General features: G+C 35.7%; 77 protein-coding genes, 2 long non-coding RNA genes and 2 pseudogenes across 94 annotated transcripts; 21 read left to right on the forward strand and 60 right to left on the reverse strand.

The window, feature by feature from the left end:
• The first annotated feature begins 575 nt into the window (after nt 1-575).
• Nucleotides 576-26119, forward strand: LOC110375258 (very long chain fatty acid elongase AAEL008004). 4 transcript variants are annotated; one of them, XM_064034159.1, is made up of 10 exons: nt 576-941; nt 17786-17836; nt 19795-19863; nt 20550-20632; nt 20712-20819; nt 21612-21692; nt 23148-23204; nt 23678-23920; nt 24250-24402; nt 24678-26119. In XM_064034159.1, exons 3-10 carry the CDS (start codon nt 19806-19808, stop codon nt 24819-24821), a joined length of 927 nt encoding a protein of 308 aa, XP_063890229.1. In that variant the 5' UTR covers nt 576-941; nt 17786-17836; nt 19795-19805; the 3' UTR covers nt 24822-26119. The 4 variants fall into 4 exon arrangements, with proteins under 4 accessions (XP_063890229.1, XP_063890230.1, XP_063890227.1 ...); XM_064034157.1 differs by lacking the exon at nt 21612-21692 and adding an exon at nt 22093-22176 and having other exon boundaries at nt 580-941; XM_064034160.1 differs by lacking the exon at nt 21612-21692 and having other exon boundaries at nt 577-941.
• A 143-nt stretch (nt 26120-26262) lies between these two features.
• LOC135116712 (formylglycine-generating enzyme-like) lies at nt 26263-28658 on the reverse strand. Its single transcript, XM_064034156.1, has 4 exons — nt 27854-28658; nt 27592-27763; nt 27348-27507; nt 26263-27030 (listed from the first exon to the last, which is right to left on the reverse strand). The coding sequence occupies exons 1-4, from the start codon at nt 28395-28397 to the stop codon at nt 26887-26889; spliced, it is 1020 nt and encodes a 339-aa protein (XP_063890226.1). The 5' UTR covers nt 28398-28658; the 3' UTR covers nt 26263-26886.
• A 662-nt stretch (nt 28659-29320) lies between these two features.
• Nucleotides 29321-32171, reverse strand: LOC110375230 (traB domain-containing protein). Of its 7 annotated transcripts, none has more exons than XR_010276423.1 (10): nt 31945-32168; nt 31665-31813; nt 31348-31472; nt 31062-31188; nt 30810-30952; nt 30568-30725; nt 30328-30430; nt 30114-30248; nt 29694-29763; nt 29321-29496 (listed from the first exon to the last, which is right to left on the reverse strand). XR_010276423.1 is itself a non-coding variant. In XM_049847346.2 (9 exons), exons 1-8 carry the CDS (start codon nt 32030-32032, stop codon nt 29866-29868), a joined length of 903 nt encoding a protein of 300 aa, XP_049703303.1. In that variant the 5' UTR covers nt 32033-32168; the 3' UTR covers nt 29321-29496; nt 29820-29865. The 7 variants fall into 7 exon arrangements, 3 of the variants coding, with proteins under 3 accessions (XP_049703303.1, XP_049703299.1, XP_021188953.1); XR_010276425.1 differs by lacking the exon at nt 29694-29763 and adding an exon at nt 29820-29875; XR_010276426.1 differs by lacking the exon at nt 30114-30248.
• Nucleotides 32172-33986: 1815 nt separating this feature from the next.
• On the reverse strand, nt 33987-39616 carry LOC135116742 (traB domain-containing protein-like). Of its 2 annotated transcripts, none has more exons than XM_064034218.1 (11): nt 39451-39616; nt 38982-39210; nt 38578-38676; nt 38074-38204; nt 37662-37786; nt 37288-37414; nt 36928-37067; nt 36518-36669; nt 36085-36190; nt 35326-35469; nt 33987-34984 (listed from the first exon to the last, which is right to left on the reverse strand). In XM_064034218.1, the coding sequence occupies exons 2-10, from the start codon at nt 39193-39195 to the stop codon at nt 35355-35357; spliced, it is 1209 nt and encodes a 402-aa protein (XP_063890288.1). In that variant the 5' UTR covers nt 39196-39210; nt 39451-39616; the 3' UTR covers nt 33987-34984; nt 35326-35354. The 2 variants fall into 2 exon arrangements, with proteins under 2 accessions (XP_063890288.1, XP_063890289.1); XM_064034219.1 differs by having other exon boundaries at nt 39479-39613.
• A 212-nt stretch (nt 39617-39828) lies between these two features.
• Nucleotides 39829-40930, forward strand: LOC110375288 (protein stunted). Of its 2 annotated transcripts, XM_021333346.3 has the most exons (4): nt 39829-39988; nt 40072-40202; nt 40490-40520; nt 40829-40930. In XM_021333346.3, the coding sequence occupies exons 1-3, from the start codon at nt 39960-39962 to the stop codon at nt 40501-40503; spliced, it is 174 nt and encodes a 57-aa protein (XP_021189021.1). In that variant the 5' UTR covers nt 39829-39959; the 3' UTR covers nt 40504-40520; nt 40829-40930. The 2 variants fall into 2 exon arrangements, with proteins under 2 accessions (XP_021189021.1, XP_021189020.1); XM_021333345.3 differs by lacking the exon at nt 40490-40520.
• A 290-nt stretch (nt 40931-41220) lies between these two features.
• LOC110375287 (tRNA N6-adenosine threonylcarbamoyltransferase, mitochondrial) lies at nt 41221-42793 on the reverse strand. The gene has a single exon (XM_021333344.3). It carries the CDS (start codon nt 42459-42461, stop codon nt 41223-41225), a length of 1239 nt encoding a protein of 412 aa, XP_021189019.3. The 5' UTR covers nt 42462-42793; the 3' UTR covers nt 41221-41222.
• A 328-nt stretch (nt 42794-43121) lies between these two features.
• LOC135116715 (1-acyl-sn-glycerol-3-phosphate acyltransferase gamma-like) lies at nt 43122-55465 on the forward strand. Of its 2 annotated transcripts, none has more exons than XM_064034164.1 (8): nt 43122-43293; nt 43979-44195; nt 44432-44604; nt 47276-47437; nt 48427-48627; nt 49843-49980; nt 51742-51961; nt 52522-55465. In XM_064034164.1, exons 2-8 carry the CDS (start codon nt 44015-44017, stop codon nt 52596-52598), a joined length of 1152 nt encoding a protein of 383 aa, XP_063890234.1. In that variant the 5' UTR covers nt 43122-43293; nt 43979-44014; the 3' UTR covers nt 52599-55465. The 2 variants fall into 2 exon arrangements, with proteins under 2 accessions (XP_063890234.1, XP_063890235.1); XM_064034165.1 differs by lacking the exon at nt 43122-43293 and adding an exon at nt 43372-43533.
• Nucleotides 55466-55803: 338 nt separating this feature from the next.
• LOC135116723 (gonadal protein gdl-like) lies at nt 55804-57240 on the reverse strand. Its single transcript, XM_064034175.1, has 4 exons — nt 56962-57240; nt 56626-56786; nt 56355-56488; nt 55804-55957 (listed from the first exon to the last, which is right to left on the reverse strand). Exons 1-4 carry the CDS (start codon nt 57042-57044, stop codon nt 55826-55828), a joined length of 510 nt encoding a protein of 169 aa, XP_063890245.1. The 5' UTR covers nt 57045-57240; the 3' UTR covers nt 55804-55825.
• Nucleotides 57241-57623: 383 nt separating this feature from the next.
• Nucleotides 57624-59303, forward strand: LOC110375224 (osteopetrosis-associated transmembrane protein 1). The gene is made up of 5 exons (XM_021333272.3): nt 57624-57840; nt 57916-58217; nt 58513-58748; nt 58901-59072; nt 59161-59303. Exons 1-5 carry the CDS (start codon nt 57731-57733, stop codon nt 59208-59210), a joined length of 870 nt encoding a protein of 289 aa, XP_021188947.3. The 5' UTR covers nt 57624-57730; the 3' UTR covers nt 59211-59303.
• Nucleotides 58566-60631, reverse strand: LOC135116713 (chromatin modification-related protein MEAF6-like). The gene is made up of 4 exons (XM_064034162.1): nt 60302-60631; nt 60023-60226; nt 59908-59944; nt 58566-59819 (listed from the first exon to the last, which is right to left on the reverse strand). Exons 1-4 carry the CDS (start codon nt 60440-60442, stop codon nt 59374-59376), a joined length of 828 nt encoding a protein of 275 aa, XP_063890232.1. The 5' UTR covers nt 60443-60631; the 3' UTR covers nt 58566-59373.
• Nucleotides 60632-60930: 299 nt separating this feature from the next.
• LOC110375225 (peroxisome biogenesis factor 2) lies at nt 60931-64032 on the forward strand. Its single transcript, XM_064034161.1, has 5 exons — nt 60931-61190; nt 61320-61397; nt 61484-61909; nt 62048-62269; nt 62763-64032. Exons 1-5 carry the CDS (start codon nt 61158-61160, stop codon nt 62853-62855), a joined length of 852 nt encoding a protein of 283 aa, XP_063890231.1. The 5' UTR covers nt 60931-61157; the 3' UTR covers nt 62856-64032.
• An 836-nt stretch (nt 64033-64868) lies between these two features.
• Nucleotides 64869-70121, reverse strand: LOC135116714 (uncharacterized). Its single transcript, XM_064034163.1, has 4 exons — nt 69971-70121; nt 68620-69876; nt 66214-66313; nt 64869-65899 (listed from the first exon to the last, which is right to left on the reverse strand). Exons 1-4 carry the CDS (start codon nt 69977-69979, stop codon nt 65787-65789), a joined length of 1479 nt encoding a protein of 492 aa, XP_063890233.1. The 5' UTR covers nt 69980-70121; the 3' UTR covers nt 64869-65786.
• Nucleotides 70122-86035: 15914 nt separating this feature from the next.
• On the forward strand, nt 86036-87244 carry LOC110375240 (cuticle protein 7). The gene is made up of 4 exons (XM_064034193.1): nt 86036-86199; nt 86271-86308; nt 86396-86556; nt 86721-87244. The coding sequence occupies exons 1-4, from the start codon at nt 86079-86081 to the stop codon at nt 86965-86967; spliced, it is 567 nt and encodes a 188-aa protein (XP_063890263.1). The 5' UTR covers nt 86036-86078; the 3' UTR covers nt 86968-87244.
• On the reverse strand, nt 87169-90377 carry LOC110375246 (histidine-rich glycoprotein). Its single transcript, XM_021333296.3, has 4 exons — nt 90366-90377; nt 89846-90079; nt 89436-89608; nt 87169-87262 (listed from the first exon to the last, which is right to left on the reverse strand). The coding sequence occupies exons 1-4, from the start codon at nt 90375-90377 to the stop codon at nt 87169-87171; spliced, it is 513 nt and encodes a 170-aa protein (XP_021188971.1).
• A 7536-nt stretch (nt 90378-97913) lies between these two features.
• LOC135116678 (sarcoplasmic reticulum histidine-rich calcium-binding protein-like) lies at nt 97914-99802 on the reverse strand. Its single transcript, XM_064034323.1, has 4 exons — nt 99791-99802; nt 99298-99453; nt 98875-99047; nt 97914-98605 (listed from the first exon to the last, which is right to left on the reverse strand). Exons 1-4 carry the CDS (start codon nt 99800-99802, stop codon nt 97990-97992), a joined length of 957 nt encoding a protein of 318 aa, XP_063890393.1. The 3' UTR covers nt 97914-97989.
• A 1918-nt stretch (nt 99803-101720) lies between these two features.
• On the reverse strand, nt 101721-105125 carry LOC135116766 (cuticle protein 8-like). The gene is made up of 4 exons (XM_064034324.1): nt 105114-105125; nt 103639-103881; nt 102077-102243; nt 101721-101787 (listed from the first exon to the last, which is right to left on the reverse strand). Exons 1-4 carry the CDS (start codon nt 105123-105125, stop codon nt 101721-101723), a joined length of 489 nt encoding a protein of 162 aa, XP_063890394.1.
• A 6662-nt stretch (nt 105126-111787) lies between these two features.
• On the forward strand, nt 111788-112453 carry LOC135116767 (uncharacterized). Its single transcript, XM_064034325.1, has one exon. It carries the CDS (start codon nt 111788-111790, stop codon nt 112451-112453), a length of 666 nt encoding a protein of 221 aa, XP_063890395.1.
• Nucleotides 112454-114815: 2362 nt separating this feature from the next.
• LOC135116733 (cuticle protein 21-like) lies at nt 114816-116020 on the reverse strand. Its single transcript, XM_064034194.1, has 4 exons — nt 115870-116020; nt 115544-115786; nt 115180-115346; nt 114816-115075 (listed from the first exon to the last, which is right to left on the reverse strand). The coding sequence occupies exons 1-4, from the start codon at nt 115879-115881 to the stop codon at nt 114937-114939; spliced, it is 561 nt and encodes a 186-aa protein (XP_063890264.1). The 5' UTR covers nt 115882-116020; the 3' UTR covers nt 114816-114936.
• Nucleotides 116021-119807: 3787 nt separating this feature from the next.
• Nucleotides 119808-121346, reverse strand: LOC110375282 (cuticle protein 19). Its single transcript, XM_021333336.3, has 4 exons — nt 121302-121346; nt 120953-121219; nt 120672-120838; nt 119808-120002 (listed from the first exon to the last, which is right to left on the reverse strand). Exons 1-4 carry the CDS (start codon nt 121344-121346, stop codon nt 119933-119935), a joined length of 549 nt encoding a protein of 182 aa, XP_021189011.3. The 3' UTR covers nt 119808-119932.
• Nucleotides 121347-123703: 2357 nt separating this feature from the next.
• LOC135116734 (cuticle protein 7-like) lies at nt 123704-125015 on the reverse strand. The gene is made up of 4 exons (XM_064034195.1): nt 124984-125015; nt 124497-124775; nt 124112-124278; nt 123704-123826 (listed from the first exon to the last, which is right to left on the reverse strand). Exons 1-4 carry the CDS (start codon nt 124993-124995, stop codon nt 123757-123759), a joined length of 528 nt encoding a protein of 175 aa, XP_063890265.1. The 5' UTR covers nt 124996-125015; the 3' UTR covers nt 123704-123756.
• Nucleotides 125016-127318: 2303 nt separating this feature from the next.
• Nucleotides 127319-128198, reverse strand: LOC135116738 (cuticle protein 7-like). Its single transcript, XM_064034199.1, has 4 exons — nt 128150-128198; nt 127810-128010; nt 127564-127730; nt 127319-127481 (listed from the first exon to the last, which is right to left on the reverse strand). Exons 1-4 carry the CDS (start codon nt 128159-128161, stop codon nt 127403-127405), a joined length of 459 nt encoding a protein of 152 aa, XP_063890269.1. The 5' UTR covers nt 128162-128198; the 3' UTR covers nt 127319-127402.
• Nucleotides 128199-132257: 4059 nt separating this feature from the next.
• On the reverse strand, nt 132258-133176 carry LOC135116735 (cuticle protein 7-like). The gene is made up of 4 exons (XM_064034196.1): nt 133127-133176; nt 132760-133008; nt 132517-132683; nt 132258-132407 (listed from the first exon to the last, which is right to left on the reverse strand). The coding sequence occupies exons 1-4, from the start codon at nt 133136-133138 to the stop codon at nt 132329-132331; spliced, it is 507 nt and encodes a 168-aa protein (XP_063890266.1). The 5' UTR covers nt 133139-133176; the 3' UTR covers nt 132258-132328.
• Nucleotides 133177-135031: 1855 nt separating this feature from the next.
• LOC135116736 (cuticle protein 7-like) lies at nt 135032-135955 on the reverse strand. The gene is made up of 4 exons (XM_064034197.1): nt 135908-135955; nt 135528-135761; nt 135280-135446; nt 135032-135196 (listed from the first exon to the last, which is right to left on the reverse strand). The coding sequence occupies exons 1-4, from the start codon at nt 135917-135919 to the stop codon at nt 135118-135120; spliced, it is 492 nt and encodes a 163-aa protein (XP_063890267.1). The 5' UTR covers nt 135920-135955; the 3' UTR covers nt 135032-135117.
• Nucleotides 135956-138931: 2976 nt separating this feature from the next.
• LOC110375247 (cuticle protein 7) lies at nt 138932-139884 on the reverse strand. The gene is made up of 4 exons (XM_021333297.3): nt 139783-139884; nt 139444-139689; nt 139192-139358; nt 138932-139101 (listed from the first exon to the last, which is right to left on the reverse strand). The coding sequence occupies exons 1-4, from the start codon at nt 139792-139794 to the stop codon at nt 139023-139025; spliced, it is 504 nt and encodes a 167-aa protein (XP_021188972.3). The 5' UTR covers nt 139795-139884; the 3' UTR covers nt 138932-139022.
• Nucleotides 139885-141730: 1846 nt separating this feature from the next.
• On the reverse strand, nt 141731-142816 carry LOC135116737 (cuticle protein 8-like). The gene is made up of 4 exons (XM_064034198.1): nt 142688-142816; nt 142371-142598; nt 142121-142287; nt 141731-141890 (listed from the first exon to the last, which is right to left on the reverse strand). Exons 1-4 carry the CDS (start codon nt 142697-142699, stop codon nt 141812-141814), a joined length of 486 nt encoding a protein of 161 aa, XP_063890268.1. The 5' UTR covers nt 142700-142816; the 3' UTR covers nt 141731-141811.
• A 2175-nt stretch (nt 142817-144991) lies between these two features.
• Nucleotides 144992-145972, reverse strand: LOC110375279 (cuticle protein 7). The gene is made up of 4 exons (XM_049847370.2): nt 145929-145972; nt 145504-145755; nt 145258-145424; nt 144992-145171 (listed from the first exon to the last, which is right to left on the reverse strand). The coding sequence occupies exons 1-4, from the start codon at nt 145938-145940 to the stop codon at nt 145093-145095; spliced, it is 510 nt and encodes a 169-aa protein (XP_049703327.1). The 5' UTR covers nt 145941-145972; the 3' UTR covers nt 144992-145092.
• A 5413-nt stretch (nt 145973-151385) lies between these two features.
• On the reverse strand, nt 151386-153334 carry LOC135116732 (uncharacterized). The gene is made up of 4 exons (XM_064034192.1): nt 153282-153334; nt 152882-153208; nt 152442-152608; nt 151386-152357 (listed from the first exon to the last, which is right to left on the reverse strand). Exons 1-4 carry the CDS (start codon nt 153291-153293, stop codon nt 151505-151507), a joined length of 1359 nt encoding a protein of 452 aa, XP_063890262.1. The 5' UTR covers nt 153294-153334; the 3' UTR covers nt 151386-151504.
• A 3100-nt stretch (nt 153335-156434) lies between these two features.
• On the reverse strand, nt 156435-168148 carry LOC110375278 (cuticle protein). The gene is made up of 7 exons (XM_064034326.1): nt 168093-168148; nt 167682-168017; nt 166171-166337; nt 165005-165236; nt 159415-159567; nt 156916-157082; nt 156435-156614 (listed from the first exon to the last, which is right to left on the reverse strand). The coding sequence occupies exons 1-7, from the start codon at nt 168102-168104 to the stop codon at nt 156563-156565; spliced, it is 1119 nt and encodes a 372-aa protein (XP_063890396.1). The 5' UTR covers nt 168105-168148; the 3' UTR covers nt 156435-156562.
• Nucleotides 168149-176936: 8788 nt separating this feature from the next.
• On the reverse strand, nt 176937-178124 carry LOC135116768 (uncharacterized; annotated as a pseudogene).
• Nucleotides 178125-181581: 3457 nt separating this feature from the next.
• LOC135116769 (uncharacterized) lies at nt 181582-182970 on the reverse strand. Its single transcript, XM_064034327.1, has 3 exons — nt 182827-182970; nt 182417-182583; nt 181582-182134 (listed from the first exon to the last, which is right to left on the reverse strand). The coding sequence occupies exons 1-3, from the start codon at nt 182968-182970 to the stop codon at nt 181582-181584; spliced, it is 864 nt and encodes a 287-aa protein (XP_063890397.1).
• Nucleotides 182971-185032: 2062 nt separating this feature from the next.
• On the reverse strand, nt 185033-185934 carry LOC135116718 (cuticle protein 8-like; annotated as a pseudogene).
• A 656-nt stretch (nt 185935-186590) lies between these two features.
• On the forward strand, nt 186591-187504 carry LOC135116720 (cuticle protein 8-like). Its single transcript, XM_064034171.1, has 3 exons — nt 186591-186620; nt 186709-187104; nt 187183-187504. The coding sequence occupies exons 1-3, from the start codon at nt 186609-186611 to the stop codon at nt 187426-187428; spliced, it is 654 nt and encodes a 217-aa protein (XP_063890241.1). The 5' UTR covers nt 186591-186608; the 3' UTR covers nt 187429-187504.
• A 1693-nt stretch (nt 187505-189197) lies between these two features.
• Nucleotides 189198-190190, reverse strand: LOC135116770 (larval cuticle protein A2B-like). Its single transcript, XM_064034328.1, has 3 exons — nt 190132-190190; nt 189763-189987; nt 189198-189449 (listed from the first exon to the last, which is right to left on the reverse strand). The coding sequence occupies exons 1-3, from the start codon at nt 190141-190143 to the stop codon at nt 189198-189200; spliced, it is 489 nt and encodes a 162-aa protein (XP_063890398.1). The 5' UTR covers nt 190144-190190.
• A 9096-nt stretch (nt 190191-199286) lies between these two features.
• LOC135116771 (uncharacterized) lies at nt 199287-204728 on the reverse strand. The gene is given in 9 exon segments (XM_064034329.1): nt 199287-199544; nt 199621-199682; nt 199998-200318; nt 201020-201284; nt 201371-201550; nt 203807-204070; nt 204157-204340; nt 204342-204520; nt 204683-204728. Coding segments are annotated over 9 exon segments (1725 nt in total). The 5' UTR covers nt 204695-204728.
• Nucleotides 204729-206673: 1945 nt separating this feature from the next.
• Nucleotides 206674-215678, reverse strand: LOC110375257 (uncharacterized). Its single transcript, XM_064034330.1, is given in 7 exon segments — nt 206674-206974; nt 207061-207354; nt 211747-211983; nt 212072-212338; nt 214826-215108; nt 215110-215462; nt 215556-215678. Coding segments are annotated over 7 exon segments (1698 nt in total). The 5' UTR covers nt 215568-215678; the 3' UTR covers nt 206674-206722.
• A 1656-nt stretch (nt 215679-217334) lies between these two features.
• On the reverse strand, nt 217335-218280 carry LOC110375245 (cuticle protein 8). Its single transcript, XM_064034331.1, has 3 exons — nt 218025-218280; nt 217719-217945; nt 217335-217626 (listed from the first exon to the last, which is right to left on the reverse strand). The coding sequence occupies exons 1-3, from the start codon at nt 218034-218036 to the stop codon at nt 217335-217337; spliced, it is 531 nt and encodes a 176-aa protein (XP_063890401.1). The 5' UTR covers nt 218037-218280.
• A 396-nt stretch (nt 218281-218676) lies between these two features.
• LOC135116716 (uncharacterized) lies at nt 218677-222195 on the reverse strand. The gene is made up of 4 exons (XM_064034167.1): nt 221716-222195; nt 221137-221640; nt 220840-220979; nt 218677-220743 (listed from the first exon to the last, which is right to left on the reverse strand). Exons 1-4 carry the CDS (start codon nt 221731-221733, stop codon nt 220455-220457), a joined length of 951 nt encoding a protein of 316 aa, XP_063890237.1. The 5' UTR covers nt 221734-222195; the 3' UTR covers nt 218677-220454.
• Nucleotides 222196-226267: 4072 nt separating this feature from the next.
• Nucleotides 226268-230140, forward strand: LOC110375241 (cuticle protein 8). Of its 3 annotated transcripts, none has more exons than XM_021333291.3 (3): nt 226268-226300; nt 226386-226679; nt 226757-227099. In XM_021333291.3, the coding sequence occupies exons 1-3, from the start codon at nt 226289-226291 to the stop codon at nt 227021-227023; spliced, it is 573 nt and encodes a 190-aa protein (XP_021188966.1). In that variant the 5' UTR covers nt 226268-226288; the 3' UTR covers nt 227024-227099. The 3 variants fall into 3 exon arrangements, with proteins under 3 accessions (XP_021188966.1, XP_063890242.1, XP_049703318.2); XM_064034172.1 differs by lacking the exons at nt 226386-226679; nt 226757-227099 and adding exons at nt 229410-229703; nt 229781-230140 and having other exon boundaries at nt 226279-226300; XM_049847361.2 differs by lacking the exons at nt 226268-226300; nt 226386-226679; nt 226757-227099 and adding exons at nt 229217-229324; nt 229410-229703; nt 229781-230140.
• A 3616-nt stretch (nt 230141-233756) lies between these two features.
• LOC135116721 (cuticle protein 8-like) lies at nt 233757-234651 on the reverse strand. The gene is made up of 3 exons (XM_064034173.1): nt 234613-234651; nt 234208-234501; nt 233757-234130 (listed from the first exon to the last, which is right to left on the reverse strand). Exons 1-3 carry the CDS (start codon nt 234622-234624, stop codon nt 233864-233866), a joined length of 573 nt encoding a protein of 190 aa, XP_063890243.1. The 5' UTR covers nt 234625-234651; the 3' UTR covers nt 233757-233863.
• A 517-nt stretch (nt 234652-235168) lies between these two features.
• LOC110375275 (histidine-rich glycoprotein) lies at nt 235169-237112 on the reverse strand. The gene is made up of 4 exons (XM_064034166.1): nt 237059-237112; nt 236197-236916; nt 235753-235919; nt 235169-235343 (listed from the first exon to the last, which is right to left on the reverse strand). The coding sequence occupies exons 1-4, from the start codon at nt 237068-237070 to the stop codon at nt 235283-235285; spliced, it is 960 nt and encodes a 319-aa protein (XP_063890236.1). The 5' UTR covers nt 237071-237112; the 3' UTR covers nt 235169-235282.
• A 1171-nt stretch (nt 237113-238283) lies between these two features.
• On the forward strand, nt 238284-245461 carry LOC126055936 (cuticle protein 7-like). Its single transcript, XM_064034181.1, has 4 exons — nt 238284-238295; nt 244936-245061; nt 245130-245290; nt 245398-245461. Exons 1-4 carry the CDS (start codon nt 238284-238286, stop codon nt 245459-245461), a joined length of 363 nt encoding a protein of 120 aa, XP_063890251.1.
• LOC126056017 (histidine-rich glycoprotein-like) lies at nt 238397-239281 on the forward strand (the record flags this gene model as incomplete). The annotated part of the gene is made up of 3 exons (XM_049847373.2): nt 238397-238678; nt 238759-238925; nt 239155-239281. Coding segments are annotated over 3 exons (519 nt in total), but the record flags the coding sequence as incomplete, so codon positions are not given.
• Nucleotides 240010-244386, reverse strand: LOC135116754 (pupal cuticle protein Edg-84A-like; the record flags this gene model as incomplete). Its single annotated transcript, XM_064034291.1, has 6 exons — nt 240010-240165; nt 240250-240416; nt 240485-240610; nt 243872-243908; nt 244014-244180; nt 244249-244386. Coding segments are annotated over 6 exons (693 nt in total), but the record flags the coding sequence as incomplete, so codon positions are not given.
• Nucleotides 242449-242927, reverse strand: LOC135116727 (zinc transporter zipt-7.2-like). The gene is made up of 2 exons (XM_064034180.1): nt 242873-242927; nt 242449-242760 (listed from the first exon to the last, which is right to left on the reverse strand). The coding sequence occupies exons 1-2, from the start codon at nt 242882-242884 to the stop codon at nt 242464-242466; spliced, it is 309 nt and encodes a 102-aa protein (XP_063890250.1). The 5' UTR covers nt 242885-242927; the 3' UTR covers nt 242449-242463.
• An 853-nt stretch (nt 245462-246314) lies between the features above and the next one.
• Nucleotides 246315-247185, forward strand: LOC135116722 (histidine-rich glycoprotein-like). Its single transcript, XM_064034174.1, has 4 exons — nt 246315-246355; nt 246473-246763; nt 246839-247005; nt 247095-247185. The coding sequence occupies exons 1-4, from the start codon at nt 246344-246346 to the stop codon at nt 247162-247164; spliced, it is 540 nt and encodes a 179-aa protein (XP_063890244.1). The 5' UTR covers nt 246315-246343; the 3' UTR covers nt 247165-247185.
• A 540-nt stretch (nt 247186-247725) lies between these two features.
• LOC110375273 (histidine-rich glycoprotein) lies at nt 247726-253870 on the reverse strand. Its single transcript, XM_064034332.1, has 10 exons — nt 253811-253870; nt 253409-253534; nt 253174-253340; nt 252938-253000; nt 252017-252132; nt 251687-251796; nt 248470-248487; nt 248254-248379; nt 248019-248185; nt 247726-247856 (listed from the first exon to the last, which is right to left on the reverse strand). Exons 1-10 carry the CDS (start codon nt 253820-253822, stop codon nt 247796-247798), a joined length of 966 nt encoding a protein of 321 aa, XP_063890402.1. The 5' UTR covers nt 253823-253870; the 3' UTR covers nt 247726-247795.
• Nucleotides 249298-250560, forward strand: LOC135116725 (cuticle protein 7-like). Its single transcript, XM_064034178.1, has 4 exons — nt 249298-249355; nt 249552-249677; nt 249746-249912; nt 250444-250560. Exons 1-4 carry the CDS (start codon nt 249344-249346, stop codon nt 250499-250501), a joined length of 363 nt encoding a protein of 120 aa, XP_063890248.1. The 5' UTR covers nt 249298-249343; the 3' UTR covers nt 250502-250560.
• A 600-nt stretch (nt 253871-254470) lies between the features above and the next one.
• On the reverse strand, nt 254471-259837 carry LOC110375269 (histidine-rich glycoprotein). Its single transcript, XM_064034333.1, has 7 exons — nt 259826-259837; nt 259408-259698; nt 259164-259330; nt 258825-258894; nt 254941-255078; nt 254699-254865; nt 254471-254607 (listed from the first exon to the last, which is right to left on the reverse strand). The coding sequence occupies exons 1-7, from the start codon at nt 259835-259837 to the stop codon at nt 254538-254540; spliced, it is 915 nt and encodes a 304-aa protein (XP_063890403.1). The 3' UTR covers nt 254471-254537.
• A 4849-nt stretch (nt 259838-264686) lies between these two features.
• LOC110375268 (cuticle protein 19) lies at nt 264687-266078 on the reverse strand. Its single transcript, XM_021333322.3, has 4 exons — nt 265994-266078; nt 265655-265798; nt 265064-265230; nt 264687-264807 (listed from the first exon to the last, which is right to left on the reverse strand). Exons 1-4 carry the CDS (start codon nt 266003-266005, stop codon nt 264747-264749), a joined length of 384 nt encoding a protein of 127 aa, XP_021188997.3. The 5' UTR covers nt 266006-266078; the 3' UTR covers nt 264687-264746.
• A 2564-nt stretch (nt 266079-268642) lies between these two features.
• On the reverse strand, nt 268643-269594 carry LOC135116772 (histidine-rich glycoprotein-like). Its single transcript, XM_064034334.1, has 3 exons — nt 269514-269594; nt 269175-269318; nt 268643-268792 (listed from the first exon to the last, which is right to left on the reverse strand). The coding sequence occupies exons 1-3, from the start codon at nt 269592-269594 to the stop codon at nt 268643-268645; spliced, it is 375 nt and encodes a 124-aa protein (XP_063890404.1).
• Nucleotides 269595-271895: 2301 nt separating this feature from the next.
• LOC135116773 (cuticle protein 7-like) lies at nt 271896-273189 on the reverse strand. The gene is made up of 4 exons (XM_064034335.1): nt 273178-273189; nt 272831-272971; nt 272368-272534; nt 271896-272054 (listed from the first exon to the last, which is right to left on the reverse strand). Exons 1-4 carry the CDS (start codon nt 273187-273189, stop codon nt 271985-271987), a joined length of 390 nt encoding a protein of 129 aa, XP_063890405.1. The 3' UTR covers nt 271896-271984.
• A 2223-nt stretch (nt 273190-275412) lies between these two features.
• On the reverse strand, nt 275413-277096 carry LOC135116774 (cuticle protein 19-like). Its single transcript, XM_064034336.1, has 4 exons — nt 277085-277096; nt 276687-276830; nt 276202-276368; nt 275413-275476 (listed from the first exon to the last, which is right to left on the reverse strand). Exons 1-4 carry the CDS (start codon nt 277094-277096, stop codon nt 275413-275415), a joined length of 387 nt encoding a protein of 128 aa, XP_063890406.1.
• A 2409-nt stretch (nt 277097-279505) lies between these two features.
• LOC135116775 (cuticle protein 7-like) lies at nt 279506-281168 on the reverse strand. Its single transcript, XM_064034337.1, has 4 exons — nt 281157-281168; nt 280680-280850; nt 280105-280271; nt 279506-279647 (listed from the first exon to the last, which is right to left on the reverse strand). Exons 1-4 carry the CDS (start codon nt 281166-281168, stop codon nt 279605-279607), a joined length of 393 nt encoding a protein of 130 aa, XP_063890407.1. The 3' UTR covers nt 279506-279604.
• Nucleotides 281169-281784: 616 nt separating this feature from the next.
• On the reverse strand, nt 281785-282343 carry LOC135116724 (cuticle protein 19-like). The gene is made up of 3 exons (XM_064034177.1): nt 282206-282343; nt 281952-282118; nt 281785-281868 (listed from the first exon to the last, which is right to left on the reverse strand). Exons 1-3 carry the CDS (start codon nt 282341-282343, stop codon nt 281799-281801), a joined length of 375 nt encoding a protein of 124 aa, XP_063890247.1. The 3' UTR covers nt 281785-281798.
• A 1007-nt stretch (nt 282344-283350) lies between these two features.
• Nucleotides 283351-284066, forward strand: LOC110375263 (cuticle protein 18.6-like). Its single transcript, XM_049847376.2, has 4 exons — nt 283351-283362; nt 283515-283652; nt 283745-283911; nt 283997-284066. The coding sequence occupies exons 1-4, from the start codon at nt 283351-283353 to the stop codon at nt 284064-284066; spliced, it is 387 nt and encodes a 128-aa protein (XP_049703333.2).
• A 292-nt stretch (nt 284067-284358) lies between these two features.
• LOC110375252 (histidine-rich glycoprotein) lies at nt 284359-288160 on the reverse strand. Its single transcript, XM_064034338.1, has 7 exons — nt 288109-288160; nt 287874-288020; nt 287617-287783; nt 287220-287286; nt 285475-285771; nt 284889-285055; nt 284359-284538 (listed from the first exon to the last, which is right to left on the reverse strand). The coding sequence occupies exons 1-7, from the start codon at nt 288115-288117 to the stop codon at nt 284481-284483; spliced, it is 912 nt and encodes a 303-aa protein (XP_063890408.1). The 5' UTR covers nt 288118-288160; the 3' UTR covers nt 284359-284480.
• A 4354-nt stretch (nt 288161-292514) lies between these two features.
• Nucleotides 292515-293080, reverse strand: LOC135116726 (cuticle protein 18.6-like). The gene is made up of 3 exons (XM_064034179.1): nt 292916-293080; nt 292657-292823; nt 292515-292584 (listed from the first exon to the last, which is right to left on the reverse strand). Exons 1-3 carry the CDS (start codon nt 293033-293035, stop codon nt 292515-292517), a joined length of 357 nt encoding a protein of 118 aa, XP_063890249.1. The 5' UTR covers nt 293036-293080.
• Nucleotides 293081-293535: 455 nt separating this feature from the next.
• LOC135116728 (cuticle protein 18.6-like) lies at nt 293536-293963 on the reverse strand. Its single transcript, XM_064034182.1, has 2 exons — nt 293799-293963; nt 293536-293706 (listed from the first exon to the last, which is right to left on the reverse strand). The coding sequence occupies exons 1-2, from the start codon at nt 293916-293918 to the stop codon at nt 293536-293538; spliced, it is 291 nt and encodes a 96-aa protein (XP_063890252.1). The 5' UTR covers nt 293919-293963.
• A 5875-nt stretch (nt 293964-299838) lies between these two features.
• On the reverse strand, nt 299839-300817 carry LOC110375309 (histidine-rich glycoprotein). Its single transcript, XM_021333378.3, has 4 exons — nt 300768-300817; nt 300361-300651; nt 300102-300268; nt 299839-300014 (listed from the first exon to the last, which is right to left on the reverse strand). Exons 1-4 carry the CDS (start codon nt 300774-300776, stop codon nt 299945-299947), a joined length of 537 nt encoding a protein of 178 aa, XP_021189053.3. The 5' UTR covers nt 300777-300817; the 3' UTR covers nt 299839-299944.
• Nucleotides 300818-301754: 937 nt separating this feature from the next.
• LOC135116776 (histidine-rich glycoprotein-like) lies at nt 301755-304275 on the forward strand. The gene is made up of 5 exons (XM_064034339.1): nt 301755-301768; nt 303343-303487; nt 303550-303840; nt 303917-304083; nt 304169-304275. Exons 1-5 carry the CDS (start codon nt 301755-301757, stop codon nt 304236-304238), a joined length of 687 nt encoding a protein of 228 aa, XP_063890409.1. The 3' UTR covers nt 304239-304275.
• Nucleotides 304276-309093: 4818 nt separating this feature from the next.
• Nucleotides 309094-309872, forward strand: LOC135116729 (histidine-rich glycoprotein-like; the record flags this gene model as incomplete). The annotated part of the gene is made up of 3 exons (XM_064034183.1): nt 309094-309408; nt 309485-309651; nt 309737-309872. Coding segments are annotated over 3 exons (552 nt in total), but the record flags the coding sequence as incomplete, so codon positions are not given.
• A 316-nt stretch (nt 309873-310188) lies between these two features.
• LOC135116717 (histidine-rich glycoprotein-like) lies at nt 310189-312201 on the forward strand. Of its 2 annotated transcripts, none has more exons than XM_064034168.1 (4): nt 310189-310238; nt 310652-310844; nt 310923-311815; nt 311895-312201. In XM_064034168.1, the coding sequence occupies exons 2-4, from the start codon at nt 310836-310838 to the stop codon at nt 311923-311925; spliced, it is 933 nt and encodes a 310-aa protein (XP_063890238.1). In that variant the 5' UTR covers nt 310189-310238; nt 310652-310835; the 3' UTR covers nt 311926-312201. The 2 variants fall into 2 exon arrangements, with proteins under 2 accessions (XP_063890238.1, XP_063890239.1); XM_064034169.1 differs by having other exon boundaries at nt 310926-311815.
• Nucleotides 312202-315127: 2926 nt separating this feature from the next.
• Nucleotides 315128-315829, reverse strand: LOC110374830 (histidine-rich glycoprotein). The gene is made up of 3 exons (XM_049847372.2): nt 315543-315829; nt 315301-315467; nt 315128-315221 (listed from the first exon to the last, which is right to left on the reverse strand). The coding sequence occupies exons 1-3, from the start codon at nt 315804-315806 to the stop codon at nt 315152-315154; spliced, it is 501 nt and encodes a 166-aa protein (XP_049703329.2). The 5' UTR covers nt 315807-315829; the 3' UTR covers nt 315128-315151.
• Nucleotides 315830-317179: 1350 nt separating this feature from the next.
• LOC110374845 (cuticle protein 19) lies at nt 317180-318932 on the reverse strand. Its single transcript, XM_064034176.1, has 4 exons — nt 318872-318932; nt 318264-318446; nt 317848-318014; nt 317180-317386 (listed from the first exon to the last, which is right to left on the reverse strand). The coding sequence occupies exons 1-4, from the start codon at nt 318881-318883 to the stop codon at nt 317323-317325; spliced, it is 426 nt and encodes a 141-aa protein (XP_063890246.1). The 5' UTR covers nt 318884-318932; the 3' UTR covers nt 317180-317322.
• Nucleotides 318933-319984: 1052 nt separating this feature from the next.
• On the forward strand, nt 319985-321819 carry LOC110374829 (histidine-rich glycoprotein). The gene is made up of 4 exons (XM_049846878.2): nt 319985-319996; nt 320396-320806; nt 321421-321587; nt 321724-321819. Exons 1-4 carry the CDS (start codon nt 319985-319987, stop codon nt 321782-321784), a joined length of 651 nt encoding a protein of 216 aa, XP_049702835.2. The 3' UTR covers nt 321785-321819.
• A 2790-nt stretch (nt 321820-324609) lies between these two features.
• On the forward strand, nt 324610-326355 carry LOC110374838 (small histidine-alanine-rich protein). Its single transcript, XM_021332732.3, has 4 exons — nt 324610-324689; nt 324771-325499; nt 325662-325828; nt 326178-326355. Exons 1-4 carry the CDS (start codon nt 324624-324626, stop codon nt 326245-326247), a joined length of 1032 nt encoding a protein of 343 aa, XP_021188407.3. The 5' UTR covers nt 324610-324623; the 3' UTR covers nt 326248-326355.
• Nucleotides 326356-327594: 1239 nt separating this feature from the next.
• LOC135116719 (histidine-rich glycoprotein-like) lies at nt 327595-329263 on the reverse strand. The gene is made up of 4 exons (XM_064034170.1): nt 329199-329263; nt 328635-329075; nt 328259-328425; nt 327595-327751 (listed from the first exon to the last, which is right to left on the reverse strand). Exons 1-4 carry the CDS (start codon nt 329208-329210, stop codon nt 327679-327681), a joined length of 693 nt encoding a protein of 230 aa, XP_063890240.1. The 5' UTR covers nt 329211-329263; the 3' UTR covers nt 327595-327678.
• A 365-nt stretch (nt 329264-329628) lies between these two features.
• LOC135116864 (cuticle protein 19-like) lies at nt 329629-332747 on the reverse strand. Its single transcript, XM_064034471.1, has 5 exons — nt 332624-332747; nt 331904-332087; nt 331091-331167; nt 330557-330723; nt 329629-330117 (listed from the first exon to the last, which is right to left on the reverse strand). The coding sequence occupies exons 1-5, from the start codon at nt 332633-332635 to the stop codon at nt 330015-330017; spliced, it is 543 nt and encodes a 180-aa protein (XP_063890541.1). The 5' UTR covers nt 332636-332747; the 3' UTR covers nt 329629-330014.
• A 13526-nt stretch (nt 332748-346273) lies between these two features.
• On the reverse strand, nt 346274-351395 carry LOC110374841 (uncharacterized). The gene is made up of 4 exons (XM_064034470.1): nt 351108-351395; nt 350704-350784; nt 347737-347833; nt 346274-347598 (listed from the first exon to the last, which is right to left on the reverse strand). The coding sequence occupies exons 1-4, from the start codon at nt 351129-351131 to the stop codon at nt 346574-346576; spliced, it is 1227 nt and encodes a 408-aa protein (XP_063890540.1). The 5' UTR covers nt 351132-351395; the 3' UTR covers nt 346274-346573.
• A 2091-nt stretch (nt 351396-353486) lies between these two features.
• Nucleotides 353487-358939, reverse strand: LOC135116865 (cuticle protein 19-like). The gene is made up of 4 exons (XM_064034472.1): nt 358868-358939; nt 355109-355255; nt 354000-354096; nt 353487-353920 (listed from the first exon to the last, which is right to left on the reverse strand). Exons 1-4 carry the CDS (start codon nt 358880-358882, stop codon nt 353757-353759), a joined length of 423 nt encoding a protein of 140 aa, XP_063890542.1. The 5' UTR covers nt 358883-358939; the 3' UTR covers nt 353487-353756.
• A 26148-nt stretch (nt 358940-385087) lies between these two features.
• LOC110374837 (uncharacterized) lies at nt 385088-425215 on the reverse strand. The gene is made up of 5 exons (XM_021332731.3): nt 425021-425215; nt 392121-392190; nt 388966-389147; nt 387166-387550; nt 385088-386767 (listed from the first exon to the last, which is right to left on the reverse strand). The coding sequence occupies exons 2-5, from the start codon at nt 392142-392144 to the stop codon at nt 386708-386710; spliced, it is 651 nt and encodes a 216-aa protein (XP_021188406.2). The 5' UTR covers nt 392145-392190; nt 425021-425215; the 3' UTR covers nt 385088-386707.
• Nucleotides 425216-426590: 1375 nt separating this feature from the next.
• LOC135116690 (uncharacterized) lies at nt 426591-427165 on the reverse strand. The gene is made up of 2 exons (XR_010276372.1): nt 426901-427165; nt 426591-426817 (listed from the first exon to the last, which is right to left on the reverse strand). It is a non-coding gene; the product is annotated as an uncharacterized LOC135116690 (long non-coding RNA).
• A 2197-nt stretch (nt 427166-429362) lies between these two features.
• On the reverse strand, nt 429363-431851 carry LOC135116777 (uncharacterized). The gene is made up of 2 exons (XM_064034340.1): nt 430612-431851; nt 429363-430438 (listed from the first exon to the last, which is right to left on the reverse strand). The coding sequence occupies exons 1-2, from the start codon at nt 431849-431851 to the stop codon at nt 429363-429365; spliced, it is 2316 nt and encodes a 771-aa protein (XP_063890410.1).
• A 575-nt stretch (nt 431852-432426) lies between these two features.
• Nucleotides 432427-433001, reverse strand: LOC135116689 (uncharacterized). The gene is made up of 2 exons (XR_010276371.1): nt 432737-433001; nt 432427-432653 (listed from the first exon to the last, which is right to left on the reverse strand). It is a non-coding gene; the product is annotated as an uncharacterized LOC135116689 (long non-coding RNA).
• Nucleotides 433002-471447: 38446 nt separating this feature from the next.
• Nucleotides 471448-475632, reverse strand: LOC135116851 (cuticle protein 7-like). Its single transcript, XM_064034447.1, has 4 exons — nt 475434-475632; nt 474353-474449; nt 472852-473094; nt 471448-471683 (listed from the first exon to the last, which is right to left on the reverse strand). Exons 1-4 carry the CDS (start codon nt 475542-475544, stop codon nt 471595-471597), a joined length of 540 nt encoding a protein of 179 aa, XP_063890517.1. The 5' UTR covers nt 475545-475632; the 3' UTR covers nt 471448-471594.
• Nucleotides 475633-483255: 7623 nt separating this feature from the next.
• LOC110374849 (cuticle protein 19) lies at nt 483256-490473 on the reverse strand. The gene is made up of 4 exons (XM_064034451.1): nt 490348-490473; nt 488502-488678; nt 484522-484618; nt 483256-484138 (listed from the first exon to the last, which is right to left on the reverse strand). Exons 1-4 carry the CDS (start codon nt 490357-490359, stop codon nt 484002-484004), a joined length of 423 nt encoding a protein of 140 aa, XP_063890521.1. The 5' UTR covers nt 490360-490473; the 3' UTR covers nt 483256-484001.
• A 2565-nt stretch (nt 490474-493038) lies between these two features.
• On the forward strand, nt 493039-497531 carry LOC110374828 (uncharacterized). Its single transcript, XM_064034449.1, has 9 exons — nt 493039-493126; nt 495090-495231; nt 495380-495526; nt 495610-495659; nt 496252-496403; nt 496468-496662; nt 496749-496950; nt 497059-497187; nt 497319-497531. Exons 1-9 carry the CDS (start codon nt 493115-493117, stop codon nt 497505-497507), a joined length of 1218 nt encoding a protein of 405 aa, XP_063890519.1. The 5' UTR covers nt 493039-493114; the 3' UTR covers nt 497508-497531.
• LOC110374847 (uncharacterized) lies at nt 497528-498832 on the reverse strand. Its single transcript, XM_021332740.3, has 3 exons — nt 498697-498832; nt 498287-498440; nt 497528-498032 (listed from the first exon to the last, which is right to left on the reverse strand). The coding sequence occupies exons 1-3, from the start codon at nt 498773-498775 to the stop codon at nt 497573-497575; spliced, it is 693 nt and encodes a 230-aa protein (XP_021188415.3). The 5' UTR covers nt 498776-498832; the 3' UTR covers nt 497528-497572.
• Nucleotides 498833-499139: 307 nt separating this feature from the next.
• Nucleotides 499140-505454, reverse strand: LOC110374827 (larval cuticle protein 16/17). Its single transcript, XM_049846931.2, has 4 exons — nt 505275-505454; nt 503962-504070; nt 499967-500141; nt 499140-499396 (listed from the first exon to the last, which is right to left on the reverse strand). Exons 1-4 carry the CDS (start codon nt 505290-505292, stop codon nt 499228-499230), a joined length of 471 nt encoding a protein of 156 aa, XP_049702888.2. The 5' UTR covers nt 505293-505454; the 3' UTR covers nt 499140-499227.
• On the forward strand, nt 500671-503463 carry LOC126055960 (KRAB-A domain-containing protein 2-like). Its single transcript, XM_049846921.2, has 2 exons — nt 500671-500910; nt 501276-503463. The coding sequence occupies exon 2, from the start codon at nt 501377-501379 to the stop codon at nt 503054-503056; it is 1680 nt and encodes a 559-aa protein (XP_049702878.2). The 5' UTR covers nt 500671-500910; nt 501276-501376; the 3' UTR covers nt 503057-503463.
• A 5253-nt stretch (nt 505455-510707) lies between the features above and the next one.
• LOC135116854 (cuticle protein 8-like) lies at nt 510708-516813 on the reverse strand. The gene is made up of 5 exons (XM_064034450.1): nt 516773-516813; nt 515753-515941; nt 513633-513729; nt 512928-513040; nt 510708-511452 (listed from the first exon to the last, which is right to left on the reverse strand). The coding sequence occupies exons 1-5, from the start codon at nt 516776-516778 to the stop codon at nt 511363-511365; spliced, it is 495 nt and encodes a 164-aa protein (XP_063890520.1). The 5' UTR covers nt 516779-516813; the 3' UTR covers nt 510708-511362.
• Nucleotides 516814-524549: the final 7736 nt, after the last annotated feature.

Genomic DNA, 524549 nt, shown 5'->3' on the forward strand with positions numbered 1-524549 from the left:
TCACAAGTCTATTAAGGTTGTGGGCATGCCCATCGTGCCCACAACGGTGGATCCGCGCTTGGTCATCAGCATTAAAAAGTCGTCATTTATAACAGTTAATGGTCAATAAGACGAGGATGGAAAATAAAATGTAGAAAGTGCATAGGTATTTGTCGAATCCCTGATTATTTAAATGTTGTGTGTAGTTGTTGACAAAGACTAAAAATTAATGGGAAATGGAGTAAAGGCTGTTTTTTGTAAGATTAATTTCTTAGAATTATTGTAAAATCTAAAGGTTTGCACCTTTTATTTGCTTTGCATAGAATATTTATGTTCCTAACAAAAATCTTTTAGCAAAATGTAGCCATTTAATGAAACGTATGTTAAGTACGTACATAACATACCTACATACATATTTATAAAATCAATTATACCTACAGATTAGAAGGTAGACCGAGGAGCTGCAAGTTTCTGTATTTAGTTCTATCAACGCTTCCATGAAGATTAGCTAAGCACTCATTTTGAAGTGGTAAGCCAAAGAGATAGTACCTACCTAATATCAGTTCAGTTGCTGCAGTAACAACTTATATAGGGGTTCAATAAGAATCCATTATCAGAGCAAAATATTGGTGCGATATTAGTAAATGAGCTAAACGATGATATGAGAAGTCAAGTTGAAGGCGTGTGAATAGCGATGTGATAAAAGCGCGCGGGGATAGCGCGCGCCGCCAGTACCGAGCTCACCTGTACGCCGTGCGCAGGCGCTGTTTCGCGCCGCGATCCGAACGCCATACTTTGGCACGCACACACGCAACCTCGCGCCCCCACCCATACACACGTTAATCTGGACAGGACATCAGCTGTCCGCTACTGACATATTGTGAATGTGCACTTGGACAGCCCGCCCTGGAGAACTTACTTCCGAAATAGGAGCTCGCCGGTCTGGCAGATCGATCACTCAGGTGAGCCTAAACATATTATCTAAACGAGTTGCGTCGCCAGCTGAATCATGTGATGAACTCACTGGAGGTGGATCACAAGCTGACAATACGATAGACTTCTTAAACTGTACTATTTGTCTGTGAATTATTCTAAAGAATTTGTGGCCGTTACAACGTGTGTTTGACTTGCCGAAATACATGATTTGAATATCACAGTATATTTACATAAATATGTTACTTAAAATTTAAAACGTCTCCTCTTATAAAAATTCACTTTGAATGATTCATACTAATTAAAAGTACTTGTTTATCAATATAACATGAATCGATTGCATTGGAAAATTCTAACTTAACAATAACAGGAATTGTCCTTGTTCAACTTTTACACTCTCAATTCCTTGACAAAATTAACTAAAATGTGTCAAGTTCATAATAATTCCCGCGTTTTCGTACCTATGCTCACCCATAGACGCTTCTCAGAGGCGCTAATTGGGCTGAGCTGAGAGAGACTGGTGTTCCCAATCAGGGGTCAAATCGTAAAGATCAAATGAAGTCAATTTTAATGAACATTAGTTTAAAGGTAACAGCAATAATGTTCGTTTACCTCAAGTTTGATTTGAGTACGTGTCGATAACAGGAAAGATAACTATAGGAAGAAAGTTTATCAACAGTGGATAACATCCGCTTCTCCGGTGCGCGTTTGTCAACAAGATATGGTATGCCAATTGTATGGACAGTAGCGCAAACATTAACTGAACTGTGAACTGAATCGTAGAAAACATGCACAACAGGCGCAACAGAGTGCTCAGAAAGGAGCTCGGTTTTGAAGCCAAGGATCCACCAAGGCGTTCTGGTGGCGTTAGTATTCCCAACGCGTGTGGCGGCGCAAAGCGGTAGGCGCGTGACGTAAGGTCACAGCGCCTGGCCACTGACATGACACGAGATTAACATGCCTCCCTAGCGGGCTCGCTGCCTACCACGTAACGTAACCGCGGTCACATCGAGGGGCACCATCAACACCATCCACTGACGTCCTGCACTAATGCCGACTCCGACACGTTATCGATAAATAGTGCACGCTTATCGCTATCGACATCTACAAATCTTGATAACGAACTAACGCATTAATCACGTAGTTTACATTTTTAATGATAAAATTACTATAAAACACGACTTTGTAATGATATTAAATCTGGTTATCGTTTGATTAGAAATTATACTACCATACTACGTGCTGAAATGTGCATTTAAATAATCTTGATCTAATAAGAATATAATTCAAAGAATGATCATTGAATATGATGTTTTTGATAAACAACGATTTTATTACATATCTTAGACGGATTTTACATATCAAGTCATCTTAGAACACAATGCTAACCCAAAAACGAAGGTATTCAACGAAGATAAACGATGGTCTTTAATTTCGGCAAAGGTAAAATTGGAAATAAAACATGGCAATAAAGAAACATAATAAAATCATTTTATCTGAACATTCAATTACGAAGGCTGACATGAACAAGGAAAGCTAACATCGGAAATCATTGAAGGTGAACAAACCAGCCGAGCACAAATAAAAAACCGCGAATAAAACTTGTTGAAAGAAATAATTTCACTGACGTCAGCCGCCTTAACACATACCCCGAATTGTGTACTTATTTACTTTACTTTTCAATTTACTACATGTCTCACGAATATCATTAAACTCTATTGACCTCCGAAAAAAGTTAGCCGTTATTTCTGACTACTTTTACTACACCCATCTATCAATCTAGAACTAGAAACGAAAATAAATTATGTTGGTTCAGTAAATAGACCCCTTACAACTTATTTAAACAGTTTAATTTTGTCTTCACAAATTAATTTTCATTTAATGATTCATCGAGTCAATGTTAATCTCTCATTAAACTGAATTTAATACTATTGGGTTGCTTATCTTGCTCTATCCGCGTTACTTAATTCTGAGAATACGTCAATATGCCTTATTATTGAGAACAGAACCGATATCAAGGTCCTATCGGATACATATGTAAAAGCCTTAAGCTACCTAAATAAGGCTCATTGTAGTGACTTCGTATTTAAAATATTATTTGCTACATATATATTTTACTGTATGTGTCCAGAGTTGCTCTCCTTGCGCAAATGAATTCTTGTTTCCATTTTCCGAAAGGAAATCATTTCTTACATTCAAGTAGCCAAATGCGTGAAGGAAGTGTCAATAATAAATGGCTTGAACCATTCCATTGCAATCGATAATTATCTCTTTCAGTTGATTTATCCTGGTCATTCAATAGCTTCTTCGGTTCAAAATGACCAACAGACAAATTAAATTACCCTCCAACAAATGTTAGAAAGTAGTTAATTTGTTGGAAAGCTAATTTTTCAATAGGGTATGTTAATACTATTGATAAAGTAATTTTCCAACAAATTAAATTACTTTTTCAATGGTATGTTGATACTCTTCTTTCTAAATACTTCTATTTCTTCCATTATAAGTTAAACGATCTTTGTCATCAAAACTTCAAAGTCGAACACTTTATTTTCTTAATTGAATTATGTATCTGCTAATTACCAGAACCACCTACTAATAAGATTTTCTAAACTGTGCCTTTGTCTTTAAACCCGACAATGACTGTAATATCTAGACTAGTTCTCCTAAGGACTTTATTTTTTCCCACTTATTAAGAAAAACAATAATGCCAATATAACAAAGGAAACTGCAAGTTGGTACTTCGAAGCATGCAACATGCCGTAGCCCCGCATCTACTTTTAATTGCATGACGCGCGCATCGTTGCGTTTTTCTCGTCTTACTTCACTTTCATCATTTTATCACTGTCAGTATCTATTCCCAAATAATCAGAACAAAATTATATTGTTATTCACAAAGTTTCAAAACATGATTGAATTGCCAGTCATTGTTCATGCAATCTCTAAATTATTTCTTAATAATATGCTTACAAACACGGCTTGCATTTTATACTTTTTGTTGTTAGGAAAATGAATAAACAGCAAAATTACTTGAGGCGAAGAGTCGAAGACTAAAAGCAGTTTTTATTGCATTCGGTAACAATCATGTATGCCGTATAATCAGTAAAGAGGTTGGTTGATTGTTTGAGAGAATAAAACGACCATGCCACACTTTACAAGCATAGCTTGTGTTCGTACTGTGTTCCTGCTAATACGTAGAACCGGTAATGTGAAAATAACCTGGTAATCTGCACCATAATGAGACAAATCCTGTTTGATTTGTTTGATCCTGCAATAGTTGATTCTTCATCTTATCCAACACTTTGAACTGAGAAATATGTCGATTTGCATCTATGAATAATCCAGTGCAACTAACATTTATTGGCTTGTCCATGATTTATAGATTTCATGAGAATTTTTATTACGTTTATAAAATATGACTTGTAATTGGTATCCATTAAGTGCTTTAGGGTTGGATTTTTATTGTAGCATAAAACATCATTATTAAGTTCTCAATTAAAATGGCAAATATGGTACAAAAGGATGCCGAACATGGCACATTTTTAGCAAATGATTTGAGAATTTCTTACGTAGTTTGGTTAACCTTCAGTTGAACTCCGGCACACACCTAATTAACGCAACTATTTAGAGAGGAGATGCGTGACCGAAATTCTTAATTGAATTACTCTTTCATCACAATACGTATCGGATGTGCCGAAAATATGCGTGGTTATCAACACGACCGGTTTAACATAATTTTAAACCAACTGATAATTACATAGCACTGATAAAAACGACTGCGAATTAGAGTCAATTTAGCAACGTCCAATGTCCATCTCATTTTTATTCATTATCATAATTAAATAAATCATTACTGGAACTATAATGTTCAGATTAAAATTTGAATATGCGTAGTGTAATCTGCGATTTATTTAAGGATTGGCCAATAATTTCCAAACCATACTCAGTTAAATCAATCGTCGAAGTCGCATAACTCAGATTAATATTTTCAATGTCGCTGTCGTTCTTTATTAATTCACTGAAGATAAGTACGTACTTTCCTGTAAGGTCAGATATGTTTTTCGACCAGATACAGAGGTTGTTGGCATTGACATTCAAAATCTTTTATACCTACAAGCGTTACGTCAACTGTGCTTATGTCGCAATTTATTATATCTTTTCTTAGATACTTATAATTAGATAGGTTATAAATAACAAACGCAGACACATTTTTATAAATCAGATTGTTTAGTGACAAAATAAGTGATTAATTATGCACTTATAAAATTAATGCAAAACTATGCTGCAATGAATATTGATGAAAATTCTTATATATCTACTTTAATTTTAAATATGACGTCGGTATCGCTTAAAACAAAGTAAACAAAATGTTTTGACTCGAAGTTTATCGACTAGTTAAGCTCAATAATAATGTAGATTGTAGACACCTGCCTAATTAACTACATACACTGTCAAAAGCGCCAAAAAATCGACCGTATTTGCCAAAATGTAGATACTACAAAATAGTATTGAACAGCTAATCTATTAAGCCAATAGAGTTTTTAACCTTTAAAAATTGGAAATCCCAATACCTTCAATGGCGATCGATACACAATTTCCTTGTCTCATCCTAATGATCATCGCCGTGATGGAGCTAGGAAGTTGCGTTAGCAAAGTCACGCGAAATCTCAGACACATGTAACGTCACACATTTTATATTTGCCATACTAGTATCCACTTACTAAAGTGATAATTGAAAATTCATACTATTGTAGGTAATGGATAATGTTCGCGCATGACAAATGGCAAATTCCCATGCGTTAATTGAGTAAGCAAACTCAAAAATTTACAAAATCTCTTCGATATGCTTATTACGTACAATCTTACAGACGTTTAGTAATACATTAATCAAATTATGTATTTAGTGGCTAAATATCGCGAAAAGGTTTTTTGAAGAAAGTCACGCATTGTTTTTGGTCTGCTTAAGGTTTTAAGCTGTTGAATTTGAATACGGTGACGAGCGTTACGTTTAGCAAGGATAGTCATTTAATGGTGGACGAAGTGTTAGAGCACGTTCACATCGGCCTCGCATGTTCGGCTCACGCCTGCAAATGTTTACATTTGCGCCGACGACGTCCATCGCGGCGCACCGACCAACGATTAGTTGCAAAATGATCGCGGCCGAATTGAGTTCAGGGTCGGCAGTGTTGCCTCCGGGTGTTGCGCAAACGCATCGCGCACCGCAGCCATTTCACCAACAAAGAGAACATTATCTTTTTTCTTTTGGATTAAGTACACCCTATATGAAAATTTTAATTAGTTTTCTTTTGCGCAACTGATTAATTATGAAAATTAATTCAATTACATCAAACAAAATATTTCTCCAGCAGCTTGTATGATGTGTAGCCTAATCATCCAAGTTATGTTTCAGACAGAGTAAAGTAAGATGTAATGGAATGCTTCAATGACTATTCTGTCTAGCAATAATGTGGTATTTGTTGTGCACGTCGCATCTGAACGATAATCATTGCACATTCGCTTCCATTACGTGACTATTAATTTGTTCTCCCTTTATGATCTCAGCGGCTTCTTAGATTCTGTTTTACTTCAGCCTTTTTCTTGTTCGTATATTACGGAACCGATAAACAAAAGACTTAGTAGCTACTTGAGTAGATAATTGTGCATAACATACCTACTAACATTTACGTGTGTCTGTATTTGCCTCTTCAACATAAAATTGATTACCCACTTAATAACCCGAGCAAAAATATTTGCCAAAACTTTCCATACACTCAGTGGCGTGTAGTATTTGAATTTCGCAATCTAATAATGATTATAATGTGCGTATATACGTATAAGTATAATATGCGCGATCCCTTCTAATTTCGTCAATGACGGTTTATATCGCGTGGAGTGTTTTGTCACTTTTGTTGAAATAAGTTATCGCAATTGTATAACGAGTACCGAACCTGCGTGGTGTGCAGTGTCGGTGCGCGGGTTCGCAGCTCGCAGCCCGACACCCGCGCCCGCGCACTCGGCCTCGGTGCAGCACTACGCATTCTGCAGCGAGCGAGTTATCTCACTCAACGCTCCACTTGTACGCGCCGATAACGCAGCGCCACTTTCCACCACCTCTCCAATATTTGAGATTAACACCAAACATGGAACGTTTCGCTCGCCTTGATAACTTTACCCAAAATACCTTGACTTAACATCATTCATGCTGTTAGCAAACCTCTACGTTTATGAACTATCGAATCCGTTGAATTACGGAATCGTACACCGTCTCTATTCGTATGAGTAGTGGGACTTAATGCTGTATGTAAGAGGTACAAGGCCTCATCATCGATTAAGCCAGAAAACCATACATACCATTGCTTATAAATATAATTTATTTTCTAATGCATACTTATATTATTTGATCTCATATATTCAAGTGAGCTTTACTTATCACTCATGTCATGAAATAACTAATGTAAAGCAAATGTTTGTTCTTGGTAACGAATGAAGTTTTTTCTTAAAATGTACACAAGTTTCTTTAGTTTGCGGTTCGTGATTTTCCGTAACCCACTGTTCAAGTAGGTACCTACATTTTTTATGTCCAAAGTACAAAAACACATAATGTATTGATTGAATGCTATAATCTTTACCCGTATCTTGATCGTTGAAGCACCCTGATGTTAAAGTGTTGTTTAGAAGATAAAGACAAATAATGATAGGTACATAGAGCTATTTTTACTCAAATAAAACATTTTACAACAAAGGTAGCTGAATTAAACCTTTATCTTTCTTTAATCTACATAACATAACATGATTATAAAGAAACCTAATACCTAGGTAGGTACGTTAAAAACTGGCAAAAATCCTGTGTTCTCAGAAATACTTTGTACCTACAAGACGAGAAAATTTTAATTACAACTGAAGTAACAAATAGGTATGTCTAGACAAAAATAAACTTCCAGTATAACCAGTCCTAATCATTAAAAAAAACTGAATTTGCATCTCTAATGATGACAGAAACACGAATTGCAGTACCGTCTGAAACAACAAACAGTGTCACCTTAAAACCACAAAGTTAACAAAAAACCTTTTAGTGGACATTCGAAAAAACAATTAGTGGGCGATGTAGAAGGTGTACGAGTTTCATGCTATCAAAAGCCACGTTAACATAATCCATCTTAGTATGTACTTCAAACAACAAAATCCGCCTTTGCAGTCAACGTTTTCCGCATCACCATAAGCGTTTAAATGCACTGCTACTTGTCTATTGCATCTTACAAATTACAGTCAAGTGTTGTCTGTGATGATTTGCCATCAGCGAGCAATCTTCAAGTGTCATCTGACCACCTTCAGACTGAAAAACAATGTTAAAACTCCGGCAAAAACATTAATATCGGAATTCGTACAACTTAAAAAGGAATCCGCCTTTATTCCGGCCGAAAATGAAGATTAAAAATTAAAACAATTTTCGAAGACAAATGGTCATTATCGCGTCGTCCATATATGTCTGTAGTGGAACTCATGATTCAGGGTTATCAACGTTACGACCTTGCGTTTGGTACTGTTTACGTAGTACGCTACCGCGGAACATCGCTGCCGACACCTATATTTGGCAACTGCAAGTGATGTCGCGGACATTACAAAAGATTGATAACCCTATGCAGTATGTAGTACCCTATGTATAAACAGGTGCACATAATAGTAAATGGAACATGGAGAGGGCACTTGTTTCGTCATTATTGTTGGATTGTATGAAGTCATCTCTTTATTGCGCAGACGTGTTGGTCTAGATTGAGTGTAGTGCTATCATTTTACAATAGATAATGGTGATATTTAGAAAATTATGTCCTGTTCTTCTTTTACTCAGTAACTATCTTTGGATTTATGAATAGATAACCAAGCTGCTAAATATGCTTCTATTTGTAATATATTGCCACACTACGCAAGAAATGAATACCTTAATTTCATTGAACTGTTCTTCCGAACCTTGAACGAACTTATATTTAGTAACACCCAAAATAATTATGCTTAATAACCGTAAATCATATCATCCGTCTAGGCCTTTTTCCAATTACGTTGGGGTCGACAGGTCGCCTACCAGTCAAACCGGATGCGAACACATACCAGTATTTCACACAAAACGACTGTCACCTGACCTCTATACAAATTACTTGGTAATACTGATTGTCCCAAAGATGGACTCGATGACAACAAGTTTCACCTCGACTACACATTTCTAGGTGAAGTTTTGAACAAATCACAGCGAAAGATTACTATCACAGCCCCAGATAAACCTCGCGAATTAGATTTCCACGAGCTATATTTTTTAAATTATTACGTTATTATTACGTTGTTAAATTATTTATTTAACGTTAATGCAATGTAACCGACAACAATGAATAGGCTTAATAACTAATAAATAAGTAGTAACAACGTATAATAATATGTAAAGTCGGCGGCGGGCAAAGAAAATTACGATTTTCGATAGTTGACCAAACATATTTGACACTTTTTTACCATAAGTCATGCTTACTTACGAATAGTCATTGAAAAACAATTACTTCATTATTCAGATACAACTCTTTTGACTCTTTGAATAATGCATGAAATTAATAAATCTTTTACTTTGCTTTAACAATTCATTAAGAGAGTGATTATGCTTCATTCAATTGACACGTGAATTTCAATGATTTCTTAACTAAGCTACCATTTTGTTTTGTTATTAGTAGTAGTAGCTTATTTGGGATTTGGTTCGTACATTAACGAAAATGGCCACTGTTACTTTGCCAAAATATAATGTGTTATTGCACGTAGGTACAACCGGGGCCAACTTCAACAGCCTTCACGGCGTGCGTGGTCTAGTGGTAACACTGGTAACCCGCTAGTGTCGACACGTGCTTTCCAGTGCCCACGGCCTCGCGCCCTTTGGGGCCCCGCGCTCTTGCTACAATTCACTAGCGTAGCATTCGTAGCACCCTATCTGTAACCGGACCGTGAAATTAATGACCTATAGAAATTGTACCAAAATTGAATAGAATTTCCACTTTATACATGCTGAAATATATGTCAAAAAAGATGGCTTAATGTTCAATACAGAGTACTTAAAAATTAATTAAGTTTACAATTTAATTAGGTAAAGATACCTAGAATTTAAACACGTGTCTTTCATTTACAACATAAATGGTTTAACGGGATGGTCCATCGACGAATATTTTATATTACCTATAATTATTGCGTAACCTGATTCTGGCTCTCGTAGCTCGTAGCAGGCCTACGTGCCTACGAATTTTTAAAAACGTAGTTCATAAATAGTGGAAATAGTGTTCCAATATACCCTTGTAGATAATAATATGATGCGTACATACGCGATGTGTTTATATGAATGTAATTATTAATGATATATAGCTTCATACGGAAGTATCTTTTCCTTGGGGAATAATAAGATCTCTGTACGAATGGCATTGAGTTAAAGCGCGGGGCCAATATTGAGTCGTAAGATTGAATTAACAGAATCAATGTGGAAAATTGAATTCTTATGAGGTGTAATATAATTTACGTGGATACTGGGATCTCTTTTGACTACTCGAAAAATGGTCGCTACATCGTGAGATTTCGTCCCGCCTTGGATTTTCATTAAGATTCCAAAACATCAACTGCTGATACAAATGATCGAAAAAAATGTGGTAGGTAGCAATGTTTTTCCAATGACAAACAATAAACCACAATGTGGCCGCTTTATGTTAAACTTTTATAAGAACAATCAACTATCACGATGTATTGTAAGTGCAGATTTATTTACGACCTATGAATATTTTTAGTTTTATGAATTAAAATACAAGTTGCATGTAACTTAAAAATCCGCAAAACAGTACCCAAATTAAGTAATGACTAATCCAACTGCTAATTAAAACCCTACACAATATAAAGAACCCTCTTAGAAAAACAATCGCGAACGGACCGCATGCGCAGCACCGATTGCAAGAGTATTGCTCTCGTGTACATGTCTACAGATCACCAGTTTATTTAGACCCGCGACTGTTCTCGGTACTAAATACAAACCTTCAGCAAGTGACAAATTGTCGGTCTTTATCTTCACGATCAGCGCCATCTAGATAGACCAAGCTAAACTAGACAGTCTGAAATGCTTTCACGCGCCTCGTGGAGTGCTGCATCGATACATTTCAATGAAAGTTATTTTCAATTACAAAGAGGTATTTTCGACGGCTGCTAGCGTGCAGACGCGTTGGCAATGTCAATGTCGACCGATCGCATCGGCTACAGCAACCACTAACGTAACCATTTGAATACAATTGCTGCAGATTAAAACTTTACACATTACTTATTCTGTCAGCGTTATAACATATTATGGGTATTGTAACTAATAGCTGGGTTTTATTGCTTTGCTACTTATTTTATCGTGGATTGAAACAATTTTCCTGTAGGCTTTAGACTTTAGACACATTAAACTTTGTTAGCTTGTAATTCATTAAGCGCCGTGTAAATATTTTATAAGTATTTCTCAAACAGAATGAAAAATGTCTCTACTATTTTCCTCATTAAAATTGTTCATAAAACTGAAAATCAACCAAAATTATTTGAAAACATTCATTTATTAATTCTTTTTTTAACAGGAAGCTTGTTGTATTTTTAATAATTCGATAATATTTAAGTTATAAAAATAGTAAGTATATAAACCTACCGTGTTGACCATGAAACGGTCACAAAGTTATTATCTCATTTATTATAATGTGTTTGATTTTATTTGACAAATAATAAATGCAGCCGCCGAAAATAGTCTAACAATTACATAGGAAAATAAAAATTCCATTCCAACAAACGTAATCTTGGTGGTTATTATGTATCAAATTACACTTAATAATCCTGAATAATTGACATCCATAACATTGATTACAGCGTATGCAGTACACAAACAGTTTATTACTAGACTATATTTCTCAGTATTAATAACCAATAACTAATTTACACTGGCAAATGTAACGTCAATAGAGCAATAATTGTCATAATTCCTGTAGTTTTAATGATCGCCTTCAGAGGTAAAGTTCAGTGGAATAACCTCTACAGTAGCTGGTATATAGGTAATCAATTCATTTACCTACGTGTATCAGCCCAACAATGATTAACGATAGCATAAAACAGAGAGAATTAAAAATAAGAAAAAATCTTGCGTTTATTGAGATTACAATTGATGACTGAGTACCTGTGTATATTTCTATTCATATAATGATCTTATAAACATTGCTGGCTGTCGATCGTACGCACGGGACATCACTAGAATGTCAATATTGCGGTATTCCCCAACCGTCTACGCACAATTTGTTTCCCCCGCTTTGTGAGTAATTGTAAAGCACGCTAACTTAATAGGCTATTGTAACCAAAATTATCTGAATTCTCTTGCTCATTCTGTCACCTAATTAATATGGGAACCATAAGCCAAAAGCGCATGACTCATTGTTCTTGAAATTCGCTGGCAAAGTTAAACCCCACCAAAATTTCAATTGGCCAATTTACAACAAACATTATTTTAGGATAAATATGAAATAAGGCAAATATATGGAATATACGTATTTACGCAAATATTACGTAGGTATTTCTATGTAGAACCGTCTATTGGAGTTAGTTACAAATAGTGCAGTCATTAGTTTCAACACTGGCACTTAACTACGTTGCCAGTCTTGTAATCTTAACGTAAGTGAGCGTCAATCCGTTTTCCTTGTGAATACAATCGACCGGTAACGTCTTTGTATTGATGTCATCTTCGCTTCTTTCACAGAATTACTTACTACTGTGTTATCGCTTCTTTGTTGTTCGAAGGCACTTTGCACCACAATAACTACATTACCCGCTGAACACAGTAAGAATGTAAATATAATTATAATTCCAAATACGTGTATTCCCACGCGGCTGACGCGACGACCATGACGGCAACGGCCTGCAAGGTACACACGGGCCTCTTCAAGTCAATACTGCAAACTAGCCATGCACTGGCTATGCGTTTAGGTAATGTGCAAAACATTGCAGAGCCGGTTATTATACAAATCACCTCAGCTTAAACGTTAGGGGAATAAGTACTCGGGAACCGCCTCATTGGAAAGATGAGAAACCAGTTCGATATAAATATATCAAATAGTAGAATGTGTTCATGATAAGGAGAGGTTGATCGCGCGGTGCACTTGCGAGCACCTCGTCGAGCCACTCTGCTCAGCATTACATAACTCGACGTGCAGTCAATGACCCACTTAGGCACGAGGCGATTGCTCCGTCTAATGACAACTACAAATTATATTACTTCTATTCTAAAATTCCTACAGTATACCACATACGGCGACGACTCTATAATTTCAATTCATATTTCATGTGTTAAGTCCAACTAAGTAGAGGATACATAGAAGCAACATAAATATCCATTCACTGTTAAATGTTACAATTATTATTCATTCATAGGCACAGCCTTGAATTTGGATGCGCGGCCTTCACCGACAAAGTGTTGAGTACCATTCGTATATTATACTGATCTTACACCACTTGATAAAAGGGGATATTGCACACTAACAATACGACTATAAAATTAAGTTACTATTTGAAACACGTTTACGTTATATCCCGAATAAAAACAAATGAATTGGTGAACACAACAAATGAATTGGTGAACACAACGAATGAAGTGGTGAACAAAACAAATGAATCGATGAACACAAAACAAATGAATCGGTGGTTTTGGTAGATAAACAAACATGATCGGCCGTCAGCGGCGATCGGCTGCAACTTGCTCTGTTGGAGTTGTGGAGCGTCGCATGTGTTGCAACGAACGCATTCTTCTTACAACACACCGCCTACTTACACAATACTTATAATATCAGCGATTACACATAATAACCTTATCAAAATATCATACTTATTGCCAATAAACTGTGATAATCCAATGAGTTAGTGGTCATTTGCAATTAATGTGGATAATCTTTGATAAAACAATCCATCAAAATTAATGTGTTTATCATTATATTTATTTAATTAAATACATCTATCATAATAAATCTGAAAACACATAATTATTAGGCTTGCAATTGCTTGTAATACCTCAGATAAAAGATATCCCACACTGATAGAGGCTTTTGTTGTATGATAAGATTTGTTTAAACTAATGGCCAAATCCTTTCTTAATTCTTTCCATGATTAATATGCGTAATTGACCGAATGGGGCAATTTTTGACCTATTTTCACAATCACCTAAAAAAAACACGGCTGTTTTACTGAGTACAATAGTGAATTAATGTGGATTCACATAGCGTATAATAAGCTCTTGAATGACTTATACCATCAGGTTCAAAGTTCATAAGAATTTGATACCGTGACTTATGCAACTTCACCTGATGCGTACTCATGAGGTTATTCAATTACGATAAGAAACAGCTTTCTTTCAAATAGAACCGAGGAACACACTGCTTATAAAATTACTAGAACCCGGTAACGTATACCACAGTTAGTTACGTCACTTGGTCACAAATACATAACATATTATAAAATCGGCAAGCTAATGTACGGTAACTATAAATAAGTGGCGTAAGTAAGGTCCAGTACCTAAATAAACAAAAAATGTCACTAGAGTTCAAAGTCGTGATTGACCATCGTCATTTTGAATAACAAGGAAGCATAGCTAATTTGTTTCCTTAAGTATGTACTATCTCCAAATAACAGCACATTATAATAAACAAACGTACTGAAAAATAAATAAAGGAAAAATCCGTTTAAAAAAATAGGTACATGAAATAAGTTCCAATAAAAAATAAAAAAATACTGCAGGCGTCTAGAAAAAAAACACACTGAAGAACTATAAAACTATTACCATAGATACAAAACTGACACGTTATGAAATAGGTTAAGTTAAAAAATTGACATTCTTATTGATTGGTGAAAATTCAACACGGCAAAAATTTTCTATTCAGCAATGTTTTGTGCGATCAATGTCACTCGCACCTCTTGCACATATTGTTTCGACACGCGGCAATGTTTTTTTTTATTCCTATTATAATATTTACTTACCGTAGATAATTATCTTGGTACGTGTCTGACATTCACTTGCAGAAGGTGTCAACGTTTGGCAAAGTTACCTAAGTAAGAAAAGTCAAAGTTAGAAAATGCCAATTTAAGAAATTCAGGCCGTTCTTATTTACATAGGTACCACGCGCTTTATGCCTATTTAAATTGCCTATAAATGTGAAATTCCTACCACTATATTGACAGATTGAGATATTGACTGGATACATTTTGCCTAATAGCCATCGTAATAGATAATCTACCTAAAACCATAGAGTGTCAATCACTTTTTCTCGTAACGTAGTCAAGCATAGTAAAACGTCATTTCTTCCTCAAATTCAAATCCTCGTGTAAGTAGGTACCTAATAGCAATTACATGGGTTGTTAGGTATAACCAACAGAAATCGAATTGACATTTATTTACAATTTGTCACGATAGTTTTATTGCGTACCGCGTCGTTTACTGCAATATTCTGACATTTTTAAGAAATAAAAAATCGGTAAAAAAACTTTTAAGTTAAACGGTTTTATCTTACGTGCACTGAAAACTAGAAAATAAAAAAAAACTGTTACTTACCTATAAACCTACATAGGTGGTCCCGGTCATATTAGACTAAAATAAAAACGTGGGGCCCATTACCTAACTATTGCTGTAATACTTTCTTCTAGAGGTTCTACTTACTATATTTCTACTTACTATAATCGTAACTGGAGATTTTGACAATCAATAATCAGCCGTAGCGGCTTCACCAGCGAACGCCGAGCTCACGATCTACCAAAGTATAAAGATATGCTTTGCCATAGGTAGGATTTCAGAGGGCCCCACGTTTTATTTTAGTCTAATATGACCGGGACCACCTATGTAGGTTTATAGGTAAGTAACAGTTTTTTTTTATTTTCTAGTTTTCAGTGCACGTAAGATAAAACCGTTTAACTTAAAAGTTTTTTTACCGATTTTTTATTTTCTAGTTTTTAGTATTTAATGAAAATGCCTACCGAATATTCCTCATTCTATATATATGGGTCAGCAGCAGTGAGGGAGTGCCAGACTCTTACTGACTAAAAACCGTTGTGTTTCGTCGTAGGCCTTTTATGTACTAGGACAATCCCGTAGCCCAGGCAGGCCTTGGCCCTGTTGGGCCCCGCTGGGGTTGCTGACAGTATTCTACTTGAGTAGCCCTTTCATTTGATACCCATATTGAGGGGGTTGTGGAAAAAATATGTAATCCGCCATTTTGTACCGGCGGCCATCTTGGATTTATAATGTTATTGATATTAGTATATTGTATTGTCATCGGAATTAAAGGTGTGTACCAAATTTCAGATCAATCTGACAACAGCAAGGTACTTAAATTTGAATTACTAAATTTGACCCAAGAATAAATAATAAAACAAACAGGGTAAGCTAAATAAAACCGTTTAATAAAATACTATTAAAAGTAAGTTTTATAACCACAAACAAACTTCGAACTTATTTGTAAGTTTTTTCAGTCAATTTTATACCTAATCTACTTCAGTATTTTAGTTTGGGTTAATAAGTATTTTTTATCACGACATGATGTACCAACAAGCGAAATAATTTGTAACTTACCTACGCTCTTTATTATAAAAATCTGTTTAAAACTTAATAGACAGCTGAATTTTAAAAAATCAGTCAATTTTTTTTTTAATGGAACAGGTTACCTAGTTCAAAGCTAATTTAGATTCAATTTAGTTCTTCGGTCAGATAATTAGTTTACATTAGAGATTTCATTATTAAATAACTTACGGTAACTAAACATAGGCCTACCTGATATAGGCCTAACTAGTATTTAGAAATATTTTTATAATTTAAATATTATACTGTACTCGTACGAAGTTACAAAGACCACCGAAATAAATACGTAGGTACGCTACAAGAGCCACTAAAAAAATATTTAATCAAAACTAGTTCTGTTAACACTCCAACTTTTTAATGATATCTTACATTTATTGTGAAATGAACACGTATTCATTTACAGATAACTCTGTTATCGCAATGAAATGACTTCGCATGACGCCTATCTCACGATTCCACGACACAGCTCGGCTACACCTCCCATCCAGTATCGTTTTTAAACTCAACATTATCTTATCACTAACAATCACGTAGACAGCCTAACTAGGTCAGGAAAAATACCACCTAAATATGCGACTACGTAATGTGCAACAAAATCTCTAGTAGAACGAAACGACTACCACATGACTATCACAATATGAAGGTCGCAACACAACGTGATTTGGAACATAAGCATGTTTCCGCACCACACTGAACACCGCATAGAAACTGTAACTGCTAACAACATGTAACCGTTAATTACACGATATTGACCATCGAGATTCCTTGAAACAATGGATAACGTCATCCATCGACATTGCTGTGTTCCAACGTAGCCATGCAAATGCAAAGATGAATATTACTTTCATAAGTTTGAAACGTTTTCTTTGAATCACTGGTGAGTCTGGCAGAATTTGTCCATGTGCTTTATTATTTTAATTCGATCGATGCCCACCTGTTTACTAACTGGTTTTGCCATCTTGTACCGTTTAGATGATCGACTGCCTATTTTAAAATATATATTGCGTAACTCGAGGACGAGAGACATCTGCTAAATATATAGTTTTATCAGGGCCTTTACTGTCATAGTGGTTTATCAAGCAAAACTGGTTAATGAAGTCGCTTCTATGATGTGTACGGGCTCTCGACATGGCAACTGCCGCTATCTGTTGATTTTATTTCCTAAATTAAATATTGTATATTAGTTTTAATTACTCAGCTATTGGAAATAGATTATTCATACTAAAAATGTTTTTTTCTTCTTTTCAGATAAGCTAAGCGAAGAAAAAATAAAGTTGCCTCGAAGCATTCTAGTTTAAGGTGAGTCATTTTACTATTGCGGACTATCTGTAGAGAAAAGCGTTGATTCACAGATTCGTTATAATTGCTTATTACGCAAAAAGTATAATGATTATTTTCCTGCAAAACTGTAGCCTGTGGAATACGAGGCCAATGAGCAACTCAGTACGATTACGAAGCCTGCAAGAGCTACTTGTTGCTGACCTCGTGTAATATGCATTTGGATGACAGTTCAATGATAAGACAGTGATAAGCCTGGAAAATATAGGCTCATGTTTATTTAAGTGCATGTACTTAATAAACGGCCGGTCCACCCTTCCGTTATTGGAAGGCTCTTCCGATAGAGCATAGAGCTCTTCAGAGAGCTATGTCGAGTCCATTTTCTCCGAAACTTATCTAGGCAATAATTAAACTATTAATAAAGATCAAAACAACAATCCCTTGATATCCTTTTCAAAAGACATGTTTACCTTTCTTTCTATGTCCTTCTTTATTTTGAAATATGTAGCAAATACGAAGTTTTCAATGTGCCTTAAACCTACCTACTTAAATTTCATTCACAGTACTTCATTACGTAAGATATTTAACGGTCTATTGTACTGTTTCACGTCACGTAGGTAGGTAACCTTACCAAGTTGTAAGTACCGACCTATCTAAGTAGAATTCGACTCGCAGAATGGAGACTAGGAGAAATTGAATTCGCTGAAACTGACCGCAGCGTACACATGGGCATGGGCATTAACACCACATGAATCATTTTAAAATCTTGACCTTGACCTTGACCTTGACCCCGCAAATGTAGGACTCTGCATAATAGACCTATTAACCTAAAGAATACAGATTGGTCAATACTAACATAGGTATGTCACCTATGCAATACCTACTCAGGTACCTACCTGCTGCAGCAAATTGGTATCTATTTTCACGTGCTTAAATATGCATTCAGTTGTATAATGTATGCATTTAAATGCACATGAATTTATCGAACAAAAGACTCTCTTTAAATTACTTAATTAGTTTTACTTTAGTTTGTACAAACAATGTCAATTAAAGTAAAATAAACGTGGACTTAACATAATAGGGGTCACACTCAAATATCTTTGTACAAAGTTGCGTTTATTTTAATTTCCTGAAGAAAATACGAAAATAAAAATAAAAATCCACAAACTTAAATGTAGTATGGGGAAAAAGGCTATTTATTTGTGCTGAGATAAAAGAATAAAGCATCTTTTTCTGTATTGAAAAAAATTCGTTTCGAAAAACTTCTGAAGTAGGTATCAACTCTTGTACAGAATTTTCATCCAATTTTCCGAAGTCCGACAGTCACGAAAATGTCACATGAAGTGTCATTCCCACACGAAGCGAATCATTCAGAGTTCGTCAAACGCGACAATAATCTAAGTGTCGCGTTCAAATCTTGACAAGAATGTTCAGATGTTTTCATTTTTCAAATTGCATAGTTAATTCAATAAAATTAATAATTATAGTTTAACGTCTAATTAACTTAATATTCATTTTGTTTGGAAAATAATTCTTCTTATTTTATCTCATCTTCACGCAAAACATTGTATAATATCTTAATTTAAAAAGAGTTAAAATAAATCTAAAAATAAATAAAAAAATCATTCATCATTCAAATGATTTTATCATCTTGATCGGCAGAGACGGCGCCATCTGTCGTGTTTATTTTAATCAGTTTGGCAGGTTCCCTGTTCCTGTTACGCTGCTGTCAGTGCGCCAAAGCCTGCTTAACCTATTTTCGATTCTGTGAATCAAAAAAATATTTATTGTGTTTAATTGGCTAAATAATATTTATACACTTTTTTAACAATGTTCTAAGCAGCTGGTGGTGAATAAAATAACTCGGTCAGTGCAAATGTATTAGAAAATACTCGAAATAATTGCGGAACTCTATCTTTGCCGTGACATCCAGTGGGTTATTTCAATTGTTTTAATTATATTCGAATTTTTATTTTCAGAAATCGACACAATGGCGCTAATACTACAGTATATTAGCGATATGCAATATTATATGGACAAATTTGGTGGTAAGTCTTATAATGATCATCTTGACACCTTGTTATAAAATATAATTTATATATTCATGTACTCAAACAAGCCAAGCAACATTCCTAGAATGTGAGGAGTTCACTAGCGATTGTTAAGTAGTTAACGTAAATTCAAAGAATTTATTTATTTTTCTCTGAATAAATATTCTACATAGGTCACATAACTTAATAAATTACTTAAATATCTTTATTTCCAAAACAAACATTTAAAACTATTAAATTAGCTGCTGTTCAAAATTTCAAATACAGAGTATTCCTTTGATGTAAACTGTTACATAAAGTGGATAGATAAACAAAATATATCTGGCCGCTTATAAGATGCTCTTAATATGTAAGGATGACTAGCATGACAAATTTATCTCATGATACTGATCATATCTCAGACACTGCCAACACACTTCCAGTTATAACAGACAAGTATTTTTAGATGACCCACTAAACAGCTGGGCTTTTACTCTATGCACCTCATTTAGCCCAATCACAGCAATTATATTCAACTCTATAGATTACAAGCTACCTCAAATATTGATTCTAATTTTTTTTTCTATGCAGTCACAGAGTATTAAATGTTTTTGATAATCGCCAAGGAGTTTTATATTAAACACTTTTAAGACACTGTTTTGTTTCATAATTGTGATTTTAAGTTGTTTTTTCTTCATTTTCAGATCCTAGGACAAATCCATGGTTCCTGATGAGTTCACCGTTTCCTACATTATTAATATGTCTAAGCTACGTCTATCTAGTCAAGGTATATAATTTGTTTTCTATCATCTGTGTATGGTTCATTCTTAGGTCCCTTAAACTTATGATTATGTTTTTATTTTCAGGTCCTAGGACCACGATTTATGGAGAATAGAAAACCATATGAACTTAAAAATGTTCTAATACTATATAACTTTTTACAAGTAATATTCAGTGCGTGGCTATTTTATGAGGTAATATTTTTTTTATTTATAAAATGTTTTTAAACTTCAAAGTTTTACATCAAATTGTTACGATAAATCGGTAAACATATTTTTTTTTTAAATTGGTTGAAAACTTCAAACAATTTCCGGAATTGATATACCTACTTTTATAGTAGGAAAAAACTGATATTAAAATAAGGAAATCTTAACATATATATTTTTTTCCTCAGGGCATTTAAAATATTTTAGTAAATTCCAATGTGTTACTCATGTTTCTCTTTCAGCCTGTTATTTGGTAAATACATCAACACTGTGTTTATTCTATTAGGGCTTTAATTGAGGCTATCTACATCAGGTTGTATAATATTGAATTCCAAAATAACCTATACTTCAGTATTCAGAAATTAAGTGCCAGCTTATCAGCGAGCCCAAGATAAAATATTCCCTGCATTACTACTTCTGATGAGAGAGCATAAATAAAAGGTTTAATATTATCATCAATGATAATAATTAGATAAATAACCTTATGGAGTAAAATATGATAACAGTATTTAAATAATTAACACTAGTGTATTATAAGGATCATTTCCAGACTAGTTTAAGTCAAATTGCTATATTGTTTGAGTTGTGATTGCTTACTGATATAGAAGTTACTTTTAACACTTGAAACTAACTTTGCAATGTACATATTCTCCAAAATAGAATATTGCCTTAACACTGTTAAGGGGTAGTTTAATATTCTATGCTAGTCAAGATTAATGCAGATGTATTTTTTAACATGATGTCCATACCAATATTTTGTTTTTGCCATGCCATGCTCAGAGTATGATGGGGGGCTGGCTGAATCATTACAGCTTTAGATGCCAACCTGTGGACTACACAGACAATCCCGTAGCTATTAGAGTAAGTGACGTATAGGCGTCGACACCGACGCCACGGGCAGTGGATACGGAGCAAAAAACTAACCCATGCTCACTGTATATAGAAATCATCATTATAAATTATTTTTAGGAATGCCGTACGCAGATTTGCGGTATGTTAATATAAATGGTGCAGATGGTATCAAGTAGTTTTAAGTTAGCTGTATTATGCATACATACAGTTGAGTATCCAAACGAATACGTGTTTGGATTGTACTGCTACTAACATGTTTATATAAGTAACAATGTTAATGACCAACATGCGCCAACATATTACGCTAAACTTGAATGCATTAACAGTTGAAGCTGCGTATAGAACCGCGCGGCATTCGGTGATGTGCGAATATTGTATATAAGGGCCTGGTGTCGGCATATTGTTTCAGATCGGAGCCGCAGGCTGGTTCACAGGCAGGTATAACTTTCAATGTCAGCCGGTCGACCACTCCAAACATCCACAAACAATGAGGGTGAATTATCACTTCCATTTATTACATTAGTCCCAACATCCCAAAGCTACACTATACCGTTAATTGATTACACCACTACATAGATATCTGTGTGAGCTGTCCTTGAGCTGCTACCATTATACCATGATGTTTTTACATTGAGTTCTTTTGTGGTGTCTTTATTCTTGAAAACCTTTTCTCTATTCACTTTGAATCATTTTCCTAGAACCATACATTTGCACTCAAACAAATTAAATAATCAATTACACAACCATTACCACAATGCATAATCTACATACCTACTATAAATAGACTCTACTTAATGAATAGTGTAAATCAAATTGATCAGAATACTACTCATATTATTTACAAACCATAAATCTAAAAAAAAATATATTTAAAAATCAAAGCTAAGAAAAAAAAAATTCAACATCAGTAAAATCAAAACACAAAATCAAGAACGAAGCTAGTTTCATACATCAACAGTGAAATTGTAGTTGCCTGTAACTTATAAGCAAAAGCACACTTGTATTTGAATATAGAATTTGTATTTGGGATAACATTCTGACATTCTACAACTTCGAAATTTTAAATCGACCGCGTCCTCCGCGTCCGCGACCCTCGTTGTGGTAGGCATTTTGCTTCACCTAGTATATTGGCTGTTAGATATAAGTGAGCATTATCATCACATCACTTCACCACATCCATCATATTAACATAATCAGTAACTTTCAGAACTGATCATTATCTATCATGATTCATGATGCATGTCATTAGTATTGATAACACTTACCTAACATACGACTATAGAATGTAGAACATTAGATTGCTTGCTTACCAATTCTTATTGAAATTCCTTTTTTTTTATTGTTTTATAATTTTTGTGTCATGTCTAAAAATTTTGAAATTGACTTACAGTTTTACCTAATGAATTTAATAAAATACAGTTTAATATAATTTTCGAAAAATCATTGTTTCTGTTCAATTTTCAGATGGTTCACGCATGTTGGTGGTACTATTTCTCAAAGTTCACAGAATTCTTTGATACGGTAAGTTTAATTTTGAATAATACCGAATATACGCCAATTTGCATCGCATTGTTCTTATCCTAACTCAAGCGCCAATCGTTTTGTGGTGTTGTATTGTGATAAGGTTTACATGAGTTAATCCTTATCAACACTTCCTCTAACGAATTCCTCTATTAATATTTTTTATGTAACAATAAGATCGAGCACGAATTCCCGCCAAACAGCATTTTTACTGGGACTCGTACTATCGAATTTTCTTATTTCTTACAAAACTGAGCAGCTTTGATAAAACCTCCTTAAAACTACGGGAGGTCAAAGTATTTTTTTTATTATTCAAATAGGCCTATGAAAGCTCTTTTGAATCGTCAAGCTAGTTTCACGGTTCCAAAGAGTTGGTTGCAAAGAGAAGAACTAAGGGCAAGAAGCAAACACTCCATGGATACTCATTTGAAAAGAAAATAGGAAAATAAATTATCAAAACTATTTTTTCGCAGATCTTCTTCGTGCTGAGAAAGAAGTTTGATCATGTATCAACGCTACACGTAATCCACCATGGCGTGATGCCGATGTCCGTATGGTTCGGCGTGAAGTTCACGCCCGGCGGTCACTCCACGTTCTTCGGCTTGCTCAACACCTTCGTACATATTATTATGTACTCGTACTATATGCTCGCGGCTATGGGCCCACACATGAGGAAGTACTTGTGGTGGAAGAAGTACCTCACTACCTTACAAATGGTAAGAGAATAGGGTATTTGAAGTGTCATAATTAGATTAAATTAAAATCAGAAAAATACTGTAAATAAGTTCGCCATTGTAGCCTTAATAGGACATGGTGGTTGACTTTTAAATGGCATTCTGAAACAAATTGAAAACTATTAACTTGAATGTGAAATATTTATATTTTTTTAATTAAAACTCACATTTTTTCGTAGTATATGAGAAATTTACTAGTGGAGTTTCATAAAAATGCCCGATTAATTTACTATACAGGCTAAGCCAAAACAAGTCTGTAGCCCAGTCTAAAATCTTAAAGAATCTGTCATAACCAATATTGTATATTCCAGGTCCAGTTCGTGGGTATCATGGTACACGCTTTCCAACTACTGTTTATCGACTGCGACTACCCGCGAGCGTTCGTCTGGTGGATCGGCATGCACGCCGTCATGTTCTTCTTCCTCTTCAAAGACTTCTACAACCAGTCCTACTCTAAGCCTAAGGTATACCAACATCATTTATATAAAGTTAATTGCCATAGTATTCGTTCGATTTGTAGATGGATCCGTGAGTTCGACTGGTCTGTTTTTACCCGTATTATGAAAAGAACATTAAAATGGACATCCTCATTCAAATGTCAACCGTCTCGAATTTGATGACCCCATCCGAAATCGTCTTCCGTTCGAAGCGATTAAGACTTTAGATCTAAAGGCTAACCCAACTGAGTTGGTAAAAGGGTAGGCAGATGATACTAATGAATACGTTTTATTTTCAACAGGTTCGCGCCAGGTCTCCCCAACCAGAGACGACAGAAATAAAAGACATCACGTACAAAAACGGTTCGTTGAAGAACGGCTTCAGCAACGGGCACACGAACGGCACGTTCGCACGGGCCCGTACCGTGCTGCCGGCCGGCAACTGACGGCGGACCAGGAGACCTCCTTAGCATTCCGTAGTACTGTGATTATAGCCTGGAATTATCACGGGACGTTAATACTTCTTATTTAATGCGTGGACCTTCGGGGTAACGGTGTCGGATCATGTGCCGCATGCAGCCTCGTCAATAATAACCCTAGGAGTAGTGGTACATGTGATTTGTCTAGTGTACATACAGTTAGGCGGTATCAATGGTGTAAATTTTATTTTATTGATGTAAATGTATAGCTAGATTTGTGATCACATAGCGTTTTATACTTTTATTATTAGAATTAGATAATATGTTGCTTTTAGAGTTTAGAAAACCTCTAAAAGAATACAGTCATAATACCTACTTACAGAAACATGTATGTTATACATGGTGCTTATTTAATTATATATATTAATTACGATGATGAGCTTGTAAACGATAAAATAATCTTTTCACTATATTGTTTGAACACATCACATTTGAATGTTGAGAACTTGAGAATCAGCCATCAGATTAGCTATGTTTTATTATGGCATGACAGCAGAATCATTATTCATTACTTACTCATAAATTACTTTATTTGTCCATGTGTGTATGTCACTCGCAAAACAATGCAATAAATAGCAACAAGGTAGCTCAGGTTGTAGTGCTATTAAAATATTGTTGAATCACTGTTTAGTTTTAAGTATTGATCAGTATTTTTACAAGCTCATGATTATTATCAAGACCATTGTTCACTATGTTAGATCAAAAATAGGTTTTATACAGTTGGTTGGGCAAATGCCACAATAATTATTCTGATGATTAAATCAATTTCAATTCAAAAGCTGTTTGCCTTTTTATATATTTATCAAACATTTAAAGGTATTCATTATTTCAATGACAACTTTTATTGTTGTAAATTGACCTGATTATGTTTCTATGTTAAGTACAACAACTGTATTTTAATTTCAACCGAATGTTCAATTTAGGTTTAGAATACTTGACACTAAAGTGGTTGTGTTGGTTATTTATTTTGTTTAATTTATCTTTTATTTATAACAAAATTATGTATATAAGATCAAATCGATAACGGGTTTAATAGCAGTAGCTTTCAAACTTCCTTTTTAGTCTTCCGTTTTGTTTTGTACTTACCAAAATTAAAGGTGCTTTTTGTACTCCGAATATTCTGCTTATGTTAGCAGCCAAGCAGCTAAAGCTCACCATTTTGTAAATATAAATTTTGTTGTTTCATTAATCATATAGAAATCAATTTATGTACCTATTGTAATTTTTATACAAAATTATGCAATTAAAATATAAGTGTAATATTACTGATATTTTTTATTTAACCTTGTTTTTTGTTATTCATAACAGCTACCACACACGTTCATACACATCCCAAAGGTCTCTCATCTCTAACTGGGGAAAGATTTCTTATAATATTAGCATAGCATATTATTTAAACTTTTTTGAGTTCACATACTACAAAAAGTTTTTATTAAAATTTCAATTAAATAGGTATGTTAATAAATATAAAACACATTTAATATTAGATCTTAGTGTACAGTTTCTTTATACAATTGAAAGTTTTAATAGAGAATACAACACAGATATTTGGCCAAAAAATAAAACAAAATAAAAGATAACAAATTGTAATGACTACACACCGCTTTTGCTATAGAACCTTTAGATAAGGGTTTTAGAGGACCTTCATGAATTGCTTAATTCATTTCTTATATGTAGTAAGACGGGTCAATAAAAATGTATAAAAGATAATAAGTGTATAAAAATATAAAATGCCTTAAAAAACCTTAACACAAATCAAAATGATAATGTTTTACTTTATAATTCAATAAAAAAGTTTCAAAAACTAACAATTTAATTTTAATAGATTCTGCAAATATCATAAAATAAAAAATTGTGATATCATTTATGCCTATAACTAATTGAATCAGGTAAATCGTACAAACCTCAGAGTTACGTATACTTAATAATGTCTAAACTATAGTTGATTTGATCGAAAGACTAGTTTGGCTGTGCGAGGTTCAGTAATCTTTCCAGCTTATTTTAAGTACATTACATACATACAAAAACACATTTATTTGGCAGACTTTGCACAGCGGAATCCCAAGTTTCCTGCAGAACTGTCTTCTGTGTTATGAGACCTTGAAGAGCATCTATAGCGGTAACAGTAGGATAGGTGGCATAAGTAAGAACCACCCTTCTTCACCTTTTCTTTAGGCTGAAAAAAGGAGTTTTTGTTACTTATTTCATTTTATAAAATTATAATATAAAATTGAAACTAAAACAGAGGGTAAATAAGGAAGTTTTTTACACACAATACAAGGTAAATAATCACAATTATATAAATTCTTATTTTTCTCAAAGTTGTTTGTTTGGTATCACAACGTGCTTCTCATTTCAGTTATCAGTGGCGGAATCGTCCACATCAGCAATTTGCCATAAAGAAAAAAAAGAATAGAATAGAATCTCATTCTGACATGCAGCTTATGTAAGCATAAACAATAAAGGGTACAGCAACTTGATTAAAAACATTACATTTTTGCCAGCCCAGGAATCTTCAGTCCATTCCCACACATTGCCGGCCATGTTGTACAGCCCAAAATCATTTGGAGGAAACATGTTTACAGGGCAAGTACCTTCATAACCATCTTTGGCTGAATTGTGTGTAGGAAAGGTGCCCTGCCATATATTAGCCCTGAGGAACAAAAAAAAAAGATATTTTTATTGCAGGAGTTAAAATATAGTGTGGTCTCATAAACATTTTAAAGAAAGAGTTTACATATGTTTTCGATCAGGGAAAAGTTTGTCTCCCCATGGGTACTTTGTATCTCTATGGCCACCTCGGCAAGCTGCTTCCCATTCTGCTTCCGTAGGCAATCTGCCCCTTTTCCATTTGCAGTATGCTTTTGCATCATTCCATGACACATGAGTGACTGGGTGATCCATTATTTCTGAAAGATAGAAATCAATAATGAACATCATACAAAATAAATAAAAAATAAGTTTATTACTTTAAACAAAACCATCAGTTACTTATATACCTTTTATATCTGAATCTGGTCCAAATGGATGTCTCCAGTCAGCACCCTGCACTTTATACCACCAGACTGCTTGTACAGCACGATAATCTTTCAACTGTTCTTTAAAAGTACTATTAAGAAATGCTGCGAACACAAAACTATCTCCAAACTGTTCAGCTTCAGTCTTATAATTAGTCTTATCTACAAAATGAGCAAAAGCCTCATTTGAGACTTCATATTTATCTAAATAAAAACCGTCAAGTTTAACCAATCTTTTAGGACCTTCTTGGTCACTTTCTATTGCTATATCATCTGTACCAACTTGATATTCGTCAGCTGGCACAAATATCATTGATTCTGATGTAGTTTTTTTCTCCTCTATTGTGCTACATTCATCGCCACCATCCTGGCGTCTAGAACACTGATCTGCATCGCTGTCCAGATGGTTAAAAATACTTTCTGAAGCGATCTGCGCATCCTCGGCTCGATTAAGGTTACAACCACAGCCTGATTCTTTAAATGTTATTACAGGTTGTAGAACACAGATTAATATAATAAATATCATTGTTAACACATTGAGTTATTTATTTCTAGTTTATTTTCACTTTATTTCAGATATTGTTCAGGTGGCTTGCTATAGTTTTCTTTATAAATTCGAGCAATATTTATGTTGACATGATCTATTTTAACTCTGTATAATTGTAGAGCGATACTTCTGGCTAGTCCATAGAAAGTAATTTGGAATAATATCAAATATTCAACACTATATAAAATAAACTGTCCTCTGTTTTCTTTCAAAACTATACTGTTATCAGTTTTCGGAACTGTCTTTCATTCACTGACAGTGACACTTGCTTGCACCAATACCACAGATTTGCACAGACCACAGGACACCTATTCATAAAAATGTACTCTGTGCAGTACACTGCTGAGAACGTGATTGACACTAGAGACTTCCGGCTGACAGATACGGAACTCAATACGGACCAACTATTTAATAAAAGATTAATATGTCTTAGCTGAAAGAGCGTTGCGTTGCAGAACGGTTCTCCGTTCTGCTTACTCAATAACATTTACCTTGAGCACAAGACGTGAAATGTGCTTCAGCACTGTGAGAAACCAGTGCGTTAAAAACACACAGCTTACAATTTATATTTCTAACTAGCTTCCGCTTCCGCCGGCGGTTTCAAGACGTCCCGAGGGATCTACTCCCTGCAAATGGATAAATGGTGCCTAACCTATATGTTATTCTAGCTGTATTATTTCCAAGTTTCATCAAAATCTATTCAGTAGTTTCTTGCGTGAAAAAGACATACAAACTTTTTGTTTAGTAATTAATTAGTTGTCGATATCTTCGTATTTCGGAATCAATACGGTGGGTGGTTGTGACATAATAATACCTATTATCACGTTATCCTTTAAATAAACGATGGTTTCACTTCGCACCCTTTGAATAGAAAGGTATCTTAGTAAAGAAAAACAAATTAATATGCGGACTTAAACAAATTTATTAGTTACAATTTATACAGTGGTTAATTTGTTGGTGTAAATAAAGTTATGGTCATCCAAATAATAGTCTATAGAAAAAGGAAAAGAGTAAAAAAAAAAAAGTTAACTTCAATCCTTTACTCAGCAGAACCATGTAATAGGGTCGGGCTGGAATGCTGCAAAAAAAAACTTTTTACTACATCTGAATGTAGTTACAGATTTTTTCTTTTAGAACAAAATTACAATTCTAACAAAGTACATTAAGGCAAGGCATGCCAAATGCCTGGATCTTGACCAAGACTATAAAAACATCAAAATTGAATAAATTACAACTAAACTGTATAAGTAACATTTTATTAGTTGAGCTCCTCACCTTGATGAACTTTCAAATTATTATTCATATTAATTACTGATTAATTGTTGATCATACAAAAACCTAGTCACTGAAAATAAACAGAAATAAAATAAGTGACATCGTTCCCACTAATTTAATACTCACTTTAGTAGTAGGGGGCAACGATGCTAAATCGGTAGATTCTCGAGCGTCATGGGGGCCTATTGGGTACATTTTGTGGATTAGTTAAAAAATAAAAAATAAGAATAAAATGAGAGTATTAAATTACTGGGAAATATAGGCACAATTTACGCAGGCAATATTAGAAAGGAGAATGGGCGGTTTCGTATCATGGGTGTTTTCCGTCTAGATATATATATCTACTTTCCCAAAAAAGAGGAGCTTCTCAATTCGGATGCTTGTACGTTTTAAATGGGTATAGGGTTAATAGGTACCTACCTATTCTTACAAGCTCAAGACCTGTTGATAACTTAGTGATCAGCTTCCACCAAGATAAATGTCACAAATCGCCAATTCTCCCTTAAAGTTATGTTGCTACCCTGATTTCAAAGGGTATGTTCTTGTTAAGGCCCGCTGAAATCAGGGAAAGCATAGGTACATCCTTAAGTTGCAATAAAACAAATACTAGATCAATTACTCGAGGTCTACTTACAATAGAAGTGGTACAATGTCCTCTTGTCTCATCTTACCATAGTATTTAACGATACCATCAACATGCCCCATACCAACGACTGCCAGTACTCGAGGCTTTTCAACTGTTAAAATATAAAATAGTTACGATATTTAATTAGCACAAGCGTATTTTTCGCTACACGCACAATGAACCAAAGAGGCCTCATTAGTTTGTATGTATCTACTTATCATACAAATTATAAATTTAATAGATACTTGCCCGAACGAACACACTCCTGTAGCGAGTAAGCGAGACATTTGTCACGTTCGTCGACAAATACGTGAAATATTTTCTTAAAGGCTGGAACATCTTTAGTTATTTCTTCAAATTGTGCTTGAACAAAGTCTCTGTCTTTGTATCTTTCTAATTGTTCTTTGCTAAATCAGAAAATTAATCATAAATTGTATCAGTAAACATTTTGACGCACTCCCTAACGTGACGTAGTCTACAGGGATACTCACTCCAAGGGCTTAGGATTTGTTGTAGTGAGGTGGTATAGGACTTGTCCCAATTCATACACACTCAAGGACTGGAAAGCTCGCGCTATTGTTATTTGTATGGGCCGATCACCGAGAAATAATTTGCATCCAGGTATCTTTTTCATCTGAAAATGGAAAGTGATTAAAATAGAAAGCTTGCTTTTCTAAAAAAAATAAAAAAAATATAGAAACAACGCATCAACAAATTTTTATGTCCTTATGATTCAAACCCACCTCATGATAAGCTCGCCGGAATTCCCCACCAGGCGCGACTCCCAATTCTTTGGCAATGTCAGCATAAGTTTTCAACAGCATTGCATGCAACATACCAGATACAAAGTTCTGCCCTTTTACCGCTTCTCTGAAAAAAATGGTGTTATGACGAAAGGGGAATCAAATATGGGGACTTTCGATTTCTTTAGAATTCTCCACCTACTCCCTGTTATTCATCCCACTCCGTTTTGGGTTGGTTGGACTATTTAAGAAGATAACTAGAAGATAAATAAAAGCATTAACTTACTTTAACTTCTGCGCATCAAAGTTCTTTGCGTCTTCCAAAAATTTCTTGTCGTCCAGTTCAAGGAGGGAAACCCGTTGGCGGCATAATTCAATGAGAATTGCGTTTGGGTTCAGAACTTTAACTATCTGATGACAACGATTATTTAGAAGCATTATTTAGTTAGCAGCAAGTAGGTTTAAAGATAGGAATAATAAAACTAAAAAAAAATAAGGTAGCAAAGCTAAGAATCGGCGTATCTTTGATTTAACACTGCTTGTTAGGATATCTATAAACCTATGGGCACTATAGTTACATATTGGTAAGCAAGTCCAGTGTACCTCGGAAACATCTTCCACAGACTGTTTGCTAAAATGTACGGTTCCCAAGAGCACCACCGTAGAATCTCCGTCATGTTGTATAAGAGTTGCAGATTTTGGCAACGGAATTGGTGAGCTGGAGAAGTGCCTTGGAAATATTGAGCACACTGCTAAATATGTAAAAGGAAGGTAATATTAGAGACGTTATTATGTTTGACAAATATACTAAATAACTACGTTCGTAGAATAATACCAGATTTTCAAGTAGGTAGGTATGACGTGTAGGTACTTAGTTACTTACGTGGTTTAATAGGATTACATTTTTTTACTGGAACATCAAAGGTTTTGCTCAAAAGTCGTCTAACCAGGATGCATGTTTGGTATTTCATATTTATCTTAGACTTTTTAACAAACAATTTTGTTGCATTATTAACAAATTACTTGGAATTTCTTGTGGAAGCATTATTTTACTGCAAAATGTCCATTTTGGTATTTTTATGACAGTCCAAACAAAAAAACTTGTTATGAACTGGCGTATTTTTTTTTCATCCAGCCAGTAGCGGGATTAAAAAGGTAATAAGGAAAAAGGTTTCGGTAAAGGCCCCTTTCACTATAGGGTACTCTTGGACAGAAAGGCGAAAGGCTTCCCCCATGCTGTTGGAATTTGTCAGCGCGGGGCAATTTTGGGTTCAATGGGGCATGCGATCGGCCTCACTATGGCGGAAAAGTTAAACTGCGTGAACTACATAAACTCGCCGCGGCTTGTGGCCGTAGTTCAATTTTTTTTACCGTTTAGTGCCAAACATGTAATAGTCTAGGCTTTCTTCAAAATCTGTATTTATCACATTCTATCAGATATTTATTTTTAATTATTGATACTTCACTATTCCGTTGTACTAACTTTATCTACATCTACCGCCATCTATTGTCGAGTAGCGAAACTTTAATTTAAAAATTTTAATAGATCACACACTTCGCTTAAAAAGTATTAGTTACAAGATTTTCTGCCGGGTTGGGCCAAATTGGTAAAGCCAAATAACAGGGCACCAGTACCACCTAGGTGAAAAATTCTTATGGTAGGTAGTAGTTAATGATATCGGCATGCTTTTTATAAGTCCTCCAACAATCTCTCTCAGCTCTTTTTATATTTGTTTAGCTGTTATGTGAGATGAAGCGGGAGAAAATGACTGCTTCTATTATACTAAGACAGGTACTGCTGTAACACCTACGAACTGACCCGCCGTGTTTTCATACAAAAGTGCTCTGCGCGGTGTCACGCGAAAAGCACCTTTTTTTTTTCAAAAATCTTCAAATGACCCCACTGTGAGTTAGCAGCGTTGAGGGAGTGTCAGACTTTTCTGACTGACTAAAAATCCATCGTAGGCCTTTTATGTACCCGGGCAGCAATAACTCTTTCGAACAATCCCGCAGCCCCACGCGATAAGCACCTTCGGAATCGTATCAATATCGTGGGTTATGTTCAATTTATCATATTAGACACATAACTACTAACATAGCTACTTTAGTTAGGCAAATAAAACGCATGATTATGATGCTTAGATAAAGTTATTTATTAATTTTATTACTTGTGAACATGTCTGCATTACGTATTACATATTATGAGTCTGATTCACTCCGTGACTGAATTTTTATTAGAGGAACTCGGAACACCCCCGGTGCCCAATGGGTCTACGAATAATATACCAGACTATAATAACATAATATTTAAAACTGTGGGTGTATAATTAATAACTTGACCTTGTCTTTGAGACGGATGGAAACTTATTATTTTCTATCACAGTCCTTTCAATGCTATTTTTATCAATCAAACCAATAAAATATTTAAAAATTGGTCAATCACTCATTGAACACTTTGTATTATTTAGAAGTTTCTAGCCGTCTTATGGCAGTTATTGAAATGCGACTACATATTTCGTAGGTGCATTTGACAATGGCTTAAATATAATCTTTATCAATTTGAATGCGTAGGTATAGAAGTGGCTAGTTGGTTGCTATGTGCAAAGTTGAAAAGACAAACCTAATAAGATGCTACCTGCGTACTTACATATTATGAAACATTGAAGTGATCAATTGGCTGGTTATACATAATATTCATGTTTACTACAGTCCCGTCCAGATTCATCTCCCTTTCTTACAAACTCACACGCACAAGACACAGACAAACACACTGGAATTAAGATCACTTGAAGGTCTCATGCTAAGCCCCGGAGAGATCACGTCTCATGTATTTTCGCCAAGATTTATCAGCTGTAAATAACAAGTAATCGGACGGTGTGCAATTCAAGCATTATATTAACAACTATATGAAAGAAAACAAGGAAAACCAATAAGAAAATGAACCAATTTAATTACATATCTGTATAATGATTAAATAACCTAGCATTTATTTTAAAACTGATAACAATAACTGAAAAACTCAAAAATGCATAGAGTGTAAACCCAGTCGGTTTGCCGTGGTTTATAATCTAATAACAATAATAACCTAACCAAATTTTACAAATCAGTTTTAGCTACAGGTTTTTGACGTCCATATTGTGAAACTTCAAAAACAACGAGCCCTTTTTATTTTAATTGTCAATTAACATAAGAGCTTTCCAAAAGTTGCTTTAATTCAAGACTAGGGTACTGAAGTTAAAACCTTAACTAAAAAACTTCTTACAGAAAAGTAACGAATATCAACGAAGTGCAAACATATTGATAAGCTCAAATAAGGACTTGTTTACCCTATCAGTAATTGCGAATTTATTAAAAAAGCTACTCTATTCTAAATCATTTTACAGAAAGGCAAAACATTTGAATGTAAAATGGAACTTTGTTGCTTTTCCGACAACTATATTCGTAAAACAATGTCAACTTTTTAAATAACTTTCAAATCCAACTGTAAACCCCATCAAACTTCAACATATTTGATTGAAAAATAACAAAGTCCCATTCCATTCTGTGTATATCTATGAGCTAGTTTCTATTTTCATATTCCTAGTGCAAAGGCAAACACGCAATCCCAGGTATTGTTATCACTATAAGGCTACATCTAGCAATGAACTTGTCTTACGATAATATTATTTTTATCAATAGGTTTTTCAATCCTACATTTAATAATATAATAACATCTTTCTATTTTTTAAAGATCATAATGAACTATCTTTTTTTATAATCTATGGCCAATTTCTTTTAACGAGTAACCTAAATGCTAACTCTCTTACGACAAATTGCATTTTAGGTAATAGTTTCATTGCAAGGTATTATTTTAAAACATTCACAGAATCAAACGACATAAATCAGCTTCTTGTTATTTAGTCTTCAAAGATGAATCGACCACCCTGAAACAAAATATGCAATTAATTATTTGTATTAGTATTGTATTCTAAATAACATGCAAATCACATATTAATTGTTAGGTACGTGTATATGTATTATTACGTTATATATGTGAAAAATGTTGCATCTACACTAAAATTATAAAGAGGAAATATTTGATTGTTTGTTTGACATGAATAGGCTCTGACACTATTTCATCGATTTAATAAATTCTTTCACTGTTGGGAAGCTACATTATCCTCGATGAACATAGGCTACATTTTATCCAACTAGGGGCAGTACTTATTACGGGACGAGGGTGAAACCGCGGGAAAATGGCTAGTAATAAATAAAATATGCTTACCACAATCGTAAAAGGCAAGTATTTAGTCATCAAGGAAACCAGCGCCGCGGCCTGAGCTTGTAGCCGGCGTAGATCAGTGCACCAACGCAGGCCACGCGGATCGTCACTCGGATCACACGAGTCGACAGCGACGGCGGCGGAACTCTGTTAGAGAGAACAAATTACATGTTAATCTTTAGTATAACTTGAAAAATGCGGCGACATAGTAAAAAAAACTACAACATAATGGAGGTTTAAAATAAAAAAAATAACAATTACAAGATCAACAACTAAAGCAAGTATGAAAACTTACAGCTTACTTAGCAGATTCACTGTTATATACGAACAACTAAAATGAATATTTTGAATGAAAAGGATAATAGGGTAGTGTCCAGGGTCGAAATAATGAAATAATATTTAGTCCGCTTTTTAGATAATCAAAAAATATTGGATACGTATTTTTTTTACTTAAACATAAAATGACAAAGATAATACACTTCAAAAATTAGGAGTGGGGGCCTTTTACGTCACAGTGTCCTGAAAATTGTAGCAACTTGTGACGTCACACTCAACTTTAACATGCTATATCTTAACAAGTTCTGATCCAATTTAAAAAAGAAAAAATACGTATCGCTTAATTTTGGACAATCTACAAGACGGACTAATTATTATTTTTTAGGAAACTAGCCTATTACTGGGAGTGTGATAACTGAAGAAAAGGATGGCTGAATTTTTTATGATATATTATTGATAGAGAAATGAATTACAATCAATACTTACTGAAGTAGTGGTGGAATGTCTTGGGGTTTGATTTTGCCCCAGTGCTCCACAATACCCGCCACGTGCCCAATGCCAACTACGCCTACAATGCGGCACGGCTCCCGCCCTGAATAAATCCAAATATACTCTCGATTAAACAATAATGTATAAAATAGCAACTTATCGGACGACATTGACAGGTTCGAGAAGTAAGAAAAAAACTGTCCATTCACATTCCAAGTTTCAAGTTTCAGGAAAACAGAAACAATGGCTTTTGTATGAAAGAGTTACAACATTCTTGACTTATTACATTCCATAATTTACATAGCGGTGGAAATATAAAATGTCGACACAATTATGGACCATGATGGGCACAGGGAGAGATATAGAAGAGAGAAATTATTTTCAAAAGAGTAAATAACATCTTATTTTATATGTATATCGTCATACTCACGTGGAATCAAAGCTGCGACTTGTAGAGAATGGCAGAGATACATGTCTCGTTCGACAACGAACACGCGCTTTAAAGCCGGGAACTCTTCAGCCATCTCCTCCAACATATCTTCCAGCATTTTCTTTTGTTTACATTTTTCTACTTCTTCCAGGCTGAAAGTATAAAATAGTCATAATTTTACAATAACGTCATATTTTGGCAGCTATCTGAGGGCACGGCAGTGCCCCAGCCATATAATTTTCACTAAACTTTACGACGGCTCGCAACTAACTTCCGGGCATAGCTGTCATTTTATAAGCAAAAACACCGTTGTTTGTACTGACTGAAAGCAACTATTAATTGCTCCAAAAATTGACAGATTGACTACAAACAGTAGCATAAGATATGCATAACAATATTTGGGAACTAACCTTATGGTCTGGTTAGATGTGAGCAAATGCCAAATGAACCTTATGGTCTGTCCCCAAGATAGGGACGCAATAGCCCTGTGAAGAGTAATGTCTATTGCTCTGTCACCCAAATGTACAATGCAGCTGGGGATTTTCTTAGCCTGAAAAAGCCAAAATTATTATTATTATAACAAGCATCATCATCTGGCCAGCTTTTTCCCAACTATGTTGTAGTGAGCTTCCAGTCCAACTAGATGTAGCCGACTTGACCTCCTCAACCGTGTTCCTTACGTAATATTGTATAGAGGAACTAAATTGTTTGGTTTACAATAAAAAATATTTCTTTCTTCTAAATTAATTGGGCTATTATTTTAAATTCACCTCGGCCATTGCACGTCGAAATTCGCCACCAGGCGCCATCCCCAATTCTCTTGTGATATGCGCCGACATGTTCAATAACAGTATATACATCAATCCATTAAAAACTCCGTTCTGAGCCATTGTTGCTCTGGAAACAATAAATAAACAAACATACAACCAGTTAATAGTATGATGCAAAGTATGACAGAATCGCATTGTTATTTTAACACAATGACTACTACCTGACCAATATAGTGAACATATTTATTAAAACATTGGTTTATAATGTATATATTAGAATCAGTAAAAATACTTTTTGCATATCTGCTGCTTATTTACCCAGGTTAGATTAAAAAACTTTCTAGTGTAAGTAGTAAATGTATTAAAAGAATTACCTGATCTTTTTAATATTAATGTTCTTAGCTTCTCTAAGTATGACTTCTTCATCTAATAACAGAATATTAGTTCTCTGCTCACATAATTCCACCATCACAATATGAGGATGCACTTCTTGTATCACCTGAAAAAACAGTAATTACAAAAAGGTTCAAAATCCTGGGAGTTATGCAGTATATATAGTAGGGGTATGATTGAAATGCCACCATAAAAGCTTAATTTAATGTTCTAGCTATTTTCCCGCTGTTTCAACTATACCAGGATTTAAAATATAGCCTAGGTTACTAGCGAATAGTGTAGCATTTTAATAGTGAAAGAATTTTTCAATTTGGTTCTGTAGTTTTGGAGCCTTTACAGACAAACAAAAATTTTTGAGATATGAATAGATTAGTACTGTTTGAATGCACATACCCTGGACACATCTTCTTGAGACTGTATGCTGAAGTGGGCAGTGCCCACTAGATACACTTTGCCACCATCAGGAGCATCAAGCACTGTCACCGTGCTTGGAAGTCCATCATCCATGGGCAGTTCAGAAACACCTGTAAATTACAACTCATTTTATTTAAAAAAATATACCTACAGAAAGAAATGATGGATGAATGTTGAGAAAAGTTGACATGACTAGAAAGTATGTTTCTCATGAGATGATGGCAGACAGACAAGTATGGAAGACACTGTGCAAACCCCAAATAAAATTGGGAGCAGATGATGATGATACTACCAATAGTAAAAGGCTGTTCAACAACAATTCATACTTGATAATTTATCCCATTAATCTAAAGTTCAAAGTTCACAAAAATTTTTTCATTCAATATTTTAGTATTTTGTGAAAAAAAAGTGCAACTCGATCTTGGTTGATCTTGATTAGATAAATGTTGATGATAAATGTTTTAATTATATTAAATTATTTACCATCCTCCATGTCACATTCTGGATTTGAGTCTACAATTTGGTTTTCCGATGGCGTCTCCTTCTTCTGATCGGGTGTAGAAGTGACAAAACTTGGTTTATCTGAAATTAGTTAGGTAGATCATATACCTATAAATATGCACACTTTTGATACTTGTAAAGATCTCAGCGCCACTAAAGATAAAAAATAAAAGTAAATATTACTCTAAAGCTTTCTCAGCCACATGTAAGCAAATAATATATCATTAACTAGCTGACCCCGCGAACTTCGTATCGTTTAAACCTTCCCTGGACCTCTACAAACATTTTAAAACCAAAAAAGCCAAATCAGTCCAACCATTATCGAGTTTTAGTGAGACTAACGAACAGCAATTCATTTTTATATATAAGAAGATGTAGCTAATCACCTTGAGCAATAGCTGAGGGGCCAGGCAACATCGCCGCAGTTGTGCTCACTTGCGCATCGCCACTTCCATCTTCAGCCTTAATAAAAACTTTACACTCATTGACTAAATCAACATTCACCCCCGAAGACTGGGGCTTCACAAACAACTGATCTTCTTCTAAATCACTTCGAGTCACCAGCCTTTCATTATTTAGGAGACGATCAGCAGCATCCATTGTATTATTGAATTACTGCAACAAAAGTGCCACATCAAGATAATATGGTGCAACCAACAGCTGTTATTAACAATTCAATTTGTTATTTATAAATAGAAATAATGCTAGATATTATGAAAACATGTCCAAAACCGCGAAAACGACAGTAAATCTAACCATTAAATAAGTAAAGCGGCTATCAAATTGCCAACTCAATTTTTTTAGTGAAAGTACTATTTTGCTGCAGTTTACTTATTCAATTAAAATAAAACATACCTTTAAGAAAAAGTTCAAAATGTGCTACCTGCAATGAATAATGAATTCTTAAGGTTTCAAAATCTATTCAAGTTTTTTTTATTTTGATTTCTTGCACATTTTTTTAGTTTTCTTTTCCATGCAAAAATCAAAATGCAAATCGCAAGTGACAGATACCAACTGCAAAAAATAAGTTGTCGTGTTGTGTCGCGATTCAGTGTTCCCATTCTTAAAAAAAATATAATCGCCTAAAAACATGAAGACGCTGCACTTACACAATGGTACTGGTTACTGTACATAAAAGACTTTTATCCCATTACCCTACATTGACGATAGATTATTACAATGTAGCAATAAATGACATAATCTTTTTGTAAATATTAACTTCTCGACAAAAGCCGCAATGCTAAATAAATGGATAGGGGACAGCACTAGCACTGTTACGTCACTTCAATCCGACATTCGAAATTCGATTTTTCTTCGGATTTGCAATAAAACTACTTTGCAGAAGTCCGAAATAAAAACACAAAATGAGTGCCTGGAGACAAGCTGGTCTTAAGTAAGTTCTAAATTCACAAAGATAATGCACGACAATTGTTTATTTTATGTGTATCAGATTTACTAAAGGTTATGTTATTTTAGTTACATAAACTACTCCAACATCGCCGCTAAGATGCTGAGGCGATCCCTAAAACCAGAATTACGCGCTGAAGCATTAAAACGTGACGATTCCAATGTCCGTATTACCCCATGGGCTAACGGCAGGCCAGCCCGTAAGTATTGAAGTCAATTAAGCCTAAAGTAAAAACTTAATTATTTTTTATTAGGTACCTACAGGCCTTGAATCCACTGGGTCTATGAATGAATTTAAATACAATGTTAAAATGTATTTATCAGGAGAAGGTGCATAGCAAAGATATCATGGAGTTTAGTAAACATCTACCTTTTAATATTCAAGTATATTGGGTTAACTCAATTGCTTCTCTGCTAGTAGCAATAAAAAAATCTGGAGCATTCCTCTTCTTAAAATGTGTGTTACATCAAAATATTGATTTTTCAGATGAAAAGGACTAAAGAGGATGATTGATTAGGTTTGTCATAAAATCAAAAAGGTTTACACATGCTTATCAATTCCATTTTTGAACAAAAATGGTTTGATGAAATACTAATCTTTAGAATTTAGTGATGATAATCATTAGTTTAGAACTTGATCTTTGTTACTGTGTTTTTTTGAGACTAACAAGCGAGCTGAAAATATGTTTTAGAGTTTGAATAACACCTGCATTTGTTTTGTCTACTGCATAGTGAAACTGAAAAAGAAGTTTTGTTTTGTTTTTGCAAGTGTATGAACACCTAAAGTACTCAAGCCTTATATTAATATAACACTTGTAATTTTCAGATCTGCAAACTGCCGCTAAGTAGGAGAAACGGGATAAATCAAGGCATGCATGTTAATCAGCAAACTAGTTTTATGTAAATGTCAATAAATTATTGTTAATTATTTTCTTTGTTTTAATAACATTGAATTGTCAGTAAATTCACGATTATAAGTTCCCTATATACTCAGAAAAGCCTTCAAAGCCAGAACAGGCCCATGAAAGTGCATATTTACCTCAAATAAAACACTTACAATTTTAATATAAAATATGTTTAGTTGTGCACCTATATTGCATTCATTAGACAGTATATTAATATATGAATGAAATTAAATAAGAAAGGTCAAAGTTGAGTAGGCACCTACTCAAACTTAATTTGTGGATCTACATTTTGGGTCAAAGATATAAAAAAACGTTTCATTTGTACAAAGTTTTTAATCTTGTTACTTTGGTTTGTATATAGGCAGCCTTTACATTTTCTATTAAGTTTTTGCCAAGTGGTGCTTCTGGTTCCACTTCTTTGAAGCTGAAGTCAGTTCTTACATCACACTGGATCCTTAGTTTCTCTAAGCCATTCCAAGCTATCATAACACCATTATCTGTGCATACAGCTGGAGGTGGCCGGTAGGCAGTGTAACCCATTTTATTCCCAATATATTCTATGGATTTAAATATAAAATTATTACAAGCAACACCTCCAGACACAACTATCACCCTGTTGTCTGGTTTTATCAAATTGTTTTTTTCACAATACATCATGGCTCTCTCTGTTCTATGGGCTATATGCTCTGCAACAGCAAGTTGGAATGCAGCACATAAGTCATTTACTTCTGGTATTAATTCATCACCAATTGCATTATGTTCTTCCTCCTTTTTCAATAGTTTGCGCTCCAAGGAGTCTTTGAGCCCACTAAAACTGAAGTTGCAATCTCTATATCTAGCTAAAGGCAAAGGAAATTCAAATAAGTCTTGATTCGTGGATTTCTTTGCTGCCAACTCTACTGCTCGTCCTCCTGATATCTTTGAGTATTCAGGAATGTTTCTCAGTTTCATCCTTCTAGCCACTTTGTCAAAAACCTCACCAGGAGCATTATCCAGACCTTCGCCTAGTAATTCAAAATCATTGACATCTTTTACAAGTGATAGTAAGCAATGCCCACCTGATATGAGCAGTACTAAGAAAGGAAACTGGATATCATGGTACATTCTTGCTACTAGTGCATGGGCTTCCATATGATGAATAGGTATTAAAGGTTTTGAATGTATTCTTGAAAGGTACCTAGCATACTTTGCTCCTATTTGAAGGCTAAGAAGTAAACCGGGCCTAGTTGTTACAGCGATTGCATCTATGTCTTCAATGGTTATACTGGCTCTACGTAGGCTGTCTGTTACTGCTTTATCAATATTCATTCGGTGTAACTCATGAGCAACAAGCGGGTTCACCCCGCCGTATCTAGTATGAACAGCAGTTTGTGAGTATAAACTGTCACCCAACAGTTGGCCTGAACCGTCAATGATGGCACAGCCGGTATCATCACATGATGTTTCGATTCCCAGTATCACAGATTTTTTTGTAAAAGTTATTGTTCTACAGCTGATTGCTTTTGCAACATAAGCTTTAATGGTATTTATAATACGTTTTTGGAGAACTAACATTGTTCTTTTTAACTTAATATATATATAATATATAATACTGGGACAACTTAATTTATTGATCAACCTTAATCTTCGAATTTATACTACTTTTAGATGAATGGATACTACTTAATTATGTAATAAATATGTAACCTTGAAACTGAGTCCCCTTATTATGATTTCCATGTTACAAACATGATAGATTCTGTAGCATGGCAAAACTTAGGGGTCAAAGTAAATTGAAAGACTAAATTCGAAACGCTTTCAATAAAAAAAGGCGGAATGATGAAATACAATATTTTTCGTCGTCGATAAAGAAATATTAAAATTGCGGCATTTCTTTAGTTCAGCGATTTCCATATGATTGTCATTTGTCAAATGTCAATGTCATTTATGTCATTGTCATATATTGTCACCTGTGTCAGTTTTTTTTTAATATTTTATAATTGCGCAGAGGCAGACCCCCTTACTGCATATTTATTTATCCGTATTAGTATATCGAGGGCCAAGTTGTAGAACTTGCCAACAAAATGAAAACTTATAAAAACTGATGCAGAAACTAAAGGACGAAACCACCTCCGCTCGAAAATTCTTATGCAGAAACCTAACCCACCTAACTGGTGTTTTGGATTTTTTGAGACAAGGCACCTCACTAATTTCGTTAAGTTACGTTTTTTGTAATCTGTGCTTTCTCTCTTTACGAACGAACGAGTTCGCTGTTCACATAGCAACCTTCAATATTTTTATTAAAATTAGCGGTGTTCGGGTAGGAATCGCACGGATTTGTTGTAATTTGTTTACCGAACTGTGTGGTGTCTACCTCTGATATTTTTGTAAAAAAATTATTGACATGGTAAATATTTTTTTCTTGTGCTGATAGAATAAACAAAATTCTACTTTCCAAATTGCAATCTGAATCTGCCTTTTCTGTCAATACGATTTTCTAAATTTTATTGCGAATATCATAAATTTATTTGTTTATGTGAACTATAAGTTAATTCCTTGGAATTACCATTTCTACGTGACTAAAAATCTTTTGTGCTTGTGAACCATGTGCTGATTGAAATACAATCACGTTATATTTATGTATGAAGTGAGTAGTTATTTCAAGGACTTGACTTCATTTATTCACATAAAAGTGCGTGCTAACTCATTTTATTTAAACTATTATGAGCTTACCTGTTACACAATGTAACTGTATTTATTGCAAATTGTATTCATAGCAAACTGACAATTATTACATTATGTAACTGTAAAAAGGAAATCTAAAGGGTTTAGGTAGATTGGGAATTATTTTCTCGATTATTTTATTATTCTCTGTTCATCAAATGACAAAACTTATTTCTGTAACAATTGAATCAATGGAAATAACCCTAATGATTTTATAAGAATTTTCCAATTCAAAATTTGAACTATTATTTCATATTCCTGAAATGTAAATAAATATAACTGTGTACATTATTGTCTATAATTTCTCAATGATTATGTACTATTAATTATGTGTAATTTTAATGATTTTAACTTATTTTTTGTTTTAGATTTCATGACTACAAGAATAAGGTGACACATTCAAAATGATAAACCTAAATATATTAAAGCAATCTACGATTGTTCATCTATGTTTTGCAATATCTTACTTCACGTCGGGCTTGATTCTGACCTTTATACAAGGTGTTTTATACTTTGGACTCAGGCCGTTCAATAAAACTTTGTATAGAAAGATAAACTATTATCTGTCATATTCATTTTATAGTCGTAAGTATTGGTGTATGTTTTCTTTATTTAGATAGGAACAATTAACCATTATTCTCATGGAAGAGCCATAGTCGATGTAGTAGATCCACTTGCTATTTCATGTTTGATCCTCATTACAAAAAAAAAATAACCCACCCAAAACATACATTAAAAAAATGCCAAGTCTTTCATGCAAAAAGAATGGGTTCTGTTCGATGAAGTAGACACACTTTATCATATTCCTTTTTTTTTTTCAGAATTAGTGTTTATGACAGAATGGTGGTCAAAAACAAAATTATCTATCTACATTAAGAAAGATGAATACGATAAATATTATGGTAAAGAACATGGGTACCTTATAATGAACCACAGTTATGAAATAGACTGGCTCATGGGATGGCATTTCTGCAACACCATAGGAGTTTTGGGTGTAAGTATAGTTTTGATTTTAAGTATTTACACAGAACTGCTCACATATTTGATATTCTGCAGGATTTATCTAAGCCATTATAAAGTGCAGAACTGCTTATGATAATTGAAACTATAAAGCATTTATAAGAAATCAAAAAAAAAAAACGTTGGAATCATTCATTTTATAATCCTTTTATACCTCATATAAAAGAATTATAAATTGAATTTTGTGTTGAATTGAATTGATTAATGTAATGTGAACCTTTATGTGAATAGATAAGTACTGGCTAGTATAACTTAATTGTTTTAAACCTTTATGCGAGATGGCAAGAATAACTTTATAATCTAGCTATGTACCACATATCTCCCTACTAATACTCGAGACACTCGGTACCAACATTCTTTAATATAGTAGCCTAGCCTTGACCCTAACATAAAAAGATAGGGTCAGTGACCTAAAGTGTCAGAGACTCAATGATAGTAAGAGTTCTTTCAATGCTGGATAATTAGAACGAAAATAATTTAACATACAGCAAGAATTAAATAATTTTATTGAAAACTGTTTATTTTATATTATTTATACATAAAACATACAAGTTTCAATGTTTCATGTACAAACTCGGAAGCATAATTCGTATGTTATTGAGCGTGCAATGTACCAATCGTCGGACTTGAGTCCATCCTATTAGAACAGGCCTTCTTTCCGTTGTTAGTAGAAAATTAATTAGGTCACGCGCTTAGTTTCGCTGTTTCGAAATGTGTATAATAAATCACATAAAGTACTTTGCACTATGCAATCACAATGATAACAGTAATTTTAACTCAATTTAGGTACCAGAGTGGTTCAGGCTTGTGATAGTAAATCAAGATAGGTACCTAATGTGTTCATTTAAAAAAAGATAAACATCACAGCTGGCACGCTGAATCATTTGACTCTAGCGAAAATGCTCGAAAATAATCTACTTAAAATCAAATACGCAAAAATTACCTTTGTAGAATCTCATAAAATTCAGTACCTATGTACAGTATTTTTTGCAGCATATTCCTAAATAACTTAAGTTAATTATTCCTTTTGTTCTGCGTAATGGTTTCATTTCGACCTCACCACACTTCAGCACGTGATTTATGGTCGCTTGAAGCTCCCTAATAGCTTCTCAATGTGGGTCGCGATATGATGAGAGATTTCTGACTATCAATCGCCAGATTGGGCTTAGTTAGGTATCATATCAGAAAATTACCGTCCATTGCTGACCAATGAAATGAAATGACCCAACGAACGTCAGCCATATCTACTTAAGATTATAGTCGTTTAATCCATCTAATTATGGCTAAAGGCTGTACTTGGGTACGTGTGTACGACGTAGGTACTAATACTACACAATCGCACCTGTCCGTGGAATCATACTTTAGGAACAATATGGGTAATCCTCTTCCATAAAACAAGTGATAATTAATAATCCAAACGTACAATCGCTTTACAAATCCATATCCTGGTTGGTAATATTTTCTCGAAACTACGTTCGATCGATGGTCACGGCCAACGAGGTCTAAACAAAGATACCTACGTTCAGTTTTACAGAGAATGAAATCTAACAAATTACACATTATCAATGATATCTATGTCGTGTGTATGATAAAAATGTCTGACATAATTAGACATTACAATCAGTAGTTAATAGGTACTTGTACACTTTATTTATAGCTGTGCATATTGTTGCTGAAGAATAATGGGCTGATGGCATGCTTCAATAAAAAAAATTAAAGAAAAACCAGTATCTACCTACATAATATTTAATGTGTAACTTTTTACTTTAGAAGATATAAATGACGGTATGGAACCGAGCCCGACTCGCACTCAGCTGGGATTTTTGTTGATTTAAGAAAAACAACAATATGGTTCCAAAAATACCTACCTTTGCCTCTGCCAATCTAGGTTCAAAGTCCGTTTCAAACATATTGGAGCAGGTCAAGGCAACAGGACAAAGACCGCAGATAACGACAATATTATTTTCAGAAAAGGGTTTAATTAAGTTGGATTTATTCAAACACGAATTATAATAATAATTAATGTTTAGATAATATATTTTGCTTTATATTGCTTTCCTTAATAGCACTCGTACATGTCCCGTTTATTAATCGCAAATTTAAATTCATATTATTGCAGTCATGAGTCACCATTTAGAAGGATTTAGAAACTGCAAGGCAATTTCAACCAGTGTACATTTTCAGCAGGCATATTAATATCAACAGTCAATGACAATAAGTTACTTATAATTATTGTTTGGGTGTCATCTGTATTCTTATCATGCATGATCCACTTGGTGAATATCCAAATCTCGACGTGCTAGAGCAACTTTATGTTCTGGAATTCTCAGAATCATATACCTACACAAGAAATTATGTATTTCACCTTGGGGACGAAAATACTAAAATCATGTTTTATTAAAATGTTCCAATGTTTCTGAAAATTTCTTTAGATAGACCCAGCTATCACTGATGATGTTCTAGCTGATTGTCAACAAAGGCAGCTGTATGGCACCCAGCTGAGCAGGACGTATTACTTATAGTGCACAAGCATTTGCTCAGACACAGATGCACTGCCTCTTCCTTCACTCTCATAGCCCAAAGCGACAGCAATCCGGCACTACTATGTATATTATTATGTATTTAATATCTTATCTTTGTTACAGAATTGCAAAGCTTATGCAAAAAAATCCATCCAATACTTACCTCCAATCGGTTGGATGTGGAAATTTTCCGAGTTTGTATTTCTAGAAAGATCCTATGAAAAAGATAAGGAAACTATTAAACATCAGATATCAGAATTGTGTGACTATCCGGATCCTGTATGGGTGAGTTATCTTCAAAATTGTGTGTCTAAAGGGTACATGCATACTTATAATCCTGATAAAATAAATATAATCAGAAATTAATCATTGTCAACTTTGTACCTATAATTGAGGTGATCTGTACATTATTTATTTGTTTCATCGATTTTCCATATATTTGTACGTATTTATAATTCAGAATCCTATTTTCATATTATTATCACTATGTTTACAATAATATTATGACATGGCTACCAGCTTTTCGTGACCTTTTCGACCAAAGTTATCAGAAATAGGCGGCTATTGTATCCGGTTAATTGTTGACAGTAAAACAAAATAAACTATTTTGGTCATGAACTTTGTATTTACTGATGAAAGTAAAAATAATAATACTTTTTACTGATAAGTAATACATTTAATGTAAATTAGGTAAAACATGTTTGTTGGTTTATACATAGGTATAGTTGGTTTATGTACGCATAAGTAATTCGATTACCACAGTATCGTAGCAAATAAGTGCAGGGATACTTTTATCCAATCCAGTTAACGATTTACCAACTCGAGTATCGTAATTTCCCTGTATCTATAGTCCTCTGAAAACTAAAAAATAAATGAAATGTACTGCAATTTTCCAATGAAAAGACTTCGATATCTATTTATAATTCTTGTAAATAAAAATAGCTTCATTTTAGTTGTTTTATTCGTCAGCTACGTTGATTTGCCGCGCACGATAAGCAATGGAATTTTCCCTAAGCGTGGCATTGACTTAATTTCGACAATATCATATTTATTTCTGACTGTTAGTGGTTTCACCCGCTTCCTGTGGGAACAACTTCATGCACCGTATTATGCACTGATGTATTATAACTTATATTTATAACACTATATATCTATATAATTTATAAGCTACTTTCTGCCAAATGTCATTAGAATCCCTCCACACACACAAACTTTGGCCTTTATAATTTTAGTGTGATGTACCGAATATAACATTTGTGTTCCTCCTTTTCTAGCTACTAATGACCCCTGAAGGAACTCGGTACACAAAGAAGAAGCACGAAGCCTCGTTAAGTTTCGCCAAGGAGAAGAATTTACCTCTTCTGAAACATCACTTAACGCCACGTACCAGAGGTTTTACAACAAGCCTACAGTTCTTTAGAGGAAAAATACCTGTTATTTACAACATACAGTTGGCCTTCGAGAAGGATAGTAAGGTAAGACGTTTGAATAATAGTAAACGGTAATGATTATTTCGACTAATTGTTAAAAAACTATTTATTTTAAATCACTTTAAATTAAGGCCTTTGAGACTTGGATAGCTCTTAATTATTTTAAGCGCTGTTTTGTTGTTTTGGTATATCTGCAGAGGTAAACCTATAATGAGTCGCTATTACCAAATTAACAATCGTCATCGTTGCATTGCCAAATATAATCAAATCGGTAATCCTTGATTCATACTATATACTAAATGTACTACTGTAACTATGTAGATACTGAAACAGACCAAAAAATCGTTTTGATTATAAAACAATTGATAATCCACCCACGTTATGTAATTATTTCGGATAAAAAATATGCATCAGTCAATTAATCGTAACATGGTTTTCGTCTGATCGACATGATAAACCTTTGCCTTTTCTAACCCTTCTAAACTTCAGCCTAATAAACAACGCAGTTCATATCTACTAATATTAATTAACAGTTGCATAACCTGATTGGGACTGGTCAATGTTTAAATAATGTTTTGTCTACTGCGCGACTCATTAAGAACGTCTCAATGTAGACCGCAGATAATAAGTACTATTATAGTATTATCATATACTATTGCAGTATTATTGTTTAATTATGATACTGTCAATTATGAGATAATTATGACATTAAAATTATAAATTTGTGGATTTTCTTGTCGAGATACTCGTAAAGTGCTTACCTAGATTATGATAGTAGTAGTGTACTAATATTGATTAGGGCCCTACTGTGGTTCTAATCAGGTCGAATACTATTCAACTCTTAAAAAACTATATTGGAAACATTGATGGTCACATGTTTATAGTTTGACATCGAACTTCTGCTTCCTAGCGTAAAGAATGCTACTTATTCCGCGTTGATTGTGGCCAAATAAAAAACTTTGATGGTTCAACGTCAATGCCCAAACATTCACGTTCAGCCATGATAATGACGCAGTACCACTTTTTGTAGTTGTCAATTACGGGCCAATGACCAATCGTAAACCTTGCGACCACTGAAAAACTTAAAACGCATTTTTCATATGGTGTTCGATGCATATAAGCTGAAATTATATTGTTAAAAAAATTGGGTGCTTTAACACTTCATATTTACAACTGCATAATAAACCTCTTCTCTGTGGTATTAGAACTCTTTGGAAACATGAAATATAAACTTTTTTAAATGATAAAGTGCTTTTGCAGACTCCGCCTACATTAACAAGTCTCCTGTATGGCAAGCCGGTGCACGCCCATTTGTACATCGAACGGATACCGGTGGAAAATATCCCAGTAGACGAAGCAGAAGCAGCCAAGTGGTTGCACGACCTCTTCGTTGTAAAGGTACGTACTTTTGTATAGAATGGACACTTGAAATGGGAAATCAGACTTTATGCACCCTGGTAACTCTTTGGAAGAATCCGCAGCTCGCCAAATGCTATGCCACAGGTGTTAAGCTCCCACATGAACAACTTCTATGGAGAAACTATGGATGAATGGAGTTTCTTGCCCGTTCTTCTCCATAGGAAGCTACTTTTGGAATGGGCAACTAGAATCAAACTTAGTTATAATTTTGACGTTCATAAGTGCATGTAAAGGCCTAAATGAAATAAATGATTTGACTTTGACTAAAATTTTTCAGCAATTTAAAGAATTCGTTTTAGAAATACCCTCATAGGGATAAACTACAAAACAGTAATTTTAGGAATCATCATTGTCCTAAACGTCCCTGCAATTTATGTTTTTTTAATCCAACTATGTGAAATTCTGAATCCGTCCGAGAATGCGGTTGAAACTGCAGGATACAGTTAGTATTAGTACTGTATGTGTCGCCAACGATCTAGACCACACATAACACAAGTCAGTGGCCGGCCTTAACTACCGCAATAACACATTTCCGAAACGAGTTCCCGACTGCCTACCTATGTTGATGAATGCACGCGAGCTTCGCACCTACACATCTAAAAATATATATTTGTTTTGTACACATGTTATGCAAAGTTTTGTAATTAAACCTTGAATTTGGTGAGGTGCGAGTTAGTTATTACGACATTATTTATTAGACACTTATAATAATATATGCGTGAATACAAAAATCTAGAACACGCAAAATTGTAGTAATCCTTTTTATTGAGAAATTGTGAAATATTGTAAAGGATAACGCAATGGACGTTGTTTATTACATTTAACTTTAAACTAGCGTTTCGGTAATTTCCAGTATAAATATGATATCATTGCGACAGAAATGGTATTTCCACCATAGTATGCCATTCTTACCATCGTAAACGATTATGATCGTTTCAAATGTGCGATTCAAAATAAATGTTATGCTGATATCCAGTTTCATTAGTATTCAATGCAACTTAGTATGCCATTGCGTCTCTATTATAGCCTAGGACCACGTGCCAAATATGCACTCAAACATTTTATGTACCAGTAGATGCTAGCTTAGGCGCGTATGTTGTATGCGTCAATATGAGGATCGGGCAGTATGTCACACGTTAGCGTATGCTTGCTACCCTAAAGGCTCCGAAACTACTGAACCAAAATTCTTTCACTATGAGGCTAGACTATCCCCTAGAAACATGCTATATTTTGTCCCGGTACGAGAAAAGTTCTGTTTTTGAAGCAGCGGGGGAACAGCTAACGTAGGTAACATAAAACCGATCTGATGTATCCTATGATCATTAAATGAATAGGTACTCTTATTTCGCGCGGTGTCACCAGTCAGTCACGGTCACCAGTTTCGCAGGATCTTATTTCATTAATAAATGCAAGCAGCCAATGACCTCCAGTCTTCCTCTACCTGCCTGCCTTTTTTTGGTACTTAATCTAAATCGGTTCATTGGTTGCAGTCTTGCCTTTAGCACCAATTTTAGTGATTCATTTTCATTTCAAGAGGAAACATTTTGTTGTTTTAGTCAAGGTTTCAAAACTACTGAACGGATTTGAAAAATTCTTGCACTGTTAGGAAGCTAGACTATTCTCGAGTAACATGGGTCATGTTTTGTTCGGGTACGTGTGAAGGAGATCCCGGGGACGTGCTCGGGTGAAAAGCCAGTCTTTTCTCACTCAGATAAATAATAATGCCTACTTTGTTTCCAGGACAAAATGCAAGATTCGTTCTTCAATACCGGTGACTTTTTCACGGAATCTGGAGTTGAACGAACGGAGCCGTTCACCGTCCCTCCGCCCATCTGGTCTCTGGTGAATGCGCTCGGCTGGGCAGTCGTCACCCTCACTCCGATGCTCTATTACTTGCTCGGCCTTTTGTTCAGCGGAAAACTCCTTTATTTCTCCATTGCCTGCGCTATATTTGGAGCATGTAAGTATATCATTAGATATATAAAAAAAAAAAAAATTTCTTCTTGAGAAGAAATACCGAAACTAAATCAGTCTTCAAAGGGTCTAGATATAACTACAATGCAATGTTTATATCATGACAGAAATGCCTCTTCACGAAAGGTCCATTGATGTCATTCGACCTGTTTCACCTCATATTTCATTCAATTTTGACCTTTGAACAAATTGTATGTAAGATGTGAAATAAATGACATATTTGCAAACAATTGAGGGGTGGATTGAAAGTCAATAATAAATTAAACAAGCAATGACGTTGTTTACTCAACTTTACAAATAGCAGCAGTTTACAAGTATGGCTTAGTGGCTTGTTCCATGAATATATTATTGTAATGCCTTGACTGCAGGCACCAAATATTACTTATAGAGATGATGTATCATAAAATGTACCTATAAGTAGGTTGTAGGTTGCATATTTATTTTGTGGTTAAGACAAATATGACAATATTTTGCCTCAGCATTAAAGTCGATAAGTAATGTGCCTATGTACTGTGCATGAAATTAAAATATAAATGTTTGTTTCAGTTTTCATCCTCCTTCAAAAATCTATCGGAATGTCTAAAATCAGTCAAGGATCTTCCTACGGAACAGAAAAGAAGTAACGTACCTGTTGCAGTATTCATTCTTTTACATTGTATTCTACATCTAATACCTGTACTGTATACTATATTTTATATTAAAAGAATACAAACTAGATCATGTAGTTACATACATTGTATGTACCATCCTGTTCTGTTTATAAATAAACATAGCAAATACTTGGCTGAAAATACTATAAATAAATGATGGAATGAGCAGAGGGTGTATTGTGTGTATTGAAATGTTGAAGTTGTACTTTAGTGTATGATTTATTGTTTAAATATGTAAAAATCATCATAAAAGAAGCTGCTAATTTTTGATACAAAAATATTGAAGACTACTGCATTGTTTAATTTGTTACGAAGTATTACTGTGACTGTTCAGTTTATTTATTGTTATTTTGTTACATGAATATTCTTTTGACATGTGTAGATACGATAAGCGTATGTCTCGATATGTTGTATTTTCTGCGCAATGCTCTTTTATCTGTTATTATGTAAAGTTTAAATTATATACCTAATAATATATTAATTTATAACAACGATACCGCTAATCTGAAGAAGTTAAATAATCGATAAATGTAAAGTCTTAGATTACTCATTGCATTATTATCTTGTTTCTACCGTTACTATCGGAATTGAACCGATTAAATTATTACTATGGATAAATTTAGGACTGAACTAAGCGAAAATTATAGTAGTGATTTACAAATAGACCAAGATGAAATTATTACAAACTAAAATGCGTTCCGTATTTTCTATTTTTATAAAAAAAATCATTTGGATATCGTTAAATTTCTATTTCTCTTTAATAAAATCATGTAAGTATATTATATATTATCCTTAAAATCCGTGGTGAAGGTACCAATTTGATTTCTAGAGTAGTGAACATCTAAGAGGTGCATTGGTCTTATTAGATATAGTTTGAGTAAAATTATGTACCTAACTATTGGATTGACAATGTTAAAATTACATTATTTTGTAGGAACTGTCGTGTAGGTACACAAGATAAACTGTTAAAAACTACAAAATTATAGTTTTGACAGCATGAACGCCACAAATGAACTCAATTTTTTTTGTGGTTCTAAAAGGGCTAACAAAATTTTGCAAAGACTTATATATAAATTTGTTTTCAAAATTAAATAAAAATCCAAAATTGAATATTCTTCAGTAGATAGTCAAGGATAATTAAATATTTATGCACAAAATATACATTCAACAAAGCACAAAATGTTGTAAACTTTAGATTGTACGTGCAATTTTGTTTTTTTTTTTCTCTAAGTGTGAAAGTGTTTTAAGGTTTATGTTTTTTTTACTACGATATTGTGTAATGCCTTGAAATTTTTGAAATGTAATTATAAATAGAACGAGAGTGGGGGTAACAGATATAACGCTGAAGTTGTTTTGAATAACAGCAAATTATAACTTTTTATGAGTACATAAACTAATATTGTATTGAAACTAAAAATAGTAATTATAGTCACGAAATTGCTCCATGCTGAAATGTTACCTTCTTATTTATTTTAATTGGATATGTAACGCGTGATTAAAAGTAATAACTCATAACTTATGTCGCTATAGTATTCGATTCCCCCCAAATACTTGAAGCCACATTCTCGTTAACTAGCTCCACTAGTTTGTATTCAACGAATTTTCTAACAATTGAATATATTTTGATTTGGCTTGTGTTACATTGAAAATAAACTATGGAATATTTGTTTCATAGTTTCTCATTAGGGTATCGAACTACAAAGGTTAAAACGAACCCTTATGTCTTTTAGAAGTATTTATAATTTAACTCTAAATCCTACAGGTAATACCGATATTTTTGATATGTCTGATGTACTTTTGATTTGTAAACTTATTACAAGATACCTTGTCCTACATTGGCACCTTGTAAAAACTGTCGTTATCATGAGTGTTATCTGAGATGAAAATCAGGTATTATTTTCTAGTAATAACCAGAACAAGATAAGCAAGCCTACTCTACTTTTATATACCAACGTTTTTTCAGTATAATTGCATTTATTAGATATAGTGTAAGTATTATGGTCTCGATATTGCTATTTTTCAGAGGATATAATGCACAAAGATGTTAAAATATTGCATTGTTACAAATATATAGTAGAAGTAGATGTAGGTGGCTCCCAGGAATGCGCTGTTGACAATGATGTGATAGAGACAGTTATTGTTACATTTACAAGATGCTTCTGTTGTCAAACCATCCTACTCAATAGGCGTATTAAAATTAGTGATTCTGATTAATTCAGTCTATTCGATTGGCAATAAATATTGGACGCCATGTTTGGTCACCGGAAGACGCTGGATGCAGGTCGCCTCTAACAGATATCTCTGGAGATCTAAGGGGGAGGCCTATGTTCAGCAGTGGACGTCCTATGGCTGAGATGATGATGAAAAATATAAAAGATAGAGCGTGGGGGTTTGTGACGTCACGGCTCTGTGTCCAATATTTTTTGGTCGTAAAATGATGAGTAAATACGTCTTTGTTAACAGGCCTATTGATCAGGTACATACTAGACGAAGAGGCTGCTTTGCTTCTATAGTTTAACATAGGTATCTTATAGTTTGGATTAGAAATCGATTTAAAGTCGTATGTGATTAAAAATACTGCTGTCGCTAGCGTTTATGATGAATGGGCAATGTTACAACAAAAAATGGTTGGTCAGAAATATACTGATCTACACATAAGCGACTTTACATACTTGTGATATGCCAAATTGACACGATTCATAGTTCTACGAACATAGCACAATACTGTGTAAATTATTATAGACTTGTATCTATGGTTGATTAATTTCATTTCAATAGATAACATAGATGTTGTAACTTTGTACGTATGTTTATTATTATTATTAAACTTGTACTACTTATCTCACTGTTTTATTTTTATCCATACTTAATATTATAATGAGGAAAACTTTGTTTGTTTGGTTGTATTGGATAAACTCAAAAACTACGGGACCGATTTTAAATATTCTTTCACCATTAGAAAGATATATTATCTGTGAGTAACATAGACTATATTTTATCCCGGTGCGGGCAGTAGCTCCCACGGGACGCGGGTGAAACCGCGGGAAAACGGCAAGTCGTAGATATTAAAAACTGTTTGACTATATAAATGAGAAATTTTCTAAAGGAGATTTGATCAATCTCCTTTAGAAAATTTAGATCACACAATGATAAGTGATTTTGAAATAAAAGATTTAAATAAATAACATTTTCTTTATTTCCTATATTTCCATATTACTTAGTCTGAGTATAAAATCAAGGAGATACATTTGTACCTTAACTTCTATGGGCTTATTGGTTACAAAAAAGCCTGGGACACCAGCCTTTTCTAATGTTACTTGCTGGTCACTAACCTGTAACAAAACAGTTATAAAAAATATATTAAAAAGGTTTTCCTCTTTGTTATTTACTTGTGTGAAGTGGATAGTTATAATGATCAAGTTAACTGTTACCAACTTTAGACTGAAAAATGAGTTTATTATTGACTAGTTGCTTTCTGAAGGGTTCAGTACAGGAACTTCTTAAGTTTCCAGACGAAACAGTACAGGATAACAGTATTTCCCCACTATTTAATGTATGTTATTATACATATAAACCTTCCTCTTTAATCACTCTATCTATTAAAATAAACCGTATGTAAATCGGTTGTGTATTTTTGAAGATTTAAGCGTACAAAGGGACATAAGGACAGAAAAAGCTACTTTGTTTTATACTATGTAGTGATATTAATATAGAAAGATTCTAACTTACTTTTTGGTCTAATTGGAGAACTAATTTCATATCAGTTTGTCTCAGCTCTTCCCTATGTCTTGATAATAATATTGCTTTCTGAAGACTTTGCTGATCTGCTGCAGGAGTATTATTCATCATAGTTTGAATTTCCACTGGAATATTACAATTCAGTCAGTTAACATTGTATCTTGCAAGAATGTTGATTTACTTTTTTATTTGTCACAATGTGTTTTATGTCCTCTAATATTACTACTAAATAATTAACAGTATTTAATAAAATATTCCTTACTATTGTGTTTGTTGATAATTTGTTGCCGTTGTTGGAATAAATGTTTCTCTGTTACATGCTGGATTTCCATAAGACCTTTCACTATTTCAAAAACTGTTTCATTAAGGAGGCAGTTTGCTAATCCAGAAAGTAATTCAATTGGTACTCTCATTTGGTATTTGCTGGAATGAAAATATTGTATCCTTATTATACGATTACGAAAGTAGTTCTGCATACCTTACGAGCGTTTATGCCAAAGCTAGCATAGCGATTTATAAGACTTTTGGTACAGTCTAGAGACAAAGGTGGTCAAATCATATGCGTACTAGAAGTAGGTAGTTCAACTATTGTACTTACGGAGGTAATTCACGTGCCATATCTTGCAGCTGTTCCAGTAAAAAATACAGCTTTCTTTGTAAAGCTTCAGGAGTGGGATCCATGATGGAGGAATCACTGTTTGATACCTTCCAAATTAATGTTTATTTACATAATACTAAGATGTGTTATCTGTCAGCTGCAAAATTATAGAGGTTACTGTACGCTTACAAATATTTACTAATTACATACAGTACAATAATAAAATTGATGAATAATTGCTTAATATTGAAAACAAAATAAAATATTATGACCTTGACCTATTGTCAAAACACTGCTGACAGTGGCATTGACATTGACAATCAATGTGAGACGTCATAGTGCTTTTTGCCCATAGGGCAGGCTAAAGTCTTTCGACCATACTGCCTAGTCTCGTCATAGTGCATTAAAAAACCGTAAAAATTGTAATCCGACCGTAAAAACTAAGAAATGTAATAACCAGGCAGTTAGACTATGAAACTTATGATTTTTAATATATGACTTTTTACATTTCAATGTGATAAACGATGTGTCACATTATCAGACAATGATAATATGAAGAATATTGTGTAAAACGGCTAATCTGTGCTGCCACTAATAGTTAAAATGATGAAAATAGAATTCTCTATTTGACACTGACAAGTGACTGACGCATTCATTGTTGATTTTGTGCTTGACATTTTGGAACGTAATGTAAAAATTGAGCAATTATTGTATCCAAGAAAATAAAAATAAAGTCTGTGATTTTTTAAAGATTAAGCGTTTTGTGGACATGTTAGCTAATATGAATTATTATTGGGCATTCCTATTGGTGTTCTTAAACTTAAACGTTTTAAAAGCAGATATGTCTAACAAAGAGTCAGAACATATTGACCTATTGCTGTAAGTTAATTTATATCTTATACTCTATTTGAGTGTGTAATTTTAATTTAATAACAAATATCTTGATATTTACAGAACTAGAACTGGAGCTGGCTATTTGTCACCATTCCCTGATAATTGCTCTTTAATATTGAATGATTTTGCTGATTATGCTGCAAACTTTACAAAGTGTTCCATACTAAATGCTAGACCTATAAGGATATGTGAAAAGTGTATAGAGCCGTATATGAACTTCCACAACAAGTATCAAGAGTTAATGACCGTAGTTGTGAATGGAACCTCTTGCAAGTCCGTTTTCATATCCCATGATAGACTGGATGCAATATTAGAATATCATGACAATATTCTAAGCATTTGGAACAAAGCTCATTGCTCTGGTATGTCTTATCATTCTGATGCATCATTTATATTTGCTACTTAGTTAATGTAATGGTAAATGAGAATGTAAACATGAAATTAAAATTAACAATGTTATTGAGACAGTGACACATTGAGTGACTGCATTTTGCTTTAAAGTGAATTAATTATGGAGAATTTTGTTGAAAATAAATAATTCAAGACCCTTTTATATTACATAAATTATATATTTGAACCCTTTTGAGTACCTATTTCAATTATTTTCAATATAAAATCTGCACCTAAGATGCCCCACTAACCACATTTTTTTTTCAGATTGTTACAATTGGACCACTCCAGTGCCAGTTTTATCAAATGAAACAATACACTTCAATCAGTTGTTTAATGAAACCATAAACTGTATAGTAAAGTACATAAATCCTTCTTCAAATGACACTCAGATTGTCTGTGATAACTGCATGCAGTCCTACCTTAAGTTGGACAGTTTTTATAAAACACTCAGTGCAGATTCAATTGGAACAGACAGCATTTGTATGGATATAGTTGACTCAGTAAGTTATAAAATCAAAAACATGAAATTCTATTTATATTTTCCCTTAAAAAGAAGATAGAGGAAAAAAATAATTTTAGGTACCAACAAATCATAACTCTCGAGTATGGTTTTAATTTCTTCGATCTCAATGATTCGCAATTTCATTTTCAGATGAATGCTACCCGGTCTGTGTGGAGTAAAAGTTTGAATTGTTGTAAAATAAGAAGAACTCCTGAAGTCATATTTTTGGTTTGCACTGGCATTATTTCAGTGCTACCAATATTTTATTATTTAGTTCTTAGATTCTGCAGTCCAATGAGAGACTTGCCAAATGTGTTGAAGCGTAAGTATTTAAGCAGATCCTATTCTACTTAAAACCTATTTATTGATGTTAAAAAGGCAGTGTAGTAATATTTATTCCATCATTTCAGAATCAAGATTCAAGCAGACCATACTACGATCATTAGGACGAACAAATTGAAGGCTGTTAAATAAAATAAAAGTCTCATTGTAACAAGTAACACATTATGTATTTACAAATTGACCAAAGAAATAAAAACTATTTTTGATAAAATTGGGTCTAACTGATAAGTACGGGCATTGTAGGCACATAAAAACAGGCTTAAGTCGCTAATGTGTATTTATTACCGATGTCTTGCTTTCTTATTGTTATTTTTCTTCATACTATTACTATTACTTGTACTACTGGTAGACATTTTGTGTTTTAGAGAGTTTGGTGTCATATCTCCTTTGTTCATCAAACTCATACTTGAGTCCTTGTCCTTGGGAGTGCTAGGTCTGCTGTCTAGGCCTACAACTGACAACATTTTGCTGTCACTGCCAAAAGCTTTTTGAAGCATACCTGAAGAGGTAGCTATCTTTTGAGTCAAACTTTGTTTTGTTTGGGAATGGTTTATAACTTTTTCAATACCACCATTTGTATGCTGTTTTCCAGAAGGCTTGGATGCTATACTCTCAGTAGAACCATGTATGGTGGTATGGTTCAGACTGCTCACATTGAGTCCAGAGCTGATTTGTGTATCTGATGAGTCTTCATTTGTTTGAGATTCAGTCTCACTGTTTCTTTCATCTAGAAAGTAAACATAATTTTAAGTCAGTATTATAATAATTTGCATCTTTACACAAACTAATGTAAACACGGTGTATGCAACACTTACTTTTAGCTTCAGCAGGATCCACAAGACCACTAACAGCCTAGAACACAAAAAGATATTGTAAATAAGAGTTTAAATTGCAATATTATATAAGTTATAGTTTTTGTTTACAACTTACAGCCATTGATGTAATACTGGATTTGGAAAATAAACGCTCAGCCTCTTTGAACTTTCTGTTACGTTTATCTGCCTTGGAATTTGTGCTTTTGTTAGTGGTCAGGTATCTGTCCCACCCTCTTATAATATTTCCATAAAGCTGAGTATCTTCTAAATATGAGCCTTCAAAGGCATATATTTGGCGTTCCAAGTTAGCCAGAGTCTCCTGGAACATATAAATAATTAGTTTAGCCATGTTCACTGACATAAATTACACAGTTTGTACGTTTTATTTACTTACAGCCACTTCGGCCTTTCTTTTGACTAATTCCGCCAATTCCGCTCTTGTGTCAGCCACTGACGACTGTTTAGACGCCATGTTGTTTCTTTTTGCTTGTACGGTTTGGGTTTCGTTGTCGGGGGTTTGTGGTGAAACAACCATGTCGTTAGTTGAATTTGTCTTACTTTAAATATCCATTATTTAACAACTATATACGAGGTAGTACGTTTGTAATATAAAAATAACACTAATCGAGAGATAAATGCTGAAAATGTTTCAATCAATACGCACGATGACGCGCTCGCTTTGTTTCAAGGAATGACACTGACAGCTTGTTTTGTTTGATGTTTGTCACATTTTGAAGTCTTGTCTATGACATCAGAGTTGTTCCTCTTCACTATCCCAATCTATAATTTTGGGCGTTTGCAAGTTGCGTGTGTATACTTTTAATGAATTAAGTAAAAAAAGTACCGTACTGTTTTAAAATAATCTTTAGGCTATATCAAAAATTATAGTAATTATTTTATTCCGATACGGGAAGAAGTTCTTTGGGACGCAGGTAAAACAACTACTTAAAATAGGCTGCGGCTGATGATGTTAATAGATCGTCTAGTAAGCGCCTAAGAATTTACAATTTACAGTTACATTCTGTCTGGCTGACTGACATCAGTAAAAGTGTCAAATTCAGAATTTCAGATGTTGACGAAGCGAAGTTGTTTATAAAATAAATTCATATCTTGTTAAGAATACTTTAATTCCGCCAATTTCAGCTGATAAGTACTATCTCACAGTTCGATAACTCGTCCTAATGGTTGGACTGTATGAATCAAAAGCTGGAAGTTATTTAACAACTGTTATTTTCTATCATAGCTAAATAATGTCTGTGAATTATATTCCTAGAGTAACACAGGTGAGCCCATAGATATAAACTTTATTTATGTGTAAATGAACTAATTAATACTGGATATAAATTAACATCTTTGCTCAGCTAGGGGCTGGTTAGAGGAGAATTTCATCAGCGACTTGCTTTATTTGCCAGTTAGATGCTGTGCAGTTGGACAATCAACTTGAAGAACTTTTCAAACAGTTGGTTTTTCAAGCAACTCAATTCATAGAGGTTGGTAAATGTTATTAGTTTTTATTATTTCTTTAAAATTAATTATATGCTTTTTCAGACTGATTAAAATATACTTTATTTTCCAGCCCCAGTATGTTCAACCTATTCTGCCTGAGTTGGAACTTTTGATAAGAACATGGATTTTTAAATATTCCGTGTATGACCAAAAGAGTACCTTTGGGCAACAGATGCTCTCATTGAATTATAAATCAGACAACTTTGCTAGAAGTAAACTGTTCTGGTATTATGGTTACAATGTCGGGCTGAAGTATCTTAGAGAAAGAGCAATCTACAGTTTTACATCCAACACAAAAGTTCAGAATTTTATTAATAAATTGGAAACTTTTCAATTGATTGGTGATATATTGAACTTCTGTAGATTCATACAGACTGGCAAATATCCACTGCTCATAGATTTTATATTGGGCATTGAGTTGTCTGCTGAGAAGTTGACTAGAGAAGACCTAACTGATTTCTCTTGGACTAGAGAACTTTTGTGGCATAATTTTATTGTAAGTATTGAACATCAGTACATAAAAAATTATTATTTAGATATTTATGTGTAGTATTACAAAAATCCTCACATAAAAATATTCACTTAGTCTTGGGTTAATGCACCAAAAGTAAAATTATTAACATTCTGTTTGCAGGAATTAATAGGCACATCAATAGCATTGATCAACATCTTTGGAGTAAGAAGTAAACTATCAAACTTACTGAAGTATGTGTGGTGGCGACAACATGTCCGATCAACAGCCAGTACCATGGAGGCTGTGATGACATTACAGACTGTCTGTGCTTGCTGTAACAATAAGCCAGTGCTCCCTCACACTTTGGGCTGCAGCCACATATTTTGTTACTATTGTATAATGGTAAGTTTGAGTTGCTCGGGTAACTGGGTTGAGGAGGTCAGATAGGCAGTTGCTTCTTGTAAAGCACTGGTACTCAGCTGAATCCGGTTAGACTGGAAGCTGACCCCAACATAGTTGGGAAAAGGCTCGGAGGCTATGGCTAAAGTTAGGGGGGGTAACCTATTCTTCGTTGGTTAAATGATTATGTGAAATTTTCATACTCCTATGTACTTTGTTATGTACTCTACTCCCTTATGTATACTCCTTTATATTTCTCGATCCTACTAACTACTATGTTATATTTTATTGTTATATACTTCCCTATGTATTTCCTTTGTGTCAAAGAGTAATAATTATAAAGCTTCCCTCTGAAATATCTGATTGGATTTAGTATAATACTAGGATAATATATTTATTATAACAGATATCAGATCAATATTATCAAAATACATACTTTTTATCACCTGTTTTGATATTGGATGTTTTATGGATAATTATATTGTTTATTTTTCAGGCCAACAAAACTGCAGATCAAGACTATTCTTGCCCAAAATGCTATTTTAATGGAAGAGAAATCAACAAACTTATAATGCCTGGCCATCAATAAATGCGTACTAAGTAAATATTAATGGGAAACGGGGTACTGTGAACTGTGGCTGTGTACTTTTAAAAGTTTCATTGAGTGTCGTAAAAGCGTCTATGGTTTAAAAAAGGTTGCGTTTGTCATTGAGTATTTGTTTTGTATATTGATTTGAATTACGAATCCAAAATTCTATTTAATAAAATCTAATTGATCAGGATATATTTGATTGGTTCGTAGTTCGAATCATTTTTTTTTTCAAAAGTGTTAAAGTTCGTAATGAATTTGTCTGAAACAAGACTTGGCACACGCTTCGAATTTATTCGAGACTTTCCTAATATCTTACGTAGTTCTTAATTCTTTTGTATAGAACATAACATTTTGTCCCTTACTATGCCAACCAAAAAAAAATCCAACCTTTCGCGAATTAGCCGAGATGCGAAAAGGATGAGACTTAATAGGTCTCAGGAATCAGAAGAAGATCGTGAAGTGCGGTTATCTATCAGCCGAGAGAACATTGCTCTGTCACGTGCATCTGAAACTATTACTGAGAGGTGCAAACGCTTAAGTTTGCTAAGAATTCGAGCCGCGACTTTGCGCTCTCGGGAGAGCACTGAGCAACGCGAGCGACGGCTTGCAGCTGATCGAGATAGACACACCCTCTCGCGCTATTCAGAGACTTTTATCGAAAGGGAGTTACGTTTAAGTTCGCAAAGAACTCGAGCCGCGGCTCGACGCTCGCAAGAGAGTTTCGAAGAACGTGAAGCACGTTTAGCCTCCGACCGACAGCGTCGTGCCCTCTCGCGCCAATCCGAATCTCTTTCACAAAGAGGACAACGATTATCAATAGCTAGAAATAACTGTGTGGAGGCCCGATTAAGCTATGAAAGTTATCTAGCATCTGAAAGAGAAAGAATAGTTGAGCTAAGACGAACAGAAACAGAGGATCAGTCTAGCCTATTCATTGAACGAACCCGATACCATATTGACAGAGACCCGATTGGCCTCATAGACACGAATAGCAGTGCAGATGAGTCTGTGGAATATGGCGAAACAATTAAATAAGAAATAACAGTTAAGGGGTGTTGTTAATTTTTTAGGTGTAATGGCACTTTTTAGAATTAAGCAAAATATTGTAAAATTATGTACAAAGTAATAAACGGTGGATTGATTGATTGAATAAATATTTTTTATTTCATCTATACTAATATTATAATAAAGAGGAAAACTTTGTTTGTTTGTTTGTAATGGATAAACTCAAAAACTACTGGACCGATTTTAAATATTCTTTCACCATTAGAAAGCTATATTATCTGCGAGTAACATAGGCTATATTTAATCCTGGTGCGGGCAGTAGCTCCCACGGGACGCGGGTGAAACCGCGGGAAAACGGCAAGTGTTTAATAAATTGTTTAATTGGACCAAAATAATGTAGGTAAAAGACATTTTTTACACAATATATTATACAAAGCCTTTTGTGGTAACAAATCTCAATTTACAAAATTATAAGGAAACTTACCTAGGTAGTTTATAGACTAATTTTATACATAGGTAGTTCAATAATCGTGGGAAAAATAAAAGTGGTCAAAATATGTAGCATAATTTAAAAAACAACTGACATTCGCTGGACTCGAACCTATAACATTGCTGAAATGAAATGCGTTCATATGAACCGTATGATGAATCAATTCATCGTCTAGTTATAGTTATCGGCACGAATCTTGAGCTCTGACCTACATCTGCGCAGAAGTAATTTATTAGCAAAGAACCAATCCCGAGTGACGGCTATGACGCGATACGCTGCGGGCCAATCACCGCTTTAGCCCCCGCGCCTCACTTCTTACCACAAAAAGGACCCAATAAATTACTTCTGCGCAGGTGAAGGTCAGAGCTCAAGATTCGAGCCGATAACTATATGTTAGGGTACCTACCTAACGCGAAGTTCGTTTATTGTTGAGAATAGGAATATCAGTCGTTTTTCGATACTCTTTTGCGTAAAAATAAAAAAATAAGATTACCTACCTACTGAATATCGGAAATCATAAAGTAAAATCAATAATTTATGAATTTATTCTCTACCGGTATTTAGAGATGGTTGCATTGCTTTTGGAAAGGATCGAATGCGGAAACAAAGTGAATGGTGGTTTGCGTAGCGTGGCGGTTATATCCAGTTTTGGTCAACTGCCCGTGTTACAAGCTAAGTTGTCCTGGCGAATTTAGTTTATGGCTTCACTGGGTAACACGGTCCAGTGATGTGGAAATAAGGAGGAAAAGGTGAAAGGATTTAAATAATGCTGTATGTAAAAAAAATAGTGCTTTATACATCTTTAGGAATATAATTATACAATTAGGACTATGAATTAGGACCGCAAATAAATAAAATGATGAAAAGGGATAGTAAGTAAAAGGTTTAAAATCAAGATAGCACCAGTTTAAAGAAAAGTGCGATATGTATTATCTTAAAACTACTGAATGGATTTTGATGGCACTATAAGTTAATGTCTTCAACCTTCGGATCAAATTTAAGTAAATACATAGCTCATGCCGAAAATTGTGGTAGACGAAGGTGGGTGGGCCTACCTACTAAAAGCCCATAACATGATTTCACATTTGTGTATGTCTTACGTATATTTGGATACATAATTAAACGAGTATGAGTGATACCTAATAATTAAACATTTATGATAATATTTTACTTACAAATGTAAAAATCTAGCAAATATCAGCTGAATGTGCTTCGACTGACATAAATCACATTTTTTGCACACATGCCTGACCTAACAAGGCTATCGACTTCCGTCCTTATCCAATTCGATTCGTTTCACTAATTTATTTACAATCATAAGCTAAGACCGTTTAGATCAGGACCTAATTTAGGCTTTAACAGGTGGTCAGACCAAATAAGGCAAGCATTCGAACCAGCCGTGGTGCCTTTCCGAATTTTGTTCGTAGATACTTCTAATGTTGATTGTCTTTGCTGTTGCGTACGTCGGCATGGAAGCCAGTCTCCCAGTCGGCGACGTAGTTCACCGTCCGCACGGACCCGTCCGGCTCCACCAGAGAATACTGACCTGCATAAATCAAAATATTTATAGGTAACACGGCTACGAGTTTCCGTCGTCCTTCACCGAACATAAATGAGAATTTATGAATAAGTGCTGTGCCATGTATTTAGGTCTCTCTATCTATGGTGAGCGTTCATTCGATTTTCGCCTTGAAATAAACGTGATTGCAGTTGTTATTAATATTCTGCTGAGAATAACAATCATAACAAAAGGCGGATTATTGTATGATACAATACAACCCACACTCTAGAGTGCAGTTAACCACCCATAAGATGGGTGTCATAAGATGGTTACCTTTACTTTTTAAAAACAGTGCATACCTTTAACGACTTCGCCGTCTCTTTCTTCTTTCTGTTGCTTTATGTCACCGGTGTGAGGGTCATTGACACTGTATTCGAAAGCATACCGCGGGTGGGCGTCCTGCAAAAGGGTTATCACAATTTAGATGGTGCCGTGAGAAATGTCAGACGCAACAAAGGTTGCAAACTTGCAACAAGTATTGAATGAACTTTAGTGCCCATTTACTGGGTTAGTTAGGTACCTAAAGCACACCTACGAGTGCAACGAAATTGCCTTTATTGGTGCTGTAAAAGGTTTGCGAGACCTTACAAGTTCGTTACGCGTCAATTAGTTAGTATTTTATTGGTAGTTCGATTTTAGTGATTTTTGGAATCGCCTAGTGAGATCTAGGTACTGTATTAAAATATTACAAGAAGGATCATTTAAAATATATTGACTGACATTTAAATGAACACGTGCTGCGTTCAAGCTGCGGCAAAGTGAATAGCTTTAACAAGCACTTACACAGCAGGACTCCTTATCTCCTCGATAATCCGAGGGTAGTAAGACGACAAAACGGTGAAAGTAGTCTAGATTGAATCGGACAAGTTCGCACTAATTGTTACGTAAGTGAATGTTGCTGATTTAACTCGTCTGACGCACCACACACCTTCGGTTTGACAATAAAAAGTTTGGTAATGCGAGTTAACTGCCCAAAATTCACTGAAGAGATAAAAATTTCGAAAAAATGCAGTTCACACGTGCTTAAGACACACATGATAGCCATAAGTTTACAAAATAAAGAAAACGATATCCTTACTAATAATAAAAATGTGAAAGTATTTCTGCTTGTCTTTCGCGCTGAAAACTATTGAACGGATTTTATTAAAATAAATGCGTGTCTACTTGTTTAGATAATTAATAAACTGCTGAAGTGATTCTGTAACAGAACTAAGTATGTAAACTATAAAAAGTAGTAGAAAGAAAAAATATGTCAAAAAATTCAGGCTAGCTTTTTAAGCTGAACAAAAGTACCTACAGCCTCTACTTTTGTGGCTTTTCCAAATTAAAACAACACCCGAGATTCACCGCTTCATGATAGCTTTTTCATATAACTTTTTTATAGAATTAATAGGGTTATTAAGCCAAACCATAAATGTGCGTTGCGGTTTACTAATTCATTGGAATTGCATAAAAATATGGAGGTGAGGTATATTACTTCAGCTTTTTGTGACTTGAAGTCGTCGAAACCTGCACGTAAATGTGAGATTTAAAAAGGTTGTGTTGTGGATTCTGCGCAGATAGTTGAGTGATAATATAAGGTGTTGCCTTTAGTTAAATTTACCAATACCACAAATAGAAAGCTTTTAAGTATCACTACCTGCTTTTGTTTATAATCTAGATTGTTGCAGTAGCACTAGTGCCTAAAGGATTGTTTGCAATTTAGAATGGTCAGTCAGTTTACGTAATTGTTAGTATCTTAAATCAGTTCGCTCTAGTCTTCGTGGAGACAAATATTTACTAAGTAACTGAGGTACATAGCCACAATGCGGACTCTATAAATTATGCTACCTTCACCTATTTCAAGTCAGCTGAGCTTAAGACCGATATTATAATGAATTCAGTGTTTTAACTTGTTGGTAAAGTCTCAACAGTTGGTTCAATTTGTTGTTATTATTGTCAGATATCTTCTAAACTAGGGTATTCACAATTAAGTCGAATAGTTGTAGCTAACCTTGACCACTACTCACTGAATCATTAAGTTCATTAGGACACCTATTATATTTGTTATAAGAAAAATATTTACAACATAAATGGACAATTTAATGATATAAGAGGTATAATGATCGTACGAATTCCATTCTACAAATTAATAACATGTCTACAATCTATTAATGCGGTTCTGCTAATTCAATTTAAACGTTTAGATGTAAACCCACACCTAATCAATCAAATGACAGTGCAATGGGGTTTGTAGACCATTGCACAACATGTAGGTAAACATGAACCACTTCACGCTTGACAATTTCTTACATTTGAGCACAGTGAGACGGTAATCGGTCAAGATTTCGACGTGGTGGAACCAGTCCTGGATCTAACTCGACAGCCAATCAAATTGATTACGTCACTGTATTAGTTGTAGGGATATGAAGTAACTATTCTATGGTATGCCGCAATGTCCTGAGGCACATACGTTACACATGAGTTTGAGGCAATTCTCAATTCATTGGATTCACAGAAATTAAAATAAGCCGCACATTTATAAAAGTGTAAAATATTATTTCTTAATCAAAACTAATTTGGTCGATAGAAGAAAGATTAGGAAGTGTTACAAAATGAGAAATATTAATTTTAAATCAACAACAAAATTGTGATTACGTTCTCAAAGCGCATGTCAACAAATGAAATGATTGACGATCATTTAATTATAGTGCGTTAGTACTTACATAATTTTCCAAGAATTCTGTGTGAACATTCTTGCCGAGGGGTGCTGCCGCGACCTTCGCAACAGCGGGCGCGGCCACCGCGGCGTAGGCCGGCGAGGACACATGCGCCACACCCACGGGAGCACTCGCGTACTGACTCACTGACGCCACGGCCGGCGCGGAGTACTGAGCAACCACAGGCGCTGAATGCTGCACCACAGCAGGAGCAGACTGTTGAACTGAATATTGCGCAGGAGCTGAATACTGCGCCACTACCGGAGCCGCGTACTGCGCAGAATGTTGCGTCACTACCGGTGCAGAGTACTGCTGACTGATTGATGCACCAGAATGTTGGGATACGGCTGGTGTGAAGTAGTTCGAAGATGGCGCAGACACGTGGGACACAGAAGATGTGGAGTACTGTGACACTGCTGGAACGAAGTGAGCACCCGGTGCCGCTACCGGAACTTGACTGTATTGAGCGTACTGAGCAACAGACGGTGCTGCGACGGCCGAGTACTGTGTCTGTCCGAAGGTTTGTGGTTGCTGCACTCTCAAAGCGGGCGATGTTGCGTATCCTGCAGATGGAGCGGCATACACTTGTGACACGACCGGTCCTCCAGTTTGGATGCTGCTGTAGGAGTTGAGGGATGCCTTTGCTGCTGATCCAGTTGAATAAGCTTGTTGAGCTATCAAGTTTTGTGTCACATAAGAAGTCTTAGCAGGAGCTATCGAAAACTTGGCGATAAGTGGAGCCGCGGTCACTTTGGCGAGGATCGGTGCTTGGGCGTATGTGGCGAGTGGTCGCACAGTTTTGCCACTTGAAGCAGCTGATGACAGACCGGCAGACGTCGTGTAACCGTGAAATTCTTTAGTGGTGTATCCTTGTGAAGCGTAGTTGTTGTAGTTGGATGATGAAGATTGATACGAGGCAGATGGTTGTGCTGCGTATGTGATTTGAGGAGCTGCAGACTGGTATGTTATGCCAGTTGAATATGCTGCACTGCCTCCAGCCGAGTAGCCTGAGCTTCCACTTGACGAGTAGCCTGAGGCGCCAGAGTACTGGTACGCGGGTGCGGCGACGATCGGTTGTGAAATTAAGTTGGCAGCAGGTGCTGAGATCGTTTTGATGCCGGTTGTGGTGAGCTGCACCGACGGCGCAGCGTATGAGTAACCATTATCGCAATTAGATACTTTCTGTACCTGACTCAAGTGATAGTTCAGATCAGGGTCGTGATACGCAAGCACATGTTGAAGTGCCAACACAATGAAGATTACCTGAAACAAAGAATGGAGAACCGTATGTTAAGTTAGTTTACATAAGGATATCGTAAGATTTAAAAAAAAAAGAAATTTAATTTAATTTACTTACCGTCTTCATTCTTATTTAATTTTTTTGCACTCTATAAACAATATCGCATAAATTATTATTTTCGTAATATTCGCATTAAAATCGAAAGCTCAAAGTGTATTTGCCAAACTTAAGCGTAAATCGAAATGAGAGCAAAGTTGGTCCGCAAAGTCTTATATAGCGATCTCATATGTGTAAGAGCGGGTCACACTTTTTCACGTTCGCCGTCAGAGTACGTCGGTGGGCGCGGCGCGGGCGCTGCTGGATAATCTACGGCCATATACTAATGTACGACTGCCACACGTTAGAAACACCATTATGTTAACTTAGTGTGTAGCTACCTCTATAAATATCGCTTAATTAGGTCCAGGAATACGTGAGATACATTCAGATTGAATTGATTGATTGTCTCTTTTGCTAACATTTCAGCGGGCTAGTTTTTATGACAAAATGTTAACTTGGAAATAGGGTATTATTATTTGTTCAATAGCAAAATAAACCTATTTCGTAGCTGTGATCAAGGCTTTTAATTTTACATTAACTCTAAAGTAGGAGAAAAATCTCTACTAGGAATATAAAGTGAAAATTATCTATCCTAAGCAACAACTCGTTTGCATTCAGTCTGCAGACAAAATTAAGTAGATCAAAGAGTTAATATTTAAATCTTTATTTCATCTTACATTAACATGAAAACTACAGTAGAATTCATATATAACGACTTCGCTTATAACAACTAATCGGTTTCAGCGACGACAATCTTTACTCAAGTTAGGTTTCGTATATAGGTACTAAGACAATATAACCGTTTAGTGCGACTCCGGTTTAAGCGACCAACTGCTTATAGCGACCAATATTTATTATAATACGTCCGGTTAAAACGACACATGCGCAATGTTTTGTTTACCTACGCACTCGCACCTCCGCCCCGCGTTCGTATCGTTTAAACCTTCCCTGGACCTCTACAAACATTCTAAAACCAAAATAAGCCAAATCGGTCCAGCCATTCCGGAGTTTTAGTCAGACTAACGAACAGCAATTCATTTTTATATATAAGAAGACTGGCTGACCCAACAAACTTCGTATCGTTTAAACCTTCCCTGGACCTCTACGAACATTTTAAAACTAAAATAAGCCAAATCGGTCCAGCCATTCTCGAGTTTTAGTGAGACTAACGAACATCATTTTAATATTATAAGAAGATATATATTCGTAAGTTATGTATGTACAAGTTAAGTTATGTACTTAAGAAATAATCCGTCCGTTTTGTGCGTCGTCCGGTTAGTACGACATAGTATCGTCGGTCCCTTGAAGGTCGTTATATCCGGATTCTACTGTATTTCCATTTGAAATCATTAGTGCACCTGTTACATTTGCAATTAAAAAAGCCGGCACAAAGTTACGATTCAATTATTAACGTCGGTCATGGTTGCCTTCGGCATTAATCCTAAGCTGAATAATAAGTTGCTTCATGACTTGACATTCAAAGTATATAAGTACCACATGATACTTAAGCACATAATTCATACGTCACTTGCGAAATTAATCCCGCTATTAGACTAATACGACGGATTTGTTTATTCGAGTCATTGATATCTTTTGAGCGAATTAGAAGTAGGTATGCTATAAGGATCCGTAAATTATAGATAATCGGCTCGATTCGAAGAATTTTCAATAATTCGATATTGTTATTAAAAATAATAGCTTTAAATATTTAGTAATTTAAAGCTATTTTCTATTTGTTTTTGAGGCAACAACATATTTAGAAGTGTGAGTTATTTGAATGGTTGAAGTAAGTACTAAGTAGTTGCCTAGGAATTGGTACGATATGGTAATGAATAAATCGGTAGTTTAAATTCGATACTAATCCCCAATTAAGCAACTAGTAGTATGGGGATTGAGTTCACCCGATATTTTACTGTGATGTTTATTAAATGAGTTCTTGGTCTAGACAGCAGATTGAAGAGATAACATTAATTATTATCCAATATTATGTTAATAAATACTCTATGATTCAGAATGCAAGCAGTTTAATATTAATTTCTGTATTTATTGTAACGGATATTAGAAGAGGCATAGATAGATAACGCATCATTTGTATATGTAGCCGGGTCGGTGACATAACTAATTAGCAATTTCGTTAAATATTAAGTGAATTATTATTGTTTGAAATTATATAAAAATAAATAAAAGAATAGTCTAGCTAGAGTCTAGAGTATAATTTACAAGATAAGCAAAATTATACCAAGTATTCAGACAAAGCTTGAAATATAAGAGCATCTGAAAGAGTGACTATTTATAGTTCAGAAGAGCTTTAAGACTTCCTATGTCCTTTTTCAGGCTTATTATATACGCACCTACTGATTACCTTCGCAGTTTTAATATTGAATATACCGTAATACATTTACAGATTTAATACTGTTATTCAGAATAAGCTAAGGAACCCAGCTACACAAATACGGTGCGACCACTTTTTCTCAGTCGGTGCAATCAGTGATCGATGTTTTTAGCGCCTGAGTGTGTATTTGTTAGATAGATCGTAGGCACTCGATTTTGCATTTGAACTAATTGCGTGTCTGACTTCAACATTTCTTCACACATGTACAGGTTAGTAATTTACGTCATTTAAAACGTTGATACGGGTTGTGGCTTGCATAAGCGAACTAGCCCCTAAGCTCTTAACTTTAGCTTACATGCAAATGACGAAACTCACATGCCTAGTGGTAGGATTTGAAATAAAACCGTAATATATGGGCTGTATATCTGCACTGTCCAGTGAGGTTAACAAATATTCGTTATTGCACTTACTCTAGATAGATAGTATGGTATCAAACTGTTTTTGAGAATCAATGGAGGCGGGCTATGGTCAGCAGTAGACGTACTTTTTTCTGAGGTTGTAAATCTTCAGATGGTCTCTCCCACTGCCGCCACAGAAGCTGTTATTTTGTTTAAAATTGGTTATGAAACTTTATACCGATAAATAATTTTTCTTTAAGTACATTTGTATAAATGCCCATTATGGAAGTAGTGTAAGGTTTGTTATTGAAAACAGGTAAAACGGATATTGCCAAATGAAACGGATAGACCGAGAATTTGGTAATAGGGCGGACTTAGGGCAAGCATTCGTAAAATGTGATTAATAGGTGAATTATTCAAATTAAGGTTGTAAACATGTCTATTAAAAATAATTACAACTGTGTAGTACATGGGAAATTCACGCTTAGTAACAAAACCTTTGGGGTATTATCATTTTGTTGAAAAGTTCGTAATATTGTGGGTGCGCCCTTTACCACTTACACAAGTGCCATTGTTTTGAAAATGAGTAAAGACGAATTAACAAATTAATCTCTCCAAGTTTGGACGCAATCATAACTAGGCCAAGTATAAATTATTACTTGCACAATTGTTGATATTGACAAATATAAATAAATATTTTCGATTTCGATAGTGTCAATAGTTTCATAGAAAACGACAGCTGCTTTACAATTTTGATAGATAATGATTTTATTCTAAAAAACAGTTTCAGATAATCTATACTTCTGAACTAATATAATAGAGAGGATTTTTTTTTTGTAAAGGCTCCGAAACTACTAAACGGTTTTGAAAAATTCTTTCACTGTTAGAAAGCTACACTCCTCCCGGCATTCCCACGGGACGGGTGTGAAACCGCGGGAAATGGGCTAGAAGCTATTGATATAAAATTGACATAATTTCGCTACAGCTTGGAAACCCTATGCAGAAACTGGAGTCAGCGCGATTATCCAGATTATTACCGTATTATGTAAGGCAGTCCTCATGAAACTGTGGTACCAAGCGGCAGTAATGCAAATGTGCTACAAATCGCAGTGAGCTCAGCAACCGATGTGGACCTCGATAATGTCCAGGCGTAGCCACCACCGATTTATATCTTGTCACCAAATAACTGCTAGCTTCGGTTACATGGAGTATGTAGTAAATGGAGACAGATAAAGTTTATTATTTATTATATAGGTATATTTCCTTTCTTCTTTCTTTCCAGGTATGCGTGGCGTTTCATGAAAGTCAAACATTTGAGTTTTATTTTAGCGTACTTTTAGTATTTGACAGCTTAGACATTAAAGCTCAAAATATTTTACAACTTTTGTAGTAATAAATACATAATTAGGAAATCAAATTATGAATCACAATTCTAAATAACTATCTTAATACATTACATAAGTTAATACTAAAAGTACAAGTCAAAACTGGTGTACGAATCATTAATATTACATTATGAGCACTCCATCTGTTAACTACTCCGTGACCAACTCGTGCGCAGACCCATGCCCAGTAGCGCTCCCAAACCTGATTGTTAATCAACAAGTGCTCGGCCAGTATTTGTTTTATTGACTAGTTTTTATAAAGTAGGTACCTACTAGGGCATGCAATTTCGGTAAATCAAAAATTACCGGTAAAAATTCGGTAATAAAAATATTTTTACCGGTAAACCGGTAAAACGGTAATTTTTGTAATTTTTTTAAAATGTGCTATTATAACAATAAGATTGGGTAGTCTTAAAGCAAAAACTAAATAAATATGCAAAGTATAAGGTGGTAAACGTTTTTTGTGACGTGGGCCGTAACAAAAAACATGTCAGTACCATCCGTACGCGATGTCGCCGACAAAATGCAAGAGAAACGGCTGCGATGGTACGGACATGTAAAAAGGAGTGACACCTGAGGACATCGGCAGTGTGAATGTGATACTCAATCTCAATATACCCGGTTAAAGGCGTAAAGGCAGGCCGAAACCGTGGTGGTTGAGTGTGATGAATAACATGAAAATCTGCGAACTTGAAGAGGAAGATGTCTATTCAGGAGGATAGAGCGAAGTGGAAGAAGGAAGATACGGAAAGCCGACCCCGTCACAAGACGGGATAAACGCTAAGAATTACCGTAAAAAATATTTTTTTCATTGAAGTGAAAGCCCTTTTTTATGGTAAATCATCAAATGACAGACTGTTTCTGTCTAAAACCCAAGTTTTTTAGTAGGCATTTTATGGACCAGGGTCGCGGTAACTCTTTCGAACAATCCCGGGGCCCCGGCAGGCGTTGGCCCTGCTGGGCCCCACTGGGTTTGCTGACATCTCCCTGAGGAGCCCGTGGAACAACGCGCGCCGCTGACACGGGTCTGTTGTCTATGCAGACGGTGGAACGATGAGCCACCCGAACTCACCGTCCACAGACCGACGCCTACGATGGCCAGGAGTCGTCTCTCGACCCTTGGCACCCATGGTGTCTTCCTGGTCCACTACAGCGGCTGGGATGAGAGGTCCTACTCGCAGTCGCTCCGCCGTCTCCTTCTCGAGCATGACTGCTTCGCAGAAGGAGGCGACGGCTTCCCATTCCCTCTAACTCCGGACCATGGCTTGAACCAGGGAAGGACGCGAAAGGTCGCCGCTGCCTTGCTGATTGCCTCGACGACAACACGGCGGTATCCTTCCCAGGCAGTGCACACCTGGACTGTGTGCTCCACCGTGTTCTCAGAGCTGTCCGCATGTTGGTGAAGTAAAAGCCCTTGCTCAGTAAGGTCATAGAGTAGGTAAAATAAGCATTAGCTACATTTGTACCTAGTATGAGCTGACAGCTATGAAGAAAAACAGAATGACCGAATGAATACAATTTTTTTAGATTTTATAAATTAAGATGAGAAAGAAGATTTGTATCTAACCTAGAGATAGTTAAGGACACACAAGTTTACTTTCCCAAAAAACAGCAACATTAACACTCTTATAATACGTAATGTATGTGTTATGGACCAAGTGATAAATTGGGCAGTATACATAATGCCCGGTCATTATGAATAATGCCCAATATGAGAGTGCAATTTGATAATAATTATTCAAACAATCAAATTGACCGGGCACTTTACATATTGCCCGTGACCTTTTGGGCAAAGTAATACAAACATATTTAATTTCATTTTTTTTATTGTTATTTAACTTAAAATAAACTAAATATAATAACACATCCCATATCAATTGACAGGGCATAGAAGTAAGCATGCAACATGCTGCAAGCATGGCTTCTGTCATGACTCCGGCGCTGCGGGGCTCCGGCGGTCCCATGCGAGCTTATCGTCGCAGATGATTTTCACGCTCACCACCGCAGCTTCGGCTTGCTGGCCGGCTCGGCCGGCCAGCCTCAGCCGCGGCGGCGAGCGTTAAAACTACCTGCGCCTCAGCTCGCAGGCCGCCTCGCCCCTCCGCGCCTACGCGGTTTTGAATTGCACTCTAGGGGTAGGGCAGACAAGACTACGTGGAGTCGGTTTTGCAGCGATTCGTTTTCGTCACTAAGTTCAGTTTTTAATACAAGGTTTTGAATCCAAATTAAATTCTACCATAAAAAAAACGAGTCCGATTAATAATTTTGTGGCTAGACTTATAATTTCCCATTAAAATAGAACATATAATTTAAAACAATAATCATAAAATATGTAGCAAGTAACAGGATTTATTTATTAGAACAACTGCCACCCTCGCACCGCATAAAATATAGCTTTATTATCAAATTGCCCAACTATCATGTAGCAATATAATAATGCCCGTGCAATGTGATAAATAATGAAGTTAAGATAGTTATTAATCACTTGGCCCGATAAAGCTAGACATTATTCATAATGCTCGGGCATTATAAATAATGCCCGAATTAATCACATGGTCCATAACATATGCAACATTACATTATATTCAGGCTACATGACAAAGATTTGACGTTAAATGAACAATTGCTATATTTTATCAGAAAAACGTAAAAACCGGTAAATTACCGGTTTCATATTATTTTTACCGGTAATTTAAAACTCGCAAAAATGGGCGATTTACCGGTAAAAACGAAACCGGTTAACCGGTATTGCATGCCCTAGTACCTACACACATGGTACAAAATGTAATACATTTTTACGTAACCGTCTAACAACTGGCGCGAGGTTCCCAAAGTAATGGTCGCCTTTATTATCTGTGCAAGGTCGATTTAGTTATTATAAAAATAAATAAAACATCGAAAAATGCTCTTTATTTAATGAGATTCTTAGTGATCGTTTGGCATTGACTTGGGTTTACTTTTTAGTTTAATGTTTCAGTCTAAGTACATATTTTACTTACGTTAATGGCTAAGGCGTAGTTGTTTGTATTTAATTATAACTTTAATGTCTTAATCGTTGTGAATGTTATGTTTACAGCGTATTAACAAAGATCTTTTGTACATAAAGAAATAAAGCTTTTACACTTTACTATTTAATGAGCTAATGGAGCCTCTTAGCGATAAATTGGTGCCCAAGACACATGAAGGCTCGTTTGTGAAACCTCTTTTACATAATATTTTTGGATATAAGTAAGTACGTAATATTTTTGATTTAATTTTTAAAGAAAATGATGCCATTGACAACGATTAAAAAGATATTTTCTTTGGCACCTACTTTTTTATGTATCGGTCTTTAAACTTTTCTATATGCCTTAGAACATTTCACCTTAATAGATGCATATCATCACCAGGTGGTCACTATTTTAGCGAATACTAATTGTATTAATTAATTGCCTCTTACGATTGCCGCACGAGCGGAAGCGGTTGCGGAATGAGCGAAGCGATGTTATTCGAGCAATGTCAGTATCTTACTTAATCTTTATTTATGTTAATTACAATTATCGGAAGAAATATCTGGTGTATTAGCTTAATTTGTCATTACTATATAAATGTTTGCAGATTGATAGATTGATACATTGCCTTGTTAGAATGGTACCTAGTAGTTAGTTCTAATCGTGATTGCTGAGATGAGGTTCTAGATTTTCATTGTAAGTCGGAAAAGTGCTGATGAAGTCGGGGTTTAGAGATTGGTCTCATAAGTCTAGACCATTGACTGAACTACATTTTAGACTTTTAGGCATTATGAATGTTATATTTTTGTTAAATAAAGAAGTGATTAACAAGTCCTAGATTCTAGATTCCCTGAAAAGGTAATCTAATGCTATTTATGTACAAAAGACCAGCTAAATTTCAATTAGAGTCGTGGGTTATTAAGCCTTTTGTTCACAGTCTAGGTAATTCTATTGGCATGCTAATGTGTCCTAGTTCCCGAACGACCAGTGGACAGGGAGAGACATGTCGTGATTTCAGGCAGTTAATTAAACAGAACTGACATTTATCATAACGATGCTAAGGAATTGTGATCGAAATATGACTCATGCTTTTATTATAAAGCGGTCCAGCCTTTGCTTGTATGAAATGCCCTTTTAAACATATCGTAATCAGCAATAGTTTTGCAAAATAAACAGTTCTGACGTTGTATTTATGAGATTACATACGCCTTGGGCGTATCTTAGAGCCATTTTGTAAGATGTTATTAAGGTATGTTAAGGAGCGGTGTGTAACTGTATCAAAGTAAAATTATCTTGATGAAAGTGATGTGAATGAAGTGATTTTTCTGCAAGATTAAATATGTTTTATATGATTAAATATGTATGCGACGGGTTTGTTATAAAGTGCTTTATATTGATATGATTCGTTAATTACATCACAAGTTGAACTCGTGGGTGTTTTGTGTATTAATATACACTTCACTAAATTGCTTAATTTTACCTGTTGTAATGTGCCGATACAGATTAAATACCAATAAATCTGCCTGGATGTATTCATAGCCGAGAACATAAATTATGCTATTATTGTTATGCCGTGTTGAATAATTTAATTAAATGAATCAGCCCATTTAGGTCGAATTCCAATATCCTATCGACTGCGAATCAATGACAATTACTGGGCAGAGATTTAGTCTCCATATAGCCATGTACTCATTATACCTCATACTAGCTTCCGCCCGCGACTTCGCCCGCGTAGAGTTCGGTTATATCGCGTTTCCAAGAGAATTCTTCAAAAGTCCGGGATAAAAACTCTCCTATGTTCTTTCTCAAAGTCAACTCTATCACTGCACCAAATTTTATTAAAAACAGTTAAGTGGTTTAGACGTGAAAACGTATCAGACAGACAGACAGACAGGCAGAGTTACTTTCGCATTTATAATATGAGTAGGGATTATGAGCCTAATCTTTAAGTTCATTACACGTTACTCGGCTTTTGTAACACCGTAATTTGTACGACTTTATTCAAATGTCAGACTACCAGACGTTATAATGGGCTGGTACCGACGTTTCTACGTACGATATGCTTCAGTTTTAGCTTAGTCAGTAATTTATTAGTGGATATTGATGACTAGATCTGATTTTAAGATAATGTAGATACCTAAGCTTTTAGTTTGTGGTCACTGGTTCACAAAGGTCCTGTCTGAAATATTGTGGAATTTTGTTACAAAACCTTTTAACCCTTCTACCGATAGTACCTACCTATATCTTATTCATTATTTTGCGTATATATTTTATAATTATTTATGCATATGGTTATGCTATTTGCCAACCATTTACTATGATCTAATATTAGTAAAATGATCGAGTGTGTGCACGCATGAAGAAAGCTTGCGCAAGTTTCGCTAACCATTCGGTAATGTTATCGTTATGGTATTGGTACCCGAACTTGTTTGTTATTGTCAAATTATTACGTACCTGTCGACATGCTCCCTATAAGTATTTTAGATATCGAGTAAGTTTATTATACGATCGATTATAATAGTTAATACATAACTAAAGCTTTTAGAGTAATTAATTAGTTCACTACTAACCTACCCACACTTTTTTCTTGACCTGAATTTACTTTTCATTTCATTTGACCCAGACCTGATTACAATTTTATCGTGAACTTAAAACAGTACATTAAAAAGCTATAATCGATAAGCTCAAACCAATTAAAGAGCACTATTTACATCCTGTTTTAATAAAAATACCTACATTTTAATAAATATTTAAACATAAGGCATTTTAATTTATTGTTCCGCAATAAAACTGCAGATACATATACCTACAAGCGCCTACTTATTAACTTTTGCTTTTCATATCCTGCCAGTGTCATGCCAACTGTCGAGCGATTGTTAATCGATGATCAATTATATCGATTACCGATTGCTTGTTGATGTGTTTAATTCGTTTGGAAATAAATCGTATAAGGTATTATGTAAGGAGAGCTGATCGCCGATAACACAAGGATCTCTGTAATCTGGCGCCGGATCGCTCGTGCTTCAATTTTACGGTTGAGTAACTGTATAGTGTATATCTAAAAGATCTGATCATGACCTATATGACTGTTTGATCTACATCAGGAGGTATTGTGTGACATGACGAATGGGGGTAAACCATTCACCTGTGTTTGAATTTGGTGAAATTAAGACATTATGTTTTGAGCCTATAAAATAAAGATTTTAAATTATACCGGGATAAAATATAGCATATATCACTCAGGACGTGTTGCTATCCAACAGTAAAAGAAATTCAAATCGGTTTAGTAGTTTAGGATACAAACCAACACCAAAAATTTCCTCTTTACCATATTATGTGCCTATGTGCAGCATAGACGTATATAGATAAAAATACCTGTCTAGTTAGATTTCGTGTTCAGTGTCTAGGTGTTACTTTGTACCTGATACTGAGCTGTACAAATAGATGTTTAGTAATCACTATATTGAATACTTATTGTGATCGTAAAATGTAAAATAGAATATGTAGTTATTTGTAAGCTCAAGCTGCAGCCGCGATCTTTATCTCAGTCGGCAGTTCCGTTCACTTAGTTGTCACCGTGATTCAATGAAACTTGCATTTGCAACCTACTTCATGCCTTAGTAATAGAAGTAAAAAGCTAGAATTATAACTATGAAGGCATGTGAGATAATAAACGTAACGTATGTAGTTAATCGCGCCTTCAATTCAATGGACAACACTAGGTTTTGCTCTTTTACAATGCAAAGTAAGCACGCGACCAATGCAGCTGTGTCATGAAAAAGTTTCATAAAATTAGTGTCAAGACACGCTGTCCAACAAATTGGTTTAGAGGAAAAATATATTGGGTACACTGGAAAAAAAATAATTTGAAAACCAAGTCTACGCACACTAGTTGATCATTTCATTGTAGGAATTATTATTGATAAGATAATAGCGTAATAGGTAAGTATAAAAGGCGCACCAAAGTCAAAATTGCACTGTCCGTCTCGTTCATAAATTTTACCGCGAAACACCGCTATTTTCGGATTCAAAAAAATCCGATACAGATCCGAAAGCCTGTTTAAATAATTCATGAGGTAAATAATACATTATTCATTAATTACCTAATTATAAAATGCAGCGAACAAAATTGAGCATGCAATGACATACAAAATATAATATTCAAAATATTAATGTAACCAACTTTTTTATGCTCTGCAAAAAAATATTACTCTCGTTCGGTAGTCGACTAAAACATTGAAAAGTAAACGACATGTGAACGTTACAAAGCATCGGATTATGATCGATTATATCTCGTTCACGACTCGAACTACTTTAAAACAGTAGTTAATGTGCATGTGTCGACAATAGGTTATTGAGATACCGTGCAAGCTAAACACGTGTTGTGTGGACACTTGCACAATGTAAAACAGGTACGAATATATAAGTCAAGCCTTAGAAAATAATGTGGCTGCTAGGTAAAATACTTATCGTGGGAATAGGTGTACAGTGCTGCACCTATCTTTGTATATCTTGTGTAATTAAATACACTAAAATGTCAACCTTTAAATATTAATAAGAAAATCGGGAAAACCACCCAACCGCATCGAGCAAGGGTTGTGATTAACGTTCAATCCTTCTCTGTGACAGGAGGCATATGGGACGATACAAAAAGGATGACGATGATGATAAAGAAAATAGGGCTTACAACGGTCTTTTTTTTCGATTTTTTCAGCAAGGTTAACCACCTATTTTCTGTTGTCTAGATTTGAAAAGTTACTATATTTGGTAGGTAAGTATAGTTTACAGGTCTTGAAGAAAAGACAGCTGACAACAGACCCGAGTAACCTGAATATCGATTAAATCTAAACCTATTGTTATCTCCGTTTAGTTGCGTTGCAGGGGTTAGATTACAGTCGCTCCGATAACCTGCGATTGTCATTTGTTTAGTCCTGATATTCAGCAACGATACCTGTACTTAAGTATACTTATTTACTTTGTATTACTTAGACAAAAATGAAATGTGAAAATTGTTTTTCTTTTCAATTATTTTATAAAAACTTTTTTTCCAGTTTCGAGCATCACATTATAGTTTGAAAAAAGTTCTGTTTAGCTGAAAGTTTAAATTGTTGAGAAGATGCGAAGCTACGCAGGGATGAACTGGAACAGAAATTGCAAAAGCTGAGGCCGAAATTCGAAAGCTGTCCTGTAATGAGCATGAGGAAAGACGTAAGTTCTACATAGACTAGTTTTATACGGGATGTTGAAAATGATATAGAATTTAGATCAAACCCATTAATCCATTTCTGAAGTATCATTGTAAGCTTATATTTCACGTGGGTGTACAAAGATAGTTAATTAGCTGTCAGTCTTCTGAATAGTGACCGAATAGCAAATATTTTGATGACTCACAGCGGCAGGTAATCATGGCCAATGAGTAAGGTAGTAAGGCCTAACGTTGCAATAGTAGTATGACGTTAATGTAGCGTGACGAATTTTTTTATATTACAATCTTTTATTTACCCTTTTGTATGGTCATGAATGAAGGCTGTCAATTAGGCCTGTTAATTTTCACCAGCTTTTTTGGCAATAGATGCTCAGCATGTGTGTCGCTGTTGACAAAAAGCTAAATCACTTTCATCTGTGACTAAGTTTATACAGGCGTATACTGAAACATATATTTACATAATCCACTTAAACAGGATCTAGGTATGTAAATGTTAAAGTAGATTAATTTTAATATATTTTTTCTGTATCAATTTAGTTATCACTTCTTATATCGCAGGGAGATGTAATTTCTTTATGAATATGTAAGCTTTTTGATGAATAAACAAAAAACAAAATTAACACCTGTATTATTTATGTAAGTCTGCATTTATCGTAGAATATTAGACTAACAATTTGCTGCAAGTCTTTAGAGTTTGTATACTTTTATTTAATGTATTCTCTCATAATGGTAATCTACACATTATGAAATATCTGTAATACAGCACCTCTAGCTTCTGTACAGTTGACATAATCCTAATGTTATAGTCACATGTTACGCCACCGTATTAAGTTAAGACAGTATTATGTTAGACGGCGACCGGACACTAAGCAATAAAATACTCAGAGCACAATGCATAGGTGAAAGTGATTTAAGTCAATCAAAGACCCCGCGCAAGTTTATTACTTAATTTACTAACCTGCAAAGAATGTTCTATGATAGATTAAGGTTACGTTACGCTTAACCCCGTCAATAGATGGAATATCTATACTCGTTTCGCCTTAAGATTAATACAACTGATAATAAACATTATCCATTGTGCACGAAGCTATGGGTTGGCGCGACAATGAGATACAGGATTAAAGAAATCATTACCATTGTGTAATGGTTTATCCGGTTAGAGGAGACAAGGTCTGGCATATCTGTTGCATTTCATTTTCTGTGGCCGTTAGTTTGTCTTTGTTACATGACCACATGGATTTATTGTGACGTTGAATATATATGGGGTGGTTTAGATATTCAGTTTGGTAAGTAACAGTGGTGAAAGTTTAGCAATCGATGCATTGCGTACTGGTCCTACGTTACAGGTGGCCTGTCTCATATGAAACATGTAGGACATTTCTACATACGACTACAAATATAGGGTCCGTGCTCTAATGGAATATTCAAATTGATGTCTATTTTCCTCGATAGTTTACAAGATGTTAAACGCAGTTCAGTAGGTAAGTATTTAATATATACTACATATATTGCGAAAGACAGTTTTATGACTGATCTTAAAAACATTTTTTTTGTCACATAAGATCATATTTACAATATTATGTATAGATTTGCAAATCTAAAAGTAAAGCTCCGATAAGATACTCTTCCTCATAACTTCCACCACAGTTATTCGTTTTTTAAATAGCTGATAAACTAAGCTGGATATTTAAAGGTAGCGTAAAAAGGCCTTTACATAATATCGGTGTCAAAGAAATTAATGACCTGACGGAAAGGACCAACGTTTATGAGCTCCGTAGATTGCCTGATCTAGATTTAATTGACCGAGTCTATTGGTTGCGTCATGCCGACAAAGTATTACTATGTAGGTATGCAATTATTGGACAATAATCAATTTTAACATATTACTCCTAAGGATAGTAAAACAGGTTTGCGAGGTATTAAGTTGCTTCACTTTATCACTATTTTAATTGATGTCAATGTTTCTTTTTATTTATGTTTCGGGGCACATTAACTTGAGATAATTAACTCATTTTATTTGCAGTCATAATTAAAGGATAGGCAACACTTAAGTCTTACGAAAGACGCATATTTTATGTTTCGTCAGCGTACATTTTTAAAGAAGTTAATGGATTTTTATAGCAGCGTATTACGATTCTTTGGAAAGGTTTTTATTGCTTCGTTGTATAAGGGAAGTGCCTAACAATGAGCTTCAGTGAGGCAAACTCACAGTTTGCAACGATATGGAAATTCTGAAACGAGTTTCATTCTCATGACTCAAGGGTCTAATAACAATAATTGGAAGTCTGGTTATCTGAATGGGTACAAAATGAGGTGTTACAAACTTACTGGTTATAATCCAAATAGTAATCCCACGTATTCGGCGATTTGTAATTTTATCTACCTTCTTTTCTCAGTGTGTGTCGCAAGTAGTGATTGTACAAGATACATACAATTCAATTTGGAGAATTTAGACCGATCCGGCTGGCGGTAATGAACGGTCCAATTAACACCCACAATGACACCTCCGAGACTTTCTTAATTGGTCGCGTGTCTACTTTGATTTATTGGCATTAGGAACTTGATTTATACTTTTAACTTTATACACTTAATTACTTTATTAATGTAATGCAATCTAGGTACGATATGGTTACTTGACTCGTTATATTTCGTATGCGAATTGTAATCAACATTCATGAAGACGAAGGAATGTATCTAAATAAAACAAATAATTATAATAAACACTATTCATAATTATTTTTGATATTACACCTAATGACTACTTATTAAAAATAATATTCAATTGTTACAATTAAGAAACGTTAGTCCATATTATAATACCTATCACCTTAGAGTAGGTATGTATGTATGGATATAGTGCCCTCTAGCGAGAATATCACGAGCAACATGATACAGTTGAGTAGTCAAGTACAAACGTTTACTGTTGAAGAGAATGTATCACGTTATATAAAGCAAACATATTAATTTCGCGAACTTACGCCAGATGTAGCAGCTCCCATTTAATAACTAGACAACCAAAATCAAAAACATTTTAAACCCTCATATCTAGCTACACTCGGTCGTTTCTTCCTGGATAGGTTTCTGAGAAAAGAAGTTAGGGACTATTGGGGTTATTACCACTATTATTTGTAAATTGTTAGTTTTACAAAGTGGAAAACTATTACCTTTTTCAGTAGTTGGGCTAATTACCTATTTTATCAGAAATCAACTATTTCTGAGACAAAAATGTTAGATGATCCTCACTAAAGGAACACTGCCTTGGTAGGTTGGACAAGAAAAGTTAACTTAAATATTATTTGAAAGGATCTCTTGGCAGACGTTGGTAAGTACTCTCAGCCAAACCAAAACAAAACATCCAGCAAGAATATCAAATTACAATCAAACACAAATAGTAATGTTTTACTACATATCTCATTTACGTTTGCATACAGTGCTATCAAGTATTTTAATTGACAAGGACCTTTGTCGATGCATACATCCGCCGACAAGCACATTGTTTCACTTATCAGATGAGATGATCCTATAAAATGCAGTTCGACGAGACGAGACCCTTCAATCCACTGGCTTACTTTATTTACGTCTTGATAGCTGCTCTGCGTTATGGATTTGATTTATTTTAAGGCAAGTTCTTTTAGTAAAGTAGCACTCCAATTTATACTGCGCCTTGTGAAAGCATATAGCATTTTGCACTACGTATCCTGCGCGTTTCTAATTTGTCACAAACGTGTCAATGTTTAAATGTGTTATGAGAATATTTACCACTGAAGTTATATTGTAGTATTAAAGTATGTGATTTTATCTGATTTTAGTTGGTGATGCTGGTGAACGGTTGGGTAATTGCGAGTGGTTCGCCTGTCGCGATGTTGCAGCACGCCACCTCCTCGCAAAGCATTGTGTTTCACCCGCTGCAGGCGGCACCAATCGCACCGATCACAAGTAAAGCCCCATTTTGTTTTCCATATACCTGTATTTTTAGTTCTATTGTTATTGACCATCTTTTATTACAGCCCCAGCACCAGTGGTTCCAAGCAGCAGTGCCAGTCATGTAAGTTTTGAACGCCTGTCATTTGTTTCATCAAAACTTAAACAAACATAGATAGGTTTATTGTTTTATTTATGTCTACCGTTACAGGCAAAGTACGAATACAAGTACGAGGTATCGGACCACCAGACTGGTGACAGGAAGAGTCATTGGGAAAGCCGTGACGGGGACAAAGTACGGGGTGTTTATACTCTGTATGAACCGGACGGCGCTCTCCGGACTGTGGAGTACACTGCCGACGCTTTGCATGGGTCAGTGGGTATTTTAGGAGTTCATTGTCTAACAAATACATATGTATTTATTAGCACCGGTCTTTAATAAGAAGCTTGTCATATGTCTATGTTGGTTGATGTGCGCGTAGAAGAACATGATTGAATGAATGATTTTTTCTTCCTTTACGTTAACCTTTTTACAGGTTCAATGCAGTGGTGAAAAGGAGTGAACCGAATCAGCACTCTCATCTAGGTGCTGGGTACAAACACGACTCTCCCGCCACTAGTAGCTACACCTCTTATGCTGATCCCAGTCCAGGGTACACCTCAGAAAGAGGTGTATTTCCAGGACAAGGCAGTTCTGCCAGACGTCCAGGAAAAGCTAGCGGCCACAACCCTGGAGTTGACTTTAGCGTAGTACACGGACATAACCCTGATAAATCTTATTGATTGTATGAAAACCAACCATAATATAATGAAAATAAAGTCTTGTTTTGAGTAATGGTTTAGAAATAAGGTTGACAAATTAAAGATGATATTTTTGTTGTATTGGTTTTATTCGTCAGCGCTGGCGTACTTTGCGAGAAAGTTAATGATAAATGGGTATATTTAGTCGAGATCGAAGAGTTCGGAGGGATGATACAGTCCAGTTTAATGGTGGTGACCATGATCATGATGATGGTCATGATGGTGATGGGGGATGATGTGGTGGTGAGCCGTCTTGTGGTGAACATCAGCTCTGAAACTGCAACAAAAGAAAGACGTTTATTAATTGTGGATACGTAGAAGGGATTAACCAAATAAGTTGTCGTTCTGTTTGTATTAGGGCTTTAATTTTGTTTGGGATTATCTTAGTTAAGGCATATAATATTGTGTTCACTTATGTTTAAGTTTATACAAATATCGTTTTGGCATTTTATGTGAAAGCGGCATTAAAAGATTGCTGAAAGAAGAAACGTTGGTTTCAATGTTGCTTTTATTTGACTATTGCTTTTATTGACCGACAGGGTCGGCCTTGAAATAAGAGGAGACCCATTTGCAGGTCCTCATTCATTATCCTATGTATTAGGGTAAAGGCGGGATAGATGCCGCAGTGGGATAGGTGCCCCATTTTTAAAAAACCTAACTTCCCATGCTCGCGATTAAGAAACAACCGTTTAATTAGAAGCCACAAGCACCCCGCACCTAAGTTAGCCACGCGCCGTCGAGGGATGAGGTCGCGTTTCGCTCGTGTGTGAATTCATCTCCGCGGCGAATTTACAGCGAGCGTAAAATTTTTAAAGGTGAGTATTTGCTGTTGTATAACTTTATAAGTAGATATTAATTCCATCAATTTTTTTTATTGCGTATGTATATTGTTTCATGAAATACATTTTGATGTAAATAGTTGCTCTATTGTATTTATTTATTTTAAAAAATACTAGGGCATCTAACCCTGTCAAAAAGGATAGTTGCCCTGATTTTTTACGGTATAGGTGCCCCTACCTCCATACACCACGTGTGCCCTGAATGTATTATAAGTGCTTTGAATATATAATTATTATAATTTTTAATATATTTTTGTGTTTTTTTTTAAATATTTTTCATGTGTTTATGTTTAGGTATTTACACTTTTTATTGATTACGAATGATTTGCAGTTCAAACAGTGAAGATGAAGACAATTCACCTAAGAACATAGTTAAGGGAAAGAAAACTAAAGGTTTGCCGGTGAAAAAGACTAAAAGAGATGGACAGGATGAGCCTTAAGATACAAACAAAAATAACTGCATAGAATGCTTTGAAAACTGTGAACAAACAAAGCCTAAATCCGACTGGATTCAATGTGTAATGTGTCAGTGCTAGTTACATGAAACCTGTACACATTTCACAATTTCGGTTAAACATTATGATGCTAAGTATATTGTGTTATTTTAGTTTTTAAGAAAGAATGATTTTTATGATTTTGCATGTTGAAACTAAATAATTAATATTTTGTAATAAGGGTTTAAAATATAAAATACATTATTTTTGTTGAACAAATACTTTTAGAATTTTATTGTGTTAATTTTAATTGATCTGATAATGAATATAAAAAGATTAAAAAAACTGCAAAATACTTTTCATCCTAACTAATATTATAAATGTGAAAGTAACTCTGTCTGTCTGTCTTTCTGTCTGTCTGTCTGTCTGTCTATCTGTCTGTCTGTCTGTCTTTTCTTCACGCCTAAACTACTGAACCGATTTGTGTGAAATTTGGTACAGACATAGTTTGGAACTTGAGAAAGGACATAGGATAGTTTTTATTACAAAGAAATATAAAAATAAAATTTAGTCCGGACATATAGCGCCATCTATTAGTCAAACCAAAAATCTTCCGGAAGTCACCATTCCACGCGAACGAAGTCGCGGGCAAAAGCTAGTTTCAAATAAATTAAAGTAAAAAAATATATAAATATTATTAATATAATATACTTATACGGTATGAAGGGCATCTATCCCGCACCGTAGGCATCTATCCTCGCTAGTATTTTCAAGGTGGGGCAACTATCCATAGGGGTAGGCATCTATCCCCAAAAATTGAGGTCTACAAAAAGCTAAAATCTGCAAAACGTGTAGTATATAGGTCCTAAAAGACAAATCACAAATAAACATAAAGGATTAAACTAGTTATATTCATAGGTGTTATTAATGTAGAACCAATATTTATTCAATTATAAGCATATTTAAAAAGTGGGGCATCTATCCCGCCTTTACCCTACTACATTGCAATTCCTTGGCTTTATTTATGAACTTTCTACATCGTATCCATATCTAACATAGATACGTTAAGGTACTTTTTGCGTACGGTCAATGTTGTCATGTACGAGTGACTGTCCTGATAATAGTATGGATATTATAACCTTGATACTATGGAGAAGGGAAAGTAGAATGTTCTTACCCGTGATGGTCGTCAGCGGTGTAATGAACAGAGCGCACGTTGCCATCAGGCTCCACCAGGGAGTAGGAGCCGCTCACGTGGTCACCGTCGCGGTGCTCGTGCTGCGACTTGTGGTCGCCCGTGTGGTGGTCCTTCACCGAGTACTCAAACTTGTAAGAGGGGTGGTGACGTTCCTGGAACAGTATGTAGTTGTAGAAGTAGAGATGAGGATACATGTCCTTATGCTAGTATGTTCAATAGAGATAGAAAGTTGGCAGTTCATACTTGCATAGGTACAATATTAAGTTATGACAGTCCTTCGAATACGGAAGAATTGCGAATGAACGATTCGATCAACTACAACAATTCAGTAAAATCTTGAGCACAGCTATTAGTATTACACGATATACATAAATAGAAAGTCCACTTACATGATCCCAGTGGTGGTGTTCGTCGTGTCCGTGGTGTCCATCATGGTGACCGTGGTGTCCATCATCGTGGTGTCCGTGGTGACCATGGTCATGGTGGTCGTGGTGGTGCACGGGGTGGTGGATCTTCACGTCATGGTGGTCGTGACCATGCTTGTGGTGGTCCACTCGCGACACATGCGACACCGCCGCAGAGTGTGCATGAGCGCTCACCGCCAACAGACACAACGCGGCCACCTGACAGAACGAACGTTTAGCACCTTGTAGCGAATATTCATTTATGTTAATGCAACTGGTCAAGTATGTAAACCCATCCTTCCGTGAATGTTACTTCTGAATGATGTATTCCGATATAGGAACATAATTATTATCATTTCAACACCAGTTTTGTTAACACGATGTGATTTGTTAAAGGAAAATTAAGAAATTAATTGCTTATGTTATTTTACTGAATGAAGACATTATTTTGTAATTTGATTAATTAAATTGGTTTTGAATATTAAATAAACAGAACAATACTCACTTGTAAAAACATTTTGATAGATTAGATATTTGTTTGTTAGCTGGACTTCAACTATGAATAATTCGCGGATAGTTCACCTTATATTCCAATTCGTGTGTCGAGTTGGGGGTGCAATTCAATTATAACGACATTAGGATGGATCCTCACCAATTAGTCGAAAAATAATAGAGTTAATACGTGAAACCTAAGTTTCTTTTGCGATATCAAGGGCGTCACGACCCATTACACAGATTAATAGTGAATCCGTCAATACCGCTGAAGCTTGTAATTATCCAATAAGTACAGTTAATTATCACGCGATCGATATGCAACTTGTTTCGAAGGAAGGGCAACACATACGTATACTAATTAATGAGACGGTTTTTCTATTCGGTGCTTATAAAACAGCTTACTATACTTGTCTACTTAATTTGATATCTTAACTGCTCCTAACTAGACGTACCTATTGCTTTTGCAAATTAAAATTGCTAAACTGCACAATATTTTGGAAATTAATGACAGTGTCTTAGAGAAAAGTTGTTTAATTGTAATACCGGGTCATACAGAGTACAGTTTTCACGAGGTTTTCGTGTTGTTATGTATTTACAATCTTCAACTTATTAAGTTATCTGACCATCTATTTATTTCGAAGCATGAGTGAATCCAGTAGAAAAACAGCAACATTTTGTGTAATCCCTGAAATTTTCAGTTTGGCTTAAACATACGACTACGTGCGTTCTAATGCCGTCATAATTGATTTTGGGAGGGTGGTTTTTATCAAAGGAGAGATGCTAACTAGTGCAGGAAATATATTTTAGGTAGTAGTGCACTTTTCTATCACCGAAAGAGTCAAATGGAATATCCGTTATGCCAAGCATTTCAAAAAGAAGTCGTTAAAACAGGAAGCATTTCAAAAAATTTCCGCTCTTTAACATATTTACGAAAAGAACATTTAAAATTCCATTTCACGCATTTTACCAACTGAAAATTGAAAATGGCTGTATTTGTTTACGAAATTTAGGAATGGGCTACTAGTATGATGGCTGGCTTCCAGGTACTAATTATGGTACAATCTCTTAATTACCAGTAATACTGATCGATCTAAAAAAATTCAAGGTTTTGATTTGCCTATTAGGAAATGCTGAGTCACAAACTGTCATGTAAATGCTAAAGTTAGGTATATTGTATTATGTCGTAGATTACAGAGAATTCACATCATAAAACATATAATAATATGATATATACAATTTTAAATTACCAGCAAATAAATTAAGATCTCCAAAGACATATTATAATTTTCATTAAAATTGTTGTGTAAAAAGTTTATAAAAAACAATTAGGTAAAACTCCATGTTGTAAGAAAATTATGGAATCGTTTTTTAAACCTTTTTTGAGTTATATGAACCATTTCCTATGTACAGTTGAAGGACCAGCAGTGTGATTCTATAAGCTTCACTCTAAACTTCGCATCTGAATCCGCCGTGAGTTACTACACTAGCGCTACTCTTTCGAGCGTGTTTGCGAGTTGAACTAAATTAAACTCGAGATTTTGACAGGTAAAGTATGAGATACCATTTAGAACGTTTTGAACCGAATGTGACGTGAGAGTGAATAGCGAAGTGAAATGTGAAGTGAAATGCGAGTTATTGTTCGAATTTTATAGAATCGACGTACAGCACATTGCAGACTTTTTAGTCGGCCAACAGTTTTATCGGGCGCTTGATAAGTACGGAGATGTATTGGAGACGTAGATACATACCAACGGTATTTAAGCGGTATCAAATCGACTAAAAAAATATACTTTTTTTCAACCTTCCGGGCCAACCGTCTACTGAATTTATCACAACAAACAAGTTCAGTTCCAGTGATAAAAGATTTATAATATGTAATGAAATAACTCGATGCTGCAGTCAGTAGTATCTTCTCACGACAGTTGAGTACCTATAAATACGAAACTTTGCACAGCTACCTATTCAGTTCACTTCTGGTGATAAAAGGTTTCTTAAATACATACGTTATTATTTATGTTAAGAACACAATTAGTAGGCTTCATTATTATGCAAAGATTTTCTCATTCAACAATTTCGCCAGCAATGTCTGAGTGTTAAACAATTGAAGGAGAACGAGTATGAGTCCTAGTCACCATGGTAAGAGAGTCCAATAATATGGTGACCAAATTGGGAACTGAACCCAGGACCTCATGTTCTCGAGTAATCCATCTATGAAGTAGGTTCATGATAAGTATCACATCTGATTAGTTGATTCTGTTGATCGTGTAATGATTTAATGAAGCGTTAATTATCCATTATTATTTCAAATAGAGTAGAACATCAGATAGTAGCTGAAGTTGGCTAATAAATAAGTTCAGTAATAAAACATCCGCTGAAACGTGTTATTAGCATTATTATTTTTATAATTGCGGTAATAATCAAATAAACATAGACGAGTAAGAAGAACCAAAAATTGATTTATTATTTTATTCACATAATGTGTTATGCGTTACTGAATGATTTATTGGAAGGATGTTAGAAGTAAATTATATGAAGGTACATATTTGTAATGGTCTAGTGATGACGAGCCGCTTTCCACGGGTTGTGCTGCTGTTGATGTGGGCGGAAATATTCTTCGTGCTCATAGTTGTGGTGAGCGCGTCTAGCATCGTGATCATCTCCGTAACGCCCTCTGTTCTTTGAATGTTCAGCCAAGCGACTCAGACGGAGGTGTTCGAGCAACATGTCGAAGTTATCGAACTCCTTGTGTTCATTTGACTTGACACCCTTAGGTAGAATGAGGATTTGACCGCCAGGGCCGCGGGTGTAGTCCCGACCACCCGTCTTCAGGTATCTATAGTCAAGAATCCAAGTAGGCTGGTACCAGTCTGGGCTGTATACGTCAGCAATTATTCTGAAACAAACAGGTTATTCGTATTAGATTCCCTAATATTCGTTTAAAATAAATAATAGCTGTGCACTGTGTAACAATGCTTACCTATTTTGGCGTTCGATATCCGGATGTCCCTAGAAAACAAAACAGATTGCTTATTACAAATTATCTTCTACTGCACAATCAAATATATTTGTTCTAAGCATGTCTTACTTACATGGCTATGAAGCGGGTCAGGTGATCGCAATATCTGAGGCCCAGAGTGGTCATCGTCCTTGAAATTGACTCTGATGGGTCCTTGACGGTCATCATTGCGGGGGCTGTTGCGTAACTCTTCGACACGTAAGCGCGTGCGTTCGTCGCGGCTCCGCATCAGTTCCAAGCCATCTTGGTAGTGGCGAAGTCGGTCATCGTCATGTACCCGTATTGGAAGTGCAGATTCATCGGCCTTTAGCTCCGAATGAGCCTCTTTATTGGCATCAGCCGCAATAGCCACTGAGGCAGTCGCTAGGAGAAGTAGCTGGAAAGAAAAAATCTTGTTTATATAAGCGTAGTCTACAGACCTCATACTTTGCTCTATCGCCACTCTTTGACTTCGACGCGTCCCTGTATTTGTTTTTAATTAAGATCTATATAATTTTTTGGCCATTGCCCTTTCTAGTTATTTAAAAAGAGAATGAAAACTCACATAATGCATGTTGTACAGCGATCCACAAACGAGACGTTCATAAAACAGACCCCACACCTAAATACTAACACATAATCGATATAATTGATACTTATGTAAGCGTTTAGTGTGCCGGATTCGGAGCCAATTGTTCTGTATCCTTTACATAAACATAGTTTAAATGATTCTTAGGGTTAAGTAAGACAGTCTCAAAGGATGGTATATCTATGTTAAAGTTATCATTGTGACAGAATGTAGTTTAGTACGAAAACCTACGGGTAGCCCATTATTAAGGTTTTTAGTAATTTTATTTACTGTTAATAAACACTTCAGCGATACTTTCAAGATTATGTTTATCGAATGGAAAGTGCATAGGCAAGACATAATACATATTATTATTCTGGTGTGCATCTACAAAGAATGAATGAACCCAAGAATCAATAGGTAAGGCTTCATTACAGGACCACATTATATGCTCACGACTTACGCTTGACGAGTTCTTTATTTGAATGTGTTTGTAAAGTACAGTCATTAAGTCCGTGGCTCCATCTTATTGGCCGAAGATGATCTTTGACTTTGACCAAAGCATATTTTACTCAGTAATGTAATTGTGACTACCTAGAAACTTCTGAACATCGCGTATCGAGAGTGGAAAAAGTCTCTTCATGAATTTCCAAATTCTTTAAAAAAAGAAACCGAGGGCCAAAAAATCTCGAAAAATTTAGGCTGGAGAGCAGTGAGGTTCATACGATCTCTAATAGAAATCACGTTACAATCGTCCAAATAAAAGCCTGCAGTGCATACTAAATCTTACAATAGCTAGATCAGAATAAAAAGATCAACGTTGATTGTTGAAAAAGTGTCGAGTTTAACTAATTGTTAGCCATAATTGGACAACGTGCTTAAAATAAAACATAAACATAATATCCTACTAATATCCTACTTCCTACTAATATTATAAATGGGAAAGTTTGTGAGAATGTATGGATGTATGTTTGTTATTCGTTCACGCAAAAACGGCTGAACCGATTTGGTTGAAATTTGGTATGTAGATAGGAGATACCCTGGATTAAAACATAGGCTACGTTTTGCCAACACACCATGCGGGCGAAGCCGAAGGCGGAAGCTAGTAAACACATAATTCTGTATTATTATTTGTAAGTGTTAAATGCTGATACATGTTCATATGGAAGAAATTACAAATAATACCTTATAGACCTAATTAATCGATTAGGTAGGAGGACAACTAACTAACAACCGCACAGATCGGTCGACCAGGTATAAGGTTCAGCAACGCTTGGTGCGGTCAATCTGTGAATAACTGACTTGATATTCCTGTCATGAAGATATTCTTATAGCAATATTAGGACACAGGAAACTAAAAAACCTAACCTATTTAATTTTTGAAAATTGAATATAGTGGTATATTCAATTTTCAAAAATTAAATTCTTTAATAAGCGTTTTGATTAAGTCTCGCTTCATTATTCTCTTAATTAATTCTCTCCTATGTAGGTAAATGAAGGAAAGAAAAATGGTTTACTCGCATCCATAGGAAGCTTTTGTACCTAGAAGTGCGATAGTATATAGGTAAGTTATTATAATAAATAAATGATATTTTTGATATATTAAAAAGTATATCAAAGACTTCGTGGATTAATTAGTACACCTACCAGCTGGATTAGCATGAGCTTTTGGCACTGCCGTGAATGGATGACCATATAAACATGACGATTTTAAAGGTAGGCACTTCAAAGAAGTGGGTCCCGGCTTTTAATGAATAAGGAACTAAAACGAACTAAATTTATCTATATTTATATAATATACATATGTATATCTTCGAATGGTACAAAGGTATTTAGTCAAAGTAAATTAAAAATCTGAAAACGGCCAAGTGTGAATCACTTTCGAAAATAACGAATGTGTAACTTTGATCCACGAACATAATATATGATAACATGTCATGTCAGTCAGTTGGTAAATCTAGTCCATTTAGTTAATCTAGTTAATTTCTTTGTAAGAAACATAGTGCATATTAAAAAATCTAAAAAATAGTATAAATGAGACATTTCTTTAACTAACTTCATCATAAGAAAAAAATAAAATAAACAACCTTACAAAAATAAATGAAATCCCACCCAAAACAAAAATGTGAAAGACTGCCAAGTTCGATAATATGGGAATGCTTCGCCTATAAAGAAGTGAGATCTGAATAAGTACCAAGTTCCATACACATACCTCAGTTAAAATAGTTACTTTTAATGATGATTACTTGGCAAGTTTTAATAGAAAATTAAATACTTGATTCATTGCGTTTAGTAGGTTTATAACAAGGTGTATGAAAACTTGCCAAGTAACATCATTAAAAGTAACTATTTTTAACTGAGGTATGTATGAACTTGGTACTTATTCAGATCTCACTTTTAGGCGAAGCATTCCCATATTATCGAACTTGGCAGTCTTTCACATTTTGTTTTGGGTGGGATTTCATTTATTTTGTAAGGTTGTTTATTTTATTTTTCTTATGATGAAGTTAGTTAAAGAAATGTCTCATTTATACTATTTTTAGATTTTTAATATGCACTATGTTTCTTACAACTAGATTAACTAAATGGACTAGATTTACCAACTGACTGACATGACATGTTATCATATATTATGTTCGTGGATCAAAGTTACATTCGTTATTTTCGAAAGTGATTCACACTTGGCCGTTTTCAGACTTTGACTAAATATACCATTCGAAGATATATGTATATTATATAAATATAGATAAATTTAGTTCGTTTTAGTTCCTTAGGGTATAAATTTACACCGGATATAAAACACCTTCATTATTTTGAAACCGACTCACACTTGGCCATTTTCAGATTTTTCCCTTTACCTTGACATAAAGACCTACCTCCATGCCAAATTTCAAGTCAATACGACCGTTGGAAGTGGTCTAGGTTTTTGATGAGTGAGTCAGTGAATAAGTGAATAAGTGAATCAGTGTATAGTAAAAATAGCGATTTTCTGACGTCAATATCTCAAGACCTACAATAGGTATATTAATGAAATTTTGTATTTTAGATAAGTGAGGGGGTCTCAACAGATACTAGAAATTTGATATGCGTAAATAAAATAGATTTTGAGTTACAGGGGGGTCGAATTTGGCCCGAAATGGTTCGTGTAATATAACCCACGGCCGGTGTGTCGCTTTTTTGCTCGAACTTGGCGGACACACTGCCGTGTGTCTAGATTTCTTAGGTAGTCGTTACGGGTGAAAAGTCAGAGTCTGAGAACCAGTCTTAATTAGGGGCATCGTGTTGAGTAAGTCAAATAGGCAGTCGCTCGTTGTAAAACATTGGTACTTAGCCGCATTCAGTTATACTAAAAACCGACCCTTAACATATTTAGTTTACCTAATAATATCATCCTTTTACTATATATGAAAGCTTATTCGTCTTCTTTAACTTTTAACAGTCATGCTTCTGGAATGTCTAAAAGCCAACATCGTGGCTAGGTAGAAAAATTTGGTAGACTATTCAAGCTCGTAGGAGGGGTGGTGCTAAATCGGTTGGAATTCGAAAGTCATCGATTACTACAAAATTAGAATAAAATGTTAAAAGTGAAGAAAACATTCTACAAAGTCAGCGGCAAGGAAGGCTTTCAAAGACTTTCAACAAGATTCGTTAAAAATATTAGATTTAGCGCCTTCTGTTGATGATCCACAAGCACTTTTCTGTTGCTAAGTATCTGTTAAATCGATGTGTTATTTAGTTGGTTGAATATCCTCTAGATGCATTGCGTGCCAGTGCAAGGTAACGGCGCAGTACACGATTATATTATAGTTTTTTCAGGGATTTTATTTCACGTACTTCAGAGTGATTGATTCTATAATGATTCGCAGTAATCGCGAATACAAACGCAATATAGCAATGAAATAAAACAATAATAAGCGCTCGATACCTTTATATCAGGTCAGCATTTGCATGAATACAATTTTTATCATTAAAATTATTAACATGTTTATCACAAATTACAAAATACCATTTTCACATGCAGTCTTTGTCTTAAACGTTTAACAGGGAATACATTTAAGAGTATATCTTATCTTAAGTACGTCTAGAAATGTTACGGTCTCTTTGGTTATGCCTGTAAAAGCGAGGGTTCATACGGGAGGGGTGGCCGAAGTAAGGCGTTTTTATCGATGGGTAACCGCGTCGCTCGTCGAACTTGCGGCGTTCTTCCCAAAGCAGACTTTCCTCCTCCTTTTTGTCATGATCGCGTTTCTCGTCCCGTTTCTTGTCGTCACGGCGACTGCCGTAACTGCCCAGACGACCGTAAATAGTCATTTTACCGATATCGTATTTATCGTCATCATCGTCTCTGTCGTCATCGTGGCCGCGTTTATGGTCATCGTGGCCGCGTCTGTGGTCATCTTTGTCATGGTCCCATTTAGGGCCGTAACCCCATCTGATTACGCCACCTTCGCGGCCGCGGGTTTCTTCAGCACCACGATGTTCCTCGCTTTCATCTTCATGACTGTCCTTGTGGTCGTCATGGTCCTTGTGTTCTTCCTTGCTATGATCGTCATGTTTGTGTTCTTCTTCCTTGTGGTCTTTGTGGTCATCATCTTTGTGGTCATCGTCTTTGTGATCATCTTTGACATGACCGTGGTGTTCGACTATGTGATGGTGATGATCCGAGTAATGGACGATAGCGTGGAAACTGGACAAAAAATATGTGTATCATTAAGTTGCAAACCTTCATTTGGAGAAACAGAAAATTAACCTTATAAATAAATATATACCTTGTTTGTTTGCTTGAACTCGCTAATCTCAGGGACTACTGATCCGATTTGAAAAATTCTTTCAGATAGGCCATTTATCGAAGAAGGTTATAGGTTATTTTTTATCGGGGTTCATGCAGAGGTTCTCACGGGATGCGGGTGAAACCGCTGGCAGAAGCTAGTAGGCATATAACAATTAAAAACATACCCGCTATGTTTGTCCGCGTGATACGTAACGGTGCGCTTGCGACCGTCGGGTTCTATCAGCCAGTACTCGCCCTTCACTTCATCTCCGTCGCGCGACTCATGTTGTCCCTTCTTGTCATGGGTATGGGGATCGTGGACACTGTATGAGAACTCGTATGATGGATACGACCACGCCTAAAACATGAGATATTATGAAACTTTCAAGCATACCATATATTTCAAAAAAAAAATTCTGTTGAAAGATAGGATAGTTTTGAAGATAGAAATATCTTGATCCTCTGGTTTTTGGAAACACTGAGATTCGATCAAATATTCATATGACATTCAAATGTTTTATTAGTTCGCTTATGTAAGTAAAAAATAATTACTAAAATATTTAATCACTGTTGCCCTGACAATATAAGGGTCGAAGAAATGGACTTACGTATTCCTCATGATGCTCGGGCTTCTTGGAACCGATGTGAGTCAGTTCGCCATGATGCCCATGATGTTCCTTATGGTTTATTTTGATGTGTTGCTCAGAAACCGCGTGATGTCCATCTCCAAGCACACACAGTGCTAAGCTTAGGAGGATTATTGTCTGAAATTAAATTGAATTATTTAATAAACACTAATCAAACTAAATCATTATAAATAACTGAAATTAATCACGCAAAATATCTAATGAATATAATTACTTGATAAAACATTACTGAAATAAGACAATCTGATGGATATGGATTAGTATTCGACCTTTACGAAGTTTCTAAAATCAAACGATATCTACAAAAACAACATGGAAATCCAAACAATTAACTGTAAACCGCACAGCAATTTTCTTAATTATTGTTATTGATTCAAAAGTATTTACGGACAGAAAATTAAGAACTTTTTTATTAGATCCTTTATCTATCAACGAATTAAAATAATGAACGTACCTTCCGAATCATCGTGAACCTTCAGTGAATCTCTAAACTGTATTGATATCTATCGTGATCTCATCTAGTATTTATACACATATCGTTTTGGTTTTAAACATCTGCATCCTGTAATACAATACACTTAACTACAATTATATGTGATTTTTTGCAGATTTTCTCGACTTATAGATGGGTGTGCCTATCAATGCTACAAAGAGGAAATAGGATTTTCCAAAGACTTTATTATAACGCAGCGTTCCTTTGTTATATTTTGATTGTGCCTGGTTAGTTCGAAACACGAATCCTTAGTCTGATTGATCATAATTATTTGTACTTAATAATACAGTAATGAGTTCGTGGCCAAAGCCGGGTCAGTCCATAAAAGTTATAAGCTGCGTGCCACAGCGAGACTCTCTCGTCCTTCTGAAAGTACTATTTTGTAGACGGAAAGAAGTGAGAGTTACTTATGAGTACTTATTGGAGTTGTATCTTTGCAAAAGAAGTGGAAGATGATGTTCCCGTAACCTCCGTTACTAGGTAAGTTCTGACCTAAAAAGTTCAAGAAACGTTTTTATTTGTTAAATGTGGTGACGCTCTGATATAGATTCATTTTTGTTCTTTGCCTTTTTTCTGTTCGTTTAAATATTTAAGTGCAAAGACAAACTCAGTATTTCCCATTTCACTGATAATGTAAGCTATCTGATATCTATGATTAGTGGGAAACACACCTAGTTATTACCTTATTTTTATTTTTATTTGTAAAAATATAAACAAAAAAACATCTAAACGAAGGTTACTTTTTGCGCCTGATTAGAAAATTACAGCAAATTGTCTGGTTTGTGTGTCTAAGAGCCAAAAGTTGCCAGTAGTTGAGTAAATGTTTTCAAAACAGCTCTGTTTAGTTACTCGTATTCCAATAATTTTATAGAGACAATGCTATAGGGGTGAGGAATTCGTGGCTAGGTAACAGTCCCACAGGTCAATCGACCATACGGTTGAGCACTTGCCGTGGCCGCCGCCGGTCCGAGGACTGGTGACCACTGGTTGTTAATATTTGTCCTGTATACAGGTAACTAGGTAGAGAAGACCAGATAGGCGCTTCATGTGAAACATTGCTACTAAACTGCATTCGGATAGACTGGAAGCCGATTCCAACTTATTTTGTAAACGGCTAGGTAAAATAACACATAAGTACCTATTTGAAATGTTTTTAATGAATACGTACCCAAATACCCAAGGTTATGATTTTTTTCATTTTTAAACCTTATAATTGAATGTCGCTCTCGCATATGTGTAGGACTTGATCAAGGCGTAACTTAGAACCCAAATTTTTAAAATCTGCTGTAACGTAAGTCAGAATGCTGGGTGTTGCTATTGGTTTCCAATTAGGGTCGAAGTGTACCTTATGGATTCTTACGGCATAATATATTAACGCCTCTGCTATATCCTCTTAATTTACGTATTTATTGTAGATATACCTAAACTAATAAAATTATTTATTTGTAGTTTAGAATCCTTTTAGACTTCATCATGATTTTTAAGTTGTTATTACAATACGCCTAAATTTAAAATCTGGCTCATAAACCTATTTCCTATTTGTTTTGTTTCTCTAAACTTTTCTTAAGGATCTTTTCTGAAGTCGATATTTCCAAGACCCCTATCTATACTTCAGTAAATAGGTAATGAACATTGGGTAGCAGCTCGAGATATACCAAGGAACTTTAATTGAAATGTCTCAGATTTTTTAAGCTCAGTTACGGAACCATCAAAACCAAAGAAAAAAACATTACCCTCCTTCTTTGGCAGTCGGGTAAAAAAAACTCCACAAATAAAATTAGCGCTAATTTTATTTTGCGTACAAAAGCATTCTACATGTATCAATACGGCAAGCATACAGTCAGTCTTGTTTGAGCAGCAGTCAGTTCTTATCGCAGTGACGTCATCACACTCAGATGTGGTGATGAGAATGATGAACATGATGGTGAGGCGACGAGTGGTGGACGATGGCGTTGAAACTGGAACAATTAGATGAGAATATAGGTAAAGGCTTATTAACAAATACTTATTGATTATGAATAATGAATATTTTTCTAACACATTTCTTCAATCACTTTATATAGGTATATTTCCTCAGCAATAGCTGGGGATGCTGAAGATTCTATCGTGAAGTATTTTCAGTCGAGCACAGGAACCACATAAAATACTCTCTTGCATAATGTATGTTTTCGTTTTTTACTTAAATCCCTAGCTCCTCTAGCTCCTCTTTAGCTCCTTGCCACTTTCAATTGTTATTATAATACTCACCCGGTGTGGTCATCAGCCTTGTACTCCACCTTCCTGTATCTGCCGTCAGGCTCGACGAGCTCGTACCCTCCCTTCACGATGTCTCCATGACGCAGCTCGTGCTGTGACTTCACGTCACCAGTGTGGTGGTCGTGGACGGAGTACGCGAATTTGTACTCGGGGAATGCCTGTAGATGAAAGAATGGTTTAGAGATTAGATATGGTATTCTGTTCATTAGAACATATTTTTTTGTTTCAATGCGTTCTAGTTTTTTGATAGGTACTAAGTATGTTTTGTTTTGTACAGGTCAAATCATTTTGCGTCGTCATGGTTGTCAACACAGCATAAACTTTGCGCAGTGCCTTTCTTTTACGTTAGGATGTTCAATAATCTTGGTTTCATTGCTTGTGCTACAAATTGTTCTAGGTTTTCTATCATAGGTATAGATTATAATTAAATCTGTATCTAATGGCACGATTGTAAATGTATGTATGGTCCGCATAATTTCAGCACCACAAAGCTACTCTGTCCGTGAGAATACAACCACTGTCCTTGTTTTGTTTAAATGTCAGCAGCTATTGTGTTGACCACTTTATAAGATTTGATTAAAATTCAAGTACCTAATAGATACAGGACCGCCCTATTTATGTTCTATCATAGGGCGAAGGTCTCAGCTTTGAGCACTACGTTTAGACAGTTTTTTTAATACTTTTTTCAATTTCTATTTGTTCCCATAGTTAATTAGCATAGAAATCATAAAACATAATTGGTACTACTTGGATGATTTAGAAGCATTTAAAAATTGAGAAGCAGAATCCGGCTACCACAAAATTCCTGATTATATGACTCAATAAATCTAACATCGAACTGCCGTCTAATAAATGGTATCACGTCATGGTCGATTAGATACTATCATGGGTACGACTTAACAACAAATTATATGAACAATAAAATCGATTTATGTTTTACCAACAGTTATTTACCTTAAGATACTGGGGTAAGAACATAAAAACTGGACTGTATACAGGAAGTGGACGGTGTAATGTAACCACAGACCTTTCGCTTGCTTCACAGAATATTTTACCGTGCAATTACTCCTCGGGGAATTCGTTGAATAATTCATGTTTGACTAATATCTTTAAGAAATGGCTGTTTATTTTCACGCCACTTATAAATTGTCTTTTAGTATGAAAAACTCTTTTGTTTGACTGTTTCACAACTGCTTTTGAGGCTGTTGCAGATCCTTAAAAGTGCCCCAATGCAAGTGCTATGATTGCGGCAAATTTTGTGTTGAGGATGCTACCATGCACAATTTTGTGAGCTGATAGCATTAAAAGTATTATTGGCTGTAAGTGGTTGCTTCTGTTCTGTATAGTTGGTATCCCGATAAAGGATTTGAGCAATAAGATTGATGATGAATCCAGACTTAGAAATTTTTTGGTATCAATCTTTATAGCATAGGTTACGATCCTTTATCAGTAGCAAGCCGTATAAGAATGCCTACTTTAACTAGGATTTCTCGATGCCTATCCTATGACTCAACATACCCCTAAAATAAGTTCAAAAACAAATTTCCACTTACATAATGATCATGGTGCGGTATATGGTGAATAATAGGCTCAGGTACGTGGTGATGAAGAATCGGCACGTGGTGGTGAATCGGGATCGGAACTATCGGTTCGTGGTGATGATGGATAGGTATCGGGTGGTGCGGCCCGTCGTGCTTCTGCAACTCCTGGTGGGAGATCGCCGGGTGGTGGTGATGGTGGTGGTGGAACGGGAAGATAGCCTGGCAGGCTGACACCACCGCGAAAAGTGTTAGCACCTGGAAAAGAAGTAGATGAATAGTAATCTTAAATCTTACGAAAGCGGGTGTTTAGTATATTTTAGTATGGCTCAATCGCTTTCGTGAGATACTATAAAACTGTATCAAATACAAAAGCTTACATAACTCTATCCCCCTTTTAAGCCTAACTAAATGGATGACCCTATTTCCAGTTTTCAGACGAAGGATAGTTTTATTTTGCGTGCGCGTGAGCTTTAATGGTTATAACTTGAAGATTAAAAATTAATGGTAATACTAAGTTACATTTTGTTATTTTATAATGTGATTTTATATATGCACTGTAATAATGTGTTAAATTGTTTACAACTATAATAATTCCGTGTACGTCTAGTTTTATTACTTTAGCGGAATTTAGTTCAGTGGTACAAGTAAAACCATAAATGATCCATGTTGTCTTACCTAAATCAAGAACTTTAAAAATATGAAGAGATTTTTGATTATATAAATATAAGTTTGTATTAATTAGCATTGCTGACATTATTTCACGAATTATGTTCTTGAATATTTCTTTTATCGTCATGAAATAAAAGTAAAAATCCCCGTTATAGATAAAATAGGAAATTATTTTCCAAATATTGACCAAATTTTTATATTTATTATTTACATTTTGTACATTTTGTATCATAATATTATTTAACATGAAGTAATTATTTAACTTTATTCATTTCCCTGTAACACTTTTACCTATTTACTTGTCAGTGGTTATTGAGAGTACTGTGTTAATAGAACTATTATTGAGATAAAGTTATTCGCATAATAAACATTTTTATGATAATTTTACGGCGGCGCTTGGTAAAGCTATCATGTTATATAAATAAGGGTTTTCATAACTATTATTATATGAATGTAACGGTGAGATAATATATGAAAATATTGCAATAGTAATTCGCTGTTATTTATATAAAAAATAATACAACAAACCGGAAAATTAAACCTATTATAGAGTGAACGATACGGGAAATATGAATGTTTTTACTGAATTTAAGGATGCTGTTATAAAGTATAATTAAAAGATTTGTAATTCAAATGGCAAACCATTAGTAGAGTATTAACACCACTGCTTATAAAGGTACGCTGTACTGGAATTTCGGGGTGTTTACGTTTACGAACAAACATTTCACACGCACAAGCTCAACGTCCTAAAGCCCATCTTATGAGTAAGAACCAAAGACAATCACGCTTTTAGTAAATAAATATGAGCAAAAACTTACTTTAGCAAACATTTTTAAAGACACAAATTAGCACCAAATATGTTCTCGATATGAATACTAAAAGACAATACTGCCGCCAACTTTGCTTCATTAGTTTATATAGAGGTTTTAATTGTGGGAATTATTAGAGCAAAAATCCATTGATCAATTTCTCAGGGTTTGCTAACCGCCCCTGCTATCGTAATTGTGGAAGTATGCGTGTAAGTACATACATCGAAGCCGTATATAACGGATGTGAAGTTTAAACGAGCGCCAACTAGGTGAAAACCACCAAAATTATTGCAGGAAAATATGTTTTTTATGAATTATTGTTTCAGAAATGCCTGTCCATCATAGCACTTATATTTTGTAGTCTGCTTACACTTGGCGATTCTTTACTCACAATTCGTACGCAATGCTAGCTTGCTAATTGATTATACGAATTTAATGTGATTTTCCAACAGCAGGAAAAACAAAGGAAGTGCAACGAGAAAAGTGGCAATTTCTACGAAAAATCCCTTATACCAGGTATTATATTATTTGGTTGTCTTAAGTGCATGTGACCGAACAAGCGTGTATTTTTTGCTCCACCTTTTCAATTTCGTTCAAACATTCGTGGTATTGAACAGCAAAAGAATTTGAGTTGCATGGTATCTGTTGGTACTGTAATTACCGCATTTTTAAACCATTTGTTTCGATATAAATAGTGCGTTATTATATGTTCGGTTAGGTAAGGTATTTAATCGCATTCAATAAAATCAATGACCGCATAGCATGTTTCCTGTTCAGAAGGACACACGTGAACTAGGTTGAATTTTAGATTTAAGGATGTATGGGGTATGGGTCTTTGCGCTGAGCGCTATGAGTACATTTAAAAGTGCGGCGGCGGCGAGCGCGGGCCGTGCGGCCGGCGCTGCGGGGGCGGCGCGGGCCCATCTCGCGCCGCTGAGCCGCGCCGACGTGCGGGCAGCGCTCGCGCGCTTGCCGGCTAAGCGATCCGCTGGACCAGATGGTATTCCGGCCTTTATTTTTAAAGACTGCAGTGCAATATTGATAGGTCCGTTATTACATTTATACAATGTTTTTATTCGATCTGCAACGTTCCCCGATCGTTGGAAACTCACTCGGGTAGTGCCGGTGCCGAAGGGCAGTGGTGGGCCTGAACCCTGTGACTATAGGCCTGTGGCAGTGTTGTGCACTCCAGCTAAGGTGTTCGAGTCAGCGATTCACAGCAGCCTGTACCCACAGGTAAGTGCATTGCTATCGGACGCGCAGCACGGCTTTCGTCCTGGGAGGGGAACGACGGGGAACTTGTTAGATCTTATGACACACGTTGTGCCAGCGGTGGATGCTGGACTACAGGTGGACGTGGCCTACTTTGATTTTCGGAAAGCTTTCGACACTGTAGATAATGATATCCTGCTTTCGAAGTTGGCCGCCATAGGCTGCACTACGCACACTCTGACATTCTTTGCAAGTTACTTGAGAGACCGCTGTCAGTACGTTGATTGCAATGGAAGCCTTTCCGAGCCCTACTTTACGAGGTCAGGAGTAAGTCAGGGCAGCAATCTAGGACCCTACTATTCATATTAACCGTCAATGACTTGCCGAATGTGGTTTATAACTCCACACCATTATTGTTTGCTGATGACCTAAAATTAATTTTAAAAATAGAGCAGAAAGAGGATCATCACATATTACAGCAAGATATAACCAAAATTGAAAAATGGAGTTTAGAAAATAGATTATATTTCAATGTGGCCAAATGCTCCGTATTATCATTTAGCCGAGCACGAAACCCGAGTCATCACCAATATTGCATGGACGGAAGGCCGCTGCAGCGGGTCTCTGATGTCAAGGATTTAGGTGTGCGCTTCACTGCTGATGTGAATTTCAGGACTCATATCAAAAGTGTCTGTAAAAAAGCTTACCGAAATTTAGGGATGATATTACGGTTAGGTAACCAATTTAATAACATAAACGCCCTTAAAGCTCTGTATGAAGCCATTGTAAAGAGCCATCTAGAGTGTAATGCCGTCGTTTGGTCACCACATGAACTCAAATATAAACTGATGCTCGAGCGCATACAGAACAAATTTATCAGATTTCTGTATTCAAAAATGTATGGTGTTTATCCAGGTTATCCACTGTTGTACCCGACTCTTTTTGTATTAGGAATGGTGGGTATTATAAAATTGAGGTGAGGAGGGATGTAGCTGTCACCACTTATTTATTTAAAGTACTTCGTGGCAAAATACATAATCCGAGGATTTTAGAAATTATTCAGTTATGTGTCCCGGACGCATACACAGCGCGGCGGCGGCGGCCGGCGCTGCTGGCGGTGCCGCGCGCGCGCACCAACCTCCTACAGCGCGCGCCCCTGACGCGTGCACTGCGCACGCTCAATGCGATGTCGGAATCGGGACAAATTGATATATTTAATTGTACTCTGAATGAATTCACAAGAGTAGTGTACTGTACCTGCTCTAATATAATTAATGTTTAATTTTTAAGTGTGTAGAGTAGTTTAGATTAAGTATCTGTAAAATTGTCAATACACTATTGCATTAGGTTCTCCTGTAATGATAGTTGTATTTTGTGATAAATAAATAAATAAAAAAAAATCGACTAGGTAGATACTCTCCCTTAATAGTTACCACTGTTGGGTACTTACTTTACGATTTGATCCCAATGGACTTCCCACTTAGGTAGGTATGAGATAATCTTTCGGACTTCTTTGGCATCTTTTGATTTAAGGCTTCCAAAAATGTACACGTTTTCAAATACAAAACATTAAATACGAATACACCTGTTATCAAATTACATATAATCTGCTCTTGTATAATAACAAATATTCATTATTACATTAGATTTAAACTCAGAAACCACATAAACTGTGGCTATTTCCCAATATGGCGGTAACATAAACATGTAGTAAGTAGGTACGAATATGTCTCATTGTCGCGTTTCTTTCTTGTGATACTCGCACATTCTCACGTGAATGCTATGTGCGACAAATCGTCTTGAGTAACACTTTACACTGGCCTTATGTTAACACTGTTTTTATACTTAAATAATGTTTATAATGGCTTAGAAAACTCTGTTTACATAGGTACTAATTTTAAGGTAAAACTAAAAAAAATATTAATAATATGTGCAATCAACGTCATTTGGTGCAGAAACCGTCCTCGATCTTTCAGGAAAAGCCACCCCTTCATCTGCTGAGCCCTTTCCCAACTATGCATATTGGTTTTGGCATACCTACATTATTTTACGCAGACATATCATAATCTGACATCCTCTACCTAGTTACCTTGGGGGTACCCGTTGGTAATTCAAATAGCTGTTGAGCTGTAAGACACCATTATTTCAGATTTTTGCGTTCTATGTTAAGGCTGTGGTATCGAAATTAAATACCAGCAAACATCATTAGTGATCTAGTTTATTTTTCCTTCTTGGTCTATAAAACTAATAGGTAAGCAATGCGACATTTTATAATTTTATTGATGCAATTATGGTAAAGCGCGGGCAGTTTTATGTTCGACAATGATTGGGTCCACGGTGGTCGGGACATTAACCTTTTTCCTGAGGCAAACGTTCTTATTGATTTTAGTCAATTGAAGAATAATGACATATTTGATAATGCGTAGGTATTGAATTAAATAGTCTATTACGACGTAGCAGCCCTAAAAGAGGTAATAATACAGTTGCTCTGAGTAGGGCTTGCACGATCATTATTTTGGCAATAAAACCTTTTTTAATAGAAACTAGACTTTGTTGCAATAGTTATAATAACAGAAGACTATACAGTATAGACATTATTATACAAAGATGATTAAAATGTAATTAGATTTGGACCACATGAGCTGAACAACCTATTTTTCGCAACTAACATCACACGACACAAGTCCACCTTGTACTTAATATATTTGTTCTTTTTCTTACTGTGATAGCGTATTAAATTACTGTATAATGTTGATAATAATTACTTAGCGTAGCCATTTAAGTGAAATGAGTGTTCATGTTTAGTGGTTTTTGTTTTGTACTGTTATTACTCAGCGCAAACGAGGCATGTTGCACAATAAGAACAAAGCACACTAGTAGGTACCTACTTATAACAGTGTTACACTTAAATTGTTTTCAGGTCAATGTCTAACCAAGGAGGTAGTGGACGCTTCGCAGCCTGTTTACGACACATGAACTAGTGAAACATTATCGCTATCTTTAATAAAATCTATTTTGTTTGTGGCCAGTATTGCACGTGGTCGTGGCCTAACTTTCCCCGATTCTAATCCACTTACAATTGTTTATGTCAGCAGTTTCTGTGTCAAATGGTACTTCAGAATTTGGACAGTCATTGCATGTCTTCTGAGATGTTTGCGGTTTGTTGGTTAATGTGACATCTGGTAGTGCAATGAAAAAATAAGTCTGGAATAGTGATGCACTTTTATATAGGGTATGTTCTTTTATAGATATCCTCCGTGATTTCCATTTCATAGTTTTCACTATTTACCTTTCTATCTTTATTACTATCTTACTTTCGTAATTACATTTCTATGCCTTTGTTATCCAAAACCTTGTGGAGTACGTGATACGTATCATAAACAGTTCTATGCATTTACACGACATTAATTTACGAGTTTAATTACTGACATTATTTACAAGGCTGTAAATTCAATTAACAAGTCAATTTGTTGCGGTTTATGTATTTTGGGTTTGTAACGCCTGCGTTCAGAGCATCAATTACAAGGTACTGTACCTACTGTTAAAACTTAGTAAGTAAGTTAAGATCAATTGACTACCAAACATGGTCTAGTTTATGGTCTGGTTAAAGAGGAAAACTTTGTTTGTTTGTTTGGTTGTAATGGAAAAACTCAAAAACGACTGGACCGATTTTAAATATTCTTTCACCATTAGAAAGCTATATTTTCCGCGAGTAACATATACATATTTTATCTCGGTGCGGGCAGTAGCTCCCACGGGACGCGGGTGAAACCGCGGGAAAACGGCTAGTTTTCATATAAACTCCCTAGTGTAATTTTGTTGGAATGCTATATTATAAGGTTCTGTGCAATAATAAGTAACCAAAAAAATTCAAGACTATTTGTAAAGACGCGACGTTGAAATACGTATGCACAAAGATTTTGAAGAGTTTTCATATAACACATGGGCATGTGTTACCCAGCGATGAGGAAACAAAGCAATTAAATCAACTCTATCTTTATGCATGGCGCGTAAAATCATAATTGTTGGTAATTTCTTAGTACTAGCGCAAGTACAAGCGCGTGGGAATATTTGTATAGGTGGTAAATGTAGTACATACATACTCGGAGTTATTGCTGAATGTGAAGAATTGGGGCCAATATTTGTTGCAAATATTCGACTTGATATGATAAATTTCAAGTTCAACTTTAGCACTGCGCAAAAGTTTTATTAGAACAAAGAGCCTCAGATATTTTACCAAGAAGCTGTAGTTTTAAGCATTTGAAAATGTCTTGTATCTTACATAATTTTTATCAGTATATTATCAGTCCCATGGTCATTTGTTGCTATTGCTAGCGTAGACTTCGTAAATAGTCTTCTCGGGCGTTGCCGCGACGAATCGCGACCGCAACGCTGAACGAGTTCAAACCATGAAGATTTAACACCATACTTTATGAAAAGAATCCATAAACATATTTGTTCCCAATTTAGCATTATAGTAAAGACCTCGACTGATCGCTTATAAGCAATGTTTAATTACCATCGTAATACAGAAGTCGTACTCAATATATAACTGTGGGCGTTTTGTCGTAAAATATGTGTGTTAAAGTCGACATTTATAGGCCCTAAATATTTAGTGGGTTAATGGGTCAGGAAATATGATAGCAGGTTTAAATATAAATTAATTAAAAACGAAACTAACAGGATGAAATTGGTGGCATAAGTTCGGATTTTGGTTATGAATACTTACGTCCTGATCTTGGTGGCTACTGGTTCAAATTAAAAAGTATTTTTAGTATTAGATAGCCCATTTATCAAGAAAAGCCTGTGACTCGTGTGAAACCGCAGTTAAATGGCTAGGAGTAGATTATTACCACATGTATTTATTATTTAAATATAGCATAGAAGAATGTATGGCATTGTTCTTACTGTTAGCACCTAGAAATACTAAAGATCTATTAACAATAGGTGTTAAGAGCTATTTAACAGAAATAACATTGTGAGAGAAGCACGAGCCATTAGCAATAAAGACGGACAATCCTTTTGTAATGTATTCTGTGTTCAAAAATTGCTGAAATAATTTTTGTTCCACATTGCTATGTTTTGTTTGAACTGTAACTAATTTGAAGACAATAACAACCAATATTTCTTATCTTACAACTTACAACATATTGATAACGAAAAACTTGCATGAGAGCTGTGCCTAAGAATCTGTTTCTGTGAAATATCTATGGCAAATATTTTCACGCCAATTAGTCCTCACAGGTTTGTATATCTAATTATTTAATTTCCAATAATTCAAGTGCCCACGCAGTGCTGAAAGTACACGAACCAGCATTCCGTCGATCGGACTGTGTATTGTCATGAATGAACAGAAATTGAAACCAATCCCGCGACACGAAACAATGCAACGCAAACTGTAGCTCACGATTGTAAGTCTCGTTCACACTGTTATTATAGGATAACGATATATATATAAATATGCGGACGACATGGTGCTGCTGAGTGCATCAATCTGTGGACTGAGAAAGTTAATACAGACTTGTGAGGAATATGCCTGTGGTCATGGTTTAATGTACAATGTTAAAAAAAGTCAGTATATGATCTTTGAGACAGCGGGTGCGAGATGCCCAGTAAACATACCTCCTGTGAAACTTAGCGGTGTTGCTCTGGAACGAGTTAAACAGTTTAAATACCTTGGGCATATCGTAACTGTTAGTCTTGGAGATCATGCTGACATGGAAAGGGAGCGGAGGGCATTGTCTGTTAAAGCGAATATGGTCGCTCGCAGATTTGCGAGGTGCTCACGCGAGGTCAAAGTGACACTCTTCAGAGCGTACTGTACTTCGCTGTACACGTGCAGTCTGTGGGCGCACTATACTAGCAGAGACTACAGTGCCATCCGCGTCCAATACAATAATGCATTCAGGGCAGTTGTGGGATTGCCCCGATACTGTAGCGCCTCGGGTATGTTCACAGAATCGCGCACCGATGGCTTTCAAGCTACTATGCGCAAACGCGCGGCATCCCTAGTGCGCAGAGTGCGGGCCAGTGCCAACACTATTTTGGCGATGATCGGGGATAGGCTAGACTGCCCTTTCATAAAACACTGTTCTGACAGGCATGTAACTGTGCGAATGCCAAACAGAAAATTTTAATTTTATTTCATTTTATTTTATTGTATTTTATTTCATTTTATTTTATTTTATTTCATTTTATTTTAATTTTGTAATTGTGATGTATAATTGATTTATTAATATTGTTTGATTGTATGTATAAGTTAATTATTAATATTGTTTGTGTGAATTTCTGATATGGGTGAATTTGCCTGAAATAAATGACATTTTATTTTATTTTTTATTTTTTTTATAGTATTAAATAAGTTACTGGAAGAGAATTAGAAAAAGTAGCAAGTTTGTAATACTATGGAACTTCTATGTCATAATCTATGGTGTACAACTTTCATACTTTATCCACCATTGCTGGTCACAGTACATAGAACATCCCTTTTTTTCGGTAAGCCTAAGGTTATTTATCAATCTCATTTATGAAAGGATGGACATTATAATAATAAAAATTCTAAGAACAGGAGGGAGCTACATACTATTAATTTACATCTTTCTACGAAAATTTTACCATGTAAACAAAACACACATAAAATGATATAAAATGACACGTAACAAATGACCTTGGCTAATTATATTGTGGTGTAGATTTCATCTTGCAGTTATTTCGCCATCTCGCCCCAGAATGGACGCGGCCTATGTCACGCGTGGCGTCGCCGCCTCGGATCATTATCTCGTGGGCCCAAGGTCGCAGCCACTAGAAAGGTTCAACCAACCCAAGATATGATTCACCCTATCCCCTTTGCTTCAAGGAAAAATATTTCAGGAACATCGACCAAAAGAGAAGGAAATACTTAACATTTTTCCAAGAAACTCAAATATTTTTTGTTTCTACTTTTTGTTTCCATTTATTGCTTTGCGAATTTTAAATGGTTTGACAACTGGAAAGTAGATAAGAATTAAAACAATGCTCATGGATATTAACACCTTATTTTGTCACAACAGGCACTTTTGTAATTTTGAATTTTGCAGATTTTAGTTTCATTGTTTTATTCAACTCGAGTCTAACACTCATGAAAGTTACAAAATTATTTAAGAGAAAAGAGACCCTCTTGCTTATTATTTAGTATCTTGTTTTAAGCACGAGCCATAAGTTAACTATAATTCTTCGCTTAGCGACTTTTGCGTTTGAAATCATTGAACGCACGGAAATATCTCCATATCTCTGAAAAGCCTCTATAGTCATTTGGGCACTTCATATTTCTTCCGAACAGATTTATTCCTAAATTAAAAGAATTATACATTGTATAACTCTGGGAGTGCATTTTAATTGTAACTTACAATTATCTACCTAAGTCTTTAATTTCTATTTTCACCATTTGGCGACATCAACAATCATTTTCTAAAATGGAATCATTCTATCTCAGTCTCGAAAACAAAAGAACATGGTGGTAACATACTCAGACATGTTCACTTACTATTGTTTACACAAGTAATGATAGGCATGAAGTCAGCCTAGACATCTTAACTTTACCTATGCAGGTGATTGATCACCAGGAGTCCGGTGTCGAAACGTACCTAACCTTTATCGAACTTATATGTGCACATTTTCGTAGACAATTGTGGCAATTTATATCATTACGATTTACACATAATGGGATTTTGTTTGTAGGCACACAAATTGGTAGTCGTTATAGTGATTGCATTTAAATTGATGTCATTTATTGCAGAAATTACCCTTATGAAGGGATGTGTGAACCTAAGTAAATAAAAACGTTACCATACAAATATCTGTGTGAAATTGCGTAAAGAGTAAATTAGCGTACGCGGTAACAATGGATCAGTTATTTGAGCAAATTACATGCATTATAAAGACAGATGCAATAACTAAAAAGGTGCGTTTTTCTAGGCCGTCGCGCAGTGGCTGGGGCGGTTAAGCATTTTGCGCAACTCTCCATACAATGTTCTGTAATTATCGCACCAAATCACCAGCGAGGAATGCGCGAGTGCCTTCGTCAGTCAGCACGCAACGCAACTGCGCGTGTCCACATAAATAACAACAGTAATTATTTCCAGCCAATGTCTTACTATTCAAGGGCATAATCGAAATTAATTGTTCTCAATGCATTTATTTGTTACCTAAGGGCAGTTAACGCGTAATCTCTAGTAGGAACTAAACTTGTGTACGTTTTTGTTTTGTTGTTATTGCCTTCAAACGTTCAATGAAATGTTGTTATTGAGATGCTGAATATTTGTAAACTGTTATGCTAATGCTCTTAGTTTAAATAAGACGTTTTAGTAAATCTCGAGGACTTTTGAACTGTAGTTTGTTTACCTACGATAAAGGGTTGGCGTTTAGTGTAGTGTTGTTACACATTGCAGTTGTTTTAACTGTTACTGAATTTAAACGTTTGGAGACCAGTAAGGTAAAGTTAAGCAAAGTAAAACAAAGAAGTAAAATTCAGCAGTTGAGTATTTTATTTACATTCGAGTATAAATTCATATCATCATATTTACACATAAATATCACATTCAGTCATCCGTCATCATATCACACGAGTATGCTAGAGTAGTGTTCAGTAATGGAGGCCATGATGTCCGTGCGCCAGGGGGGCGACGGCGTAGTGCGCGATGGGGGCGGCGTGGACCACGGGGGCAGCGTGGACGACGGGGGCGGGGTGGTGGCCGGGGGTCTTGTGGACTACAGCGTTGAAACTGGAATAAAGGAACATACATTACTATGTGAAAATCAAAAGTTCTATGAATATTTAATGTTGCCTTATAGCTTGAAGATTATGGTTCACAGAATGTTGCCTTACCCGTGGTGGTCGTCAGCGGTGTACTCTACTTTGCGCACGGAACCGTCAGGCTCAACCAGGGAGTAGCTGCCGTGCACGGCACCACCGTCGCGGCTCTCGTGCTGGGACTTGTGGTCACCGGTGTGAGGGTCAGCCACGGAGTAAGCGTAGTCGTATTTGGGGTGAGACTGGAAAATAATAGTTCATAAAATTACTTATCATTGTTTTGGCCTCAATCTTTTTGTTGTAATGGATCAAAGGAAATTAGCTAGTAAATGATTTCAGGATATCCGTTTGGAGGTAATAACCACCTAATTTGTGGCTAAGACCTTGTGCAATAGCTGGTATCCAAGCTTATGATCTTATTGTTGTTTGTTATACTTACGTATTCGGCGTGGACGGCGATGGGGGCGGCGTGGACTACGGGGGCGGCGTGGACGATGGGGGCGGCGTGGACTACGGGAGCAGCATGGACGATGGGGGCGGCGTAGTGCGCAGGGGCATAGTGAGCCGGCGCATAGTGCGCGGGCGCATCGTGGCGGACGATGCTCTGGGAGGACACCGCGCTGTGGTGCACGGGCAGGAGGCCGGCGCTGGCGGCGGCCAGCACAGCGCTGAGGGCGAACACCTGGACACACACAAAATACATTTATAATTCACGTTTTTTATTTATTTCTCAAAATATGTTTTGAAGTATGACTGTGTTCTTACTTTGGTGAACATTTTGCACTAGTTAATCAGAGCAGGTGACTGATACCATTATCGGGCCGGAGTGTGACTTTTATATGAAAAGCAAAACGGAGCCGCAGTCCTGTTGGTGGTGGGGAGTGCGGTCACTTCAGTTCCGTAACTTTGACACCGCGAGGTCGTTGGTTACTCGCACACATAGGCCCGATTATAATTCACAGACAATCGCCTTCCCGCGCGGCCTGTGGGTGCCCTGCACCGCCATACCCGACATTATCTCCGATATCGACGTTGCGTGAGTGATTGCGATAATCAATCTAGTTTTTTATTGTGATTTGGACTAAAGTATCAAGGGCAACATTTGAGTGATTTGAAGACATTAGTTTGCATATAACGTATGAAGGTTCTTGTTAATAAATTATTACCAATTTTGAAACTGTATTATTATCCGAAAACGTTTTAGGTGTGTTGATGTTTTTAAACGGCCTCTGATAAATTATGTTGACTGCTTAGTAGTTAAATTCAATGTTTTGCGATGTGAATGCACGCACTCTGATAGTTTAGGTATATGCCTGGTGTATTATGAGGTTTTTATAAAAAAGCTTAATTCGAGCTTATAAGCATGTTCCATTAAATCAATTCACGCGAAGATAACGAACCTATCTTGTATACATTGTAGGTAAAGTTCAAACAAAAATTGCCACATGTCACACAAATTTTAATTATGAACGACAATTGAAATTCGATTGCCTCAAATTATCAGCTTGGTGTTATAATTACAGCCAGTATGTGATTGCGACAAAGCTATCAAATGCACCGGGTTCGACCACACGGCGGTCAAATACTCAGCACGTAGAACGTTGCCAGTGTTCAGTTTCCTAACCGATGCTCGTAACGCGATCACAGACACTTGATATCATAAATTAAACGTTGTTGTAACTAATAGACCCATATTGGTTCACAAAAAGAATTTTGATAATAGCCTGCCTTTACAAAACAGTTTGCGAGTTAGGCAAAGCAATTAACAGCGGTTTCAGCACTTAATTTAGTATTAAATGAATCACCTTTGATAATGGTCGGATTAAATCTAAGCTTATCTAGAACAGCCTGTCGATATGATGAAGAGTCTAACATTAATTTTCTGCTGCATTTAGTTGGAGTGCATTAAGTACAGGTACTTTAATTATCTACGACGTCTATAGGAGATTTTGAATATTAAAGTATTGCTTCAGCTAATTTTATTGGAATAGGAGGGATATAGTACTTAAGATGCATTCCTAATACAAAATTATATTTAACTTATATTGATTCTGTTCATTGGACAATAAGAGTATACTTTTTCCACCATGATCTAAACCTTCATGGGGTCACGTATACTTACGCACATACATACATATTTGGCAAAAAGACAATTACAACATTTTTAACAGCTACAAACTACAATGTATTTTCATCACGTCTAACTTGACATCATATTTTTAGGCGAGCACATACAACAATGTGCAAGTATGCGTGCAATAGTTCAGGTGTCGAACGAATCACTCGAAAACTATGTACGAACCGTGTTTCAACACTTTCAGTGTGGAAAATGACTTAATTACAATTAAATATTCAAAATATTTGAAAGGTGCTCACGATTATTGGTCGTAACTGATTTAATTGTTACGAATATATTCTGTAAAAGGTGGTCGTTATCGTGGCCTAAAGGTCCGGCCATATCTTGGCGTCGTGATCCGATACCGCCTTCGTCACGGAAGCCGAATACCTATAATTCGACTAACATACATTTTATTGTTCGGAAGGTCACACTTAATAATAGTTTTGATTGAAAGGTAATAAGAAACGATAGTTCAGAGGTCACTCACCCGATAATTGTCTGGCCGTGACTCGGAACTGACTATTTGTATTAATCAGAGCTTATTGTTGACAGCAGTTTTTCTTTGTGTGCTGTTAACAAAGACGTATGATAGTTCTTAGAATAATGAACGACTTTTTTTGTCCAATAAATCAAATATCTTAAGGCATATATCGCATCAAGATAATTTGGTTCATATGTACATTTAAATTATGTTAATAATCATGTCAACATATGAATTTGAGATACAGCGTGACTGGTTTCAATCAGCCGATCGCTTAAGGAATTCCGGGCCGTAAATCTTGATACGGTTTTCGGAAGTTTTTATACGAGTTCAATTTATTCCGGTTCAGTCGGTGCTTAAATTCATTTACATACGTTAGTAATGCATCCGTTAGATTGTTCCGGATAGTTTGCGTAAAATTAAAGATACAATGTCAAGTTTTCCATTGTTATTATTATCCATTTTCAGTACTAGATTTTGCTCGATGTCGCAGCATATGATACGTATTACTACTGATACTTTGTTGAGCCTAATTTTGCAAAATATAATGTTAAAAACTACTTAATTACAACAATTTTTCATCTAAATGGCTACATTATAATGATATATTCGCAAACGAGCTACATAATATATGCCAACGAATTTCTTCATCAAAGAAAAGTCTAGAAGTAAATTACCTTTAGCCTTTGGAAGAATAATGATTCGGAAGAGCCTAATTATATGGCAGCCACTATAATTTAACCAGGTGTTAATCTAACTTTAATTTGCTCGTAACTTTGACGAAACCGTTTGAATTAAATTATAAAATTAAGTAGTATGTGTAAAGTTAACTAAGCTTGTTGCGTTAAATGATGGTATTGCAAAACGAGACTTCAAACGTTGGAGTGAAATGAGTGCAATATCAACGGATATAGGAGTGAATGTTTTAGGAGCAATGTGCCGAACAGTGCGCGATAAAACTGTAAATCCAGGCAGTTATCTCGCTGACAGGGGCGTTAGCAACATTGCTTGGGCCGAGAAATTATATGTGCTATTTGTCGGCGCTCTAGCATTATGTATTGACAAACTGTTTACTGTGTAGGCCTAGACTTCCAACGAGCTTTCGAATGTAAACCAATTGACACATAGTAGCATTCTCAATCATTGATCTATTCCTACTGTTACGTGGTTATTTTCCAAGTAAAGCCATTGTTAATTCCTTGCTTTTTGAAAAAGCAAGGAATTAAGGTAACGGTTCACACAATTGGTCGGAATCGCCTTGAGATCAGTCTCAAGGTACTGCAGTCACGACACGTAATAAACCGTAGGGCCTAATGATATGAATAGTGTATGAGAGTGACAATTTGCAATGTTATGCCTTATGAAAATTGTTCATAGCTTATCCTTGAAAGGTAATCGTATTTGTATTTCTTAATAATGTATCAGTACCTATAGTAAGGAAAAGGAACGCATTGAATAAAAACAATAATAATATGGCAAATCTTGTTTTTTGCTATTTATAAGAATTTCTCACGGTAAGTCTCTGTTTGGTTCAGTGGACACTGAATTAAGGTTAAGTACATAAGCAAGTACAGTACTTGTAGTAATATCTACATATATTCATACAAAGAGCAAAGTCGCAATTGGTTTTTAGAAGGTAAATATCATTTGTTCATAGCAAGTTCAAGAATTTGCGACCTGTAAATGTCAACCCTTAGCATCGATAGATCTAGATTAGTGTTCTAGTCTACATAATTCTGTGTTGACCCCACTTGGTAATGGCAAGTTCTTGTGAACTATTTTGTCCGTGTTAATATTTGTTGTACCGAACAAACAGGTGTTCGTTTCTAAACAAATATAGCTTAAATCCCTGATTGGCATAATCTCTTCTATCGTTCAGTTAACACGTGGGTGCAAATTAATTACAATCGAGTTCCTGATAGGTATTCGACAGCAAGACTAACTTTCGACAGACCAGAGAATTTGAGTCCAGAGTCAAGTCCTACGAAAGCCTATTTCTTAATATCAGGTTACAATTCTTCATACTTTGTTGCCTAGGCGTAGGTAACTTTAAATTAGTATTATAAAGTTCTGGTAAGCTGAGCAAGTATCAATTTAAGTTATAATTGAAAATGTCATGGTTTCGTTTGTTATTTTTAATGACTAATTATAAACATAAGAACATACACGAAGATCACAGCGGGTATAAATAAGGTACATTGTGGCTCTTAAAGCTTATTATTGGAGATCTAGTAATGGTGGTACTGGGATGAGTAGATGTGATGACTGGGGCCGGAGTTGTGCACGACCGCGTTGAAACTGCAACCAAAACAAAACAATCCGATAAATATTATGACAAGATAATAGTCGGAACAGGTTCCAATACCAGTTTGTTATCACGACACCTGTTCGCTGATACCTGTTGTCAGTCAGTAGCACGTGGGTCACACGAGTTCATTACTCATACGTTACTAGTCCGGCCGTTTACCGGTTTGACTAGCATGTGACTTAATACGACGTAATTTTACGACTCTCATGTGTGTGAACTAACAAAGCTTCGTAAATGAGCAAATATGGCAGGTCAGTAGTTTGCGCAATTTGGGGAAAGTTGCATTCTCATCAATGGTACGTCATTACGTATGCAGTTTGTGTTTAGATTCTATTTTACATAATTTTCGAAATAATGTTCTCGCTAACTAACTTTGAGCTATTCTAGCCAAGAATTGTTTAAATTTTAGTAGTCAAATATTAGAACAATATTGATGAGAAGACTACTTACTTATGTTCATTTTAGTAAAATAGAGGTGAAATTATTATTTATTTATTTGGACTAGTGACACAGTATTTGTTTCGTAAATACGCAATGTATTGCGTAGATGATGAGAGATTCGCTGTAGTAAAACTTTCAACAGCCTTTACAAACACATGCATATTTTATACTTCTTGACGGTATCCCTAGATGCTTTTAAGCAGAACAAGATGACTTACCCATTGTGGTCGTCGGCGGTGTAGGAGACCTTGCGGAAAGAGCCATCAGGCTGCAGCAGAGAGTATTCTCCCTTCACGACATCACCGTCGCGGACCTCGTGCTGGGACTTGTGGTCGCCAGTGTGGGGGTCTTCCACGGAGTACGAGTACTTGTATTTGGGGTGGGACTGTAAAAGCAAGACAGGACGTTAAAGGGAAACTTACACCCATGACTTATTCTCTAAATGACTATGTTCATAACTTTTTATAGATTAAGTTTATAAAGCTCTCGTAGTACGTACATAGTAGTCCTCGTGTCCATGGCTGTAGTGACCACCATGTACTTCAACGGGGGCAGCGATGGCGTGAACAACGGGGGCGGCGTGGACGACGGGAGCTGCGTGAACGACGGGCGCTGCGTGGACAATGGGGGCGTGAGCATAGGCAATGGGAGCCGCGGCATAGTGCGTGTCGTGATGCACCAAATTGTGCTGGGACGACACCGTGTAACCACCGTGCCCTAGGTGACCAGCACGGGCCACGGCAACCAAGGCGCTGACTGCTAAAATCTGCACAGAAAAAAATAAAAAAATCTCTTCTCCGGAAAATTTTGGTACACTTCACTTCACTTTTGAACACGGGAAGACTTACTTTAGCGAACATTTTTGTGTGGGATTGTGCGTGCGTGACTGACATACATATGATAAGCAGCAGTGGGTTTTATAAGAATTGGCTCGGGTAGTCCGGTGGGGCGCCGAAAGCACCAAGCGGCGCGTCCCCGCGGCCGCAAGGTCACCGCGCTTTGTCTTCGACATTCTCGCGGCAAATTATCAAAATGATTGTTACTTAATGAAAATACTCTGTGAACTGTGATACTACACTTTGTTATACTAGGTCAATGCGTACAATGATACGTTATTGTCGCTTGTGCGTAATGTTTTGAAAGTCAATGTTATTGTTTCCAAAAATAGAACTTCTTAATTAAAAGCAGACTTGTCTAATCAGTTAAAAGGAATTAAAAACTTGTTAGTGTCTTACGAGCTTTGTTATTTTAGTCATAAGTCTTGTGTAAGCTTAGCTAAGGAAAACCTCAAAGTTCTTTGTTTTTCACTGTGGTTTATGCTGAGCTCAGAACAGAGTTTAGATAATGCTGACTCTCTGATAAGTCCAAACCACAAACGACCAACAGTTGTACCACAAGCGATCAAAGCGGAGCTTTATTGTGTTTTCTGAAAATATGTGAAGATAAATAAAAGGTAAACTAAAAAAAAAACCAAAGGTAGACTGGGAGAAAACGCCTAAGGCGTTAAGTCCGCCATTGTACTATTTGTGCAAAAAGTATTATAAATAAATAAATAAATAAATTATACCATAGTTATTGCATTAATTGTAACTGGGCCACACGCATAACATTATTGAAGATTATGTAGCACCGTTAGTTTCTCCACAAATAACGTAAAATATTGTTTACGTTTGCCACAAATGCGTGAAAAGGCAAACGACGTTTGTCTACGACAACTCTCTTATCATCTTACTACGGATTCATTAACCGATCCATCTACTGTTTTGAGATTGGGGATTGAATTTTGACATAAGCTTTAAATAAATCATGTAGGTATTTAGCCGACTTCAAAGTGTCGAAGTTATTTGATGAGGATTTTAGAAATAATTTTACTTCGGAAAAACAAAGGCAATTGTACCGTATTGATTATTTCTAGACGTTTAACAATCATTTTTGAAGGAAGCAATAAATATAAAGTGAAACATAATCAGCTGACATAGTTTGGCGATGTATACAATGTATGTAGTAGGTATACGATGTCCGACATATTGAACGATCCTGGGAAGGAAATTGTTGTAACCATTTATATTTTGCTAAACGTATAAATAGTGAAAACTGTAAAATGCTATATAAGATAATTAATTTTCAATAATAATTTTCAACTCTATTAGACGAATATTTTTTTTAAGCAGTCCTGTAAAAAATATTGTTAGTTTATTTATATGCTAAAAGTTCATTGACACCTTACTTATATTGAAAAACTCATGCAAAGGGTAAGGAATATTTGTTTACAATACACAAAACACAGTTCGGTACTGACGAACGTATCAGCATACATTGTTTACATCTAGATTATGAGATTTTGATGGCTATTGTCCGACACACACGTATTCCCATCCCTTGAAACGTTATTAGAATGTTTGTATCAAAACACTATACAAGTGTTGATATGAACATACGATCAAAATACGTTAGTTTATTATAAAGGAAAAATAAAATAATAATGAGAAATGATTTTTTAACTACGGAAGGTAAAAAATGACTGTTTGACAGTATTGCTCAATATAGAGGATGTACTAAGGTGTTTACTCGAATATCGTAAACAGTAGGTACCTGACTGTGTTTTATTTACACCTTGTTTAAATTTTCCATTGACGTCCTTCACTTCATAATTAATTTAGTACAGTAAGTAATAACTAGCTATAAGAAGTTTGACAACGTACAATGTCTTATTGCTGGCGCCAAGTATTTAGTATCGCCGAAAACGACTACATATCCATAACATCAATAACATCGGTAACATCAGTAAGTTTTTGTGGTACCTTGATTTTTGTAAGATAAGTTTTTGAAGGGCAAGAAGCGAATAGTGTCTTACCCAAGATTTACCGGAGTGGGTAAATAACAGTTATGTTTTTATAGCCGGAATCACGCAAGCGCAACAGCCTTGCTATAAAATTATCTGATAAGTCTCGACCTAGCGCCAAATAATTTTCTTTATAACGTGTGCTTTATAATGTGTGAACTTGTCATGTTCGTAATGTCGGTTACATACTCGTTTACAAGCTTTACAGTAATTTGATTAATTGCCTTGATAAAAGTTGCGGTTTTCAGTAGCATTTTAGCATGAATCACATTGTATTTTATTTACTTGCATTATTTAGCTTTTATGCTAATTTTAAGTGTCGTATCTTTATTAGTCTATTTATGCAAGGTGTATTAGACGAGAGTAATAAATAAGTGCAAAGATATTGTGTAATAAATAATTTATTATTATAATTTATAGTCGTATTTGGTTTCAGCAGGTCGTCAATATATATCCACTCATTAATAGTGTTGGTGGTACTCAGGAGCCGGGTGGAGATTGGGGGCCGAAGTGTGTACTACGGCATTGAATCTGAAGCAAAATGAGAAACAATAAGTACAATACTATAACTTTAGCGCTCCCGCACTTTATAGACTCTAGAGTCTAGACTACACAGTCAGCCGATTGGTAGTTGATTTTTTTTAAAGTGTGTATCCAACTAAGGTTTTTAGTCTGTCTAAAATCAGTAGGCATCGACTTTAGTTATAAAGGAAAGTTTAAGATAAGGTTTTATAGTGAGAAATTTTTCGTGACCATAAAAACTCTTCTAAAGAACGTGGACGTGGTATTTGACCTAATTACCAATTCTCAACTTACCCATTGTGGTCATCGGCGGTGTACTCGACATCACGCACGGAGCCATCAGGCTGCACCAGTGAGTAATGGCCACGCACGACATCTCCGTCGCGGACCTCGTGCTGGGACTTGTGGTCACCGGTGTGAGGGTCAGATACTGAGTACTCGAAGGCGTATTTGGGATGAGCCTGGAATTTGTTAAATCATAAAAATTAAAACTTTTGCTCCCTTTTACTAATAAAATGTCTAATATACCTAGTTATAACATCTGCATTTAAACAAAGGTAAAGAGTTGATAAATATTGGCAGGTGCTAGAATTAACTGATGACTTCCAATTACATTACTTTACTCGCTAATCAGTTGGTACGCATCAGTCCTCAGTACATATATTTAGACTATACTTACGTCATGTTCTTCGTGATGGTCGTCATCGTCATAGTGTCCATCATAAGCTCTTTCGTGAGCAGCATAAGGGAGAGGCGCGGCGTAACCACCTTCGTACGGCACGGCGTACGCCGCTTCATACGGCGCAGCGTACCCCGCGGCGTACGGGATGGCGTATGGCGCGGCGTACGGAGCGGCGTATGGCGCGGCGTAGTGTCCACCGTGGTGGACGATGCTTTGGGAAGATACGGCATGACCGTGCCCATTGGCTGCGGCCAGCATCGCACCGAAAGCTACCAGCTGAAGACACAAAGAACACATTTTATTAATTGAGCACTTGTATAGATTCACGGTGGACTTCAAAGAAGATGGCGTGTCATCCTATATTCAACAGTATTGATGTATGAAAATGATTATGTTACACTGCACTTTCTTTTGTTATTCACTAGTTATATTTCTCGGGAATTTATAAATTTGACACACATAAAAGTAAATGTTCAAAACTCACTTTGCTGAACATTTTGTTGTTGTTTAGATCAAAGTCAATCAATGATTGATGACAAATTCCGCTGACCGTGGTTTTTATATTAGTTAAAACTGTAACAAGTGGGGTTGACCATACCGCATGCGGACCTCGCGACAATGACAATACCTAAGGTCATCTTAAAAAAAAAAACGATTATCGAATCGCAATATATGTCATGGTATCGATAACCGCCGTGGCCATGTCATGCTGTTTAAATGTGCATGTTTTGTTCGGCTACACAAAAAATGTTGTACGCATGAACGAAATTTTCAAACGCATAGGTTGATGGATGAAGCTGTGACAGTTGGTACAAAAGCTTCGCATCCATTTGAAGTACGTAAAAGCTTTTGTAACACGAATAAGTTGACAATTTGACGCCACAGATTGGTAGTGACAGGACCAGTAGTGCATTATGTGCAACTCACATTGCTTGTAATTTTAAAACTCATCAGATAATTCAACTATTGGTTGAGATCTTTATGATAAGAAGAACTGATTATGACGTCCTTAAATTATTATAATATTTGTATATCCAGAAATGTATAAATATGAAAAAAAAAATACCTTTAGAGCTGAAGAAGAATCATTCGTTATCACGTCTTTCCATATTAACAAGGCCGTAACAACCGCGAAGTCCTACGTGATGCTAGACTGAATGAAAGAAAAAGGCCACAGAGATCATTACTGTTCAGTGTAACTTTAACAAAAAACTGCAGATATTTTGTCGTTCAATACAATTATTCTTATTATAGTATTTTTTGTAGCAGTTCTGGGTTGACTTAAGGCTACGTTTTTTTGCATAATAGATTTGAACAATGTTATATAGCATTGCTAATCGTGTTGTGTAATAAGTTTTACAACTTCATTGATAAGATGTGGTCGCTTATTAAATAAATGTTTCTTTGTCCTCTTAGAAAGAGTGCTAGCTTTCTTAAATTTTATTGAGCTTTCCGGCGGTTAATAATTTCACAATTAATGCAATTACCTACTGAAATATTCTTATACAAGAAGTGTTCTACGACCCGAATGTTGACTAAAGATGATCACTTTTGCCTATTATTCATAAAATAATTTGACTGAGATGCATATCATACAGCCTAACAATAGAGCTGAAATCTAAAAATAAAATACATTCACAGGCTGTTATTTATGGCATATTGTTTTAATTCATAATTCACAATGCAATCCACAATTCTAGCTGAATAATTCTGTTATGTTCACACAAGGAAATAAAGGCTGGCAAGTCTAAAATGCTTGTAGTGTACGAAATTCTTACATAATTTACTGCTTAGCCGTTCTATTGTAGTATTAAAGCGGGTACTTTGACATACGAGCTTAGCATTGAGCTATTGAGATTTATTTATGACAGTTATTGCAATTATTTAGTGGCTTTTAAGTTTCTGTATTAAGTCTGATTTAAGTTATTGTTGTGCGATATCTATACTATAATATTATAAAGAGGAAAACTTTGTTTGTTTGGTTGTAATGGATAAACTCAAAAACTACTAGACCGATTTTAAATATTCTTTCACCATTAGAAAGCTATATTATCTGCGAGTAACACAGGCTATATTTTATCCCGGTGCGGGCAGTAGCTCCCACGGGACGCGGGTGAAACCGCGGGAAAACGGCTAGTTGGATATGTTTTAACTTATACAACTTCTTTGTAATGTGGACCTTAACATCAAAGTACTTCTAACGCGCGCTTGGAAGCTTACTACGCGGACATAAATGGAGAGGACCATATTACTCTAGTCTAGTTTATTCAATAGGTGTAAGGGTAAGAGGAAGCAGAATAAACCTTAAATAATTTGTCCTAAAATTGATATAACAGAAAACATTTTAAAAAGGTTTCTTCAATAGTTTCAAAAATTACACAGAGCTACTTAATTCCAATAAACATTATCATGAGCCATTGATTTGAATTGATTGAGACAAACTAATAAAATAAGATCATTAAACACCAATTGGGTTTTGTTCCCCTAGCACTTTACTGATATTTTATGTGGTCTGTTTTACTGTAGTTTAGGCCACTTAATAATATAGAATTTTAGCTTTGATTTATGCTGTGATTGTAATATTTATCGCCTTAATAAAATTATACCACTTTATCGAAAGTCTCCCACGGAGTAATTTGTCAAAGCAATATTTGTAAAACGTATTTTCCATTGCGATGTTTATAAGCCGTTAGTAAATCATATAAAGTATATAATATATGTAACACATAGAAAATAAGTAGATTAAGGATACCAGAGATGGTTAGGCCTCATCGTTGTAGGCCATCGTTCAGCAGAAAAATATAATATTTTTAGTTTTCATTGATTTATTTACATTGAACACAATATATAACAATATACACACATACTCATAAATATTTACGGATGTTCAATTTCATGATTTTTCAGTAAGCGTAGTAGGCGTGACCGTAGACGGGAGCTGGGTGAACCGAGGGGGCAGAGTTGTGCACCACAGCGTTGAAACTGAAAAGTAAGAAAAATTTATGTAATACCAGTGCTTATATATTTTGTTTCATAAAACCTAGTTTAGGTGATTAGTACATACCCATGGTGGTCGTCAGCGGTGTACTCGACCTTGCGCACGGAGCCATCAGGCTGCACCAGAGAGTAGTATCCGTGCACGGCGTCTCCGTCGCGGCTCTCGTGCTGGGACTTGTGGTCACCGGTGTGAGGGTCAGCCACGGAGTACGCAAAGTCATATTTGGGATGAGCCTGTTATATAAAAATACAACGTTGATTGTAGAAGATAAGTATATGTAATACAAAGATAAATATGTGTGATAAGACTTACGTAAGTATCGTGGCCGTCGTAGTCCGCTACGGGAGCGGCGTAGTGTGCTACGGGAGCGGAGTAGTACGCTGCAGGAGCGGCGTAGTAGAGGGGCACCGCATGGGCTTCATCGTGACGCACGATACTCTGGGAAGACACGGCGTGACCGTGACCATAGAGACCAGCGTTGGCAGCAGCCAATAGAGCGCCGAAAGCTACAATCTGAAAGTTAAGATGAAATTATTGACTGATTTATTTTAGGATTAGGATTATAAAGAATTGGAAAGTAGGATTTGACAAGTGACTATTAAAATTTCAATTTTTCAAACAAATATAAGAAAGATTTTTTTTAAAAACTTACTTTGCTGAACATTTTGTTGTATTGTGTTTATTACAATCAAGTATTGATTGATGTCAATGCACCCGTGATTTGGTTTTATAGTTTACGACAGTATAAATTTAGCGCAGTGGGGTAGACATGCGTGTGCGCACTTGATCTAAAACATTGACATTTATCAAGGACTCAGTTTCGTGACCAAAAATGCGATTAATTTTAATAACCAAATAAAATTAAACGATCGCGTGAAAAGACGATCACGTGATTTAGAATTGTTCTTTATTTATACATTTATTTCAAAATCAGGTTTTCTAGGGTTGAGTAGGTTAGATAGACTAGACAGTCGCTTCATGTAAAACACTGGTAATCATGCATCATTTCGATAGTATTTAATATAAAAATTCTGTGTACTTCATGTCGAGTTTGTACATACACTTTTCTAGGTAGTTAAAAATATTTTTTGCAACAAGAAAACGACTTTCAAAAACATTAGAATCTGATAACGGTTCTATTTATTGCATTTTAATATCTTAGCCTAAAACAAGCATGTTTTTCGTATATCGTCATAGCACTTCAGATAAAGAGGTAAAGACTAGTTTCCTTAAGGTGAGTATAGACTACAACATTTTGTGGAGCATTTCTATGTAATGTAACATTCTAGCAAATGGTACAATACAGGCAAAAGCTCAGTCTCCAAAGCATTTCCATGTAATGCTCGGCGTTATGTTACGGGTAAATGCTCGTAGCACAGGACCGCGTGCGTCTTTCGTCCCTCTCCTTCCGCGTCACCCCGCAACCGCGCATCGCCTGCACTTGGCTCGACGAAATGTTACACCAATATGCTCGTTGGTTTGTAACAAACAGGCGAGCGTGCTCGACGTTTTGTTCATAAAAGGATGTTACACTAGACCATCTCATAGAGCGGCTCGTTGTTCTGTTACAAGTTAATATTGTAGTCTATACTCACCTTCGATTTCAATCAAAAAACTTCTAGCCAGATCTCGACTAAATGTGATTCCGTCCATGCGACACTTTATAAAAATATCATCTCAATCGGGCCAATCATCTTCAAGTAAAGTTGGAAGAAGCCACATCCGATATGAGAGATGTAGGTACTCCGCTTTTAGAAATCGGTAAATAAAATCAAGTACTTATTCTAGTGGATCAAAGTTTATCCTCTAAGCAAATCATGAACCTCTTTAAAGGTTCAATTTCATCGTATGTTCAGTTGAAGTATTTCTCATTAAGGAAAAAAATCTCAGAAAGTCGTATTCAAGTGCCTATTCCCTTTTTCAAACGTCGAGGAATTTGGACGTTTTAGTTAACAGAGTTACAACCAAACCTTCAGATTCTTGTTGCACAAATTAGTCAAAATGTTGTTTTCCCCGAGTGTTATGTTTTAGAATTTCAGACTTGATGAATTATTTCATGTCCTTTAAAAAATATATACAAAAAATAAGTTCCAAGTTTTATAATTCAGCAATATACTGAAGTTGTATTTTATTCTGAAAATACGAGTACATTCAAAGTCAAAGTCAAAGTCAAAGTCAAAAACGTTTATTGAAAATAGGCTAGTTTCTAGCACTTTTTCACGTCAAGTAATACATAAGGACAGCACCCCCAAAACGCCCCCCTTTCACCACTTCCTAGTGTTATGGCTGGGAAGAAGAAGTGGTGAAGAACAAACTTCCCAGCAACACAGCTGTCTATTACAATTAAATATAATTAAATTACAATTATATAATTCAATATCTTTTCAAATTATAGTCACAAAAATATATATAAAAAACACTTGTTGTCCACTTCAGAGCTGCCATCTGCGTGTATCTGTGAAATAATCATTAATGTTATAATAAGCCTTTTTAATCAGAATATCCTTAATTTTGATTTTAAAAGAACTGTCCGTTAGCTCTAGCAAATGAACTGGGATTCTATTATAAATGCGTATACAAAGGCCCACAAACGAACCATTATCATCTGTCTACCAGTTCAGTTGAATTCCCGAATGTTACGTGAAGTAACTATACCCTAAAATCTACGTCACACCTTTTATAGCGTCATACGATCTATTTGTAGGTTGATGTCATGTTTTCTACTTATTTCTCCCAAGAATGACTATTATAAGTCTATAAGTTAAGTAATAGCTGAGAAATCTCGGTATGAAACTTCTGGTCACAGGTACATTTCATAGGTCAGAGGCAAGCTAAAATAATTTATTTACTTTTCTTCGCAACAGTTTCTTTTCAGCAAGCAATTCATCAATTTTTGTTCGTGACGCTAATATTAAATTCAAGTATGATATTGTAATGAGTAGGTGTCAAACGTGTTTCAGCATAAAATACATCAGTCAATGTGATTAATGAAATGGTTACACAAAGACATGTTTATTTCATTGTCAGGAGAATAATGCACTTTATAGTGAAGTTAACAGGATTTAGTTGTATTGTTGGCATTATTAACTATTTTGATAACAGACTGTCTTTGGAGAATCCGTACTTGTATGGCTGTTGCGGGATAACAGTTGCAGCAAGTTTAGTAGATGGGTTGCAAAAACTCTCTACGTTGAATGCGTAACAGTAAGCCAGATTATGTTGATCAGAATATTGCTTGGTGGGTGAATTTCAACAGGTCCAATAAAATCTTCATTTCCGTGGATTTTTTATACTTCAACTTTAGAACAAGAAAAAATAGTGTTTACTAAAGTTTTTGATAAGATATGTATTCTTACTTAATATCTAGTAGATAGCTTAAAAAACTAACGAGATATACAAGACTAAAATTTTCATGCCACGGCGGTGAAACTTGCATGCATGGCAATGAAACATGCGTCCATGGCAATGAAAACTATTCCTGCAGCCATCGTTTTGACATATCTTTCTCTTTCTTTTCTTAAATACTCCTCTAGTAAAACAACCTATGTGAACCTGACCCTGAAGTGGTGTGTGTGTAAGTTTATCATTATGTGAGGTGAACGTGGAAATATCCTTTTGTAGTTGACTATATAGTACAAATTGTTTTTTTTCTTAATCATGCCGTGGCGATGAAAACATAAGTCACGGTAATGAAACATGCGGCCACGGCAATGAAACGAAATTGTTTTACAAGGCATGGCAATGAAAATTTTTTCATTGCTGTGTATTTTTTTTCATTTCCATAGCAAATTTTGACCACGGAAACCACGGCAATGAGAGCACGGCAATGAATATCAAGGCAAAAACATCAAAAAACTAAAAATCTGTTAATAATTCACAGTAATTAACACGTCACAAATAAACATAAGATAGATGGCATTGTACCGAATGATCAATAAAGAGGACAAACTTATTCAAACAGAAGTAAGAGCTATCCACGGCGATGAAAGAAAAAATGTCCAGTGATAAAAAAATTGCATACTTGCATTTATGGCGCGAAATCGCAGGCACGTGCACACGTCATTCCACGTCGAACACTTGACGTCCACTAATATGCAACATTTAGCGCACAGCGGGAGGGACGCAAACCGTTAGAAAAAGCAATATTCTCAAATATGTTTAGGACATGGCGATGAATGGTAGTTCTGGGACAAACTATTTTTCATTTACCATTTGTTGTATTGTTTAAATATTTGAACAAATGTAGTCCGTAACAATACTTTAACTATTCACGAATCAAATAAAAGTAGGTTTTAATATAAATAACTAATACATTTTTATCAATAAGGTCTAGTACACATCAAGGTGACGTGTGGACAAACACGGCAATGAAAGATTTTGAGGTTTAATTATTTTTTTTGGAGAACCAATTAATCCTATTAACAAAATATTTAGTGCTACACATAGATTACTATTTCACCTACTTAGAAAAAAATATTAGAATATTATATATAACAATGATTTTTAGTACCGATTTCATCGATGCCATGCAATTTTTGGTCCCGGGCAATTCACCCTGGTGTCTGCCACGCGGCTTAAGTTGCGAACAGACAGTTTAATTGGAGTAGAAAATTTGTGGGGCGTTAATTCCGAACTGAAGTCTTTATTAATGTTGGTAATATTTTCAATTCCCTTTTAGTTATCAGTAAGATTGAGGATAATGATAATCATTGAACATTTAATAATAAAATGTAAATAAATTTATCATTTTTTATTTGGTGATATCATTCATTCTTTTGGTATGTATAAAACAATAAATAGGCACACACAACAATTATTCAGAGATATACGCTCAGTAATGATGGTAAGCGTGTCCGTGGACTGGGGCGGGGTGGACCGAGTGGGCGGAGTTGTGCACCACAGCGTTGAAACTGAAAAGAAAATACAATGTTATATTTGATGAAGTAAAAAGTCTCTTAGTAAAAAGATCTTGTAGTTATAAGATTTGATAACAGGAAAGAAGTAAGAGGGAAAACATACCCGTTGTGAGCATCAGCGGTGTATTCAACCTTGCGGATGGAACCGTCAGGTTGGGCCAGAGAGTAGTATCCGTGCACGGAGTCACCGTCGCGGCTCTCGTGCTGGGACTTGTGGTCACCGGTGTGAGGGTCAGCCACGGAGTACGCGAAGTCGTATTTGGGGTGAGCCTGGAGTGTTTCACATAAATTAGAATTGAATAGCACAGAAATAACGTTTCATTATATGATTGTAGTAGTAACTTACGTATGTGTCGTGTCCGTCGTAGTGGGCTACGGGAGCGGCGTAGTGAGCTACGGGAGCGGCGTAGTGCTCAGCAGGGGCAGCGTAGTGCGCTACGGGAGCGTAGTGGGCAACAGGCGCGGCGTAGTGCGCTACGGGGGCAGCGTAGTGCAGAGGCTCATCGTGACGGATGATGCTCTGGGAGGACACAGCGTGGCCATGTCCCAAGTAACCAGCATTGGCAGCGGCCAACAGCGCGCTCAGAGCTACGATCTGGAAGTAACACTTTTTACTTAGTCACTTATCTTGAAGGTATTTTTACGTTCACTGGTAATTCACGACATATTTTACTCATTCACTTATAAAATTTATTTAAAAATTGTAATCTTACTTTGCTGAACATTTTTGTTGTTTGATTTGCAATGGTCAAAATATATTTGATAACGTTACGAATTGTTGTATGATTTTATATATGAAACACAAAGACGTAAGTTCTGTCACAGTTCTGTAGAGGTGGGGCGGAGAAATGTATGCACTTGACTCTGAATAAATTGTCAGGTCTCAAGGTCACAGATACTATAGCTTACGTTACACTATTCGTATTCATAAATGTTGGTAGTTACTTTTAACAATAGAACACGAATCTAATAAAATGAATTCGATTTTGTTTAGTTCATGATATTATTTCATCAAGAGATATAAAAACCTCTGTTAGGTTAAATCCGGAAATGCTTATACTGCTTTTGCTTTTCCATATTTTAAGTCATATGCAATTAGAATAGTTATTCAAAGTCCAGGGTATTCAAATTTTCTCCGTCTTGAAAATGTGATGATATTTTCTTTTATAAACTGAGTGTTTTCTCTATGAGCTTTTGAATTTTTCATCCGTATAGGTGCTATTATAATGAAATCAAATTGCGTGGGACTGTCATTTGTACTTATTAGGCAGTCGTTACGAATATTCAGAAGCCAATCCTTATTACACTAGACTAAATTCAGTCGTCTAAATGATGCAGTTACTAAATTCAGTCAATTGAAATCGCAATTAGAAAGGTACGAACCCACCAAATCATTTAGAAACCTAATTAGGCTACTAAATTTAGTAAAGTGTTATAAGTCCTTTACACAGAGTGAGGAGATAGATAATCGCTCCATATAAAACACTGTCCTTAGTTGTATCTGATTAAGCCAAAAGTCAATCCTAACATATTTCTCTTTACACGATATGTAAAACTGATATTTGTTTCAAAGTCTTTCGTTATATAATCAAAGACGGCGATGCTTATATGAAATCAGTGTCGGGAACAACATGCCCCCGATAACATATAAAAACCGTAATGAAGACCTTCTCTTAGTAGTTTTGGATCTAAAGAGATTGGTCTAGTCTTACCGTGCAAAGCATTATTTTCCTATCTATTTTATTTATTGTTAAGACGTACAGCATTTCTTCGTAATTTAGTTTGTTCATTTATAGTGTGTGACTTAGTTTGTTCATTTATATGTAGTTCCCTATTCATCTCAGCCGTAACATTGACTACGGAGGGATATTGGACAATTTTCAGCGTCAGGTTCAGATATCACTCGCCGCACGATCGCTCTAATCATTTTTCTCTGTTCAATGACGTTCTTGTTATTTTTCGAGTACTACTAGCTAGACAGACTCAATAAAGTTATTAAGAACATTTTGTTTTGTATTTAAATATTAATTGATGCTACACTCAATTAAGGGTTTACCCTTAATTATACAAAAATATCTTAATATTGTAATATGCTGTATATTTTAAAATATATTGATTGTCTTAATTATGCAGTTAACACGTAACAAGTATGATGGTCGCTTGTTTGATAGTATTTTTTTAAATTTCCAGTTAAAATAGCTATTAGCGATAACAAATGTATGCATATGGGTTATGATTGCTTGAAATAAATGTTATTATCTGTAATTAATGCATGAATCGGAAAAATAACTCCGATTAATCATAAAGCTCTTGTTCTCATCAAAATTAGGTAGGTATACAGTTTTGATAAGCAAATCATAACCGTATCTTACTAATCTAATTTGAAAATTTGTTTTGATTATGTTGGGGTCGGTTTCCAGTCTAACCTGATGCAGGTGAGTAGGAGTGCTTTTCAAAGAGCGACTGCCCTTGTCTTGTTATTGTATACCAACCGATAAAAAATTGGCACCAATATTTTATGAATTGTAGTTAAACAGTTCGATGATATTTTCATGTAGGTACATATATGGTACCATTTATAGGGTGTAAAATAAAATTTCAACTACTATTATGTAAGATTCATACTGTATTTAAGAATCGCATATCACAGTCATTACGTACAAAATAATAAATAGGCACAATACAATCAGTCAATATTGATTATTCAGTAATGATGGTAGTCGTGTCCGTGGACGGGAGCGGGGTGGACTGAGGGGGCGGAGTTGTGCACCACAGCGTTGAAACTGAAAATAAGAAGGAGGTATTTTAGACTCAAGTATTTTAAAGAAAGCCGTACGAAGTTTGTTCTAATATTAGGGAGACATACCCATGGTGGTCGTCAGCGGTGTACTCGACCTTGCGCACGGAGCCATCAGGCTGCACCAGAGAGTAGTATCCGTGCACGGCGTCTCCGTCGCGGCTCTCGTGCTGGGACTTGTGGTCACCGGTGTGAGGGTCAGCCACGGAGTAAGAGTAGTCGTATTTGGGGTGAGCCTGTAATAAATTAAACCAAGAGTAAAAATGTTATATTTCCTAGTAGACCAAAAGATGGTAATCATTTTTAGGTACACTTACGTATGTGTCGTGTCCGTCGTAGTGTTCTACGGGAGCGGCGTAGTGAGCTACGGGGGCAGCGTAGTGTGCTACGGGAGCGGCAGCGTAGTGGGCAACAGGTGCGGCGTAGTGCGCTACGGGGGCAGCGTAGTGTGCGGGCTCATCGTGACGGATGATGCTCTGGGACGACACAGCGTGGCCATGTCCCAAGTAACCAGCATTGGCAGCAGCCAACAGGGCGCTCAGAGCTACGATCTAAAAGTAAAAATGTGTTATTACAAAACTTTCTAAATATGTAAATACAGAAAGATTTTTTTTTATATTCTAATTAAACAAGGTGATGATTAATTTTGTGAGTACTTAGGTATTCTAATTTACGAATAAAAAAAAAATATAATTACTTTGCTGAACATTTTGCTTGTTTAATTTTCAACGGTCAAGTGTTGATTGATGTCAATGGACTTGCTGAATGGTTTTATATACTAAAAGCATAGCCGCGTGCGTCGTCATGGTGGGGCAGAGAAATGCGAGCGCGCACTTGACTTTGAATACTTTAATGTGTCTCAAGGCCGCAGTTACAATAAAGATAGAATTGATTGTTATTACGTCAAAACAGACATGCAAACTTGACTCGAGATAATCTTACTTTATTGTTCGGTATTTTCATGAACCAGAAAATATGTGAATGTAATGATCCAATTACTTAATAAATTATTTTTTAAAGATATTTAATGCAATGGGTATTTTCTGGAGTAAAATGGTACATACGTATTACATGAACTTTCTCCAGGCTTTCAGATTATAGTTCAAATACATATATTAAAATGGTATAGAGTATAGTTAAAGGACAATGGGCACTTTGTATGGGATTTGGTACCCGCTCCAACAGTAACGTATGATATATCATTAGAAAGGTATTTACGTGAAGAATAATACAAACTATGGGGCTTGCCTCAATTAGCTGTCCGATCCAAGTAGCGATAAAAATTGAATCGACATAGAAACAAGTATGTCATCCATATATGCAAATTCTTAAAGAGGCATATGTCGTCAGTGTAATAATTTTAAACTCAGTTAATAGACATCTTACATTGTTTGAGATACACTCTATTATAATCTAAAGGTTGTAATAGTCCATGGAGTCATACTACGGAAACACAATCGTCATCTGATTTGACTAAAGTTCAAAACATATCTATTCATCTTTTTTAAAGAAGAAATTCATCATTATCTCAGCACCTCTTGAGGAGTAAGATTGAGTCGTAATATGTACCTACTATGTTAACATCCTCTCCTGACTTCAACCTTGATTGATTGTAACTGAGAGACTTTCATCAAATAGGTACATAAGCTAGTTCTGCGTGAACTGCAAAGGTTTGCACAGTCTTTTTTTAAAGCAGTCGGCAGGCAAACGTTCTAAGAAGGCCAAATTCCTGTTTTTTGTTGTTACCAGTTTTTATTCAATACAGTTTACAGATTTAAGAACTACAGCTACGTTGACGACTTATGAACATTACGCATTCTATTAGTCGATATCACGCGAAATGGACAAGGATTTGGGACTAGTCGTCATAGTAAACATTTTTCGCCTTGCCAAGACCTACGCAATGGTACTAGAATCAACACTGTTGGACAGGGTACCAAAACGCCCATCGTCCTTTAATAAGAAGATAGTAGTAATGACGACCTCGATGGCGCAATGGTCACCATGCCGGACTGCCGGACCTGAGGTCCCGGGTTCGATTCCCGGTTCGGTCGACATTTGTGTGATGAGCATGCTTGTTGGCCGTGGTCTGGGTGGAACAATATGTATTTATAAATATGTATATATGTAGCTATATGTAGTTTATCAGTTGTGTTAGCACCCATAACACAAGTTAAGTAATAACTTACCATGGGGCTAACCGACCGTGTGTGAAAAGGTGTCCCGACATTAAGACAGTACGCAAAAAATTTTATAATTTAAGCTCTCTGTTAAGTACTTATTACTTTTATTAAGCACTATTTTTAACACGCTTATATTAGCTTCATGTGTAACTATCTATGCAAGAAAATCTTGGAATCTTAATTTGACCGACTTCCTAGTCTCTGATTAGGGTGATATTTTGCACGCGCTCAGAGTTCTGATGACAACACATGACTAGCTAAAAAACATCATTAAAAATCCAATATGTATTTGCAATCCACCCCCATGATATGGGCATCAAATGAAAGGGTTTGCTGTCAGGAATACGACAAAAAGTATTAAATAAAAATAATAGTTAAAAAAACTAAAAAAAAAAAGAAAGCGTGGAGCATTTTGTCCAAAAAGAGTAAAGATTAGACACATAAACGCTCCACACTTTCTTTCATCAAACAAGATGTCCGATTTATTGTGTAATTTTTAAAAAGCGTTTTTTTTAGTTTTATTTTTCAAGTTAATGGTAACACAACATGGTAATAGATCTTTCCAGCTGCCACATATAAATCGTATAGAACATAATAAGACATATACTCTATTTGAGTACTCATTAAGCTGGTTATTTGTTGGATATGTGGGTACTACTAACAGAACAAAGGACTGCCTAAAGCTTGACGGATTTGCCCCTCCTTACTGCGCTGGTTATGTGTGTTTTTGCTTGTGCGTGTATTTGTGTGTTTTACTTTTCTTTAAGTTCCGTCAATTTGGTCGCATTCGTAGGAAAACGGAGGAACGTTAGAGTGTTAATTATTAAAACCAAGTTTATCTAAGTATTCAAGTTTTGGAGACACTTATTGTAAAAGAGATGGGCTAATAGTTCTTGTCCCACTGTCTGTAATAATTTCATATTATTTTACCTATTGTGCATCTATCTGTAGGATAAAACTAGTCAAAATATTTATTCAATCAAACGACTTGTTGATTGCAATGTGCTTAGTTACAAATGTTAAACTCATGGGCATATCTGTATTTTTACTTAACTTAAATATAAATAGCCATTATTTCCTTCTCCTTTATGCATTTCGAAGTGTCATAGGTACTAGTACATACAATGGATGTAATGAAGTGATGCAGCTTTGTGTCATACATAATTTGTACATAGGTTTATGTCTGGTTATAAGAGGGATGTATCTAAAATTATTATAGTCGGCTGTTTTGGTATTAATCGAATGCTATGTTTTCTGTATTTCTTTATCGCCAATTCGGAGTTTGGATAAACCTGGTCACATGAATGGTTGTCATATATCTCATGTTTGTATTGGTAGCTTTGCCAGTTATTATTTATAGTCATTAGTATAACATGAATACTTCTCCCATTGCAATTAAATATTTCATGAGCCTATAAAATACGTGCTTTCTTCCATTTGCCGCTCATTAAATTATTGAATTGCCGTAAATAAATGTAACACGTTTTGTTTTGTTTCATTTCTAGTCCCAATGATTTTATTAGGTACAAATAATTAAGGCTGTGGTGTTGTCAAATCATTTATATTTCACATCTCATCTCATATCACATTTTCATACCAATAAATTAATAGTTTTCTATAGCTAATTGCTCAGTAGTGGTGGTAGTCGTGACCATGGACGGGGGCGGGGTGGACTGAGGGGGCGGAGTTGTGCACCACAGCGTTGAAACTGAAAATAACAAGAACATAATATATTTAGATACAAGTCTTACAAAGAAAGCATCCATATATAAATCGTTTTTGTTGTAAGTGTACGTACCCATGGTGGTCGTCAGCGGTGTACTCGACCTTGCGCACGGAGCCATCAGGCTGCACCAGAGAGTAGTATCCGTGCACGGCGTCTCCGTCGCGGCTCTCGTGCTGGGACTTGTGGTCACCGGTGTGAGGGTCAGCCACGGAGTAAGAGTAGTCGTATTTGGGGTGAGCCTGTAGTAAATTAAATCATGAGTAAAAATTTTACATCTTCTCATAAATCAACGGATGGTACTTAATCAATTTTAGGTGCACTTACGTATGTGTCGTGTCCGTCGTAGTGTTCCACGGGAGCGGCGTAGTGCGCTACGGGGGCAGCGTAGTGCGCTACGGGAGCGGCGGCGTAGTGGGCAACAGGTGCGGCGTAGTGCGCTACGGGAGCTGCATAGTGCAAAGGAGCGATATGGGCTTCATCGTGACGAACAATGCTTTGGGATGAGACGGCGTGGCCATGGCCGTAAAGGCTGGCGCTGGCTACGGCCAAGAGGGTGCCGAAAGTTACAATCTGAAAAGGAAAAATCACTTGTCATTTAGACCACTGTAAATCACAAAATCTTAAATGCTTGACACAGGTAATTATATTATTTTTATCACTAACTTTGCGGAACATTTTGGTGTATTGTATGTTAGAATCAAGAGTAGATTGATGTCAATGGAACTGTTGAATGGTTTTATAGATCGCGGTCAAAAAGTGTTATCGCGGTGGGGCACACAAATGCTCGCACGCACCTTGACTATGTATGTAACTATGACAACGTGTTTCAGACCTTGTAAGTTACAGTTCCGACTGTAATGCGTGCTGAGGCTGTTGTGTATGAAGTGATTGAAACAGTTTTTTTTTGGGTTAAGTGTGCATGTTACCAAAAAACCAACAGGGTTGTTTTATCATGAGGGATGTGGTATCTTCCTGTATCAAATTTAGTAACATTGTTTGTTAGTTAATAACAAAAAAATCGGTACCTAAGTATAGAAAGTGGTACGTTTGTAACATTTAGCGGTATGTTTTTAAATTATATCCGTTGTGTGTATATTGTGAGTCATAAGATGAGCGGTACATAATGCAGTATGTGCGGAAAAAATAAGTGCAATTCTATTTAAAATTCTACTATTGAATAAATAGTTTATTTTTACCACGCTTATTTTAATTCTTGTCTTCCTCCTGACCTAAGGTGTGACCTAAGGTAAGAAAGACTGAGACCCAAATAAAAATAATAATATGGTTAAAAATACTTCAATACAGTACATCTATAAAAATGCATTGTTTGTGTGACATATGTAGATTAGTAACTATTTGTGTTGGGTACTTCGTTCTTTTCCTGTATTGTGACTGTTTTAATGACATAACAACCTCATGAAAATCTCAACGTGGAAGAATATAATAAATATCAGCGTGACTGATGCAGTACACAAATTATTGGTACTTAGTTGATTTTTTTTAGAGATTTTCATAAAGCTGTATCTCCGACGAAAATGATTGTATAGGTACCATGGAGAACAAAATGAGTAGCAGAGATGTTATAACGCAAAATATCCTAAACACTCCGAAAAAAGTAGCGCAAGAAAACGCGGGTGTTCGGGGAATGAGAAACATTACGAGCTCCACCCTCATACGCCTTCTTTGGAACCTCCACTTTTATTTTAATAGAAAATCACCAATTAATCAAAACCAATCCAATTGACAAGGAACCCGAACGTCAAATTATCTGCTTTTCAGACCTGTACATGCGGTCCTGTAGCAACTCAAAACAAACTAGAAGAAAATATAACGTCTTGTACATCTAGGTACGATAGGTTCGTTATTTTTTTTAGAATATCCTACAATATATTATGTATTTAATCTATAACCCCTATGAAGATTTATCTTGGAATTATCGCTAAAATAGTAAATATCCTTTGTGGGATCCTTTTGGCCTTGCATTGAGTTATGATCAACACCGCAATAATAAATATTGATTAGATAGAAATAAGCCAAAGGATTTTGAAATCTACCCCATTTTTTATAAAGGTTATTGTATAAATTATTTTTTATGAAGCTCGTTGAACGTCATCATCATCACAGGGTTTGAGGCACAGGCTGCCTTTCACAGAGAGAGAATTAAGTGTTAACCTCTAAATGGAATCACACACGGAACAAAGAAAAATATCCCTTTTGTATATTAATATTATCAGGTCGCTTCCAACAGGTATCTGTGGAGGTCTAAGGGGCGTCCTATGGCTGAGCTGATGATGATGATATATTATCAGTTTTGGTATAAACTAAAAGACTTATTTAGGCAAACTTATTGGAGTTTCCTACTAGTTTTATTTCTCGTAGTCTTAGTCTTAGTAAAAGGCATTATAAATCATAACAAAAACTTCGAACAACCTGGATAAAAAGACGTCTTGCTATATACACAGAGTTCATGAAAATTATTACAGCTTTTGTAGTGTGTTTTTGTTATCAATTATTTTCTTAAAAAGTTAATTTATTGTAGCTAAAATACTTTAAAATAAATATACAGTTAGGTTATAGGTAATTTATAATCAAATTAACAAACCAAAATTATTATAGTATGATTTATTTACAGGATAAGTACATTATTTACAGAAATAAATATGAGGGAATATCACAGTCAGTTATTGATTGCTCAGTAATGATGGTAAGCGTGTCCGTGGACGGGGGCGGGGTGGACCGAGGGGGCGGAGTTGTGCACCACAGCGTTGAAACTGAAAGAATTATTATAATATTAAACCTTTGGGGCCTTACTACAAAAACTTTAAACCCTGTTTTACACTTGTCTAATAAAATTTTGGCTGCAAAATGAACCATATGTCAACGTCATAATTTGACATTTTTTTAGACAAGGCATAAACTGACGTTTAAAAGTTTTTGTGGTAAGACGGTTGATGTCTTAAATATATCATTCAACTTGACCTAAAAAGAATCGGACTCTTACCCGTTGTGGGCATCAGCAGTGTATTCAACCTTGCGGATGGAACCGTCAGGTTGGGCCAGAGAGTAGTATCCGTGCACGGAGTCACCGTCGCGGCTCTCGTGCTGGGACTTGTGGTCACCGGTGTGAGGGTCAGCCACGGAGTACGCGAAGTCGTATTTGGGGTGAGCCTACACAGTTTTTTTGAGCGTTAAGATTACGCGGTTTGATGTATAGTTGAATGACATCTTGCCAACCAAAATAATGTGCATACGTATGTGTCGTGTCCGTCGTAGTGGGCCACGGGAGCGGCGTAGTGAGCTACGGGAGCAGCGTAGTGCGCTACCGGAGCGTAGTGAGCAACAGGTGCGGCGTAGTGTGCTACGGGGGCAGCGTAGTGTGCTGGCTCGTCGTGGCGGATGATGCTCTGGGAGGACACAGCGTGGCCATGGCCCAAGAGACCAGCGTTGGCCGCGGCCAACAGGGCGCTCAAAGCTACGATCTGAAAATATACGTAAGTTAGTAAAAACTCCTTCCAAGTTTTGCAAAGTGCTCCAAACGAATTATTTATTTTTTTATTGCTAAACTCACTTTGCTGAACATTTTTGTTGTATTGTTTGCAACGATCAAATGCTGATTGATGTCAATGGACTTGCTGAATGGTTTTATATATAAAACGCAAAGTACGTGGGCGGTGGGGTTAAGAATGCGCGCACTTGCTTTGACTGGCAGGTATCGTATGTCCACAAGGTTGTTTTAAATATTAATTGATAGCTATTAAATTCTTTCATAGTTATAACGTTACAAACGAAAGTTTATTTTATCGCAGCTGTTTGTGAAGCACAAAGCCTTACGGGCATGATCTACAACCGCTTTGTTTTTTAAGGAACCAATATGCGGTACAACAGAGGAACAGCGGTATAAGCCAAAGATTTGTTGAAAAGATTATTAATCATTCATATTTATTTACAAACAATAAATAACATTGATATCATCAATGACACCTATGTTGTGTATGATATGATTATTGGTATATTTCAGCACCTTACTATGCTACAACCTAACCTAACATAAATTTTGAAATAGTGTTACGATTGAATCAGTAAGATTTAAATTTATCAAAATTATTTTGTTTCACGTTTAACGACTTATAATAACTCGTTGTTACTAATTGTGGTAATTAATCATCTTTCATAATATTTTCGTACCTGAAAAATGTTAATTAATAATAATTCATTTCAGCGCTTCGTTGCAATATTGAGTTAAACAAGTCCATTGTTATCTTTATTTATTTTTTGTATCAGACTTAGGTATTTTTAAAGTTTCTTGCAACGGCTTAAAGACGTTATACTTTACGTTTGAACTTTTGATACAATGGTAAAATTCAGCTGAGCTGCATTGTTTTTGTAAATAAAAATAAAACAAAGAAGGGATTGGCGGGAGTGATACGTTTGCCCCAGCATTTTACAAAGGTTGGCCATATGTTAAGTGCGCAAGTTTGCCTAAAAATGGTTTCCTCCATACTCCAGGATTCCGTCATCAGATCCCGACTTGAGCCATATGTCGAACTCGCAAGTCGCAATCATCAATATTCTAAAATGACTCTGTCGAATTAATAACCCTTTCCTTTTTTAGGGTTGCGACCATCAGTCACCAGGCTGTATCTCGTGAACCGTGATAGTTAGAGAGTTGAAATTTTACAGATGATGTACCAAATACTGAAAACTAAAATAAAATTTTGGGGCATACAACAAACGTGTTTTTTTGCTTATTTTAAACAATGGTACGGAACCCTTCGTGCGCGAGTCCGGCTCGCATTTGGCCGGTTTTTTTTATCAGTTTTGAAAAGGCACTTATGTATAATAGCTGCTGGCTTTCTTATGGAGCACCACAGTTTAGTGGAAGCTTGTAAGGCATGATTCAAGCTTACTCAATGCTCTCCTAGAACCAGTAATAGGGCTGTTTGGACGAATAAAACCTGATAAACCAGAATAGAAAGCTTTTGCTTTGATAACAGTAATGTGTCAGCTATTATGTCACGTGAAATTATTCCAAAGCCTTATTTATTGTTCCTTATAAGACCCATTCAATATAAACCAGTTATTATTCCGAAATATTGAAATGCCTGGTTACAGGCGTCATGAGATATTATCCTGAAACTGGAAATGCGAATGTGCATTATAGTTTATTGTAATGCTTCGACAAAAACTGGACTGCCCTGATTTAGATGAAGTTAGAGTAGTAGGATGGTATCAAATATGGAAGAAGTTATAGGATATTTACTTTTTGGAACAATCTTCTCTTCTTAATATCTCTAATTAATTTGTATGATATATAGTGAATACTTAAAATGAAACACTGACATTATTATTGACATGGCGATTTCGAACATATTGGAATTGTCCCACAATTTTAAAAGTATGAAACCAGTGAAATTACCAGCCCACTGTTCCTGTTGTTGTGAATGGAATTTACGTAGGATAACAGCATTAACGTAACTGTACGTAGGTTGATAACAGTCAGTTAAAGATTGGGATATTTAGATTATGTCATAATTATGTAGGAATTCTACTTTGTACCTACACAGCTACGTAATAGCGTCCTAGAGAGCAGTGGGTTTGTTATGCTAACTTATTTTCTTCATGAGGTAATATACCTAAATGCGATAATTTAGTATTTCAAGTTTGAAATGGACATAAAGGAAGTTATAAGTATTTGTAAATTGTGCCTACATATTTTATTTTTTATTGTTACATGCATTTTTTGTTTCCTCAAAAAATCTTGAATGCTACATTTGTAGCATTCAAGATTTTTTGCTACATTTGTAGCATTCAAGATTTTATATTAGGTTATTTTCTAGTAGGTTATTTAGTAATTGAAAGAAAGAAATAATTTTTTCAGTTATATTTTATAGTCATCATTTCACATTCATACAAAAATATAAATAGGTAGGTTGCAGGTCAAACATTCATTAACAATCACTCAATTAGGAACGTTCAGTAATGATGGTAGCCGTGGGCGGGAGCGGGGGCGGGGTGGACGGCGGGGGCGGAGTTGTGCACCACAGCGTTGAAACTAGAAAGAAAAAAAATCGTTAGCTCTAAAATAACTTTAGGTGAAAGAAAATCATTTTTTTATCAAAGGCTTTTTTCCTAACTCACCCATGGTGGTCGTCAGCGGTGTACTCGACCTTGCGCACGGAGCCATCAGGCTGCACCAGAGAGTAGTATCCGTGCACGGCGTCTCCGTCGCGGCTCTCGTGCTGGGACTTGTGGTCACCGGTGTGAGGGTCAGCCACGGAGTAAGAGTAGTCGTATTTGGGGTGAGCCTGCAATTTAAAGAAACGTTTAAGAATTCGAAATTTCTCAATGACATACCATTTTAACTTGTGCTATAGGTAAGCTTACGTAGGTGTCGTGTCCGTCGTAGTGGGCTACGGGGGCGGCGTAGTGCGCTACGGGAGCGGCGGCGTAGTGAGCGACGGGAGCAGCGGCAATGTGAGCGATGGGAGCGGCGTAGTGAGCTACGGGAGCAGCCGCGTAGTGAAGGGGAGCAGCATGGCTCTCGTCATGACGGATGATGCTCTGAGAAGACACAGCGTGGCCATGTCCCAAGAGACCAGCGTTGGCAGCAGCCAAGAGGGCGCCGAAGGCTACGATCTGGAAAAGTGAAGTTGGAATATTTTTAAATGTGATTTTATAAAGAAAATATTTTTTTAACTTTTATTTTATTTTTAGTCCTTTAATTTTACTAAAAAAATGGAGTACTATATATATATTTTATTTCTATTCATTTTCTAATGAATATTATTTGAATAATTGTAGCAACTCACTTTGCTGAACATTTTTGGTGTGTTTAGATTGTAAGAATCAAAAGTTGATTAATGTCAATGGTCCTGCTGTATGGTTTTATAGAACGCGGGCGGCGCGTGCGCCGGCGCGGTGGGGAGGAGAAATGCGCGCGCACCTTGACTCTATAACTTTGACATGTATCAAGGTCGCAGTTCCTACAATACGAGACTAATACGTACGCATTGATTTGTGTCCGGATCTACATTAATTAATACGTAGGCGTCTATTGTTAATTATTCCGATAATGTACCAGTGGCTCTATGAACTATTTATAATATCAAAATCGTGAATTATCAATCATTGTGATGTGATTTACTGATTCGCTTTACGGATTGGCAAATCTTGTGAGCTGAATACTTAAGATGCTTTTTGGTTTATACTCTTTAACTAATTGTCATTAAAATAATACAAAGAGGAAGAAAAAAAAACGTTTGTTTTTATATCCAATTTAAAAATTGCTTATATTGATTTAATTATTCCATTAACCAAAATATTTATATGCATATTATAAGTTTTAGCTACATAAAATGTTTTTTATAAATAAAATTTCTCAACACATTTTATTTTATGTGAATATGTATATTAACTTATTACTCGATCTAATAAGTTATTTAAAATTTTGAACTCATACCATGCTATCAGTTTATTTCTACAATTTCCTACATTTTTGTTATTATCCATTTGAATTCTTGATTGTTTTTTGTTTCAGTCACATACGTGGGTTATTTCATGTTTTGATCAAATCATTATAATGTGGTATGTCTGTCGACAATAGTTAGTAATCTATTTGTTATATCTAATACATAAATTATAATAAACTGCGTAACTAGATCGGTTTTTGCAATTCTAGTTTGGCATGTAGTCATGTTTCAAGATTTTGAAAGCGGTTTGTTCGAATGCTGTAGGAATGTATGTATATAGGTTATGTAAAATGTCTCTTACTTAATGTTGATAAAACACTGTTTAAAATAATTAATCAATTATCATTCTATTGATGTTTTGAAACTGTCTTTTCAGGGTCATGTTGTTTTCACATCGATATATTTACTGCACTACACTATTACTTACTATTAATAAATTGTGAACATGATTGTCTCTAGAAGACGCTTTATTATCTCATTGTTTTTATTTCTAACACAAAAGATGGCTTGTTATAAGTTTGACGTGTCTGCCTGTTTGGGTTAGCATGCGTCTTTCAGTAGCAGCGTAGCTCTCAATATATCAAACAATTTTAACTTTGTTTTTTCTTCAGTTACTTAAACTTGCTATATCAACATTTTTGTTGACTCCAATCTCTAGTGCTATTTGAGGGTATATTACCCAAACAATGCTTCGTATAATTTGAAGATAAATTGGGAAAATATAAATCATGCATAATTTCAATAATGAATACCATTATTCAGGCTCTCTCAGGAGGTATTTCCCAGCACGTGGTTCTAGTCAAACAAGCTTGTATTTGACGTCAACGGTTTACTAACGAACGTATGTGAATATGTGACGAGTTATGCGTCACGCATGTTATCTATAGCACTTGGGGCGGTTGAAAAACAAAGGTCATTTCCAGAAATAAAATATGAATTTCAATGATAAAGTATTTCCTTGATGCTTATTTACGATTAAAGAAAAAAGCTAAGTAGAAGAATGTAAAAAGGGACCTTTATGTCCGGGGTAAAAGATGGGGGTTATACACTTACCCAATAAGGTACAATCTTTTATTTAAGCCATTAGAAAAAATATCACAGTCTTCTTTCTTCTTCTTGGCGAGTCAATGGCAATAAGACTTATATTTTTGAGAAGTAGTCCCAGTCAAAAAATTCAGGTGCCATATCGTACTATAGTCTCCTGGTGACCTAGATCTAATTACCAAACCGGAGTCTCGCAGCCTTCAGACCAGGAAATTCCGGGTATAGCCCAGCGAATAAACTGCTCTATCTGCAATAAATCTCAATGAGATTACGTGCGTAAGTTGTATTAGTTACTTCAGAACCCACTGGTATTGTATCGGTTTTGTAGGCGGAAGGTCCGCCTTGTGACTCGAAAGCTCGATTTCGAAATATTTAATTCAACACTTGAATAGGCAGCTTTCTTCGTATTTTCATAGTAGGTATTTATTTAACTGTAATTTGTAGATTGTACCAACTCCAAATAAATTGGGAATAGGGTAGGAATATGATAGGGTAAGAACACTAAATAGAAAGCATTCTATTTTTCCGGAGTACGGAACGCAATTATCTCGGAAAGCGAATAACATCGTGAGAAATAACTAAGCTGTAATATATTGTTGAGAACCTTAACATAATAAGATGGCGTAAAATTCAATTGAACACACATGCTTACCAGCCATAACATAACATCTCATTCCGTCTCGTAACACATTAAGCTTCCGCAAACAGATCGTTATCGCGATCGGAACGCGAGTCCGGTTGAACATCAAGACAATGAGATTAGTCTTGTTATACATACCTACATGAATATCAGAAAAGTCAAGCCTTCATCGAGCGGAAACTAGGTATTTTTTCGTCGCTATCTCTGCATCTTACTTAAGGCATATTCTGGCATATATTTTTCTATTTGTATGTCATGGCTTGCGCAGAGATGTAAGCTGTTTCTGCTGAATTTGAGCTGAAATCAACGTATACCTTCAAGTAGAATAAGTTGCTAAGAATACTCCGTACAAAAAACAGAACAGAAAGAAGAAAGAACAGAACTCTTGCTGAGAACCTTACCAACGATCAACCGACCGGATGAAAAGGGCAGAATGTATAAAATTGTAACACAAGGGAAATTGTGAAAAAGTCTAGCCTATCTTAATAGTTTGGTTCCTGAACTTAAGTCTTTCATTACATGGATCAAGCACTTATCTTTCTGTTCCGCTTCAATTACTTTTTAATTAAGGATATCGGTCCTTAGGGCATTCAAGGACATTTAAAAGTCGGTAAAAGTTTATACACGTTGCTAGTAACAAAATAAAAGAGCGTCTAAAAATACTCGACATATTTACTCTTGATTTGTGCAAACGTTTAATTTATGCGCATTTAAAATTCATAGTAGCAATATACATAAATAAAATGTGTTACTTAAACAATAGAATTCTTTATACAAGAGGTTTCATAATGTTTCATTGACCAAGCTATTTTGAGTTCGTGTCATTTGTTATTTGATAGATTGGTCATTCGATCGCGGCCTACACTCTCCATTAATACACGAGACTTTTATGTGGGTCAGGTTTGATAGAAAGACCTTACGTTGTTTACATCAATATTAAGATTAAGATCACTTTTATTTGTATGACTTTGCTTTTGTCTAAAGATTTGGTATCAATGTAAATGCAGCTCGCTCAGGGGCAGGCATTCGAACGTAGCCGTAATAATAACGATTACATTATTAACTTCAAGTAAATGTTTCTGTTTATAGCCTGTAATTTTCAATGATTCTGTGGTTCCGTATTGTGCATAATAATCATGGTTGTGTTTGTTTTGCTTAGTGAATTTAGCAATGAGTTCTTGATTTCAATCAAAGCCTGTCATTGCTAATTAGCCGGTGGACTGTTTAATATGAATGATTCAATTAATAGAAAGCTGAGGTGGCTGCTGTCATATAGCGCTAGACGCTTGCGATATGCGAGTTTTAAATGTATGTTTAATACTATTTTAAAGTTGGTTAAGGAAGAACAGGATCACGAATAAAATAACATAGTTGGAAATAAAGGATCGCGTTACTCGTTCTATGTCTGTCTGGTCTGTCGGATGAATAAGGTAAATAATTTATCGTTCTACATAAAAAGTAAAATTGACGATCGAGATACGAATTTAAATTCTTTCATCGTTATAAAATTTAACTATCGCGAATTCGATCGCGATATCGGTAGGTATGCTACAATTTGTCTATTTAAAATTAACGACTACGTAAATTGGCTAATAAAAGTACTAGATTTATAAAGAACATGACACACACTAATCGGTGTTAAAAGTTCTGCGCCTTAGAACTTTACAACCATTTGTGAAATAAATACATTCAAGTTGCAAGAGTTGGTCACTATATTACTTACTAACAAGTTTCTGCTAGAATATTTCAGCCTATTACACCCTCATTATAATTAATATTGCAAACATTTATAATACAAATTCAAATATGTAATTAGACCATGAACATTTCTAATTTGCGTTGTTCATATTAGCTGTCATTACTAAATATTTTCAAGGTCATTGGACATATTTAATAACAAGTATTTGCTAACAAAAGCAATTGGGCGATTATTATCGATCTAAATTAAAAGCGGACTTAAAAGGTTCGACAAGATATGTATCTATTGGCTAATAGCCAAATTATCTTGTGTTTAGTTAGGTACCCTGTGATTAAATATGGCTTGTTGCGTATATTTTCCTAATGTATCTATTATGTAGTTGAACATATTTGGACCTGTGCTATAATAAGTTCCAAAAAAATTACAATAGTTCGTGACAAAATTCTGCTAAGCCGTATGATGTGATAAAACCACATAAGTTCAAACAGGTTTTCCCTGACGTATTACATAATTATGACGACACTACCTTTTGGTTGATACATCCATTCTACGTGTAATACTGCCGTACTGCCGCAGATTGTAACCGATACAACGTTTGCAAAGCTTAATTCAAACTGAATCAGAAGCTTGTTGCTTCTCTTATTAAGTTTTTCGGTGTGAATTTTGAAAGGATATCAGTATAATATCGATAGCGAGGTTAAACCATTACTTGAAACAAAATAGAGATACCAATAAATGAGATAATAATGTGATATGAATGTCAGACACCGTGACCAATGTTTGGTACTCAAAGTATTCACGACGGACCACTAATTCAACAGTGAGTGACCGTTTCTAGCACATTAGGGACACACGATTTATACTTTATTATATTAATACTTGACGTTAAGTAATTTCGTACCTATTAAGACACCACTTAATCATCAATCTCTGCCCTGTCATGAAATAAGTAATTAAATAGACACTAACTGTCTTGTACCATTTCTAGGCTGAGGAAATAATGGCATTGAATCTAAATTACTGTGTCAGCTTTTCCCTTTATGGAATATGGAGATAAAGTTCGAGATAAGCAGTGAAACCCATAGAGATAAGACTATTACTCTTATGCAACGGTAGTTGCTTTGGAATGCGTGTCATAATTTGAGTTTAATGCACTCTACATACTTTTTATACGTCATTTGTTTTTTGCTTGTTTTTTAGTTAATCTATTTAAGTTTATGTTGTACGTAATAATACAAGTGTGACATTTGTACTGTTATATGTTTGTTTAAATATACTTTTACTGTTTTGGTTCATTTTTTAGGTATCATTGGATATTATTACTGGTACTTTTTATAGGCGCTGTTTTAGTTACAGCATGGACCGTATATAATTCCCCGTGAAGCGATATAAACAAAAACACAGGGCATGTTGTTTGCTGGATTTGTTTATTTATGCTTTTGAATAAATAAAGTTGAGCCTTAAGTTTATTGAGATTATAACAAAAAACAAGAACATCGTTATCGACTAGACATTTAACATTAAATCGCTGTGTTAGCATGGTTTGTTTAAGACTATATATGTTAAGGGTGAGTGGTCCTCGTTAATGGCGGATGGTACTCCATAAGACCTCCTCATAGCTGCTTGAATACACCTGATAATGTCATGATACGGCACGACTCCTTCTTGTGGGGGCTTGAGTAATTCAAAAGTTTCCTTATTCTTACCATTTTCACTGGATTTTTCTTCGGTAGCTTTTTTCTTAGGTTTTTCTTTCAGTTCTTCTTTCGATTCTTTAGATACAGACTCCTCTGTAGATTCATTGGAGGCAGGTTTTGAAGCGCTGTCGTCTTTTTCATCAGATTTTGGTGCAGACTCCTTGGAAGGTGAATTTTCTTCTTTAGAATTCTCACCAGATTCTTCTTTGGAATGTTCCGGTTCTGACTGTAGTTTTTCTTTTGATTTTTCTCCGGATACATCGGTAGATTGTTCTTCGGTAGATTCGGGTTTTGTTTCGGGCACTTCCTTTGACTTGTTTTCAGTTTTTTCCCCAGAATCTTCTTTGGAATGTATTTGTTCTTTTGAATTAACTTCCGCACTTTTTTCATTAGAGTTGGCTTTTGATTCTACCTCTGACACGGCTTGGATGTCATGTTCATTAGTTGTCTCTTTACTATTTTCAGCGGATACCTCTTTAGATATTTCTTTATGCAAGTTTTCATGAATTTTCAATAACTGTTCAGTAATTGCTTCCGAGTTTTTATTTGAACCTTGCTTAATGGACTCGCTTTTGATTTCATGACAGTCAAAATTCAATGGCGGAGATGATTCGATTTTCACAACTGGTTCAATTTTCTTTTTGACTTCCACGGTGGCAGGCAAGAAATTCTTAACTACCGCATTGAACCTGTTTAAAATAAATTACTCTTAATATCTCATGCATATGTATGCTAGTTAGTAAATACAAAGCTTAGAAAAAACATATACCTACCCAGAAATATCGTCAGCTACATACTGCACTTCTCTAACGTAACCGTCGGGCTGAATAAAAGAGTATTCTCCTCTTACAACTGAGCCATCGCTAAGTTCACGTTGCGCCTTGTGATCGCCTGTGTTCTCATCATATACAGCGTAAGAATATTCATACCCGTTGGCAGCCTGATGAAGAAATACACGAGTATGTATATTTGTATCAAAAAGTATAATATGGTACACTTAGAGCGCACACTACAAACTTTTAGTTGGCTGACTGTCGGTCCGTAGGAAAAAATCGTTAATTCAATCAAAGTTTTTAGTCGGTCTGATACCGAACAAATACCTGATCATTGTTACGTGTGTACATCCATTCATCTTCATACTGATTCATGAGTCCAAATAAACTATCGGCCGACTAAAAGTTCGAAGTACGCGCGCTCACGCTTACTATCTTACCTCTTTAGGTGGAGTTACTAAAACGGGTACACTTGGTACCGGAGCACTGTAAGCTATTACATTTGGACTAGGGTTCACGGGAGCCACCACAGGTGAAACAGCTTGGGCAGGAAATACACAAGGTGACCCACAAGGAGCACCATATTCTGTTATGGCAGGTAGTGAAGTGATTTGAGATATTCTCGGATCTGCTAATGATGTGTAGGGAGCACCATATCGATAATATCCCCTAGGGGCTATGTCACGCTCTACATAGACATTGGAATACGAAGCACCATTAACTGCGCTCAATATACCGATGCTAAATATTATTGTCACCACGACCGCCTGAAACACAAACTTATATTTTATTGATCGATATTAAGAGACACAATAGAAGGCAGTATAAATATGTACTTACTTTAACAATCATCTTTCCTGGTGATCGATGGAAGACTACTGATATTTTTGAGAATGAAGCTGCGCTTATAAGAGCTTCATTGTTTGTCTAAAAATATTCTGTTCGGTAATACCGAAACAAACCATCAATGTCGTAGACTGGATGAATAGGAGCAAACAATTAATATGTTAATGAAGATTTTACGCAGACTCTGTAATTTTTGAACTGTATTCCGCACACGTGGGTGGACAAAACATTGCTAATTTATCGTGACCGTAGTTTTTGTTTCAACTGGTCCAGGCAAAGCGTAAGTTATGAAATAGCACGGGGAACTGCTTGCTATTTCTTTATTCCAAGAACTGTTAGTTGCATCCAGCTGGGCGATTATTCATGATGGGAAATGTTTCATTTATTCAAATTTGTCTGCATGGTCGTTAGTTCTTATTCTTGAGCCTACTAATGTGAACACTATATTTGGGATTTGCGTAAACATATTGTTAATTGTTTTCTACGGCACAATTTCTCCCATTGTTTGTATTGTTTGTCTATGTGCTTAGATAGTACATAGGTACTGTAACGATTAATACAATTTATCATCAAATTTCATACATAAACATGTTTAATTGGCTTATGAGCTGTCTTAGATACATACGATTGTACTACTTAGGTACACCATAATTATTTACTAAATATACATGAATATTGAATACGTTCCTAAGATTAGGTAATGCTTAATTATTTTTGAAGGTGACAAACTGTTCCTGAAATCACTATATTACTTACTAACAATTAACGGTACGTAATTATGAAAACGCCTACAGTGAATTAGGTAGCAATTGTTCAACACTGTATCGTTGCTTTATTTATCTGTCAGGCGTCTGTGATTCATGATTTCATAGGTCGTTATTAAACTGATCTGAATTAATTAATTAATTTGATACGTAAGGAATCCCGACGTACTAGTGCAATTTATGTACTGGACTTCGATTACGTATCAAATATTATACAAGAATTTTTATTTATTTCACCTTTGTTGGGTCATGAATGCTGTAGACCAGTGTTATTTGAATTGTTATAAAATTAATTTAATGGATCGATATTCATTGAGTCCCATTTTAGTTTTAGATTGAGTTACATTTCCAGATGACTGCGTGTACGATGCTGTTATCTTATTGTTGCAAGTACAAAATATTTTAAAATAAAAATAGTTACGTTGTTATTTAACCCCTTGCATGCCGGTGCGTACATATACGCTATTGTTCTCTAATTAGCGGCATCATCATGAGGTTAATTTATGTTTCAGATAGTCTAAAAGTGTGATGTAGAGGTAGATAAAATTATTTAATTAAATAATATTGTCAGACATGAGTCTTGAACGAAACTTGCTAACCATCAAGTTTTGCGACTGTTAGTAATCCAAATGCTCCTCAGTTGCTTGCATATTTATTATTATGTGTTTGCACTGTTCCATATCGCTAACGGAGTCGATTGCAGCCAATCCAATTAACGACGATGTTGTTGTGGGATAGCACTCCTTCAACCAAAATCATGATCATAACATTGAATGAAGTCAAAAATCTTCGGAAACAAGTTTATCTTACATATTAAAAATATGCTAAAACTTCTGGTGTCTAAGTAACAGCCACTTCTGTTAATGAATAAGGCCAAGCTTCGTTAGTAATGACTGCTTTAGATATATGAGTCCTGACGAAAGTCCTCTGCGTTTTTTGTTCTCCTTTGCAAATCGTAGTTCTCAGACGATCGATATGAATAGCCGGAAGTCAGAACAGTTGTTCCTAACTAATATAAAAAATGTGAAAGTAACTCTGTCTGTCCGTCTGTCTGTCTTTTCTTCACGCCTAAACTGAACCGATTTGTGAGAAATTTGTCACAGACATAGTTTGGAACATGAGAAAGGACTTAGGACAGTTTTTGTTAAAAAAAATAAAAATATTACGGACACATAGCACCATCCATTGGCCAAAAAAAAAATTACCACTATTCCACGAGAACGAAGTCGTGGGCAAACTGCCATACATGAAGCTGGGTTGTAGACGTGAGATCACACCCTGGTTTGAAGTCACTAAGTCATCAAGGCATGTATCCTGTTAAGCGGAATTCAGTTTGGAAGAAGTTTAGATTCAGTACGATAGGATATAAAGTCTTTTAGAAATTCATAGTAATTATGTAGGTAGACATTCTAGTAAGATTTTCTCGAATAATTATTGTGTATTGTTCTATTCAGAATCACTTGGTTATTCTCTTTATTCTAGTTAAGGGCGATAAAGAATAGAGCGACATACAATAGCCATATTTTTGACATATAATTATAGTATGTACCTATATTCCTATCTCTTAGTTAAATCTTTACACGTGTACCTTCATTTTACAAGGGTAAGTACCAGACTGTAAGTACAGAGGTTAACAAGTTAATTAAAATTAACAGATAATTTGTAAGTGATCTGCTGTTATAATTATGTTTGTATTACCTGTACATACTGGGTTGATGAGGTCAGATAGGCAGTCGCTTCGCGAATATATCGCGAATTAATGTTTTTATAATAAGCATTTCTATATTTTGAATTCAAAATGTTTAGGATTTCTCTTCCTAATTATACATATAATAAAATGATAGGAAAGTAAAAACTGTACATTGAATATTTTTTTTAAAGAATACTTGGGGGGTGATCCATAATCGATTCTGAACCCAAATATGTAGTTTTTAGAATTTTTGTCTGTATGTCTGTTTATCTGTTTGTCTGTATGTTTGTCCCGGATAAACTCAAAAAGTACTGCATGGATTTAATTCAAATTTTGCATGACTATTACCTGGGGGCCAGTTCAACATATAGGCTATATATTATCACGCTATCACCTACGGGGGTTGAGCAATGAATGATTAAATAAACGAAATTGGAAATTCTATATTGCTCACGCAGACGAAGTTGCGGGCAACAGCTAGTTACTCATAAATATGCATGCTGCCTACGTGTTATCGGAATCAAATAAGTGGGCACTGATTTAAGACAGGATTTCACTACAAGACTTGTTGTGTTTTTGCCTATTATGTCATTTTAATTAACATATTTGAACCATGATGAGTATGAGTTCTGAAATATTAAGGGAAGTAGGGATAACGGTTGATTTACAGGGTAAAAATAAAATCGAAACGAAAAAGTTTTCTTAAAGTTTATTTTCGCCGCAGTCTTACAAAATAAAGAGTCGTTGTCGACTAAAGACTATCTACATTAAGTATTAAGTGTATAATATCACATGAGAAACAGTGGCAGTGCGAGCCGGCGCTAGTGGTACTCGTGGTGCGCGGGCGCCGTGTTGTGCACGACCGCGTTGAAACTGCAACACAACATAACATTGTAGCGACGTAACTCGAGGAAATGCTAAACGCATTCTTATGTCCAGATGTAAGCTGTTATGAACTGTTTTCATTGAATACATTTACATTTTAGTAGCTACAGCGTAATTGGAATTAGGGTTTCTTTATTCAACCGTAATCTTTTTGTTTGTTAAATTGTTTTGCAAATCAGAAAAAAAAGCTTGCGCTAAATCCAAGTTTGCAACATTTTGCATGGCTAATCAAATTCTAGCCAGTAATTTATAGACAATCAAAAAGATTTCAAAGGTACGTTATCCTTACCCGTTGTGGTCGTCAGCGGTGTAAGTGACCTTCCTGAAGGAGCCATCAGGCTGCAGCAGAGAGTACTCTCCCTTCACGACATCACCATCACGGACCTCGTGCTGGGTCTTGTGGTCACCAGTGTGGGGGTCGGACACGGAGTACGAGTAGTCGTATTTGGGGTGGGCCTGGGAACAAAATGCTTTGATATATTACCTGGTTCCTACCATAAACTTCATTGAGACACCCATGAATTGAGCGCCTGAGACATGAGCTCAGCTGGTTCTGGAGTCGTTCTTAATTTCAATTGTTGTTTATATTGTGTACCCGATAGCTTGTTACAGTTTTCTATTACACGTTCAGATCAAGTATTTAAAGGTACCGAGCTCATTAGCAATTTCAAAAGTTCTGTTTTGCTACTTGGTGTCGTATCATTCGATCTTTTAAAGGAAATGGGCCTACGTAACAAGCAAACAAACGCTGATTTAAAATTACAATTGCTTTATTTCTTTTGAGTACATGCAACAGATATGTATGTAATGTAACGTTTTCATTTTGGCAAGTACCTATTTAGGCTGTTGAAGATCGTTATCTACTATCATGCTCCGTTGCCCAGTGGAAATTGATTTTTAATGTTCAAGCAGTTGTGTAAACTCTTTGATCTACGTTAGTTGCCCCTTAGCGGTGTAGGAGATCGAGCTTGATCCCATTATTGTTGCATACACTACAATGGCTTGTACTGTCAAACGCTTTACGCAACTCTGCATTTGGGTCGACATCGGTCGGCAACGATTCCACATCTACCATTAAACGAGCGTGAGAGCACGAGCCACCAAGTTTATGCAAACAACAGTCCAATGGCCTGGATATCTTGGCAGTCATTACGTCCCGGGCCTTAAGCGCGAATGTTGCAACCTCCCTGGGAACAGCCACGTTATCGCTCCTTCAGTCACGACCGGGATATACTTGGCTATGCGAACCGTTATGTAATTCTAAGCGGATTACTTCAAATCACTGCCCGCGGCGGCGATTTATGACAGCTTATACTATCGACAACAGATTAAACAGAACTTTATGCTTGAGAGTTACGATCTTTAATTTGATTCGATGAATACTAATATTATACAATCTTTGTAGTTACAATTTATAGTTTTCCAATTTGTAAAGAAAGAAAAGATTACTACGTCACGAATGTTTTCTTCTTAAGTAATAAATAGTATTTATCTAACAGCAATTTTATTGCAAGATAAGCAATGAATTAAATGCCAATATGTGTCATCACTTTTTAAAAACCTACAGGAAGCTAATAAACTTTTAATTGCTCTTAGATAAATGTAAGATAAAGCAGTTTATTGGGATGACCCAGTAGATTCTCGTCACATATTTATTTGTTGCATTTTAGTTGGCATAGCACCTGCAGATTTGCATGATTACTGCAACACGGGAGGAAACGAAATAATTATTTAATATTCATTTACTTGCTCCCATTTTGTAAGAAAATGATCGTGATGTAATATCCAAGTCCTGGTCACTGTGGGACTGTGTCGTTGATAGGCATCGGAGCCCGGAAACAGCTTCGATTGTGTTGGATCGTTCAACACGCGCGGTTTATGCAAGCTATCTATTAGCTTGTTACTATTGTATTACGAAACCAAATAGGTAACACAGGCCTAGGGAAACAAAACCAGCTTTTGCTGCTCCACTTACAGACGAGATATTAGCAACAGTTTGTTTGCTACCAACGTAACTGTTATAATTAATAGAAATTAGCAAGATCATGAATATAATTCACTTGTCGTGACGTTGCTTCGTGCTGATTACGAAAACGATAACTTTATGTGTCAAGTTTTTGTGCAGTTGCTAGCATGACTGTGTACCTTATATGGATAACTTGTGTCTTCGTAATAGACTCGTTAATAACATGCGTGAAGTCATTGCTGGTGTCAAAATAAGATGCGTTTTTCTTGATTTGTGTATCCTTGACCAATATTTTTTATTTGATGTGTGAGAACGTTCCAGTTGGTGCGACAGTGAGTGCAATGTTGTAATGATCGCGACTATTACAGTGCGCACATGCTCTTAATACGAGTAACGGGGAACAATGCTCATTAGCTGAAGGTTACTTTTTACGTTTTTGTTGTTTTCTTGTGCCAATTTTGATCGCGTTTAATTTGTTTCTGGGTCATTAATATTAGTGTGAAACTTTGTTTTCCTGTGTGATAAAATATTTTAAAAGTTTGGGGTTACCTATTTTTAATTTTTGCGGAGACTTCCCCACATAGAAAGGTTTGCAAACTAGTTGAAATGTACCCCCTTTACTGAAAATCAAGATTGGGATATCGTCTTTTTGATTTTTACGGATACCTCCCCACATGGAAAGGACGTCAAAGTAACTGAAATTTTATACAATTATTTACCCAAAATCGCCATATTTTAGTTAAATATTACTCAAAATTCATTATTTTACTTAAATGGAAAACCTTATCTTCCAATGTCTAACGTTTCTCTTTTAACACTTACATGATAGTCAACATGCGTGTCTTCATGTCCTCCGTAGTGAGCGACCGGTGCGTACGCCACGGCTTCGTGTCCGTACGACTCGCCAGCATACCCGTGTCCTAGCTGCACCACGCCGGCGGAGGCCAGAGCCAACGCGCACAGGATTACTGTTACCTGAGGAAGACAAGAGGTTATTAGAATGTTCTAGAATCTGTTCAAATGCAATGGATTTTTATAAAGAAGTTGAATGCCGCAGATTTTTTGCTATAAGTTGGGATTCTACGTTGTTTTTAAGAAAAGGCCGCGAAAGCTTTCTGGAGTTGCCGATGCTTTATACAAATGAGTTTAGACCTTAAAAGAAACGAAGAGGTTCGTATGCATTTCAGGTTGAGCATAAATCTGCACAATCTAGTCTTGAATTTAGAAGCTGTAATAGACAATAGAACAGAACTATAATACTATAGGTATAGTCTAAAGTAAAGGTAATATCTATTTATAGACTGTTACGTGTCTGCGTTTATTTGTAGCTACAGTAAATTAGGGTAGTGTATCAAGAACTGTCTGTTTAGATTATAGTCTAGAGATAGCCTTTCACTCGATAGGGAATTTCAAAATATAGTTTTATTACATAGTTAATATTCCGCTAGATCGTATTAGATATAAGTTCGCCCGATAAAATTGTTCTAGATTTTAATCTGTATGAGGCAGTTAATATAAAAGATTTATTGGATGAAATGATCTCACGTTTAGTTCGTAATGTAAGTCTCCTAATATCGATCCCAATTAAAGTTCAATATCGAAACTTTTGCAATAACCGAACATTGATTGATTTGATGTTAAATGAAATAAAAGTATTTCGAAACTTAGGATGCAAGTTGCGATTCTATTGCAAAATACGAATACACTGCATCAAATAATGCTACAGAATGTTCTAGAACATGACGAATAATATGCATATATTGAGACATGTATTTAAAACACGAGCGCGATGTAATTGAGACGGAAACTTCAGATAGCGCGGGATCAACGAGAGCTTGCGACAGCTTTGTACATGCAAATGACTTGCGTGGAAACGCGTGTTTTGTCTCTACTGATTTAATCCTGCAAGGATAAGAAATTGATTACTTTGACATAGTACACAATTTGCAATCCACATTTAATGGCTTTTTGAATTAATTGGGAGAAAGCCTCAATGGGAAGTTCATCCTTAGGAAGGATGACAAAATTTTGAAAATTTCTGGACCAATCCCTGGAATATTTTGATGAATATTTTAGCACTTCTAATATAAATTGGTGACAAAAAAGGACACTACGGGAAGAAATCTCGATCTGCTCCAATTCACTAGTAGCTTCGAATCCTTTCACAAAACAGGAGTAAACCACAGGATGCACTTACTCTAGCGATCATTTTCCGTTTGGATTAGGTTTGGTCCGACTGCACGATCACACACAACTGATGCCGAGGAGCGAAGGCTTCCACTTTTATATTAGTATACCGGCGAGATGCGACGCAGCAAGCCGCCTAGTTCTACGCAAGAATACGGTAGTTTGATAATGATACAGCAATTACGTAAAATTACGTACCAATCTACGGTTCAAGGTGATAAATATATTTTTTGACAATTGGTCTGGATAAATTAAAAATCATTTTTGGCTATAGATCTAAGCACTAGCCCCCTCTCTCACCTACCTTCGTTCGTTTGTTCTATCAAGTTCATACGAACATTCGTTAGGCCTATGTTGGAATTCCATTTAGACGCTCAGTTTTGCTTTCTCGTCCGGGGTACGGGAGATAAAGACGTGACCGCAAATGTTATTAAGATGAGTATAGTTTAAAATTCTTGAGCCTACTTGCTTATCACATGAGGTAATTCGATCATTGATTTATAGACAAAACTACTAGACTTCTTAGTAATTCAAATTCCTTTTATGCAAAATCAAAAGAGAAAGATTATTTTGAAAATCATTTGATTGTTTTTATTGCAGACACTAAACGTGTTCGGAGAAAGATGTTAGAAAGTAAACATGGATATAAATTATTAAACAGATTTGGAGCAAATGCTCCTTATTTTTATTTAAATGCTTTAAATACATAAACAGCCAAACTTAAAAGAATACATAAAATCCTCTGCATTCTAAGGCTAAATAAAATAAATGAAAATCGGAACTAGCGGATGAAGATGTAACCAATTTATTAATTTATGAATTTGAAGGCTGATATTTTGCAACGATATGCTTATTTTGATCTTTAGCGTATTTTAATATGTATTAAGTTGGAAAGGCCACAACATATATACCTACTTTCGACGTGAGTGATGGATTTGTATCAAGCATTTAATCGGAGCATCAAGTTGCATATTTATCAACGCTCTGCAGTCGTGCATAGACCGCTTCCTGGGAATTTCAATGCGATGAGTCATTCAAGTGTTGAGAAAACCTTTCCAGTCTACGTATTTTTATATACATACGTGCATACATACATTTGACGAGTTATCGATTTATTAACCAAGTTACGCCGAAAGAATGTTGGTGATTTAACACCCGAAACGCCACTTTTTGCTCAAAAATAATTAGCACTAGAATTTTACGAGCAATTAAGTTTTTGAAAACTCACTTAAAGTTTCGTGACGAGCCTACTGTTACCTAATCGGTTGAATAAAATATTAACACTCATCGCATTCTTACTCTCATCAAGGTACCTCGGTACCTCGTTAACCTGTAATTGCTAAGAATAAGTAGAGCGTTGCCACGCGCGAGAGCAACCAAAAACACATAATGGCCGCAACTCGACCTTGCTAGGGATTATAAAACAATGTATTATGGTTTTCGACACTATACATTAAGTAATTAAGCTGTTTCTCAGTATAACGTGAGGTTTATGCGCATTTTTGTGCGTAATTTCAAGTTCAGTTTATTTGTAGTCTTTATTTTAAAATACGCTGAACTTAGTTGTGATAATTTGACCTTATTTCAACTTTGAATCCTTGTATGAAAAATCCTTAAATGCGAATGTTACTCTGTCTGTCTGTAGCTGTTTCACGCCAAAACTAATGAACCTAAGTAATTTCCTCGGGACGCGGGTGTCATCTCGGGGAAAACCTAGTAGAAAATATTTATCATAGATTTCTCATTATTGTTTCGTTCAGAGCATAACTAAAAGTGCAAACCTTAGGTTATGTTTTATTTATTAGACATTAAACCTGGTCAGTTTGAAATGAATAATTTATGTTTTAGAAAGAAGATGAGTCATTCTGGTATGGATTGAATGACTGGTTCTTCCGTTTGTAAATTTGTGATATTTTATAGCTAAACTTGATGTATGAATTTAGAGTATTCTATGTCACTAATTGCTGAAAGTAAAGTTATGGGATATTTTTAACATAGAACACACCAACAACAGTAGTTTTTTTTATGAATATGCAAGTGAAATAGCGTACTAGCACTTAAATATTTAAGAACAACCAGGAAGTACCCCTATTTTTCTTAAAATAAACTTAAATAAAACTTAAAATAAACGCAGGAAATACAATATGCAAGTCTAAATTGATATCAAAAGGTCATCATTATAATTCCGAATATATAAAAAACTAGATTCCCAGATGTTCTTCTTAATCTTAATTTTTTGATATATTGTTCCCTCTTTTTATAATAATAGCGCTACGAGTGGCCATTTTTCTTAGGAATGAATTCAAATAAAAACTCTTTTGTAGTAGTTCAATTTTATATTTTAGCAGAATGATTTAGACGACTTTTGCAACTACTCCATTGCAGCTCATAGTGCAAGATATACTTAAGTATAAGGAATGTTTTTGTAACGTTTCGTGGTCTCAAAATTTATATCAAATATGTGTTTTATAATTTCGTGACTTTGCTACACATTCGTGAACTACATTTTCCATGAGTTGGTCGTAACATCAAGATTTCTCAAAAAGAGTAAGTTACGTATTTTGATCCACTTCCGTCATCTGATAAAATGTGATGTAATGTAATAATTTAATGCTAAACATATTTTTAATATATTATAAACATTTTCATTAGATTCTGCAGAACAAATTACGTTGGAATCAGTCTCAACTTCGATATACCTTTGCTTTGCCTTATCGCAAATTGCTTTGCCTTTAAACATAAGTACGATTTATAGCGATACTTATTGTTTTTAAATTTAACCTTTAGCAGTATTACAAATATATCACTATGATATACCTAACTCTAATAAACACAATTCAGGCCTGTATGTTTTTTTAAAATAAAATTCTAAGTTGCATTTTCTGGGTTGTCTATTTTGCTTATTTCTTTAAAATTTGCAAAATTAATAATTTCAACAGAATTGTAAATACAACTTTCTCAATATGTGCATTGCGATAACATCTAATCAATAAGAAATAGGCAGATTGAGATCAAAATATTTTAACATTTCATATACGTAATTGAATACATTGAACTAAAATTAAATATTTTAGAAGTTAGAAAATCTAATATGGAAACTAAGATTATAGTTTCATCGACCATCTGCTTGTCATAATGTAGATATATGATCAAGGTAATTAATCACGCACAGTTGTATTTTTATATATTTTTAAACCTATTGCTTGGACCGTGTTGAGCTATTGTACAGATCAATGTGTATGTAGAATTGTATCTAAAGCTATGGCTGAAAAATAAATTCAGCAGTATTTCTTTAACTGAAGTTTCAGATAGGTATATATTATGCGTATCACTTATGGTGGGGTATCTATAAGCTTGAATAGTGCGACTAATAAGCGAGTTACTTAACATCACACATCGGATGCGTACGAATTGTTTAAAGCGGTACCGACCGGCGTCGACGCAACGCTAATCTAACCATACCTGTTCACTTTCTGCCAACTTAATATTCGCATCGTTTCCTCGATCCACGTGATGCGTGAAATAGATTTTTTTCTTGTTATAAACTTCTTAATTGGATTACTTTAGGTAAGTGTTAGTTTTACAGATATGTGGATACATATCTGTTGCTTATGAAGTATTGTTAACTGCACGTTTGTAGCGATAAATTACGATGATTGATTGGTAGTTATTGAGTAGATAAGTAATGGATTAGGAAGAAAAAAGTACCTACTCATAGGAGCATGAAAGGTTCTTTAGTTCATTCAATGTGAAAAAGATATCCTGAAACGAAAATCTGGGTCGTTAGCCAATTTAATTCGTGTTCTATGTAAATCACGCGTGTGCCAACTCATCATCATCATCCTCCGAGCCTTTTCCCAATCATGTTGGGGTCGGCTTTCCAGTCTAACCGGATTCAGCTGAGTACCAGTGCTTTACGTGTGCCAACTGAAACTAGTAATTCACTTATGCTGGCAAATTAATAGATTTCAGCACATTGTACTCATACATTAGTTGAGTAATCACTTTATCAATCATTAATACACATTAGATTGATTTGGTGGATTGCTGATCCACTTATAGTGACTCAATAAGTAAAATGCATTTGTATTGAATTGGGTAAAAATGAAAGGTGGCCAAATACGAAAAAAACGTCAAATTTATTCTTAGTATAAATAATAACAGTGTATTCATAGTAACTTAGATTAGGTTAATACATTTTCAGTGTAATTCTACTTAAGGTTTAGTGGTGGGCAGTAATGTAGTGTGCTGGAGCGGCGTGGACGAGCGGCCCAGCGTGGACAAGGGGTGCCGCGTGGACTACTGGCGCTGCGTGAACTACTGGCGTGGCGTGAACTACGGGAGCGGCGTGAACAACTGGAGCAGCGTGAACAACAGGGGCGGCGTGAACAACAGGGGCGGGGCTCGGCGGGGCCGCGTGCGCAGACGGCTCGGAGTTGTGCACGACCGCGTTGAAACTGCAGTTTATAAAGTTATTATCATCCACACATAAACACATTTAAACTCCACGTAACAAAATTACCTATTTACAGTATTCAATACATTTCACTCAAAGTGCTAAACTGATTTTACGAGTAAATTGCTCCCTATTAAGTTAATAGCGATGGTATATTGTTATGCAGTCTGGCTGCAATTTATTCACGCGTTATACAACAAACATAACGAGCTGAGGATAGACAGGTGTTCTTCACAATTGCAGCACTTGCAGAATTCTTTGTAACGATGTTATCTGCGTTATCGACCGAAACAACACTCGATTTAGATCAAAACTCTAATAGATTGCATTACTAAATACTATTAGTCTCGCCAGCTCGGAATCGTTAGTAATGTATCTGGTGGATTGGCCTTAACATAGTCGATGTATTACGAAATAAGACAGATGATCAACAAGATCATATGAATGAAATCGAAGCGTGTTACAATTTTATCATGTGAGTATTTCCGTATAGGCTGCGGTTGTTACCAGGTTATTTATTTAAGTCAATGTTATTAATGAAACGGAGTCAAAGTTACGTGTTATTGTACAATGACACGATATGTGTGACATAATTAATGCACCTTGAATATATATCTTTCGTCAAGATATTTGTCGAAAGGAAGTTTTTGGGAAAAGTTTTACAAAAGTCATATGATTTTCAAGTCAGTCAGCAAAGACCTATCTAAGATATGAAGACTGACAGACTGACATTTATCATGCTTGATAATAACGTCTACTAGGGGCTTTGAATTTTCGAAATACATAATCACAAATCATGAAATGACTTATCAACTGCTTTGCCTCAAAGTGGCTTTGAACTTTATCAACTGGTCAAACTTATTAGTCCAACAACCAAATACTACCTAGAGAGACAGTGATAACAAATTATAAGAAGGTTTTAAGAGAAAACTTACCCATTGTGGTCATCGGCGGTATATTCAACCTTGCGGATGGAACCATCAGGCTGCAGCAGAGAGTATTCTCCCTTCACGACATCACCGTCGCGAGTCTCGTGCTGAGACTTGTGGTCACCAGTGTGAGGGTCCTCCACGGAGTACGAGAACTCGTACTTAGCAGGAGCCTTCAACAAAAACATTTTACAATCTTAAAAACACGTTGAATTAAGTTAACATTAAAATTTTAATTAATTCGTGTGTCGTAAATAACATTACGTGTTGCAACTTTTCATTACATACATCTACAATAAATTCACAACGCAATAACTGTCTTAATTTTGAAGAAAACAGTGATACTTAAACTAATGACTAACAGTGCTAATTTAGACATTTAATATATCATGTAGATGAAACAATTAGTCTTTTTTCACGAAACTTATTTAATTGTTACTCAAAGTCAATTTGGCAGATGCAGGGCAATTGCTGCGTAAATGTTGATCAATTTTAATCTAATGATGTTTTTGATAAATAGACGTTAATACCAATCACAGCTTGATAGATTGCTGTGCACATGTTACAAAACTCCTTAGTCTTGTAATAACTAGGGGCTTACACAATAAATATTTAATTGGGTTGTATCAATTGATCACAGAATTTTAATTGTAATTGTAATGTGGGTACCTTTCACTTGCTTTGTGTATGGATTGGCTACGCGCTACGCTTGTTCGAGATATTTCCTTGACTTTGACCCAGTGGAAACATTTAAATAGGTAGGTACTAGGCTTCCGTAGACTCGAGTTTATAACCTCATTAATTAATTACAAAATCATGATTAACTCGTTAGATGAGGTCGTGGTCGCGTAGCAGATAAAGGTATATTCAATATAATATCGTTGAACATATAAAGATAAGTTACTCAAAAGTGAACATTATAGCATTAAATTAACTGACTGTACAAACAAAAAAATAAAACTTTCAACACTTAAACAAAATTAATAACGTAATTTAATCACCATTGAAATACAATATGCCGCTGAAAAACGATGTGCGTTAATGTTAAACTTTTGAATTAAAATATCTTTTTATGGGAAAATGCAATAAAGTACCTCGTTAACACATTCTCGCGAAACCGTTTAAGGAAACGGAATCGAATTATATGTATGGCTGATTTTAAAATAAGAACAGCTAATAAAATCGTGCGCATCTGTACGTAAGTATATGATTAAAATAAAACGAGTGCAATTGTTTAGTTGCTAGACGGAACTGACGTAACAAGATATCTAAAATGAACTAGATGCTTATTTGATGAAATCTAATTAAATGCATAAATATAACTAGATATGGTAAAGATCGTGAAATTGAACGTATGATGTATGAATATAGAAAAGCTAATAAGAGTTACATACCTGACCAAAATATACCTCTTTCAAGGAAATGAAAAATTAGTCAGCAGTTTTACTTGCATAGAGACCTATTTAATAAAGTAACGTTTGACAATAGAGTAAAATCAAAGTAAAGTAGGTACTTACATGCTGCTCAACTTGTTCACTATGTCCAATGGCCACAGGTTGGAGATGCTGCACAACAGGCGCATGATGGATAGCTGCAGGAGCCACATGCTGAACCAAGGGAGCCGCATGAACAATAGGGCCACTATGCTGCAAGTACGAAGCCTGCTCAATCAACGGCGCGTGGTGCAAGATCGGTCCGCCATGTTCTAAAACAGGAGTGAAGTGCTGTTGTTGTCCTAATTGGTGAGAAGGCTCATCATGACGAACTATGCTTTGCGATGACACGGCCTGTCCATGTCCTTCGTCGATTAAACCCGCTTGGCACAAAGCTAGCACGGCACTGACAATTGCGACCTGGAAATTAAAACCCATTGTTAAGACTTGAAGAAATTTCTTTTTAATTTTTATAAATAAGAGATGTATCCTCACTTTGAAGTACATGTTGATGTTGTACTGAAGCTTGGTACTCGATTGATAAGGATGCTGGCAGGGTTGAAGTTTTTATACGTGAGGAAGCAGCCGCGCGGGCCCTTGTCACCCGATACAGAGAAACCGGCCGACCCGACACATGACACCGCCACACACGATCACCTTTACACCTTGGTTACGTCATCGAATTTTTCATTTTCGTTCAAGGTTAGGTTAAAGCTGTTTTCATAAGCTCGTTTTGCTGAAGATTCATTTCTTCTATCTTGCTTTGTAGAAAACTTCATAGGTATGCATATTCTTTATTTGCATCCCACGATTTCGAACAGATGTTAAATAAAACCGGCCAAGTGCGAGTCGGACTCGCGCACCGAGGGTTCCGTACAAATCCTGTATATAAAAAGTGAGTCTCGCGCCAACCGTTCAGTTTAGAACAATCATAGTTATGGTAATTTCGTGAGAGTCAAAATAGTTAATATTTTTTTATTTTATAATATAACTAAAATAGTAGGCCAGTACCTTGTAAAAGTTATTTCATTAAAGTTATTTATATACAACATTTTATAGTCATCATTCAGAAACCTGATTGAAAATAACTAATTATGTCTTAAAGGTCATTGGATATCTGACCCGTCGAGGGAACTCCTGGACGGTATGTTGCAAGTGCTGCAACTACCACGTGTTTGGGCTTATTTTATTTGTATTGGCGAAGACTTTCCACATAGATAGGTTTGACTGCCATTGTGGGATCGATAACAAAGATCAGATATAGTTATGGGAACTCCTTTACAATTTATAACGTAACTTGTGTTGGAGCTTATTTTATTTTAGTTGATGAGAATTCACTACTAATGGGATCTTTTATTTTTGAGGGATCAATCACCTAACGAGCCCCAGTTTCAGGTTTTTTTCAAAATGCCTGAAGACTTGTAACTGTCGAATTGTAACAACGACTGCTAGAGAGTAGGATTCGGGGCTGCTGGCTTTACTTTTCTAGAGCCGTAATTCTGTCCCTTTCTTTGTTTTATAAAGTCAGCTTTATTTTATTTTGTAGCATTTTACAAACAAATCCAACTTCAAACATATAAAAAAGCAACAACAAAACAAAAGCAAGAAAGAAATTAAAAAGATGTTAGGTGCATCGGTCTAGAAGTCGGTGTCTAGAGGATGCATCTATATTTATTTAACCACCGAGATTTAGACCGATGCATATATACAGTTTTCTTGTTGTTTTTAGAAGTTGTTTTTTGTTTTTGTAAAAAGTTTTTATTTTTAACTTTTGTGAGAAGTTCTCGTCAATTCGAATAATATAAGCCCAAACACGACGTAACTAAAACATACCGTTGAGGAGTTCTCTCGACTTTCTCACGTCTTCATCATCAGGTAAGCTCTAAACCTTCACTGTTTGATAGTATCACCAGACATACGTCTGAGAATCAAGTTTTAATCCTATGCATGCCTACAATTTCTGATAGTTGCCCTCGATTTCTCAGGATTTCCATCATCAGATCCTCATCTGATGACAATGGAAATAAACGGTGAGTATACTCTTTCACTACAAAGAAATGATTTCTCAAATCCGTCAAACTTGGTCGTTTAAATTCCCCATTGATATGAGGAAAATATTTGATGTTTACACCTGATTTTCTCTAGATTCCCATGGTTCACATTGATGCGACTAATGCCACAGTAAATCAGAGCCTTTATCATTATACTGTGCTATATTTCGTTCGTATCCGCCGCGGGTATGGTTTCCATACTAAGGTGCCCAAAGGGTGCCCAATGACCTTTGAATGATTTAAAATTTTTCACAGTTTAGAGGCAATTATATTTAAGAAGTGTTTGATATGAATTTCAACTTTAATATCTCTACGCGTTCATGTGAAAAAGGGTAGGTAGTAAGTTTATAATTATTAAAAAAATATTTTATGTCAAGTAAGCAAAAATAATATTTTAATATTTTATGTAACTTCAAATTTATCATTTTCGCAATTTTTCCTTTATCTGTACTATATAACGTTGCTTCTTGCCGAATTTCAAGATTCTGAGTTCACAGGAAGTACCTTGTAGGTTTTGATTCCCTAGCGTGTGACGGAAATTCGTCTAAAGTGTCGGTATAACTGCTGTATCTTTTGATCGCGTTAACTTAGAAGTTTGATTTTTTCACTACCTAAAGGGACAATAGACCTAAGTATTTGGTATAAATTTCAATTTGATACCATTATTCGTTCGTGAGAAATAAGGTAGTAAGTTTCATTTTATTAAAAAAAAAATTTTTATGTTATATAACTAAAAAAATGAGATTTTCGGAATTTTTCCTATATTTGCATTATATGACAATGCTTCATGCCCAATTTCAAGACTCTGAGTTTACGGGAAGTATCCTGTAGGTTTTGATTCCTTTGCGAGTGTCGAAAATTTGTTGAAAATATCGACATAATCGGCTGTATGTTTTGATTGGTTTGGCTTAGAAGTTTGATATTTTCACAGCTTAAAGAGGCAATAGACCTGAGTATTTCATGTGAATTTCAGCTTGATACGTCCACGCGTTCTTGAGATAAAGGGTCTTGACAGACAGACAGACAGACAGACAGACAGACAGACAGACAGACAGACAGACGGACAACAAAGTGATCCTATAAGGGCTCCGTTTTTCCTTTTGAGGTACGGAACCCTAAAAATTGATTCAACTTAATTAGATTCACGAAATTGATGAGTTTCTGGCCGCAATGTTTATATTTGCGTTAATTTGTGTAGTAATTAGATATTTGACACTTTATAAAATGGAATGCAATATCTGAAAATGTTTATGTTCTTGACAGCTTCGAGAACATTTTTCGCAGACACTCGTCTATTTTTGCATATACAGAGAAGTTTCAAGTATCAGAAGATATATTTAAAAGCCTTCACCTCTAGAAGTTTATCTGTAAACACAGTAACCTTTCAATACATTTCACGCACATGAGAGCTGCGTGTCTAATCCGGTTAGTGTAACGTATTTTTATCAATGTTACAACAAATATATAATGTGCATGACTTGCATATATTTTTACGAATTCCACTCTTAATATCGGCCTATTGCGTTTGAATGAAAGTTGTTTCTTAGTAAGTAAAAATTGTAACAAAAGGTAAGTCTAATATAAAACTTTCTTATCATTAAACTCAACTGAAAACTTTGTCCATTATTTGCAAAATATATGATTTCAGACCACATGTTGATAAACTTTTTTTTTGTAAAATGAGGTTACCAAGCACAATTTAGAAACGCTCTTCAGGCACTAACGAGCATTAATCAGGCTGTCTATTAGCCGTAAACAAAAGGCTAATAAAGATAATCGCCACATAAATAATTCAACAGCTAGCAGTGTAAACAAGTCCGTAGTATCGGCCGGTAAGAAAGTAGCGCTCTGGGTTGCACCGACTGATCCAGTAAACTCTTACGCAACGTTAGGCCAAAGGCACACCAAGCTTTATAATGACGCTTTCGATTTCTGTTGGGCTACAATCATGCATGGCACTACGTTTTTTCAAAGTTGAAGATTGAAAATGACGGAAGAAGAAATTGTTGATAGTTTTTGCTGTGTAGTGTTTGTTTAATTTTTCAATACCTGTATCGAATTGTAAAAAAAAAAAAACAAATCTATTTAGTGGTTTAACCACAGGAGTCATTTTCGTTTTTATAATTAACAACATCATGTGTAAACCAGAGATACCGTTAGGAGTGTCGAATGTTTTGATCGGTTGACAGCTGTCAGTTTTCAAGGGAGAATTTCAGTTGTTTGTAATGACTGACTTTTATATGGTGTTCTAATTTTCGCACATTTTTTTCTATTTAATTTGTTTTTTTTTTACGTATTTCTCTTTTTTCTTTGTGCTAATCGACATATATTGACCAGTATATTAACGCATTTCATTTAATGTGATTGTGAACGACACAGCCGATATGTAAAAAAATTGAGACACAGAAGCTTCACACGCTCTCAGTGTGCTCCCCGCACTAGGACCGGTGTAGCGAGTCGTCGCAAGCGCACCGCATATTTCCCCGATTGGCTCGCATCACGATCGTGACTCCGCGCGATGCTCGCAGCTTTCTGTGAAGGTCACTCACATCATCTCTCATACGCGAAACCTTTTCATATCGCCACCATATTTTACATAAAGTCACATTTTCGAGTGTAAATTTAAAAACTTGTCAGTAAAAGAAGATGGCGAAGCTTATTAATGATGTGACTGTTGTGCAATAGGATTTAATATTTAACAGTTACGCATCACTAAATCATTATCGTTTATGTTATTCTGTTATGCAAATAAGGGAAATTATTTTGTGTTGGAGTAATTTCTCGATTTATTGTTGGTCATAAAGTCGTGTTTATGAAGATTCATTTTGTGAGCAATATGACTAGTTCTCGAAATTGGATGTTACGGTAGTTTTGTCATATTAGCTTCAGTTTGTGACTTTGCAGTTATAAGTATTATAATGTCATTTATGTATTAGGTATAATATCATTATTGTTAAGTGTATAGCAATCTGATTCCCACGATACTGATACTAACATGCATAAATTCGTCCTACATCGTGATTGATGTCTTAGACTACCTAGGCTAGAATCTCTAATGCAAATCTGAAATCTTGGAGCAATCTATGTAATTTACGCGAACATAATAGAGATTTATCAAACATGATGAGTGTAATGACCTTGCAGTAAGAACCATGACGGATCATATCAATACTATTAAAACTTGGAATGTAGGTACTTAAAGTATATAAATATCACGCAACTACATATACAAGCATGCGTTGAAAATAACTCCAATGTCATTGTTACCTTAATTCGCCAATTAACAGTACTTGATCAAGGCAAAAACAAGGTAATTTGGTTCAGATTTTTGTTTTCCTGTACACAAAAACTGTTTTAGTAAAAATGCTTGACGATTTCACCGAACTTCCATTATCTGTAGGAGCTTCGGTCATGCGTGCCATAAGGTTACCATATAAGCGTATAATGTCAGCAAATGTTCGATAATTACAATATAAGTTGGTGTATTGTGATGAGCAACTCAAAGGGTGGATGTTTCGAAACCCGCATCAATCAAGATGTTAAAACATATGACACTCGATAATCCTCTACAATTACTTTATAAAGATTTGCATATCGTTATAAAGATTTTGTAAGATCGTATTAAACTCATCCTAATTAATTAAATTAATAAATTTATTGACATTTAGAAATTTTGATGAGGTTATAAATTAGAAGAGGTGTTCTTCATGTCAAAAGTTTCGTATACTTTGAACTATAATAAAATCAATATTTGCCTATCGGGTATCTATCATAAAACGAGCGCTAAGAGCCAGTATTAATTCTGTGCGACAGGACGGAACTCTAAAGATAATATATTCAATTATTCACAATGAATAATTTTGGTTCATGAACATCACTGATGATATTTTGGGTTCCACTTTCTTGAGTTTCACCTTATTCGTAAGAACATAAATCTGACGTCGATTTTAAGCTTTAAATCGCGATTGCCACATCAAATAATTTGCCGCGATTTCTGATCAATGATTTAAGGTAAAGAGTTTACCCGCTGTTAAAAATGTACCTTAATAAGCCACAACACCTATACTTCCTCGCATTTCTGTCACATCGCAGTACGCAATAAACGTACTTATATTCAATTCTAAGTCGTTATGTAGTCAGTCGATATCTGTGTGATCTCAATTGCTAAATGTTTGAATATTAAATAGGTAATATAGGGTTTACCGCGGACTACCTGCGTTGTGTTGCGCGGTACGCGGGTCCTTACTTTAGTTCCGCCAGTACATTTGCTTTCACTCCATATTTTGGTTCGGACATTGTATGGTAATGCTGTGATATGCAATTTGGATGAGATCTCATATCTTCTCACGCTCCACTGGACTTGTTCTGCAATTAACACTTTCAGCCCAATGCATGCACTATCGCAATGTGTTGTTTCGTCTATCACCGTTTACGGCTAAGCTAATTGTTATTTCAGATTGCGTTCGAATTGAGCAACTGAAGAACGAACGTTGTACATCAAAATATTTTTGTGTTTTTATGATCTACTTATTCATTATACGTTATTTATTTTTCAATTATTTTCACTTACGCAAATGTGTTGTGAAAGTCTATGAATTACTTATTTTGCGATGTAAAATTGACTAAGATTTTTATTATTTTTATTTACATTTGCAATATTATTCAGAGAGCTATCTAGATGTTTTAGAGTGGTAGTACATATTTATTATACGGCTACGCTGCTTTGATTCAGTTGCATATTATATGCGCAGTCAAGACGGACCGCTAATGTAGGTATTAGTAATATGCTGTTGGTTTTAAGTTATTAATATCTGTAATAGCTTTCGTATCACACTACATCATTAAATTGTAAATGAAATCGAGTTTGACAACTACGTGATTAATTAGAAAGGATCAATATTTCATGCATATATCCTACGATATTAATAAGCTATCAAAAATTGTCGAAGTTAGTATCTCGTAATGTCAACTTCCTGCGAATAATATAATTTTCGACATCGTCATCCGATGTGGCTAAAAAGGTGACTTGATAAACCAGTTCGTCTATTTATGAATCTTCATTCATATCAAATCATATTTGTAGACTGATCAAATAAGTACCCGTTAAAACTAACTCATTAATATGCATAGGTCAGTACCAAAATAGGAACTCAATGAACTGCTTTCGTGTTCTCGTAAACGACATTAATTTCTCAGGTGGCGGATCAGAGGTCGGATATCTACTCACAATGTCAATATTGTTTTGCTAGTAGTTATGATAGACTGAATATTGTAACACACGAATGTTTTACAGTTTTCTCGAACCATCTAGAACTTCTGATCTGTCAGACTGTTTTCGGTGCATGTCCTACAAAAATGTTATTACAGATCGCATAGAAAGTACTTTAAGCTAGTAAGCGTTCAGTGTTTTGTACAAAATAGGAGAAACATAGTTTGATTCCTGACAATATCATATCTTATACAAACACCTGGTGGGAGGAGACTTGATTTCTATTTTTTAAAGGTTATCTAATCCTTATCAAAAAGCATAAATCAAAAATCCAAATTCCGGGTCATATTAGTTGACATTTCCGATGTCATTTGTCATCACACATTATAAATCGAGTCCCTTCGCGCCTTCATGAGTGTGTTAAGCAATCAGTCTCGGTCGTCAGACGATGGATGACAGTCGTTACAGGCAATCAGAAGCTTGAAGATTTAGCATTTTGTGACTTTGCAGTACTTGAGCAGTAGGTATTGCACGTACCTACTACTATCTGTATCTATCTAAGTGCAGATAGTAGGAGGAGGGACAAAAGTTAAAAATAACATCAATAGAGAATGTCATGATAAGGGTGCTTTTGTATTTTCTGGGGTCAATTAGGTAATCCTAGAAATATACAGTCTGTTATAAAACTTTTATCTCATGAAAGCTGAAAGCCATACGTATGTACATGCATTTTTTCATTGTATGCGAAAGCTTAGGAGCGCTCAGTACTTTGCTCGTTTGGTCTGCTTATGAGGCTGAAATTTCCACAGTCATGAGCTGTGTATCTAGTGGTATCTTCCAAAGAAACATGAGCATGCTAACGTGTATTTACAAACACTAGGCTCAATAAGTAATTTAACTTTATGAAGATAAACTGTGAACTTTCTGTGGTAATCGGCCGATCACATTAGCGATTACAATAGTGCACAAAAACTGACACATCGGTCGTTACCATCGGTAATGAAGCAACAAGTTTTCTTCTGAAGATGTCTCTTGCAATGCACCCGGTGAAGATTGATTGATACATTCAATCACACGATTGATATTGCTTATAGGTAGTTTTCATGACAGTATTTACCAAGAAATAGATGGTGAACGGGACTGAGGTCCTAAAGAAAACTGGGAGTTCGTCAATGCTGCATTAATTGTGAGTAATTGTGATACATTTACAAGTTGGTGGAAAATATTCCGAGATGTTTTGCATTTACACATATTTCGTATCAACTCACTTATGAATCTGTATACCTACCGACCTACCTATAAGTAAACGTTATCATGGCGAGGTTCAGACTTCTAGTAGGTTGGTACTAAGGAAATACTTAAGTTTACAGCATCTTTGACTGTGTTTTGTGATCTAATTGTATTAATTGATCCTAGTTATATGGACAGTCACTCACGGAACCGATTCTTGTAATTGTAACATTATACTTACTGCTAATTGAACCGACAATTGAGACACATGAAAGCTTCAGTAATTTATGATGTTTGACAAACCGTTAATAAGTCATATGTGACGTTTGTTATAGAACTATTGTAATTAATAGTACGTGTCATAATAATTTATTTACTGTTACGTATTGAATTTCATTATAGTATTTAGATTTATTAAAACAAATATACTTATGATAGAAAGGATCAATCAGTAATGAAGCCTTTTTGAAGGATTATACTTTTTCTTGTAATAAAAGTTGAAGTAGGTACTGTTAAAGGTAAAATAACCAACACTTCGTTAACGCTGCAAAATAATTGGAAAACTGTTTACATTATCATCATATATTTATTGGTCAAAGCTAAGCTATTTACAACGTTGCCCACACCGGTCAGAAAAACTACATAGTTACTTGCAGATTACATACAACTATGACATGCCATTCATGAGATAGATTTAGCTCTACGTACGCTTAATATTATTTACACAAGATATTACACTCTTATAGAGTCTTGACCTATCTACTTGATCGAAGTATTTTAATTAATAAATTCAATTAAGGAGATAGATTTTTGACCAAGTTCCAGCAGTCCTATCGTCTTTGAGACTACAAAACACAATGTTTCTCCATACATTCACATAGAAGTCGTTGTCATAGATAATGTTCTATTGCATATTACTAAATATCATTAATGAGAACAGATGGAAGGCTACACAATCGACTACAAGAACACATTAACACTAATATCACAGATTGGGTAAATATTGTTCTAATGGTGGTGGATCACGGGCGGTGAGTTGTGCACGACCGCGTTGAAACTGTAAAACAAACATTACGTTTATGATAATGGCGTGTATAGAGATGTTAGGTGTTAAGCGTAGGATATCGTATTTACATGGTCTATAAAATGTGAAGACATGTTTCTGGTGTAAACAATAGGAAAGGGTTCAAGTTTTTATTGTCCTCGTCTGCAGAGCAGGTACTGTCATGAAACATACAGCTACAAAATTATATTATTTTCTTACCCATTGTGGTGGTCAGCGGTGTATGTGACCTTGCGGAAAGAGCCATCAGGCTGCAGCAGTATTCTCTTCACGACGTCTCCGTCGCGAGTCTCGTGCTGGACTTGTGGTCACCAGTGGGGTCCTCCACGGAGTACGAGTAAATCGTATTTAGGGATGAGCCTGCAGTATATGAGACTTACGTATTCATCGACGTAGTGGTCTTCGTGGGCAGGGGCGGCATGTACTGCGTGGATGGCAGGGGCAGCGTGCACGGCATGGATGGCAGGAGCCGCGTGCACGATCGGGGCAGCGTGCACGATGGGCGCAGCATGCACGAGCGATGGGCGCAGCGTGGAATGCAACGGAGCGGGTAGTGGATGGGAGTCTCATGGTGCACGGTCTGGTCGTGACGAGTGATGCTCTGGGATGACACAGCCGGAGCGTGGTGCACGTAACCAGCCTGGCACACCGCCACCAGGGCGCACGCGAGCACGATCTGATAGGGAACAATCGTTTTAATCAGTATTTTTCTATAAACTTTTTTGATACTTGTTTGTTGGTTAGGCTTCGCGAAAGTTCGTTAACTTCTATTATTGCTTTTGTTTATAAATCAAAACCCTTATTCGGAGCAGTGTAATCATTGTAAGATTACAGAATTTTCAAAGTGCTGCTAAGCTCGAAACTGGCAAATGGACAATGTAATCATAAATTGCGTCGAGCGCAATTGTCCTAAATATTATATAAGTAGTCCCCACTTAGCCTTTGAATGAAATAAAGCTTACTTTGGAGAACATTTTGCTTTAGACACAAATGCCTTGACTGGTATCGGTATGATAGTGCACTCTTTTTATATAACAAACAAAACATAAGCGGTAGCATGGAGGGGGTCTATTCCCGACGATATTCGATCGGATCACAGTAATTGCCGCATTGCCAATCTGCTCGCTTTATCGAGTGTCGCAACGTTCGATATCGCTACAATATGTAGAGAAAATGGACGATAAGTGAGAGGCTCATTGTTATCATTTTTTGCGATTGTTTTAACTAATGGGACTAGGCTACACGATCAAATTTGTTTCAGATAATTACATGGCAAATGTAGAGCATGTGTTTAGATGATCCAAAATAAATTAAGTGGCTCTAATCGAAGTTGTATAACATCGCATCTACTGTTTCAACTTCATATAGCTTTATACAATATTATATATTCAATATTATTTGACTTTATGTTCTAAGTTTGAGTCACATAACTTATCCTAGAAAAAAGGTTAAATCGGAAGTTACGGGCGATGATGAAACTCGTACTTCTAATTTTGTTCATGATTGCTTCCATCCCATTGTTTTCAAGGTATTACGTTCTAACGTCTCTCACTCTCAGTAATTTATAGCAAAAAGTCTCATTTTGATCATCGGATGTTCGGTTAAGTTGACGTAATTATCGATTGTTAGAAATACATTGTTTGCATAAAGTCTCAAGACTTATGATGTAAAGTACTGGGAATATATAGTTATTAGCTATAGAAAAACACGATTTGAATAGGATAGGAAGCTTCCGCAGGTCTCGTTGTAGGTACGCCGCGTATGGTAAAGAAACTTTTATCGATTTGTCTGAAAATTGTTTTCTCTAACGTTCATTGAGGGATTGTTGGATCACTAAACTTGTCATGGCATAAATTTAATATAGGTCGATGTTCAGGTTAAAAATATCTGGATATTTTTTGAATGTAGCAGCTTCGTCTGCTGCGGTCGGCGTTTGTATTTGTTAGGCTAGATTAGCTTTCCTGTGTTTGGGTTTATGTGATCAAGTATAGGATGGTCATGACAACGGGAATAATAGTTTATTGTTCGTTTAGGTTTTCGAAAGTTTATTTTCAAATCAAATAATTGAAGAAACCTTTATAAACGGGCCTATTAACATTTCCTACATCATACATTCATGCCCGTTCATTTCTAGATCAAAGAGACTGTTAATAAGGAAGTAGCGATTCTATTAAGGGTTCAGTGAGCACCAATAGCGTTGCTTTGTAAATAACTGCCAACATTTATCAGCGAAGGCTTCAACAGCGAAAGTGCGGTTCCTTCGCTTGTTCTACTTTATACTAATTATTCCGAGATAAAGCTTGTTATACAAATATTTTACGAGGTTTGAGTTATAAGGCTGTTACATAAAGACTGAGGGCGTTTGAAAATTGGGAATAATTCTATCCAATCCAGTTGGTATCACTTCCTGACGTGGAAACTAGGGCTTCGATCGGTGACTATGAATAATGTGTAGGTACTCGGTTTTGTCAGCGGCTAACTGGTTCGACGCTGCAATTTACAGGCTGCACTTAAGAATTTCCTTAATAGACTATCAGTATTTAAAGTTGGAGAGTGTAAAGGAATGTACGTGTTCGTAACCGTAATTAGAAGTTGGCTGCTAATCCAGTTCTGCTAGGTATGCATTAAGATTTACATTGATACTATTTACAAGTGTTTGAAGTATCCTGTTTTAGTAAAATATGACGGATTGTAGATTACCGTTCTGGTTTCTTTATAGAAATTATCGCAAGCAGTACAATTTAAGAGAATGTTTCATTATGTACCAAATATACCATTTTAATATAATTAGAGTAATAATACCACTGCCATTAAAGTAACATTATTATGAATTTAAGTCTTTTATCTTAGTACAATTAACGAAAACGGTGTTACGAAAATCCCCAATAGAGTCCAAAAAAGAACGAACCACAATAAAAGCCAAGCAGAGAGATACAGTATCTCATAAATGTGAAGGGCAGAACCGATGACGATCTCGATCGATAGTAATTAAAGTATCGAATTTAAGAAATAATCGATCCGTTTTAGATAACAAGGGTAGATGACCGAATAAAATCGAATATTAACTGATTAACGAAACATCACATTTTTTGTTTTTTAATTGAAGTAGGAACTGATCCTATGAAACTACGTATTCATCGTAGAACAGCCAGTTTGAATCCCGCCTACTTAAGCAACTATATACTAAAGTCTAACTAAATCTTCAAGGATAAGGTATTATCTTTTGATGTTCCATTAGATCTAACTACAACGTCGAATTCACTACCTAGGTATACTAAAGATGTCATAAAAATTGCTGTGTGAATAAAAAAATACTATTGTCTTAATTAAAAAGAGCAAATAAAATGCTAATACTCTTTGCGAGTGCCTCAAATATTTACAAATAATTACTTTTGTGAAACAGTCATTATAACATGCAAAGCATTGTCAGCCTCATGCGTAAGTAGTCTGTGCAACGTCTTGCATAAACTCAAATCTGGGACTCCAAATTAAAAGAGAATTCATTTTAAGGTCTTATAAAGTAGGCAGAATCACATTCATACTGTGAGATAAATGATGCATCTCTTCATTCCTTGCGAGGCTCGTTTTTTTAAGATTCAATGGCTGTCCGAAAGATTTCGATGTCGCAATTTTAATTTATAGCTTCACTTCGACGGGTTTTTGTCAGAGTCAATGTGGTGGGAATTAAGTGTTTGGTTTTTTGAGTTCTGCATAATATCTGCAATGTACAACTGTACATATGTATAAGAATGTACATAGGTGTATGAGGGATATCTTACATTCTAGTTAAGTAACAACTGCTATAACAGGGCTACTTTATTTTTGAAGCATTAGATTGTTCATTCGTCTCAGAGTAAATTGGACTATATTTGTCACACCAGTACAGTTTCTTTCTTTTCATATAGAAAAAGATACAAAAGACACATGTATTTATAAATTATAACAAACAACATATTTTCCCCGGAGTTTGAATCAGGGTAAAAGTAGCGCAGTCCAATTAACCTTTGGGTCACCGTAGGTCTTTTGTAAATTTATTATGACTAAAATTAACATTAATATGAAACTATGCATTCATAAAATGTTCTTTAATATTCATACAACAAAATTGATTAAATATTGATTTCCTTGATAAAACGTAGAGCCATCTGTGAGAGGTGTTAAACAACCAATGCTACGTAGTCAGTGCTGCCATCTTATAGTGTATCCAAGAAACTTTACGTATACCTCTTAGATAGAAAGTTCTTCGAAGGAAAAGGTGGTGTTGGTGTCGCGAAAATAAGACATACATTTACATTAATAACATTTTATTAAAGTTTACTTCATGGGCTCAAACAGGTTAATAACATTAAATCAACAGTCTGTTACTTAAGTATGACTTATAAGCTTACTAAACTAATTAACAAGAAGAGTTACAATATAGGAGTGCATTAATTAGTAACTTACATAATATATTTTGGAATGGTAATAAGAGGATGCTACTTCAGAATCTAAGTGTTGGTCGTCTTTCTCCGCAGTTTGATCGTCAAGCTTCGAAGGCAAATCTTTTGAAGGATTAATGTCTTTATTTTCAACAACTTCTGGTAATGTGACCTCATTATTCATTTGGTCAGTGACCGATTTTTCGGGAACTACTGAAACTATGGCTGGAACTACTTGAACTGTTTCGACTGCTTCAGGTTTCTGTGATGGAACTACTTCTGTTTTTTGTTCTGGTTCAACTAATACAACTTTATCTCCTGAATCAATTACAAGCATTTTCGGTTCTTCATTTGTTTTACCAGCTTTAGTGTCTTTCTCTTCATTAACCAATTTGCTCTCTTCACTTTCATTTTGTTCGTTTTTTTGATAATGATAGTTATTGCCGGGGAAGTAGTGATTGATTTTAATCCCGTGTCCAATAGGGTAGAAGAACCTGGTGTGATCAGTTATTGAAACGGCATGATCACCATGCTTGTTGACAGTTTTGCTCACTACAGCGTTGAATCTGAAAAATGAAAACAAATATTATGTAAGTGTTACGCATTTTCAGGATTTAGATATCGTGTGCTTGATAAGTGACAAATGGATTGCGAGATAATCTTTAGTTAAAATTCCTCATCGAATTTGTTTAGTCGAACATAATTTAATTATGTGAAACGACATTAAATATTCATATTTTTAGCAAAATCATTGCAAAAATTTCATAAATGAGATAAAAAACGTGTTGAACAATTTAAGCTCACGGTCGACACCAGGGTCATGGTAAGCAGGTAGATTGTTTAATTACCCGTTGTGATCATCGGCCTGGTACTGCACCTTCCGCAGCGAGCCGTCTGACTCCACAAGGCTGTACTCGCCACGAACTCGGTCCCCATCACGTGTCTCATGATGATGCTTGTGATCACCAGTCTTCTTATCCGACACGGAATATTCGAACTCATATTTAGGGTACGTCTGCAAATTAACATAATAGTCAACAGTCACAATTTCATTAATTAATCAAGTGTTAATAATATTGCTAAGCACCGTGCTGTCAATATGACATTCCGTTAAGTAACTCGAGATCGATATTGGTTTTGTAATTACAAATTCTAATGAGTACAAGTACATGCTTGAGCAGAAATATGAAACCGTATCAATGTCCCTTTCTCTGCATATTTCAAGTAATTTGGTCCTTGAGAAGGAAGTTTTACTTACGTAAGGCTCGTATTTGTATCCGAATGCCTGGGAGTTAGGCGGGTAATACACTTTTACTGTTTGCCATCCATGAGGAGTTTGTAAATTGTAGTCTTTCTTGTGGCCATCAGAATCGTGAATTAACACTGCTTGGCTGAATCCCATGAAGCAAATCGATAATAAAACCTGAAAGTTTTATATTAAACGTTATGAAGGCATTAAAATAATCGGTTTTAAACTTATTTATGATTCATTAATCGTAGTTTTACAATTAATGGATTTTTAATTTAATTTTTATTTGAAAATTTCGGAGCACACTGTTATGTCGGGCGGTTTTGTTCCTAATACATGTTATATTTTTAGGATCACGCATTAACACTCGCGTTAATTAGAAATTTGACGAAAAACGCACAATTTAAAGTTATAGAAAATTTTAGATCTTTTAATTTTACCTTCCCAAACATATTGTGGCACTTAATTGGAACTGCCGCTAACAAAATGTAATAGACGACTGTTGATTAGAAAGAGAAATATAAACCATTTTATACTATTCCAATACTTATTACATAAATTCGGTAAAATTGTATTATTGACATACTATTGTTTAGGTACCTTTACGTTAGAATAAAGAGGAACTGTCCCTTGCCAAACAAAGTTGATCATTTTCTCCAAGCTCGGAAAATTACATTCGATTTTTAAACGGAATTATTGCCAGCCAACTATAATTCACATCTGAATACTGGTTAAAAGTAACATGAAGATCACATGATTGTCTTTTGATATGTTTTGCACAGTACATTTTCTCGGCGTATCCATATTAGTCTAGCCCGGAACTTTGCAGCTGTTATCGTATCATCACAATCTGTGAGATCAATGGAGGCATTGAGTACATATTTCTCGGTATATTTTAGTAGAGGAGAATCGGATCATTTGATATGAATGTTACGAGTTAATTTTATTCCTATCTTTGGTTATTATTCCATTTATTTTATCTTACTGTCACATCGTCACAACTTTGCAATATTTTTAATGTTATGTCGTACTACTTAGAGTTTATCTAACTTTCCATGCTAAATATGGCTACGGTATGTAACAACTTTTACAACCATTCCATTCTCAATACGATAATAATTCCATTCATAATAGGTAATTGTCTGATTTAAAGTCATTAATTATAATACGCTAAAGCGCGTTACAGATACTGGCATAGTTGGGAGAATCAGTATATAAGTCATTTTGTTAATCTACAGTGACTAAGGTTAAGGTCTAGAATAACATGTTAGGTTAAGGTCACCGGCAGCATGCGCCTTAGTTTACTTAAATCAAGTGTTTACTATGCAGTTTTGCGTTCAACTTTCAAATTAAGCAGTAGTTTTAAGAAACACGCACGTTTATGTTGTCAGTGAAAATTAGGCTTATTAATTTAATATTTAACCATTCTCAATGACTTAAGTACCTACTTATTAGTGTCTCTACCATAAATTATATGCTTATTGACTGTAAGTTAGTTTTTTTTTAATTTTTACTCAGGAGGACCTATAACATTTCAGTGTTAGGTACAATTATCAATTATGTATCTAAAAACTTCGTGTTAAAAGTCAGCCTGTTACCTGTGCGCTAGCCTAAAATTAGCTCGAACATATTGCGTAGTTGACTGGCCACATTAAGATACAAAAGAGCCGGGGGGCAAATTCTTGGCTCTCTGCAATGACATGGCCTTAATATTTTCTCCTTGCACTTAAAGTTAATCCATGACCCATACGGTTGCTGCAAGCTGTGGCCTCTTTGAGGAGACAGTTTAAAGGCTAGCTGTTTGGTTATAATTAAGTCTATCCTTTATACTTAGTTAAGATACATACAGGGATTTTTATTTATTGAGCATTTGTTACAGTCATAAAGGTATTCCAAAAAGCCTACGTTGACTCTAAAACATATAAAATTTCACAAAAGAGAGAGGATTTCTACGCTAGTGCTATCTCACGACATCTATAAAATTCAATAGACGCGAGGAATCTTTTGTTCAGATGAATGTAGCGACATATTATATTTGCCAGCTGATTATTAAAAAAAGTAAAATGAAATTTAATGAAGATTGTGTGATAAGAATCAGTTAAAATGAGTCTTGCGAGTTTTTTTTATGCGTGAAGCATTTGTATTACTATAGTTTGTAATACTCTAGGTCACACCAACATTACCTATAGTTGATTCATGAAAATAACGAAACCAGTTATCAACGAACTTATTCGTATATTCTTTAAATAAATAATTCAACATTCATTTTGGTCAACATTGCTTAGTTGGTAAGTAATTACATCTTAGTGGTGGTAGTAGTGGGCGGGAGCAGCCTTGACTACGACGGGGGCGGCAGTGGGGGCGGTGTTGTGCACCACAGCGTTGAATCCATTGTGGTCATCAGCGGAGTACTCCACGGTCCTGATGGAACCGTCAGCTTCGTGGAAGGAGTAAGAGCCCTTCACAACATCTCCGTCGCGGGACTCCTGCTGGGACTTGTTGTCACCGTGAGCGCAGTGGCCGCAGACCATGTGTACTCATACTTGGGGTAGGCGATCTCTTCCTGGTGAGCGGCGACAACCTTGGCAACAGGGGCTGCGTGGTAGGCTACGGCGGGACGGCATGGTAGGCGATGGGGCAGAGAGCGTGGTAGGCAACGTGGGCGGGGCGGCGTGGTAGGCTACGGGGGCAGCGTGTACGGCGGGCTGGTCGTGACGCACGATGTTCTGGGAGGACACAGCGGCGGCAGAGGAGTAATGGGCAGGGGCGGCGTGGTAGGCGACGGCAGGGGCGGCGTGGTAGGCGACGGGAGCGGCAACGGCAAGTTTAGCCACGGGAGCGGCAATGGCTAGTTTAGCCACAGGAGCCGACTCATCGTGACGCACGATGCTCTGGGAGGACACCGCCGCGGCGGAGGAGTAGTGGGCGGGAGCCGCGAGGAGACCAGCCTGGGCCGCAGCCACGAAGGCGCACAGAGCTACGATCTGAAAAGTAATAAAATAAATTAGCAAAATGTTTTTTTTTATCGTTTCCTTTTCGAGTATGTCAAGTCAGTGCTAAACTTACTTTGGAGAACATTTTGGTTTATTCACTGATGTGATCAGGTTGAATGATGCCTGTAGTGACACTGGTCTACTTTTTATACTGATAAATGCTAGTATGATCAGCTGATTGTAGTAAGTAGTGGAAGTTGTCAGTCGAGTTCACGGCGACCTTGCCTTGTATGACATACATAGTTTGGCGAATCAGTCCATTCACTAAAACGTCGCGTCGCAAAGTTTAATGCTCCATAGTAGTATGCAAATAGTATAATTAATGGGACCATTATTTAATGTAATTGCATACTCCAAGTATGTATTGAGCGATTAATATCGTTTTTCATAATTATATTTCAAAATGACGAATCGACGGAATAATAAAAATAAAATTACGTAGCGAAACAAAATTCGATAAACATAACTTGCTCTCTTATCTGTACGTAAATATATAGTTTTTGTGCACATCAATTTTTTTCTGAATATAGACTGAAAAGCTTTAAAACAATATGTCTAGTTTATTGTTAAAGTTGATTGTTGTTAATTTCTCTTAGCCAGTTCTGAAATGGATCAGTGAACGTTGTACGTCGTGTAACTCTTTGACCTGACATAAGGTCGCCTGTAAGACTGCTTTGCAACAAATATGTGTATGTGTGTACGGGTACAAGCTGGTGACTAGTATATAATCTAGACCTATCACATGAAATCTATCATTCATTCTAAGATCTCATTCGTGAAACAACCAATCTTATCAAAATGTTCGCAAAAGTAAGGACATCAGAATTTATTGTAATTAAATAAAATTCCCATGTCTCAAATATTGCAACAGATATTAATGGAGAAATATGATTTACAGGTTTTAGCTCTCTGTGGTTTGGTGGCGGTGTGCCAGGCAGGTCTGCTGCCCGCCCCCGTGCACTACTCCTCCGCCGCCGCTGTGTCCTCGCAGAACATCGTGCGTCACGACCAGCCTGCCCAGCACGTGGCCGTCGCCGCCCCCGTCGCCTACCAAGCTGCTCCCGCCGTCGCCTACCAAGCTGCCCCTGCCGTAGCCTACAATGCTGCTCCCGCTCGTTACTCTTCAGCTGCTGCTGTTTCATCTCAAAACATCGTGCGTCACGACCAGCCTGCTCAACAAGTAGCCGTCGCTGCCCCCGTCGCGTACCAGGCTGCTCCTGCTGTAGCTTACCATGCTGCCCCAGCCCAAGTTGCCTACCACGCCGCTCCTGTCGCCCGTGTCGAAGAGTTCAACGTAAGATAATTGGATTTTAAGTATTTTTATCTAAGTTCTAACGTAAAAACAAACTAAATATTTGATTGTTGACTCCAGGCTCACCCTCAGTATGAGTACAACTACTCCGTGGCTGACGGGCACACCGGCGACAACAAGTCCCAGCAGGAGTCCCGCGACGGCGACGTCGTGCGCGGCTCGTACTCCTTCCACGAGGCCGACGGCTCCGTCAGGACCGTGCAGTACTCCGCGGACGACCACAGCGGCTTCAACGCGGTGGTGCACAACTCGGCGCCCACAGCCGCGCCTGCGCACTCCGCGCCTGCGCACTACTACCACCACTGAAGCATCTCACTAGTCATGTATCGCGCTCACCAAAACCATGTTCATTAACTATTATTTATTGCAATATACGAATAAGTTCGAAATACAATATTGGTGATCTTATTTTTTGAGACAAATATTCTGGTAAAGACAATACTTGATTAAGTAAAATTCTTGTCTGCGTCAGGATCCCTGTCACAACTCTCCGATCCTCTCGAAATACATATACTTAGAGAGTTGCTACCTACCTAATTGCTACCAGCTACCATTAGTTGCTACCAATTGCTACCCTCGTGGTTTTGAAGACTTGCAAGCTCAAGGGTCATCTTGAGAAAAAAAAAACTATTTGATCTCATCCCATCAAAAACATAATATTACGATGAACTTACAGCCAAGTTAAAAAATAGATTCAAATCTACATAGATGTCAGGTTCCGTGTAAAAAAGAAATGTGTGTCAATATTTGTACCAAACGAAATAGATCTCAAATAATGGTTGTCTAGTCTAGGATTGTAGGATTGTTGTTGTGTTTATAGCTACAATTTATTTTGCCCATAAAAATAATTATGAGATGCATAAGTTGGTATCTACTTTGCATTTATTTGCACATGGCCAAGATAAAAAGACCTACTTTTTTGCCCTTTTTTATTGATTATTTATTTATTTTATTTCGGAAAACAAACAGTAGTACATTAAGGGTAAACTAGTGTTGTCTTAACATTAAACTTAACAAATATACTACCTACCCACAACATTTTCTTTTGGCATATTCAGCGTTGTTTAACATTGTAGATTAGATTCATTTTCCAAGTGCACAAAGTACTTTCCTCGGGGCTTTCTCTGTTCGAATCTTTAGTAAGAGTCTGACATTATGTTAATAATCAGGTCTACAACTTTCAAAAGCTGTCCCCAATTTTTCAGGGTTTCCATCAGATCTGACGATCATGACCTGATGACTATGGGACCACCATAGAAGTATATTTTAGCAAATAAAATAGAATATTGCAAATCGGTCCAGGTGCCTTTTAGTAATCTGTGAACATATATAAAAAAAGATTCGAACAAATTGAAAACCGAAGAGAAGGGAAGTCGGTTAACTATACGGTTTGAATATCAAGATATAAAAAACAAGATATCGGTGTCGTTATTTTTCCTTTGAACTTTACCTGCTCAGCATTCTACACTTTTAGTGTGTCATCATTGTTCTTAGCATGGTTCGAATTTTGTTCTCCGTGTTTCGAATAATTAACTCAAGGCCAGTGCTAAGTGTCTTGGTGGTGTACTTACTTAGATATCTAAGAAAATATGCTTTTGATTGTTTTTTCTTTTTCATAAGTCTAGAAATAATACAGGAGTATTATTTTTTATTACTTGAAATATTAATTAAGCACTTTTTTATCACACTCATAATCTTTACATTTAATTTCTTATCATATAAATATTTACTGAAGAATTTATTTAAAAAAAGATAATGTTATTAATTTCTTAGTAATTTATTTTTAAGAACTCTAAAGAACGTTTCCGGATATCGCGTGTCAATCCCTCCTGATACGTGATAGCCTTCACCATCTCAAAGTTGACTAATACACTCGTAGCTATAGGTACCTCTAATGGGCCCTTTCCTTTTTACAGTCTACCTACCTCCCTTCCATGGAGGTGGTTACGTATCTTCAAATTATTCGAATTGTAAGGGAGAAAAAAATAAAATCTGAAATATTTATCGAACTTATTCGTATATTGCATTAATAAATAATAGTTAATGAACATGGTTTTGGTGAGCGCGATACATGACTAGTGAGATGCTTCAGTGGTAGTGAGTGGCGCGGAGTGCGCAGGCGCGGCTGTGGGCGCCGAGTTGTGCACCACCGCGTTGAAGCCGCTGTGGTCGTCCGCGGAGTACTGCACGGTCCTGACGGAGCCGTCGGCCTCGTGGAAGGAGTACGAGCCGCGCACGACGTCGCCGTCGCGGGACTCCTGCTGGGACTTGTTGTCACCGGTGTGCCCGTCAGCTACTGAGTAGTTGTACTCGTACTGAGGGTGAGCCTGCAGTCAACAATCAAAAAGTTAGTTTGTTTTATAAGTAAGAAATTAGATAAACATTACTGAAAGCCCAACATAAAGTAAATAACCACTAGAGAGCGCACTCGCCAATTTCTTCTAAGAACACGACTCACCGCTGCGGGCGGGGGGACGCGGCATAATCCGCGGCTACTATTGGTCAGTTCACGGTCGCTACTAAAGGATCGTACTGATCGTAGCCTTATAGTACGCGCAAAATCACTAACTTTTGGCGAGCGTCGGGGCACTGTATGCGCAGTCAAGTGGTTTTATAGTCTTTGAAGCCCAATTATCTTACGTTGAACTCTTCAACACGGGCGACGGGAGCGGCGTGGTAGGCAATAGGAGCAGGGGCAGCATGGTAAGCGACCGCGGCGGGGGCAGCGTGGTATGCCACGTGTTGGGCAGGCTGGTCGTGACGCACGATGTTCTGCGAGGAGACAGCGGCGGCGGAGGAGTAGTGCACTGGGGCGGGCAGCAGACCTGCCTGGCACACCGCCACCAAACCACAGAGAGCCAATACCTGCGAAACAACATTATTTAATTTGTGTTGCCTTCTTTTAATGATATAACATCACTTTAAAATATATGTTAATTAACTTCACCAAAGATAGCTTGGTCTTATTAACAAAATAACTTTACTTGAATTAATTAATTATTTTTATACCTTAGCGAACATTTTGTATAATTGGTTGTTTCACTACTGTGATCAAACAATGAATGATAGAATTTATGTATTCGATTTTGATTTTATACTATTCGCCAATTCGCATATGCATTACTCGTAGAACAGGCTTACCCGCCGGCGACCTTACGTGATAACATACATATAGCTAAGTAAAGTTAAACATTCACCAAATATTTCATAACGTATCTTAGGTAAAGCCTAACACTGATCAAGTTACATATGACCTATGTGACAATTTGTATTAGTACCTGAGTGTCTGCGATCCCCGGTGTAGTCAATTTTTCATAATTAACTTAATTAAAAATCTAAATATCTGTAATTTCCGTCAATAGCTGATGTGTGCATTTAATTAAATCTAGACACACGGCAGTGTGTCCGCCAAGTTCGAGCAAAAAAAGCGACACACCGGCCGTGGGTTATATTACACGAACCATTTCGGGCCAAATTCGACCCCCCTGTAACTCAAAATCTATTTTATTTACGCATATCAAATTTCTAGTATCTGTTGAGACCCCCTCACTTATCTAAAATACAAAATTTCATTAATATACCTATTGTAGATCTTGAGATATTGACGTCAGAAAATCGCTATTTTTACTATACACTCACTGACTGACTGATTCACTGACTCACTCATCAAAAACCTAGACCACTTCCAATGGTCGTATTGACTTGAAATTTGGCATGGAGGTAGGTCTTTATGTCAAGGTAAAGGGAAAAATCTGAAAATGGCCAAGTGTGAGTCGGTTTCAAAATAATGAAGGTGTTTTATACCCGGTGTAAATTTATACCCCTAAGAAACTAAAACGAACTAAAATCTATATTTATATAATATATCTTCGAATGGTCGTACCGATCTGAAATTCGTGACAAAGGTTTGTATTTAGTCAAAGTAAAGTAAAAATCTGAAAACGGCCAAGTGTGAATCACTTTCAAAAATAACGAATATGTAACTTTGATCCACGAACATATACGATAACATGTCATGTCAGTCAGTTGGTAAATCTAATCCATTTAGTTAATCTAGTTCATTTCTTTGTAAGAAACATAGTGCATATTAAAAAATCTAAAAGATAGTATAAATGAGACATTTCTTTAACTAACTTCATCATAAGAAAAAAATAAAATAAACAACCTTACAAAAATAAATGAAATCCCACCCAAAACAAAAATGTGAAAGACTGCCAAGTTCGATAATATGGGAATGCTTCGCCTATAAAAGAAGTGAGATCTGAATAAGTACCAAGTTCCATACACATACCTCAGTTAAAAATAGCAGCGTTTTACCTGAAATAAAACGCATATTAAATACTTACCTTATTTGAAGCTTACTAGTTTGAGATAGGCACCTACGTGTTTTCCGCTTTTATCTCCGTCCTTTTCTACCCCATATCTTGCATCTCTCTCGCACATCGACCAGTTTCACTCCCCACCAGGCAGGAGGCGACGAGTGTTCTCGGCGGCCACAGTTCGTCATTGAGTCGAAAACACCAGGCAGAAATTTAAATGTAAGCTTCAAATAAGGTAAGTATTTAATATGCGTTTTATTTCAGGTAAAACGCTGCTATTAAATTCTTGACCGTTATTTGAAGCTTACTAGTTTGAGACGTGTTTGTTATCGCCTGGTGGAAGTGGACGCCAAAAGAGCACAATGAAATTGTGTATGTAAATAGGTACTTAGGTACACGAGTAATCACATGTAAGTATGTATTGCGTCCTGGAATACTAATGTAATAAAAGTTAACTGGTACTGGTACTCAGCTACATCCTGTTAGACTGGAAGCCGACCCCAACATAGTTGGGAAAGGGCTCGGAGGATGAGTAATAAAAATTAAAAGAGAGATGCAAGAACAAAAGCAAAATTGATTTCATTTTCTAAAAGTAATTAACAAAAATATTGCGATACTTCTTAATAACAATAGTAACAAAATATAGACATTAATCAGCTGGATTAATTAAATAATCGAGATAACTTGCTACTTCTATTTAGTGGGTATCTTTCTCTTCTGTAAAATGGGCAAATGTATTGCCTGATCGCCAATTACCCTTGGCTAATATATCGTCCAAAGGTATATTGTCAACACAGATTTTGACGCTACCGCCGAGTGGAAGCTTCCTGTAGTTATTCCTGCCTCTTTTAACAATGTCTTAATCCACCCGCAATCATCGTTCGGGTGCCTGCCTTTGGTTGGCCTCTAACGGATATAAATAAATTTAAGGAATTAGCCGATGTCAGTCTATCTCCTAACAAGGCTTTAGTCTTTCTGACCCAATACACTGGACTTAGATTTATATTTTCCTGATTATCCATCAAACAACAACCCGACTGCCTATGACTAGAACTGTCGGTCTTAGAGCCAAAGACTGGCCATAAGATTAAATTATCTTTGTTGTTTTGAAATGTTCTGGGTCTGTGCAAGGAAAGATCATGGACTCGCCTTTCCGAAACAAGCTAGCAAAAGAAAGAGCAGCAGTGTGCCTGGAAGTTGCAAAAGGATTATTCTTGTCTACGTTTACTGCACTTAAGTAGGTTACCAATTGGTCAATATTCCAGATGGACGGCTTCCCGGGGAACAGGTATGCTCAGCGCTATTGGTTTTAAAATGTGTCCGACTAGAACGTGTGAACCTAGCTCTCCAGTGGTTTCTGCATTGCATAGTGTAGCTATAACTGACTTGTTTAATAAATAGTATTGTATGCTAGTTTATTTACTATGTGTAAGTCCGCAAAAAAAAAAATTGGGTAAGTATAGGTCCAAATAGGGATTCAAGGATTCATAGGATCCAATTTCATACTTTTCGCCCCAATTTAACCATCGACTCCAAGCTGATTGATAAGTCTTGCGTGTGGATTGAAGAAGACTTCAGTCGGAGAGACTCCTTGTCCCTCCCCCCCTCCCCATTTCCTTGACCTTGGCAGGGGGTATCCCCGTTGCTGTGTCTATCGGTTTCTGCTCGAGGTTCACCAGTGTGTAGGGTACTGCTAATGATCGGGACTTCAAATCTGCTCGCCAAAATACCTGGTGCCACCGAAGGAACTACTATGAGATTAACTCCCGTTCCTGAATTGAGATGACTGAGGACCTACGGTATAAGGTAAGGTGGCGGTAATACCCATGCTAGCGGGTAAGTCCAAACTTGAGAAAAGGGCATCGTGGAACCCCGCTTTCCTCCAGATCTAGGGGCACGTAGTACACAACTATGTATCCCTGGGCTCGCTTCGAGGCAAATAGGTCCACTGCTGATACAAGATGCCCTCCGGTGGAGGTTTGTGTCGAGATGGTCTGCATGACTGTTGAATAGGGCTGGTATGATTCACGACGTGATAGATTTGATACAGCTCGAGATAACTGAATACTTTGTACGTCAAGTTCGGTAGGCTCCTTGATCGGGTGCCACCTTGATTTCTTAGATATGACACTACAGTCCCATTTTTGCATTGAAAAATGGCTGTTGATCTCCTTAGCAACTCGCCGTGATTATCCAGTTAATACTGCAAGCATCTTTTCAGATCGCAGTGAAAGCCTTTTCTCTCTTGTTCCATGAACCCATTACGGGCGTTCCGTTCAGTTGTGCCCCATCCTACATCGGAGGCGTCCGTGGTTATAAGGTGACAGGGAAGTGGCGTATGAATATCCAAGGTTTGGTGGCAGCTGACCAGCCACCACTTTAGATCTGCTAAGGCATCTGCTGGTAGGTTCAACATTGCTATACTCCATTCACCGAGCCGTGAGCCCACAATGTAACCAAAGAATGACACTTTTCAAAATGGTGGGTATAACCCGACCGATGACAAAAACGTCACATTTTTATGTAAAATGTTCTTAGTATCTGTGGTCTTCAATTAAGTAGGGTTCTATGTATGACAGTCAAGACTTCTAGGTTCTTTTACATGTAAACGATTTACTACATATTTAATTAAAATTAAGAAAACAATTTACGGCATTTATTATATTTGATTTCAAATAAGTTTGAAAAGATTGCATAAGTTCCACAGACATCGTTCTAAAATATAATTTCTAATGTTGTCAGTATATTACTTTCGTAGTTATTTTATAAAATATGATCATTACTCCAATCGTGACTTATAAGAACCCTTTTTATGGTTTGTTCACCGTTTGGCTCACGGTTCCATGAATAGGGTAGGTATAGATTGCTGTTCAACACTGCATTGAGGAAAATGAGGAGAGCCCGGTAATGCAGTCTGCCGTATGGGACAACAAAACTTGCGAAAGTCCTATCAAGCTATGCAGGTCTTCTAAGTTTGTCGTGCTGTTTGTCACGCGTTTTGTCATTATCTTGTTGATAATGCTTGCGATTTATTCACTTGCCATCCAAAACGTGGTGCAAATGATCCCAAAGTAGGCGAATATATCTTGGTGAGCCACCAGAAAATCGAGATACACAATTATAAGTAACCCTTGAGTTTTCAAAGTTTGAGCCACCCAATTGGTCACTGTGGCGAACGTCTTGGGTGCCGTGCTTAAGCCAAATGGTAGGCACGTAATCTGAAGCAGTCTTCTTCTGTATACTAGTCGAAGAACATGTCTGTGACCTTCGGCTAACGGAAGGTAGAAGTAAGCCTGGGCGAGATCCACTTGCACAGCCATTCGTCTTTCTGAAGAAACTCTAGCACCCGAAAACATTTATTAAACTGAAGGGTTCCGTAATTAGGAACTTGTTGAGAACCTTGAGATTGAGTATTGGACGGTTCTTTCCGTCGCCTTTCGCACAAGAAACATATTGGAAAGAAAGCTGGCAGAATTTGCAGCTATCAATAGAACTTTTTGTTTTATCATTTGGGATATGACGACATCCATCTCTTTGGACTCTCTGGTCAAATCTGGCATTATCTATCAAAGGTGGCTTTTGGCCAATGGTATCCGATACCCAGTTATTATTTTTGACAAGAAAGGCGGAGCTCCCATTTCTTTCCATTGGTCTTGATATAATGTTAGGCAACCCGCCTCGAAAGTCATAACTTACGTGCCTTGTTGGACGCATCAAAGTCCGCCTGCGGTCCTGGACGCTTTCTTTCGTCTGTTGGACATGGTTCCTATTGTAATTTACTCGTGATGTCCCAAGGGAGCCTTTAGAGTTTTGCGTCACACGCCATTCAGCGTGAGTGTGATTACCATTTCCCTTCGAGGGAAGGTTATAATGGCGACTCTTCAAAAGTCGATCCAAATAGCCACCCTGCGAGTTTAGATTGCAATGATGGTACGACCCGCAACATGCATGATTGGTACCCTGCGAGGGTCCGTGATAATGAGCCGACCCCTGCGGGGGGTGGCTAGTATACTTACTGGTCCCTGCTTTGTAATGATGCTGCGACTCGCAAAATGCAAGATTGGTACCCTGCGCGGGTCCGTGATAATGAAACGACCCCTGTGGGGGTGGCTAGTATACTTACTGGTCCCCACTTTGTAATGATGCTGCGTCTCGCAACATGCAAGATTGGTACCCTGCGCGGGTCCGTGAAAATGAGCCAACCCCCGGGGGTGGCTAACATACCTACTGGCAGTCCTAGGCGGAGCGTACCAAGTCTTTCAAGGCCGAAAAGCATCACACGCCGAGAAAATGAGCCGACCCCTACGGGGGGTGGCTAACAGACTTACTGGCAGTCCGAGGGGAGCGCACCAAGTCTTTCAAGGCCGAAAAGCATCACACGCCGAGATAGTGAGCCGACCACTACGGGAGGTGGCTAACAGACTTACTGGCAGTCCGAGGAGCGTACCAAGTCTTTCAAGGCCGAAAACCATCACACGCCGTGATAATGAGCCGACCCCATGGGGTGGCTAACAGACTTACTGGTAGTCCGAGGGGAGCGTACCAAGTCTTTCAAGGCCGAAAAGCTTTCTTGACACCATCAGCCCCTCTTCAAGTGCGGTAGTGATCAGTCCGAACTAAGGAGATGCTGTTGGACCGCACCTCACACCATTCTTTTTGTCAAACCGTTGAACGCCTTGCAGGATTGAACTAGGGCCACAGGTGCCTTAGGAACTTCGGGCTTGCTTTCTTTTCCATAGTCACGTGCACGGGCTGTGGTAGCTTTATTTACCGCATCTGTATTTGCTTTATAAGTCACTCATTCTGAAAACAAATTACTGAAAAAGTACACGGAAGAAACTCGTGACAAAAAGGGTAGATGTACAAAATATTAACACTTGATTTCGCAAAATCGAATATCGAACGGTAAAACCGTTAACAAATTGTATAAAAAATATTATAAACTCACCTGTGTTCTGCGAGAGCACTGAGTTTATTTTTCAACGAATACTACAGCGGTTGGTTAGACCAACCTTCGGCGGAAAACAAGACGCCAATGACGAACTGTGGCCGCCGAGCACTCGTCGCCTCCTGCCTGGTGGGAGTGAAACTGGTCGATGTGCGAGAGATGCAAGATATGGGGTAGAAAAGGACGGAGATAAAAGCGGAAAACACGTAGGTGCCTATCTCAAACTAGTAAGCTTCAAATAACGGTCAAGAATTTAATAGTTACTTTTTAATGATGTTACTTGGCAAGTTATAATAGAAAATTAAATACTTGATTCATTGCGTTTAGTAGGTTTATAACAAGGTGTATGAAAACTTGCCAAGTAGCATCATTAAAAAGTAACTATTTTTAACTGAGGTATGTGTATGGAACTTGGTACTTATTCAGATCTCACTTCTTTTATAGGCGAAGCATTCCCATATTATCGAACTTGGCAGTCTTTCACATTTTTGTTTTGGGTGTAATAATCTTCTTAATAATAGTATGGTAGAACTTAATATTATAAATGTGAAAGTATAACACTAATCGGATATTCCCTAATTTTGGACTATGAACAAAGGATGATGAGCCTTGAGTAAAGGATCCCACAAAGTTCGTCGGACAATATCGACCCTCAACGAGCAATTCAAATAGTTAGAAGCAGTTTCCACATATTTATTTTCGGAGACGTTTTATACAGATATCTCGAAATATAGGTAATTATTTGAGAGTGATATGCACTTCACTTTATTAAGGGCTACAGTACAAACATTTATATGGAAAAATGCTCATCAAACACAATTACCACCCATGGATTATTGTTCATTTGGTTACGAAAAGCTCAACGGTGACGACAAATGACGAAGCCGTCTTTACCCGATTCATTAATTTTAAAATTTGGCGGCGTGCAAATTTAAAATGTGTCAGGACTGTTGTAAAATATTATTACCAGCTATTTTGTATACCTATTTTCGGAAAATAAATAGTTCTTATTCTTAATTCCAACATCTAAATGTACTGCAAATCGTCACACAATGTCTTGTAATTGCGAAAAATCTGATTTGTTTTGTTTTCATTATGTAAATGCATCAATAACAAATGTCAAGATAAAAATGTGTAATTGTTTACCTTAAACAAGTACATTTATGCTTTAATTAGCTGGTTTTCAAGTACTTCCAACTTCCATTTTTTTTTCATAAAAAAATATACTGTTTTTTTTATTATTATTATTTAAGAATTAAATTCCTACTGTTACCATTACAAAAGACTATCAAGTTATTACGAAAATAATCATTAAAGTGATTTTTTATCATGTACTAAATACATTCCCGCTACGATTATAAGAAGCGGGGTAAAAAAAATGGACCAAAAAATTGACCGGCAAGATCCACATTATTATTCATTGACCTTTTCATCATTTAAATCCGTTGGCGAAATTCAATGCTCACATTTTGCATTCTCAACTACCTCTAGCGCCTGGAAAATATTTGGCAAACAATTGAATAAAAGAATACCTATTTGAATCGAAACAAAACACACGTCAATGACGTCATGCACGAAATGAAAGAGATAGATGATACGTAAGAAAGAGTAAACAAATGTTTAATGAAACAAAAGACACGTCAGTGACGTCATGCACGAAATGAAAGAGATAGATGATACGTAAGAAAGAGTAAACAAATCAAATGTTCAATAAAACAAAAGACACGTCAGTGACGTCACGCACGAAATGAAAGGGATAGATATGTAAATAAGACAGAGATAAATAGATATTCTAAAGCAATTTTCAGGAATGACATAAGTACGTCCAATTTCTTTTTCTACGAAACTGATTCTAATTTTGAAGACCATAAGTTTGATATTTTCTAGAAAGGCTCTTAAAGGCAGCAGTAGTTTGGATAGTCAAAGCTGCATACGTGTGTGAAGAGAGCTTTTCAATTTATTATTCTGCATTTTTTTAATGAATAAAATTGACATAATTAAAAAAAAAACATATACCGTAAAATATGCATACAATAATGTTCACAAAAATAATTACATTGATTGCATTGATTGATTGGTGGGGATCGAACTCACAACCTCTCGATTGCCAAACCTTATCTAGAGAAGGCTCGAGGTATCAATAATGTTGCCGCGCGTAGCAGATTAGAATTGCCAACGACGCGCGCGTGTAACGCCGCGCTGCGGCCTGTCTGCTGCTACTCCATGGCCATTACAACTCATGGTTACGTTAAACTACGCGCGTGACTACGCGCGTGGTTACGCATACGCATCCGGTCTGCTCGAGCCTTTATCATCCACAGCCTTTTCACTGTCCCACGTAAGCGCTGCGGCCTCTTCTCATACACAGAAGGAATAAGCTTTAATCACCGGGTTCTATGTGGATTTCAGAGTTTAAAGTCCAGGTTTCTTCAAGATGTTTTCCTGTACCTTTACTTAGTCAAAAGTGTATATACAAGAAGAAAAATTTCATCGGTATTTATCTGACTAAGAATTGAACGCACACCCGTAGGTATTTTAGAGGCTAGCGAATTTCATTAATTCATACATTCTTCAAGAGGACAGTAATCCGAAGTAATTTTGTAAAGGGATGAATAAATGTCAATAATTTTCAGGAGCAAAAAATTAAATTGTTATCATCTCTATCAATTAGGTAAGCCTGATACGACTATTCAACACTAGGTATGTGTGTGAAGTTAATCAAAATTGCGGAGGCTTTTACTAGCGTATTCCAAGTAGCTATCTACCTAATACTAGTAGTGTCGGAATACCTAATAGGGCGGAAAAAATGAAAATCTAAAATATTTATCGAACTTATTCGTATATTGCATTAATAAATAATATTTCATGAACATGGTTTTGGTGAGCGCGATACATGACTAGTGAGATGCTTCAGTGGTGGTAGTAGTGAGCGGGCGCGGAGTGGCAGGCGCGGCTGTGGGCGCCGAGTTGTGCACCACCGCGTTGAAGCCGCTGTGGTCGTCCGCGGAGTACTGCACGGTCCTGACGGAGCCGTCGGCCTCGTGGGAGGAGTACGAGCCGCGCACGACGTCGCCGTCGCGGGACTCCTGCTGGGACTTGTTGTCACCGGTGTGCCCGTCAGCTACTGAGTAGTTGTACTCGTACTGAGGGTGAGCCTGGAGGCAACAATCAAAAAGTTAGTTGATTAACCAGTAATTAACCAAACATTTTCTTAAAGCGAATTTCACTCACATTGACTTCTTCAGTCCGAACGATTACAGGGGCTGCATGGTATGCGACGGGAGCAGCGACGTTTATTTGTTGGGCAGGCAGACGGACGACATTTTGTGTTGACACAGTAGGGGCAGAAGAGTAACTAGGGGAGCAGCATTGTAGGTCACAGCGGTGGGAGCTGCTTGGTAGGCTACGGGGGCAGCAACGGCTATTTGCTGAGAAGGTCGTTCATGACGGACGATGCTTTGAGATGAAATAGCAGCAGAAGCAGAAGAGTAACGGGCAGGAGCAGCGTTGTAGGTAGTACTGGTGGGGTAGGCAAAGGGCTGCAATTGTAATTTGTTGGGCAGGCTGGTCTTGACGCACGATATTTTGGGAGGACACAGCAGCAGATGAGTAACCGACAGGAGCAGCGTTATAGGTGGCAGAGGTAGGAATCGCGGCGTAGGCGATGGGAGTAGCAACAGTTATTTGTTGAATAGGCTGATCTTGACGCACAATATTCTGAGAGGAGACAGCTGCTGCAGAAGAATAACGAGTAGGAGCAGCTTGGAAGGTAATGGGAGCGGACTGGTAGGCCAAGGGAGCGGCGACGGCTACGTGTTGCGTAGACTGGTCCTGTCGTACGATGTTCTGTGAGGAAACCGCGGCACTCGAAGCGTAGTGCAGAGGAACGCTGCCTGGCTTGGCTGCTACAATCCCGCAAAGGCAAAAATCTGCAAAAATAAATTTTCGGTTGTAATATTCACCACTATTCCTATTGATTTACAAAATATCTAAAAATACAAGTATTTTTACTTTTGTGAACATGTTGATTAGATAGTTCTAGTAATGTTGCTAAGAACTGAATGATGCATGTGTCGTCTAGAAATTGGTTTATATACTTATTTGTTGACTGTAAAGTGATATCTAGGAATGTGTAAGAACTTGCAGAACGACCTCTCCGTAACATTATACTCTGTGACTTAGTTTTACACATAACACCATTCACTCTGGATTTGTTGATATCCCATCAAATGCCTATAATATGCGTTGAATAAACGACCGGCACTTTTTTAAATAGATTCATTTTTGTGAGCTTCACTTTTCATGTGAAACTTCGGTTCTTGTTTCTATTACTTTACAAAACACCACCGTTCGCCTTCATAATTTTGAACGTTCCTGTAGGTAACTGTTTATGGTATCGATAAACCGAAAACTTATCTTCATCACTTCAGCAACTCATCATTCTTGGAAAGGGCTTTCCCACCCATGAATATTGGTATGAGAAAAGTTGTGCATTGTTTAAATTAGCATAATGTAGTTATGGGGTACGCAAAATGACAAAACTTTTGATTGGAATTCGTGTATTGCTATTACATAATAAGTTATTATCACAGTTCGTAATGACTGTCATAGATGACTAGTGAGATTTTTTAATGGTGGTAGTAGTGGGCGGGCGCGACGTAGGCGGGAGCGGCCTTCACGAGCACAGGGGCGGCGGTAGGGGCGGTGTTGTGTACCACAGCGTTGAAACCGTGGTGGTCGTCAGCGGAGTACTCCACGGTCCTGATGGAGCCGTCAGCTTCGTGGAAGGAGTAAGAGCCCTTCACAACATCTCCGTCGCGGACCTCCTGCTGGGACTTGTTGTCACCGGTGTGACCGTCAGCAACAGAGTAGTTGTACTCGTATTTGGGGTGAGCCTGTGATGAAAAGAAAATAGTGAAAAATCAAGAATAATTTTTAAGTGCAGATCAGTCATTCAAAATGTATAGGTGTTATGACTTACGTCAAACTCTTCATGGGCAACGACGGGAGCGGCGTGGTAGGAGACGGTAGGGGCGGCGTGGTAAGCGACAGCGGGGGCGGCGTGGTAGGCGACGTGGGCGGGGGCGGCGTGGTAGGCGACGGGCGGCACGGCTGAAGGACAGCGGCGAGGAGAGGGGACAGGGGCAGCAGCCACCGACCACTGAGAAACAAAAAAATAAAAGCTTAATAACACTGAACTTTAAAAAGTCATATTATTTTCATTTTTATTCCCGCGAAATATATTTTGATTTTTAGAACTTACTTTGGAGAACATATTGTTTTTCTTGTACGATCAAACAATGAGTGATAGATTTCGACTAAATTATTAGGCTTATATACTAGTCAACAGTTGATCAAGTTCATGTAATACTAGTTGTTGAGCGAGTTTACGGTGACCTTACTCTGGGTCACATAGTAACCATTCACTAAATTGGCGAAAGATTTTGATTGGTAAAAGTTTTTTTCTATAGGTATAGGCTCAGTCACTCAGAAGGTAAGGAATGTGTAAGTTACGTTGTATTTGGAACTTAAAATGTGGATTAAACTGTAAGTCAATATAATTTTGTCTTTAATGATAGGAATATTTAGAATATTATGATAGGATTTTTTTGTTAAATACTTCTACCGTATGTACATGGACTTATTCAAAATAAATTCAGCATAATTAGGTTTTATGCTACTTATATTATAAATGCGAAAGTTAGTGAGAATGTATATAGTTTGTAGGTGTGTAAATATATCTTTATAATGTGTAAATATATATATTGCACAGATAAACTATAAGATGGATTTTGATGAAGCTTGGCAGTTGTGTAGCTATTATCACATCAAAAAAATATATGTAGCTTGGTTCCCTCAGAAATTGGAAAAAACCAGACATGGAACCTAGTATAACATACAACGAATTACTAACTTTTAGATTTGATTGAAGTTCTAATCCGGGTAAATAGGAAAATTCATTATCACTTGCAGTGGACGGTAGATTTCTTTTTAAATATGATAATTTTTCTTAAAGAGTTTATATTATTTTCTGCTTTGGAAAACCTTTGTCACTATCTCAATAGACTTTTCGGGTAAAAAAGCTTCAAAGTCTATCGAATAAGATATGGTAAAACATTAAGTTATTTATCTACATTCCATTAGATTGTAAACATGAGCAGAAATTAAGAAGCTACCATCACACATTTCTTTATCCCATGATATGTAGTCAGTACGACTATAGATTTTGGTCCAAAAACGGTTTCACAATCTCGTTTTTCCTTAATACTGAAGAGTCCAAATAGTGTTATTTGTAAACCTGAGCCGAAAAAAGTGAAACTGGTGTAATATCTTAAGATAAGATTTTGGATTGTACATTAAATACTTTTTTTCTGTGAGACCTCACGATGAGTTTTGCGGTCTAGCGCGGCGCCCGCTGCGTTATCCTACATGCAATTTTAATCTTATGCTGCTCAAAGCATTGGGTTCGTAATGCCGTCCTGAGGCGTGGAATGGGCGTGGAGCAGCGTCAAGCGTTTTTCACAGCACTTGTGCCTAGCGGTTCGAGGTGACAAGAGATTTGACTGGTGCAGTTGCTACAAAAATGTACGTACAGCCATTTACTGTTACTAACTTGATAAAGAGAATGGTGAAATGAAAATCAACGAAACTGCATTCAGCTTAAAATGTATTTAGCGTCATGTTTTGGTATGGTAATGCAAGCAACCCTGTTCAATAAATTGAAATTACATGAGAAACTTTACATTAATTTCGGAATTATAAAGTTGATAGTTGGGTCCATGTTTTGGGTTCTGGCGAGGGTGGATCCAACCCTTTATGATGGTTGTGGAAACATCCTTCCAATACGGTCGAAAAACACATTAAATTCACATTCCATTAAATTCATGTATTTGAGGGAGTATAAAGTGCCGGAGGCTGTTTATGAGTTTTATAAGTGGGTAACATAAGGGAGTAGATATACCTATAGGGAAAGTACCTAAAGAAGTACATAGAGGTATTATAAAAAAAAAAATAATGTGGTTGTTACAGTATAGTGGGACGTCACAACAAATTGGATTGTGAGGTTGCCTACAATGTCTATACGGTAGATCAGTCACTGGGTTCTGGATGCACATGCATAGTTTGTCTTCCATGATAATGTCCGAGATTATATAAAATGTATTTCATGTCCATGATCTTCCAAGCGTCGTAAGATTAATTTATCAGCCTACAGCCATGGTCTTAATTTGAATTTGTTTGAATCTATGTAGAAATAACTTAATATTGATTTTTACTATGTTTTGTATTACCGTCATACATACTTAGATACAAGTGTGTGACAAACGCAATAGTTATTTGTTAGAGGAGAGCTAAGTAAAAGGCAAACATTTTGAGGAATTTTATATTTTTTAAATAAATAAATATTTATTTAGTTCTAGTGGTGGTAGTAGTGGGCGGGTGCGACGTAGGCGGGAGCGGCCTTCACGAGCACAGGGGCGGCGGTAGGGGCGGTGTTGTGCACCACAGCGTTGAAACCGTGGTGGTCGTCAGCGGAGTACTCCACGGTCCTGATGGAGCCGTCAGCTTCGTGGAAGGAGTAAGAGCCCTTCACAACATCTCCGTCGCGGACCTCCTGCTGGGACTTGTTGTCACCGGTGTGACCGTCAGCAACAGAGTAGTTGTACTCGTATTTGGGGTGAGCCTGTGATGAAAAGAAAGTAGTAGAGAATAAAGAATAATTTTTAAGTTCAGATCAGTAATTCAACATTTATAGATGTATCAACTTACGTCAAACTCTTCATGGGCAACGACGGGAGTGGCGTGGTAGGAGACGGTAGGGGCGGCGTGGTAAGCGACAGCGGGGGCTGCGTGGTAGGCGACGTGGGCGGGGGCGGCGTGGTAGGCTACGGGGGCGGCGTGTACGGCGGGCTGGTCGTGACGCACGATGTTCTGGGAGGACACAGCGGCGGCAGGCGTGGTAGGCGACGGCGGGAGCAGCATGGTAGGCGACGGCGGCGACGGCCACGTGCTGGGCAGGCTGGTCGTGACGCACGATGTTCTGCGAGGAGACAGCGGCGGCGGAGGAGTAGTGCACGGGGGCGGGCAGCAGACCTGCCTGGCACACCGCCACCAAACCACAGAGAGCTACGATCTGAAACAAAAATAAAAGCTTAAAACACTGAAGGTCTTGGACAATAAATTATCATATTTAATGTCATGTCTTTTTAAATTGATAATGTTTATTATTCATGATAATGTTTTTATTATATAAAAGAATATAATATATGACGAATATACCTCTATATAAACTTACTTTGGAGAACATATTGTTTTTCTTGTACGATCAAACAATGAGTGATAGATTTCGACTAAATTATTAGGCTTATATACTAGTCAACAGTTGATCAAGTTCATGTAATACTAGTTGTAGAGCGAGTTTACGGTGACCTTACTCTGGGTCACATAGTTTGGCGAGTTAAAACCATTCACTAAATTGGCGAAAGATTTTAATTAGTAAAAGTTTTTTATAGGCTCAGCCAGCCGGAAGCTAAATGTACAAGTTATGCGGTGTTTAAAGTGTATACCAAAAATAATTTTCTTCTTAAAATTACGATAGGAATTTTGGATTGATTTCATCGGAAGTGTATAATATAAAATAGTTATACATAGGTACATAAAGTCATCCAAATTTAAAATTAGTAAATTTATATACTACCTATTTAACGCTCAATTTTTCTCCGTGTGAGAGGAGGCCTGTGCCCAGCAGTGGGACGACAAAAAGGCTGTAACTAACATTTACTATCCTACAATTTATTATAAATGCGAAAATGTGTGTTGGCTATTATGGCACACAAAACCTACTGGACGGATTTTGTACCCGCAGCGTTATCCTACATGCAATTTTTTATCACATGCTTCACAAAGCGTTGGGCCTCTGAGGCCGTCAAAAGGCGACAAGCAGCGTGGTGCACTAAACTAATAAAGAATATACAGTCATTAACTAAAGCACACCTTTGACTAGCGAGAGACAGCATTATTTAGATGTTGTTTTGGAGATAAAAATCAAGAAATTCTTAAAACAATGATGGTGTTTCGGTGAGGCCACACGATGCATTTTGCAGTACAGAGGACCGCGGCAGTGTAATTGTATGTAGTATTATTATAGCACTGATGTACCCAGCACTTGTGAATAGCGAGGCTGGGCCAGTGCAGTTGCTACAGAAATGTACCTACATACTACCTTATATTGTTGCGAATTTGATAAAGAAGAATTATGAAATGAAAATTAATGAAGCTGAATACGGATTAATGTTGTGGAGGTTATGGGCACATCCATACGTTAAAGTCGAAAATTCCCATAAATTCACATTCATTAAATTCAGGTTCTGAGGGAATACGTAATCAAGTAGGGTAAGAATGTTTGTAAGTTTAGTATATGTATAGGGAGTACATAGATGTAGTACATAAGACGAAGAAATAAGTGTATCGTCACTATAAATTGGAGTATGCCCACAGTATCCACTACTGTTCTAGATTTGCCTTCCACGGCAATGTCGAGATTATATACCTTATATCCGTGATCTCTTGTTCGTGGTTAGGTTTCTTTTTCAGCCTAAAAGTACTCGCGCACTGCTACCTTTTAGTTGGAAGATGAATCCGTAGTACGAACATAACAACGATTAGGTATTTGGCCGTATCAGACCGACTATTTTGATTTAGGGGTCCCACAAAAAACTGCGAACTCGCATCGCATCGTAAATATCTGCTAACTCTCACGAATGTATCTCAAGAACGTCCGATCTATTTCGTATTGCAAATTCCTGCGATATTACGTCATACTTGGTGACGCCCCTCTTAAAAGACATTTAGTGATAATAAACTCGAAAGCTTTTCAAATGAAGACATTCTCATTGTAAAATAATCAAAAAGTTATCTTTTTTAGTTGTTGACCGGTTGAGAACTTGTACTTTCGAGTAAAATAGTTACCATCAGAATTCACAGTCGTTATAAATGAATGAGCCCAGAATTTTTTTTTTCTTTTATATCTATTTAGTCATCTCTGTCTCATCTGTTGCATCGCATCGCCATTTTGCATGGGGGCCCTAAATTCATGATTTTCTTAAATAATATTATATTTTTTCCAACCATCGCCATCGGGTCAACTGTAGGTTGACTGTTTAGACTTCAGTGTGGGATTCCAATTTAATATAAGTACCTATATTTGTTTGTTATCATCATGAACGAAATACAAGTGTGTTACAAACACAATAATATTTTTTACGTTGAAAGCTTAGTAAAAGGCAAACATTTTGAGGAATTTTATAATTTTAAATAAATATTTATTTATTTAGTTCTAGTGGTGGTAGTAGTGGGCGGGAGCGGCCTTCACGAGCACAGGGGCGGCGGTAGGGGCGGTGTTGTGCACCACAGCGTTGAAACCGTGGTGGTCGTCAGCGGAGTACTCCACGGTCCTGATGGAGCCGTCAGCTTCGTGGAAGGAGTAAGAGCCCTTCACAACATCTCCGTCGCGGACCTCCTGCTGGGACTTGTTGTCACCGGTGTGACCGTCAGCAACAGAGTAGTTGTACTCGTATTTGGGGTGAGCCTGTGATGAAAAGAAAGTAGTGTAAAATAAAGAATAATTTTTAAGTTCAGATCAGTAATTCAAAATTTATAGATGTATCAACTTACGTCGAACTCTTCATGAGCAACGACGGGAGCGGCGTGGTAGGAGACGGTAGGGGCGGCGTGGTAAGCGACAGCGGGGGCTGCGTGGTAGGCGACGTGGGCGGGGGCGGCGTGGTAGGCTACGGGGGCAGCGTGTAAGGCGGGCTGGTCGTGACGCACGATGTTCTGGGAGGACACAGCGGCGGCAGAGGAGTAATGGGCAGGGGCGGCGTGGTAGGCGACGGCGGGAGCAGCGTGGTAGGCGACGGGAGCGGCGACGGCCACGTGCTGGGCAGGCTGGTCGTGACGCACGATGTTCTGCGAGGAGACAGCGGCGGCGGAGGAGTAGTGCACGGGGGCGGGCAGCAGACCTGCCTGGCACACCGCCACCAAACCACAGAGAGCTACGATCTGGAAAAACAAAATAATACTATTTGTAGTAATGCCAATTTAAGATTAATTGCAACTAAAATATTAATAATAAATAATATATTTAATTTTGAATGAAGTTAATATCAACTTACTTTAGAGAACATATTGTTTCACTTGTGTGATCAGACAATGAGTGATAAATTTGAACTAATAGATTTAGTTTATATACTAGTCGACAGTTGATCAAGTTCATGTAATACAAGTCGTAGAACGAGCTTTACGCTGACCTTACTCTGGGTCAAAAATTTCTCGGACTATAGACTCGGACCATTCACTAATTGGCAAACTATTCTTGTTAGAAGTAAAAGCTATTCTCATAAGTAAAATATTAACAATTGTTTATGACCCAAAGGCGAACATTGTGGAGGTTTCTATCTAGGAAATCATATTTTAAGGTAGATATCACAATTATTATGACGTTTAGGTAGTTATGGCTGGATTACAGTGCATATTACATTTGAGTTTATGTCTTTGGAGTTTGGACTAATCAGAGCAGGCTTTTTAATTTACTGATTCTAATTTACACATTAAATAAATAGGAACTTTGTGCTGTATAGGATAGAATGGTGTGACTAGTTATTTTGGTTCTCCGTCGAATCTCAAAGACGAGTTCTTGAGAAAGAAATGCTACTCATAAATATATGTAGTTTAAATAGAAAATAACACCTTTATAATAGATTGGATTTTGTATTTTTTTTCTTATTATCAATGTATATTATACAACATTTTTGTAAGATTATTCTTACCTACAGACAGACATGTGTTGCTGGGGAGTTAGTTACAAAAATACATAGGAAGTGGTGAAGAGTGGCGTTTTGGGGACTGAATTTTTTTTACGTTCATAATGTGCTGTTCTGCACCTAAGTTTCAATAAATGATTTTAAGTGGATTTTAAGTAGAGTTGAGTTCTATTTTGCCATCGACCGACCTAAAGGAATAAACTCAAGTTTAAAGTCTATAAAGTGTTTCATTTTTGAGAAGACATACTTAGTATCCCAACATGATTATTATTTATTTTTTGCAAAAATGTATAGTGTTACAGATATGCATCCTTATCCCATGTAGGTATATGTTACGGGTAAAGCTAGAAGTTGGAGTAAACCTAGGTTTACGCGGGTTGACTTAGTATTACCCAGGCTTCTTGGGTAAAGTCCGAATAATAAGTAAAATAAATTTTACATTCGGGGTTTACACATGCTCACCTAGGTCTACCCAAGTCTGACTGGGTAATGTTAGGTGTTGCGTAATTTTCGAGCCCGTGGCGTTACTCTAAAAAGGTTTAATTGCAAAACAGAATGTGCCACAAAGAAGTGTTCATGCAAAGCTGCAGGAAAATTGAGCAATTTTAAATGTCACAGCAGTTTATGTTGCTCAAATAAATAATTTCAATTTGAACAACACCGACCGTTATTAGTTTTTTTTCTATTAAAGCTATTAAGTTTATGCTCTTCAAGCGATTACGATAGCCTGTATATGTTTTTTTAAATTATAAATGTTTAAAATGATCTTGGATTTTCATTTCACTAATTAATTATACAAATTTTTAACATTACCCAGTCAGAGTTGGGTAGACTTAGGTAAGCATGGGTAAACCCCGAATTAAAATGTATTTTACTTATTATTCGGACTTTACCCAAGAAGCTTGGGTAATACTAAGTCAACCCGGGTAAACCTAGGTTTACTCCACCTTCTAGCATTACCCGTAACATATATATTAACCTGTTAGGTCGCAGCAAATCAACTTAAAACTAGATAATTCACTATTTAATATGCTTAACAAGACTAACATCTAAAATTACAAATTGCAATATAGTTATTTATTTAGATATATTGCAATTATGACTTAGTAATTGCATAGTTTATAAGTTTACTAGCTTTTGGCCGCAACTTCGTTCGCGTGGAATAGTGACTACCAGCAGATTTTTGATTTGACCAATAGATGGCGCTATATGTCCGGAATATTTTTTTTTTTGTAATAAAACTATCCTATGTCCTTTCTCAAGTTTCAAACTATGTCTGTACCAAATTTCACACAAATCGGTTCAGTAGTTTAGGCGTGAAGAAAAGACAGTCAGACAGACAGACAGAGTTACTTTCGCGTTTATAATATTAGTTTGGATGCCCTTTCTCAAGTTTCAAACTATGTCTGTACCAAATTTCACACAAATCGGTTCAGTAGTTTAGGCGTGAAGAAAAGACAGACAGACAGTTACTTTCGCATTTATAATATTAGTTTGGATAAGAATTTAATAATCTTCAGATTATTAGGATATTATTATCCATTTATTTATTTTTGAACATATAAATTACATTTTTAAATATAAAAATAAAAACATTTAAAAATATAAAAAATAGGTTGCCACCGATATCGGGCACGGTTAGGATCCCAGAGACAGAAACAGTGTGTCTTTCTCAAATCTCATCTTAGCAGCTGCTGAATGCTTGACTATTGTATCAACTTATCATTCCTTATTCGGATAATTATTATTTAGTTTCTTCTATAGTAAGAAAGTTTGTGACTTGACAAATAAGTTGATTTAAAACATTTTGCATTTTCATGATTTCGAGGATACTATACTTCACTTGAGTGCCCACTTATCTTTAGGTGTACAATAATGATAAAACTGTTTATACACATACAAGCCGTTTTCCCGCGGTTTCACCCGCGTCCAGTGGTAACTGCCGCCCGTACCGGGATAAAATATAGCCTATGTTACTCGTGGATAATGTAGCTTTCGAATGGTGAAAGAATTTAAAAAAACGGTCCAGTACTTTTTGAGCGTATTCATTACAAACAAACAAACAAATTAAAAAAACAAAATACCCGACTGCACACTAAAAAAAGAGTAAAACAAGCCCCACAATAATATTGATCAATACAACTTTACTGAATATAATTTATAAATATTGATGGAAAGCATCGCAGGCGGGGACCAACAGAGGCTCATTTATAGTCATTTGGGTTGTGCACCATTTAGCAGAATTTTCGTTGGTGGCGGTCAAGGTGGTCCCCGCCTGCGATGATGCTTTCATCTTATAAATTATATTCAGTAAAGTTGTATTGATCAATATTATTGTGGGGCTTGTTTTACTCTTTTAGTGTGCAGTCGGGTTTGTTTTTTAATAATAATTCTTTTATTTATAACTTTTTAGTTTTTTATTTAACGAAAATGTTGTAGATGTAGAAGACTATGTATATGTAAGTACCATTTTAAATTATTTCGACGACATTTGGCTTTAGATTACGAGTGATGTTACTCCGCAACATAAATTTACCGCCAATGCGACGTTCAAGACGATCAAGACGACGTTCATGCATTTGATCAAGACGACGTGATTGTATCGCCAAAGAATCGCTTTTGCTTGCTAACGCATGAGTTGCTTTGCGTTGACGCAGAATTAACATGTTCCGTGTGGAATTTTGAGAAAAACGTATCCTATATTAATTACTCCCGTGATTGAAATGAATCTAATGATACCGCATACATATTTTTTAAAGGAAATTTAGAAAAATATCCCGTGGGACTTTAGGATAAAATGCTATGACACTCCCGTAATCAAGACAAATCTAACGATACCTCATACTTCAAAATCCATCAAGCCGTTTAGGCTACAGGAGGTCACAAAGGAACAGACATACATACATACTTACATACTTACATACACTCGAAAAACATTACCCTCCTTCTTTGGCAGTCGGGTAACAAACAAAGTTTTCCTCTTTATAATATTAGTATAGAAGTACCTAGATATAAACCAAAATTTGTCATCAATCATTAATTTATTAATGAATTATTAAAAGTAAGAATTCATTCATTGATTAAGATGAATAATTTATATAGTTGTTGTTATAACTGTATTTACATTAACTTTTATTTGAGGGGAAAAGTTTTACCTTCCAACTCAACTGTAGTCTTTGATATCGAAATCTTTGAGAAAAATAAAAATTTAGGAGATTCTCTTGGCAATTTCACTTATTTAGAGAACTGCAACTGGATTTCATAACACCAGTCTTATCAAATCTCATCTTAGCAGCTGCTGAATGCTTGACTACTGTATCAACTTGTCATTCATTCTTCTTAGGGTCATCATATTTGTTAAAACTAATTCTAAACGTTCAGAAACATTAATTAGGGTTATAATTTTAACGGTGTCCTATTTTATTCGCCGTATGTGTACCAGATTTGTAAAAAAAAGATCCAAATAAGAACTATAGTTTAATTTGCTAAGGAAAATTTTTGGTCTCGTTTAGTGGTGGTAGTAGTTTGCAGGTGCGACGTAAGCGGGCACAGCCTTCACGAGCACAGGGGCGGCGGTAGGCGCGGTGTTGTGCACCACAGCGTTGAAACCGTGGTGGTCGTCAGCGGAGTACTCCACGGTCCTGATGGAGCCGTCAGCTTCGTGGAAGGAGTAAGAGCCCTTCACAACATCTCCGTCGCGGACCTCCTGCTGGGACTTGTTGTCACCGGTGTGACCGTCAGCAACAGAGTAGTTGTACTCGTATTTGGGGTGAGCCTGTGATTTAAAAAAAATGAGATATAACTTCATGACAAAACTGTGGAGGATAAAATTGTGTTATGTTCCTTGAGTACTTTTAACTTACGTCAAACTCCTCAGCATGGGCTACGACGGGTGCAGCATGGTAGGCAACTGGGGCAGGAGCGGCATGGTAGGCAACGGCAGGGGCGGCGTGGTAGGCGACGGCGGGAGCAGCATGGTAGGCGACGGGGGCGGCGACGGCCACGTGCTGCGCGGGCTGGTCGTGACGCACGATGTTCTGCGAGGAGACAGCGGCGGCGGAGGAGTAGTGCACGGGGGCGGGCAGCAGACCTGCCTGGCACACCGCCACCAAACCACAGAGAGCTACGATCTGGAAAAATACTCATGTTATGATAATTCCTGTCTTTAATCCTTACACCATTCGTGTTTGCTAGGTGTAGTAGGTACTTACTTTGGAGAACATTTTGAGATATCTACTTGAGTGATCAAATGCTTAATGATAGATTTCGATTTGTGCATTTGGTTTTTATACCAGTTGACAGTTGATTGAGTGTAGGCCGTAGAGGTCGTCAAACTAGATTTCTTGCAACCTTACGCAGCGTCGGTTTTGCGAGTCACCCTTTCACTTCAAGGTTCCAAAACAATAGGGCGAATTAATACAGTGCTTTCTTCCTTTTTCATAAATTTGTCCGAAAATTGTATTTGTAAATGAAAAGTAAATGTTTACTTTCGTGAATACGAATTGAATATTAAGGCATTTCATTCGTATTAACTTGACACGGATGCAGCTTAAATCATCTTTTATACATAGATGTAAAAGGCCAATGATGACAGTTCTGATGTTAGTTATCTATATTAGTCAATATTATAAGTGTATTTCGTTAAAACGTAAGTAATTATACTTTAAATAGGTATATATCTATAGTTTTTTTAAATCAGTCTGATTGGTTCTCTTGTTATATAAAAATTTAAAAAAGTGAGAGCAAGCCAGCCCAGGACGCAATAATTTAAAACACAACTTTATAGTGCGTTTAAAGCTGATATCACGCGCTATATTTTCACCTTTAATTTGACACCTTTTGCTTAAAATGAATTTCATGTTTCTATCTAAACATACAATAAAACACCAATGCGGAATTAATTCATCAGTGAATAGATCCAACGATGTTGGATAGTTTGCATCCTAAGTATATTTAAAAAAAAAATTAACGGTCTGAATACAAATAGACTGTTACACACACATTTAGCCATTAAACAAGTCTATTTTTGAGACATTACACATTAAAAGCCGGTTAAGCAGTTACCAACCTCCTTGGTTCTTTTGTACACGATTTTTAAATCTATGAATTTTACTGTTAATAGGTGATGGGAAGATTAACGGAGGTGCCATAAATAAGTAGGTCAGGCGCCTTCATGTTAGCTAAATAACGTATGATAGGTGAGTACCCAAAACGATCAGTTACTTCTAGACTAGCAATTGCTTTTGAAAAAAATATCTTAATTTTGCAGAAAGACCAAGAACGAAAAGTCCATATAAATACATTATTATAAAATTCTATTAATGGGAAGGAAATTGAGAAGTAATCAGTCGGAATAATCGTAAAGGTTTAAAAATATGCATAACTGAAAGTCAGTTATGCATATTTTAAAAATATGCATAACTGACTTTGTTTATACTTACTTTATCTTGATATAATTATAAGTAATTGTATGAGTTGATGATATATTAGGGTTAGATCAGAGCATCCAGATAGTGGTCAATACGGACAAATTTGACCCTGGGATACAGCAGTCAAGATAATCGAATTTTAAGATCTTTTCTTTACAAGTCGTCTAGGTACACGTATACATTTTTATTAATAGTTAAATAAAAGTCTCGTTTTTGCGGATTTTTGTGTGTTTTGTGGCTTTTTGGATAGCTAGATAAATGTAGATGTTTTTTAAGTATTCTGCACAAAAAAATGAAGAGTAATATTTTTGAGAAAATATCTACTAAAAAAGTAATTGCTGTTCGCTATAATTTCCTCTGTGATTTGTACAGTTTTATAGTTTGTTATTATGAAATGATTCATCTTCTATCCAAAAACACACAAAAATCCACAAAAACGAGACTTTTGACTAATAATGAAAATTTATACGTGTACCTAGACGACTGATCTTGAAATTCGATTATCTTGAAACGGGTTAACTTTTGCCCAGTGTATGCCATGGTCAAATTTGTCCGTATTGACCAGTACTATCACCTCCTGAAAGGATGCGGTCTACTTACCAGTAACCCTGTATATACAAATAAAAAATATTCTATTCTATTCTATTCTACTCTATAAAAGGTGTGTGTCATAGTTCAATCAAAGTTCAAATATCACGCAAATAGTCTAAGATCTAATGGGAAACGACCTTGGCCCACATGTTTATTGGATGAAAAGTGTTATATGTCTGTAATATATCAAATAAATAATATATGCGCTGGTAGGTTGGCTAAAAATAGCTGGCCAAACTATTTTAGTAAAAAAATATATAATGTACTCATAAGGTCCATTTCTAATCATATCGACTACTAATTTATGCAATTTCTAAACTAATCTAGGAAAGATTAGAGATTTGTATATCACCTTGAGTGGAATGCCTAAACATTCAACGGAATATTAATAAGGCAGTTAATTAAGACATTGAAATAATATTATAAATTAATTCTGATATCACATCTGTTTCGTCAACCATTACAATAGCTCAAATATAAATATCGGATCGGATTCTCAAAGGGTAAATTAAATGCTGTAAGTATCGAATTTCTTCTGTATTTAGCACATAGTTAACAACAATATTATACACCTAGAACAACTTTGGCTTTTTAATGATGGTAGTACTGGAGGGCGGGAGCAGCCTTCAGGAGAAGGGGGGCAGCTTTGACATGTACGGGGGCGGCAGTGGGAGCGCTGTTGTGTACCACCGCGTTGAAGCCGTTGTGGTCATCAGCAGTGTACTCGACAGTCCTGACGGAGCCGTCAGCTTCGAGGAAGGAGTAAGAGCCCTTCACAACATCTCCATCGCGGGACTCCTGCTGGGACTTGTTGTCGCCGGTGTGGCTGTCAGCAACCGAGTATGTGTACTCATACTTGGGGTGAGCGATTTCCTCGGCGAGGACCCGCGACGGGGGCTGCGTGGTAGGCGATGTGGGCTGGGGCGGCTTGGTAGGCAACGGGGGCCGGGGCGGCGTGGTAGGCGATGGAGGCAGGAGCGGCGTGGTAGGCGACGGGGGCAGGGGCGGCGTGGTAGGCGACGGGGGCAGGGGCAGCGTGGTAGGCGACGGGAGCAGCCAGGATCTTAGCCACGGGAGCAGCTACGGCGATCTTAGCCAGGGGAGCGGCCTGGGCATGAGACTCATCGTGACGCACGATGCTCTGGGAGGACACCGCGGCGGCGGAGGAGTAGTGGGCGGGAGCCGCCAGGAGACCAGCCTGGGCCACGGCCACGAAGGCGCACAGAGCTACGATCTGAAAATTAATAAAAACACCGATTATAAAATATCACTTTAACAATTTTTATATGCGTCAAATATATTTTCAATAATACAATTTTCAACTTACTTTGGAGAACATGTTGATACTTTTGTGATCAAAAGGTGAAGTGATAATCTATATTTTGGAGCTTATCTATTTATAACGGCATGTTGCGTATTAACTAATTCTAGTATAAGTAGTGGAAGTTGTCAAACAAGCTTTAGGCGACCTTGCTTCAGGTTATATGGTCACACTATCAATACGTTCACTGAAGGTACATCGTTGATTGCAAGAAGTTTCATAAGTGGAATGTCATTTAACTATAACATAGAATTAATATTAGACAGATATCGATAAATATGACGGATAAGAAGTCCAGGTTCGTTGATTTGAAACCAGAATAAGACCTGCATTTTTATACTTTACGATTTATTTAAAACTAGTCCTGATGGGAACAACACGGAGGCTACAATTATTTATTTGTTTTTTCTGAGGGATTAACTCCGCTTTGCTTCGTCTGCACACTCACCTATCCGAATCGTAATGCTCTCAATAGGGGTGTTTTCTTAATGTTTTTTTACATAATTTTTTCCGTTGAAGTCTTCATTGGATTAAGGATCTTATTTCACCATCTTATTTATATTTTTTTCCAAGTAAAATGGTATATTTTTTGTGAGCTATTTATTTCACACATATCTCAGCCATTTTAGGCACTGCATACCTACTTAGGATTAATAGACATAGACGAATTTCATAGATTGCCGTTACTCTGCAGATAACTATACTGATGTTACCAAGATGAAATATTTTTTATTCGTCTGTACAATAAAGGTTATTTTTTACACTGTTAGAAATGTACACTATCCCCGAATAACATAATACTTCAGGGCCGGGACGAAATTGACACGGGAAGTTAATGAACTACGGGAAAACCAGGTGCTGCTAAATATACAAATAATATTGGCTGGGATCGGCTGCATGGGTATTTAAAAATTAGCGAAGCCTCTTTCACTGGCCGGGTAAAATATTGGACGTGATGAAATCTTCTCCAAAAATGAATATCTAGGACTAAACATACATAAATGTGAACAGTTTCTGTAGCCAACAAACATTTTACAAATCAAACGACTAATCCATATTTGCAGAGTATATTAAATTCATAAAGTGGTTGAGAACATTTCAATAATTTTCTATTGTAAGTATAAGATTTTTCTATTTGGTGCAGTATTTAGGAACATTACTTAATACAAGTTTCTTTGCGAAAAATGGCTTTATCTTTTGATGATAGCTGATATTGAATTGATAATAATACCTGTAGTCGAATTCAATCAATCGATAAACAGACCAAAGAATATACAGCAAAATAGTACGTTTTAAGCTTAACGATATTATACTAATATTTGACGAGTCTTTTCTAACTTCTGAGGCATATTATAATAACAGATTATTAATTATGTTGTAGATAGAACTATATATGAACGTAAGAATCCGCATCATGCGATCGTGAAGTATCTTTATCCTTAAAATGTCGGTATGCAATTAAGTCCGCTGGTTCAACTATATTTTTCTAGTTTTGTTCTGTTTCAACTATGAATTGCGGCAACAAACTGACCGATTTCTCTTCTAAGATTATTCAAAGACTATATTACTTTCGTTAATTCGTCGTGCCTTAGTTCAAATTTCTTTAGAAGCAGGTATCTGTTTGCAATAACAGCCAAGAAGGCTCTTGCCCTACCTTCTTTATGACATCTTCGCACATTTTTCTTCCTCCATGAAAGTTACCAATTTGGGATATTAGGTTTCGATGAATTGATATACAACATGTTTATCGAACTTATTCGTATATTGCAATAAATAGTAACTTATTTACACTATCAACATAGTTTTGTAGAAAACAATATTCATGCGTTTTTCAGTCAGGTATCTTAATGGTGGGCGGGCGCGACGGCGCGGAGCGGCCTTCACGAGCACAGGGGCGGCGGTAGGGCGGTGTTGTGCACCACAGCGGAAACCGTGGTGGTCGTCAGCGGAGTACTCCACGGTCCTGATGGAGCCGTCAGCTTCGTGGAAGTAAGAGTCCTTCACAACATCGTCGCGAACTGCGGACTTGTTGTCACCGGTGTGATCAGCACAGAGTAGTTGTAATTTTGGGGTGAGCCTGTAATAAAAAATTGTATTTTTTTTTTAATATATTTTTAAATAAAAAAAAGGCCTAATATAAATAAGTGGCAATGCACACTTACATTGAACTCTTCAGCGCGGGCGACGACGGGGGCAGCATGGTAGGCTACAGCAGGAGCAGCATGGTAAGCGACCGCGGCGGGGGCAGCGTGGTAGGCTACGGGGGCAGCGTGTACGGCGGGCTGGTCGTGACGCACGATGTTCTGCGAGGAGACAGCGGCGGCGGAGGAGTAGTGAACGGGGGCGGGCAGCAGACCTGCCTGGCACACCGCCACCAAACCACAGAGAGCTACGATCTGAAAAAATAATCATGTTATTATTATTCCTGTTTTTATCTCAACTATACCATGCACCGCTACCAGATGTAGTACTTACTTTAGAGAACATTTTGTTGATTTGTCTTCTGTGTACAATCAGTGACTGATACTCAGGACATACTGTGCAATATTTTTATATCAGTTTGCCGTCCAACTAGAGCAACTAAACGACCTTGTCCAGGTCATAATATTTAGATAGGTTTGACATAACAGACATTCGCTATTACTTTCACTAGATAATAAGTATGAATATATGTAAATATCATACACAAGTAGAAATGGATATCGTGATGATAATAAATAAATAAATACGTAAAAATCGAAAATACAGCCGCCATGACTAGTAACTAAACTGACTAAGGAGAACAGAAAAGACAGAAACCTATTGAGCAATCGCGGTATGAGGACCTCCTACATAGGTAAACTAACGAGACATAGAATAGTCCGCAGCCGGCTTTTGTATAAAAAGTATGTTTTATCTATTAAATATAGACTTAAATATAGACTAAAGAGGCATTTTTAACTTGATTACCTATTCCTAAAAAACATTATAATATCTTCTAAATAAAAACACGCTCAGCAAATATTTCTGGCTGTCATTTTTCGCGTGGATTAACGATTGGTCTTGATGAATAACATCGGTGTGAAGTCGGTCTCAATACATATTTTTGTTCATGTTGTTTATTATGATTTCTATTGTCTCACGGAAGGGCATTGTAATTTTATCTGTGCAGCTATTGTTCTTACTCTTGTTTAGATATTTTTGTTTTGATACTCAATTGTTTAGCAGCAACAAGCGCTGTGTCTCAGTGAAACAGCCTCATCGTACTTCATGACTTTTGAGGAATATTTAAGAAGAGCGAAACGTACCTTTAAAGAAATTTAATTATACCGATTACAATGTAAAACAACATGTATTCTTTTTGGTTGGTTATTATTTTGGTACTCGTAAAACATAACAAAACTTTAACCCAATCTTTAAAAAGCAACAACGCAATTCAATTATTAAAGCATGAATCAGAAAACACAGTAACTTAGTACGTGTGTTTTGAGTCAATGTGCATAAAAAATATATTTGGAAATTTCTTAAAAAAACTATTTAAGGTGACTTATTTACAAACCCATAAATTATTATCTTAAAATATCTGATTCCTTACATACTAAAAGTAATTAAGTACACTATTATTGTCTAGCCAAGTTCATAAAATATTTACTAGATAACTCCACTGCTTAACAGAAAATATTAAACTGACATCAGAATACTGTTCTGTATAATATTTTCATATTTCAATTATAAACTATACACCCTCCCAATCCACTTTAATTATTTACATACCCATTTCTGTGCAGAAAAGAAATATTATTACCCTATTTACAAACAAGGAGTAATGGCGAACGCACATCTATCGCAGCGGAACGCGCCTTAGAAATGGTTTTACATGTATTTCAACATAATAATGGCGTCCACGGTCGATTTCGACCACGGCGGCTGTTCTCATATAAGGAGATCAGCCAGCTGCGCAGGACAAATGATAGTGCACGAGCATTTGCGCAGACACAAGTGCACTCACTATTCCTTTGGTCCATGGGACCGGAGAGAGATCAGGCACAGGACCGACATTAACGTGCTTTCCGATGCACGGGTGAATCAATCACCAACTTCCAACTAAGGGATGCTTTGTGAAAGTTTTAGAAAACCCACAAAGCGATTTCGGCCCGACCCGGGATTTCAACATACATCTAAATACATAAATCGGCAACCGTAAGCCAACGTTGAATCTGACATCATTCGAATTAAGAGTGTACCCAATATTCTATCTGTTGATTTGATGTCTGAGATTGAGATTTGGCATTAAGTTATTTCAAATTTCAATCTCCAATCGCAATAGGTTGATGTGAGGTTGTGAGTTTCTACCAGTTAGCGAGGTTTCCCAAGATTTCACTGTTCATTTGGCGCGCACGATTCCAATAGATGTTTGTTCATCACAAGTATCAACATCAATCACATTAGTTGACAATAATCAAACTCCAGCCAACAATACAGGTTTGCATCATCAAATGACGTCGGTCATCAGTCGATGATAGAAACCGAATCTAAAGCCGAATCTAAACTCATATAATTAGTCATCACAAAAAATATGTAAAATGAAATACAAAAGGTCCTTTAAATAAAAAGTAATATTAAAAAAATATCTACTTATTAAACTTTGTACAAACGATGTATAAAAATATTAAATCACAACTTTGTTGTAGTGTCTGTCGTTTTAATGCAAATAAATAAATCGTACGATATACTAAACTATTTTTTTAGGCTGGAAATGTGGCCTGGCAGGCTAAATTAAAATATCGATTCGGCAATTCTAATGATCACCAAACATATCTCAGCTTTCATCAGCAATGATGATCGATATAATTATATAAATAAATAACAGTAACTTATAATATATAAGTAACAGATACTCGTATTATACATAATTTAAAATCTTATCTATGGAATGTTTTCTGCCATTCGGACATGAAAGATTTTTTGGTTGTTCTTGATTGGGAATAGCAAAGTTTTTTGAACTGGTAAAGCTTGAAAAACTGGTGGGATGTATGCTTGTGAATGGACCGGTAGTCTGCCAAAGTTAAGTGAGTAAGTGTCGGCAAACGCTGGAGACTTGGGAGGCGTTTGTCCAGGACTGTACACTCTGGCAATGTTAAGGTGTAATCTGTGGAGCTTTGCGAACGGTGAATATTGACGCTTTATTTTTTCTACTTCTGACCCTGTATCCAATCTGTAATAATAAAAAAAAAACATGTTCAAGCTTTTCGGAGTTATGGAAAAATTAAAAATAAAACATTGGTGATAAAAATAAGTACGAATAACTTACATATTTGGATTTAGAACGTAATGCTGGCTGGGTATACTGAAGGGCTTGGCCACAGTCTCAGGAAGATCAAAAGGCATCATTGTCGTAGTCAAAGGATAAGCATTTGGGTATCCGAAAGGTTTGGGTATCAGATAGTCCTCCTGAAATAATTCATAGTTCTGTAAGTATTTCTTATCGCTGTATTTACTGAAAGTGCATACGCATTTATCTGCATATAGCAAGATGAACCACGTTATTTGATTCAACTGATATTAAAATAGTTATAATTATTATATCCACTCAAATTATATTGCTTACCTTGAATTTGTCGCTTGGAATTATTCCTGTCAAGTCTCTATATACAGCATTGTGGCCTGGACTTCGGCTGACAGAAGAAAATATATCCATATTATATCCTGGATTGTAGCATTTCATTGTATCCGAAAGTTGACCTGATACAATACGTGGCTCCAAATGGGCCTTAGCATACGAACTTCTGACGTTTGATTGAAATGGTTCAGTTGGTCCCAAGGGTACGGCACTCAGAGTAGGCGTAACTTTTGTATATTCCGCTGCTGCATTTTTATTTCTATGACTGATTCGTCCATGAAGAGGTGCATACTGCAGATTCTGGTAAGGGCTCGCTACAAGTTCTGCCGGTTCTATCGGACTAACAGTACTGGGATAATTATGGCCTCGTTTAAAGTTCATAGGAATATCGTGTCTAATAAATCTTGGTTCACCTCGTTCCTGTTTAGGCTTTAGCATTTTCTTATTCGTTGCACATACCGTAAGTAATGAAAATGTGATTATTGTTAAAACCTGAAAATTTATACTTCATTAAGTCCAAACTAAAGTCATGATTAGGATTTCTATTTAGTTTTAAGTAAATGTTACCTTGTAAGTAGTCATCATGTTGGAACAGGCTGTATTGATATCCAGAACAAACACTTATTTAATTCTTCTGTTGAACACTTTGATAAAATTAAACTGTTTGCAAGTAATTATTTGTTGTTAAAAAACAAGTTTTCTTTCACTTTTATTAAACACTATTTGAAGACAAACGGTATTGTCTCGGTTCAGCGCGCGCGCAGTGTGTGTGCTGACTGGTTCGGAAATACAACTGGCCACATACATTTAGAACAATGTTTTCATTCACATCCAATGATGTCAAAGAATACGCTATTATTCTATTTCCACCTATTGTTTGCATACGCTCAAAGGGATGTCATTACGTCACTGAAGCATAGCTTCATCTGAAGAATTTCAAATGAAAACAGTTTTATGGATAAACGATTGAAATACTCGTATGTTATTGCGATCAAATGTTATTATAATATTGCGTATTTTTACGATTAACATGTTACGGACTTCAGAATTGACAAAATATTCAAGGGATTGGTATACCTATGTTTCTTTACAAAGTAATTTTTATACAGTTGTGAAATATAAAAGCATACCTCATGTTTGCAATATTTGAAATTCTCATATCTTTTTTTTAGTATTATGTAACGGTAGTCTTAAGTGTGCTTGTTTGGAGTTTTAGTGGTGTGGACACATAATAGTGTGTAATAATATAATTTATCATGAGTCATTACTATGCAGATGACAATGAGTATAAACATTACAAAGATCAGGTACTTAGCCCGTATCAGACCGACTGATATATTTATTAAATAATAAAATATTTACATGTTGTGCCTTTGTTATTTGGCCGGAAAATATGCTTACGTCAATCTTATGCTAAACAATTATGATAGTTACGCCAATTGTCTTATATTACACTGCATTGTTTACGTATGGAGTAATTTTACGTTTTGTTTTGTAATGATATGTTTACTTTATTTGAGACATGGAACTAAAAATCGTATTTGATGTCCCATGATTTCATTTCCGGAGGAGCTACTTGTTATGACTGTGGTCGTGTTTAAAAAATATATTTTGTACATACTAGTAATAAGTAAGAATAATACAATATCATAAGAAGGTTTTAGCAACTTACTGCATTAAAAATATAGTTCCAGTCTCGGGTCAACCTCCTACATTAAAATATAAATCATAATTTAGTTAAATAAATTGTGTTTGTTGCGAAAACGAATTAGCTTACAGACTTACTACCATAAATATTAGAAGATAAGTTGTTGACACGACTGTGTGGGTTCAGCGCTCGAGGCTAATAGAATGGATTCAAGACATGAAAGGCAAGCGATGTTTTCTTTTCATATAATTTTTCGTTCAATGGATTGTTACCATCATTATAGTTACTATTATTATACAATTATTGACATTTTAATTAAAATCTATTATGTTTTTTTTGTAGAAAATAGTATAGGCAAATAAGTTTTTTTTTTTTAATAAAAAAACCAGTATACCGTAGAGGCGGGTTACTTTGGCTATTTTTTTCGAATAATTTATGAATTTTATCTGTAGTTTGTATCGGTATTGTCTTTTTAGTGTTCTTAAAAGTTATAAAGAAGCTCAAGGATATAATCAACAAGATGCGAAGTGTATTTTAGAAATATGATAAGCGTAACTTGTTTTTTTTTTTATTAAAAGTTTTGGGCCAAAGTTATTCTTAGGAAAGGGTTACTTTAATCCCATAAACTTTATTGGTGAAAAATCGCACTTGCAGCTATCAGGGGCCAAATAAACCACCAAGGGCGGTAAGATTGAATATCCAGGAGAGGTTTAATGTAAGAAAAAAATTCCAAAATATTAAAACACGAGGTTAAATCACCTTTATATATTTCAAAAAAAATTACACTACAGAATATCTCAAAAAATTTAACAAACTTTCAAAACTTAAAATAATATTATGTTAAACGGCTTTAACGTAACGATCTTAGATTAATTAGGTAACCTTCGGAGACATATTTTACTTTTCATTCTTATAAAATTACAATTTCAGTCAATGTAGGTATGAGAATCAACGTTTACAAGTAGCATCTAATCTAATATTACAAACATTACTGAAAAACCTTTTCTTGTCACTCATTCATTTCAGGAACAGAGGAAGAACCCTTTTTTTTCAAATTTAGGAGGTGATCTTACGTACTATATGGTCCCAACTATAAAGCTGTTCATCTTTAATCGCGGGCCACCGCCAGTACGTCTTACCTCTTTTCTTGCATGTTATAAAGGCTCCTTCCTCGGATACTGATAACACTTGCCTTGAATATTTGCGTGAGTTCCAGGTTATCAAGTCGAGGACGTGAAGCTCCACGAGAAGCTACTTTGGCCCGCAGGTCCAAAGTTACCCGAAAAGGCGGTCAATGTATACCGGTTTTCTAGATCTGTAATTTAAGTCCCAACACACAAGTAAATCGTCTTTAAAAAACAATTGCCATACTCCTATATACATGCCTAAGAAAATAAATAATAATCCAATTGCAAAACTTACCAAAATTCAGCAATACACATCAAAGTTTGCAGCAGAAAAATACGCCGGTGTTAGTGTCAAAATTTCAAATGGCGCGAACATGTAGCGACGTGCAGTTGAGTCGGTAAAAAAGTTCCACAAGTACACGTCTATATCGCCATCTATTAGTTACCGAAGGATCTACGACGTTCGGTTGTATGGTCGCGACACGGCGGACAGTTCTAACATTTTCTCGATTTGGGCCAAAGTTATGCCCTAGGGTCAAAGTAACCCGCCTTTACGGTACTCATTTTTATTGAATAAATTATTGAAATTGAATCTTCATGCAAGATCACAAAAAAAAAACTGAACCGACATAAAAAGGTATTTAATATTAATTTTGTGAATTGAATCTCTTACCGATTTTTGTAACCACTTGTATTGTTCATATTCTACGGTTTCAATTGCATATTTAAAAATATTAATCAATGTAAACACTCTATGTCAAAGAAGATTTTTAGGAGCAAGGTACGCTAGTACAAAACAATCAAGTTACCGAATAATGTAAAACCGCTATCTCTTCTTTCTTGATCCATACAAATAAGTCCATTCGCGCGAATGCATTGTAACATATTCAAAATGAGTACTATAATATAATCAGTGACGTGGGACCCTGACCTTAAAAGTAGGTCACAAAACCTTTCAATATTAATACAGTTATTGATAAGCTCTTAAGTTCTTTTGTATGTAAAATAGAGCGTATGTTTTCTTCTAGTACTTCATCATCATCATCATCAGCCTATCGCAGTCCACTGCTGGACATAGGCCTCTCCAAGTGCACGCCACTAAGATCTATTATATATCTTCTAGTACTTACATACTTTTTATTTGAAATCATCAAATGACCCCTCCCGCTATGGGTTAGCAACGTAAGGGAGTGTCACACTCTTACTGACCCATCATGTTCCTTCTGAAGCCCTTTATGTACGAGGGTCGCGGCAACTCTTTCGCAAAATCCCGCAGCACATGCATAAGTCCTGAAATAAAAAATAATAAACACAGTTTTTAAGGGATGCAGTATCTACCCTTAAAAAAAGATGTTAGTTATCATTGTCAATGTAATTAGTGGGAAACAAAAAGTCAATTCAAATTACTAAAAAATAAGTTTGTAAGAATCCCAGGGTGAAAATCTTGACCTGTTCTAAAAATAATTGATTTAGGTATAAATCAAATATTGACCCAGACCACATAACAGGTGTATGTATTAAATAAATATAATTATATAATATAAGTAGGTTTATGAATGAATGACTCATCCTCATTGATATTGCAATGAAGATGAGTTAAGTTCATAGACCGTATTTTGAGGTCAAGATGAGATCCATGACATTAAACCGTGCATAAACGTGCACGGAAGATTAGATCAACGTCACGATAGAATTAATATTGCGATTTTAAAGGATTTTCAAAATAAATACATATTGAAAAAGTTTCAAAAAATCATTCTTGATAAACAGGACAAATGCAAGACAAAAACCCATTGTGTGTTTTGTCCGCGTGGCCAGAATTACACGAAAAAATTGTCAATGCAATAAAATATAATAATATGGGACTCTTCTAACAATAAGTTTAATCAAGGGAAAACATCGATAGTGCAACTCTGGCATCATTTTTAGGGTTATTATTGTTCTCTCTCCTCTGTTTTAATTTTCACAGATGATGTATTTCTGTTGCCGCTATAATAACAAATACTGAAAACTAGAATTAAATAAAATTTTTGGGGGGCTCCCATACAACAAACGTGATTTTTTTCCCCGTTTTATAAATAATGGTACGGAAACCTTCGTGCGCGAGCCTGACACAAACTTGGCCGTTTTTTCTTTGATGCGGTAAAAGCGCTTAGTCTCCACTTATAACAATATTCAGCTTAGCTGCTCACAATAACGAATACATTATTTGATTGTTTAGTTATTATAGAAAGCGTTTAAAATAAAATCTTTGCAGTCGCTCCGTGACCCGTCGACCTTGTCTCGCCCAAATGCAAACTCAAGGTATATAAACCGATCCTAACGTATGCAACGTATCAGTTGTTCATTAGATAATCTAAACAACATGTTCTCCAAAGTGAGTTTTTAATCAAACTTAGTATAAATAAAAATATCTAATCATTTATTGGGTCGGTACTAAGCAAGATTTTGTTCTATTATAGATTGTTGCCTTGAGCGCGGTGTTCGCGGTGTCAGCGGCTGGTCTGCTGCCCGCAGCCCACTACTCCCCCGCCGGCGCTGTCTCCTCCCAGAGCATCGTGCGCCACGATGAGGCTCAGCCGTCCGCGCACCTGGCTCACCTGGCTGCCCCCGTCGCTCACGTCGCCCACGTCGCCGCCCCCGTCGCCTACGCCGCTCCCGCTCACTACGCCACTCCCGTCCACTACGCCGCCCCCGTTGCCAAGGTGATCGCACCCGCCCAGAAGGTGCTCGTCTCCGCTCACGCTGAAGAATACGTAAGTATCAGTACATCAGATGGTCAGCTATCGTGTCTATACAGTTTTGCATATCTAACCTGTGATGTATTGTTCAGGCTCACCCCAAATACGACTTCTCGTACTCCGTGGCTGACGGACACACCGGCGACAACAAGTCCCAGCAGGAGTCCCGCGACGGCGACGCCGTGCACGGCGAGTACTCGCTGGTGGAGGCTGACGGCTCCGTGCGCCGCGTGCAGTACACCGCTGACGACCACAACGGCTTCAACGCGGTGGTGTCCAACTCCGCGCCCGCGCACCACGCGCCCGCCCCCGTCGCGCACGCCGTGCATGCCCCAGTCCTCCTCGCTCACCATCACTGAGTTCATTATCTAGTCATAGGCAAATAGTGCTGTAAATAGTTTAGTATTTATTCATACTGAAATAAAACAAGCAAAACATAAATACCTTTTTATTACCTGAAATATGATTGTTATTATGACATAAAGGTCAGGTTAAATGATCAAGTATAGCGCAGTTCTGTGCTTGCCTTCCGCCAATCATCAAGCATACCAATTTTTAACTCATCTAGTATGCCAGGTACAAGACAAATGGTTTTCTTTTACGATTGCAAGCTTTTACTCAATTACCTTGCTAATCATTCAAATCATCATCAGTAAAATGATTGCCAAAGTTAGTTAAAGACATCTTGTCATATCATCATTTGCGATGTTCCTGATCATCTAACGAGCCTTTTCCCAACTATGTTGGGGTCGGCTTCTAGTCTAATCGGATGCAGCTGAGTACCAGTGTTTTACAAGGAGCGACTGCCCTATCTGACCTCCTCAACCCAATTACCCGGACAACCCAATACCCCTTGGCTAGCCTGGTATCAGACTTACTTGCTTTTAACTACCCGTAACGACGGCCAAGGATGTTCAATTACAGCCGGGACCTACAGTTTAACGGGCCATCCGAAACACAGCTGCGATATTCCTAGTGTTACTTATATTTAGGAGGTCCTCGGCGTTCCTGATGTACACCAAACTCTCCCATAATCCAAATAACCCCCACGTCCCCTGTACTTATCTATTCTTTCCCAACTACTCTTCTTTTCTTGGATTTCGGTTTGGCTGGTTTTAGTAAATGACTACGCTCCTTTTAATAAAATAATTTATCGTGTATAGTATATTTATTTATCCATTCTTAAACTATAAAAAGAGGAACGGGAAAAACATTCCATAATGATGCACACGAATATTATATGCAAAATTCCTGTAAAAATACAGAGTTCAAAAAAAGTTAAAAACTACGTTTGATAAAAACTACTAGTACCTAGATATTCTTTCAGAAAGAAAGAAAGAAACAAATAAGTTTTTAAGACAGATATCGTTTTTTTAACATCTTTAACCTTTTAAATAGGCTATTTGATAATCTCAAGATTGTCAGCATTCATAGATGAGAGGATTCATAGAGAGAGCAGTATCAGATTTCTTATCTTGAAAGTAGTCTTAATAAATGTAAATAAAAACAACTCTGTCTAACCTCTATGTCATGATGAAAGATTTTACAGAGCACTTTATTCCATTATAATGGAAAATAATAAATGGCAGTCAAGTTCTATTGAAGCACGAATTTGGAACTCTAGATCATATAAAATTATTCGTCAAAAATGGCGCCACGCGCAACTTGCAATTACAGTGCTAAGACCTAAGTAAACTAAATTAATGCTCTTGAAAAGTAGGCACTAAGTTACTACACCAACCGTGTTCGATTCCTACATATTTGCCCTGAACCTAGAATTGACTTTTGAGGTCAGCACGTAATATTATATAGTAAAAGTAAAGACTAGAAAGTAAAGAGTCAAATATTCAAATTAGATGAAGACTATTTTACAGCAACTTATGTCAGTTCATCGAAAGAATAATGCGAAAAAGTATTTGTTACGTTCCTCTCGTACTTAGCCATCATACTGTGTACAAATATTTTGTTCCTACAAACAAATTATTCAACTCCAATACAATTATTGCTTTTATTCAACTTTAAATGCACATGCTCATCATTGGGTTCAGTGATCTCATGAAGCACATAATAACTTCGTTACTAGCAGACAGCGTGTCGCAATATCACGCTGCCATCTTCACGTTTATGTATCGCAAACTTATGAATGAGTGACTCATCTCCGTTATGTAAAGATGAGTTCGAAGACCGCATCTTGCGGTTACGGTGATGCATCTATAAATATTAAGCTACAAAGATAACAAACCAGATTCCTAGCATTTCAGAACCAAAACCAGTTTTGTTTTCATTATTTTGATAATATTTTATTAAGATAAGGTATATTTCTAAGATCTTGATCTTTACTATGCAAATTACTAATTTAGCAAGGCAAAAATTACGAAATGCGAACAAGCAATATCTGTCACAATTCATCACTAGAACAACTAGACTAAAATAAATTGTGCAACAAATTACCTAATGGTTTCCTACGGTTAATGTTTCTTATTAATACAACATGTTTGGTAGGTACGTACCGAGAAAGCTTCCAAATGATCTATGAAGTCACATCGTGACCCGTCGACCTTGTCGCGCCCAAAATATTGAGCGCAACATATATAAGCTGATCTTAACACATGTTGTGCATCAGTTGTGTGTCAGATAATCATAACAACATGTTCTCTAAAGTGAGTTACAAACAGAATTAATAAAAAAAATAAGGAATATGTTACTGCTAGTTCAAGCCAGTGCTAAACATTATGTGAATTGCAGATCGTTGCCTTGAGCGCGGTGTTCGCGGTGTCAGCGGCTGGTCTGCTGCCCGCAGCCCACTACTCCCCCGCCGGCGCTGTGTCCTCCCAGAGCATCGTGCGCCACGATGAGGCTCAGCCCTCCGCGCACCTGGCTCACCTGGCTGCCCCCGTCGCTCACGTCGCCCACGTCGCCGCCCCCGTCGCCTACGCCGCTCCCGCTCACTACGCCACCCCCGTCCACTACGCCGCTCCCGTCGCCAAGGTGATCGCGCCCGCCCAGAAGGTGCTCGTCTCCGCTCACGCCGAAGAATACGTAAGTATTAGTACATCAGATGGTCAGCTATCGTGCCTATACAGTTGTGCATATCTAACCTGTGATGTATTGTTCAGGCTCACCCCAAATACGACTTCTCGTACTCCGTGACTGACGGACACACCGGCGACAACAAGTCCCAGCAGGAGTCCCGCGACGGCGACGCCGTGCACGGCGAGTACTCGCTGGTGGAGGCTGACGGCTCCGTGCGCCGCGTGCAGTACACCGCTGACGACCACAACGGCTTCAACGCGGTGGTGTCCAACTCCGCGCCTGCGCACCACGCGCCCGCTCCCGTCGCGCACGCCGTGCACGCCCCAGTCCTCCTCGCTCATCATCATTAAGTTCATCACTAGTCCTACTATACCTGAGAGTTCGATATGAACATGAATCGTTGTAAATAGTCTTTATTTATTTATATTAAAACTAGCAAATGAAAGTTATGCCGTCTTTGATTTCCTTCAGTCAACTTGCCACCCTTAAAATTATCGTGCAGACTGGGACAGCCCTGAATTTAGATTCAAATCGTTGCGTAGATATGCATATTAAAATTATTGCCTGCAAGAAATATTTGGCAATTCATATCCTATCAGACTAATCAGACTTGTATTAGAGCCAGTCATATTTTCGACATAAGGCTCTACTTTTGATAATGCTTAACATTGGTGTATCAACGCCTTATTTTGTGTTAGCAACAATTATAATAAGTTTTTTGTAAACTCGACTCTTATTTGTGTATTCGATACTTTATGCACGATTTTGTACAATGGCGGACTTAACGCCATAGGCGTTTTCCGTCTACCTTTGGGTGAGAAATAGCAGTGGTAGGTGCATTTTTTTTAGAAACACACAAAAAAAAACTCTCTTCTGGTGAATTCATTTCACTCAATAATCTAAGCTGATTTACAGTTTTGGAAAAGAAAGTCACAAAATAAGTTAAAAAAAAATCAACTTACCTATTGGTATCAGTAAAAAAAGAAAAACATATTGTTGCTACCTTTACGGTTGGGAGAACCAAAACTATGACATGACTTATGTACCTAGACTATTTTTTCACTATCATAGTACTCCGTGGGACGTTGCACTCCGTCTATGATTATAGACGTGTTTACTAAAATCTTATTTAGCTGTTTTGTTTTTACTCCTACCTTGAACAGTCCCACATCCAAACAGTGCGGCTCTACCCTTAGCTTAAAGCTACGACGGGGAATAGATCTGATGGTGATCTAGGTCTTTAGTTTATGTAGGCTCTGGAGCACGAATTGGATCCCAATGTTTAAATCGCCTCCCATCTAAGTACCTAGTCCTTGTCCGTAACAACAACAGAGTAGTATGAAGAGGTAAACCAGTTGATCTCTTATTTCTCGCACTGTTTTTGGGTCAGATATATTGGTACGTTACGCTACGCAATATTGTAATTATCACTTTTGTTCAAAAATAGTCATGCAAAATTGTTTAAACCATATATTTAGCACATATTAAGTCCTGTCATAGAGAAGTTAATTAATGTATCCGTAGAAAAACACAAATTTCCAAAAAAATTGAAAGAAGCAATAATACGTCCTATATATAAAAAAGGCAACCGCAAGACATACTCTAACTATAGACCGATAGCAATTTTATCCAGTATTGACAAAATTATAGAAAAATGCATAATAAATCAACTTAGCACCTACTTACGCACACACAACATAATAAATAAATCACAACACGGTTTCCAAAAAGCAAAGAGTACTAATACTCTATTGTCTAACTTTACCAACGAAATTAACAACTACTTAAATGATAAAAAGTTCGTAGTCGCAATATTTTTTGATTACAAAAAAGCCTTTGACACCTTAGAAACAGACACTTTAATAACATCTTTAGAAGAGTGTGGTGTGGAGAAGCCTCTGAAGGAATGGTTCAGAGACTACCTCACATCACGCTCTTACCGAGTCAAGATAGGCGACACGTTGAGCGATGAAAAAATGGTCCGTTGCGGGGTACCGCAGGGCTCAGGAAGTGGTCCCGTATGCTATTTAATGCATGTTAATAGTCTATGCAATGTGCTACAGCACTGCTCGGCGCATATGTTCGCGGACGACCTCTGCGCCATGCGGGCCGGTACGGACCTCGCTGAAACGTGTCGTCTGGTGCAGCAAGACGTGGATGCCGTAGTTAAATGGTCCCATGATAACGGCATAGTATTAAATACGGATAAAACACAATACATCATTATTCATTCACCTTACTTACCACTAAAGGATAATCCTCTACCACTATACACACATACATTTGGTTGCATTCATGGTGGCCTTGTCAATTGTGGCTGCAAACCTATCCAGAGAGTAAGTTGTGTAACTTACTTAGGAGTTAAAGTCGACGAGCATTTCTCATGGAAAGAACATATAGATTTCTTGTGCAATAAACTTAAAACTGTACTAAGTAAATTTTATCACCTAAGTTATCGAGTTCCTACTAGTACCCTAAAAATATTATATTCATGTATGGTGGAATCAATAATTGATTACGCTCTTGATTGCTATGGACTTACATTCAAATCTCACATAGAAAAATTAGAAAATATACAAATTAGGTTCTTAAAACTATTAGTGGATAAAAAAACTAAAAATAAACATAAAGCAGACTATTATAAACTATACAAAATTTGCAAAGTATTACCGGTCAGCATAAAACATAAGTACTTACTCGCAACTAATAGCCATGGTAACCGAGAGCGTAATTCATTGTTGAATAATGTTAGTAATAGTTATAACACCCGAACGATGTCGTCTGGTAAATATGTAGTACCCAGAGTTAATAATGTTTATGGGGACCGAACGCTAGAAAAGCGTGTCCCATACGTACTCAATAGCTTACCAGACGACATCAGAAACGAAAATAGGAAAAATAGATTTAAGATAAAACTAAAAAAACACCTACTCAGTACACTGCCTTAACTTTTTATTGTATTACTATCCTACTAACTTCTACTACTACCTAACTACCGACTACTTTTCTTACTTATGCTATATCTATACTCCGATTATATCTATCTAATCTTTGATTTTCATACTTACGTACTTAATATTAACCTCCTAATACTACTTATATAACTTAACATATATAATACTAATATTACATATATAATACTAATACATATATAATATAATACTAATATATATTAATTTTATTATTATTGTAAACTTAACTTAATAGAACCTATAATAGTAAGTCAATAGTTTAGAAATCTGATCCAACAGATAAACTGTGTATACAGTTTTGTTGGACATTTTATATTTTCTATAATGTAAAATGTACCTTTTAAGCAATAAATAAATAAATAAATAAATAAATAAAATATTAAGTCTCATTACCAAGACTCAAATACAAAGCGTTAGAACACTGTCGTCTATATCTATCTTTTCATCTTGAGTCCGAGTGGAAATAATACTATAATAGGCTATTTTATTTAAATGCATACTATAAAGATATAAGAATAATACTACATATTTTTTCTGTAAGTAAATAACAGCAAAAGAATTAAAATAATCGGAAATTAAAAAATGCTCACGTTCGAATAGGGAACCTCCCCCTATATGGGGAACTCGGTTAACAATAATAATTCAACTCTATGCTTTCAAGTCAGATACTGCTTCAGTTTTCAGCTATTAAGATACCCAAGAGATTAACCGTTACTCCGATGTGTTAGTAACACACCCTAACGCACAAACTGCAGGCTACTACAGTTTTTTTAAGGATATCTTGATTCCCATCAAAGTTGTCAATTGGTCTGATACAGGCTAGATCTTTATACTGATTAATGAGCCCAAACAAACTATAGGACGACTAAAAGTTAGCGGCTTTCTAAACTTTTAACACACTCATTTTGAAAAATAAAGTTTAAATTGCTCAGTCACATACGATTTTGTACGAGTTATTTAGATGATAAGTAGTTCAAAGTGTATATTTACACAAACAGTACAATGAGTACATCATCATCTCATCATCAGCCTCACTGAGATCGATTTTCGGAGTACATCATAAAATAGGATAAATGAACAAAAAACGGTTACTATTTTTAATTAATCTTTTATTTTAGGTAATAAATAATGAACTAAAACTGTAGTTTTCAGTACTAATTCTCAGGTATCATTTTGCTAGGACGAAGATATAAATTAATGATGATGAGCGAGGAGGACTGGGGCATGCACGGCATGCGCGACGGGGGCGGGCGCGTGGTGCGCAGGCGCGGAGTTGGACACCACCGCGTTGAAGCCGTTGTGGTCGTCAGCGGTGTACTGCACGCGGCGCACGGAGCCGTCAGCCTCCACCAGCGAGTACTCGCCGTGCACGGCGTCGCCGTCGCGGGACTCCTGCTGGGACTTGTTGTCGCCGGTGTGTCCGTCAGCCACGGAGTACGAGAAGTCGTATTTGGGGTGAGCCTGAACAATACATCACAGGTTAGATATGCACAACTGTATAGGCACGATAGCTGACCATCTAATGTACTTATACTTACGTATTCTTCGGCGTGAGCGGAGACAAGCACCTTCTGGGCGGGCGCGAACACCTTGGCAACGGGGGCGGCGTAGTGGACGGGGGTGGCATAGTGAGCGGGAGCGGCGTAGGCGACGGGGGCGGCGACGTGGGCGACGTGAGCGACGGGGGCAGCCAGGTGAGCCAGGTGCGCGGAGGGCTGAGCCTCATCGTGGCGCACGATGCTCTGGGAGGAGACAGCTCCGGCAGGGGAGTAGTGGGCTGCGGGCAGCAGACCAGCCGCTGACACCGCGAACACCGCGCTTAAGGCAACAATCTAGAACACAAGTTTAATATACGTATAACTAACATAGCCACTTCACTTTGCTTTGCACATGTCGAGTTACAGGTTTTTTGTTATTAATTTGACGTTTTTTAGAACACTTACTTTAGAGAACATATTGATGTGATTATGTGAGGTGCACAACTGATGCATTATATGAGTTAAAATCGGCTTATATACTAGTGGCAGATTGGGCGTAACAAGGTCGACAGGCCAAAGTTGTTTTAAAGTTTAAAGCTCCTCGACGTTCATGAGTCGTGATGACTAATCGATTCAATGATTGTTTCTAATTCATACAACATGATTGTTTGTTCTTTCAAGTAGCTATACATCTTTTAAGTATATGTAAGCAATTTTAAATATTTGAGAGATATATATATATATTTTAAATATTTGGGTTGGTCCAGAAAACTGCAAAATTTATCACGGGTTTAATAAAAGGTCAAGTTTAGAGTTTGTTTGCAAGAAAATACACCTGCAAATATATTATTTTCTAAAAAAGACAATGTTACGCACAAAATTATCAAATAGGTATATGTAAAATTAACAGAATCGGTTAATTATACTGTGTCTTTAATGCCAACAATGCAAGCCGATATCTACTACCACCTACTGAAATTCTCTTTCTAGATTAATAAGGTTAAAAAATAAACGCAACAGGTTCATTGAGAATAAATAGTACTTTATTTAAGTTATGAGCATTTTATCAACAAGTCCTTAACAATGGCAATATAGGAATGTAAATAAATAGTTCTTTAACGTCTTCTATGGGAAATTAATGGTGATGTTTGTGCTCTTCCACGTGTTTGGTCGTTTGCTTCACGGCCGCAGAGAATCTGGAAGAATAGTTTATGATAATAAAATAAATGTTATTTTAAAACTTTTCAACAACAGATACTTAACTGTGCTATAATCAGCTTGTACTAAGTTATATCTTATTTACGACTTGAACTTGGTATTTACAAGGTAGATCTTGCGTCAAAGGAACCTTAGCTGAAAGCAAGTAATGTATTTAAATAAAAGCTCTGCGAACTATGTCCTACTTTGCTTTCCTATACGTTAAAGCAAATTATTCCACTTCGCCGTACGCGACTTAACTCAAATACGAATTCCTTGTTATTTTCAGGAACGTTTATTTTATTGATTTATGACCATCCTCAGCCGAGACTTATCCTAATTTCAAAAACTTTCGGATGTTTTACTTAATTGTTTGAAAGCCAATGCATTTTCTAAATTGTTTCTTACCCAACGTGTTTATCAGCAGCGTATTCAACAGTGCGGACGGAGCCATCAGCCTCATGCAGACTGTACACGCCCTTCACCTTGTGGCCGTCACGGGCTTCGTGCTGGTACTTGTGGTCACCGGTGTGGGGGTCCTTCACTTGGTACTGGAACTCGTATTTGGCGGGGCCCTGGGAATAAAAATAGTCAAACGTTAACATAATTGTTAAATAAATAAAACACGAATTTAGAGAATTTAGCAATGGCTTATGATGTAAAAGTGAAAAAAAACGGAATTCACATTACAAACATGAAAGACAGAGACAGAAGTTTAAATTAATTTTGACAATAACGTCCATTCTTTTCAACCAAAACTTTGTCTGTTATATTCATATGAAAACAGTTTGGTCAATATATGTTGATAAATAGGTTAGTGATAGAGGTTTATGGCTGTGAAGTTATACTTACAGACTGACTATCGAAATCCTTGGGGGGATGAGCAGGCACGTCGTGGCGGGCAATGTGCTGCGAAGAGATGGCGTGCTTATGATCGTCGTGGTGAGATTCCTCTTTATGGGCGCTCTGCACGTATTGCACAATGGGCACAACTTTCACAGGCGCTATAACTTTAGTAACAACGGGCACTTCTTCGTGCTTCTCAACAACTGGGATGATTCTGACATGGTGTTCGTGGGTCTGTTCAGCTTTCTTAGGCTCATATTTGTATTCCTTTTTGGGTTCAACTTTGTGTTCAACCTTATGTTCCACTTTATGTTCTACTTTGTGCTCAACCTGGTGCTCAGATTTGTGTTCAGCTTGGTGCTCAACTTTGTGTTCGACTTCTTTATGGTCGTGATGCTCATCTTTTCCGTGGTGTGCTTCGTATCCGTGGTGAACTTGATGTTCATGGTGTACTTGGTGTTCGTGGTGTACCTCGTGTCCGTGATGTTCTTCTTGTCCTTTGTGTTCTTCGTGGCCGTGGTAATCACTTAATCCATGATGTTCTTTATGTTCTTCATGTTCCTTATGTTCCTCATGTCCATGGTAGTCTCCTAGCCCGTGGTGTTCATCGTGTCCTTTGTGATCGTGGTGGTCGTCGTGGTGGTTGTCGAAACGAACGATGCTTTGGGAAGAGTAAGCATGTTCTACGGCCTGGCAGGCGCCTATGAAGGCGATCAGAGCAACGAACTGTAAATAAAACAATAGAAAACGTTAGACTGTTGTTAGTTGCTGATATAAAACTTGGGAACCAATATCTTTGCTTGTTTCATTTCAATTGTATGTTGTATTTTGATATGATAATAATAATTTAATATGATTATTATCTTACTTTAAGAAACATTTTTGCAATTAATGTTCGAAATGTCTCTGAAATCCCTTGGTTGACTGATGTTGAAGTAAAATTGATTGTCCAATTTATACTGTTTAATGTGCAACCTGATCGTATCAAAGGCTTTGCTTTATAATTTGCTCCAAAAAATGACATTTTGGTGAATGAAGGACAGTAACTTTCGTGTTGTAGATAATTTTGGAAATTCGAGACTTACGTGTCACGTAGGTCGTCGGAATCGGCATCGAGTTATTCAATAAATTACGTTGAATCGTGGTTGACCGCATAAGTAACCGGTTCCAATTTTCGGTCAGTGTGTACAATGTCAGCGCCGATTATACGTCAGGCGCTTTGAGTCACGATCATGAATATTAATGAACTATACTTGTTCAGCATTAAATGAAATGCAGACAAATTGAACTGGAAATGTTAATTGTTAGATAATACTTTGAGTTATTTTAAATCCAATAAAACAATTACCTCCGAAGTAGATAAATTTAAATATTTCTGGCCTATGTTGACAAGTAGGTACGTTGCATTGTATATGAAATAGATCTGAACGTCAATCTGAAATACAATATGACCACTTATAAGTTCGAATTAAATATATCTTCCATTTCTTCAGTTTTGTTTTTATAGATAGGTGACCTTTTTATTTATTTTAACAGTGTATAAAACTTTATTAATATAAAATGATTGCTTTCATTTTGCACGATGGGAGACATTTTGCCTAAATAAGTACAGTTTTTTTTAATATATCCTCAAAATATATCCTTAATAAAATATGCTGTACCTTTGATATAGCGGGCAAACTATAGCACTGTCACTTTGCTTCCTACTTAGAGTTAGGCGCAAAGTTGATAAGACGAGAGACAGGAGCGTTGTTTTGTGTTATCATTGTTTCTACAAGACTTCAGTACACTCATAGGCTATTGTAATATACAGGATTGTTAGAAGCACCGATAACTTTTGATGTATCAACCCATTCTTTGAAGTCATATTTTGCAACAACTTTCACCGCATATAATAATTGCTGCTGTATAATTTTTATATTTACCTGTCATAATGCACCTTACGTGCATTTTTTCTTGGAAGCAAGTTCATAACCTTGCGAAAACTGTATCAAGCTCTTTTTTGTATAAAAGGTATATTCGTTTGGAAATTAAACATACTTCTCGTACGCATTCAACATTAAGCACACGTCTACTTATACTTAACTTTCAAAATGATATTTAAGGTAAATGTTTGCTTTTCATTAATTTTCATTCTTATACCTCTATTTTCTATCTTTAGTATTCTCTGTCATTAATTTCTTTAACAAATTTTTAGGTGTTCTGCATTGCTATTGCCCTCGCTGCGGTGAGCGCGCGGCCGCAGCACGGTCACGAATACCAGCACGGTCACGGTCACGCTGTGTCATCGCAGAGCATCGTACTGCACCAAACTCACGAGAGCAAGCACGAGCCCGTACACCACGAGGAACATCATGAGGAGCAGCACGAGCAGCACCAGGAGGAGCATCACCACGGACACCACGAGGAACACCACGGCCACGCCTCCTCCTCACAGAGCATCAAGCAGCACCACGGCAAAGCCACAGAGAAACACGTCGAGTACTATGTATGAGATCCGATCATTTGCAATATTATGTAATTCTACTCTTTGCCAGCTCTTAAGTATAACTGTACCGTGTGTTGCAGTCTCACCCTAAGTACGAGTTCGCGTACAAAGTGGAGGACCCTCACACCGGCGACAAGAAGTCGCAGCACGAGGCGCGCGACGGCGACGTCGTGAAAGGCGTGTACAGTCTGCACGAGCCTGACGGTACCATCAGGATTGTCGAGTACTATGCTGACAAGAAGACCGGGTAAGTGCTAATGTCCATTAAACTTCCCCTTTCGTACTATTTTCCCTTAACATGTGCACTTCAATTATTACGCATTTGTATTTTTACACATATGGTTGTGTCTAATTTATTTACTTTTTTGGAGGACTTAACTTTTTTTAGTGATTTATCGTAGACATGAGAGCTTCTAAGGTATTTCAATTTATTCGAATTTCTTGTGCTTTAATCATAATTAATTATTATTTAACAGATTTCAAGCCAATGTGAAACGTGTGGGTCACGCCAAGCACGTTGTACCTGAACATTATCAGCATCATTGATCAATCTTATCGGTTACTTCTACCTCTATTTGAATATTGTTTAATCAACTGTTATTTAATTGTTATGCATGAGTCATGTGATATTTTTTTACTTATTAAGCCGTTTTATTAATTTTGTTACAATTATTATTTTCAGTATGCCATTAAATTACTTTCATTGAATTTATTTTTTACTCTTAATTTCCTTTTATATCTAAAAAGACGCTGGAATATTTTTTCCGAAAAGAATAGTTATATAAGTCACAGTTAGTAATCACTTTGATTCCATTACTATAATAGTAAAGCAAAGTAGTCAAAGTTTTCAGTAGGTCTGAGACTGGTTCTCTCTGTAACGTATGCTACCTCATGGCACTCATCTTCATATTGATTTATGTGCCCTAACAAATTCTTAATGTTAATCTGGGAATGCTGAAAATCATCAATAGTCCAGTGAAATGTGCGATAATGATGAGCATTACATAATATGTGATGTCCGGAAATCAATGTCATTTGTAGCGCACAATACAATACTCGGGATTAACTTAATTAATTCAACTACGATGCGCGCGCTGCCAGCCATGTTCATATCAATGTACAAACTTATAATACATGACACTTAGGTATTTTTAACGTTCTTGTAATATCCTTATAGAGAAGTTGTTTCTTTCTTCATATTCCCATAGACGGTTTTAAATGGTTAGATTAGTTACATCTTGTGATGAACTGCTGATTTTATGAAAACAGTTTTCAAAAAAACCTTTTGACTGGAAGAGGATTTGGTTGGAATAATGGATAATGTGTTCTGTTAACTTTTTATTTTTCAAACATTATAAAAGGTACTATGAAGTTATTTCACCAGTTATCAAAGTATCAGTTTCAGTCTACGGAATTAGAGAAAGATCCTTCAGTAATGATGATGAGGCACGATGTGGTGTGTGCTGTACTTCACGTCCGCGTGGAATCTGGAAATAATACATTTCATCAATATGCAATTCTATGAGTTTGTGAAATTGCGCTTAATTAGTAAAAGTGAATTAAAATCTCACCCGGTGTGATGGTCGCCGTGGTAGTCGACGTGCCTGACGGAGCCGTCGGGCTGATGCAGCGAGTAGTGTCCCTTGACGACGTCACCGTCGCGGTGCTCGTGCTGCGACTTGTGGTCGCCCGTGTGAGAGTCCTCCACCTTGTACTCGAACTCGTACTTGGGGTGAGTCTGCACAAACAGACCAATCAGTATTGCGAACTAGTTGCGTGTGTGAGTGAGCTGCTAGTGTTACTCACGTAGTAGTCGTGGTGATCATGTCCGTGGTGCACTGGCTCGTGGTGACCGTCGTACTTGTGCACGTACTGGGAGGAGTAGCCGTGCGCGGAGACCACCGCGACGGCGATAGACAGCACACAAAGTACCTGAAGACGATCCAGAAAATATTACAAACAGGATAAAATTAATGCTATGATGAAAGCGGGTTCTATTCTATAACACTTTTAACAATTTTTCTTATACGCACACACCTTGAAAAACATTGTTATGATGATTTTGGTTGACAATGTTTTGAAGCTAAGTCTTAGCTTGAACTGATACAGAACTTCTAAGCATCACGTCTTTTATATGAATTTAAATTACGCTCTCAAGGTAGCATTGTTTTCTCTCGATTTTACGATATGGGTGTTACGCTTTGATAATTATTTCGTAAAGCTATTAGAGTGTAAAAATAGTTTTAACTACTTGCATAAACGGCTTTTGGAATGTTATGAATATTTTTCGTGATAATTTCGATTTTTATCGCGCATGAAGAGGTAAGTCTTATGACATGATTGTCATCATTGCTTATGTACTTATTTTTAAGTCTAACTCAAAAGTATGTCAATAAGGGGAGTAAAATAGTGATGGAAAACCTAGTTACAATCTTTAATGACTTGCTTATTTGTACACTGAACCATCTCCAAAAGTGTAAAGTGTTCTTTCGAGTTATTTTTATGTATTGTGTCAAATGTTCATAAAAGCGCATTAGAAAAAACAACTTCTTTTATTGTTTGTAATAGAAGAATTAATAAAGACCGGAAGACTGGCATACTCATACATTTGTCAAAATTACGATTATAAAAATATGCATAAAAAGATATTACTTCCGCTCTGCATCAGATATGCTCTAGTCTAGAGTTTGATAAAAATTTATAGACATTGAGGAAGAAAATTTATACAATTTTCTAATGAAATCAGTAGGTATCGGGATCGGAAATTACTAAACTACTAACTAAATTCAAGACTATACATCAATGGGCATATAAAATGGAAACCTCGTCGATTCAGGACCATATTACTACGAAACTATCCAGATTCTGTTGGGCTTATGTTTTGATAAAGTCAATCAGATACAGCTATTTTTGTTATTGACTAACCCCGCTACCCTCCTGTACGGAACACGGAAATGGAATTTAAAACAATTATCAGGAAATTGAGTTGAAAACAAGCAAGTAACAGAAAGAATTGAGCACCTGAAATATGTTAAGTCTGGGAGGCATATAGGAAATACAGTCATTTTTATAATGTGTCAATCGGATTCCAATAACAGTTTTAAACTTAGCGGGAATCACAGAATACTATGTATAATACTAGTTACGATACAACTTCATTTTGACGTGTGATTGATGAAGCATAGCTGAAAATAATCGTAATCATTGTTTATTTAAAATCATCCCTTTCTTCATAATTATGCCTGCTGGATATGACTGTAGTCCGTGGGGTACATGACTGAGACTAAAGTTTGATTATAATTATATTATTTTCATTTCAGAGTCATAACAATTGTATTAACTATTTAACAATCAATAGGCCATTTATAACAATTAATATCACAGAATCAGTGGTGGTGGTGGTGTTCAGGAACAATGTGCACGGCATGACCCTCGATCTTCACGTTTGCGTTGAATCTGTAGATACAGAAGAAAATATTGAGCAATTCGTTAAAATAATAAAAAGGTGGCATTGGATTCATCTACATATTTATATTGTCACTCACCCAGTTTTCTTGTCAGCATGGTACTCGACGATCCTGACGGTGCCGTCGGGTTGATGCAGACTGTACACGCCCTTCACGACGTGACCGTCACGAGACTCGTGCTGCGACTTCTTGTCGCCGGTGTGAGGGTCCACCACTTTGTACGCGAACTCGTACTTAGGGTGAGACTGTAGAAAATGTCTTAGTAAGTTATGTTACTATAGGTAAATACGAAGAGTAGGTATTGCAAATGAACAGTTCTCATACATAGTACTCGACGTGTTTCTCAGTGGCTTTGCCGTGGTGCTGCTTGATGCTCTGTGAGGAGGAGGCGTGGCCGTGGTGTTCCTCGTGGTGTCCGTGGTGATGCTCCTCCTGGTGCTGCTCGTGCTGCTCCTCATGATGTTCCTCGTGGTGTACGGGCTCGTGCTTGCTCTCGTGAGTTTGGTGCAGTACGATGCTCTGCGATGACACAGCGTGACCGTGACCGTGCTGGTAGTCGTGACCGTGTTGCGGCCGCGCGCTCACCGCGGCTACGAGAGCGATGACTAGACAAACCTGTAGGAAATTGTAAATTAAATACTGTAGATTCTTCAAAATATTATATTTAACCTTTTTAATAATTTTACTTTTTATTCAAAGTAAAAGAAAGTAAGTATATGTGATATACCTTGTACAACATAATTAGGCTTTAGTACAAATGTACTGCTTTCAATGGCTTAACAGTAAATTTTGATTGTAGGGACCAAATAAAACGCTTTTATATGAAACGTATTGAGACACTGTAATCACATTTTTCTTAAAAACTTGATTTACAGAGATAAATAAACCTGTTTTGTGTACTAACGTACTTTAATTGATATGTGTAACCTTCAAAACCCTTGTTTCACAGGACGCCTTTCACCGAAATATTCAAGAAAGTAATAAATGTCGGTTCGATATACATAAATATATTCTAACGAAAATTCGTTAATTGAAAGTAGATAATACGTTTTATTTTGTATGGGTGACAATAAGTTGGGTCTCTGGAAAAATTCCTATTAAGTCCTGTTTCTTCATAAAAAAAACAATCTATGTTGCTTACAATTCTTAAATGGTAAGTAAAATTAAGTATGTAAGTAACTTATTTCAATGATAATTTCCCACAGCGTTTCTTTCTCTCAGAAAATCAAAGTTCCTTTGCTACTAATCTGTCTAGCCTTTTGCGCAGCTTTAACACATTTAAAGCCAAATTCTGTTATAGCGACATCGAAGGGACTACTCATATTTAGTCGTAAAAACCGATAGTTGTAACAACCAGTGACGGGTATAGCAAATATAGCATTTCTATCACCTTTGATTTTGGTAATTTTAACCGATATGTTGTTGTAAATAAACGATGTCACCATAAACAGTTTTGACCCCCTATATACAAGGGGTTTTAGATTTATTTCTTAGTAATTTATCTTCGGAAACATTTCTTTAATGAAATTACTCCTCGTCTTATGAATTATGTTGATACCTGGATTTTTATGAATAAATCGTCGCTTCTTATTTTAAATGAAACAAGTGAGTATGGAAGATTTTTTTTTATTTATGTTCATTTTTAACAATATCAGTTCTTTCCGCTAGTATTCAGTATTATAACTGATCACACGACACTTCAGTAATGATGATGATAATGAGGGACCTCGTGGTGAGTGCTGAACTTCACGTCGGCATGGAAGCTGAAAGAAAAACAAAGCAATTAAGTCAGATAAGCAAATCTCAGAAGGAGTTTTCCTCGCCGAACTGCTATCTTATCAAAAATGTCTTTTAAGAAATAGACTCACCCGGTGTGATGATCGCCGTGGTAGTGGACGTCCCTGACGGAGCCGTCGGGCTGATGCAGCGAGTAGTGTCCCTTGACGACGTCACCGTCGCGGTGCTCGTGCTGCGACTTGTGGTCGCCCGTGTGAGAGTCCTCCACCTTGTACTCGAACTCGTACTTGGGGTGAGTCTGCACAAACAGACCAATCAGTATTGCGAACTAGTTGCGTGTGTGAGTGAGCTGCTAGTGATACTCACGTAGTAGTCGTGGTGATCATGTCCGTGGTGCACTGGCTCGTGGTGACCGTCGTACTTGTGCACGTACTGGGAGGAGTAGCCGTGAGCGGAGACCACCGCGACGGCAATAGACAGCACACAGAGTACCTGAAAGTCAACGATTAAGATTTAGAGCAATGCCTAATGAGGAGATAATAATGTTTCGATTAAAGAAATGAGAAAAGTGGAATCCTCTTTTACCTTGAAAAACATGTTGTTCTGTTACGATTTTGCGAATGATATTGCTAAGTATTGCTGCAAACTAAGTTCAGTAGCCAACTGATAAAAAAATGTAAGTTCCATGTTCTTTTATATGAAATTAAATAGTATTGTCAAGGTATCTATTGTTTTCTGTTTTTAACACGAACTATTACGTCCACATTAATTGCGTACAACTTACGAAACAATTGTTAAGCGTATATGATTTAACTGCCAACATAATTGGGAGAAATCAATAGATACCTTGACAATATTATTTAAATTAGTATATAAGAACATGAAGTTACAACTTTTTCATCAGTTCACAATTGGATTTAGATCTGAACAGAATCGGAAAATGTTTTTCAAGGTAGGTAAAAGAAAATACCTTTCAATGTTAACATAACGTAAATCCTTTTTTTCTCAATAATATACCTACTTATCTTATAATAATAACAGAATCATCCGCAGGTACTCTGTGTGCTATCTATCGCCGTCGCGGTGGTCTCCGCTCACGGCTACTCCTCCCAGTACGTGCACAAGTACGACGGTCACCACGAGCCAGTGCACCACGGACATGATCACCACGACTACTACGTGAGTAACACTAGCAGCTCACTCACACACGCAACTAGTTCGCAATACTGATTGGTCTGTTTGTGCAGACTCACTACGAGTTCGAGTACAAGGTGGAGGACTCTCACACGGGCGACCACAAGTCGCAGCACGAGCACCGCGACGGTGACGTCGTCAAGGGACACTACTCGCTGCATCAGCCCGACGGCTCCGTCAGGGACGTCCACTATCACGGCGACCATCACACCGGGTGAGTCTACTTTCCTAAAGGACATTTTTGATAAGATATCAGTTCGGCGAGGGAAACTCCTCCTGGGATTTGCTTATCTGACTTAATTGCTTTGTTTTTGCTTTCAGCTTCCATGCCGACGTAAAGTTCAGCACTCACCACGAGATCCCTCACCATCATCATCATTACTGAAGCGTCGTGCAATCAGGCATAACGTTGTTTCCTAACTGAAAGAACTGATATTGTTACCATTTTACCTATACTAGATTTTAAAGTAAATAATAAAAAGTACCTTCCATAAACTCTTCTTTTCTTTAAATTCCTTATAAATATGAAGCAACTTTAGAACCATGGTTCATTAGAAATCCTATCATAATTCATAGATCATGTTCATGGGAAACCATATGCCATTACATAGCTAACAAAAATGTTGCCAAAATACGTATAAATATATGTATGTACACTTTGTGAAGATGCAGATGCATATGTAATCTTAATGTTTCAAGGCACGTACGAACTTACTCAATGAATTACGACTTATATAATTTTATGAATGATCAAAGTAAAAATCGTCATACTCTTCATACAACCATATCGAAATCTTTGTTAAAATTGTATTTGGTTCGTAATGAATGGAACAGGTAAACTGTGTGTAGATGACATTTTATTTAGAAAGAGCCTCACTCAAACTGAGTTCTCTACATTTAGTTACAGCCGTACATGGTGATTGATGTAATACTGTAAGTACATAGGTATATTGAACACAAAAATAAATTACTTCCATTTCGAAGCTTGTTTCATGTAGAGTTTAAGGGAGATTGATTTTGTACATAATTTGGAGAAAGGGCCATTGTTCTGAATATAAAATTTTACTCAAGGTTGCAATTATGCAATCAACATTCAGCTAAAACTTGACGGCAAAAACCAGTTATCAACATTTGTTATAATTCGTGTATTTATCAGAAACTGGATTACAATGATTTCGTATACATTAATTGTATATAAAGACATTTCTTTCTGATATTCCACATCATTTACGATTGGATTATCGTAGGAGCAACACAAAAAAATAACATGTCCCTTAAGGTAACAAAGGAAATCATTAAATAGAATACAGACACAATATTGCTGTTTAAAAATCCTTTATGTAACAAGATCGTTATAGTGCCAGTCATTCCCAGCTCGAACATATTTTTTATTCAGGTTATCCTAGTCGCTGCTGTGGTTGCGATGACCGCTGCGAGGCCGCAACACGGTCACGACTACCAGCACGGTCACGGTCACGCTGTGTCATCGCAGAGCATCGTACTGCACCAAACTCACGAGAGCAAGCACGAGCCCGTACACCACGAGGAACATCATGAGGAGCAGCACGAGCAGCACCAGGAGGAGCATCACCACGGACACCACGAGGAACACCACGGGCACGCCTCCTCCTCACAGAGCATCAAGCAGCACCACGGCAAAGCCACAGAGAAACATGTCGAGTACTATGTATGAGAACAGTTCATTTGCAATACCTACTCATCGTATTTATAGTAACATAACTAACTAAGACATTTTCTACAGTCTCACCCTAAGTACGAGTTCGCGTACAAAGTGGTGGACCCTCACACCGGCGACAAGAAATCTCAGCACGAGTCTCGTGACGGTCACGTCGTGAAGGGCGTGTACAGTCTGCATCAACCCGACGGCACCGTCAGGATCGTGGAGTATCATGCTGACAAGAAGACTGGGTGAGTGACAATATACATATGTAGATGAATCCAGTGCCACCTTTTCATTATTTAAACGAATTGCTTAATATTTTCTTCTGTGTCTACAGATTCAACGCCAACGTTAAGATCGAGGGTCACGCCGTGCACATTGTTCCTGAACACCACCACCACCACTGATTCTAATCCACCATTGATTCTGTGATATTAATTGTTATACTTGTAAATATACTGTTACTATTCTGAAATAAAATGTTCTAAAAGTAATGTAATATTTCTGTTATTTCCCTTTATACCTAGTGTTAAATTTAAATTTTCGGACTCGCATAATATCGCAGTAGTCCAATAATAATTAAGAAGGAATAATAACATAGACATACGACTTTGTCTGACCTCTTTTTCAAAAAAAGAAGATGAAGCTTGAAAGGTATTGTAACAATCTTTTTATAAACCGTTTTTTTAGAGTTTCTTGCCGGTTCTTCTTCATAAGAACTACTCTTTGGAACCGTATAACTAGCTTGACATTTTGAAAGAGCTGTTACAGGCCTATTTAGAAAAAGAAGATAAAAGAATTGGGGAACTGCAACTTTCGTGCTCCTCGTATACTTTGTGAGCGGTGAAATACATTTTGACATCAGGTGAAAAAGATGGGTTCATGTTTTCCGGAAGTGGGACTTCTAAATAAATAATGAAACAATTAAATATAATGAAGACATTTTGTAATTTGGATGGAAATAAATAATTTATTTTAAGACAACATAGTAACAATATCAGTTCTTTCAGCTGAGGTATGAAATTAGGTAACGACTCTTCAGTAATGATGATGGTGAGGGATCTCGTGATGAGTGCTGAACTTTACGTCGGCATGGAAGCTGAAAAATAGAAAAGATAAGACTTAATAAAATAATCGCAAGGTACATGATAGGTAAGAATGTTTATCTTTTTGTAAACATTTGTGGAAATAATTGCTACATGATTAGAATTTTCTTTCTTCAAAAGTAAACAATAGTCAAAGAAGAGGGAAGTTAACTGACCCGGTGTGATGGTCGCCGTGGTAGTGGACGTCCCTGACGGAGCCGTCGGGCTGATGCAGCGAGTAGTGTCCCTTGACGACGTCACCGTCGCGGTGCTCGTGCTGCGACTTGTGGTCGCCCGTGTGAGAGTCCTCCACCTTGTACTCGAACTCGTACTTGGGGTGAGTCTGCACAAACAGACCAATCAGTATTGCGAACTAGTTGCGTGTGTGAGTGAGCTGCTAGTGTTACTCACGTAGTAGTCGTGGTGATCATGTCCGTGGTGCACTGGCTCGTGGTGACCGTCGTACTTGTGCACGTACTGGGAGGAGTAGCCGTGCGCGGAGACCACCGCTACGGCAACTGACAGCGCGCAAAGTACCTGTAGGATCATTTTTATAAATAAAATTAAACCATAACAAAAAAAAAGATTATCAATTGAGGAAGTAAGAAAATTAATATCCTCTCTAACCTTGAAAAACATGTTGTTCTATTACGATTTTTGCTATTACTGCAAACTAAGTTCAGTAGTCAACTGATAGAAAACATTAAGCTCCGTGCTGTTTTATAAGAATTTAAATGACATTGTCAAGGTATTATTGATTTCTCCCAATTATGTTGGCAGTTAAATCATATACGCAAAACGATATTGTTTCGTAAGTTGTACGCAATTAGTGTGGACTGTGGACGTAATAAAATAAGATAAAAAATATTCGTGAGTACAAGCTAACAGTAAACTGCGAGGTATTAGACCCTAAAAGCTTATATAGCAAGAAGAAAAAATATTTTGTATCGGTTCACTAATTTCACGTTGCTTCTTCAATGTTCAATGTCAATTTCAAGCGTAGCTTGGCAATCTGTTTATTTACCAAAAATGAAATAAGTAGAAATTGAAAGTGATTGCACTGAATTTTTTATCCCATAGATGGACCCAGAACAGTGTAAATTATACTGCTGTGTAACACATTATATTGTAATACAAACACGTTCTAGATAATTTATTTTTATCTACTTTCTAAGACAACTCCAATCTGACGACCGTATTTATGAAAACCAAAAAAAATGCATTTAATCATTTGAATATTTTATTGCTGATAAAAATCCAGTAACGTGTAAATCTACGAACGTTAGACAGTTTCTGTTGTCCATAATTAAAACGAACGTTGCGTATTACTTACGAAACAATTGTCAAAGCGTGTATGATTTTACTGTCAACGTAATTGAGAGAAATCTATAGATACCTTGACAATGTTATTTAAATTCGTATAAAAGTATCTGGAGTTTAAAGTTGTGTATCAGTTCACTACTGGACTTTGCTTAGGCCTCTAACAATTATAGAACCCAACATGTTCTTCAAGGTATATTAATATAAAATCATTTGAGAACCTGTTTATTACTGTATATTGCTAAAAATTATAATTTATAGGTAGACATACTTTAAAGCTGAAGCCTCAGGCCTTTGCACGTAATCTGGTCGTTCAACTGGATAGCCGTTCTTGAAGCAGAAAATCGTTATTTGAAGTGTTCTTTTAAAAACAATTAAATTCGTTTTAGGTACTCTGTGTGCTATCTATCGCCGTCGCGGTGGTCTCCGCTCACGGCTACTCCTCCCAGTACGTGCACAAGTACGACGGTCACCACGAGCCAGTGCACCACGGACATGATCACCACGACTACTACGTGAGTATCACTAGCAGCTCACTCACACACGCAACTAGTTCGCAATACTGATTGGTCTGTTTGTGCAGACTCACCCCAAGTACGAGTTCGAGTACAAGGTGGAGGACTCTCACACGGGCGACCACAAGTCGCAGCACGAGCACCGCGACGGTGACGTCGTCAAGGGACACTACTCGCTGCATCAGCCCGACGGCTCCATCAGGGACGTCCACTACCACGGCGACCACCACACCGGGTGAGATATCTTATACATTTATAATTTCTAAGCAAAAAATCCTGACTTAAAATATTCTTGTAGAATGAGGGTTTTCGAAAATGGCGTCCACCAGGTGGCAGCACCGAGTCGTCAGGTCCAGATAACTGTCAAAGTGCTTATCTTTACTATGAATAGTGAACGATTTTAGTGTTTTTTTATTTTATAATTAAAGCACTGCATTATTGTTTTACTATTGCGGTTGAGTAAATAAAAAAAACTAAATCATATTGTGTTAACAAATTTTTCAACAAGCTTTTCCTTAGTACCAGTGATATTTGCACCCTCTCTCTTAGCTCAATTTTTAGTTCGGAAACCTTATTCTGACCGTAGTCCATAATAAAATCAATAACACTTCCAATATAACAGAATTTCAATAAACAATAAGTTCGGCACCTACAATTCCATACTATTTGACAGCTGTTTGGACCAGACGCATACGTGGCGCCACCCGGTGGCAGAAAAAATTTCAAAAACCCTCATTGCAAATTGATGAAATCGTATTTGTTTCAGCTTCCACGCCGATGTGAAATACAGCACACACCACATCGTGCCTCACCATCATTACTAAAGGACCTTGTTGTAGTCTCTAGACAGAACTGAATTATGAAAAATAAAAGAAAGTTAAACTTTAGCTGTCTCCAATTATTTCCACCGAATAAATCTTCTTGTCCATACTAGATATCCCCAAGAAAGTATACTCTCAAAGAATCCAAATTGCAAGGGGTATCAAAGGGTAATTTAGCTCGTCGGAATTCTGTAGCTATGGAACATATTCCTCGAGAGCAGTAAATAATTGTATCAAAATTGACTTTATGTTTTAAAGTGGAGCTCGTACACTAAACAATTTTGGCCGCTTTATAGATTTACAAGACCATTATCTATAGTTTGCTCGAGATTGAAACTCACACTTAAGGGTTTATTACACTTGACTAACTTCAGTAGCCTAATTAGTTTTGTCTAATTAGGTTTCTAAATGATTTAATGAAATTCTTTCCTTCCTAAATGCGATTACATTTGTTTGAATTTAGTGACTGAATCATTTAGACGACTGGATTTAGTCAACTGTAATAAGCCCGTATTTCAACGTAATTCAAATTCAAAATTAATAGATCAAAAATAAAATGTTTTGCTTGCAATAAGAATATATCCTGGGAGCACCAACTGTTAGATTTTTTGTATATCGGTACGCATGGATATTGATGTAATAGATCGTTCCTCTTTTGAACTCTGTTTAAAAAAAAATATGAAGTTAATTAAAATTTCCTTTTTTTGGAGAAAGGGCTAAGTACTGACAAAATATTTTACTCAAGGTTGCAATCATTCATTCAACATTCGACAAAAAACTTGTTGGTGAGAACAAGTTTTAAGGTTTTGTTTTAATTTATATTATTTGTAAGAAACTGGATCACTCAGATTTCGTATGTTGCATTTTTTTTGTATAAAAAGTCAATTGTTTTACTCATTCCATATCATTTACGATTGCATTTGCGAAGGAGCAACACAAACTAAAGACAAAAATGTCCCTTAAGGTAACAAATGGAATCAATGTTTATAGTTTTTTGTTAAAAAAAAAGACTTATGTTTATCTATTATATTAGTGATAACTATTTTTTAAACCATATTTTTCATTCAGGTTATCCTAGTCGCAACCCTCCTCGCTGCGGTGAGCGCGCGACCGCAACACGGTCACGACTACCAGCACGGTCACGGTCACGCTGTGTCATCGCAGAGCATCGTACTGCACCAAACTCACGAGAGCAAGCACGAGCCCGTACACCACGAGGAACATCATGAGGAGCAGCACGAGCAGCACCAGGAGGAGCATCACCACGGACACCACGAGGAACACCACGGCCACGCCTCCTCCTCACAGAGCATCAAGCAGCACCACGGACATGCTACTGAGAAACACGTCGAGTACTATGTATGAGAACTGTTCATGTGCATTACATCTACTCATCATTAATTTTACCGTTAGGTACTATGAATTTCATTTTTGTAGCAACAAAGGTGACTAACTGACACTTTTCCCACAGTCTCACCCTAAGTACGAGTTCGCGTACAAAGTGGTGGACCCTCACACCGGCGACAAGAAATCTCAGCACGAGTCTCGTGACGGTCACGTCGTGAAGGGCGTGTACAGTCTGCATCAACCCGACGGCACCGTCAGGATCGTCGAGTACCACGCTGACAAGAAGACTGGGTGAGTAGTGGAAAAAGTACAAACAAAAAGTAGGAAGTTGAAGTCTTTATTTACTGTTGTTTGTTGCTATATTATTTTTTTCTCTCCAGATTCAACGCCAACGTTAAGATCGAGGGTCATGCCGTGCACATTGTTCCCGAACACCACCACCACCACTGATTCTGTGATATTAGTTGTTAATAATGACTTGTTAAATTGTAAATATACTGTTACGCTACTGAAATATAAAATGCAAAAATATTTTTCTCTTTATTTTATTTGAAACTAGTGACTCTTCGCAAGGGATAACAGTATTTATCCACTATTAATGTATGTTATTATACATATAAACCTTCCTCTTTAATCACTGTATCTATTAAAAAAAAAACCGCATGATAATCGGTTGCGTAGTTTTAAAAATGTAAGCGTACAAAGGGACATAGGGACAGAAAAAGCAACTTTGTTTTATAATATGTAGTGATAGTGATATAGCCAAACAATAAACGTTGTTTATCAAAATTTCGATTCAAATCTATAGATCAAATCTAAAAATTGATCATCCTCCCGCCTAGATCAGTGTCATAATGCTATAATGTGCTTGATAACATGGCACCACAAATATAAGACACTCTACGTTCACGATCAATGATGATGAAAGATTCAGAGTGACTCCGTAGGAAAAAAAAGATAAACCAAAAATATTGAACGTTATTAAATATTTTTATTTTGTTGACTGGGAATAAATATTGAGTTTATTTATAACATAACATAGTAACAATATCAGTTCTTTCAGTTGAGGTAAGACATTACATAACGACTCTTCAGTGGTGGTGATGATGGTGAGGGATCTCGTGGTGGGTACTGTACTTCACGTCAGCATGGAAGCTGGAAAAAAATATATAATTAATAAATTAATTCAGCACAGTATTCTCATAATTAAGGAATTATTTTTTCACATCAATTCGTTCGATGATAGTTTGTGGTTCTTTGAATTTAAATTTACCTCTGAATAAGACTTGATATTCAGAACCGACTGGTTTAATATGAAGTAGACTCACCCTGTGTGGTCGTCGCTGCTGTAGTGGACGTCCCTGACAGAACCGTCGGGCTGATGCAGCGAGTAGTGTCCCTTGACGACGTCACCGTCGCGGTGCTCGTGCTGCGACTTGTGGTCGCCCGTGTGAGAGTCCTCCACCTTGTACTCGAACTCGTACTTGGGGTGAGTCTGCACAAACAGACCAATCAGTATTGCGAACTAGTTGCGTGTGTGAGTGAGCTGCTAGTGTTACTCACGTAGTAGTCGTGGTGATCATGTCCGTGGTGCACTGGCTCGTGGTGGCCGTCGTGTTTGTTGACATATTGGGAGGAGTAGCCGTGAGCGGAGACCACCGCTACGGCGACCGACAGTGCACAAAGTACCTGAAAACAAGTCAAGTCTCTGTGAAAAACGTTCAAAAGTAATAAGAATTATAATTTTTGAACTTTGTCCAACAGTGGCACAATAGCGATACAGGAATTGTGAGTTATAAGGCGTTTTAATTTTAGTAATGTCTCAATCCGTAGCATATTCAACGGACAGGGAAACCAGGTACAATAATATTAAAAATCACATATTTTCACTTTTCCCTTTTCACAATATAATAATGCACTATTTTAATTTTTCACTATTCACAAATTATCACTTTTTAAAGATACCTTGAAGAACATGTTGATCCGAGTTTGTTCCTGAGTTGTTGTTATGAGATTTGTCCAAAAGCGTACTGATACCAAAATCCTAAACCTCACGTCTTTTATATGATTTTAATATCAACCAGCCAAGGTAGTTCTGATTTCACTCGAAATCATATCAGCTGTTATTATTTATGGCCGTTGCGTTTTGATAATTACGAATCAATTTCGCAAAATTAAGTTATTTGAAATCGATTTTGCTCGCATAACAGGAAGGTCGTTAATTTAAGTGTTTATTGTCCGGAAGATTATTTAGATAACCACAACAATAAACAATACCTAATCTAATGGTTATTCCGCTGTGTTAAGTTTTTTGTAGTAGTTTTAGTGCTGCCAAGTCCTAGTCCTAGTAGACTGTTAGAATGTATGGGCTTATAAATGATTGTAAGTGAAATTATAATTGTGAACACTATTGATTTATTAACATTACCACATATTCTTTTAATATTTTTGTCTTACTTAATTATGATTAATTATTGTATTACTTAATTATGTTGATAGTTCCCCTAGCCATAGGCAGTACGGCTTGGCAATGATTTTTCCTTCAGTCTGGTATGACAATATATGATTACTGTAAATCCAGGCAAAACAAGGTCTCAGTAGACAAAAAACTTAGTTTGTGTTTAATATTTTATTCTTATAATTAGATTAACAATTAGTCAACGAGGCATTTCTAACAAGTAATATCACAGATTTAATGGTGGTGGTGGTGTTCAGGAACAATGTGCTTGGCGTGACCCTCACGCCTCACATTAGCGTTGAATCTGAAAAAGAAAGAAAGAAATAAGTAAACCTCTACACTTGAATGGCTGTTTTAGATTTAATTCGAGTAATTCTTTGAGCGTTCTCACTCACCCGGTCTTCTTGTCAGCATGGTACTCGACAATCCTGATGGTACCGTCAGGCTCGTGCAGACTGTACACGCCCTTCACGACGTCGCCGTCGCGCGCCTCGTGCTGCGACTTCTTGTCGCCGGTGTGAGGGTCCTCCACTTTGTACGCGAACTCGTACTTAGGGTGAGCCTACAGCACAAGATACAATTAGCTGAATGTTTCATTATACGATGAAAATCGTAGGTTATAGAGACGTTTTCATACATAGTACTCGACGTGTTTCTCAGTGGCTTTGCCGTGGTGCTGCTTGATGCTCTGTGAGGAGGAGGCGTGGCCGTGGTGATGATGCTCGTGTTGTGCCGAAACGCTAATGGCGCAGATGACGGCGGCGGCTATGCAGATCTGTCCAAATTGGGAACGGTTATAAGTATTTTGTTAGGAATCGAAAATCAGTAGTGAGTAGCAAAGTAACGCTTACTTTGATAAACATTTTGAACTTATAATTTTTGTTGTTGATCGTATTAACTACTGAAGGTATCTGATAATCAAAAAAGTTGTGTTGAAGCTTTTATACAATAACTAAAGGGATCGTTTACAAATTTTTGATTAAAAAGAACCAGTTGTACCAGATTTATCAAGCTACAATGCTTGAGCCATATTCGACCTTGGTTAATTACGGTACAGGTACTTTTCTGATTGCGTAAATGGAAACAATCGTTGGTATTTATCGAATAAAGAAAGTTAAAATACATGCTTAAACGATCAAAAAAAAATTCAATAAAATAAATAGGATTTTTTTCATTTTCAAAAAACGGAAAGCACATCAATGAGGTATAACACTATGTATGACATACTTGTTTTAATTCGGGACTGTGTTGTGTCATGACGTAAACATACCAATCCATTCATTTATTACCGTAACTTATTGTAACAACGCGTGTCACATGACTCGGTAGCTTGTTTCAAGCTTCGAGCGTAGGCGGAAAATATATTCAAAATTCACTATCAATAAAATAATGGAGCATTTGTTGCAAATAAACTAACTTAAAGGAAAACAACGTCGACTTGCACAGTAGTGAGTTAACCGCTGTCATAACACTATATTAACATAATTATATGGCTGCAAGATGTCTAACAGGACCCAAGAAAACAGTTCATTCTCCGACTTCAGTCAAATTGGAGAAAACGAAAGCCCATATATTACATACTCATGGATCACTGGGATTGCCATATCAATACTATGTCTAATACTTCAATGTGTGCTCTTCAAAATGAAGCCGGAGATCAGAAAATTGGACCAGAAGATACTCACACAGCTGACTATAGCAAGATTGACGAACACGGTGTTCGAATACGCAATACTACATTTCTTTATAAGTTCGTTTGGTAGTAGTGTGATATTTGCGTTTTATCAGCAAACTGATGCTGTATTAGTGTGCTGGATGTTTGTGTACGCGAGGAACATTTACAACAAAATCGTATGCGTGTTTGTGGTGACGGCGAACTTTGTTACCTTATCAGTGCTCATTTGGCTGTTGACGATTCCCATAGGAGTTTTATGCCCAGTTTTCCTCGCGTTAGGACAGTACTCAGAGTTCTACAAGTCTTATGTATGGTTAAAATTAATAATTCTATCAATTAACTTGTCTTTTTTCTGTAGAATATTTTTCGTAGTTATCAATAAAAACTATAATTCAAATAGAAACTTTGTTGACATATTGAAATCTTGTGTCATTTCATTTATTTTGGTTTGTATCACCAGTTTGCAAGCTTTAGTGCAAGTTGTGATGACTGATATGGTGCAATTCTTTACACATGGGTATGTTTTCTTTATTTTAAATTCATTTCAAGTAGTTGCTGATACTATAATATTTCTTATTCTTTCTAAAAACTGCTGTTGACGTTATGTTATTTATTATGTAGCTCTAGTGTTGTTTTCCTTGTAACCATAAGTCATGATGATTATTTCTAGGTCATGTATTAATGATATTTTAACTAAACATAAAATGCATAACGATTATAATTTTTAAGATTTATTTATTAGTAAACATAAGAAATAAAGGCAATTTTCTGAGAGGTATATATTTTTTATTCAACACTTAAATAGTTGTAAACAATATACATATGTATACAATAACGTCATCTATGTTTATTACTTACACTACAAAACAACAATTAACGAATAAAACAATAATAAAACAAACAAACAGGAACATGTTATCCATGGTGATGATGATGAAGAAGGTGTACGTGAGGAACATGATGATGATGATGACGTTGGTGACGAGTACTACTGTGCTTCATGTCCGCTTGGAATCTATGAATACATAAACAAACTATGAAAAAATTACATTATAGACAGGCTGTGATTCTATTATTCTCAAAAAATAACAGAAAGAAACAATTCAATAATATTAATTAACCTCCTAGTTTTATTGGACACAACTAAATATCAGAATCTGGGAATGCTTTTGACCTTCTTAGCCCAGTTATAACAAAACACATTAAATGAGAAAGCATGCACTACATAAACTTTTAAGATACATCTGTCTTCTAATGACTGTCAAAGCATGGGCTTACATACGCTACAATTAATTAGAACTCTTTTGGCTATAGCCCTCTCCTGATTTATCACAATATCTCTTATTATGATAATTGATTATACAAAACTTATCGCAAGTTATATCTCACCCATTATTTTTATCCGCGAGGTATTGCACATGTCTGACCGTGCCATCAGGTTCATGTAAGAACAGGTGTCCCTTCACAGTGTCACCGTCTCTATGCTCGTGAAGCTCCTTATGGTCTCCCATGTAAGGATCCTTCACATCGTATTCGAACTCGTGTTTTGGATGTGTCTAGAGGAAAAATATTAGTCAGTATTCTGTTTACAATTAACGCTTAAGACTACAAAAAATGGTAAAAACTTATAATGGTTCCATTGCCAAATGTAGGTGAAATGAGAAGATACTTCCTAATTTGGTTTACCTATCTACAGAATCTCAATAATCTCTGAGCTTTCTAAAAAAAAACTTTTACGTTACTGTTTATGGTCTCTCAAGCGTCAAGCCTCCTTGTCGCTTTACTCATTGAATGGTTCAAACAAAGCCCAGAACACAAAATCTGTTACCTGGATTTACATATAATCTGAGAGCAAAGTAAGAATTTAAAAAGTTAATAACTAACGTAGTAGTCGATATGCTGATGATCGTGATGGGTGTGGTGGTGGTGATCATCATTGATGTGGATCAGATGATGATGACCTTCGTGCTTGAGGAGGTATTGTGATGAATGACCGGGAGCCGCTGACACAGTCCCTGATGTGACAGCTATCACGCAAAATATCTGTGATAACAATCAAATTAAAAAAAAATACAGATAAACTAAGAATAGTGTGCACTGCACTTCATTATTTATGTGTCTACACGATCGAATGTTAATGACTGGGAAATCTGATTCATAATTTTGATTGCTTCCCTTGCAGTTATTTATGTTGGTATTTTTATGATTATAATTCTAGTCAAACATTACACTTGAATAAACACAGAATCTTAAGCATCACTTTATCACATTAAAATTTTTCAAAAAATCAAATACACATGTACCTTCAATAACATATTGTAGCACTGTATTTATCGTATTAATCTCAATAACAAACTGATCCGTGTAAGTAAGACACAAGACTTTTATATTGAAAACAATAGCAATCGTGATATAAGTTTCGTTGTAATTGACTGTTCGGCACAAATTAGAACTATTTACGACATTTTCATTCGCAACTGTTGAACATACATAAGAAACTATTTCCATGTTTACTAGTTACTTCATGATTTGTCTAATAGTGTTATATAATACAGTGAATATTTTTTGGGAAGTCCAATTTACCAATCTTTCACAAGATAGTATGTATTAGCAAGTCTGTCAAAGATGACGCCAATTATTCCAAAGCATTTGTTAACAACTGTCTTCATAAATGTTCATGCGAAATTGCTCTAGTCCTGACAGTAAACAATCATTAGGATATTGACCCAGATCCTAAGAATTTAATAGAAGAATCAAAACACAATGTTTCAATTAAAACAATTTAATAACTACATGACTAATCAACAGTTTTCAGTATCCATAGCAACAGCAGCTGTGTGAAATTAGTGGTGATGATGATGATGTTCAGGAATGATGTGTTTGGCATGGCCTTCCCGCTTCACGTTGGCGTTAAATCTGCGGATAAAGCAAAATACATTTTATTACTGTGGGGTGAAGAATCTAAATCTTTTATTTTGCTATAACTACGTGACCGTTTGCATGTGGTTCGACAGAGTTATAGGAGTAATGACGCAGAGGGAATACGTTAATGTAATATTATTACAACTATTACGTTCTAACGTTTATCATTGTTTACCCACGTTATGATGGCGCGTGATACATTCATTTACATATTATTTGGATAAAACGAGAAAATTTTGATGTAAGGAGCTTTTGTTACTCACCCGGTCTTCTTATCAGCATAGTACTCCACAATCCTGATGGTACCGTCAGGCTCGTGCAGACTGTACACGCCCTTCACGACGTCGCCGTCGCGCGCCTCGTGCTGCGACTTCTTGTCGCCGGTGTGAGGGTCCTCCACTTTGTACGCGAACTCGTACTTAGGGTGAGACTATAGAAATGCATCAATTAGTTACGTCACTACAAAACAATAATTCATAGTAAGTGTAGAAGCAATGAATCTCATACATAGTACTCGACGTGTTTCTCAGTGGCTTTGCCGTGGTGCTGCTTGATGCTCTGTGAGGAGGATGCGTGGCCGTGGTGTTCCTCGTGGTGTCCGTGGTGATGCTCCTCCTGGTGCTGCTCGTGCTGCTCCTCATGATGTTCCTCGTGGTGTACGGGCTCGTGCTTGCTCTCGTGAGTTTGGTGCAGTACGATGCTCTGCGATGACACAGCGTGACCGTGACCGTGCTGGTAGTCGTGATCGTGTTGCGGCCGCGCGCTCACCGCAGCGAGGAGGGTTGCGACTAGGATAATCTAGAAATCAATAATTTTGATTATTAATTTCAAATGGAGGAAATATTGCTTTGGCATTAAATCTGATATCCGATTAGAATCAATCTACAATGTATTTTTAGCAATTTATTTGTGCTCCTGAACTTACTTTTGAAAACATTTTTGTTTCAAAGGTGTTGATACTGAAGTAACTTAACCAAATCTGTGAATATGATAACTTATCTCTGTCCTTTTATATGGAAACTTCAAGTATGTGAACTAATTTTACGCAATATTTCAGTCGATCAAAGTTCAACAACTTTTTTACCGAAGTTGATGAAGTACCGTGAAAGTTGTCACAAGGACTCGGTATGTGAAAGCCCTAAAAATATATGTTTTAAGCCTTTACTTTAAAAAATATATAATTTCTAATCTCTATCAGTCAGTTTTTATATTATTTAAGATTTTTTTTTTCGAAAAGGTGTTCTGTCGATAGAGGGTACCTAGGTACATTTCATTTTGTTGCATTTATTTGTCTATAGTTGTATCACAACTGAGGCTTTATTACTTATTGATACCCTTCTCCCACGGTTTCACCCGCTTCTTAAGGGAACTTCTCTACTTCGGCACATAGACCAAAAGAAGCTTTTTGGCTAAAAGAGGAACAAAATAATGTTCGCATTTATTATAATTGTAGGATTATTTTAGTTACTTAATGTGACTATCAGGGAAATACCTTTCCTAAACACAGGTATCTGATCAACATACCTATTCTAGCAGTCTACATTTTGAGATTTATCTTAATAGACAACAAATAATACGTTACGCTGGATTGGTGGACACGGTCGAAAGATCGGGAAGGATGGAAGCGAGATGGGGAGGCCTTTGCCCAGCAGTGGGACACTACAGGCTAGACATAATAATATAATACGCTACACAATCCTCCTCATTGTTTTGACAGCTAACTTTTCGCAAAAATGTAGTTTAAAGGTAGAATTCCGTGGATAGCGGCTACGACAGCCGCGCGCGGCTTACGACAGTCGTCGGCCGCGCGCGACAATAGTCAACCTATGAAAATGTATGGCACCGCTGCCGAGGTCCGCGACAGTCGCGCGCGGCCGACGAATTTCGTGAGCCGCGCGCGGCCGTATGCATCTCAACATGGTCTAGCGCTTAATAACATCTATAGAATTTTAGTAAAACCAGAATTGAATTGTTTTTTATTTAGACGGCAAAACTTCCTTTTGTTTTCATTACAATACAAATGCTTTTGAATCAGTATTTGGTAGTATCCTTCATCATTTCTACTTTTTAAAGATAGGGTAGATTGGTAATCTATTTTCATAATACAGCCACAGCAACACGTCATCCTCTTTTTCTTCAAGGATATCAATTAGCACTTCGACTAGAGGGAACGGACGAACAAAATCTACTAATTTCAACACAATGCCGCGCGCGGCTTACGAAATTCGTCGGCCGCGCGCGACTGTCGCGGACCTCGGCAGCGGTGCCATACATTTTCATAGGTTGACTATTGTCGCGCGCGGCCGACGACTGTCGTAAGGGTGCGTCCACATCTGGCGAATGCGCAGCACGCGAGCCGATCGCGAGCTGTCCGCAAGCTGCGCGCGTGCATTTTTGTTCGTGCGCCGCTTCTGCTTGGCCCGCGCGCAGCTCGCGCGCGACCTAAGCGCCGCACGCGAGCGGCGCGCAGGCGGCGCGCGACGTCTGACATCTTCGATAGTACCTACTGAGCCAATATGCGGAACTGTGCGGGCGAGAACTGATTGCGCGCAGATCGCGCGCCGCTCGCGCGCTCTATACGAGCCTTACGTGAGTTGCGCTGAAGAGGCGCACCGAACTATTGCAGTGACTGCACGCGCGCAGCTCGCGGACAGCTCGCGATCGGCTCGCGTGCTGCGCATTCGCCAGATGTGGACGCACCCTAAGCCGCGCGCGGCTGCGTCAGCCGCGACCCACGGAATTCTACCTTTACAGGAGAAGCATTTAAAACTTTGACATCTCAACAATGAATAAAGAATACACATAGATGAGATGAATTTTAACGACAAATTTTGCGTACTACAAAAGTAATGTAAAGGGGCGATTAAGTAAAGGGGTGCTAAGATCATTTTTAGATATTTTATAGTGTCGCACCGGGAGTGCGTTATGATTTTGGCCTAGAAGAGTTCTTATGTGTATGAAATTTTCTTTCTAATATTATTAAGCTGAAGATAATTAAAGAAAGCTTTAACTTACTTTTTATCCAACTGTGTAAATTAGTTCGATCTTTTTGCGTATGAAGCCATAAAACATAGTTTATGATATTTGCATAATGTAGAGAAAAATTCGTATTCCTTCATACATTTTGTTTTTCTATATGATATAAAATGTTAGTCCATAATTATCCCTTGTTTTTCAATATATGTATACTCAGGGTGACTTGCACCATTTAACGATAACGTTATCCAATCCATAGCCAGCCGTGTACTTACCGCCCATTGGTCAAATCAACGATTTGACGACTAAAAACTAAGCGGTTATTGTTAAAGTTAAATAAATAGTGCAGCCCACCAGCCAACAGCGAGTTGCTAAAGAGTTTGTTTGCTTGAACACGCTAATCTGGGAGATCTATTGATACAATATAAAACAATATTTCAGTATTAGATAGCCTATGCAGGGAGGCTATACTCATCTTCTTATCTAGGTGAGTGATATAATTCCTACGGGACGCTGGAAAAGCCGCTGGCAAAAACTAATAGGTAAGTTATAAATCAAGGCTACTGTTATTTTCTTTTCTATTATTCTCCAATTTGATACCAAATGCCAAAAGATCAGAAAAAACTAATGTTTTTCCTTTATTCGGAAAAAATTGTCAATACTTATATTATTGTCAATAATTCACATAAAATCTTTCACCACTCGAGTTTCGAGTGTATTTTTACTTTCATCTCGGTAACTTCTACACCATCCTTCCTTAACTACATTCTTGCTAATATAACAAAGTCAAAACATTACTTCTATTATTTTTGTAGTTGGATGTTCTATTTTTACGACAGTCATTTGTTTTGCATAAGTTAATTCTTAAGATTATGGAATTCGTTCCAAATTACCGTTTGTAACTTACATAGTACTTTATGAGAACAATTGGAACGTGATATTGGAAACATAGAGGAAGGAGTTCCAACGAGGCATATATTTAGTGACTGGAATTGCCATTATTTCAACAAAATAATACAATAATTAGGCAGTATACTTATCTATTTTGTGCATGTTTTAATTGGTAACAATAACATAAGTTAAAATTAGAGTCTAATAGTATTTAAATCTTTTCCTGTCAGCTAACTCTATTGTGTTGCAAAATTTATATGAACCACCATATAAACATTTTCAGGCCTATTTTGTGAAAGTTACTCGTGAATTTGTTCTAAATACTTATTAAGAGAAAAAAGTATAATTTCAAAACATTTTTATTAAATAATATACTAAACGATACAAAAATATAACATCTTATGATACAAGTCTAACAAAAATAATGTTAATGATTAGATTAGTGATGATGATGATGTTCTGGGATGATATGTTGGGCGTGACCTTTCCTTTGGACGTTAGCGTTGAATCTGAAACAGAAGAATTAGCTATAAATTTTGTTTGTACAATTATTGCTACTATGAAAAGCTAACAAAGAATGATCGATCTGGACGCCATTACCAATGGCCGATCCGATCATATTTCTGCCACGATAGCTGTTCTCTCTAAAGAGCATACAGCGGTGCGGGGCCTACTTATGTGCACAAGCGAGCACTTGCGAAAACATATCTGATTCTCTATTCCCTCCCACTTATAGTCAGAAGGGACGGCAACCCGACACAATCGGAGAGAGATCAGGCAGTGCTCGTCATTTGTTTAAAACATTACGAATTATAGCATCCTAAGAACAGTTTTCTGCCTAATGTTTTATTGAGTTCATCTAGAGTTGGATACATACCCGGTCTTCTTATCGGCGTGGTACTCAACAACTCTGACTGTGCCATCAGCTTCGTGCAAGCTGTACACGCCCTTCACGACGTCACCGTCCCTTGATTCATGTTGTGACTTCTTGTCGCCGGTGTGAGGGTCCACCACTTTGTACGCGAACTCGTACTTAGGGTGAGACTGTTGAAAAACGGTGCACATTAGATATTTATAAAACGAATTAAAAACAAAAGGCTATCGCAACTAGTCTCTTGTTTTCTATTTAAGAAGTAACATACATAGTACTCGACGTGTTTCTCTGTGGCTTTGCTGTGGTACTGTTTGATGCTCTGTGAGGAGGAGGCGTGGCCGTGGTGTTCGTGGTGATGGTGATCCTGTGCAGCGACCGCCGCTACAGCTACCGTGATGAGGAGGATCTAAAAATGAATACATTGTTATTGGATTGCGTTGGTGATGAAAACAAAATTTATTAAAACGTCACGTTTATTAGAAAAGATTCATGCCTTCTTGAGACTACATTAAATTGATAGGAAAGATAGAATATATTTAATTGGTGAAAATACACGAGCACGGTTGAAAGTAATACTTTAGTAAAAATATCCATATTGTTACCTTAGTGAACATGATGGCTGTTTATTTTAATTCCCTTTCTCTTGAAAGTACTGAGTAAACTGATAATTTTGAGGGCAAAATTCGACTTTTTATATGTGCAGTGTGTAAGTTTGATCACTTTTCGTAATTGTAAAGTGAACCAGTTTTTATTTGCAAACTTGAATTGTATGTGATTTACCTACTTAAGGACCAATTTGAGCTTTTGTGCTTAATTTATAATTAGTTTCATGTTTTGTCAAGTAACCAAGTTCTTAGAATCGCTTACATGCATTAAAACTCAAAAGAGTCAACACAATTATTTCCTTAGAATAGAAGAATAAACTTATTATTTAACCGCTTAGAGAACACGTTGTTTTATTCACATTTCACGAGGCAATTAAACAATCTTTTATTAAAACAAAATCATTTTATTGAAAAGAAAACAAAAACAAATACTGATCTATAAAACAATGTTAAACGTGTTAAATCTATAAACACGTTTTATTTAATCCTAATTTATTATATCAATGATGATGTTTATCCGGTACTAGATGGTGGACGCTGTGTTTCACATCGGCGTGGAAACTGAAAGGAAAAAAATATGATGAATAATATGATAGTAGGTTTATGGTCATAGAACAGTATGAAGATGAATGTTTGTCCCTTTATTACAAAGATCGGGAATTAAGCCGCTATTAGACCGAACTATTGAAATTACGATTTTACTGACTGTATTAAAGTTAAGTTTTATCTGTATTTTCAAAGACTGTCATCTTCTCGACATTATAAATCAGTTTCTTATCATACTGCAGTCATACCAAGTAGAGTGTTCAATGCTTACCCAGTATGCTTGTCAGCATGGTAATGGATATGTCTGGTGGAACCATCAGGCTCATGCAGGGAGTACTCTCCCTTGACGCTGTCGCCATCACGGTGCTCATGATGAGACTTGTGATCACCAGTGTGGTGACTCTTTACTTCATACTCGAACTTGTATTTGGGATGCGTCTGGAAATTATATGGAAGAATATTATAGTTATTTGCTGGTCGTTTGTATTACAGGAGCTTTTATGGTTGTTAATAGATGGTGGTTAATTATTGCTGAACAAAAAGAATAGGCTTACAGTGAGAGATAATTTACGTGCAACAGTAAAAAGTTTGGTCCCTAGGCTTTCTAGAGTGAGGTTAGAAGAATCTCAAAACATATTATGAAATGATTATTATTAAATATTAATATTGTAGCTCTGAAGAGTTTGTCTGAACGTGCTAATCCAAAGAACTACTGCACCGATTTGAAAAAATATTTCAGTTTTAGACACACACATTTGTCGAGGAAGGCTGTAAGCTACTTTATACTTACGGGTTAAACCGCTAGCGGAAGCTAGTACAAGATATACCTAATGATATTTTCATTAGCAGCTTATTAACTTACATAGTAGTCCACGTGGTGATGTCCATGTTTGTCCTTTATTTCCACAGGCTGGTGGTGACCTTCGTGTTTGGAGATGTGAATGTGTGAGTGACCGTCGTCAGCAGCAACCATAGCTGCTAAAGCCATCAAAGCTAAAAAGCACACCTGGAAAATAGGATCATTATAAGTTTAATTTTCAAGTTTTTCTTTGTTGTTTTATATTGTCTTTAAGATTTTGTTGAAATTATCTTGTTATTCTAATAACTTTGGAAAACAATAGTTATGGATTAGTTTGCTGAGACTTTTCCTCGATAATTTGATTTTTTTTTAGTCCTTTGTCTCAGTGTTTCTAACACTCACCTTTGAAGCCATTTTTTAGTTTGTTAGACTTTGTATTGTCCTGTGCACACCTGGTAGTGAACTGATAACTTCCCTCAAATGCCCAACGTTTATATTCAAAATAAAAGCTATTAATATTGCAATAATTTCACTCTAGATTTTAAACGGCGATAGTATTGTAACATTTGAATGTGCAAACTTTTTCAACATTTCGTAAAAGTACATTCACACGCTTACATACGCGTTCAAAACCATTACGAATTTGCGATCGTTGCAGGGAAATGATATTATTCAATTAATTTAAAAATAACCGAGAACTGCATTCCTTGCGTAAGGCATAAATACGTACCTTGGGAAAAGGTACGACACTACATTATGCTGTTCTTAATAATATTGACAATGAATACCATCAAAACATGAAGTACAAGTATTATTTATCTAAACTAATATTATAAATGCGGAAGTAACTCGGTCTGTCTGTCTTTTCTTCACGCCTAAACTACTGAACCGATTTGTGTGAAATTTAGGACCGACATAGTTTTTAACTTGAGAAAGGACATAGGATAGTTTTTATCACGCGATTCTACGCGAACGAAGTCGCGGGTAAAAGCTAGTAAGTAATTAATATAATTATGGTAAGATTAAAAGTATTCATGTGTTGTTTAATTATGCCCCTATTTTCCTACGTAAAAAAAGCAGTATTGCCTTAATTTGGAGCTCAAAGTTTTCGTTTACCACGAATGATAATGAGTGATGATATTATGATAGTAAATAAAAAATGACTTTTGTATTTATTTACAAATTACTGAGAAAATGTACCGGTTATACGTTCATAAGCGTCCCTACAAAAGTTTCCTAAATACATAGCCTAAAACGAAAACAATCATACGCAGCTTCATACATATCCCACTCAATCGGCTATTTCTTGTGAGTGTAACAAGTCAGTGGAATTTACTAACAACCAAACAAAACGTTTACCGACTTCAAAAAAAAGGTGGTTGAATGGCTCAGTTGAATCTATGTATATGTATGTATATTTGTGCACGATTAGGTATCTCACGGTTGCAGTTCGTTGAACTGATTTTGATGCGGTTTTTCCAATAGCTTTTGTCAGACTTAGGTACTACATTTTATTCAAGTCGGTTTTAATTTTTTTGTAAAACGTTGTTCATTAGGTTTTAGGTAGGGTGTTACAGTGTAACAACAATGAAACTTGTAAGAACTACCTGTGACAAACAATAAATGGATATGATTTGATTTGATTGATTTGATAGCTACAAGTAAAGTCAAAATTACCAAATATATTTTCATGTTCTTTTTGCCAATAAATAGGATAAGAGACTCATGGAAAACGTTGAGATGTGTTTATATATTATTTATTACCTATAGGTGCCCTAGCAAAACAGGACTTAACAGCATGACATGATAAGTAAAGGTTTTTGGAAAGTGTGAACGAATTTATAATAATTTTTTTACCTACCTACTTTCAACAAATTTTGTAACTCGGATACCTTTTCGCTCAATCCATCATCTCGTACTTTATCTATGAAACTTAATAAAATCTTTACTGTCTGCCTCTCCGTCCTTGGAAAGGCAGCTAAACTCTTTTGGTAAATAAAAAAATAATAAATGTTTTATTGGCATAAAAATAAGGTACAATTATTTGGTTCGTAATTTGGGAATACCAATTTTGTGCAGCAATGAACATCATCATAATAATATTTGCATTCTACTATTTAAACCGTGAAAGTATGTTTCCTTGATTTCTCTCTACTGATCAATTAATTCTACAAGAAATGCAAGTTTTTCAGTTTACCTCATACCTAATACGCATATTACGTACCTAAATCTAATTATGAGAATGTTGCTTATTTGTAAGACAAATTGAGCTATATGCAGCAGGGATTTAAGAAATGCTGATTATATTTATTTATTTTATTTTGTATTTAACCATTTATGTACTTACACAGTAACACACAAAAGAAGAAGTCACATAAAATATTACAAAGGTACTGCTTATTTCTAATGAAATCTCTTCCAGCAGACCCGTAGTAGGGGAGTTAGAAATGTAGACAGACAGACAGTATAAAAGAATTACAAAGAACTTATATTAATTATTGTGACTTTCTTACTGATATGAAAGATGTTTTTTTTTATCTGGATGCAAATATATTTTTGTAATTTTCTTTCAACAAATAGTTAAGTAAAACCAGTATATATAAAAAAAATATATAATATTTATTCAAAGCCTCCCATTTACAAAATAACGCTTTACATACTAAATCAACAACGGCTGGAAGTTATCACAATGTTCATAATATTTAGGTATATCCTTTAGTGATGGTGATGATGATGGGGGATGATATGGTCCACATGTACTTTGTAGTCGCTCTGTGTGTGTCAGATATACTGTTTTACTGATAAACTTAATGTTGTAAAGATGCTAGTTTGAGTTCGAATCTTTGCTTTTAATATTTTCATTTGTTCTTTTTATGAATTAAATAATTTATTGGGTATAATTGGGATGTTTCATCTAGACAATAAATAGTAAAACGAGTATATAAAAAAAATATAATATTTATTCAAAGCCTCCCATTTACAAAATAACGCTTTACATACTAAATCAACAACGGCTGAAGCTTATCACAATGTTAGCAATATTTCAATCATTTAGTGATGATGATGATGAGGGATGATATGGTCCACATGTACTTTGTAGTCGCTCTTGGTGTCGTGACCGTCGCGGTGCTCATGCTGTTCCTTGTGGTCACCGGTGTGTTTGTCATCTACTTTGTACTCGAACTCGTACTTGGGGTAGGCCTGGAAGAAAATACAAGGAATTATTTAAGGAATTACGAGTGCTCTCTCTTTTACCCGACTGCCAAGTTGTGTTATGTTTTCAAAATAAGAAAAGTAAAGTTCGATGGAATGGTTTTAAGTAGTACTATGGTCGAGCACATCAATGAATCAAATTGAATCATCTAAACAGAGTATAAATATAAGTATTTCTCTAAATTACTCCACCCGAACTAGAGTAGGCTAAAACCGTAAGCAAAAACGAATCAATGTTCAAGTTTAAGAGTATTTTTGGTAAATTGAATCTGCAACACGCAATATTAAACACGCAACTCGGTGCAAGATGTGTTACACCTTACACATTGCATGCATTTTAGTCCTTAAGCCTGTATAATGCATATCTTACATAGTAGTCCACGTGATGATGTCCATGCTCATCCTTAACTTCCACTTCATGGTGATGACCATCATGTCTATGGATGTGTTGGGATGAGTATGCGTGTTCGGAACACACGGCTGAAACCGCCACCACGGCTAAGATGCAGATCACCTGTGAGAACAATATAATTTGATTATAGAACACCAATAGATGATGTATGAGAATCTACGAAAGGTTTAAGATGACTTTAGTTTAAGGATGCTACGTTGATTAGGTTCACTTTAAAGAAACAATGTTGAGTTTGAAGTTAGGCAAGGAATTAGAACTTATAATAAAGTAGTATTTTTTTTAAAGTTATTTTTTTACCTTGAAGTACATTTTGGTGTTGTTCGTTAGATAAAGTAAAGCTGTACTAATTGTGCTAAGCTCACTAATGAACTGATACATTGTGAGAAAAAATGGCCGCTTTTATATGAAAATCATAACAATCAAGGTAAAACGGATTTCACTTCATAATGGTTGGCACTAAAAATTATTTACGATATTTTAATGTAGAATGTTTCGTAAAAGTGTATTTTTACGTACACCTACACTAATTGCTCAAGTGACAACGGAAATACAAAATAAGATTATTGTGTCAAATCGTTACTGATTAAGCATTGTCAATAATTATTGAGATAAACTGGGCAACGTTGTTATGTGATCGCTCTGAATTTTCAAACTTTTACTTTCAATAAATGCAGTAAATATGCATTCAGCACATTGAAAATAATATATTTGTGGCAAATAAAGGATAGGAAGAGTCTTTAATAGATGATGAAAAGAGCAATAAAGTTGACCGACTGCCCACTCCAAGACTTTGTTTTTGTTAAGCCTCATCAATCACTATACAATATTGTGTATTATGATATTGTTCTGTTACCTTTTACTAAAGTTCAGAGTTTGTAATCCCATTTTTTGTGTTAGCATTATCCAATATTGTGGAAACTAGCTGTTATTTTGTCTATTTACAGGTAGAACCGGCTATGGAAAGGGACTACATATTTCGGACACCCTCATAAAAAGTATGATAAGATGAGATTTGATCATTTGTCATCGTTTTTAATTCTTCATATTTCTGCAGTTTGTAAGTATATAATTTACTTGCTATTCCCTGCGGTTGCACTCGCGTCCTGAGGGAATCACTTTCCTCCCGTACCTGGATGAAGCCCACAGACTTTGTCCTAATCAGGCTCTAGACTATCTGTTACTTTTGCATTAAAAGTGAGTATTATTATTTGCCATATTTTCTTGTGATATGAGTTAGGTGGTATTATTAAAAGAAATTGATATTTTTTTAGTTATCTGTAAGCCCTACCTACTACTTAGTATGCACTTGTGGTTTCGTGATCAGGCATATAGTAATTACGATAGTTATCTCGTCAAACAGTTATTACGTATTAAACTCAAGACCTACTTTTTGCAATACTTAGCTACGATAATGAGGATTAGGCTAAGAAAGATACTCATAATGTAACGTAATAAGTGGAATGTTGCTTGTTGAAAAATATTAATCTGAAACTTCTGAAAACTCACACTAGATCATTAGTTACCCACAATAAATAGAACGATTACTACATTACATTTACCATATATTTCACATATCCTTTAAGATGTGCTAAACAGAAACAGACTCATCTAAATTGCAAACCATTTTCCTTTTTAAGTCGTTAAAAAAGTAGAACTCAAATAAGTGAATTGTACAAGAAAAAGATAGCTGAAACGTACTAAAAGTGAAATAAAACTCAAACTCCAAAACGTTTGTTCAAACGAGATTGATAAATCAGCACTTTTTAAAATATAACACAACCCCAAAACCCTTCACCACTTCCTATGTATTTTTGCTAGAAAGAAGTGTTGCAATCAACTCCCGAGCAACACATATCTGTCTATTATGTTTGACGAACCATATTTATACAAAATAAGTCCAATTAAAACTTGATTATCACATGATTGGTATTCCTAATAACATATCTCAAGCAGGTACCTATTAATTTAAACAATTGGATGTTTTAATGATTTCAGTGTCCTAAATGCTTACAAAACATAGTATGCTAGCATGCAGTAGCATGCATATAAATGATTGTTTGGCACGCTTCTTGGATCATTATAATGATTCTTGTACACGGTATGACTAATTTAGTCTATGTTGTTGTTACGTGCTCTGAGGGCGTCAGAAAAGAAGCGATGTTTAAATCTAAAAAATGAAATTCACTTTAAGAAACGGTTGTGAGGTTGTGTTCATCTTTTAAGTGTTATTGTGAAACAATAAGGTTTTTTTGCTTTAAATTTTCCGCGGCGAAGGTTATAATGTCGTCTCATAAAACTTTTTTCACCTACACATAGGTACTCATGTGAAATGTTTTATTTTACTGACTTCCTGAAGTTGTTTCTTTGTGCTGGATCTAAGAAGTGTATATGTTGTATGTTCAAAAGAAGTATATATTTTACCTTATTCATATTTTTTATTGCTTTTAGCGACTGTCAAAAAGAAGTACTGGTCATGCCTCGTGAAATAATTGTGTGTTCCTTATCGGTGTTTTTTTTGTGACTAATTTTTTTTTTAATTTTCGTAAGAAAATGTTCTGGAAAATATTTAAAATCAATAAGGTAGCAAATACTCATATTTCAGCAGCAAACCAATTGTTTAACGTGTTTTTTTTCTATGATTATTAGGCATAATTTAGAAGAGAAAATAAAATATATGAATTAAGAAAGATACAAACATTTATTTACACATCAAAATAACAAAATGTAATAGAACAGATTACAATATTTGGTAGTACAAGTAAACAAGCTTAGTGATGATGATGATAATGCTTCTCAGGTACAATGTGGTGAGTGCTGTGCTTTACTTCCGCGTGGAAACTGAAACATAAAGTTAGTAATGTTACTATAAAGAATAATATAAAAAAAACGTAATCGCATATAAATATAGAAAAACAGTGGGAAGACCGAAAGAATTTGAGAATGAGGAACCAATATGTTCATAACCGTGACTAGGATGGTTAACGTTAGTTGGGAAGACCTCCGTTCAACGGTGCACAGCAATTCGCTGATATGATGATAATGAACCAATATAAAGAAATAATTTTAACAAACCTAATAAAATAGTCAAAAAGCGATTTTTTCTTCTATCTCCTTAGATATCAATAAAGAAATCAAAACAATTGAAGCTCACCCGGAATGTTTGTCAGCATGGTAGTGAACATGCCTGACGGAGCCATCAGGTTCGTGCAAGGAGTACTCTCCCTTCACGCTGTCACCGTCGCGGTGCTCATGCTGCTCCTTGTGGTCTCCAGTGTGAGAGTCCTTCACTTCATACTTGAACTCGTACTTAGGATGTGTCTGCGGAACAAGAAGAAAATTAGGGTGTACATGTCTAGTTTAAAGCATAAAACGTTATATGGTCGATTAAATGAGCTAATCACCGGAAGTGTCAATCAGATTTCATAAAGTCTATTTCTAATTGACAGCTCATTATTGAAAAATAGAATAGCATGACGATAATATAAACACAATTTCAAAAATCGAATATCTTTTTTATGCAGCTTCGGGATTTAAGAAGGATTGATGAGTAATTCCGAAAGAGGTTTGTCATATTACACCATTCGATATTAAAATGTTGTAGTGGCCAGTATTACATAGTAGTCGACGTGATGATGTCCGTGCTCGTCTTTTATTTCAACGGGATGGTGATGGCCGTCGTATTTGTGGATGTGCTGAGAGGAGTGCGCATGCTCCGCTGTAACCACAGCTAACGCACACATTGCTATCACCAAAACCTGTAAAAAAATGTTAAATCAATAAATTATGGAATGAACCTAATTTAAGAAATTATCAAACCGTTAATGATTCATCTGCATATCATCATAATAATTTGAAAAATGAAAGTCAAGTTCAGAACGATCTGAACCATCAAAAAAGACAAAAAAGCTCGAAAGAAAACTTTCTTGATTTTTTGGAACATTATGAGATTTACGTAATTTACCTTAGACACCATTTTGTAAAATTGTTTTTAGGTAAGTAGGTACGTAAGGTAAAACGTCTTCGAGTAAACTGATACATAGTTTGAAAAAAACTCAGCTTTTATAGTAAAAAGTAAAGCTACCAAGGTAATACTGATTTCACTTTGAAACTTTGGGCTCATAACGTTTGCGACAGTCCGATTTGCATTATTTGATTATATCGTCGCATAAATGCACACTTGCAAGTACTTTTACAATAACATGGGCAAATGAGAAAGATTTCATAATGAGATAGTGTCCATGATATAAGTAAGATAATTTGATTATTGTAAGGGCCTAGAACCAAAGTTTGAAAGGGATATGTGATAGCTAGAGTGTGTTGCTATGTGATAGCTAGTCTGTACTAATAGCTGAAGAGTTTGTTTGTCTGTTTGTTGACTTGAATGCACAATTCTCAAATCTGATTTGACCCATCCTTTCAGTATTAGGTAGCCCGTTTATGGAGGTTGGCCGTAGGCTAGTTTTTATCCGGATGGGTGAAGTAATTTTCACGAGCCGCGAAGTGAATCCGGGGGCATTAGCTAATCTATAGTATTATTAGTTCAGCTTGATTTCATTGCATCCATGTTTTATCTGTTCATCATGTTTTCTAATAATTACCAAGTATAGTGTTACGTAGGACCTGCTACATGTGATTTTCCTCAGAGATAGCTCAGAATCTAGATTAGAGACTGTAGCAGTCACCTGCTCTATTACATAGTTGGCAGATATAATAATGCATGAAAATGGAAAATCAGACAAGTTACGACTCTGCATAAACCACGACTATTTAGAAATTCTTACTACGTGCTGTTTTTTGTCCATTAGATGAACTTTCACTCCAAAACAAAAAAAAAGTGTAATAAATATACAGGTACACAGATGTTTGTAAAAGACAGATACTAATAAATACTTTTAAATCGCGTGCGGGGTCGTAATTCCAAATAGATAAATACTTATTATGTGTGAGTTACAGTTACCGGCACGGATATTGAGCTCTCGGCGGAAGAGTGGGGATCGCTTTGCGCACCCGTACACATAAGGCAATAAGGCATTAAATCGCTTCTGCGCAGATGAAGGTCATGGCTCGATATCCGTGCCGATAACTATATATGCGAAATCTTAGAGTATCTTCATCTGCGTAGACTTTTCCCAACTATTTATTTATGAATTTTTGTACACACAATATAGATGTGTTGGAATCAGCTTTCATTTTAAGTTTATATTTACCAGTGTTTGCATGGAGCAACTGTCTATCTGACTGCTTAATTCAGTTAAAGGAATGGCAGATATCAAACTGCCTTTGACTTGGTAAATGTATGAGTCAGATTAAATTTTACAGAATAAATAAACTGAAATTACAAAATATTTTATTGAAACAATAGGGTAGTTTCCTAAAAAATAATAATTAGTCCGTCTTGTAGATTGTCCAAAATTAAGCGATACGTATTTTTTCTTTTTTAAATTGGATCAGAACTTGTTAAGGTATAGCGTGTTAAAGTTGAGTGTGACGTCACAAGTTGCTACAATTTTCAGGACACTGTGACGTAAAAGGCCCCCACTCCTAATTTTTGAAGTGTATTATCTTTGTCATTTTATGTTTAATTAAAAAAAGAAAAAATACGTATCCAATATTTTTTGATTATCTAAAAAGCGGACTAAATATTATTTCATTATTTCGACCCTGGACACTACCCTATTCTGACATTGGTACAAACATTTCAACTATTTTAATGAATAATGCTTGGAGAATTTGCTTTTACCTGTATTGAATCATGGTAGCTAGTTTATTAAAGTATTTGTCTTATTAGCTTTACTTTTGTCAGTGACGTAAGCAGCGGGCTGTATTTCACTTTTTAATAATTTTCACAAAACTCTATAAGGTGCTCTTTAATACTTAAAAATAACAATTTCTTCCAGTTTAATATCTTTATCGCCAATTTCATTGGCATAAATAATAAAGAAATAAGTATAGATAAAACCTTGTTGTGTCATCATCATCATCTCCCGAGCCTTTTTCCCAACTAGGTTGGGCTTGATAACCTTGTTAGTATTTTTAGAATCAATACAATATTGTTCGTAAATGTATGAAAATGGTTATATTTCTTATTAAAAAAAAAGTATTATTAAATTAAAAAAAATATTTATTATAGCATAAAAACAACAAAATACACAGACAAAACAACAAAAAGTAATAAAATGAAACAAAAAATTAAGTTTTAATGATGCTTATGATGATGTGGCACGATGTGATGAGTGCTGTGTTTCACGTCTGCGTGGAAACTGAGAAAAAGAAAAAATAAAATAAAACATACAAAACAATCATTGAAGAAATCAAATAAGAGTAACTTGCAGTAGTAGGTATGACAACCTCATTCACATTATTTTTCAACATGGTCATTCGATACATAATCGTACACTATGGAAGAAAGCTAATCAAAGTTTAAAGATTTATGATCAGAACATTAAATTATAAAAAATACAAGCTGTTGATTTGCATCCGTGCCATATTCAAGGAGGTAATTATGCTAATGATTCTCGATCCAAATCAATAAAAAAATTGGTACGTAATTTTTTTTCTTTACATTTTTTTCGGAATTCCGTAAATGTCATCTAGCCTTATTTACACTTGGCGCATATGTTACAGGCGTTAAAACCGTGCTGCACCCTCACACAAACGCAAACACAAAGCATGCGCAACGATCACTCATAAATTTCATTCATAAAATTGGATGACTTCGGAAATACCACGACATTATAATGACAAAAAAAGCAGTGCGTATTAGTTATTTTCCATCTACTGTAATTCCAATCGATTATTTACGTATTGTACGTCCTCCTCCTATGGCACAAATGCAAATCAACACCTTGTATATTAGATGGTTTGTCGCCTTCTTCAGAATACATTAAGCGATTGAATTAGACAATCTATGTATCTGTTACATGAACTACACGCGGATATACCTACATATGAATACATAGATATAACTACTGTAAGTGTAACTCACCCGGAGTGTTTGTCAGCGTGGTAGTGAACATGTCTCTCAGTACCATCAGGGTCCTGCAGCGAGTAGTGTCCCTTCACACTGTCCTCATGACGATGCTCGTGCTGCACCTTGTGGTCGCCCGTGTGGGGGTTCTTTATTTTGTACTCAAACTCGTACTTGGGGTGGGTCTGGAAATAGTTAAAATAGTGAAATGTTTAAATTAGTATTTAGTTTTTAAAGTCATCGACGTTTTAGGCAAAAGACGCTGCCGCTAGACAAGGGTCTCCCCAAGGAGAACAAGGGCAAGAAGTAGGCCAAAGGCCACTTGATGAATGAATTTCTGAAGAATGACTGTGGATATTCTACTGCAATTAGCATTGTTGTACGTCGGAAAGAGTGTCCTTTTGATGCCACGAGTATGAGACATCAAAGTCGGTCTTGTTGTATAATTCCCGTTATACATGATAGGGATCAAGAAAATTTAGTATTTTTAAAGAATAACTAACATAGTAGTCGACGTGATGATGTCCATGCTCGTCTTTTATTTCCACTTTTTGATGGTGGTCGTCGTGTTTGTGGATGTACTGGGACGAATGACCTTCCTCAGCTGATATCACCGCTACAGCTAATACAGCTATGATACATAGAACCTGCAATATAAAATATTTACTGTATGTAAAGTGAAATATATGCTGTCGACACTGATAAGGTGAATCTTGAATGTTCAATCTCAGGATTGCATTAGTTTCTATTGTAAACTTTGGTGCTCTAAAGCAAATAACTCCAAAAATAAATGGATAATAATAGATTAATCGAATAATAAAATCACAATTTTCTTGCCATTGCTTGATAGTATTTTTTTTTATTATTTTTTACACTCTAAGTAAAATAAAATCGTAAATACCTTAAAAGCCATTTTTTGCACTATTGTAAAGAACAATTGGTTGTAAATGGATTAGTGGACTGATACATAACTAACACTGTCTGAGCTTTTATAGTGAAAACTAAAGACCCCATTGATGTAATATTTATTGATTTCGTTCAGAAAGGTAGTTAAAACAGTTTACAACATTTTTATTACGGTTTCGAAAAATGTATCAATTTTTATGCGTAGTAGTTAGTAGTAACGTTCTTGCTATTTTGGCTGCGTGTTAATAGGTGCCTACATAGTTTTTCGAATCCATAGTACCTAGCCATGGAATCTTGCCCGGGTAACTGGGTTGAGAAGGTCAGACAGGTAGTCGTTCCTTATAAAACACTGGTATTCAGTTGCAAAAGGTTACATCGGAAGCTGACCCTAACATACTTGGGAAAAGGCTTTTAGACAGTGATGTTCAGTCTGTAAGAATATTTATAAATCCTATTGCTACTTATATTATAAATCTGAAAGTTTGTGAGAATGTATGGATGTATGTTTGTTATTCAATCAAGTAAAAACAGCTGGACCGATTTGATTGAAATTTGGTATGTAGACAGGTGATACCCTTTTTTGTTTTTTTTTTTTTAACGACGTAAAAAATCATCAAATGACCCCTCCCGCTGTGGGTTAGCAGCGGTGAGGGAGTGTCAGACTCTTACTGACTAAAAGCCGTCGTGTTCCGTCGTAGGCCTTATGTGCTAGGGCCGCGGTACCTCTTTCGAACAACCCGCAGCCCCGGCAGGCCTTGGCCCTGCTGGGCCCCTCTGGAGACAGGTGATACCCTGGATTACTAGTTCTGTTATAAACAAAGTCCTAATATACTCATATTTAAAATACTCAGATGCTTTAAAATCCAATGCAACTGACAAAGTGAAAAGAAGTGTGTGTATAAGTAGATACTTACCTAAATAAATATAAATCTTAATCTATGCCTACTCTTAGTTTGAGGTGTACGACATTAAACAAACGGTTTAAATTACGTAATTATTTATTTATTTATTGTAAGTACTACATTAGCTAATGAATTCCTTTACATTATTTTTATTGCTTAATCATAATGTTTATGCTTTATTTTTCCTTGTTTTTAATCCATGTTTTCCGATACTATTCACATAATGGAATTAATGAAAACTATAATAAACCAATAAAATATTTGATTACCCTCGTCATCAGTATTTTTGTTAAAAATAGTAGCGAAGACTCACTTCATCTATTGTACCTTACCACTTCAGAGCCGTTCCACGTGCCGTGGGATCTTCGTGCATCTGGATAAAAAGTAGCCTATAAACCCCCCAAAAAATAAACATTTTTAATTACTCTGAAAGTTTTCAGCTTTATTATGTTAATATACCTAGGTACATGACCTACGAATGGATGGATTTATTTTGCGAATTCTTTCATTGTTGTTAGATATTGCGAGGAGTAAATTCTTGAAAAAAAGATACGTAACGTCGTAGTAGTTACTTCTAGATAACATAATTTACTCTTTTCTGACAAACTACGACGCTAAGGAAACAGGAATTATTTATTTATTCATAAACACATCATAACATGATATTTCCCAATGCGGTAGCGTCGAACATAATTATATCTCCTCTATAAATTTAATAAAACCACATCAAAACATCATTGTTTATTAATAATACATTATGCCGTTTTCCAACCACAACATTAACTTAATCTATTAATCAACTTAAATGAACAAAAAACAGTACTATTAATAGTAATTAGGTGTAAATTTTGGCCATCCGATAGCAATTAGAAGCCGGACGAGACTAGTCTGAAGAAGTGTTAATCGCAGTTTAATCCATTATTTATTCTTCTAAGCTAAACTACTAATTATTACCTATTTTGAGTTACTACAGCTCAGTTCTTATCGAGCATCTCACTTCCTGACTGTGTTGGGGTCGGCTTCCAGTCTAATCGGATGCGGCTGAGTACCAGTATTTTACAAGGAGCGACTGCATCCATCCATCTGACCTCCTCAACCCAGTTACCCAATACCCCTTGGTTAGACTGGTGTCAGATTTAGGTACTGGCTTTTGACGACTACCAAGGATATTCTAAATGACAGCCGGGACCTATGTACAGTTTAACGTACCATCCGAAACACAGTTCTTATTGAGCATTGTAATATATAAACAAGCCTGCTTAGTGTCACGTATAAATTGTTGTTAGGAAGTATTCTCTAAGTATTAGGTTCTATTAATATTTTTACATTACATACTGAGTAAAATTTTTGAACAGGCCTTAACGGATTTTTCAAAACAATGGGTTGCTGGTACGAGTACGGTGAACATTTGATACAATATAATTAAATGAATATGGTGCATGATATCTGAAATTAGTATCTATTTTGCCAACAATGCCATTTGAGGTTATAATTGGGAAAAACAACAAAACCAGTTTACACAAAACTGTATAATGATTTAACATTCACAATACAAACGTAATAAAACAATCACAGTAGGAACAAATAAACAGTCAAACCAATTCTATCTATATCTAATGATGGTAGTGATGTTCATGGGTCACTTCTGCGTGGAAACTGAAAGAAAGAAATAACAAGATTGTAGAAAAATTATTAAAGACTAAAAAGCTTTTCTATTTGTTAAAAGAGAAAACAATGAAGCTGGAATCTAATAAAAACAGGTTATAAAATGATCGATAAATTGGATCCGTCATTCGAAAGTATATAAATAAAACAATTACGCATCGCAGTAATAATTACGGCTTAAAGCTCGTAATTGAAAAAAAAAATCCCATCCTTACTAATATTATAAACGCAAAAGTAACTATGTTTATTTTTAGCACCTTTGTATCAAAACTGCTTTACCAACCAAATAACCTGCTTATAATTTATTCTAATTTGGTACCTAGACAGCAAAGAGCCTAAAAGTGAAGACACATTTTTCAGAGTCAAGGAGAAAGTTTCCTCGGGAAGCGGGTGGAACCGCGTTGAACATCTACCTGATCATAAAAGAATAAACATTGCTCATGCTTACCCAGTCTTCTTATCAGCATGGTAATGTACATGTCTGATTGAGCCATCGGGTTCGTGGAAGGAGTAGTGTCCCTTCACGCTGTCACCGTCGCGATGCTCGTGATGCTCCTTGTGGTCTCCCGTGTGAGGGTCCTTCACTTCATACTTGAACTCGTACTTTGGATGAGCCTGAATATAGATGCCAATAATGAGTACCACTTACAGCAGTTATAATTTTTGGAAATGGACTGATGTGAACTTTTTGTTATTTGTGCTTTAGGAATCATTAATTGTTAAAACTAATCCTCATTCAACTTGAATGGATTATTATTAATAGCACTTAGTATTAAAGTGAAGTAAAAGAGGTAACAGCAGTCTACATTCACACTGAAGCATTCAAATTTTCCACTATCAGAGCTTTCACATTGGTGGATTATCCGCTCAGTTTACGAGTACGGGGTACAGGTATTTCAGCCTTTTTTACACGTTACTCTTTTCGTACTGGTAAATTAACTAGAAAAACCGAGCATAAAATCTACCATTGAATGTAAACAATACTGCCATCTATGAGACTCTAAGAAGTATAAAGGTACTAACGTAATAATCAACATGGTGATGTTCATGGTGTCCGTGGTGCTGACCATCGTGTCCATGCTCAGCTATGTGCACGAGCTGGTGATGGCCGTCGTGTTTGGTGAAGTGCTGTGATGAGTGCCCGTACTCTGCTGAGACTGCTGCCAAAGCAGTTGCTGCTAGAACCAATACTACCTGGAATTTTAAAAATATTATTGCTTAGAATCCAAAATCCAGAGGTTCTATTCGAAGACACCCCTCTAATGGAGTACTGGTCATTATTATATAACGAGTCAGATCACTTGGTATGTTAACTTGTCAAAAACTTCCTTGGCCAAAACCCTCCCATATATGGTGAAATTTTATTAGGGCATCCAGGGGTAAAATTTGAGGATCTTATTCCCATAAGGTGATGCAAAAACAAAACACAATCATCTGCTTTGACCCAAATGAAGGGTCAACGTCCCAAAACTATTAACACAACACATGAATCCAATATACCTTTGAGTACATTTTGATAATTTCACACTACACGCTTGTTAGCAAACTGATACACAAGCACGAATAACCGTGTCTTTTATAGAGAAAATAAAAGTTAGTAATCAAGGTAATTTCAATTTATAAGATAGGCCGTAAAATTTTTAGTACGCACTTGTAATATTTCGTAAAACCATATTATCTACTCTTAATCGGTGCCGCACTGGTAATAATTGGCTATGTGACAGCTGTTATGTTTAAGAAACCTTTTTTTAAGATTATAGTGTTGCAGAAAAAAGCTATAACAAATTATAAATGTACTTTTTTGTAACCTGGGTCATCCTTTTATGCGTGTTTCAGGAATCGCATTGTAAGCATACTGTTTAGTTGTAGGTATCAAATATAATAATTTTATCTACAGTATAAATGTATTCCCACGTTATCCAATCACGGATGTGTGTTAGTTACTTACTTGAAAAATAAACAGTGGAAAAAAGTAAGCTTCCTGGAGGATACTGCACATTCCAATGCATAGGTAAAATTACATTACAAAAGTCGGTTAAGATATCACGTTTATTCTGCTTTTATACACAAACATTACAATTAATATAACAACAATATCAACAGCGGTATAAACTAAATTGTGTTTTGTAGACTAGATTTGAATCAGTGGTGGTGATGGTGTTCAGGAACAATGTGTACGGCATGACCCTCGTACTTCACGTTGGCGTTGAATCTGTGAAGACAAAAGAGATATTGAGCACAGCTTTTACTTAAAAAATATCAGTTTTAGATTTATCTACGACTATGGTTACTAACCCAGTCTTCTTGTCAGCGTGGTACTCGACGATCCTGACGGTGCCGTCGGGTTGATGCAGACTGTACACGCCCTTCACGACGTGACCGTCACGAGACTCGTGCTGATATTTCTTGTCGCCGGTGTGAGGGTCCACCACTTTGTACGCGAACTCGTACTTAGGGTGAGACTGTGGGAAATATGGTGATTAGTTGTGATATTAGTTATAAGTTAAACTTGACAAGGATGAGATTTAAGATTAGAGGATCATCCTTACATAGTACTCGACGTGTTTCTCAGTGGCTTTGCCATGGTACTGCTTGAGGCTCTGTGATGAGGAGGCGTGGCCGTGGTGTTCCTCGTGGTGTCCGTGGTGATGGTGGTAGTCTTGTGCCGCGACCATAGCTACTGCCATTGTGATAAGAAGGACCTATCAAAAAGTTCATAATATGTTAGGATACGTTCAATCAATAGGTAACGATCATTATTTTCAACCAATTATTCGAAGTAAAAGAGAATACCTTGGTGAACATTTTGTTATTTTTAAACGTTTGTTTACTTCAAAAATACAGAGGTAAATGATAATTCAGCAAAGGGTGCTGGACGTTTTATATGTAAGTCCAAAATCAAGTTTATTAAGTAGTCAATAAATTAAAATTATACAAGAATGGTTCCAAACCTGGTTATGTGTGGGACCTTGATATCCTTGAGAGCAGTAGTAAGTTTACGATTGAGTGTATAAAAGTAACTTTCTTTAGTCCAGTAACCCGATATGTTAACATATTTCTGCTGATATACTTAGTTTATCTTATATAGTTGATTCTAAAATGGTCACTACCTATACAAATAAAAAGTGAGTCTTACGTTGATCAATTTCCGAAATATTATGACTTGATAATATTCCCGTTTTAAATCTTGTAGATATATTTATAACAAAGAATCAGTGTAAAGATTTTTGATATTTTCTGTGTATGTAAATCTGAGTACCTACCTAACCTTCAAAATCTATTATTATATCATACGCTGATACAGAAAATTTTACCAAAATAATAGTTAATTTCTCATCCCTCGTAGGTGATAGCCTGATAATAAGCCTTCGTATATTATTTCATATATTACCTAATATTGGAGGATGGTTGGTGATTCCGAGTATTCATATTTTATGCAATCCATTATTTAATTGAAGAGAAATTTATTTCAGTTGTAAAAGCTTCAAAATATCTACATCAGATGAGGTCAACTGCCTTTAAATCAAAGTATTGACAAATTCAGCGAGTTGAATGAAAAACGCGTTTTATCACAAAGTATGTTAATCAGGTTTTTTATCTTAAACTTGCTTTTTCAACTGCATATAAAATCGTGAATTTCTTTATCAAAAATCACTTATCACCTGCCTTTCGAAGAATAAACAATCAAACAAAAATGTTTACTAAGGTGAGTTTGCATAAATTAGGTGCTAAGATATGATGACACTTACCACCTAAGCAATAAAAATAAAAAACGGCTGAATTTATCCCGCACAGTACCTATATGGATTTGTTTCACAAAACAATCGATTATAGTAACAATGTAATCTTAATCGTTAGATCCTCCTCATCACGGTAGCTGTAGCGGCGGTCGCTGCACAGGATCACCATCACCACGAACACCACGGCCACGCCTCCTCCTCACAAAGCATCAAGCAGCACCACGGACACGCCACAGAGAAACATGTCGAGTATTATGTATGACGATCTTCTACGTATTATTAGTCAACCACCTTTCATGTTTTTATCTGGCTACGAATTGACATAACTAATCTCTTTTTTGCCCACAGTCTCACCCTAAGTACGAGTTCGCGTACCAAGTGGTGGACCCTCACACCGGCGACAAGAAATCTCAGCACGAGTCTCGTGACGGTCACGTCGTGAAGGGCGTGTACAGTCTGCATCAACCCGACGGCACCGTCAGGATCGTCGAGTACCACGCTGACAAGAAGACTGGGTGAGTAACCAAACTTGTAGATAAATCTAAATCTCTTCATTTTTTTAAAGAATCTCTTACAATAATATCTCTTCTATCTTTACAGTTTCAACGCCAACGTGAAGTATGAGGGTCATGCCGTACACATCGTTCCTGAACACCATTATCACCACTGATTGTTAAACCAAATCATAATGTCCCTAATGTCCCTAATACGTCCTTAATTTTAAGTTTGTTTTTGTTATGTTGTGCAATAATACTTTCTAGGATTAAATGAGAATTAAGTAAAAAATATTTCTTTTTTTTCCTTAAAAAAATAAAATAAATAATTACTTGTTTCGGTGATCCTTAAACCGAAGAGTTGTAATTATAATTTCGCAATACACAACACTTGTTGCTAGTTTGGTACATACATAATAGGAATACATTACAAAAACAAAGGAAAAAAAATCATACAATAGATTTAGATAGGAACACTTTATTCGGTAACTTATACTATTCAACAATCGTAAAGTAACTTATAACAATTATATTATCACAGGATAACTAACGAGTATACATTAATACTAAATAAGTTATTTACAATCATTTCAATGATGCTTCTTCGGCACTATGTGGTGGGTGCTATGTTTCACCGATGCGTGGAAACTGGAAAAGAAAATTGTTACAATAAGATACATCATTTTAAAAGTGCATGTAGATTCAAATGTGCTAAGAACCTTTTGGAAATAAAGGTAGGTATATAAAGTTCTGCATTTACAATTCAATACCGATGACTATATTTAATGTAAAAACAACTTTATGCAACAGAAAAGCTTTGTAGGTCGTTGCAACTTACATAGTAAAATAATGAACACTGAATACTCCGATTTGTGCCTTTACATGTTTATGTAATTTATTTTTTCAATGGGATGTATCCTGTCTTTAATCTGAATATAATTTCTTGCTATTTTTATAATACATATTATACAACTTTATTCGAAACTCAGTCTACTCACCCACTATGCTTATCGGCGTGGTACTCAACATGTCTGACAGAGCCATCAGGTTCATGCAGCTCATAGTAGCCCTTCACGGAGTCTCCATCACGATGCTCATGATGTGACTTCTTGTCACCAGTGTGGTGGTCCTCTACTTTGTACTCGAACTTGTATTTGGGATGAGCCTGGTAAATGAAATACATAAGTTGGTAAGTAATTACAACAGATATTTAGTTATGCTGATTATTTATTAAAATTCATCATCACCAGTTTATCGATTACCTGTACTTATCTATACTAATATAATATAGAGGAAACATTTTTTGTTTGTTTGTACCTATAGTCTCCGAAACTCCGTAACCGATTTGAAAAATTCTTCTGTTGTTACAAAGCTGCGCTCTCTTAGAGTAACATGGGCTATATTTGATTCCCGTACGGGAATATTTTCCACGGGGCGGGAGTGAAACAGTGGAAAGACGGCTAGTAATCTATATTTTTACTTTGATTATACATATATTTATTGTCACAGGTTAGTTCCGTATGCGATTGGATTATAATATTACGCAGTTCTTGCATATTATTCAGGAGGGTACGTTTTACTCACATAATAGTCGACATGTTTGTGATGATGAGTCTCTTTCTTATGCTCTTCCTTCTTAGGTTCTTCCTTTTTGTGATGTTCTTCTTTCTTATGATGTTCCTCTTTCTTATGATGTTCATGCTTATGATGCTCATGCTTTGGTGCTTCGTGCTTTTTCTCATGTTTCTCTTCGATATGCTCATGGATGTAAACCTTTTGGGCCGGGCCATCGTGTCGGGATATGTGTTGTGATGAAAATGCGTGCTCGTGGACAGTCTTCGAGTTTGCCACCACAGCCAGAAGCGTGAGGACACACAGCACCTTGAATGTTACAAAAGGAATTAGTGTACTTAAATATAAAAAAAAAAAAATATGATGGGGTTCATGTATTAATGTGAATCGTTGCCCTAATTAACTAATGAGTTGTTGAGTGTTGCTGAGCTAATGCTGTAAGCTTGGCTGCCTAAGGAGCGACTACATTCAAAGATGGATTGATAATTTGCATTTACATACATTCTCAAATAAATTGATATTGTACTAGGTACTAAAGTAACAGCTTTTGAATTTGTAGAGGATATCGGCCAATAGCTGTTTCGTGTAAAATAGTCAACGCTTGAAAGTCAAGTCACATTGAAACTGAACTGTTCTATCAAGATTTTTAAGAATATTAAGCCTTAAGATATTCTGAATAATCCAAAACACTGTATCACTAAGAAATTAATGATTTCGACACACGCACTTCACTAGACATTTCACTTTCACCGTACAAATCTCTTTCATTTGTTTATTTACCTTGAACACCATTTTGTTCCCAAAAGTTGTTGTTTTATGTAAATTCAAAAATAAACTGATACCTAATCTCTATAACAACGGTCTTTTATATGAGTAACGTAAAAGTAATCAAAGCTAGACTGATTTCATTATAGAAGTAGCAATTTTGGTGAAATGGTACACGAAACGCTCTAGTGTTTGTAATACTTTCGTAAATGCATGAACTGAAATGCCTATGAGTAATGCCTAGATTTTATCATATGGCTTACTTATTGACTTTTTTTTATTACAAAACAATCAAATAGGTATCATGATGAAATAGGCCTAGTGGGTAAAGGACCAACCTCTCAAGTATGAGGGCGCGGGTTCGATCCCAGGTCAGGCAAGTACTAATGCAACTTTTCTAAGTTTGTATGTACTTTCTAAGTATATCTTAGACACCATTGACTGTGTTTCGGATGGCACGTTAAACTGTAGGTCCCGGCTGTCAATGAACATCCTTGGCAGTCGTTACGGGTAGTCAGAAGCCAGTAAGTCTGACACCAGTCTAACCAAGGGGTATCGGGTTGCCCGGGTAACTGGGTTGAGGAGGTCAGATAGGCAGTCGCTTCTTGTAAAGCACTGGTACTCAGCTGAATCCGGTTAGACTGGAAGCCGACCCCAACATGATTGGGAAAAGGCTCGGAGGATCGGAGGATGAGGTATCATGATATTTGTTCAACCAATTATTGTTCTATTTGTGATAATAAAGTGTCCAGTGATGTTCGATGACATTAAAAAAGTGTCCAGTGATTTGTGGGTACTAAAGTTAGCTTTAGCTAAAAGCTTTGGCACAGTCATAATCAAAGGGTTATCAATATGTTTGTTTTAATATTGAGTGCAAATATTAAAACAAACATATGGATAATTCACTTAGGTTTATTAAATATTCAACATTTTAACGATACACATAACAGACTTAGACATAACAGTAAAATTTAGACAAAACTGAAGAATCAGTGGTGGTGGTGGTGTTCAGGAACAATGTGCACGGCATGACCCTCGATCTTAACGTTGGCGTTGAATCTGTAAACACGAAAAACAATGTATTAATTACCAGTTACTAAGGCAAATGATTATTTCTTACTAGCTTTTGCCCGCGACTTCGTTCGCGTGGAATAGTGACTTCCGGCAGATTTTTGGTTTGACCAATAGATGGCGCTATATGTCCGGAATATTTTTTTTATTTTTTTGTAATAAAAACTATCCTATGTCCTTTCTCAAGTTCCAAACTATGTCTGTACCAAATTTCACACAAATCGGTTCAATAGTTTAGGCGTGAAGAAAAGACAGACAGACAGACAGACAGAGTTACTTTCACATTTATAATATTAGTAAGGATGTCACTCCACTCACCCAGTCTTCTTGTCAGCATGGTACTCGACGATCCTGACGGTGCCGTCGGGTTGATGCAGACTGTACACGCCCTTCACGACGTGACCGTCACGAGACTCGTGCTGAGATTTCTTGTCGCCGGTGTGAGGGTCCACCACTTTGTACGCGAACTCGTACTTAGGGTGAGACTGTGGGAAATAAGGCGGTTAGTTACCTATGTCATAAATAAATCATAGAAAACATGTATTAAAAAGTTAAGTTTTGAGAATCATCATTACATAGTACTCGACGTGTTTCTCTGTGCCATGTCCGTGGTACTGCTTGATGCTCTGTGATGAGGAGGCGTGGCCGTGGTGGTGGTCGTGACCATGGCCTTCTTGAGGTCGCGCTACGGCAACCGCGAGAACAGCAGCAACTAGGAAGATCTGTTTAATAATAAAATTAAATCGCTTATTATTTAAATACAATTGATAAAATATTCACTTGGTTCAGTACTGTATAAGTTTTTGATACCTTGTACATTTTGATATAATTGTATTCTTAACTCTTGGAGTACTGAATGATGACTGATATCACCCCAGTACTTAATTTTTCTTTTTATACAATTTTACTAAAGGGACAGTGAGACAGTTTTTGCAATTGCATGCAATGCATTCAAAATTTATGGAAAACCAGTTTACCGAATATAACTTGCTCCGGAAAGTTAACCTTGAATTGTTTTAATATCAATAAACTTCTTTCTTTACGAGAGGGCAATGGCATTCGCCAAATATGTTTAACCGTATTTTGTCCTACATTTTGATGAAATATCTGAGTAGGTGCTTACCAGTATCTTTAATTAGTACAAAGTACATACATTTTTGATAATTACCAAAATATAATTCAAATCTCGTAATAAAATTATTTCGTCTATGCATTTTCCAAAATAAGATTCTTGCTATTTCTCCGCCTCTTCACAGCGTTCCAGGCGAGCTACATATTTCGCACGGACAAAAATCCTTATACTGTCTAGGCTGAGCTAGGAAATTCTCTCAATACAAAATTTTACTCAATACTTAAACAAACATACTTATGCATTATATTTTGTTAGAATTTTACAGACTTTTCGTAGTTGTTTCATTCTCCATCATACTTTACTATTTTACTTATTTATTTGAACTTCGACGTAATATTACGGATGAGTAAGTAACGAATAGTACAATAGTACCACCATGATATAAATTAACGCATAATCACTGTGTACTATTTTTAACCGACTTAAAAAAAGGAGGATGTCAATTCGACCGTTTTACTCATTGGTTCAGATCGTAAGCAACCAATTGTTGAATGGCATTTAGTAAGTGCATTTATTTTTTCAAATATAAATGATTTAACGGAAATTATAAAATCAGTTCTACCTAGTGTAGGTAATGCTATTACACAGTTATTGATGAAGATGTATCGTAATCATGTTATACCTAACTTATGTCCCATATTTGTGAATGTATATCGGGTGTGTCGTTCACAATCGCAATAAATGAAATGTGTTAATATACTGGGTAATATATGTCGATTTGAAATAGAATAAAAATGTGCGAAAATTAGAACACCATATAAAAGTCAGTCATTACAAACAACTGAAATTCTCCCTTGAAAACTGACAACTGTCACCTGATCAAAACATTTGATAGTCCTAACTTTATCTTTGCTTTACACATGATGTTGTTAATTATAAAAACGAAAAATTACTCCTGTGGTACCCCTGAATGGATTAGGTTATTCTTTTTACAATTCCCCATAGAATATCATAAAATATATGCTAAAGGACTTAATGTGATTGTGAAAACACACCCTGTAGAACAGATACAAAAACCTAGAAAGTAATGTAAATTTTCTTTCATTATATTCTTTTTCCAATGACAATAGGTGTATCTGATATATGTACATTCATCCAATAGGTGTGGATTTTAATTGTTATTTTTTAATGTATATTCAAGTCACTTTCACTACCTGAACAATAGTTGTAGTTACAGCCTTTTTACTGTCCCACTGCTGGGCACAGGCCTCCTCTGACATGTAGAAAAATCGAGCGTTAATCACCACGCTTGCTCAATATTACCTGTACATTATTTTTGTTTTATTCGAATGAGGGTTTTCTAAAATGGCAATCCACGAGGTGGCAGCACCGAGTCGTCAGGTCCAATAACTGTCAAAGTGCTTATCTTTACTATGAATAGTGAACGATTTTAGTGTTCTTTTTATTTTATAATTAAAGCACTGCATTATTGTTTTACTATTGCAGTTGAGTAAATAAAAAAAACTAAATCATATTGTGTTAACAAATTTTTCAACAAGCTTTTCCTTAGTACCAGTGACTTTTGCACCTTCTCTCTTAGCTCAATTTTTAGTTCGGAAACCTTATTCTGACCGTAGTCCATAATAAAATCAATAACACTTCCAATATAACAGAATTTCAATAAACAATAAGTTCGGCACCTACAATTCCATACTATTTGACAGCTGTTTGGACCAGACGCATACGTGGCGCCACCCGGTGGCAGAAAAAATTTCAAAAACCCTCATTGGTCTCATATTGGTTGTTCCAGTTCTAATCACGATATTATATTATTAAAATAAATGAATAGATCAAAAAAATATAATACACGCTTTCATAAATGCATGTAAAATCCAAAAAATGCGGCTTCATGAATAGCCCTGTAACCTAATCGTGATGAAAGTTCAACACAAGACTTTTCTAACAAGTCTAACTACAGCTATCTTACGATATTCCATGATAAAGTTCCAGTTCATATCTTCCGGCTCCATAATTAGATCAGTATGTCAGTACTACATTATTGTATTGTCATGAAGACTACATGTACAGCTGCCAATTTTCCTTAGTTTAGATTCCATTACATACCGGTCGACCTAATAAAAGCGTTTTGCTCAAGGCTGAAATCATTTCCCCTGGCTGGAGGCCTTAAATTCTAGGCATCTACAGAGAAAAGTCCGGTTAAGCCGTACACGGCCTCCTAGGCTGAACTGCGAGATGCAATACCAAAAAAAAAAGTTGAAATCATTTTTACACGCTTTTTATTAGCTTCACCTGTATGTTTGTAACCGACTTCTTTGGGCGCGATTTTGACCCACTTTAAACGGCCAGATTTCGTTCAAACTTTGTAGATTTATTGAGGACCGATGACAATACACTAATTTGATAAAATTATTCCATTTTTAACCGACTTCCCAAAAAGGAGGAGGTTACACATACACATCGATTACTCCGAGGTTTATAGACCGATTTACGTGATTCTTTTTTTGTTCGACTCGGAATAGCTGCCAGTTGGTCCCATAGTCATCAGGTCAGGATCTGATGATGGAAACCCTGAGAAATCGAGGGCAACCTTCAAAAGTTGTAGGCATACATAGGGTAAAAACTTGACACTCAAGTGTACGCCTAAAAGCACTATTCAACTGTGAAGATTTGGAGCTGACCTGATGATGGAGACCAGAGAGGGTCGAGGGAACTCGACAACTGAATATGTAAACTACCTCGTGTTTGGGCTTAAATTATTTGTATTGACAAGACCTTTGCAACAGTGAAGGTTTGGAGCTGACCTGATGATGGAGACCAGAGAAAGTCGAGGGACCTCGACAACTGAATATGTAAACTACCTCGTGTTTGGGCTTAAATTATTCGTATTGACAAGACCTATGCAACAGTGAAGGTTTGGAGCTGACCTGATGATGGAGACCAGAGAAAGTCGAGGGAACTCGACAACTGAATATGTAAAATACCTCGTTTGGACTTATATTCTTTGTATTGATGAGAACTTCCCACTTATATGGATAGTGACAACTATTCGTATCACTGAAAAGCTTTAAATAAATAACCTTTTTACAAACAAATGAAACCGACTTCCCAAAACACTAAAAAGCAAAAAAAAAACTAATTTTAGGTGCATCGGCCTAGAAGTCGGTGGCAAAATTAACTTAGTAACATCCATTAGACACCGACTTCTAGGCTTTTCAATTTGCAAGATATGATTTTTGTTAATTTATATAATTTTCATCTATAGTCGATAAGGTAAGAAAATTAATTAAAATTTTCTAGAATTTTTCTCTACAGTCGATAAGGCAGGACTCGATGTTAATTTTTATTTCCAATAATTATCTTTAGCCGTTTTCTCTAATATTGTCAAATTTTTGTATACTAAAGAGAATTTTAATTCTACAAAACAAATAATAGTTTTATAACAAACTAAAAAGTAGAAAATAAATAATAGTTTAAAAAAACTAAAAAACACGCTTTTTATAGAAAAACGAACTAAAAAATAGAAAATAAATTTTAATGAATTTAAATTAAGAAAACAGTGTTAAAAATGAATATAAATTAATAATAGTGTGAATACAAAAAAAATATTTAAAAAAAGCGTGGTTAGTAATATTTATAGCGCGCTTAGTAATATTTCGAACAATAGCTTTTGTTCTGTCTGAATGTGGTGTAACGACTGTCTTTACTACGGGCAACGTATTCTGGCGAATCTGAATATTATTTTTGAAGGGCAAAAAACTAAATTCTTAATTTCATTTAATTCAATTGGTTTTGGTTCGGAAGAGAGGTTTACGGCCCTCTAGTAACACACCGGCTTGGCAAATAAGTATGTGTCATCAAATAGTACATCACCACCGTTATTTTTGTTTGGGAATAAGTACCTTTTATCTGAGGTTATTTAGTCGTTCTTATGTCTGCTATGAAATAAAAATCGTTGTTGTAGTGACGTCTTCAACATAAAAGTAGGTGTGTAAAATCAATGCTCAAAAAAGATTAGACGGAGATAGGTGCAGTAATATATTTATTATTTACAAAACATAACAATCATAAACAAACGATTAAAAATAAAACAACAATAAAGAAATTTAACTATCGCTGTCATGAATCAGTGATGATGATGGTGTTCAGTTACGATGTGTTTAGCGTGACCCTCGTACTTCACGTTGGCGTTGAATCTGGAGACAAGATTATCAGTCAGTAAAAGAAGTCTCACCAATCGCTGTTTTAATTTATTGAATCACACTCACCCAGTCTTCTTGTCAGCGTGGTACTCGACGATCCTGACGGTGCCGTCGGGTTGATGCAGACTGTACACGCCCTTCACGACGTGACCGTCACGAGACTCGTGCTGAGATTTCTTGTCGCCGGTGTGAGGGTCCACCACTTTGTACGCGAACTCGTACTTAGGGTGAGACTGTAGGAAATAAAGTCATTAGTTATGTCAATTCGTAGCCAGATAAAAGCATGAAAGATTGTTGATTGAGAATACGCAGAAGATCGTCATACATAGTACTCGACGTGTTTCTCTGTGCCATGTCCGTGGTACTGCTTGATGCTCTGTGAGGAGGAGGCGTGGCCGTGGTGGTGGTCGTGATCATGGCCTTCTTGTGGTCGGGCAGACACCATTGCGACCAAAGCGGCAACTAGGAAGATCTGCAATAATAAGGATTATTAAAGATATTTTTTATTTTGTCTATAATATAAAATTATGAGGCCGATGTATCTTTACCTTGTACATGTTGGATATTTTGTGTTATTTACTCTTAGAGTACTGAGTAGTGACTGATAATAACCCAATATTCAATTTGTCTTTTATACACATTATTAAAGGGTGTATGAGACAGTTTGTCGCAATACTTTTAAAATACCAGTTTAACATAAAAATAATTGGACTGTCCTTCACTAATGAGAATGCAGTAAATCGAAGTAAAAGCTGAATTAACTTTCGGTATCAATTGAAGAAATGTAAGAGCGAGCGGTGACAACTAGTTAATAATTTCAAAATCTATGTATGTCTGTAAAAGACATACATAGATTTTGAAATTATTGGCGTTGAATCTGGAGACAAGATTATCAGTCAGTAAAAGAAGTCTCACCAATCGCTGTTTTAATTTATTGAATCACACTCACCCAGTCTTCTTGTCAGCGTGGTACTCGACGATCCTGACGGTGCCGTCGGGTTGATGCAGACTGTACACGCCCTTCACGACGTGACCGTCACGAGACTCGTGCTGAGATTTCTTGTCGCCGGTGTGAGGGTCCACCACTTTGTACGCGAACTCGTACTTAGGGTGAGACTGTAGGAAATAAAGTCATTAGTTATGTCAATTCGTAGCCAGATAAAAGCATGAAAGATTGTTGATTGAGAATACGCAGAAGATCGTCATACATAGTACTCGACGTGTTTCTCTGTGCCATGTCCGTGGTACTGCTTGATGCTCTGTGAGGAGGAGGCGTGGCCGTGGTGGTGGTCGTGATCATGGCCTTCTTGTGGTCGGGCAGACACCATTGCGACCAAAGCGGCAACTAGGAAGATCTGCAATAATAAGGATTATTAAAGATATTTTTTATTTTGTCTATAATATAAAATTATGAGGCCGATGTATCTTTACCTTGTACATGTTGGATATTTTGTGTTATTTACTCTTAGAGTACTGAGTAGTGACTGATAATAACCCAATATTCAATTTGTCTTTTATACACATTATTAAAGGGTGTATGAGACAGTTTGTCGCAATACTTTTAAAATACCAGTTTAACATAAAAATAATTGGACTGTCCTTCACTAATGAGAATGCAGTAAATCGAAGTAAAAGCTGAATTAACTTTCGGTATCAATTGAAGAAATGTAAGAGCGAGCGGTGACAACTAGTTAATAATTTCAAAATCTATGTATGTCTTTTACGTTATGATAAAAACATTTATGTTAGCTGCATAGTACAAAACTAAAAAGGTTTTTTTCAACTAAGTATGTTACGATCAGCTTTCAGACTAAATGATGCAGCTGAGTACAATGGAGCGAGTGCCTATCTGACCTACTCAACCCTGAGGAACTCCTTTTTACGATTGGTTGTCGAACTTTCTAGTTTCTGAAGAAGTACATATTTTATTCAGTACCTAATTATTGAGCAGTTAGTGTAGGCAAAGTATCTAATTGATAATATCAACGAACGTCGTACCGTACATAATCACATTAAATCCTATCACATATACTTTATGATATTATATCGCGAATTGTAAAATAAATAACCTGTTAGGCCACAGCATTTCTTGCGTTTATAGTTATTGGCACGAATCTTGAGCTCTGACCTACATCTGCGCAGAAGTGATTTATTAGCAAAGAACCAATCCCGAGTGACGGCTATGATGCCATGCACTGCAGGCCAATCACCGCTTTAGCCCGCCACTTCATACCCCACGAAAGGGACCCATTAAATAACTTCTGCGTAGGTGAAGGTCAGAGCTCAAGATTCGTGCCGGTAACTATACATAATTTACAACATCATGTGTAAAGCAGAGATATAATTAGGAGTATCGAATGTTTTAACCAGCCGACAGCTTTCAGTTTGACAAGGGATAATTTCCGTTGTTTGTAATGACTGACTCTTATAATATGGTGTTCTAATTCTCGCACATTTCTACATTTACATTTAGGTACTTTGTTTCAAAATTCATTGTATTATTTTTGCGTATTTTATTTTTTTCTTTGTGCTAATCAACATAATATTAATTATCAACATAAGATTACACTTTGTGAAATTTGAGATAATGTGATTATTTACCTACCTATAATACTAGATGTTCCTCACAATTTTAAACGCATCCTCATCAAAGTAGCCTATTTCCTGTCTAGGCTGATGACATTCATTCAGATCGGATTTATTAATATTGGCGTGAATATAGTTAGTTAACATATTAGTTAGGATTGTAACTAAATCATCATAGATCACACACATACACAGCAAACACAACACACTAACATACATAACACACACAACACACAAACAGGCTTTTGTGGTAATCTATACATATAATAAATCTGTAGAAAAGTAATTTTTGTACATTGAAGAAATTGACAAAAAAAATAGCCAGCATGTTAAAGGATAACTAACAGAACCCATTTCCATCATTTTTGTCATTTTTGTCTGTTTATCTGTTTGTTTGTTCGCAATTCACATAAAATCTACGAATTAAATGCAGACAATGCTTACATACAAAAATTCTACGTAACTTGGGGTATTACTTAGTTTTTGTTTCATCGAAATCGATTCACTCTATCAAAAGATATGATTAATTTTGTGAATTCAAGATGTAAAATATTACGACACGCAATCTATTTGTCAAAACTGTACATTTGAATGTTGTACTTATATTAGTTGATCGGCCTATTATTAATCTTTACACAGAAAATCACACCTTTATAAGTAACTTCGGAAGAAAAAAAAATGAAAATTTTGTTTAGCCAAGGTTAAAGTATGTAGCTCCATCTGTGGTAAATAAAATACATCAAATTTGTCAAAGGGGCGAGGTGGTAAATGACAATATTACCATAGGTACATTCTTTATAGAGGATTATTATTTCAACAGATGGAGTTGTGTATTTTCCGTAATTCACCATATTTTAACACGTAGTGTAATTTTTCGATAGACATTTCAATAGTGTTTGTCAGTTTGCCGTGCCACATCAAAATCCAACTATAATTATTACCTTGATGAAAAGAAAATTAATAGTTCTCAGCCAAATTTAAAACGGTGCCATTTTAATTATTTTTTGAACATTATGTCAAAAATGATGACTTTAGTGGAACAATTAATTATCATTTAAACTTACAGATGGAGTTCATATCAGGATTTTTTCATAAACATAGTTTAGCTTATCTTCCACTAATGTGGTGGCCTTAAAACAAATTACTTTGAGTGAGTAGTATTAAGTAGACCTTAATTATTTTTTCTGATGCAAAATATGTAAACTTAATCCTAGAAGAAATGAGGATCTATCTCTAGCAAGCGCTGCTAAGCGTGAGGTAGGTAATGTAGGATTCTGTAGCTTTAAAAACAAGCCCAGATACAAAGTGCAGATAAGAAATGGGAGCTTTCTCTATTTGAAAATGAAATGAAAAATGAAAAAATTACGCGCCGCATACCAGAGACATGCTTACTTTCAACTTCTGATCGCAAATACACTGTTCACGATTACGAACAGTCTCAGTAAGACCCGAGCCAAGTCTAAAAAAACACCTTTTATATAAAACTACGTTTGATGTCATTTAATCACAAAGACAGAATTGTTCTCTGTTGCAAATCCTTTCCACCTATATCCTATCATAATCCAGAATGCATTGCAGGTGTGCATTGCACAAAAACCAATGGTATAGTTATCGGCACGAATCTTGAGCTCTGACCTTCACCTGCGCAGAAGTAATTTATTGTGTCCCTTTTGTGGTATTCGTGAGGCGCGGGGGCGGGCTAAAGCGGTGATTGGCCCGCAGTGCATCGCGTCATAGCCATCACTCGGGATTGGTTCTTTGCTAATAAATCACTTCTGCGCAGATGTAGGTCAGAGCTCAAGATTCGTGCCGATAACTATATCCTATTCGAGAAGTCAAAAGAGTTGACCTTCCAACGTCAGCTTCTGCGCTAAGCAAGTGTTCTTAATAGTACCATCAGAATTACATTCATCGTTGAATGAGGGGAATAAATTTTCAGAAACCACAATAACAGTAGGAGCCAAAGCGTATTATCGCTGCATAGAGCTCTGATTGGCCCCAGGTGACCAAGTCAGGTCTGATTTGTTCGTTCATCAGATCTTTGAAAGTGTTTCGGTGGATACTTACTGTCGTCCTGTTTACGTGTGACACAAAATATGGTATATAAACGTCCTCCGCAAGAGCGAAATTTTCCCGGTGTGCGGTAGTGACGCACAGTATACAACACTTATGTTTCTTTTGATTTGCTGGCTCCACCAAGAAATTACAAATTGCGAGCGTACATTTTGAGAATCTTGGCAAAACTGCAGGTTTCAAGTACGAACACATGAAGTGAACTCTCACAGATACGTACATTTTGCCTATTCGTGAACTAATGCAAACATTTCGGTGGAGTCCCGGCTTAGGCCACCACATTAGGCGTACGCGATCCTCGGGCGTATGAGTAGCGCGGGCGTTGCGCGTGCGTCGTGAGCGCGTTGCGTGAGCGTCGCGTTTTGCTGCCCTGCGGCATTTGCAGCGCGCTCGCGGCGCGCACGCGCCGCTCTCCTTGACGTTTAACTGCTAAGGCGTTTAGCGGGCGGCGGGGATAGCGGGCGAAGGGGTAAGAACGCAACTCGAGCGCCGCGTGCTCGCCGCAAGCGCGTCGCTTGCACTCTTCACACATGCCGCAAGGCAGCAAAACGCGAGGTTCACGCAGCGCGCTCGCGACGCCCGAGGATCGCGCACGCCTAATGTGGGGTCAGCCTTACCATAGTGAGTAAGTGAAACTATCCTCCCCTATGCGCCTGCTGATGATGATGACTCATTTTATCATCCATCCAGCTATTCCCCAACTATGTTGGTGTTGGCTTCCAGTCACCGAATCTGTTTGAGTACCAATATTTTGCTTGGAGCGACTACCTATCTACCTATCTTCAATCCAGTCAAATACACAAGACGATATCCATGGTAAGACTGACAGACTTTCTGGCTTCTGATTAGTCGCAGCAGCTGCAGAAAATGTACAAATGACAGCTTTGTCAGACTCAAAGCATATAGACATAGATTATAGCTGTTTCCTGTGAAAATTACTTACACACCATACGTAATAATTTTCCAAATTGGCTGACTAGATCCAGAGATATTCACAACGTCACAAACTTTACTTCTTTTGTTTAGATAAATGGTCACATCCACAACACAACCTTGATCAATGAATCTATGCGACTGCTAAGTGCTAATCCTAATTATACTGTCACGTGAAAGAATGCACCTACGGGATAAGTAGTATTTTGACTATTCTATATTGCCCACGCAGACGAAGTTGCGGGCAACAGCTAGTTAATATAATATATATTTGTAAACATATAGACTTAAAAGACTCGTATACATCCGCCACCTTCTATGGTAACTTACTACCACAATGTAATGTAATCGTTTAGGAGCAAACTATGTAAGAGCGCTGGTACCCATAACACAAGTTTAATCTTAACATGGGTACCAGAGTTCACGTCAACACTGCATTTACCTTAGCGATGAAACATGTTGAAAAAGTTTTTATGTTATAGTGTATGTTTAATTCTTGTACAATAAACAATTTATTTATTATTTATTTAGATATAATGTGACACGAGTGCATATATCTTCTTATCTTTTCGGGAATGAAAATTACTTTTTTTTACAATACAAAGCTGGTTAAGTGTGCCGTAGGTTATGGTCACAGAGAATACAGCATGGTAAACAAGTTAGCGTTGTTCCCTGCTGGTATCTCGATAGCAATCGTTCTTACGCCCGTTATTAGAGGTTGTCTTTCGGAGTCCAAAAATTCTGACCAGCTTAGTTACTAAAACTGAACTGAATGAACTGAAGGCTTAGTAGGTATTTGCAATGCCTTACTAATCTTTAATCAGAACCTATTTTTTATATTCAGACATTAATCAAGTGACTACATAAGGCCGTAAACAACGCTGTTTCTAAGTTGATAATCAGTTTCACAATAGCTAAATCATAGGAGCCTACACTGCAGACTAAACAGTCGGACGAAAATGTGAATTCAATCAAGGCTTTTACTCGGTTTGACATCAGATAAATACCGTTGATCGTTGTTGCGTGTGTACTTCCATTCATCTTCATACTGATTTATGAGCCGAAACCAACTATCGGCCGTTCAAAATTTTTAGTATGCGCGTACTCTCACTGACAAGGTCGGAAGCCGACTTTGTTTCTGTGCTGGCAAAAAAATATATGTATTGATTGATGTCGTGATTAGAATCTTAGATAGTCTCACTTTTTCACCTCACTGCGACAAAAAAGAGATAGAAGATTAGTTTCTAATTTCTCTGCTTAAAGTTTTTTCTTATAGATATACACATAGACTCATATTTATTTTGTAGTGTTTTTAGATTCAATCAAAATTCTGATCTAGGAACTCGAGATTTGGTAGATCGGTAATCTTAAAGTGCTAATATCTTGATGTTGCTATCATACTCATGATTTAAATGCGAAGATGTATCAAAACTACAATATGTAGTGAGCAATTGCTTAAAAATCCAAATCTATATGTTAATTTAATGTTTCGTTTATTATCTATAGACAATAAGTATTTTTTTTTATTTATTTAACGGGTAGCCTAGGAAGTTAAAGTCGTAGTAGATAAAGTAATTTTCTAAATCGGGTTCCTATGTAAATAAAATAAAATTGTATAGTTTAACAGAACAGGGTCCGAAATGAAGTGGGCCGGAATTATAAATTAAATTATTTATTTCATATTTACATCACATAGCTTAGAATAGGTTCAACAATCAACAATAAAAACGTAGAGGTTTATAATAACATAAAGTTTGTCAGATCAATGGTGGTGGTGGTGTTCAGGAACAATGTGCACGGCGTGACCCTCGTACTTTACGTTGGCGTTGAATCTGTAAACACAGAAGAAGCAATGAAGGAAATCATTCTAGAAAAAACATACAAAGCACTGTGTTGAATGAATTTGGGAGCACACTCACCCAGTCTTCTTGTCAGCGTGGTACTCGACGATCCTGACGGTGCCGTCGGGTTGATGCAGACTGTACACGCCCTTCACGACGTGACCGTCACGAGACTCGTGCTGAGATTTCTTGTCGCCGGTGTGAGGGTCCACCACTTTGTACGCGAACTCGTACTTAGGGTGAGACTGTGGGAAATAAAGCGATTAGTTATGTCAATTCGCAGCCAGATAAAAGCATGAATGATTGTTGATAATACGTAGGTAGAAGATCGTCATACATAGTACTCGACGTGTTTCTCTGTGGCTTTGCCGTGGTGCTGCTTGATGCTCTGTGAGGAGGAGGCGTGGCCGTGGTGTTCCTCGTGGTGTCCGTGGTGATGCTCCTCCTGGTGCTGCTCGTGCTGCTCCTCATGATGTTCCTCGTGGTGTACGGGCTCGTGCTTGCTCTCGTGAGTTTGGTGCAGTACGATGCTCTGCGATGACACAGCGTGACCGTGACCGTGCTGGTAGTCGTGACCGTGCTGCGGCCTCGCAGCGGTCATCGCGACAAACGCGGCTACTAGGAAGAGCTGTAAAATATTTATAAATTGTTAATAATATTTACTAATTAAATATATTAACTATTTAGAATTATTCAGTATGCTTTTTTCACTTGAATATTATAAATTAGTATGTAAAAATCTACCTTATACATTTTGATTGATATTCTTAATTCTTGGATAATTGAACAGTGAATGATACTGTTTCAGTAAAGAATTTTACTTTTTATACACTTTAAAAGGACCTGTAATATAGTTTTACGCAATAAGTTGTACACTTGACCGACCAGTTTGCCAAAAAATTGTTATAAGGCGACCTTGAGTGTATTAAATCTTATAATTACGTATTTTATTACTTTCTTTGGTGGAGGGCAATGACTTTCATTTAATTAAGTTGACCCTATTTTTAGACGTGAGATAACAGTACTACTCGCCCCTTTGTAATGTTCCTGGTAAGGCATTATTTTCATAGAACTTCAGATTAGAAGAGTATGGCCTTGTCGATGTGTCTGGAGTAGTGTGAGATGAGCGTGTGAATGCTTTTTTCCTTTGTATCCTAACACAAATGTAACTGGCATAGTCCACTTTAGTTTATAAATTAATATTCAACACTAGCTTCTGTCAGCGGTTTCACCCGCATCCCGTAGGAACCACGGCACGAACCCCGATAAAAAGATAACACTGAAAGAATTTTTCAAATCGATCCAGTAGTTCTTGAGATTAACGCGTTCAAACAAACAAACAAACTCTTCAGCTTTACGATATTAGTATCGATTAATTTTTCTTGAAGCTTCATGTAGCTTCGATTCAACAATAGTAGATAAATAATTATTGTGTTTTAATCTTTTCGTTCTACGATTTTTAATTTTTGTCTATGTGAAAAAAAGACGAAGAGACGGGAATTTATTTTTTATTAATGAAATTAAGTTTTTTTTTTCTTTTAACCACCGACTAAATTCCGAGAACAAGAATACGCATGAGGCCCATATTTATTCCACAACTCCGCCAACTGCTGATATTTACCTAAAAATGGTTTGTATATTATGGAACCGGAAAATAACAAGACACGTAAGTTGATGAATTTTCTAGGTACTTGATCAACTTTCGGAAAATAATAATAAACGGCGTTTGAAATGAACTATGTAACGTAAGTATGTATTTTAGTAAGTTCATTAATTTACGGCGTCTTGCCGTTAAAGGATTCGACAAAGGTGAGGTGAACGCTGATTGGTAAAGCTCTATGAATAAACACAAACTTGCTAAATGCTATCGACCAATCAGAGAAAAGTGTATTAAGTGACGGATAATAGTGTATCGTCAGATAGTACACTGGGCAATGATTGGCCCATTTGTGGATGATTTCACTTGTAGCATACTTAATTAATTATTAAATTACGGCTAGGTCCCGTAAGTTGACCAATTAGCTAGAATTCAATGCGTTAAAATAGTACATTTCAACTGCCGTTTGTTATTTTCCAGGAGTTGATCAACTGCCTATAAAATTGATAAACTTACGCATCTTGTTATTTTCCAGTAACATATACATCATATTAATTTCGCCGTTCATCATTTTTGCACACATAAAGCTTTACGCTGTGCGGTTGTACCGTCCTGAAACTGTGTAAGCTAAACCCTAAAAGAGATATTGTATGTATGTATAAAGTGTGTACCTACATATGTTTAATCATGACTAGATATTTTTTTTTCGAACTTTGTTCATTAGTTACAACATTTATAGTAACTGTAAAGTTTTTTCTTTATAAATAATCGTTTTTTTTAGATATACTGAAATGAACAGATTTTTACTAATAATACAGTTATAACGTCTATAACTGTGCGTTACTTTGACCTTATATTTAATTTGCTTATTTTATTGAATTTGCTAGTTGCAACATACATCGGATAATATGCAAAAGCATGAATGGAGAGCATTAAGTATGGCATTTTACTAATTTAGCTTTAAAACTCTAATATTAACTTAAACTCAAGAACCCAAATAGTATAGTTAATCGTGTTTACGACAATATGTACTGAAATAAGCGGGTGCAAAGGTTTTTTTAGAAACAATTTGAGTTTAAATTAAACGTAGTTCGGGCAGTCCACTGTCAAAGAATGCAGCTTCCGAATCAATCCTTGTTCATATTTTGATTCTAGTATATTTGTAAGCACTGTTATTGTATCATTACTTATTGTAATAGGAAACCCTTTTTCTGTTGGATTAGTGTTTTTTTTTTTTTTTATTCTAAGGCGCAGCATAACCTACTGATAACCTTGTGACAGTCACGTTGTTATTATTTTTTGATACCGATCAAGCTTATAACCGTATAAGCTTTTCAAAATAAACAAACGTATACATTTGTAGTGAAGAAAAGTGAAAAAGAGTGATGAGACATTTAATTTAAATAAATATAATGTAATGAAGAACAACGTAACTATAGGTGGATTCATAATAATTTATTTATTTACTTAAATATTTACAACAAAACATAGCGTCAATAAACAACAACTTAAAGGATAGGTTAACAGCGCAGTGAGGTCAGGAGTTTGAAATCAGTGGTGGTGATGATGTTCAGGAACAATGTGTTTGGCGTGACCCACGAACTTCACGTTAGCGTTGAATCTGTGACAAAGAAAAATGAACATTAGAGATATAAAATACGTACGTACCTATAAATGTCCATTTGCTAATGCTATTTCACACTCACCCGGTCTTCTTGTCAGCGTGGTACTCGACAATCCTGATAGTACCGTCAGGCTCATGCAGACTGTACACGCCCTTCACGACGTGACCGTCACGCGCCTCGTGCTGCGACTTCTTGTCGCCGGTGTGAGGGTCCACCACTTTGTACGCGAACTCGTACTTAGGGTGAGACTTGAATCTTAATTCAGAATCAAACTCATTTATTTACTCCGCTGTTTACCTCACAGATTTTCCTAGTCATCGCTCTCGTAGCTGCGGTGAGCGCGCGGCCGCAACACGGTCACGACTACCAGCACGGTCACGGTCACGCTGTGTCATCGCAGAGCATCGTACTGCACCAAACTCACGAGAGCAAGCACGAGCCCGTACACCACGAGGAACATCATGAGGAGCAGCACGAGCAGCACCAGGAGGAGCATCACCACGGACACCACGAGGAACACCACGGCCACGCCTCCTCCTCACAGAGCATCAAGCAGTACCACGGCAAAGCCACTGAGAAACACGTCGAGTACTATGTATGATGCGTCTCGAATCTTAAATGCCATTTTTATTTTTTTAGTTATTCAAAACTAACCACCATATTTCCCACAGTCTCACCCTAAGTACGAGTTCGCGTACAAAGTGGTGGACCCTCACACCGGCGACAAGAAGTCTCAGCACGAGTCTCGTGACGGTCACGTCGTGAAGGGCGTGTACAGTCTGCATCAACCCGACGGCACCGTCAGGATCGTCGAGTACCATGCTGACAAGAAGACTGGGTGAGTGCAAACATTGATTTTAATCCCACAAAATGAAAACAATTGGTCGGAATGACTTCACTCATTGTTTCTTTCATGTTTACAGATTCAACGCCAACGTGAAGTACGAGGGTCACGCCATACACATTGTTCCTGAACACCATCACCACCACTAATCCTGACCACTGAACTCTGACTGTTGAATAATTTTATCTGTTAACGTTTATTATTAGAATGTTGTTTATTGAGCCTCAAAGAATGTATTATTTTGTAAATATATTTAAATAAATATCTTTATACCACAATTTAATCTTTTCTGTTCTTCTTCGAACTAAAACCCTTCTTTTGAACTCTTCTTTCTACTCAGAATATCTAAGTCAAGTGTTTTTAAAATCATAGTAAAAGACACTCTTACTGTACAAATACCTAATACTTCAGCACCTAGAGCCACAGTCAAATTAATGTAATATTTTCTAACTAGCTATCCCTTGTAACTGGAGAGATACTTTTTTTTAACGTTTATAAAGTTTAATTTAATATGCGTACATACTTGCCTAGCCAAAAGCACTACGTTTCAGCTGGACTGTCGTTTACTTCACGATCACACCTTATTAAAAGGGCAATAATATACACAACACTACAATTTTTACTGTTTCTGCTCCAAATTCCAATTTCGATTTTTATTCAATTTAAAGTATTTAATTTTAAAAGTTATTTCTGGGGTTGTCTTTCGACAAGACTAGCGGCTCGCGATAGTCTTCATAGCAGGAAATTACGTTAAAAAAGTTTAAAGCTAGATTTTATAAAGATAAAGATAAAGATAAAGATAAAGATAAAGATAAAGATAAAGATAAAGATAAAGATAAAGATAAAGATAAAGATAAAGATAAAGATAAAGATAAAGATAAAGATAAAGATAAAGATAAAGATAAAGATAAAGATAAAGATAAAGATAAAGATAAAGATAAAGATAAAGATAAAGATAAAGATAAAGATAAAGATAAAGATAAAGATAAAGATAAAGATAAAGATAAAGATAAAGATAAAGATAAAGATAAAGATAAAGATAAAGATAAAGATAAAGATAAAGATAAAGATAAAGATAAAGATAAAGATAAAGATAAAGATAAAGATAAAGATAAAGATAAAGATAAAGATAAAGATAAAGATAAAGATAAAGATAAAGATAAAGATAAAGATAAAGATAAAGATAAAGATAAAGATATTTATTATTGCAAATACGGGTTACAATGATGTTGTTACATAAGGGTAAAAAGATCCGCCATATTTTACCAATTGGCATGCAATATAATATTAATAAATCAAAAATTATTGAACATAGGATTAAGAAGAAGAACAAGGAAAATTATAATTAGGAATAATAAAGTCTTTTTCATTTATGAAATCTAAAATATTATAATATACTTTACTCGCTAAAAACTTATGCAGTACATTTTTAAAACGTGGTAATGGCAGCGCTCGCCAGCTTTTTGGCAATTTATTAAATATAGTTGGAGCCATACAAAACACACTCTTGCGCATAAGGGCCGTCCCTGCAGACTGAAGGCATATCCTTCCATTATCTCGTCTGTTTCGGGGAATCAGTTCGTTTTGTAGCTTGAAACGACTGGGATTGCTTTTAACGAAGATCGCCAATTCTAAGATATAAAGACATGGCAAAGTAAGTATCTTATATTTTTCGAAGCAAGGAACGCAACTATCAGTAGGTTTGATTTTAAACATAGAACGTATGCATCTCTTTTGGGCCTTGAATACCATTTCCCGTTCTGTAGAGTTGCCCCAGAAAATGACTCCATAACGCAGATGGGACTCTGCTAGACCATAGTAGGCTGTCAACAATGCCTCAACACCTACTATAGATGACAAAGTGTGCAAGGCGTAGGCAGCTTTACTAAGTTTCTTGCATAAGATTTCGGTATGCGGTTTCCAATTCAGTTTTTTGTCTATGTGAAGCCCTAAAAATTTTATTGAATCTACTTCTGCTATTGGTTGGTCATGAAAATGTATATTTAAATTGCTCTTGGTGTTGATCCGTTGACTGAAGTGTATTAATTTAGTTTTAGCAAGGTTAATTTTTATGTTGTTCTCCTCTAGCCACTTAACTATTAAATGTATGGAATCATTAATTTCATTTTCATGTGTATCAATATTTTTGCATGGAATCGTTATGGTGCTGTCATCGGCGAACAGTGTCATACTTTGTGGAATGTTTCTCGGAAGGTCATTTATATATAATAAAAATAAAAGAGGTCCTAATACACTCCCTTGTGGCACGCCATACAAAACCTTGCGTTCAGTAGATGCATAAACTGTTTCATGTTTACTTTTGTTGTTTATTTGATTTATATTAGTTATTTGAGTTCTGTTATTTAAATAAGATTTAATGAGCTCATTGATATTGCCTCTAATTCCGTAATCTTCAAGCTTATTTATTAGTTTATCATGGTGTACATAGTCAAATGCTTGAGTCATGTCACAAAATACGCCGCAGACCGGTTTCCTTTTATCCATGTTACACGTTATATTATACAAAAAGTCGTAGATAGCCATATTAATCGTTTTACCAACTTGAAATCCTTTCTGTTCTTCACATATAATATTGTGTTTTTTAATAAATGAATTTAGTTCCTTATAAATGTACTTCTCAAAAATTTTTGATATTATGGGAATGAGTGATATAGGCCGATAAAATTCCATTAGCTCCTTGTCTTCTTTCTTAAATAGTGGCTTGACGATAGCAACTTTCAGAGCATCAGGATACACTCCAGCGCTGATACTGAGGTTAATTAAATGACTCAAGTGACAGCAGATTTCATCAGAAACATGTTTTATTATATGGGTTGCAATACCGTCATATCCCACACTACTCGTATTATTTAAGGACATAATAATTCTTTTAATATCGTCTGGTATACTAGGAGTCATGAACATTGATTTGCTGCTGCTGCGGTCTAGAGTTCGCGTTTTGATAATACGATTGTTCATCAAATTTGGCTGTATTTTATCAATAAAATAATTATTAAAAGCTTCTGCAATAATTTTGGGATGAGATATAACGTTGTTACCTATTTTAATTCTACTTATATTAGATTTAGGTACATTATATTTATTACGGTTGATAATTTGCCACGCAGTTTTTGATTTATTTTTCGATGTGTTTATATTGTAATTGTTTTGTGCTTTTTGTGTTAATTTAATAATTTTTTTGTACATTTTAGAATAATTTGTTAGTTTGGTTTTATTACTATTATTACGGTCAAGTCTAAATTGCCATAGGAGTTCCCTTTTCTTTTTAGAACATAATTTGATCCCTTTTGACAACCACTTAGTTTTTCTTATTGTATTTATTTTAATGATTTTCCATGGAAAGCAAAGATCATATAATAACTTGAAAATCTCAATAAAATTATTATAAGCTAGATTTGGGTCGTCTGTGTTATATATTTCAGAGAAGGTTAGATTTTTTAAGTGGTTTTTGAATTTTAATACATTCTCTGCATAGTCCGATCTTGAGCATTTTAGGTTATTAATGTACTAACTTAGGATACTTTGACGGGCGTTTATGAAAGACTGTTATTAGCTCTTCAAGAAAAATAATGTTTAGCGCAGTCGGCATGTTTTCTGTATCTATACTATCTATAAGAATATAATAAAGTAGAAAAATTATTTTCTTTGTTTGTTTTGCACCCTGCGCAACTACTGGACCGATTTGAAGAATTATTTCACATTTGGGAAGCGAGACTATCTCAGAGTACCTAACAATGTCTATATTTTATCCAGGTATGAACTTTGGTTCCTATGGGACGTGGATGAAATTGCTGAAAACAGAAAGTACGTAGTAGAGCAATACAAATAGGTATTATTATATACCTGCATATGAAATGAAGCCCTATTTGCAATCACTCACCTAATAACATTTTTGAAAGTACAATACTGAAAGGTCCTAAATTCCAAGAAAAATTTCTGCTTCTACTAATAAACTACTACTCACTTTCTTACAAAGCCATACTAAAATATAAAAGACCAGTATTGCTTAAAAAGCTTGAAAAGGCTGCGCGGCCGCCTGCGGCGCCGCGAGCAGCCCCGTGTCGTCGCTGGCAGCCGCGGGCGGTAAGATAAACAAGGCGCGCGAGGCGCATGGCCTATGCCAATTCCGGTGACTCGGGCCTTAGAGTTAAGTTTTCAGCCTAATAATGCCTACAACTTTCGAAATCTCAGGGTTTCCATAATAAGATCTTGTCCTGATGACTATGGGACTACGTGGGAAATATATCAAATCTAACAAAAAAAAAACGTAACTTGCAGATCAGTCCAGGCATCTTTGAGTAGGTAATCGGTGACATACCTAATAGTGTACGTAAAATATTATAAAAAGGTCTACACGAATTAAGGACCTCCTTTTTGGGAAGTCGGTAGAAATGTTCTCTACTGCATAATCACACACTACGCGAGAAGCTAAACATCTGACTGCCAAACATGTATCATATGAATGGCAGCTGGAATCCACAATACGGGAAACACGAGGAAAGATATCAAATAGACGGTTCTCTAGCCACATACCGAGTGCGACTAGCATCGCTACATTGTGATCAATCGATCAATACGGCTCTCAGCCACAAACTCTTTTTTAATACTAAATGATTTTTGATAACTAAGTACGAAAGGTAAAAGTTAAAACAAGATTTTTATTAAATCAGTGTCAATGCTCTGAGAAAGTAAGGAGTTTAATTAGGCAGTCAAACATGTACTCAAGGTCACCCCGAATTACCAAAAAGTGAAATATTGAAAACTGGTTTTACGCCGTGGTGCGATAACTGCCCCTTTTTATTTTTTTCTATATAAAGATATGATTCAACTGTATAGTTATCAGTTTTTGTTTTATTTCCATAGGGTAAAGAACACTTACAAACTTCCAAAATGTACAAGGTACCACAACATACGATAATAAAAAAATATAAAAAACGTTCAGTGTTATAGATACCGATAAAATATTCTTAACTTCTTTTATAATCGCAGATCTTCCTGGTCGCTGCTGTGGTCGCGATGGTCGCTGCTATGCCGCAACATGGTCATGACTACCACCACGGTCACGACTACCACCACGGTCACGGTCACGCTGTGTCATCGCAGAGCATCGTGCTGCACCAAACTCACGAGAGCAAGCACGAGCCCGTACACCACGAGGAACATCATGAGGAGCAGCACGAGCAGCACCAGGAGGAGCATCACCACGGACACCACGAGGAACACCACGGCCACGCCTCCTCCTCACAGAGCATCAAGCAGCACCACGGCAAAGCCACTGAGAAACACGTCGAGTACTATGTACGCTGAGTCTCTGATCTTAAATCCTATATTTTTCAAGATGAAGTCAAATAACTAATTACCAAATTCCCCGCAGTCTCACCCTAAGTACGAGTTCGCGTACAAAGTGGTGGACCCTCACACCGGCGACAAGAAATCTCAGCACGAGTCTCGTGACGGTCACGTCGTGAAGGGCGTGTACAGTCTGCATCAACCCGACGGCACCGTCAGGATCGTCGAGTACCACGCTGACAAGAAGACTGGGTGAGTAGACAAACAGTTAGCTAGAGCTATTTACTTTTCAAACAAGGCATATATTTGCTCATTATCTATCTCTTTTGTTTAACAGATTCAACGCCAACGTGAAGTACGAGGGTCATGCCGTGCACATTGTTCCTGAACACCACCACCACTACTGATTTATATACATATTCGATTGTTAACTGTTTATGTTGTTGATTCTTTTAATTTAAGCTATGTGATGTAAATAATAAAATATAGAAATCAAAGAAAATTAAATAACTTTACGTTATTTCAAATACTTATTTCACTTACTATAAGAATCTATTTATTACATCATGCTTTGCCAAACGAATTTTTAGATAGGAACTACTCTAATAAATGAAGCCCTCTCATCTGGACCGATTTTTGCATCATTGCATTGTGCACAGAGTAGAAAAAGAGTACTCTTGGTTCCTATTTCAGCCTCATTTCGGTGAACTGCACAGATCACTGTGTAGGTTTGTAGTTTGGTTTGTAATGTCATAAGTCACAGACAAAAATGACATGCGTGAAAATGACAGTTCTTTCATATTGTCCAGTGCTTGTGGGGTTCGAGAATGGTTTTCAGTGTATACCTCCTATATTATTGATATTTTTCTCAAACTCATTCATTCTACGGCCCTTCTGATCTACCTACCAAACTCTGACTTTAGAATGCTATGTTGGACTTTACGAATAGGCGGTTTACAACCTATCGTTAAATAAAGACACAACATCCATGGTATCAATATCCCAATATTGATCCCATGAATTGTTCTGAGTTCATGGCCTTTCTTATAAATCTATGTGTCTTTTTACCTCTTCGAACTATCGTTCTTATTTTAGGCCACTAACTTCCCTGTAGCTCAAGTAATTTTTTTCTATAGTAGTAATAGTGCAGCAAAACCGAGAATTGTCCTTGACTACACTTTTATATTGTGCTAGGGACAATGGTCGGTTATCTGCCACCATTACATTTAATTAAAGTTGTCTTGACTCGCAGCGTGATGCTTTCGGCCCTATAATTGCCTTTCAAAGTCTTGATTTGCACAAAAACTGCCAGTAAACGACAAAAGGGTTGTCCATAATGTGTTTCAAAAATATATCACTGTTGAAGAAAGAAATTAACTGGAGTTACTATTTCACGCTTTTTGACGCTGTCCGAGCACAGAATATAGACCTCCAACATGTACAAGGTATCATTCAAGCGATTAGTACTTAAATGAACAATATTTTTTTGGAATCTTTATTACTTTTCTTTTCTTTGTTAATAGCAGATCTCCCTAGTTGCCGCTTTGGTCGCGATGGTCGCTGCTCGTCCACAACATGGTCATAGTCGTGACTACTGCCACGGCCACAGTCACGATTACAGCCACGGCCACAGTCACGCTATATCACCGCAGTGCCTCTTGCCACAACAAGAAAAAAAACCCGATCCAGTAAACAAAGAGGAAGAACCCGAGCCAGTAAACAACGAGGAAAATCCAGAGCCAGTAGATAAAGAGAAAAAACCCGAGCCAGTACACAAACCGAAAAAACCGGAGCCAGGACACCACGAGAAACAAGATGTCCCGCAGAAAGGTCACCATCATAAAGGACACGGACACGCGGAACACCACGGGGGATTCCATGAGGGACACCACGGTCAGTCCAAGGGACACCGTGAGGGATGCCACGATGGATCTCGTGGACGCCTTGAGCAAATCCACGGACACCGTGAGGAACACCACAGACACCATGAGAGTCACTATGGCAGACATCACGGACACTATGAAGGGCACCGTGGACACCACCAAGGACGCCACGGGCCGCACGCGGGCCACCAAGGAGCTCACGAGGGACATCACGAACGCCCCGAAGTACATCATGAAGACCACGCAGCACATCATGGAGACCACAAAGGACAACAAGAAAGCCAAGATGGGCATCGCGGAGAACACGAGAAACAACACGAAGACCACGAGGGTCATCCCGAAGAACAAGAAAAACATCCCGAAGAAGACCAGGGACATCCAGCAGAACAAGAGGGACATCCCGAAATACACGAGGGGCACCCCAAAGTACACGAGGGACATCACGGGGATAAAGATAAACATAACGGGGACGACGATGAAGGAGCATCAAGCAGCACCACGGACACGCCAGAGACTTACATTACGAGTACTATGTATGAAAAATCTCTAACATAAATCCCATATTTTTTATCTTGAAGTTTATAACAGAACTAACCAACACATTTCCCACAGGCTTATACTAACAAGTCCGCGTACAAAATGATGGATCCACACAGCGAAGACAAGAAAGCTCAGCGCGAGTCTCGTGACGGTCACGTCGTGAAGGGCGTGTACAGTCTGCATCAACCCGATGGCACCGTCAGGATCGGCCAGTACCACGCTGGCAGAATATCTGGGTAAATGGCTAGAAAGATAAATAACTAAAATTGTTAACATTGTAAACTGTTTGCTCACTATCCCATCATTTCTCAATCCCACCGTCACAACTGGAACTGGCTATTGAACCGCTTTTGTTATTGAACCTTAATATTGTTTGTTTATTGTGAATCCTCAAATATGTAATGCATTGTAAATAATAAAATATATTTTTTGCGCACAATCATTGTTATTCTTGCTTTTCTGTAATGTTTTATACCTTATTGAACCAATCATCTTCATCTTGGTATGGAGATTTGTCAAGCTTTGTAAATGTAATCTATATACATATAATAAATCTGTAAAAAAAGTGTGTCTGTACATTAAATATATTAAAAAAATAATAATTGGGTGGGGTTTAGAAACAGTAATGGAGCACAAATCCAAAAAAAAAAATTTGTCTGTATGTCTGTATGTCTGTATGTCTGTATGTCTGTATGTCTGTATGTCTGTTTGTTTGTACACGCTAATCTTCGGAACTACTGAACGGATTTCAATGATTTTTTCTTTGTTGTATCAGTATTAAGCCTGGTCAACATATAGGCTATAATTTATCTTCGAAACTTGAAGACCTGATGCAGAACACCAACAGACCAACAAAACTATAAGAGATACAAAAATGGTGCCATGGCAAAAATTGTTTCATGTGATGAGCATTTTCAGCTGAGATAATAAATTTGAAGATCTGGAACACCTTATGTAGAACCCCAAGAGCCCAGCTTCTCTGTACCATATACAGGTATGACGTTTTAGCAAAAGTTGTTCAATTTGATAAGCACTTTCTATTGCCTTATACAAATTGAAGATCTAAAACACCTGATGTGGAACTCCAGGGGCCCAGCTAGACTATAGCATATAGAGGTATGACGTTTCAGCAAAAGTTGTTCAATCTGATAAGCACTCTCTGTTGACTTATAAAAATTGAAGATGTAAAACACCTGATGTGGAACTTCAAGAGCAATACTACACTGTCTTAAAATGTATAGAAATGAATGTTATGAAATAGGAATGGTGAATTAAAAAAAGTAATTAGTCCGTCTTTAGATAACCCTAAAATAATGGACACGTATTTTTTCTTTTCTTCTTCTCACAAACAAATAATAACGAAGATATAACACGCTTGAATTTTGTGTTAAGTCACTGCTTAGTACAAATTTTACATACCCAGACGTGGCGTCACGAGCCCCCACTCCGAATTTGTTGCGTTATATGTTATTATTATTTTGTATGTCTCTTCCAGACCTCGGGACTACAGAGTTCCGAATTTTCGGCAGGAAAACGTGGGGCCGAAGCCAACACGCTGAAGCCCTTTTGAGACAACTTTAATGAAATGGTGACACAAAACCGACGATTATCCCTTTATACACTATAGAAATGTACTCAAGGACTATCCCCGTTTCAGTGCTAAACTGTTGCTACCTATGGATGAAAACTACTTGGGCTATTGTGATTGAGATGCTAATGGACTAGGAATGGGGAAACTACGCGAACTATGGATACCTGCCGATGACAATGTATTAGATACATGTAAAAAATGGCAGGTGGAGACTTAGACTCAGACCCCCGGGAATCAGTAACTGAATAGCAACAAGAGGGCAACAGGGACATCATGAGCGACTGAAGTGTGAGGATACCTCGGCGGATTCTAAACGCAGATTACGCTCCCCTGTGGGTCACTTACCACGAGGCACCTATCCTCCGAGCAGGGCTACTAACCCTGCTCCAGCGACTCCACTCTGGACGGCCAAGCCAAGCCAGAGGCGTGAGACCTACTACCGTCATGGTTCACCCGACCGGCCGGAGATTGGGGACAGTATACTCTCCTTGGAGGACTCAGTATATATAGCCCGCGGGTCGCTACTCCGTCTGATGACGTCAGATGTCCTGCGGTGCTTATATCTCATTATTATTGTCGTTATTATCTCAAGAGCCTTTATCCCAATTATGTTAGGGTCGACTTCCAGTCACGATGCAACTGAGTACCAGTGTTTTACAAGGAGCGACTGCCCATCTGACCTCCACAACCCGGTTACCCGCTCAACCCAATACCCCTTGGTAAAACTGGTCAGACTTACTGGCTTCTGACTACCCATAACGACTGCCAAGACTGTTCAATGACAGCCGGAACCTACAGTTTAACATCCCCTAAATAACGGTCATTGGTATCCAAAATATACGTAGAAAGAAAATACGAACTTAGAAAAGTTGCATTAGCAGGTATTTGCCAGATCTGGAATCAAAGACGCACACTCATACTTGAGAGATTGGTTCTCTACCCACTAAACCACCACGACTTCCACTAAGTCATCACGACTTTGTCATCTCAGTAACATTTAATGTTTTTTACATAATAATACGTGTAATATTTTTGCCACACACATCTTAAATGCGGACTAATTAGAATCACCACTCTTATCCCTATGGTCACGTCTATTGCTGTTCAGTTCTCAGCGTTTCGTTTAGGTAGTCTGCTGTGCTTTTGCCGTTGAAGTACAAAAATTAAATTTATGGTACGTTTCTGTTGTAATGGCTATGCGTACCTATTCCGTTGTTTTCAAGTCAACGGGCCCTTAAAATTCAATATCAGACGATACAGATCTTTGATTTTGCTGACCCCGTAGTCGCTGGCATAAGGGACAGGATCCGCGTACGAAGTCGCGGGCAGAAGCTAGTTAATAATAAAAACCTTGTAGATACATTACCATCAAAGTATAAAAAATCTATTTTAACTCCTGAAATTACAGTTTGCGCATCTCAATATCATGCAGTTTTCTCTGGCAGTTGTCTTTCATTCATCCCATCATCATTTTATGGGCCAAAACTCCAACTCTTACAGGACTTCTCTTAATCATTTCGCATAAAGCAATTTCTATAGCCTATACATAGCTGTATAGTTTGCAAAAATATGGAAATTATTTCCAAGGATAGATTGTCTGGCGTTCAAAGCAAGAAAGTCAGGCAGTAGTAGTATAAACGTGAGTATTTATTTCATTATATTTACAAATTAATCAACCAACTAAATACAAATTTAACAGTATAAATTAAGATCAACAAATTGTTTCGAATAGCCATCGTTAGTGGTGGTGGTGGCGTTCAGGAACAATGTGTACGGCGTGACCCTCGTACTTCACGTTGGCGTTGAATCTGTAAATACAAAAGAGTTATTGAGCAATTCGTAACATTACTGGTAGCTTTGGATTTATCCACTCATATTGTTACTCACCCAGTCTTCTTGTCAGCGTGGTACTCCACGATCCTGAGGGTGCCGTCGGGTTGATGCAGACTGTACACGCCCTTCACGACGTGACCGTCACGAGACTCGTGCTGAGATTTCTTGTCGCCGGTGTGAGGGTCCACCACTTTGTACGCGAACTCGTACTTAGGGTGAGACTGTGGGAAATGTGGCGGTTAGTTATTTACTTCATCTTGAAAAATATAGGATTTAAGATCAGAGACCCAGCGTACATAGTACTCGACATGTTTCTCTGTGGCTTTGCCGTGGTGCTGCTTGATGCTCTGTGAGGAGGAGGCGTGGCCGTGGTGTTCCTCGTGGTGTCCGTGGTGATGCTCCTCCTGGTGCAGCTCCTGCTGCTCCTCATGATGTTCCTCGTGGTGTACGGGCTCGTGCTTGCTCTCGTGAGTTTGGTGCAGTACGATGCTCTGCGATGACACAGCGTGACCGTGACTATGGTGGTAGTCGTGACCGTGTTGCGGCCTCGCAGCGGTCATCGCGACAAGAGCGGCTACTAGAAAAATCTGTAGAAAAAAGATAATTTAAAATAACGTATATACTGAAACAGTCATAAAATTAGAATGATTCGGCTGATATCGGCTTGAATGAATTTGAATACTATTGTGTGTAGATTTTTAAGTTATTTTTTTAAATTTAATGAATTCAGAATACCTTATACATTTTGAATATTTTTGTTCTTTAATTCAAGAGGAAGAAATGTTGAATGATAATTTTTCGACGCAATTTCTTTTTATATCATTTATAATAAGGGACAGTACTTACAGGTTTAAACCTACAACCAGTTTTCCGAACAAGTTACTTTTTGGTAACTTACACCTTTTGGCCTTGAGAGAGTGCACATTTTATGAACTTAATAAAATTCCTTTCTTTTATTTCAATGCGTATCCAAATATCACAAATTAAAATACGTATAATTTACTCTTTAATAGTCGTTTGTGTGTAATTCTTAGTGTGACTCATGTAATTAATTTCAGTTATGTATGAGTAGCTTCATAATCAGTTATCTAATAGCACGAATATATTTTTTATGTATTCTCTTTTGTTTTATTTTAGTCTCGCGTACATTTTAGGTTTCATGCCAGTATTTACATTTACTATTAAGAGTATAGGCATTTACTATTTCAACCTTTCATATCTTTAATACCTCCCATTTTATGTTAGCCATAAGCCATGGCCATTGGTTTGTTTATCATCCGTCAGCGAAAATATGACCTGACAACAGAACATCCTTGGCAGTCGTTACGGGTGGTCAGAAGCCAGTAAGTCTGACACCAGTCTAAGGTACCACCAGATAACTGGGTTGAAGAGGTCAGATAGATAGTGCCCCTTATAAAACACTGGTACTCAGCTGCATCTGGTTAGACTAGAAGCCGACCCCAACATAGTTGGGAAAAAGACTCGGGACATTGAAAGAAGCATTATCATTCTTTCTCAAAGAGTGACTAGTAGAGGTATCCTGATGTTTAAGTATTAATAGACATTTATACTTGAACATTTTATTGTTTTCAAGAAACTAATAACACCTTATTATTGAACATTGTATTGACGACTGATTGTTTTGTTACAAAAAACATCAACATACCTGAATTAGACCACAACAGTACGGTCAAGGTTGTTTTGGTAAATTCAATCAAATGCATTTGGTACATTGTGAGTATTGTGACCTCATGGCTTTGAACTTATTCTCATGCAGTGGAACGACCTGATTTTTTACGTATTTTTTTGTAATTTTAATGTGTGATCTTTTTTTATAGATAATAATAGGTTTTTTTTAACATTTTTAGGAATTTCTAGATTTCGTTATGTAATGAGACAGAATTCAATGTGTAATGCCAGATGAAGTAAAAAAAAAACAAAGTAAATAATCAGTAAAAACTTGTAATGTTGTAAAAAAATTAAATAAAAATTCAGCAACAAATAAAGATAAGATCACAGTAGGTACATCGACGATAACAGTAGCGTATTATAATATCACAGTTGAGATCCAACAGTTTAGTAATGATGATGATGTTCGGGCGCAATGTGGTGAGTGCTGTATTTCACGTCAGCGTGGAAACTGTGGACAAACAATAGGGTGATTAGATAAGATAGATTAGCTGCGGATTTTATTGCTTAATCTTCACATTTGTTAATTGAAAGTTATAGCCTCTAAACAAATAATGTTATTTCTTATAGATCATTAAGGTTTGAAGCCCGCTATTGATAGCTAGATACGTCATACTACGCATGAAGAGGAATAAATTAGAGAAATTGATATTTTCACAACCAATCACAAACCATCTGAAGAACATCGTATACTTACGTATGAATTAGTATAATTTTTACACATCAAGTAACACTGGATTTCAGATAATTGACGGACTTAAAAATTGTGATAAGTATGGGATTTAACAATGCAGAATTTATAGGGAAAATATCTTTGCTTATCTCTGCTGCACTCTTTGACTTACTAGTTAGAATCATTGAAACCACTATCGGTGATTTTTTTTACATAAAATGTTTTGAATTTTGACTTACCCAGAGTGCTTGTCGCCATGGTAGTCAACGTGTCTGACGGAGCCATCGGGTTGGTGCAGAGCGTAGTATCCCTTAACGTGGTCACCGTCGCGGTGCTCATGCTGGGACTTGATGTCACCGGTGTGAGGGTCCTCCACTTTGTAACCGAACTCGTATTTGGGATGAGCCTGGAATTTGAGAAAAAGATCAGCGTTGAACATCAGGCATATTATTGGGGAAGCAATGAGCACCAAACTCTCTATATCCCATAAAAGTGTCTGATTTAGAACTATGAGATATTTGTAATGGTACAAAGCCGCAAAATATTTTGGTGACCTGGAACAGCTTCCACAATATCTCCAGAAGCTACTCTCAGACCATAAAGACCTTCTTAAAAAACTATATAAAACTTCTCTTATGACTCTTAATAAACTTACATAATAATCAACATGACCATGACCGCCATCATGACCGTGTCCATGGCCGTACCCCCCGTGGCCGCCATCGTGTCCATGCACATGGACTACCTCAGCGGGACCGTCGTGACGGTGGATGTACGCAGAAGAGAAGCCGTGGCCATGTCCGTAGACAGCCGCCACCAAAGCTGCGAGGCAAACAACCTGAGAAGAAAGGACAATTTAGAATGAAAAATATAAAGAGTAAAATGAGTATGATGTCCCTTTTGGATTGGATGAAATGGCTGCTTATGAAAAAGATGGAGCTTTAAGGGATTTCAAAGTACCGAAATAAGGGCACTATGCCCCTAAATGCCACTATGACACCACATGTCGAGCTGTTAAGATGATCCAAAAGGGGTCTAATGTTTTACGTTGTTTTAACAATTGTATAAAGTTCATGTTAGATATGTGGGAGTAGAAGTAGGTGTTGTGGAAAGTCTCGTTACGTGTGGATGCATATTATGCATCCTCAAGGGGTAGGTTCCGCCTGAATCGCTGTTAACCACGATCAAACAACTGAAGATTTTCACACAAAACTAGATCAATGCACTTCACTTCAAAACACTGAATTATGAAAATATTTTTACCTTTGAGAACATTTTGATAAATGTTTGTATTAGCTGTTATGCTAATGAAACTAAGACCAATAGTGGAATGATACATAATGATCAAATTCAAGCTCTTTTATATCAATAACAAAGGTATTCAAGGTAATAAGATTTCACTCTAAGGTATGGTCAGGCTGTTCAAATTATTCACGAACTTCAGTATGCAGTGTTCGCAATGAATTTCGTAAAAGCGTTTGTCCAGTGTAACTACGCACACCTTGCAGTGTGACATTGCCACAGTTTGTTATAAGTAAGTTGAGCAAAACATTGTTTGTATTATTGACACAAATATAATTGAATAAAAAAAGCCTAAGTGATTATCAGTTACATTAGCAGTTAGAAAGAAAAAAGCTGAAGTAATAATGAAGTATAACGTTGCCGCATTGCTGTGACGCCATTTTCAATTTGAATCAACGCAACTTATTCATAAACGATACCTACGACTACTTCACGTCAGTAAATGTGCTATCAAAAATCTATGTTTTTGCCCTTATTCGACAGATTTAGGTTTAAGAAATTTATTATGCAACAATGTGAAGCCGAAGCAATTTCTTTAGATATGTGTTGTATCAGCGGGCATTAGTACCTACATGTCGAAGATGGTAAGGATGTATCAAACCTAAGAATGAACTAGAATCAATATATTTATTTTCATAAGATTTTCAACAACAAATGCAGTTTTAAAGTTGTTGTTAGTTTAAATTTATGTTGGTTTCTAAAATAATCACTTTCTTACTTGGCAAAAATCATTATAATTCTGATTTATTGGCAATTAAACAGACAAAGGTCAATGTGTTTTATTTTGTAATTACAGAAAGCTTTTTAATGACTTATTTAACTGTCCTTACATTTACTTTAATTGACAGATTACAGTTTAACCATTGAAGAAATTAATACTTGCGTAAAATATCACGACTTTTGTATCTCAAATGACACGAGTGAACCAGTTTTTCAGGAGAATGCGTGTGCATATCCACATTATATTTCAAAATAAAACTTGTTCTTATTTCATGTTATTTTGAGTATAAAACCAAAAGTTTCCTTGAGATCCAGTATCATATGTGCAACAGATTTTGCGGGCACAACATCAAAATGTATTCGAAGGTATAAAGATAGGTTTTATATTATCCTCAAAATAAATAGTACAATTTTAAAACATTTTAGGACATATTAGTACACTCGACATTTTTACGACTACTTTACTTATCCGAGATGATTAGCTGCTAGAATAACTGGATTCAGTTACGAAATAATTTAATAGATCGATTCAGTGTTTACTTATATATAACAATTACATATAATTGTTTCAGCCATGCCAAATATATAAATTATCTTAACGCAAACTTACATAATTTAGCCGTATAAATTCATACACCTCGTCTTATTTATTTGTTGTCCTGTACTACCGTAATTTATCTAAAAGTAGATCGATTTTATTTTTATTTTTGTGTTCCATACAAATAACTATTTCGATACCAAAACATTTATTTTTTTCCATTTCAGATAATCGCACTTCTAGTGCTGATGGCAGTAGCTCTCTGTCAAGACCATCATCATCACACAATCTCCCTTAAAACTGTAGTGACGCATGAGCAACCAAAGAAAGTAGAATACCATCACCACATTCCAGTTCAAACCCAAGAAGTTCACGTTCCTCTACACCACGGTCATGCGAGCTTACTGCATCATCAAAGTAATAATGTTGGGAAGATTTACCATCAATTTCCCAAGCACTACTTTGTTCCTGCGAAAGAACCGGCGCCTGTTCATGAGGTGATTGCTGCTGATACTCCTGTGCATTTCGTTCCTGTCCAGCACCATGTGGTACTGCCAGTTCCTCATCATGTACAACAGGAGTCTCATAAGGAAACTGAACACAAGGAGTCCCATCATGAACATCATGTTGATTATTATGTAAGTTGGTTTTTCTTATTATAATATATCTTGGTTTCTCTTTATTTACTTGGGTGTTGATATGTCTGGTAATATGTTATTTATGTCCATTAACTTTTTTGGCTTCCTTAGATTTTCTCCATAATCCTTTTGGAGATCACAAAGGAGTATCAATAAGGGCCTTATCATACTAGCGGGTTGCGAGCGTCTCCAAAGCGGAGCGGGCGAATAGCGAATGCGACGCGAATACGCTGCGGCTGCTCAGCGAAGACGTCGCGGACGTGCGACAAATTCGCAACGTTTTCGTCGCGTGTTTGTAGCAAATTAACGACGTAAAATACACTCATTAACAAAATTGATTCAAACAATTATCGAATGGAAGAGAGCGACTACTTCGTGTTTTCTTGCAAACGAATAAAACACTGCTTTTCGTGACGAATTTTGTTGCGCGTCCGCAATGAATTCGCTGCGTATGCGCGGCGTGTTCGTTGCGCGTCCGTTCCGCTTTGAACACGCTCGCAATCCGCTAGTATGATAAGGCCCTAACAAGAATGTGTCTAAAGCCTTATTTTAATGATTGGCATATCTCGTACCAATGACATGACATGCTTTCTTACGAAATTCAGTATTTCCAGGCTCACCCTAAATACGAGTACGAATACAAAGTAGAAGACCCACACACAGGGGACAAGAAGTTCCAGCATGAATCCCGAGATGGCGATGTCGTGAAGGGCGTGTACAGTCTACATGAGCCCGATGGTTCCATCAGAACTGTCAAATATTCCTCTGACAAAAAGACTGGGTAAGTTAAAAATTTGCAAGATAAAAATACAAAGAATTCACGTCTCATTATTTAGTGGTGTAACTCCGCAATCTGGGATATGTGTAGAACCATTATGGAATGGAATATAATTCTTTCTTTTCAATTTTTTCTCCAGATTCAACGCTGAGGTATCTCACAAAGGCCACTTCAAACACGAGCATCATTACCACCACTAATTAGTTTATTTATTGTAAAATAGTTGTGTTTATTAAATTATGTTTGTTATAATAAATAAGCATTATTTAAATTATGTTGTATTATTTAGTTTACGTACTTATACGATGTAACAAAAAGAGAACTAAAATTTTGCAATAGATGCAAACCAATGGCATTAATAGTAAACAGTAGAAAAAGGTAAACATCATGTATGCGTTGGCGACACAGATTTTTCTGATAAGTGGAAGAAATCCGTATTATTTAACATCATAGAAAGTTAGCCACATCGGTTGTTACATATACCTACTTACTAAAACATGTAAACTAAGCAATAAGGAAGGTATCAATATACCTACTCCTGTATTGGCAAATACGTAGGGTAATTTAATTAGAAACTTTTCTCTTCAATAATTATACCAATTCCATCTACAATGCTATCCGGTAAATATAAAATTAGTAACAAATATAATAAATCATTTTTAAATAATAATAGGTAAAGAAAATGAAATACCAACGCATAAAGGAAATTACGAAATCATAGCTGTTGTACCTAAATGTGGTTCATGGTTATTCATTGAAGATTTTTATGCGTAAGTAGCTGACTTCACCTGGTTTTACAAAAAAAATGTATGACAATGACACAATTGAAGTCACTTTCCATTGTCACGAGAGACGAGTTTTGGATATAAAAAGCTTATTTAGTTGATCGATGACCATAAACTATTCGCTGATTCAGATGAATGGCCGGATTTAAATTCTATGTCTTGTAACAAGTAAAGTGTGACATAGCGGTTAGAAGAAATAATTCCAAAATTGTTGATCAATTATCTTGACCAAGAGGACCAAAATCCCCTTATGCTCCTATTACTATAGGCTAAGATCTCTACTAGAGAGATAAGCCATTATACGTCTTTTACCTTTGACGATTTTCATGAATTTTATGGTTCCATTAGATGTAATTTTTGTGGCTTAATAACAGCCACCCATGATGATCAATCAAGGTAAATCCATACATGTCAAGTGAGCGAGTCTCCTCTTGGTTTGATTGTCGTTGGAACCAGTTATCGTTTGCATATCAGCACGTCTGTCAAAGGCATTATGAGTAGTCATAATCACAATGCCCAACAACCAGTTTCATCAAGCAGTTTTGGATTGAGGAGGTCAGATTGATTCCACTATCTTAACACTGATATTTATCTGTGTCCGGTTATAGTGGTAGCCGGCTCCAGCAAACTTGAAAGACAGACCATGACGTCATTTTCAAAGCAGTTCCATTCATTATTAAATTGAATATTGCTGTATACATTGATTTGAATACTGATATAAAATACCATGCTCTACTTTGTTACATAAGGCGAAAAAATCTTTTTAATAACTGCTTGGACCTGACCGGATTTTAATTCATGATCTTAGAGGCGGTATGATTTCCGAAATAACCATTAGGTAAGTATTTTGAGCCGGATGGTAATCCGCTAGGCACGACAAAAAATATACCCACGCAATTTTAATCCAAGTATTTTAATTATTATCTACGCTTGCATATTCTGTGGTCTAGTTAACCACTTTGGCAGTCAAATTGCTATCTTAGATTTAGCACTGAAACAATTATATAAAAAAATATATTATGCCGTCATCGACATAGGCAATCATAATTATATTACGCATAACTTGATAACTATCAAAATACCTCTGCTAAATTCAAATCATAGAAGATTTTGAATGAATACCACAGGATATGCAAATCTATTCAAATATAATCCCCTTATATGTAAATATAAGGGGATTTAAAGGACGATATCATTTACAAGTTTATAATATTGAAAAACATGTTGCAAATTTTATGAATGACTTCAAAAGCAGGGATCTACTCTACGAAGGTCTCCGTTGATTACGTACAAAATACCCTTTTTCGATCTTCGATCTCCCTGCAAAAGCTCATAAGTAACTGTTGACATTAATGCGGTTAAGAGGACGAATTGGAATTTTTGGCGCCAAGGATGTCAATTTTTCTCAGTAAATACAAAACGGATCAAAATACAACTTGGTTACCTGAAAGTTCATGATATAAGCCTTATTTTGTTAGTTGTAGAAACATGATTAGGTAACTTTTATAACAGAGAAAAATATATCAAACATACCTCTTTTTAAAAAGAGATTCACATATTATGGGCAAACGGGACCGATTTAAGCCTCTTAACTTTTTTAGTAGTTGAGTATATACATACTCTTTAAAATGGTAGTAGGAATTTTTATTAAATTATCATTTCTAAATATTAAAATTACAAAACCATTTTGTCGCTTACGACTTTTAGTTATAAGCTAGCGCGCGTATTGTTATCCTCGCCCCGCTCAGACGCTCCGACCCCTTTTGGCGCCTTAGATGCGCGTGCCGGTTATGGAATTATTGTTGACCACTTCCTCGCCTTAATTTAATCAAGACAGTACGTAAGTTCAATCGTGATTAGGTTTATATTAAGGAATTCAGACCATAATTTTAACAGTGAAATCGTACATTTGAGCGAATTACCAGAAGTAGGCATCTAATTATACAAAGGAAGCAACAAAACTATTCTAGAATACCAATTTAAAAGATTTCTCTAGGCCTAAATGAGAGTACCTACATATCTTATGTCCTACTTTCATATAAAGCTATACGTTTCAGGTTTAAGTTATGGTAACATTAATAAGCTTATAGACAAATTCTTGGTGCTCTAATTCATCTGATTGACAACCTTCACATTGATTACGTAAATTACGTCATAGATCTGCGCGCGCGTTGTGGGTTACAAACATGACGCCCCGAGCGGCAGCAAATTGATTCAATACTCTCTCGTAACGTCTCCGGTATATATTGAGCTAATGACTATGTTAATTCATCAGTTCCACTACGGAAGTCTTAGAAGAAAGAACAAAATGTTTACCAAAGTGCGTGTGACATCATACGAGTTAACAATACATTAGATATATTTATTTATAATAATAATTTGACGTTTTCTGTTGTTTTAGGTGATAGTGTTCACTTTTGTTGCGGCAGTTTTGTGCGAAGAACATGGATATTCCCTCAGGAACCACCACGAACCAGCCAAGGAGTACAGACAACATTATGAACATAATCCTATAAGAGTTCATGAGGAACAGGAGAGTTCGAGTGAAGCTCAGTACAATGCTGCTCCTGAGGGCCATGGGCTTGGAGGACATGCCTATTCTTCGCAGAGCATTATTCACCACGCGGCAGCTCACGCCGCTCATGGTGGCCAGGGAGAATCTCAGGAGTCTCATAACGACCACGTTGCTCCAGTGTACCAGTATGTGCAAGAAGAGCCCGAACACCACCAGGCACCAGCTCAACACGAAGTTCCCGCTCACCACTACCAGACAATTCATTTCGCTCCCGCTCAATCCCATCACGAGGTTCAATCGTACGCTCCTGAGCACGGCCATGCCCAATCTCAATACGCTCAAGCTCACGAAGGTCTGAACTACCACCACGGCGCTAACGCGCATGAAGGTTTAAGCTTCCACCATGGTGCTCAGCTCCACACATCTGTTCACCTTCCCGCTCCAGTTCACCACGCTGCTCCCGTTCACCACGCTGTTCCCGTTCATCACGCTGCCCCTGTTCACCATGCCTCCCACGAAGTGCATGCTCACCACGAAGCCCCCGCTCATCACGCAGTACCAGTACATCACGATATCCACGCTCACGATTCCCACGATGAGCCCATCGACTATTACGTAAGTGTCCAACACTGGAATATAAAACACTTATTTCCGACTTACAGTTTTATGGTAACTTTCTATTCATTTATTCCAATCACAAATTGAACCATTTAAACCTCTTTAGTTGAGTAGCCGCATTTAAATGGCCCTTATTAAGTTAATGTCTTGATATTCTAGGCATACCCTAAGTACCAGTACGAGTACAAAGTGGAGGACCCTCACACCGGTGACAACAAGTTCCAGCATGAGTTCCGTGACGGAGACGTCGTAAAGGGAGTGTACAGCCTCCAGGAAGCTGATGGATCTGTCAGGACTGTTGAATACAGCTCTGATAAACATCACGGGTAAGCTGACCATGATTCCTTACTCATAGATATGAAAGGTTTGGTCAGGCATGCAAAAGGCTCCAGAAGGACCAAAGCTGGACTTTGAAAGTTTCTCATTAGCTCGGGCCAATACTATTCAGTCACATTCATAATAAATCAAATGGGTATCAGCATACACAATCATTTATTCATTTTGTATTGTAGTTTTGTGTCGATCTTAATAGTTTGAAGTCTAGACTTAAATTTAACGCCGAGTCACGCACCGCCTTCGATTGAACTGATTTAGCTTTCTATTTCGTATCATCACCTGTCTTATTACCTGCATTGTATATTGAATAAGTTGTAACTGTACCTGTTTCTCCTTCAGATTCAATGCTGTCGTGAAGCACTCCGCCCCTGGTCATCATGTCCAGATTGAAAGCCATCATCAGAACTAAGACAAGACTGATCAATTTGTTCTGCTGTTTTATAGTCTTTATTGTTACTAGATGTGTACTTGCCTACCTGTATTAATCTTTAATAAAGTTTATTTAATATTATTATGATGAAAAAATGTTGTTTTGAATTTATGATTTCCTAAGACTTTTCGGCTTTTTGTAAAAAGGAGCATAATGATAACGAGCTAATCTTAGGACAATGGTTCAAAGAGTAAAAAAATGTTAATGAATATTTTCAATTATTTTTAAAACTTAAGCAATAATGGTGCGTATTATTGCATTACTGCGTATAACGTCTTTTTCATTCAATCATGAGAAATACAAAGAAATTTGAATCAAGCTGTTACTTCAACGCTATAAAACTGTAACTTACATAATGTTTAACTTCGCAAGAATACGGTTCCTATTTAGTTCCTATTAAGGTAAATACAACCGAGCCTGATTTGCCAATCAAAACAATATAAACTTATTAATATTACGACTACGGAAAGCGACTGAGCGTTTCGAAATCATTATACAAGTACAGTAGACTGCACATCAGTGGTAACTGTCATGCACCTTAACTCAATAGTAATAAGTACGATTTTCCTATAAAACTGTTACCACAGACCTGAAGTTGACTGTACTAACTTAGGTATGTAGATACGTGCTCTTATTGATATAATTATTTGAGATTAATCACGATTGACACTGATGACCTACTTGTCTATCACGATCATTTTGTTTTATATCAATCAATGTAATTAATTGAACATTATACAATTGGGCTCAGACATGTTTGTTTATTAGCATGTGAAAGGATATCCATTTATTATAAGAAGGAAGTTATTCAAAAGGATATCTGGTCCAGTTTTTGAATTTTGAAATTGATTGCTTTCATTTTGATTTATTAAACATGACTTGGAAAGTATTAAGTAATTTTGTAACCAAGCTTTCAAATTGAATGTTATTATGTATTGTGGTTGTATTCACGAACCCTCGATTGATTAGAAGTGAAACCAAAGCCTGCCGGGGCTGCGGGATTCTTCGAACGGGCTAGGATATTGAGCCCTGACCTTCACCTGCGCAAAAGCGATTTACTGCCTCATTGCCTTATGCGTACGGGTGCGCAAAGCGATCCCCACTCTTCCGCCGAGAGCCCAATATCCGTGCCGGTAACTATACCGCTGCCTTGGTAGAGATAGGGCACAGTGGGGTTTAGCCAGTAAGAGTCTGATACTCCTTCACACTGCACCCACAGCAGGAGGGGATGCTTTTAAACCAAAAGAGACTGTAACTTACCGCAGGTTAAAAAAAGGCCTTATTCAGGCATGGTCTTATTATGTGGCGAAAATAAAAACGACAACCTTACTTCAACACATTAGACTAGATATATTTAACGAGCAAACAATATAAAAAGGTAACATGTTCTCAGGTACTGTCGGTATATTCTTAATGATGGTACTGCTGTTCGTGGCCGTGACCATGACCATGCTTGGTTTCAGTCTTCACCACTGCGTTGAAGCTGAAATGAAACAACATTAGTTAGTAGGGAAAATTCTAATTCTATATTCACACAAAAAGATCTCACATAAGCCACCAAACAGTTCTTTATCGCTGTCAAATAAATTTTGTCGTATGATAATAGGCATGATGAATGACAAAAAAATAATTAAGTCCGTCATTTACATAACCATAAAATAATGGACACGTATCACACGTCACTGTTTTTAAACCCTGTCGTTACGCCTATTGGAAAGAGAATGCATGAATGAATGGAATTTTTGAATTCTTTCTGCAATGGCAGAAAGAATTCAAAAAGGCGGATAACTTACACACGAAAATATTCAGAAACGGTGAAAGTCTTGCACATATTGCCTCTCATTTCTCGCTGGTTATTACATAAATATTTACATAATTACAAAATTCAATTAAGAGTTTTATTTTCAAAAACAACAATACTTTACGGTTTGTTGCTTTCATTAATGTTCTGGGAAAAGATGTTTAAGAAAATATCAATATTTCTTCATACCCATTGTGCTTGTCAGCGGAGTACTCAACGGTACGGATGGAGCCGTCAGAATCGTGGAGGCTGTACACGCCCTTAACGTTTTCGCCGTCGCGAGACTCGTGTTGGTACTTGTTGTCGCCGGTGTGGGGGTCCTCAATTTTGTATTCGTACTCGTATTTGGGGTGAGCCTGGAATAATTATAATGTTGAAAAAAATTACAGTGTTAAAACAATACAGCACTAATATAAACGTGAGCGTTACGTCAAAATATTTGACTAATTGTGCAAAATATGTAGTGATATCATTTAATTTTCTACTTTACATGGCACATAAATTATATGACTGGTTTTTCACATTTCTTTTATTGCCTTCAAATATAACTGAAAGTTAAACTTACATAATAATCAACATGATGTTCCCCGTGGTGTTGTTGCTTCTCATGGTGAGCAGACTCAACGTGGTGCACAGGGGCTTCATGGTGTACCGAGATAGGAGCCTGGTGCACGGCTATGGGAACATACTGGATGGGTTGCTGATGAATGATATGTTCTCCACCGTGATGACCTTGAGAAATTCCGTGGTATCCTTGAGATATTCCATGTCCTTGAGAAATTTCGTGATGACCCTGGATAATTTCATGATGGCCCTGGGAAAGTCCGTGATGACCTTGGGATAGTTCATGGTGACCTTGGGAGATTTCGTGATGACCGTGGGAGCTTTCCTGGTGTCCGTGGGCGATGTCGTGTCTGATGATGGATTGGGAAGAGTAGGCGTGGCCGTGTTCGTGACCATGATGGTCTTGGGCACAGACCGCCGCTACAGCCAGGGCAAAGAAAATCTGGAATAAAAATGTTAAGTATGTTAGCTTAGATTTAACTAGGATAGTCTTATCAAATGATGTTGCAGCTTCGTATGAACTTTTTTTGAATATTAAATTTTTTTAATGCAAGAGGGTACTCACTTTTGAGATCATTGTGCACGTATGTGATGTTATGCACTTATTAAATAAATGATATAATTTCCGAAATCAAGAGCCTTTTTATACTTCGAAAAAGTGCGTAAAATCTGCACTTAGCGACAGCATAATTATTATGTAACCAGGTTGAAAACAGGTTCCAATTGTATCACCTGTTCTCCGAACGGTGTATACACTTACATTTCACTTGCATTTTTATGTTAACTTAATGAGAAGCCAAATAAATTCTTTACAGTGGAAACTTTTCACGTACCTTGAATTTTATGACTGCAAAAAGAGCGCTACTGTGTGTGTGTTAAATATACGTGGCATGTACTTTTTAATGTTGAATGAATGTATAATTTGGTATATATATATTTACATATATAAAGATGAAATAGGTCACTTTTTGATAATTGTAATAAAAAACGTTACTATATGACAAAATATTATATTTAATTTACTTTATTATCAGTCACAAAAACCTAAGTTTCTGCACAGCACCCCGCAAGCAATCATCTAACGTTTCACAAAATGTATGAAGCTCGAAAATAAAATAAAAAACACGAAAAACTTACACACTACAAGAAAATATAATACAAAAGGTTCTAATGGTCGTAAAATAGATGAATGAATGTAAAAGTTCTAAGCTAATTTGGGCCTATGTCCCTATACATATTATGAAACGGTTAGGCTGTAAGCATTCTATTCTGGAAGCCTTTCGTTGTTGCTCATTCGTGGTCGCATTCCGTCCGTGCTTAAGCTACGTAGTAATAAATAGGTGTCGTCGTGGTCGGTCTAGGCCTATGGCTGGGTGGTGGCCTAGCCGTGGTAGATGGGGCCGTGCCCGAGAGCTGGGGCGGCCACTACGGCGTGGCCAGCGGGGTGCGCTGCGTGGCCGGTTCTGCTAACTACAGCGTTGAAGCTGAAATAGAGGGAGACATTTTGTGATTTTTCATAGATTGCCCAGATATCATTAAAAACTGACTACAACGGTTTTCTTCTCATAAAGGAGAATGAACTACTCAGCTACATCCGGTTAGACTGGAAGCCGACCCCAACATAGTTGGGAAAAAGGCTCGGAGGATGATGATGGATGAAAGGAGAATGAACACAAGCAGAAATATCAGCACAGTAGTCAAACATTCTACAAAAGTCTTAGAAATTTCGCTATGCATATTCTGTCTTAGTATTTTCCATACATTGCTCTACATTGCTTTGTCAAGTCAGCTGAATTTGTATCCAGTTATGCTGATTTATGATGTTTCAGTTAATCTTCTTTCAACGGCTTTGTACACACATAAGTACAATGTATTATCTTTTATCATCATCTAAGAGTTTACTTAGCACAATATTATCCTTACCCATTATGGTCATCAGCAGAATAGTTGACAGTGCGCACGGTGCCATCGGGTTCGACGAGGGAGTACTGGCCTTTCACGACGTCACCATCGCGGGCTTCCCACTGGCTCTTCTGATCGCCCGTGTGGCCATCAGTGACGCCGTAGTTGAACTGGTAGCGGGGGTGGGCCTGGAATTTGTAGGATAATGGTTCCATTTAAATTGTTTGCTGAAGTGCATCTTAACATGTCTACATGTCTATTCAGTGATAGCCTCATTTCAATGAGAGTTATGAAGAAACTTGGACTCAAAGTCAGACATGATACTGCCGTATTGTTCGAAAGGGTTACCACGGCCCTGGCACATGAAGGGCTTAAGAAGGAACATAATGAGTCAGATTTAGTCGGGAGTTTTACACAACGGGTAAGATATCGCAAATTCGCTTTGAGCAATGGTTATTACTTTTCTTTCTCTGAATGAGAAGAATTCTCTATTTAGCAGTGAGCACGGGTGATGAAAGCGATAGAACATAAAAGAGAAATATTGACAAAACTCACATATATTTCAACAGGTGCAGCGGCGTGCGCGAGGGGTGCACGGTATACCGGCGCGTGCGCAACCACGGCGCCGTGACCTGCAATCGACCTGATATTATAATGTTATACACAGAATTTTATAGATCACCGGAAAAAAGGCAGGAAAATAAATTATCTGTTTTTAGCCAGGCTGTTTTGTTTAGAGCATGGTTTGATAAATGTACTGGATAATGAAAACGTGTTATCAGTAGATACATACATGAATAGAAACTATGGAAGGCATATTTTGTCGTTGTTCGTTTAACATCTACTATGAAATCTGTTTAACACTCTCAGTCAGCGCGTCAGCCTATTTTGAGGCATCTAGCCATATTAGACGTTTGTTATTGTAAACTATTATGGAAGGCCAGGTGATTTGTCTTCCGCTTACGTGAGTTCCTTTCAAGACACAGATATGGAAGTTTGTAAAGCATTTCTCTGAAGATGTTGTGTCTTGGGTACGTGAGTTTCATTCTAGACGGAGATATGTCTTTTGTCCTGTACAGGGTCTCAGCATTATGCTGAGCAAGGGCCGTTTCACGTGGGGTGTGACACGTATTTCCCACTACTGTTTTTTAATTGTAATTCGTCTTTTCTTGTCTTATTTCTAACGACTGTTATTTTCTTTTTAATATTATTTTTGTTTATTGTTTGTAAGGCTGTGTCACACGCGTGCGTGAATAAACGTATTTTCTTTCTTTCTTTCTTCTTTTCTACATGGATGTTTGACGTTTGTGTCTGGATGTACAGTATCTCTCTCAACACAGGAAACAAGTCAATTATATCAAACCATACCTAATCCGTATCCCAAAGCGGGTGCGGCAATAGCCGGAGCCGCGGCAGCGTAGCCTCCATAACCTCCGTAGCCGTGAGCAAGGGCAGGGGCGCCCAGTACGATGCTCTGTGTCGAGAGCGCGCCGTGACCGCCCGCGATCAACCCGCCGCGTGCGACGCTAACTAGCGCGCAAGCGAACAACACCTGTAGAAGAGGGTTAGATTAGATGGTTGGGATAATACGTTTGATTGATTGGACGTTTCTGATACCTAGAACATTTGATGAACTCTTTTTGATTTTTGATGAAAGTTCATATTCGCACTCATCAATGTAATATTGAATTTTTTGGTGACAGGAATTAGCTTTCAATATATTTTACACGCTAATGTAGAAAGAATGTTACTTGCGAGATGACGGTAGATAGATGAGTTTGGAAAGAGATGCGAAGACCCCAAAAAAAAATTGGGATTAGGGCGGGAGGATGATGATGTGTGGTTGACTAATTTATCTGTTCGATTGAACATAAAATGCTGTCTGCTCTCTCTACTACAATTAGTTCTACTAAATAGTAATGTATCTGTCACAGTTAAATACACTCTAAACTTTAACTTGTTAACAGAAACCTTTCATCCGTGCTACCTCTATACTTCAAGACATTTCTAATGCAATATGACACCACCAGCTCACAAAGCCACCAAAAATGACCACATGTCACCAAGCACAAACTCAAATCACTTTACCTTAGCGAACATTATGATTAAGTTTGGTCTAAGTTCAAACGGTACGTCACTCTAAGCACTAGGGCTTGTTGTGTGCCGAATTCTAAGATACCGGGCGTTTATATAGAGGCTGTATGTCCTATAGGTACAGGCTAGGGTCCCACTCGGGCGTGTCGCAGGAAACTGTATGTAGCTGCACGTATGTGGCGGTGGGCGCCGCAAACTAGATCGGTGGCATGTCATGGATATGGGTGTTAAAAACCTTTTGTTAATATTTGCAGAAGAACTTCTTGATCCTTCGAACAAGATATACAAGCCTAATTAAAAGTGGAGATTTATTCCCTTCATCATTATTATCATCATCATATTAGCTATTTTCCACTGTAGAACATACCTAGATCTCCCCCAACAAACATTTACCCCCTTGCTCATGCCAATTTAAACAGATGTCACATTATCATGTGGTGTATCTAAAACATACATTAGACATGTCCATTACTTAACGAAAGGTCACCAGCTTTAACCCCATATGTAATGTAAATGTAGGGATATTGTTTCCGATCACAAATGTCTAAAAGTCACTATTGCGATAAATTATAACCAAAAAGTACCAATATAAATCTCATACAAAATAATAAGTCTTATCCATATAATACTCACACTCATAGTTCAAAGCGTACAGCGCTAAGAATTGGTATCAGAATAGTAAATAAATACATTTATAGCTACCACAGCCGTGCTGTACATTCTTACAAAATAAATTAATCTGAAACACGCTACGTACTTGAATTATTGTCTTTTAGACAATCAGCTTTTACGGCTACCAAGTTCGACCATTGTTGCTACGTTTGGCCCTTTGGAGTCACGAATTTCTCAGGAACCCTTTAAGACGCCACCGTGATTTTGATAGCCGTTTGCCATGCCAAATTATAGGACTACCAGCTTACCAATGGATCTGAAATTTTGATATAGGTAAATTGATATCTTTATCTAGATTCTGCCAGAACGAAAACACGATACTGATAATTTTACTCGATCATAATTAATTCCGAAAACACGTCTAAAAAAGTACTATTTTTGAAATTACAAGGAAGTTACACTATCTTTATGTTTCAAAATTACTCTAATATATTCTTAACATCAATATTAACGTTCTGTCAAAGGCATTTTTCCATAACTATTACCAAACATTTTTAATTAAAGTTTTAAGATATTGGATTTTTTGAGCGGCAGCGATCATGGTAGACGCTACGCAATTCCGAACCTTATGTCCGTGCTCTAGCGATTGATACACAATGTGTACGGAGACGAGCCAGTCCGGCGATAGCCCTCGTCGAGGTCGGACCTGTGCATGTTGTCGCTCCGGCCGTAGGTATAATAATTTGTGACGATAACTCAGATTCAAGCGCGCGGCCCTGTGCGTCGGCTTGTAAATATACAACTTTCGTTCGTGTGACAGTGACGTCGTCCGAGCACGACGTGTTCTTATCGCTTTTTGTTATGGGTACAGTCGTTTACAAAAATGTCTAGTTCTTCACGAAGAAAATGTTTAAGGAGTCAGGTAGCGTTTCAAAAAATGAAACAACATTCAAAGCTTTTTGTTATTACATCTTACAGTTTTTCATTATTTTCTCATAAGTTTTTTCAAATTGACATTGACAGTATCTAAGAAATAAATGAGGTGAAATATCTAAGATGAATTAAATACTCCTTACATATTTTCTAGCTCGGGGTACGAGGACAATAAATAAAAGTGTGGACTTTATTTTTCAAGTAGCGATTCAGAATCATTATAAATAAATAAACAGTTTTATTGGGTATTAAACAAATCAAAAACTAACTTAATAATTTCAATAGATATTTACACAGATAAATAAACATTAAATTACGTAATAACTGTTTTTCCTTAAACAGCCGTAACCCCTAAATAACTGTATTTGTACCCGACTGTACCTCTTGTCACGCACACAAAGTCACTGTATATGTACAAGGGTTACCCACACATAAGGCCGCGCAAGACTGAGTTGAACTTACTATGAGAACAAAAAATCTATGGAGACCGTGTTATGCTATAAATTCTTTTTTTTTACATTATATTATTATTTATATTTCAGTTTTAATAAATATGTTTGAAAATGAATTACTTAGCTTCATTACTTCTTTGATACCTTACACTTCACTACATACATTTTTTAAATGGTTAACACACAAGATCTGCGACGCTTTTATGCGCGATTTTAGCCGCATTCCCGGGGAACTTCTTCCTGTGCCCGGATAAAATATGGCCTACATTCACTGGGGATAGTGTAAATCTCTAATTGTGAAAGCAAATCAAATCAGTTAAGCAGTTTCAGAGCTTATACAATCCACAGAAACAAACAATCAAATCTTCCCTCTTTATAACATTAGTATAAATTATTTAACACTGGTCAAACCATCTTGGGCCGATATTCACCAAATAAAGCTAGAAACACTCCCGATTAATTTTCATTTCAAACAAAAAACCTAAATACATATCGATTCATCCGTTCTGGATATACAAACACACATACACGACACACCACACATACATACACACAACCATACGCGTCCAAATTATCATATTACTCTTCATAAAAGTTTTCTTTACAAATAATTTTTGTAAGTACAACAAAAAAAAATCCGATCAAAAAATAAAAAATGTAGGTAAGTTGCGGCTCCGTATCTTCCCTGTTCGGTTCTCCTGACCCCGCGCTGACCTCGGCGTGTGCGATTGGCGCGAAATTCAAATTTTACACATTGAGTGAAGAGTATAGCTTGCGCGACGCGATAGACGCGGAAGTGTAGTGGGCGGAGCTATCTAAAATCAAAAAATCCGCGGTGCGGTCTTAAGTTATAAAAGTAATTTATAGCTGGTCAATCGATATAATAAACACTTCAAAATGCCAAAATATTAACTTTAATACATTCATTCACCATGGGTAAGCACTTAACGTTCTTTCATAAGTTAACTTTGATGTATGTTCAAGTGTACGTAAGAAACGAAAATTTGCAAACAACGGACGGATATAAGTTAGGCAAGATCTTTAAGTTCATCAAAGGTAAAAAGGAAATGATGAAAACATGTTAGTGTTAGTTTCTTTGGTATTTTCGTCTTCGTCTTATCGACATATTATTTTCTTGAATAACAAAATTCGATCTTGGGAAACGGCAGCAAAGCTTACGCCACATATGATACATTCAAGATACAAGAAACTAGTGTCAACTACATATTTATAGGACACAATAAAACGGATAACATTTATCAGAACAAATACCTGATAAACTTTTGTATCTAAAAAACTTATGGTCCTAAAATGGGTGATTGTGCCAAATGTCAGTTTCCAATAATGGAAGCATAAATACATTGTACCCACTAAAATGGCTTTTGGCTATGAGAAAATTGCTTTGACTGTCAATTTTGGTTATCTAGCGTTGGTTATGCATTGTCTTACAAGCGCCTGTGTGACGAATAAGGACCTGTGTATTGAGAATCGTGTCAAAGTTATACAAAGTTATATATTGAATCATAAACACTCAACAATTAAAAGATAAGGAGTAGGTAATCTGTGTGTTTAGTACATGAACATAAATTGTTAATTTTTGATCTGGCAACTGTATGCAATGATGGCAACATTGGCATCTTTTTCTCTTCGCTTTCCTGTCATTTTCATAAGAACATAAGTTGTTCTTTATTCAATTTTTACAATTAATATAGAAGTTTGCTATATTTTCAAAATCATATTGTTTTATTCAAACAGTGCTTATATTGATTTAGGATAAGTTTTGAATTCAACTTGGTCAATGATCGTAACAAAAGGACGCACGATTCTTTTTTCGAAATGTCGAGGCACGAGACACCAAGTCGTGTAGGTACTTCTTCTACCCACAGAGAATGTGTGAACATGCATCTGACATGCGTGTAAGACATTTTAAAAGCCACAGATACGACGCTTGATAACGATAATGTGTGTGGGCTTCACATGAAGGCTTCATACGCCCCCGCTGAACTTGTTAGGTGATACTTACAACCTTTTATTTGGTTGTAGAGATTAAACTATGTAAGTACATTACGATATACGTTCTATTATTTAAATGGAGTCCTTTTCTAAACTTATATGACAAAGAGTAAACATTTTGTTGAACCATAAGGGCTTCAAAACTACGGGACTGATATGAAAAAATCTTTCACTGATGAAAAGCTACACTCTTCCCAAGTAACATTGTTTCATCATGGTATTTGTGTGTTCCCAAAGGACATGGTTGAAATCGCGGAAAAACAGGCTAGATTTTGATGGAGGAATTTTAAAATCCTGTAAGTTTTATTGCATGCGCCTGATTCAGATAAAATTAATCAATGAATCACTACAAAACCATTTGTATTAGCATATTCCGAAAATAGCTCTAAAACTTGTTAGCACTGAATTAAAATTAGACCTACTAGCAAACCACACTTTATTTATTAAGGGGCAGTTCCTCTAGCATTTGAACGAACTGTTGTAAATGTCATTCAATTTATAACCGATCCTGAAATGAACTGTTGACGTGTTATCATAATGACTGCCAAATGATAGATTCTGTCAAGTAAAGTAATAAATCATACTGAAATTGGAAGAAATAATAAGTAAATCGTTTGGGCTTATTCTATTTGGTTAAGTTTCTGGTAATACATTTTTAGGCATTGTGATTAATCATTTCAATCAGTACCTTTTAAGGAACTGAAAACTTATTTATATCGGGTGTGTCATACTTAATCACATTAAATCCTATCACATATCCTACTAATATTATAAACTAGCTGACCCGGAGAACTTCGTACCGCCTTTTCCTTATTTGCTCACCGTTTAGCCCTACCCTGGACTACGACAAACATTTTAAAACCAAAATCAGCTCAATCGGCCCAGCCGTTCTCGAGTTTTAATCAGACTAACGAACAACAATTCATTTTTATTTATATAGATAGATGTGAAAGTTTGAAAGAATGTGTTTGTTATTCTCTCACGCAAAAACGGCTGGACCAATTTGGTTGAAATTTGGTATATAGATAGATGATAGCCGTAATTAACACATATATGCTACTTTTTGTCAACCCACCTGGTGATTAAGTATGACACTTTTCGTATAAATCCACAAGATTGCACAGTAAAACCGCACTTTAAATCAGGGTGCGAGCGTCTACAGCATAGTCTCGGATGTCAAGTGGCTGTGACTCATCTATCCGAGATCATTGACCCCGTCGCGGTTATCTCAAGCCTCATTGGGCAACTCGGACAAGCCTAGTAGGCTGATACCCGCACTACTTTAGCTATGTTGCAAGTTGAACGAGTTTTTCACCAACGTAATTTGCATACGTGATGAAGTTGACATGTGAAATATTTTTGCATACTCGTATGTAGATATCATGAAGTTGATGGGGAAAAGATTATGTTTGGACAGTTTTGTGTAATAAGAAATTTATGGTATAAACTTTTAAGTTTATTTACAGGTTGCAATCGTGATACGATTTCTTGAAGCATACATTTTACTTAATCGGTTTATTAGTGTTAGAAATTGCATAGTTGATAGAGAGAAGTAAGTACAATATTTTCAGCATAGCGCTGCATTTTTTGGCATATACAGTGTAACAATTCTAAAAAGAGTCTCAATTTATATGCCACAATCTTACCGTATGCATAAGCTGTTAACATGCATTTAAGCAATTGCATTGTTAATATCAATAAATCATAATTTTACTATGCATATGTCGTGTCTGGCAATTTATTATCATGTGGGATTTGCTCAATATAATATATCAAAGTGATTAAGCAATTTGTCTCACATATGATAGTAGCCGGTGAAAGTCGTGGTGGCCTAGTGGGTAAAGGACCGACCTCAAGTACGAGGGCGCGGGTTCGATCCCAGGTCAGGCAAGTACCAATGCAACTTTTCTAAGTTTGTATGTACTTTCTAAGTATATCTTAGACACCATTGGCTGTGTTTCGGATGGCACGTTAAACTGTAGGTCCCGGCTGTCATTGAACATCCTTGGCAGTCGTTACGGGTAGTCAGAAGCCAGTAAGTCTGACACCAGTCTAACCAAGGGGTATCGGGTTGCCCGGGTAACTGGGTTGAGGAGGTCAGATAGGCAGTCGCTTCTTGTAAAGCACTGGTACTCAGCTGAATCCGGTTAGACTGGAAGCCGACCCCAACATGATTGGGAAAAGGCTCGGAGGATGGATATGATAGTAGCCGGTAGCACGTTTGTAAAGTGACGCCAAGAGTTATGACGAATGGACTAATGTGGTGCAATTATAGTGTAAGTGCTGTTAAATGATGATGGGCCATTTGATATGCAAGAATTAATGTGCGATGATTATGTAACATTATTTATGCATTCCAATGGAAATCAATGGAGCATGTCAAGAAGGAAATCATAATGACACAGAACTTATAAGCAGATTCAATAATAACGAATATGGCAGCCTTAATTCGATTCCAAGTCAACAATTAAACTTTATTAGTTATAGCGAAACTTGAACACCAACGATAACATTTTGAAGAAACCTGGAATAAAAAAAAAATCTGTCCATCTTGAGCAAGCTAAGTGAATGAGTGTTAAGCTCATTCATACTCTGTACCATTAGATGCTTGTGTCTTGTAATGGGACAATAACAAGGCTGATGATGGATAAGTTCTGCATTGCGAAGTTTACGACTACATAAGCATTGCGTATCCGACAAGATCTCTGAGAAATAGACTATTAGGTTCCTTTCCTGTAATCAACGCCCTATAATTAAGTAATTTTATACAACGTTGAAATAATGCAAGCTATTCATCAAATTTAGGCCATTAGCACCCACGTTCATATGTAATTGGATTCCAACGAGACCAATATTGTGTTACCCACGAAATATTCGTAAGTCAATAGCTCATACCTTTGGCGAAACCCTATATGCTTTGTGAAATCGACGGTTCTGGAATTTATGTATGCACGTTCAAGTATAATGTGGTAGGTATCTGCGGGATATAGACGCAACATTTTCCTTTTTAACACGCTTATAAATATTAGCTTCACTTGTAACTATGTCTGTAAAAAAATCTTGGAATCTTAATTTGACCCACTAGGGTGAAAACCATTAGGGTGAAAGTACACGCTCGAAGTTCCGATGACAATACCTGACTAGCTTAAAAACATCATTACAAATCCAATATGGTGGCCTCCCCAAAATGGATGACTGGCTATTTGAAATCCACCCCCATGATATGGGTATCAAATGAAAGGGTTTACTGTCATACTGTGAATACGAAAAATGTTCGTTAAACTTTTGTTTTTTTGTATATAACTTTATCAGGTTCTGTATTTAAAATGTGATTAGCTAAAGCTGTTTTCTGACGAAAAACAGGGAATAAACGAATGCCTCACCTTGGCAAATAAAATCAACATCATCAACATCCTGGAAGTTATAAAATACTCTAATATGACAATTCCAATGCAAATTGTTATTTTAAAAAAACAAACAGTGTACGAAAAGACCTCGTTATAACATGTCCTTAACACACATGCATAATACATTTAAATTAGGTACCTACATCGGTTCTCAATCTATCACTATACAAATACCAGTCGAACTTAATTAATATTAATGGTGAATGCAAGAGTGTTGAACAGGTGTATACTATGTATTTGATTAATTAAGTCCCATTTAGTATGTGAGTATATAATAATTTAAGTACATGGTAATATTGCAGGACATAATTAGCTCATTGTGGCTTACAGCCACACGAGTTAATTGTTCATAAGGATAAGCAAAGAAAATGCTTGTCATCTTTGGCAGTCTTTAAGAGTCCTACTAAATGTCCTCCGGCCACGTCGACTGTTCGATGCGCGGGTGTATCAATCACCAACCTTCAGTCTCTGGGCTGCTTTGTGAAAGTTTCCTAAAACCCACGAAGCTATTTCGGCCCGACCCATGAATTGAACCCGAAACCTCATGGGAATAATGCATCTATAACCAAATTATTTCATACTTATCATTGGGTGCACCTTGAACCTAGAATTATTTATAGAATCTTGACGATAATGCAGACAGCATATTTCAGTCTAGTCTAGTTTATAATCTATTATAATAAGCAACAATATAATTCACGCGTGTCAATCTCATTATAGATTTCGTAACTCAAAGTGTCAACTTGTCACTTAAGCACGACTTTATTAAACTTGGGTCTGATACCATAGAGTTGCGAAACTATTATGTGAAAGAAATATAACTAGAATGATGATTGTTTATACATGCATTAATGTTTTAATGGTCTGGGTTCGTTTCTAGTTTGTTATTTTTTTGTTTTGTTACAGTTTAACTTAACGTTTTTCCGTGGTTTTACTGACAGTTCGGGGATAAAATATAGCCTACTCGGGAAGAGTGTGGTTTTTCAACAGTTAAAGATTTTTTCAAATAGTTTCAGTAGTTTCGGTGCCTGTAGAGTACCTTCCTACATGCCTACGAGCCTTTCAAATACAATTAATTTTAGTAGGTATACCAGTACATGCCTATTACTCATAATATAAGTAAATGCGATTTTTTGTACGATATCAATATTGATATTTACGGATACAAAAGATAGAATATCTTCAATTCCGTCACGTAATTAATGGAAGCATATATAATTTCCTCTACCGTAACACGTAAATTAATAAATTGGACAGCAAAATGATCGCATAATATTTTGCTACAATCCTCAAATGGAAATTACGGCCATAAATTAAGTGTTTCTTGCAAAAAAAATATGTTAATTTTATCGATCGCTTCCATCGATTACAATTTTATTTCAATTTCACTTAAAACATGCTTAGCTTGTATAATTTGGCTAGATTTCGGTATAAAAATAATTAAAAGTTAATGTTAAAAAATATTAAAATTAACGAATTTCCTGAATAATATAATTACTATTCGTATATTCAATTAAATTATAGTGATTTACGGTTATGGAAAACATCATTATGAAATTCTTGCACGTAGTTGAAAAAAGCGTAATATTATAATTACTTCTGTTTTCTAGATACAGATGTATTAATTTTCTTCACCGTATCTCTAAGAATTGCCGATAAGTTAAAATTAGATCTTTCATGCTGAGATCACCGGAAACCTACCAAACAGCAGTTAAAGATAAACATAATTTTATTTAATTAGAAGGATAGCATTTGAAATTACATAATCCGATGCGATGTTTAGATACGGAATAAGTAAATCATTAACTTGGTTATTCAAGCAAGTAGCTCTATCTATCGTAGTTTAACTGTATTAACATTACCTGTCAAAATAAGATTATAGGCGAAATAACTATGAGCCCAATTTTGAATGTATTCTGCAACGAATCTTTAGTACAGCTTTTTAAGGTAATGGTATTACTCTCCCCACAAAACAATGGAGATCTCATTTTTACCCGGTCATATTATATTGTATCATATAAATACTTCTTTCGCCAAACCACCATACAAAACATTCATAATGAACATATACATAAATTGTCATGTATGTAATATCTTGTCAACACTAAAGTTTTAGCGCTCAGTATTCTGACCCCACATGTAATATGATCTGAATTTCGTCTATATATCAGGTGTCCACAGGAACAAGATCATATGTTGTAAGAACGGATAAAACAAGTGACACTGCACCGCTGATAATATACCTACTGACGGATTGGAGTAATTAAGTAATTGGCAAAATACGAGCTGCAATTATTATTTAAGACAACATTGTAAGATTAGTCGGTTGCTTACCTATCTATCTGTAGAATGTATCGCACGGAAGTCCGACAGAAGGGTTCGAAATAACTTTATTCATTTCAGAATCCTGCTCTAAAAATAAGTCTATTTTTATAAAACACCAGGAAATATTTTTATATGAGTAGGCATTGTCAAAAAGGCTTAGTAGTAAAAGTAAATTAGGTAATTGGATGCAACAAATTTATACGTATAATATGTATTTATGTACAGCTTAAAGTAAAATTTAAGTTTACTAATACTTTAATTATTAAAGAGGAAGTTTAAAATGCAAATCTCAAGTGGCGTTAGTAACTAAACGGTGTAATTTATTTAAGTAGGATACTTAGGCGACAGCTAGTAACATTCTTGCAATATTTTAAATACTCTCTGTTGATTATACCTAGACTAAAATGCAAATAAAAACTAGCTACAATTTTATTGCATTTAATTGCTACTTAATTACGTTCTCTTTGATAAAACTTTAAGCCTAAAAAGCGTCCCTATCTTTACTAATTCATATTTACTTGTATTTTCTTTTACTGTACTTATTACTACTTTTGATAATTTCCATCAAATTATTTTAATCCTAAAATGGTTTAATTCGGTGCTGGATTGGTCAATATAGTAAGTATGTTTCCAATCACCAAATTCACTAATTAACAAAAGAAAATTGTATATGTAGCTACGCTCTCATCAACTGATATGTGAGATGGTGAAAAACTGTGATCTATGAAATGTGTTAAGTGCTCAATAAATGTATCCGCTTTCAGATAAAGTGAATGTATTAATCAATGTTGTCAAGTAACTTTTTAAGAGGCATAAAGGCCTACAATTTTCTGATAAAATTTCAACTAATATCAACCTGCTCTAGTTCGTGTATTGCAATTAGTGTCCACATTCCTTCAGAAATTGTAGTATTGCTCGAAAATTAATCAAAATTATTTATGTATTCAGTTTAAACCACACATGTTATCTATGGAGTTTCGACAAGCAGGATATACCTACGTGAAGTACAGAATTTACAATCTCTTCATAAATTGTTTGATTATTTTGCAGAGGAATTAAAATGGATATAGACATGGTTTATAACATACTTATTTCTATGATAATATCTATCTCATGCTTACCACGATTTGCAAATATTCGCCGCGCATTAGGATTTTTTATCGTTATGAAAAGAAAGTTAATTAGTAGGATTTATATCATTATGCATCGTTATTATTTGTACTTATGGACATGCATAAAACTAATGATATAATAAAACTATCTTAAAGTTAAACTCTTCTACGTTTTGTAGAAAAAAGAAACGTTTACCAACTTGTCGGTAATCAGATTGGTATTTTTAGACTTCTAATGAACATAAATCATAACAAATGCTATGATTAATTGACAAGACAACTGACCTAATGTTGGTTCAACTTTTTGTTGACCTTATGTAGTATGTGGGTGCCTTTATCCACGACCCAATTCTGGCTTCGACAGATTTAGGCACGGAAACCCTTTTCTCACGACTCACAATCAATTTACGAATGGACCAGTTATAATTATTTTCAATATTTGGTCAACGGTTTAGATATAAAGGTATTATAATAAAGTTTTAATAGCCTATCAGTTATTAACTAGTTACGACTGGCCATAATTTTAGTTAATAACTTTAAAGTTCCGCGGGTTTTTATTGCTCACGCCTTTATTGGGTAACTTGGTGCAGCTTTTATTGCTTGAAGTTCATAATGGCTGCCTACTTGATGAAAAAAATAGCTGTAGATTTCTTGGTAGTATGCATTTTCATTCTCGCAAATACTTTTTATGTAATCATTCCTACAGACAGTTTTGCTGGAGGCGTACTTTCATAATTTGTTGTCGGCTAAAAATCATTTTTATTTAAAATCAAAATCAAATTAAAATTTTATAATTACGCACACCTATCAATTCGTCAACATAAATAAGCTCTCTAGGTTGTGCTATTCAACATATTAAAAAACCGGCCAAGTGCGAGTCGGACTCGTGCAAGAAGGGTTCCGTAAATTACAGTTAAATCAACCTATCTCAAAAACTATAAGAGATACTTTGATCAAACCAAAAATCGTTGAAAGAGTTAATTAGCATGCATCACCTCTATTTTTTAGAATTTTATACCCGTAGTTATAAAATAGAGGGGGACATACTTTTACGACTTTGAGAGCTGATATCTCAAAAACCGTTCACTTTAAGAAAAATGTTTTTTAGAAAACTTTATATCATTTTAAAAGACCTTTCCATTGATACCCCACACGGGTATGTACATCGAAAAAAAAATTTCATCCCTCAGTTACATGTATGGGGGGCCCCACCCCCAATTCTTTTTTTACTATTTAGTGTCATATTTTTGTAGCGGTTCATACAACACATATTCCCATCAAATTTCATCACTGTAGTACTTATAGTTTCCGAGTAAATCGGCTGTGACAGTCGGACAGACGGACAGACGGACAGACGGACATGACGAAACTATAAGGGTTCCGTTTTTGCCATTTTGGCTACGGAACCCTAAAAAAGACAATTACCAAACCTATCTCTCAAAAGTTGTCACGATTTCAAAATGTCATTACGATTACCATAGCGGAAACCTTTCTCTGGTCCCTGATTAGGGACATGCATTGCGCGTGTACATGGCACTCGGCGCGTGGCACCGCAAGCACATTGCGACAATACCTGCGGTGTCATGGCCACCAGTGAACGTACAACATGTGCAACAAAAATAAAACATAACACGACCAGTAAATCGTGGGACATTAATGTCATACTCCGATCATATACGGAACACCTTGCACTAGTATTACTTTTTAGGGACTCGATCGATACAACAGTTGACAAATACTAGTGAATTAATTGGTTTATATTCGGCTTTTTTGAGTCATATTTTTAGTGTAAAAATAAACGAACTTACAAAAGCTTGAGAACGTTTATTGCAGAACTGCGTCGAATTCAGGCGTCAACGTCGTGAAAACTGAAATTGTTAATTTGCATGAAGTGTTGCAATTTAAACGCATAATGTTATGCTCGATTAAATTCAATATTAAAAGTTCTCTTTTCTATAAGCAGCATAGGTGGAAATAAATATTGATACAATTTCTTTTGAACATTCTGAAAATGATAGCTTTTTTGTACTGTGCCTTTCAAGCTACATGTGTTTGTCTCAATGCGAAGTTTACGATTCAGAATAAATCAATTTCGTAGCCATCAATCAAACAGAATAAGCATATCTCAACTTCCTAAATATCGTTTATGCAAATTATTACGTTTAATCTTTTTTCTATATTTTTACTGAAACCATTTCAATACGTATTAAAATTACGTAAACACTCAATTTAAAAGGAAAGTGAGTAGGTAACTCGAGTTTGCAAGACAACCCACGGCCGTCTAGTCCGCATACGAAGTGACCTAATTAATTATTCTCGGTATAGGAATATCGTGTATTGAGACTTATAAAAATATCTCTGAACGTCCTTGTGAGGTAATACCGACACTCCCACTCGCTCCAGTTTCCGAGGCTTTAGACTTTCACTATCATTGTGAGACCGTTTTGCGCAACACGTATAGCGCATGCGTAATGCACGCTTTAAAATTCGAATTTCGAGCCCATATTCTACTGTTTTATTGATTTTATATCGATTTATAGAAATGTTATGTTGATGTTTAAGATTGTGGTTTCGGGTTACACTAGAGTAAGGATAAGTAAGACCATAAATATTAATAAAATTTTAGGTTGGTAGTACAGGTGAATGAATATCGATGAATGCGAAAATTTTGAGAATAAGATACAAATTAATTGATTGACGTATAGGGATTGAAATAAGTATAGACACTTAACTTACCATATTACGGTCGAAAAGGAAAGATTTAGTAAACACGATGATTTTTCATTACTATTATGAAAGGTAAATAAATGAGTGGTATATAATTAAAATGCATTTTAATTTACAAAAAAATGTTTCAGTCAATTAGTTTAGTGAACTTTGGTTCCAAATTTAGTCCTATCCAACGACGACTTAAAGCGAAAAAATCACTTGTTACGAATAACAATAAATATTTGGTTAATTCACTTCAGTCTGTTTCAATATCAATATACTATAAACCTATCAATACTTATATCTTACAATCTATCACGGCTTTGGCCTGAATAGTTACACAAGTATAAAATAATCTAATTTGTATTTATAACAAATAACTTAAATATCGAACATATCTAACAGGTTTATGACAGGTTTTCGTTTCTTGACGATTTTTCGTACAACCTCTTTCGGTCCCGTCCCTCGAGTGGAACTGGGGTACCTGTCATCCTGCGATGTATCGTCATAGTTACTTGAAAACTGCGGACGCTCGTAATCGTCTTCAGGCACCCTGTAATCGTACGGGTCCACAGTAGGCGTAGGGTTCTTCAGTTTCTTCTTAGGAACTAAAACATAGTCACTTAAATCTTCGCTAGGGAAGCGCTCTGGCTCTCTGGGCTTATGAGGCCTTTTCTTTTTTGGTCGGGATGGAGGCTCGTCGGGGTAATACTTTTCTGGAGGAGCCACATCAGGTATCACTGGAAACGTATATTTCACTGATGCAGAAGGCTTCACTCCCATGTCGTCGTACTTATGCCCCTTGAAATTCCCATTGCCATAATGCTTTGTTACGTATCGATCAAAGTCGTAACTTGGTTCGGCGTATTTGTCGTAACTATCTCTATAAGAATCTGGGGGAAATGTCGGATACTTTTTATTCAATTCTAAATCAACGATGTTTGAATACAAATTGTCTCTATTATCGTAACTTTCCTTTCTAGTTTTGGTTTTGCAATTCGGGTCGGAACTATATCCGACGTGACTTTGTGGTTCAAATTCTGATGGATCATCGCGCGGATGCTTAATTGAAATACTGTGTGTGTATTCGCTTGGCTCGGAGTCTAACGGCTGGTCAGAATATGATGGGTACTTTGTCCTTTTCTTATGCGAATATTCCTTGCGTACTGGTTCTATCGGCCTTTTGGGTCTTTTCCTCTCGTAATAGTCTTCGTCCGCGTCTTCTGAAAAGTCATAATACTTATCATAGTCTCTCATGGCTTTCTCTTCAAGCATACTCCGTCCTAATTCTTCAGAATCGAATCTTTGGTTTTCATTGTTGACAACAGCTTGAAACCCTGTATTCGGTCCTGCAGAATATTCTACAGTCCTTGTGGAGCCATCTGGTTCGACTACACTGTAGTGACCTGTAAAATGAAAGTTCTTAAGTTATAATCAATGTGAAAACTATTATTGTGTTAGGTTGGTAAGGATCAGTGGTTCATTTTGGTCAATATATAATGATCTATAAAATGTATGGGATTTGTCATAAAAATCTACATTACCTTTAACAGTGTCACCATTTCTTGACTCCCATACGCTCTTCACGTCTCCAGTTTTGCCATCAGCCACTCCATAGCTGAACGAGTAGGCCGCTTTTCCCTGACAATAAAAAATCAAAGCATTCGCTCATTAATTCAACGATCAATTTTTTACTCATACTACAATTACAACGTGATGTTTCTATAGATAAAAAAACTCCGGGGAATGTGTGAAGCGATAGGTTGCGTGTAATAATTCGGTATTTTACTCATTATGACAATTGATTGCATGTCCAGCTATTTTAGTTTAATATTCTGAATAACTAATGAGGGCTTTAATCGTTTCCATAACGTAGGTATGCGGGTAATTACTATCAGGTAGAGTGAGTGTATTAATGTCTCGCTGTCCGTCAAATCGTTAGGCGTAACGCGTGCGGCATTTATCACTCTCGATCACGACTGACGGTTGCTCAATACTGGCGCTAGATTGTTGAAAATCATTCTAGATAAATCTCAGCTAGTACAAATTGTACCATGTTAGAGCGTATTTTAAATTCAAATTTATTAATTAGGTATTTAAATTATCACCATCATTAAAACAGCGAATCGAATTAATACGACCAAAACGGCTAGACGAGTTTCGTGATGTTTGTAAGCATTGGCGCCATAAATGTCACTTGTTGACGGCCATCTTCTCGCCAAGTTCAAGATGAGCCAGTCGGGTGCGCGTGAGCATCGCGCGCCTTTACTCAATGTCAATGACGGATCGTTCACTTTCGTTTGTTTCCGCTTCGTTTCGCTCAACAAGACTCACTGTTTTTGTTGTTACAGTTCATTCATTATTCGCGTTTTTCTTGATAAACGAGAGACGTTTTACATGAATGCAAGTGTGAAATCATTTGTTATTTCAAAACGAATGTGTGTATAAACTACACATTATGATATTATTGAACATTGTCGGATATGGAAACTGTCATCGATAACGCTATTACCGAACCGATTGAAGCGCATAATTACATTAAAATCGAAAGTAATGAAACTTTTACTACGGTTAAAAAACCGGTGACAACGTACTAATTAGCAGGCGTTCGTGTCCCTCGCTCCTTCAATTATAATTTGCATAATATTGAGAAAAAAAAAATAAGGTATCAAGTGGAGCAGTGTTACAGCTGAGCTAGTTCGCGTTGCTTTGAGAAAAGTGGGTGAACGAGACAAGCAGCGGCCGCATTCGTTTCGACATTCAGCGACCACTTTCAATAGCTCGAGTATTTGTGTGTATCGATATGTCGCAATCTCCACTAGTGATAAGCGCGCGCTGCCTACCAGTTATTGGTGCAAAAAATAGCCCGCAAAGATCTAGCGCTAGAATTTCATTGATACTAGAGCCCAATTAGTGCAGGTGGTAGCGAATGTGGAAGGCCACGTCTAGGAATTAATGGGGCACATGTCAGATACGAACACCATGGCATTCCAATAACATGGATACTTTAGGAATCAGGCTTATGGCACTATAAGTTGTGAACTAAAATGTAGGCACTGATTATGTGATTATACTCTGGAATTAAATGGAATTAATATCAGTACCTACTATAATCAGAGGTACAACTATCTAGTTTTTATCTTATTGCTGATCTCTAGAACTTCAGGAGTGATTCTAATAAATCAATTCTGCATAGAAGATATTATGGTCCAGATATGCAAAATGTAATATGTATTTTGTTAAAAATAATGTGTTCTACGTGCATATTTATGAATCTATATTCTAATTTTAAATATAACTGTTGTCTTCGTCATTTGAATTTCGAAATGAAAGAATCCTTTTTAAAAGTTACCTACAGCCAGCTTAAATGTACTTTCAGTCTATTGTTATTATAAAATACTGATAATTATGATTGATTACAACCTCCTTGATACAATTGCATAAGCAATAATAACCGCTTATCATATATTTTAAATAAGAAAGGTAGTGCAAACTATGATTAATATTAACCGATGCAAAATGTAATAACTGATAAATATCTTTATTATGTGAATGGAATGAATAGAAAGCGTTCCTATTGTTATTACAAATAGATGTAATTGGGTGTTATTTTAGACGTCTTATATCAGAGAACATGTTTTGTACACATGGTTATAAAGAGTAATATTGGATTCATATTTATGCAGACTACTTTTTACTTAAAAACAATTATTATTGTCCTAATATTAAAAACGTAAATCTAGTCTATATGGATTTGTTTATTCTAGATGTATAACTTTACATTGAATAAGTAAATTTTAATCCGATGTAAATAATATCTAAGAAAAAGTATTCCTACTTAATTCAACGTATAAATAAACAGTGTAAATTACCCATCTAATTTCACAAAGAAATGACAGAATTACAATACGCTTATTAATTTTCAAAGAAAATTGCTCATTATAATTACATCGTATAATTATAATTTCGACGCCCGATTATAAATAAAATTATTCTACACATGCGACGGTCGTTTGCGTATTGCAGTGAAACTTGCGTGGTGTCGTGTGTTTGTTAGCAATAAATAGTTTTTTTTCTTTAATCTGGCGTATCAATAGTGGTTTGTTATTGATTACGATTGCGATGTAAAACAGACACGATTTGACTGCGATAATTAAGGAAAGTTTATTGTTGAGAAAATTTACTGTGTGAGCTAGTTGGCTATTCTTGTGTGTATTTTCAGGCATTAGAACTAAGGAAAGATAAAGTTGTTTCATAATTATGTAAAGATTCTAAACCAATTGTTTCAATGGTTCTAAACGCGTAGCAGGTGCTTTTGAATTTGGATTTTAATTATATTATTGGTAAAAATGGAAAAAAAGTAAAAAAGAATAATGATTTACAAAATGCGTACATCAACTATTCATAAATGAAATAAGTTATTACTGAACATGTAAAGGGAAATTGATATACTAAAAAGAGCTACAGTAAGTCTATTCTTACTGCTTAATTTTATCACAATTTCTACTTACTTTGTCCGACGCCTCTTCAATGATATCTTCTACAAATTCCCCTTCTTGACAATTGGTTGCTAACAAATTTGCCAAGAGGATCTGAAAACACATAATTATTCATCGTAAATATAGTGTAAATTAATTTACATTCAATCACCTTTAGAACTTTTGATAGCATTGACCCTATTTTTGATACCGATGAATAAAATTAATTATGAACGAAATAAAATATTTAACACTACTATAAGCTAATTAATAAAACCTGCCCTGAACCATTAATTAGTACAATAAACAAATTCGAAATCATATTCTTTATTGCTTGCTTAAGGTTAAAGGTAATTATTGAAATTAATATAATAAACCAATTGTTTAAACAACTCCAATTTTATTTTAACAACAAAAGGAAATTATAAAAAACTTACGAATATCACAAGCGCTTTATCCATGATTATTGTTTCGCAAGCACCACATTCACGTCACGATATTACCAAAACAAAAACACTTAAAAAAAATTACATAAAAACTATGAACTTGTCCATTTCAAGGTTGGAGCTAGATGAAGACGGGCCGCGTCGACCACCACTTACCTATTTATAAACGCACACTTAAACACCCCCCGGGCATGCGTACGTTAACACTCACCCACACAAGCGCACCGTGACAATTACTCGACTAGGATGCTATACATTTAATTGTAGATCAGCTACCGGTAACTATCTGATAATTGTACCTTACACTTTATAAAAGCGAGTTATAAAATGTGGTGTTATCTTATCGCCATTTTCATATGACAAATGCGTCTGAAAGCTGGTATTAATTGTTCAACTTTTTCAATATTATTCTCAGGTTGCAATATGTGTCCTATAATCCAGTAAACCAATGAATAAGAATCTATCGTGGTCATAAAAAGAGCAAAGTGTTGGGACCCTAGTCTCCTTGTGTCAGCCAGAATGTTGTCAAGTATGTAATATGGGTGCAATCCATCTAATTATAAAACGTGGTCCCAAAAAATCAAGGGCTGTAGTACTAGCAATTGACCATCGTTTAAAAATTTTAGTTTATCCTTGGATTTGAAATCATTTTTGTGACAATTGTCTTTGGTTTCGGTAACTGAAAATTATTTTAGTTTCAGTTGTACACCATAAAATACTTTGAATTACTAATATGTATTTTTTACTGAAATAACTTTGTTAAATAGGTAATTGACCATATACCGCCTGTAATATCACCTATAGCAATCGATTTACAGGACGTAGACAGACCTCAAGGCTCCATTTTTACATAACCTTCTAATTTTTCAATTTCCCAGCCCACTCCTAAGCTAAATAGAACTAGCTTATTCAACCACTAGAAATGATACCTACAAAAAAAATAACGACTACACATATCAATGAATGAACAATAACGATCAATATATCAGCTAACAATGTTGTCAAAACAGAAAAAAATATATACTTGCTCATGAAGAGTTTGTTTCATAATCAAGTGGACATGCAAATCAAGGAAAGCGAGCACTTTCAGCTATATGATGGCATGACTATGCGTATCGGTACTAGGTATCGTAAACGCTGTCATTTGCAATTGTAATTCTTATCTGTCTGCTATGATATTTACGAGTTCATTTTATTTGTGAGCCTTGACACAAAGTCGGGTAATGAAAGTACTGCGTGATATTTGTTGGCCAAAGTTGGAAGTCAAAAGCTCTGAAGTTGTTTTGTAAGAGAATGTGTTACGGTTGTAAGTAAATTGTTTATTAAAATAAATAGCATGGTATAACGTAATTGCGGTGACCCGGCATGTGGATTAACCAATAAAAAATAATTTAAGTTGAAAATTATGAACGAATGAAAGAAGGAAAATCAGACGTTAGTAATCAGTCAACTTTGCTTATTGTAACAGAGGAGTCAGTAATTCCATACAATATTGAGTCATACTTAATTTAATAATAAGTAAGAACATCCCTGCATTTTGGCAAAGAGACTTGTTCGAATACCAAACTAGGCAATATGGCCTTTGTAGTGAAATTTCGTATTATGTTAATTAATTATCACACCACATAGGAATTGAAACTGACTTTTACAATCAGAATCTTTCCTCAAGTTTTTCCGGTACGCATACGCACACACCCGGAATGAAACGAAAGATAAACAGCCGCGATAATCCGCCTACAAAGAAACAGCCGATGCCTCAGCTAGATTAATAACATTGTAAACTCACAACAGCACCTAATTGTAGTAAAAAAAAGCGTTAATCGAATACATCTATCATTGTAGTCTAAACAATGGTCAAAAGAAAGTAATTTATTGGAAGTTGTGACGTATAGCCGTTTTTCAACGTACTTTTTGGCTAATATCCTTATATTTAGTGTTCGGTTTGTTGAAGCGTGAACAAAGCGGCGACGCCACTTCGCGTCATCCGTCAATAACTAAAATCCTCTACACATACAACGCTTAGAAATCGCGCGTCAATAAATTTCAGCAAATTAACAAACCTTATTAGCTGTCCCGAAATGTCGTTTCAATTACAGAAGTCATAATTAAATCAACTTGACGTCAATTTGAGGTTGTTTATCAGAAATTAATGTTGGTTACAATGTGTAGAACTAAATCGCTGATGTTTCAGATTCGCTTGTGTCGCAGCGACTCGTGACGTGTACGTGTGAACGTCCTTGTAATATTTATTAATGGCCGCTCAACAATGTTTCATGCATGGACTCCTCCTGTAACGATGATGAATTTGAGCAGGAAAAGCGGCTTAATTCATCACTTTCCTTTGTGAATGAACAAAAAATTGAGACACACTTCTAGAAAAGTATTTCCTTTATTTTTCATCCCACAGTATCAAAACAATTAACGATTTGTCGTTATCGTTACTTTACATAACTTACAAACTATCATATTTGCGATAAATATTTCAATAAGTGCATAACATTACAATATTATAAATAGTAGATCGAAGTTAATATCACAGTCTGACACTGGTTTCAGGAATTTTCCCATGATTACTCAAATTTAAAACAGTGCCATCTATTGGTAGGCATTGGAACTACGTGGTTCGTAGTACAGCGCCATCTAGTAGTGTGAGTAGTAACCGCCAGAGCTATGGTGATCGTAGTGAGGTTGCGGGTGCTGAGCGTGGCCGATGCGTTTGACCACGGCGTTGAAACCATTGTGCTTGTCAGCTGTGTACTCAACGATGCGAGTGGTGCCATCAGGCTCGGCAAGGGAATATGCACCTGGGGAATCACATTATGTCAGTATGATATAATATGACGTAAGAGTAGTTATGTGAATGAAATCGAAGTTATTTCATACCTTTGACGACGTCACCGTCTCGGCTCTCCCACTGAGTCTTGTGGTCACCGGTATGAGGATCAGCTACAGCGTAGTCAAATGAATACTTCGGGTAAGACTGGAAGGAGTGATAAAATTGTAAATTACAAATATTTATCAAGTAATATCAGTTATTTTAGCAGTTTCGTTGTACCCAGTAAAAGACATCAACGCGTTATTTTTACGGAAAAACTAAAACTTTTGATTCGTAATGAAAATATATTCTGAAACAGATTTATATCAGAATATTTTTTGACACTGCCTTAGGCTTTGAAAAAATTAGTTATTAATATTAAAAAAATCTTTTTCAGTACTAAAAGAAAAATAACGCAATGCCTTAAATAAAAGGGCTCCCCATCAAAATTAGTCCAAGTTACAGTCGCGTATCATTTCCCAATCCAAATTCTTAGTTTCCGGCATCAAACAGTGTAATGAGGCGACTCATATCCGAATTTCCTCAAACTTCACAATGCAAATGACAAGTGTGACGCAAGTCCTCGAGTATGGGACGTTATGGTGTCTAAACATCATAAGCGTGACGGTCTATGGTATTACAAATGAATTTGAGTCTTATTACCAAGTGATAAGGATGAGTTTTGAGTGGGTTGAAGTAAGAGCAAAATAGTTGAATGCAATCACGTTTATATGTCTTGATTTTATCAGTGTATTTATCAGAGCGTTTAAAGTAAACAAAATGAAAAATATACTATCAATATTGTATATAGCGTATTTACTAGTATTACAAAAGTAATAAAAACCTACGAGAAATAAATACCTATCATTAAAAAAATCATCTTAAATAACTGCATTACTTTTTATGTAATGTCATATTGAAGTAAATAGAATATTGAAATGAAGGCCTAATGGCAATTTACATAAAGAGATCAGAAACACCTAATTTGCACTATCTACTGACTTACTACGACAAACCATACTATACTTATTTTTCGATTTTATTAATGTCAATAATTGTCATAGATAATTATGATCATCAAAAATGCCTTGGCTGATAATCTTCTAGGAGGACATCATCATCATCATTTATGTTCATATGACATTCTTGTCATATTCCTTAAGCTAATAATACTCACATAATAATCCTGACTATGTCCATAATCCTGAACGGGATAGTAGCCGCTGTAGCCTGAATGTCCACCGTAGCCCGACAGGCCGCCTCCGTAGCCAGCGCCTATGTAGCCGGCGTTAGCAGCGACGCACACTGCCGCGAATATTACTACCTGGTTATAGAGGGAAGAGGAATTAGTTAATGGCATTTTAGTATATAGACTAGTTTTGAAAGAACCCTTTATGTGGTTTAAATTGGGAGATTGATTATTCAGAACAAATATTGCGGGAGATAGATTTGCTTGGTCTTTTCCTAATTATGTGAAAAATAAAGTTTTGCTGTAAGCTTCATCAAAAGCTCCAGCAAAATTCAGGGTCAAGTTGAATGCTCTAATCTTTTCAGAAAGAGTTAAGTGACGGATAAGTAAGTTCAAGTGTGTTTTATACTCGTTAATTTTTGTGTAATTTAGATATATCAAACTTACTCAAGAGAAAGATTTATCTTAGAGGCAGAATTCGCCTAATCATTTCACCTGACCAACATGTGAAAATATGACATTGCCCTACAAATCACCAAGACTATAATACGCTACATCTATATTCATACAAAAACACCTGACCTCGTCAAGGACAAAACACAAATCAGTTCAGTTCGAAAACAATAGAACAACGATAAAATTCGCACCAATTATAATAGTGACACTTAAGGTCAGGCCACAGGTCATGTTTGAGTCATTTCATTCATACTATCGGACAGTTCCTTCTGACCACCATGAGGTTTCTTGTTGCTTATCCATGAGAAAAAAAACACTGTCTTGCTTTACCCTAATGACTTTAAATAACTTTATAAATATGCTTTCCTAGAAGACTTTTCTTTAAATATCGCAGTAGGATTTTCATCATCATCTCCCGAGCCTTTTCCCAACTATGTTGGGGTCGGTTTCCAGTTTTACCGGATTTGGTTGGGAACCAAAGTTTAACAAGGAGCGACTGCCTGTCTGACCTCCTCAACCTAGTTACCCGGGCAACCCAATACCGCAGTAGGATTTTAAACTAAAATTATAAAAGTGCTCCGGGCGTACAAGTCCGCAGTATAACATGCATAATATTAAGTACACTGCAAGTATTATCTAGAACAATAGGACAAGCAAAAACAAACGCAGGAAGTACACGTGTTTTGTAGGATGTTTCAATTTCGGCGAATTGTGGGAAGGTGTTTTCATAATAGAGACTCTAATCACTTATGTATAGGGCAGTTATTAATGAGAGACATCCTTTTTAGGTAATTATGTACATCACGCTAAGAACTTGATCACTGGAGATTGAACGAAAGGTGAGCAATAAGTACATTGGTAGACTGTTAATTTTGAATGTAATCACTTTAGCCGATTTGATATTAGCAGGACCGATTTATGACAGCGATCGAACTTTCGGCCAACAATTAGTTATAAATAAAACAAAAAGTTTTGGTAGGCACTTATGAAAACTAAATTGCAATTGACATCTTTAATCACAGCAAGTTTGATAAAAAACTTTTACTCAATTTTAACTGAAAATATTTTAGCTCACAGCAGACATGAACTTATTACTATGAAATGTTATTAAAACTAAAACTTGATCATAATTTTGGTCTAAAACTGTATTTTAAGCTTTTTTTATACAGAAGCTATTGGTAAACTTTTGATAAATAAATAAATAAAAATGTTTCAGCCAATTCATTTCATAAATATTTAAGCTACCAAGTTATTGACCGTTCCTGAAGAACAAATTAAGTACTTAATCAATACATGACACCAGCAATTAAAGTTACGTGAACTTCCAGCAAATGACAATTGAATAACGAGACAATAACTTACAAAAACATCACTATGTACAAAAAATATGTTACTCGTAACATATAGCAAAAACGAAAAACGTCTACGAGGTTATACATAACCGATTACGTGTTTGTCACAATGTAACATCGATATTTCCCATAACCTGCGTGTTACGTTTAGGGTATTATAAGCACACTCCAGACTAAATAGTCGGCCGACAGTTGCCCCAATGGTTGCAAAAGTATTCTTTAAAAGAAAACCTTGATTCCAATCAAAGTTTTCAGTCGGTCTCATACCGGCTAAATACCTGATCCTTGTAATGTGCTACCATTCATCTTATTATTGATTTATGAGCCCAAACTATCGGACGACTAAAAGTTTGCAGTGTGCTACTTTTAGTATCGGTTCCTTACACAAAAATAGGTTTGTTAAACTTACCGTAACGGTGATGAATACGTGCTTTTTGTATATGTCGTAAGCTGCGTTTGTCAAATAACAGTTTTCGAGCCGTCTGATAAACCAAATAATTGTAGCGAAACGATTTTACAATTAAATTTTACAGATACTGAAAGTGTTACTTAACATTTTTTCAGCGTCTTTCAGAGTTATTTTTTTGTTACATTTAAATATATTGCTTTCGTTATCTATTGTCGAAAGCTAGACGGAATTGGTGACAAAAGGATGAATATTTTTTTAGGGTTCCGTAGCCAAAATGGCAAAAACGGAACCCTTATAGTTTCGTCATGTCCGTCTGTCCGTCTGTCACAGCCGATTTACTCGGAAACTATAAGTACTACAGTGATGAAATTTGATGGGAATATGTGTTGTATGAACCGCTACAAAAATATGACACTAAATAGTAAAAGAATTGGGGTGGGGCCCCATACATGTAACTGAGGGATGAAATTTTTTTTCGATGTACATACCCGTGTGGGTATCAATGGAAAGGTCTTTTAAAATGATATAAAGTTTTCTAAAAAACATTTTTCTTAAAGTGAACGGTTTTTGAGATATCAGCTCTCAAAGTCGTAAAAAGTATGTCCCCCCCCCTCTATTTTTATAACTACGGGGTATAAAATTCTAAAAAAAATAGAGGTGATGCATGCTAATTAACTCTTTCAACGATTTTTGGTTTGATCAAAGTATCTCTTATAGTTTTTGAGATAGGTTGATTTAACTGTAATTTACGGAACCCTTCGTGCACGAGTCCGACTCGCACTTGGCCGGTTTTTATTGACTGTATTCGCAGTAATTGAAAAGCATTACGTAGTGTACTATTGAAGAATACTAAATCAGCTATATCCGTAGTTATGTCATTTATTAATATATTCAACGGGTATTGGTATACCGATAAAAACATGATGCGAGGTGAAAATGGCCTACTTCGAGCGCCTGTCTATCGATGATTTATGCAGAAAAGTTTGATAACCTTTTGGAGTCCAAAGATAGGTTAATGGATATCTCCTAAAGAAAAATAAATATTTATCCTAGACTATACTGAAAGTATTGTATGCATTTTATAAATAACTTATTAAATTAAATTTCCACGAATGTGGAATTTACGTTCAGTTAGAATCACAAACCTTCAATGCGTTTTGGAGAAAATGCAAGATATTTCGTTACCCTCAATGGGAACGTAAACATATTTCTTTAAAAGCTTTATTTTACTGGTATGCCTCTGAGATTTTCTCATTAATGATATGAAGCGTAATTTAGTTAATTTTGTTATATAGTGACATTGTTTTTACTTCACGTGTTCTCTTTTTGGACCCTTGGTCACCGGTCATTGAATAGACAGAATGGAACGTTTCGATATCCGCAGCATTTCATGCTTGAAAATATTAAGTTTATAATGAACTTATTTATACAACTATTATTTTATTAATTACATAAAAAATTATAAATAACGCCGCATGTAAAAAATCTAAAGAATTGCCGAATTCTCAAACTTCAAATCACTATACTCACTTGGAAGGCACGCATTTTCAATGTTAGGTCACTTTCGTCCTCTTCAGCGGTGCCGACAGGAGCTGAACTGACACTGGTGGTGGTGCTACCATGCCACTGTATTTATAACTACCACTACTGTTGCTTCATCGTGCGTGCGTTTGACGTGGTGGCGTCCGCATCTCGAAGATATGTAAGTTATGAGTTAGTGTTTTTGAGGGGAAGAACTTTGAGGATATTTTCAGAATAATATAAGGTTTTTTTTCTTGGAAAACCTTTAATTTTCATTATATTTTTAAATGTATTTTTTTTTAATATATAAATTGGAGTTTCCTGAATGACAACATAGTCGGTGTTTTTTGCGATGTCGGTGAAACGGAAAAACACAGCCCTAGGAACTTGATCTCTTTTTGTCATAGCCGTACTGCAAAATTACAAAATTAGCTCATTGATATTCTGGATATGCTGAAATTTATAGGGTGATATGATAGCATTTAATATGATATTTCAATAAACTGTGATTGATTCGCTAGATTCTCTATAATAAAGTAATCCTTCCCAGAAATAGCAATTTAACGATATAATCAATCAACAGAAATTATTTCTTCTATAAAATTTTATGTTTTAAACTAGATTTTTTTGATTGTATATGTTATATAATAATTGTAACTACACGTTGAAAGAGTATCATAAATAATATTGTACAAAATAGATGATGACTGGACATTAAACGATGCTCTCAAGTAAAAGCTAGTAGATATGAAGCAATGTAATTGGTGTACCTATAAGTAATTGTTACAACAATATAATTTTTTGTCTTTCTTTTGAGACTTTTATTTACATTTATTTATTTATTTATTCATCTCAAAGTTACTATGCCTTTACAGACTTAATCTTATGCGACATAGTACCTACTTACAATTAATATTTCCTTAACTATAAACTACACAGTACAAAATAACACACATAGATATTTACAATACATATTTAAAATAAATATCAAAAACTATCCTAGTAAAACAAACAACTAAAAAGCGTCCTAAAATTCGTCCCCATCGCTGATACAAAAATTTAATTACATCAAAACCAGTGCAGGCTTTAATATATTTGGATTACTACGTCCTACAGTAAGTTTAATTCATAGATAGAGAGCTATGTTAAGAATTATAAATCAAGGCGTTCTTATGTTTTATCACTAAAATAAATCGTACTTGAGATCACTGTTAGCTTATAGTGATGTAAATTAACTTTTAAGATAATCTAGACACTATCATAATGTTACATTCATGTAAAGTATTTTTGATAACGTGGGAATGTAAACACAAAAGGGAAATTCCAACGCAAAGTCTAATTAAAAAGTCCCTGAAAAGTTCAGCATTCAAAATGTAGCACTTGCAATGTGCAAAATCTGGAAGTGCAAATTAATGTTCACGCACACATTTCAACTGCCTTTTCCCAACTATGTCGGCTTCCAGTCTAACCAAATCCAGCTGAATACCAATGTTCTACATGGACCAATGTTCTATCTGCTTCCTGAGCCCAGTTACACGAGTATATTATATATTACAAACAATTAAAGCACAAGTTATTATTTATCAGATTAAAGAAAATGGGACATTTATGTGTTCAGTGTATTTGGGTCTTAACGAAAGTTTGACGAGTTAAATGTATTTAGCATAAAAAGCATCTAATGAGAAGTCGCGCAACAGAGCCCAGGAATGTTTTTGTAACAATATATCTGCCTAATAAAGTACATATTTCGAGCACACACCGCTAACTTATTACGACTAATATTTTTCGAAATCCCAAAGCCGCAAGCGTCGATCACAATATTACCTACATTGTTACGTGCTTCAACTATCAAACCAATTGATCTACATACATAGTTTATTTGGTGCACCATTTATTACAGTAAATAATTATTAAGCTGAGTTGCGTACGCTCATTGTATCGAGATAGAATTGTTCGTATTAATATTCAATGAGGTTACAAGTGTAAATATAGGTGCTGTTTTAGTCAGTTATTAAAATGTTTGTTTAAATGCAGCATCATTAATAAACAATGCATTACAACATCGTCTATAGGAGTTTGCATTACTTGTGATGTATTAAAAGTTGAATATGTAAGTGTATGTAAGTGCATGCTTAGCTCACTTTACACTTATCAGTAATGACAAATTCTTTCTTCCCAAAATAAAACAAATGACACCGATTATGAAGCTTGGTGCCTGGTCGATACCTACCTGCATGCTCCAGCTGGTTTATGTCATGGAAAAGCATCTAGGCACTTTTTTGCTACGGCTTAATCCGCACTTTGCAGATACTAATTTGACACAAGTGGGCACCCAAATTAGACGTTGTGTCATCATCATTATCATCATCATCATCTCAGCCATAGGACGTCCACTGCTGAACATAGGCCTCCCCTGAACTAGACGATGTGTATTCGAATTAAATGTTTAGATGCATTCACTGAAAAAATGTACTCTAGTAGGTACTTTTATTAACATTTATAGAATTTGTGTGTTTTGTTATTGCATAATAATTCAATTCATAACGTCTCAATGTGATAAAAGGATGTCTACATCATAAAGCGGTAGCGGCTAATATCCCGTGATTCTTAGTCATATCCTCATTTTAAATGTCACGAAGTTAAAAAAAAGGTTTCTTTTGCACTATTTTATTACACCAATCAGATTGTTACTCACAAGTTATTAAGACTATTAAACTAAATCAGGGTCAATTGAAAACTGATAATTATCAATAATATTTTAACCAAAAGGGCAGGTTTAATTTCAATCATAAACTTATAATTTGAACTTTATTATACTTTAATTCAGGATAAAATCAGTTAGACAAAATCTAACCCACTTACTACAAAAATAGCCAGTACCTAATCAATTTTATAAACAGCCAGCTTAAGGCCGCGACTTCATTCGCTTTAAATAAGGATTTTGTGAAAACAGAAAATACTAAATTCTACGTAACATAAGAAGATACATGGATGGGCTATCTTGTACTACAAAAATCTCAAATGTTACCGACAGGTACTCCTGAGAATCGTTCAATCAAACCTAAAATCAGCTCTTCAGCTTTATAATATCAAACAGGTGGCTTAAATACTATGGAGAATCACGATTAACCGAATATATAGCTGATTACCTAACATTTTTACATACTCTCCAACAAACTTACATTTGCTGGCATTGAAACACAAATCTCGAACTACGAAGTGAATTTTCTTTGAGTTCCACATTATCACAACTGAAAAAATAAATTGGTGAATTGAAGATAATTAATGAAATAGTATGCCGTTGTTTGCATTAGTCCGTTGCGTTATGCAAATTATCGTTACTTTGCGCACAATTGGCTTTAATCGTCGCACAGTTGATCGTATCTAGGACTGATCATTTGGAACACATGTTACTGAGGGCTCTATTTTGATGTAACCATAAGTATTACTTATATGTATAAGTACATTTTTTTATTATAAATGTAACGCTAAAATTATTAATGTATGAATGTATACTGTAGATATATCGACTTCTATGCATGGGCGTAATATTGTATCAAAACATCGGTTGCGTATTGCATAACTATCTTCAGCCGATGTCACCCGTAGGTGTATCCAATGGGAAATACTACTACTAATAAACTGAAATAATACTACTCTGCACCATATGTATAAACTGAAATAAAAGATAAATAGAACATTTACATTTTAATAATATAACACTATAATCGAGGTGACAAAGCCAGTGGTGTTGCGAGATGGTTCATGAGACTAGCCTACTGCGGCTCTGGGTCTCAAAAGTACCTTCACAGAAATAAAGTGGGTTATTATAATTTTCTTAGACTGATCCAGTTTCTGAGCATCCTTGTAAAACCTCCTATAAGAGGACTAATAAACAGCCCTTAACATTACAGGCTATTATAATTAGGTGTTCCTAAGTTAAAATTGTATGCCCAATATATTTATTGCCTTTTGTAATTACATTTATGAGTAGCCCAGTTTACGTTCTTTAATTAAAGTTAAACCTAAGAACCGATCTTTTAGTTATGAGTCAGAATTGTGTCGAAACCTAACTATAAAACCTATTCGGTAAGTTAAACGATACCTATATATAACTGGGCTAATACCTAGCTTTTAATATACATATTACGTCGGTATACTTTAAAACCAATTTTACAAAAGGAGGAGGTTCTCAATTCGGATTTTCGTATAATGTATGACTGGAACAATTCTTTTTATGTTGTTGTAGTTTTGGTCATTCTTTCCAAATGGTCCTATCAGTCATCAGATCACCGAATTGGATCCAATGAGGATGTACAGGCAACCTTATTTTTTTTTGTTGTCAATTTAAGGCTAACACAAGCTGTGACAAGTATAAAGACAAGTATAAATCATGTGTTAGCTAATACAAGAACAAAGGAAATAATGCTGATTTGCCCAGAGAAAAAAAATTGGGTCTATGAATCACTACTGCAACAAAGAAGCTACAAAACAATTGATATTGTTATCCCTTTTCAGTTCTATTTCAGTCATACCTTAACTTAACCGTACTTAATAGCTCCCGATTAAATATAATAGATTAACAACTACTTAAAGGCTTCTTCGATTACCAATCGAAAATCCGATAAAAATCACTAATATTCCGGTTGCGGAATCAGAACAAGGCAACGATTGCACCAGCCCGGCATCGAACCCAAACCCTCCATTAGACGAGCCGATGATAAGAACAAAGCTACTACCATAATTACCTATCGGGGCATCAAATTAATCGGCAATCGCGTTGTATCGATTTGACTCATCGAGTGGATCGTATTTTGTTGTATAGAGAATCGATTATGATATCGATATATTTATAAAGAAAGAATGTTTGGTTGATATTAGTGTTATTTTTTATTTATTTGAAGCAATTATTAGAATTTCTTTATGCAATAAAATAGCATTCAGCAAGACTTTCTGCAAAACGGATTTTGAAGAAAATATGATATTTATTGTGATGTGTTAAGATATAAATAATACAATAGATGAGTTTATTGGTCTATGTGTAACAACAATTTGTTCTTAATATTAACGCTTTTCCACACATCTAGAGCGGCATTCACAGCCCTACTGATTGCCGTTCAATCATCCGAGCCGATCAGCATTGAACTACAAAATGAACTACCTAGAGCTCATTAACCGCGTTACAATCGCAACAAATATTGCAAAATTCAAGATTCCACTGAAAAAATGTACCACATTGGTACGTGATACTCGGCCAAGGAAACTGGGTGAAAAATTGACACACGTACTTTGGCCCAAGGTTGGCCAAGTAGGAATTGGCGTGACAAACTATATCGGCGTGTTTACATCAGAATTATAGCAAAAAATATTTCATTGATATTTGATAAGCTGTTGAGTAATCTATAGGTATGTTTGGGTGACAAAATTCCTTGGAATTGTACACGACGAGTATCAATCGTACAATTGGAGACTATTATGTAGGCGTTCTTGCAAAGGTACATACATACAACTTTATTGTGTTATTGGCAATGATTTTATACGAATTGATTGTATGTTACGCTCACATGAATATGTCGTTTTTTATCAAAATCAGTAATTTGTTAATTGTATGTTGTGTGGAATAAAAACAGGCATTTGACGCTAGTAGGGACCATATACTTTGAGAAAAATGAAAATTCAAACCTTTTCACCTACTGTAAAGGTATGTGTGAGAAAAGGCCTGTCCATCAGTACAAATAAATGTTTTGATTGATTGATAGAGTGTGACATAAAAGGCTTATTTAAACAAAAGAAGATCGTTGGTTTACCACAAGCATCCTCAGTGTTCTGTCAGATTCAAATGACAATAATTGCAGTAACTTTTATAGCCATAAGAACACTGATATAACCAGAGAAGCTGAAACATAACCCCGGCCCTTGCTTAGTAGTCCGAACTAGTATCTTGTTTAAACGGTCTTCAATTGGTACTTTGAGCAATGTTACGCACAATGTGTTATTAGCACTATGAAATTGAAAGTAGGGCGTGACGCGTGAGTAGTTGTATTCTCACGGAGAGACCAAGAACAACCTTGTTTGAAGACATGACTATAGAGAAGTAGTGCTGACTCATGGATATTTTGGGCCCATAACCGATTTCTTGAATGAACGAACTTTCTGCAAATATGGAAATACAAATGTCGTTGTTTACCTATAGGCTAAAGGAACATCTATAGAAGCAGGGTCCATCACTTCTAATACAGTCATGTATTCTCTGTTTTGATATGTGCGGAACACCAGAATTAATAATGCAATTTCAGGAATAAAAAAAAATTTTATTGGAGAATATATACAAATCATACAAATTAATTCAAGAATGGTATGGTAATGGTATAATCAAGGCTTAATTTTATGATGGCTTCAAGAAAATGAAATCCTTGAATCCATAATCTTCAATTCAGATTGAGACTGGACTTTTGTTTAGATTTCTTAAGAAAATCGTCTCATTGATAAGCCATAAATCGTATCTAATATTCATTTATGTACGGCATTTCCGTAAGCTTTACTAATTCAACATTTGAAAACAATGCCATCTCTTGATATTTTCCTAAACTAATTTCAACAACTCACCGCGTAAAGCTTAGACTGCGCCGACGCAAGACATGAAACAAGCAGCATTGAACTTTTACTAGCGGCTTGTCTGTTGTGAGTTGTCATTACGATAGAATACAAAGAACGTGTTACTTTGAATTTCTGCAAGATGTCGCTCATACTCTTAGGTACAGATTATTAATATTCAAAGTTAAAGTACTTATTTGCACATGAATACAGCAACACAGTATTTATGTTTGGAAACATATTTGTACCTTGAAGTATGAGAAATTTGAAAACATTTGGAACCTTGTGAAATCGCAACCTAAAATAACATAAAACATTTTTTAGACTGTGAATCTCAAAACAGGTCAGTGAATAAATTATGATTTTTCTAAACTATAACTCAGCCATTTAGTCTTTCTTAACTTATAGAATTAATAAAGTATTGTATTTTACCGGGTTGATTAATTTTCACAGTACACAAAGCTAGAACCTTTAATGACACAGTTTAAGTATGTATGTATCTTGCCATCATCCACGCCAAATCAGGAGCAAAGCCATAAAATTATGACAAACGACTGCTTAAGTGAATAATTGAATATTGTTAACACAAACCTAAATGCAACAAATAAGGAATACAACTTCATATTCAAGTAACCATTATGACCTTATATGTAAAACACTACATCAAAATGATACAATTAAAACTCAATTTAAGATAGAAATCTTGAAGCCAGGTGGCAGATTCAAGCTTATTTACATTATGCACTTGATCTACCATATCTGTTTTCTGTATATAACTAGTATGTAAATGATTCGATAGAAAGAACGGGCACACGATGTGAATTGTAAATAGATACTTGTTTATTAATCGTCTTTAATCTCAAGGATAATTATGATTTACGATATCAGATACGGGAATTGAATTAAACTAAAAGGAAGGAAGCTAATAAAAAGCTGTGTTTATGTGCACCCAAATGTTTTTAAATAGTCTATCGATTGGGTCAATACCAATTAGCGAGTTAAAAGTAATTAATAGTTGCAAAAATACTTGTATAATTTTTTGTAGCTTTTCGTTATGATTTGCATAAAATTTATATCGTTTAAAAATGTGTAGGTAGCTATTTCAAAATATACAGCCATTAATATTTCACTGCAAAGAGTTTTAAACAGTTAAAAAACGGACGTTTCCTATTTAAAAGTAAAGGCTTTTTTCATAAAAAAAATAAGTTTAAGATACTCACTTAAATTATTTAAATAATGCACATGCCTTATGGCCGTGTGAGAGGAGGCCTGTGCCCAGCAGTGGGACGATAAAAGGCTGTAACAGAATGCACATGCCTTATACGCCTACTTTGTTTACTAAATTCGCGATTAGAATGTTTTGCTCCAAAACTAGGTTAAATGTTGATGAGTGCGATTTCACACTTACCTTGGATTTGAGAAAACCTTCGTCCTAATAGCCATTTGCTATGTACAACCGTTTATGTCCCCGCATGATTTATAGACAAGCTGTTGAAAATTCTTTAAGAATATGAACTTGTGGTACAGACGCAAAAGAGACTAGAATTTGTCCAGCTTTCAATACTAAGATGCAGAATTTTGATAGGACTACTTACTATTCCTCCGTCCGTCCTCTTACATCCCGAGATAACTACTTACCATAGCCGGTTAAAAAGTAGCCTACGCTCTTTCTTAGGGTCAAGATTATCAGCATAAGTTTCATTTAAATTGGTCCAGAAGTAGAACCACAGATAGATGGACAGGGCTACTTTAGCATTTCTTATATTAGTAAGGTCAAACCTTGAAAGGTAGTAAATCTAGAAAGTTATATTTTGAATTTATTATTTTCTGTAGTCCATGCCTAAGTCAAGCTTACATACATACATATGTATACTCAATATCTGTTTACTTTGTTCCTTTATCTTTAATTCTTGGTTCACTCACCTCAACAAGATGATGACTCTCATCTGATGGTATCTCTAGGATTCGTGTTTGCTGGGATTTCCAAGTAAAGTGTCATAAAGTGTGGTTACTAGTTGTTTGATATTCAGGACAGTGAGTAAGAGTCATGCAAGGGATTTCCTTTATTCTGAAGATATTGTTATTGTTTCTTTTAAACTGATTTGATAAAAATATATTCAGCTGTTCAAGTCCTAGTCTGGGTATTTCTAATACAAATTCCTGTTTTTAATTCATTAACTATAGGTATAAAAATTATAAAAATATTTTAAGCTGAACAGTTGTTTGTTTATTGGAATGTGATAATCTCAGAAACTAATGCTGCACTGATTGGAAAAAAATCTCTAAACGGCTTATAGTCAATATTTTTGAGAAAGGATAGACGCTATTTTTAACCCAGATGCACTCAAGCGATTTTACGAGACGCGGGTAAAACCGCTAGCGGAAATTTGCAAGTAATGAAAATAAACCTATAAGTTTACTTGGCCAAATTGTAAATCTTGTACTCTATAATTATAAATTGGATACAGATTTTGCTGCCCATGAAACTGTTTTTTACACATAAATAAGTTCAGCCCCGTGGACATGTTTCGTCAAAGGCGCAGACCGGTAGGTAACATTTAAAAGTTATTATTTTTACGACTATTTTAATTTATATTAGTTTTTGTAATTAAATAATATTTTTATTAACATACCGCAACATCAGACAAGGAAATTAGACTAAATATAAACCCACAAATCAGGTTTTCGTTTAATTTCTAGATCAACCACAAATTGATAGTCATTGAACTGATTTCACTAATCTTTATTACTAATAGTAATGTTATATGCATGAACATTTGCACAGAAATCATAGCTAATTAAAATTGGCGAATAACTTCAAGTGCCCTTTACATAAGTACCTACACTTTACAAAATTATACATAGTGTACTATCCAGTTTACCCAGACATCGCCTTCCATGAAACTATCATACTTCGGGTAGTTCTATTTTTAATGGTTATTAAATATTGATATGCAGCTGATCACCAATATTATCATAATATTAATCATGTGTCACAAATAACTTTCGAAATCGCAAAAACAAATGGAGGCAGTTTATCGATGTAAATATTCAAATCAGTTCTCAATCTGATATTTTTATGATAACGATCTAGGCTAAATACATTGCAGATTTGGAAATAAAAGTCATATTTTAAAAGCATAGAGTTTGAGATTAACCCCTTTTTCTACACTTAAACACTAATACATACGTAAAGACGAAATATTTAATTTTTTGTTTGTTTGCATTCAATAGGCTCCGGATCTACTGAACTGATTTTAACAATTCTTTCACTACTAGGAAGCTATATTCTTCGCGCTGAACATGGGCTATGTTTTCTCATTTGAAATAAAATAAAATAGTTTGACTTATCCGAGTCTTAAATAAATTGTTAACTGAGTTAAAATGAACTACGAAATCTGCCTCCCCTTTATCTAACTGACTTTCAATGTAACCAGATGCGGCTACTTGACTGAATAATCGTACTACTCAGATGACAAAACGTGTATTCATAAATTATAATTCAGTAGTAATATTCCATTTTAGATAGGAACGGCTTGATGATGCAATTTTGAAGCAAATTACCTCATTGTCAACAGTCTCAATGTCACTTCGTTTAAATTTTTAAAGGAAACGAAATAGGCGTTTTTATGCTTCAAAATGCAGATTTTTATCATTCTTGTATATTTTTTATTTATACACAGGAATGTAAGTAATAATAAAATTCCTTTTCTAGAATCAATTTACATATCTTTCAATCTCTTGTCTGTGTGTGCATTTTATGTTAAGCTTTCAATGTGATCGTTTAGCTTTGCATATTGTATACCTACGTACTTATATACAATACTGACGAATAAATTAACAAATAAGTACTTTCAATTTATGGCCAGTAAGGTGTATATCATGATAGAAGGTGCAAACGTACAAACTAATAAATCCTCATGTGTTAAATCTCAAAATGATGATAGGCTTATTCGATATAAATCTTAAGAGATACCGAATGCTGAATATATCAACATCGATTAGGGCGCAGCAATATATTGCAAGATTTTAAATGTTTATGTGACATTATGTTGTGGGAATGTGTCCGTTAATATTATTCAAATATTGATATTCCTTTAAATAGCCATTGATAAATGAGAAACTTCTCTCAAGTATTAGCTTTCCATATTATTATTTGGTACATTTTGCTGATGATGGTTCTTGTTGTAAATGAAATGGAAGCTTATATACTTAAAATTATTTGATCGCTCGTGGTGACTAAATTCAGAAAATTTATAGACAAGAAATGCTCCTCAGACAAAATCTACTAAGTTCGTAGAACACTCCTTTTGAGACACTTTTAGATGGACTGATAATATGTTGTTGCTTGGAATCCTAAAAAGTTAATTCCAAAGCGAACCTCTTTGGGTTGAACCTATTACTACATCATTAGTGATTATCAGTTTTTAAATTAGGTTCAATACAGAAAATTATAACGCCAGAAGCTAATATCAAAGCTATTCACCCAGTAAATAGTTTACTTAATTCTGCTAGAAGCGATTATATAGAATATTGTATTACAAAATGTTTCTTGCAACCCGAAGTACCAACTTAAATGAATTTCGAATATACTTAAATAATAAATAGTATTATTTATCTCGGTATATTGCTGCAAACTAAATTAGTGATAATGTAAATTAGATGATACTGGTATGTGTACTGTAATTGGCATAATTTGATGGGCTATTTTCTCCACGGATTCGTAGTTAATGGAACAGCATTTGAGGGCACACTTTGGTCAAGAAATTTCGAATATCTGTAGCAAAAACAAATAAGTTCCAGTGTTAAAAAAATATGTATATCCTTATCTATATATAACTTAGTTTTTATTCCGATTCTCAAAACAGAATTTAGTTAGATACATCAAAATCTGATAATCATAGAAAATACATATAAAATTAATTCTAGTTAAACATTTTGTATCTTGAACAAATCAGCAATGAACAACTTTATTGCAAAAAAATCTTTCTCATCGTTCTCAGTCCACAATGTGGCCTTACTAATTTTATCTAGTAAACTGCGACAACTATCTAGAATGGAATCTATTTACTAAATAAGGCTGCTTCTGTTTAGTATTCAACAATGCAGGCCAGCGGGCGCTTCCAAAGTCTGTACTTCTACGGTGCTCGTCCTACCTTTGTAAAACCTGATCCACACTAGCGAATTATTTCACCTACTTGTCATGTCTTAGTAGATATCTGGTTATCTTACTGTTGCTTAAGACTGGCTGTAAACAAGTATAATAAATGACAATGTTGAGCTTTGGGTTTCGATGGATACCAAAGTAGAGCAAATTGAAGTCGATGGCCGATATTCAGCAGTGATGCCTTTGACATCTGCAATAGGGTTTAGTTCACTTAATGCAAAGGCTTAACATTTAATGTCGGATTTTGAATTTATTGAGAACTGAGTATAAGCAACACTGCAAAAACAAATATGGATATTTATAGAATCAGGTTATATTACATTATGAACTGTTTACATTTGATCAGCTCAGTCTTTGTTTCTTCTTTTTTAATTTACTTTTCTGACGAATAATCTTATTATTTATAAAATATAATATAAAAAGTTATGCAACAAGCTGTCTACGAGGTACCATATCACGATGCATCCGTACCTAATTCTCACGTCAGTCTAACGTGTAGTTTCAATGGGTTTCAATTGAATAATAACCAATTTTCTTCAGTTAACACTCCTTGCAACACACTCGTAACAATCAATTTATGACGATTCTTTATTTTTTTATATTTTAACTCTGAAATATATTTGTAATGTGCATCGGATTGTTTTAAATAAGTACCTACATATTATATTACCTATATTTGGTAGTATTAAAAATCATCCACTTTTCCTTAACTTTCGACTTTATTATGTTCATGCTTGATGTCCATTGCACTTCTTACGAACTTTAATACTATTCTTTCGTAATCAATTTTTTTATATACCAAGTTATCAACAATCTGCCTATACTTTTATCTAAACAATTACCAAATACGAGTAGGTGTGTATTTATTACATACAACACATTTGAAAGCCTATCATTATCCACTATAATAAGGACGTGATTTATTGGTTTGACCACACTCCAATTTGTAATGAGCACCTCAAGCAAAATTATACAATGTATTAATCGTTGGTCATTTCGAATTATGTACAAATTCTGGTCTGTCACGAAGAGTATTTCCACTTCAATCGTGAATGACCGTAAACGGTGTGTCGAGCTTAAGAAATATGAAATTCCGACTGCGGAATCTATCGATTTGGATTGATGCAGATATGGAATTTGATTGCATCGATGGCGAATTATTCGATCATAATCGATTTATTAGTGCCTGTTTTGGTACTACAAGTACTATGTTTCTATCACAAGTTCTGCAGGATGCAACCATTATCATGGAAGTTAAGTGAATTTGTGAATATCCCGTGTGAAAATCAGCACCATCATAATACGGTTATCTTAATCGAGGATCGTTTGAATTTGTTCATTTTGATTTTCAATAAAAATAAAATACCTATAGAAAATACATTTTTAGTATCTCTGCGCTAGTGTGAATGAAGACTTATTTCAAGTTAAGGCTTCGCTTAAAGTGAATTTAGTTGCGCGCTTCACCATAAGGGGTCAGTGACAACCATCCTTGGTGTTCGATCACAACGTGAGAAGCCGAAACTGATCCTTTGAAACATCCTTCACGTTCTCATGACCATACTACTATGTATCTGATTACTTACATAGTTTTCGGTATAGAGTTGCGACTAAACCTTGTCCAAAGTCCATGTATGTTGCTAAAGTAAGGAAAGTGAATTTATTAGTTTTGTATTTTAGAGATCCAAAAGTATGAGTTCTATTCGTTTTAATTGGTTAAAAATTAAATCTTAATCAATATAATTTGTCACTACCAAAATGTGTTTCATTCATCAGTATTTTTTTTAAACAAAAGTACTAATTACAAGTATTAATTGATAACTTCATAAAAGCTGCTACTACAAAATTGATTCTAAAACTGCAATGCAGTCAAGTTCAACCGACTTAAACCCGAGATGGTTTGCGAGCATTATGATTTACCGTCGAGACCGTGTTACCCGCTTATTACATCGCAATACCTCAGTCGAGGCCCGTCCCTGCGGGCGCTGGTTACACCAGAAACTTAACATTTACTAATTTACAATGCAATTAATAACAAATTCGATGGATCTCAGAATATTTTGCGAGGAATTTGAATAGACTTTGACGTAAATACAGTGTAAAGCGTTCGATTTTATGCTTGTCGGTGGTTCTATGCAGATAAATTAATAGTTGAGCTACAATCTAAAAACAAATACCGAAGAGTAGGTACATACTTATTTCAAAAGAATTATTAGTTTTAAACGATGGGTTCATTGGTAATTGGCTTAATTGGTATTTGGCTTAATTGGTATTTTCATATTTTCAATTTTGTATCCTAATTACGAACTCGTCGTAGTGGAGAAACAAATGTGAGCTTATGACAATCAATCATCCAAGAATCTTTCTAAAACACATCAACATGAGTGATCATCCATCTACCATGACCTGCGGCAAGATATACCAACCTTGATCCATCCACTCGCATACTGAGCTAAGAGCCTCACATATCTTCCATCTCGTTGAATAAAACGACAAAATAAGCCTTTATTTTTTACCGTTAAATAATTGCACATGCCATTCACACGCACACTATAATTTCCATCTCAAATGAGTTCCTACATAATCATGTAGTTAACTAATCGTTTGTTGACATTACAAAAACGACTTGAACCGAGATTGATTCATTGAAAGCCGTTCTGAGATACCAATTACAGTAATTAAAGTGTACACTTCTTAGTTATAAGTTCATTGCGAAATGTTTAAAAACTGAGGTCCTTGGCCTGAGTGGAAGATGTATTTATTGCTTTTGAAATATTGTTTCGCAATACCTACGATCAATATTGTATTTCGGAAAAATCACATCACATTAGCGGAAGAAAATTCTTGACCTTTGTGATCTTGGATCTAAATGACTATGAAAGAAAATACAGCTTGAGATGTTGTTCTTAACTAGTTTGAATCATCCTTGAGTAAAAGTGGTATTAAATATTTAATATCTCAGTATTTCGAGAGACCTTTTCTCACACTGAAGATGTTCAAAGACTTACTTAAATTATCACCACGATAAAGACCTGGCGAAATATTGCGATAGCCGCTACACTATAAACTTAAACGCCTCACATTGCACATGTAAATATCTTCAATCACTACGACAATCATTAAACTTCTACCATCACGTTCTCCACATTCCTTGAGTAATATCGTCACAACACTCCAATACTACCTAGACTATCTTCAGCCACCGGTTTCACCCGCGTCCCTTACCTATATGGATAAACAGCAGCCAATGTTGTTCTCATATAGGTACCTACACATACCTGCTCAGCTCCATGGTAAGCTATTCATTAGCTTGTGTTTGGGTTGTAAGACAACTGATAAACTTATAAATACATATTACTACAACACCCAGACCACTGTCAACCAATATGCTCATCACTTAAATGTCGATCGTACTGTAAATCGAACTCCTAACCGTAAGTTTGGCAGTCCTTTGCGCCAATAGGGTCGTAGTCAAAATGACTGCCAAGTTTCATTAAAATCAAAAAAGTAGTGTGAGAGTGAAAGAGCAACAAACATCTATACACACAAACTTTCGCATTTATAATATTAGTAAGCAAGATTGCGGGATTCACAACACATTAACTTTAACAAAAGTGTTAGCCCATCTCCGTATTGTTGATCAGGCTTCGTGCAATCTCACACTGTTGCAACGGCTTCGCTTAAGAAACATGTAAATGTACCCCGGAGCATTACTTTACGTGCAGGGATGTTTATTTACTAAGTAATACGAAATGTACGTAATTATAGGTACGCGTTTCTCTTCACTGATCACTTTATTTTGTTCTCACGGAGGTGTATGATGACTGGTATTTTGTTTCTTTAAATTATATGGCAACCATAAGGTTATGTGTTATGTCATCTTGTTTTATGCTTGTTCTTGAGTTAATCAAAGGGTTTCAATAGTGTACAAAGGTATATTTTATTATGTGATTGAGCTGAGGATAAAATAACAAAAGATAAACCTAACTGCTTTGCCTTGAAATTGAAAACTTGTCCTTGACAACAATGTCATTAGCTTTGCTTGATACCTCAAAATCAAGGAGGTGATCTAATCCTTTATCAAAAATTATAGAGCAATATAATTCCTAAAGATTTGTCACACCCACATTTTACTACACCTAGATTACTTCGTCGCCTAAGTCCATTACGAAGTGTCTTTTAGTTTATCAAGATAATTGATTTCGATAAAGTCAATTATCATTGTAAATAATTACCAATATATCTACGTGAATAGGTCATGACAGGCTCGACAGTTGGAAAGGAACGCCCCTGTATTATGTTACTTTACACCTAGTCTGTTTTCAGTACTTCGTAAAGTTAAGCGGTTCGTGGTCAGATCATTTTCTAAGTTGCACTAAAATCTTCGACAGTTTTGTGGAAGGTCAGAAGGTAGATGTTCTGACTTACCTACAGGTCTTGAATTTAAGCTTGTCACAGTTTGTATATGAAAAACCTATAATCTGAAGTCTTGAGTCGGTTTCAAACAGAAGAAAGTTCTTACTTTACTTTATTTTTATATTTTCATAACATGAACTTATAGGTTTACGCAGTTGTGCACCGATCAATTTAATGAACTACAAAATAATAAAATGAGCAGATAAATAGATCCTCATTTTATTATTCATGCACTTTTCTAGAGATCAATGCCATTGCATTTAGATAGTGCTTTTATTTACATGTTGATATTTGTATTGATTAAAGATCTTACCAAAATCGTCCTTTTATCTAACATTTACATAATTATGTATATCATTCAATAAATACATGAATTCACTTAGAATATTTACAATTATGCACGCATAGCTAATTAATGCTTACTGCAAATGCACATTTTATTGTATAAATTAATTAAAGAAACATTAAAATAACAGATGGATCTTTAAAATTGAAGTTAAAATCGTGTAAAAAGATCGTAAAAGTTTGCACTGAGTTATAAATAAAACTGGCGTGTAACAGGACCGGTTTGCGCGGGCGCATCGCCTCGTGCGCAGCGTACATCGCCCGGTGACCAACATTTACCGATAAGTGGGATAGTGGGTTTATTTATGAACGTGTACTGGGTGGACACTGATATGATTGTTATAACGAAAATGCATGGAGGAATAAGGTGGAAAGGCACATTAAATTAAAAAATCGTTTTGCTTCACTGCCCTTGTTTAAAGAAACCGGCTTTTAAAATGCATCTCTTAGAATTTCCGAAACTAAGGCACTAAAAATGAAGATGTAACAAAACATTTCTTGCACCTATTGCTTCGCTAGTAGGATATTAAATAACTTTTAGATAAAATCTGTAACTACAATTAGAGCAAATATTTTAATGGCTTAAGTAAGTAGTCCACTTAATCCCACCCGATCACCATTTCTCCACCAACCGGTGCAAACCAGTTTCCAAACCATGTCCATTGTTCTCTCAATACCTGGTGACCCTCGACCCAGCATTATAGCCCATCAGTACGCCTTCTATGACGTCGAGTTATGCAAGAGTCGCCACAAGCGAACCTTGGGCTATATTCTATTGTGCGTCTAAACTTGTCGCGTGATGATCGGGAGATTAAACTGAGATTAACGTTAGTTGCATGTGATTTATAGATGCTGTATTGTTATTTAATTGCTTTGTGTTGATGAGAATTGTTTGTATAATTGTGTTTTAGAATTGAATTCTATGGATGTAGCACGTGTGTATTTATTTTTCAGTTGCTAATGAATTGAGAAAAGATGCGAGACTTTTAAATAACTTGTGTCCCCGTTCTTGAAGTTCAATACAAGTACATCCATGCGGTGGTGCTTAGAACAACACATACGAGTATATCAGCGCTTATTGGATAGGGCTTGAAAACAAACTCTGAATTTTCTTCCTGGTAAAATAAGCTTGACATATGAATAAATTTATCATGAAATACTTAACAACATCTGGTATTGGTTACTGGCACAATATTGATAATACCCTATACGTTATTTTAAGAACCAATATATCAAATTAACCGTAACGGTGTGACTTAACTCTGATTTATTCAAGTACTTATCAGTCTTAAGTTACAAATATAGTTAACCTATTTAAAAGTGTGTAATTCGCGCAGAATGAAACCTATCAATCTTTGGTTAACTGCTGATTAAATAGTAGTAGAACAAGCATTCACTAAAACATGCAATGTGTCTATTTAATTTCAAAGTTCGATAATTATAGTATTCATATACCAATGCGATCACCTGTTCTAATAAGTATACCTACTAAGCTGACTTAAATGACATACTTAAAGATGCATCTCCGAAATGATAAATAATACAGATTTTTATCGGTCTTGCAAACTAACCGTATCTCATCAATAAATAAATTGAAAAGATTGCAGAATACGAAGAAGTTCAAAGTCAAACTTCACCTTTTAAATGATGGCGACGAAGAATCGAAATTTATGAACATCCACATCAACATGAAGCCATGATTAATGACATCATAGCACTGGGCACTTTGTCTGGGCACATCCAAAAACTCTCATTTCATAAGATCACTTACTTCTATGTCTTACCTATCATAATACTTACTTTTTTACTTCATTCATGTAATCCTAGGTACTTAGGTAATTAGAGGTACATAAACTATTAAAGACGATTGAAATATACTTTATGAACATCGTAAATCTTATGTAAACAATAAAATGATTATATGAATGTCATGTTACTGGGTCAAGGATGTGCAGTGCATAATGATGAGTCAGAGATGGAACCAGTTCTTAAATAACATGCATTAAACTGCAATGATATTGAACATTCGCATGTTAATGATACAAATTATAATATTGATAATCGTTTTTATCATGATATAGTGCAGTTACTTTATTTGAAGTCACAGATTTATAAAGAATAAACTCGAAATATTATTTGTAAATTTTAAATTGAATTGACTTTTGGTATACTAATTTATACAGCCGGTACAACTGTGTAAAGTTCAAAAAAACAAGGCCAAACTTAAACACACTTTAAAAACAAAACAAAAGAGAGTAGCTACAGAAGCAACAACACTCAAATCACTCGGCACTGCCAAAATACAATGAAAGTAACAGTTTTAACGTAAAAGTGTGTCACTAGGTTATGTACCAATTCACTCTTACTTTCGGCCTAACGTGACGTGAAAGTAAAGATACATTATAAGTGCAAGTGACACGTCATTCGCGTCACAAGTTGGGGTAGGTCGCGATCACTTGCACTCTCGATGAAAGTGAAAGGGCGAAAGTAGATCTAATATTTTGGCGGGTCGATGCGTCGCGGTTGACGTCAGGCTTGCGTCGGAGAGCGTCATGCTGTATGACGTTTCGCGAGATTGAGAGCAGCGGATGTGTTTGGTGTGACGTTTGAAGATGAGAAGCGAATTACAGACGTAGTTAATTCAATATTAGTTTTAAGTATTTGATAACCTAATTTTCTACATTAACACAATGGTACGCGCGGCTTGTATTTATTTTTTTAAGCTAAACAAAATAAAAAACTTGCGAGCAACGCGCTAGGTCAGAAGCGCCAAAGGCGGATAAAAACCTCGTAATGTATTTATATACCTAGCATATTTCAGTTAGGTCATAGGTAATCTATTACCCTGACCTACGATCGGAAAGGAACAATCACAAGGAAAAGGAGAACAGGTACTGCTTTACAAATCGAACAAAAAACGTAATGATAATAAAATTGTCTACAATTTCCGAAGAATGTGCTTAATTAACACTTTATATGGTAGTGATTGAACAAAAACAGTATTGATATGTAAGTTACATAGTTGCAGTAATAATACCAATCAGTGACCATAATTATGACATGGAGGCGTCGCCATGCACTTCGCTCCATGCCTAGTTTCACACACAACTCACGTGTTAAGATATGGGATAGCCGCTGATTATCTTGAAAATGTAGGCCAATTAAGCATTTGACCGTATGACTTTAATGAGACGTAATAATATAAAATAAGCCGAATCGTTGCCGCCAGTAATTCTGAGAAGTCTACAAATAAATTGTGAATTCCGAAACAGAGGTTTGGGCTGGTACATGATTCTGTATGGGATAGGTGAGATTATCAGCGGGGACACAACTTTGCGATTTTAATTCAATTAATTGCAAGTGACTTCTTATACCTATAATTTAGATGCAAATGGGAAACAAAAAACATAAAGGAAGCAAAGGAAAGTAAAGTAAGGGGTACTTCACTATTAAAACACTTAGCAACTGGTAAGTACATGAAATAAGTGAATACATCACTGCAACATGATACAGGCACTGCAACAAACAGCTTTCCTTCTCAATTGTTAACATCCTACATCAGTTTTATTGAGATTTAACTTCAGAAAGAACTTCTTTCAGAATATCAATTCTAAAGAGCGATTCGCTCCGCTTATCAACTACGAGACCAGAGCCTAACAAAATGTTACCATTGGACCATTTAAGATATAATAACCAATAGCAAGCCACCAATTAAAAGACTTTACCTCACATTTCGTGGGTAATCATTGTTGCCGCAGCTAATTCAGTGGGTTTAGAAACAAGAAATGCTTATAAAGCCACGCAATTATAGGTCATTTCTAATTGCTAAGTAAAATGTTATAATGGTCTTGCAAGACTTTGCTGAGTTCTTGCAATTCTTTACCTAATAGCTATGTGGTACTGTGTTAGTTTGCATTGAAATACTACTTAAATATAGTTGAAGATTAAAAGTACCAAAGTAAAGCATTGTAATTTCTTAATCCAGACCACGTAGCAAAATAATAATATTTTATTCTTCCTATACAAACCCAAATTATTTATTTTTGAGTATGAAAGTTATGTTTCCCCAGAATAATCTCTGGCCCTATCCGAGACTCACTACTGTTATGCACAACAAATGCGATAAAGCCATAAATGGATGTTTTCCCGGTAGATACTGATTTTATGTCAAGTTTAATATTCAACATTTTCCCGACCATGTATTCTTTGCATAAACATTTCATAAACTGTGAAGCATATTACCGACACGTAATCAAAAGGCGTAGGTGGGTACTAGATCATTGCTTTCTAAGGTAGTTTTCCTGGTTGTTGTCAGATTATCTAATCTTAACACATTTGTTTATTCCGCATTACTGTCTGGAGAAGTTCAAATTGATTCTCACCCTATATTCGTAACTACTTCGGAAGCTATCTTGCTTGATAGTAGCGTCAACTATCAGCGAGCGTCAATCCAATGGTTGATCAATGCATAGAGCCCATTCGGAAAATCATTCTTATTGAATTCTGTTTTGTGATCTTCATCTGTCAAATCGACGTCAAAATTGGACAGTCATTCTTTAGAACCATGTAAACTGCTAAAATATTAAAGACGTCTGAGAATAGATGTCCGATGACGACAGATAAATATACGCTTCGTTTTATACAGGATTGTTCCCCCGGGACGCGGCTCCAAACGCAGGTGGAAGCCGGTAGCAAAATAAAATCATCGAAATACACACAAAAACATAAAATACTTCTACATTAAAAGTATAAAAATAAAGCATTGAAAGGACTTCAAGAAAAGGGATTAACGCCGTCAATTACCTACGAAGGATGTTTACGTACATACGAGTATATTCACAATAATTACCATTCTCAATAAACTCAGGAAGATAAAACTTGAATATCAACGACATATTACTTATATTGTTGATTACATTTAAATGTTAACCTTAAGATAAACGAGGAACAAACAGATGCCTTTTATTTGTGTCGCTACAAGGTTGATGAATCTCGAACACATTGGTAATGGCGCTTTTTATCTGAATATGTAGCAATCACAAAAAAGTTGTTTCGAGCTACTATGTACAGTAACTGTAACAGCAGTAGCGGCTTTAGGGTAGGGCGCGGTTGGGCGACGGCCCAGGGCGCCGGATGTAAGGGGCGCCACAGTGGGCGCCGCAGGCGCCCCTAACCAATCCTTGATCAGAATTTTACTCCTATTTTTGTTTTAAATTTCATCAAAGATCGCAGCTTACAAGAACTGTATCCAAATGTATGGATGGCATCAGGGCCGCCTTAACCTATGGTGCAGGGTGTGCGAATAACCCGGGCGCCGCGGGCTCAAAGGCGCCGCGGTACGCTCCTGGACCAAGAAATTTCAATTAAATTAATATATTGTCATATACAATGCCGTGCGCGTTAGATACACTACTTTTATGTCCCAAAACTCAAAAATTTTCGCGCTCGCTTCGCTCGCGGTTTCTTTACTTTACACTTACATTTTTTTCCACATATAGCTACTTTTAATTTATTTATTTATTTACTAGAAGGAGAATCAACAGCTGTAACAAAGGGATAACAATTCTATATTCTTTTAATTTAATTTCCCAATACTTAAAATAAGCCCTTCGCTCGCGGCTTCTTCACTTCACAGTAGCCTTTTATTATATATGTTAAGGACTTTTAGTGATCCAAATCTCAAAAAAGCTTTTTCGGGCTTGCTTCACTTTATAGTTGTTTTTATTTTTCAATTTTTTTTTGTCTACCCTAGCAAAAAGGTAGCGTCGTTTTTAAGTCCTTTTATTAATAAGAAAGTACGAGTAACTTCTAGCTTCTATTTATGGTACTACTTTAAGTCCCAAAATTTTAATTCATAGGCGTCAGCACCAACAAAGAGTTATCTACGTTTGGGCTACATTTTAAGTCATTTTTGTTTTGAGTTCTAAAATATAACAAAAAATTTCGCGCTCGCTTCGCTCGCGCAATCAGAACCTGTGCTTCCGGTGTTTTTGCATTCACCAGTCAGCAATAACTTATGTACGATTGGGCTATATTTTAGCTAATTTTTGCTTTGACTTGTTAACTATAAAAAAAAAAATTCGCGCTCGCTTCGCTCGCGCAGTCGGTAACTACATATGTCTCTGTTTTTCGTATGGGTTTAAATTGCAGTTGGGGGCGCCGTAGAAATCTCGCCCAGGGCGCTAGTAGAGTTAAAGCCGGCCCTGTGTAACAGCCTTTTTATCGTCCCACTGCTGGGCACAGGCCTCCTCTCACACGGAGAAGGATTGAGCATTAATCACCACGCTTGCTTGTACAGTAAAATGCATGAACTAGAATATTACATTGTTGAAGATTTCATTCATATATTTACAAAGTTACACTAAGAGATTTTTATTTAATAACATTTATAGCTACGGTCTTAATACGTACTTACATTTTATGTATGTGAATCAAATAATAAGTCTTGTGTGCATTTTATTTTAAATTGTTAAATAGATATAGCTTAATAGCTATAATAACCTACAATTTTCACGAACCCTTTTCATATCGCAACTGCTCTCTATGTTGCTTACGATCATACGAGAAAACTACTGAACTAGTCCAGATATATTAACCTAACCGTGAAATCTCCACAATAAATTCAAATGAGCCATTCAAAACGACTCCAAGATTTCTCGTCGAGGACAGATCAATACGTCAGACCGAACTTATGGAGTACTTTCGTACATTCACGTTCCGTTTCGAAACTGTAAAACATATTAGCCCTAGGAGAGTATAACTGGTCCCGATAATAACTGTAAACCACGCCGAGTTATTATAGTTGTTTAGTGAAAATCATAGGTATTAAACTTAGTTGGTTCGGAGAAGGCTTGGCGCGAATCTCAAAGGTTATGTGGTTCAACTGGCTGGTCGTAATCGGTTTTATATTGTGTTTATTTAATGTTTGGTGATTTGGCGGCTATTTAAATTAATGGGGTGATTTTACCCTCTTCTGTTGTTAGAGATAGTGTTAAAGTTCATTTACCTACACAGTTTTAGTTAAAATTACCAAAAATAGGAAAGCTTCTCAAAGTTCTGCCTAATATATTTTTTTAATTTTATTTTGGTCTTGTTTTTCACGTCTTTCTAATACAAGTTCTACGCCGTTTAAAATCATAACCATGTTCAAAATAATATCTTTTATTTTTGTTAAGGAAGGAACTATAATTTCATAACAAAAACTCGGATGATCGACAGGTCGTGATGTTCTGCTTGAAAGACAAAGTATTGACATCAATACAGAACAATACTTAAAGAATTCACTTCGGGATAATCTTTTCACCATGCCTTGAACTTCCTGTTATAATAGCATGTCTATCAATAGTAAAAAATCAAAATAATGTTCAATAAAAACTGCTTTTGTTGCGTCTAAGTGCTAACGTAATTAAGCTGTATCATATCATAATATTCTTAATTAATCATTAGCTGTCCATTGCAAGAAAAATACTAAATAGTTGACTCTATTTATTTTGAATATAACAAAAAGATAGATTACCTTTTATTAATTTCTCAAACTTTGACCTCTCATTTTACAAAGCATCATTGTCCTAGCCTTATTCCAAATCATTTACACGAACCACGACATACTCAATTATATTTTACATGCACACGATTCAGTCGGCCATCATTATAATATTCGCTCCTTTTCAAGTCAAGATCTCTTTACAAACCATTCAACGCTTCTTTGGTCACTCAAAAGATATATTAATCATCACGATAATTGTTCATACTTATTAATATCTTTACAAATCCTCTCATTGACATTTTTATGAGTATCATAAATCACATTGGTCGCCTTAAGGCATTGCCATATGTTTTGTAATGAATGCAACCTTTTATTGGGTAACAACTTAATAAATATGGTTATTTATGCAGTTCAAAATGCACGCTTTTGCAGAAACAAATGCATGGATATGGTTTTTATGATATTATCATGGTTGGCATTATTTTTTATACGAAAAGAACAGTTTTACGCTGTTTAGGTGAATCAACATGTGCCAATCGTCTCCAACATTTTTAATTTAACTACTTTAAAAATAAACAATTAAAACATGCTTTACACGTTCATGTTTTGATTGTCTACCCTTCAACTCAGCATGGTAAATTTACGATTTAAGTTAAAAACATTACCTGCTACTTATTTACCTTAAGAAAGCTCAGACTTCAAGTAACTAAAATACAGCTTCTCCACGTAACAATTATTTATATCAGAACAAAAAGCACGAAATCCGACTTACTTCCTACCAGCTAATCTGACAGTCACAACTCAATTTCCAAAAACTTAAAAAGAAAAAGAGATAAAAAGTTATCCAACGAAAAGCACTATAGTTTATCGTTACTGCGGATCATACAAATGTAACCAGGAAGCGAGATTTGTGCAACAGTCATCACGAACCACGATGTTCACGAAATTGAAGATCTTCACGTGTTGGAGTCACGATGACGGACGGTTCATCAATTGAAGGGGTTTTGGTAGTAGCTTCGGGCTATCTTATTATTGCGTGGTTTATTGATGTTAAGATCATTTGAGTACACATAACTGATTGGCTAGCTGTTGAAGGCTTTCATTTGGAACGTGCATTGATAGCAAACATGGATGAGGAAAATGATATAATACAATATAGCGTAAGTAGGTATATAGTCTACTTTCCTGAAGGAAAAATTACTCAGCACGTAGAAGAAAAGAAGACATTGATAAATAGCGGTACAAAATTTTAAGTATTAATTTGGTTAGATATATTTAAATATCATGATTGTTGTTTATGTTTGTTGCATATAAACCAAATATTTGTTTATGGTATTAGGGACAAACTGTTTGTACAGTCACGTACACAGTTGACTCACCTGTACTTACAGCTATTTGGACATTTGCGTCTACATTCCGTACAAAATTATTTTATACCAAAGGTGTCGCAGAAGTACCCACAGATTACTGTAATCCTTGAGATGATTTGACAATCATGATAACATACAATTTGGAAAATATTTCATAATTAAATCTTTCATAATTTCATTGTGACTGCGGAGCAACTTCAAATTTTGCCTGAAGATAATTATCTGACTTGATTGACAGTGAACGAGCTATTCTTTGGTTGAGATAAAGTATAGACTTAGGTAATAATTTATTTTTAATTGCTTCTAATTTTTTTCCTTTCCCTTAGCTCAATGTGACGTCGTTAGCAGCACTAAGTTGATGACTTGGCAATTTTATAACCGCAGAGTATGTATCAAATGGAGTGTAAAATTGGAGGCAAAAATTGCTGATTGAAAGAGTTTCAACGTTGGAATTCCCAGTTAGTATTTAAGAGGTACGCGTAAGTCAAGATATGTCTGAACCTATTACTCCATCATCTCTTTAATCTGTGACACTTAACCACTTAATGTCATTATGTGTTTAGTCTTTAAAGGTGTGTGTGTAAATGTTAAGCGTTATAATTTGTAATTTGGAAGTTAGTACTCGTTTGCGTGGGATGGCAGACTTATGGCTGCATAAGTGACATACTTACTATTGATACTATTGATGCCATCTATCTGTCTAGAATTGGTGTCAATAGGCATCATATAATTCATACTTTGAGTTCAGTTGGTTTTATTAGTTTATAAATTTGCATTCAGTTTTCGCTGTTTTCTTTCAAACTGATATACTATGTAAATTAAAAACTTAATATTTTATAAACCAAAACACAAAATAAAAAAATTATATATTTATTTATTTTACATATTTACAAGCATAATTACAGCTAAGTTATACATATAGTAATCAAACACATTACAGTAGTTAACTAAAATCGTTAAAAGGAAATAACAAATCGAAACGAAAGCTACTTTCATTACATAAAATAGGTTTAAATGTATAACAATAATGAACTATGCGAGATTGGAATCAAAAATCATTAGATGGGAATTACTTAAGATTGAATTAAAACTTAGAAAGTTCGAAAGAAGATTACCGAACAATTACATCTCTATATAGCAATAGACTGCAATAGAGATTCACCACAATGAACAAAGAACTTCCGTCACACTCTCTGGACTTAATGGTCACGTCGGTATTTTAAAAACTAATTTTGTATTTATTTTCGACGCTCTTTTAGTCGTTAGATGACAAAATGTTACTCCTGCACCAAACGACCAAATAAAGTAAGCATAGAACAATACAAATTACATAATGGCAATATTATTCTTAGATGTATATCGTTTAAATTATTTACAATATATGACCTTGGCAGCCAACAAAATTTTTTATTTACAGGAACTGTTTACGGTTTTCTTGATGTCTATGGCGGTGACGAAGCCGTGAAGGGCAAAGTATTGCGTAGAAATTTAAATTCGTTCCTAACAAACTTCATTAAGGACTTCATTTGTTTTAGGAACTGGCTGAATACAATGTACAAAAAAGAAACAATTAACACAAAACAAGAACATTACTAAATACCTATTCCTACAATGTAAGGTCACCACAAAAAAATTATAAAAAAATCGGACACGCCTTTGTGTACTTCACTATTTTGTGATACGCATCTAGCAGCGCCTAAAAATAGGATTTATACCAAAAACTAAGTCACTGGTTAGAGCGGTTAGACGACATTTTTTGAGTTTTTACTCGACAAAATGAAACAAAAGAAGTTCCGTCAATGTTCAAGCTATGTTTACTCGAAATAATTGAGCAAACTCTAAACTGTACACACAACGACATTTTCATGAATGGTATGTAAAACCGAAATGATTGGTTTGGGTATTCCTTATTCAGTTTTATGTAGTGAATCTAATATTAATTCTATTCACACGTGCTACGATAATCCTTATCTCATTTTGTAAAGCATAAATAAAACTTTGTGGAACATGCAACAAAAATACCGTGCTATCTGGCAATGTCAATTAACATCAATAAATATGAAAATCTAGACTTAGAGTACCCCCACACTCCAAACGAAATGGTCGACCGACAGTGAACCCGACAGTTCTCAATTTATTTTTAAAGAATACCTTTAATCCAATCAGACTTTTCAGTCATTTTGATACTGGCTAAATATCTGACCTTTACAATGTGAGTCCTATCATTCATCTTCATACTCATTCTTGAGCCCAAACAAACTATCGGCCGACAAAAAGTTTGCAGTTTGCGGATACTCTTATTGTCATGTATGACCATATCGTATTACAGCCGCCAACGCTTTAAGGTTTTAGTATTGTATAAACATAGATACATCTGGCACTTTTGTCTTAACCTAGTTCTTAATTTAAACATCACAGTTACTTCGGCGTTCATTTGTCGACATGATGACCATGTTGCAAAGAACTTAGTAACGTTAGTGATGCCGTGGGGCGACGTAGGCAGGCCATTGGTATGCTGGAGCTCGTGCTGTACCCTGGAAGTAAAGTCAGTATTAATAAGGTTGTTCCACCTTATTATAAAACGTGGTCTTAAAGTGTACCGGCTTTTGGACTAGGTTTAAACCACCGTCCCGAACAAAATTAAAGGACTAAATCTAGCAGTTAAGCTGGTATTTTTTGAGTCCAATATTGTGTAGGTATAGTGAAACACACTGACGTTTAGGTTGTCCACTAGATTTTTTCCACTTATTTCTATGACGTGAAAATGGCGCCCAACCAACACTCAGATATTGAAATTGTGATGCTATGTGATAACATGAAAATGTAAAAATTTCACGCTTATTTCATGCCAAACGACACTAAAATTTGTATACGTTTATATTCCTTTTCATGCTTTTTAAAATGATTTTTAGAGCAATATTTCTCAACTTACTTCATTAGAATTTCTGATGTTCCGCCGCGTGGAGTCCTTCTCATATTTCCACTGGAAGTCGCTAGCTGAATCTACAACACCAGCATTCCCCACATCCTGATTATCAATCATATTGTGCTTAGCATCATCAGGTCTTGGATGCTTCCTTTGAACTGTGTAAGCTGGGAAGAAGTAGCGGATACCGACTCCTGGCAGGTTTTGGGAGCCAAGGATAGATGCTGGCATGTTCGGGGCCGCTTGGCTTCTCGTGCTGGCAAGTATGGGCTTGATAGGGATGTAAGAGTTGACGAAACGTTGCGCATTTGTTTGAGGTGCTTGAGGAGACGGCTGAGAGTTGTAGATCACGTTAGTGTATCTCGGCTGGGGCACGAAGAATGGAGGCCGCCTGAGGGAAGAGAGTTCCAAATTTAAATTTGAATAATTGTCTTGTTTTTTTTTTATTGCGACCTAGTTAACCTCTTTTCAGAGATAGGTCAAGGCCTCACGTTTATAAACTAGGAACACTACTTATTTTATATTTTTTATGTAAATACACGTAGGTATACTCTTAGGTAGTAGGTATGTTCTTTTCTTATTTCTATTTTACTTTAACTAATAAAATGGTATAATTTGTATATAAGAATCACAATAAAATATATAAATATGAGTATTTTAATTGGAACTACAAATATAATTTTAATAGAAACATAGTTGATACAAACTATTAAATCTTTAGCACTTACAGTAAAGCTAAGCAATAAATTTTACAAATTTTAATTTTATTTATCACAATAAAATATTAATTTACAAATACATGCACATATTCAGTAGTTTCAGGTGATTTATTAATATTAAAATAAAAATTCAAAGTCGCAATATTAGCAATCTTGTTTAAAATACATAAAAATAACACTTAAACATTATTTTTTAATACTGAATATTATTTTGATAGAAATCAAGCATATATTAAAATTACAATATGTAGTTAGAAATTATGCATTTTGCATCCTTTGATCACGAAAAGCTTCATGAAGAACAAAAGATCTTTGCAGAAGCTTTAGCCCGCGCACAATGCAACTTCTTAGTCGGTTTTTTGTAGGAAAAAATATAAATATTCAAAATAAAGAAACATTCATCTTCACACTCATTTATGAGCAATTACAACTATCGGCCGACTAAATCTTTGAAGTGTGCCCGCGCTCTTAGAAACATATAAAATACAGAGGAACAAAATATCTTCACTTGGAGGCCGGCCACTCTTCACCGAAGTAGTCAAAGAATGCATCTTCATGAATTTTCCTAGATTCACAAAAGAAAAAGATTAGCCCTTCACCAAGAGTGTTAGATTAATCTGTACAATAATCATCATAGTTTCATAAAAAACATAATCATAGTGAACTAGCTTCCGCCGGCGGTTTCAATCATTATAAGTGACCTTTTATGAATTTATTAGATGAATTCCTTTGACTGTTTATTCCTTTTCGATTCCCATCCTTGCAGTCACCTTCTAAATATCCCTCAGTTCCTAATTTTTAAAGGATTTTTATCTAGACCTATGAATTAAGCTACAAATCATATAGTAGGTATAACTCCTTTCTGTTGTTATGTAGTTTAATGACCAAAATCCCACATGCTTTATTTAAACTCCTTTAACTTCTTTACAAATGCCATAACTAAACTCTGTAAACCAACCCCCGAATTCTGATGAAAAGAGAGAATAAAAAAAATAAGACAGGTATTTTTCCTAAGGAGCATTTGTTATGAGTAAAAAAAATCCACCAAAAATAAAATAAAGAAAAACAAAAAGATTAATAATATTACCAATGAGCATTAGGATCGGGTGTGTCGTTGGAGCGTTCCTCCCAAACAGGCGCGGGTTCCCGGAAGGGCCTCGGAGGGGGTGAGGGCTCCGGGGTGGGGGGCTCGATGGGACCTCCTTTAGTGCCGAACTTCACCATGATTGCGTGTGCGCTTGATGCGTACAGCACCAGGCATGTCAGCAACTGTGGAAAGAAAGATAAGTTAAAATATTTAAATCGACTAAATTGAAATTTTGTGTTGTCCTTACAGATTCCCTGCTAGGTATGTACCAATGAGATATGTATAACCCTTTTTAAGCAAGTTTTCTTAGAGACAATAAAATGTAAAATAAGATTGAAATTCGGAATGCACTGGAAATGATAAAGAACATTGTTTAAGCAGGTCCAAACGAATTTTGATAAAATTTCAAAGTGGGTCATACATGTTATTGGTTGATTGTATATAAAAATTGGTATCGAGTTATCCCATTCCAAATTAAATCAATATTTAGCTTTCTTTCTTTATATAAGAGAAATATAGCTCTCCCGCAATTTAGGTATCTATGTAAGTAAAATCAGTTGAAAGTCCGCAATAAGTTCCATGCTTTATAGATATTCTACGCCAAAGGTTAAATACCTATCATTGTAAACATTTTGCATAGCTCTATGGTTAAAGTATGGCCGTAAAGTTGGCTCACGTCAATACTCGAAGCTATTACGCGTAGGCGACATTGAATTTGCTAAACCGTCTTAGTAAACATATTAGAATCGGTTATTTGAAAGCTTAGCATATATTTATTTCAGTGTCGCTTACCTCATATTATTTCGTATATAAGCATAGAATAGTTACTTGAATATTAAACCGATTTCCAGAAAAGGAGGTTCTCCGTTTGACCTGTTTGGTTTATAGCATATTATTTTTCAGACTTCGCAGAAGATTTTAGGTATATTATTGAAGTAAGTTTTTTTATATGTGTCTTTTAAGTTTTCAACGAAATCGACTCTATATATATAACAAAAAACTAAAAAATTTACGCTTTTTCAACCTGATTGTTATAGTTATACATATTCATTATGCTTTGACCTTGCAACTATGTTAAATGATGAGGAAGTCCACGTAAATATAACGTCCCTCAAAGATTTCATCATTACTATAACAAAAAAAAACACATAACACTGTTCTAAGCGATGAATATCGTGTGCTTACTGTAGTAAAGATTTCCTGTTTAATTAAACTACATACTCATCTTTGAAAACAATTCGTTTTTTACTCTATTTTTATATATCAAGTAGCTGAAGAAGCCCTGTGTGAACTCTTGAACAGATACTCAAATAAAGTACCTAACAATTTATATTTTTTAAGTTGCTATTTCTTCTCAAAGTATCTTATTCAAAAGTTCGAATTTTAAACTAATACTTTCGGGTGACAAATCTATTTAAAAATCTTCTGTTGGCTAAAAAGACGCTGCCTTTTGAAGCCATCTCAGTAACCTACCAGTCCTATAAGGAAAGTCTTTTCAAAAGTCACTACTATAATTCTAAAAGTCTACTTCCAAGCGAAAACTCGTTAAATTCAAAGACATTATAGTCGAATTAAGCCCAAGATGGGCTACGTAGGAGCCAGTATTCAATAACATTACTTGGCATAATTACGACTGCACTTCAGTACTTAATGACATGTTTTCTTGCCAATGACATTGAATAATGTTGCTTAGCACTCAAAGGAACAAACCAGTTTGTTATGAATCGATTACCGGAGTTATCGATCCAAGTAATAATCGATATGTTAAATAACGTTAACAAAGTAGTGGCGACAACTTTGTAATGGTATGCGATTAAAGGAAAATTATTGCATATTGTTGTAGAAATTCTCGGTATTGGCGAGAAGAATGTCATTATGGATTGTTTACTTACTGACGTTGCAACTAAGATAACATGATAACGCCGCGAATAATGAAAAAAATATAAATCAAACTCAAGCTACAGATAGGTACTCTCTCTAAATAAAATTGAGTAGAAGTAAAATAAATAGATCTGTCAGTGACAATTTGCAATCTTTGCAATAAGTTGACAAAAACGACTTTATCACGCAATGAAGATATAAATAAACATTATAGCGCTTTAGATAAATCACTAGATTAGGTTACGATGAAAACCCCATTCTCATGCAAATATACCTACTACCTAGTTTCCGCCAAGTTTCATTTTAATTAAGACAGCTTCATTCAATCTGTATCACACATCTTCATCTCACAACCTTGACGCACTTACTTCAGCTCTTATCTTTCCCACGCGAACATCTTTTTACCACATTACGTGCTTAGATCTAAAAGCTAGTTTTTAGGGTTCCGTAGCCAAAATGGCAAAAACGGAACCCTTATAGTTTCGTCATGTCCGTCTGTCCGTCTGTCCGTCTGTCCGTCTGTCACAGCCGATTTACTCGGAAACTATAAGTACTACAGTGATGAAATTTGATGGGAATATGTGTTGTATGAACCGCTACAAAAATATGACACTAAATAGTAAAAAAAAGAATTGGGGGTGGGGCCCCCCATACATGTAACTGAGGGATGAAATTTTTTTTTTCGATGTACATACCCGTGTGGGGTATCAATGGAAAGGTCTTTTAAAATGATATAAAGTTTTCTAAAAACATTTTTCTTAAAGTGAACGGTTTTGAGATATCAGCTCTCGTAAAAGTATGTCCCCCTCTATTTTTATAACTACGGGTATAAAATTCTAAAAAAATAGAGGTGATGCATGCTAATTAACTCTTTCAACGATTTTGGTTTGATCAAAGTATCTCTTATAGTTTTTGAGATAGGTTGATTTAACTGTAATTTACGGAACCCTTCGTGCACGAGTCCGACTCGCACTTGGCCGGTTTTTTTCACTAAAGCTTTATCTTTTAAATGCTCAGTAAATTGCATATATTTTTTACTTACCGGTCCCCATTGTCTATGTTAAGTTGGCACATGAAGTGTTGCAATAAGTTGCCAAACTTACGATTATAAAGTACGAAAGCGTTATCAAGACATCTCGACGAATTTATTAAAGTCGAGCATCAAAGATTGAGTTAGACGAATGTTTGTTAACAAGCAAATTGGTTCGCAGCATTCAGGGGCGAATGATCTTCATTAAGATTAGATAATATCATAAAGTTACCGTTTTACATACCTGTAACCTCGCCGAGAATCCCATGTTTATTTGTTTGTGTGTTGACTACCTTGACATTCGTCACTGCTCCCTGTAACAACGGTAAATAAATGAGCACAATTTGTTGACGAGTCAAAAATGTTGATGATACATCTCATTACAATTCAGAAATAACAACTGTCAGAAAAATTATAACCCATGTCAAGAAATTACAGCTATCAACAGGTTATACAAAAAATATTGTTACGATAATTCATGTGTCCATACTGTATTATTACAGATTAATAAAGAGGATTGAGGCATGTCTCAGTTTCGAAATATCTTTTAATAACTTTAAGTAACGATAGGTACGTACATTTTTTTAGTTTTATTCATAAACCAGAATAATACAATTAAAACACAACACCTCAAAAAACAAAAATCAACAGTCTTTTGTCTACCAGCCAAAAACAAAACAAAATCCAGCGAGCAATCACTACAGTACTTCAGAAGACAGGTTTCATTAAGCCTAAGTACATCATTATATTGTATAAGCTGTTTTGAAACATCAAAGGAAGAAAGGTGAACAAGTTAGCGTATCTTGCACGCATCACAATGCTACCAGTAAATAGAGCCTGGCATTTGCTACCTAGTAATAGATGTGGTGTAACACTTACAATATAACTTAACGATGACATGGTTAACAAGGTTGTATCTGATAAGGTTACTGGTTGGTTTTTGGTTTAGGAATGTGGTATGATGGTGGTCTGGACAATGGTAAAGTGAATAAGAATGTTTGAATTGATGAGCGTAAGAAAGATAATTCTAAATGGATTCTTTTGATGGTGAAGATGAAGAACTCATTTTGAACCTTTTTGTCCAATCTATCATAATTTCCCTTTTGCATTGTCAGCCTCATAAAGTTAAGGCACAACAGGACATCGTCGTAATTAAAATTAGTTCTGGAGTGCCTCTGCTTTCAAAGATCATCAATCCTGTAACAGATATGACCAGCCCATTTAGTGACATAAACATATTGCTAAACTTAATCATAGAGAAGTTAACAACTATGATCTATTGCACGATAGGAAAGGGTAACAGTGCAATACAATAAATTGATAAGATCTGGATCACAATCTAAACATTGTTTTGCCATTGATCCATTGTTCGCGAATTGGATTATATTTATGATGAATTGCAATAAATGTGATATTGATGGCAACAAGACTTTACACTAAAGAGATCGTTTAAATATTGAAGACTAGCTGGTGCCCGCGACTTCGTCTGCACAGGTTTAGTATTTCGAACAATATGTTTACAAATTGTAGCCTATGTGTTATTCTGATGTATAAAGCTATATTATTGGAAAGTTTCATTAAAATCCATTCAGTAGTTTTTGCGTGAAAGAGTAACAAACATCCATACATCCATACATACAAACTTTCGCGTTTATAATATTAGTAGGATTGTCGATCAAAATGTAAATAGGTCAAAAACATATTGACATAGTTACCGATGCTGTAACAGCGTCAGTAATTTATTAGTATTTGCGTATATACGTTGCACCAAAATGTTAAAATATTAAGTGCCAACGTCCGTATTTCGGCACACGGCTCGACACAAATTCGTGCCAAGAATACACATCGATGTGTTGAATTTTTAATAAGTATTCAGTGATTGCCACAATTCTCCTTTTCGCCAGGCCATATGTTATAAAAGGCCTACATTTAGCATTGAATAAAATATATTTTATACATTACCACTACTTATTTTGAACTTAAAAAGGAGAATCGGTTAATATAAATTTTATATCATCGCGAAAGGTTAAGCGACTGTGTCTCAGTTGAAATATAAAGTCAATTACACATGTCCTGTACCAATCTTGTAATTTCTTTTAATGTGTTTAATCAAAGTAATTGTATGTAATGTGTTTAATAAAGAAATGTTGTACGTTCCAAAAATGGTGCGCCTACACCGTCTTTTACTTAATGTAAGGTCAAAGTGAGTAATCATGTTGGCATAAAAATTTCATGAGTAGATAATAATAGTTAATTTGCATTTGTATGAATATAATGGCACAATTCACGCTAGTAATGAATGGAGAATTTTTATGTGGGATAAGGAAAACATCCGCGCAATTTTTGCGAATAGAAAGGTACTTACGTAGAAAAAATTGCGCTGCCCATGGCTAATGATACCTAAGCGAAATAACCATTTATTGATAAGTTGCATTGCAATTTTAATATTTGTATTACTTATTTTTAATCACTGTTTTAATATTCAAGTCTGTAATGGCTATAAATCAAGTATGAATGAAAATTAAAATCAAATTACTTAACGGGTAATTATCCATGCGTATTGACGCTATATTATTCCGCACCAATTGTTAATATTTGCTTAACAGTAGCGATTACAATACAACGCAGTTAATTCAACATTAGTTCTGCGATTTGTAGCCGAGTCACGAGTTTGGTTATGATAATCAATAAGTAATAGACTCGTTGTTTCGATATTCTAAACAGTATTGCAAGTTTGATCGTATCTCGGTACTTTAAAAGAAATTGATGACCATATTTAAAAGTATTAAGGTAAATAATGTAAGTATGTAATTTTACAACACTTAAATTAGTTTTTTTCCAAGCTTTCAAAATGCCTAACTGAAATATTTAAGAATAAGCACCTAAGCCTACTAGTGACAAGAATGCATCCATGTGTAAAAAATGTAAACACATTTACATGTACGAAGTTCATTTACTCGGTGAAGCAACCTTCGATCAAGTAATGCGTAAAGATAGGCAATAAATTACTGTTTGTTTTTCATTAATTACTCACGATATGGAAATTATAGTCACGCTCCTATTCGCTAAGGGGCTAGACCAGGCCTCTGTCACTCGACGTACTTGCGCGCGATAAATGCCTACCGCTCGCTGGGTTACCGGTAGCCCCACGCGGCACAGGGCTTTCGACAGCCGCTCGCGACGCGCGCGTTTTATGTTTATTATTTTTATTAGTGGAGATGTCGACCTCTGGCCAGTTATGTACTGTGCTTGGTTGCACGCAGATCTAGTAAAAGAAAAAATATAAAGCTTTCGTTTTTCCGTTTACCTAGAGATGTAGACAGGTCAGTCATTGTCTATTTTTATTAGGTTTTTAAAATTATTTAATAAACTGAAGCACTATTTTGATTTGTGTAGGTAGGAACTATTTAGAAATATTTTATACAAAAAAATTATTATTAAATTATTATTTTATATAAATGGTTTCTATATTTTTTAAAGTAAAAATACTTATCTTCTTTGTCATTTTAAAAATAAGCGACTTACTTTAGATACTTAAATTTTAGATACTTATACCTTATACTTAGTTATACATGCAATGATTACCGAGTTCTGGATAAAATTGGAAAGTCAGTTACAAATAAGGGTAACTTTGTTTCCCTATTTAATTGTAAGAGGCAACCCTACGCTCGCTGTCGGCACGGTCGCGGTCACTGACCTGTGCGCTATCGCATTGAAATAACAATCGAGCGCTGGAGTTTTTAAGGTTCATTTTCTAACGCAGCTATGAATTTGTAGGTAGTTTGGGAACTTGTAGGTGCTTATAACAGTAGGTATGGACTTTTTTGTATGGAGTGATTTATCTGTTACGTAGTAACTATTATATAATCTGTGCCGGTAGCCCCACGCGGCTCAGGGCGCACAACAGTCACACGCGCCGCGCGCGCTCCAATATTATTATTTTTATTTCGTGGCATGTTATGCTGTTGGTTTTTATTAGGTTTTTAAGCTACCTTACAAACTGATGGATTATTTTGAGTTGTATTGGTTTATATGTGACTATTGTAAGATTTAGAAACATTTTATATTTATGAACTTATCTAGTATTTCTATTTTTTTTTTAATTAATATTTACCTACTTTATGACTTTAACAACAGAGATCATTAGGTACTTATTTTACTTTAGATACCTACTTAGTTATATGAACTGTATTGTGAGTTTTGTAGCTCAAAACACATCTCGAGTGTAAGTAGGTATATAGTTCTGGTCCAACTTAATGACGACTCGGAACATTACGCGTGTCGCTACGCAGAAACCAATTTAAGGCATGTATCAACACTCGACGGAGTCGTACCATATGGGGTATGGCACTTGTGCTCGAAAAATAGTTGGAAACCGCCTTTGATTTTGACGAAAGCTTTACTTACCTATGCTTACGTATTAGGTAATATTTAGTAATATGTACCCATACCTACTCCATTTTAGTAGGCAATGCAATAGTTAACTAAAGAAAAATATTCTTGATATTACTTTTTATTTAAAAAACTCAGTTTTAAAAAAGGCTATCTTAAAATAAGCGTAACTTTGTTTTCCTACTTAAATATAAATAAATTGTAAGAAGCAACCCTAAGCACGGCCACGGCACGGTTGCGGTCACTGAACTGTGCGCTATCGCATTGGAATAACAATCTAGCACTCGAGCTTTTAAGGTTCATTTTATAACGCAGCTAGGAATTTGTAGGTAGTTGGGGAACTTGTAGGTGCTTATAACAGTAGGTATGGACTTTTTTGTATGGAGTGATTTATCTGTTACGTAGTAACTATTATATAATCTGTGGCTAGACGTAGGTAAATCTATGGGCATCTTGTATGTATTTCAGTACATCCTTTTACATGATTAATTAAATAATAATATAAGTACCTATAACTAGTTTACAAACAGTGGAATCCAATTTACTGAATCATAAAACATATTTGGAAGATCGCGCTAATCCAGTTTCATAACACCGCACGGATTCCAATAACAATTAACAAACTGCATTTAAGATAACAGATGTTAGATGCTTATAAACATTTTTCCTATTTTCCCACAGAGTATCAGATCACGAATATCAATTTTTTAAGTGAACCAGTATACCCATTTCAAGCGAATTTAAAACATAAACGATACGCCTAATCTTAAGAGTGTCCGAACCTACAGACTTAAGAGTTGGCCGACAGTTGACCCGATGGTTTGCAAAAGTTTTTTTTTTGAGAAAATTATTATTCCAATCTAAATTTTCAGTCATTCTGATACCTGCTAAATACCTGAATTTTGTAATGTATGTACTACCATCCATCTTCATACTGATTTATGAGTTCAAACACACTATCGGCCGACTAAAATTTGCAGTATGCAGTACTCTAAGAATGTGGAAACAAGAAACAAGTACCTATCATTATCGATTCGATCACAGTTCACGCGTTATTTGGTCACTCGATGTCACACGTCAATCGGTCGGCGAGATGTGATAAATTAAATTAAGTTTCTTAGTCAACGCTATGCTTAGAAGCCAAATAGAGGCGTATATTTCCCTAAATGTGTACAAGAATTTTGTCATAAATTTGCTTCTATAAGTCTTGAGCTGTGTCTTTTCCAGTATAAATTAGGAAAGCCTGCCTTCTACGTGTGTTATTGTGAAACGGTTTTAGCTGCCAACTTCATGTTATTTACAATTGGTTGTATTAATTCGATATTCGACGCGTGCCATTTACGTTGCGATGTGGAGAAACTGCTCGTGGTTATCGATGTATTTTCTGAAATGCATTGTAACCGCAATTGTCATCGATATTTGTATTGTGTTGGAGAAGTTCCGATTTCCTTGTATGAATTTTCCTAAGTATATATATTTAATTCCAATTTTCAGCATTTTAATTTTTCCTGTATCTATCGAGATACTTCCATGAGACTTTTATGTTTTATCTATATATGACTACTTTAACACGAAAGTATACAAAAGGTAGGTACAATCCGTACAGGTACAGGTGCTGGCATTAATTTTAATTAATTATGAAGCGTTGAAACACAATGAAAGCTAAGGTTCCTACGCAATTACAAATCTATGTCATTGAAGTAGGTACAGTGACATTTTAATTGAATTAATTAATTGATTCAATCCATCAATATGCATATTGATGCAATTGTTTTCTCTACGACATTCCTCTAGGAATTCCACGTACATACATTTAATTGAACTGAAGAATTGCAGGTTTTATTTTAACAATACAATTTGAGTCTTAAGCACAAAGAATAAAGTTATTATTTCTGTGACAATAATATATTTATAGTTACGCATTATTTAAAGCTAGTTACACAATATCGGTGCGATATCGGCTGTTATAGGCAGTGGAACTCGATCATAATTTGTCATTTACTGTCGATGCCTATAAGTGTCAATAGGATTTCTAACATAACAAATAAATTGAGTATTTTATGTAATAAAGGTGGATTTAGGATCTGCGTAATGTTTTTCTGTTAAATGAAGTAGTACTATAATCGTTTGTAATCTGGTATTCTATCCGGCTAGTAGATTTAGGTACATGGCTTCAGTTTTCTTCGTTCTGACATATGTATATTGAATGTGTAATTTGCAATTTATATGTAAAACGTTACGTTATCATGCAGGGTTATAGGTGCATGAAAATGAATAAAGAAAAACACATGAAACCTGAGGTTTTTCATAATATAGATACCTATTTATATATTCATATCAAGCTGTAGCTGAATTTGTAAAGTGAAATGTATATGGATCCACAATTTCTTACGATAAAATAGGTCTAGTATACACCCAGCCTAACCGAGGAAGCATTACAATAATAATTGGCCTGTTTCCTTGGCTGCGCCTTGACAGTGCGTCAAATAACAAAGAGCCAACATTAGTCAGGACAGGTAATGTAAATGTCCCACCCACTCGTGCGCATAATGTTACTCAATGGTTCGAAATTCGAATAGAGGTGCAACTGTCGCCCGTTAACTAGTTTCGCGCCGTATCGAATTAATGCGATAGGAGTATCTATTCTGTCAATCATCGGTTATAGAGTTTGTTTGTAAAGATTTATTGTGTAGGAAATGCAAAGGAGATGAAGACATTATGCTCAAGTTATGTTGGAGCACGCGTTCTAAGATTACTTCTTGGGTATAAAAGATTTTACATGTGTATGCAAATTGCTGTTAAGTTTTTAGTACATGGAAATTGCTTGCGTCCATGTCTGATTGGAGATACCACGCTTGTATTCTGACTACAGCAGAAAAGTAAAATGGAACAGTTCGGATGTTCTTTATTTCTCCCACCAATAAGGAAGTGGCTTAGAAAATCCTGGTTTAAGAATGTATTTATATAAATCATTACATACATAGAAATGAGGAAGCCCCTTGTGCATACTATAAAGCTTTATTTACACCTGATTTTTCTGTTGGATGGCAACAAGTCCTGATCTCAATAATAATATCAATTTCTTCGTACATATTTCCCACGAGCTCTTTCCCAACGTTTTAACGACCCAAAAGGTGTTGGCTTCAATAAATAACTCTGAAACGCATTTCACGGTATAATATTAAACAGCTAATGTCGGAAACTCGTTAATGTTATTAATGGCCATTGAAATGGGAATACGGACAATAAAATACAAACCGTTCGTACGTGTTTTAGCAAGCATCTGATTATTTGGCATTCAATTAAGCTTAGACAATAAATTGTAAGAGCTATTGAATAAAACATAGTCATACTCAATTTGCACACGTTGTAATTCAGAAAATTATATAATTCTCATAAAATATTGATCAGATATAGCCTGTATCAATACTCTCAAGAGAACATTAAACATTGAATAATGAATATGTAATATTAATACGAGTATGATTAAAAATCATTAGCTGTTAAATTGAGCTTGGCGCCAGATTATAAGATTAACTATTAGTGATATTTAATTATCTCATAAAATTGCATTAGGTTTATACAAGTCCTATTTTAGTCGAGATTGTTCGAAAGAGTTACCGTGGCCCTGTTCTTAACTATCATGTTCCTATGATGGTTTAGTCAGAAAGACGCTAACACTCCTTTACGCACCCACATCGGAGTTCATGATAATTTTAAAATCATATTTTCCCTGAAAAGTTACAAATCACCTGAATCCACATACATTTTTATATAGCACCTACATGAATTTATTTATGTCAGATAGTTTGTTGCATTTTTTCAGTTTCAATCCTTTTAAGAGCAGCAAACTTAGATGATTAATCATAGTGTAGACTCAAGCGACATATCTGTATGATTTCTTACACGATACCACTCGTAACATAACGTAACCGACAGGTTGAACAAGGAAGGGTAAGTGTATATGATACACGCCCTTTCTCTGTTCGCCTTACGTGTTTATTCTAGCGTGACAGTGTTTAGTCATATGATATTTAAAAGTGCATGTTCTTTTGTCAATATTTTTTATTAGCATTAGATGCGAAATTGGTTAAGGTGAAGTCGCTATGATGCAGCCATTTATAAGGGTGGCAAAAAGTTGGTATATATCAAATAAATGTACAACCATGTACCCTATATGAATTTGTTCACGAATTGCGAAAAATCATTTTAATATTGCCACATTAGTAGATTTAAAAAACACGAACGGATAAAAAATGAAATAGGCAAGCTTATTAGGCACCCACATGCTCAAAAAAGAATAGGTGACTATTTATCAAAGGCTAACTTAATTAAACCTATCATTTCTTAAATGGTTGATGTGAAAAGTTCAAAAATTATGCACGATGATTTATTTCAACTTATTTATTAATAGGTCGTCCTCGATTTTGTTGATATTTTTAGCTCCATAAATAATAAATCCATCGAAAGTTCAAGGTATGAACGGTAATTAGTTAAAATTATTGATAGATTTTACGGAAATTAGTCATTAAATGTACTCTTTTTTTATTACAAGTTATAAATTAATAAATTAGTACTTCAAAATAGAAAAATAACTTTTTTTACTACCAATTAGGTACCTAAAGTTATAAGTGTTTATTCAAAGGAATAGGAGGTACACATTCTCTTCACAAAGTATCAAACTAGTCCAAATATTTAGTGATTATCGATAAACACTCTAAAATTAGTAAACCTTCGTATTAGCCAAAATAATATCGATGAGATAATATATTTTCAGCAGAACGTTTAGGTACTCATGTCTACCCATGACCCGAAAATCGTATCTTCTCATATTTCGTGTGTGGTTTACAACCGAGAAACAGTAAAAAGTATTTTTAAAACGTCAACAATATACCTATTGATTCAAGCTTGTTTTACGTAAACACAATGTCTAAAAAAACATAAACGAAGTACCCAAAGATGTGAACGACCTGAGTGCAGTCTGCGTGAGTTTACGCAGTTGAAAACGGCAATTAATTTTGTATGTGCATTTAACGTGTTCAAATGCACTAATGAATGTAATGAGTCCGTCAATTTGTCAGGTGACGTCACGGAACGGGACAAGGTTAGCTCGTCAATTCTATGTCATGGGTTTATTTCACCTGCGACTATTAGTTTGTCTCTAAACTGAATTTTAATATTTAAATATGGTTTATTTTTCATCATTTACTTTAATCTTTTTCATTTTTATTTTATTCTTACGTCAAATGTGTCTTAGTCTGAAATGTTGATACTAGTTTCGCGGTTTCGACCACAATCAAAAGATAACAGCTTCCCGTAGAGGGATGGTGTCAAAAACTCCCATGTCAATCTCCTGGTTCTAAGTTACCTCTAATTTTATCCAAGAGATATTGTAGGAATTAATTTTATGTTAATTTTTAGAAACTGTTTAGTTAAGTAAGTTAAGTATTAACTGTACAGAAAACTCTATTTTTATTTATTACCAGAAAACAAAAGGCTTGATATACAAAAGGTTTAAAAACAATTATACTATACCTGTCGCTTTTTATTGCATGCGCAAATCTATGGGCGTCAAGTACAACGAATGCTTACAACAGTATTTCGTGAATACATTATACACTCCACAATTTCTTCAGACCTTGTCTCACTTACACAAGCAAAAACCACCATTGAAAAGCAAATTGATAAAATGTGCGTATTGTACGCGTGACGAATAAGGCCACGCATGACCTGAAACCTAGTCCCGACTCTATGACGAATGTACCTTTTTCGTCACACTTCTCTTAATTACAACCATTGTGTCTAATGGCTGTAATTACTGTGTGAAAACATTTAGGCAATGTTTAGATTTTTTGTACAGTTAATTAATTTTGTAAGGAGAAAAAAAGGCCTAATAAATGGGGGTCATAAATATTTTGGCACGCATAATTCACTAAGAAGTTTTTGATGTCAAGTATTCACACAAGGCATAATATAAATAATTTTGCCTTTTACAAGATAAATTACCTTTAATTAAAAGTTAAAAAGAATACTTAATTATCATACTGATCAGATACCAAACTAGTACCCAATTAGTCATTACCCTAATTAGTTCTAAAGTAACAACAATTGTTCTTGACCAGTCCATACAAAGAGTAACTATTCAGATTCTTTTAGCCTGATTTATCTTTTTAAATAAGGCAAATATTCCTAAGTGCATATTGATGACACAAACCACTTTGACCAGACCTGGTCTTCTATACATCTCTCATACTGTAATAGATCTGAGTACACTGGTCACTGTTATTTTCTTACAGTTGTGTGCCAGATCCACCGAAGGATAAACAGTTATTTAAATGAGTAAGTCATCGCTGCAAACGATTGGTATTCAATGAATCCACGTTAAACCATAAGTCAATGCAAAACGTGTAATGTAATCACGCTTAGGAGTTAGTAAACGCAGATTGTTGTAACAAGTAGAATGATAAACTTTGACTGCAGTTTGTCTTGTAACGTTTTTGGAACACAGCTTCTTGATACGCTCTCTCAACCCTTCGTTGTCTTCATTACATGTTCTGTTATTTTCACAGTCTCTTTCAAAATAGATTCTCGACGTTTCTCGTCTTTCCATCCGTTAACATCTCGATAGTCTCAAAGAAGCAGAATTTACTAGAGTAGAGTAATCACCAGCTCTTTAATACTACTCGTAATACTCAATTTTTTAACAATCGAAATAAATTTATTTATCCTCACTATGTTTAACTAAGTGTATTTTACTGTAACTTGGTAATTCGTGGGTGTATAACGTTGGATCAAAACGGTAAGTGTCATTTTCTTTTGAGCATGTAGGCGCCTATACCAGCTGCAATAATCTCTTTATTAACAGCCATCTAGCTTAATCTCTTGTAATGTAAGGCTGTTTTTAAGCTGCGTTTAGACTGAGGTTGCAAAGAACAAGTTACAATGTAGAAGTAAATAATGAACGTTTATTTCTGGGTGTCACTAAGAATTAAGTATCCCAAATAGTATATGTGCTAAAAAACTTAACAAGACTAAAAACTATATAAGACTAATAGTAGATCTGCTGATTAGCTATAAGTGTGTTACACTACTGCTATCCGTGAAAACCTGTAATTGGCTTTTTGTCTTTTTATCTATGGTCTATTCTTTTTTTGTATAGCTGTTGGTTTTCCTAAAAAAAATAAAAATAAATAAATAACTATTAATGTTTTTCTTAGGTTTCAGGAAATATCCATCACTTTTCTATTACTTTCTTTCTGTAACAAGATAATTTACCATATTGATATTAATTTGCCTGATAGACATAGCCTTATTCTATACAAGTGAAACATTGTAGTAGTCAAGTCTATGCCTACATAAATATTTAACATCTCCTTTAATATATGTAAAATTGTTGGTTTATCGATATTCTTGTAAATCCAGTTTATCGATTTGCTCGTTAAGGGTAGTTAAGTTGATCGTAACTTTATTTATAACTTGCCAGCACATAAGGTGTGTGATGATTATATGCCATCATATAATATTAATATATCAGCTGCCATAAGAACATTAAATCTAAATCAGAACATTAAAAGCGTCTATAACGAGAAGAGGATAGGATAGCCAATTTTTATACACTTATTATTATAACTATGTCGTAGTATGCCTTTAATATTTACAATACATATTTACAATAAACAATTAATTAATAGCCAATTTGCCAAAATATTCTTTTCCAGTCACAAAATAAAGTCTAACCAACTTCAAACATAAGTTTATAGTTTTTTAACTAATCTCTCGATAAAAAAGTTAATAAAATCGGACACTGCCACTCATAAGGTGCATATTTTTATTGGTAGGATGCAGGACAGTCAGTCAAAAGTTAAAATATAAATTAAAAGACTACAAAGTTGATTGCCACAAAACAATGTAAACAAAAAGCACATACATCCTTTTGATAAAACCTTATTCATATCAAAACATACAGTTGGACTTAAACACATGTCATTAATGTTGTTCGCTTTATTGTTTTATAACAAGCTATTGTTTTAATTCAGCTCATAATTACAGTATAAATGCATGGAAAAAACAAGGAAGTAATTATTTTCTTCATTTACAAGTTATCTGTTAACTACTAAGAATTAGCCGATGTATAAAAAGTAAATTAGTTTTTCCACAATGGGAATTTCTTTCATATTAAGCTTAGAACAAGAATGTTTCTTAGAAGTATTTAGAATAACATAATTCCTCATAGCTCCTTGTTAAAATAATTTGGAAATAGTTTAGACTTGACTTGAACTTCTAAGAGTTACGTAATAATGTCTGCCTCAAAAATTGGCAGCGTTTGTAGAAAATACTAGGAACGTTTACGAAGACAATAGTTTGAAATGTAAAACAAAAATAATGTTATTATTACATAAACATAACTCAAGAGTCATGCAACAAGGAACTTACTACGTTCATTCGTTTTTCTTTTAGTTCGAAGTTATGCTCAATTAAGAAGCTAACTCCTCGTGACGTGGTTGAGCAAATATTAAATAAAAGTAAAGGTGGTTGGTAAGCAATGTTAGATTACTTGGATGATAAAATACGAAGTTAGTTTTGTTTTCAGGGGTTTTTGGCAGACTTTGCTGTTTTTAAACAACCAAATGAAGCAGCTCATAAGTCTATTATTATTGCACACAGCAACAGTTTTTGTCATAGATTATGAGTTACATTCCCGAAAGAAATATTCATATCCATACTTATTCGTATATGGAGAAGCAACTATAAATATATGAACCTAAACCTGTAAAATGTCCAACCATAAAACATTTTTTGTAGTTACAATGAATCCTTCTGAAAATGGGTCTCCCTTTTCAACCATTATATTGAATGGCAGCAGTATTCTCTTGCAAAACAACACAGATATAAGTATATATGTAGAAGGTACGTGTTAATACGGCACCAGCAACCTATACCTAACGATTTACGCTCTATTTCTGATCTTATACCAACACATCGCCGTCTCACAAGATTGCAAACGATACCCATTTGTAATACTTCCGCGTGAGCTAACTAACACTGTGGCCATATGTTAGCTGGGCCTAAGTTGACGGCTTGGACGAAATTCCTGAAGTGTGACGTACCTTCGCGACATATCTGGTGATTTAAATGACACTGCTTTGCATACCCCTACCTCTAGAGTAAATAGGAATGCTAACGAGGAAAGAAACATAAAAGCAATTATGTGCAACTACCTAATCGTAACGTGGTTCGTATTGAAACTTTATTCTACGAAAATACCTATTAAGATTTTTTTACATGGAATGAATCGCTAAATTGCTACTGCTCTTAGAATTTAAAAACCGCAAATTAATGCGTTAAACACTTCGATTTAGTGGTTTTGTTATTTTTAGTAACTTACGAAGGTTTTACCTCATCTATTTCTTAGTAAAAACCCAATTTTTTTATTCTATATTAATTTACAAACATAATTGATGGAAAACCCATCGCAACAAAAAACCTTAACACAATGGAAAACTGAGAATAAAACGATGGTTCTATTATTCTCTTAGCATGTTAAATATTCATGTTCATGGGAAAAGATGAGAAAAGATCCAATACATGTTCGTTTGTTCTGAGAATTATATGAAAAACTGGTTTGTAAGGAGGTCGCTGCGTCGGTGTCATGAATCAATCAAGGAAAATTATTATTTAACACTTCTAACGCAAATTATGAGTCATTTTTTTTTGTTTAATTGAAGAAAATACAACGAGTTTAACTAAAAAACAACTTTGTTTACGTTTAAAAGATAATGTAAGAATATTATTTTGGTTGACATCACTGTTCTTGCACCGAAGTTTCACGTTTGCAGGCAATGCCGATTGTGTGTCAGAAACTAACTTATCGAACATAACATCAATGGTCTCACTACAAAAACTTAAACATGTGTCGAACACTTGTCTAAAAAAAGTTGTGGCGGCAAAATGGACCTTATTTCTTTTTAGACTAGTCTTAAACTGACGTTTAAAAGTTTTTGTGGTAAGACGGCAAGTATTTTATGCTAAGTATATTATATGTATTTAAAAATCATTTTCAAGCAGGATACGAGAAATCAATTTAGATATTTCATAAGCGCTATTAATTTACTAAATATGATGATATAACTAACTGGCGCTTCTGACGGAAAAACGTAATTAAGAGGAGAATATTAACTACTGCAGAAACCGATATTACTCGATGTTAATGACAATTATGCGTTTAATATTGAACCATATCGTAAATTAAAGGAATTTAATTAATGATGAGATAATCAAATGAGTTTTATGTTAACGCAAATTCAGCTCTTAATACGATTTAATAAGTTCTATATTTGATATTGCAGAAGTTGCATAGCGAGTTATTCAATAATTCAATTAAGCATAATCTTGCTTTATTGAATTGAGATACTTAGCTCCTCTTATGGTATAATGTAGATCACTGCTCTAGACTTCTTTTAAACGCACACATATAAACACAATATAGAGGCACGTCCCTATTTCTAGTAACACAAACTACAAACACAATGCTATATATAATTATAAAAAGTTTAACATTAGCACGTTGTTACATTGGAATACAATAGCGGGAAGGCGGCAATTAAACAGGTACACATTATTAGGGCACATACACACAGCGCCAGAGTTCACGGTCAAGCCAGTCTTGCATAACGCGATGCAGTAGAAAACAAATAAAACCGATACCAATCTTGATACCCCATAAATCTTTGGAAGGTTACATTTTGCAAGTACTTGTGAATTTCAAACTTTAAATGTAAATGTTTTAGAGTGGGAACGGTTTAGAAATAACCCATGTAACAGCACGATGTGTAAATTAAATTAATCTTTTCAAAATAGGAATAGTGTGTGAATTTTTCAAGTTTGTAATTAGCGCTGATTTAATTAGGCATTTTTTTGCAATTGGCATCTAGATGTAGTTTTAAAGGCCTGTTGTCTTGCGTTTAATTTCATTTAATCTAAGGACATTATTTCATTGTACAGTTATGCTGTATGAACCATATTAATACACCTTTAAACAGTTAAGAAGACCGTGCTTTGATCGTGTCAAGAACTTTAAAACTCTAAATTGTTAAAGGGTTAATAATAATTTCTTACGCATCGGCCTTATTCTGACCAGCTTACTCCAATTACAACTTTTGAATAGTCCCCAATTTCCACCATAAAAATCAACACCGCAAGATTTTCCTCGACATCACAAACCCGACTAGACTTGATTAACTCCTTTCGTATCTTAAGAAAGTAAGTCGCTACGCATCATGTATCGCGAATTACATAAGAGTACCGAGTAAATAGGTGAGCAGTGTTGACATGGGAACTTCATCGTAAATATATATTGCATAACATTCGTTGATGGAGGTCAAAGAGTACGTTACGTGTATACTGTGGCGCCTCGGTTAGTTTATTATTTCACTTGCGATTGGGCTATGAAATTCGCGATTTTCAAAAAACATGTTCAGCACAACTTGCAATTATTTTGTGTAATTTAAGTAACGTGTGTTTAGGCTTGACATAATTTATTTTATCTACTTAAGAGGGCTTCCGAAAGCGATCTTGGATAGGGTTTAATAATCAGAAAAAATAGTAATACCTACTAATATTATAAATGCGAAAGACAGAGTTACTGTCTGTTACGCTTTCATGTCTAAACCGCTGAACTGATTTTAATAAAATTTGGTACAGAGAAAGAGTTGACCTTGAGAAAGAACATAGGATAGTTTTATCCTAGACTTTTGAAGAATTCTCTTGGAAACGCGATATAACCGAACTTTACGCGGGCGAATATAAAAATAATAAACATCATCATGTCTTACTTTCAAGATAAACTAACGAGCATGTCGCGGGATCGAAAACAACTAATATATTGTAACTGTAGTTGTTTGTTTTAAAATTAAAAGTCACCATTTGCTTGTTTAACTGCGCTTGATAGTCCGCTGATATTAAGGCCCAACACCAAGAGGTCGTCGGTTCATTTCACTTCCACACAATAGTTCATTGCTACCTGTCAACTGTCATTATGTTGTGACGAATGGTAAAAAAATTCCTTCAACAACAATATAAGTAAACACAGTATAATGTTAAAGGTTTGAATAAAATAATATTTTCAAATGTAGACAATTAATTACCTTGACTTACAAGCATATCTCATGCATTTCTAGTTTACATTATAATAAAAGTCAAAACATTTAAAAAAAAAAGATAACACCATTTACCTACACATTATGAAGAGGTTAGCGTATCAAGGCCGTATATTTTAATTTACGAAATCGCCTTCAAATATACGACTGTGAAGTTAAAAGCCTAAATGGCTGCAAACAATAGAATTAGTAGAGAATATGCAATTATAGTAGAATGTTGTAACAAACCACAGCTCATCATAATATTTTATATGGGGCCATACCGCACGCGACCACATAATTGAAATATTGCGAACTGTGAACTTTCACCTCGATGTCGAACATAATTTATGTGATTGCCTCTTTGTGCCGACAGTAATAGAGTCAATTAATGTCTTTTGAATAGTAAGTATGGATTCGTGATCATCATAATCTAGCGTCTACAGTGTCTACTTAAGCCCTATGTAATGCGGCTTCATACAATGCAGATTCATACCATCATCGTCGGATGATGGTATGAATCTAAACAAAACTCTTTGTCTATTTTTACTCTCTAGTGAGATTTAAATTGTCATCAACCCGTCAGAGGACAGTGTAACTATAAAGTTAGCGTCTATTTAAAAAGAGAGTTTATGTACTTTTCTTTAACACAGTCACTTTCGAGCTAAGGATACCTTCTGATTTAGGTCGAACTTATACACCAAAAACCAACCTTATCAACGCACCATTTAGCAGTAAGACCCATTTCTCTTCCACCTTATCAAACCAAAACATAAAGAATACCACTAAATAAATTACAAAACAAAAGAAAAATTCGTCACCAAATGCAATTTGGTCCGCATGCACCTCGCGTCCACCCCTTGTCTAACCGTAACTCTTACATAACCCTTAACTTTTGCAACTAACCGTTTGTACCAAAAACCATTGAAGAGTTTCCGAACTACGGTTACACGCTACCATTGACGCAAGATAGTACATCTTTACACGCAAAAGGTAATGGTTATGTAAAGAAAAAATAACTTTTGTCTATTCTTTTGGATGAGTACCTACTACGTGTCATATTATTTTAGCGGCCAGTATTGCGAAGTTTTGGATGTGTAGGTATTGTTATTGCATCTATGGTAATGCTTCTAAGTTTAAATATAATCATAATAGGAGTAGGTCACGTTTAAGTGGAAGAAGAAGTGATTGGATGATCAGAACTCGGGACTTGATTAAAAGAAGTTTGCTACTGATCCTAAATAAGCAAAACAAAATACAGCGTATGAATAACTTACGTGATTTATTTTATATTAAGTAGCAAACATTTGAAACCATATACCACATTTTGTTTATACCAAGGAATTCATTCGATTATACATACTTTATGATAAAAATGCTTTGCTTACTTTTTAATACTAGGTATCCCACTGCCATAGTAGAAACAAAAATTCCACTTTCTGTCTGTAGCAATTTTGCGTGTCGTCTTCCAATTAGCATATAATGGGCAGACGCGGAGCTATGTGCAATGAGTGAATTAAAACAAGCATTACATTACGTCTGTTAAGTAATCCGATATTACACACGATGTACAAATAATGACAAGATAATTTTGTGGATGAACCTTTTCTTTCTACAATTGATTAAGACCTCTATCTTTCGGGTAACTACTTACTTCGTCTTGTAATAAGAAATCGTTAACTTTAAAAATATATCTTCAGGCAAAAATATAATATTAATAAACCCTAATTTTTATACTTTTGCCAAATAAAGGTACCTTTACCGAATTGTAAATGTACAATATGTACCACCAGATTAGCAATACAAAATAATATTTCCCGTCCCGTTTTTGAATAATAACCATGGGCAGAAAACGATTATGTGTAGGTAGAGGAACTGGGTCTAAGAACCGCGTAATTACAGCGACATCATCAAAATTGTTTGCATTACACCTTGTAAATACAAATAACCCTCTTGGACGTCATTAAGTCAAAACTACAGAGCACCTATTAGCGAAGGTAATTGCGTAAATAATTGTATCCTGGAAGACATACCCAAGGAATAATGTTTGGAATTGTACAAGTACGTAGATACGATTTTACTTCGAAACTCCGGTCACGAATATTGCAATGTATGGTTTAATGTTAGCAGAACATCAATATTAAGTTAGACATCGAAAATGTGATAAGAAGACATTTTAAATTGCCGTAATTTATCAGTTTCGAATATTAATTAAGATATTATTAACCACATTGTAACACGAAAACGCTAACATCTTCGTTCACTGCCGTGTCAATTAGATCGTTCAAATCCTAATCTATACAGCTATTAAGGCAAATTAGAATCAAATAATCGGATGCTAGAACATGAAATCTATGTTCACGAATCTAATATTACAGGCCATGTTAAAGTTGTTATTTCTAACACTAAGATTAACGAGGGTCAAAAACTACAATGCATTAGATTTCAGACGTACTGACAATGATTCATAACAAAACAATTAGATTAGGTACTTCAAATTATTTCAAGTGACATGCCATTCAAAATTAAAACAATGAATTAGGAAAACAGGCCACGGACTTTGATAGCAGAAACAATTTGAAATGCACTAAACGCAAGAAACCTAGAGTTCAATCAACTAGCAACCTTAGCCCTTATCAATAAACTAAAACAAGAAATACTTGAATAGGGTCAATGGCAGTTAAACACTTAACCGTGAAATTATTGAATTACGATCGTAGACCACTATTACAATATCGAGGTTTATGTAACAACGGCTTTTAGATTCATTCATTGATCGGCCGAAACTATGCCAGCAGTCGGCTTGGAATACATTGCTTAAGAATGTTACGCGACAAACAATTGCCAACTTTTGGGCACTTTGATGGGTAGATTGACGTTAGTCTTGCTTCCTTCGTATTTTTTCTAGAATATACTTATTTTATTTACTGTTAATATAATGTTATGTTCACCTTTGGCTTTATTTTAAAACACAACCTTCATTGATTGATTGAATGAGAAATCCATAAGGAACCTTCGATTATAACTTTTTTGGTATGTCTCTATGATTTCCGATCGACCATGGTTACACACAAATTTTAGTGTTCAAACAATCAGTCTGAACAAATGTCTTTAGGCCATAGACACGCCAATTGAACCCACGACCCCTTGACTAGAATAGGCTAAATGGAACTTAGAGTTGAGGATGCACTAGATGATTTGTTGTTAAAATCCTTCGTTTATTTTCCTCAAGCAAAAAGCTTGTTATTAGAAGTACCTTGGACTTGATAACATTATTGGATGTCAAAGACCAAGAAGGCTGTAAGGTCAAGAAGATTCAATCAGGCAAGGAACCGATGGAATGCCATCATCATTACCTGCAAGCGACCGTGTATCGCGAGCCATAATGACCGTCATTAGCGGAAAATTACAACCAATTTGGAGAAGAATATTGATTTTGTACATTAATACTCAATCTGATGAGACGTGTACATTTTCTGCTTATTTTAATCTTGACATAAACACAGAAGCAGGAAATCAAATACCTACGTCAAATTCAACGGTCAGATTAAAGCTAATATTAAACCTATGCAATTACGAAGGATAATAATTATTGAGTTCTTGAAAATTAGTTCAGAACTATTATTAGATGTCCAACGTACAAATCAAATAGTCCATGTCGATTATGCGGAAGTCAATCGTCAAAGACAAGATATCATAAATCAAGGAGAAGAATATTGATTTTGTACATTAATACTCAATCTGATGAGACGTGTACATTTTCTGCTTATTTTAATCTTGACATAAACACAGAAGCAGGAAATCAAATACCTACGTCAAATTCAACGGTCAGATTAAAGCTAATATTAAACCTATGCAATTACGAAGGATAATAATTATTGAGTTCTTGAAAATTAGTTCAGAACTATTACACAGGTCAACAGCATTTTTGGTGCAAAGGTGAAATATACAATTTCTTGTAGGATATTAGATACGTAATCGAAGTCCAGAACATAGAGTTGCACTAGCACGTAGGGATTTAGAGATATACCCCTCCTAAAGTACCAAAAACGCGATTTTAACGATATTTGACGATTTTTTTGAAGTACAGCAAAATAGTTTTTTTTGTTTCTATCTATAGCATTATATAGTACCACTCTTCCCGATTGAAATTCATTTTTATTTCCAACGTTAAGAGTTTAAATTTTCATGAAATATGTATACAGCTACGATAGTTCGATCTTCCCTATATTTCATTTGGCCTGTTAGTATGAAAAAACTCCACTTTAGTTATAAAATGGTATATATCGGGAAATAAAACTCGCAAAAATATAAATTAAAATGGGGTTAATGCGGGGAAAGTAGTACTATATGATGCTTTAGTTAGAAATTCCTATAAAATTCTGCTGTCCCCAAAAAATGACATCAAATTTCATAAAAAAACGCGTTTTTGGTACTTTAGGAGGGGTATATCTCTAAATCCCTGCGTGCTAGTGCAACTTTATGTTCTGGACTTCGATTACGTATCTAATATCCTACAAGAAATTGTATATTTCACCTTTGCACCAAAAAAAAAATTATAATTTGTTGACCAGTGTTATTAGATGTCCAACGTACAAATCAAATAGTCCATGTCGATTATGCGGAAGTCAATCGTCAAAGACAAGATATCATAAATCAAGCTGTTTAAAACCAAGACTATCATTAGTGCATGTATCAGAAAATTTGTAAACATGTTATTACAGTTAAAACCCATTAGTTTATGATGGCCTATTACGATCATTACTGGTTTGAAGTTCAAGTTACGTAAGAAGTAGCCACTTAGTCAATGTAGACCAATGCATCGATATATAAAGAAACATTAGTATCGCCATTTTATTGATAGTACAAGAAATTCATGACCATTTAGGATAATTAAATTTAAACGATTTTTCGACACTAATAATTTTATCCATCATAACTTTTTTAATTGAAGTGGTTTAATAAAGTTGTTCAGTCTTTTAAATTATTAATGAACCTAGAATTAAAAGGTAAACAAACTTGTGAATTAGTCAAAACATACAAATGGCACTATTATAATAAATACATAAGTAATTATGCCATTCATTAATAAAGTATTTTGGAGGTCTTCTACAAATGAGTAAAAACACGTGTAGCACCTAAAAGGTGGACTAAAAAGGCTATTTAATATCAAAACAACCTTAAGATGCAATTAGAATTACATCACACGATACTTTGCATCAAAGGTATCAAATTATGAAATAAAGAATGTATGAACGAAGGTCAATACCGTGCATTTAACAAATATCCGATGACAGAGATAAAGGTAATACTAATATGAGTAATCATATCAAATTGAATTGTGAAATCGAAAAGACATTTTGTTCGCACGGGAAGAGATTATGATGAAATCGAATTGGGTGTAAGAGCTCACGTATTCTGTGTTAAGATACGTACAGATCAGCGATCTCAAATAATCGTAGACGGACGATTAAGCGTACACAAACGCACGTGGACTGTACGTTCTCAACTAACGTTAGATGTGTTTGCATAAAGAACTACATGAAGGAGGAATAATTAGTTTATATGTCGCTTAAAAGTACACACTCCAGATTAAACAGCAGATGCTGACAGGGAATCTTGATGCCAATCAAAGTTTTTAGTCAGCCTGATACCGACTAAATATCTGACCTTTGTAATGAGCGTACTACGATTCATCTTCATTATGAGCCCAAACAAACTAAAACCGGCAGAATAAAATTTCGCAGTCTGCGAGTACTCTTAGATGAAGCAACGCGTGCGGACCATAGAACAGAATTGAAATGCATTTCGTTCATTATATTGGACATATGTTAAAACGTAGTGAACTTAACACCGCTATGAATTGTGCTGTCAACAACGATATTCAATTGCTTGAGCCCCCGTAATTGATTTTGATGTTGGCGTTCATGACATTATTGATTTGCTCTTGTAGTTTGTATCATGTTTCTGTATCCATTTTTTGGTCATTATGAACTTTGATTGCTTTTGAATAAAAAGGGGAAGGGCAAGGCCTAACCAATTATAGTTGACTGAAAATAAGGATTATGCTGATCTATTGAACTGCGTGCTTTAACATTCTTTACAATGAATCTGACGGCTGAGCGATTTATTTTTTTCCAACATTTAAATAACTATACCAGACACTAAAAAGTAAGTTGAATCTCAGCTTCCGGAATCTAATATCCACGCTACTGCTATTAATCAAAATACAATAGGAAACGCAATTATACTTTTACGATATAATATTACGAACGATTATTACGACACCTTCTTAATAGCTACGACTCAGATTTCTGCCGTTAATTTAATAGGCGTAAACGGTCAAGTTACATTGAATAATCAAATGCAAATTTTTATATACTTGCAATTAATATTTTTGAGAATCAGATTGTAATAGGCACCGCTGATTAAAATTGCTTACCCATTCTTGTCGCCAGTGTACCTTTGCTATTTTCTAACACATAAGTAGATTTGTTTACATACACATAGATATGTTACTGTATACTTTAGGAGCATGAAACAATTGAAGATCATCGATATTCCTCAAAATAACTCTTCACTTACGTAAGTAAAACCGAAACAGGACCATATCAAATCCGCTACGTCTAACAGAAACACTGAATCATGAGACATCATTACAGATAAATCTGAGCAACTATCCCTGACATTTAACCAAAAGGAAAATCCTATATGTGACTAACAAGCTCGTCCTACTTACACATGGAGAAATGCTTTCCTAGCAACACCATACATGGTTGAAGGAAGTTATCTAACAGCTGTGTAGATGACAGATATGAGATATAAGGGACAAAGGGCCGCTTGGACTCTTGTAAGGCTTAGAATAAATGGTTGAAATGTTAAGTACTATGTCTTGTCGGTGATGAATGGTGAACGTGCTATTTGATGTCAACACGTTTTGTGTGATCAATTGTGCACTTAGAAACTCTTTTGTAGTTTGTGTTAGCACTTAAATTCTCATAATTACAATATATTCTCGAAATATGCAAAACATATTTAGTTTTATATCTTAGAAGTCTTTCTGACGAAACATTTTATAATGTAACAGGGACACAATTGAGTTGACTTTAAAATTGGTTGGCTTTTCAGTACTCGGTGGCTTTTTCCGTTTTGATGTAAACAAAGTTACTCTTTAAACTAGAAAGTTTATTCTATCTTCTTCCTAGCAGGATGTTTTATATAAGCAAGATCTAAGATAGCCTTACTAATCTTTATTGTTTTGTCTCAAATCGACGTGAAACATCCGTTTATGGTTTGCCCTTTGCGCACTCCTTAGAAAACTAGATATTTTTCATGTAAGAAAATAGTAAACGGTAACTGTTTTGTATGGATATGGAATGCACGGTTATCAAAATATCGATATTGAATTGTAATCACAAATCATTGCCAAATCAACTGACTTGCTGAACTGTAATTACACTAATTACACCTTTGTGTTTGTACAGTCATACAGTCAACGTAGGTTTTATTCATACTATACTTTAGTACGTCGTACCTGCTACTTAAAATGTTACTATAGTGTATTCTAGATTCGTGATTCTATTCTTTTATTTACATAGATATTTACAATACATATAAAAAACGATCCTAGTAAAACAAAAAAAAAACCCTAGAACGTAAACGCGTCAAAAAATTCATCCCCATCGCTGTCAAATGGGAGCGTACCCAAGAGGCTGGCAGCATTACCTCGTTGGATGGCCATGCTGATCCTTTATTGTTTCTGGGTGTTTTGATTAGACACATTTATCCTTTTTTTACATTACTTGCAGAAAAGTGGACTTGCGTCACACGGCAATAGCATATTTAGAATATAATTTAAGAATGTCGATCAAAATTAATCTTACAGATTTAACTGTCAAAGATATCCTGCGGTTTGTGTCCTAGATCAACCTTAAACGGTACACTTCCTAAATAATAAATAATTTAAAGTACCTAAAATAAACTGTCCATTTATTTGAACTAAATATATTTTGTACGATATCGCAGGATTAATGTTGCCCTCGAAATGTTAAATTAATGAAAAACTAATTATAAGTACTTAGCGTTGTAATGGACACCGACAGGAAAATAACAGTTATTAGAGGGAAGCATCGAAATCATAAATCATTGAATACGTTCTTACCTAAATAATTGGTAGCGTGTCATCGGCATATAAGTTCTTACAAAATCAGTGCAAAATGTTTTAGTACATTGTTTGAAGTTTTGTCGGTATTCACTGGGGTATTATAAGTAAACTGAAAGATATATTATAAGAACTTTGAAACACCCTTCGGTATTGAGACAAATGAGTTCGGTATACAGTTTCTTGTTGATTCTTTTCCATAAGACCCACTCCTTGAACCAAGAACCAAGTTTTTGACATTTGTAACCGCCTTTCGGAAATAATGGGGGAAAGCCTATGTCTAACAGTTAACTATGTTGATGATGTATTTTGAAATACATGAGGATTGAAAAATGAGTATTTTCTTCATAATATAGTTTTTTTTTTTCAAATATATTTAAAAAAAGCATTTATTGTTTAAAAATCTTAAATGTTTTTATCAAAGCAATTCATGTCACGTTTAATTTTTATAAATACAATACTACACACTACATACATTATGCTGAAATACTAACTAGTTACTCCTATGCATGTCGATAGATTTTGCAACTGCCGACAAAGCATAGCCAGCGACGCGGGACAAGCGAAGTGCAAGCCTCAAATAGGTAGTATTAAAGTGTCGTACATATTTTTGATAATGTTGCCTGTTATAATAATGAGGTGTAGTATCATATTTGTAGGCTCTTGTTATATAAAAAATTAAATTCAGAAATGAATACCAAATGGCTATAAAAATATACTGTCTAACTAACACAGCTTATGCTTAAACAAATAGAAACACGGGTTAAAATTTAAATAATAATCAAAAAATATCACCTGCTGCCGCCACAATTTCCGTATTTGGCATATCAATGCCATGAAGTAGATAATCCAAAATCTTACAAGGATAGCTGATCTGTTTCGATTCACAGGACCTTTAACTAGCTCTTATATCACCTACATTATTGAAATGAAAGAAACCTTTATAATATTATGCACTTTTTCATACAATCTAGGTCTTGATAGCAGGTTATCTCTAAACATTAATTTCTCATCATTCATTGAAATAGTTTATATGTATTTCGTAATTGTGTTTCGATGAAAGGGAAACGTGAGAAAAAGTAGCACCTAAAGGCTTACTGCGAACCACGCCTAAATAGGCTGTGAATAGCAAATCATCTATCTTTTAAAGACTGATTCAGAAGTACTTAAGCCTAGCCCAAGTTGCGACAAAAACGACATTTACTATCTTCCGCAATCTACAGAAACACTTCTAAAGTTAAATCAGCCCCTACCTTAAAAACAAATTCCTGTTATCAATAATTTGGATTTATTAATTTATCTTCTAACTTCATTAGGTATAATTAAATCATTTTATAATGTAAAATGTACCTTCTAAGCAATAATAAATAAATCAAAATAAATAAATCAAACACACAAAAGTGTACGGGTTCTATTAGTTATTATACAAGAATTACAATCGGAAAGTGGTCCAATAATTTCTTTCATTTTCAGAAAAAGAAAAACAGTTTTCTGTCATTGTCTTAAAAACAAATATCTATTTGTCTCATTGATAATTAGGTAATTAAACCCAAATTATTGTTTGGTTTTGAGCTTTGTCAAAATGACAATGCATGCTTGTTTTGTCTTTACTACAATAGTAGAATAGTTACGATTGTATTGATCTAAACCTGACATACGTTCACGTTTAGTGTATGAAAATTGACTGAATATAATAAGATTTTAAAGAAATATATATATTTATTTATAAATAATCGGAACTTAAACGCGATTTAATATAAATAGCACAAATAAGCAAATTATCGCTTAATTTTGAAAGCTAATTTATTAATCAACAAATTGAATTTATCCATAACAGAACTAGTTGAATTTCCGCCTAAAATGAATGTTAATTAATGAATACGTACTTGAAATAGACAGAATATTTGTCTGTCGTATGTCTCATTTTAAAAGATTTCACATGCTCCAGTATGTTTCATTAAATATGTATGATATAATCCAAAAACGTACGTAGGTATGTGAACCTAAGTTTTATATATGGATTATGTAAATAATTAGCTTTCTATTTATGTGTGTGCGCTGAGTAACTGCTCATTACGAATATGTAATGACAAGGATTGCACATCGACAGATAGAAATGGATCTGATATTTGAACCTGTTGCGGATTCAAAATGTGATAAATTGAATTATGATTTAATTGAAATTTATGTGTTCGCGCTACTATTTATGACAAATAGCAGCTTTATTTACACATTGGAGCTGGCAATATTTATGAATCTTTTTTTCATTTTTAAATCTTTATTGACTGAGTTACAACAATACCTTGACTTTTAGTTAGATTAAGTATGTATTTTGTGTTGATTACACTTAAAAGCAATGAATTAAGCCGAATTAGAATATCCAGTATTTATATTACCTAGAAACCTACATGTGTAGGTACTCTATGCAGAGAAAAACTAGGTAAGATCTGATAAAACGAGTAAACAATAACATCGCCAAAGCTTATCACCAACTTAACAACAATTGATTGCTTATCGCTCATTGTTTTGACTTTCTGAACTGTACACACGATTGTCCAAACCATTTACCTATCGGAATTTCTGATAAAACTGTGCTGTTTACAAAAAAATGAATCCTGTTTAAATAGCCTTCAGGGGAAAATAAAACCATCTTATTTACCCTACTGGTCTAGTTTTTGCAGCTATTTGAAGATCAAGGTCACATTGTTTGTCAAATTAGTTATTTTAATATATTTCGTAACTTGGCAGACTAGGTAAGAACTTAGTAGTCCAACATAATTATTTAGGTATACGGTTCTATCTACAGTTTAATGTAACCATCCATAAATGATCATGACCACACTGTAGCAACTACTACCATTACCATTACTACTACTACCATTCAATTTCGTATGTTGTAAGTAAATGTCAGTATTTCTTCTATACATATAATAAAATGATAGGAAAGTCAAAACTGTACATTTAATATTTTTTTAAAAGAATACTTGGGGGGTGATCCATATTCGATTCTGAACCCAAATATGTAGTTTTTAGAATTTTTGTCTGTATGTCTGTTTATCTGTTTGTCTGTATGTTTGTCCCGGATAAACTCAAAAAGTACTACGTGGATTTAAATCAAATTTTGCATGACTATTACCTGGGGGCCGGTTCAACACATAGGCTATATATTATCACGCTGTCACCTACGAGGGTTGAGCAATGAACGATTAAATAAACGAAATTGGAAATTCTATATTGCCCACGCAGACAAAGTCACGGGCAACAGCTAGTTATAGAATAAGTTATTAATTAAACAACCAAGTAGAGCGATGCAAATATTACGGACTACAAGAAACTACTCAATACCGCGCTCTTTGAATAAATTCTAAAGAGTTCCGTAGCATTATTACCTGTTTTATATAAAACAAAAAAAAACATAATGAATGACAGTGACATTTTACTTTAATAGTTCTCGATTTCTAGATCATTAAAAACCTATTTATATATAACTACTACATATTTAAGAAGTTGTTTTATTTTAAAGTAGTAAAACGTCTTCTTTTCCTAAAACCTGTAATTTATGTATTTCTGTTGGATAATTATAATTATCAAATGAATAAAATACGGCGGCTTTAAAGCTGTAAAATAAACGGAGGTACCTATTCCTAAAACAAAACAACCAATGCTATATTATAAGTATAAGTTCTAAATGTTACATTAATTTGATTACACGTGAAGATACCTTTTTATTACTTGTTTATTACTCAGTTGATCTTCTCAGTCACGAACAAAATAAAACGCTACCCGGTAGTGAACTTGTGACCGTAAGCTCAGAAGATGAGAAATTAAAACAATGGTCACGAAATATATTGTACGTAATGATGATAATTTAGAATTTAGATGATGAATGTTTGTGGTAACACTTGTAACCTGTAGGTATGAATGAGGCCGCGTTTCATTTGTTTATATTGCGTTATTAACATCATCATAGTTATGCTCATAGACTGTAAGTGATCTATAGCAGTAAAGTAAAGATTTATTAGAATAGTTACTATTCTATGCATTTCGAACTTATTAGTATCTTCACTACAGCGAAATGGATTTCAGTATCCACACTATTTATATCACTACTAATAACAACATTTTTTTTTTACAAATTAAAGGATACCTCGTAACTTTTCAAGGGGCCAAGAACTGAAGTAGCTACTGAGAATACTCAGTTATAGTAGTCAATATTTTTCCCATAACACATAGCATAACTTTAACTAAAATAATTTTATTTTAAAAATATTGTAAGATTATCGCAGAACCCTAAACACCAAAAAAAAAACCTACAGTATAAACTAAACAGCAATTTGATGATATCATGACTGTCCGGCGGCGCTACGCGTCGTCGACCACGCGCCTGTCTTTACTACCAAAGGGGCATTCATTAATTGAACAAACTACCTTTTTTGTGCACTATGAAAAATCTCTGTCACGCTCAATTTATCTGATTGCCCTTCTCCGGTGCAATTTGATAAGCGACAAGTAATTTAGGTTAAATATCCATTTTGTTGATACTACTTTGATTGATACTTACCAAATAATTTTTATCCTGTTGACAAAGAACAAGTCAGCAATAGTTTTAATGAAGCTTTAACTTAAATGGACCTTTCTGCAACTGACGGTAAGAATGAAAGTACCTAACTTTGTCACGATTCATAAAGTTTCTTTGGCAATAAAATAATACTGAAGTTTACAGTATAATTCATTTAAAAAAAAACTTGAATCAATCACTGATTTACCAACAAATTCGGCCCATAGAACAGCTTACATAATAATCTGGAAAAATATCTCTCCTACATAAGGAAGTGTAGTGCAATTGATATACGTCTATTGCATATGTAAATACTAGCTATGAATTAATCATAGCCGCTGCACCTTTATAAGGAAAGCCTGCTGAAAGATCAACGATGCTTGAACTACTTGAACGCTCATAACCATGGAGAACAAAATGAGTAGCAGAGGTGCCATAACGGAAAATGTCTTAAGAAAGTATTGCACCGAAAACAGGGTTGCGGAGGATGAGGTACGATGCTGTCTTTGTCCTTATACGCCTTCTTTATTTTTTTTTAAATACCGCAAATCGTTGAAAAGTGTCTCAAAAAACACAAACCCCTAGTTAGTTCACTCATAACAGATTGTTTTGGTCAAGGTCAGTTTACGTATTTGGCCTAGAAGAAGGCGCCTGACCTACCTGCATTATGACACCTCCGCTCATCTTTCCTTACTCCGTGCTCAAAATAAACCAAATTAATAGTTTCTTCAGCTCATTAAAGTGTGGAGAGTAAAAAATTACGTTCCGTTCTAAAACAAATGAACGTTTAAATTCAATTCGAGTAGCAATTACAGAACATTAACGGTTTCACGATAATTCAAATATCAATCACTGCTATTGTACGTGAGTGATATTTATTTCATGTTTATTAGAACTAGATAAATAGATACTGTTTGCATAATTATATTTATAACAGGTCTAAAATTATTTAATGGTAAACTGCTAAAAGTTTAGCTGTAATTAAATCAGTTAGGAAAAAAACTGAGGTCTGTATTAGAGTAGTATTTAGATATTCAAGTCAGTCTTGTCCTAAGAAACAGTTTTGATTGATTAAATCTAATTTAAAATAGTGCTTCTGTACTGAACCAGTTTCTAAATAATAGTACGAACCAAAGACATTGAAAAAGCAATCAGACAAACAATCCATAACAATAAATCAATCATAAAATGGAATACAAACAAAACAAATAAAGATTAATGAAGAAAAGGCATTGAAGGTAAAAATCTGAAAAAAAAAACAACACGCATTGTATGGAATTAAAACGTATTGAAAGAAATGAGGAAGCCAGTAACGCACGAAGTTGATAAGCAAGAAGTAAACACTACTATAAAAGTTTTATTCGTTATTTATCGAAGGTTTTTTATTATTTTTTCTATAAATCATTTGTTTAAATTCTGATATAAAAAATATTTAAGCTGACTTCAAAAAGGAGGCTCTCCGATTGACCCGTATGTACAAATGTATCTAAACATTTATGTTTGACTGCGACTATCACCCGATTAGCTGAACCGATATGATTTCGGTATATATAAGTTTTTGGTATGTTATGGAAGGCGTTTCCATTTTCTTTGAGTTTTTAAAATGCAGTGCGTGAAGCTTAGATTTCAAAAATGTTGTATGTTTAGTCTGGGTGACAAATAAGGCAAACAATGGATAGTAGAAAACGATACTGTTGTCGCGTAGTGTAAACAATGGATAAAATAAGACGATATAGCGTAAATAGTAGAAGTGTTTATTGAACTATTGACTATTGTTCTATAAAAACAGTTGATGAAGAATAAGGCTATTCAATTTCCTATTAATGAATAATCGATAGACTCATTTTGAGAAATATCATTCAACGACCATTGTTTTAAAATTAAAATTTTGGGTGAATTTCATGAAAATTATATTTTAACTCCTAATCCATCTTTGGCTCTGCATGAATTTTAGTTTATCATCCTAAGCTTTGGTAAAGCCAAAATATTATTATATAACAACCAGGTTAGAGTACTATGGTTTTATCTTCCATAGTCTTAATTCTTAGCACTAAGGGCTCCTTGTAAAGGCATGCATAATACGCGCTAAACGATTATTTAGCCTTAATTTGCTTTGACAATGACATTGCATTTACAGTATGTTATTACAATTAATTTAGAATAATTCCTCAGTCTGCCTTCTTATTAAATTCATGATGAATATTTAGCTCTAAGAAACCAGATTTATCCGATTGTAATAACAACAGCGAATTAATTTGCATTGAATTTTAATCCTTTGAGTAAAAAACCATTAACATGTAATCTTATGCTGTCCGTATGAGACAGAGGTTTATAATATTTTTTGTGGAATTTTGAACAAAAAGTTGGTCCTCTCCAAAAAAGTGACTGCACAAACATTGTTTGCCAACGCTATTCACTTTTTTGTACCGCCTTAGCAATAATTTGCATAATTATAACTCAACAATTAAAATTGTAGTTTAGTGTCTTGAAATCGTATTTATATTACGTACAGTGAGACGGGCCGGCCGAAATACTTATCGCTGCGGGGGAGTTAGCGAATGATTGCTTCCATACAAAAACAAATTAAAACGGTGAAAAGAGTTTTGAATTTTATCACAGCTTCTATATTACTAAAACTTTTGGTATATTACTGTTCGATTTTACGTTTTCAAATTGCGTTTTTACACACCCAATCATCGATTCTTGCGATCTTCTCCATAATAAAGATCAGTTCATAAAATCGTGTATCTTATTTTCTAATGCACACAAAACATTGAGTTTATTATAATATCAAAGTCATTACAGGTACTTAGTGACTTCCACCGTAATGTCTTCGTGATCCATCAGAAAAGCAGATGGCAATGTTTGGCGAGGTCATGACCTTTGCCTGCCTTTGATCAACAAAACGCCGCTCAATAAAAAATGCTAAATTATTATGCATATTTTAAAATCATCTTCCATAGTATATTATTAATTATGTTTCGATTTTTTTCTCGATTGAACTAATCAAATTCTGATATAAAAAACCTTGAGCCGCCTTTTTATTTTTTACTAGGTATAAATCGATTGAGTGGAGCATTGACATTCTCGCTCAAAAAGTCGCGATCCGATGAGGTTTAAAGATTACACGGCGGAGTTATGGTGTATCTTGAATGTAATGAAGGTCAATGATACTTAGACACCTTCGACAATTACCATACACTTCAATGTTAAACTCTGTAAGTGTACTTATATTGCGTGAAATATGAAATTACGAGCAGTTACTTGCTAAAGGTTTTAAATATGTATGAGTTACTACAATTTCTTTATTTGACGCGTATTATAATTGTGTTGGTACGTACATTACATTGTCCAGTGCCCCGCTAATAGCGTTACCACATACGTAGATATGTATTACAGTATTCTGATGTCTCGCATAAAATATTCGTCACGGGCCACGATTTTGCATTCGTTTTTATGTCTTTATATACTTATACAGAGAAAGCTTATTATACCCCTCTCGTAATGTGAATTATATAATTTTTTTAACCAAATTGGTCAACGAAAAATCTTGTTTTTCTTTTATTTTCCACAAAAACTTTAGCTTAGGCTGAAATGCGATATTAAGATGTCACAGCGGTTTCAAGAGAGTTCAATAAAAGTATTAACTCTGCACGAATGAAACAATAACATATCGTTTACAACTTAAAACAGAAGCAAGTACTATCAAAATCGGATTATGGACATGAATTGTCGTACGTAGGCGCGTACTAAAATGGTAATCCTCACAGCAGATGTTCGAGTTTCAGCTTAAAACTGGCATGCTTTAAAACTAAGTATACGTACTCCAAGGCCTCTACCATACTAGATATGGAAAAACCACCATAATATTGAATGGAAAAATAACAAAACACACGCACCCTTTCAAAATATTTGACCGGCTTTCACGTTAGAGTTAGATCAGTAATCACCACGCGATGTATTTCGATCACAAGTCACACAGGGGCACTAGGCGGCTAGCGGATGTGTCTTCCTTTCGACGCGCGAACATCAACTGTTGGATTGCGCGCGCGCGACTCCGAGCCTCGCCTGATAACCGATAGCTACCACGGATAAACTGAGTACATGTACGACAAAAAACTGCCGCTAAATACCTTCTCAAATACTCAAGTTTACATCATTTTTTTAACAATATACGCATTGTTTTTTTCGAAACAATCATCGATTCATCCTTATTGATTCAAATGCATATGAAATTTATCATGCATATCGTGAATTTCGCTATCGCTCAATAGCCGTGCAGTTTTATTGGGATTTCAGTGACGAAAGTTTTTGTAATAAATTCGTTTTACGACCTTTTGTGGCCATAAACGTGTTGAAAGGGCTTATTGTTTTAGAAACACATAAAATCTACGTGAGAGCTTTAGGAAGGCTAGTAAAATAGTTGCATATGTTAATGGGACATACAAATACCATTTAAATCCATCTTTTGGAATCATACGATCCGTATAAATCTGCATTTCAATTTCATACAATACTGGCGAGTTTTCAGGTAAATTAATGAGTAGAACAATTTTGGTTACAATTTTTTCCATGTGGAAACTGAATCAGTCCTGAAAAAAGACGCAAATCAAACCTTTAAGTTATTTTTCTCAAAATGGTGGCCAAAATTCTTGGGTGTGATAATGTGATTCCTTATTCTTGTCGTACTTAATAACAGTTCCCAGACCAACGAAATACTGTTTCTTATCAAAACCGGACGAGCTACCTTTTAATTTTTGTTTACTACCAACTTTTTGGGAAATATCACTGACTGAAAATCATTGACTGCATAAGATACATGACATTGAAATTACTTCACTAGACCATATAACTATCACTTACATAGCTTTTTAGGAAAAGAGAGTGCCTTAAGTATAATAACGAATCCATTCATTCATGGTGGGTGGTGATAGTAAAGCAATCAAACCATAGAACTACGACCCCGAATGATTATAAAATCGTGTAGGTCAAACAATGGAATATAAGATTTTTTTCATAATGTTTTTAGGCCTGTTGAATGAACTTTCGTAAGCATTAGATGTAAACTGATAGCGTTGTTTTAGCTTAAGTAATATATTTACTTTCACACTAATTTACCTGTCAAACAGTTGAGTTGTGATTTAATTTGACCTCGTATAAAAAATTTATAACCATTTATGTTGATAGTTTTAATTTTGACTATAAAAATATTATGTGGCGCCTATTTTGTGATTCATATTTTAATCTGATTTTCCTTAATGATTTTGCATTTCTCGTTATTGCGAATGGAAAAATATGCTCTGTTTTATCATGTGTGGTTTTAAAAACGAAAAAGATCTCTTGTGCTATATATATGTCACCGTAAGATTACAAACATCGTTAGATTACAATCTATCTCGAGAGATTGTAAACTGTCGAATTATTGTGAACCGTGTTACGGGTTTTTCATGCACAATGAAACGAGATCAGTGATTACCACCGTATATTAACAGAACCTTAAAACTAGCCACTCACAGAATACCTAAGCTTAAACTAACTTAATCTAATTTGGACGCCAGGAGAGTTAATTATGGTGAACTCTGCCAACACCTATGCCCGGTAGCTCCGTATTCAGGGGATAATCCTTATGATAGGTATATCTAAGATTTCGTTCTTAGGTCTCATTAAGATCCAAACTCAAAGGGCGTTGCGTCAGGCTAAAACAATGACAATTGAAATGGTCAGGACCTGAATATGAAGTAATCTATAGATGTCCTAACCCCTTAAAACTAGCACTTACCCCTGTTCGGATTACACAAGCACAATCACTATTATCTTAATGTGTGAATCACTTTAACATAATCTTATTTATACTATGCCGGTAGATAGTAGCTCACAATGACCACATCAACATAGGTCCGTCCTCTTTGAGATAAATGTCGCAAGTGGAGTTTGGACTTATGTGCCACCCTCACGCGATAGAATGCATTACAACGGATTGGACACCCAAAAAGGCAAAATAAGCTACCAAAAGTATTGCGCGATGTTAGGATCGAACTCAAGCCTCCTCGTTATCGATGTCCATGCGTTAACCGTTTAGCCACCGCGGCGCTTGTCAAGCCTGACGAAAATAAAGGTCACATTCCAATTAATGACCATAACATATACCCTTACCCTAAAAAAAAAAAAAAAAAAAATTTGTATTTTTTTTTTACAATCCCTTCAGATCCTTAATATGCCACATTCCAATAGGTTTACCAAAAATATTATTTAAACGAAAAACAGTTTCTGATAACTTTTCCGTCACTATAGCCTTCTCAAACTTTGGTGCTAATTTGGCCATAAATTTCTTATTAGCATTAGAAAGGTACTTAGTCCTTTTCCAGATGACGTCGCCTACTTTAAAGGATCCCTCATTGCGCTTATTGTTGTACACATTGCTACTCTTCATATGAGACCTCTTCATATTAACCTGTACAGTTCTAAACACATTATTTCTTACTACTTGTCTATCGATAAACGGTTTAGTATTTACTACCAAGTTATTTATATCTGAACTGAAGTTCCATCCGGTATCAGAATTAGATATAGATGTTTCTCTGCCTAGAAAAAGGTACGAAGGCGTATAACCAGTAGTTTCATGAACAGCGGTTCTTATGGCGTGTGCGATTTCTTTAAGGTTGACGTCCCATTCATTGTGCTTCTTTGACTTAATGTACGAAGATATCATAGTACCTATGACCCTATTCACCCGCTCTGTAGGATTACTTTGTGGGTGGTAATTTGGAGTGAACCAAATTCTATAATTATATTTTACCGCTAAATCTTTAAAAATATTTGAGGCAAACTGTTTGCCATTATCACATATAATAGCTTTTGGGGCGCCGAAAAGCAAAATCTGACTTTCCAAGATTTCGCAAATTTTCTGTCTTCCCGTGCGAAGAGCAAAATTAAAGTAAACTTACTGAACCAGCAGGTAATTACCAAAAGCATAGTATTACCAAGTTTACTCTTCGGAAAGGGACCCATTAAATCTAATGATATAACCTGCCAAGGTCCTGTGACCACCCTATGTTGACCCATGTGGCCCTGGGTAACTGTTGTGCAACTTTAAATTTTGCACATACATCACAGGACTTAATGTACTGCTTAACATCCTGAATCATATTCGGCCAGTAATAGAATTGCTTAACTCTGAAAGTCGTTTTCCGGATGCCTAAATGACCCGCTTTAGCCTCATCATGACATTCTTTTATTACTTTGTTACGCAATCCCGTTGGTACAAAAACTTTCCAAATAGACTCACAATTAGGATATTGTCTAAGCCTCACTTTCTTAAATAAAAGACCATCTTTGACATTCCAACTTAAATCACGTTCCTGACCACTCAAAATCTTGTTTACTTTCGATTTGTACCAATCATCTTTGTCTATTTCACCTATTTTGATTGCATTGATTTCTGTACACAATTCTATTGAACGAGAGAGTGCATCGGGCACTGTATTACTCTTTCCCGGTCTGTGGACAACCTCAAAATCAAACTGCTGAAGTTTCATGGCCCACCTGGCTAGCCGCCCATGAGGGTCTTTCATTTTGTGTAACCATTGCAATGCACTGTGATCCGTTATTACGGTAAACTTTGTCCCATCTATATAAGGTCTAAATTTTTCGATGGCATAAACTACACTTAATAATTCTCTTTCTGACGTAGAATATCGTTTTTCCCTGTCCGAGAGTTTCCTACTTAAGAACGCTATAGCTTGCTCTTTTCCATCAACGTTTTGGCAAAGTACCGCCCCGATACCCTTACTAGACGCGTCACACTGAACTATAAATGGCTTACAATAATCTGGACAAGACATTACAGGTGTCGTCGTAAGACGTGTTTTGAGCTCTGTAAATGACTTTTCTGCTTCTTCATTCCATATGAACTTTCTATGTTTCTTTCCTTTGGTAAGATTATGCAAAGGTGCTGCTACCATAGAAAAATCTTTTACGAAGCGTCTATACCAGCTTGCTAGTCCAATAAATCGCTTTAGCTCCGTAATATTTCTAGGTCTAGGAAAATTTAGTATGGCGGAAACTTTATCAGGATCCGTGCGAAGTCCATCTTTGTCTACGATGTAACCTAAAAACTTCAAGCTTGGCCTAGCAAACTTGCATTTATCTACATTAATAGTCAAGTTAGCATCTTTTAAAATATGCATGACTTTCTCCAATACTTCCATATGCTCTATGAAATTAACCGAACAAATGACAATGTCATCCAAATATGCCCAAACTTTCCTCCAATGCATGAAACAAAATGTCCATCAGTCTCTGTTGAGTCTGAGAAGCATTCACTAGACCGAAGGGCATAACTTTGAAGTGAAACAAGCCCCGGCCTGGTACAGCAAAAGCAGTCTTTTCTTTACTTGATTCACATAAAGATATTTGCCAAAATGCTGATTTTAAATCAATTGTGCTTAAGAATTTGGCGTTTTTGAGATGATCTAATATGTTCGATACTCTAGGCAGAGGATATGTATCTCTCTTTGTCACCTTGTTGACCTGTCTACTATCCAAGCACAACCTATTCTCCCCATTTGGTTTTTTAACTATCAGAACTGGTGAACACCAAGGACTGTGTGACGGTTCTACAACATCTTTTTCTAACATATCATCCAATTCACGTTCAATTTCACGTTTAATTACCGGCGAGAAATTGTACTGCTTTTGATGTATTGGCTTACAACCACCAGTGTCAATTTCATGTTTAATAATATTTGTCCGTCCTAATCCTGAGCCAATTGTCTGTTTCATTATCTCAATCAACCTATTCAAGAGTTCTTGCTGCTCTATACTTAAATCTTCCCTTGAAACCACACATGGTTCTTGTAAGGATAAAGCGTTGATCATCTGACGGCAATCCGACTTTTCTCCTTTAAAATCAATGAAGATACCAAACCTAGCAAAGAAATCTTTTCCTAATAAAACTTTCTGTGACAAGTTCGGCATAACCATCATCTTTACTACATTAAAGCGCCCATTGAATTTGACCGGAACATCTATAATTTCAGTAATATTATGACGATTACCATCGGCGGTAGCTACCTGTACGTCGTTAGAGCGATATGTTTTTAAGCCTAGACCTCTTAAAGTTTGAGCTAAATCTCTGTTAATAACAGTTCGATTAGCCCCTGAGTCCAAAAGCGCTATATGTGTAATGCCCAAAATGTCGATAAGTACATAGTCCCTATTATCATTATCTCTTTCTAAAACTACTGGGTTCAATTCCCCGCGAGACATAAACTTCTTTACCGTCCTAAGCCAGTCCTGCCACTCCTTACTATGTTTATCTAGGGGAAAGTTTATTTGGCAGGATTCATACTTTCCCCTGTGGCGTTTCCCTTACATACGCAATCTTTAGAAGTCACTCCAAAACGACCACATTTGTAACAAAACAAACGCTGCTTAGGAACACTACATGACCTAAATAAGTGCCCTACCTCCCGACAATTCCAACACCTACCTGTTATGAGCCTTTGAGCGCTGGTTGTGACGTTATCTATTTCAATTTTTGCCGAAACTTCGTTAACATTTTTGCTGGTTCCCGGCAGTGAATTATTTTTATAAGCTAAGTCTGGTTCTAAGTTGATTGTGTGAGACTTAGGTTCTTCAAACCTATCACAATTGATTTTGGTTCTTTCGACTATCCTTAAAACCTCTACTATTTCAGCGACCGAAAAGAACACATCCCTGCAGATCGCTCTTTGATAATATGGCTGTATGTTTCGTAAGATTATAGATATCTTTTCCTGTTCCGTAATCGGCAATGGCAAGCGATTAAACATGTTTTGAAGGGTTGACATATAAATAGCTATAGATTCGTCTTTACCTTGCGTCCTTGCCTTTATTTCCGCTAACAAGTCATCCTGATAAAACGGTGATTGAAAAGTTCTTTTTAATAAGACCACTAATTCCTTCCAATTTGTAGCCTGAACTTTATTAGCTCTAAACCATATCAAGGCGTCACCCTTAAAAAAATCTATCGCATAACGCCACAAGTCCTCATCAGTCGCATTCCTAGCCTCTTTAATTTCATTAACACGCTCAATAAATGCATTAACACTGACTTTATTGTCCGCTGAGAAGTAAACACCCCACTGACTAATAGGTACCAGTTTCCGTTTGGGTGTATCTATGTCCAAGGTTGAAGTTTTAAATAACTTTGGTCTCATTTTGTCAGAATTCTCCTCGGTATCAATTTGTAGTTTTTTTACAATATTATCCCCAACCTCACCCAAGGTTTCGTGTAACAATTGTTTAATCTCTGGAGTAATTTCATCCTTCTGAACTTCAGCGTCATCCTTTGACTCAAGCTTGTCCAATAACATTTGACAACGCGTGGAAAGTTCGACCTTAATATTATCCTCGGCCGCGTTCCCACTCGAAATAAGTTCTAACCTATTTTTAACGTGATACAACCGCGATACTAATCGTTTAAATAAGTGTCTATCCGGTTTCTCTGTTATTTCATCAATATACGTGGCTAACGTTGTTAATTTGGACTTGCAGTGTTTTAATTCCGCCTCCGGTGATGCTAGGACTTGTCGAGGAGCCTTGATTTCATAATTTACTAACCCCGACTGCTCGGTAATGAGCAGTTCCTTCAAAAGTTTCTTCAATAAATCAACATTGCCCTTTATGGAGACTCCTCTCGATTGAAGTTCAAACTCTAATTCCTCTTTTAACAAATAATAAGGATCCATAACGAATACTTAAACAAATACGAACGGTAAATGTGAGCTAATATCCACCGTAATTACAATAATATTAACGATACTTATCTATTTTCCTACTTTACAACAATATTTGAACGAAGAAATCGCCGGTACCTTTCTAAACTAATCTTCAATTAAAATAGTTAAGCTGCTTCGGTACCGTCAAGATAAAAACAAAACCTCTACTAATAACTATATATCTTAATATTCTAACTTACTTTATAATCTAATAACTATGTATATAACCTCAACTCGACAATCGGTAACAAGTAAAAAGTGATAACTGTACATACTTATGGTAAAAAGTGCACAAAAGTAATATTGTAACTAAACAAAGAACATAATATAACATACCATTACCAGTTAAGAAAAAACTTACGTGGGTACACTCACAAAAAAAAAGTCAACTTATATTTAACTTTAACCCGTATTTCATTTCATAACCAGAATAATTTTGACAAAATGCAATGACGGTATAAGAATGTCGGTGTATTACACCCGATTTTTTTTTACGTTGGGCGCTATTTGTTACGGGTTTTTCATGCACAATGAAACGAGATCAGTGATTACCACCGTATATTAACAGAACCTTAAAACTAGCCACTCACAGAATACCTAAGCTTAAACTAACTTAATCTAATTTGGACGCCAGGAGAGTTAATTATGGTGAACTCTGCCAACACCTATGCCCGGTAGCTCCGTATTCAGGGGATAATCCTTATGATAGGTATATCTAAGATTTCGTTCTTAGGTCTCATTAAGATCCAAACTCAAAGGGCGTTGCGTCAGGCTAAAACAATGACAATTGAAATGGTCAGGACCTGAATATGAAGTAATCTATAGATGTCCTAACCCCTTAAAACTAGCACTTACCCCTGTTCGGATTACACAAGCACAATCACTATTATCTTAATGTGTGAATCACTTTAACATAATCTTATTTATACTATGCCGGTAGATAGTAGCTCACAATGACCACATCAACATAGGTCCGTCCTCTTTGAGATAAATGTCGCAAGTGGAGTTTGGACTTATGTGCCACCCTCACGCGATAGAATGCATTACAACGGATTGGACACCCAAAAAGGCAAAATAAGCTACCAAAAGTATTGCGCGATGTTAGGATCGAACTCAAGCCTCCTCGTTATCGATGTCCATGCGTTAACCGTTTAGCCACCGCGGCGCTTGTCAAGCCTGACGAAAATAAAGGTCACATTCCAATTAATGACCATAACAACCGTAACATCTGATTGCAATTTAACGCATTATTTTTCGCTATATTATAATCTATCGACGAGAAATTGTCAAATTGTCAACTGTCCGAAAGCTCTCCCTGATTGGTCAGTCTTTTTGTAAGATCGACCAATCACGACCAGCCGTTCTGTTCCCATGGAGTTCCCGTAGAGTTAGGAATGAAATAGAGGTGTCAGTTAAATAAAATAAATGCTCTTCAAAAATTCTTCAAGTATTTATTATTTAGTACGAGTATGTAATTAATATTCCTGACATATGGAGAGAACAAATTGTAACGAAATATTTATTCTTCAAACACAAATTGAAATTGGAAACATATTGATTTCTGACACTTACGCGAATATTAGACATTTAAATAAAACTACTTTTACGGATTTTATCGCGGTTATATTATATTATTTAATCCCGACGTTTAAAACCGACCGCGATAAAATCCGTAAAAGTAGTTTTATTTAAATGAAATTGGAAAATTATAAGAAACAAAATAATTAGGTAGTTTGTCTTCAAACACAAATTCATTCCTAACTCTACGGGAACTCCATGGCAACAGAACGGCTGGTCGTGATTGGTCGATCTTACAAAAAGACTGACCAATCAGGGAGAGCTTTCGGACAGTTGACAATTTGACAATTTCTCGTCGATAGATTATAATATAGCGAAAAATAATGCGTTAAATTGCAATCAGATGTTACGGTTCACAATAATTCGACAGTTTACAATCTCTCGAGATAGATTGTAATCTAACGATGTTTGTAATCTTACGGTGACATATATACAGTCCTTTGCAGGTAAACTTTTACTATGTTAGAATGTGTTATCAAGTATTCAAGTATAAAATTAAAAGTTACTTATAATCTCTATCTAACTATAAACTGAGGACCAAGTGTTAATTGAAAATAAAATATTAAACGGTTATAGGCCAACTTATTACTATTACAAACTACACGATTTCAGGTATAATAAAAACACTATTTCATAACGGACTACTTGATCTGTGTGGTCCGTTCGATGCTCAACTGTCGCAATGTGAATCTATTTGAACACGGAATTAATGATGGTACCTTTCACTGCTTTTGCCCTATAGTTGACCTGTAACCTGTCACGTAGTGTGAAGTAGTGAGGCAATAACGCACTCCTTACTAGGAGATGTTCCCGATTCTATTTTATTTACGCACTGAGGTGAGTGGCATTTCAGTATACTGTCTCTCACGGCAGTGTACTTCACAAAAGTAGTTAGTCACTTTTTGAATACTGCTTAAACCTCAAACAAGTCCTTAAGTCAAACCTGTCAGGCTATAATCACAGAAATGTAAATTTTTTTCATGAATTTCTGCTGATACTTGACTTGAGAGCTGCGGGATTGTTCGAAAGACTTGCCACTGCCCTGGAACATAAGGGTTTCAGAAGGAACATGATGGGTTTTAATCAGTAAGAGTCTGACACTTTCCAAGGAGCAGCCCATACGAAGTACTATACACCGGTATATGATTTTTTCTTACAATAATACCGAATAGCTTAAAGTCTTGTATTCAATGCCGTACATATGCACATAATAGGTAGGTGGGTAACGTTCGAACTGAATAATTTATGTTTTATTTTTTTCATAAAACTGGATCCTTGTTTACGGAAATCGGTTCATTTTTATAAAAATAAGAAGATAAAGTATGCACCCGATCTTTATGTACTTTGTAGCATAAATATTAACGTACTCCATAAAAAGTAAAAAACGACAACATTTCAAGACCATTCGCTGCTTACGTAGGAATGTTATATTTAGGTATCAGGTATGACGTTATTTACGCGAAATTAGTACGTACACACTCCATTTAACTAATACATATTAATCAGTATTAAAGTCACTGTAATTCAAGAGTTTATTACAGACATAATAATGCCTGCTCTTTTTGATTCAGAGGTCATACATGCATCTATAATTAAATACGAAAAAAAGACTAGTAATAGATATTAATTTACTTATCTAGTAATTTAAGCTCAAATAAAGACTGTACAAAAAACTACTTTAAATTAGTTCAGGCATTACGACAAAGATAATCTATCTATTTAGCCTAATCCCATTTTCAATACGCTATTTACATTTATAATTCAAAAGGTGACTGCACCACGAAATGGAATCTGCTTCAACAATATCAGAATGACGTCAAATTATTTCAATTATCAATTTCAATTCGAGGTTACGCCTACTCATTGTGTTCTTACCTTTGTTTTGCAATCATCATCATCTCCCGAGCCTTTTCCCGACTATGTTGGTTGGGGTTGGCTTCCAGCCTAACTTGATCCAGCAGAGTACCAGTGTTTTACAAGAAGCGACTTGCCTAACTGACTTCCTCGTCCCAGTTACCCGGTCAACCCAATACCCCTTGGTAAGACTGGGTGTCAGACTTCTGATTACTCGTAACGACTACCAAAGATGTTCATTCCCAGATCACAGACCTTTTGAAATATTACTTACGTATTATTTTCTACAAGACTGACATCGGATCGCAATAATCTCTCCATCACCCCGACTCATTGAATTAAAATTATACTCTTTGACCCAACCATCTCATTTAATCATAGGCACCAAACATTAGAAAGCATCTTTTAATTAGCTAGCAATTATTATATCATCGACCAATTAAAGACATGAAAAAAATAAACTAATTCGTGCACCAACATGTGCGTGAGTGCTTACAAGCGGCTTAATAACAGTTTACACGGGGAAACTATAAATCGTACTTAACATAGATTAAATAATGATTACGTGTAACCGCAGCCTTACCGGAAAACTAGTGCCCTAGACGATGTTATGTAAATCGTTTATAATTATTGATAATGTTATCTAGGAACGAGTGGCTGATGCATGAGCTTCTTACTACAGATTGATCGGTCCTGAACTTCCCTATACATCTCTCTTACTTGTAGCTGATCCAATTATCTAAGAATAGTGTCCGTCATTATAATAAATATTTGCAACTGGTGCAACTGCTTGGTAAAGGGAATATACAGGGTGCGCCACAGGTACATTATGCAAGCTTCATTTAGTTACTTTCTAACTTTCAACATTGACTATTTTTATTAAAATTAAACGTTTCTAGAAATACTTATTTAAATAGGAAACCCGACGGCTGATGACTCATCTCAAGCAACCTTTTTTAATATGTTCAACCTAATATGATATTCTAAAACTAAAAGATATGTTAATTTATCCACGGCCGTTGTACAGCCTTCGTTTTAATTACATAAGTGTTAAAATATACAAAAGTATTCATACACATCATATACAGTCTTTGAACATCGTACATAACATACTTCATATGTCTGGCATAATAATAACTATGCATATTATTCTTAGAAAACCTCATTCAATTTAGTATAAAAACTAAACTGCCAATATTAGCATACAAAGCACATAATATGTATGTAACAAAAATAATAATTAATAAGTTTTTGTGTGTAGACAAGCTATGTCGATAACACATGTTCAATCTTCGGCCAAATAAAACAGTAGTAGGTAAACATTGACCTGTGTATGTAGGTGTTGCTATATGCATGTCATCATCATCCTCCGAGCCTTTTCGCAATCATGTTGGGGTCGGCTTCCAGTCTATCCGGATTCAGCTGAGTACCAGTACTTTACAAGAAGCGACTGCCTATCTGACCTCCTCAACCCAGTTACTCGGGCAACCCGATACCCCTTGGTTAGACTGGTGTCAGACACACTGGCTTCTGACTACCGACTGCCAAGGATGTTAGTCTACTGTTCCAATTTGGACAAAACTTTATTTTTGCCGACAATATTTCCTACACGAATGTTTTAACAGATTAGTTATAACTCAGAGATTGGGGGAAAATTATAACTCATGATTAGTATGGACACGTCTGCACTTGAGTGTCAGGTGGTATGTATGAAAATGCTGATTGGCTGTTTCACTCGTTTTTGTTAGCAACAAACATATCATCCGTTGCAGCGCCCCATAAGGTTTCAAGTCAAGCTGGACTATTCAATTACTTCCACGTTGCATAAAACTACTTTCAGTTATTGGTTATGTACTGAAAGTACTATTTAGGAATTGGGAACGCATTATGAAGGTTGACGTGAGAAGATTCGATAAAAATATAATATTATGGACAATAAAACTAATTTGAGATATCGGTTATGTACATACTGATAGTACTATTTACGTATTGTTACCTACTACAAAGGTATATAAGAATTAATATCAAGAGATTAAATAAGATCATTCTATAAATATGCAGTTACAGCTAGGAAATCATAGAAATTAAGGGAGATCATTTTGGTTACTTTAAATCTGTGTGTTACCCGTTTTAACAGTCTTAAGGTGAACACACATTGGTATTATCACACAAAATCGCGCCAAACTAACCGAATTTGATTTGACGATAATTCACTTACAAGAATCTTATGAAACCTTGCACACTTACGTCAAATCGTCCGTTTTTGTACAACTGACAGTTACATTATGACAACAGCTGTCACTGAACGTAAAGATGAGCGATTCATTAGGTGCACCTATTTACTGTTTTTCCAATTTCAATTAGGTATTGGTTTGGTTTTTAGGGTTCCGTACCCAAAGGGTAAAACGGGACCCTCTTGTTTTCGCTCATCTGTCCGTCCGTCCGTCTGTCACCATGCCGTATCTCATGAACCGTGATAGTTAGAGAGTTTAAATTTTCACAGATTATGTATTTCTGTTGCCGATATAACAACAAGTAAACTGAAAACTAGAATTATTTTGAGGGGTTCCCACACAAAAATTACGTGATTTGTAGTCCGTTTTATAAATAATGGTACGGAACCCATCGTGCGCGAGTCCGACTCGCACTTGGCCGGTTTTTTTGTTTAATCATTGGTCCGTTTGTTGTATCATTACGTACATTTACACATGTTAAGACATTGTTGTAATACCTTTTCAATTATGATGTGATATTAATCAATTAACCATATAAGTAAAGTCAGCTGCGTATGCGACATTGAAAGATGTGCTGTTAGCCTTACTCTTAATACTCACCGTTTATCTAAGAGTCTATAAATCACTTGATTTATTAATATTTATGAACTTAAATTAAATAAATCCAAACATGCTGAGAAATTAAGTGTTTAATTTTTATTGTCAACTAGCTTTCCGCCCGCGGTTTCACCCGAGATAACTGCTTCCCGTAGCCGGATGGTGACAAAAACTATCCTATGTACTGGCTCTAAACTACCTCCCTGCCAATTTTCAGCTAAACCGGTTCAGCCGTTCTTGATTTATAAGTGTAGTAACTAACACGACTTTCTTTTATATATATAGATATATTATGAAGGTTTGTCGTAGTAATTGCAATAATACATACATAAGTTCAGATTTTTACTAAAAAGCAGAAAACTAATAAGTCAAGTTTTTGTTCTGACTGATGTCCTTAACTGAGAATGCTTGTTGGGCTATGACAAATTACAGCTTCACTACACCTATTTCCTATGTGTATTTAGTGTATTTAGGTTTGTTCTGAAAAATACCTGAAATCAGGCTCTTTTACATTCAATGAAGATAGTACCAGGTTGAACAATCGTGTCAAGTCCTAGTAATGATCTAACTGAATAAAATAGACAGTTCCTGAAATTGCGAAAACGATGAAGGAAATTAAAATTTCTTTCAAACAAACATAACATTGATGTATGATCTGTGACGTAAGATTTACTTATTGGTTAAGGGAAAGTAATTTGCAATAAACCTTACCTTTAGACAGGTTAATATTTTGAGAAATAAATTATTTATAGATACAATTGCTTTCCTTCATTCGTCATTTATAGTAGAAAGGAAACCTATCTCTTTGATAAGCTACTTTGTACCAATACATTTTTACCCTAAAGGTATTACTTTGACATATTTTCAAAGAAATGTATAGATTTTAAATAGATGAATAAAAAAAATGATAACCTGATTATGATTATTAGAACGAATAAATAAATTATTAATAAGAGAAAGAAGTTTTGTAACAAAAGATGTTTTATTACAAACCAAATTATCAGGCATCCAAATACCAAATAATACCAAATGATATTTTTGACGTGACAACGTCTTATAAATTGGTTTGCCGGGTGACACTTCAAGAAACTGCGTTACGCTCCGCTCACGCTATGCGCTCACAATGAGAGCGAGTGAGAGGCACGCGTCCCTTCCACTCGGGCATAGTTAGCCCGCCTAAGAGCGAGAGAGACGGACACAAAAAGTGTTGTTGTCACGTAAAACTTTCGCCCGTATACCGACTTTACAGGCAACCAATTTTTTACATAACTTACAAGCGATAATCGAAAACCAAAGTTATGTTGCAGCAAATGCAATTAACATTGCTCAACGATTTTATCGATACGAAAAAATCGATTTTATTGTATTTAAAATGGCAATGCAATTAACATACTTGTAGACAAGCAAAATGGCAACAGGAAATAAAAATATGTGAAGTCGTTAGATTATACTGATGATGATTATCTTTACTTCCGAATAATTGACGTTTTGCACTATTATTTATAAGTTAATAAATAAATAATATATTTATAAATAGATGCAGCTGGGTATGTTTATACTATTAACGATCTTGTATTCTTCTTCTTCTTTCGAGTCGATGACATGTCATATATTCAGACTACACTATGTCAGCCCAATACGCCGCCACAGCGAGAGCAATATTTTATTGTCAATTTTTGTTTTGCTTATTCATATACTAAGTATTATATTATTTATTATTACTTCATATTGTTGGGGTATTATATTGTATCAATGTATTTTTTTCAGGTTATTCGTAAAATAATTATTATTAATAAAAAAAATATTCGAATAAAACGAGAGTTTCGTAGTGGTTATATTTTTTTCCCTATCATAATCATTGCTATGGGCCCTAGTTGCCTGAGGTAAACAAATAAATAAAAATAATAAAAAATAAATTGCAATAAAACCCACAATTTTATTCATTTATTATGCGCTCACCCAGATACTTATTCAACTCATTTCTACAGATTCAAATAAACTGAATAACCTGGTGACATATTACATCCATCAACACGGAAACTAATTTAACTAAATCATTGAAATACCTAAGTATGCAATTTACGTCTTATTCAGACCAAAGTATGTTCAATGCAGTAACGCAAAGAGCAATTCATATACACCTTTTATCTGACATAACCAATTGATTGAATGCATATTGCTGTATTGAAATCTTCGTTACCTAACGTAGGTGAAATTTTATCAAATTACCTCTGTATCCTTTCGAATTTGGACGCAATAAACAGTTATATTCAATCATAAAATTTCATGCAGTTTTAGTTCCAAATCTTTCATGGATTAATAAATTATAGTGTGTTACAGAACCGGGGATCATCCTTGGGTACATTTCTATAGTAAATACAGGAGTAATCATCGGTTGTGTGTCACCATTTCATTATGGTTGTCTCAAAAGGGCTTCAACGTATTGGCTTCGGCTCCACGTTCGGTTCCCAAAAATCCGGGCTTTTATAATGCCATGGGTCTGGTAGAGAGAGACATACTTACAAAATAGTATGTAATATTGCTTATAGTATCACTTCATTTTAATTATTTTATTAAATCGTTATTTTTACTCAATCCATTATGGGCACAATGCATGAAATAAACTACTTTTTTTTTGTATGCTTATTAAGGAGGCTTGTTCATCCTTACCTGTAATTCTTAAGTAAGGTTATCCTATCCGGAACAATGTAAGGAAAATAGTTAACATTCCCATTTTTGGATTTAATTAACGCCTAGTATGGATTTGGTCTGTTTCCGAGTATTACGGGGCTCACGCAAATCCGCATAATGCATAACAAGCTATAGTGCTTGATATCTTCTTAGAGATAATTCTGATAATGATCATATAGTTCATGTTAAATAACATGAAGTTGTCTACCGGTGACTAGAATAGTCAAAATGTATCTATGAAAATAAAATTATTACTCATGCGAGGGGCATCAAATGGTTAAATACGGGCAAAGCTGTGTGATGTGTGATGTGAGCTGTAGTTTCTTCGTATACTTTGAATATCATAGTATGTAACATTAGATTAGCAATATTATTTTATGTGTACTTACCATTCTCTAAGCTTAACTTCAACATTGCCAATATTCAAAATTCGATATACTAAAGATAATTTTCACACGAAAGAAATATAGTAAGTAACACCTTAATAACTAACCTTTCTGATCGATTATCTGTACTTCGATAACATACGATACTTTAATAATGCTTAACTTATAATTAAGTTTGCATATTAATCACCTGATTGGTCTAGTTGTAAGAAGCTATAAGCCCCGTAACATGCCGGGTATCAGACCTGTGAGATATTGGCGACGATAGGCCTGCTCAGTGTATGTTCGATTACATAAAGTTACAGAGAAATTGGATGCTAGTGGTGGGAAAATAAGCTTTTGGTCTTGTAGGATAATCATGAACATGTAGACGTCCAATTAACTCACAAAAGCAGGTTCTGATATAATATTCTTTTTCTTTTAAATATGTTTTATGTTTATATATGTTTTGTATATAGTATTTCATTTTTAGTTTTGTATAAAGTAGTTTAAGGTCGTAAGTATATATAGTGTTACTGATTTTATAAGGCATCTAAACTTTAAAAAATGCCGCTCTTTTATTCTCATTTGTAAATCATAATTAAAAAAAAATTAAACCGTCTATTTTTAATCAATTATTTATTTTTTATATTTACGTGTTCTAACTTCCTGGCTCCTGTAACACGGGTCTCACCTAGCTCAGGAGTTGGGGCTTCCAAAATAATTGTACCTTATTAAATGCCAATAAAACATTTAATTTTATTATTAACTTAAACAATTACGAAGAATGCTAATCTAAATTTTTTTTATATGCCGAAATCTGTTAAATGCACGGTTTTAATGATAAAGTGACAGTGATCATTATCGTGAGATTTATACCCTTGTTGGCACCTCAAAATTATGATCTGACTTGATTGATTGCATTACGTTTATGGGGAATATAAAATATTGGCAATGAGCGGATTAAACTGAATATGAACGTATAGGGCTAATTTCACTAACAACATAAACGTACGTAAGTATATCTTAAAAGAACTGTTTAGGTACTTTGAAAATCGAAAGTGCAAATTCATCATAGTGAACACTTGCTTTAAGGAGACCGACGTTTACGCTGTTCTTTCATCAGAGATGCCCAGATGCCGTTCAAAATGAATATTAATCAGATTTTTTACTTAGTAGTACGTCTACAGGATTATTCAACTGAACAAAAAAGCGTGTAAAAAGCTTGCTTTCCCACCACTAATTTCTCATGTGACATCATGGTAATCCGACTACTTAGTGAACTTGGCACTTAAAAGCTAAACCTACTAACAAGTCATCAGTGCTTAAAGACTTCGGCCTCTTCGGTCGTGATCACCAAAGTCAACAATACAATTTACGCGTGACTTTAACCACTTACAATGTAACTGGACAGTGTGCTGTACAGTTTGACACGACTTGTAACAGCACGTTGAAGGAATTTTTGTTAAATGTCAAATACAATTAACGGACACGCTCCACGTTCGGTCATTTCAACGACAAACTGAATATAGATATCTTAATTGTTAATTTTCCATACAGAGGGATTTTTTTAGCATTTATAATATGTAAGTAGTAGTATTTTGCCCGAATTCCTATCAATTTTTTCAGATTTCATATTCTGATCTTCTTTATATGTTTGTTGGCGCTTAGTGGCTCAATGATATTCCATGTACTTGAATTTTTATGCTGTATTCCGTTGTAAACAAAAAATCATTATGTTAGCCACCTCTTAGCTCAAAGGTTTATGAAACACTATAGGGCATGCATTTCTATCATATTTACATTTTACAACTCTCGTGCATTTCGTACATTGATTGGATAGAATCAAAAGTATTAGTACAATCTTATAACAACTTGATCAAATAAGTATTCTATCTGTTATATAAAAATCACCCTGTACTAACAGTAGGTGCAATTTTTTATAAATTTTCGTAACAAAAGCATTACAAATAAAATGTCGTCGTACTTAACATTTATGCTCGATATATCTCAAACCAGTTGATCGTGTTCGCGCGGTCGACTTCCTCGTTTATCTTTGTTAACTCGTCATGTAAGTATATTATGTAGGTATGGCGACCACCATAAATGGATTGAAAGGCTGTGGTTATAACTGTCTGTTGACTTGGAAACTTAGTTTGAAGCTCACCAGACGGTAAATGCGTCAGGCGACGGAATCTCGACACTCAAAGTGCAAAAGCGTTTTTCAGTATCCAAAGGCGAATATTTTAACTATTTTACCTATGTACATCTTTACTCTAAATTTAAGATTCATCTATTATTATAAGATGGATGTCTCGACCTGTAAAATAAATTTATCATAGGGCATCTTGCCTTTGAATTCAAGATTTCCTCTAAACCTGAGTAGTTTTTTTTTTAATAAATAACAAATGTATGTAGGTAATAGAAAAATAAAACCACTAGTCCAAGCCTAACCACTGTACACGCGCCCCAACCGCAATCAAACCAGTTATCTCATAACACCGATGAACTAAAATCGAGCAAGAAGAACGGCAACTAATTCAAGGTGAATGTCAAACAATAAATAAATGTATGGAAGCGAATCACTTCCTACACTACCGCACATTGTCGATTTAGTACTGAGGACGATGTTCATTTGTTCTATAAGTACTGCAACGAAAGGGTTAATGACCGTGCCTTTCCTTTGTTCTCGAGGTCTATGTTATTGCTGAACAAACAACATTAATGTCGAGATTAAGTGTACCTGTACAGTGAAATATGAACGTGTTTTATTTTCAGAATATAATGGAGCTGAATGTTCTGTTCGGATCAGAAGCCTTTGAGGATGAAATATGAGAGGATAATTATTATGTAGTAACTATCTAAACAAATTGTATGTTTCTGAAATCTTGAAGTCGTTCCACAAGTTTATTAACAAGACTGTGAGTCTGCGCAATAATGGGTTGGACCCACCGGAGTCCAAAATAAACATAAACAGACTTATTTCTTATCGGAACGATGCTTTCAGATGTTTATTTAAAGCCCTCCCAAGCTTTATGAAGTGTAATGAGAATCATTACAACAGAACGTATGTAAAGCATCAATTCATCTCAGCTGTACCATTTATAGCTTTAGCCACAAGGAAATGCACATCACTTACACACTTAAATACGTTTAACAAATCACTCTTCATAAACCACACACCCACACAATGACAGGTTTATTCTTTCTCACAATTGTCACAAAGTATCTCCATCAAAGAAGCAATAAGCGTCGAAATGCTTTTGGCGCCCTCCCACAGAGCTGTCAATCAGGTTGACACCTACCGGATTTGTGCAACAACCAGTCTTGCTTGACCTATCGACGTCACTCTAATACCCCCTCTTGCGACGAATAAGTAGGTACTTCGGCGGGACGAGGTAGGTCATGTTATACTGGTGGTTGGAACAATTTAGTACTGCATCCGTTCTCCGTTTCTTTATTGATAGTACTTTATGAGGAGCCAGTGATATTGATGTGAACTAGATTGTGCATTCACTGGCAGTAAAATGGTTATGGTTTTGTTTTGTACTTAGTTATTTTACTTAACATTTACATCGCTGAAGAATAGTGTCTGGTATTTGCCAGATGGTTGCAGAATGGTCTACGACAATTCATCGTAAGAAGTTTAATATACCTTTTTCTCTTGTCTACGAACTCCCTTTTGATTTTAAACCACTTACAAAAAATAATAGTAGGTAAATCATTTTCACCTAAAATCTGAGCATTAATATTTAAAACCATATGCCAAGATAAGCATCTATCTAATATTGTATACTTATTAACATTATTAACACGTGTAAGTCTTTAAACATTCATAATTACCAGTTGACCTGCAGCTGTTGTGATTTATCACACGAAAGAGGCCACATTTGATAGCTTGATAATTCAATTAAGGGTAATAGGCCTGAACGAATATAATATCTGATATGTATGTATAATGTGTATTTAAATTGGTTTTTATTTATGTCATCTCGGCTAGTAACATTCATTAGCTGTGCTAAAATGTTTTGACATAATTTAGTTTTATAATCAGTTGCATTTATGTCATGGCACGAGAGATAAAGTGACATTAAAAAATACTTGGCATTATTCGTGGTTAGGAATATTGAAACATAAGCATAGTTATGCATGTAAGTAAGTATTGAAGCATAAGAATAGTCATGAAAATGTAGTAAGATGGGAGCATATTTTGAAAGGACATGGATTTCTCAAAGAATAGTGACCATGACAAACAGCTTTGCAACATTTTATTTATACTCTGGACTAACGATACGACATATTATTATACGATACATTATTTGAAAGATAGGCCACTCACATTTGCCAAATCCATCGCAAAAAGGTAAATTGACAAGTGACAACAAGAGAGGATAAAGCCAATACAATAAACGGCGCATATCATTACATAGAACACAACATGGCGAGCATTGCAATCATTAATCAGTATCACGTATGATTTTTCTGCTCATACATCACATAAAACAATAACTGATGTTTTTTCTTTATATTACTAACTAGCTTTCCGCCCGCGGCTTCGCCCGCGTGGAATTCGGTTATATTGCGGTATAAATCACAACTATAAGAAAACTCATTCCCACGGAAAAATCTAAGAAGCGCGATGTAACGCTGGATACGATTAGTTGTTAAACCAAAACTGAATGGTACACTATATTATACGTTTTCCCTTGTGGAGCAAAAACATGCAGATTTTGGGCACTGGAAACCCGGGAACACGCTACATAGAGCTGACCATGCGAAAAACAATGTTTTTCTAAGTGTACCTACTCCAGCAACCCTTAGAGTTTGGCCTTGTGCTTTATTAATGGTCATTGCAAATGAAACCCTTATAGGAAATTGTAGTCTTTTAAATTGAAATGGGAGGTCTGTTGGAATAATCGGAATTCGAGGAATGAGTACACTTTCACCCTTTGCTGCGCCAGTTAAAATAGTGGCTGTAATAATGTTCCGCCCAAGCTGAGTGACACGCAGCCTGGTACCATTACACAGTCTAGGGGCATCGAGATTACGCATGAGCATCACCGGAACACCTACTTTTAGTTTTAATTTATGAGAAGGCACCCCAGATAATTCCAAAGAATTTAAAAACTCCACAGGATATGAGGCACTATGTAGACTTCTGTTTCTATCACTGTGTCTACAAATAAATATTCAGTATTTTCTCCCATAACTTCATTCAAAATATTTTCATTTATGATTTTAGTGACCGTTTCATTTTTTGGTGCTAATATTGCGCGTTCGCAGAGCCATTGATCATCATTTATATGACCGTGTAAGTCAGTATAAACTTTTGCTACCAACTCCGATTCGCTGCCCACAACATTACAAAACTCTTCCGTTAAAGTTATCATTCTCTCTGCATCTACTGTCATTTTAAACGACACACAGCGCCATCTACAATCCATCTATCAAGCAAACAATATTTTTGTTTTCCCTCGGGAATATCTATTTTTTTCGGGATAAAAAGTACCCTATTATTTAATCCGGACTTCTAACTTTACGTCTGCAAAATTTCAAAGCAATCGGATCAGTAGTTACGGCGTGAAAGCGGAACAAACAAACAAACAAACAAACTCACTTTCCGATTTATAATATTAGTAAGGAAGTAAGGATTGATTAGTCATGTCATATCGTCAAGTTGAAAGAATTATCGATGTCAGACGGAAGACGTTAACAGACAGTACTACAGACTACAATATTTCTTCATTGTGTCATCCTGTGTCGGAAGGCAAGGTAAAATCATACTTGTCGTTTGATCATCCTAACAGATGGTGTGTATGTATTTATGACGCATAGGAATGAGAAACGCATTAAGTATAAAAAAAAATCTTGAGCATCGTATATCGTGAAGGGGCAGAAATGAAGAGGACTACCTAGTACCTATATGTTTAATGTGTTTGGGGATGACCAATTAAACAATGTATGGATTGGGTGGAAAACGATGTAGCTAAAAACATGTCACTGATGATCACGCCAGAAAAATATGGGAAAAGAATGCGTAAAATGGGTTGAGGGTTGCCAATTACACATTCACGGGCTAAAATAGTTTACAATGCTTGATTTGCACGTAGGATTTTTTTGATCTCAATAATTAGGTTTCTTAAGACTAAAAACAGCTCGAGCTTTGGACCCTGGACAAATGGACTGACGGATGGATATGTATAACAAAATGTTTATAAAGTTAAGCTCAAACTGTCAAGAAAAGTGTATATTGTAATTGTTTTCTTGATATTGTCTTGAAGTGAGATTGTTGGCACGTGCAAAGATCTAGATAAAGTGAATGGAATTCGCTGGATGCGGGCAAAACTTGAATACTAAATTATATTGCGATGTTAGAGAGGCCTGGGTAAGAGGACGACTTTCCGATCAAATTGTAATGTTCTTTATTTCTTTATGAAACTACGTATTTAACATTCATTTGCACAACAATTTATTATGCGGGAAATAACATGTAATACTACTTAAATAAAAAAAAAACAACTTTTAGTAATAAAAATAAATCATATCTCTGCCTCGAACATTAAATTAAATTGTTCTTGATATGCACAGAGCTTTTATATGCCATTAACACATCATAAATAACAGTCATACATCTGATCTTCAGTGATGTCGTAACTGCACTCCAAACACAGAAAAGCCATGGCCAAATGCCATCAAGATTGCTTTCAATATTATTTATCGAAGACAAAACTTTTTAATCGAATTGTTACGTGCGTGAATCACGAGATGTCGTTACAACCTTCGAGCTAACAATGTAGGCTAAGAGCCTATTTGCTGCACATCTTTTAAGTCTATTTTGTTTTATTATTTACTGTATTAGAACAAAACAAACCTTTGCGTTTCTGTTATGTCTCACATTCACTCCGTCAATGCTTTCTCAGCAACTAATGTTACAGTGCTTAGAAGCCCAATTAGGTCTCCCGTTGAGATATTGTGCTCATAAACTTGACCTTTTTGGATCAACATAAAAGCGCACATAGCTTTCATCATCAAAACAGATCGTGTAAGTCCATAGCTACTGGGTTCATCGCCCACTTGGGTGCACTGGGTTTGATTACTGGATTCGATCTTTACAGATCTCCACACTAATATACTCGTGCCACAAAAAACCACACATTAACACCCAAAACCTCTATCCTATCTCCTAGCCTAACCATGTATAGACCTCGTACAATTCCCCTGAACAGCGGCTCATTGTCATTGTATGATAATATATGACGGCTTGTAATGACAGACAAATTTGAGCCTCCCATTTCATGCTCGCCAGTTTACTTGGCACTTAGCACCGACAATGGCCTACCGCCCACTAACCCAAGTATATTTAGAATTTAGATAAAGATGTTGTCATTATAATTCAATATACCCTTTCAAGGCAAATTACTTTATTTTGATGAAGTGTGTAATTCAATTTAAGATTAATGGGCTCTTTAGAATAATCAATACAAGTTTATGATAGTTCGATTTGAGATGTTTTGATTTTTTAAATTGAATAAGTAGGTTATTAGATTGAAGCGTTAAATTGATGTGACTGATTTAGAACGGTTTTGAGTTATTACCACATAACACCTGTCGTTGCTGAAGGGATAAACCTTGAATGAATTTGCGTTGAATGAGCCTTTATATAGCCGTTAATGACTTAAACTTAAAAATCGTCATTTCTTTTGCCATCTATATCATCATCAATAGTAACCTACCTCTTGGTCAAAGAAGATATTTTAATAAACATAATAACGCATCCATTACTACCACAAACTAAGTTTACTTTATAATACAACATAAAGTAAAATTGTAAACAGTAGTTCCATAGCTCAAATGTCCCCTCGATAAGAACAAACTTATCTGCAAGTAATCTAAGACAGCATGAGCCACTGAAATGGCCCCATTCATCTAAAGGTTGCCTTGCGAAACATCGTTTCTTCACACCTAAATACTCTATGTACAATGCAAGACAGAATTCAGACCAAATGTTATAGCAATTCTTATAAGGAATAAAGAGATACATTTTGGTCAAAAAACGTGCGATAGACTGATTACAAACGTCTTTATTAAGTCGAAACACGTGTTATCTAGAATATGGATCGAATACAAATTGATTGTGTCACTCTAGTGGTTTATGTCTTGAGTTAGATGGTAAAACAAATGCACAGTGATTAAAATTTTGAAGCATTTTCCTCAAGGCGTAAAAATAACATGGCTATAGGTCTTTCCAAATGCATCTTCCAGTTAGTGTTCCTTTTCCAAAATACTTTCGTAAATACCACTTTGTAGACCACTTATCTTCAATAACATATGTCAGCTATTGCTTCAGCTGTTTGCATAAAGATAGCAAAATTATGCTCGGTTTTGAACTGAACTTATACGCTACAGAAAACGCATCTTTGCACACCAAACCTTCCAGCTCCATCCACAGATCCATTAAACATTTACACTTACAACACAAGGTATGCCTCGAGCCTAGTGTTGCTTCGCGGATTCGTTTCCTAACATCAAATTCTGAAGCAGTACTACATATTTAACTCTTGAACGACAGTTGATCACGCCTCAACCAGATACAAGGCACATTTATCTATCTATTATGAAGTAGGGCCCCCAACGTTCGTCTATCATTATTCAATCTAGCGAACGTCAAACACCAGATGTCTTGGGTCGATAAATCGCTGATTATTACTATCAAGTAAGTTGGTGCCACTAAAGATTGCTAGTTGCTATTGTGCGCAACGCTAATAAACACACTTTCGGACTAACTATAGATATTAATTTACATTGATATTACGAAACTGTTTGGCATAACAAGGTTGGCATGCCAGAGGGTTACGGTAACTTGGAAAACGAAAATAACGTACTTGAGCTTAGGACAATTTTGTAGCTGGTAAGTGAATGGTGTGTTTAGGTTCTTTCTTATTCTTCAAATTACTTCACTTATGAAACTCTTCGGTCAAAGACTGCCATGCCTAGGCGTAAATGCGACATCGGTTGATGGCTTGACTCAATTGCAATATTTACGAATACGTAGCAAGCGTAAAGGAGTATTGAGTCTACCTATCTAGTCTTTGATACCAACTATCGCAAGATGATCTGCAATCATATTCAGGTAGAGGTTGGATGCGGGGAGCCACACACATATTACTTTACTCTATTTTTCACATTTCCCTTGGTACAATAATTCAATATTATTTAGGCTGAGGTTGATGATTATACATACACTTCTATAAATATTCAAAATGTTTAGCATGTTATGTGGGTTATGAAAATCTACCAGCCTCTCGTTATCTGCTGTTACTAATTTGTGGATCGGTTCAACCTGCGCGAGCGCATAATCGTAGGCACATTACCTTATTACGTCATGTTGGTAATAGTTAAGTATGTGGTTGAATTAACCTTTCTATGGGTTTTATGAAATCATTAATTAAGGTCAGGTTTCTACTAAGTATTTAGGAAAGTAGTATAACTAGGAAATTCCGAAATAAAATCTTACTGAAAAAAGTCTAGTTATTTATAGTTATTTTGACCGTATGCCCTTTAAAATTCACAGAGATATTATGACGCAAATGCCAAATGAAATAAATAAAAAAGTACAAGTAGCAATTCGAAATAAGCATATGCAACTTTTTTTTTTTCAATTATCATTCCTCGACTTGCATAAATAGACCTTTTAAAGTTTCAAATGTCAAAGTGGTTTTTTCCTCAAGCGGTTTTGCGTTAAAATGCATAAAACTAATTGATTTTGATATCCTAATTATTTTTTTACTAAAAGAGTCGTGACTGAGAATAAATGGAGTAATATCATATTTTCTTTTTTTTTTTCAGTCAAATATAATTATTTGTAGTTCTTGGTACACCGTTTGTGTGTTTGGCAGATTAATGTTAAAGTGCGAGTAAGATAATTTGAATTGATAGATTCGATCAACTATCAAAATACATAAACTATAACAATACTACCCACTTACATTTTCGTTTCAGTATAAAATACTTTATTAGGTATTGAAGACACAAACACCACAAACTGGATCCCTAAGGATGGAAGGTGACCGAGAGGGAGACCAAAAAAACGCTGTAGAGAAGACTTGGACAGCTTCCTCTGGCTATGGGGGAGGCCTTTGCCCAGCAGTGGGACAGCATAGGCTAATAAAAAAAAGGTATTGAAGAAACACACTATTGAAAGTTTGTTGGTTTATTTTTGCCCAACTTTAATTTTTCATTTGATACTCGACCTCCCTTCTAAATTATTATTGATGCAGGCTATCAAGTAATACTTTCCTGAACTTCAATCTAGTGCAATAGTTAGGCACAAAACGGTGCTCTACTACCCCTTAACAGAATTCATTCGACCTCACCAATACAACTGTAGTTACACTGACTTTATCTAATCGCTTGAACACCAACGAAGGGAGAAAGGAAAGAAAATATGCAAGTAAAGCTAGGAAGCAATTGTTTCATGAATGTATCGGTGTTCTGTTAGCATTTCCAGGTGAATGCTGATATAACTGGGACAGTAGGCGAAGACTATCACGACTTCATAATAGGAAGTGCAAACGGTATAAGTTTAATAGATAAATACTCGTCTAGCTACAGCAAATAGATATAGGTGAGATTAGAGCTTCTGCAGTATTGTTCATAAGATCCTAATCATTGAATCGCCCGGTAAAACGCAATGCGTACCGTCGCTTCATGTTACAAACTGATACTTAGCTGCACCTGGTTAGATACGAAGGCGACTCTAACGTAGATGAGAGAAGGCTAGTCAGATGATGATAAATTCATTTCAGGAATGTCACGATATTGCAGAAATCGAATATACTCAATATATAATCAATGAATTAACCATCTACAACATTTTAATTCAACCTTAAAAACGGCATTGTCTACCAATCAACATTTGAAAGACGTACACTTATTAAATTATAATTGCAATTAAACACATAAAGATTACATGTCAGTAATACACACGATTTGCATACCACATAATTACACAATTGTGCAGTGAATAGTAATTATTAGAAATTATCGCAGCTACATGAAAAGGGTCATAGTATTATTTTCGCAACCGATGCATTCAAGGCAGCGTTTCGCCATAGTTAGGGCTTCGGTTCGGATGCGCTCCGTGTTGAAACTAGCGAGCAAAATCGTGACTTATTACACAAATACTGATTCTATGATGCCCATTAATAGTACACGATTTAATTATGATTATTTGTTTGTTGTTAATGTATTGCTTGTGGCACGCATGTATTCGCAAGCAGGTACTTTTAATATGGTCTTTGAGTTTTGCAAACAGAAATAAATTAAAGAAATAATGTTAAAATAATCTTGTGTATTCTTGCTAGTTTGCAATCCTGTACTGTACAAATCAATAGCAATAAGCAATTTATAATCATTTTCTGGTTATAATTATTTCAGCAGTTTTCAATTACTTAGAATGTTAATAAAAATATCTCTGAGATTAGGTATTGGACTTGCAAAAAATCCACTAATACGGCATTTAAAAAAATACAGGTACTTATTCATATTATCAAGTCTTAAAATCACATCTAATTGATTATCTTGCCACATTAGAATCCCTTATTTCTTATACCAATACGTTAAGTACAACTTCCTCGACATAATATGTAGTCGATCCTTATATAAGCTTTGCTAATTGGGCGTCACATATCTTACCCCCCATAAAGCTTATCTACAAAAACAATTTTGTAAGAATCTAATCTTTAATTAAAATGGCGTCTATGTGTTACTTTTTCCGCGTTCGATGTTACCAAAGATTTCCTTGCAGCCAGCATTAGTAATGAGTTTTTATTTCATGACTGTCTTATGCAAGTGGTTTTGCTTGCATTCCAAGATGTGCAGGACACTTTTTCGCGTCTTATTACCACTTTCAGATCTAGGTTGGCCATAAATTCTTAGAGAAACGGCTGACTACTAAGTAATCAACAAGACTTTGTTATTACTATTACACATCCAACAATTTCAAAAATATGGTTTATTTGATGAAAAAAAGTTGACTTTTTAATAATACACATTACTAAGATGATTTCTTCGTTCATCAGACTTCGAGCACCGCAATATTGAAAGTAGGTACAGCTGTTACGAAGACTGCAGATTTGTTATGATCCAAAACTAGGTACCTAATCAGAGAGTTGAACCACGACCGTACAGTACTCATCTTTCGCTCGCTAATCTTAGGTGTAAACGTGTTTCACACTCGAAACACAACTGCGATTCGTGAGGAAGCAATCTCAAACTGCACGTCCCTACATCGGCACGACACGAACGCCGTAAAAACATTGCCTACACGGAGGAAGGAAAGATAGTGGAGATGCCATATGGTAGGTAGGTCGGGCGCCTTCTTGTACGTCAAGCAACGTATGGTTGTCCTGATCAGTTACTAGAAGTAATGTGACATTCAGGTTCCTTATTAAATCAAATCCTATGTGTCAAAGATTTGTCTTGATTGATGGATTGGTGATTTTATTTGAAAATAATGATTGGGTTTTATATAAGGCGTAACGCTCCTCGTTCCCCGAACACCCGTAGTTTGGCGCGTTGCTTTCTTAGATTTTGCGTTATGACATCTCCGATAGTCATTTCGTTTTCCATGTTCGACTAGAAATAAATTGAAAATCAATCCAATACGTTCCCATCTTGCATTGCGTCAACGATGCACACTCCCAAGAAATATTATAACTTCTATATTTTATCGGTGAAGCAACACTAGCAATTCAAACTTATTGAATATTACATATCAAAGTATTTTACAAGCAGTTCTCATTTTATGGCATTCCAATTTGGACAACATTTTAGTGCTAATATGGCATTTCGCATATTTACGTCTGTGAACGGTTTTGTCTGTTAAGTTCGCGACGTTTTGATAGCATTCTTTAGATAACTGCATATCAAGTCGAGCTTTGGACAATGATAACGCCTAAAGGCATTGAAATGAGAAAATATTGAATACCTTATGGTTAATATTAAATCAAATATTCAAATAATTTCAGTATAGTCGGTGTTGGTTAAATGAACAAATCAGTGTGTGACTTTTAATTGACCACTCATATTATTATTTAGATGTAGCCGTTTTTAAAGTACCGATGTATATTGATTAATTTTATATTGCCCCGTGCCCAATAAAATGATATGGATGAAATGAGGTCGTAACATGGCACGAGTTTCAATTCACTGGCTGAATTTATGGATAGAACCTTGGACACTGTTGGACAATCTTCTCCGTGCAGCTGTCTTGCTTAAGGCTCTATCTTCACTTCTGTAACTCACTGAATTATGAATGTATTTATTTGTATTAATTTCAAGGCAATTAAGATACAAGCAAAGAGAGATATAGAGAGAGTAAGAAGTATATAGGTACCTATTGTATGAAATATAAATGGATTCTTAATAAAAGTCATAAAATTAATGAAACATCAGTATAAAAAAAGCGTTTTACACTCAACAGGTAATTTTTGATTTGGTCTGTTTTGTTTTCTTGTTCAGTTTAAGCAAATCTGCGACCAACAGGAAAAATAAATACGTACATCTGCAAATAATTTTCTGGTCTTGAAATTAATTTCAGTCCACAAAGATATCTTTACTAATTTCGGAGCTCATAAATGAGCTTCTATGTCTTACAGAACACGGCTAATAGCGACACCAAATCTAGTAATTATCGACAAGGCCCCGCCCTATGTAAATTAATGGAGCAGGATAATATAAAATGCAGTTACTACTCCTAGCCTTAATGTCACGGTCCGAGAAAATGCTACACTTTAAAGCGAACTTGTAATTAATCAAGAACATTTTATTTGATGTAGTTACGTACATTCTAGTTACGCTTATTATCAATTTTATTTATAACTTTGGTCTGTTTTTGTGATTGTAACTAGTTGTTAGTGAAGTATCGTAAATGGTAGTTGCAGGTGTTAGACAATCAACATTAAACTTTGCCATGGGCATTGCCATTATGTACTGTCTTATATACTCTCTTATGTACACTCTTATGTACTCCCCTTATGTACTCTCCTACGTACCCCCCTTATGTACTCCTCTTATATACTCATCTTGTGTACTCTTCTTATATACTCCTCTTATGTACTCCTCTTATGTACTCTCTTATGTACTCCCCTTATGTACTCCTCTTATGTACTCCTCTTATGTACTCTCTTATGTACCCCCTTATGTCCACCATGAGGCGGGTTATTTCCTTTGAAGCCAAGAGCATGTAAGTACCTATGAAGACTCTCAGGGTATTTTTTCCTTAGGCATATTAAGTCCACATATCCTATCACCCAAAACTAGAAAACTCAATACTAGAAACTTATTATACCTACATTTTCCACGTTTTTCTACTTTCTTGTAATGTTATTAATTTTTTTTTACCCTTACAAATTTCGATAACTTAATTCAACGCCTAACACCGCCATAATTTCACAAATTCGAAGAATTACTTCAACACATTATGGTTCATTCAACTTCATTTGTTTTTGATAATTGAGCTTTAATTGTTTAAAAAATCGTAGTTAATTTATCATTACCAGTGCAATCAGTCGTAATTGCTGGGCGTTGCTTGATTGAGCTACAGGTCTTTGTACTCTAAACTATGAAATGTAGAATCTTCCGTTTTGTTCCTTCCTCTGTGTACCTACTAGGTACTTACTTGCCAAGTAAGAATGGCAAACGATTTAATGTAAATGCTCCTAAAAATAAAGTCCTTTTGTCACCGACTTCAAAAAAAAAAGAAGGAGGTTCTCAATTCGTTGGGATCTTTTCTTTATTTTTCAAATAAATATATTTCTAGCAGGTATATTACTATTCTAGTCCTAAGATATGTATGTAGATACCGGTAGCAGAATATTTTTTGCATTTACAGGCAGCAATTTTAGATAACACATTGGTCATTATTCAAACACACAGTATTATTCATAAGTTACAATTATTACAAATCGTGATCGATTGCTACAAAACTACCGATCAATAAATGGAACGTATTCAATATCTTATTTTTTGTGATCATAAATTGTTATTAACAATTCTAAAAATAAAAAATATAATACTGACATTTATGACAATGTACTTTTGAATATTTATAGCCCATTATTGTAGTAATATCCTGTCCTATTTAATAACCCTGCATGAGCGTCCGGGTATAAGTAAAACCCTAGTTATTTTACTTCTCCTTACACCTTTATCCTAACATTATAAAAACTGTTTACCCGGTGTATTGTTTTTTGAGCAGCCAGATAAGAGTTGCTTACAACCACAACGTATAGTTATCGGCACGAATCTTGAGCTCTGACTTACATCTGCGCAGAAGTGATTTATTAGCAAAGAACCAATCCCGAGTGACGGCTATGACGCGATGCACTGCGGGCCAATCACCGCTTTAGCCCGCGCCTCACTTAATACCACAAAAGGGTCCCAATAAATTACTTCTGCACAGGTGAAGGTTCGTTCCTTGGGTCTATCAAACTTTTACCTATTGACGGTTGGGTACAAACCATCTGTCAATTTGCGTAGTTTTGGGCATAGTACCCCTTTGGCAGAACATTTTGTTTCAATCATATAGTAGCAATTTACAGTATATTAAAGATTCTACAAATCGCAAGAAAAGAGTTCCAAAAAATATAGACAGTTTATTGATGTCCCAACACCATTGACTGACCACATTAATTTCAAGTCACAGCAACAAAACATCCTTCGCGACAATGGAACGACAAAATAATTAATCTAAGCAGCCCAGATGTGCATAAAAACTCGTATTGCTGGAGGTCGGCCGTCACAATGCCGTTGTTATGTGCTAGCTTCATCAACATGCTTCGTGTAATGAGTTAATGTCATGGCAATATAATTACGACGCGTAGATTGTCATGTAATAGATAGATAGATAAGTAGGCTTTGTTATTGTATTTTTTTAGCAACATCTCTTATTATTATGTTCTCAACCCATAGGAAGTGGTGACGGGCAGGCGTTTTGGGCTCTCTTTTGTAAATGTGTTCAAAAAGTGCTGTTTTGCGGCCAAGTTTGAATTGAATTTGGAACCTAAATGTAAATAGAGGGGTTTGAGCTCTCTCAAAGGACAGAACACATTTAGATATCGTTTTTTAGTTAAAATTTGGTTTTGAGGTGCTAAGGTACATACATAAAGTTACATTTATGAATGGTATTGTTGTCATGGTAGATTATGAATTAATCTCTGATGATCAATATCAACTAGTGTAGACAACAATGTCTAGGAGCTCTCTTGAAAGTACTAGGCTAGTTATTGGAAGAATAACTATCTGCCGATTTGTATGCATTACATAAATGCATTTACCTACATTCATATATTTTGCTGAACAATAAACACAAAGGATATTGAAGACGGGAGAGGCTCATTAAAGTAGGTTTTCTAGTGATGAGCTAATGGCCTGCAAACACCTATTACGATAGGTTGCTTGGTCATGGTTTTCAATTGAGTACCTAACTTAATCATTTTATCTATATCCGCATTATATAAAAGTGTGTGACCAAACGGAGAATAAATTTTCAGCAGTATATTGTATTTCGTTTTTTTCTCGATCGAGTTCAAAATATTTGAGTGTGTCATCATCCTCCTGCCCTTATCCTAATTTTATTTCGGATCGGTTCAACACGTGTTCTTCGATACTCTTCTATCTGCCGTCATCTCGCAAGCAACAAAATAAGTATATAAAATTAAACATAACAATATAAATAAAATTATTGAGTAACAGAATAAAATAATTGCAAATTATGGAAATGTAACTAAATGTAAATGATAATTGTTTAACATTTATTTTTATATACTGCAGCTGTCGTTAAAGTTTACATAAATGTTTATTTAGTAATTACTATTAAATAATTACATTTAAAATGTCATGGTAGTTTTTGATTTGTATTTTGATTGCAGATAATTATTTATATAAACACACAATTATTTATTTATTATCTAAAATAATATGCAAAATACCATTTTATAATTATCCATTTGACTTTTCTCACATAAATTAATAAACGATAGGTTATTTATTTTGATTATTTTTGTCATTAAATAAATGTTAAAATAAACGAATAAATGGTTACTCATTAGTATAACTAAAGACTAAATTATAATCCAGCTTACAAGGAAACTGCACCGGAACAAATTCTAAGAATTATATTGACAGATAAATAGCAAAAAATAGTGAAAAAATACATCAAATTAGCTTTGATTGACACGATGACTCAAAAAGTTAAGATTCTTAATTTAATAGAAGTGCATACTAACAAATCCTGTGGTTAAAAATTTAAAATTAAAATATATTTTCACGTCAACCTTTCAAATCATATTTCCTTACAATTATACATATCAAACCTTAATAATTTAATCTTCACAAAAACTAGGATGAGTGTACACGGTGAAGTACATAATATATGTCGATATTGTGACGTCACGCGCGTGACGTGACCTTTGAATTGCGGTACTTGATGCACCCGTTGTTACAGCATCATGCATCGAATCTCGACAAAAAATATTATGGGTGTGCATCGTGCAGTACAATAAATATATCGATATTGTGACGTCACGCACGTGATGTAACTGGACGTGACCTGAAAATTGCGGTACATGATGCATCCGTTGATTCACCTTTTCTTTTCTCTTCGAAGCTTAGTACAGATGATGACAGATGATAGACAGACGTGTCAGTTTCAATAAAAAAAAAACTATTAATTACACTAGTTTACATGACTTTTGTTCATGAAATGGAATACATACGGTTACATTACTTTGGGTATCTACATCTCGGAAAAAATATTTAAAAAAATCCAGCACGTCAGGTTTTTGAAATATTTATTAAGAAGATTTTTACAAAAAACACATCTAAATAAACGATAGACAGTTAAAAATGGGTAATTTTTGTTCTTTTTTTATAAATATGTTCATCTGTATCTCTCACAACAGACCAACAATAGTCCCCTAGCATGTTTTCGTCCCAAAAACCTTGATAATTTTGCTGAAATAATTTTAAATCTTGGTGAAATCGCTCACCGTGTTCATCACTCACACTATCAAGATTTTCTGGAAAAAAATCTAAGTGGGAATGTAAAAAATGAATTTTTAGTGACATATTTACACCCATACGCTCATAATTATGCAATAAATTTTCAACTATCTCTTTGTAATTATAATTTTTTTTATTGCCTAAAAAATTTTTAACGACACTTTTGAAAGTGTTCCAGGCTGCTTTTTCTACATCGGTTAAAAGGCTCTCGAATTTTGTATCGTCCAATATTCTCCTGATTTGAGGACCCACAAATATCTTCTTCTTATCTTCCTTTAATTTAGCCGCAGAAAGATTCGTAAATACAGAGCAGAGATATTGAAGTGCAGGCTTGGACTTATCCAAAGCTTTGGTAAAATTTTTCATCATTGGTTTACCAAATTTCAGTGATCTATTTTTACCTGAATACCAGGGGCTGAGGACCAATCTGCAATTAGTGCAAATCACATGAGGAACCCAATTTTTATCTTGATTTGACACCGGAAATACAAAATATTGTAAATAGGCTTCTTGCAATGGTTTTGTTAAAGGGAAACCACGATTTAACTGAATAATTTTCCCACAAACATAACAAAATCGATCTGGATGTAGTTTACACACTCTAGATGTCATTTTTATATAAAAATGAGACTTTTGATTCACACAGTTGTTTACAAAACAGAACGATAAAAGCATTTAAACAATTGCGGGTAGATAAAAAAAAGTCATCGATATCTCCGAATTGTGACGTGCTACGAAAAATAAAAAAATATTTTTTTAGTAACCGTCCATAGCCTACTTAAATAATATAGGTTTCATTTCATGAACAAAAAAAAAATATTTTTTTGTAAACTAGTGTTATTATAAGTAACTAGCTTCTGCCAGCGGTTTCACCCGTAGGAACCTCTGCACAAGCCCGGAAAAGTGGTAGCCTTCCTCGGTAAATGGGCTATCTAACACTGCAATAACTTTTCAAATCGGACCAGTAGTTCCTGAGATCAGCGCGTTCAAACAACAAACTGTTCTAACTAATATTCTAAGTAATTCAAATGCATCTTTTCTAAGCAGACATGAACTTTGATTACCTACGCTTTTTTGACATGGATTGAACTGAAGTTTGAACTAATAAAATCGTGTAGTTCAAAGATGCGCAACTCGTGAACTTTTGAGAAAGATGAACATTTTCGATAAACCTTACATCGCATTCCATTGTTATGATTTACTTACTAGGTTGCCTACCTACTGGGGGTACGTGTCGGAAATCTTTAAAATATCTTCCTAATAGAATTATTGTGTAAAATACGATTTCTGATTTTTATTCTATGAAATTAATTAAATATAACTAGTTGTGAATGGAAAAGTCGCCATGTAGCAAAATTGCAAATAACTGCTGATATAGTTGCTGAAAAGATACATACTGAAGATACATACCCTGAGGAAATACAAAGAGCATAATGAAGTAAAGCAGGTTTATGAGACCCATCAAATTCGATCTGACATCCCACAAAACAACAATACAGCATCATCCAATCGAATTGATCCGAAAGCATAAAACCACCATGACTTAACATGCAAGCAGTCACGGCGTAAATGCAATTATTAAATGATTTATGTTCGGTAGCCCTCACGCGGCGCGGGCGCAGGATAGCCGGCTAATTGAAGAGTCGTCTGCCGATCACGCTCACGGCCAATCGGTACACGACTGGGGCTTGGATGATCTAGTTCTTGTTGTGTAAAATGCTGCTTTATTGGAAGGTAGCTCATTTCACGCAGTTTCACCCGCGTCGCCTGGGATCTACAACCCGTACCGATAAAATATAGCCACGTAACTCAGAAAGAATGTAACTTTGTAACATTGCAAAAAACTGTTCAATTTGGTTTAGTAGTTTCGGAGCCTTAAGGGCCTTAAGCCTTATCAAACAAAACATTTTTTCCACTTTATTAAATGAACATAGACTTACACTAGCCATCTTTATCTGGTGGTTGTGCATTCTAATCTTTTTCCTACTCAAAAAATATATAGAGTAAAAAAGAGGAAGAAAATACAATTATAAAAATATCGTCTATCGTATCGCTGTAAATGCAGCATTTTAGCAGCCATCCGCTTTTAGATCCGCACCGTACTAGCGGCCGTGATAGGATTTTTATTGATGAACACCTGCAAGTTGAGCAACTTATACGCTTATAGAAGCCAGCTGGACACATTTGTTTAAATAAATACGGCCTTTTAGCACTACTTACATACAGAATCAGACTTATCTTGTATATTATTGAAATAACGGGATAATTTCGTCATTAGACACTGATGTTTGAAACGATACTTCAAACTTAAAGGTTGATATCCTAATACTAGTTCCAGATCAACTTTAGTAATCATCATAAATTATAATATTTGTAGTTTCAGATTTCATAAAATCAAAGAGCATATAGTCAGTAAAATAAACAAGTTATTTCAAAACCAAAACATTTATTATCTAGCTAATATATGTTTGTTTCTTGCACGATATCGAAAGTGGCTGAATGGATTCAGCAAAAAAATGAAAATACCGTTTAAAACCGAGATAATCTAACTATTCTGATATATTATAATAAGTATATATTAATTAATTCAAATGTATACTTTGGGTTATCATCCTTTAACTTTGACATTATGAAAGGTCTAATAACCTTTGTTAATTTGATGAAAGTTGTTTGTATTTATTATTATTTAAATTAGATTGTTTTTTTTTTTTGCAATAGTTGGCATAAATATCATAATCCAAACTTAGATTTCAAAATTATTATTCTTTATTTATTGTTTTTTTGAATCATTTACATAAAATAGAAGTTGTAAATTTAAAAAAGCACTGCACAGAAATTAATATAATCGTGCGAACTGTATAAAACCTTACTGAATCTAAAAGTTTTAATTAGCAACAAAATGTATTGCACGATTTAAACACAACGTTACCCAAACCATAACCCACTATAAAATTGCCGCCTATTGGTTGAATCGGCGATTAGATTTTTGCTACTTTATGGTTATAGCTAAATGGTGCAAACCCGCCATTAATATCACTGTATTGACTTTTCAATCAAATGGTAGGTAACCATAGTCTTGTTTCGTCATCATCGTAACAGACAGTTGCCGTCTACTGGTGAACGAGCCTTGGTTTTGTTTGTTCTTCACAATGCAAAATAGTTTGAAATGTCAAGACTCATCCCCACTTCAAAGCCACACAATTCAAAGTGATTCATAATATATGTCACAACCTAAAAATGTAAGAACATCCGCTGAAAAAATCCCACAGCCGGATTTTAATCCGTATCTCTATATAACAATAGCACCATATTGTGTAGGCATCTATTGATTAAAGTGATTATAAAACTTTAAATGGCAACACTCATACACGTATGAGATCCTTATTCACATCCTATTATTGTAGTTAAAACCTTATTCGTGAATTAAATACTGCTTGGTGTAGGTATAGGTAAGAGTAAATTAATACTGCGAACACGATTAAAACATTTTTTCCTTTTTTTGAAGCTTTAAGATCAGTAAAAGGGAAATAATATTTACCTAGGTATGTCCGGGTCAGTTATAACTTATGGAAGTTTTCTGAAGCTCAGTCATTTTTTTTATATAGCGAAAGGTCTTCATAATGTTTTTCTTTTTTGTGAGGAAAACTACCAAAACTCTACGGGTGAGGTGCTTTTCGTCATAATAACGAGTGTTTTTAAAACCTTCTTATGCTTTTGGAACAGATGATATTTTCTACCATTGGGAAATGTCCAATGCCAAGCTAAAAGATCTGTCCAAAATCAAACAAAAACTTCAGCAACATGAAAGTCAACTCAATTCTGACAACGAAGAAGTGACCGAAGATAACAATCGAATACTGAAGGACATAAAACAAGTTGCTCCAAATAGTTTCGACACCAAAGGCCGCATTTCCCAACTACCCGTTTCAGCTATTAACTTAAGGCCGTTCCCAATTTCCTATCTATCTCTTCATTTGCTTACTGAAGATAGGAATTGAACATTGCTAGAATCATATGGTGTATCATATATTTATTGTTAAGTGTGCAATAAAGAACTTAATATTAGAAATACGAAAGTAACTCTGTCTGTCTGTTACGTTTTCACGTCTAAACCACTGAACTAATTTTAATAAAATTTGGCACAGAGATAGAATTGACCTTGAGAAAGAATATAGGATAGTTTTTATCCCGGACTTTTGAAGAATTCTCTTGGAAACGCGATATAACCAAACTCCAAGCGGGTGAAGCCGCGGGCGGAAGCTAGTAAATAAATAAATGTGCTTATCTCGAAATTCTATCTCTAGTAAGCAAATCTAAAGATAGATGGAATATAGGGATCGGCTGTAGGTACAGTCAGCTCTACCGTCGCATGTCATAATATAAGTCTATCATTGTCGTTTTCGGAAGCGTTGGGGAGCAGTCTTTAAAAGTCAAGGCCGACTCAGCTTATCGGACCAATGTAAACTTGTGTCATTTAAATATCAGCGCGCCAATACTTGCGGCGACGAATGTATTTGTCCCCTTTCGAATCGCCGTATGTTTTCCGTGAATGACAGTTGGTGGTTGTTTGGAATGTTTATGAGTTCAAAACAGCTTTACATTTTGGATGTTTGAATCAAGTTAAACATGCTTTTTTTTTGTTCATAAACTTTTAGTCATGTTACTTACCTAATGCTATTTTGAAATTAATTTAAATTGGTCCACCGGATTTGCTGTGAAAGCTCATAAGTTCACAGACTAATATTTATATTATGTTACTATTACTATCAACATTATGTGACTATGATTTCAATTACAGCAATAAAATATGAAACCTAACATATCATTATAAATCATAATTATTGAGTGACATAGCACATCCTGACATTACACTAGCATTTTATGTTAAGGAGGCAAACCACTTGTGAGAACTTAAATATCAGTAGCCCAACAAAATACTGGCGAAATTATAAATTACGAAATTCTGTAATATATGATTTCTTAACCGTATCTAATGTCGCTTGAACCACTATCTACTATGAAATCAAGGATTATAATATAATCTCATTGGTCTATGAGATGCAATATGAATAATTTTGAGTAGGTATACTTCTGGTATGGGCAATATTTTAAGCCGATCATTCGGGTTAATAAGTTACTTACTGTATTTCTTATAATAATTTTGTTGACGTATCAATCATAACAGAAATTCAGGTTATTATGAAAGGAGCTTGAAATTAATTTGGACTACTTATTGAATGCTCGAAAATATTTTAATGAAACCGCTCTTAATAAAAAATCACTTGAACTTGTTTTTTCCCTCTGTCTCCTAAGTTATTTTTATTTTAAAATTAAAATCTTATGCCTAGGGGAACTATGTTTAGGGTCGCTTTCCAGCCTAACTGGATGCAAGTGAGTATCAGTGTTTTACAACCACTATGTATGTAATAATAGTTTCTGAGCTATAAACCATATTGAGACGGATACAAAATCGCCTTCATCTTAAGCCTTACCAAAATTGGAACAAAATATCAAGCAATATCCGTTTTATAACAATGAATCATTTCTTAAAACAAGGGCCGTTGTACCTTCACCGGGAAATAATGCCCCTTCAGATCTCGAACAAAGAGTAATTGGTAGAAGGCACGTTTGATCGATCGGTATCATCGTAATTGGCTCGGTAAACTTGGGCTGTACTATAATTACTATCTGGATTATCTTAGGAAGTGTATGTAGTGAACGCTGTGCGATCATTGGACTATATTGTCAAATTAAATAACAATACCTGGACTGTAAATGTATGTTTACTCACAAAAATGTATGCATATTTAGGCTTCCTCCAGTGATCGCCAACTATACCGGTCTTGGGTTGGCCCTCACCAAGTCGCATCGAAGTCATCCCTCAGAAAAGTAAAGTCTACTACTAATAGATATAGTTAATCACCAACCCGCATTGTGCAAACGTGGTGATTAACGCTCAACCCTCCACTAAGTGAGAGCCTGAGTACAGCAGTAGTACAATGAAAAAGACTGATGGTGATGATGAAGTAGAAGTGGAAGTGGGACGGCCATATCGGCAGACGGGCAGACGGTCGATGGAATAGACAAGTCTTACAGTAAAGACTATGTTATTTTAAATATTCGCTTGTGAAGCCGCAGCGGGTTGCTAGTGGTTTCATAAATCATTGCGAAGCCCGCGGCATTTTGTTTAATACGGTTGCTGAATATAATGGATACCTGATTGATTCACTGTGTATTGTTAACATCAATGTTCTACCGTTTAATGGGCACAGGTTTTAGAAGCCTACCTATTGTTTAAAGTTTAAATTCTTAGGTCTAGGTCAAATTAATACATATGTACCGACCTGTAGGTAATTTAATTATTATTGTAGAGCCGTTTCGTTGTACCTAAGTAATTTTGATAACTTCATGCACGACAATGTGCTGAAATTAATTGTATTTAGCCGAGGTCAAATCAGTGATGATAAAAATGTAATAAAGTAAAAACTCCTTTCTCTCGAAAATATTAACAGAGTAAGCATGTATAAACCTACCTACACGGACCAATTATTACAAAATTAGTTTATATATTTTGTAAAAAAATATTATAGCTGTTAATAGTAGCAAAGCGTAGCATCTACTACATACAGTACTTTAATAATGTCCGACTAGGAAGTAAAAGAGAGAGAGGAAGCGTCTTCAAGTTACGTATGTTTGATTAAGTTATAATGTTACCTTTAGGACATACCGCAGATTATGGTGGAGACAATAATAACAGGCAATCAGTTTTACAACTATATCATTCTATTTTGAAAGTAGCTGAACTGATGATCTGAACATAATAGTTTTTTATATGCATATAACTTAGGGCTGCCATCCGTCCGGGTTTCCCCGGATTTGTCCTCGTTTGGAGGCCGTCCGGGGGCCGTCCAGGCGGGGTTTCAAGAAGTGTCCGGGGAAAACCCAGACACTTCATGTAAAGAAGCACCTCATTGAATTTTGGTACATGTTTATAGTAAATGGATTACAAATTAGGTCCTATTATTTTGTTTAAAAAAATCGTACTCGTTCGGGGAAAAATGCGATTTACGCCAAATGTCCGGGTTTTTTTAATCTTTGTCCGGATTTGGCGAAATTCGAGATGGCAGCCCTAATATAACTTCACTAGGAACTTCATATCATTCGGGGGAAAATCTTTCCCCTACCTATTTCACATGTAACTTAGGGGTAATGTAGCTTGGCAACAGTGAATTTTTCAAAAATGTACTTTCAGTCGTTTTGGACTCAATTCAATGCATATAAACAATATTAAACATGATATAACACAGTGAAATTCTCCTCTGTATAATATTATAAATAAAAAGATCTAGATTAATATTACATTGCCTAAAGCTTACTACAGCAAGTATAAATCTTTCAATTTCGTAAAAACAAGCAATCGATCAATCAATCAACATAGATAAAAATCTAAAAATCACATTAGCAACAAACATTTTGAGTAACTCCACTGTCGGGCCAATAAAGTGTTTCGAATCAACAAATTCCCACGAATAATGTCAAGATAACGCAAGCAAACATCTCGATAATTTTGCAACAAACAAATTAAAAAAAACTATCGCAACATTCAAATATAAGGTAGCGGTCCATCGACGGAATTCAATCGAATCGCAATCGAACAATCGAGTAGCATCGATATAGATAAATTGTTATGACTAACCGATTAGCGAGATTGCACTCGAATCAATGGATGTCAAAGCAATAAAAGGTCTTGCTGTTCTCATACTTTTTAATCTGACTTACAAATAATCCTCTACAGACTCTACACTAATATAAAAAAGAGGCAAATTTTTTTGTTTGTTTGTTTGTACCCTTAAGGCTCTGAAATTACAGAACCGATTTGAAAAATTCTTTCACCGTTCGAAAGCTACACTCTTCCCAATTAACATAGGTTATATTTTATCCCGATACGGGCAGTAGTTCGAGCGAGACACGGGTGAAACCGCGGGAAATCGCCTAGTGCGGTTTAAAGAGGCTGGTGCTTGCCGAATATATGAAGCGTGTGTGACGTAATTATTTTGACCGACAGTGTAAATGAGAGGAGGAGGTACCATATCTCACTAAAGAGAATGCATGCCATTATTTATAACCTTTCGTGTCTAATCATGAGAGAGAATTTGGTAAGGTGAAATGTTAAGCTAAGTAATCTTTTCTGATTATGTAACTGTAAATCTAATTTGAAAATTGCTTGTTTTTAAAGTGTTTTTTCCTGTACATAAGAGCACTGAAGTAAGTAGGTAATTTTCACATTTATATGGGAAAACCCCAGACACAGCCTAGCATGAAGTACCTATTGCAAGCGTGGAAAAAACTCGACACTTATATTTTATGTACTTATATAGTTAGGAATATTTTTTGTCCTAAATGTAAATATCATATTCGTGAGTAGTAATACCTACATACGTGAATAATATGCTACTTTGCCTATGTTGCATATTTATAATCCCATCATTGAAATATAGATCTTTTCCGTTATGTGATCGAGAGTCATCCTCCGCCGAGCCTTTTTCCCAACTATGTTGGGGTCGGCTACCAGTATCGAGAGTCCTGATCCCCATAAAACCGTACTTATTTTTTACCTAATTGTAACAGCTATCTAAAACACATCTATAGATATAGCAATCTTATCGATAAAAATAAATCCAACTTAAATCTTATAAATAAAAGAATTTACCTAACGATAACCAAGTATTAAAGGCAATAAAATAAGTTAAAACTCAGATCGGTAACTGTATTCATTGTGATTCAAAGCTGGTGAGATGATTATCGCACTTTATACTCGCATCATTGAGCTTACAGATCGTGAACTTATTGTATTGAATCGATTATTCATACTAATGTACACTTACTTGCATTAAATTCTGGTAACTTCATGACATTTAAAATGTAGGTACATTTAAAAATTTGTTAATCCGCAGCTAATTGATGATGTTATTAAGTTATTGTCACAATAGAAGACAAAAGATTTACTTATGTTTGGTCATAATTTTCCTATTTTTAGTGAAACAATGGATAAATTGCTATTCAATATAACTTTTTGTTTTGAATGTGATGTAATGATTTCAATTCATGCGGTGAAAAATCGACAGTAAAAATAAATATTTAGCTCACATTTCTAGAACTAATTTACATGAAACATAATAACAGTGCTCTGCTAGATTAGTAGTCACAGTAGTTATATCTATGAATATTCAAAAATTAAGTAACTTTGTTTTTTCCATAGTGAACTCATAAATCTGAATTAATTAAGGAAACCAAAAGGCCATCTATACATATAAATCTTCCGAAACCTCTATAATTCATTGAAACTGCCTACAAATCAAAAGATAATAATTGCGTGAATATCATTGCATAATTTATTTTGATACACGTGTCTTGTCTAATTATAATTATAATTTATCCATATGTCGAAGGAAGCTATGAGCGAGTTGATTGTTGCACGCATGCACTAATTTATTTACCTTTTAATTCCTTTTAAAATTCAAAATTTAATCTTGATTTCATTTGTTTTTGAATCAAGATTAAAAAAAATTGTTGTCCAGTGTCAAGTTCATTTCAGAAATATTTTATTCATTAGAGACATCTCCTGTGTACTCAAGGAAATCATACCCATTTCAATATCCAATCTCAATTCCAACCGGTTTAGGCGTTTTATCTGTCACTCACTCAATCAATCAAGCTATATTGTTTTATAGATTTTTGTCGACAGCAGCCGTCAGACGAGATTTTAATAATATTCATGAAGGCTCATTGTCTTAACGCGTCAGTTTTGAGTCATTCTCGTTGGCTCAGACTTGTAAATTTTTGACATTTTAAGATTTGTGGGAAAAAAATCCCATTATTATCAATATCATTATTTTGTATTTTCGTTGGCTCTCACGTTTCGAGTCGTGGTGGCCTAGTGGGTAAAGGACCAACCTCTCAAGTGTGAGGGCGCGGGTTCGATCCCAGGTCAGGCGAGTACCAATGCAACTTTTCTAAGTTTGTATGTACTTTCTAAGTATATCTTAGACACCATTGACTGTGTTTCGGATGGCACGTTAAACAGTAGGTCCCGTCTGTCATTGAACATCCTTGGCAGTCGTTACGGGTAGTCAGAAGCCAGTAAGTCTGACACCAGTCTAACCAAGGGGTATCAGGGTTGCCCGGGTAACTGGGTTGAGAAGGTCAGATAGGCAGTCGCTTCTTGTAAAGCACTGGTACTCAGCTGAATCCGGTTAGACTGGAAGCCGACCCCAACGTGATTGGGAAAAGGCTCGGAGGATGATGTTGGCTCTCACGTTTAATGATCAAGAAAAGTGTCGTTCGATCCCGGAAACTATAATTGGTGGATACCAAATGCAATATTCAACAATAAAATGATTGATCATAAGCTACAGGCATTTTAGTATTTCTGTAGTGTTTTCAATAATTTTCTGTCATATATAAAAAAATTATGTCCTGTCCTGATAAAACCCTACAAAATCAATAGGAGCGTAGGTCTTTCCACCCAAAAATAAAATTTTGATTCTTAAAATTAGATTAGATTATTATGATATTATGATATGATGATATTAAAATTAGATTATTCTAGATCAGCAGATATTATTCTGAATGGCCGAGTATAAATGCACTGCAGTGTACTTCTATAAAAATGAAGACGACATTGTGATCGCATACCGGATCCTTTGCTCGACTGTCACGATTCGCTCTTGAAAACTAAATTCTTAGCATAACACTAAATTAAATCGTGCTTATCTCTTCCTATTTGATTGGTATTATGTTTAATACGATATCTTTATTATTAAGTTTAATTTATTTGTAAGCGTTGTTTTTCCAAATGAGTGGATCAGCCTTCCATGTCATGTGTTAATCCGGAAAACCTACAGCAACAAAAAAAATGTGTATCAAATTCAAACCTTTTTTTAATTTTTTTTTTTAATCCTCATAATTTGAATGACGATGTCGTTTATATTCGGTCTTTAATGAAAATAAAAGATTTTCTGTTAATCATTTCAATGAGTGGCTCAAGATAATTTTAAAAGTTCTACTGTACATGCTGACGGCTTCAGTTTTACTGAAAGTTACCAAAAATAAAAAACAAATGCAATTTTCGATTTCGAATGCCTCATAACTGTTAAAAAATCGTAGTAAAGAGCCGCGAGATACTCCCATATTTTATCCACCCATAAAATTAAAACAAAAACTAAACGAATAACTTACCGCCATGTAGTTTTCACATAGCACTTAATTCTACCAACATTGCTTACACAATTCAAAAGGCGTTAGTTAATGTAGCAGAAAATAATAGCGCCTAGTAAAAGTCCAACACTGGAAAAGTGGACTTATACATATAAGTATTGCCTCGATATTGAATGTAGGAGCCCAGGTTTGGAAATATATAGGTACAGGGAGGAAAATCTTTGGCAGTCGTCACTGTCGTTTATCGGAATATACAATTAATTTAACATTTATTTTCCTTGACGTGGTTTTGGCACTTAACAGAAAATATCATGCGTTTAAGTATGAGTCAAAGGTATCTACTTAACTACCTCCACCATTACTTTTTAAATGAAAACTACTGATTCGATTAGTCATATCATAATCATGAAAAAAGTCGTGATGGCTTAGTGGGTAAAGAACTCTCAAGTACGAGTGCGTGGGTTCGATTACCAAGTAATCAGGAGGCAAGTACCAATGCAATTTTCTTAAGTTTATATGTACTTTCTAAGTATATATTGGATAGCAATGAGTGTGTCCCGGCTGTCATTGAACATCCTTGGCAGTCGTTACGGGTAGTCAGTAGCCAGTAGTTTAACCAAGAGGTATTGGATTGAGTTGGGCAGTCGCTTCTTGTAAAACAATGGTACTCAGCCGCATCTGGTTAGACTGGAAGCCTACCACATTATTTTACCAACATAGTTGCGAAAAGGCTCGGGATATGGAATCATGAAAAATAAATAAAACGAATGCGTACAGGGTTCATGAATTTATTTATTTACAACTGTTTTTCTTTTGGTATCTACAAGATAAGACATATCATAACTAATATACATTATACAATATACATCTCAAGTCGGTAATCGACTCAAATTCTTCTTCTGAAAAAATGATAACTGAAGTGACGACATGTGTTATGTTTAAGAAATTAACATTGAATAATTAAATATGCATTTTTTCGCTCCTAATCCAACTTGATTTATTAATACTGGCCATTATTAAACTAAATTCTCATGTAAATTAGTCTGTGGCACTAACAGTACACTTCCTTACTTCTAATATTATTTAAACTAAAAATAAATAAATACATTAAACTCTAAATTATCAAATTATGCGGCTGAGGGTAAGGTCCGTCGAATTCAAATCCACCGTAGTCAAACTGTGGTTCTCCTGCTTTGGAGAATACTGAAACAAAACGGAGAATTTAATTAAAACACAGTACAAGTAATAAAAAATATGGATTTACAAAAAGCCTTTCATTCTCTTAGGGAAAGGAATCCTGTGCCCAACAGTGGGACGGCAAAAAAAAATTTGCGGTCAAATGGAGGACACCTTCTTCCGAGCGGGGCTCAAAAGGGAAAAGGCCTGCCGGGTTTGTGGGAATGTTTTAGTCAGTACGAGTCTGACACTCCCTCACGCTGCTTCCCCACAGCGAGAGGGTCTATTGATGATGTCCTATAAAAAAGGACTTCCTTCTTTTTGGGAAGCCGTTGAACAAGGCACGCGTATCAGATTTTATATTACAGTAACTTATCCTTAGTGAGCTGTTCAATTAACAATTAATTTGTAAAAAACTACAATAATTCATAGTTCTCAACTATTCGGAGGTGATTGTCTGCAGTTTGACGCAATCCATATAAAGTAAGGGACTGCATTCAAACAACAGTTTTTTTTTTCTTTATCACACAATAGACTGGCGCACAATGCGATTACATATCGTGTACTGGTACTAATTAGACATAATAGCAACTTGTGCGTTTGTACGTATCCGGTACTTAGTGGCAACTGCGATATTTTTTATTTGATATGTTAATACTATAGTCACCGACAAACATAAAGAATAATTCGATGTGATCTACAATCGTTATCAATGACAATGACCCATTGAAATGTCATTAATGATTGCATTTGCAAATATAATGAGTTATTGTTAATTATTGGGCAAACGTGTGAAGGTTGCTCTTTGGCATATCTACTTCCTGAGAATTGACAAGTGACACATAAGTGTTGTTATCCTCGATTTGGACGTTGGTGCTTTATTATATTAGTGCGAAATCGTGGTGATATGCCATTGCTATGTTACAAATACAGTTGGTAAGGTCAGCGATTCCTGAAGATCTACTGATGCGTAAACTGTACCAGATATGCACACTCGATAAAATAAGGTACAGGAACGCAACCTTAACCTGCAGTATTTTTTTCTCTGAAGTTTGTTGTACCACTTTGGTTCCAAAAGTACATAGGAAGTGTTGTAGCTCGAAGTTTCTCTTTTGATGACGTTTAAAAGGTGCTTATTTAATGACCAATTTTTCATGGCCCCATATAGAAACGAAATAACACAAAATGTACTTACAAAATGGTGCAGCCGAAGGGTAAATCGGCTGAGCGTAATACTCAGGCACTTCTACAGGTACTTCAACGGGCACTGGTACAGGCTTCGGGTAGTAAACCGGCTGTATTTGCTGCCGCGGTGGTGCGGGGGCCGCATGGAAGTTCGGTCCGGTCTTAGAGACCACCGCGTTGAAACCATGGACCGGGTCCGCTGTGTAATCTACGGTGCGGATTGAACCGTCGGGTTCTACTAGTGAATATTGCCCTGGAAAATGGTGATGATATTTTAGAGGTGAATTTGGGAATTGCTAGAAAATATTAGTATTTTTATAAAACATAGCTAAGTAATCCACTTTATTGGAAAATATCAAGAACTAGCATTATTTCGATCAAGAATTATTTCGATAACTTATGTATGTTGAAAAGCAAAACAAAGATAAACTTTTGTATTGACAACAGTGTGGCAGTGCTGGGAGTAGCTAGTGAAATATCAAATACGCTACTAAGTCTAAGAAGCTGATAATTGTTGCACTCTCAATACGTTTTCTTTTTTTCTCAGTAACTAAAAAAATCTGCTAAACTAAAATGAACAAACAGCTATCTAAACAAGCTTGTAACGAGATGCCCGCTAATGAGTATCATCAAAGAGCCATTCTCATGTCAGTATCACAACATCTTACAGTTATTAACGAAAGCGTAAGCTACACGACAATTATATCAATTACACTATTATACACCGCCTTATATCAACTGGAGGTCATTAACCTCAAAACAAAGATGCGAATTTGGAAATCGCTTGAGAAAAGGCGCGTTTTTCACTTGTTTTTGTGGACTTCACATGGTTGAATGTGCTAACGTATCGTTAATGGTGTCATAGATTTGAGAACAATGCATCATGGAGATTTATCAGCTGTTATTTGTTGCATTGTATGGACATGATCTATGTACTATACTACCGAAAAGGGTTGCGCACAATGGGGTATGGGATTGTTCGTTGAATATTAATCTGCGATAATGAGGTTGTATGATAACAATCGTTTATTTCTTCCGCGGTACCGTTATCGGTTTTCAATTGTTTTAATATGGTCGAGAACGATGGATGCAGGTCGCCTCCAACAGGTATCTGTGGAGATCTAAGGAGGAGGCCTATGTTCAGTAGTGGACGTCCTATGGCTGAGATGATGATGATGATGATCGATAAAGCATGTTGCATTATTATGGCGTTGATGCATGAAATCATTTAGGCAAACTTCAAATCTAGAGATGAACTTTTGTCCAATCTTTTAGCCAAACATGGGATAACTACTTGAATAAAATTGTTATGTAGTAGGAAGAATACGAGTAAACACCGGAAATCTGAAAAACATAATACACCTACCTCTAGAATTGTTTATCTATTGGTGCTGACCTAATAACTAAACAAACATAGCTTATAAATAGAAGGAAAATAAACAATACCAAATAACCAATGGACACAATAGCTTACGTTAATATGGCATAGGAAAGGGTAATAATATCCGTACCTTTAACCACATCCCCGTCTCTGGTTTCATGTTGTGATTTCACGTCCCCGGTCGTGTGATCTGCTACGCCGTAGTTGAAAGCATATCTTGGCGTATCCTGAAGAATAAAGTTATTGCATTGTTATATTTATACAAATATTATAAAGAGGAAAACTTTGTTTGTTTGGTTGTAATGGATAAACTCAAAAACTACGGGACCGATTTTAAATATTCTTTCACCATTACAAAGCTATATTATCTGCGAGTAACATAGGCTATATTTTATGCCGGTGCGGGCAGCAGCTCCAACGGCTAGTATGCGATAAACTAGGAAACAAATAATTAAATATTTGATAGTGGCAACCCTAGTCTTACCAAAGGGTATTGGACTGCCCGGGTAACTGTGTAGAGGAGGTCAGATAGGCAGTCACTCCTTGTAAAACATTGGTAGTCAGCTGCATCCGGTTTTACTGGAAGACCAACCTAACATAGTTGGGAAAAGGCTAGACAGATGATGATGATCGTGGCAGTGACCGCGATAAATTAATATTATGACTCTAAAAGATAGTTCTATCCGTCTGTATTACATAAAGGTAAGTAGGTAAATATCTATGGGGTAAATACAAGTATACAAAGAACCCATGATTTAAAAACCGGCCAAGTGCGAGTCGGAATCGCGCACGATGGGTTCCGTACCAATATTTAGAAAATGAGCAAAAATATCAGGTTTGTTGTATGGGAGCCCACCAAAATATTTATTTTGTTCTAGTATTTGTTGTTATAGCGGCAACAGAAATACATCAGTGAAAATTTCAACTCTCTAACTATCATTGTTCATGAGATACAGCCTGGTGACAGACGGACGGACGGACAGAGAAGCGAAAACAATAGGGTCCCGTTTTACCCTTTGGGTACGGAACCCTAAAAACTTTTATTTCTCGTTAATTACATAGCTACCACAGATTATAAGAATAGCACACGCATTCTTCAATAAACAATTAATTAATATTTTGGAAGCTAGCTAGTTGGTAAGTACAACTTCTCAGCTTTCAAACCATCATATTTGCTTAAATGAATATTACCAAAAGTAAAAAGAACTCACATAATAATCATAACCAGGGCCAATATACACACGCCCCGACGCCGGAATTTTCGGCGCAGCCACCGACACTCCTACGCATACCGCCAAAATCAAGCACAAACAACGACACATTTTACCAAACACTGATACTGAACAACTGAACAAACACTAGGAACAACCGTCTTCATCAACGTCTACTCCTTGAATACCACAATAGTGGGTTCGCAAGCATTTATATGTGGCCTTATTTGAGTGCCAGCCTTGGTACGCGTTCCTTACTGCCGAAAGCCTTCCGAAAATGAAGTTTCCTCCAACGTTTCGCGGCGGCTAATTGAGAAAATTTTCGCACGCTATAAGGTTCGTGTAGTTTAGATTGCTAAACGAGAACAGACTTCTTGTTGAGTTTTGTTTGTTTAAGATATTTTCGTAAGCTGTGTATTTATTGGGTTCAATTACGTAGATGACTGCAATAATTATTCTGCGATTTACAGCTCTCGTGGCACGGTAAAATTATAAATAAATGAGAAACATTTTAATAGGGATTTCGACAAAGGAGATCATCCATTTCGTACCCAAAACTGAAAGTGCCGGCCAGAGTAAAAAAATAATATATTCTTGTAGAGAATAATGCCCTGAACATTTTTTACTATTACAAGAATCGTCTACAATTAACCCCCCGGCTGCTATTTGACTTTGAAAATACCAAAAAAATCCACAATGTTTGGAACATTGCATTACGGCCCCAAACTGGAGAAGGCAGCCGCTGCCTTCAAAGGACTCCTACCTAACCTGGGAAGTCATCAAATGACTCCTCTCGCTGTGGGAAGTCAGACTCCTACTGACTAAAACCCATCATGGGGTAGCCAGAGCCGCGGTAATTCTTTCGACTCATTCGATTCTTTAGACTGCCTCGTTGGTCTAGTGGTTGCAAGCGCGGCTGCTGTGCTCGAGGTCTCGGGTTCGATTCCTGGGTCGGGCCGAAATCGCTTTGTGGGTTTTCTTAAACTTTCACAAAGCAGCCCCAGCCAGTCTGGAAGTTGGTGATTGATTCACCCGTGCATCGGAGAGCACGTAAATGTCGATCCTGCGCCTGATCTCTCTCCGGTCGTGTCGGATTGCCGTCCCATCGGGTTAAGAGAGGGAAGGAATAGGGAGTGCACTTGTGTCTGCGCAAATGCTCGTGCACTATAATATGTCCTGCGCAGCTGGCTGAACTCCTTAAAATGAGAACAGCGCCGTGGCTGAATTTGGCCGTGGACGCCATTATTTATTATTAATTCTTTCGAACAATCCCGCAGCCCCGATAGGCCTTGTCCCCGCGGAACGTCTTCGGTTAACCCCCAGGCTGCTGTTAGAGTTTAAAGGTAGAACCGTGAATAAAAAATCTATACTTGAATGTTACGGCAAATAACGTCCACAGTTTTTTTTAACTAATCAAACGTCTACGATATACCCTCCCCCCCCTCCCTCCTGCTACACCGAGGAGCCTGTTACTGATTGTTGTGTTCCTTCTGACCATGCTGCAGGGCCGCGGTAACTCTTTCGAACCCCGAAGCCCCGCCAGGTTTTGGGGGTCGCCTGGGGTTTACTGATTCTCTGAGAGGGGCTTGAACAATGCACGCCTCCGACACCTGCTGTTTCCAAGGAGACAGAGGCACTATGAGCCAAAGGAAAATAATAGGGGCGAGGAGGAATGAGATGCCTTCTGCGCAGCATGCCAGAGAAGGAGGCAGTGCAATAACTGAGAGTTCGCGCCTCTCATCCCAATCCGCTGAGGTAGACGTGGAAGTCACCACGCGCGTTGGGTGTCGAGAAGACTCCCGGCACCGTAGACGTCGGTTTGTGGGCGGTGAGTTTAGGGAGGCTTATCGTCCCTTCGTTTCCTTGGAGACAACAGGCCCGTTTCGGCGGCGAGCGTTGACAAGTCAAGCCCTCCTCAGACAGTCAGCAAACCCCAGTGGGGCCCACCAGGGTCAGAACCTGCCAGGGCTGCGGGATTGTTCGAAAGAGTTACCGCGGCCCTGGTACATTATCAGAAGGAAAATGATGGTTTTAAATCAGTAAGTCTACTCGGTGTAGCAGGAGGGGGGGGGGTATATCGTAGACGTTCGATTAGTTAAAAAAATACTGTGGACTTTATTTCCCGTAACATTCAAGTATAGATTTTTTATTCACGGTTTTCACACTTTAAACTCAAATAGCAGTCTGGGGATTAACCGAAGATGTTTCTTATATTAGTAAAATATCTTCAGGACATCCTCGACAAGAATCGTACGATATTTTTAGCGGGGCAAAGCCTATTGAGGCTGCGGGATTGTTCGCAAGAATTACCGCGACCCTGGTTTCTCCATGATGGGTTTTAGTCAGTAAGTGTCTGACTTCCCCACAGCCCAAGTCATTTGATTCCCAGGTTGGGCAGGAGTCCTTTGAAGGCAGCGGCTGCCTTCTCCAGTTTGGGGCCGTTATGTAATGCTCCAAACATTGTGAGATTTTTTGGTATTTTGAAAGTCAAATAGCAGCCGGGGGGTTAATTGTAGACGATTCTTGTAATAGTAAAAAATCTTCAGGGCATTATTCTCTACAAGAATCTACTATTTTTTTCTTTTGGCCGGCACTTTCATTTCTGGGTACAAATTGTTCGAGACTTGAATGATCTCCTTTCCACAGTTGATAATTTACAGTTTCTCTGTTTAATGAAATTGGGTATTTTATTCATAAGATGCAACTACACGTTTGCGATTGCATTTCCACAATATAATTATGCATACTCACGTATTGTTCTGCCAAATTGCATTTAGAAGTATAAATTGTCATTTTGTACATCATTTGCCTAAATTGTGTGAATAAGCACACTATTACTAGTGAACAGACTATTATCTATTTGAATCGTTACTAGATTTTACAATACTATCAATTATTTTAAGCAGTGCATTTTTTAAATAATATCTTTTTCGACTTGAACTTAATTCTCGTCCCTGAATTAAGTAGATACTTTCAAGACCGTACCACAGACACTCTGAATATGGCAACTAAATTAACATGAAACTACTATAAACAAGGCTATGGCGACAGGTACAATACAGCCTCTTTGGTCATACAATAAAGGTAAGTTTCAAAAACAAATGACTAACAGCAAATATAGTACCATTCGTAAAACAAATTAAGCAAATATATACCTAAGTGTACCTGACTGTGTACTTAAGTTTTTAAATAAATTGTATTTTCAAAATATAGAACTTGTTACAGCTTCGGTCACAGCAGTTTATGTTTCTCGCAATATTGTTATGGTGTTCCCCTGATTAGTGTGGGAAGTATGAGAATTATATAGCAATAAATACTGGTTATAAGCTTATGTTGTGCATACGTGATGAAGATAAGGTGCGAAGCTAACTAAGCCTTGGTTATTGATCTCGTGTGAAACTGTGTATTTCTAGTTAAGGTGTTGTATATTTTGTGTGCTGAAATCGTTTTAAGAGTAAGTACATTTTTCCACTGGCTGCCTATTTTATGTCTTCATTGCAATAATGTGTCCTAAATAATAATAATAATAATAATAATAAGCCCCGCAGGGCATCTGAGGCGGATGACGGGGAGTAGCGACCCCGCGGGGCTATATATCCGAGTGCTCCAGGGAGAGTATACTGTCCCCCATCTCCGGCTTGCCGGAGTGAAGCATGACGGGGGATAGGTCTCCCGCCTCTTGGCTTGCCTTCACCGGCCGGTCAGAGTGGAGTCGCTAGAGCAATGCTCGGAGGGTAGGTGCCTCGTGGTAAGTGGCGAGTGGGCCGGTGATGCTGGACCCACAGGGAGCGCGTGATCTGCGTTTAAAGTCCGCCGAGGTATCCTCACCCTTCTCAGCCGCTCATGTCCCTGTTGCCCTCTTGTTGCTTTTCAGTGACTGATTCCCGGGGGCCCAGTAAGTGAGTTGGCGAGTCTCCACCTGCCATTTTTACGTGTATTTATTACATTGTTATCGGCAGGTGCCATAGTTCCCGTAGTTTCCCCATTCCTAGTCCACTAGCATTCCATCATAATAGCCCAAGTAGTTTTCATCCATAGTTAGCAATAGTTTAGCACAGAACCGAGGATTGTCCTTGGGTACATTTCTATAGTGTATACAGGGATAATCGTCGGTTTTGTGTCATCATTTCATTAAAGTTGTCTCAAAAGGGCTTCAGCGTGTTGGCTTCGGCCCCAATTTCGGCTCCCAAAAATCCGGGACTCTGTAGTCCCGAGGTCAAAAAGAGACATACATTTATAATAATAATAATAATGTGTCGCAAGTGCGGCTGCTGAGCACGAGGTCTCGGGTTCGATTCCCGGGTCGGGCCGAAATCGCTTTGTGGGTTTTAGAAGACTTTCACAAAGCAGCCCGGAGCCTGGAAATTGGTGATTGATACACCCGTGCATCGGAGAGCACGTAAATGTCGGTCCTGCGCCTGATCTCTCTCTGGTCGTGTCGGATTGCCGTCCCATCGGGTTATGAGAGTGAAGGAATAGGGAGTGCACCTGTGTTTGCGCAAATGCTTGTGCACTATAATATGTCCTGCGCAATTGGCTGATCTCCTTAAATGAGAACAGCCGCCGTAGCCGATAATCGGCTAGGAGGACATCATCATCATCATCATCGTGTCCTAAAAATAACTTTATACCCTTAACTTTTTGTACTCCATATCCATGTACATTTTTTTTTTAACGACGTCAAAAATCATCAAATGACCCCTCCCGCTGTGGGTTAGCAGCGGTGAGGGAGTGTCAGACTCTTACTGACTAAAAACCGTCGTGTTCCGTCATAAGCCTTTTATGTACCAGGGTCTCTTTCGAACAACCCGCAGCCCCGGCAATATCCATATACCTAGATAAGAATAAAATAAAAGAAAAAAACACAACTTTGGATGTTAAAAGTCATTATCATTTTTATTTTATTAGTATTCCTTTTTTGAGATGGAGAACATGTGGCAAATCATTAGAACTCCTCTAGCTGTGGGTGCAGCAGAAGTGATTGTCATTTTCTAATGGACCAAAAACCATCTGTACCTTCTGGAGCCCGTTGTGTACCAGGGCCTCGGTAACGCTTTCAAACAATTTTGTAGCTCTAGCAGGCTTTATTCTAAGGCGCCCCACACGTTTCGTAACCGCTTTTTGTGAAGCACGTGAATCAATTTACTAGTACACCTAACAAATAAACCAACAATATACTTCCAACTTTTTGTAACATTAGTCGCGATATCTATATTTAGAACATCGTAAAATCTCGTCTTCCGATACTCAGCAAATATTTTTTTACTACAAACACCGTATCTAATCATACAAACCCAAACAAAGAATGGCAGACTGTGACCAATCTCTGTCTTTGTTTCTAAGTAGACTTGGATTATCACCTTCTACCATCCAAAGGTTGACACTTCCTTGCCGGAACAATAGGATAGTCCTTTCATCGAGTGTAAACCTTCGCATTTGATTCGCTTAGCGATTGGTAGAACTACAAAGATTTGGACAACTCTGTCTTTCACCCTTTTATTACATGGAAGTAAATAAGACTTTACCGACGATTCGTTCACATTGGAATCACCAGCCTGCACATTCTATTGTTGATATACATACAAATGGGGTTATCCAAGTTTTAATGCTATGTCCTTTATCTGCAGTTTGTCTTAAACATTTTTGTTTAGACAGTAGGGCTTAAGTAGTTTTTAGACAGTAAGGCTATTCGGGATCGAAGCTGTTTTGGTGTACGTTTTGTTATTTAACTCTGTTTTGGATCAGTGAGGGGATGTGACTATAAATATTTATTGGATTTAATAATCCCAACATAACAAAGCCAAAATATAACAAGTACTTAATTATTATACTTTCGTATTTCAATTAAACACCTTACCTCAAGCAATACTGCAAATAAGGAAAGAACAGCTAATAAAATAAAAGAACAATTTGTAAAACTAAACGCTTCTGCTAATAGATGAGCCATTGAACTTTTGATTATCGTCGCGATAACAAACATCGGATTAGCATAATGTCCATTTGTTTTGTTTTCCCAAGTGGCTAACAACAAAGGGCTAATGAAGTAATTACGAACACCCTGAATTTCGACAAAGATTCAGATAACGTGAGTTAAGGTCTTATTCGTTCGCGAGGAGGCTCAGCGCCGGGGAGAAACCCCGTTGCCGCGGCAAGTTGTCGCGCAGCGGGCGGAGCTCCGGCGCGATCTCATGGTGGCCTGGAGGGAGCGACTATCGCAACCCAGTGCAGGGCACGCCACCATCGTGGCGGTAAGTCCCCTCTTTGAGGAGTGGCTCGGGAGGAGTCACGGCGCCCTCACGTACCGCATGACGCAGGTCCTCACCGGACACGGTTGTTTCGGGAGGTACCTGCACCGCATCGGTCGTGAGGAGGCGCCGGGTGTCACCATTGTGCGGACAGCCCCGAGGACACGGTGGACCACACAGTCCAGGTGTGCCCGCATGGGGGGCACCGCCGGGTCCTCGTCGAGGCTTTGGGCGGCGGCGACCTCGCGTCCGGCCCTGGTTCAGGCCATGGTCCGGGGCGAGAATGGGATGCCGTCGCCTCCTTCTGCGAAGCGGTCATGCTCGAGAAGGAGGAGGCGGAACGCCAGAGAGTCCGCACCTCTCATCCCGGCCGCCGCGCTGGACCAGGTAGACACCATGGGCGCCGGGTGTCGCGAGATGACTCCCGGCCACCGTAGGCGTGGGTCTGTGGGCGGTGAGTTCGGGTGGCTCATCGTCCCTCTGTCTTCCTAGACGACAGACCCGTGTCGACGGCGCGTTGTTCCACGCGCTCCTCAAAGAGACGTCAGCAACCCAGCGGGGCCAGCAGGGCAAGGCCTGCCGGGGCTGCGGGTTGTTCGAAAGAGATACCGCGGCCCTGGTACATAAAAGGCCTATGACGGAACACGACGATTTTAGTCAGTAAGAGTCTGACACTCCCTCACCGCTGCTAACCCACAGCGGGAGGGTCATTTGATGATTTTACGTCGATAAAAAAGGTCTTATTCGTTAGCTTAAGAAATACTGTGGTATATAACACCAGAATATTTTTTGAGTGCTGTATGTGATGATTTGTGCCATCGTTAACAAAAAAAAGTGCTATATGTACATGTCTGTTTGTACATGCCTGTTTTCCCGAAAAGATATATTATTACTAACCCTTGAAAATCAAGACACTATAAACTTCATCTTATATACGTCAAGATACTGGCATATTTTCCCTGAGTAGCCTTTATGTTTTACTACTTTTTTTCTGTAAAATAAAAACTTCCCATTGCAGTACAAAACCATGCAGCACTATATAATAGCTCTAGACAAAATACATTTAGTTACTACAAAATCTATTTACGGCATTGTTTACGAGAAATTAAAATCTATGGGGACAGCCGTACCGCCATTGTTATCACGCACGTCTTTATATCTCATTGTTCCTATTCACATAGAACTACGAACAAACGATTTTTCCTTACAAATTATGTTCTACGGTATGTATCTTATTCTGGCATTGATAAAAGTCCTTCAGGTGTTCCCACGCAATAGAATTTATTATGAATTTGAATGATATGAATATTACAGTTTAAGGTTTTTAATTATAGGGTTTTGGTATGCTGGTTAAATTGGTACCTATTTGAGATTTGTTTTTGTTTTGAAAAAATACAATTACAGAAGCGAATAGAAGCACCTACTTACATTGTTCTATGATATAGGTGTTGGTAGGAAATAAATGTACAAAAACGGTCTTAAAATGTACCCCTTAAATATTTCTGGGCATTAACCGCCTTCAAAAAAGGAAGTTTGATGTTTAGAACGGCCGCTATTCCAAATAACAACAAACGATGTAAAGAATTTGTCGTTTTATTGACAAAATAGTTGCTACTTAACATCAATAAAAACAGTAAATACACAATACATAACCAACGAAGGACATTCTATGACATACAGTACAAAATCAACCTACAATTACTCAGGTACTTTTCGTAGAAATATTTAACAATAATAATAAATAAACGAAGGGTTCAACAATCAAATTACTAGAGATCGATATACTTGACTCACCCTTTCGTAAAATAATTTCAAAAAATATTTCACACTACAATATAAAATATTAAATAAACATTTAATCTACACAGTAATCGTATAAAATCGAAAATTGGCCTCGATTGAACTCGCAATCATTTTTTGTATCCAAAATTTACTTAACTACGGCATGAAGATAACTCCGGCATGAATTTCAGAGCAGAACGCCCAAAATATTAAATTGAAAATATTTTGATCGTCGCGCCACATGAACTAGATCTAGAATATTTTTTCTCTTTCCAATTAATATTTTTGATCGGATTGAGAAAATCTGGGACTAAATAAAATTCAACGAACTAGTAATCGAACTGAAGCTGCATTGCAAATTCTTAAAACCATAATAGATTCATCTGTAGTCCACATCATTCATCATTGAAACTATTATGGTCATGAAACGTCACAGCAGGAACATTGATTATAATCTCTAAAACCATTTTCAATCATAACTAATTTGGGCTGCAAAGAAATTCAATCGGAGTATCCAATAGGTCTCTTAATCAGTAGTGGGTTAGTGGTGAAGATGGGCAGCCTCATGGGGCGAGATAGGAGCGGTCTTGTGGACCACGGCGTTGAAACCATTGTGCTTGTCGGCTGTGTAGTCCACTGTGCGAATGGAGCCGTCGGGTTCAACCACTGTGTATTGACCTGGAAACATGAAAGTTGATTATGGTTAGATATGAGTAGATGTAGAAGGTATTACTTAATCATAAATAATCATGTGACTGCGTTTTATCATGTTATATGGCCATGGGTTGATGTATCGCTCAATATGAGCACGCACGTAGTTTTCTAGCCTCTGTAACACAGGTCTCACCTAGCTCAGGAGCCAGGGCTTCCAATATAATTGTACCTTATTTTTATGCCAATAAAACATGTATTTATTTATTTCTTATTACCTATTTTGTTGTGCGTAGCTAAATAGTGTTACTTCAACGGAAGTCAATTATTAGATTATAGAAATAAAAATCAATTTTATGTCACTACTAATTATTAAATAACATGCAATAGCAACAAGAAGAAAAGTTTACCTTTGACAACGTCGCCGTCCCGACTTTCATGGTGAGTCTTGATGTCCCCACTGTGGAAGTCATTCACGCCATATTTGAAGACGTATTTTGGATACGCCTGAAATTAAAATAAATAAATTCAATTAGCCTTCATAATCATACAACTTAATTTATAAGAAGAAGACGAAACTCGTATCGAGGATTACGATCAAAAGTCTATCAAGTTGAGATTAGATAGTCAACTATTTGACCCTTATTATGAAACACCGAATATAAAATATGCAAACACATAACCCAAAAGAAATCGGATACATAATAAATCAAAGGAACGCGACATCCAATCAACTAAAACAGGCAGGTCAAAGCAATTTCCCTCACAATGAGGTTACCACGGCTTCGGGTTATGTCATGAATGTCAGATATCGTCCGCATGCAAATAGTGAACTCGGAAGTGTCATGCGAGTAGTGATAGTGAAACCGTTTGAACTCACCACGTGATAGTGCGCAACTGTGCTATAGATAGAATATTGTGGAGTTAATTTATAGGCGCTACGATTTCTTCATCTATCTATGGGATATTTAGATCTACAACGTCTTGCGTGATCTATAACTTTATTTTTGTTAATTACCAGATCATAACTTATGACAGATAGTTATGTGAAATTTCTTCTTCAATCTTTGAGGTCTAAAGTAAATAGTAGATTTTATGGTGATGTCTTATTCCGTATAGACCTGTTAAAGATTGAAGAGGTGTACGGTACCAAGGAGTGGGTCTTATGGAGAAGAAAAAGCAAGAACTCCCTACACAGTCTTTTCAAAACAGAAGTGGTCACAATAACCTATTTGACTTACACTACTATTTAAGTCTAATAGATTTTAGCATAAGGTGTTTATTTTCAATTAAAATATTATTTTTGACCATACAGACTAATTATTCAACAGAAATGCCAAGAAGTTATAGCAAATCGCTTTCGTTTTCCAGTTTGTACCAACCCCGTATAACTTGCGCACGAGCACAGTTCATCAACAAGCGGAACGTCACACAGGAAACGCGATCTTGTCGCAATTCCTGCTCATTCGAGATACAGACGTAAGCACTAATAATTATGTGACTTTTTTACATATACTGTCATAAGAATTGGCTTTCGACGGCATTGTTGTTCGCAATTGAGCTAGGAAGTTAGGAATGACGTTTACAGCTGTTTTACGTTTAACTTTTACTCTTATTGTTTATTAGTTTTACTGTTCTTAATAAACATTATTATTGGCAATGTTAGTGATAGTTTACGATATTTTCACGTAACATTTATAAAAGTTAATTACCTAATAAGTTAACTCGTGTTGGCGTTTTATGTATGATGGAATATCGTTTTTGAATCAGATGATGATTAATTTAGTGCTTTTCCTTAGATCCACAATATTATGAGCTATGCTCTTGACAGCTATGGTTTAACATTCAAAACTAACTTAGATAAATTGGAAGCCCTTCAAATTAGATTTTTAAAACTACTTGTTACTAAAAAAACTAAAAGCAGCTGTAAAGGAGACTATAGAAAATTATTTAAAATATGCAAAATTTTACCAATTACTCTTAAACATAGATATCTTTTATTAGTTAACCACCACTGTATCCAAGAGCATAACTTAACTTATGTAAAGAACAACCATAATACACGATCTATGGCTGCTGGTAGATTTAATGTACCCAGAGTCACCAACTACTTTGGTGACAGAACATTAAAAAAGAGAATACCTTATCTATTGAATAGTCTGCCGGCAGACATAAGGAGTGAAACTAATATAAAAAGATTCAAGCGTAAATTAAAATTATATTATTTAGAAATTATTTAAGATTTATATGTAATTGCAAGTTAAATTATCTATATACCTAGTATTTAGTTATAAGTAAAAAATTGTTATTGAGGATACTCACTGACCCCACAGTCAAACCATTACAACGGTTTTGTGGGGCTTAGCACATAAGATAAGGCTACATTTGTGATATATAATAAATAAATAAAAAAAAAATCCAAAAGAAAAAAATATATAAAATAGCTCTATATTTGTCGTAATAAATAATGGATATATAAATTCGTGAATATTACGTGATTTATGGTATAAAAACATAACTTGAATGTATTAATAAGTCGCGATTAGCATTTCCCTCCCTTGTCGGGATCTTACGCAATGTCTTCAAATCTGTGTTTATATCTTGGGAAATTACGTAAATTACTATCACACGGAATATCTCGGCCTATACAAAATTTTTAATTGATTTACATATTGCTTTTTATTAACATTAAATATCTGTATTATATTATGTTATTTTGTACTTATTGACAATTCTTTTTGTGTCATCCAATGTGGAAAATAGAAAATAGCAAAACAAAAATTTGCACACTATTTCACAAGCGACTAATCTAGAAATAAGTATTTTTTTAAATCAGTAATTAATTAAAATCTACAATCCTATATCCGTGAGGACTCTCTATGTACTTTTTGAGTTCTACCGATGTATTCATATAAATACCCATTTACTTTACATAATAAAACATAGGACAACTTAAAATAAACGTTTCAAATAATTAAAAAAAATAATAACTCGTATGTACCTAACGGTTCTGTGAATGGAAACCAAAGTTACCGATGAAAGCGTAGAAAATTGTGGTGTGTAACATAAACCATTGCTTTAAGTATGGGATTACGTTGTATAACGTTTAAGAACCGCATAGTACCTATGTATATTTTTCCATGTTGTAGCATAATAGCTATTCCTCATGGTTTTACATTAGTCCCAGCAGAACTACTGTCCGCAATAGGGTAAAAAGTAGAACATGCCCTTTGTTAGGCGAAGAGTTTTCTTTAAATCGGTTCCCTAGTTTTGGCAGAAAAGCCCGATAGACAGATAAACAAATAGATTTAGATTAGTAAAGGTGTTACCAAAAATTTATGGAGGGATGTAGTGGTGAAAGGCGAATGAGTGCCAGGTGTCCGAGAGCGATGTCGTAGATAGATCGAAGTGGAGAAGAAAAATTAGGAAAACTGACCTCACTACCATGTGGGATACATAGCAGGAAAGAGGGACTGGAATTTTGGAGGGAATCTAAAATTACATAGTGATATTATGTGCCGTCTTTAACAGATCAGACCTTACCTTTTTGAATGGATTGGCGTCAAAAGGTATAAATGTTCCTTACGATACAAATAAAGCCATTACACAGTCACGCAATGAATATGAGCAAAGTATTGTTTTGTATTACTTATCCACATTACTCGTGTAATACTAATAGATTACGATAGGTATCAGTCATAAATCGATACATTTTACGCAATACCCAATAATAACGTTTTGTAACAAAACGTTACGTTCCGTTTTTTATTTACTTTTACCCATATTTGATGTTGAGTGGTTATAATTAAACTGTTATTCACTTAGACGTAACGGTTACTGCATGTGCACTTGTAATAGTTTTCGTAATAGCAATTAACCGTTTTTCTGTTGTTTTCGTACTTGACAAAAAATGGAAAATAAAATTGAATTTAAATATATGTATGTATACCCAATAATTGCGCTCAAATTCTACCTAATTGTTTTTTTTTTGTGCCTTTGAATGTTATCTACTCGTTAGCTTATATTAAAAGGGTACCTACATCGCTTCTTCAATTCCAAATATAAGAATTTCCGTGTAAGAATATTAATTACTTTATTATGACCATATCACACATTCCTCGTAATCTTTGCCTTCATGGTTAGTTAACGGCATCCAAACTTTGAAAGTACACAATTACACCAATATTAAGAAGAGGGAAGATGTTTGTTTGTTTGATGAATAGACTCGGAAACTACTAGACCGATCAAAAAAAATGTTTCACTGTACGGAAGCTACATTATCCTCGGTGAACACAGGCTAGATTTTATCCGGTTTCAGGCAGTAGTTCCTACGAAATGCGGGTAAAACCGCGGTTAAACGGTTAGTTATCATTAAAAAAGGTATACTCACATAATAATCAACGTGTTCATCTTCCGAGATATGGTGGTGTTCGTAGCTGAGTTTAGGCTCTTGGTGCACGATCGTGGCAGCTGGCTGCAAGTCGGAGTGGACCACCCTGATTGGTCGTAAGTTGTAGAAGACCTTGCCGTGTGTGCACGCTATTAGGGTCAGAGCTACGATCACCAACTGAAAATTAGAGGAAATACCTATGTCTGTAAAAATAAAAATATATATTTTATCGGATTGTGACATTCTGAAATAAGACATAGATTTTTTTTCTTCGTCAAAATTATCATCAGTGGCTACCCAGTCTTACAAAGGAGTATTGGGTTGTCCAGGTATCTGGGTTCAGAAGGTCAGATAGCAGTCACCCCTTTTAAAACACTGGTACTCACAACAAAGTTGGGAAAAGGCAAGGGAGATGATGAGTTAGGTATTGGCTAGTTGACTTTGGTTTTGGTTCGATTTTTAAACTAGTCTATCAAATACCGAATTGAACTGATATACATATTCAATGGTATCATGCTCGATTATTTTATCTATGTTTTATATGTATAAAACTGTTGAATCTTCGTGCATGTGTTACACTTTATCTTTAATCTAATGTGTCTAAGTAATTGACTTCCTACTTGATTAATCAAACAACCACAGCTGTTATTAAACTTATCTTAATTAAACTCTTTGGATATTGGATTTTGTAGAAAATTGCTGGAAATACAGTGTTGCATAAACGTGTAAGTTTTATATACATATGTGCTTAATAAATAGCATTGAAGATTATCGTTCATTCTCTCCTACGATGTATGAAAACCATTTTCAAATCTAGGTTTTTGTTGAGCATCACCTCTAATTATTAATTCCTAAGGGCTCGTAATAGGCATTGAACCATTTATATTTCTCTATGGAATTCAGGAGGTCAATTATAATAGTACAGCACTTAATTCGGTTTTAAGTGAAACATCAGGTCACCAGTTATTAATAATTTCACTCATGACTAAAGTCAATGGGTGTTAATTACGAATTACTTCAGAATGGCAATTATGTAAGCTCAGAAAACAAACAAAAACAAATCTAGAATCCATTAGTTTTTCAGAGTCATTACCCATTATTTTGAACTTGAACACAATGTATCGTAACGTATCTATCTCCCATCAAACAATGGGATAGTTTTTCCAATATTCTCATAGACTTTCAAGATACCATTGATGTTTACGTAGAATAGGTTTTTGCGCCTCGGGAATGTTAAGTGTTACTCTTGTTTTCACTTGAAGATCGTATTAATGACCTTTTAAGAAGTGGCTTTTGTTTGTTATATTTTTTAATAGCAAGAATGACATCAACTTTTTATCAGAACATGATGTTTTTAACAGTAGAGTTCAAAGCTTATCAATGTAAGGATTTGGCAAACGATCGTAATTTTGGTGAATTAGTATTGGTCTTTCTGTATTTCAGTGCCAAGATAGAAGGGAGATTTTACTTTTGAATAAGGGTAATATCAATAGATAGTGCCAAAAGTTTCTTTTTGAAGATTAGGTAAAAACGAACTTGCCTAGATACAAAGTTTCGTTATGTGACGTCACAGAAATGAGAAATAAGATGTGCATGAATTCAAGTTATTTAAAAACTAGTAGTCATTTTATAGTCTTCTAATAATAATATGTTTATTGTTAGCAGAAGAAAGTTAGTTAAATCGTAAATTAAATTTTGTATAATTTACGTTTACATTAATTAAAAATAAGTTATTTTTATTTGTTTTAATTAGATCGTTATTTTAATTTTTGATCCTTAAGTTCAGTAGGGAGTGTTGGAAATGTTAAGTTACAATATTTTTTAAATTTATTGCAAGGCATCTTACCTTGAAGGCCATTTTCGATTCTTCAAATTAACACCACTACTTCTAACTAAGTCACCAGCACACGATTCGTAATCGATTTAAAAACTAAAAAAAAATCGAATGATACACTCGTTTCGAAAGCTGAGTATCGAATGTGGTGAGTGAAACTACTCGCTAGATTTATATGTGGGTACCTAGGGTGGTGGGTATGCCGCATGTTGGGGCGATAATATTAAAACTGTAGCTAAAGTAATTGTTAATAAAATTGTTTTATTGATTATATTTGATTGATAATCTTGTAAGTAAAAAACTTTTAAAGTTTATGTCATTGAGAAATTAAGTTAGGTGCCAATTGGGTCATAATTTCTTTAATTGTAATCTATTAATTATAATCACAATTTTATTAAGTTGTAATCTTTCATTAAACTAAAATCCATTGACTAATCAATATAAGTGATTTTCCGCAGAGTCACTTATGTTGTCTTAATTTCGCTGAGACAATTTTGTAAAACTCTATAAATACTCATAATCATTTCAGATTAATTTGTAACTATCGTAAAAAAAATACATAAAAAACTTTTCGATATTCTTCTTCCTTTAAAAAAATGTATCTTCAGATCGCCTTACCCTATAAACAGGTGCTTACTACCATAAGTCAACAACTATCTGTGTTAATTTTACCATACTTAACAAACATTGACTAAAATTAACCTTAATAAGGCGCCACCGCGTACAACAAGCAGGTACAAGTTATATCATAGTTGCACGCCTATCAGTTAGTGAACAATCTCATTACATTCAACTACGTCCAGCGGTTATCAACACTGCATGCAATCATCAAACGCTCCGGTATTTACTCAGCCATAAAAACACCTACTAACACTCACCACAAACAAAACAACATCGACTTAAAATTAACCTCTCAATCATCACTCATAGTAATGAACAGGAGAGCAGCATAAACATCGATGTCGATTGAATAATACATAATAGGTACGATAGATGACTGCTACACTTACGTCAGTTTACGTACAAAAATACAACCGCAGATACCAGCATTAGAGAAGCTTCCTGCTGTGAAGAAATTGTATTGTTAAGTCGGTAATATCAGAATAATATATGTCATTAATCGAAGCTGACTTATGTTTAATTATTGTTAATTTATTAGTCAATATCGTAATAGGATCGTCACCTACTTACAACTCTGTAAAAGACTGCCTTATTGGTTCCAATTTCAAATACCGATTTGAACCAAAAAGAGTATCAAACTAATGAAGTTTTACATCTAATTCCATGCACGATGATGAGCTACAGTTATTACAAAACTATTCGGATTTGTGAACATTCGATTCGGTTAGTTTCCTACCGCTCCCTTGCTCAAGAAAAACAAAACAAAATAAGTAGGTTTTGCATGTTTTTCTATTACAATATGTCACTAATACGCGACCAGTTACATAAGTTGCGCGCAATTGCTAGCCCACTTTCCTTGCACCACCTAATTATGTGACAATAGAGTAATGTACTGGTTGTTATGTATCCAGAAAATTATATTATGTATGACGTAAATCAATGATGTTGATATTGTGTTGTAGATAATGCGGTGGAGGTTCCAATTAGTCATGGTGGATTGATTCCCTACTGTAGGAAGCGACTGGATTTGTTTTGAACTGGTTTTGTCAGGTGATGCTATAGTCGTTGGAGCATAAAGCACCTTTTTGCTAGGTCTTGACTTCAAACGAGAGTATAGAGAAGATTAATTGTGAAAAGACTCTTTAACACGTCCTCAGCTTAATCAGATTCGATCATCGAATGGTAGACTGTTGAAAAATAGGCCTCGATAAAAGTGTCTCTGTTGGTTTGTGGCACGTATCAATTTTAATTTCATATCTTACTTATCAAAAGTGCAGAAACAATAAGTTTTATTATTGTATTACAATAGGTAATCAAATTAAAGATTTCGTATAAAAAATTGGCATTGCAAAAATACTTAAATGTATTACCTCTATACTTTTTCATTGATTATTTATTTATGACCTAGTTACGCAAACATTTTGCACCACTATGGCAAGGCAAATGATAAAAGGTGCTTTTGGATACTGGCAGTTTAATTTAATAAATAAATATAGATCTATTACTGAAATTCAAACCCAAGTTGGAGCCAAGGCATCATCTAAAAACAACGAGAAATAGATTAGAATTAAACATTAAAGGCATTATCAAATTGTAATATGAACAATATTTTCGCTCAATTAAGCTCAATAATAAGATTGACATACATCTAAAGTCTTAAAAAATTACTAGCTATAAAAGTAAGCTAGAAAATCGAGTAAAACTGGTGCATATATAACATTATTAACACGAAGTACATGCTGCACAAGTTCATCAAAAATAATAGTGACAGCTTTATCGGTTGATCTGATTAGGACATTTTAATTATAATTGGGTTATTAATTATGCTGAAAATACAATAAAAATATTACTGGACTACATAAAGTGTCGTAATACAATTTTTTATGGAGTAAGTTTTATGTGTCTTCGTTGTTCGTTGGAGGAAAGAAAAAATACAAGTTCTTTCTTATTCACGTACGAAAAAAAAAAACTTTATTTTTATTTAATTAGTGAAAGTAGTATTTTCTGATTATTGCATTGTCTATTATTTTTTACCTTATGGTATTTTTTTGATTTTTTTTTCTTATTAACGATGCTACTGTCAACGTCATTGTATGTCAGAATTTTTAAATATTTTAGAACGCTTTATTTATATTATAATTCTTTCGTCTATTTTATTATGTTGAAGAAGGTAAAGTAATGTTTTTGTCGCTATGTAGACTAATCAGATCACTTATTGTATTTGTATTCGTTTTGTACGAGTAATTACGTCATGTAGTAGTCCGGATGCAAAACCAATACATGGCATTACTGTTAAGAGGAATAGAGTACACTTTCGCTACATATCAATAAATACCTATGTTCAAAACATAAAGAGAGGTGACGTAAAGAATCCTATTAGCATAAGAGGCAAGCGGAATATTAAGCCTGATGGTTTAGTTTTTACTGCTTTGAAAGTATCTAAGCCAATGGACAACAACAAATTAAGGGACCGTGGTCTACATTTTTAAGTATTCATTTTGCATTCGTAAGAAGTAAGCTCTATACTTTGGAAATATACAATGTGTCCCGGGGATAAGTGACCGCCCGAAATTTTTTGAATATTTTTACAAAATTAAGGATAATTTCCTTTATATTTGGGACTTACCGCCTTTGGTTTTTTTTTAATGATTTTTTTAGTAAATACTGTGACGTGCTGCAGTTTTTTTAAGATATTTCCTAAGTTTTTACATCTTTTTAAATTCTTTTTTCTTTATTGACTAGCCGACATCATAGTTTATCAATTAAAATTATCAAACATAACAAAAATGAAATAAAACATTTGTTAGAAAAAAAAGAAAATAAAAATTCAAAGGAAATAACGCCTTTTTTTCAGTTTTTTTAAAATAAGTCCAATAAATGCCCCCTTAATATCACTTTCTTTTAATTTATTAATAAACTACATGATATTTCCTACAATAGCTCAGAACAATGTTTGCTGCTATTTCAAACAAATGCAAAAATACAGTCAGTTGAAATTTGACTCCTACTCGGTAAAAAAAGAGCAAAGCCTGTTATTAACAGGCCTGATAATAATTTTTTTTTTATGATTTTTTTCAAAAATATAAAAGAAATTATCCTTAATTTTGTACAAATATTCAAAAAATTTCGGGCGGTCACTTATCCCCGGGACACATTGTATAAGTAGTAGATAATCGGAGCAGGTTTGTAGATTTAAATAGGTAAGTTTAATTTAAATTATAATACATGCTAAATAAAATGAATAAGTGAAAGGATTCAGAATTGCAGATTCACTAGCAGTTTCCCGCAGTTCTATCTGTGTTAAAGGAACTTCCTCTCATAGCCAGATAAAAAGCCTATGTCCTTTCTCAGGCTGTAGACTTTCTGTGTGCCAAATATCATTTAAATTGGTTCAGTAGTTTCGACGAGAAACCGCGACAGATTGACGGACAGACAGAGTTACTTCCGTATCTATAATATTAGGTAAGAATTAAATGTCCATTAATACTAAGCCTCGGTTTGTATCTGTTAAATAACATTCAAAGTGGCAATGTTCAACTCATCTATAGTTATAGCTCGTAGCATCTGGATCTTATGGAACTTGTAATAGAACTACCGCATGCTAAGTAATGTTATATAATCTGATATAGAGCATTTTCTGTACCATTCATGCACTGTAGATAGAACAAGCCTCTAAAAATCATGGTACGGTTTATATTTCATTTAGAGGGTTATCGGTAAGAGAGACGAGCACGTGGTTAAGTCAAAACCGCGGGGATCGATCAATCATAAAGTTAAGCACCGCTTGACGCGGTCGATCCGTGGATAGGTGACAATCTAGTCATGACGAGTTCTTCAGTGTTTCGGACGGTACGAGAGACTGGTGGGTCCCAGCTGTCTTTTTGATATCTTTGGTAGTCGATATGACTAGTCAGAAGCCAGAAAGTCTGACAACCAGTCTTACAAAATTGCTCCATGTAAAACACTGGTACTCAGCTGCATCCGGTTAGACTGGAAGCCATCCTCAACATAGGTGGAAAAAGGCTAGACAGATCATGAGGTAAGAGAGAAGAGGTTTGTAACTCATGTAGTAGAAGATTAGGCTGCGTTAAATACATACCTGCACCTGATAACATAAAATAAATTTCTTTAAGGTTCACATTTCCAATTCTTCCGATACATTGAGCGCAGAAAAGAAATTGATTCAATGCTCAGTTTGTTGTAAGACTGTGGCAAAGTCAGTACTTTATGTTTGCAACTCGGGCCACGTCATCTGCAAGAGCTGTCAACGTTGTGGTATGCAATTTTTACATAATATAACTTATCGAAAAAAGTTAAAATTTCAAACATCAATTTGTTTTCTACCAAATTACTATAGATAAAATAAAGTAGATAGCTTTAACAACATATACTAAAAACATTGACGATAAGATTTTTGCCACAGATGCGAAAATGGAAGACAGAAATGAATGCGGGGACTTTAATCCTGAAGAAGATTTCAATACCGATAATGACATGAAACAAGTCAAAAGTTGTGATGGAAAAGCAGATTTAGCTAGCGGCGATCATGATGAAGCACTTATATCTCAGGGTAAGGGATTAGTTAAAACGAATAGTAATAGTACAAATATCAAATCTGAGATTTCGCTAACTCTTATATATTCTTTTGAACAGGACTAGATAATGAGATGAAGGATTTCTGCAAAGACGAAGATGGTTGCAAGGTAAATTCATCCTCACTTATTATTAATTCCAAAGTAACTCTGTCTGTCTGATTTGTTTTGACGCTGAAACTACTGAACCTATTTCGTTGAATGGTATACATGGACACGGGTGAAACTGTGGGGAATAGTCAGAAACAAAAGTTTAGAACAAATTAGTTTGATATCTATATCTATACATATAATCAAATAAAAGGAAAGTCAAAACTGTACATTGAATATTTTTTTCAAAGAATACTTGGGGGGTGATCCATAATCGATTCTGAACCCAAATATGTAGTTTTTAGAATTTTTGTCTGTATGTCTGTTTGTCTGTATGTTTGTCCCGGATAAACTCAAAAAGTACTGCATGGATTTAGATCAAATTTTGCATGACTATTACCTGGGGACCGGTTCAACACATAGGCTATATGTTATCACGCTATCACCTACGGGGGATGTGCAATGAACGATTAAATGAACGAAATTGGAAATTCTATATTGCCCACGCAGACGTAGTCGCGGGCAACATCTAGTAATAAATAAATTGAATTGAATAAATTGAATTTTATTGAAATATTCAAATAATTTTATTTTTAAATTAATATAATTTTAGGAAAATTCTTCGAAGCACACAATTGAAACAACAATTGAATACAAGAATCCTTACTACCAAGAGAGCAAATCAAGTGGTACACCAAATCATGACTCTATTAAAACTTCTGAAACAATACAAGAAGAAACACAAAACTGCAATTCAGTGCAAAGGTATAACAAAATAATAATTATCGTACCTTTATATCAAAATATTCCAACATCATTTTTTTTCCAGGCCAGTGTTATGTCCAGTATCCAACTGCTCGAAAATGGTAACGATTGATTCCATAATGCTGCATTTTCACTTTGACCATTCCAAAGTACCAAGAACGACCATAGATGACATCACCCCTCAAGAAGTTTCTCTTAAATGTTCGAACTTTTCAACTGACGTTCAATGCGTGGCAACGTTTATAATCGAAACCCAAAGGTATGAAGAAATATTACAATTATGATATGAGACTATCATATTCCGTGCCAATAAAATAAATAATCTTTTCTAATGGATTATTTTAGGCAGAACCAGACTAACAAGAAGAGAACAGAGTCAGTACAGACGGGTCGCAGTTCTATAAAAGACTCCAAGCTACTGCTTTTGATGGCAGTGAGAATGCCAACAAACTACATAAAACTGCCAAATGTGAAATGTGATGCATCACGAATCTTCACCAGGACCATCCATACACAGACTGAGAAAATTTACGAAAGCGATTTAGAAGTACCCATTTTATATACCTATACATTTTTAGATTTTGGAAATTGGAGGATCGAATTGAAATAACATGCGAAGCATGTTATATACCTTTAATTTTTTCGTCTTTTTCAGACTAATACAGATAGTTTTAGCAAGGACAGCAGTGACTACAAGTCATGCATTAATAAATACATACATGATGACGACGAAGTTATTCTTCTATGGCTCTGTAAATTAGATGACGCAGAAAAGGTGTTTAGTGTAAGTGAACATCAAATTATAATCTTCCCGTAGAATAGGTAAGCAGTGTAACGTATAATCATGCCCTTTCAACCAAGGCTCAGGCTGATCCATATTTAAAGTAAATCAATAATGATGAATGAATTCTTCAGGTAACACTTTTGGGTGAAGACAAGAGACGTGGCTATTGTTACATTGGCGATGCCGTTCATGTTAGGGACAAGCAAGATCCTTCATTACTCTACGACAGGTCTGAGTGCCTCATAGTCAAGTCATCTGCCGTCAGTGACCTCTACGATGAACGCGGACGTATTACCGCTATTGTTAGCATGATAGGATAATTATTTAAAAAATATATTATTAAACATAAACCTCTTTTATTACTAAACATACATTAAATAGCTAATTAGAATTGCTCACAAAACTTGTCAGCTTCGAAACTGTTGACTGAAACACTACGAATGTTCCTATTTTCTTTATCGAAATAAACGCGAACTTTATCCTTGTTGCACTTCCTAGGACCTTTCAGTTCATTCTGGTAGAATATCTCATAATCAGGATTGGTTTTCTCAACTTTGTAGCGATTCGTTTTGGTTCCTTCTCTGTTTGGGAAATTGTATATTGGTTCATTGATTCTGTATTTGGCGCCAGATTGCCCAGCTTCGATCATAGGCATGTTGGTATTAGCATGTAGCATGTTTGTAGATGACATCTTTGCATCAGATTCTACATTCCTCATCAAATTGAAGTCCAATTTATTAGGTTGGCTATTCGGACTAATCTGACTATTTGTATTTGCACTTACTGCTGACACTAGTGATGAATCGCCTGTTGAATCTACAACTTTAATGCTCTTTAACTCCACTCTGCAATAAAAAGTCTTGATAAAGCAAAAATGTTAGAACTAAAATGTTAGAATTCAGGAACTGATTTTGATAGATTATTTCACTGCAACTGACTTTAGCCTTTCTCATAGGTAAAACAAGAAAGTGGGGTCTCTTCTAACTTTCTAATCATAATATGAACAACAATAAAGTCAATAATGCTTGATATATATTTTTTTTTCACCCGACCAATAATACCGGTGTTCTTAAAATTCAATAAATACTTGATATTTTACCCATAGCTTGCATCGTCTGCGTAATACTTCACTTGTATTGGATTTCCTTCATTGTCCATGTACGTATATCTACCAACTACTGTGCCATTAGGAAAGTGCTTCTCATCTCTTATCTCAGGCTGCGCCTCCAAATCTGGTCTGCTAGTTGGAAAACCTACAGAATGTTAGATAGGTACTAATTATCAATATTTTTACTATCTATCTTGGAAGTCTTATGTGTAATATCGGTCAGTGGGTCGTCTTAGAGGCGGTCTTCTTTTTTTTCTTTAACAAGAACTCGAATATCTTTGCACAGCTATCCCGTACCTTAATGATGATTTGTTTTCAAACTTTCCTACACTTCGATCAAAGACTTCAATCCAAATTCCCAAATTGGAGATTTATTTACCATTGTTAAAAGGTATACTTACATGCCACAGTTGTAAAGAACATCAAAGGAAACACATAGAAATTCCACAAATGCCTGTTATTCACCTTGATACGGTTCATTGCAATAAAATATCAAAAACAGATCCTTGCTAGAAATATATCACATTTCAAGCTGTCACGGTGACTCAGTCAACTGATATTTGCTATTTGCTTATCGTTTATGGCTTTACTGTCATTCTAAAAAACACCAGCATGCAACCTTTTTTCTTTTTGTATCATAATAACTTCTTTTACTTAGCTCTTCCCCACGGTTACACTTCGTGTTCCGTGTAAACCTTACAGGTATATTTCTATAGATTACATTTGGACCCTGCAAATGTACTCTTATAGAAAATTATTTACCTTTCTTCTAGGATTACTCAAACTAAAAAAATATTAAGGTCTTTCTTCATGTAATGAAATTCCAATTTAAAATGTTAATATAAAACTTTATTAATAGCACAATAAATTACATAGTTACTTAATTAATATGCTTCACGTTTGAATAATTTATTTAGTAGATGTATTTATGTCTAGACAAAATTATTGTCAGTTAAGAGACTCCCAAGTTCTGACACTAGATGGGTGATAACATTGTTATGTGGTTTCGGTGGTCGAGTCCATGTGACCGAGGGTTCCGTCGGTTCATTTAAAACGAGGGGCAATGGCAACGGTCTGTTTGTTATCACATCTGAATATACCCTGGAAAATAAATATTAAAATACGTGAGTATGGTATAAAGTTACCACTAGTTACTATCTAAATGAATTAAAAAGGTAGCAAAGTTTTATCAACTCTAGAATTTTATCAGTTTATTTTATTCTGTGTCTTTTTTTACATGAGAGTCATCTAAAATAGAGTCAAAAATCTACATTAAATAACTTTAAAATTTGTAAATATTTCTGGAATTGTACATGATACATACTAATTTATAAAATGTTAAATGCAATTGTATGAAACGATAACAACGATGGCGCCTTTAAACACGTTCAGACAAGTATAGAAATCTGCTTGCGATATTCTTTCACTAGGCGTTGAGTCTACATGATAAAGTTCTAACCGATTTCTAGTTTGTCAACTTCAAAAATTTTAATGAATAAAATAATCATCGTCATCATCACATCAGGCTTAAATCAGACTACTATTAAACATTTATTTCCAAAAATAAAGTACGGAAGCGGCTATCCTGATATGCTGGTAAAATAATCCTCTTTCTCAAATATATCAGTCCAAATAATTCCTTTAGTTTACACAGTAGATTGGAAAGCTTACCTGTAACCCAAGCTATCAGCGATGTATCTGTACTTCACTGGTTTGCCATAAGGATCGATATAGCCATACGTGCCAGTGACCGTTCCATTGGCATGCCTTTCTTCAGAACGATATTGAGCATTGCCAGTCTCCGGGTCCATTACGTCGTAACCGAAGGAATACATGCCAGGATTTCCTGAAATGAATAAAAAATATTGCTGGGCTGTTCATATTGAAGAACTTGGGGAAATATGTGCAACAGTACATTTTGAACATGAATGTATTATAAACAAATTCCCCCTCTACGTCTGTCTGTCTGTTCACGATATACCTACATTATGATGTGTTGTTTGTGATGCATTTTTTATAGCTGGCAGCATGTGAGACAAGGACTTACTGCTACTATACTCCATATCATGTGGACAACTACTACTATCATAATGTGTCAGACGAAAATCAACTCTTAAATGAAAGTATAAGGTACATATTTGTAGCGATGACATATACATCCATGGGTTACTATAAGCTCGCCGTCACCCCTCCGTCGCCGTCGGCTTTGTATTGATTATGTATTGACAATATAAAACGGTCTTTATAGCGTACAGCTTAAGGGTCAAATTCAAATGACCAGTTAATCCCTAGGTTCGAGCTGCGGCGCGCGCAGTGCCGAGTAGACAAATCGCATTCGTCTGAGTGAATGACTAGCGTGTTCATTGAACGACGACATTTAATTGAATGACAAGGCCGAGCGTTGATTGAACGAGCGTCAGTAAACGTCAAACAGCTCGCATTGACAGCACTGTGTTGATATTTACATTACTTTTCGTTTAAACCTACTTTAAAGTGCGTTATTTGTACTATACTATAGTGCCACAGCATGGATTTACCTGTCGAAACGCCGCCGCAAGCTACCTTTAAAGAAAAATTTTATTCTAAACTGAGTTAATACGAACAACAAAATCAAGGTAAGTTGCTTGTTATTGTTTGGTTCCGTTGTGGGAATTAAAGCTCAGTTGTGTTGTGACTTTAACGTAACTCTAACTTTGTAAGATGTTTTGCCTTAGTGTTAGTTGTTGTTTTGACTAGTGTTTAAACACAATAACAATTTATTCTTTTTATTAATCACTCAATGCGGTAGAAGCACGGTCGTAAATCTTTTAATTTTTGCCTTTTTCTATTGTTTTTAAAAATAACAGTCATTTTTGGATCATTCTTGGCTGGGTATTTTTCCAAAAATCATTACCAATATCCGAACAAAAGTTTATTTTTATTCCACCTAAAAGATGGCACCTAAATAAGCACGTACGCTAAACTGGTGTAACTGTTTCAGGTTCTCAAAGAAAACCATGGTCTGCCGAAAGAATTGTAGAGGTTATCAACAATGTTCGAAAGGCAAGGGTGGCCATAAAATCTAAGGAAGCTAGGACATCGATGGATTATTACTGGATATCAAAGTACGATATTATGACTGTAAAAAACGAAGATTATCTGATATTTAAAAATAAATCTTCGGATTTTCCGACGGTGCGTGTTATAGCTAGAAACGAGTATTTTGACACATTGGAAGACATACATAAAGCGTGCGGTCATGGTGGGCGAGACAAAATGTTACATGCTATCAAGTCAAAATATTATATACCTAGAAAAGCAATAGAAATATTCCTTGCTCTCTGTCCTACATGTGAAACGAAAAAGGTGTTACCCAAAAAAGTTACAGTAACAAAGCCAATTGCATCTGGATACTTTAATATTCGAGGGCAGGTGGAATTGATGGACTTTCAGTCTTGTCCCGATGGCGAATATAAGTGGTTATTAAATTATCAAGACAATGCTACACAATTCGTTAGCCTTCGGCCGCTTACAACTGATAATGCACAGGAGGTAGCAATGGAATTAATGAAAATATTTATGATTTTTGGACCACCGTACATCCTGCAATCTGATAAAAGACGTGAATTCACGACAGAGATTATCGCAAAAATTACTTCCATGTGGCCTGAGTGTAAAATAGTTAATAGGAGCCCTAGTCATCCCCAGACCCAAAACAGTGTAGAAAAAAACAACCAGGATATCGAAACTATGTTGAGGACGTGGATGAAAGACAACAACTCCACAAATTGGTCTATAGGATGCCATCATGTTCAATATGAAAGAAATGCATCATTAAATCACATAATTGGAAAATCTCCGTACAAAGCTTTATTTGGTCGTGATCCCAAAGCTGGATTAAGTGGTACAGTTATACCTCATTCAGAAGAAGAATTACAAAACCTCTCTCAGCAAGAATCCAGTAGCGAAAACAATCTTGTGGCTTCAGCTACAAAGCCTATAAAATCAGAGATTGAAATTGACGAACTGAGTAGTAATATTGAAATTCCTGATCAAACTGAATCTGATCCAAATTCTAAATTAGTGCCCTGTTGTTCAAAAAATTTAAGGGATGAATCTGCAACTAATGATAATAAAATTAAACCAGTTGACAGCAAAGACTATATTCAAACTGAGGAGGTAGAGAACTTAGAGATAAACTCGGGGGCACATACATGCAGGTCATCTGAAAATACCGTGGACGCTGTTCGTGACTTATCTGATGAGGAACATGAAGGCAATGATTTAAATGTTGTATGCAAAAGTGAACAAGATACACAACCTCAACCAAAAAAAGTTTTTAAAGGTACAAAGCGAGCTGCTGCGAAAATGGAAAATGATACGGCAAAAAAATTACCACCTTTGAGTAATGGTGAAACGGTGATTATCAGCATTCCTAAAGCAGACCGCGGTCCTTTGGATATACAAAATATAAGAGGAAAAATTGTTGACTTCCAAAATGGAGTGTACAGAGTAGGAACCAAATCAGGAATCATAAAAAATTGGTTTGAACGGCATGAAATGCAAATTTCGTCTGATGATTATGATGATGATATACTTGATACACCGATATCTTTAAGAGAGACTGTGTTACGCGAATCTTTATTTGGAAGTAAGGGTTTTCAAAAATGTGTTTGTAGACCAGCGAAAAACCAGTGCCGCACAAAACGGTGTGCTTGTTTTAAGAAAAATATGCTCTGCAGTCCAAAATGCCACAACCATTTGACTTGCGTTAATAAATAAATGCTAAATTAAAGTGCCTCCAATTTATTTTTTATGTAGAATTAAGATATGCATGTATAAAGATTGGCTTAATTTATTTGTAATACTTTCTCATTGTCATAGTAAGAAACTGAAATGTTTAGAATAAGCAATGTGACTGATGTTAATACAAGTATTTAATAAACGTGCTGTATGTTGAGCTTTTTTATAAGAAAATTATCAAAAATCATATACTTTCGAAGATTCAGAGGTTTAAAAATAAAATATTAGACTAGTTCTAACTACATCAGAGTGGCTGCCCTTTTCTTGGATTCTTTGAATTGAATAGTATGTATTGCCTATCTTAAAACTTAGTACTTAATCATAGTGTGTCATGTAATTTTCTTACTTTTGTTGTCTAAAGTAAGATTACTTTTTAAGTGGGCGAGCTTATCCACCCTATTCAAATAAAAGAAATATCATAAGTTTTATTTATATTTATTTTTATTCAAAGCAAAGTAAACTTTAAAGTGGCGATCCCATGGACACCCTAAGCCCTAAGCAAACAATATAAAGCTATCTATTCTCCCATTCAACGACTCCATGTGACTAAATGATGTTGAATGTTACATTCAACTATTTGCCAAGTTGTCCTTTATATAGTCATTCAATTAACCCGTTGTATAATCTGTTGCAGAAGTAATTTATTGGGTCCCTTTTGTTGTATGAAGTTAGGCGCGGTGGCGGGCTAAAGCGGTGATTGGCCCGCAGCGCATCGCGTCGGAATTGGTTCTTTGCTAATAAATCACTTCTGCGCAGGTGAAGGTCAGCGCTCAAGATTCGTGCCAATGATTCACACAACATACAGATATACAATTGATTCTCTATTGTTATATAACTAGCGGCATACAAGCCGATAAACCAGATACTAATTGATATTGACATACCATCAATGTTATTGTAGGAATAGCTAGGTCCAACATATTCAGCTAAAGAAAGCCGAGGTTGCCTGGGAGCTGTATGCACCAACACCACCGCTGATATCATCAGAAAAACCTGAAAATAAAACCAAATTGTTTTATTAATCCTAAAATAAAGCTGTTAACTTGGGTACTGAAATTAATTTACGAAGACGGCGATGTAAAATTATTGCCTTCATTAACGCTATCCTTTTGAAATTGAGATACAATAAATCTTGAAGATACGTATTAAATACAAAGTAAGTATAGTATAGAATTAATACGGAGAGCGGTCATTCGACTGGCTTTCTTCAATAGATTGCAATTGTGCTCAAAACCGGATTATAAACCCTGCTAAGAAATTACAGTATCCTGTATTTAAGTAAAGTAAGCATCTACGATAAGTACTCCAATGGTTATGGAACCATGTGTGACTGCTTTAAATGGATTAAGACAATTTTGTTTGCCATAAAAAATAACACCTATAGGAACCTGTACGAACATACTTCTTCCTCTCACAAGTTTGTTTTGAGTTTCTACTGAAAAGTAATATATTGAACAGCCCTATCAATATTCTTTAAATGAGAAATTGCTTTTGACATTAATTGCAAGATAATCCAAACTTCCTCTTATAAATCTGCCGATATGATCAATATTTGAGGTGCGCAAGAGTTTATTTGCCGACACATGAAGCAAAGCCGCGTGTAATTTGTCTACATTTAAGTCAGTTTGAGTAATGTTACACATTAGTTTACTGTCAGTTTATATGATACGCGTGACGCAGAAAAAAGGAAACTTAATTATAGTTTTTAGTGTATAAAAGTAAATAAAATAATTAATCTTTTTTTCTAATTATATTTTGGTATGGGAATGCTGGTAAAAAGCCCCAACACTAATATAATATCGTTTGAATCCACGTGGGGGATTTAGATATTACTTATAATTTTATTTAAAAAAAAAAACATTTCGTTTTGATAGTCAGTCTGAGAGCTTGTGTAAGGGAAGATTGTTCTTGGGAAAAAATAGTTCCAGAGTTATTTCAAACGAGTTAACCAGTTAGGTTATGTTAACTCGTTTTCGTTACCTATTTTATGTTAATTCAGTGATATTTTTACCAATTTTGCAGCATAATATGTTAAGTATAATTTTATGATTAACATATGATTAAAGTATTATTAATTACTAAAATTCTTAAAAAACCAACGTAATATTATTTAAAATATTTAAATGAACTGCAGAAAATACATATAAACGTTAATTCAAAACAAGAACCTAAAAATTGAAAATCGAACATCCCTTACCTTAATAAATCCTTCCATATTTCTGTATACTTAATTCACAATTTCACACATAAAATCCGCACAGTGTGCTCACTGTTACAACCGTCGTCCACATGAATGAATATATTTATCCAGCTCACCTTTTAGTATGGTTTTCTTCGTAAAAAACAACGGCCACGCACAATATCCGCTAACTTAGTGGGTGAAGGCAATTTCGCCCGTATTCACTAAGTGATGTCACTGTAAGTACAATCAGCGTCAAAAGTCAAAGCAAATCAAAATTTCTGCAAATCTAAATGTGCCTAGCTACGTCATCTTTCACCGAGCCTTTTCTCAACTGTTGGGGTCGGCTCCTAACCGGATGCAGCTGAGTACCAGTGTTTTACAAGGAATGCCTAGCAACATACAAATGCCATAATTTATTTAACATCCTGTACTTCAAAAAAATTTGATGAATCCTCTGGTTAGTTATCGGCAACACGGTGTTTAGCGATTTTGAAAATTTTGTTTTGTTTAACTACTTTTGACGATGACTATACTACAAGATATGACAGTATGCCTTTTACGTGTTAAAGCAGATATATGAGAGCCAATGATGGGAATTAGGATTCAATTAGGAAGTTCTAAATATGAGTAATGGCGCCTATAAACATGACAGGTATTCAATTTTAATAAGAAATGTTCATAATAGGTCAGCCGATTTTTATGTGATATTATTGTCATCATTATGATTTTAGACGGATGCATTTAAAGAAAATTCCCAAAAGGAAATCAGATAATTGAATCCATTTATTATATATAACTCTGTCGTTAGTTATTTTAATAGGTAGGTACTTTGGGATCAATAACTTTTACATGAACACTATGAACAGACATAAATAGAGAAATACCGGAGCCAGCGGCATATACATTATGTAGTTATATTGGAAAGAAGAATAGTTATGGCAAGAGCATTGCCCATATATATTTATATATAGTCTTTATCAACTCTGTTATAAGGCTATATAAACAAGAAAAATAAGAAGCAAGAGTGTAGCCTGATGACAACGCAAATAAATATTAACAGCTTTTACATTTTAGCACCAATAATTCATTTTAACACACACTAATAAAGTCGTTATCAAACCAACTTATCTCAAGTTAGCGGCACTTTTATTGTTCACCAGTTAAAAATAAACTTAAGAGCTCAATAAAAAGGCAATTTTACTTAAAAGGCTTGATACCGTAAAACCTCTGTTTTGGATAGCTCCGTAGAAGGTATCACCCACGTAGTTCCACAAATTCTTTGGAGACAGTTCTTTTAGAATAATATATTATGTTTTTATGAAAACTACATCATCGACGTAGCTCGAAATGGGTTTTATGACTTCATGAGGTGAATAAAATGTAATAATATAAGTTAACAAGTAAGTTCGAGATCCGATACATAAACAGCGATAACTGTCCAATGTCCAGGTTATGAACAATGCTACTAAATGCAGTATTGTATGCAGTTTTCCTATAAGAAACCTTCATGGGAGTCAGCATAGAGATTTTGTTCCTTTGAATATTTTTAAGATCAATTAGATCGTCCAAAATTATATTTAATGGATAAGAATGCATCTAACTGACCTTAAGAAGAAAAATGCTTCAACTTCTCACTATATCGGTATCCTTTTTTTTTTCAAAAATATATATAATTATAACTGAATTATTATGGCAATAAAATTATTTAAATGATATCGGCATTTCTGTTATGCCAAAAAAAGATAAAATAAATTAATTCTGCTTTAGATTAATTAACTGTCCTCGCCAAATTAGGATGTCACATCAATATACCAATATAATTGGTTTTCAAATAAAACTGGCTTTTGTCGTTAACGATCACATAAATTAAAAATGTAGCTTAATAAATTAAATATTACTATTGGAATCATAGGAGGTTATTCAACCTGCCGGATGTTTGTCATGTTTATTGTATCCTATAAATGCAGCTGTGGAATTACAGTGCAGTTTTGAAAAAAGGTGACAAAAACTTTTTATATGTAAGAATATAATACGGTGTAGGATGATAACGGAGTGATTTAATTGCCACTGTTTTTGCTATCTACTTATTCCTGCGTCAAAAAACACTAACTTTTACGAAGTAGGTAAGTTTGTATGATTCATCATCCGAGCCTTTTTCCCAACTATGTTGGGGTCGGCTTCCAGTCTAACCGGATTCAGCTGTACCTGGAGTACCAGTGCCAGTAAGTTTGTATGATTGTCTTCATAAATTGAATTGACTGTACAAATTCAGGAATATGTTTGTATTTAAATGATTACTATTAAGATAATATACGCCATTACGTGCCTATGAAGATGATTCGTGTATCTTAATGGGCCATTTCGACGGCTCCTAAGTATACTGAGTCAACTATACTTTTAGTAACTTTACAGGAGGGCGATAAGAAGATCAAATGGTTATATTTAATTTGTTAATACAACCATGAAAAAAAAACTAATCGTAGTGAATTAAATATAATAAAGCCTCTCATCTGTACACAATAAATTTCATATTATTTTATTAATTTATGAGATATTGTAGATATACTAGTATACGGCGATTATTTGTCTCTTAAAAATGGATCAAGTACCACTTATATTTTTATACGTCGTATTATTAAATCTACGTTATAAACAAAAATTACTTTACAAATGTGGCAAAAAATATTTTTATTTACTTATTGGATTTTTTATATATTATATTGTCTGTCGTAAATTTATATTTTGTTAAAATATAATAAGTTGACTCACTGTACATGGGTATAATTTCAAAAGTGAACCATACTTAAATTGAGTCAAGTGTGGTACAAAATAGTTAATTTATCAAAAACGCCTTTCATGTTTAATATTTTAATCAAAGAAAAATTCAAAACGGTATTGGCAATATAAGCACAACTTTAGGATATCTATAAAATTAACAAAAAATTACAAAAATCAACAATAATCCTTAATCAATAATCCTTATCCTTAGTATTTATTGCTGAGAATAAAATCAGTCTCAAAAATTAACTTATGAGCTAAGTACTTAATAATTAATTATTTTATTATTCTTAATCATTTGTGTTTTTTCTTTGCCTAGATTGTTTTTTTTCCTAGATAATTATTAAGTACTTAAGTTAATTTTTTAAACTGATTTTATTCTCAGCAATAAATACTAAGAATAAGGATAATTATGTGCAGTCATGCATGTAAAGCGAGGGGAAATTGTGGAATCTGAGGGAGTACAACTCTCAGATTCATATAAATACGTGGGTATGGCGGAGGGTTTAGGCATCAATGTGGCTGGCATGAAACAGTCATTACAGGAGCGTTTCTTTGGCTGCCTGAATAAGGTTCTAAAAAGTTCCTTATCGGGCGGCAACAAGCTTCGCGCCTTTAATGGTTGGGTCATGCCAGTCCTGATGTACTCCTTCGGAATACTCAAATGGACCCAAACTGAATTGGATGCCCTGGATAGGAGAGTCCGCACACTGCTGACCGAAGAACGAATGCATCACCCACGATCGTCGGTGATGAGACTGTACATCCCACGGAAATGTGGAGGACGAGGCTTTTTAAATGCAAAGACTCCACAACCGTGAGGTGTGCAGTCTCAGAGAATATTTTCTCAAAAACGACGTGGGTATGCACCGTGATATGATAGCAGTGGACAGAGGACTCACCCCACTATCGTTGGCAAAAGAGAACTGGCGCAAACCTGTCGTACTAACTAACTACCCATGATCGCAAGGAGGTATGGCAGAGCAAACAGCTATACGAACGCTTCTTCGGGGCTCTTCATGGCCACGATGTAGACTTCAAAGCATCCGTATCTTGGCTACGCTTCGGTGACCTTTTTGGAGAAACCGAAGGGTTTGTATGTGCAATTATGGACGAAGTTATCCTGACGAATAACTACCGGAGAAATATCATGAAAGACGGGACGGTTGACATATTTCGGGCATGTCACCATCCGGGTGAGTCTATCAGACATATTATATCTGGTTGTTCTCGTTTGGCTAACGGTGAATATTTGCACAGACATAACCAAGTGGCCAAGATCATCCACCAGCAGCTTGCCCTGCAATACAACCTTGTAGGTACCGTACTACAAGTATGCGCCCGACCTAGTTTTCGAAAAGGACCATATCACGTTGTACTGGGATCTATCATCACTGACACGACTGATCGACGGACTGTTGTAGCCAATAAGCCTGATATAGTGGTGATAGATCGCTTAGCGCGCCGCGCGATGATAATCGATGTCGCCGTTCCGCATGACGACAACCTCGTGAAAGCTGAGAATGAGAAACAAATAAAGTATCTCGACTTAGCGCATGAGATTGTCGCCATGTGGAATGTCGACACGGCTGTTATCGTGCCGATTGTCGTTACGGCCAATGGTCTACTAGCCAAGAGCCTCGACCAACACCTCATGAGGCTCTCGTTAGGCGGCTGGATCAAGGGACTGATTCAGAAGGCAGTACTCCTTGATACGGCGCGTATTGTGAGGAGGTTTCTGTCTCTGGGACCCTAACCACCGGTACCTTGGACCCTGTGCCCGATATCGGTGGCAACCTATTTTTAAATGTTTTTTTTTATTTTTTAATTAATATTTAAAAATGTAACTTATATGTTAAGTTAGTTTAAGTTAGTATTAATAATTATGATTTTCTTTAAAAAAGATTAATGAACATTATCACAAGCTTCAGAAGTATTTTCTTTATTAACGTCAGAATTAGGTATCATATTTTTCATTCACTAAATTAATTATTTTTCGAGACCTAGTACTCATCACCCCTTTCTATAAAATTATGACTCTAAATTTAAATAAGAATAACACAGAAAAGCAACTATTTCTTGATAACAAAAAGCACTTAATAACGTCCGCACACCCCGCTGTTTCGCCGTATACTGAGTCAGTTTGAACTTGCACCAAAGCGAGCGCATTCGCGTCCCACGTATATTGGTAGCAAACACTTGACTCAGTTTACTAAGTGCAAAATAAATAAATTACTATACTTGATCGAGTATACGCTATTTTTTCTTAGTTATTTATAAAGATAGTTTTTTTTTTATTTTACAGGTAAATAGAAAATGATTTAATTATTGTTAATACACAAAAAAGTGCAATTCGCAAAATTTGTTAGTTGACTCAGTATACTTAGGAGCCGTCGATTTGTTCACTCGGTTATTAGCGTTGTATGAAATATTAACCAATTTATATCATGACTCAGCCTTCTTACTATATGTACGTAGTAGTGTATCTCAATGCGTTAATAGTTTCTTATAATTAATATTTGGTCATAATTATCCGAAACTGTACGGGACCATACTTTTTGATTGTTATGTGTTATATTTTTTCTCTTACCAGGAATCATAATTTTAAAAGGTTACACAAAAACAACAACAGTTTTACAAAGTGATTCTTATAATAGTTACAAAATTACACATTTTATTAGTTTGAAAACATTTTTGACAGATTTTTAGTAAAAAAACAAAATACAATGTCAAAATATTGAGATCATGGCAAATGAAACTGAAATGAAAAGTTTTAGAAACGCGATCTATATCTAGTAAAAACTTAAACACAATATTATGAATGGTACAAAAGACTCATTTATTTATTTATAAATAAATTATAGGTGATGTCTAAATTCTATGATGAAAGCATTTAAAGCGATTTAAATACATAAATATATCGATAATTGTACTTCAGATGCTTCATATACAATGGCAAGTTATTCACACATGTGAATAAATATCCACAAACTCTTATTACTCAAATAATCCTCCCACACAAATATTTATCATAATCACACCCTTTTTGTAGCAATTCATTTTAAAAATCAAACATGTCACAATTAAAAACCTTATTTTTAATCATTCCAAATAAAAACTAAACATGTCTAAATCCAAAACAAAAGAGTACTTAAATAATTCGAAGTTCAAAACAATTTCACTCGAAATTCAAAATTCGAAAGCTCCGTTCTTAACCCTGTGCTTGCATACCCTGACCCCGTCCTTAACCTAATGAACGATATAAACAAATGAACATAACTAGAGAGTATTGTGTCGTAAACATAAAGTAGTAATATTTAGGTGGCTAGTGGCCGTAGCCATGGCCGTAGGAAGCCACTGCGATGGGTGCAGCCGCGTAGTGGATAGGAGCCGCATGTGCTACTGCCACTTGTTGCTGGAAAGAAAAAAAAAGGAAATAAGTATCTCAGAACTATATAATATACTACTTTTTGTTTTCCCAAGTAAATAAATAAAAGATCAAAGGAAAATGAGCACCAAAGTATACTCAAAAATACTCGCAAATGTATGAGTAATATAGCCAAAAGTATAACGAAAAGTTTCATAGAATAAGTTGACATAGGTAGGTACCTACTTTTAAAGTGATCAATTTATTAAAAGATAAGCTATTTCTTAGATCTGAGAGGATAAGTATAAAAGAATTTAGGTATTTCATTCACAACCAGAACAGAAAATTATTAAAGTCGGGAACTTATGAAACTTCAAATTCCGAATCTGTAACGGAGCAAATAATTTCTCTGCGCATGAGTCGTGTCGCGTCGGTTCAAGGTTGCGTCTACTCAACCGTTACATTTCACCCGTAATCTATTGTTATTAAAGATACTTTTTTACTATTTTCAATAACTTGGTACCTATTCTTATCTTTCGACACTTAGGCATTGTAATGCGAAAAAAAATCTTTCTTTCTTTCTTTCTTTCTTCTTTCTAAACTGGTTTAACATACGAGTAATCATACGAGTAACTCACGTGTCAATTACAAATTCCTTCCACGTACTATTCTAAGGTAGGTACGTACAAAAACTACTGCATAAACTTAACCTGTATGATAATTTGATACAAACGCCATCAATCCCATTTACCCGCAAAGGGCATACCGGAACGCGCGAGCAAAAAATATCTCACCAAACGTCAACAGACAGAGAATCGGATTTAGGCAAAAAACTAGGCACGAAATAGCCATATAGAGCAATGGTAATAAGGCATGCCATACATTTACAGTCCAAGGCAGTTTTATCAATGAGCAAAACACTCAAATACTTATCAGGTATTTTTCTAGGAACGCCCAAATGCTGTTATCTGGGAATTTCGGAGTAGTTTGACCAAGAATCGCGAGTTCACAGCGTTTCCTTATAAGCGCACGCGCCATTAGTATTTGCGCAAGAGACGCCGTCGGCTCGCAATCGCAGAGAAATCGGGTTTGAGTAATGTTGGCCCATGACAAGTTATCAGTGAAAAATCATACTTCTACAAATGAGAGGATAATAATTTTATTTTAGGCTTTGACTTCCTTGAAGACTCCAAAAGTTGAACTCTTGGAAAGTGAAGATTGAAGTCGACTCTTTATCTGCCAATTTTCTAAGATATTGATCTGATGTTGATATTGCCGATAGTGTAAAAAAATCCTAACAGACCAGACCACGAGCCATGAGACAGTACCATTCGTAGCTTAGAGGTTCCATTGACTAATACTCTCTCTTGAACAATAGCAGTAAAACCACGTAACTATACAGCATTCATTATATCCAATTCAATTCATCCTCTCCTTCAATTCGCTAGGTTTGCTTGCCATTAAAGCACATATATGATATTTAGATATATGCTTTTAACTTATGATTGAGATATAAATCATACCGGATGGACAGCGTGTCCGGACTTGTGCACGACGGCGTTGAAACCGGTGTGGTCGTCAGCGGAGTACGCAACCGTTCGAGTAGAACCGTCGGGCTCCACTAGTGAGTAGCTTCCTGAGGAAATAAGTTGGTAAATATTAGTGAAGTCAATATGCTGCCTGAAGCTTGAATTAGGGAGGCTCATTATCAGAAGATAACGTTTCCACAACATAGACGAAAATTAAACGTTCACTCCCTGGGCCTGAATGATGAATGAAGATGTCTTTCATTGAAGTTGTTACCGCTGTGAGTAATAAGCATAAGTCACCGTAACAAGTAACAATACGAAGTTGTCTAATGTTGTGCTATTTTAGGCAATTATATAATGTTAGGAAAAATATGTAGCAGCCATTATGTTACGTCGTAGGCCTTTTATACCTCTAAACCAGGGCCGCGATACCTCTTTCGCACAATCCCGCAGCCCCGGCGGGCCTTTTCCCTGTTGGGTCCCACTGGGAAAATATGTAGCGTTATGTATGTGTGTGTGTCCATGGGCAATTACCAAATTAACCCTTCCCTTGCATGTGGGTGTAGTCGAAGTCTTTGGAACAATCCCGCAACCCATTCATTTACACTTTACACCCTGGCTTATTTTTTGTTTTTGCCAGAAACAACAATCACTATGTTCTAGTGTGTTTGCAAAGTTCAAAAGCCGTTTAACACTAACCTTTAACGACGTCTCCGTCACGCTCTTCTTGCTGTGACTTTATATCACCGGTGTGCGGGTCCTTCACTCCGTAGTTGAACGCGTACTTTGGATAAGACTGTAAAAACAAACACCAAAGGAAACATGAAAGGACCAATAAGTTAAATAGGTATTTAATTTTATATGGCCAGGTATGATATGAAAGCAATAACGGTATAATGATTAAATTAAGAAGTTCATGAGCTTAATAGAGGATTGAATACAGAAATCTAAGAAATGAAGGAACGCCACAGTTAGGTACTCGTAGGAAGCAAAATTATTCTTCTATTTCTTTTTTATTTAATAAGAAATTACTGTGTAAAACATAACACATGGTATGACATAGAGATGTATAACATTAAAAGCTTGTATCAACTAGTACTTAAGCATAAACTTAATCCCACCAAAAACATTGAATGTAAAAAAAAGCCAATCCTCTACGCAATTCCTCCACCGTAAAAAGTTTTGAGATCGCATAGAAGCCAAGTCCTGTTCAACATTATTTGTAATAATAAATCAATATTTTGTGACTATATCAATAGTTTCGTTCACTTTACAATAATATTGACTTGGCCATGAGCACAATAAACTACAAATATAATACAGCATATCTTGGAGAGGTGAAAGTCAAACATGAAGTTTAAAATCAAATAATTAAATACTTTTAGTTTATTCGATTGTTACTAAATGACCGACAGTGAGTATCATCCAACATCAATGAACTGCACATGTACTATGGCGCATGTTTAGTCCATGGTGATCTCAAATTCCAATCAGTCCAATCGTAAAATCATGTCCATAATATATATTTATCAATTCAACACATTATTTCAAGGAGCGACTTTTAACTTGTGCTCATGGCCAAGACAATATTATTGTAATGTGAACAAAACTATTGATATAGTCACAAAATATTGATTTATTATTACAAATAATGTTGAACAGGACTTGGCTTCTATGCGATCTCAAAACTTTTTACGGTGGAGGAATTGCGTAGAGGATTGGCTTTTTTTTTACATTCAATGTTTTTGGTGGGATCTAATTTATTTTTTGTAGGTCTCTTTCTTCTCTAAGTATATAACAAATTAAATTAACTTACATGCAAGTAACTAAATATATAACAAACTAAATATTTACACCTAAAGTAGCACGTAAACAACATTTTTTTTAACTAAAACATTTCGAATTCTTGAATCGAATATCTTTTAGAATAAAAGAGATCTATTTCAGAGGTAAATGGCGCTATCACATGAAATTACTTGTTTTTTTTTTTAAGTACTACTTATACTAAGCTATGTAACGAAACCATAGCGCGATTTAGACCAGAACAAAGCCATCTATCGAGCGAGCATGCAGTATTTATTGCACTGCATTAATATGAAAGATTTATCTGGATTTTATGATTATTCATTTCATTTTAACCTAGCTTTTTTATTCATATGTATGTACATTTAATACATAATAACAATAGTGGTATATTTTATTACGTAACAATAAAACAAATAGTAACATTTTGTACATAAATAAATAACAAAGTTATCAATGCAGTCAAAATACATACACAATGTTCTTGAAAAACCGCAAATATAAATTTGTTTCCTATTTTTTTTTAAGTTTTAAGGTTTTTATAATTTTCCCTTTATATGTAGCTAATAACCTATCTTGGTGCCAAATTTGAAGGTTCTAAGTTTGCTAGAAGTACCTTAGACTTTTGATGATCGGTCAGTGAGTGAGTCAGTGACAAAATGGTGTAACTTTGATCGCTCATAACTCGTAAACTATTTATTCAAATGTCTTGTAATTTTGAGACTGAGCTTGTTCTAATACTTATTCTTGGTCATCGAAAACTTAAACTCTTAGCTTTGTTCACATGGAAGATACAGGGGGCTGAAATAGCCGCGAAACGCTTCGAGAAAAGATGGTACGGCCGTGCCCGTTTTGCTCGAGTCTTGGCTGGGGCACTGCCGTGCCCTCAGATGTTTCCCCGAAAAAAAACTAAATAGTCAAAAAGGATGATTCAGAAAAAGCTTTACATTCCGAAGAATTTTAGAGAGAAACTGTACCACACGTTCGAAACAAGACTTCTTTCACAGCATACTCACAATAGGCTCAGCTTGCACAGCATGTACCAATGGGGCAGCGTGTACCACTGGCGCTGCATGGATCACAGGGGCGGCATGTACCACCGGGGCGGCGTGTACCGCGACCGGCGCATGCCCGTAGTACCCGCCGTACTCAACTGGTACAGCCACCGCCACCGCTGCGCTTACGCATGCTAGCACCAAAAACATCTGCAAGGAATTGCATTATTAGAGATTTAATTAGATTACTATTTTTTATTCATTTAAGAAATCACATGTATTTCACCTCCTTTAGACCCGTGGAGATTCGTAAAATCTGTCCATAGTCGATGTCTACACCCTGTATGAAACGAAACCTGCCAAAAAAGCTGCTGGCTGTGTAGTTTCTGAGATTTCGTGATGAATCAGTGAATACTACATATTTTATTTCTTCCTTATAGAAGATTTAAATGCTACAAAATAAAATAAATGAACCTGAAGAAAGTACAGCTTCTTATTTTATTCCTTTTATAGAAGTCCATAAAGTAAAAAGTTGCTAGATTGAAATTGATATAATGATTTCAAAGGAGGTTTATTGCTGAGATACCAACCTGTTTGTTGCCTACGGACATGATTTATATCTCCCGGCTGTTTCCGTGTTTACTTCAAAAGGAGAGATGCTAAAGTATTGCATTATGAAAGCTTTCGTTTAAGAGAACGTGGGTAGAAATTGGTAGTTAGCAGTTTATGCTTGATTTAAATGTTTCAGGCAATTAAATTAATTAGTTTAATTATGAAACCCACGTTATGTAACAATCAAACAATAATTTATAAGCTTTCTAGAAGAATGTGCATGTGCATATATAGCACAAATAGGTACACTTTGATATTAAGACCTGTCATTACTTTATTTACTCTTATTTATTGAGTAGTCAAAATTAAAGAAAATCAATTTTCCTTTTGAACGTTTTTAACTGGATAGATATTTGTTGCACTAAACGTATCCTTAAAAAACAAAATAATAAATATCCTTTTTAATCTTATCTCAATTACGCAACTCACCCGCATGTTAGTATCTGAGGTGCACAACGACACAACACACTCCCGGCAGCTTGCGTACGCGCAACCGCCTTATAAATATAGGACCCCACTCTAAGCACCTGCCTTAGATGCACCTACAGGCTACATTCATAGATACACTTGATACCATTCGATTGTTTTGACGTGGAAACAAATGAATTACGAGGTACTTTAATTTATAGAGAGAATATGAGAGTTTAGTTGATTAGTTTAGTTAATTGGATAACAATAGGATTCGATTTATGTACTTAGAGTTAAAACCAGATATTGAGAGAACCAAATGTAGGCATTGTCTTAGTTTAGTTCATTGGACAACTAAAAAATTATTCAGGTAATGCATAGTGCGTAGGTTGCATGCCAATTAAATTATTAAAACTCATATTATATTTCTTCTTCTAGGGCAGTCGTGTAAAACTCAAGCATGGCGTATAGATTCCCTAGGTAATCTCCAAAACAGTAAAACGCCCAAATTACTTCTGGCTGGTGAAACTGAGCTCATCACGAATACCTTGCAAAAGGCAAATGTGCCTTCTCATATAAATCAACAGACACGCAAATATCTTACAGTAAAGGTATGCTAAATGAATAATTTCAGCATGACTCACCCTCATATGATAATAAACTATCGATTGAAGAATTGGAGTAACATTCGGATAACACTTGATATATTGATCATGCATTTTCACGTGCAGCAGAATAAACAGTGATGCATCATAACATCTGAATGACGTTCATAAATAATACTTGAAATTCCTGTGTAAACCTTGCTTTATTTATGGTGTTAGTCACTAAATATTTTGTGAGAAGCAGCAAGACACTCGTAGTTTATTCAATCGATCTCTAGATTGGTATTTAAGCTATGAAGTACCTAGACAAATCCTGCTATATGTGTTGCGGAGGAATGAGTATCATGTTATAAGGAAGATTTTAAATATAGGACCAAATGGGTTGAGGTTCTCCCAAAAGACTCTTCAACACATTTTAATTATGTATGTATAGAAATGTATAAAGCTGCACTGAGTTTTTCACGCAGTCCTGGTGTTGGTTAATCTATGATCAATTTTCACCGTTTCTGGTATACTTACCTACCATCCTCCGAGCCTTTTTCCCAAACTATGTTGGGGTCGGCTTCCAGTCTAACCGGATTTAGCTGAGTACCAGTGCTTTACAAGAAGCGACTGCCTATCTGACCTCCTCAACCCAGTTACCCGGGCAACCCGATACCCCTTGGTTAGACTGGTGTCAGACTTACTGGCTTCTGACTACCCGTAACGACTGCCAAGGATGTTCAATGACAGCCGGGTCCTACAGTTTAACGTGCCATCCGAAACACAGCCATTGGTGTCTAAGATATACTTAGAAAGTACATACAAACTTAGAAAAGTTGCATTGGTACTTGCCTGACCTGGAATCGAACCCGCGCCCTCATACTCGAGAGGTTGGTTCTTTGCCCACTAGGCCACCACGACTTTTGAACTTACCTACCAATGAATAGAAATATTTGAAAGCTGTTCATATGTGTAGGCGCATAGGCGCGAAGAAAAATTCACCAACACGCTAAGAAAAAATCACATACAAGAAGGATATTGCAGAATCTAGTCCAATAGTTGTTCTACATCTTGACCGATATATAACTGTCATTGCTTAGTGTAAATATTTCATTACGAAATAGATATAGTCCCACGGCAGTTGGACTGATTTTATATACTTTAAACATTTAGAAAGTGTGTTTCAGCTAATTGCTACATATTAAACCTTATATAATGTATAGCTTGCATGTGTGTGAACGACACGTTTAAGCCTTAAGTTACTGATAACGAGACCTAGAGTAATTATCTAGTTGTAAATTGACCAGCCCACCTAGATTTTGAAAGTGCTTTTCTATAAAAGGGGTGCATTTCGAAATGTTCAGCCTAAATTAGTAGATAGTAGCAATGGTTGGCTAGCGTCAGTTTGTCTAGTCTAGTAGGTTAACACTACATTTTTGGACCGTATATGATGATTTGGACATTATAGCCATTCTGATGAGCTTAGTTTGTGGCTCGACGTCAACTACCAGAATGTTATGTTACTCTCTTGTCAATAAACGTTATTTTTTTTTTTTTATTCATACAAAAGTTTCCGAGATAACTAACAGAAGCCAATAAAATAAAGAAAATAATTTCAATGTTAAGAAATGCTTTTGGTCAAAGAACCTCTTCTTTTTTTTCATTACAGAAGGGTAAACATATAACAACCATCAAGTTCTACTAACAATTCGTACTAAGCAGTGCCATGTTACAATCAATATTCTATGCTCTCATTACCATGAGAATAAACAAGAGATTATTTATCGACTCGGTTCAGTTCAATACGAAAGCAAACGTTTTATGCCAATAATCCTATACAAAAAGCTGTATTGAAGATATCATAAAACATACGTGACATAATGGATGCACTATCCTGTACTCGGCTATTTATTACTAACTAGCAACTACGCTGCTTTGAAGTTGACAAGAACCAGGGTGACTAAAATGCCACTTTCTTCAATGCGAACTAAGTCGACCAACAGCTCATGGCATTTATGCGCTTAGTCGTCAAAGCATTTTTTAATCTTTTTTTTTTGTTATTAATCGTTTGAAGTGAATTTGACAATTACTATAGCTTTACTTTTAATCACTTTCTTACCTGTAAGAACATTAGGTAGGTAAAAATGCACCATGGAAACTCAGTTTTTGCATCAAATGTAGCTCACTACCCCATTTATATTTGACAATAGGAAAATTTTACTTACCGACACTTATCGAATGCAAATCGTATGTAGTTGATGTACAAATCCTTTTATTATGATAGTGAAGTTCAAGGTCAAACAACAGCAGTTCATCTTTACATTTGTTTCAATGCAGCATTTTAGCCGTCTCCACCGGAGCTACGCTGTCTAGGCCACTTCTTATGCAAAGTGTATCTTTGTCCGCACTAACTCTGTTTTACGTCATTTCTGTACTGCATAGAATTTCTTAAAAGGAAGCTGTCTGTCACATTCCTAGCGAACATTAAAATTCTCAACAAACGGTATCTAAGCGACGGATGCTGACAACAGAATACTGTCCCTAGTTTTATATGAAACAGGGAATATTTATTCAATTATCGAACGGAAATGAATCTTACGCAAGCTGTGAATTAAATCACAGTTACCGTACGCATAGTAGTAGTGGTCAACAAAATACAGCACAATCTTCCTTGCCTCGCACTGCCACGAAAAATCTATGCCGAAGTAATAAAGCAAATACTATTGAAAATGAGACCTATATTCCTAAATAGAATTAAAGTAATAAAACATGCTATTCCGGCATAGTATTTCATGTTGAAATTCGCTCTAGATTGCGCCTAGGTACGCACTTGAGATGCGTGGCCGTGTAGCAAGTTGAATTTGTGGCTGCGCCGGCGCATTAGACAGGTGTAGGGATTCTGATTTAATGGCTAATTGCCTGTTTACTCGTTAAGTGTTTGCCTTTTTGGGAGTGAACCGACAAAAGCCGAATGGTTTCGTTGTAAGCTGTGATGATGGAGTCGTAAAAATAAATTACTTTCTACGTCATGTATTTTTTTTCCAGCTTTATTTTTCACACAATTATAGTCCACAGTTTCCTTTAAAAAATCTCAAAATTTTCTTGATATATTCGATTCATCAATCGAGTCAATTCGATTAATTTCAAATTCTACATTCTTGGAAACTAGATTTAAGTGGACTAAGCACGTTCCTTTGAATGGACCCTTTCTATTATTATACAATAACAATCGATTCTCCGTTACCTAATGTTTGTAAGAAATAATATCAGGTTATATCATATACTTGTGGTATACTTAAGTACACTCCCTAAACTTACCTAACTTGAGACCGATAGTTACTTGACGTGATGAAATATCTTGAAGTTAGTGTTTGCTATTTTGCAGGTGATACAGTTTCACATATATTTTGTTGAGCTGGTTCTAGTAATGATTTATGACGGTAATTAAGAAGTAGGTACTTGATGTGACAAACATTCACTATTAGGTAGCATTCACTATACCTTTATTTGAGTAATCATGTTTTTTTTTCAGCGTAGCTAGGGAAAATGTATCCATCTTCCCATGATAGTTTAAAAGGTGTAGTTGGTTTAATAATAAATAAAAAACCATTTATACTTGTAGAAAAAAAAGTTGATATAATATAGTCCTAATTTTGTAATGACTATAGGATGCTTCAGCGTACTTATAAATCGCACGAACCAAACAAGAAGGATTAACGAGCTACTTACTTTACCTTATAAGACAAGAGAAGTATGTTCGTAATTTATATTATAACCAATCATCAGTAATTAAGAATTCAGCATTTGATGGCAGCAATTAGACTCTTAATTAGTTCTTAAAAGTCGTTAAAGATATCATGTCTCACAGTGTTTAAATCTATACAGTTTAACATTTTAAAATTTTTTATTCGTTTGTTTGTTCCCTAAACTGCTTAATCGTTTTGAAAAATTCATTCACTGTTGGAAACTACACTCTTCCCGAGTATATAAGCTACATTTTGTCTTGGTGCGGGTTGTAGTTCCCACGAGAAGCAGGTGATACCGCGGGAAATCGGCTAGTTTCAAATAATTTTCTTTGCTAAACTGGTACTTGGCTTCATATATCGCCTGAGGCCGCAGTAATATATCTAGTACTTAAATACTTGTACATAGAAAATTAAAGGATTGCAATAGTAAATAACTGGTGCAAGCCTTTTCCATATGAAGCAATTGCTATCGGACATATTTATTTAGCTAAGTCTATGAAATTGTGGGTTTGTGTGACATGGTGCGTTAACTTGGTTTAGTTCAGGTTTTATACTTCAGTTTAGAGTAGGATAGCATGCTTGATATACCTATCCACCTCTATACATTCAACTTAACATATGAAGTGCAACATACTTCTTATAGCTGTATCTTAACATTTTGCCTCTGCGACTGGTGCTCAGCTACATCCTGTTCGACTCGAAGCCTACCCCTAGTTGGGAAAAAGGTTTGAAAGTTGATGATGATGAGCTATTGTAAAATACAGTATTTTTCCATTATCAATTAGGTTAATAGCGTAACTTCTGACGCTGGCGGATCAAAAAATTACATGAGATATTCTAAAAACATTATCTAAGTAACGATTAATTATCAGAGTTTGCAATAATTCACAAGAAAGGTTTCTTAACCCATAATAATTTTCCCATGTTCGATTCCGATTTCATACTTGTCTAGCTTCCTTAAAGTGTTCAAATATTAGAACACCTAGGTATGCCTTAAAAGGTACACAATTAGTAACTCCACATAACTCTTTAGCAATATAACGTTACAAAGTCTGATAAAAATGCAAACAAAAAATGTTATTAATCTATATTATTTCAAGAATGTTATAAATATCGTAAATAATAACGAAGCCTAAATATCTCACTCATAATGAAAGAAAAACACTTGACAACCGTTCGGTAAGTAAATTAAAAATATTTGAACTAAATATTTTAATTGAAACAACGTTTGTTAGGTACTTGTATATTTAAATTATTATGAAAACTAAATACTTAAATAGCGTGATCAATTTATACATAGCAAGCTGGGGAACTGTATTTTAATAAAAAAATACTTATAGCTTCCCCGGGCTGCTGATAGCCTATCAAGAACTTATTTAGCTAATTAACTATTTATTTACTTTTACTTTTGGTTTTATTTGGTTTCGCAGGTCTCTGATAGAAATACATAGATAGCGTTATCTAGCAGATAGCATTTTAGCACATAACCACCAGTCACTTTACCGGTAACCACTGAAAACAAGCCTTAAGGCTTAATTTTTTATTTTAAAAGAAACACAGAATTATAGTAGCTTTATTGTAACAAAACAAATGGCATACAATGTATGTGTGACGTAAGCTTCGAAGTAAATTAGGAAGCTACGTCTTGGCATCTGAAATCACACTAAATGAGAATCAAAAGCGACTGAATAATACACGACTCAGTATGATTCAACTTTATTACGACCAATGAATGGATGCACGTTTAATGATAGACGTTCAATTGAATCAGATGGAAACTTTTTGAAAACTAAAAAATAAATAGGATTTCACTTTTTCCTGCTACAACCGTTTTTAAAGATGATTGCACTAATTACGATGACAACAATCATGCCAAATAACTAATTAATATCCCAAGTGACAGCGTCCTAAAATCTTTATGTTATCTTATAGAACTATCAAGACAAAAAACTTTTAAATCCTAAAAAGGGCTTTTACGAATTCCCCGTGAGATCATACTTAAAATATGACTATACAATAAAATTTTAAGCAAGTTTGCATAAAAGATCTATAAGTAATAAAGTATGTATAAAACAAGTAAAGTACTAGAAGTAATCAGACAGGCTCACAGCTTGTCGGTGACTAAATATCAAAACATATCCTGTAATACATCTGGTTAACTCGTTACGCATCCTGAATCACGCGTGCATGATACAAATGAATATGAAGAAGTTCCAATTCGAAATACTTTTAAAATAAGAAACATGCAAAATATTAAACGGAACTCTTCGTACCTAAATGGAATACAATCCAGTACTAAATGAAAACTGGTGAATTTTCCCAGCAGCTTGCAAAAAAAATACTTGTATATTTTTCAATTACATTTTCAATTGCTCGTTTCGGAACAGATTCGCTTTACGGCTGAAGTACAGGTAACAAACGACATAAAGCCCACGTCATATTTGGATGTTTGCTCTTTTGTCAGATGTCCGGGCCGGTCTCGTCCGATCCGATCAACCTTGATATCAAGAAATGTTGTTCCACAAAAAATAGTGGTGCTTAAGGAAAATTTTGCCGCATAGCCTGCTACACCCAGCTTTAGCCAGCTTGAATAAGATGTAGCCGCACTTCAGGCTTCAGCCGTAACATCAACATAAAAATATGTACCTTCTGTGTATCTTTCCTCATGATCATATCAGTATGCCAGACTAGTGTACAGCAAGCAATTTAGAAATCCCAGTTACACATGCAACTAGAGTGTATGAACTGCTTATCATGCATTACAACCAGGGGACTGACGGAAATAGGTTAGTATCGTACTTACCTACGTGATGAAATGGCTTCATGTTCGCCAATTATGTTAAAAGCCCGACAAGCTATGTGGAGATAAGATAAACTAGACTTTGTGTGTGATTGAGACATTATTGTGTCATAAGGTTGTCCAGTTCGATGGCTGGAGCTTTGCTGGTAATGTTGCCAGCATTTTTTTGACAAAATAATTTAGGTACACCACATTTCAATGTCAAAACTTATTGATGTGGTGTTCAGTATAAGTAATCTTTATTATATAGTATAGGTCAAGCATACGTACTGTCACACGATCCGTTCTTTACCAGACAAGATGTATTCTGTTTCAAAAGTCAAGGATGATAGTCAGCTTAGTCACGTCATACATACAGCAGCTTTTCTTCACTATATTGTAATTATTTTATTGTTGTGGTGCCGAATTTGATAGTTTTTTTTTATCCCTCACTTCATTGATATTACCATATACTCACCAAACAAATTGATTATAATAGTCATTGTTGCTATCAAAAAGCTTAATTTTACAAAGATTATTCAACTACTGAATAACAATAGAAGTGAAAAATTAACAATAGTCGATTGATCCCCACGATTCTCGATTCTATGGCTGACTGTTTTGTAACAACGCAGTATGTACCTTTACTGGTTTGTCTCGGTATGCGAGTATGTGCGTGGTTTATG

This window comes from Helicoverpa armigera, chromosome 4, assembly GCF_030705265.1.
Source record: "Helicoverpa armigera isolate CAAS_96S chromosome 4, ASM3070526v1, whole genome shotgun sequence".
NCBI lineage: Eukaryota > Metazoa > Arthropoda > Insecta > Lepidoptera > Noctuidae > Helicoverpa > Helicoverpa armigera.

Coding starts and splice junctions, on each gene's coding strand:
- LOC135116770 (XM_064034328.1), bottom strand. Junction 189,450..189,762: donor CCCGTGTTGAAGAGTTCAAC/GTAAGATAATTG, acceptor TGTTGACTGCAG/GCTCACCCTCAGTACGAGTA.
- LOC110375247 (XM_021333297.3), bottom strand. Junction 139,359..139,443: donor ACGACGGACACGACACATAC/GTAAGTGCACCT, acceptor AATTTACTACAG/GCTCACCCCAAATACGACTA. Junction 139,102..139,191: donor ACCGCTGACGACCACCATGG/GTACGTACACTT, acceptor TGTTATTTTCAG/TTTCAACGCTGTGGTGCACA.
- LOC110374845 (XM_064034176.1), bottom strand. Junction 318,015..318,263: donor ATGGTCATGTTGATTATTAT/GTAAGTTTATTA, acceptor CTCAAATTCCAG/GCTCATCCCAAATACGAGTT. Junction 317,387..317,847: donor CATGGCGACAAGCACTCTGG/GTAAGTCAAAAT, acceptor GTTTGTCCACAG/TTTCCACGCTGACGTGAAAT.
- LOC110375246 (XM_021333296.3), bottom strand. Junction 89,609..89,845: donor AACACCACCACTGGGATCAT/GTAAGTGGACTT, acceptor ATACTGTTCCAG/GAACGTCACCACCCCTCTTA. Junction 87,263..89,435: donor ACCGCTGACGACCATCACGG/GTAAGAACATTC, acceptor CTTTTGTTGCAG/TTTCAGAGCTGATGTTCACC.
- LOC135116742 (XM_064034218.1), bottom strand. CDS start 39,195: ATGGATGCTGCTGATCGTCTCCTAAATAATGAAAGGCTGGTGACTCGA. Junction 37,068..37,287: donor TTCGACGTGCAATGGCCGAG/GTGAATTTAAAA, acceptor TGGCTTTTTCAG/GCTAAGAAAATCCCCAGCTG. Junction 36,191..36,517: donor AGTCGCAGCTTTGATTCCAC/GTGAGTATGACG, acceptor GGATTTATTCAG/GGCGGGAGCCGTGCCGCATT.
- LOC110374841 (XM_064034470.1), bottom strand. CDS start 351,131: ATGGATAAAGCGCTTGTGATATTC. Junction 347,834..350,703: donor TTGAAGAGGCGTCGGACAAA/GTAAGTAGAAAT, acceptor TTTTATTGTCAG/GGAAAAGCGGCCTACTCGTT. Junction 347,599..347,736: donor AAATGGTGACACTGTTAAAG/GTAATGTAGATT, acceptor TTCATTTTACAG/GTCACTACAGTGTAGTCGAA.
- LOC110375224 (XM_021333272.3), top strand. CDS start 57,731: ATGTTAGCTAATATGAATTATTATTGGGCATTCCTATTGGTGTTCTTA. Junction 58,749..58,900: donor GTATGGATATAGTTGACTCA/GTAAGTTATAAA, acceptor TTTCATTTTCAG/ATGAATGCTACCCGGTCTGT. Junction 59,073..59,160: donor CTTGCCAAATGTGTTGAAGC/GTAAGTATTTAA, acceptor CCATCATTTCAG/AATCAAGATTCAAGCAGACC.
- LOC110375282 (XM_021333336.3), bottom strand. CDS start 121,346: ATGTCAGTCACGCACGCACAATCCCACACAAAAATGTTCGCTAAA. Junction 121,220..121,301: donor ACACAAAAATGTTCGCTAAA/GTAAGTCTTCCC, acceptor TTTTCTGTGCAG/ATTTTAGCAGTCAGCGCCTT. Junction 120,003..120,671: donor ACCGCCGACGACCACAATGG/GTAAGTCATCTT, acceptor TTTTGGTTGCAG/TTTCAACGCGGTCGTGCACA.
- LOC110375240 (XM_064034193.1), top strand. CDS start 86,079: ATGCTGGTGAACGGTTGGGTAATTGCGAGTGGTTCGCCTGTCGCGATG. Junction 86,200..86,270: donor ACCAATCGCACCGATCACAA/GTAAAGCCCCAT, acceptor CTTTTATTACAG/CCCCAGCACCAGTGGTTCCA. Junction 86,309..86,395: donor CAAGCAGCAGTGCCAGTCAT/GTAAGTTTTGAA, acceptor CTACCGTTACAG/GCAAAGTACGAATACAAGTA.
- LOC135116733 (XM_064034194.1), bottom strand. Junction 115,347..115,543: donor TCGCCGTCCACGCCGAATAC/GTAAGTATAACA, acceptor ATTATTTTCCAG/TCTCACCCCAAATACGACTA. Junction 115,076..115,179: donor ACCGCTGACGACCACCACGG/GTAAGGCAACAT, acceptor CCTTTATTCCAG/TTTCAACGCTGTAGTCCACA.
- LOC135116773 (XM_064034335.1), bottom strand. Junction 272,535..272,830: donor ATCATCACGTCGACTACTAT/GTAATACTGGCC, acceptor CTTGTTCCGCAG/ACACATCCTAAGTACGAGTT. Junction 272,055..272,367: donor CATGCTGACAAACATTCCGG/GTGAGCTTCAAT, acceptor TTTATGTTTCAG/TTTCCACGCGGAAGTAAAGC.
- LOC110375245 (XM_064034331.1), bottom strand. Junction 217,627..217,718: donor GTCGTCGCCCGCGCTGAAGA/GTTCAATGTAAG, acceptor TTTTTATTACAG/GCTCACCCCAAAATTACAAC.
- LOC110374830 (XM_049847372.2), bottom strand. CDS start 315,806: ATGACCGCTGCGAGGCCGCAACACGGTCACGACTACCACCATAGTCAC. Junction 315,468..315,542: donor AGAAACATGTCGAGTACTAT/GTACGCTGGGTC, acceptor CATTTCCCACAG/TCTCACCCTAAGTACGAGTT. Junction 315,222..315,300: donor CACGCTGACAAGAAGACTGG/GTGAGTAACAAT, acceptor TTGTATTTACAG/ATTCAACGCCAACGTGAAGT.
- LOC135116737 (XM_064034198.1), bottom strand. Junction 142,288..142,370: donor ACGACGGACACGACACATAC/GTATGCACATTA, acceptor AAAACTGTGTAG/GCTCACCCCAAATACGACTT. Junction 141,891..142,120: donor ACTGCTGATGCCCACAACGG/GTAAGAGTCCGA, acceptor TAATTCTTTCAG/TTTCAACGCTGTGGTGCACA.
- LOC135116728 (XM_064034182.1), bottom strand. CDS start 293,918: ATGGTGTCTGCCCGACCACAAGAAGGCCATGATCACGACCACCACCAC. Junction 293,707..293,798: donor AGAAACACGTCGAGTACTAT/GTATGACGATCT, acceptor TATTTCCTACAG/TCTCACCCTAAGTACGAGTT.
- LOC135116766 (XM_064034324.1), bottom strand. Junction 102,244..103,638: donor TACCGCACCATGATCATTAT/GTAAGTGGAAAT, acceptor TTTCATCTACAG/GCATTCCCCGAGTACAAATT. Junction 101,788..102,076: donor AAGGCTGATGACCACACCGG/GTGAGTATTATA, acceptor TAATTGTTCCAG/TTTCAACGCCATCGTCCACC.
- LOC135116719 (XM_064034170.1), bottom strand. Junction 328,426..328,634: donor AACATCATGTTGATTATTAT/GTAAGTTTAACT, acceptor TAATTATTCCAG/GCTCACCCCAAATACGAGTA. Junction 327,752..328,258: donor TCCGCTGACAAGCACAATGG/GTATGAAGAAAT, acceptor GTTTCATTTCAG/CTTCAACGCAGTGGTGAAGA.
- LOC110374838 (XM_021332732.3), top strand. CDS start 324,624: ATGACTATGTTAATTCATCAGTTCCACTACGGAAGTCTTAGAAGAAAG. Junction 324,690..324,770: donor AGAACAAAATGTTTACCAAA/GTGCGTGTGACA, acceptor CTGTTGTTTTAG/GTGATAGTGTTCACTTTTGT. Junction 325,500..325,661: donor ATGAGCCCATCGACTATTAC/GTAAGTGTCCAA, acceptor TTGATATTCTAG/GCATACCCTAAGTACCAGTA.
- LOC135116717 (XM_064034168.1), top strand. Junction 311,816..311,894: donor ACTTACATTACGAGTACTAT/GTATGAAAAATC, acceptor CATTTCCCACAG/GCTTATACTAACAAGTCCGC.
- LOC110374849 (XM_064034451.1), bottom strand. Junction 484,619..488,501: donor ATGAACACGTTGATTATTAT/GTGAGTATACCT, acceptor TTTTAATTTCAG/GCGTATCCAAAATACGTCTT. Junction 484,139..484,521: donor GGACGGCGACGTTGTCAAAG/GTAAACTTTTCT, acceptor TCATGTTTCCAG/GTCAATACACAGTGGTTGAA.
- LOC135116851 (XM_064034447.1), bottom strand. CDS start 475,544: ATGTGTCGTTGTTTGTGCTTGATTTTGGCGGTATGCGTAGGAGTGTCG. Junction 474,450..475,433: donor GCCCTGGTTATGATTATTAT/GTGAGTTCTTTT, acceptor TTTATTCTTCAG/GATACGCCAAGATATGCTTT. Junction 471,684..472,851: donor CCCTTCGGCTGCACCATTTT/GTAAGTACATTT, acceptor GTTTTGTTTCAG/TATTCTCCAAAGCAGGAGAA.
- LOC135116735 (XM_064034196.1), bottom strand. Junction 132,684..132,759: donor ACGACGGACACGACACATAC/GTAAGTTACTAC, acceptor GAAACACTCCAG/GCTCACCCCAAATACGACTT. Junction 132,408..132,516: donor ACCGCTGATGCTCACAACGG/GTATGTTTTCCC, acceptor TTTTCTTTTCAG/TTTCAACGCTGTGGTGCACA.
- LOC135116777 (XM_064034340.1), bottom strand. CDS start 431,851: ATGGATCCTTATTATTTGTTAAAAGAGGAATTAGAGTTTGAACTTCAA. Junction 430,439..430,611: donor CGCTCAAAGGCTCATAACAG/GTAGGTGTTGGA, acceptor ACTTTCCCCTAG/ATAAACATAGTAAGGAGTGG.
- LOC135116712 (XM_064034156.1), bottom strand. CDS start 28,397: ATGATATTTATTATATTAATCTGTGTTCTACAACCTGTAATAACATTT. Junction 27,764..27,853: donor ACCAGATTCAGATATAAAAG/GTATATAAGTAA, acceptor TCTATCTTTCAG/AAATAATGGATCACCCAGTC. Junction 27,031..27,347: donor ATTCCTGGGCTGGCAAAAAT/GTAATGTTTTTA, acceptor TCCTTTTTTCAG/CCTAAAGAAAAGGTGAAGAA.
- LOC135116774 (XM_064034336.1), bottom strand. Junction 276,369..276,686: donor ATCATCACGTCGACTACTAT/GTTAGTTATTCT, acceptor AACTATTTCCAG/ACCCACCCCAAGTACGAGTT. Junction 275,477..276,201: donor CACGCTGACAAACACTCCGG/GTGAGTTACACT, acceptor TCTTTTTCTCAG/TTTCCACGCAGACGTGAAAC.
- LOC135116713 (XM_064034162.1), bottom strand. CDS start 60,442: ATGGTTGTTTCACCACAAACCCCCGACAACGAAACCCAAACCGTACAA. Junction 59,945..60,022: donor CCAGTATTACATCAATGGCT/GTAAGTTGTAAA, acceptor TTTGTGTTCTAG/GCTGTTAGTGGTCTTGTGGA. Junction 59,820..59,907: donor GGATCCTGCTGAAGCTAAAA/GTAAGTGTTGCA, acceptor TTTACTTTCTAG/ATGAAAGAAACAGTGAGACT.
- LOC135116714 (XM_064034163.1), bottom strand. Junction 66,314..68,619: donor CAGAATTCTTGGAAAATTAT/GTAAGTACTAAC, acceptor ACCCTTTTGCAG/GACGCCCACCCGCGGTATGC. Junction 65,900..66,213: donor AGACGGCGAAGTCGTTAAAG/GTATGCACTGTT, acceptor TGATTTATGCAG/GTCAGTATTCTCTGGTGGAG.
- LOC110375241 (XM_049847361.2), top strand. CDS start 229,274: ATGTTGTGCATCAGTTGTGTGTCAGATAATCATAACAACATGTTCTCT. Junction 229,325..229,409: donor ATAACAACATGTTCTCTAAA/GTGAGTTACAAA, acceptor TGTGAATTGCAG/ATCGTTGCCTTGAGCGCGGT. Junction 229,704..229,780: donor CCGCTCACGCCGAAGAATAC/GTAAGTATTAGT, acceptor TGTATTGTTCAG/GCTCACCCCAAATACGACTT.
- LOC135116734 (XM_064034195.1), bottom strand. Junction 124,279..124,496: donor ACCATCACGAAGAACATGAC/GTAAGTATAGTC, acceptor AACAAATTCCAG/GCTCATCCCAAATACGCCTT. Junction 123,827..124,111: donor ACCGCCGATGACCACAATGG/GTAAGTTGAGAA, acceptor ATTTTGCTTCAG/ATTCAATGCCGTAGTACACA.
- LOC135116721 (XM_064034173.1), bottom strand. Junction 234,131..234,207: donor CCGCTCACGCCGAAGAATAC/GTAAGTATAAGT, acceptor TGTATTGTTCAG/GCTCACCCCAAATACGACTT.
- LOC135116736 (XM_064034197.1), bottom strand. Junction 135,447..135,527: donor ACGACGGACACGACACATAC/GTAAGTGTACCT, acceptor AATTTATTACAG/GCTCACCCCAAATACGACTA. Junction 135,197..135,279: donor ACCGCTGACGACCACCATGG/GTATGTCTCCCT, acceptor TCTTATTTTCAG/TTTCAACGCTGTGGTGCACA.
- LOC135116720 (XM_064034171.1), top strand. Junction 187,105..187,182: donor CCCGTGTCGAAGAGTTCAAC/GTAAGATAATTG, acceptor TGTTGACTCCAG/GCTCACCCTCAGTATGAGTA.
- LOC110375252 (XM_064034338.1), bottom strand. Junction 285,772..287,219: donor CTGAACACCACCACCACCAC/TGATTCTTCAGT, acceptor GTAACATTCAAG/GTGCTGTGTGTCCTCACGCT. Junction 285,056..285,474: donor ACAAACATGTCGACTATTAT/GTGAGTAAAACG, acceptor TTCATTTACCAG/GCTCATCCCAAATACAAGTT.
- LOC110375258 (XM_064034157.1), top strand. CDS start 19,806: ATGGCGCTAATACTACAGTATATTAGCGATATGCAATATTATATGGAC. Junction 20,633..20,711: donor GCTACGTCTATCTAGTCAAG/GTATATAATTTG, acceptor TTTTATTTTCAG/GTCCTAGGACCACGATTTAT. Junction 23,205..23,677: donor TCACAGAATTCTTTGATACG/GTAAGTTTAATT, acceptor ATTTTTTCGCAG/ATCTTCTTCGTGCTGAGAAA.
- LOC110374828 (XM_064034449.1), top strand. Junction 495,232..495,379: donor CAAGAGCTGTCAACGTTGTG/GTATGCAATTTT, acceptor TTTTTGCCACAG/ATGCGAAAATGGAAGACAGA. Junction 496,951..497,058: donor TTTACGAAAGCGATTTAGAA/GTACCCATTTTA, acceptor CGTCTTTTTCAG/ACTAATACAGATAGTTTTAG.
- LOC110375278 (XM_064034326.1), bottom strand. Junction 165,237..166,170: donor ACCGCCGATGACCACAATGG/GTAAGTTTTCTC, acceptor TATAAACTGCAG/TTTCAACGCGGTCGTGCACA. Junction 159,568..165,004: donor ACTACATTACTGCCCACCAC/TAAACCTTAAGT, acceptor TGTCTTCCTCAG/GTAACAGTAATCCTGTGCGC.
- LOC110375230 (XM_021333278.3), bottom strand. CDS start 32,032: ATGAAATACCAAACATGCATCCTGGTTAGACGACTTTTGAGCAAAACC. Junction 30,431..30,567: donor ACAGGAGTGTGTTCGTTCGG/GCAAGTATCTAT, acceptor ATATTTTAACAG/TTGAAAAGCCTCGAGTACTG. Junction 29,497..30,327: donor GACATTGTACCACTTCTATT/GTAAGTAGACCT, acceptor TTTTTTTTGCAG/CATTCCAGCCCGACCCTATT.
- LOC135116724 (XM_064034177.1), bottom strand. CDS start 282,343: ATGGCAGTAGCTATGGTCGCGGCACAAGACTACCACCATCACCACGGA. Junction 282,119..282,205: donor AGAAACACGTCGAGTACTAT/GTAAGGATGATC, acceptor TATTTCCCACAG/TCTCACCCTAAGTACGAGTT. Junction 281,869..281,951: donor CACGCTGACAAGAAGACTGG/GTTAGTAACCAT, acceptor TTGTCTTCACAG/ATTCAACGCCAACGTGAAGT.
- LOC110375309 (XM_021333378.3), bottom strand. Junction 300,269..300,360: donor AGAAACACGTCGAGTACTAT/GTATGACGATCT, acceptor TATTTCCCACAG/TCTCACCCTAAGTACGAGTT. Junction 300,015..300,101: donor CACGCTGACAAGAAGACTGG/GTGAGTGTGCTC, acceptor CTGTGTTTACAG/ATTCAACGCCAACGTAAAGT.
- LOC135116854 (XM_064034450.1), bottom strand. Junction 513,730..515,752: donor CTGTGCAAGCTGAGCCTATT/GTGAGTATGCTG, acceptor TTGTTTTTACAG/TCTTATCCAAAGTACGCGTT. Junction 511,453..512,927: donor CCGGACACGCTGTCCATCCG/GTATGATTTATA, acceptor TTTTCTTTCCAG/CAACAAGTGGCAGTAGCACA.
- LOC110375268 (XM_021333322.3), bottom strand. Junction 265,231..265,654: donor ATCACCACGTGGACTACTAT/GTAAGTTAATAA, acceptor TATAATTTCCAG/ACGCATCCCAAATACAAGTT. Junction 264,808..265,063: donor CATGCTGACAAGCATACTGG/GTAAGCATTGAA, acceptor TTTTCCTTTCAG/TTTCCACGCCGATGTGAAAC.
- LOC135116775 (XM_064034337.1), bottom strand. Junction 280,272..280,679: donor ATCACCATGTTGATTATTAC/GTTAGTACCTTT, acceptor ATCTATATTCAG/GCTCATCCAAAGTACGAGTT. Junction 279,648..280,104: donor CATGCTGATAAGAAGACTGG/GTAAGCATGAGC, acceptor TCTTTCTTTCAG/TTTCCACGCAGAAGTGACCC.
- LOC135116769 (XM_064034327.1), bottom strand. CDS start 182,970: ATGGGATTCAGCCAAGCAGTGTTAATTCACGATTCTGATGGCCACAAG. Junction 182,584..182,826: donor GATACAAATACGAGCCTTAC/GTAAGTAAAACT, acceptor GTTAATTTGCAG/ACGTACCCTAAATATGAGTT. Junction 182,135..182,416: donor CAGGCCGATGATCACAACGG/GTAATTAAACAA, acceptor TTCATTTTTCAG/ATTCAACGCTGTAGTGAGCA.
- LOC135116726 (XM_064034179.1), bottom strand. CDS start 293,035: ATGGTGTCTGCCCGACCACAAGAAGGCCATGATCACGACCACCACCAC. Junction 292,824..292,915: donor AGAAACACGTCGAGTACTAT/GTATGACGATCT, acceptor TATTTCCTACAG/TCTCACCCTAAGTACGAGTT. Junction 292,585..292,656: donor CACGCTGACAAGAAGACTGG/GTGAGTGTGATT, acceptor TCTTGTCTCCAG/ATTCAACGCCAACGTGAAGT.
- LOC135116723 (XM_064034175.1), bottom strand. CDS start 57,044: ATGGATCCCACTCCTGAAGCTTTACAAAGAAAGCTGTATTTTTTACTG. Junction 56,787..56,961: donor ATGGCACGTGAATTACCTCC/GTAAGTACAATA, acceptor TTTTCATTCCAG/CAAATACCAAATGAGAGTAC. Junction 56,489..56,625: donor AATTATCAACAAACACAATA/GTAAGGAATATT, acceptor GTAATATTCCAG/TGGAAATTCAAACTATGATG.
- LOC110374837 (XM_021332731.3), bottom strand. CDS start 392,144: ATGGGATTCTCGGCGAGGTTACAG. Junction 387,551..388,965: donor CCCGATCCTAATGCTCATTG/GTAATATTATTA, acceptor CTCTTCCCTCAG/GCGGCCTCCATTCTTCGTGC. Junction 386,768..387,165: donor ACATCAGAAATTCTAATGAA/GTAAGTTGAGAA, acceptor CTTTACTTCCAG/GGTACAGCACGAGCTCCAGC.
- LOC135116722 (XM_064034174.1), top strand. Junction 246,764..246,838: donor AGAAACATGTCGAGTACTAT/GTATGAGAACAG, acceptor CATTTTCTACAG/TCTCACCCTAAGTACGAGTT. Junction 247,006..247,094: donor CATGCTGACAAGAAGACTGG/GTGAGTGACAAT, acceptor CTGTGTCTACAG/ATTCAACGCCAACGTTAAGA.
- LOC110375288 (XM_021333345.3), top strand. CDS start 39,960: ATGAGTGCCTGGAGACAAGCTGGTCTTAA. Junction 39,989..40,071: donor TGGAGACAAGCTGGTCTTAA/GTAAGTTCTAAA, acceptor ATGTTATTTTAG/TTACATAAACTACTCCAACA. Junction 40,203..40,828: donor GGCTAACGGCAGGCCAGCCC/GTAAGTATTGAA, acceptor TGTAATTTTCAG/ATCTGCAAACTGCCGCTAAG.
- LOC135116678 (XM_064034323.1), bottom strand. Junction 99,048..99,297: donor CCGAGCATCATGAGGAATAC/GTAAGTCCATTT, acceptor CTCATGTTTTAG/GCGTGGTCGTATCCATCATA. Junction 98,606..98,874: donor CACGCGGACAAACATAGCGG/GTATGTTTTTAA, acceptor TTTTTTGTCCAG/TTTCCACGCTATCGTCCATT.
- LOC135116864 (XM_064034471.1), bottom strand. Junction 331,168..331,903: donor CGCTTTGGGATACGGATTAG/GTATGGTTTGAT, acceptor GGTCGATTGCAG/GTCACGGCGCCGTGGTTGCG. Junction 330,724..331,090: donor CTGCACCTGTTGAAATATAT/GTGAGTTTTGTC, acceptor TACAAATTCCAG/GCCCACCCCCGCTACCAGTT.
- LOC135116715 (XM_064034164.1), top strand. CDS start 44,015: ATGATAAACCTAAATATATTAAAGCAATCTACGATTGTTCATCTATGT. Junction 48,628..49,842: donor CCTTCGAGAAGGATAGTAAG/GTAAGACGTTTG, acceptor GTGCTTTTGCAG/ACTCCGCCTACATTAACAAG. Junction 51,962..52,521: donor CTGCGCTATATTTGGAGCAT/GTAAGTATATCA, acceptor TGTTTGTTTCAG/TTTTCATCCTCCTTCAAAAA.
- LOC135116767 (XM_064034325.1), top strand. CDS start 111,788: ATGGTGCTGCTGAGTGCATCAATCTGTGGACTGAGAAAGTTAATACAG.
- LOC110374847 (XM_021332740.3), bottom strand. CDS start 498,775: ATGAACCGTATCAAGGTGAATAACAGGCATTTGTGGAATTTCTATGTG. Junction 498,441..498,696: donor GTTCTTTACAACTGTGGCAT/GTAAGTATACCT, acceptor AACATTCTGTAG/GTTTTCCAACTAGCAGACCA. Junction 498,033..498,286: donor GCAGACGATGCAAGCTATGG/GTAAAATATCAA, acceptor TTTTTATTGCAG/AGTGGAGTTAAAGAGCATTA.
- LOC110375287 (XM_021333344.3), bottom strand. CDS start 42,461: ATGTTAGTTCTCCAAAAACGTATTATAAATACCATTAAAGCTTATGTT.
- LOC110374829 (XM_049846878.2), top strand. Junction 320,807..321,420: donor AACATCATGTTGATTATTAT/GTAAGTTGGTTT, acceptor CAGTATTTCCAG/GCTCACCCTAAATACGAGTA. Junction 321,588..321,723: donor TCCTCTGACAAAAAGACTGG/GTAAGTTAAAAA, acceptor TTTTTTCTCCAG/ATTCAACGCTGAGGTATCTC.
- LOC110374827 (XM_049846931.2), bottom strand. Junction 500,142..503,961: donor TTCCTACAATAACATTGATG/GTATGTCAATAT, acceptor TATTCATTTCAG/GAAATCCTGGCATGTATTCC. Junction 499,397..499,966: donor GCTGATAGCTTGGGTTACAG/GTAAGCTTTCCA, acceptor TTTATTTTCCAG/GGTATATTCAGATGTGATAA.
- LOC110375269 (XM_064034333.1), bottom strand. Junction 258,895..259,163: donor TATGCTGATAAGAAGACCGG/GTGAGTAACAAA, acceptor CTTTATCCGCAG/ATTTAACGCCAACGTGAAGC. Junction 254,608..254,698: donor CATGCTGACAAGAAGACCGG/GTGAGTGAGAAC, acceptor TTTCTTTTTCAG/ATTCAACGCTAATGTGAGGC.
- LOC135116772 (XM_064034334.1), bottom strand. CDS start 269,594: ATGTATCAGTTCATTAGTGAGCTTAGCACAATTAGTACAGCTTTACTT. Junction 269,319..269,513: donor ACACCAAAATGTACTTCAAG/GTAAAAAAATAA, acceptor TTGTTCTCACAG/GTGATCTGCATCTTAGCCGT. Junction 268,793..269,174: donor ATCATCACGTGGACTACTAT/GTAAGATATGCA, acceptor ATTTTCTTCCAG/GCCTACCCCAAGTACGAGTT.
- LOC135116732 (XM_064034192.1), bottom strand. Junction 152,609..152,881: donor TAGTAACTCCACCTAAAGAG/GTAAGATAGTAA, acceptor TTTCTTCATCAG/GCTGCCAACGGGTATGAATA. Junction 152,358..152,441: donor GTAGCTGACGATATTTCTGG/GTAGGTATATGT, acceptor TATTTTAAACAG/GTTCAATGCGGTAGTTAAGA.
- LOC126055960 (XM_049846921.2), top strand. CDS start 501,377: ATGGATTATTACTGGATATCAAAGTACGATATTATGACTGTAAAAAAC.
- LOC135116725 (XM_064034178.1), top strand. Junction 249,678..249,745: donor ATGATCACCACGACTACTAC/GTGAGTATCACT, acceptor CTGTTTGTGCAG/ACTCACCCCAAGTACGAGTT. Junction 249,913..250,443: donor CACGGCGACCACCACACCGG/GTGAGATATCTT, acceptor TATTTGTTTCAG/CTTCCACGCCGATGTGAAAT.
- LOC135116738 (XM_064034199.1), bottom strand. Junction 127,731..127,809: donor ACGACGGCCACGATACTTAC/GTAAGTCTTATC, acceptor TTTATATAACAG/GCTCATCCCAAATATGACTT. Junction 127,482..127,563: donor ACCGCTGACGACCACCATGG/GTATGTACTAAT, acceptor CTTACTTTTCAG/TTTCAACGCTGTGGTGCACA.
- LOC110375263 (XM_049847376.2), top strand. Junction 283,653..283,744: donor AGAAACATGTCGAGTATTAT/GTATGACGATCT, acceptor TTTTGCCCACAG/TCTCACCCTAAGTACGAGTT. Junction 283,912..283,996: donor CACGCTGACAAGAAGACTGG/GTGAGTAACCAA, acceptor CTATCTTTACAG/TTTCAACGCCAACGTGAAGT.
- LOC135116716 (XM_064034167.1), bottom strand. Junction 220,980..221,136: donor TTCCAAGCGACAAATTCAAG/GTAAGCAATATA, acceptor GAATTATTTCAG/GAGGACTATCTGATACCCAA. Junction 220,744..220,839: donor TACGTTCTAAATCCAAATAT/GTAAGTTATTCG, acceptor TTATTATTACAG/ATTGGATACAGGGTCAGAAG.
- LOC110375275 (XM_064034166.1), bottom strand. Junction 235,920..236,196: donor AGGATTTCGATAGTCAGTCT/GTAAGTATAACT, acceptor TTTTATTCCCAG/GGCCCCGCCAAATACGAGTT. Junction 235,344..235,752: donor GCTGCTGATAAACACGTTGG/GTAAGAAACAAT, acceptor CTATTCTTCCAG/ATTCTCTGCGGCCGTGAAGC.
- LOC110375225 (XM_064034161.1), top strand. CDS start 61,158: ATGTCTGTGAATTATATTCCTAGAGTAACACAG. Junction 61,191..61,319: donor ATATTCCTAGAGTAACACAG/GTGAGCCCATAG, acceptor TTTATTTGCCAG/TTAGATGCTGTGCAGTTGGA. Junction 62,270..62,762: donor TTTGTTACTATTGTATAATG/GTAAGTTTGAGT, acceptor TTTATTTTTCAG/GCCAACAAAACTGCAGATCA.
- LOC135116776 (XM_064034339.1), top strand. Junction 303,488..303,549: donor TACGCGAACTCGTACTTAGG/GTGAGACTTGAA, acceptor TTTACCTCACAG/ATTTTCCTAGTCATCGCTCT. Junction 303,841..303,916: donor AGAAACACGTCGAGTACTAT/GTATGATGCGTC, acceptor TATTTCCCACAG/TCTCACCCTAAGTACGAGTT.
- LOC135116865 (XM_064034472.1), bottom strand. Junction 354,097..355,108: donor GACATAGTCAGGATTATTAT/GTGAGTATTATT, acceptor CACTCCTTCCAG/TCTTACCCGAAGTATTCATT. Junction 353,921..353,999: donor AGACGGTGACGTCGTCAAAG/GTATGAAATAAC, acceptor GTGATTCCCCAG/GTGCATATTCCCTTGCCGAG.
- LOC110375273 (XM_064034332.1), bottom strand. Junction 252,133..252,937: donor CACCATCATCACCACCACTG/AAGAGTCGTTAT, acceptor CTACTCACCCAG/TCTTCTTGTCAGCGTGGTAC. Junction 248,186..248,253: donor ATGATCACCACGACTACTAC/GTGAGTAACACT, acceptor CTGTTTGTGCAG/ACTCACCCCAAGTACGAGTT.
- LOC110375279 (XM_049847370.2), bottom strand. Junction 145,425..145,503: donor ACGACGGACACGACACCTAC/GTAAGCTTACCT, acceptor TTTAAATTGCAG/GCTCACCCCAAATACGACTA. Junction 145,172..145,257: donor ACCGCTGACGACCACCATGG/GTGAGTTAGGAA, acceptor TTTTCTTTCTAG/TTTCAACGCTGTGGTGCACA.
- LOC126055936 (XM_064034181.1), top strand. Junction 245,062..245,129: donor ATGATCACCACGACTACTAC/GTGAGTAACACT, acceptor CTGTTTGTGCAG/ACTCACTACGAGTTCGAGTA. Junction 245,291..245,397: donor CACGGCGACCATCACACCGG/GTGAGTCTACTT, acceptor TTTTGCTTTCAG/CTTCCATGCCGACGTAAAGT.